The sequence below is a fragment of the Homo sapiens genome, chromosome 16 (assembly GCF_000001405.40).
Source record: "Homo sapiens chromosome 16, GRCh38.p14 Primary Assembly".
In the NCBI taxonomy this organism is placed as follows: domain Eukaryota; kingdom Metazoa; phylum Chordata; class Mammalia; order Primates; family Hominidae; genus Homo; species Homo sapiens.
Genome location: NC_000016.10, coordinates 74,832,528 through 75,284,725, shown reverse-complemented (window position 1 = coordinate 75,284,725; position 452,198 = coordinate 74,832,528). Strand labels below are relative to the sequence as shown.

General features: G+C 47.2%; 7 protein-coding genes, 3 long non-coding RNA genes and 1 pseudogene across 48 annotated transcripts, besides 76 other annotated features; 5 read left to right on the top strand and 6 right to left on the bottom strand.

Moving 5' to 3' along the window:
• Nucleotides 12,113-12,651: an enhancer, noted in NCBI's record as "H3K4me1 hESC enhancer chr16:75305973-75306511 (GRCh37/hg19 assembly coordinates)". NCBI's record gives its function as "activates a minimal SCP1, AML or CMV promoter by ChIP-STARR-seq in primed H9 embryonic stem cells {active_cell/tissue: H9 hESC(primed)}" and the evidence as "EXISTENCE:reporter gene assay evidence [ECO:0000049][PMID:30033119]".
• BCAR1 (BCAR1 scaffold protein, Cas family member) lies at nt 16,719-56,545 on the top strand. Of its 9 annotated transcripts, none has more exons than NM_001170720.3 (8): nt 18,719-18,901; nt 32,328-32,491; nt 41,636-41,812; nt 47,382-47,543; nt 47,728-47,844; nt 48,740-49,837; nt 50,791-50,880; nt 54,703-56,545. In NM_001170720.3, the coding sequence occupies exons 2-8, from the start codon at nt 32,480-32,482 to the stop codon at nt 55,213-55,215; spliced, it is 2,169 nt and encodes a 722-aa protein (NP_001164191.1). In that variant the 5' UTR covers nt 18,719-18,901; nt 32,328-32,479; the 3' UTR covers nt 55,216-56,545. The 9 variants fall into 9 exon arrangements, with proteins under 9 accessions (NP_001164186.1, NP_001164187.1, NP_001164191.1 ...); NM_001170714.3 differs by lacking the exon at nt 32,328-32,491 and adding an exon at nt 20,125-20,375 and having other exon boundaries at nt 41,636-42,256; NM_001170715.3 differs by lacking the exons at nt 18,719-18,901; nt 32,328-32,491 and adding an exon at nt 16,719-16,811 and having other exon boundaries at nt 41,636-42,256.
• Nucleotides 18,450-18,509: a silencer, noted in NCBI's record as "silent region_7718". NCBI's record gives its function as "represses an Ori minimal core promoter by ATAC-STARR-seq in GM12878 lymphoblastoid cells {active_cell/tissue: GM12878}" and the evidence as "EXISTENCE:reporter gene assay evidence [ECO:0000049][PMID:35858748]".
• Nucleotides 18,690-18,809: a silencer, noted in NCBI's record as "silent region_7717". NCBI's record gives its function as "represses an Ori minimal core promoter by ATAC-STARR-seq in GM12878 lymphoblastoid cells {active_cell/tissue: GM12878}" and the evidence as "EXISTENCE:reporter gene assay evidence [ECO:0000049][PMID:35858748]".
• Nucleotides 18,880-18,949: a silencer, noted in NCBI's record as "silent region_7716". NCBI's record gives its function as "represses an Ori minimal core promoter by ATAC-STARR-seq in GM12878 lymphoblastoid cells {active_cell/tissue: GM12878}" and the evidence as "EXISTENCE:reporter gene assay evidence [ECO:0000049][PMID:35858748]".
• Nucleotides 19,200-19,289: a silencer, noted in NCBI's record as "silent region_7715". NCBI's record gives its function as "represses an Ori minimal core promoter by ATAC-STARR-seq in GM12878 lymphoblastoid cells {active_cell/tissue: GM12878}" and the evidence as "EXISTENCE:reporter gene assay evidence [ECO:0000049][PMID:35858748]".
• Nucleotides 19,300-19,389: a silencer, noted in NCBI's record as "silent region_7714". NCBI's record gives its function as "represses an Ori minimal core promoter by ATAC-STARR-seq in GM12878 lymphoblastoid cells {active_cell/tissue: GM12878}" and the evidence as "EXISTENCE:reporter gene assay evidence [ECO:0000049][PMID:35858748]".
• Nucleotides 19,736-20,533: an enhancer, noted in NCBI's record as "H3K4me1 hESC enhancer chr16:75298091-75298888 (GRCh37/hg19 assembly coordinates)". NCBI's record gives its function as "activates a minimal SCP1, AML or CMV promoter by ChIP-STARR-seq in naive H9 embryonic stem cells {active_cell/tissue: H9 hESC(naive)}" and the evidence as "EXISTENCE:reporter gene assay evidence [ECO:0000049][PMID:30033119]".
• Nucleotides 20,534-21,331: an enhancer, noted in NCBI's record as "H3K4me1 hESC enhancer chr16:75297293-75298090 (GRCh37/hg19 assembly coordinates)". NCBI's record gives its function as "activates a minimal SCP1, AML or CMV promoter by ChIP-STARR-seq in naive H9 embryonic stem cells {active_cell/tissue: H9 hESC(naive)}" and the evidence as "EXISTENCE:reporter gene assay evidence [ECO:0000049][PMID:30033119]".
• Nucleotides 21,478-28,928, bottom strand: LOC105371344 (uncharacterized). Its single transcript, XR_933740.3, has 3 exons — nt 28,493-28,928; nt 23,440-23,557; nt 21,478-22,587 (listed from the first exon to the last, which is right to left on the bottom strand). It is a non-coding gene; the product is annotated as an uncharacterized LOC105371344 (long non-coding RNA).
• Nucleotides 22,928-23,727: an enhancer, noted in NCBI's record as "H3K27ac-H3K4me1 hESC enhancer chr16:75294897-75295696 (GRCh37/hg19 assembly coordinates)". NCBI's record gives its function as "activates a minimal SCP1, AML or CMV promoter by ChIP-STARR-seq in primed H9 embryonic stem cells {active_cell/tissue: H9 hESC(primed)}" and the evidence as "EXISTENCE:reporter gene assay evidence [ECO:0000049][PMID:30033119]".
• Nucleotides 28,027-28,567: an enhancer, noted in NCBI's record as "H3K27ac-H3K4me1 hESC enhancer chr16:75290057-75290597 (GRCh37/hg19 assembly coordinates)". NCBI's record gives its function as "activates a minimal SCP1, AML or CMV promoter by ChIP-STARR-seq in primed H9 embryonic stem cells {active_cell/tissue: H9 hESC(primed)}" and the evidence as "EXISTENCE:reporter gene assay evidence [ECO:0000049][PMID:30033119]".
• Nucleotides 28,027-28,575: a biological region, named in NCBI's record as "H3K27ac-H3K4me1 hESC enhancer GRCh37_chr16:75290057-75290597".
• Nucleotides 28,281-28,575: a silencer, noted in NCBI's record as "tiled region #10346; K562 Repressive DNase unmatched - State 8:EnhW". NCBI's record gives its function as "represses a minimal TATA promoter and a strong SV40 promoter by Sharpr-MPRA in K562 cells {active_cell/tissue: K562}" and the evidence as "EXISTENCE:reporter gene assay evidence [ECO:0000049][PMID:27701403]".
• Nucleotides 28,281-28,575: an enhancer, noted in NCBI's record as "tiled region #10346; HepG2 Activating DNase matched - State 5:Enh". NCBI's record gives its function as "activates a minimal TATA promoter and a strong SV40 promoter by Sharpr-MPRA in HepG2 cells {active_cell/tissue: HepG2}" and the evidence as "EXISTENCE:reporter gene assay evidence [ECO:0000049][PMID:27701403]".
• Nucleotides 28,568-29,107: an enhancer, noted in NCBI's record as "H3K27ac-H3K4me1 hESC enhancer chr16:75289517-75290056 (GRCh37/hg19 assembly coordinates)". NCBI's record gives its function as "activates a minimal SCP1, AML or CMV promoter by ChIP-STARR-seq in naive H9 embryonic stem cells {active_cell/tissue: H9 hESC(naive)}" and the evidence as "EXISTENCE:reporter gene assay evidence [ECO:0000049][PMID:30033119]".
• Nucleotides 29,108-29,648: an enhancer, noted in NCBI's record as "H3K27ac-H3K4me1 hESC enhancer chr16:75288976-75289516 (GRCh37/hg19 assembly coordinates)". NCBI's record gives its function as "activates a minimal SCP1, AML or CMV promoter by ChIP-STARR-seq in naive H9 embryonic stem cells {active_cell/tissue: H9 hESC(naive)}" and the evidence as "EXISTENCE:reporter gene assay evidence [ECO:0000049][PMID:30033119]".
• Nucleotides 30,188-30,728: an enhancer, noted in NCBI's record as "H3K27ac-H3K4me1 hESC enhancer chr16:75287896-75288436 (GRCh37/hg19 assembly coordinates)". NCBI's record gives its function as "activates a minimal SCP1, AML or CMV promoter by ChIP-STARR-seq in primed H9 embryonic stem cells {active_cell/tissue: H9 hESC(primed)}" and the evidence as "EXISTENCE:reporter gene assay evidence [ECO:0000049][PMID:30033119]".
• Nucleotides 30,729-31,268: an enhancer, noted in NCBI's record as "NANOG-H3K27ac-H3K4me1 hESC enhancer chr16:75287356-75287895 (GRCh37/hg19 assembly coordinates)". NCBI's record gives its function as "activates a minimal SCP1, AML or CMV promoter by ChIP-STARR-seq in primed H9 embryonic stem cells {active_cell/tissue: H9 hESC(primed)}" and the evidence as "EXISTENCE:reporter gene assay evidence [ECO:0000049][PMID:30033119]".
• Nucleotides 31,269-31,809: an enhancer, noted in NCBI's record as "NANOG-H3K27ac-H3K4me1 hESC enhancer chr16:75286815-75287355 (GRCh37/hg19 assembly coordinates)". NCBI's record gives its function as "activates a minimal SCP1, AML or CMV promoter by ChIP-STARR-seq in naive H9 embryonic stem cells {active_cell/tissue: H9 hESC(naive)}" and the evidence as "EXISTENCE:reporter gene assay evidence [ECO:0000049][PMID:30033119]".
• Nucleotides 32,350-32,890: an enhancer, noted in NCBI's record as "H3K27ac-H3K4me1 hESC enhancer chr16:75285734-75286274 (GRCh37/hg19 assembly coordinates)". NCBI's record gives its function as "activates a minimal SCP1, AML or CMV promoter by ChIP-STARR-seq in naive H9 embryonic stem cells {active_cell/tissue: H9 hESC(naive)}" and the evidence as "EXISTENCE:reporter gene assay evidence [ECO:0000049][PMID:30033119]".
• Nucleotides 32,890-32,999: a silencer, noted in NCBI's record as "silent region_7713". NCBI's record gives its function as "represses an Ori minimal core promoter by ATAC-STARR-seq in GM12878 lymphoblastoid cells {active_cell/tissue: GM12878}" and the evidence as "EXISTENCE:reporter gene assay evidence [ECO:0000049][PMID:35858748]".
• Nucleotides 33,060-33,219: a silencer, noted in NCBI's record as "silent region_7712". NCBI's record gives its function as "represses an Ori minimal core promoter by ATAC-STARR-seq in GM12878 lymphoblastoid cells {active_cell/tissue: GM12878}" and the evidence as "EXISTENCE:reporter gene assay evidence [ECO:0000049][PMID:35858748]".
• Nucleotides 35,976-36,639: an enhancer, noted in NCBI's record as "H3K27ac-H3K4me1 hESC enhancer chr16:75281985-75282648 (GRCh37/hg19 assembly coordinates)". NCBI's record gives its function as "activates a minimal SCP1, AML or CMV promoter by ChIP-STARR-seq in primed H9 embryonic stem cells {active_cell/tissue: H9 hESC(primed)}" and the evidence as "EXISTENCE:reporter gene assay evidence [ECO:0000049][PMID:30033119]".
• Nucleotides 39,990-40,099: an enhancer, noted in NCBI's record as "active region_11126". NCBI's record gives its function as "activates an Ori minimal core promoter by ATAC-STARR-seq in GM12878 lymphoblastoid cells {active_cell/tissue: GM12878}" and the evidence as "EXISTENCE:reporter gene assay evidence [ECO:0000049][PMID:35858748]".
• Nucleotides 42,250-43,091: an enhancer, noted in NCBI's record as "H3K4me1 hESC enhancer chr16:75275533-75276374 (GRCh37/hg19 assembly coordinates)". NCBI's record gives its function as "activates a minimal SCP1, AML or CMV promoter by ChIP-STARR-seq in naive and primed H9 embryonic stem cells {active_cell/tissue: H9 hESC(naive and primed)}" and the evidence as "EXISTENCE:reporter gene assay evidence [ECO:0000049][PMID:30033119]".
• Nucleotides 43,092-43,933: an enhancer, noted in NCBI's record as "H3K4me1 hESC enhancer chr16:75274691-75275532 (GRCh37/hg19 assembly coordinates)". NCBI's record gives its function as "activates a minimal SCP1, AML or CMV promoter by ChIP-STARR-seq in primed H9 embryonic stem cells {active_cell/tissue: H9 hESC(primed)}" and the evidence as "EXISTENCE:reporter gene assay evidence [ECO:0000049][PMID:30033119]".
• Nucleotides 45,616-46,457: an enhancer, noted in NCBI's record as "H3K27ac-H3K4me1 hESC enhancer chr16:75272167-75273008 (GRCh37/hg19 assembly coordinates)". NCBI's record gives its function as "activates a minimal SCP1, AML or CMV promoter by ChIP-STARR-seq in naive H9 embryonic stem cells {active_cell/tissue: H9 hESC(naive)}" and the evidence as "EXISTENCE:reporter gene assay evidence [ECO:0000049][PMID:30033119]".
• Nucleotides 47,300-48,141: an enhancer, noted in NCBI's record as "H3K4me1 hESC enhancer chr16:75270483-75271324 (GRCh37/hg19 assembly coordinates)". NCBI's record gives its function as "activates a minimal SCP1, AML or CMV promoter by ChIP-STARR-seq in primed H9 embryonic stem cells {active_cell/tissue: H9 hESC(primed)}" and the evidence as "EXISTENCE:reporter gene assay evidence [ECO:0000049][PMID:30033119]".
• Nucleotides 50,598-50,657: a silencer, noted in NCBI's record as "silent region_7711". NCBI's record gives its function as "represses an Ori minimal core promoter by ATAC-STARR-seq in GM12878 lymphoblastoid cells {active_cell/tissue: GM12878}" and the evidence as "EXISTENCE:reporter gene assay evidence [ECO:0000049][PMID:35858748]".
• Nucleotides 50,817-51,442: an enhancer, noted in NCBI's record as "H3K4me1 hESC enhancer chr16:75267182-75267807 (GRCh37/hg19 assembly coordinates)". NCBI's record gives its function as "activates a minimal SCP1, AML or CMV promoter by ChIP-STARR-seq in primed H9 embryonic stem cells {active_cell/tissue: H9 hESC(primed)}" and the evidence as "EXISTENCE:reporter gene assay evidence [ECO:0000049][PMID:30033119]".
• Nucleotides 56,523-58,343, bottom strand: LOC100506281 (uncharacterized). Its single transcript, NR_109777.1, has 5 exons — nt 58,324-58,343; nt 58,001-58,233; nt 57,729-57,906; nt 57,420-57,635; nt 56,523-56,736 (listed from the first exon to the last, which is right to left on the bottom strand). It is a non-coding gene; the product is annotated as an uncharacterized LOC100506281 (long non-coding RNA).
• Nucleotides 59,802-65,738, bottom strand: CTRB1 (chymotrypsinogen B1). Of its 2 annotated transcripts, NM_001906.6 has the most exons (7): nt 65,667-65,738; nt 61,855-61,958; nt 61,678-61,757; nt 61,507-61,585; nt 61,098-61,278; nt 60,538-60,671; nt 59,802-60,021 (listed from the first exon to the last, which is right to left on the bottom strand). In NM_001906.6, the coding sequence occupies exons 1-7, from the start codon at nt 65,716-65,718 to the stop codon at nt 59,860-59,862; spliced, it is 792 nt and encodes a 263-aa protein (NP_001897.4). In that variant the 5' UTR covers nt 65,719-65,738; the 3' UTR covers nt 59,802-59,859. The 2 variants fall into 2 exon arrangements, with proteins under 2 accessions (NP_001897.4, NP_001316119.1); NM_001329190.2 differs by lacking the exon at nt 60,538-60,671.
• Nucleotides 66,121-66,200: an enhancer, noted in NCBI's record as "active region_11125". NCBI's record gives its function as "activates an Ori minimal core promoter by ATAC-STARR-seq in GM12878 lymphoblastoid cells {active_cell/tissue: GM12878}" and the evidence as "EXISTENCE:reporter gene assay evidence [ECO:0000049][PMID:35858748]".
• Nucleotides 74,972-75,527: an enhancer, noted in NCBI's record as "H3K27ac-H3K4me1 hESC enhancer chr16:75243097-75243652 (GRCh37/hg19 assembly coordinates)". NCBI's record gives its function as "activates a minimal SCP1, AML or CMV promoter by ChIP-STARR-seq in naive H9 embryonic stem cells {active_cell/tissue: H9 hESC(naive)}" and the evidence as "EXISTENCE:reporter gene assay evidence [ECO:0000049][PMID:30033119]".
• Nucleotides 75,528-76,083: an enhancer, noted in NCBI's record as "H3K27ac-H3K4me1 hESC enhancer chr16:75242541-75243096 (GRCh37/hg19 assembly coordinates)". NCBI's record gives its function as "activates a minimal SCP1, AML or CMV promoter by ChIP-STARR-seq in naive H9 embryonic stem cells {active_cell/tissue: H9 hESC(naive)}" and the evidence as "EXISTENCE:reporter gene assay evidence [ECO:0000049][PMID:30033119]".
• CTRB2 (chymotrypsinogen B2) lies at nt 77,565-80,623 on the top strand. The gene is made up of 7 exons (NM_001025200.4): nt 77,565-77,636; nt 78,533-78,636; nt 78,734-78,813; nt 78,906-78,984; nt 79,213-79,393; nt 79,820-79,953; nt 80,404-80,623. The coding sequence occupies exons 1-7, from the start codon at nt 77,585-77,587 to the stop codon at nt 80,563-80,565; spliced, it is 792 nt and encodes a 263-aa protein (NP_001020371.3). The 5' UTR covers nt 77,565-77,584; the 3' UTR covers nt 80,566-80,623.
• Nucleotides 77,756-77,975: a silencer, noted in NCBI's record as "silent region_7710". NCBI's record gives its function as "represses an Ori minimal core promoter by ATAC-STARR-seq in GM12878 lymphoblastoid cells {active_cell/tissue: GM12878}" and the evidence as "EXISTENCE:reporter gene assay evidence [ECO:0000049][PMID:35858748]".
• Nucleotides 83,150-83,229: an enhancer, noted in NCBI's record as "active region_11124". NCBI's record gives its function as "activates an Ori minimal core promoter by ATAC-STARR-seq in GM12878 lymphoblastoid cells {active_cell/tissue: GM12878}" and the evidence as "EXISTENCE:reporter gene assay evidence [ECO:0000049][PMID:35858748]".
• Nucleotides 85,081-85,375: an enhancer, noted in NCBI's record as "tiled region #2157; K562 Activating DNase unmatched - State 12:CtcfO". NCBI's record gives its function as "activates a minimal TATA promoter and a strong SV40 promoter by Sharpr-MPRA in K562 cells {active_cell/tissue: K562}" and the evidence as "EXISTENCE:reporter gene assay evidence [ECO:0000049][PMID:27701403]".
• Nucleotides 86,414-86,914: an enhancer, noted in NCBI's record as "H3K4me1 hESC enhancer chr16:75231710-75232210 (GRCh37/hg19 assembly coordinates)". NCBI's record gives its function as "activates a minimal SCP1, AML or CMV promoter by ChIP-STARR-seq in naive H9 embryonic stem cells {active_cell/tissue: H9 hESC(naive)}" and the evidence as "EXISTENCE:reporter gene assay evidence [ECO:0000049][PMID:30033119]".
• On the top strand, nt 91,457-92,329 carry RPS4Y1P1 (RPS4Y1 pseudogene 1; annotated as a pseudogene).
• Nucleotides 112,492-165,724, bottom strand: ZFP1 (ZFP1 zinc finger protein). Of its 13 annotated transcripts, XM_011522921.3 has the most exons (7): nt 165,144-165,724; nt 158,414-158,550; nt 156,775-156,895; nt 152,104-152,217; nt 131,760-131,817; nt 117,830-117,956; nt 112,492-115,473 (listed from the first exon to the last, which is right to left on the bottom strand). In XM_011522921.3, exons 4-7 carry the CDS (start codon nt 152,136-152,138, stop codon nt 114,392-114,394), a joined length of 1,302 nt encoding a protein of 433 aa, XP_011521223.1. In that variant the 5' UTR covers nt 152,139-152,217; nt 156,775-156,895; nt 158,414-158,550; nt 165,144-165,724; the 3' UTR covers nt 112,492-114,391. The 13 variants fall into 13 exon arrangements, with proteins under 13 accessions (XP_011521223.1, NP_001305400.1, XP_047289624.1 ...); NM_001318471.2 differs by lacking the exons at nt 152,104-152,217; nt 156,775-156,895; nt 158,414-158,550; nt 165,144-165,724 and adding exons at nt 127,515-127,589; nt 136,083-136,202; XM_047433668.1 differs by lacking the exons at nt 117,830-117,956; nt 152,104-152,217; nt 156,775-156,895; nt 158,414-158,550; nt 165,144-165,724 and adding exons at nt 135,459-135,825; nt 136,064-136,202.
• Nucleotides 135,612-135,981: a silencer, noted in NCBI's record as "silent region_7709". NCBI's record gives its function as "represses an Ori minimal core promoter by ATAC-STARR-seq in GM12878 lymphoblastoid cells {active_cell/tissue: GM12878}" and the evidence as "EXISTENCE:reporter gene assay evidence [ECO:0000049][PMID:35858748]".
• Nucleotides 136,342-136,391: an enhancer, noted in NCBI's record as "active region_11123". NCBI's record gives its function as "activates an Ori minimal core promoter by ATAC-STARR-seq in GM12878 lymphoblastoid cells {active_cell/tissue: GM12878}" and the evidence as "EXISTENCE:reporter gene assay evidence [ECO:0000049][PMID:35858748]".
• A 2,221-nt stretch (nt 165,725-167,945) lies between the features above and the next one.
• On the top strand, nt 167,946-172,862 carry LDHD (lactate dehydrogenase D). 2 transcript variants are annotated; one of them, NM_194436.3, is made up of 11 exons: nt 167,946-168,077; nt 169,066-169,178; nt 169,387-169,528; nt 169,758-169,899; nt 170,041-170,200; nt 170,561-170,760; nt 170,856-170,984; nt 171,064-171,191; nt 171,802-171,892; nt 172,013-172,124; nt 172,205-172,862. In NM_194436.3, the coding sequence occupies exons 1-11, from the start codon at nt 168,006-168,008 to the stop codon at nt 172,368-172,370; spliced, it is 1,455 nt and encodes a 484-aa protein (NP_919417.1). In that variant the 5' UTR covers nt 167,946-168,005; the 3' UTR covers nt 172,371-172,862. The 2 variants fall into 2 exon arrangements, with proteins under 2 accessions (NP_919417.1, NP_705690.2); NM_153486.4 differs by having other exon boundaries at nt 170,492-170,760.
• Nucleotides 168,421-168,715: an enhancer, noted in NCBI's record as "tiled region #12749; K562 Activating DNase matched - State 8:EnhW". NCBI's record gives its function as "activates a minimal TATA promoter and a strong SV40 promoter by Sharpr-MPRA in K562 cells {active_cell/tissue: K562}" and the evidence as "EXISTENCE:reporter gene assay evidence [ECO:0000049][PMID:27701403]".
• Nucleotides 173,390-173,439: an enhancer, noted in NCBI's record as "active region_11122". NCBI's record gives its function as "activates an Ori minimal core promoter by ATAC-STARR-seq in GM12878 lymphoblastoid cells {active_cell/tissue: GM12878}" and the evidence as "EXISTENCE:reporter gene assay evidence [ECO:0000049][PMID:35858748]".
• Nucleotides 173,732-285,702, bottom strand: ZNRF1 (zinc and ring finger 1). Of its 4 annotated transcripts, none has more exons than NM_032268.5 (5): nt 284,631-285,702; nt 191,059-191,154; nt 179,837-179,942; nt 178,155-178,244; nt 173,732-176,993 (listed from the first exon to the last, which is right to left on the bottom strand). In NM_032268.5, exons 1-4 carry the CDS (start codon nt 285,052-285,054, stop codon nt 178,187-178,189), a joined length of 684 nt encoding a protein of 227 aa, NP_115644.1. In that variant the 5' UTR covers nt 285,055-285,702; the 3' UTR covers nt 173,732-176,993; nt 178,155-178,186. The 4 variants fall into 4 exon arrangements, with proteins under 4 accessions (NP_115644.1, XP_016879282.1, XP_011521694.1 ...); XM_017023793.2 differs by having other exon boundaries at nt 174,013-175,324; XM_011523392.2 differs by lacking the exons at nt 173,732-176,993; nt 178,155-178,244; nt 179,837-179,942; nt 191,059-191,154 and adding an exon at nt 200,198-200,297.
• Nucleotides 175,437-175,516: an enhancer, noted in NCBI's record as "active region_11121". NCBI's record gives its function as "activates an Ori minimal core promoter by ATAC-STARR-seq in GM12878 lymphoblastoid cells {active_cell/tissue: GM12878}" and the evidence as "EXISTENCE:reporter gene assay evidence [ECO:0000049][PMID:35858748]".
• Nucleotides 175,547-175,696: an enhancer, noted in NCBI's record as "active region_11120". NCBI's record gives its function as "activates an Ori minimal core promoter by ATAC-STARR-seq in GM12878 lymphoblastoid cells {active_cell/tissue: GM12878}" and the evidence as "EXISTENCE:reporter gene assay evidence [ECO:0000049][PMID:35858748]".
• Nucleotides 176,891-177,060: an enhancer, noted in NCBI's record as "experimental_44438 CRE fragment used in MPRA reporter constructs". NCBI's record gives its function as "activates a minimal promoter by MPRAs in K562 erythroleukemia cells, with activity observed for the non-introgressed 16:75141649 variant allele {active_cell/tissue: K562}" and the evidence as "EXISTENCE:reporter gene assay evidence [ECO:0000049][PMID:34662402]".
• Nucleotides 181,848-182,349: an enhancer, noted in NCBI's record as "H3K4me1 hESC enhancer chr16:75136275-75136776 (GRCh37/hg19 assembly coordinates)". NCBI's record gives its function as "activates a minimal SCP1, AML or CMV promoter by ChIP-STARR-seq in primed H9 embryonic stem cells {active_cell/tissue: H9 hESC(primed)}" and the evidence as "EXISTENCE:reporter gene assay evidence [ECO:0000049][PMID:30033119]".
• Nucleotides 184,518-184,577: a silencer, noted in NCBI's record as "silent region_7708". NCBI's record gives its function as "represses an Ori minimal core promoter by ATAC-STARR-seq in GM12878 lymphoblastoid cells {active_cell/tissue: GM12878}" and the evidence as "EXISTENCE:reporter gene assay evidence [ECO:0000049][PMID:35858748]".
• Nucleotides 184,688-184,747: a silencer, noted in NCBI's record as "silent region_7707". NCBI's record gives its function as "represses an Ori minimal core promoter by ATAC-STARR-seq in GM12878 lymphoblastoid cells {active_cell/tissue: GM12878}" and the evidence as "EXISTENCE:reporter gene assay evidence [ECO:0000049][PMID:35858748]".
• Nucleotides 186,099-186,218: an enhancer, noted in NCBI's record as "active region_11119". NCBI's record gives its function as "activates an Ori minimal core promoter by ATAC-STARR-seq in GM12878 lymphoblastoid cells {active_cell/tissue: GM12878}" and the evidence as "EXISTENCE:reporter gene assay evidence [ECO:0000049][PMID:35858748]".
• Nucleotides 187,945-188,674: an enhancer, noted in NCBI's record as "H3K27ac-H3K4me1 hESC enhancer chr16:75129950-75130679 (GRCh37/hg19 assembly coordinates)". NCBI's record gives its function as "activates a minimal SCP1, AML or CMV promoter by ChIP-STARR-seq in primed H9 embryonic stem cells {active_cell/tissue: H9 hESC(primed)}" and the evidence as "EXISTENCE:reporter gene assay evidence [ECO:0000049][PMID:30033119]".
• Nucleotides 188,675-189,405: an enhancer, noted in NCBI's record as "H3K27ac-H3K4me1 hESC enhancer chr16:75129219-75129949 (GRCh37/hg19 assembly coordinates)". NCBI's record gives its function as "activates a minimal SCP1, AML or CMV promoter by ChIP-STARR-seq in primed H9 embryonic stem cells {active_cell/tissue: H9 hESC(primed)}" and the evidence as "EXISTENCE:reporter gene assay evidence [ECO:0000049][PMID:30033119]".
• Nucleotides 191,246-191,438: a silencer, noted in NCBI's record as "fragment chr16:75127186-75127378 (GRCh37/hg19 assembly coordinates)". NCBI's record gives its function as "represses an EF-1alpha promoter that drives an FKBP-Casp9 reporter gene in an ReSE screen in HepG2 liver carcinoma cells {active_cell/tissue: HepG2}" and the evidence as "EXISTENCE:reporter gene assay evidence [ECO:0000049][PMID:32094911]".
• Nucleotides 196,349-197,005: an enhancer, noted in NCBI's record as "H3K4me1 hESC enhancer chr16:75121619-75122275 (GRCh37/hg19 assembly coordinates)". NCBI's record gives its function as "activates a minimal SCP1, AML or CMV promoter by ChIP-STARR-seq in primed H9 embryonic stem cells {active_cell/tissue: H9 hESC(primed)}" and the evidence as "EXISTENCE:reporter gene assay evidence [ECO:0000049][PMID:30033119]".
• Nucleotides 204,142-204,687: an enhancer, noted in NCBI's record as "H3K27ac-H3K4me1 hESC enhancer chr16:75113937-75114482 (GRCh37/hg19 assembly coordinates)". NCBI's record gives its function as "activates a minimal SCP1, AML or CMV promoter by ChIP-STARR-seq in primed H9 embryonic stem cells {active_cell/tissue: H9 hESC(primed)}" and the evidence as "EXISTENCE:reporter gene assay evidence [ECO:0000049][PMID:30033119]".
• Nucleotides 205,423-205,624: a silencer, noted in NCBI's record as "fragment chr16:75113000-75113201 (GRCh37/hg19 assembly coordinates)". NCBI's record gives its function as "represses an EF-1alpha promoter that drives an FKBP-Casp9 reporter gene in an ReSE screen in K562 erythroleukemia cells {active_cell/tissue: K562}" and the evidence as "EXISTENCE:reporter gene assay evidence [ECO:0000049][PMID:32094911]".
• Nucleotides 208,810-209,039: an enhancer, noted in NCBI's record as "active region_11118". NCBI's record gives its function as "activates an Ori minimal core promoter by ATAC-STARR-seq in GM12878 lymphoblastoid cells {active_cell/tissue: GM12878}" and the evidence as "EXISTENCE:reporter gene assay evidence [ECO:0000049][PMID:35858748]".
• Nucleotides 208,810-209,389: a biological region, named in NCBI's record as "H3K4me1 hESC enhancer GRCh37_chr16:75109235-75109735".
• Nucleotides 208,889-209,389: an enhancer, noted in NCBI's record as "H3K4me1 hESC enhancer chr16:75109235-75109735 (GRCh37/hg19 assembly coordinates)". NCBI's record gives its function as "activates a minimal SCP1, AML or CMV promoter by ChIP-STARR-seq in naive H9 embryonic stem cells {active_cell/tissue: H9 hESC(naive)}" and the evidence as "EXISTENCE:reporter gene assay evidence [ECO:0000049][PMID:30033119]".
• Nucleotides 209,390-209,890: an enhancer, noted in NCBI's record as "H3K4me1 hESC enhancer chr16:75108734-75109234 (GRCh37/hg19 assembly coordinates)". NCBI's record gives its function as "activates a minimal SCP1, AML or CMV promoter by ChIP-STARR-seq in naive H9 embryonic stem cells {active_cell/tissue: H9 hESC(naive)}" and the evidence as "EXISTENCE:reporter gene assay evidence [ECO:0000049][PMID:30033119]".
• Nucleotides 219,654-219,763: an enhancer, noted in NCBI's record as "active region_11117". NCBI's record gives its function as "activates an Ori minimal core promoter by ATAC-STARR-seq in GM12878 lymphoblastoid cells {active_cell/tissue: GM12878}" and the evidence as "EXISTENCE:reporter gene assay evidence [ECO:0000049][PMID:35858748]".
• Nucleotides 220,993-221,869: an enhancer, noted in NCBI's record as "H3K4me1 hESC enhancer chr16:75096755-75097631 (GRCh37/hg19 assembly coordinates)". NCBI's record gives its function as "activates a minimal SCP1, AML or CMV promoter by ChIP-STARR-seq in naive H9 embryonic stem cells {active_cell/tissue: H9 hESC(naive)}" and the evidence as "EXISTENCE:reporter gene assay evidence [ECO:0000049][PMID:30033119]".
• Nucleotides 220,993-222,764: a biological region, named in NCBI's record as "CDK7 strongly-dependent group 2 enhancer GRCh37_chr16:75095860-75097059".
• Nucleotides 221,565-222,764: an enhancer, noted in NCBI's record as "CDK7 strongly-dependent group 2 enhancer chr16:75095860-75097059 (GRCh37/hg19 assembly coordinates)". NCBI's record gives its function as "activates an origin of replication core promoter dependent on BRD2, BRD4, P300/CBP, MED14 and CDK7 cofactors, with strong dependence on CDK7, by STARR-seq in HCT116 cells {active_cell/tissue: HCT116}" and the evidence as "EXISTENCE:reporter gene assay evidence [ECO:0000049][PMID:35650434]".
• Nucleotides 254,708-254,847: an enhancer, noted in NCBI's record as "active region_11116". NCBI's record gives its function as "activates an Ori minimal core promoter by ATAC-STARR-seq in GM12878 lymphoblastoid cells {active_cell/tissue: GM12878}" and the evidence as "EXISTENCE:reporter gene assay evidence [ECO:0000049][PMID:35858748]".
• Nucleotides 272,397-272,486: an enhancer, noted in NCBI's record as "active region_11115". NCBI's record gives its function as "activates an Ori minimal core promoter by ATAC-STARR-seq in GM12878 lymphoblastoid cells {active_cell/tissue: GM12878}" and the evidence as "EXISTENCE:reporter gene assay evidence [ECO:0000049][PMID:35858748]".
• Nucleotides 272,797-272,906: an enhancer, noted in NCBI's record as "active region_11114". NCBI's record gives its function as "activates an Ori minimal core promoter by ATAC-STARR-seq in GM12878 lymphoblastoid cells {active_cell/tissue: GM12878}" and the evidence as "EXISTENCE:reporter gene assay evidence [ECO:0000049][PMID:35858748]".
• Nucleotides 283,831-283,890: an enhancer, noted in NCBI's record as "active region_11113". NCBI's record gives its function as "activates an Ori minimal core promoter by ATAC-STARR-seq in GM12878 lymphoblastoid cells {active_cell/tissue: GM12878}" and the evidence as "EXISTENCE:reporter gene assay evidence [ECO:0000049][PMID:35858748]".
• Nucleotides 284,681-284,990: a silencer, noted in NCBI's record as "silent region_7706". NCBI's record gives its function as "represses an Ori minimal core promoter by ATAC-STARR-seq in GM12878 lymphoblastoid cells {active_cell/tissue: GM12878}" and the evidence as "EXISTENCE:reporter gene assay evidence [ECO:0000049][PMID:35858748]".
• Nucleotides 285,391-285,910: a silencer, noted in NCBI's record as "silent region_7705". NCBI's record gives its function as "represses an Ori minimal core promoter by ATAC-STARR-seq in GM12878 lymphoblastoid cells {active_cell/tissue: GM12878}" and the evidence as "EXISTENCE:reporter gene assay evidence [ECO:0000049][PMID:35858748]".
• Nucleotides 298,312-298,512: a silencer, noted in NCBI's record as "fragment chr16:75020112-75020312 (GRCh37/hg19 assembly coordinates)". NCBI's record gives its function as "represses an EF-1alpha promoter that drives an FKBP-Casp9 reporter gene in an ReSE screen in K562 erythroleukemia cells {active_cell/tissue: K562}" and the evidence as "EXISTENCE:reporter gene assay evidence [ECO:0000049][PMID:32094911]".
• Nucleotides 299,158-299,217: an enhancer, noted in NCBI's record as "active region_11112". NCBI's record gives its function as "activates an Ori minimal core promoter by ATAC-STARR-seq in GM12878 lymphoblastoid cells {active_cell/tissue: GM12878}" and the evidence as "EXISTENCE:reporter gene assay evidence [ECO:0000049][PMID:35858748]".
• Nucleotides 299,548-299,857: a silencer, noted in NCBI's record as "silent region_7704". NCBI's record gives its function as "represses an Ori minimal core promoter by ATAC-STARR-seq in GM12878 lymphoblastoid cells {active_cell/tissue: GM12878}" and the evidence as "EXISTENCE:reporter gene assay evidence [ECO:0000049][PMID:35858748]".
• Nucleotides 299,603-413,364, top strand: WDR59 (WD repeat domain 59). Of its 14 annotated transcripts, XM_047434641.1 has the most exons (28): nt 299,603-299,762; nt 318,904-318,953; nt 325,274-325,376; nt 328,116-328,251; nt 333,183-333,268; nt 334,928-335,008; nt 336,170-336,207; nt 341,900-341,988; nt 346,460-346,576; nt 360,723-360,800; nt 362,623-362,779; nt 366,718-366,797; nt 368,467-368,599; nt 368,732-368,856; nt 372,364-372,528; nt 374,809-374,904; nt 375,069-375,225; nt 375,749-375,818; nt 380,626-380,779; nt 384,972-385,028; nt 390,914-391,047; nt 392,161-392,242; nt 394,911-395,023; nt 396,407-396,557; nt 396,971-397,043; nt 398,330-398,456; nt 398,931-399,073; nt 410,282-413,364. In XM_047434641.1, exons 11-28 carry the CDS (start codon nt 362,650-362,652, stop codon nt 410,515-410,517), a joined length of 2,226 nt encoding a protein of 741 aa, XP_047290597.1. In that variant the 5' UTR covers nt 299,603-299,762; nt 318,904-318,953; nt 325,274-325,376; nt 328,116-328,251; nt 333,183-333,268; nt 334,928-335,008; nt 336,170-336,207; nt 341,900-341,988; nt 346,460-346,576; nt 360,723-360,800; nt 362,623-362,649; the 3' UTR covers nt 410,518-413,364. The 14 variants fall into 14 exon arrangements, 13 of the variants coding, with proteins under 13 accessions (XP_047290597.1, XP_005256203.1, XP_047290596.1 ...); XM_005256146.4 differs by lacking the exon at nt 325,274-325,376; XM_047434640.1 differs by lacking the exons at nt 325,274-325,376; nt 328,116-328,251.
• Nucleotides 320,937-321,157: a silencer, noted in NCBI's record as "fragment chr16:74997467-74997687 (GRCh37/hg19 assembly coordinates)". NCBI's record gives its function as "represses an EF-1alpha promoter that drives an FKBP-Casp9 reporter gene in an ReSE screen in K562 erythroleukemia cells {active_cell/tissue: K562}" and the evidence as "EXISTENCE:reporter gene assay evidence [ECO:0000049][PMID:32094911]".
• Nucleotides 408,322-409,047: an enhancer, noted in NCBI's record as "H3K27ac hESC enhancer chr16:74909577-74910302 (GRCh37/hg19 assembly coordinates)". NCBI's record gives its function as "activates a minimal SCP1, AML or CMV promoter by ChIP-STARR-seq in naive H9 embryonic stem cells {active_cell/tissue: H9 hESC(naive)}" and the evidence as "EXISTENCE:reporter gene assay evidence [ECO:0000049][PMID:30033119]".
• Nucleotides 409,776-410,501: an enhancer, noted in NCBI's record as "H3K27ac-H3K4me1 hESC enhancer chr16:74908123-74908848 (GRCh37/hg19 assembly coordinates)". NCBI's record gives its function as "activates a minimal SCP1, AML or CMV promoter by ChIP-STARR-seq in naive H9 embryonic stem cells {active_cell/tissue: H9 hESC(naive)}" and the evidence as "EXISTENCE:reporter gene assay evidence [ECO:0000049][PMID:30033119]".
• Nucleotides 412,707-413,255: an enhancer, noted in NCBI's record as "OCT4-NANOG-H3K27ac-H3K4me1 hESC enhancer chr16:74905369-74905917 (GRCh37/hg19 assembly coordinates)". NCBI's record gives its function as "activates a minimal SCP1, AML or CMV promoter by ChIP-STARR-seq in naive H9 embryonic stem cells {active_cell/tissue: H9 hESC(naive)}" and the evidence as "EXISTENCE:reporter gene assay evidence [ECO:0000049][PMID:30033119]".
• Nucleotides 418,221-418,515: a silencer, noted in NCBI's record as "tiled region #8667; K562 Repressive non-DNase unmatched - State 23:Low". NCBI's record gives its function as "represses a minimal TATA promoter and a strong SV40 promoter by Sharpr-MPRA in K562 cells {active_cell/tissue: K562}" and the evidence as "EXISTENCE:reporter gene assay evidence [ECO:0000049][PMID:27701403]".
• Nucleotides 421,609-421,748: an enhancer, noted in NCBI's record as "active region_11111". NCBI's record gives its function as "activates an Ori minimal core promoter by ATAC-STARR-seq in GM12878 lymphoblastoid cells {active_cell/tissue: GM12878}" and the evidence as "EXISTENCE:reporter gene assay evidence [ECO:0000049][PMID:35858748]".
• On the bottom strand, nt 439,299-441,626 carry LOC105371343 (uncharacterized). The gene is made up of 3 exons (XR_933739.2): nt 441,441-441,626; nt 440,848-440,917; nt 439,299-439,503 (listed from the first exon to the last, which is right to left on the bottom strand). It is a non-coding gene; the product is annotated as an uncharacterized LOC105371343 (long non-coding RNA).
• Between the last annotated feature and the right edge of the window lie 10,572 nt (nt 441,627-452,198).

Sequence of the window (452,198 nt, the reverse complement as noted above, 5' to 3'; positions counted from 1 at the left end):
GTATACGATTTGGCAGTGAAATGCACAAGCTGGCAGCTATGCGCATCAACATAGATGAACCTTGTAAGCAGCATTGATGCAAAAATCAAATTGCAAAAGACCTGCCATACAATCCCAGGTGTACAGATTTTAAAACATGTAAATATAGAGGTATTGGTTGCCCACCCTTGTGATGTATAATTCAGTACACTTTAAAATGGTTTTATGTTCTGTGGTTCAGAACGTGCATATATATATATATATATATATATATATATATATATATATATATATATATATAGTGATAAACCTTAAGCTCAGCATAGAGGAAGCCTCTTGTGGGGTAAGGAAGGCCATATGATAAGAGATCAAAAAAGAGCTTTGGGCCAGGCGCATGGCTCACGCTTGTAATCCCAGCACTTTTGGGAGGCCGAGGCAAGAGGATCCCTTGAGCTCAGGAGTTCAGAACCAGCCTGGGCAACATAGTGAAACTCCGTCTCTACAAAAAATAGAAAAAGAAATGAGCTGGGCATGGTGGTGCACACCTGTAGTCCCAGGTACAAAAGGAGGGTGAAGTGGGAGGATGGCTTGAGCCCAGAAGGTAGAGGTTGCAGTGAGCCAAGATCACACCACTGTACTCCAGCCTGGGCAACAGAGCAAGACCCTGTCCCCCACCCTAAAAAAAGGAGCTCTGGGCCAGGTGTGGTGGCTCATGCCTGTAATTCCAGCACTTTTGGAGGCTGAGGCAGGAGGATCCCTTGAGCTCAGGAGTTTGAGACCAGGCTGGGTAACATAGCGAAACCCCATCTCTACAAAAAAAAAAAAAAAAAAAAAATTAGCTAAGCATGGTGGTGTGTGCGTGTAGTCCCAGCTACTGGGGAGGCTGAGGTGGGAGGATGGCCTGAGTCCAGGAGGCGGAGGTTGCAGTGAGCTGAGATCACACCACTGCCCTCCAGCCTGGGCAACAGAGCCAGACCCTCTGTTAAACAAAAAAGGAGCTTTATTTACAGCTGTGGTTTTATATCTTAAATTGGGAGGTAGCGATACAATTTTTTTTTTCTTTTTGAGATGGAGTTTTGCTCTTGTTGCCCAGGCTGGAGTGCAATGGCACGATAACATCTCACCACAACCTCCGCCTCCCGGGTTCAAGCGATTCTCCTGCCTCAGCCTCCTGAGTAGCTGGGATTACAGGCATGGGCTACCACGGCCGGCTAATTTTTTGTATTTTTAGTAGAGACAGGGTTTCTCCATGTTAGTCAGGCTGATCTCGAACTTCCGACCTCAAGTGATCCGCCCGCCTCGGCCTCCCAAAGTGCTGGGATTACAGGCATTAGCCACCATGCTCGCCCGCGGCACAGGTATTTCTTATATTATTCATTATATCTATTTATCTGAAATCTTTCAAGATAGCTTTGGTTCGATGAGAGATGAGCCTCACCTCAGAGAAACTTGCATCACCTCAGTCAGCCTCCTTTCTGGAGGCCCAAGGGAAGAGCAGCTCAGGATGGATAGGTTGCCATGGTGATGGGCTTGCTGGGCATCAGGGAGCTTTCCAGAGTGATCTCCTCCAAGTGGCGCCTGGAACATTTCCCAGGAGATGAGTGACTCACAAGTGGCCTGCCAGGTGCCCCCCTTTCTTTCTCTAAAAAGCAGGTTTTGGGGGGCCGGGGAAGCCAAGGGGACTGGGCCAGGCCATGTGCCCCTCTTCAAGCAGCTGCACAGTGGGATTGCCCCTGCCAGCTGACGATGCGAAACTGGCCGAGTCAGCCTCCTCCCAAAACATGGCTGTGACAGATGCTCAGAGGCAGGATGAACAGGCCATATGTTAGAAGGATGCTGCACAGGCCTCGACTTGTTAGATGCAAACTAAATGGTTCCTGACCTGGATAAATGAGCTTGAAATGTAAAGACACCAAAACGAATTACACTCAATGTCTGGATTTTCTGGCAGAAGTTATGGGGCTGCCTGTCTTCAAACTGCCCGGTGTCCTGAGTTGTCCCTGGGCCCTTAGGCCCAGGCTGTGCCTTGAACCTCCTGTGAGTGCCTTCTCTCAGTGGGAGGTGTGGCCAGATCTCCTGAGGATGTGCAGGAGTCTTACTGGGCAGAGCCCTCCTCTCCCAGGTCCGCTGAGCAGCCCCATTCATCTCTGAGAATGATTTCATGCCTTCTTCCACTGAACACATTTGCATGATAACCTGGGCCTGCCAGAGTTCGAGGCACCCCAACTGACAAATGGAACACATTTTTTAAGCTCATTGGGTGCCGAGGGGCACTGTCTGCAGCAGGCTGAACCCTCTCTGTATCAGACACCCTGTCAGGTTGTCTCTAGCAGGCTCACAATTTTGTTACCACTCTGCCATTGAGTTCCATTATTGGATCCTTGAATTTGAGGTTCAGGGTCCTGAGTCATGAGAAGGAAAAGCTGCCCATCTCCCAGTCACCATTCGCCCCACATCCCAGCCCTCCTGTACCAACAGGGTCCGATGTGTGCCCTTGAGCCGCCTATAGACAACTGAGCTAGAGACAACCAGAATAAGCATTATCATTATAAAGGCTTATTTTGTCTTTGTGATGCAGTAGTATTTTCCAAAAAAAATTGCAAATATCCCATGTGTTATAATAAAAAAATATGACTCACCCCTGTAATCCCAGCACTTTGGGAGCCTGAGGCAGGAGGATCATTCTAGCCCAGGAGTTCAAGACCAGCCTGGGCAACATACCAAGATCCCATCTCTAAAAAATCAAAAAATTGGCCGGGCGTAGTGTCGCGTGCCTGTGGTTCCAGCTACTCGGGCAGCTGAGGCAGGGGAATCGGCTGGCAGGTCAAGGCTGGAGTGAGCTGGGATCATGCCATTGCACTCCAGCCTGGGTGTGCAAAAGCAAGATCCTGTCTCAGTTAATTAACTATTAATTAATTATTTGGCTTTGTGTTTCTGGCACAGAGCTCCTAAAACCCTTGGAATTTACTGTCTTGTGTGCTAATGAGGGACCATGGCTTATCATAGGGGAGCCCTCGATAGCTTCAGGATGGGGACTGGGTGCCAGAAAACCAACCACATGATTTCAGCCCTCCCCTCCCAGCCTCCAGGGTGGGGAGAGGGGCCAGAGATGGAGCTCAATCACCACAGACTAGTGATTTAATCTATCATACCTATGTAATGAAACCTCACAAAAACCCCGAACCCCCTTGCACCCCCAAGTCCATGGGGACAGAGGCTACTGCACTCAGGACCCTTCCAGACCTCACCTATATACTTCATCTGGCTGTTCATTCTCATCCTGTATAATAAACTGCAATGGTGAGTACGGCACTTTCCTGAGTCTGTGAGTTATTCTAGTAAATTATCAAACTTGATAGGAGTGTGGGCACAGTGGCCCATGTCTGTAATCCCAGCACTTTGGGAGGCCAACGCAGGAGGATCAGCTTGAGTCCAGGCGTTCAAGACCAGTCTGGGCAATATAGTGAGACCCTGTCTCTACAAAAAAACTTAAAAATTAGCTAAGCATGGTAGCTGTCTGGTCCCAGCTACTTAGGAGGCTGAGGTGGGAGGATTGCTTGAGCCCAGGAGGTGGAGGTTGCAGTGAGCCAAGATTGTACCACTGCACTCTAGCCTGGGCAATAGAGCAAGACCCTGTCTCAAACAAAACAAAAAACCCAATAGGAAGAAGGGTTCATGGGAACCTCCAAATTTATAGTCAGCTGGGCAGAAGTATGAGTAGCCTGGACACTCCATTTGTAGCTGGTGTCAGAAGTGTGGGCAGTCTTGTGGGACCAAGTCCTTAACCTGTGGGGTGTATGCTAATTCTGGGTAGTGTCAGAATTGAATTGTCGGACATCCAGTTGGTGATGGAGAATTGGTTGGTGGTGGGAAAAAAACCTCACAGCCCACTTTTGTCTAACTCTTCCTTTAAGGCAGACAACTGACACAAGCGAATTGAGAGGCAAGGCAATTAGTGAAAGACACCCACATCAGATGCCCAGATCCTAATCCCGGCGCTGCTGACCAGCTGGTGACCTTGGGCACATGGCTTGGCCCTCTGCCTCCCCTGGCCTGTCTATAAAATGAGGGGGTTGATTAAATTATCCCTGGGGCTTAACACTAGGAATCTCTACTTCTAACAAGCAGCCAGGTGATTCTTCGGCACTCCAAAGCTTGAGAACCAGTGCTTATGACCTCCTTAGCAGTAAAATAATTAAAAGGCCTCCAGCTATATATTTAGGAAAATTACATCTTTCTTTATCCTTGCCACTTCAAATAACTGAAATTCCTAAACTGCTGCACCAGCAAAGCCACAATGAATAAGTCAGCCTAGGTTCCATCCCCGATGTCTGCCGAGACTCACCTGCAGGAACTTCCTCCTACTTTCAAAGAGCTTGGCTGAAGTCTCCTAAAAGTTGTGGGGGTCGGCGCCCGGGCACAGTGGTTCACGCCTGTAATCCCAGCATTTTGGGAGACCAAAGTGGGCTGAGCACTTGAGTCTAGGAGTTTGAGACCAGCCTGAGCAACATAGTGAGACCCTGTCTCTACAAAAAAATACAAAAATTAGGTCGGGTGCAGTGGCTCATGCCTGTAATTCCAGCACTTTGGGAGACCAGTGGATCATCTGAGGTCAGGAGTTCAAGACCAGCCTGGCCAGTATGGTGAAACTCCATCTCTACTAAAAATACAAAAATTAGCCAGGCGTGGTGGTGTGTGCTTGTAGTCCCAGCTGCTCAGAAGGCTGAGGCAGAAGGATGGCTTGAGCCCGGGAGGCAGAAGTTGTAGTGAGCCAAGAGCACACCACTGCACTCCAGCCTGGGTGACAGGAGTGAAATCCTGTCTAAAGAAAAAAAAAAAATTAGCCAGGCATGGTGGCACACACCTGTAGTCCTAGCTGCTTGGGAGGCTGAGGTGGGAAGATCACTTAAGCTAGGAGGTGGAGGTTGCAGCGAGCCAATATTGCCCCACTGCACTCCAACCTGGGCAACACAGCGAGACTCTGTCTCAAATGTTTTTATAAAAAAAAAAAGTTGTTGGTAACTTGGAGAAGCAGCTGAAGTCAGGCCTGAGAAGCAAGTGAGAAATTCAGACAACAAAATCCACCGAAGACCCAACAAATACAGCTGAAGAGACAACACTTTCCTGCCAGGTGGGCAACAGATGGCAGGACCCATGTGCACACACACACTCACACCAGCGAAGCCGAGTTTGCAGTGTGTCAGCTAGGTTGCCCTGCCGCTTGGAGACCCAGCCCCCACGCACCACACTCCTGTCAAAACAAGCCCTGAGCTAGGCGGATTCTCGCGGCTCCCGCTCCTGCCAGCTCAGCCAGGGCAGCCCCGCTGGGCTCTTCCTGCCAACCTGAGTTCTACTGGCTCTCCTCTTCCCTCCTTCTCTCTCCTCCTGATATTCCTCTGCTGTTCTGATGGAGAAGAAATCTATTCATTGAGAATTTGACAGCAGAAAAATGAAAGAAAATTTAAATCTCCTATAACCTTCCTAACAGAGAAAACTACTGTATACACTTTGGAATATTATTTCAGCCATTTTTTATGTGTTTAATGTGTTTTTCATACCTTTTTTTGTTTTTGTTTTTGTTTTTTGAGACAGGGTCTGTCACCTGGGCTGCAGTGCAGTGCTGCAATCATAGCTCACTGCATCCTCGACCTTGGCTCAAGCGACTCTCCTGCCTCACCTTCCTGAGTAGCTGGGACTACAGGTGTGCACCACCACGCCCGGCTAGTTTTTGTATTTTTTTTTTGTAGAAACGGGATTTTGCCATGTTGCCCAGGCTTGTCTTGAACTTCTGGTCTCAAGCGATCTGCCTGCCTTGGCCTCCCAAAGTGCTAGGATTACAGGCATGAGCCACCACGCCCAGCCACCCACACCTTTTCTTAACATACTTGGGATTTAGTGTACCTGTGCAATTCAATACAGAAGTCACTATCACCTGCAGCTCTTTAAATGTTAAATTTGTTAAAATGTAAAATTCAGTTCTTCAGTTGTGCTAGTCCAAGACCTCATGTGTTCATTAGTGGCCTATGGTTATTGTCTATGGAATAAGGGACCAGGCAGGTGCAGAACATTTCCATCATCACAGTCCTATCAGCCTGCCCTGGTGTGTGCAGTTTTAACCAAATGCTACGCGCTGAGCATTTCCCTATTAAATATTCTCAACATTCTTTGAGTACATTATTATTATTATTATTTTGAGGGAGGGTCTTGCTCTGTCGCCCAGGCTGGAGTGCAGTGGCATGATCTTGGCTCACCGCAACCTCTGCCTCCCAGGTTCAAGCGATTCTCCCACCTCAGCCTCCTGAGTAGCTGGGATTACAGGCATTCACCACCACGCCTGGCTAATTTTTGTATTTTTAGTAGAGACGGAGTTTCGCCATGTTGGCCAGGCTGGTCTTGAACTCCTGACCTTAAGTGATCCACCCTCCCAAAGTGCTAGAATTACAGGTGTGAGCCACTGCACCTGGCCGAGCACACGGTTTTTAAGGGCTGCAGAGCATATGCCATTTGTGGTTGTGCCATGGTTTATTTTACCGATCTTCCACCATTGGCCATTCAGGTCACCCACTGTTGTGATTATGAATGATGCTGTGGTGCACTGCTTTAGCCCTTTGATAATTTTCCACATTCCTGATTCTCTTTTTTTTGAGATGAAGTCTTGCTCTGTCGCCCAGGCTGGAGTGCAGTGGCGCGATCTCTGCTCACTGCAAGCTCCGCCTCCCGGGTTCACGCCATTCTCCTGCCTCAGCCTCCCGACTAGCTGGGACTACAGGTGCCCGCCACCACGCCCAGCTAATTTTTTGTATTTTTAGTGGAGACGGGTTTTCACCATGTTAGCCAGGATGGTCTCGATCTCCTGACCTCGTGATCCGCCCGCCTTGGCCTCCCAAAGTGCTGGGATTACAGGCGTGAGCCACCCCGCCCGGCCATCCACATCCCTGATTCTTTCTAGATTATTTCTATGAGTGAGTTTGTTGTGTTGGGCAGGGCACGTATTTTCAAGGCCACAAAATGGAATGCCCAGCTACCTCCCAGAAAGTTCTCTCACTTGGACAGGGCAGGTGTGCCCCTCTCTGCTTATGTGAACCCTCTGAGAGGAGAGGACTCATCGAGGAAGCCCTGCCTGTCTGAGCAGAGAGCCTGGTGCTTTGGGAGAGACCTACCTGAACTAGGAGGAGAATGGCCATCCAAGGAACAGACTGGAACTAGATTGTCCCTGAATTCCAGAACCTTCTGCCATATCAGCCCAGGGCTCTGTCTCTGAAGGCAGCATCTGGACAGGGGAGAGATATGCTGCCCCAGGGACCCAGATTCACTCAAGCCCAGCCTTGTGGTACATTCATCTGTGAGTTGCTGTGAATGTGCTTTCTGAATCCCTCTATCCTCTCACCTCTCAGGGTAAGTGAGTTCTGTTCCATTAAAAAGGGGGGTTTTCCAGGCTGGGTGGCTCACACCTGTAATCCCAACACTTTGGGAGGCTGAGGCAGGAGGATCACAAGGTCAAGAGTTCGAGACCAGCCTGACCAACATGGTGAAACCCCGTCTCTACTAAAAATACAAAAATTCGCCAGGCGTGGTGGCTTGGTGTGCCTGTAATCCCAGCTACTCGAGAGGCTGAAGCAGGAGAATCACTTAAACCAGAGAGGCGGAGGTTGTGGTGAGCCAAGATCGAGCCACTGCACTCCAGCCTGGGCGACAGAGCAAAACTCCGTCTCAAAAAAAAGAAGTGGGGTTTGGCCAGGCACGGTGTGGCTCATGCCTGTAATACCAGCACTCTGAGATGCTGAGGCGGGTGGATCACTTGAGCCCTGGAGTTCAAGACTAGCCTGAGCAACAGGACGAAACCCCGTCTCTACCAAAAACAAAAATTAGCCAGGTGTGGTGACACACACCTGTAATCCCAGCTACTCGGGAGGCTGAGGCACGAGAATCGCTTGAACCTGGGAGGCGAAGGTTGCAGTGACCCGAGATCGTACCACTGCACTCCAGCCTGGGCAACAGAGCGAGACTCTGGTGTGGTGGCTCACGCCTGTAATCCCAGCACTTTGGGAGGCTGAGGTGGGCGGATCACCTGAGGTCAGGAGTTTGAGACCAGCCTGACCAATGTGGAGAAACCCTGTCTCTACTAAAAATACAAAATTAGCCGAGCATGGTGGTGCATGCCTGTAATCCCAGCTACTCAGGAGGCTGAGGCAGGAGAATCGCTTGAACCCGGGAGGCGGAGGTTGTGGTGAGCCAAGATCACACCATTGCACTCCAGCCTGGGCAACAAGAGCGAAACTCAGTCCCCACACCCCGCCCCCCAAGAAAAAAAAAAAAGAAAGAAAGATTCTCCAAGAGAGGTGTTTTAACTTCCCAAAAAAAAGAGAACCTGCTATTAGAATAAATTGAAGTTGCCACCTATGTCTCTGAATTGTATTATAGGCTTTTTGTTTGTTTGAAACAGGGTCTCACTTTGTCACCCAGGCTGGAGTGCAGTGGTGCAATCTTAGCTCACTGTAGCCTCGACCTGTCAGGCTCAAGAGATCCTCCTGCCTCCGCCCCCAAAGTAGCTGGGAATATAGGCACGCACCATGACACCCAGCTAATTTTATCCATTTATTTATTTTATTTTTGAGATGGAGTTTCGCTCTTGTTGCCCAGGCTGGAGTGCAATAGTGCAATCTTGGCTCACCGCGACCTCTGCTTCCCGGGTTCAAGCAATTCTCCTGCATCAACCTACCGAGTAGCTGGGATTACAAGCATTCACCACCACGCCCTGCTAATTTTGTATTTTTTTAGTAGAGACAGGGTTTCTCCATGTTGGTCAGGCTGATCTCAAACTCCCGACCTCAGGTGATCTGCCCGCCTCGGCCTCCCAAAGTGCTAGGATTACAGGCGTGAGCCACCGCGCCCAGCCCTGACACCCAGCTAATTTTTTTGGTATTTTTTTGTAGAGACGGGATTTTATCATGTTGCACAGGCTGGTCTCTAACTCCTGACCTCAAGTGATCCACCTGCTTTGTATTCTAGTTTTACATTTTGAAGAATTTAGGACCTTTTTGTTACTTATGAATACAAAAGACATGTTATTAAATGGATTGCTACTTTTAAAAAATTTCGTACTTTTGACCCAGTAATTCAATGTCCAGGAATTTATTATCAGAAAATACAGTAATCAGATTGCAGAGAAAGATCCGCTTACAAGTATACTCATCTCAGCATTATTTGTACATTATTTGGTCCAAAATGGAAAGAACCGCAACACCCACATGCAGAGAATGGTTAAATCAGGTGTGGGAATCCTGTACAATGAATGATTGATTATTTTACCGCTTTTGAGGCCAGGTGCATTGGCTCAGGCCTATAATCCTAGCACTTTGGGAGGCTAAGGCGGGAGGATTGCTTGAGGCCAGGAACTCGAGGCTGCAGTGAACTACAACTACACCACTGCATTCCAGCCTGAGTGAAAGAGTGAAACCCTGTCTCTAAAAGTAAAAAATAAAAATGAAAGTTATTCATTGAGCCCCTACTATTTGTCAAGATGATTTCAGCCCTCACGGAGTTTATAGTTCACAGGAGCAGATAGACAGCTATTGAATACACAAGTAAATATATAATATCAGGAAGTGGTAAATACCACAAATAAAAATTCCTCCCATTTGTTGGTTTCCATGTACCCAGCCCTGTGCTAAATGTTTTACCTAGATTATCTCATTTAATCTTCACAGCAACCTATGACAAGATAATATTTCCATTATGACCAAAAGTAAATCAGGGAAGGCATCCTGAGAAGGCAACCTTGAGCAGACCTTGAAGGAAGGAAGGAAGGAAGGGGTGCATCAGAGGAGACTCTGGGGGCCCGTATCAAGGGCAGAAGAGCAGTGCAAAGGCCCTGGGGCAGGAAGGCACCAACTTGAAGCCAGCACGGTTCAACCTAGCAAGGCTAAGCCATGAAGAGTGGAGTTTGCAACCCTGGCTGCACATGAGAAGCACCCAGCCAGGGAACTATATTATTATTATTATTTAAAATATTGATGGCTAGCTGTGTGTGGTGGCTTATGCCTGTAATCCCAGCACTTAGGGAGGCTGAGGTGGGAGGATTGCTTGAGCTCAGGAGTTAGAGACCAGCTTGACAACATAGTAGACCCTGTCTCTACAAAAAAATTTTTTTTAATTAGCCGGATTTAGTGGTACACACATGTAGTCCCAGATACTCAGGAGGCTGAGATGGAAGGATCACTTCAGCACAGGAGTTCAAGGCTGCAGTGAGCTATGATCACACCACTGCACTCCAGCCTGGGTGATAGAGCAAGGGCGTATTTAAAAAAAAGAAGAAGAAATTGATGGCTGAATCCTACTTCCAGTCCCACTCAATCAGAACACCTCTGAACGCGTCTAAAATGCCCCAGTGATTTTAGTGTGCAGCCTGGGGCTGAGAAACACACATGTCAGGCCTTGTAGATCTCTGGGTTTTGTTCTGAGTGGACAAAGAAGACATTGGACAGTTTCAGCAGGAAAGGGACATGGCCTAATAATTTTTCTTTTAATTACTTAAAGGTGGCCGGGCAGGGTGGCTCACATCTGTAATCCCAGCACTTTGGGAGGCCGAGGCAGGCAGATCACCTGAGGTCGGGAGTTCGAGACCAGCCTGATCAACATGGAGAAACCCCATCTCTACTAAAAATAAAAATTAGCTGGGCATGGTGGCACATGCCTGTAATCCCTGCTACTCAGGAGGCTGAGGCAGTAGAATTGCTTGAACCTGGAAGGTGGAGGTTGCGGTGAGTCAAGATTGTGCCATTGTACTCTAGCCTGGGCAACAAGAGCAAAACTCCATCTCAAGGAAAAAAAAAGAAGAAGAAATTACTTAAAGGCTCTGCAGAAAAGCAGTTTTAGGGGCCCAGGTGAAGGTGGGAAGGCCAGTTGGAGGTCATTGTCATGATTTGAGGTGGCTTGTACCAGGGTGTAGACATGGAAGTGGGGAGAAGCAGCCAGATTCTTGATGTACTTTGAGGTAGACCCTGGGAGGTGAGTCGCCCCTGACTCATCGTTTAAACTCCTGTTCCAAGGCCACCTCCTTCAGGAAGCCTCTGCCAATCCCTGGCAGGCCAGGAGGAAAGGCCCCACAACTCCGGCTACTCTGTCGGAGTCGGTCGGAGTCGATCTCCGCATATCCGGGCTTTATCCTGACTTTCACAGAGATGTTTCCCAGACGGATCAGGAAGACCTCAGTGAGCATCGCTCCATTGCTTCAGGAGGTCTGTCATCTGGAAAATGTACAGCTCTCTCTGGAATCTTCTGCCAGACATTCCCCTGTCAAACATTGAGCCCAAGGGCCTTGTATAAAGGCCCTGCCCAAGGTTATCCAAGAGACCAGAACTTGGGCCAACCTCCAGCATCCTAACTAGTCTGTCGTCTGTTCAGCTCCATGGAGAAACACAGGCGCATCCTTTCGGAGGAGCGGGGCTGTCTGCTGCCATAGCGGAGCTCCAGAGGCAGAAATGCAGGCTGGTGGTGTGAGGCTGGAGAGACTGAGTCAGACCGCGACCCCCACAGCATCAGCGTTTAACTGAGAGCTTCCTGCATACCAGGTACCGAGACAGCCCCATACACCTTATACCTGAGTCCTTCCAGGGCTGCGGGAAGTGGATGCCGTGTGTCCCAATCAGGGCCATGGCGGTGCACAACTCCAGGGGCACCATTCACAGAGCAAAATAGAGCGGCCACTCCCCGCAATGTGAGGTATTGGCTGCTTTCTCCTTCCTCCCTCCCTCTCTCCCTCCCTCTCTCTCTCTCTTCCTCTCTCCCTCTCTCTTTCTCTCTTTCTTTCTTTCCTTCTTTCTTACCGAGTCTCGCTTTGTCACCCAGGCTGGAGTGCATGGTGCGATCTCGGCTCACTGCAACCTCCGCCTCCTGGGTTCAAGCTATCCTCGTGCCTCAGCCTCCCAAGTAGCTGGGATTACAGGTGCACAGCACCACACCTGGCCAATTTTTGTATTTTTAGTAGAGACGGGGTTTCGCCATGTTGGCCAAGCTGGTCTTGAACTCCTGACCTCAGGTGATCTGCCCATCTCAGCCTCCCAAAGTGTTGGGATTACAGGCACGAGCCCACCACGCCTGGCTTCACTGCTTTATGGATCCTGTTTTACACATGGAGAGGAAACATGCTTAGAGACTATGAAGATCATGCTGAAGCTCACACGGCAGGACCAGAACCCAGGTCAGCCCCACCCCGCCCTGCCCTGCCACTGGAGGTCAATGGCGACAGGAGCCTGGGTTCTTGCCAAACTGCAGACCTCACTCCCCACAGTGAGTTCCTTCCTGTTTTCACAAGGATCGGTCTCACTCTCGGGTAACAGCGAGATTTTCCTAGTGCCCCCCACCCCCCACTCCAACCCTGGGCGGACCCTTGGCCTCAGGCAACATCACAGGGCAGCTGCCGGGGGTGCCTGGCATTCAAGCCTTGCTGAGAACATGAAACTGCTGCTCTGGGGACTCGCACTGGTGACCCCAATGTGGCAGCCGCTCTTTCGGCTCTTCAATAATTTAGAGAATGCATACAATTCAGCGGGCAGTTTCATCTCTGGGTTCAGAAACACAATGCCCTGGGGATTGCTTCCAGCGAAGAGTGAAATTCCACTTGTCACAGTGACAGAGGATGTGAGCCTGTTCCTGGAAGGGGCTCTGGTCTCTGGGTGTTTGCGAACATCCTAGAAGACAGGAGGCCGGCAGCCAGCGTCCTGGGAGCTGGAGGGTCTGCCCCAGCTCAGCTGTCCAAAGATGGGCCTTCATGCAAAATCCCTTTCCCCCTGCCTCTTGCTTGTGGGGAAGAGAGAGGTGACTGCACAGACTGTTGTGTGTGGCTCCACATTTGCATTTGATGCCTAGCTGCACCCCTGACCCTGGCCTCCCCCCATGTCAGCTCCTGGGAAAGACCCTTGCACCAGGCCCCAGAGGGTCCATGGGAACTTTCTAGGACACTTGCAGTTCCTAAAACTTGGCAATTGCATTTTTCCCTTAAAAAAAAAAATTATTCTTTGCCGGCTTGGTGGCTTATAGTCCCAGCACTTTGGAAGGCCGTGGCAGGAGGATTGCTTGAGCCCAGGAGTTTGAGATCAGCCTGGGCAACATAGTGAGACCCTGCCTCTACAAAAAATAAAAAACAAAATTAGCCAGGGGTGTGTGCCTGGGATCCCAGCTACTTGGGAGGCTGAGGTGGGAGGATTGCTTGAGCTCATCGGAGTTGAGGTTGCAGTGTGCTATGACACCACTGCCTTCCAACCTGGGTGACAGAGTGAGACCATGTCTCCAAAAAGAACAAAAAAACAAAAATTGTTCTTTAAAAAAATTACACTTGAAAACATGATGTTAAGTTAAATTAGCCAGACACAAAAAGACAAATAATATATGATTGCACTTATCCAAGGTACAGAGAATAAGCAAATTTATAGAGACAGAAGTAGAATGGGGTTTACCAGGAACTGAGGGGCCTGGAAGCAGAGAGTTATCATTTAATGACTACAGCATTTCTGTTTAAGAGATGAAAATGTCTGGAAATGGACAGTGATGGTTGCACAACATTGTGAATGTACTTAATGCCATGGAATTGTACACTTAAAAATGGTGAAAATGGTAAATTCTGTGTTATGTATATTTTATCACAATTTTAAAAGTATGTTTACTGTAAAAACAAAAAACTGGGCGGGGCGCGGTGGCTCATGCCTGTAATCCCAGCACTTTGGGAGGCCGAGACGGGCGGATCATGAGGTCAGGAGATTGAGGCCATCCTGGCTAACAAGGTGAAACCCCGTCTCTACTAAAAACACAAAAAATTAGCCAGGAGTGGTGGCAGGCGCCTGTAGTCCCAGTTACTCGGGAGGCTGAGACAGGAGAATGGCGTGAACCCGGGAGGCGGAGCTTGCAGTGAGCCGAGATCGCGCCACTGCACTCCAGCCTGGGCGACAGAGCCAGACTCTGTCTCAAAAAAAAAAAAAAAAAAAAAAAAAAAAAAAAAAAAAATTGCACAAGTGCACTGGTGCAGTGGCACATGCCTTTAATCCTAGCACTTTGGGAAGCCTGAGGAGGGAGGATCACTTGAGCTCAGGAGTTTGAGACCAGCCTGGGCAAAATGGTGAAACTCCATCTCTACCAAAAAAAGAAAAAAAAAATACAAAAACTAGCGGAGGGTGGTGATACACGCCTGTAGTTTCAGCTACTTGGGAGGCTGGGGTGGGAGGATCACTTGAGCCCAGGAGGTGGAGGCTGCAGTGAGCTGTGATGGCACCACTGTGCTCCAGCTTGGGAGACAAGAGTTAGACCCTGTCTCAAAAAAATAAAAATAGGCTGGGCGGGGTGACTCATGCCTGTAATCTCAGCACTTTGGAAGGCCGAGGTGGGTGGATCACGAGGTCAGGAGTTCAAGACCAGCCTGGCCAACATGGTGAAACCCCATCTCTACTAAAAATACAAAAATTACCCGGGCGTGATAGCAGGTGCCTGTAATCCCAGCTACTCGGGAGGATGAGGCAGGAGAATCACTTGAACCCAGGTGTCAGAGGTTGCAGTGAGCCAAGCTCGCACCACTGCACTCCAGCCTGGGTGACAGACTGAGGCTCTGTCTCAAAAAAATAAAATAAAATAAAATAAAATAAAATAAAATAAAATAAAATAAAATAAAAATCCATAAGTCCATACTGATATAAATAAATTATTGAATAAATAAATAAATGAGGGAGAACAGGCAATCTCTCATCCAGAAGAATTCCAAATCATCTCCATAGAGTCCACCCTCAGGAGGTGGAGCATAGGAACTCCCTCCTCCTTGGCTGTGGATGGCACACAGGGACTTCCTTCCAGGAAGTACCCTACAGAAAGCAGGGGGAAAAAGAGTCGCCTTACAGTGGAGAACCCTGACAAACACTCCCTCAGCCAGGTGGTCAGGGTGAGCCTCAACAGTGATCATACTTCATGTTGTCAGTATGCACCCCAATATGATGGGATGAAAATGGCACTTGACCTCTGGGGTCTTCCTCCCCAAAACCCACAACCCAGTCTAATCGTAAGAAAAACGTCAGACAAATCCTAATTGAGGGACATCTATAAATGTTTTATTTCATTCTGTAAATGTTTCCCGCACACCTCAAAACTGTCAAGGTCATCAAAAACAAAGTCTGAGAAACTGTCACAGCCCAGAGGAACCCAAGGAGACGGTGGAATCTTGGTTGGAATCCCAGAACAGAAAAAGGACGTTAGGTAAAAACTGGAGAAATCTTTGGCCAGGCGCAGTGGCTCACGCCCGTAATCCCAGCACTTTGGGAGGCTGAGGCAGGTGGATCACTTGAGGTCAGTAGTTCAAGACCAGCCTGACCAACATGGTGAAACCGCATCTCTACTAAAAATACAAGAAAAAAATTGGCCCGGTGCGGTGGCTTACCCCTGTAATCCCAGCACTTTGGGAGGCTGAGGCAGGCGTGTCATGAGGTCAGGAGTTTGAGACCAGCCTAAGCAACATGCTGAAACCCCATCTCTACTAAAAATACAAAAAAAAAAAAAAAAAAAAAAAAATTAGCCAGGCATGGTGGCGCGCGCCTGTAATCCCAGCTACTCAGGAGGCTGAGGCAGGAGAATCGCTTGAACCCGGGAGGCAGAGGTTGCAGTGAGCAGAGATGGAGCCACTGCACTCCACCCTGGGAAACAGAGGGAGACTCCATCTCAAAAAAAAAAAAATTAGCTGGGCATGGTGGCATACCCCTGAAATCTCAGCTACTTGGGAGGCTGAGGCAGGAGAATCGCTTGAACCCGGGAGGCAGAGGTTGCAGTGAGCCAAGATCGTGCCACTGCGGTCCAGCCTGGGCAAGAAGAGCGAAAGTCTGTCAAAAAAAGAAAAAAAAGAGAAATCTGAATCAAGTGTGGACTTCAGTTAACAAAGATGTATCAGTATTGGTTCATTACTAATGCCACATGTTCCATGCTGAGTTGTTTTTTTTTTTTTTTTTTTTTTTTTTTTTGAGATGGAGTCTCCTTCTGTCGCCCAGGCTGGAGTGCAGTGGTGCGATCTTGGCTCACTGCAACCTCCGCCTCCCGAGTTCAAGTGATTCTCTGGCCTCAGCCTCCCAAACAGCTGGGATTACAGGTGTGCACCACCACGCCCAGCTAATTTTTGTATTTTTAGTAGAGATGGAGTTTCACCACCATGTTGGTCGGGCTGGTCTTGAATGCCTGACCTCAGGTGATCTGCCCACCTTGGCCTCCCAAAGTGCTGGGATTACAGGCATGAGCCACTGCGCCCCACCTGACGGGAGATTATTACTAGTGCCGGGTAATCATTGCACTCTCCCAGGGCAGGAGCTCCTTTGCCAGAGAAGTCCCTGGTCACCTGAAGGGGGGTACAGGGAGATAAGGAGCCACTTCCCAGCCCTCAGCCCCTCTAGACATGGCAAGGCCCTGGGGACAGAGGCCAGCTTGGATGTCAGGAGAGCTGGTTGTGAAGCTTGTCTCTGCACAGATTTACTCCATGGCCAGGTCCAAATTCCTTTCCCTCCAGAGGCCAGGGACAAAAATAGTCCCGGTGTGAGGGCCTCGCTTAGCTCTCAAGGACCCTCTCAGGGCGCTGGCACCTGCTCTGGCAGCCCAGCTGTTGCTTCTGGTTGGAACTGCCAGCCTTGAAGCCCCAGAGGCTGTTCCCTATAGGACGGAGTGAGTCATCCTGGGATCATTTGCCTGCCAGGAGTGGGTGAGGGAGGAGCAGCCGCCGCCTTCACAGACACCTGGTAGTGTCAGGAGAGGGCATGCACTGCCCTGGTGAGGCTCCTCTGGCTGCCCCCAGGCCCACACCCAAGGATCCCTGCCTCAGAGTAAGTGAGGGCTCTAGCCAGGGTCCCCTCTCTCCCTGCTAAGGGCTGAGTTACTGATGCCCTAAATAAGCAGCCCCTGGGGCGGTAAGAGGCAGGATGAGATGGATTGGAGGGTCCAGCTCCATCTGCGCCCCTCCCTTGGGCTCTCCTTTCCCTGTGCCCAGGCAGGTAGAAGGGATCTTTCTCCACCGCCCGCCCCATTCTGGCTGGGGCACCTAGATATGGGGGAGATGGGAAAGGAGACAGGAACAGTGGGCCCCAAGCAGGAGCAAGGGAGGGAGGTGGGGTCTGGGCGAGGAGCAAAGGAGAGGGCCAGGGTGGTGGTGGGTGGGGGCATCAGAGACAGCAGGGCGTGTGGCCAGGAGCCCGGGCGCCAGGCAGAGCTGCTGCTCCCAGCTCAGGAGCCCCTGTGCCAGCTGGATGCGGGCGGGTGGGCACGGGCAGGGCCACGTGCCAGACATGCACAGAGCGCCCTTTGAGGAGGTGGCAGCTGTCGGTCCAGGCCCCCCACCCCCCCCCCGGCTTGCTGTGGCCCTGCTTGGCCCCTCCAACAATGCCTTGCTGAGCACTGGGCTGCGGACGCTGATGTGCACAGTTGGGAACCCCACTCAAGAGGTGAAGGGGCAACCATACTCTACTGGAGCAGGGAAGGACCCCTCATCACTGCCAGAACAGGGACTTGGGTCTCTCGTGGGAGGCCTGGATTTCCCTCTTTCTCTCATACCTCATACCCCCTCATTGCTGCTGGCCTCTTGGGATCCTCACCGGGACACTCCTGGAGAAAAGATCAAGGCTGCACGCCCCTTGGGGAAAAAGGCTGAAAACCCAGTCGGTGACCTGCTACTGGGGGCTTTTGGGAGCTGGGGGAAGTCAGCCTGCTGCCTGGCTCTGCTTCCTCCATCCAGCCACCGTGGCCTCCTGGCACAGCATCCCTGGCAGGCAGAAGGGCCCGCCCCCCACATGGGCACCCACACAGAGATTCCCTAGGCAGCTGGAGCTTTCTGCCCCCAGGTCCCCGCCATGAGCCCGGGCTGCGGCAAACCAGCCTCATGGAGCTGGCTCCGTCTTTCCTCCCTGGGGTGGGCAGCGCTGACCTCCGGGACAGTGCTCTGGACCCCAGCCCCACTTGCTCTAGATGCTCACCCACCGTCCCCAGGAAGCAGAACAGAGGGGTCGGACCCCTGGTCCTTCCTTTGAGTGGGTGAGGGATCTCAGTGCCTGGGCCTATGAAATGTAACGGGGCATCAGCAAGGCCTGCCTGGCAGGAGTGGAGCGATGGGGACGAACATGCACGTGCCCAGTGGCTGCAGGTGCCATGTGTGGGCACCATGGTAGATGCGAAACAGCTGAAATTGGGGGTGTTTAGCCTGGGGAAAGGAAGTCTCAGGCCCACGAAGGCTCGTCTTCCAGCCTCTGGGAGGACGGTGGGCTGAGGGTGGGCCCAGGAGTGGGGGTTACAGGGACACAGGATCCTCCCTAGAAGCCAGGTCAGATGTCACTGTCAGGGCGACCCCAGGATGAGCTAGACTGTTTCCGGGGTGGGGAGCTCCTCTTCCCTGGGGGTCTCGGGGCTCGCTCTCAGCTGGGGGAGGGCAGAGGGGCTCCGGGAGGCCTGCTATGCTGCCCCGCGATCACCTTCCGCCGGCCGAGCCCTCCCGGTCTGCGCCCGGACACAGGGCCTAGGAGCCCGGCCAGGGCCACAGGGCAGTGTAGTGTTGGGGGAGGGGACTGGTTGGGCGACCCAGAGCTGGTGCGACTGGAGGTGGCCCGCGAGGGATCGGCGAGGAGCGGAGGAGACCGCGCCTCCCCGCCGCGTTGGGCCGACAGAAAAAGGCCTAGGTCCGGGGTCCTCACCTTTAACGCGTCCCTGGCCGCGGAGACGGTGGGGGGGGCGGCGCGGGCGGCGCATGCGCGGCGCGGCTGGAGCGGCCGGACAGTCCGGCGTCCGGGAACGCTCAGGAGCCGGAGGAGCCGGAAAGCGCCGGGACCCCTCGCGGGGCCTCTGAGCGGCGCGGGCGGACCCGAGCCCCCAGCCCGCTGGCGCCGCTGCCCGCCAGGCCCCGGGGGCGGCGGCCAAGATGTCCGTGCCTGTGAGTACCGCGCCGCCCGGGACCCCGGGCCGGCTGTCCCCCGCCCGGCTGCGACCTCGCCCCGCCCGCTGCGGGCCTGATGCCGCGTTGGCTCCCGGACTGGGGGTCGCCTCACTGGGGCCTCCTCGGCCCCGGGGGAGAGCGCACCGGCTGGGGGAGGCTCCCCCAAGCCGGCCTCTCTGCCCCCGCCTTTCCATCCTCTTTCAGGAGAGCTGGATCGGGCTGGGGTCCGTACTGTCCCCTCGGGGAGCCCCCCAAGATGGCTAGGTCGGGAAGACTCTTTGTTGGTCCCCGGGAAACCCCTGGGACAGCTGGGCCAGGCAGGAGTCTGTTGCCCGCCAGGACCCCGCACCAGGACGGCTAGGCCTAGCGGGGAGGGGTCTCTGCCGCTCCCGCGACTCCCCTCCGGGACTGCTGGGCCGGATGAGGGGGTGGGAGGCCTGTGCTGTCCCGCAAGACCTCCCTCGGATTGCTGCCCTGCGGCGCTCCCGGGACTCCCCCGGGGTGGCCAGGTTGGGGCGCGGTCTCTGCCAGTCGCCGGAGCCACCCCTCCCCCAGGACGGCTTGGCTGGATGGGAGCCGTGCCTGCCCTCCACGGCGGATGGGCTCACTTTCCTGGGAAGTTTTCCTCTCGCTGCGGAACCCCCGGGGCCCTGACTGGCCGCTTCCTCCCCGCTGGCCGTAGGGAGTTTTCTGTCCGACACCCCCTCTTCCTGGCCGGGCAGCCTGGCTTCGGCAGACCCCCGGGCCATGTTTCCACACTTGGGCACTGGCATCTCTGAGCATCTCAGTCTCACCTCCTGAGAACAGCAAGTGATCCTGGCTACCCCGGGTAACCAGGCCTCAGGTGCAGGCCCCACATGACAGATGGACAGACTGAAGTGGGAGGTGGGAGGCGGACACCCCGGCGTCCTGCCAGGAAGGGACACCATCTGCACCTGGCGAGCTGTGGCCTCCAGCCATCGTTTCCCTGCCTAGTTAGGGGCTTTTCCCTCCAGAGCCCTGTCCACTCTGGCCTTGTTTCTGGAACTGCTCCTCACCCGGAGGACCCCATCCTTTCCGTGAAGCAGGCAGTGGGGGCTTTCTGGCAAGTGGCCTCTTCATTAACTATCCCAGAGTGAGTGCAGATGACCAGAGGGAAGCTGGCCAAGTGCAAAGCATTGTTATTGTGGAATTAAAGAGCCCGCTCCTGCTCGCCTCCAGAAGTGGTAATGTATTTACAGATGAAAAAATGAGGGCTTCCAGACTGTGCTGATGTGAGCCCCGCCATCCGTTCTGGTTCAGAGCATAATCGTCTCGTCTTCAGAAAGAAGGAAGACAGAACATGCCTGCCAAGCCCTTCCTCTCTTCTGTTCTGCTCTCCTGGAAAGTTCTGGACTTCTCTGGCCCAGGGCCTCAGGGGACTGGCCAGCCCTGCTCCTGTGGGCACTGGGCAGAGGGACAAGGCGGACCACCTGAGCCTGCTGGAGGGCCGGTATCCCAGGGCAGTAGTGATTAGGGAATGTCACTCTGGCCACATCCCAGCCTGGGCGGGCCTCTATGGGGAGGTCCCCGTTTGATTTGGTTTGGTTGTCCACAGTCAGAGCCAAGCTCTGGGCATGGAGTCTGGGATGGCACCCTGACCCCTTGCCTTACAGGACTTTGGGCAGCCTTCTTTGGCACTGTGCCTCATCTGTAACAAGAGAGGAACAGCGGGCTGGGTAGGACTTGGACAGATAGGCACTGTCGTGGGGACCTGCAGCCTGGCCACACCATCACGGGCTCTGAGTCATCTCCTACCCTCTCCCTTGTAGTCACAGCCCAGGAGAATTCTGCTGGGGGTGGGCAGAGGTCTTTGCCATCTGCCCCCTACGTGGCTGGCTGGCAGATCACCGTGGCTCTCTCTCCTGGGACCTTGGGCAGTGTGTGAGGTGGTGGGGCCAAGAGGAGAATTCATTTTTGGAACAGTCTTGAAGTGTTCGGAAAATTGCTTTCATGTGCTGAGGAGGCCCTGCGGAGGCTTCCAGACTGAGCTGCCTGCTCAAGCCCTGCCCTTGGAACCCAGAGTGGCGACTGCTCAGGGACACGTCTGGGTTTTAAGCACACCCATCCATTTGGGCAGTCTTTTCCTAGATGGGCTGACGCAGCAGGCACTTTGGCCCACAGAAATTATAAGATGCTTCAGAAGGGGATGGGAGGGGAAGCAGGGTGAGAGATTGGTGGGCTGGTTGTGCGGGTAGCGACCCCCTGAGTGTTGGGGGAGGGGAGATGCCGGGGATCAGCTGGTGTCACCTTGTCATTTGACTCACATGCAGTCCCGGACCCAGAGAGGGGAAGGAGCCAGGGCGTCCCTGCTACCTGCTCAGTGCCCCTTCCTCTGCTCCAGGCATAGAGCAGTGCAGTGCTCGTGTGCTGCCTGGACACCCTGTGGGTATTCCCATGCCTTCCTCTCGCCCAGCGCTCTGGGCCTGACTCTTCCTGCAGCTGAGAGGACACATTTGGAAGGAAATGTGCCACCCACCTCAGACCTCTGGCTGGCATTGGCTTGGGAGTCCATGTTTAGGGGTGGCAGGTGCTGGCCACCCCCAGCCCTGCCAGGTAAGAGGCCAGCTTCCAGCTGCAGAGAGGCCTCCCTGCTGTCTGTTCTGCTTCTTGCTTCCCATCTGTGAAGTGAGTGTGGCCACTCCAGCTCCTCCTGTGCCCCTTCGTTGAGGGATGGCTCCTTTCAGGGATGCCGCCCTGTGTGCTGGGCACTGGGCTCAGGACCTCACAGGCCCACAGAGGGCCTGTGTCTTGCCAGGGTCACCTGGCCAGTGAGAGGTGGAGCCAGGGTGGGAGCCAGATATGGCAGGATCCAAAGCCATAAAATAAGCATCGTCCTGCATGGCCTCTACTTGTGGGGGCTGCAGCCTGTTGAGCGGTGGACAGCAGCCAGCCCTCTACCTGTGGCTTCCCGAAGATGAGTTTGTGTCACCTCTTCTGCGTCCCTGGGAGGCAAAGCACCCTGGGCTCAGAGCAGGTAGCACCCAAGGCTGTGCAGCAGGGTGGGTCTAGCCCCAGCCAGCCCCAGCAGTGGTAGATGGAGATGAGTAGACCAGCCTTAGCATCTGGTTGAAACCTTGGCCAGCAATCCTGGAACTGGCTCTGTGCCAGGCAGTGGTGTGAGTGGGGGAGCTGCCCAAGGAGCCATGAGGCCTGCCCTGGGGTTCATAGCTGGCCTGGCAGCCAGGCAGTGGACAGAGAGAGTGGGATGAGGCAGTGTCCAGGTTCAAAGTCCGCAGCTCAGGCCCCACTGCCCCTGCCGCACCCTCTTCTGCCGCTGGGCCTTGGCTCAGCCTGTCCCTCCCTCTGTAGGAAGTGATCTCCAGCCAGCTGCCTCGTTCACCAGGTCATTCCCATTCACCTCAAGCTCTGCGCCATCATCCATAGGAAGCCTTCCCGGCGCCGTCTGCCATTGTCCATTTGTTGGTGGGGTGATGTGGTTGTGTCAGGCTCCCTCTTCACACTGCAGAACCCATGACTGCTTGCCCCGCTGTCTCTCGTGCCTTCTGGCTGCAGCTTGCCCCTGGCCGCCTGCTGAGTATGTGGCCCCAGGAGTACCGTGGAGCCCCCACAGGCCAGTGGCTGTATCCCCGTGCAGAGCCTGGGATCTCAGCCACTCTCCTCAGAGCCTTGCTTGAGGCTGAAAGGGGTTCCTGGAGAGGCTGCTGCGGGGTGGGGAGAGTGTTTTGGTGGGTCAAGGTCAAGGGCTCTAGAGTGAACAGTGTTGGCTCTGTGCCTTGAGTGAGTTACTGAACCTCCCTGAGCCTCAGTTTCCTCCTCTGTGTCATGGGGATGTTAAGAGCACAGAGCTCCTGGGATTTTGTGAGAATTTGGTGAGGGGTGACCAGAGCTGTTAGAAGGAGGGTGATTAAGTAACAGCAGCTACTGCTGTGGAGATTATTGTCTTCATGTGGCCATGGTTGGCTAGTGCAGTGGCTCAGACCCATTCCTGACTCCTGGGCAGCCAGCGTGGGGAGGAGGCTGGGCTGGACCCAGGCTGATTGGCCTCTGCCCCTAGGGTTCTGTGGCCCTTTCTTTATGGTCAGTGTGGTTTCTGCCAAGGCCTTGGTGGTGGGATGACCCTGGCCTCTCCCCTGCCCGGGCATGGCCTGCAGGACCCTGGCCTCTTGAGCCTTGGATGGTCAGGTCCTTGTCTTCACTCCAACCAGAGAGTGACCTGCATTGGGGCAACCAGCTGGCCCCATCGCATCTATGCAGCTGCTGCCCTGCTCCAAGTGCCCCCAGGAATGAGGCGGCATTGCAGGCCGTGGGAGCCGCTGCAGTGGTGCAGGCCTCTGCTCAGGTGTGGTCTGCAGCAGTCGGGCCAGCACGGGGCAGGCAGGGCCTCTGAGGGAGGCTGGTTCCACCCCTGCCTGGGGATCATGGCTCCTTAAGGGAGGGGCCTACAGCCAGGAGGGTGAGTGGGGGGCCTGGGTGATACCTGCAGACCTCCCCATTTCCTACCACTGGTGCCCTGGTGTTCTGGGGCCCACACCACCTTCCCTCTGTCTGCTTACCTTCACCCCTGGCCTTGGCCTTGGCTTTGCTGCAGCCCTGCGTGTGTCCTCCAGGTCAAGCCCCATTGTTTCTATGGCTCACTCTCAGTCCTTGTGTGCTGGGCCATTGTCTCCCTCTCTGCAGGAAAAAGGAAAAAGAGTTCTGGGGACAGGTTGGGGACCTCGGCAGAAGTGTGGAAGGGATGCTTGCTCTGGTGAGATGGTCACAAGTCGCGGCTCTGAAGTTAATCTCTTCTCCAAGGGGGATTAGAGGCTGGGAAGGTTTTTCAGTCATTTTAATTTATTATTTAAGCCCTACCAAATTCCAAGAAGGATTTGAAGCAGATTATGGCAGAAGACACAAATAGTCTGGGATCATGAAAAGATCTGGAATTATGTAATGTATGGGGAAGGAGGAAGAATTATCCCAGAAAGCCGAGGCTCAGTAGGCATCCAAATTTAACTTGAAGCTCCCTGATGGTCAGGGCAAAAAGAGTAGCATGGTGGGTTTAGGCTTGCAGTATCTATTTTTGGTATTTGTAATGCCAAATGTATTTTTTCTTTGCTTTGTTTTATTTTTTACCAGTCGAAACTCTTATTGAGGTAAATTTTACATGTCGTGAAATGTGCAGATGTTAAACAGTTAGTTGGATGAGGTTTTTTTTTTTTTTTTTGAGATGGAGTCTCACTCTGTCACCCAGGCTGGAGTGCAGTGGCCTGATATCAGCTCACTGCAACCTTTGTCTCCCGGGTTCAAGTGATTCTCTTGCCTCAGCCTCCCAAGTAGCTGGGATTACAGGCATGTGCCACCATGTCCAGCTAATTTTTGTATTTTTAGTAGAGACACGGTTTCACCATGTTGGCCAGGCTGGTCTCGAACGCCTGACCTCATCCGTCTGCCTCCGCCTCCTGAAGTGCTGGGATTACAGGCATGAGCCACCGCGCCTGGCAGTTGGATGAGTTTTGATTAATACAGACCTTCATGTAGCCATCAATCGAATCAAAATAACAAATGTCTCTATCACCCTGGCTTAAGTTTGCCTGTTCTTAAACTTTCTGCAACTGGAAGCCTACAGTAGATGCACTTTGGGGTCTGGCTTTTTCCTTTTTTTCTGAGATGGAATCTCGCTCTGTCACCCAGGCTGGAGTGCAGTGACAGGATCTCGGCTCACTGCAACCTCTTCCTCCCAGGGTCAAGTGATTCTCCTGCCTCAGTCTCCCAAACAGCTGGGATTATAGGTGCCCACCACTATTCCCAGCTAATTTTTGTACTTTTAGTAGAGACAGGGTTTCACCATGTTGGCCAGACTGGTTTCGAACTCCTGACCTCAGGTGATCCACCCGCCTTGGCCTCCCAAAGTGCCAGGATTACAGGCGTGGGCCACTGAGCCAGGCCAGGTCTGGCTTTATTCCTCGAGCATATTGGTTTTATTCTTTTTTTTTTTTTTTTTTTTTTTAGATGGAGTCTCATTCTGTCACCCAAGCTGTAGTGCAGTGGCATGATCTTGGCTCACTGCAACCTCCACCTCCTAGGTTCAAGCGATTCTCCTGCCTCAGCCTCCCAAATAGCTGGGATTACAGGCGCCTGCCACCATGCCCGGCTAATTTTTTGTGTTTTTAGTAGAGATGGGGTTTCACCGTGTTAGCCAGGATGGTCTCAATCTCCTGACCTCGTGATCCGCCCGCTTTCGCCTCCCAAAGGGCTAGGATTACAGGTGTGAGCCACCGCGCCCGGCCAGTTTATTCTTTTTTGTTGCTGAGTAATGTTCCAGTAATGGATGTGCCACAAGATATTTATCCATTCCTTGTGGATGGATATCTGTCTCTACCTTTAGTGTGCTGTGTCTGAGTCTGAGTCTTGCTGTGTTACCCAACCTGGCCTCCTAGACTTAAACGATCCTCCTGCCTCAGCCTCCCCAGTAGCTGGGACTATAGGCATGAGCCACTGAAGCCAGCTTGTGCTGTGTGTTATTAAGTAGCGGAACACTGGCACTATTGTTGGCAAAATACCCATTTAAGTATTTTATAAAACCTGATATCCAATTGTATGCCTTGAGGCATGCCTAGAGATCTGTGCTCCCAAATCCTGGATCTACCAAAGTTGCTTGTTTGCCCAGAAAGTGGTATGACCACACTCCTCCCTGTCCCAGACCTCACCAGGTGTCCTAGAGTTTAAACTGCCTCTTTGCAGGTTATCTGGGAGGTTAAGTGTCTTAGGCTGTAGAGTCATCTGTGTTTCGCCAGGGCCTGTGACCACTCCAGAAGTCCTGGTTGGGAGGTTTCTAAGGAGAGCAGGAGGCGGGAGAGGATGCAGCAGAAGCTACCTGCGTCCCTCCTCCTCCTCCTTCCCAGGCCACGCAGATTCCTGGGCTCCCTCTTTTTTTCCCTGGCCATCTGCCAAGGCACCCCTCCAGGCAGACACTCCTTGCTGCGCCTGCCCCAGCGCTGGAAGCCCTAAGCCCAGGAGGCACACACCACTGAGCCAAGCCTGAGGAGGGTAGAGGGAGACTCCCTGCGTCCCTGGCCCCAGCATCTGGGTTTCTTCTGTGTGCTCCTGCGGCCACACTGGCTCTTCACGCCGAAGGAGTTGGCTTGCCTGTGCTATTTTTACAAATCTTTGCTGTTATTTTTTTCTGCATAATGAGTCTTAGCAAAAGATTCACACATCTGCTCAAATGTCACCTCCGCAGAGAAGCCCCCAAGCACCTTGTGTAGAACAGCCTCCCCCATCCCTCTGCTGTCTGCTTTGCAAGCGTTTACGTTTGTGCCCCTTAACACACACCTTGGAGTGTGAGTTCCCTGAGGACACGGCTGTTCTTTTACACAGCAGTGCTGCCAACAGTTAGACCTCAGTCAGGAGGCGCAGATGCATGAGTGTTGCTTTATAACATGCATAGTGAAAGTGACTGCAACCAGCCACTTCCTACTTGCCTCAGGGCAGTCCAAGAGGAGACCCTGCCTGCCTCCAGTGTTGGCGGGTGGATCTGGGGGCAGCAGAACTCCAAGGAAAGATTTTGCCCCAGTCTCTCAGACAAGGTTTCAGGGAAGGTGAGGGATGCTGAGGGCATCTGAGGAGCGGTGTCTACGCAGGCTGTAGGGAGAGCAGGGAGGGCTTGGTTGCGGGATGGGCTTAGCACATGGGGTAGGCCAAGGGAAGGTGCGCCCTGGTGCCCAGCGGGGTGGGGCCAGTGTGTGATGGCGCAGGGTGTGGGTATGCTGCGGGCAGTGGGACACTAGGGTGCCGCTGTGTGTTTGCCGGCCACCTGTGCCATCAGTCTGATGGCCCCAGGGTGGGCAGGGCTGCTGGTCATGGGTACATTTAACAGATGGGCAAACTGAAACCTGAGCAGTACAGTGACTGGCTGAAGGCCCACGGCGAGTTGGAGTCATTAATATCTGCTCCCTTCCTCTAGTCTAAGCCTGGGCGAGAGCCTGAGCCTGGGTCTCCCAGGGCAGAGGAGCCTTTATCTATAGGCCGGCATAGGCTCCAGTGGGACACCCAGCCTAGCCCCACGATGCTGTCCAAGGAGGGAGAAAAAGCATTGCTTTTCCACCAGGCACAGTGGCTTACGCTTATAATCCCAGCACTTTGGGAAGTCAAGGCGGGAGGATCGCTTGAGCCCCCAGGAGTTGGAGACGAGCCTGGGCAATATAGTGAAACCCCATTTCTACAAAAAATAAAAAAATTAGCCAGGCATGGCGGTGCACACCTGTAGACCCAGCTAGTCAAGAGGCTGAGGTGGGAGGATCGTTTGAGCCCAGGAGGTTGAGGCTGCAGTGAGCTGTGACTGTGCCACTGCACTCCAGCCTCGGTGACAGAGACCTTGTCTTTAAAAAAAGAAAAAAAAGCATTGCTTTCCCTGTGGCTGCCACAGCTCTGTCTTCCCTGTATCCACTCTTTCCGTCACTGCCACCCAGAGCCCCCAGGGTCCCCTCTTGTGATTCCACTGGCCCCTGGCCTGCTGACCCCAGCAGAGTGGCCGGGTGGGTATCTGTGAGTGTGGGCCCCTGTGTTCTATGAAAGCGGCCGGGAGTGGGCAGCAGATGATGTGTGAAGTCACCCCCCTCCGCCCAGTACACTGGGGTTGGTTGCCATGGGAGAGCAGATGGCTGGGCTGGGTTGGGCTGGGGAGGCCTCCTGACCACACCCTCATCCCTGCCCACCCGGCCAGTCAGTGGAGAGCTGGGCAGCCCCCAGCCATGGAGCTTCCTCTCTGAGGACGAGGACAGAGCTTGCCCCTTTGCCCCTCTTTCCCCCTTCCAGCCAGGACTGAGCCCCTCTCTTCCCCCTCCCCCAGGCAGTGCTGAGGGGCTGCCTCTGCCATAGGGCGCAGATTCAGGAGGAGGACCTGGTGGTCAGCAGCGGGGCAGAGTGCACATGGCCCCTCCTCACTGCACACAGGGGTGCCGCTGGTCCAGGAGGACCTGTCTGGGAGGGCCCTGTGCTGGTGCCTGCCCCACCTGCCAGCCCCAGGAGGCTGGGCAGGAGGGGAGAGCTGAGAGAGGAGGGTGCAGAAGAGGAAGGGGTTGCTGGGGTGGGCGGAGAGCCTCTGAACGGCACCCTGGGGCTGCCTTGCTGGCTCACACCGGCCTCGGGCGGCTGTGAGCTGAGCCCCTCTCTGAGGCAGGCACCTACGGCAGGGGCCTCTGCTGCTTGTTAATTTCCAGATAATTTGGAAAGTTGTGCTGCCTCTTCCAGTCCTGTTTCTGACAGGCCTGAAGTGGAGGCGTAGGGCTGGATTTAGTGGGATGCAGGCCAGGACTTGGAGTGCAGGGAGGCCCCACCCCCCCCCATCCGTGCTGTGTCCCTTACCTGGCAGCTCTGCCCACACACCTTGGATACTGCCCCTGCCCCCGGGTCTCTGGGGACTGGCCTTGGGCATGCCAAAGGGGATGACCACTGGAGGGATTTGGCTTCAGGCTATAGGGCCCGCCCACCTTCCCACAGTCAGAGCCACTACTGGTAATGACAAACACTGCCCCGCAGTGGAGGATGGGAAGCCCTTTATGGTAACAGCTCCAGCTTGAGTCCTGAGTGCATGCTCTGCGGTCTGGGGTCACCTGGGGTGCTTACCAGTAGGCACACGCCTGGGTTATGAGGTGGAAGGTGCGAGCTCTGCTGGCCATGGGAGCTGCGTGGGGCATTGCCCCTCTCTCTGCCTCCAGGTAGCCGTCGTTCCGTCCTGGTCCCAGGGCAGCAGTGAGGAATGACTGGTGTTGGGGTGTGGGCTGTCCGTTCTGTGTGTGACAGTAGGTTCACCTCCGTGCTATCCACAAAGGTTCCGTGCCCTCGCCTGGGTTTTGTTTTTGTTTTTTTGAGACGTAGTTTCGCTCTCTCGCCCAGGCTGGAGTGCAATGGCACCATCTTGGCTCACTGCAACCTCCGCCTCCCGGGTTCAAGTGATTCTCCAGCCTCAGCCTCCTGAGTAGCTGGGATTACAGGCATGTGCCACCACGCCCGGCTAATTTTGTATTTTTAGTAGAGACGGGGTTTCACCATGTTGGTCAGGCTGGTCTTGAACTCTTGACCTCAGATGATCTGCCCGCCTTGGCCTCCCAAAGTGCTGGGATTACAGGCGTGAGCCACTGTGCCCAGCTGTTTTTTGTTTTTTTTTTTGAGATGGAGCCTTGCTCTATCGCCCAGGCTGGAGTACAGTGGCGTGATCTCAGCTCACTGCTTCACCTCCTGGTTCAAGCAATTATCCTGCCTCAGCCTCCTGAGTAGCTGGGATTACAGGTGCCCGCCACCACGGCCAGCTAATTTTTGTATTTTTAGTAGAGACGGAGTTTCGCCATGTTGGACAGGCTAGTCTCGACCTCCTAAAGTGCTGAGATTACAGGCGTGAGCCACCTTGCCCAGCCTTGCCTTGGTTTTGAGCTTGCCACTGTGAGTGTCCAGCCTAGGGGGATGGTGTCAGCTCTCATTGGCCCTCCAGAGATACCGTTTCTTCCTGTTCCTGGGGCTGGCAGTGCTCACCTCCGGCCTCAGGAAATCCTCTCCTGCTGCCGCTCCCAGAGCTGGCCATCAACCGAGTCCACCCTCCCTGCTGCTGGGAGGCCGAGGCTTCAGGAGGGGAGGGGGCTGTGTGCCTTTACACTGTGCAAACTGGTTTTAGCCTGCTCTTTTCACTTTAGTTTGTTGTAAGCATTTTCTTGCATTATTTCAGTCTTTGGAAGAGGCCATCTAATAGCTGCAAGCTATTCTACTGAGGCGCTGTGGTTTGTCTCACCGGTCCCCTAGAATTAGCATTGATAGGTGAGCCTGTTTTGCTCCATGCTTTGCTGTCATAAATGCTGCAGTGGACATTGGTGAGCATTGAGCAAGAAAAGTTCTGTGCAGTGGGTCTGTCCTGAAGGCAGATCTCAGAAAGCCCAAAGAGCAGGAACCCTATCCCAGGCTTATCTTTCCACTTGGGTCCAGTATAACCCCCTCCACTCCAGACACTTAGTGTCCTGGTGTGCTGGGTCCACCTGTTTTCTGTACAAACAGCTATTCCAGGCCCTGAGGGGTTGGAGACATCCCTTCCAGCCTGTGAGCTCATCTTCAACCTGGCTGGAGGTGCCAGGCCACTCCTGGGATGACACAACTGTCTGGGAGGGCCCTGTGCTGGTGCCCCGGCCACATATCTGCAGCTGTCTCCCTTGGTCTGGCAACAACCTCTCCCAGCTCCTCCTTATTCAGGGCGTCTCTCCTTGCTGCCAGTCCCACTGTGTGTATACGCATGCGTGTGTGCTGTGTGTATGCAAGTGTGTGCCTCTGCACTTAGGCGTGACTTAACCACCCCCATCCTCCAGACTGGGGCAGCCTCAGATTTCTTCACCCAGGCCAGCCTATCCCATGAGGGCCACCTCTGAGGTCCCACCCAGTCAACAAATGTTTACTGCACCCCTTCTCACCAATGGGGCTAAACTTAGTGGGGTGGGGGTGGTGCTGGCCCCAGTGCTGAGCTCAGTTTTACTGGGGAGGAAGGTGCTTAGGTCTCAGTTGCCTGTCCTTTTGCAGTCTGAGTGTGACAGGGGTGTTTGGCTTTCTGAGCCTGGAGTGCTGCTGTCCCTGTCCCTAGATTCCCTTCCTGCTGCAGGGTGGGCTGAGGTCTAGCAGCCCCATTTCTTCCCTGGCCCTGTCCCTTCTGTGCCCCGAAATGTGTGGGATGGGGCAGTGGTTGGTAAACTGGGTCTCGGTCTCTTCATGTGAAAAATGGGGCTAGGCTGGGTGCAGTGGCTCACGCCTATAATCCCAGCACTTTGGGAGGCTGAGGTGGGTGAATCACTTGAGGTCAGGAGTTCGAGACCAGCCTGACCAATATGGTGAAACCCCATCTCAAAAAAAAAAAAAATTGGGGCTAACGGTGAGCCTGTTTTGCAGGATTGCTGTGTGCACAAAATAAATGCATGGGCATAGGGCCCCTGGCACTGGCTGGGCGCAGAGGCTGTGCTGGGTATGTGGGGCTGCATCCCTGTCCTTGACAGCGGAGGTCCGGGAGGCTGGACTGGGGGTGGGGTGAGGTTCTGCCCCCATATACCCCGGCCAGAGCCTGGCCAGTGGGTGCTCCTCCCCCACCCCCCAGCTACATCCCCATCAACACTGTGGGGCTTAACTTCTGGGGCCTTGTTTCCAAAGCGGAAATGCCATTCTGGGAGGCACAGGCTTTTGGGGGAGGGAATTTAAGTGGAAAAGGAGCAAATTTTTGAAATGCCTGTGTCGGAGCCTGTTTCCCTTGCTGCCTCCTGCTCACACCAGCAGCCCCACCCCCAGTGCTGTTCTAATGCAGCTACTGGGGGAGGAGGGTCTCATCCCCCAAGGTTCCAGCCATCCACCTCCTCTCTGCACCGCCCTCCTTGGCCAACTAGGATGGAGCAGGGGCCAGCTCCCTTGAGGGCCAGGCCTTTTGTGTCCTTGCCCGTCCCTGCAGAGACTGCTGCCTGGGGCCCTGCCAGCAGGGCACTGCCTGCCCATGAGGCCTGGTCTCCCCTCCCCACAGAAGTGGAGGCCCAGGGATGACCTCAGGCTCCTGAGGGTCCCGCTGGTTCAGACCTGCTCTCTGGGAAGCTGGTGTGCCAGCCAGGCTGAGGAGTGGGTGGCTGGACAGGGTCAGGGTGCAGGAGGGGCCCGGCACAGCTCTTGGGAACAAGCAGGAGGAGATGCTCCAGGCAGCTTCCCTGAAGGCTGGCTCCTCTTCTGAGGCGAGGCGGGCTGTGTCGGGGAGGCACAGGGTGTTGGCTAGCTGTTCTGTTCCTCCTGAGGACTCTGGGTCATGCTCTGTCTCATCCCACTGCTCCTTCCTCACCCGCTGTGCTGTGAGTTCTGGCCAATGCTTCCCAAGCCAAATATTGAAGAAATGCAGACGTCCAGTTTTTTGGGAGGGGTGGGACACAGGAGTCTGTTTTTTAACTAGCTCCCCAGAGCACCTGAGCAGCAAATCATGGGCTGTCCTAGCCCCTTTTCAGATGAGAAAGGAGCCCAGAGAGGGGAGAGGGCCTGCCAAGGTGGCACATCTGGCCAGGCGCTGCGTAGGCTGAGCCCTGGGGGTCAGACAGAGGGGCAGCTGCAGGCCCACCTGGGCTTGTGTCTTCCATAGGCCATGCTTGAGAATTCTCTGCTGCGTGAAGCCGGGTCTACCCCGCTGCTTCCCTGCCACCAGGGCTGCCTCGTGGCATCCCATTGCTCAGCCAGTGGCCCAGGATTGTTGACTGAGGGTCCTGTCTGGTCTGGACCAGGCTCGGTCCTATCATCTCCCTGCAGATTGTGCCTCCCTGGCCTGGCCCAGGGGCTCTGGCACCCTGGTTCTGCTGCATGGGGTGACAGTCACTGACCTGCAACCGAGCAAGGGGCAACTCAGGAGAGCCAAGGTTGTCTCCACTCGGTTTCCCCCGAGTGATTCTTCCTTCTATCTCCCTCATTCCCCCAGTGCCGCTCTCCTACCCCATGTCGCTGAAGCAGATGAGTTGGAGCAGGACTCAGGAGGGTACTAGGCCCAGGTTTTAGGCTGAACCTAGGAATGAGTAATGAGAGGAGGCAGATCAGCTGGAGGACCAGCCCGAGTCCCCAGATGTCGGCACAATGCAGGGGAAGGTAGGTGCTGCCCGTGAAAAGCGCTGGGTCGAGAGCTCGCCAGCCTCCCTGCTTGAGGCTTCATTTCCTGGGGTCCTTACACGGTGGGACCGTCTACAGTCGGAGCTGTGGTGGTGATGATTCGTCTCCTACAGGCTGGGGCACGCCCCCTCCCCTTTCCCTCTAGATTCAGATTTGAGTCCCACGGCCCATGGACACGCGATGAATGCCCTGGGGTTGGTTAGCGGGAAAGACAAGTCGACTTGAGGCCATGTCTCGGCTCTGGAGGAAGAAGGCAAACCGGGCAGCCTTCCCAGAAGTGGAGGAGTTTGCGTAGGCCTTCGGTGCGTTCTCGCCTGGGTGGAAGGCGGGGACGTGCATTTGTTGGAGAGCGGTGTCCTGCGCCCTAGGCTGGAAGCCTGGCCTCGGGCAGGGGCCTGGAGCCTCGGGGTTGGAGGTGGGGGGCGGGGCGGGGGGCGGCCCCTACTGGGCGGGCTTCTGTCTGCGCGCCCGCGCCCCCGACAGGCGGCTTATTTGCATGGAGAGCGGCGGCGGCCAATGGGCGCGCGCGGCCGGGCATGCTGGGATCGGGCTGGGCCGGCTGGGCCGTGGCGGCAGGCGGAGAGCGGCTGGACCGGCTCTGGGTGGCCGAGGCGGCAGCTGCGCGGCGGCACCGGGGCGGCTGCGGCGCGCTCGGAGCCCCGAGGGCACGCGGCCCGGGCAGCTCGGTGTGCGCCCCCGCGAGAGCCGGGGCCCCAGGCCCGCCGGACACCATGAACCACCTGGTGAGGGCGCCAGGTGGGGCCGGGCCGCGTACGGGCTTGGAGGCGGCAGCGGGCTGGAAGGGGTTAAGCGAGCGGCATTTCCTGCCGGACCTGCGGGGCCTGGGAACCGCCGGCCGGGGTCCGCGGCCCTGGGATCTCCTTCTGCCCTGGCCGGGAAGCCGGGAGGCAGGAACCGCGGGGGCTCCGGAGCCTGTGCGCCTCGGGTGCGTTGGCGGGGCCGGGCGCGGGGGCCGCCAGCCGGTAGGAGGGTTCCTGTGTCGGGAAAGTGGCTGGCGGGGCCCGCGCTCCCCGGCCGACGGCCGCCTGCTGTGTCACCTTGGGCCTCTGCGCCCTGCCTCCGAGCCTCAGTTTCCTCGGCTGCGAGGAGGGGCCGTTGAGCCTCTGGCGGGTGGTCCGGCTGGTGTGGCGTGGGGACTGCCCACCGGCTCCCGGAGAGGGAGGAGCTCCGGGGGACCGAGGCCGGGCGGGCAAGTGCGTGGCGCCAGCGGGGAAGGCTGCGCAGCCGGAGCACCCGGCTCCAGTTAATGATTCACTCCGGCCGCCGGCGCGGGGTTCCGGGAGCGGAGCGGGAGTGGGGGCGGGCGCGCCGCGGGCTTTGCAGCCCCGCACGCCGAGCGCCGGTGGAAGCCGGGTCCTGGCCACAGGAGTCCTAGCCGCACGCGAGTGTCGCGGGAGGGGGCCAGGGCCGGGTTCTGCAGTGTGGACATGAAGGCTTTGGAGTCCATGGTTGGGGGACCCGCAAGAGCTAGAGCAGGGTCGGAGCTCCCTCTCGAGGGTCCGAGAGGCTGATCGCTGGACCGAGGTGAGGGAGTTGGGAAAGCGGAGATTTGCCTAGGGGTGCGGGGTGAGGGGCTTACGGCCTGGAAGATGTTGGGGTTTCGAGTTCCAGATCGGGGACAGCAGCTCCTTTTCTACCACAAGGCTCCCGTTCCCTCCTGAGAGTCCCTGGTTTCCTTTCCCACACCCCTCCCGGGGCCCGCCGCAGCTTTGGTCACCTTCTCAGAATGACCATGGGTTGATCTCTTCTTTGCTAGTGAGATGTTTCCCATCGCCCTGGGCCGGGACACGCCCCCTCTTGTGCCCATTCCTTTCCCTCGGTGGAGAGTTGGGTGGTGGGGGCTGGCCGGCCTGTGAGAGCAGGTGTCGGGGTGCCTGGAGAATCGGGGCCCAGGTACGGGGGTGGCGGGGCTGTGGGGAAAAGAGCTTTGGGGAGGAGCTGCTGACACTTCCTCCTGGCACTGCTTGCCCGGGAGCTGGGTGGAGGCAGGGCAGGGCAGGGCAGTCCCAGGTTCTGCCAGGAAAGTCACCTTGGGCTGGGGCAGGAGGCTTGGAGCTTCTGGCCGTTACTGTTTGTCTGAGCAGGAGGGTGAGCACTGTGTACTGGTACCATGGCCCCAGGTCTAGGCGAGGGATGGAAATAAGGACAGTGCCACTAGGGCCTCCTGTCTGTACAGGAGGGGCCCTGAGACAGCTCCTCAAACCCCTTTCCCATTATACGGATGGTGCAGATGGGGACACTGAGGTACAGAGAGACAGTCAGTTGTCCTCAGAATTGGATCCAGAACCTCGTCTTCTGGCATGGCCCCCCAGTGCAGCACCACATGTGGCCTCCGAATTCCCAGTCTGGGATTGGGGGAGCTCTGGTCCTTGGGGGACCACCATGCTCTTTTGGAGTTGTCAACTTGGTAGGAACCCTCTGGTTCCAACGCTGTGCCTTTGCGGCCCTCTCCTGGCATCTGCTGTCCCTTTAGGAGGTCCTACCACCCTTTTCTTCTGAGCCTGGACAACTCCTTCCCTTGCCCCCAGGAGCCCACAGCCGGCTAAACCAACTGGTCAGCTAGAACCAACCAGCAGGGGAGGTGCGCTCCAGGGGGGCTTCTAAGAGGAGGCAGTTTTGGAGTCAGAGGTGAAGTGTGGGGAGTGGGATTGGGTGATAGGGAAGTTTCTCCAGCAAAGACACTGGGCAAGCCTCTTCCTTGGCCCCCAGATAAAGGGCTGCAGGGTGGTCTCCGTGTAAGAGGGTGGGGCTCTGCCCTCTGTCAGGCCCTTCCTGGCCCTCCGAGCACAGGAGAGGCCCTGGCTCCACCTGTGTCTTGCTTCCCTGACTTCCTCCCACCTCTACATTCTAGCCTGGGGCAGAAGTAGGGTGGAGGGGTGGGTCTAGCCTCCTTGATGACACAGTTGGGGTTGGAGGTGGGGGCTACCCCTATTCTGGGCCTGGTGCTGTCCCTGAAGTCAGGGGTCAGCCTCACACCGAGCTCTCTGCCAAAACCCCGGATCACAAGCATGAGCTCCAGCAGGTCCGCTTGAGTGAACACCGCTGATCCTGCCTGCAGGGGTATAGGCCTGGGGCCTGCCAGCCGTCCGCACTGTCTGTGGGGTGTTTTGGGTTGCAGGTTCCATGTCCTGAAGCAGGAGAGCCCTCCCCATGCCACCTCCTCTGCCCAGCCTCTTAGGGACAGTGCCTGGGATGCCCTGGCTGGAGTGAGGACTGGGGTGTGCTTTCAGCCCATAGCTGGCCCTGGGCATAAAGGCATCTGCTGTGGTGCTGCAGCCAAGGCCAGGCTGTGCTCTGTGCTTGTGTCGGGGAGCCCTTGGCAGTGGCCACCCCACAGGTGGCTTTTTATTCCCTCCTGCTGCTGAGTGTCACGCGTGGGGCTGAGGGCCTGCACGCCTTCCCGGCCTCATCCTCTCCGACGATTCACGCCCTCCTAAGGCTGGCAGGATAGGAGCCATGCTCCCCTGGGGTGGCTCTGGAACGTGGGCCCCGTGCACAGGCTATGTAGTCTGCTCACACCCTTGCTGCCTGCCACCCGGGCACCCAGGACTTGAGCCCAGACCCTGGCCACCCTGTTGTTGTGGGAGTATTAGGGGAAGTTGCCACTAAGGCTGGCAGGTCCTGGAGTTCCACCCAGGATGGGGACATGGGGGAGGGAAGAGGAGGTGCCCCTCAGAGCCTGAGGCCAGGACCAAGTGGGGTGATCAGGACCCCTCCAGGTGGGTCCCGGGTGCGGATGGCCAGTTGGGCGCATGCTTATTGGGCCTGCATCCGTTGGCCACGGAGGCTCTTTGGGACAAGCAAATAGAATGCCCCAGAAATAAACTTGGCCCAAGTTTGTGATGGTTCTGGGTATGAAAGAAGTCAGTGTTTCCCAAGTGCCTGCTATGTGCGAGGCTCTGTGCTGGGGCGGGTGCATGTGTGCGTTGGGGGCGTGGACAGGAGGGGTGGGAAAGGCCTGTGACATTTCCTCTGGTGGTTTCCACGAACCCAGGCGTCACCCCTCGGTGGAGATAAAGTGGAGCCACCCAGCTCCACCGTGTCTCAGCCTGGGGTCGGCCTCTGCTGCTTCTGGACTCAGTGACCCTGGGCTGTCAGGGAGCTTCTGAGCCTTGGTTTTCCTGTCTAGTAAGATGGAGGTAATCGTGTCTTATGGGGTTGTTTTGAGGGTTAAATGAGCTGGTGGCTGTGTGGGAAAGAGCTCTGCCTCCCGCAGGGAGGAACTGTGCTGTTCTTATTATTGTGAACTTAGTGACAAGTGTGGCACTATTACCCATTTCCTTGTCTGCCCCCAACCCTGGGGTCTTGGGCAGAGAACAGGAGTTCTTGCCATTTTCTCCCAGCTCCCACCTTGTGCTGGCTTGCGGGTGCTGAGGTCATATTTGCTGGGTGAAAGGGTGCAGGCCAGATATGAGCCAGGCCTGGCAGAGAGGGTTTTGGTCAGCAGTGATACCTGCAGTGTTCTCTGCAGTTGGTTTGGGCTGGCCCTGCTCCTGAGAACTCCTGGGTTGTCCCTTCAGGCAACCAGGGAAGGCTCCTTGGAGCAGCAGCATCTCCCCTTACCACTCGCCGACACCAGCTTCCGCCTGACCCAGAGAAGGAGTTTGGGGACAGCCACAGCACGTCCAGGGCTCCCAAGGCAGCTGGCAGAGCCAATGAGGAGACCCCAACACCCATCCGACGGCTGCAGCTCTCCCTGACGTGTGTCACCCGCAGCCCTGGTCCCAGCCGCTGTGCTTCTCAGGGCCTGCCTGCCCAGCCCGGGTGGATATGGTGCCCAGGCGGGCCCCGGGGACACAATGAGGGCCATTCTCAGAGCCAGGCAGAGCGTGTGGGGCAGTCCTGTCAGTCCTATGTGCAACAGCTGGGATATTGTTTAGGGAGTGCTGGCATCAGGCTGGGGCTCTCCTCCTCTGGCCCTGCCCTTTGGGATGAGCAAGCCCCCAAAGGCCTTCCTGGGTTCCTCTGGTGCACGTGCCCTGGAGTTACCCTTCTGAAGGAGGTAGACTTGTCCTCCTGTCCTGGGTGCCTGGGGTGCAGGGGTGTGAATTGGGCTATGTCAAGATATGCTGGGCAGTACTGTGAGGTGGGGGCAGAGGGGAGAAGGTGTCCCAGGAGGAGCCTTCCTGGAGGGGATGATAGTCCAGCATGTTCTGAAGTGGGAGTAGGGTGCGGCAGGAGTAGGGTACCAGAGAATGAGTGAGTCAGGCAGCAGCCTCCACTGCGCCTTGGACACAGGTGGCTGACAGTGTCCACCTGGACTGGCTTTGCACCCCTTCTGAGGTCACAGTTGTGTCCCTTGAAAACTTGGGCAGGAGCACCTGACTGGCCCAGCTTGGGTCATGCCCTAGGCCCAGCAGTGCGGGAGGCCAGGAAAGTAGGCTTGGGGAGGCTGGCCTCTCCTCCAGTTTGAAGCATGGCAGGGGTTCCGGGGGAGGCTGCTGGGGGGCCTGCGAGCATGTCCAGAGCAGGAATGCTTGGGGTGGTGTGTGCTTTGCTCGTCTGGGCTTATCTGGCCGTGGGGAAGCTGGTTGTGCGGATGACGTTCACTGAGCTGTGCACGCATCATCCATGGAGTCTGCGGTGTGAGTCCTTTTGCCGCTCCAGGGTCACAGCCTGCCTCCCTGCTCCAGCCCCCTGGCTGAGGCCCTTCCTCTGCCCCATGCTCTTCTCAGACAGGAATCCTGTGGAATGTCATCTCTTTGGGGAGGCCGTCTCTGACCCTGTATGCAAAGGCCTTCTCCCACATTATTTTTGGCACCCCACTTTCTTCCCCGTGAAAGCAAATTGTTTGGTGTCTTTCTGTCCCACTACAGTATAGGCCCGGTTCAGACAGAGGCCTTGTCCACTAGGCCTGCGCTATCTCTGCGGAGCCCAGCCAAAGCAGGGGCCAGGCGAATCTTTTGTTAAAAGAACAATGCGCGCTGGGCACAGTGGCTCACGCCTGTAATCCCAGCACTTTGGGAGTCCGAAGCTGGAGGATCACTTGAGCCCAAGAGTTTGAGACCACCCTGGGCAACATAAGGAGAACCCATCTCTACACAAAATTAGCTGGGCGTGGTGGTGTATGCCTGTAGTCCTAGCTACTTGGGAGGCTAAGGTGGGAGGTGGCTGAGGTGGGAGGATCACTTGAGCCTGGGAGGTTGTTGCAGTGAGAGCCATGATCGCGCTACTGGGCAATAGAGCAGAACCCAGTCTCAAAAAAAAAAAAAAAAAAAAAAAAAAAAAGAACAATCCTATGAAATGAGGGCTGTCATCCAGCAGAGAGGATCTAGATGCTCAGAGAGGCTAAGGGATTTGCCCAAAGTCCCACAGCCGGGCCCAGGTCTGAGTCTGCCTAGTGAGGAAGAAGGAGTGCATGTCCTTAGGGAACAGAACAGGAGGCAGAGAGGCCCGGAGAGGCGGGGGCCCTGGCCAGCTGGAGTGGTCGGTTGTGTACCAGCAGCGTCCAGAGCTCAGGCTGGGCGGGGGCACACCAGCTGACGCAGGCGGGGAAGCTCCTGGTGCCAGGCGCCTGGTGCCACGTGCCCAGCCTGTGAGATGCTTCCCAGCCTGGCTTCAGCGGCCCCAGACTGGGCTGTGGCCGATCAGTGAGCTCATGCCTGGCAGGGCTGGGCTGTGAGGCCAGAGGCCCCAGCCGCTCACCTGGGCCGGGCTTTCCCTCCCTGCAGGGCCCTTCCCTCCACAGAGCCCCCGGCCTCCCTGCCTGTGCTCCCTCAGCCTCTCTGAGTGCCTGGCCCTGCCTGATGGGGCCTCTGCCAGCCTTTCCTGGGCCACCCTCCTAGGAGGTGAGGGGCCTTCGCGGGGCGGTCCCCTCTGTCTAAACCCCCACCTTCTCTGACTTGGCTGGAGGGGAATTTTCCTGTGACTCACTCTGCTGGCACTTCCTGTGGTCACCAGGGCAGGGGCTGGGGGACCCGGAGGGGCAGCTCTGTGGTGTGTAGGGTCACTGGGGAAGGGTGGCCCGCCCCCGATGGGCTGTGATTCCCAGAGGCAGGCTGCAGACCATATTTGGGAAATGCTTGTCTTGCTGGCCGCCTGGGATGGGGGCCCTGAGCCCGGTGGGCTGCAGGACAGCCCCCGCCCTCCCGCTCCTCTGTGGGGCTCTGGCCCCTAGACCTGCCGCACTGCCTGTCCCGTCCTGCCTCAGAGCCTGGGACATAGTCCACCGTTTTCTTTTTTTTTCTTTTTGTGTAGTTTTTCAGCCCCAAAGCAAGAAACACTCATTCCTGAAAAACAGGAAGAGAAACTATCTCCATTGTCTCAGACATCTCTGGTGTCTTCCTGACCCTCTCTTGTCTTTACGTTTCACAGGACATTTTCTTGAGATGTGCTTTTCACTTGAGTGCCTTTTTCATTTTGTTGTAATCATGGTGTGGACAGTGTTGCAGCCATCCAGGGCCTCTGCCCTTGTGCTCACCTTGGCTCCAATATGACTCCACCTGGGCCTGCCCTCTCCTAGCTGCCCCCTGGCCCCTCCCTTGGGCCTTGCTCCTCCTGGCTCTCCACACTCCAGCCTCTGGCCCTTTTAGGGACTGGAGGCTCCTAGCTGCTCTGGAGAAATGGGCTCCCTGCTGATGATGTCCACCCAGGGCAAGTGAACCATGGGGTCTGAATGTCTGATCCTGGGACCTGGGGCAACTACTGCCTACCCAGGCCGCTGCCTGGTATGCCATCGCCCTCTGATGCCGGCCAGGGAGATGGCGCTCAGAGGGGCACTGTCCAGCCCCTGCTCATATAGGGGAGGAGGGTGGGCCCTAGGGACTTGAAAGAGGCCTCACCCCCACTCCTCTGCCCCAAGGCACAGGCTCCTGCTTCCTGTTTCTGCCCAAGGGGGCGTGGCCCTTTCTTCCTTGTTTCACTCCTTGCAGATGGAGTCCAGAAAGTGGGACTTGGGCCCAAGTGGGGATGGTCACACAGCTACTGGCTGGCCAGAACCCAGGTCCCATTTCCGAGTCAGAGTCTCGACCAGGCTGCACATCTAAGACGCCAGGAGACTCTGAGGAGGGACCTTGCAGGGCAGCCCAGAGCTGAGGCCAGGCTGGTGGGGTGGCTGGAGCCCAGTGCCGGTCACTGTCCAGCCAGCCTGGCACTGTTCTCACACCCGGCTTCCCTGTGTGTGAAGTCTGGGGCCCCTGTGGAACCCATGCAGCCCTCTGCTGCCCTAGGAGGGGCCGCAGCCCTGGCCTTGTCTCACCCCGTGCCTCCCTCACACCTGCCTTTTGCTGCAACCGCCCACACCCTCCAGCCAGGGATCCTCTGTCTCTCTGGGCCCATCCTGCGCCTGGCACCTCGATGGGGCAGCAGCGGCAGGGGCGAGGATGCATGAGTGTGTGGTGGGAAACTGCGAGGCCTCCCTGCCTGGGCTCTAGTGTCCCAGCGAGGCTCCGCCCCTGCCCTCGCCACGGCACTCATGCCTCTGATCCCACAGCCTCCTCCAAGTCCCTCTCGGACTGCTTGGCTCCTGGGCCACATGGAGCACGTACCCGGCTCTGCAAGGGTTTGCTGAGGGCGACGGGGCCAGGACAGGGAGGGTGTGCCTCCTGTTTCTTTCCCAGCCTTGGGGAAGGTGTTTGAAGTTTCTAAATTAATTACTGACTTTTTGGATTTGGGGTAGATAGACTTTGTTAAGGAAGCTCTGTCTTATTGTTGTTCATTTTTTTATCCTAAGAAGCTGTTCTTTTTGTCAGATTATTTTCGTGCACCTCGAGAGAGAACCATTTGCTATTTGTTTTAACTTGGCAGCTTTGTCGTGATTACTGCCGCTCTCCTTGTGTTGGTCCAGGTAGCAGAGTGGCCTTGGGTGGGGCTTTTAGGGATATCTTGAGGGTCATCCCTGGAGTTTTGGTGGTGACAGTGGTCAAGAGGATTTTGAGGTGCTATACAGGTGCAGTTGAAAGAAAGGCCAGGATCAGCTGGGCCTTTCTGCTGGGGAACAGGTGGGGACAGTGGAGGCAAAGGCACAATGATCTCGCCAAACTCCACTGAGTTCTTTTCCTAGTATCAAAGCTGGGCACCTCCCCAGAGCAGGGCAGGAGCTGGGGAGCCCCTGACGCCCCATGCACATCCTTCTGTTCTCACACCTGTGTCCTCTCTCCCCAGAACGTGCTGGCCAAAGCGCTCTATGACAATGTGGCCGAGTCCCCGGATGAGCTCTCCTTCCGCAAGGGTGACATCATGACGGTGCTGGAGCAGGACACGCAGGGCCTGGACGGCTGGTGGCTCTGCTCGCTGCATGGGCGCCAGGGCATCGTGCCTGGGAACCGCCTCAAGATCTTGGTGGGCATGTATGATAAGAAGCCAGCAGGGCCTGGCCCCGGCCCTCCCGCCACCCCGGCCCAGCCTCAGCCTGGCCTCCATGCCCCAGCGCCTCCGGCCTCCCAGTACACGCCCATGCTCCCCAACACCTACCAGCCCCAGCCAGACAGCGTCTACCTGGTGCCCACTCCCAGCAAGGCTCAGCAAGGCCTCTACCAAGTCCCGGGTCCCAGCCCTCAGTTCCAGTCTCCCCCAGCCAAGCAGACATCCACCTTCTCGAAGCAGACACCCCATCACCCGTTTCCCAGCCCGGCCACAGACCTGTACCAGGTGCCCCCAGGGCCTGGAGGCCCTGCCCAGGATATTTACCAGGTGCCACCTTCTGCCGGGATGGGGCATGACATCTACCAGGTCCCCCCGTCCATGGACACACGCAGCTGGGAGGGCACGAAGCCCCCGGCAAAGGTAAGGCTGTCCTGGCACAGTTGTGCAGCCACACAGGTATAGCCCAGGCCCTGGTTTGTGGGCACAGAAGGGTCCAGCCACCCTCAATCACCGGCATTCCAGGAGTGGCTGTGTGTTTGGTCTGGGGTCAAAGTGGGAAGTGAGTGTTTGGGGGGTGTTCATTTGTCCGGGGAAGATGGATGTGAATGGACCCAGAGGGGAGATGCTCCGCTGGCCTCAGCCAAGCCGACCCGAGTGGTGGTGTCACCAACCACAGGGAGCAGCCTGTTGAGGCGTTCCAGTGGGCAGGCGGGGCTTGGCACATGGGGTCGGCAGTTGCTGGGCCCCCGCAAGGGAGAGGCCAGCCACTTCATGCTCAGGCTCCCCTGTGCCATCTGGGTTTACGTGTCAGCCTCTAGATGGGGTTCCGGCACATCTTCTGGCCGCCCCTGCCTCCACAGGCCAACCCCTCTCCACTTATGGAACATGCTAGGGGCCAGCGGGTGCGTATGGTGATCTGGATGTGACTCCTGGGAGGACGCTGCCCCTGAGATTGCTAGAGGAGGACTGCCCTGAGAGCCTCCTGGGCTCTTGCTGATGGGATGCTGGGCCTGGGGACAAGACCTCTGGCCTCCAGACCCTGAGCCCGCTTCCCAAGTCCACAGGGCCCCTGCCTCCCAAGCTCACCTGCCTGTAGGAAGGAGTCAGCACTAGACACTCAGCCCAGGGCTGAGGTGGAGACCTCATTGGTGCCAGCTGGGCAGCGAGTCAGCTGGGAGTTACCCCCACCCCCGCCCATGGGTGGCCTGGTACCCAGGAGGCATGGCCGGAGGTCGTTGGCGGGTGGGGGACTCCATGGACATGGGCCACCAAGCCTGGCCACCAGGGGAACCTGGGTCACTGGCTCCCACTTCCTGCTCTACCTGCTCCTTCAGCCATCTGGTCAGAGGCGAGCCTGGCTGGCGTGGGGTGCCTGGGTGGGGGTGCTCCCAAACTGGCTTTAGCAAGAGGAGCAGGGTCCTGTTATCCCCTGGGGAGGCGGCAGGGAGCAGTGTCCTGTAGGGGAGCCTCAGGCCACAGTCCAGGTATACCCACACCCCACACAGATGAACACACGTGCATGATGCCTGTACCCCACAGATACGAACACCCATGCACACACCATATGCACGAACACACACATGCGCTACATGAATGTGCGTGAATACATGCACATATCTGCATCCCATACCCCATAAATGGACACACGTATACGCCCACACATGCGCACATCATATGCATGAACACGCACACACCCAAACCCCATATGTGTAAACACACGTGCATACTCACCCCACACACAGACACGTGTACGTCCACACATACAAAGCGTGTGCACCCACCAGTATCCCACAAACGTACAAATGTATGTGCGTATGCACACGCACACACAGTCCACACTGCACATGCCCCAAGGTCAGGCACATCCCCACCCCTCCTCTCCCGCCTTTGCAGTGAAGCTTGTCCTGGTGCGGCTGGAAGCCCTGTGGGCTGGGGAGCAGCAGCGAGACCCCCAGACAGAGCCCGGCCTCGAGGCTGTGTTTTGGCAGCTGTTCTGTCTCCGTCTCCGGCAGGGGGCCTGCTCTCAATTGCATCAGGGGCTCAGCCAGCTGGGTCCTTCTCTGCCCATGCCCACTGGTAGAGCTGCCCAGACCTGTGCCCCAAGGGCCCTGACCTGGCTGATGGCCCAGGAAGGAGAGCCCTGTGTCCTGGGCCTGGCTGCTCTCCCCCAGGAAACCTCCCCCAGTCTTGATTGTGTCTGCTTGTATTTTATGATCACAAAAGCAATGCTTGTTTGCTGTAGAAAATGCATAATGTATGGGAAAGTCTGGAGATGAAATTTTCCAATCGCGGTAATCACTGGGAAATTCTGGCATATTTTGTCTAGTATCTGCCCTGTGTTTCACAGATTTATACATGCAGTTTTGCATTTCAAAGTTGTAAATCCAACATTAGATATCAAAAGCATTTTGTTGAATTCTTAAAGCTTGTCCCTGAGCCGCCTTGGACTTTGCTGGGTTGCCCCCTCTGCTGGGGCGGGCCCTGGGCAGTTTCCGATTGCTCATGCCTTCATTACGGTGGCACGGCGGTAACACCTGGCTGCGGGACATCTGTGTCTGAACCTCCAGGTGCTCCCCTCCAAGCCTCAGGCCTGCCCCTCAAATGCCTGGGAAACTGAGTCTCCCAGTTCCAGGGTAGTGGTTGGCTGGGCTGAGAAGGAGCCCTTGCCAGGACTTCACGTGGGCGGGAGGGACACTGGCTCTCAGGAAGCCAAGAGGGTGAGTGACAAGGATGGTGGCCAGGAGGGTCAGAACCCTGGGCCCTGGAGCAGGGTCCAGTGGTTGCTAAGGTGGGAGCCTGGTGGCCCGTATGGCTGAGGGAGAGGTGAGGGCCACACTGGCACCGAGACTCTTTGGGCCGGGTGTGGGCTGTAGGAATCTGAGGGCAGAGGCTCTTTCATGGTCAGATGGGACCCCCGGGGGAAGGCGTCTGTGGGAGGTCGCTCAGGTAGTGCCCCTGGTCAGTGTCTAAGGAGACAGCCATGGCGTGAGGTCAGGCGTGCACGTGGTCCTGTCGGGCCTGTGTTTCACCCTCCTCGCCCTAGAAGCTTCATCTTGCCCCAGGCTCCCCTGTGCTGGGACCTCAGGCTGGGGTGCCTGGAGCTGGGGAGGGAGGGGAGCGGGCTATGGTGGTGGCCCCTCAGGCCACCATGACCCAGGTCGGGTGAGCCCCTCATGCTGGGGTGTGTCCTGGTGGCCGTGGTCGCAGCGCTCCTGTGGTGCTCCATTTCCCAAGGAGGAAACGAGGCTCCTGGATTGGGACCTGGGGGTGCCAGAGCCGGGAGCCAACCCAGGTCAGGGGCGACACCCATTTTGCAGAAGGGGGAGACCAGCCACTGAGCTCCAGGGCGGGGGCCCACTTTGTCCCCTTCCTCCGACCTGACACCTGCCTCTGGGGCCCTTACCGGGAGGCTGGGATGTATTCCTGAGTTCGCTTGTCCCCCCGCTTGATGCCTGATAGTAGGGGAGGAGAGGGGCGGCACCCTGGCCCTGGGGCTGCCTGGGTTCTGTGCGTGCACCTGGCAGTGGGCCTGTGCTGTGTTTTCTCTGCATTGTATGAGGCATGTGTGTCAGAGACCGTGTGGGTCTTATGTCAGTGACTGTGCCTCTGTTCTCTCCTCCTGGGCTCTGGCTGTGTTCCCCTAACCCCCGGGGGACCTCCACGGCCTGCTAGTGGGGTCTCAGGTGTGCAGCAGGGTGGCCTGTGATTAGCAGTGGGGCTGAGTCATTCCCCTAAAGAGCTTTTCCCCCTGGTGGCTGCGTTGCTCTGTTTTTCTAACAGAAACATTTGGTCACTGTGGCTGCCTACTGCCACCCGACTCAGCTCCAAGAGTGGCAGGCGGCCATTTGCCTGGGGAGGCAGGCCTGGGTCCAGCTGCACCCCTGGGCCTCACCGCGTGAGGTTGGGATGGCCACCGGCAGGGTGCTTTTGGAGGATGCTCATCCCTCCTGCTGGTGCTGGGTCCTGGCTGAGCCTTGAGGCTGGGTCCCCACCTGCCTTTGGGAGGCTGGGAGGCCTGGAGAAGCCTCAGGCCGTGCCTCGAGGCCCAGCCAACCTGCCACGTCCCTCCGCCCCGCCTGCCCCGCTGTTGGCAGGTCCCTGCATCTAAAAATAGTTCTGGAGGAGACTCAAGTCTGGGGCGCGTGGAGGGAGATGAGTCTGGAGAGGCAGCCGCCAAATCCACTCCCAGACGCACTGGAAGGGGGCGGGGACACCCCACGGAGGCCCCCAGCCGGGACTCTGCTACCAGGCGTGCTGGAGACCTAGTGGGCCCAGTTCTGCTGCGCTGCGGGGGGCTCTGCCAGGCCTGCGGCTGCTGGGGGGTGCTGGCGCCTCTGCCACCCCCATGCTCAGCGCCCCCCTCACAGCACCCTCAGCAAGCAGGGCTGGCTGCCTGCCTGCATTGGGAGGGCCTCTAGGGGTTCAGGGGCACTGGGCCCGGGGGAGGGGCTGCTTTGGCGCTGCTGCCCTGGGGGATGTGCGGGGAGGCCCTGAGTCAACCCTGTCCCAGACATCCCCTTTGATGAAGGAACAAAAGGTCTTTCAGTGGAGAGAGCTGAACAGGGAGCCTGGTGGTGGAGGCGTGTGGGCGCAGTGTGCCCGGGGGCTGGAGAATCCCACCAGGGAGGCCTTGACCTCCCCAAGGCAGGGAGACCTTCAGGGAAGGAGGCTGCCTGGCATGGCCCCTACCCGCTTCAGGCTGGTGCTGGTGAGGGGTCCTGTGGCCCTGGGCAGGCCATTGTGCTGCCTGCCTCTTCACCCACTGTGCGGGCCTTGGCTTCCCTGGGCTCTGGGTCATGGTAAGAGCACCTGGGGAGGGGAGGGCTGGCCCTGGACCCACTTCCCCCACTAGGCCTCATCCTTTCAGGTCGCTGGGGATCTTACCTGCTGCAGGCAGCTCCCCCGGGGCAGGCGCGGCAGGGAGGGGGCCTTGGTCCCAGCTGCTGCGCCCCCCAGCACACACCCAACCTGCCCCTCTGGCCCTGTCCTCCAGAGTCTCCCCATGCTGTGCTGTGGGGCAGGGGGTGCTAGGCTCTATCTGGTCCTGGGCCGGATGCAGTCCCCTGCTGGGCCAACCCTTCTGAGGAGGCTACAGCTAGGTGGTGTGGGCAGCAGACTCCCAGGCCTCCGACGTGGCCTCTTGTCCTGTGGGGCTAGGCGCCCCAGTAACGGGGGGTTCCTTGCCTGTGGGTAGTGCCCTCCAGAGCCAGGGCCTCAGCCCCTCACCCCACCGGTGTCATCAGCTCATACCCATGCTCCTCTGTGGAGCCTTCTGGGTCAGCAGGCTGTAGAGACGTTGGTGTCCTGGCCCAGGACGAGGCAGCTCTGAATAAAACCCAGAGTTCTTGCCGTACCTGGCACTGCGTTCTGCTAGAGGAAGGTCAGATGGTGCAGAGGGGGTGAGAACTGGCATCCTTGGGGAGCCCCGTCCCTTCCACCTGGTGTGCCCTGCCCACCTCCTAAAAGGACGTGGCTCCCAGGTGTGAGTGGAGCCTCCCTAAGGGCTGGTTTGAGGGCAGCAGTGAAGTCGGCTCTCTGCCCCCAGGTGGTGGTGCCCACCCGCGTGGGGCAGGGCTATGTATACGAGGCCGCCCAGCCGGAGCAGGACGAGTACGACATCCCGCGACACCTGCTGGCCCCGGGGCCACAGGACATCTATGATGTGCCCCCGGTTCGGGGGCTGCTTCCCAGCCAGTATGGCCAGGAGGTAGGTGTGGGGTGCGCAGCGGTGGGAGGGCAGGGCGGCAAGTCTGTGCCTCTGCTTGGCCCTGGGCCGAGAGCTGCATCTTCTCAGCCCCGGCCAGGCCTGGGGACGGTGCTGCGGGGTTCCCACCTTTCCTATTCCCCCAAGTGGCCCTGGCGCCGTTAACCCTGCACTGTTTCTGCCCCAGGTGTATGACACACCCCCCATGGCTGTCAAGGGTCCCAATGGCCGAGACCCGTTGCTGGAGGTGTATGACGTGCCCCCCAGTGTGGAGAAGGGCCTGCCACCGTCCAACCACCACGCAGTGAGCAAATGCCAGGGCAATGCCAGGGCCAGGCTGAGGCTGTGGGGTGTCTGGGTGTGTGCACAGGGGTGCTGACCAGTGTCTGCAGGGCTGGGGGTGGCGGGCAGGAAGAGACTGGCTCCAGACCCTGGTTCTGGATGGTTGACAGATGAGGAAATCAAGCTGTCTTCTGAGCCTCAGGTTCTTTGTCGGCAGAACCGCCTGTTGCGAGGCCTTCTCCATGAGCTCCTGAGAGGGTATCCGCAAGGTGACCACGGGATGTGTCATCTCACCTGGGATACTTCCAAGAGTGAAGGGGGGACTAGTAATTATGTGGGGGCATCAGGGACAAACCAGCACTGTCCTGGGCAAACCAGAATTTGGTCCCCTGATAATACACACAGAGCTCAGTCGCACACCTGCTGCAGAGTAGAAAGTTCACACGTGGTGGTGGTGCTGGGTGGTAACAGTGATGGTGGTGATGAGGTGGCAGCGGCGGTGATGGTGATGAAATCATGATATGATGGTGGTGGCAGTGGCAGTATCACAGCTAACCTTTCAGTGAGTGTCTGCAGTGACACAATTATGTGAATTAACACATGCAATTCTTTGGGAGGAAGCTCTCCCACCTTCAGGCACAGGGGTGGTCACCTGGCTCCAGAGCCGGCTCGTCCCAGAGCTGTCATGGATAGGAATTGTGAAGGATGTGTGTGCTAGGGCTGCGAGTGTGTGTGCGCGTGTGTGTGCCTGTGTGCGTGCCTCTGCATTTGTATGTGTGCCTGTGTGTGTGCGCGTGCCTCTGTGTGTGTGTCTGTATGTGTGTACGTGTGTGTGTGTGTGTGGCTGGGTGCTGCCCCCAGTCCCTGGGGTGGGCAGATGGACAGATGGACAGTCTTGACCACCGCTTGTCCCCCAGGTCTACGACGTTCCTCCATCGGTGAGCAAGGATGTGCCCGATGGCCCACTGCTGCGTGAGGAGACCTACGATGTGCCCCCCGCCTTCGCCAAGGCCAAGCCCTTTGACCCGGCCCGCACCCCACTGGTACTGGCTGCGCCCCCTCCAGACTCCCCGCCGGCCGAGGACGTGTATGACGTGCCGCCCCCGGCTCCTGACCTCTACGACGTGCCCCCTGGCTTGCGGCGGCCTGGCCCGGGCACCCTGTACGATGTGCCCCGTGAACGGGTGCTTCCTCCTGAGGTGGCTGATGGTGGCGTGGTCGACAGTGGTGTGTATGCGGTGCCTCCCCCAGCTGAACGTGAAGCCCCGGCAGAGGGCAAGCGCCTGTCGGCCTCCAGCACCGGCAGCACACGCAGCAGCCAGTCTGCGTCCTCCTTGGAGGTGGCAGGGCCGGGCCGGGAACCCCTGGAGCTGGAAGTTGCTGTGGAGGCCCTGGCACGGCTGCAGCAGGGTGTGAGCGCCACCGTTGCCCACCTTCTGGACCTGGCAGGCAGCGCCGGTGCGACTGGGAGCTGGCGTAGCCCCTCTGAGCCACAGGAGCCGCTGGTGCAGGACCTGCAGGCTGCTGTGGCCGCTGTCCAGAGTGCCGTCCACGAGCTGTTGGAGTTTGCCCGCAGCGCGGTGGGCAATGCTGCCCACACATCTGACCGTGCCCTGCATGCCAAGCTTAGCCGGCAGCTGCAGAAGATGGAGGACGTGCACCAGACGCTGGTGGCACATGGTCAGGCCCTCGACGCTGGCCGGGGAGGCTCTGGAGCCACCCTTGAGGACCTGGACCGGCTGGTGGCCTGCTCGCGGGCTGTGCCCGAGGACGCCAAGCAGCTGGCCTCCTTCCTGCACGGCAATGCCTCACTGCTCTTCAGACGGACCAAGGCCACTGCCCCGGGGCCTGAGGGGGGTGGCACCCTGCACCCCAACCCCACTGACAAGACCAGCAGCATCCAGTCACGACCCCTGCCCTCACCCCCTAAGTTCACCTCCCAGGACTCGCCAGATGGGCAGTACGAGAACAGCGAGGGGGGCTGGATGGAGGACTATGACTACGTCCACCTACAGGTGGGTGCCGCCTGCCCAGCCCCGGCTCCTCTTCTGCCACGCTGGGCTCCTGTGCTTAGGGGGAGATTTGTTCTCAGCTGGGGCCTGGTCCCTGGCAAGGCCCTGCACCCTCCTCTCACTTTGACCTCCCTCACCCCACATTGGCCCCATGTGCTAGGGTGGCCATGTCATCGAGCCCTTCGTTGAGTCCCTCGGGCTGGTATCTCTGGTGACCAGCAGCGGTGACTCTGCTGTTCTGTGTGGGGAGACAGATCTGCAGAAATGTGCACACACACAAGGATGCTCTGAGCGTGGGGGAGCAGCAGGAGGTGGTGGGAGGTGGCTGGGACTGCTCCTCCCAGGCTGGCCCCTGGAGCAGAGGCCTGGGTGCTAGCCGGGTGGGAGTCCTGGTAAGGAACATTCCAGGCTGAGCTGGGCCAGAGAGGCATCCAGGGGCAGGGACCAGGTGGCCAGGCCTTTAGGCCAAGGGGGAGGGATTGGGTGTGATTCCTGGTGTTGGAGCCTGGGAAGGCAGGGTGGAGCTTGCGGACTTTCTGCGGGTACCCCACCCTCTGCCCAGTCTCTTCCTGAGCTGGCAGGCGGTGAAAGGGGCTGCCAGGGTTGCTTCCTAGGAAGCCACCTTCTCTGTGTGTCCCCGCATGTGCCAGCCTGGGGGGGCTGTGTCCCACATATGCCAGCCTGGGGGAGTGTGTGTGTGTGTGTGTGTGTGTGTGTGTGTGTGTGTCTGTCTGCCTGCCCCTGCACGTGCCAGTCTGTGTGTGTGTTCACGTGTGCTTGTGTGTGTGTGTGTGTCCACGTGTGCTAGTGTGTGTGTGCGTCCACGTGTGCGTGTGTGTGCGCGCACACGCAGCACCACCTGGTGGCCACTCAGCTCACTGCGCCCGCCACAGGGCTGGCCTGTGCTTCTGGCTCAGAAAACTGGCCTCAGCGCAGCCCCTGTCTCTGCCCTCCAGGGGAAGGAGGAGTTTGAGAAGACCCAGAAGGAGCTGCTGGAAAAGGGCAGCATCACGCGGCAGGGCAAGAGCCAGCTGGAGTTGCAGCAGGTGAGGCCCCGGAGCAGAGCAAGGCCCAGCTTTGCCCGCTGACCCCCTGAGCCCCCAGCTCTTGCCCTGCAGGGCCGACCCCGGGTCCCCAGCTTCTCATGTTGTCTGACAGTGCTCAGAGCTGGGCCCGGCCTGCCACCCCCCTGCCTCCTGACCATCTTCATCTTTTCACTTGGTTTATTTTAAAGTTTTCAAGAGTAATTGTTGGAGACATTTAGGGAATTAGAGAGTGGGGTGAGAGCAGAAAATAGACCCCTCACAGCTGCCATAGGCTCAGCACGGGGCTGGCTCTGCCCTGCTCCTTCCTCCAAGCTGCTCCCTGCATGGCCGGGATGGTGTCCTGTGGGCATTCGACTCTTCTGTCCCAGCATCTGCCATGGCGTTAAGCATTCTTGTGGATTCTTTCAAAGACCACTTAGCGTCTATTGAATGTTTGTATTGTACCCACACTTCCTTAGTATTTTTTTTTTTTTGACACAGAATCTTGTTCTGTCACACAGGCTAGAGTACAGTGATGCGATCTCAACTCACTGCAGCCTCAACCTTCTGGGCTCAAGCGATTCTCCTGCCTCAGCCTCCCCAGTAGTTGGGATTACAGGCGCCTGCCACCACACCTGGCTGATTTTTATATTTTTTATAGAGACAAAGGTTTCACCACATTGCCCAGGCTGGTCTCAAACACCTGGGCTCAAACGATCCACCTGCCTTGGCCTCCCAAAGTGCTGGGATTATAGTGTGAGCCACCACATCTGGCCCCTTATTATAAATATACTGCTGTGTTTATATGCAGACATGTTAATAGAATTTTCCTCATATTTTGAATCAGTTCTTCAGGGTAGGAAAGAGGTATGTAAAAAAACACTAAGGGAGCTTTATTCTGATTATGAAGATAATTTTAAAAGTGAAAATACAGGATAGCACGAAGTGAACATAAAAATATCACCCGTCAAATCTCCCTCGCCTACCTTCTGGGCACCAAGGAGGTGGCAGAGGCAGGGGCCTGAGACCCACGACACACAGCAGTGAGGCTGCAGCCGCCTCATGAGAGCTCGGTGAGAATCACTGAAAAGTGGAAGATGCCTGGGAAGTACCTGGCACATGGAGACACTCAGGAGAGGCTAGACATTGACATCTCAGAACGGTGGCAGGGTGGCAGGGGGTGGGGGCTGAGAAATTACCTAATGGGTACATTGTACCCACATAACAAAACTGCACCTGCACCCCTGTTAAATCTACTAAAGAAAACACCCAAGAAAAGAATAAATGTCACACCTGTAATCCTAACACTTTAGGAGGCTGAGGCAGGAGGATCACTTGAGGCCAAGGGTTTGAGACCAGCCAGGCCACGTAGTGAGACCCAAGTCTGTATACATTAATACAAATTGTGGCCAGGCACAGTGGCTCACACTTGTAATCCCAGCACATTGGGAGGCCAAGGCGGGCAGATCACTTGAGGTCACGAGTTTGAGACCAGCCTGGTCAACATGGCAAAACCCCATCTCTACTAAAAATACAAAAATTGGCCAGCATAGTGGCACACGCCTGTAGTCCCAGCTACTTGGGAAGCTGAGGCAGGAGAATCATTTGAACCCAGGAGGCGGAGCTTGCAGTGAGCCGAGATTGCGCCACTGCACTCCAGCCTGGGCGACAGGGTGAGATTCCGTCTCAAAAAAAATAAAATAAAATTGTTTTAAAAACCTCCTGGGTGCCGAGGCGGGCGGATCACCTGAGGTCGGGAGTTCGAGACCAGCCTGACCAACATGGAGAAACCCCATCTCTACTAAAAATACAAAACAATTAGCTGGGCATGGTGGCACATGCCTGTAATCCCAGCTACTTGGGAGGCTGAGGCAGGAGAATCGCTTGAACCCAGGAGGCGGAGGTTGCGGTGAGCCGAGATCGCACCACTGCACTCTAGCCTGGGCAACAAGAGCGAAACTCCGTCTCAAAAACAAAAAACCTCCTGAAATATCAACAATATATAGGTCTATATCTCTGTCTAGAGAGAGAACTCTGGGATCGCCGTGTTTTCAGAAGTGGTCGTGTACTTTGTCCGTCCTCTGTGTGCCTCCAGCACTGACTTCACCAGTCCCCTGCTGTTGGACACTTAGGCTGTTCCCAGAGTTTTACTTTTGTGAACAGTGCTGTGATGAATACTAGTCTTTGCACGTATCTGATGAATCACTTAGATAACTTGCTAGAAGCTGGATTAAAGGGCAAGAATATATGTGAAGAACTTTAAAGATGTAGAATTCCAAGGCCAAGGACATAAAGTCCATGTTAAATGCAAGTCCATGAAGACTTACTGATGAGAACATCTGTTGCCCCATTTTTGTATCGGTGAAGAATCTGAAATCTCCACCCACAAAGTGTCTAATAGGAGAGTATTGATTCAATAAAGTATGGACATTTATGCAGTGGGATATTATATAACTATGAAGAGTTGTCAAAGAATAAAAAGGGCTGGGTGCAGTGGCTCACGCTTGTAATCCCATCACTTTGGGAGACAGAGGCGGGAGGATCATCTGAGGTCAGGAGTTTGAGACCAGCTTGGCCAACATGGTGAAACCCCATCTTTACCAAAAATACAAAAATTAGCCAGGGGTGGTGGCGCAGGCCTGTAATCCCAGCTGAAGCAGGAGAATCGCTTGAACCCAGGAGGCAGAGGTTGCAGCGAGCCGAGATCGTGCCACTTCACTTCAGCCTGGGCGATAGAGCAAGACTCCATTTAAAAAAAAAAAAAAAAAGATTAGCCTGGGTGACAGATCAAGACTCCTTCTTTATAAAAATAAAAATAGTATTGAAAAAAAAAAAACCCCACAAAGCTTGTTGCCTGTGCTCTGTCAGGGCTCACTGCAGCCTGGACTTCCCAGACTCAAGTGATTCACCTGCCTCAGCCTCCCAAAGTGCTGGGATCACAGGCATGAGCCACCTCACCCTGCCTCATCAGAGCTTTTCAAAGAAAAAAAGCGGAGTATGTATCTCACTGGCTAAGGGAACGGAGAGATGGAGGATTTCACCAAGTGGCTGCCTAAGGGGGACAGTGCGAGGTTCTAAGTGTTAGGAAGGGGAGGTTTCCTATTGGTTTTGCTCATTGTGGCTTGGATCTTTGCGCCTAGGGTGGCACAGAGCTTACCAGTCCTGAGTCTGGGTGTGGCTGGTCACTTCCGGAGCCAGAGCGGCTCTAGTGAGGACACATTGTCCCCTTCAGCTGACTCCTAGGCACGGGAGTGGAAATGTTAACTTTCGTGTGTGGTTCTGGAAGATGATTTAGCAGAGGTTCTATTTAGGGGCATTGGATTACAGGTGACATCTTCGTTTTTTCTGTTTGATATATTTGAATCTTTTTATAATGTGTATGTTACTTTTGAACTAAGGGGAAAATTTTTTTAACCTTCCATTTTGAAATATTTATAGATTCACAGGAAGTTGCAAAGATAGGGTCGAGGGGTCCCCAGTGCCCTTCAGCCATTTTCCCCAGTGCCACGTCTCAAGTCACGTGGGACAGTACCCAAGCCAGGACGGTGACCCCCCGACCCCAGGCAGCCACTTTTCTGTTGTCCATCTTGTCATTTCAAAAATGTTCAGGGCACGGAGTCTGACCTTTTGAGACTGGTGGAAGGGTAACTGAACAACCTCCAGAAGGCTTGCCATGGTTCCTGGTCCCGTCCCCGGGAGAGGAGACTGCCCGTTTCCCTGCAGTCCCATGCACTCTGAGTAGCGGCCCTTTTAGAGAAGCCCAGCCCAGGGTGCCCAGGTCTCGGCCTGTAGTTCCAACTCACCCGAGAGCCTAACCCTGCTCCTGCTTCCCTCCTGCCCCAGCTGAAGCAGTTTGAACGACTGGAACAGGAGGTGTCACGGCCCATAGACCACGACCTGGCCAACTGGACGCCAGCCCAACCCCTGGCCCCGGGGCGAACAGGCGGCCTGGGGCCCTCGGACCGGCAGCTGCTGCTCTTCTACCTGGAGCAGTGTGAGGCCAACCTGACCACACTGACCAACGCCGTGGACGCCTTCTTTACCGCCGTGGCCACCAACCAGCCGCCCAAGATCTTTGTGGCGCACAGCAAGTTCGTCATCCTCAGCGCCCACAAGCTGGTGTTCATCGGGGACACACTGTCACGGCAGGCCAAGGCTGCTGACGTGCGCAGCCAGGTGACCCACTACAGCAACCTGCTGTGCGACCTCCTGCGCGGCATCGTGGCCACCACCAAGGCCGCTGCCTTGCAGTACCCATCGCCTTCCGCGGCCCAGGACATGGTGGAGAGGGTCAAGGAGCTGGGCCACAGCACCCAGCAGTTCCGCCGCGTCCTAGGCCAGCTGGCAGCCGCCTGAGGGTGGTGACCCCAGGAGGGAGGCAGGGGAGGGGTGCGGCGGTCCCAGCTCCCTGGCTCCCATGTCAAGAGTCGCTGTGCCACAGGCTTAGGGACAGGACCCCAGCTCTGCGTCGGTCCTGGTGCCCTGGATGCCCAGGAATCTGTATATATTTATGGCCGGGCAGGGTGTGGGGCCATGCCTCCTCAGGAGCCGAAGCCCAGGGGCCGGCCAGTGGCCTTCCCCAGCATGCACCACGGGCCCGGGTTGGGTCACCAGACGGGGCTGGAGTGTGAGGGTCCTGCAGCCTGCAGGACCTCGTGCCACCCCGAGGGCTGAGCCTGGTCCCACGAGGGTGCCGTGTCCCCTGACAGGGCCAGTGCAGTTTGGTGTGTCCTCCGCCTTACCAGGAGAAGAACCTGAAGAACTATTTTTCGTTATTGGTTTTCCAATCATTTGACTAAGAGTCTCCATTTAAATAAAGTTTTTAAAAGGAAGAGCAGCTGCCTGAGGGTGGCAGATGAGAGCAGCCCGGGGTGGGTGACGGTTCTGGGGAAGGCACCCGGGGGCAAGGGCCATGCGTGGCATCTCCCGGGAGGGCAGAGGAGGAGTGGGTCTCTCTAGAAGAAAACCAAGGAACGCCGAGGCTGGGTGTCTCCTGGAGGCGGGGTGAGGCCTGCAGCTGGCCACAAGGCCCTGGGAGCCAGGGCAGAGCCTGGGCCCAAGAAAGGGGGCAGTTTCAGAGCTGCAGGGTCTGGGGCCCAGAAAGCACAGCCTGGGCATGGCCCCTGCAACCCTAGGGAGCTGCCACAGTGAGCACCTGCCCATGCCCACAGCTGGCATCTGGAGTGAGGGCAGATTGGGGCAGGAACAGCTGCACAAGGGGACGGGTTCCTGTGAGCCGAGGGCACCGCTGGGGGCTGCATCCAGAGCTCTGCTTAAAAGAATCTCATCCCAGCCTGCGGAACTCCCGAAGTGCACATGGAATTATACCTGGACCTGGCATCTGAGTTGGGAGGGAGGGGCTTGGAGAAGACCCTTGCCCTGGGCAAGTGTGTCCCCCTTCGTGGCTCCCCCACCCAGCAGCCCGCAGCCCAGATGGAAGCTTCAGGGTGCTTGGAACCCCTGGTGCTGCTCCCAGCCCTGACCGTTCTGCATATGAACATGGGCCTTGGTTTCCCCATCTGTATGAAGAAGGGAGTAGGGCTGGGTGATTCGCAAGCCCTCCTGATCTTACCTCTACAGAGGTTGTCCCCGTGACAGCATCTGTCCCCCCACCTCAGCCACATCATGCTCAGCCCACCTGCCTTGGTGAGGACACAGAGGTAAAGGTGTATGCAGTTGCTCTCAATGGCTTTATTTGTGTTTTACACAGATGCGGGGTAGGGGGGGTGGTCTCGGCCTCCACGCCTTCCCAGGCATGAATTTCATGATGCGGGCATCCACGCCTGGTGACAACAGGAGGTGCTGGTGCTGCTCCAGGACACGATGCCCTCCAGAGTCCAGGCTCCATCCTGGCAGGCAAGGGCTGTCGGAGTCACCCTGCAGGAAGGAGAGGAGGTGTCTCCAGGCCTGAACTGGGTGCCAGGGCCTGGGAGACCCTAACCTGGCGGAGTCCAGGGAGGGGTGCGGAGAAATGGCAAGTGTGGGTGCAGGGGCTGTGCCAGGGTCCTGAGGCCTGGGTTCACGTGGCAGCCCCAGCTCTGCCATGCACACTCCTGGAGGGAGCTGGGGCAAGTGGCTTTCATCCATGCCGGGGCGCCATTCATCCCATGAGCTGACGCTTCCAGCTCAGAGGGCTGGGAAGAGGAGGAAGTCCCCAGGCAGCCTCGCCTGCCTGGTTCAGGAAGCTGTGAGCCTGAGTCCTGGCCCTTGTAAGGCCTAGGGAAGGAGGGCAGAGAGGAGTGGGGAGCCCAGGCCTCCATGAGTGGACTGGATAGTGCTGGGGTACATTGAGAAAGGAACAGGAATGGGACTGGACAGGTGAGTCTATGGAGACGGATGGAGAATAGCCCGTGGCACGTGGTGATTTTTAATGATTATCTGTCCACGTTTTTCTACAATGAGCAAAACTTTACCATCGAAGACACCTGTCAGGGTCCTTTCAGGAGCTTTACTACTTGGGAAGGAAAAAGCTGGGAGAGGCAGGTGCCCATGGGCCCTGGCAGCCAAGGGTGCAGGGCAAGGCCCAGGCCAGCTGGGCAGGGGCCCTTGTGCCCACTCACCTCCTCTCCCAGAGGTGGGTGTGTCCCATCGTGGTGTCACGAGCCACCTCCTCTCCCTGGCTGTGTGGCCTTAGCGTTAGCCATCCTCAGCACCTGGATGGCCTCCGGGTGAGAGCCAAGGTCAGACGCCCTGGCCACCACACGATCCCGGCCACCACGCGGTGGCTCTTCCTGGAGAGTGAGGGTGGCAGGCGGTGCCTGGGCTCATGGGGGTGCCTGGGAAGTGAGCCAGTCAGGGTGAGCCCTGCTTGCCCCTCAATCTCATGGTGATCTCAGGGCATCCCTTTTTCAGGGTCTAAATTTCCCCACCTGCACAGTGAGGGTACGGGACCTCCCAGGTTTCCCCAAGCTGCCGTCTGGGTGGCCTGCGAGGGTGGAGGTGGGGTGCACGGCCTGGGGTGGGTGTCACCTGCAGAGGCGGCTCTGCCTGTGGCCGGGGGATGGGGGTGCTGGTTCCCCAGCCTGCAGTTCATTTCCGACCCTTTTCCTGTTGGTTGCAGGGTGTAGTTGGGGTTGGGAAGGGGGATGAGTGTCATTCCCTGACACCTGGTGGGCCCCAACTCCTCAAGCTCAAGCCTCACCTGACCCCTGGTGGGCAGCGGTGACCACCCAGTCCTCGCTGATGTGGTAGCCCCCGCAGAAGTGGAAGCCAGCTTTGTACTGGGAGGATAGGAGGACTGGCAACTCCCACAAGGGCAGAAGGGACCCGAGGGGCGAGGGCTGTGTAATCCTAGCACTTTGGGAGGCTGAGGCAGGAGGATCACTTGAGGCCAAACTTCAAGGCCAGTCGGGCCGCATAGTGAGACCCAAGTCTCTATTTATATATTAATAAAAATTGTTTTAAACTTCCCCCCAACTCTAGCCTGCCCACCACCCAGGGTCCCCCCCACCACATGGGCAGGACCTCTCTGATCTGCAGGGACACCTGCCAGGCCTCGGAGCTGGAGTTGGCATCCTCCCCAGAACAGCCGGCAGTTGATGGTGTCCTGAGGTGCCACTGCAGTGCCCTCAGCCCCCTCCCCTGACCGTTGTGTACCCAAGGGAGTGTCTGTCCCCTTCTGAGCCCAGGGTGCTGGGACATGGTGGCTGTATCTCCTTGGGTCCCTGTGCTCTTGAGGACTCTGAGTCAGTGGCTGGGGTGGATTGGGGTGTGGGGCCCGGGGGCACATAAACCCAGGAGGCCGCCCAAGTCCAGAGGGTGCAGGGGCTGGGGGTGAGGGGTGGGCAAAAGGCGTGGATGCAGGAGCCCCTCAGGAGGCAGAATCGTAGGGTGTGGAGGGTCTGAGGGTGCGGGGGCTAAGGAAGGGAGGAAACAGATGCCCCAAGCACGGCCGAGGGGGTGGGGGTAGCGGCCAGAGGGGCGGGGGCCAGCTGGCAGGGTGTGAGGAGGAAGGGGAGGACGATCTGGCCACGGAGGATGTGGTGCCTTGATGAAACATGGCACGGCGGGCTTTTTGCTTCTGGGCATTTGGGGCTGGGGATGGGCATGTTTGACCTGGGGCTCCCGGCCTGCCTGAGCCTCGAACTTTTAAGAGTCATTGCCATAGGGCTGGGCGCGGTGGCTCAGGCCTGTAATCGCAGCACTTTGGGAGGCCAAGGCGGGCGGATGACGAGGTCAGGAGATCGAGACCATCCTGGTTAACACGGTGAAACCCCGTCTCTACTAAAAAAATACAAAACAATTAGCCGGGCATGGTGGCGGGCGCCTGTAGTCCCAGCTACTTGGAAGGTGAGATCGCACCACTGCACCCCAGCCTGGGCGACAGAGTGAGACTCTGTCTCAAAAAAAAAAAAAAAAAAGTCACTGCCAGGGGGAAGCCAGTGATCCAGAGAAAGGCCATGGGATGTCAGAGGGTCCCCATACTGTCCCCTGAGCCCACCAATCACGGCCCACCTCGACACCACCCACCTCATCACCAGTCCTTGCGTTGATAACGCTCCTGGCTCCAGCGTATGTCTGGCAGCCCTAGGAGTGGCCGTGGGAAGATTCCTTGGAGCCACAGGTCTGTGGGGCCAGAGTGAGCTCATCCCCCCACAGCCCCCACGCTGCCCACGCCCTCCTGCAGGGCCCAGAGCAAGAGAGCAAGGGTGGGTGGCAAGAACCTGTCGCCTGGGGGCAGGTGCTGAGGATGGGGGCCAAGGTCCACCCGGTCCCCACCAGCCAGATCCCCCGTCTGTCTCTGCACCCCTTTTCATCTGCCCGTGTGTTCCTGGCCACTCTCTGGGAAGCAGGAGCCTGAGTGGTGGGAGAGGGGACTAAGGAAGGGTCCTCCCAGAGGCCGCCCATGCCTAGCCCAGCCCAGTCCAGCCCAGTGGGGGCCCAGGTTCCGGAGTGGAGTGAGGCCTTGGAGGCCCCAAAACAGAAGACGGACAGCGCCGACGTGTGTTCCATGGGTTTACTGAGGCTCTGTGGGGAGCAGGGTCGGAGGGAGCCGCGGGCTCAGTTGGCAGCCAGGATCTTCTGCACCCAAGGTATGAGCTTGGTGACACGGGCGTACACGCCAGGGCTGGAGGTGGAGCAGGTGTCGCTGCCCCAGGACACAATGCCCACCAGGGTCCAGGCTCCATCCTTTTGGCAGACCAGGGGGCCGCCAGAGTCGCCCTGTGGGAGAGGGAGAAGGGGGCTTGGATCTGGCAGCCGAGACAGACTGGTCCCAGGGGCCACTGGACATTGTTCCCAGAGTCCAGTCCAGGACCCCACACACAGCAAAGGCTCAGCATGTGCTGTTGCGTGGGTTATGAAAGACCCTAGTAGCTGCTTATGTGGTTCATGCCCCTGGAAGCCTGAGCCAGCCCTGGAATGGGACCCTTTAATGGCAGCTCAGTAAAGCTGGTTTGACCAATAGGAGGAAGAGCATGGTGGGGCTGGCCAAGGGGTCCGTGTGAGGGAGGGAGGGCTGCTGGAGCCCGCTGTCCTGCTGGGATCCACGGTCCAGATTGTGCACTGCACAACTCCAAGAGCCATTGGCTCTGACATTGGCCATGGAATTTTGCAACAAGGCGACTCTGACACCCAGGAAGGAGTGGGGTTAGTAGATGAGAGCAGAGAGGGGTGGAAAGCCCAGACCTCCCCTGCACCCCGCTCGCCTGGCCAGGGCCTGGGCAGGGCCAGCCTCACCATGCAGGAGGAGACGCCACTGGCCCCGGCACAGATCATCACGTCGGTGATCCTCCTGCCCCAGGACTTCTTGCATTCGGCATTGGACAGGAGGGGCAGGGCTGCCTGCTGCAGCTTGTCAGGGGTCTTGTTGGCTGCAGGACAGGAGGAGGGTCAGGGCCCCTGGGCTCACTCAGCCAAGAGTGGAGGGAGAGACCCGGGGCCGACACGCCTGCCCTACCCTGCACCATCACCACGATGTTGGGTACGGCCCCTGGAGCCTCAGAAGCGCCTGTGGGACAAGGGGGCCTCGGCCCTGCCCGGGTGGGAGCCCCACGCTGCGACTCCAGGCAGGTCAGCCAGGGCAGGGCTCACCCGGCCGGGCGCTGCTCAGAAGCTCCCTGTGCAGGCTCCTCATGATCCGACCTGGATTTTATTTGCATTTGGGGGATTTTAAATTCAGAAGATTTTCAATAACGAACGGGCAGTTAGGAGCGTGTTGGAATTTAGAGCCAAACGGTCACGGGGGGACTCCACGGCCAGGCAGCCCAGACCCCAGAGGCAGCCCCGCGGCCCCTCACCGTTGTACTTGGTCTTGCCCCAGCCTGTGGTGGCACACAGTGTCCCCGCGGGGAAGTCGTCGTCGGCGCTGGGCAGGCACACGGCGGACACTGTCTGGGAGAAGCGGGCAGGTGTGGCCAGCTTCAGCAGGGTGATGTCATTGTTCACGGTCAGAATGCTGAACTTGGGGTTCTTGAAGACCTGGGGGTGGGGGCCAGAGTGCCGGGGTGAGGCCCTGGGAGGAGGCAGGACCTGCAGGCTTCGAGGACAGACTCCTTCCCTGGTGCCCGTTAAGGAGCAGTCCATCCCCAGGGCCGGAATGGGAATCTCGAGGCCGGCCCGGCCCCACTGGGCGCCTGTCCCTGAAGCAGCCGAGGGGTCTCCCCCCGTGCCCACGGCCCTGCCCTCTGCTGCACGGGGCCTGGGTACCTTGGCGATCTTCAGGACCTGGATGTTCTCCTCGTCAGAGCCCTGGTCAAACTCCCCAGCCACGACCACGTCGGAGGTCCTGGGCAGAGCGTTGTGGGTGAGAGAACATGCCCTGCTCCCCTCCCACCCGACCGGTGCTGGAAGCGGAGCCCAAGGCTGCCCGGTCCTCACCTGACCCCGCAGTGGGCAGCGGTGACCACCCAGTCCTCGCTGATGAGGGAGCCCCCGCAGAAGTGGAAGCCGGTTTTGTCCTGTGAGCAAGATGGGGAGGGTCAGCACCTCCCACCCGGGGGCACCCCCAGCCTGGCCCCTACCCAGGGTGCCCCCCACCTTGCAGAACCCCCTCACCTGCAGGGACACCTGCCAGGGCCAGGAGCCGGGGACGGCGTCCTCCCCATTCACGATCCTGGACAGGCCGCTGAGCACAGGGTGGATGGCGGGGACCCCGCAGCCTGGGGGGGAGTGGGGTGAATAAGGGCTGAGGCCCCAAACCCACCTGGGCCTCACCTGCCTGCGTGCAGCTCTCCCGGTTCTACCCCAGTCCACTGAAGCCAGCTCAGGACCTCCCTGGCACATGCCGCCTCCGCCTCCCTGGTCCCCAAGTCTCTAGGCTCAAACGTTCCCAACTCTCGGCCTGCTGGCTCCAGTCATCCTTCCAGGATGCAGAGCGTCATGTCTCCTCCTACCTGGGGCCTGTCCAGCCTGAAGAAGCAGAAAACAGGCCGGGCTGTAAGACTGCCTGGGCTCAGCCTCGAGGACACACTTTCCTTGCCGTGTGACCCTAGACCGGGCAGGGCAGCACTCAGGCCTTGGTGTCCTCAGCTATAAAAAGGGCAGCAGAACCACGTGAGCTCCACTGGCCCACGTGCCTTTGTTAGACTGGTGGCGAGAGGGGAAGTGGGAAGAAAATCTGATAACCCCAAGTCCACCAGGAATCTGGGGCTCTGACAATTTGCAGACGGGAGAGTGAAATGGCACCGTGGACCCTGGGTGGGCAGGTTGAATTCCACAATTTCAGGAAACATTGTGTAAAGTTTGGGTTTCTCTTTTTTTTTTTTCCAGTTAGGGTCTTGCTCTGTCACCCTGGCTGGAGTGCCGTGGTGTCATCATGGCCCACTGCAACCTCAAATTCCTTTTTTTTTTTTTTTTTTTTTTCTTTTTGAGACAGTCTTGCTCTGTTGCCCAGGCTGGAGTACAGTGGCACAATCTTGGCTCACTGCAAGCTCCGCCTCCTGGGTTCACGCCATTCTCCTGCCTCAGCCTCCCGAGTAGCTGGGACTACAGGTGCCCGCCACCAAGCCCAGCTAATTTTTGTATTTTTAGTAGAGACGGGGTTTCACCGTGTTAGCCAGGATGGTCTCGATCTCCTGACCTTGTGATCCACCCGCCTCGGCCTCCCAAAGTGCTGGGATTACAGGCGTGAGCCACCGTGCCCAGCCTTGCAACCTCAAATTCCCGGGCTGAAGCAATCCTATTGCCTTGATCTCCCAACATGCTGAGATCACAGGCATGAGCCCCCATATATCCGGTCTTGGTTTCTTATTTAATAAAACTGGACTTTGGCCAGCACAGTGGCTCACGCCTGTAATCCTAACACTTTGAGAGGCCAAGCGGGGTGGATCACCTGAGGTTGGGAATTTAAGACCAGCCTGGCCAACATAGTAAAACCCCATCTCTACTAAAAATACAAAAATTAGCCGGGCATGGTGGCACAGGCCTACAATCCCAGCTACTTGGGAGGCTGAGGCAGGAGAATCGCTTGAACCTGGGGGACAGAGGTTGCAGTAAGCTGAGATCGTGCCACTGCACTCCAGCCTGGGTGACAGAGCCAAACTCCATCTCAAGAAAAAATCAAAACAAACACAGCTGGACTTTACTTCCACACCATAAAATGGCACATTGGAAGCAGAAAACAAAACAATGAAAATAGTCAGGTGTTCCACACACGCCCACCATGCCTCTGCTATGTCAGGACCAGATTCTCGACTCCTGTGCGCGGGCCAACCCAACAAACTGGGCTTTACATTTGAGCACACCCGCGTCCCTCAGACCAGCTGTCCCCTTCTGGGGTCATATTCGCCTGCTTACAAGGCAGCCCCTGCGTCTCCTGCCCACAGGAACACAGGCAGGCAAGGTGCCTCCCTGACGTTTCAGAGCATCAAAAACTGGTATTGTAATAGCAAAAAAATGAGAAAGAGCACGTTGGAAGGCCGAGGCAGGTGGATCACAAGGTCAGGAGTTCAAGACCAGCCTGGCCAATATGATGAAACCCTGTCTCTACTAAAAATACAAAAATTAGCTGGGGTGGTGGCTCATGCCTGTAGTTCCAGCTACTCAGGAGGCTGAGGCAGGAGAAATGCTTGAACCTGGGAGGTGGAGGTTGCAGTGAGCCGAAATCATGCCACTGCACTCCAGCCAGGGCGACAAGTGTGAAACTCCATCTAAAAAAATAAATAAATAAATAAGAGAACTAGATGGTGGCATACTCACACAACAGAGCACGCATTATAAAAATGCAGGTGAATGAGCTGAAACTCCACGTCAACATGCAGGAAGTGAGAAGATTTGAGTAGGGAAAAAGCACATTGTTGTAGAATGGAGGTAGAATGGAGTATTAGTTACATCAGCCAGGCACAGTGGCTCACACCTGTAATCCAGCACCCTGGGAGGTTGAGGTGAGCAGATCACTCGAGCACAGGATTTCGAGACCAGCCTGGACAACATAATAAGACCCCAGGTCGGGCATGGGGGCTCACGCCTGTAATCCCATCACTTTGGGAGGCTGAGGTGGGCGGATCACTGGAGGTTAGGAGTTCAAGACCAGCCTGACCAATATGGTGAAACCCCATCTCTATTAAAAATACAAAAATTAGCCAGGTGTGGTGATGCATGCCTGTAATCCCAGCTACTCAGTAGGCTGAGGCAGGAGAAATGCTTGAACCCAGGAGGCGGAGGTTGCAGTGAGCCAAGATCACGCCACTGCACTCCAGCCTGGGTGACAAGAGTGAAACTCTGTCTCAAAGAAAAGAAAAAAAAATAACAAAAAAAACCTCCATCTCTACAAAACAAAACAAGTTTTTAAACTTAGCGTGCCTGTAGCGCCAGCTACTCGGGAGGCTATAGTGGGAGGATCACTCGAGCCCTTGAGTTTGAGGCTGCAAACTCACACTACTGCACTCCAGCCTGGGTGACAGAGTGAGACCCTGTCTCAAAACCAAAACCAAAACCAAAACCAAAAACAGGATAGAATACCGTTCCATTGATGTAACCTTTTTGAAACCTTATGTATAGATGTATAAAAATATGTAGTACAATTGTATAAGCTCACACTGCAATTATTCATAGAAAGTTCAGAATCAAGCTCACATTCCAGAGAGGGAAGGAGGGAGAAAAGGGAAGCCTGAGTACAATCTGTTTTAGAAATATCTGAAGCAAATGTGCAAAAAGATTTGCTGAATTCTGACAGTAGATACAAGGATGTCATATTCTTTTCTGTATTTTCTTTTACTATTTCTCTTTTAAAAAATAGAAAACACGGCTGGGCACAGTAGCTCATGCCTGTAATCCCAGCACTTTGGGAGGCCGAGGCGGGGGCATCACCTGAGGTCAGGAGTTCAAGACCAGCCTGGCCAACGTGGTGAAAGCCCGTCTCTACTAAAAATTAGCCAGGGTTGGTGGTCCATGCCTGTAGTCCCAGCTGCTCGGGAAGCTGAGGCAGGAAGATCATTTGAACCCAGGAGATGGAGGTTGCAGTAAGTGGAGATTGCACCATTGCACTCCAGCCTCGGCAATAGGAGTGAAATTCTGTCTCGAAAAAAAAAAAAGAAAGAAAGGAAGAAAATGCTTGACAAGTACCCAGCACAATAAAAACCCCGGTGGAGGCCTTGGGAGGTCTCCTGGGGCCACACCTTACCCTGCACAAGGCACCCCCACCCCAGCCACTTCTGGAGCCTCAGACCATGGCAGAGACCAGCATCGTCCTTCCCACTCCTGGAGCAGGTTGTGTGGGCTCAGAAAGCCCCAGAATGCACCCTCTCCTGAGCCCTCAGGTTACCTGTGCTGGGGATGAGGCCCCAGGGGGCAGAGCAGGGGACTCAGATCCCCCTCTCAGCCAGGCTCAGGGCTCCCTCAGGACAGACCCCTCGGGCACCAGCACTCACCAAAGGCGGCCCCCACAAGGGAGAAGCAGGAGAGGAGCCAGAGGGAAGCCATGCCGCTGCCTCAGAAGGTGTGGGGCCTGCCAGCTGCGGGGCCCCTTTTACCACCTTGGGGGGGCAGGGAGCCCAGCCCCCCCCGCTCCCCCAGCCAGGGAGGCCTGAGCCCACCCTCCCTGTTACCCAGGGACCTTGGGCAATAAGTGGAGACAGAGCCCCGCCTGGCTCTCTACCAGACAACCCCAGTCCCTGGGAAAGGGGCAGCTGCGCTGACATCACCGGTCAGCCTTGGGGACATGATCCCACAGAGCCAGCTGTGAGCTGCAGTATCCCTGCCAGGAGACGGCACCAGGCTCTTCTGTTCCCAGAGGGGAAGTGGAGGCAGTTCCACCCCAGGGCTCGTGGAGGACCAGCTGCTGTCATGGAACCAGGTCTCCGGGAACTCAGGCTCTCAGTGAAGGGTGTTTCCGCCTAACACTGTCCTAGAAGCAAAGGGTGACTCAGGGCATCGTGGATTCTCCAGAGTGTCACTGCAAGTCACCAGTGAAGCCAAGCCACTTCTGACTGTGGCGAGGGTCTGGGTGACAAGGACCAACCCGCTGGTGGCCGTAACAGGTGGGCAAAGCCACTGACACGCGTCCCACCTGTGCTGTAGAACCCAACAGAATTCACTTTTTCTGCAATGACTCATGATATAAGGAACTAATCATTTCATAAAGTTTCAGTTTCTTACAAAATGGAACTTGGATTCCGCACCATAAAATGACACAGAAAACAAACTTTTTAAGATGGAGTCTCACTCTGTCACCCAGGCCGGAGTGCAGTGGCGCAATTTCAGCTCACTGCAGCCTCCTCTTCCCGGGTTCAACTGATTCTCCTGCCTCAGCCTCCCAAGTAGCTGGGATTACAGGTGCCCACCACACCCAGCTATTTTTTTTTTTTTTTGAGATGGGGTCTTGCTCTGCTGCCTAGGCTGGAGTGCAGTGGCACAATCTTGGCTCACTGCAGCCTCCACCTCCCAGGTTCAAGCAATTCTCCCACCTCAGCCTCTTGAGTAGCTGGGATTACAGGCATAGCACCAAACCTGGCTAATTTTTATATTTTTAGTAGAGACGGGGTTTCACCATGTTGGCCAGGCTGGTCCCAAACTCCTGATCTCGGGTGATCCACCTTCCTCGGCCTCCCAAAGTGCTGGGATTACAGGCGTTAGCCACCGCACTTGGCCAATTGTTGTATTTTTAGTAGAGACAGGGTTTTACCACGTTGGCCAGGCTCCTCTTGAGCTCCCGGCCTCAGGTGATCCTGTGGCCTTGGCCTCCTAAAGTGCTGAAATTACAGGCGTGAGTCACTGCGCCTGTCTGAAAATAAATTTTGAGGAAGCAGAAAAACTTTTTTCATTGTCACAAAACAAGGAGGAAAGACAGGTGTGGGTGACAGGTCGGTGACTGGGCAGAAAGTGAAGGCCAAGGGATCCTCAGCACCCTGTGGGCAGATATTCAGGGGACAGAGCCCGCAGCATCCCTGCCCTTATGGGCCTGAGACGCTCATGACAGACACACACGACACAGATGAGCATGTAATATAGTGACCACAGTCACCTGGGGCAAGGCTGGACAGGACAGGCTGTACTGCATTTCCGGACGATGAGGGTATGAAAGTAAGACACAGTGGGTGGATGGTGTTTCCATGGAAGGCCTTGGGCTCTGTGGTCAGCGGGCCAGGTCACCTTGGCATTTAGAATATCCCCTCCCCACTCCCACCGCTGCTGGAGAATGCACAACTATAAAGCAAAACTAAACTTATATACTAAAGAGAAAATTTCAAAAGTTCACATCACCATGTTACCCTTTTTTTTTCTTTTTCCCCTGAGACAGAGTCTTGCTCTGTCGCCTAGGCTGGAGTGCAGGGGTGTGACCTCAGCTCACTGCAACCTTTGCCTCCCAGGTTGAAGCGATTCTCCTGCCTCAGTCCCCCCAAGTAGCTGGGATTACAGGCGTCTGCCACCATGCCCAGCTAATTTTTGTATTTTTAGTAGAGATGGGGTTTTGCCATGTTGGCCAGGATGATCTCCAACTCCTGACCTCAAGCGATCCAGCCACCTCGGCCTCCGAAAGTGCTGGGATTACAGGCGTGAGCCAGCACACCAGGCTGATAGCTACAATTTAAAGAAACAGAAAATAACAAGTGTGGGATGTGGAAAAACTGGAACCCTCATACATTGCTGCTGGGAATGTAAAATGGTGAAGCTGCTATGCAAACAGTTCGGCATGGCTGGGCACAGTGGCTCACGCCTGGAATCTTGGCACTGTGGGAGGCCAAGGTGGGAGGATCACTTAAGCCAAGGAGTCCAACACCAGCCTGGGCAACAAAGTGAGACCCCATCTCTACAAAAAAATTTAAAAAAAACAACATTAGCTGGGCATGGTGGCGTGGTGGCATAGTCCCGGCTACTCAAGAGGATGAAGTAGGAGGATAACTTGAGCCTGGGAGATCGAGGCTGCAGTGAGCCGAGATCCAGCCTAGGCAGCGGAGCAAGGCCTTGTCTCAAAAAAAAGAGTAAAAAGAAGTGCAAAGAAAACAGTTTGGCAATTCCACAAAATAAACAGAGTTACCTCATGACCTGACAATTCCACTCCCCCTAAATAAAAGGACTTAAGCAGACACTCGCACACCAGTGTTCACAGCAGCACTATTCCCAACAGCCAAAAGACAGAAATCACCCCTGTTGTTCATCAGCAGAGGAATGAGTAAGACATGAGCTCTCCACAGGACTATTATTCAGTCATAAGAAGGAATGAAGCAGGCCTGGTGTGGGGGCTCACACCTGTAATCCCTGCACTGTGGGAGGCCAGGAGTTTGAGGACCAGCCTTGGCAACAAACACCCCGTCTCTACAAAAATTTTTTTCTTAAATCAGCTGGGTGTGGTGGTATGTGCCTGTGGTCCCAGCTACATGGGAGTCTGAGGCAGGAAGATCGCTTGAGCGCAGGTGGTCAAGGCTGAAGTGAGCTGTGTCTGTGCCACTGCATTCCAGCCTGGGCAACAGGGCGAGACCCTGTCTCAAACACAAACACAAAAACAAAACAAAATGAATCAGGTACTGATATACGCCAAAAGATGGATTTTTTTTTTTTGAGACAGAGTTTTGCTCTTGTTGCCCAGGCTGGAGTGCAGTGGTGCAATCTTGGCTCCCTGCAACCTCCGGCTCCCGGGTTCAAACAATTCTCCTGCCTCAGCCTCCGGAGCAGCTGGGATTACAGGGATCTGCCACCACACCCACCTAATTTTGTATTTTTAGTAGAGACGGGTTTCACCATGTTGGCCAGGATGGTCTCAAAATCTCTTGACTTTGTGAACCACCCGCCTCGGCCTCCCAAAATGCTGGGATTACAGGCGTGAGCCACCACACCCAGCCGAATCTAAAATGATGTCTGCTACCTGAAAATAAGCAATACAAAGACAATTATTGCATGATTCCATTTATATGAAACCTTTTTTTGAAAAACTTTTTTGTGAGCCACCACGCCTGGCTGACTTGGAGTGTCTCATCTTTATTTACTTTATTCTTGAAACAGAGTCTCACTCTGTCGCCCAGGCTGGAGTGCAGTGGCATGATCTCGGCTCAACTGCAACCTCCACCTCCCAGATTCACCCCATTCTCCTGCCTCAGCCTCCTGAGTAGCTGGGATTACAGGCATGCGCCACCACACCCAGCTAATAAATGAAACTTTATTTTTATTTATTTATTTTTGAGACAGAGTCTCGCTCTGTCGCCTAGGCTGGAGGGCAGTGGCATCATCTCGGTTCACTGCAAGCTCTGCCTCCCAGGTTCACGCCATTCTCCTGCCTCAGCCTCCCAAGTAGCTGGGACTACAGGCGCCCACCACCACGCCCGGCTAATTTTTTGTGTTTTTAGTAGAGACGGGGTTTCACCATGTTAGCCAAGATGGTCTCGATCTCCTGACCTCGTGATCTGCCCGCCTCAGCCTCCCAAAGTGCTGGGATTACAGGCATGAGCCACCACACCCGGCCATGAAACATTCTTAATAGGCAAATTCATAAAGACAAAAACTAGGTTAGAGGCCCACAGGCACTGAGGGGAGAGAGGAATGCAGAGTTATTGTTCACTGGGTACAGAATTTTGTAAATAGTGGTGATGCTCGCACAAATTCTGAATGTAATTAGTATTGTAGAATGTAATTAGCGCCACTAATTGTACACTTAAAAATGGTTAAAATGGGCTGGGCACGGTGGCTCACACCTGTAATTCCAGCACTTTGGAAGGCCAAGGCAGGCTGATCACCTGAGGTCAGGATTTCGAGACCAGCCGCCGGACCAACATGGAGAAACCCCATCTCTGCTAAAAATACAAAAATCAACCGGGTGTGGTGGCATGCACCTGTAATCCCAGCTACTCAGGAGGCTGAGGCAGGAGAATTGCTTGAACCTGGGAGGCGGAGGTTGCGGTAACTGAGATTGCACCATTGCACTCTAGCCTGGGCAACAAGAGTGAAACTCCGTCTAAAAAAAAAAAAACGGTTAAAACAGCGAATTTTATGTTACCTATATTTTACCATAATTAAATAAAATCAGTGGAATAAACCAAAATCCATCAAATTGCACACTTTACATGGGCGAATTGTATGGTATGTGAATTACACATAACAGCTCTTAACAGCTCGGTAAAGCTGTTAAGTATTATGGAGTCAGAAGTCTTCGTCCAATGGCTATGGAGAGCAAATTCAGGCAAAAGGAGAAGCTGAAGGAAGGGAATATTCAGCCTAGAGCGTGGCTGACAATCAGAAGGCGTTGGAGGAGCCCCCATCTCCCGGGGGCCACAGGACAGACGTGGCTGAGGACAAGCCAGGGGCCTGTCAGAGGTAGAGGTGCAAGACCTGTTAGGACAGACGCAGTGGCTCACACCTATACTCCCAGCACTTTGGGAGGCCAGGCAGGCAGATCACCTGAGGTCAGAAGTTCAAGACCAGCCTGGCCAACGTGGCAAAACCCCATTGCTACAAAAAACATAAAAATTAGCTGGGTGTAGTGCACATGCCTGTAATCCCAGCTACTCAGGAGGCTGAGGCAGGAGAATCGCTTGAACCCGGGAGGCGGAGGTTGCAGTGAACCGAGATCGCGCCACTACACTGCACCCTGGACGACAGAGTGAGACCCTGTCTCAAAAAAAAAAAAAAAATTGTTAAATACACTATGCCCAACCCCACCGTGCTCCCTAAGCTAAGGAACTACACAACAGGCGTGGGCACCCTGAGACACAGGGCAAGGGCTTTTAGGCAGACAGAACAAGGATAAAGAACCCGGAACCCAAATCTCCCCCAGACTCCCTCGCCCACACGGGCATCCCCTTACTGCGGCTGAGGGAGCCGACCTGTCTCTCCATCAGAGCTCTCAGTGATAACCAGGGTGGTGGCCTCACAAGAGAATGCCAATTCTCCGTAGAACCCACCCCACCAATCCCCACCACCTCCAAGAGCAGATCCTGCCGTCAACTGAGAAATGGCCCCAGCTCTTTGCAACTCCCGGTACCCACGCCTGTGCCACAAAACTCTGCATGGAAGGGGAGAGACTGAATACACACGCGAACAGGGGACAGACCGCCTAAAAAACCAGAACTCTGCCCGCTGCGCAGCAACAAGCCCAGGGCTCCAAACAGCAGCAGCCCCACCGGCCAGCCCTAAAAAGCCACACACGCCCTGACAGTCACAGAAGACGCCCACTCGGAGTTCGGAGCGCGCCTGAAGGCCTCCTGAGGCCCTGAGTGCTGCGGGACAGAATACCTCAGACTGGGTCATTTATAGTGGATAGAAATGTATTTTCTCACAGTTCTGAAGGCTGCAAGTCCAAAGTCAACAGGCAGGGTGGGCGACCCTGGCCACAGGCTGATGTCTTGAACTCCATATCTTCACCTGGTGGAAGGTGGAAGGGCAAAGAGAGACGCGAGGGGGGTTGCTTGCCTTTTATTAATATAATGGCATTAATCCCACCTGGGAAGCAGAGCCCCACCCCCCCCATCCCACACGCTAATCACCACTTACAGGTCCCACCTGTTAATACAAACAATGCGGCCAGGTGCAGTGACTCAAACCTGTAACTCCAGTGCTTTGGGAGGTCAAGGCAGGCGGATCACTTGAGCCCAGGAGTTCAAGATGAGCCTGGGTAACATGTTGAAACCTCATCTCTGCAAAAATAAATAATTAGCCAGGGTGGTGGCGTGTACCTGTGGTCCCAGCTACTCGGGAGGCTGAGATGGGAGAGTCGCTTGAGCCCAGGAGGTCAAGGCTATATAGTAAGCTGTGATCGCACCACTGCACTCCGGCCTGGACCAACAAAGCAAGACCCTGACTCTTAAAAAAAAAAAACACACACAAAACACAAAAAACTAATAACATTTCCATACAAGTGTCAGTAGGACAAACACGCAGACCACACAGCAGCCTGCCTCCCACTTCCCCACACCAATAGCCACCAGCCAGGACACAGCGAGCCTTCCCCTTCCCTCCATGAAGCTTTCCCTCCACCCTGCCGGCCTTGGCGTCTTAGTCAATGCAAGTGACAGAGGCCGACTCCCTTGCTGTGGCAAGCTCTGAATAAGCAGCCCCCGCTGGTTCCCATTTGGGCAGATGTCACTGATCTCCACAAGGGCTGAGCGCCTGCTGGACATCCGGCGCCCACACTCGCTGTCCTCCTGGGTCAGGAAACGCCCCCCAGCCCATCTCCCCACTATTGCTAGCCAGGCATCAACATGGAGCAGGGGGACAATTGTTTTCTAAGCAAGCTGCATGGGATCTCGTTGGCTCAGGGAGCACCCTGTGCTTTCTCTAAAAAAACATTCCCCCAGCCTCATTTGGTGAGGGACAAAACCCAGCGGAAAGGGTTTAGGCAAAGAACCATTCCATTAAATCGCTCCACTTGGTAAGTTTAGACAAGCCCACTGGTGCTGTGAGAAAGGTCCTGGCCAGGCACAGTGGCTCACACCTGTAATCCTAGCAGTTTGGGCAGCCGAAGCGGGCAGATTGCTTGAACCCAGGAGTCTGAGACCAGCCTAGGCGACATAGGGAGATCTTGTCTCTACAAAAAAATACAAAAATTAGCCAGGCATGGTGGCCCACACCTGTAGTCCCAGCTAACTGGGAGGCTGGACCTGGGAGGTCAAGCCTGTGCTGAGCCGTGATCGTGCCACTGTACTCCAGCCTGGGTGACAGAGTGAGACCCTGTCTCAAAAAAAAAAAAAAAGAGAAGGGTCTCACCTCCTAACCCACTGTGTACCAGCTCCCAAGTCCTCTGCCTTTCGGAAGGGGGCAAGGGAATTTTATGAAGGTGCCTCTCAGAAGGGCAGATGCTCAGAGGGGGCTGCAGACTCAGATCCTGCTTTGCTTTGCTTTGCTATGAAGGAAAAGTAGATGGCCACTGAGAAAACACTTTGACAGTTTCCATAAACACAGGCCCAGCCTACGACCCTGCTGTTCTACTCATATATTTTGTTTGAGACGGAGTCCTGCTCTGCCACCCAGGCTGGAGTGCCATGGCTTGGTCGACTCACCACGACCTCCGCCTCCCGGGTTCAAGCAATTCTCCCACCTCAGCTTCCCGAGTAGCTGGGAATACAGGCACACATCAGCATGCCCGGCTACTATTTGTATTTTTAGTAGAGACAGGGTTTCACTATGTTGGCCAGGCTGGTCTTGAACTCTTGACCCCAAGTGAGCTGCCCACCTCAGCCTCCCAAAGTGCTGGGATTGCAGGCGTGAGCCACCGTGCCTGGCCTACTCCTAGGTGTTTGCCCAAGAGAAATGAACACACATCTGCATAAAGACTTGCCTTTGGATGTTTTAATATATGTTTTATTTATTATAGCAGCTTTATTCATAATAGATCAAAACTACAGAACAGATAGACAAACTGTAGTGCATTCCAGCAATAAAAAGGAAGAGACTGCTGCTCTCTGCAACAGCGTGGGTGAACTCCAAAGACCAGATGCTGAGTGAAAGCAGCCGGATTTCCAGAAACACCTGGGTTCTGTTCACATGAAATTCCAGAACCCGAAAACTAACTGATGGGCAGGATTCAGAGTTTCAGTTCCGTGAGATGAGTGGCCGCACGGCACTGTGGACGTGCTTAGCGCTGAATGGTACACTTAAAAACAGGTGCGGGCCGGGCATGGTGGCTCAAGCCTGTAATCCCAGCACTTTGGGAGGCCGGGGTGGGCGGATCACGAGGTCAGGAGGTCGAGACCATCCTGGCTAACACAGTGAAACGCCATCTATACTGAAATATACAAAAAAATTAGCTGGGCGTGGTGGCGGGCGCCTATAGTCCCAGCTACTCAGGAGGCTGAGGCAGGAGCATGGCATGAACCCGGGAGGCAGAGCTTGCAGTGAGCCAAGATCATGCCACTTCACTCCAGCCTGGGCGACAGAGTGAGACTCTATCTCAAAAGCAAACAAACAAGCAAAGAAACAACGGGTGCAATGGTCAATTTTGTTATGTGTATTACCACAATTTAAAGTTGGTTTTGTGTGTGTGTGTGAGACAAGGTCTGGCTCTGTCCCCCAGGCTGGAGTGCAGTGGCGTGATCTCAGCTCACTGCAACCTCCTCCTCCCGGGCTCAAGCCATGCTCTTACCTTAGCATCCCCAGTACCTGGGATTACAGGTGCCAGCTACCATGCCTGGCTTTTTTTTTTTTTTTTTTTTTTTTTAGCGACAGGTCTCACTATGCTGCCCAGGCTGGTCTTGAACTCCTGAGCTAAAGGGATCCTCTCCCCTTGGCCTCCCAAAGCGCAAGGATTACAACCATGAGCCACTGCACCTGGCTGCTAACAGTTTTTAAAATTTAACAATAACGACAACATCCCCTGGTGCGATGACTCACACCTGTAATCCCAGCACTTTAGGAGGCTGAGGTGGGAGGATTGCTTGAGCTGAGGAGGCTGAGGCTGCAGTGAGCCGTGATCATGCCACTGCACTACAGCCTGGGCATCAGAACCAGCCTCTTTCAACCAAAACCAAAACCTAACCTCCGGGTAAAGAAATCAGAACAGTGGTTGCTTCTGGAGGTGGGGGATTGACTGCCAAGGGGCTGTGAAGGAAATGGTCTCTGCCTTGAGGCAGGTGGTGGGTACAGAGGTGCCTGGATCCTCACAAGTTATCAACCTATATCCACTTCGTTGTTTGTTTGGTTGTTTGTTTGTTTGTTTGTTTTTGTTTTTTTGAGACAGGCTCTCACCCTGTCGCCCAGGCTGGAGTCCAGTGGCATGATCACCGCTCACTTGCAGCCTCCACCTCCTACGCTCAAGTGATCCTCCCATCTCAGTTTCCCAAGTCCCAGCCTGGATCTGGGACTCCATGCCTGCGCCATCACACCTGACTAATTTATTTTTTGTACAGACGGGGTCTCACCATGTTGCCCAGGCTGGTCTTGAACTCCTGGGCTCAAGTGAGCCTCCTGCCTCGGCCTCCCAAAGTGCTGGGATCACAGGCATGAGCTACTGCACCTGGCTTTATATACATTTTAAGTGAGGGCATTTCAAGGTAAGTAAAGGAAGAGGTGGCCAGGAGGCTGCAGCACGTGGGGACCCCCAGCTCATCCCTCCCGCTCCCACTCTGGCCAAGGCCACGGTTCTGCCTCCCCGATCCACCAGGGCCCCGGCTCACGCGTGTGTCCTGACTCATCTGTCCTGAGTGTCCCCGGGCTCCTTCCTCGCCGTTCGGGTCCAGATCCCATGGGGACTGGAGGGCAGTGTGGGGGAGGGGTCCCTTCCCCAGGAGCAGTGGAGTGGGAACACCTGTGCGTGCCTGTCCCCGACCACTGCTGCAGCTGCACGGTTCCCACAAGCCTCTGTAGCCTTTGCGGGGTTGGGGACATGGCGGGTGACGTCCTGGCCAGCGGTTAGCTCCTAAGGCCACACAGCTGGGGCCACAGGTCACTCAGGCCAGGTGAGGGCTTGCGCCCTTTCCCCCATCTGCCCCAGCCAGCTTATAGCTAGGGGCTGCCCCTGAGGCTCTAGTACCGTCTCCTTAGGGCCCTCCTGGGCCCGCCCCCTCGACTTCTGAGCTCTTCGCTGCCCTAGGGACGCAGACCTCTTTGGGTCCTGCGACCCCAGGTTCGTTTCCTCTCCTCCGAGGGTGCTCTGGACTGCTCCCACAAACTCCTAGGCTGTTTGCTTAAATCTCCCCTTCAGAGTGAGGCCCTCCTGGCCTCAGTATCAGTAATAATAATGAGAAGAAGAACTCTTTAGCTGCTGGTGTGTGTATTTTACTTATTTTAAAAATTGACTCTCTTCCCTAAACTCTCCAGCCTCCTCCCGGCTGTCAGCTGCCACACGCAGGAATTTGTTGGTTTTGTTCAGCTGTTCCCGTGGGCCTGGTGGGCACTGGCTGGCAGGAAGAGCCCATGTGCATGCAGAGGTGGGTGCGTCTCATCCCGACCAGGCCATGCTCCGTCCTGCTGGTGCCCGCCAACCCCTCTGTCCTCAGACAATCTTCTAGAATGAGCGAAGGGCCTGAACAGGTGATTCACTCAAGAAAGAGGAATGTAGGGGCCCCGCCAGCGTGGATTGCATGCTTGGCCTGGTCCTGGTGCTCAAGAAGGCTCTTCCTTTTGTCATGGGACCCATACTCTAAGCATCCTCAATTACATACAGGATCAGAGAGGGCAAGTCATTTGCCCACGGCTCCACAGCTGCCTGACCCCACAACCCGTGCTGTAAACACACATGCTGCAGGCATCAGTGTGGTGGAATTGAAAACAGCCACGAGGCACCTTTTCCTGTGCATTTTGGGGAACTTGCCCTCCATCTGGCAGCCTCAATCCAAAATTTCTCCCTCCCCCGTTTCCCAGTTGCTGAGAAAGGGCTCCACCACCCATGCTGCCACCCGCACGAGGAACCAGGTGTCCCCGCCCATGCTCTGCCCTGAGGCTCAGCCTCCATCAGTTCTCATCAGGGCGATGCCAGGCCCCCAGGCCGGGCCCTAGGCCCAGTCTTGCCCTCTGATGCCACCTGCTCAGCTCCAGGGCCCAGGTGTGCTGGCGCCTGTGTGCAGGGGTGGCCCAGTGTGAGGACAGCAGGTAGCTACCCCTCCCCTGTACACAGCCCAAGTGACCAACACAGATGTCGACTGGGCCTTCACTGAGCCTTCTTAGCCATCCCCTGGGACCCGGCGAGCACCCGCACCCCAGCCTCTGGCTACACCATGGGGCACAGGCCTGCTCCCCCAGCCTCTCCTCTACTTGGTCACATTGCCCATTGGGTTTTTTTCTTTTTTTTTGTTTTTTTTCCTTTTTTGAGACAGTCTCACTGTCACAAGGCTGGAGTGTAGTGGCGCAATCTCGTCTCACTGCAACCTCCGCCTCCCGGGTTCACACCATTCTCCTGCCTCAGCCTCCCAAGTAGCTGGGAATACAGGTGTGCGCCACCACGCCTGGCTAATTTTTTGTATTTTTAGTAGAGACGGAGTTTCACCATGTTGGCCAGGATGGTCTTGATCTCTTGACCTCGTGATCCATCCGCCTCAGCCTCCCAAAGTGCTGGGATTACAGGCGTGAGCCACCATGCCCGGCCTGCCCAGGGGTTTTCAAACCATGAAAAGATCAAGTGAATTCTTTGCAGAGCACAAGAGACTCAGCTGGGGCTCAAACCCGGGGATGCTGGACTCAGCCCCTGGAGGCCCCTGCCCAAGCCTGGGCCTGGAGGAGAAAGGCAATGGTCGAAGGCCACCTGGGTTAGCCCGGCTCAGCTAAGGCCACAGCTGCTGCCATCCCAGGCTTCCTGGCCAGCCCTGCACCGACACATCTTGCCCACTCCCAGGGAAGGGATTATCGCCCCAAGGTCTCCAGATAACAGCAGGCACACAGGGCTATAACGGGGACCGGCAGACAGGCGTCCTACACCCCTGCCAGCGGCACCATGGCTTTCCTCTGGCTCCTCTCCTGCTGGGCCCTCCTGGGTACCACCTTCGGTGAGTGCCAGGCCCTGCGGAGGCCGAAGGGTTTTCTCCTCTCACTCCCAGCCCCGAGGCCAGCAAGAGGCAGCAGGGTCCCAGCTCCCAGTTCAGCTGTGCACCGCAGTGTGGGCCTGGGCGAGTCACCGGCTCCATCTCTGCCGTGGGCGCTGAGAGGTCAATGCCTCCCTCCCAGGCTCAGCTGCCGCCTCTGAGCTCAGGAGATGGGGAGTCCCGCTCCCCTTCCTCACCCCCAGCAGACCTGAGGCTCTCAGGGGAGGAGGCGGGGGGAGGAGGCAGGTGTCCGGGGGCTGCCCTGAGGCCTTCGGGAAACCCCCAAACAGTCAGCGGCCCCAGCACAGGTTTGGGTGGTGAATGTGTGGGCAGCTGGGGCTTGGCACCGTTCAGTCCAAACCTTTCAGAACCTCGAGCCTCACCCTCTTAAACTCCTGCTCACGGAGCACTTCCCGGGTGCCAGGCGCAGAGCTGGCGCTCTGCCTGCTCACTCTACCAAACCTGTGAGGTCAGAAACAGCGTGATCCCCACTTTGCTGATGGGGACACTGAGTGGCTTAGCTGGGCAGGGAGGGAGCCAGGTTCAAACCCACAGAGTCTGGCCTCCCAGACTGAGCGCCGGGGCTGCCGCCCACCGCACGCTCCACCTGTGTGACTTCTCCGAACTGAGGTGGGGCCAACACCCCATTCCTCAGCAGCCCACAGCCCAGTTCATTGGACTCAGTTGTACCTGGGGATTCCAGCTCTGCGGAGAGGAGAGCCAGGGCCAACTTCTCAGAGAAGGGGATGTGGGAGCCAGTCTAGGTCCCAGAGACTGGAAAAGAGTTGGGAGTGAGAGGAGGCTGGAGCATTAGGACCTGGGTGGGTGGTACCCACCCCTCAGCCCACTCCCGCCCCCAGGCTGCGGGGTCCCCGCCATCCACCCTGTGCTCAGCGGCCTGTCCAGGATCGTGAATGGGGAGGACGCCGTCCCCGGCTCCTGGCCCTGGCAGGTGTCCCTGCAGGTGAGGGGGTTCTGCAAGGTGGGGGGCACCCTGGGTAGGGGCCAGGCTGGGGGTGCCCCCGGGTGGGAGGTGCTGACCCTCCCCATCTTGCTCACAGGACAAAACCGGCTTCCACTTCTGCGGGGGCTCCCTCATCAGCGAGGACTGGGTGGTCACCGCTGCCCACTGCGGGGTCAGGTGAGGACCGGGCAGCCTTGGGCTCCGCTTCCAGCACCGGTCGGGTGGGAGGGGAGCAGGGCATGTTCTCTCACCCACAACGCTCTGCCCAGGACCTCCGACGTGGTCGTGGCTGGGGAGTTTGACCAGGGCTCTGACGAGGAGAACATCCAGGTCCTGAAGATCGCCAAGGTACCCAGGCCCCGTGCAGCAGAGGGCAGGGCCGTGGGCACGGGGGGAGACCCCTCGGCTGCTTCAGGGACAGGCGCCCAGTGGGGCCGGGCCGGCCTCGTGATTCCCATTCCGGCCCTGGGGATGGACTGCTCCTTAACGGGCACCAGGGAAGGAGTCTGTCCTCGAAGCCTGCAGGTCCTGCCTCCTCCCAGGGCCTCACCCCGGCACTCTGGCCCCCACCCCCAGGTCTTCAAGAACCCCAAGTTCAGCATTCTGACCGTGAACAATGACATCACCCTGCTGAAGCTGGCCACACCTGCCCGCTTCTCCCAGACAGTGTCCGCCGTGTGCCTGCCCAGCGCCGACGACGACTTCCCCGCGGGGACACTGTGTGCCACCACAGGCTGGGGCAAGACCAAGTACAACGGTGAGGGGCCGCGGGGCTGCCTCTGGGGTCTGGGCTGCCTGGCCGTGGAGTCCCCCCGTGACCGTTTGGCTCTAAATTCCAACACGCTCCTAACTGCCCGTTCGTTATTGAAAATCTTCTGAATTTAAAATCCCCCAAATGCAAATAAAATCCAGGTCGGATCATGAGGAGCCTGCACAGGGAGCTTCTGAGCAGCGCCCGGCCGGGTGAGCCCTGCCCTGGCTGACCTGCCTGGAGTCGCAGCGTGGGGCTCCCACCCGGGCAGGGCCGAGGCCCCCTTGTCCCACAGGCGCTTCTGAGGCTCCAGGGGCCGTACCCAACATCGTGGTGATGGTGCAGGGTAGGGCAGGCGTGTCGGCCCCGGGTCTCTCCCTCCACTCTTGGCTGAGTGAGCCCAGGGGCCCTGACCCTCCTCCTGTCCTGCAGCCAACAAGACCCCTGACAAGCTGCAGCAGGCAGCCCTGCCCCTCCTGTCCAATGCCGAATGCAAGAAGTCCTGGGGCAGGAGGATCACCGACGTGATGATCTGTGCCGGGGCCAGTGGCGTCTCCTCCTGCATGGTGAGGCTGGCCCTGCCCAGGCCCTGGCCAGGCGAGCGGGGTGCAGGGGAGGTCTGGGCTTTCCACCCCTCTCTGCTCTCATCTACTAACCCCACACCCTCCTGGGGCCCAGTGAGGGCCAGGCCTTGGGGTCACAGCCGCCCATGAGGGTTCCTCCAGGCCATGCAGCTGAGGCTGCCCCTGGGGACTTCCTTGCAGCCCTGTGAGCTGGAGGTTTGGAGAGATGGATGGTGCCCCGGCTTAGAGAGGGAAGCCACCTGCCCCAGCTCCCTCCAAGAGTGCATGGCAGAGTGGGGGCTGCCATGTGAACCCAGATCTCAGGACCCCGGCACAGCCCCTATGCCCATGCTTACCATTTCTCCGCACCCCTCCCTAGACTCCACCAGGTCAGGGTCCCCTAGGCCCTGGCACCCCTTTCAGGCCTAGAGATACTTCCTCTCCTTCCTGCAGGGTGACTCTGGAGGCCCCCTGGTCTGCCAGAAGGACGGAGCCTGGACCCTGGTGGGCATTGTGTCCTGGGGCAGCCGCACCTGCTCTACCACCACGCCCGCTGTGTACGCCCGTGTCGCCAAGCTCATACCCTGGGTGCAGAAGATCCTGGCCGCCAACTGAGCCCGCAGCTCCTGCCACCCCTGCCTTAAGATTTCCCATTAAATGCATCTGTTTAGAAGCCCTGACTGCACTGCCTGTGTCTGTGTGGCCCAGGGGAGGTGGGCTTGAAGTTGTCCTTGTCACCCACAAAGGGGCAGCACTACCGTTCCCTTTCCAGGCTGCAGTTAATGTTGGCAACCCAGCCTTCTCAGGAAGCTGAGGTCTTCATATCTCTTGCCTGCTCACGGCTCCACCCTGGGTTTAGAATTTAGGCCCTACCTGCTGAAGCTAGCTTGACCCGTGGGGCTTTCTGGAAGGCAGCAGTCCTTGGCCAGGCTCTGCAATCCATAGCCCCCTGGAGTTGTCACTGGGACCACTGCTGACCCACACACTCCAGGTGCCTTTCTCTGCCTTTAGTCCCCCATGTCCAGTGCTCAGGAATGTGCATGCAAGCATCACCCCCTCCCCCGTCAGACCCCAGCCCCTCACACCTTCTGCATCCACTGCTGGGAGCTGGCGCCACTGTCCTCTCAGCTCCCACACTCTTCCCCGCCTCCCTCTCTGCATTTTCTGTGACCCTGCAGTTAGACTTTTTTTTTTTTTTTTTTTTTTTTTTTTGAGACAGAGTCTTGTTCTGCTGCCTAGGCTGGAGTGCAGTGACATCTTGGCTCACGGCAACCTCTGCCTCCTGGGTTCAAGCCATTCTTCTGCCTCAGCCTCTCAAGTAACTGGGATTATAGGCACTCACTACCACGCCCGGCTAATTGTTGTATTTTCAGTAGAGATGGGGTTTCACTATGTTGTTCAGACTGGTCTCAAATTCCTGACCTCAGGTGATCTGCCTGCCTCGGCCTCCGAAAGTGCTGGGATCATAGGCATGAGCCACCGCGCTCGGCCTCTGCAGTTAGATCTTGAGGCTTCCTCACGCTCAGCTTCCATCACTTCGGCCAGGCCATGGAGGGGGCCGGTTCCTTTCCCAGGATGTGTCCGGATTGGCGGTCTCTCTCTCTCTGGAAACTTTTAGTCTTTCCTTTAATGCAGTGAAAATTTTGTTGGAGAAAATTCTCCTGTTGTTCCACTGTCTGAAAAGATATTTATTCATTTTGATCTTGTAAAAGTTGCCTGTCACTCTGAAAAATAATTTTTGTTGAGACGTGCATGTGGGTATGTACATGGATATTTGGACTTGGAAGGTGTTTCAGTGTCTCCTGGCTTCTGTTGATTCGTGGAGAAGTCAGTGATTTACTGTTGCTTTTTAAAAAGGTTTAATGGATTTTCTTTGGATGCTTTTAAGATTTTACCTTTGATTTTCGTTGGTTTACCAAGATGCTTAGTTTCTTAGTTTCCTTGACTCAGCCTGCATGGGGTTCTTAGACAGTCTTTTTTAGAGTCTTGCTTTCTTGCCCAGGCAGGAGTGCAGAGGTTCGCTCTCAGCTCACTGTAACATCCATCTCTCAGGTTCAAGTGAGTCTCGTGTCTCGGCCTCCCAGGTAGCTTGGAGTACAGGCCTATGCTACCATGCCCGGCTAACTTATTTTATTATTTTTTTTTTGAGATGGAGTTTTGCTCTTGTTGCCCAGGCTGGAGTGCAATGGCGCTTTCTCGGCTCACTGCAACCTCCACCTCCTGGGTTCAAGAGATTCTCCTGCTTTAGCCTCTTCAGTAGCTGGCATTGTAGGCGTGAGCCCCCACACCCAGCTATTTTTTGTATTTTTAGTAGAGAGGAGGTTTCACCATGTTGGTCAGGTTGGTCTCAAACTCCTGACCTCAGGTGATCCACCCGCCTCGGCGTCCTCAAGTGCTGGGATTAGGCGTGAGCCACCGCGCCCAGCCTCTGAGTGCTTTTTATCATGAAGGGTGTTGGATCTTGTCAAAGGCCTTTTCTGCATCAATTTAAGTGATCACGTGATTTTCCCCTTTCATTCAATTAATGCATATTACGCTGATGGATTTTCTTGTTATTTCCTATAGCGCTTGGCATGCTGGGATAACTCCCACTTCATCATGGTGTATAATCCTTTTAATATGCTGTCGGGTTCAGTTTGCTAGTACTTTATTGAAGGTTTTTGCATCTATATTCATGAGAGATACTGGTTGGTAATTTTCTTCTGATGTTTTTATCTGGCTTTTGTATCAGGGTAATGCTGGCTTCCTAATCTGTATGTATCCATTTGTGATTTTTTAACATCACAAATTTAGATACTCAGCTCAGTAATTTTCAGTGTGTTCTTTTCTCATAAAAGTATTTCAGGAGGCAAGCTTTCCTCCAAACACTGCTTTCATTGTATTTTTTTTTTTTTTTTTTTTGAGATGGAGTCTTGCTCTTATGCTCAGACTAGAATGCAGTGGCATGATTTCTGCTCACTGCAACCTCTCCTGAGTTCAAGTGATTCTCCCTCCTCAGCCTCCCAAATAGCTGGGATTACAGGTGTCCACCACCATGCCTGGCTAATTTTTGTATTTTTAGTAAGAACAGGGTTTCACCATGTTGGCCAGGCTGGTCTCAAACTCCTGACCTCAACTGATCCACCTACCTCGGCTTCCTAAAGTGCTGAGATTACAGGTGTGAGCCACCACACCTGGCCTTTTTTATTGCAATTTGATACACACTTTATAGTTCTAAGTCTTTTTCATTTCCTCCCCTGTACAGTGCCTCGGCATGACCCACTTTATCCTGAGGGCACCTGCAGGCCAGGGGCAGGCACCCATTGCCCCAAAGCCCTGGAGCTGGGTCGGAAGCAGAGCAGAACCCTGGTGCTCACTTCCTGTTTTTTCCTTGCACAGCCGAGTTCACAGCCTTCTGCCTTGGGCCACAGCTCTAGCCTCCCCACGTAACCACAGGTTCCGATCTTTGCTTCTTCTCCCAGGTCTTCCTGTCTCTTGATGTTTCCCTCTAAAGATCCATCATGGGCTGGGAATGGTGGCTTACGCCTGTAATCCTAGCACTTTTGGGGGCCGAGGAGGGCAGATCATGAGGTCAGGAAATTGAGACCATCCTGGCCAACATGGTGAAACCCCATTGCTATTAAAATACAAAAATTAGCCAGGTGTGGTAGTGGGTGTCTGTAGTCCCAGCTACTCAGGAGGCTGAGGCAGGAGAATCGCTTGAACCCAGGAGGCAGAGGTTGCAGTGAGGCGAGATCTTGCCACTGCACTCCAGCCTGGTGACAGAGTGAGACTCCATCTAAAAAAAATCTATCATGGCTGGTCCTGGGGGGCAGCCAACATTCCACACTAACCCGGCATCTTGGCAGGAATGGAATGGGCTCCCTCCTGCATTTTCTACTTCACTGGCTTTCCTAATACCTTTCTCTGCCCGTGCACTGTCAGCCGTTCTGATGATGCGTCTAATAGGTTGGAATTAAGGTTATAGATGGAATTTAATTATAAGGACATGAAGAGAAATTAACTTGGAGAATGGATGTGTGAAGAGGGGAAAAGCAAAATGAGAGAGAGCTTGGGCACAGGAGTGGGATCCAAAGTCGACTATTAAAAATAGTATCAAGCCGGCCGGGCGCAGGGGCTCACACCTGTAATCCCAGCACTTTGGGAGGCAGAGGCAGGCGGATCATCTGAGGTCAGGAGTTCGAGTCCAGCCTGGCCAACATGGTGAAACCCCCATCTCTACCAAAAATACAAAAATTAGCCAGGCGTGGTGGCACATGCCTGTAATCCCAGCTACGCAGGAGGCAGAGGCACAAGAATTGCTTGAACCCAGGAGGCAAGAGGTTGCAATGAGCCAAGATGGTGCCACTGCACTCTTGCCTGGGCAACAGAGTGAGACTGTCTCAAAAAAAAAAAAAAAAGCAGAGGCGGGTGGATTGTTTGAGGCCAGGAGTTTGAGACTAGCCTGGGCAACATAGTGAGACTCCTTTAAAAAAAAGAAAAAGTAGCTGGGTGCAGCGGGTGGCACCTGTAATGTGCTGCTCAGGAGGCTGGGGCATGAGGATCACTTGAGCCCAGGAGTTCGAGGCTGCAGTGAGCTATGATCACACCACTGCACTGCAGCATGGGTGACAGAGCAAGACCCTGTCACCCTGTCTTTCTCTGTGTGTGTGTGTGTGTATTTTTTTTTCTTTTTTTGAGATGGAGTCTTACTCTGTTGCCCAGGCTGGAGTGCAGTGGTGCAATCTCAGCTCACTGCAACCTCTTCCTCCCAGGTTCAAGCAATTCTCCTGCCTCAGCCTCCTGAGTTGCTGGGATTACAGGTGCATGCCACCATGCCCAGCTAATTTTTGTATTTTTAGTGGAGACATGTATTTCACCATGTTGGTCAAGCTGGTCTCGAACTCCTGACCTCAGGCGATCCACCCACCTCGGCCTCCCAAAGTGCTGGGATTACAGGTGTGAGCCACCGCGCTGGGTGTCTCTATATATAATTAGAGCCACCGCGCCCAGTCTCTCTCTATATAATTAAGAGCCAGGTTTCTTAAGGAAACTCCCAGCTCAGTGAGGGAGAACTGCTCTTAAACACAGAGGAAATTACATGTATTTTATTATGTCAACAACCATCTACATACAAATAAATGTGAGGCGTAAGTAATATAAAAATGGAATAGCAAGCACAAACCTGGCTAAGGGACTTTTTCACTTGCTGGTGAAATCTGCGTCTGTCCCCCGCTCCACCCACCGGCCTCCCAAGAGTCTGAAAACCACCCGGTATAAGGCTGCCACCTGGTGGCCAATATGAAAACTGCATATAGCTATGCCTTACTGTTCCTAACCCAGCGTTGTTTCAAAGAAATACAAAAGAAATACAAGGCGAGCCAAATGGATGATTTTAAATTTTCTGGTAGCCCTACTGAAAAAGTAAAAAGAGGCCGGGCACGGTGGCTCACGCCTGTAATCCCAGCACCTTTGGGAGGCTGAGGCGGGCGGATCGCTTGAGCCCAGGAGTTCGAGACCAGTCTGGGCAACATAGTGAGACCCTCTTCTCTACAAAAAAAAAATGCAAAAATTAGCTGGGTGTGGTGGTGAGACCCTGTCTCTTAAAAAAAAAAAAAAAAAAAAGAGGGACTGGCGCGGTGGCTCACGCCTGTAATCCCAGCACTTTAGGGGGCCGAGACAGGCGGATCACGAGGTCAGGAGATGAGACCATCCTGGCTAACACGATGAAACCACGATGAAACCCCGTCTCTACTAAAAATACAAAACAATTAGCCGGGTGTGGTGGCGGGCACCTGTAGTCCCAGCTACTCAGGAGGCGGAGGCAGGAGAATAGCATGAACCCGGGAGGCGGAGCTTACAGTGAGCTGAGATCTCGCCACTGCACTCCAGCCTGGGCGACAGAGCAAGACTCCGTCTCAAAAAAAAAAAAAAAAGAAAAAAGAATTTTAATAATATATTTTATTTAACCCAATATATCTACATATTTCAACATGTAATCAGTATTTTAAAATTATTAATGATATATTTTACACTCTTACACTCTTTCAAACCTAGTGTGTAATTTGCACTTCCATCACATCTCCACCTGGATGCTACATTTTCATGAGAAATACTCGATCTGCATTTACATCTTGTAAAACTTACAGTTGAAAAGGTAGACTCACACCCAAATTGTCCCAAATATGCTTAAAAGCTTCCAATTATGTGTTATATTGACAAGTACAGTTAAGCAAAAGGCTGAGTTTAATCAGGGGTCGCACTTGATTTAATCTCAGCTTAAAAACAGATTCCTCCTCGGGCGGGGGTTCCCCCACCCTTGGTCTGAGTTAGACCACGTTAAACAGTGCACGCGCCTCTCCCCGCCCATCGGGTGATCTGGCTTTCTACTAACAGAAACGTCTGGAGCAGTCGCAAGAGAATCCTGTCTCGGACCAGCCTGCATCTGTACCTAATCTAGTGGTTGCGTGATTAGCCACCCAGATTCCCTCCAGGACTGCAGGCCGACCTCCCCACGCGCTGCTGTGGACAGCAGACAGTCCGCAGCTGCCGTCCTCTTTGGGAGTTTCCTCAGCTGAAGAGCATCATCTTGACCTCGGGTCCTGCCTCCTTTCTGGGCAGCTGCATCCAGTGATTGGTCAGTAGGGTTTTTTAAAGGTCCAGTCTTTTCACCCAAACTTGGGACGATGTTGAGGCTCTATCTTCCTCTGCCCAACATTGCTCTTTCCCTACCCCTACGAGTCTTCGGTTCCAAAGGTATTGCTCCTGGGGTACCAGTAAACTTCTGTGTGGTCATCTTTATCTCAGAGTCTACTTCCTGTGGGGAGCTCCAGCTATGATCGTGTGTGCCGGGAGTGAGCTGCAAAATGCGGATGCTGAGGTGGGATTCTGGAGCTGGACTGCTGACTACCAGGCTGGCAGTGAGGACCTCTTCATGGTTGGTAGAGGAAGCGTAGATAGGTCGGGCACACGGTAGCAATGAGGTTGTGAAAGCTTCCACTGCTGATGAAATGCAATGGTATTCTGGGGAACACTATCCACTAGTGGGTGCCCTGTGTCAGGAGTTTGAGGTATGAGGGGAGAGAATACCTATAGAACGTAGGGCCAGGAGCAGCGGCTCGCGCCTGCAATCCCAGCACTTTGGGAGGCTGAGGTAAGAGAATTGCTGGAGCCTAAGAGTTCAAGACCAGCTTGGGCAACATAGCAAGACCCACGTCCCCATAAAAAATAAAAATTAGCCAGGTGTGGTGGTGTAGTCCCTGCTACTTGGGAGGCTGAGGCAGAAGGATCTCTTGAGCCTGGGAGGTCGAGGTTGCAGTGAGCTGTGATGATGCCGCTGCACTTCAGCCTGGGTGACAGAGCAAGACCCTGTCTCACAAACCCAAAAACCACAGTTAAACTAGGTGGTTGCTGCTAAACACAAAGACTTTGGGAAATGACAAAAGCTGAGAATGATTAACAGGCAATTAACAGCTAAGGGTGAAAGCCACCTTAGGAACACATAAAGAGGTTTTTATCTCTTGCAGCTGCAAGGTAGAGAAAGCTGAGGACTAGACCCAGGATTTAGTTGTAAGATCAGCCAAGCTCCCAAGAAGGTTAAATGCTCCACCTAGACAGGCTGCTGTGCCAGATGCAGGGCTCTGATGCATGAGATGCAGACATCTGGGTTGATGTACTCCCAAAACCTCAAATCCCCCGAGCCCGTAAGCCCGGAGTGCACAGAAGTGGCCCCACTCTTCCCACCGGGGCGAGAGTACCTTCCTCACAGGAGACGGAGGCTTCCCTCCTGCAGGACATTAACCCCAGCATCTCTCTCCTTTCCAGTCCTGGCCATGATGGCACCAGGCCTGGTAAGAGAGGAAAAGGACCTTGTACCAAGGGAGCTGCAGAATGGAGCCAAAAAGCGCTTGCAGGGACGGGGCACACGTGATGAGAACTGGGTGCTGAGAGAGCTGAACCAAGGGGAAAGCCCATGAAGCTGGAGAAAGGTGGGGGTATCAGTTCGGGAGGACTCTCCTAGGATACAGGACTTAATGCCTTGCTCAGGACCCTAGGGAATGGGCCACCGTGCTGCCGGATGGCTCCTAGAAGCAGGCAGAAGGCAGAGCACACTAAGCAAAGGAGAGGTGCTGGCGCTGCTATAAGATGGTGGAAAGAGGCGTTAAAAGGCTCAGAGGTGGGCAGTTGTGTGGACAAGCCCTGTGAGGCAGAACGCCCATGGGAAGGCCCGGAAGATTCATTCGTCTACGAAAGCAGGAATGTGACCATGCTGGTGAGAGGGCAGGCACAGCTAAGCTCATGGGGTGCTCCCCTCTAGAAGTCAGGGAGAAGGTGGGAGATGCTGCTATGGAACAGGCTGCTGGGCAGTGAGGGTGCTGGGAGCCTGAGATCATAAGACCAGGCAATGCCGACAGCTGGGGGCCTGCCCTGTGGCCCTATGGAGATGCCTAAGAGTTGGTCACACGGGCAAAACCAATGGCATTGCTCAAACTGTGCAAGCAGAGTCATGATGGGTGACGGGGGCTGGGTGGCCTCCATGAAACCATCTGGCTTTCTGTGGCACCGGAAGTTTGTCTCGGGCTGCTTTTCCCTTGACCTGAGGCTGGTGCTGCCCCTGTGTGCTCCCACAGGGCACCTGAGCTTCCTCTGTTGGAAACTAATTACTCCCAGTTGGACTCATCTGTTCACCCGACAGTCTTCAAGCTCGATGGTGGGCTTCGAGGCAGGAGCTGTTTCTCAGTGTCTCGTGAAGCAATAAGCTTAATCGCCCACAGGGCTTCTCCGAGTGCGAGCACCTGGGGAACCTTGTTAGCAATGCAGATTCCCAGGCTCCACGCCAGCGTACAGATTCAGAAATGGCATGGACAGGGCCCGGCCTTTAGTGTATTATACCTTCCAGGTGATTCTGATGCATGCTCAAGTGTAAGAATCTGATACACAGGAGTTCAGCAGCTGCTGGGAGAATGAGTCCCCGGGGTAGAGGGATGGGAAGGATATATTAAAAAAGAGAGGAGGTTAAGAGAAACGTCACCTCATTTTTGACCAGTAGTGGGGAAGTATTAGCTCAGGGAAGGCAGCACAGCTGTGAAGCTGTGTCACATCTGAAGACTGCTCCCTGGTAGGAGTCGGAATGCTGCCATGGAACATGCCAGAAGGTAGGAAATACAGTATCCGTTAAAGACCTTAGGTTTTAGGATCTGCAACTCTGGGTCCAAATCCTTTCTCTGCCATGGACCTGTCCCCATTCTATCCATTCCTGCTTCGCAGCCCCACCGAGGTCTGGGCTGTCTTTACCTTGGGCAAATCTTTCATTTTTTTTTCCAGAGACAGCGTCTTGCTCTGTTACCCAGGCTGGAGTACAGTGGTGCTATCATAGCTCACTGCAGCCTCAAACTCCTGGGCTCAAGCAATCCTCCCATCTCAGCCTCCTGAGTAGTTGGAACTCCGTGCACACACCACCATGCCTAGCTAGTTTTTCTGTTAAACTTTTTCTGAAGAGATGGGGTCTGGCGATGTTGCCCAGGCTGGACTAGAACTCCTGGCCCCAAGTAATCCTGGTGCCCCAGCCTCCAAAATTGCTGGGATTATAGGTATGACCCACTGTGCCCAGTCCACCTGTGTCTTTATATTTAAAATGACTCTTGTACTACATATAATTTGGCTTTGCCTTTGAATCTTTATCCCTTTGACAATTTCTGCGTTTTATTATGGTTGTTTTAGGTCTACCATTTTACTCTTCACTTTGTTCTCCCACTCCCTCCCCTATTTTGGCTCCTCTTCTTTCTTGCCCTCTTTTGTGTTAAAAATACTTTTTTTTGAGAGAAGTCTTGCTCTGTCACCCAGGCTGGAGTGTAGTGGCATGATCTTGGCTCACTGCAACCTCCGCCTCCTAGGTTCAAGCAATTCTCCTGCCTCAGCCTTCTGAGTAGCTGAAATGACAGGCACCCACCACCACTCCCAGCTAATTTTTGTATTTTTAGTAGAGATGGGGTTTCATGTTGGCCAGGCTGGTCTTGAACTCCTGACCTCAAGTGATCTGCCTGCCTGTCTCGGCCTCCCGAAGTGCTGGGATTGCAGGTGTGAGCCACTGCACTGGGCCTAAAAATGTTTGATTTCAGTTTTAATTTATCTACTAGTGTTTTGGATATACTGTTCCTTTTTTTCTTCAGTGGTTGCTCTAATACAGCCTTAACTTCTCGTATTCTTAGTATTGTAGCACATCACGCACCTTGAAAATTCTTTAACCTCTCTGAACTTCAGTTACTTCATTTATAAGACGAGAATGGTGACTTTCTCTCATGGGTTATCTGACTGCCGAATGAGAGAACTCAAGCCGCGTACACGGCCAAGGGCAGAAAAGCAATGCCTGTTGACTGTCATGGCTGATCCTAGTCCCGTCACTACTGTCAGAATGTGGTTCCAGTCATCAGCACTGGGCCTCCTGAGACCACACGGAGCCACCACTGAGCATCCCCAGCGGCTGACCCACTGCAGGGGGTCATTTGTCTACCTGCTGTGATCACCCATTCTGCTAAATGGCTGCCCCTCAGAGACACTGGTGTCTCACCAGGGCACCCCTCAGCTGCCCTTTCCTTGCCCAGGCCTGGCCATCCTGTGCCCCTTCTGCAGGCTGCTCCTGGGCCGGTAGACCCAAACCACCTGACGCAGCCAGGCCCCACACGCCATGGCCTGCTCCCAGTCACAGAAAAAGTCTGGCTTGATTTTTACCACTGCAGTCCTCCCTGTGCCCTTCAGATGCCTGGACTCTGCCTGTCCAAACCTCCATCTGCTGCCCATTCTTCTCACTCGCAGTGATGGCTTTAGCAATCTGCAGGGACACAGGCCTCCAGGGACACTGTCTTCTCACACTCAGCATCAGCCCCACAGAGTGGAAGTGCCAGCCCTCCCGGGGGCGGCCTGTGCAACCACTCCAAGTGGGTTTTGGGGAATGTGATTCTGGGCCTTTCTTTTCTTTGTGTGTGTGTGTGGTGTTGGTTTTTTTTTTTTTTTAAAGACAGAGTCTCACGTTGTCTCCCAGGCTGGTGTGGAGTGGTAGGAACATGGTTCTCGACCTCCTGGGCTCAAGCAATCCTCCCACCGCAGATTCCTGAATAGCTGGAGGCCAAGTAGGTGAGTCCCAACTTCAGACTTAGAAATAAAGACATAACCCAATACGCAGTTCAGTTATGAAAAATATCCATGGAAATGGAAAAAGATCTCTAAAATATCAGGATAAAAATGGGCTGTATGGCCAAATACAGTGAGCATGGACTCAGAGTTGAACAGGAAGAAGTCTCAACTGGAAATACACCTCATGAGCTGGGTTTTGTTCTTGGCATTGCTGCTTTCGGCTGGCTGCCTCACCAGTAGGATAAAAACCACTGCCTCCTAGGCTTGTGTGAGGATTAAATGAAGTACAGTTACATCTTGAGATACGCCCAGACTGCAAGAATTTGTCTTTAAGAGGAGCTTCACTTAAAAGCACTGTGGTTTATGAGGATTACAAGGCACTTCAAAAGAGCGCTGATCTTCCGTCGCAGGGTTTCACCATGGCCTGGGGCCCTAAGGAGCACTTGAAGCGTGCTGCAGTGCCGAAGCATTGGATGCTCGACAAACTAAAGGGTATATTTGCACCTCGTCCATCGACAGGTCCCCACAAGCTGAGGGAATGTCTTCCGCTGATCGTCTTCCTCAGGAATAGACTCAAGTATGCATTGACCGGAGATGACGTAAAGGAGATATGTATGCAATGCTTCATTAAAATTGATGGCAAGGTTCGAGTGGCTATCACATACCCTGCTGGATTCACGGATGTCATCGGCATCAAGACAGGTGAGCATTTCTGCCTGGTCTGTGACCCAAGGGCTGTGTTGCTGTTGATCGCGTTACAGTCGAAGAGGCAAAGTACAACCTGTGCAAAGTGAGGAAGGTGACTATGGGGATGAAGGGAATCCAACGCCTGGTGACTCATGATACTGGAACTATCCACTACCCAGATCCTGTCATCAAGGTGAACAATACTGTGCAGATTGATTTAGGGACTGGCAAGATAATCAACTTTATCAAATTCCACACAGGCAATGCGTGTATGGTGATTGGCGGAGCCAGCCTCCGTCATGTTGGTGTGACCAACAGGGAAGGACATCCTGGTTCTTTAAATGTGGGGCATGTGAGGGATGCCAATGGCAACAGCTTTGCCCTGAGGCTTTCCAACATTTTTGTCACTGGCAATGGCAGTAAACCTTGGATTTCCCTGCCCAGGGAAAAGGGCACCCGACTTACTATTGCTGAAAAGAGAGAGAAGAGGCTGGCCACCAAACAGCAGTGGCTAAATTGCAGTAGCAGCGTATCTCTCTCTTTTTTTTTTTTTCCTCTCAAATAGTGAATTCTTGTTTCTAAAAAAAAAAAAAAAGTTCTGATTTGAGGCTAGGCGTGGCGGCTCACTCCTGTAAACCCAGCACTTTGGGACACAGAGGTGGGTGGATCACTTGAGGGTCAGGAATTAGAGACCAGTCTGGCCAACATGGTGAAACCTCGTCTCTACTAAAAATAGCCAGGTGCAGTGGTGCGCTCTTGCAATCCCAGCTACTTTGGGGGCTGAGGCAGGAGAATCTTTTGAACCTGGGAGGGGGAGGTTGCAGTGAGCTGAGATCACGCCACTGCACTCCAGCCTGGGCGACAGAGCGAGACTCCATCTCCAAAAAAAAAAAAGATGTGATCTGGATTTTTAGAGCCTTGGGAACATGCAGCTAATGAGAGTAACCCCTGTGGTCACCTTCCTAGTTGTAGAGTGGGATGTGCGAACTTCTCAGCATTTGTAACTTGCTACCTTGTAGGGACAACCCTGGCACTCCTTCCATTGTTTCCATTGACTTTTCTGCCTCTACTACTTTACCTTTTTGTATAAAGGCTTCTCTTATGTGAAGGATGGATGTCAAATATGCTTTCTTTGATAGTATAGTCTCAAGGGTACAATGCAGCTCTGAAAGAGCTGGAGAAGTGTAGTGATATAGTTCGATGTTCGTCTCTGTCCAAGTCTCATGCTGAGATGCCATCCCCAATGTCGGAGTTGGGGGCTGGTGGGAGGTGTTTGGGTCATGAGGGAGGACACCTCATGGCATGGTGCTGTCCTCAAGATACTTCTTGGGAGAGCTGGTTATTTGAAAGCGTGTGGCACCCCCTCCCCCTGCTCCTAATTTTGTCATGTGATGTGCCTGCTCCCCCTTCACCTTCCGCCATAATTGCTAGTTTCCCGAGGCCTCCCGAGAAGCTGAGCAGGTGTCTGCAGAACCATGAGCCGATTAAATCTCTTTTCTCGGCCAGGTGTGGTGGCTCTAGCCTGTATTCCCAGCAGTTTGGGAGGTCGAGGCAGGTGGACCACCTGACGTCAGGAATTCGAGACCAGCCTGGCCAACATGGTGAAACCCCTTCTCTACTAAAAATACAAAAATTAGCTGGGCATGGTGGTGGGTGCCTGTAATCCCAGCTACTGAGGAGGCTGAGGCAGGAGAATCGCTGGAACCCGGGAGGTGGAGTTTGCAGTGAGCCAAAATCATGCCACTGCACTCCAGCCTGGGTGACAGAGCAAGACTCCATCTTAAAAAAAAAAACAACCAAAAAAAAAAAAAAACTATTTTCTTTATAAATTACTCAACCTCAGGTATTTATAACAATGCACAAACAGCTTAATGTATGCAGACAGCCATTTTATAGGGTAATTAAGGGACCTTGCTTGTGTTGTGCTGTGTTAGCTGAGGTCAATTATCTGTGCCCATTTTAATGGGTTTATGGTGTTTTAGGATAAATGAGTGTATTTAGGGACTAAGGTGTGCATACAGATTTTTCCACCGGAATTAATGGCAATTATATTCTCCACTTAGGAGAATTCATCCTAGGAGGGGTTTTTAGGTACAAATTACCCCTTTAAAGCAGGAGAATGTAGGTGAAAAATACATCAGACCTCACAACACAAAGTTTTCTTAAATGTTTTTATGTTTTGCTTGTTTTTGAGACGGGGTTCTCACTCTGTTACCCAGGCTGGAGTGCAGTGGCGCAGTCTCTGCCTCCTGGGCTCAAGTGATCGTCCCACCTCAGCCTCTTGAGTAGCTGTGACTACAGGCATGTGCCACCACATCTGGTTAATTTTTATATATTTTGTAAAGACGGGGGAGTCTCACTATGTTGCTCAGGCTGGTCTTGAGCTCCTGGGCTCCAGCAATCCACCTGCCTTGGTCTCCCAAAGAGCCGGGATTACCGGTGTCAGCCACCATGCCATCATTAAATATTTAATAACTGGAGATATATCTAGAAATAATGTAAATGTATACAAATATACATACTGTCTTGGGTGTGACTGGCTGGGGCCGGTATCACAAGCAATAAAGGAATTCAAGATAGTTGCAGGAATAGAAAGGCAGATTTATTAGAGGGAGAGTATGGGCTGGGCACGGTGGCTCATAACTGTAATCCCAGCACTTCAGAAGGCTGAGGCAGGCAGATCACTTGAGCTCAGGAGTTCGAGACTAGCCTGGGCAACATGGCAAAAATCCTCCTCTACCAAAAATTAAAAAATTAGCCAGGAGTGGTGCCTCGTGCCTGCAGTCCCAGCTACTTGGGAAGCTAAGGTGGGGATCATTTGAACCTGGGAGGCAGAGGTTGCAGTGAGGCGAGGTCGTGCCACTGCACTCCAGCCTGGATGACAGAACCAGACCCTTTCTCAAAAGTAGGAAGATACGTTGCAAGAGTACAATGGGCAGCACAGCAGAGATGGGGCTGCTTGCAAAGAGGCAGGGGCTTGAGGGACGTCTTACAGGTTCATGCCGGAGGGGGCTGTGTGCGGAGCAAATGGGATGTTGTGTCCACAGGTTGTATGATTAGCCTTCTCTTGGAACAGTTGCTCTCCCTCACCTGGGACCCCTTCCCTGTTGCTGCTGGCACAGCTTATCAGGACTCCACATTCCCCCTCTAACTGAACAATGCCCAAGCTCTGGCACTGGGGTGGCAGTTTCATTTTGCAGCTATTTCCTGCTGGCCTGGGGCATAGAGTTGACCCTACCTATGCCTGTTGGTCTGTCAGGAGACCCTGTGGGTCACTGTCCCGGGTTGTGAGGCCTGGGATGTTGGCTCTTGGTGGACAAGGGACTTGTTGGAGGAGGGGAGCCTATCAAGGTGAAACTGATGTCCAGCTGCATTCAGGGGAGACTCGTAAAGGTAGCCAGCATCCTCGGGGATACCGATATTCCATCCTCAGCATCATTTGAAGGTGAAACTGTTGAATTCGTCCCAGTGCTGTTTGGGATCACCTGGCTTAAGATGTCCAGAGCAGGGTGGCTGGCTGTCTTCACAGGAGAATTTAGCGTGAGAAAGAGGGGGTCCAGGTTCCCCAAAGTGTGTGTAGGTTTGCCCTGGTTGAGCTTCTGCTGCCAATGGCACTACACGTAGGGTTTGGAACTTTTGGCCAGAAAGGATAGGAGGGGCCTTCCTCCCTTCCCAGCAAGGTAGCCAAACCTGTTTACTCCTTGGCCTCCAGGCTACACAAAGGAGTGGCCCTAGCCAGTGGCATGAATTGTCAGAGGGATACTAGAGTGTTTCCCCGGGAAGACAGAAAAGGAAAGCTGTAAACTGAAAAGGTGCTGTAAACTTTTACTGAATCAGGCAGCGGTGGTCGGTGGTCGGGTGGTCAGGCATCTCTCCACCGGGACCTTCTGGTCCACTAGGGAGTAGACCTGGCTGGGGACCTTCAGTTGTCTCCAGGCTTGGGCGCTGTCCACTGAGAGGCTGGAGTTGGAGAAGAAAGGGAGAGAGGAGGGGAGGACTCCCTAAGCAGTCCGCGAGCACTTCCCATATGGGCCATCAAAATGTCACGGGTACAACTGGCTACGGCTGGTGTGGCAGGCGGTAAAGGAATTTACTAAGACAGTCCATGGGGGATAAAAGGCAGACTTATTAGAGGGAAAGCACGAAGATATGTTGCAAAGGTACAATGTGCAGCACAGCAGAGGGGCTGTCTGCAAACAGACAGGGGCTAGAGGGAAGTCTTGGGTTGTGCAGGAACGACATGCTGCTGGGCTACGTGGGGAGTGAGGTATTGGGGAACATGCCAGCAGGTTATCTGTGATGAGCCATGTCTTGGAATAATTGTTCTCCCCCAAAGGAGACCCCTTCCTCGTTGCTTACTTTCCATATACATGTGTGGAGTCTTTATCTGAAAACTGGGCTAATACGGTACAATATTTTATACTGATTTATCTTCTAAATATTTATTAGAAAATATATCAATGTAGAAGCCACCATTATAGCTCTACTCTATTTAAAACCATACCAGCTTGGTAGTAAAGGTCCTTATCCCAGAGGTAAACGCTGTTACAGCTTGCTCTAAGTCCTTCTAAAGCTACCTTGCAAAAATTAAGAGTGAGAAAATCGTGACAATGAAAGGGATCTAACCTAACGAACTCCATCTTGCTCCTAACCTCCAAGCTGCCCTTGGTCATTCCTGGACATGGGCTGAACTAGCTTTGGGAGGAGTTTATTTATTTTTTATTTTTATTTATTTATTTTGAGATGGAGTCTTGCTCTGTCACCCAGGCTGGAGTGCAGTGACGTGATCTCAGCTCACTGCTAGCTCCGCCTCCTGGGTTCACGCCATTCTCCTGCCTCAGCCTCCCAAGTAGCTGGGACTACAGGTGCTCCCCACCACACCCGGCTAATTTTTTTGTATTTTTAGTAGAGATGGGGTTTCACCGTGTTAGCCAGGATGGTCTCAATCTCCTGACCTCATGATCTGCCCCCTTTGGCCTCCCAAAGTACTGGGATTACAGGTGTGAGCCACCGTACCCGGCCTGGAGTTTATAGTTTAACTTTGGAACAAAGACAACAGCCCTTTTGCAAAACAAACCCCCTTCTTGCCTGGGGACTAGACAGCCTTTGTAAGATTAACAAATTAGCCATGAGGTTAGAAATTGTGGTTTAGGAGTCTTGTAGCCAGAGGCCACAAGATTGCAAATCTCCCCATAACATCACTATTGTAAAATCTAAGATTGGTGCTCACATATCTTTCAGACCCTGCATTCTGATGTACCAGCTAGTGCCACCCAGAATGGTAATCTGGTCATGTCATTCAATAAGTTCTGTGATCCCACCAAGGAACAGAAGATGGCAAGAACCCACTTTGACCTCTTCTTTATTTATTTTTTGAGATGGAGTTTCACTTTTATTGCCCGGGCTGGAGTTTCACTCTTATTGCCCAGGCTGGAGTTCAGTGGCATGATCCTGGCTCACTGTTCCCTCCACCTCCTGGGTTCAGGCGATTCTCGTGCCTCAGCCTCCTGAGTAGCTGGGATTAAGGTGCAAGCCACCACACCCGGGTAATTTTTGTGTTTTTGTAGAGATAGGGTTTTACCATGTTGACCAGGCTGGTGTCAAACTCCTGACCTCAGGTGATCCACCCGCCTTGGCCTCCCAAAGTGCTGGGATTACAGGCGTGAGCCACCGCCCCCGGCTGACCCCTTATTTCATCTCTAGACCCAACCAATCAGCACACCCCACTCCCTGACCCCCTACCCACCAAATTATCCTTAAAAAACCCGAGTCTCCGAATTTTCAGGGAGACTGATTTGAGTAATAAAACTCCGGTCTTGGTCAGCCAGTTCTGCATGAATTAAACTCTTTCTCTATTACAATTGCCCTGTCTTGATAAATTGGCTCTATCTGGGCAGTGGGCAAGGAGAACATGTCAGGCAGTTATACTTCCTGGTTTTTGTCTAAGTTTATAACATACTTCCATATGTATATACATATTCTATAAAAAATGCTATACATAATATCTTGTAACATTCTTTCATTCAAAATTAGAAAATTAGAATTTTGTATAGAACAGACTGTATAATGAACACCCATACACTCTTCATCTAGATTAGCCAATTGTATGTTGTCACATCTTCCTTCCTCCATCTCATTTCTCCCCCTCCGTGTGTATGTGTATTTATGTGTATGTGTCCCTTGATAATCCATGAGGAACTGGTTCCAGGACCTCCTGCAGATACCAAAATCCAAAAGCTAAAGTCCCTGATATAAAATGGTATAGTATTTGTGATCTATGCACACCCTCTAGTATACCTTAAATCATCCCTACTGCTTACAATACCTAATACAATTTAAATGCTCTATAGTCATTATATTTAGGGAATAATGACAAAAGGTCTATGTGTGTTCAATACACATGCAACCATCCATTTTTTTCTTTGTTCCCTGAATATTCAACCCAAGGTTGGCTGAATCCTCAGATGCAGAATCCATGGATACAGAAAGCCAACTGTCTGTGTGTGTATACATACATTTTTGGCAACTTGCTTTTAAAACTCTATCAAACATTTTTCCAGGTCAACACAATTAGTCTGACTACTTTCACTCTTAGGAGCTCTATGGTATCTACCGTATGTAAGGAACCATATGGTATTCAAATATTCCTCATATGACCTCGTGGCAAGGATCAAGAAGGAGCCTCAAGTGCTCCAAGTCAGACCCACCTCCCCAGGCTTCCTCATTTCTATTAGCAGGAGTGAAGAAGGGCCCAGAACTCTGGGTGCTCTTGGCAAGATGCCTACCCTTTCCTCCTCCCAAGACTCCAGCTTCTCCACCATTTTCTGAGACTATCAGGTCTGATCTCATTAAAGCTTTTGTCCTTATTGGCTCAGTTATAAGAGGCTCAGGATTCCTGGGTCACCCCCTGCCTGATCCCACTCTAAACTTCCTCCACTTACATCCCTTTCTGAGTCCATCTCTTGCTTCTCCCCAACTTCTAGAGATCTTCCTCTGTGCCCTCTGGAACTCACCACAGAGGTTAGGGCAGAATTCCCTATGTCTTTTTTTCTTTGAGATGGAGTCTTGGGCTGGGCGTGGTGGCTCATGCCTGTAATCCCAGCACTTTGAGAGGCTGAGGCGGGTGGATCACGAGGTCAGGAGTTCAAGAACAGACTGAACAACATGGTGAAACCCCGTCTCTACTAAAAATACAAAAATTAGCCGGACGTGGTGGTGCATGCCTGTAGTTCCAGCTACTTGGGAGGCTGAGGCAGAAGAATCGCTTGAACCCGGGAGGCGGAGGTTGCAATGAGCCGAAATTGTACCACTGCACTCCAGCCTAGGGGACAGAGCAAGACTCTGTCTAAAAAAAAAAAAAAAAAAAAAAAAGAGAGAGAGAGATGGAGTCTTGCTCTGTCCCCTAGGCTGGAGTGCGGTGGTGCAATCTCGGCTCATTGCAGCCTCCGCCTCCCAGGTTCTAGTGATTCTCCTGCCTCAGCCTCCCCAGTAGCTGAGGCTATAAGCATGCACCACCACTCCTGACTAATTTTTGTATTTTTTTTTAGTAGAGACAGAGTTTCACTGTGTTGGCCAGGCTGGTATCGAACTCCTGACCTCAACTGATGGACCAGCCTCGGCCTTCCAAAGTGTTAGGATTATAGGCGTGAGCCACCGTGCCCGGCCAGAATTTCCTATGTATTAATGAACATTCCCTATACTTTTCTACTTCACCCTTTAACACTGGTCCTGGGGGTGGGAAGATGTCCTTCTCGCTGCTTCCAGACCATTCTCCTTTCATCTTCTCTGACACCCCATGGCATGGATGCTCAGGCCATCAGACCGTACCACGTGATACTTAAAGCAGTCATCTTCTGATCCCTGGATCTCTTAAATTTTAGTTCCCACTCTAACACTACCATCTGAATTGATAATTTTAATGCTTATGTAGATTTAATACTTGGCTTTTCAGTTTCTTCATCTCCACTTTTCCAATGAGCCTGTACTCCTCCCTCCTTCAGCCAGTTATTCTCGGACACATTAATCTTGCTACTAGTAATAGCAACCTGTTTGTAATGTTTCATGCATTCCTCACTCAACCAGATTTTCTCTAGTACCCTAACAATCCTACCCCATGGAAACATAGTCTTTTCAGTCTACCACTTTTCACACTCCTTTATCCCCTCAAGTTCTTTAGATTTGTTTTTCATTAACTTTTAAAAACTGACTTATAAAATTGTGTTTATTGGGGCCAGGTGTGGTGCCTCATTGCCTGTAATCCCAGCACTTTGGAAGGCCAATGTGGGTGGATCACCTGATTGGCCAACAAGGCAAAATTCCATCTTTACTAAAAATACAAAAATTAGCCAAGCATGGTGGAGCACGCTTGTAGTTCCAGCTACTTGGGAGGCCGAGGCAGGAGAATTGCTTGAACCTGGGAGGTGGAGGTTGCTGTGAGCCGAGATTGCACCACTGCACACCAGCCAGGGTGACAGGGCAAGACTGTCTTAAAAAAAAAAAAAAAAAAAAAAAAAAAGTATGTTTATTGTATCTAACATGATGTTTACAAATGTATACATTGCAGAATGACTAAATCAGACTAATTTACATATGTATTACATGTATTTTTGTGGTGTGAATATTTAAAATCTACTCATTGATTTTTCCGGAATATATTACAGTCAGGCACAGTGATACAGCCTGTAGTCCCAGCTACTTAGGATGCTGACGTGGGAGAATTGCTTGAGCCCAGGAGTTTGAGACCAGCCTGGGCAACATAGTGAGACCTCCTCTCTTAATAGATCTCTCTTTTTTTTTTTTTTTTGAGACAAAGTCTTGCTCTCTCGCCCAGGCTGGAGTGCAGCGGCACGATCATGGCTCAGTGCAAGCTCTGCCTCCTGGATTCACGCCATTCTCCTGCCTCAGCCTCCTGAGTAGCTGGGACTACAGGCGCCCACCACCACGCCCGGCTAATTTTTGTTTTTGCATTTTTAGTAGAGACGGGGTTTCACCGTGTTAGCCAGGATGGTCACAATCTCCTGACCTCGTGATCCGCCCGCCTCGGCCTCCCAAAGTGCTGGGATTACAGGCTTGAGCCACGGCGCCTGGCCAATAGATTAAATTTATTCCTCCTATTAAACTGAAATTGTGTATCTTTTCACCAACATTTCTCTTATCCCCTCCCACACCCCTAGCCCCTGGTAATCACTATTCTGTTCTCTGCTTCTATGAGTTCAACTTTTTTAGATTCCACATATAAGTGAGGTCATGTGGTATTTGTCTTTCCATGCCAGGCTTATTTCACTTAGCATAAAGTCCTCTAGGTTCACCCATGTTGTGGCAAATAAGTTCCTTTATTTTTTGAGACAGGGTCTTGCTCTGTCACTCAGGCTGGAGTATAATGGTGCAATATTGGCTTGCTGCAACCTTTGTATCCAAAGCTCTAATGATCTTGCTGCCTCAGCCTCCCAAGTAGCTAGGACTACAGGCATGTGCCACCATGCCTGGCTAATTTTTGTTTTGTATTTTTAGAGAAAGGGTTTTGTCATGTTGGCCAGGCTGGTCTTGAACTCCTGGACTCCAGCAATCTACCCGACTCAGCCTCCCAAAGTGCTGTGGTTACTGGCATGAGCCACTGCACCTGGCCAGAGCTTCCTTCTTTAAAGCTCAGTAGTATTCCATTGTGTATGTAGAACACATCTTCTTTATCCATTCATCCATTGATAGTTAGGTTGATTTCATATCTTGGCTGTTGTGAATAATGCTGCAATGAACATGAAAGTGCAGATATCTCTTTGACAGACTAATTTCGTTTCCTTTGGATATATACCCAGTAGTGGAATTGCTGGGTCACATGGTAGTTCTATTTAAGTTATTGAGGAGCTTCCATAGTATTTTCCATAATGGCTGTACTAATTTACATTCTCATCAACTTTGTGAGACTTCCTTTTTCTCCACATCCTCACACACACTTTTTTTTTTGGAGACGGAGTTTCGCTCTTGTTGTCCAAGCTGGAGTGCGATCCTGTGATCTTGGCTCATTGTAACCTCTGCCTCCCGGGTTCAAGCAATTCTCCTGCCTCAGCCTCCCAAGAGCTGGGATTACAGGAGGTGCAGGGCACCACGCCCGGCTAATGTTTTCTATTTTTAGTGGAAACGGGGTTTCACGATGTTAGCCAGGCTGGTCTCGAATTCCTGACCTCAGGTGATCCACCCGCCTCGGCCTCCCAAAGTACTGGGATTATAGGCATGAGCCACCGCACTTGGTCCATATTTATTCACTGTTTTGCTAATAGCCATTCTAACAAGGTGTGAGGTGATACCTCATTGTAGTTTTAATCTGCGTTTCCCTGATAATTAATGACACTGAGCATTTTTTCATATACCTGTCAGGCATATGTAAGTCTTCTTTTTGAGAAGTGTCTATTTAGGTCCTTTGCTCTTTAATTGGGTTATTTGTTTTCTTGCTATTGAGTTGTCTGAGTTCCTTATATTTTAGATATCCCTTATCAGACTATGATTTGCAAATAATTCTCCCCATTCTAAAGGTTGTCTTTTCACTCTTTTGATTGTTTCCTTTTCTGTGCAGGAGCTTTTTAGTTGGATGTAATCTCATTTGTCTGTTGTTGCTTTTGTTGCCTGTGCTTTTGAAGTCAGATTAAAAAAAAAAAATTGACCAGATCGATGTCATGGATCCCTGCTTTCTTCTAGTCGTTTTACAGTTTCAGGTCTTACATTTAAGTCTTTAGTTTATTTTTCTGTATTTCGTTATTTTATATGTGAACGTCCAGCATTTACTGAAGAGATTGTCCTTTGCCCATTATGTGTTCTTGGCACCTTTTGTCAAGAATCAGTTGACTGTAAATGCGTGGATTTATTTCTGGGAGCTCTGTTCTATTCCGTGGGTCTATGTGTCTGTTTTGATGCTAATATGCTGTTTGGTTACTATACCTTTGTAGTGTATTTTGAATTCAACTAGTGATATGGTTTGGATTTGTGTCCCCACCCAAATGTCATGTCGAATTGGAGGAGGGGCCTGGTGGGAGGTGATTGGATCATGGGGGTGGATTTCTCCCTTGCTGCTTTCCTGATAGTGAGTTCTCATGAGATCTAACGGTTTACAAGTGTGTGGCACTTCCCCCTTTGCTAGCATGCTCTCCGGTTACCATGTGAAGAAGCTGCTTGCTTCCCCTTTGCCTTCCACCATGAGTATAAGTTTCCTGAGGCCTCCCAGTCATGCTTCTTGTTAAGCTTGTGGAACTGTGAGTCAATTAAACTTTTTTTCATAAATTGCCCAGTGTCAGGTAGTTCTTTATAGCAGTGTGAGAATGCACTGATACAGTTAGTATGAAGCCTCAAGCTTTGTTCTTTTTGTTCAAGACTGCTTTGGGTATTTGGGGTCTTTTGTGGTTACATACAAGTTTTAGGATTGTTTTTTCTATCTCTGTGGAAAATATAATTGGAATTTTGATAGGCATTGCATTGAACCTGTAGATTGCTTTGGACAGTGTGAACATTTTAACAATATTCCTCCAATCCAGGAACACAGGATAGTTTTCCATTTAATTGTATCTTCAGTTTCTTTTATCTGCGTCTTACAGTTTTTGGTGTACCAGTCTTTCATCTCCTTGGTTAAATTTATTCCTAAGTATTTAACTTTGTGTAGCCATTGTAAATGGGATTGTCTTACTGACTTCTTGTATAGATAGGTCATTGTTTATATAAAACACTACTGATTTTTGTACGTTGATTTTTGTATCCTGCAACTTCATTCATTCATTAGTCCTGAAAGTTTTCTGGTGGACTCTTTAAGGTTTTCTATATGAGATCATAGCATCTGCAAACATGGACAATTTACCTTCTTTCTTTCCCGTCTGGAAGCCTCATTTTTTTCTCTTGCCTAACTGTTCTGGCTAGGACTTCCAATACTGTGTTGAATAGAAGTAGTGAGAGTGGACATTCTTGTCTTGTTCCTGATAGTAGATGAAAAGCTTTCTCTTTTTTTTTTTTTTTTTTTTTTTTTTTTGACACAGACTCACTCTGTTGCCCAGGCTGGAGTGCAGTGGCTCCATCTTGGCTCACTGCAACCTCTGCCTCCCAGGTTCAAGCAATTCTCCTGCCTCAGTCTCCCAAGTAGCTGGAATTACAGGGCTGCACCACCACACCTGGCTAATTTTTGTATTTTTAGTAGAGACAGGGTTCCGCCATGTTGGCCAGGCTGGTATTGAACTCCTAACCTCAAGTGATCCGCCTGCCTTGGACTCCCAAGGGACTGGGATTACAGGTGTTAGCCACTGTGCCCAGCCAGATAAAAAGCTTCCAACTGTTCACTATTAAGTATGTTAGCTGTGGGCTTGTCATATATGGCCTGCCTTGTGCTGAGGTACATTCTTTCTATATCTATTTTGAGAGTTTTTATTATGAAAAGATGTTGAGTTTTGTCAAATGCTTTTTCTGCATCTATTAAGGTGATCAGAATAGATTTTGTCCTTCATACTGTTAATGTGGTAGATCACATTTATAGACTTGTGTATGTTGAAACATCCTTACATCCCTGGGATAGATCCCACTTGATCATAGTGAATTGTCTTTCAATGTGCTGTTGAATTTGGTTTGCTGGTATTTTGTTGAGGGTTTTTGCATCTATGTTCATCAGGGATACTGGCCTGTAATTTTTTTTTTTCTTCCAGTGCCCTTGTCTGGCTTTGGTATCAGGGTAATGCTGGCTTCATAAAATAAGTTTGAAGGTGTTCCCCCTTGTTCAATTTTTTTGGATGAGTTTGAAAAGAATTGGTATTAGTTCTTTAAATGTTAAGTAGAACTCAGTACTGACACCATTAAGTCCTGCGCTTTTCTTTGATGGATTTGTAATTCAGCCTCTTACTGAGTTTGTTGTTGATGTTGTTTTTGAAATGGAGTCTCATTCTGTCACCCAGGCTAGAGTGCAATGGCACAATCTTGGCTCACTGCAACCTCTGCCTCCCGGGTTCAAATGATTCTCCCTGCCTCAGTCTCCCAAGTAGCTGGGATTACAGATGCCCGCCACCATGCCCGGCTAATTTTTGTATTTTTGGTAGAGACAGGGTTTCGTCATGTTGGCCAGGCTGGTCTTGAACTCCTGACCTCAGGTAATCCGCCTACCTCAGCCTCCCAAAGTGCTGGGATTACAGGCATGAGCCACTGTGCCTGGCCTTTTCCCCACCCACCCCCCCTACCCGAGTCTCACTCTATTGCCCAGACTGGAGTGCAGTGTGCGATCTCGGTTCACTGCAACCTCTGCCTCCTGGGTTCAAGCAATTCTCCTGCCTCAGCCTCCAAAGTAGGGGGGATTACAGTTGCCCGCCACCACGCCTGGCTAATTTTTGTATTTTTAGTAGTGATGGGGTTTCACCATCTTGCCCAGGCTGGTCTCAAACTCCTGACCTCAAGTAATCCACCCGCCTCGGCCTCCCAAAGTGCTGGGATTGCAGGCGTGAGTCACCACGCCCAGCCTATTGGTTTTTCTGTTTCTTCATGATTCAGTGTTGGTAGTTTGTATGTGTTTAGGAATTTATCCGTTTCTTCTAGGTTCTCTAATTTGTTGATGTATAATTGTTCATGGTATTCTAATCCTTCGTATTTCTGTGGTATCAGTTGTAACACTTCAGCTTTCATTTCTGATTTTGAGTTGTCTTTTTTCTTACTCTACCTAAAAGTTTTCCAATTTTATCTTAAAAAATTCTTAAGGTTTTTTTCCTGTTGTCTTTTTCTAAGAAATGAATGAATAAATCCATGAATAATTTATTTCTGTTCTGATATTTTCTTCTAACTTTGGGCTGCTTTTTCTAGTTCTTTGAGGTATAGCATTATTTGTTCTCTTTTGATATAGGCATTTATTGCTATAAACATCTCTTAGAACTGCTTTTAGTGAATCCTATAAATTTTTTTTTTTTTTTTTTTGAGATGCAGTCTCCCTCTGTTACCCAGGCCGGAGTGCAGTGGTGCGATCTCAGCTCACTGCATGAATCCCATAAATTTTGGTATGTTGTGTTTCTGTTTTCATTAGTCTCAAGACTTTTTTTTTTTTTTTTTTTTTTTTTTTTGGAGACCAAGTCTCACTCTGTCACCCAGGCTGGAGTGCAGTGGCGCGATGTTGGCTCACTACAACCTCTGCCTCCCATGTTCAAGCAATTCTCCTGTCTCAGCCTCCCAACTAGCTGGGATTACAGGCATGTGTCAGGCACGCCGGGCAATTTTTTGTACTTTTTTATTTTTTAGTAGAGATGAAGTTTCACCGTGTTAGCCAGGATGGTCTCTATCTCCTGACCTCGTGATCCACCCGCCTCAGCCTCCCAAAGTGCTGGGATAACAAGCGTGAGCCACCGCGCCCAGCCTGTCTCAAGATGTTTTTAAATTTCTTATCTGACCCACTGATTAGGAGCATGTTGTTTAATTTCCACATATTCGTGCATTTTTCAAAATTCTTCCTATTACTGATTTCTATTTTTATACCACTGTGGTAGGAAAAAAATACTTGATATAATCTTAAATTTAAGATTTGTTTTGTGGCCTAATATACATCCTATCCTAGAGAAGTTCCTTGTGTGCTTGAGAAGAATGTGTATGCTGCTGCTATTGGATGGAAATTCTGTGTATGTCTCTTAGGTCCATTTGGTCTAAGCTGTAGTTTACATCTCCTTACTGATTCTGTCTGGATGATCTGTCTGTTGCTGAAAGTAGGGTATTGAAGTCTTCTACTGATATTATGTTACAGTCTCTCTCTCTCCCTTCAGGTCTATTAATATTTGCTTTATATATTTAGGTGCTCAGATGTTGAATGTATATAAATTTAGAGGTATATCTTCTTGATAAATTGACACGTTTGTCATATAATGACCTTTGTGTCACAATTTTTGACTTAAAATCTAGTTTATCTGATTTAAGTATAGCTATCCCTACTCTTTCGGTTTCCATTTCCATGGAATACTTTTTCCATCCTTTCACTTTCAGTATATATATGACCTTAAAGGTGAAGTGAGTTTCTTATAGGCAGCATATAAATGGGTCTTCAAAAATTTTACTCAGCCACTCTTTTAACCAAGGAATTTAATCCATTTGTATTTAAGGTAATTACTGATAGCCAAGGGCCCACTATTGCCATTTTGTTAATTGCTTCTTTCCTAGATCCTTTGTTCCTTTCTTTCCCTTTTGCTTTCTTACTTGTAATGACGTGATTTTCTTTGGTGGTATGCTTTGATTTCTTTTTTAAAATCTTTTGTGTATCTACTATAGATTTTTTGCTTTGTGGTTAGCATAAGGCTTACAGAAAATATAGTTATCATAGGATATTTTAAGTAGATAACAACTTTGATTGTAAACCAAACTACATGTTCTCTACCCCTTTCCACATTTTATGTTTTTAATGTCACAATTTACATCTTTTTATAGTGTGTATCCCTCAACATTTTATAGCTATTATTTGTTGATTAGTTTTTTTGAGACAAAGTTTCTTTCTGTCACCCAGGCTGAAGTGCAGTAGCACAATCTTGGCTCACTGCAACCTCCACCTCCTGGGTTCAAGCAATTCTCCTGTCTCAGCCTCCCAAGTAACTGGGATTACAGGCATGCACCACCATGCACAGCTAATTTTTGTATTTTTAGTAGAGACAGCGTTTCACCATGTTGCCAAGCTGGTCTTGAACTCCTGACCTCAAGTTATCTGCCCGCCTTGGCCTCCCACAAGTGCTGGGATAACAGGCATGAGCCACCGTGCCCAGTTCCCTTTAGTATTTCTTGAAAGATAGGTCTGGTGGTAATGAACTTCCTCAGCTTTGGTTTGTCTAGCAAAGTTCTTATTGCTCCTTTATTTCAGGACAGATTTGCTGGATACAGTATTCTTGGTCAGCATTTTTTTTTCCTTCAGCAGTTTGAATATGTCATCCCACTCTCTTCATAGCCTGTAAGATTTGTTTGGAAATCCACTGCTAGCCTTATTGAAGCTCCCATAAGTCATTTGCTTTATTTCTCTTGCTGTTTTCAGGATCTTCTCTTTGACAGTTTAACATGTACTCCTGTAGTCTTGTTAGGTCTCCAGTCAGATTCAATCCTTTCACCTTCCTATACCTGGATATTCACATATTTTCCCAGATTTGTACAGTTTATATCTTCCTTTCTCCCTGCCTTCCTCCCCTGCTTCCACCCCCTATTCCCCTTCCTATTCCTCTTTTCCCTTCCCTCCCCACTTCCTCCCTCCTGCGTTGTGTTTTTGAGACAGGGTCTCACTCTGTCACCCAGGCTGGCATACAGTGGCATGATCATGGCTCACTGCATCCTCAACCTCCTGGTTCAAGGGATTCTCCCACTTCAGGCTCCCAAGTAGCTGAGACTACAGGCTCATAACACCACATCAGGCTAATTTTTTGTAGTTTTCTACAGATGGGGGTTTCACTATATTTCTCAGACTGGTCTTGAACTCTTAGGATCAAATGATCCTGCCTTGGCCTCCCAAAGTGTTGGGATTACAAGCATGAACCACCCCCACCCTGGCCCTATTATTTAACCTTTCTGCCCTTTTGTCTCTCTTTCCTTCTTGAACTTCTGAGTGTCAAACATTTGTTCTTTTGATGGCATTCCATAAATGCCACAGTCTTTTCATTCATTCTTTTTTCTCCTCTGACTGGATATTTTGAAATAAAATGTCTTTGAGCTCACATTCTTTCTTCTGCTTGATCACTTCTGTTGTTGCTGCTCTCTATTGCATTTTTCATGTCATTAATTATATTCTTCAGAATTTTTTATTTTTATAATTTAAGTTTCTAATGTTGGTCATTTTCTTTTTTTTTTTTTTTTTTTTTGAGACAAGAGTCTTGCTCTGTTGCCCAGGCTGGAATGCAGTGGCACGATCTTGGCTCACTGCAAGCTCCGCCTCTAGGGTTCACACCATTCTCCTGCCTCAGCCTCCCGAGTAGCTGGGACTACAGGCGCCCACACCATGCCTGGCTAATTATTTGTATTTTTAGTAGGGACAGGGTTTCACTGTGTTAGCCAGGATGGTCTCCATCTCCTGACCTTGTGATCCACCCGCCTCGGCCTCCCAAAGTGCTGGGATTACAGGTGTGAGCCACTGCGCCCGGCGGTCATTTTCTTGATTTAATCAAATTCTCTATTTTCTTAAGAAAATTTAATATGCTGAGCTTCCTTAAAATAATTATTTTGAAATGTCAGGCAGCTCATACATTATCCAAATCTTCTAAATTTCTTTAGGGTCCATTACTGGTGCTTTTTTTGTTGTTCCTTTTTCGGAGGGTCATATTTCCCTGATTGTTCTTGATCCTTCTAGTGTGTTAGTATCTGGGCATTTGAAGAAATAGTGAATAAGTATTCCAGTCTGCAGACTGCCATTGTCTGGGAAAGCTCTTCACCAGTCAACCTGTCCAGAGATTCTGGGGAGGCCATCTGGTGTGATCTGCAAGTGAGTTTGCTGCTGGAGTCCTCAGCCAGGATGGCCTGGTACCTGCATCAGCAGATGGGCAGACCTGGTGCTTGAGTCTACAGAACTGGGCCTGAAGCTTGGATCTACTGGAGTGGACCTGTTGATTGGGTGCATAGGGGTAACCCTGGAACTTGGGTCCTTGAAGGTAAGCCTGGAAACTGTATCCTCTTGGGTTGGCCTGAACCCTTGTTCCATGGGGGCTTACATGGTGCTGGGGTAGGCCCCGGGCTGTGTACAGTGTGCTAGGGTAGACCTGGGCAGGCCTTGGCACCATGTCAGTGCCTGTAGACTGAGGTGAGGCAAGGGCCAGCCTGGAGCCTCAGGCCAGGGGTGCTGACCTGGCTCGGGGCTGGTCTAGAACCCAGGACAGACCTGAAGCCTTGCATCTGCAGGCCTGGAACCCGACTGTGGGACCAGACCTGAAGCTTGGTGAGCCTGGACCACTGAGGTTGGTCTGGAGGTGAGGTGAGCAGACCAAGTCTGCTGTGCTGGCCTGGGGCTATGGGATTCAACCTCATGGTGGGGTCGGCCTGGAAGTTCTCTGTGGGTAGTGGCCTGGGGTCTAGGGCAGTGGGGCCTGCCTAGCTCTGAGTTTTACCCAGGTGAGAAGGTGTTTGGGATGGAGGCAAAGTCCAGTGTTCACTTTCTTCTCTTTCCCCTGTATGGAGGGTGTCTCTGTTGACACTATGGTGCCTGGGGTTGGGGAAGAGGTAATAAAAATAATGTAACACTGTCCTTCGTGCCCTCTTCAATGCATCCTTTTTTTTTTTTTTTTTTTGAGATGGAGTCTCGCTCTGTTGCCCAGGCTGAAGTGCAGTGGCACAATCTAAGCTCACTGCAACCTCAGCCTCCCAGGTTCAAGCGATCCTCCTACCTCAGCCCCCCTAGTAGGCGGGATTACAGGCACGCACCACCATGCCCGGCTAATTTTTGTATTTTTAGTAGAGACGGGGTTTTGCCATGTTGGCCAGGCTGGTCTCAAATTCCTGACCTCAGGTGACCCACCCACCTTGGCCTGCCAAAGTGCTGGGATTATAGGCGTGAGCCACTGCGCCCGGCCGCATCCTTTATTTCTACACTATACCCAGGTGCTGTGATCTCTTACTTGGTTTCTTTAGCTCTTGTGAAGGTAATTTTGTGCATGGAAAGCTATTCAAACTGATGTTTCTGCAGGGAGTCAAGTGCTAGAAAGTTCTATTCTGCCATCTTGCTGAAACCACTCCCGCTGATTTCCCTCTCTGAAGTTGTGACTCTTCACCTAATCAGCTTAAGTCCCATGGTTCATGTATTTCACACCAGTCAATCCAGGCTAAATCCAACTCTGCTGAATGTGGCTGGAACAAAACATACAACCCTGACAATTGATGTTATGTTAAACTCATGACCACTAACCTCAAGTGGGCCTTTAGTGTATCGTACATTTCCTTAATTTTTTCACTCTTCCCTATCCCCCAAACGTCTCACACCACCTCTACCATCCTCACTCTCAGCTAATAACTATGTTTTCAGTTTAACAGTGGAAATAAAAGCAATCAGACAAGAACACTCACAAGCTCTAGCATCTTCTCTGCCCACGCTCTGCCTTCCTCCTGGTTGGTGCTCCAGCGTCTGACCTCTTCACTAGTACCCTGGATCCCAGTGTCTTCACCTGCTCAGGCTCTGCTCTAGTCCATTCTCCTCCTCCTCTTCTCGTACAGCGTCAATTTTTCTACTTATCGTTCCCATGAGTATATAAATTTATCCTAGAATTTCTAATATTTTAAAACACCAAAATCCTCAAAAGCCCCCATCTCTTCAGTTACCCATCCGTTTCTCTGTGTTGGGAGACAATTCTCCATGGGTTTCTCACGTTTCTCACTATCTTACAAGTACATATGGTGATGGCTTTTGTTACAGGCTGTTTTCAGGATGAATAGCCTTAGATAGGTAATCCGTTCTCCAGAGCAACAGTTTGTTTAGCATCCAGTATAATATGTCTTCCTTCTAGACAAAGGTTTGATAGATTTACTTCTAGACCACTGTTTAAGATTCAGGCTCCCTAAACTTGGACCTCCCCTCCTGTAACTCCACCCAGCAAATGTGTATTCGAGGTCAGTACAGTATGTCTTCTGCCAGTATCCATGAAACTGGTAGCTTAACTTGTTACCTTGCAAGTAGGACAAAATCTCAGACTTTTCAGTCCTTAACACTTGGCCCCTTATTCACAGCTCCTGTTTCCAAGTTTATCTTGAATCCTCCTAGATTTACCCTGACCACTCCTTTATAACTGTTTTTTTCAAAATGACCTCACTGATGGTTAATCTCAGCATATATCCAACTTCATACAAATTATTAGTATTTGATATAGTGGCCACTCTTCTACTTCAAAATAAGTGTTTTCAGCTGGCTTCAGATACCACCCTCTACTGGTTTTCACCCTAACCCTGGTGGTTCCTTCTCAGTTTCATTTGCCAGTTCCTGCCCAGCAAACACTGGGGTGAGTGCTCGGGGCTCAGTCCTTGACATTCTTTATACTTTTTTTTCCTAGGTAATCTCACCTAGCTTTATGGCTTAAAATATTATCCCTGTGACAACTCCCAAATTTTTATTTCCTCTGAAATTGGGCTTCAGAGTCAGTCATCTTACCTCTAAACGCATAAGAGGCATGAGACAAACAGTTGCCACTTGGAATGACCATAGGGGAAGAAGGGTCCTTCTGGGAAAGCCTCATTACAGTCGGACCAGCAAGGCTGAAACTGAGATGGGAGATTTGCTGATTGTGCTGTTTCCCCTCCTGGTCCATCCTCCATCTTTCTACCCTGCTTTATCCCAGGAGGACGGCATCACCCGGGCTTCTGATTAGGTTCAGTTGATGGAGGCATCTTCAGGAGACAGCAATAAAGAGCTGAGGCTTTTCCCCCTCTGCTCCCTTTCCTGACAGTTCTGTGTTTCTCACAGTAGCTGCATCTTTGTAGAGCTTCAACATCCACTTAAGAGACACTCTTCCTTTTTATTTTTCTATCTCCTACAGGAAAGAGACCTTCCAACATTTTGGCTCTCACTGGGCTCTGAAACACCATTTCTTCCTTTGGTCCCTAGGGAGACAACAGCTTCTTGGCACTGCTGGTCTCTGGATTCCTTACCATCCGTTGTTTGTTCCCTTAATCCTTCTCTCATTCTCCAAGTCATCCTTTCATAAGGCGCTAATTCAGTTTACTGCTAAAGCCCTCACTGATAAAGCTGGTGAGGTCCACAGGTTAAAAATGGAAGGAATTCTATTCACCAGGCCCATAAAATCATATACAAAGACACACATATATAAGGGTTTATCTTTATTTTATAAAAACTGCTACACACACACATACACTCTCTCTCTCCCCTCTTGCTTTCCTCATTTGACCTAGAGAAGTTTGGAGTTTGTTCCCACACATTCTTTTCAAGGAAATACCATTCAGCCATGGTATGTTTTTACCACAATTTATTCATCCATTCCCTTACTGATGGTCTTTTTTTTGTTTGTTTTTTTGGTCCTTACCAAAAAATACAATATACATTAGTAAACATATAATCTTAAGTGCTGGCGCTTTTTATTCCTTAGGGATAGATTCCCAGGAGATTCCTAGGTTGTAAGAGTATATTAATGTTAAAACAGACTCACAATGTTGTCCAAGGAGGCTGTTACAATTTACATTTCTAAAAGCAGCTATGAAAATAACGTTTTCCCCTCCTTTGTGAGTAAGTAAGATGACAACTTAGACAAAAGCTTATTGGGCTATGGATGTTCTGGATAAATTTGTTCAGAAAGTCACTCAATATATAGTGTGACAGCACATCAATGATATCCAAAAATATTTTTTAAAAGCCAGTTTTTGGTTGCCATTTATAATTTCCAATACATGATTTGTGATTGATAGGGAAAGGCTGAACTTAAGAATTTGAAATCAAGTCTATAAAAGCAAATCTTTGAGTTACACAACAATTCTTGTTAATATCTGGAGAGACCACTGAAAAATCTGATTTTTATAAAAGTGTAAACATGTAAAGGAAAAGTAATAACTTATAACTCATGTTCCAAAGGGAAATGTTTTAGGTTGGCAACAGCAAAACTCAAGGAAGTAGAAATGCCTCCTTTAAACAACAAAATAGTGTAAAAATTTACTTCTAAAGGGGGTTATGCACGTGAAAAATTTAAAAAGCAATGAAACAGTTGACAGTTATTTAAAATAATTTTTCCTCTAAAGTCTCTGAAATGTAACATTTGTGAACTACAGAAGCATCCTACCATTTTTGCTAGACAATTCATGAAATATTAAGGGAAACAAGGAAAGACAAAAACAGGTGGTTTCTGTCTGTGTTACACAATATTTTGGTAACAGACATGCATTTGTATGCAAATATCCCACGGGAAAATAAGAGCATGACGAATGGGGATATTGTCTTTACACGGCAAACTCTTATTCTGTGGTGCATACTGAGTAGTACAGCTCATGTCTGCCTCCTTCACGTTATAGATCGGTTATTTCACATTTGCATATTTGTGTAAATAGTGCTTCTAGAAAATCTTCAGCAAACCAGAAGCAGGGAAAACTTCAACACTGTCTTCTGTTTCCTAAGAGGCAGCTCAAGAACAATGTTCATACCAACTGATATATGCCAGCAAGCAGTAGGGAAAGACGTAGGTTCCATGCTACTTTAAATGTTACACATTTCATTTGGAATGCATACTGGATTGCAGAGATACTGAAAAACACATGTGATGTTTAGTATGGAAAATCTTGTTATGTCCTAATTATCACAGAGGACAAGAATTTCAAATTCCCAGTGATTATGCTAAATTCACATGTGCAGATCTAAAGCATACCACTTGTGTTTTGTGGCATATCCACATAAAACCACTAAATTCATAGGATACTGTTTGTATATTTCTTATGCTGCTGTCTAGAATACTCAATTCATTCAAGATTTTAAAAAGCTCATTGTAGTACAACTGGGTATGGCTATTTACAACTGGATATATTCTGATATGTATTCTTTAGCTGGGTATCACATGTAACTTCCAGTATAATGTTCTCATGGGATCCTATTTTTAATACATTTTTGAGTTGAGAGATTGCATCTCAGTATGAATTCCCATGTTCCCTCAATACTGTCATGAGGTTTTTCACCCGCTTGAAGAGTTCTGGCAGGAGTTTTCCACAGTAAGACCTGGCTGGAGTTTCAGGGTTTCTCCCCGATGTGAACTCTCTGATGGACACTGAGTCGGGACTTCCTGCTAAAGGCCTTCCCACATTCGGAACACTCATATGGTTTCTCTCCTGTGTGGATTCGCAAGTGTAATCTAAGAGTTGACCTCTGGCTGAAAGTTTTGCCGCACTCAGTACATTCATAGGGTTTCTCTCCTGTATGAGTTCTCATGTGTATGATGAGCTGTGAGTTCTGGATAAAGGATTTTCCACATTCACTGCACTCATAGCGTTTCTCCCCCGTGTGAATCTTCTGATGTATGATAAGGTTTGACTTCTTAAAGAAGGTTTTTGCACATTCGTTACACTCATAGGGTCGCTCTCCTGTATGAATTCTCTGGTGTGTGGTGAGTTCAAACTTTTGGGCAAATGTCTTTCCACATTCACTGCACTCATAGGGCTTCTTCTCCATATGTGCTCTCTGGTGTACAATGAGGTTTGACTGGTGGGTGAAAGCTTTTCCACATTCCGGACACTCGAAAGGTTTCTCCCCAGTGTGAATTCTCTGATGTTTGATGAGGTTGGCCTTATGGGAGAAGGTTTTCTTACATACATTGCATTCATATGGCTTTTCTCCAGTATGTATTCTCTTATGACTAATGAGGAGTGACTTAAAGGAGAAAGCCTTGTCACAGTAAGTACAAATGAAAGGTTGAACCAAGTTTTTTATTTTCTGATGTTTAAAAATGGCTGCTTTATGGCTGAGGGCTTTTCCACTTTTATTGTATTCAGAATATTCTACTCCACTGTGGGTTTTCTCTTGCTTCAGGTAGAGAAGTGCTTTTCCAAATTCATTACACTCATCAGTCTGCTTTCCTGCATAGCTTCTATTACTATTAAGCAAGTCTGAATTATATTTCAAAGTTTTTTCATATAAGTCATATTTATAAGGTACTTGTCTTAAAGAAACAAAGTCTGTGTTCAGATTAAGTGCTTTTCCAAAGAGATCGCCTCTTTCCTCAATTGGGGTTTGGTTCTTAAGAATTAAAAATTGCCTCGCCTGCTCGTCTGGGTTTCTGTGGTCTCTCTCCATCTGGTCATCAGCCTTCCACACTTCTAGGAATAGAGAGCACAATGAAAAGAACCTTGTCAATGCCTCCGCTATAATGTTACCGAATGGGAAGTCTTCACACGTGTTCTATCACAGGGCTGACTCTTTAGTTTGGGACCCAGTCTCCCAATATTAAAAAATTCCCAGTGCAAATGTTTCCTTTCAAACTTTGAAAGAGAAAGGTAATAGCTTGTGGTTAAAAAAACAAAACAAAACCAAAATCAATACAAGTAGCATTGCCAGATCACAAAATGACCTTAAAGTGGGCAGAGAGGGTGAAAGGAGACAGAAAACAGAACACAATATGAGAAGGCTGGCAATGCCAGGGAGGGAGATTCACAGTGTTCTTAAGGACACTGCAGTTAGCACAGAGACCGAGAAAGTAAGCAGATGAGGGAATTAAGGGGAAACACCTAAGCAGATCTCGACTAATAGTATTATTTGCTAAACTCGGACTACTATGGTAGAACCAGCACCAGTCTGCATAGTTCTAAGCTTTTTCTCCTTTTTTTCTACTGTTCATCTTTACCAAAATGATTTCCAGAGAACAGCACTTCTCATAGGTTTGCAGTGACAACCAGATAGCAGAGCTCCAAATCTCTTAAGTGAGAATCTTGCAAATGGTAAAATCCAGAAACTCATTCGCTAAGAGATACACAACCCTTACCACAGGATCACTAACTGCTGCTGGTTTTATTGCTTTTTTTTTTCTACTGAAGTTGCTGGGAGAGTGAACATGTTTTCACTATCATATCCTACTTTTCTTCCATTCCTATTTAGAGATAGGGTCTCCCTCATTTGCCCAGGCTGGAGTGCAGTGGCACAATCATAGCTCACTGCAGCCTTGACCTCCTGGGCTCAAGGGATACTCTCAATATTCCAGGCATGAGCCACCATGCCCAGCCTACTTCTTTCAATGTGTTCAGCATCTTAAGGATAAAGTTACCCAGGTTCATTAAGTCAAACAACAGATACTGGCAAGGCTAAGATACACTGTTGGTGGGAATTTAAATTAGTTCAGCCACTGTGGAGAACAGTCTGAAGATTTCTCAAATAATTCAGAACTACCCTTTCACATAGCAATCCCATTAAAAATCATCTGGCCAGGCACACTGGCTCATGCCTGTAATCCCAGCACTTTGGGAGGCCAAGGCAGGAGGATCACTTGAAGTCAGGAGGTCTTATTTTTGTTTTTTTGAGATGGGGTCGGTCTCTGTTGCCCAGGCTGGAGTATAATGGTGTGATCTCAGCTCACTGCAACCTCCGTCTCCCGAGTAGCTGGGATTACAGGCACATGCCACCATGCCCGGCTTATTTTGTATTTTTAGTAGAGAGGGGTTTTCACCATGTTGTTGGTGCTGGTATTGAACTGACCTCAGGTGATCTGCCCGCCTCAGCCTCCCAAAATGCTAGGATTATAAGCATGAGCCATGGCGCCTGGCCTGGGGTCAGGAGTTCTACAGAGAACTTGTCTCTACAAAAGTAAAAAATAATTAGCAGGACATGGTGGTGTGTGTCTGTGATCCCAGCTACTCCAGGCTGAGGTGGGAAGACTACTTGAGCTCAGGAGGTGGACGCTACAGTGCACCGTGATGTCACCACTGGATTCTAGCCTGGGTGACAGAATGAGACCCTGTCTCAAAAAAAGATTCTACCAAAAAGACACATGCCCACTCATAGGTTCATCACAGCACTATGCATAATAGCAAAGACATGGAATCAACCTAGGTGCCCATTAATGGTGGACTGGAAAAGAATGGTACATGTACAAGACACAACAAAGTTTAAGATATGTTAGGAAAGTTTCAGGGTTCAAGTGTGAGAGGCAAATATCTATAAGATTAAACAGGAAAAAAAAAAAGGTAAGCAGGGAGAGACGGATATTTGGAGGTATGCTTCAGAGATTGAGGTACAGGTCATCTGTCCTCAGCTATACTTAAGTGTTAGGGATTTGAAAAACAGATTGCTGAAAAGTATTTCAAAGGTACTGAGCTGCTCATAATCGTCTGGATACTAATTCCACTGGCTTCTGCTTCTCCCTCTCTCCCGTCCTATCTCCCTTAGAATGTTCTGAATTGACAACTCTATGCTACCCAAAACTCTTCTGGTTGCTCCAACTTGAAAATTGCATATGGCTTGACAGCCATTTACTAATGGGACATAGCTCCTAATTGCCTGGACTTCAGAAGCCTTAAAGGAAAGGAGATGATAGAGCTTTAAAGGCTGCAAGATCTCTCAGGTTTAATACCTGAGGACTTAGGCCAAAAACATTTAGTAATTCAGAAGCTCATTTCTGGTCACTGAGACAGGACATAAATACCTCTAGGCACATGGTGAGCTGTACCTGAAAACCGTCCTTACCCACTGAAAGTAAGTTGCTATAATTCTCCAGCATCACATCCATGTATAGGATCCTCTGAGAGGGGTCCAGTTGTTCCCATTCCTCCTGGGTAAAGTCCACAGTCACATCCGTGAATGAAACTGATCCCTGAAATGGCATATTGTTATTCATCCTAAGATGATCATTTGGTGATATAGAAAGGATAGATGAAAACTTTATGTCATTCATCATGAAAATCTATATATTACACCAACGATACATCTTGTTCACTGTTTTTGTTCATGTCTTCCAAAATATATTTTTATAAATAGTTGAGATTTATTCAGATTCCCCTATATCTCTGGCACTGTCATATTTGATAGGTGTCTCAGATTAATAAAACACTATTGGCCAGGCATAGTGGCTCACACCTGTAATCCCAGCACTTTGGGAGGCTAGGTGGGCGGGGGAATCACTTGAGGTCGGGAGTTCGAGACCAGCCTGGACAACATGGTGAAATCCCATCTCTACTAAAATTTAGTCGGGCATGGTGGCACATGCCTGTACTCCCAGCTACGTGGGGGAGCTGAGACAGGAGAACTGCTTAAACCCGGGAGGCAGAGGCTGCAGTGAGCCAAGACTGCACCACTATACTCCAGCCTGGGCAACAGAGTAAGACTGTCTCAAAAAATAAACACTGTTTCTGCTCTCAAGATGTGTACTGTGAGACAAGCACATTAGATATTCATTGTTACCAGTGTGCTAATAAAGCTCACATAGGCATTATTTCTGTGACATCGATGTTTAAATAGTCAAAGTTTTAACTCTTTAAGGCAGAAGATGAACTTCCAACTGTAAAATACCAGGTACAAGTAAGGATCTCTGTCCTTCCATCCCCTCATTCAAGCCATAAAAATGGTAGAAAATTTTTTTAAAAAATACATGGTTGAATTTAACAGGCCAGAATGGCTGAAGAAATGATTAGTCAAAAAATGTCAGTAAATATCTAAACTGAAATGCAAAAGGTACATTAAGGAGCCTAAAAGATATGTGGGACAAGCTAAAAAGGTCTAATATACTTGCAGCAGGAGTCCCAGCAGAGGCAGTGGAAACAATATTTGAAGAGATAACAGCTGAGAATTTTCCAACACACCCCACACCAGGCTATAGTTTTAAAACCAGCAACCCCAAGTACAATAAGTACATTAAAAAAAAAAAATACTCAGCATATAACAAAACTGATTTAAAACCCCAGAGGTGGCCAGGCTCAGGCCTGTAATCCCAGCACTTTAGGAAGCCGAGGTGGGCGGATCACAGGTGTTCGGGACCAACCTGGCAAAGATGGTGAAACCCCATCTCTACTAAAAATACAAAAATTATCCGGGTGTGGTAGAGGGCGCCTGTAATCCCAGCTACTCGGGAGGCTGGGACAGGAGAATTGCTTGAACCTGGGAGGTGGAGGCTGCAGTGAGCCCAGACTGCCCCACTGCACTTGAGCCTGGGTGACAGAGCAAGACTCTGTCTCAGAAAAAAACCCAGAGGAAAAAACAGGTATTGCCTTCAGAGGTACAAAAAACCTGACAGCTAATTTCTCAACAAAAACAATGGAAGTCAGAAGACAAATCTTCAAAGGGCTGAAAGTATTTAGAATGAGTTGGTTGACAAACTTTTTCTATAAAGGGTCAAGTAAGTAACTAACTAGATTTTTCCTTTTCAGGCTACATGTAGTCTCTGCTAAAACAAACCGACTTGGCCATCATACCACAAAAACAGGCATAGGCAACACGTCAACAAATAGGCATGGCTGTGTTCCAATAAAACTCGATTTATGGAGGCCGGGCGCGATGGTTCATGCCTGTAATCCCAGCACTTTGGGAGGCTGAAGTGGGTGGATCACCTGAGGTCATGAGTTCAAAACCAGCCTGACCAAAATGGAGAAACCCCGTCTCTACTAAAAATACAAAATTAGCCGGGCATAGTAGTGCATGCCTGTAATCCCAGCTACTCAGGAGGCTGAGGCAGGAGAATCGCTTGAACCCAGGAAGTGGACGTTGCGGTAAGTCGAGATCGTGCCATTGCACTCCATCCTGTGCAACGAGTGAAACTCCGCCTCAAAAAAAAAAAAAAACTTATGGAAACTAAAATCTGAGTTTCATATTTTTATTTCAAATCATTTTCACAGCACAAAATATTCTTTTGATATTCCCCCCCTCAACCATTAAAATTAAAAACCATTCTTAGCTTGTGGGTCACATAAAAACAAGGCAGCAGCCCATCTGGACAACGAGCCAGAGTTTGACACCCCCGATCTAGAATGATGACTAGTACATAATAGATGTCAAGTATCAGGCATTATTACCACTATTCAAAGATGTACCAAAACCAAAATTAAGCCCAGCAAGAATCAGTTGGATGTGCAAAAAAAGCAACAGCAAACCAGCAAAACATATTAAAAGTATGCAAATATGGAATGGGAAAGGAAGTTGTTTTAAACTAATTTCTGGATGTCATCAACTTAGAAGTTGTGGCAGGAAGAAAGTACCATGTTTGGAAGAAAAATTCTGATTAACTTTTGTTTAAAATAGGAAAGTACTGAAAAAATATAAACCTTTAAAGGGTGGAAATAAGCAGAGAAGGAAAAGCAGATAAAATCAGTAATCAAAATAAAAATGGGATAAATGTCTGTTAAAAGACTAAGACCTTCAGGGTTTAAAAACCTACATATAATTTTTACAAGAGGCAAATTTTAAAAACAACACAAACTTCAATGATCCAGCTAAAATATAAACAAAGTAACAAAGCCTGAAAACAAAAGGCACAGGAAGCTGTCCACAGGAACATCAATAAACAGAATTCCAAAAAATGCACATAACATGACCCAAAATTCTATATAATCCTGTTCATGATATAAAAGTGATTAAACAAAGAGCATGGATACCCCACACAAAACATACTGGTTATCTCTATGATGGAAAGACTGGCTTTAATGGTCAAGAAAATTTTAGGATTGAGTGAGGTGACATAAACAGTGCCGGTGCTGTGGCTCATGTGTGTAATCCCAGCATTTGGGAGGATGACGCAGGAGGACTGCTTGAGCTCAGGAGTTTGAGACCACCCTGGGCAACATGGCAAGACCCTGTCTCTACAACAACAGAACACCTAGCTGGACGTGGTGGTGCACACCTGTAGTCCCAGCTATGTGGGAGGTTCAGGTAGGAGGACAGCTTGGGCCTGGGAGGTCAAGGCTACAGTGAACCGTGATCATGCCACTGCACTTCAGCCCTGGAGACACAGCAAGACCCTGTCTCAACAACAACAAAAAAAAAAGGCTGGGTGCAGTGGCCACACCTGTAATCCCAGCACTCTGGGAGGCCGACGCAGGTGGATCACCTGAGGTCAGGAGTTTGATACCAGCCTGGACAACATGGTGAAACCCCGTCTCTACTAAAAATACAAAAATTAGCCGGGCATGGTGGTGGGCACCTGTAGTCTCAGCTACTCAGGAGGCTGAGGCAGGAGAATTGCTTGAACCCGGGAGGCAAAAGTTGCAGTGAGCGAGATCATGCCACTACACTACTACACTCTAGCCTGGGCAACAGAGCAAGAATGTACTCAAAAAAACAAAACAAAACAAAAAAAACAACAATGCACGCTGGGGAGGGCAGATCCTCATATGATAGAGACAGTAAGAGACAACATTAATGTATGATTTTTGTAATATAAAAAACATTGGCCGGGCGCAATGGCTCATGCCTGTAATCCCAACACTTTGGGAGGCCGAGGCAGGTGGATCACGAGGTCAGGAGTTCGAGACCAACCTGGCCAACATGGCGAACCCCGTCTCTACTAAAAATACAAAAATTAGCCGGACGTGGTGGTGGGCGCATGTAATCCCAGCTACTCGGGAGGCTGAGGCAGAAGAATCGCTTGAACCCAGGAGGCGGAGCTTGCAGTGAGCCAAGACTGTGCCACTGCACTCCAGCCTGGGCAACAGAGCAAGACTGTTTCCAAAAAAAAAAAGAAAAATTACATTTTAATACATTTAAAATATAATACAAGTAATATAAATTTTAAAACCACAGCCATATAAAAGAATGAAATCATATCCTTTGCAGCAACATGGATGCAGGTGGAGGGTATTAACCTAACTGAATTAACACAAACAGAAATCCAAATAGCGCATATCCTCACTTATAAGTGGGAGCTAAACTCTGGGTACTCACGAACATAAAGATGGTAACAACAGACACTGGGATCTACTGGTAGGGAAGGGAGGGGCAAAGGCAAAAACTATTGGGTACTATTCTCACTACTTGGTGACATGATCAATCATACCCCAAACGTCACCATCATAAAAATATCTATGTAACAAATCTGCACATGTACCCCCAAATCTCAAATAAGTTGAAATTATATTTAAAAAAAATCTTCAACATACACAATACATGGAAACGTCAAAATGTTAGGCACTGACTAGACAGCAAAATAGGCGGATAATTAAGTTGACCTATACTTGGGCTGGACGCAGTGGCTCATGCCTGTAATCCTAGCACTTTGGAGCCAAGGCAGGTGGATCACTTAAGGTCAGGAGTTCAAGACCAGTCTGGGCAACAGGGCGAGACCCCCATCTCTAAAAAAAAAAATACAAAAAGCCCAGCTTGATGGTGCCTGCCTGTAGTCCCAGCTACATAGGGGGCTGAGGTGGGAGGATTGCTTGAGCCAAGGAGGTCCAGGCTGCAGTGAGCTGAGATTGCACCACCACACTCCAGCCTGGGTGACAAAGTGAGACCCTGTCTCAAAAGCTGCACCATACTGAAGTTACTTTCAACTGTTTTAATACATAAAAATATTTCGGCTGGGCACGGTGGTTCACGCCTGTGATCCCAGCACTTTGGGAGGCCGAGGTAGGCGGATCACATGAGGTCAGGAGTTCGAGACCAGCCTGGCCAACATGGGGAAACCCTTTCTCTACCAAAAATACAAAAATTAGCCGGGCACAGTAGCGGGCGCCTGTAGTCCCAGCTACCTGGGAGGCTGAGGCAGGGGAATCGCTTGAACCTGGGAGGTGGAGGGTGCAGTGAGCCTAGATCGTGCTACTGCATTCCAGCCTGGATGACAAGTGAGACTCCATCTCAGGAAAAAAAAAAAAAAAAAAAAAAAAAATATATATATATATATATTTCATAAAACTACTATGCTTTATTTGTATTTCTGTGAAATAAAGAAATCTTATAATCTACCATGCATAATGGAAGAAAAAAATTCGAAGGAAATTTCAGAACACCAGCTGCAAAGAGAAAAGCCTGTGAGTTTCAGGAGAGAATAGGTTACAAGTAAGAAGACTGAAAGCCTTCAGACCTCTTGACTACACCAGAAAGCAGTATCTTCAAAATTATCAGACAGGCAAACCATAAAAACTGGACAAAATAAATAATTACTTGCAAGCACAGGAGAGCAATCACTGTAGGGCTACAATTACCAAAAGGCATCTATGAGGAGAGCCACACATTTACGATCATGCTGAACCATGGCACAGAACAACAAAGCCCAAGCAGAAGTGAGTGTTGTTGGCCGGGCGCAGTGGCTCACGCCTGTAATCCCAGCACTTTGAGAGGCCGAGGCGGGGAGATCACTTGTAGCCAGGAGTTCGAGACCAGCCTGGACAACGTGGAGAAACCCCGTTTCTACTAAAAATACAAAAATTAGCCAGGCGTGGTGGCGCACACCTTGTAATCCCAGCTACTCGGGAGGCTGAGGCAGGAGAATCGCTTGAACCCGGAAGGCGGAGGTGGCAGTGAGCCAAGATGGTGCCACTGCACTACAGCCTGGGCAACAAGAGCAAGACTCCATCTTGAAAATTAATTAAATAAATTAAAAAAAAATACAAACTGGTGTTTGGGTCTGTAAAGCAACTAGGATCTAGGGGCAATGCTATGGTTTGAGTATTTTTGTCCTCTCTAAAATTTCATGTTGAAACTTAATCCCCAATTAAGTATTGGGAGGTGTGGCCTTTGAGAGGTGATTGGATCATAGAGGCTCCTCCCCTTGTGAGCGGGGTTAGGAGCCCTTCTAACGGGGCTTGATGAAAGGAGTTCATCTCCTTTTTTGCCCTTTTGCTTTCTGCCATGCCAGGACACAGCACTCCTCCCCTCTGAAGGATGCAGCATTTCAAGTGCCATCCTGGAAGAAGAGACCAGGCCTTCACCAGCACCTTGATCTTGGACTCTCAGCTTCTAGAACTGTGAGAAAATAAATTTCTTCCTTTTTTTTTTTTTTTTTTTGAGGCAGTCTCGCTTTGTCACCCAGATTGGAGTGCAGTGGCATGATCTCAGCTCACTACAGCCTCCACCTTCCAGGTTCAAGTGATTCTTGTGCCTCAGCCACCTAAGTAGCTGGGGTTACAGACAAGTGCCACCACACTTGGCTAATTTTTGTATTTTTAGTACAGATGGGGTTTAGTACAGATGGGGTTAGCCACCACACTTGGCTAAATTTTGTATTTTTAGTATAGATGGGGTTTAGTACAGATGGGGTTTAGTACAGATGGGATTAGTACAGATGGGGTTTAGTACAGATGGGTTTAGTACATGTTGGCAAGACTGGTCTCAAACTCCTGCCCTCAAGGGATCCACCCACCTTGGCCCTTCAAAGTGCTGAGATTACAGGCATGGCTACCTTGCCCAGCCAAGAAAATAAACTTCTGTTCTTTATAAATTACCTAGTCTCAAGTATTCTGCCATGGCAGCACAAAATGGAGTAAGACATAGGATGATGGCGCTACAGAAGCCATAGAGAAGCCTTAACATTCTGCATAAAGATTCACCTCAAATCTTTGGCTAGTTCCTAATATGTGTAGGTGGAGGGCAAGCCTCCAAGACAACTAGTGGCATCGACTGTGAGACTGAGAGCTGACTAGAGATTTCAGAGGTTGCATAGTGCTGAGGAGCTGGGACAGTCTGAATCCAGAAAGATAGAGATACTGGCAAACAGTTGAGATGCCACAAAAGCCATGCCCTAGAAGGATGGAGCACACCCTAGGAGAAAGGAGTATGACCAAACCGATACACCCACACCTGCAAATCTTAAAACATGCCCCAATGGGATCAGAATCATCTGCCAATAATTTAGCTATCTGGCAGACAAAACTTAACATTTTTTAGAAGGAGCTATGTATCATACAACATATCCAGCATACAAACAAAACTGCTAGACATGTGAAAAAGCAAAACCAGGGCCAGGTATAGTGGCTCATGACTGTAATCCCAGCACTTTGGGAGGCTGAGGCAGGTGGACAAATTGAGCCCAAGAGTTTGAGACCAGCTTGGGCAATATACCAAAACCCTGTCTAAAAAAAGTACAAAAATTAGCCGGGCATAGTGGCACATGTCTGTGGACCCAGCTTCACAAGAGGCTGGGGTGGGAGGGTTGCCTGAGCCCAGGAGGTCACAGCTACAGTGAACTGTGAGCGTTGTCACTGTACCCCAGTCTGGGGGTAACCAAGACTCTGTCAAAAAAAAAAAAAAAAAAATGAAAAGTGAGAGAGAGAGAGAAAGGAAGGAAGGGAGGGAGGGAGGGAAAGGAAAGAAGGGAGGGAGGGAGGGAGGGAGGGAGGGAAAGGAGGGAAAGGAGGGAAGGGAGGGAAGGGAGGGAAGGAAGGGAAGTGAGGGAAGGAAGGGAAAGGAAGGGAAGGGAAGGGAAGGAAGGAAGGAATGAAGGAGAAATCAAGCAAGCCAAAACAACGAGGCCAGGCATGTGGCGCATACCTGAAATCCCAGCACATTGGGCGGCTAAGGTGGGTGGATTGCTTGAGCCCAGGAGTTCGAGACCAGCCTGGACAACACAACGAAATTCCATGTCTACAAAAAATACAAAAATTAGCTGGGCATAATGACATGTGCCTGTAGTCCCAGCTATTAAGGAGGCTGAAGTGGGAGGATCACTTGAGCCTGGGAGGCAGAGGTTGCAGTGAATGGAGATCAAGCCACTGCACTCTAGTCTGGGCAAGACTCTGTCTCAAAAAAAAAAAAAAAAAGACAAGACAAAAACAATCAAGAGATAAACAACCCAAAAGGAGCAGATGTAGACAGTACCTATATATTAGTTTTAACCCATAAACACTTCAGACGAACTGTAAAGTAATATGCAAAATATTAAAGAGGTGGTCAGTTAAGATTATAAGCTGTAATCTCTACAGCAACCACTTAAAAAAAAGATAAAAGGGAAAATAGGAACACACAGGACAACTAAAAATAAATAGCAAAATGACACACTGAAATTCACCTATGCCTGTAAAAAAAAAAAAAAAATCACAAATAAAATAATAAACCAATTAAAAGACAGAAATAGGCCAGGCATGGTGGCTCACGCCTATAATCCCAGCCCTTTGGGAGGCAAGATCTCATCACGACAAAAAAAATAAAAAAAATTAAAATTAAAATTAACTGTCACAGGCCTGTAGTCCCAGCTACTCAGGAGGCTGACGTGGGAGAACTGCTTGAGGCTGCAATGAGCCAAGATCACACCACTTCACTCCAGCACTGCAGCCTGGGTGAGAAAGAGAGATCCTGTCTCAAAAAATAAAAAAAATTAAAAAAAAAAAAAAATAGACAGAAATAGGCTGGATCAAGGAACTTGAGGCTGCAGTGAGCTGTGTTCATGCCACTAAATTCCACCCTGGGCAACAGAGGAAGACCCTGTCTCAAAAAAAGAAAAAAGAAACAGGCTGGATCAAAACCACGACCAAACTACAAGCTATTTAGGGGAAATATACTATAAACATATGAACATAAATAGGTTGAAGCAAAAATAAAATATATACCATAACACTAATCATAAAAAAAAGGAGGTATGGGCCAGGCATGGTGGTTCACATTTGTAATCCCAGAACTTTGGGAGGCTGAGGTAGACAGATCTCGTAAGCCTAGGGGTTTGAGACCAGCCTGGGCAACCTGGCGAGATCCCATCTCTACCAAAAACAAAACTACAAAAATTGCCTGAGCATGGTGGTACACGCCTGTAGTTCCAAATACTGGGAGGATCACTTGAACTCAGGAGGCAAAGACTGCAGTGAGTGAAGATCAAGCCACTGCACTCCAGCCTGGGTAACAGAGCCAGATCCGGTCTCAAAACAAACCAACCAACCAACCCAGAAGAGGTAGGTATGGCTTTATTTTTATCAGAAAAGCAGTATTATCAGGGATAAAGAGGGGCATTTCAAAATGATAAAAGGATAAGTCCATCAGGAAGACAGAATCATATGTGTGCACACATCCATAACCATATATGCAATGACTAACACAGCTTCAAATTATATCAAGCCTGACAGAACTAAACTGAGGAATGGACAAATCCACATTCATACCTAGCTATCAATCAAATACCAGAACAGAATGAAGGCCAGGTGCAGTGGCTCTCACCTGTAATCCTAGCATTTTGGGAGGCTGAGGAGGGCGTATCACTTGAGGCCAGGAGTTCAAGACCAGCCTGGCCAACAGGGTGAAATCCCGTCTCTACTAAAAATACAAAAATTCACCGTGTGTAGTGGCACACACCTGTAATCACAGCTACTTAGGAGGCTGAGGCGGGAGAATTGCTTGAACCCTGTGGTAGAGATTGCAGTGAGCCAAGATCACACCACTGCACCCCAGCCTGGGAGACAGAGTGAGACTGTCTCAAAAAAAAAAAAAAAAAAAAGACATTTTCAGAAATTCAGCCTAAAAAACATACCTCTCACAAACCCTTTCTCAAGAAGCTGCTGAAGCATGTACTTCAATAAAACAACAGTAATCCAAAAAAGAGACGCTGCAAACAAAAGATCAACATGAGAGAGAGGAAGGAAATCCCTAGGAGTGGGAAGGAGACAGCGGTGGGAGATGGTGAAATAGCACTGATTCTCTACTAACACCACATTACTTGTAGTTACGGACTGGAACACAGTGATTCAAAAGCTGGCATTCTGAGGGTTGTCATCAACAAGATACCTGCGGCCACTGTACCAACTTTTTATTAACCTGAGGGCAGAATGCCTGGGTGAGCCTGGCCCAGATTCTTAACTGTACTTGGTTTGGCTTATCTTGAACATGTTCTGATGACATCTGTCTTTCCCCTCCATACCAGACTGCCTTGGATCAGATGAGAACAGTCATTTCATGTCACAGAAGTGTTCTGCTTTAATCTACTCCTGAGTGGTGGCTATTCACCAGTGAACCAAGATGCAGAAAATGCATAGCATCCCACTCCCTCTAATTATATTCGTACCAAAAATTCAATACCTAGTCTACACTCTGACCCTGTCACACGGCCCAACTATGTTGAGCCCCATGCTTCTCATGACCTTGCCAATAACCTCCCCAAACGGGACTTCTGTAAACTCTCAGGAAAGTCAAAGCCAGGCTATACCTGGAAATTCAATTCAGCTCATCTTTTCCTGGGAGGCTTTGTCCAACAGTAGCAAAATTTCTTTTCTTTTCTTTTCTTTTTCTGAGACAGAGTCTTACTCTGTTGCCCAGGCTGGAGTGCAGTAGCATGATCTCGGCTCACTGCAGCCTCCACCTCCTGGGTTCAAGCGATTCTCCTGCCTTAGCCTCCGAAGTAGCTGGGATTACAGGCGCATGCTACCACGCCCGGCTAATTTTTTTTGTATTTTTAGTAAAGACAGGGTTTCGCCATGTTGGCCAGGCTGGTCTCGATCTCCTGACCTCAAGTGATCCACCAACCTCGGCCTCCCAAAGTGCTAGGATTACCGGCGTGACCCACCACACCTGGCCCCAACAGTAGCCAAATTTCTAGACACAGCTGCTTTACACTGCTAAATTTGCTTGGTGTTGCCACATTGCTCCCAGTAAGGCTGTATCATTCTATACTATCTCCAGCAATACATGAGTGGTTTCATTTCTTCTTAGCTAACACTAGCTAGTGTAATTTAAAAAATAAATGATAACCTAAGTCTTGGCAAAGGGCCCACGGATGCATCTTTTAGATCTCACATGTCTGAAAGGAAAAAAAAACCTCCACCAATTAGACAAAAGATTATGCAAACCAAGGCAATATTAATTCCAGTTATAGTTTGTTAACTAAATTTTATATTAAGACTATAAGTGATATTAATCCCAGTTATAGTTTATCAACTGAATATTACATTAAGAATATATCTAAGTGGTAAAGTCTTTAAGGAAAGCAAGGGAACTATTAAGAAAAATGTCAAGATAGTGGCTATCTACTAGGTGGATTCAATCAGAAAATTTGTCATAAAGAACAGATAATGTTCTATTTCTTAACTTGGGTGCCTACATGGGCACCCATTTTATTATTATTCTTTAATGCATATATATTTGTTATATATGTTGTTATAACACATTTAAAGAGTGTTATGTCTTAATACACTATTCTGTACATGTGTCACACAATTAAAGATTAGGAAAAAAAAGAATGAGCAACCTCTATGCTCTGATATGGAAATACTTCAAAGATATGTTACTGAATGATTTAAAAAACACATAATTGGGCTGAGCACGGTGGCTCACACCTGTAATGCCAGCACTTTAGGAGACTGAGGTGGACATGGATTGCTTGAGCTCAGGAGTTCAAGATGAGCCTGAGCGACAGGGCAAAACTCCATCTCTACAAAAAAATACAAAAAATTAGGTAAGCATGGCGGCATGTGCCTGTAGTCCCAGCTACTTGCGGGGATTTAGGCAGGAGGACTGCTTGAGTCCAGCAAGTCGAGGCTGCAGTAAACCGTGTTCACATCACTGCACTCCCACTTAGGTGACAGAGCGAGACCCTGTCTCAAAAACAAAACAAAATCAAATCACATAATTAAGAGATTGAAACACAAACCATAACCAGGCACAGTGACTTACGCTTGTAATCAGCATTTTGGGAGGCCAAGGTGGGTGGATCACTTGAGCCCAGGAGTTCGAGACCAGCCTGACCAACATGGTGAAACCCCATCTCTACTAAAAATACAAAAATTAGCTGGGCTATGGTGGTGCGCACCTGTAATCCCAGCTACTCGGGAGGCTGAGGCAGGAGAATCACTTGAACCTGGGAAGGGGAGGTTGCACTGAGCCAAGATCACGCCACTACATTCCAGCCTGTGTGACAGAGCAAGACTCCATCTCAAAAAAAATAAAAATTAAAAACATAAATAAATAAAATGGCTAAAATCCAGAACACTGACAACACAAAATGCTGGTGAGGATGCAGGGCCGTAGAAACTCTCATTCAGGAGGTTCCCTCTCTCGGCTTTGGAGCCCCCCTCCCTCTGTCTCTGTCAGGGGAGCCTCTTCCTTCTGCCTTCTCTTTTCTTTCTTGCCTATTAAACTTTCCGCTCCTTAAAACCAAAAAAAAAAAAAAAAAAAAACTCTCATTCATTGCTGGTGAGAATGTGGGAATGTAAAATGGTACAGCCACATTGAAGGGAGTTTGGCAGTTTCTTACAAAATTAATTATATTCTTAGTGTATGATCCAGGGGCCTTGGTATTTATCCAAATGAGTTGAAAACATGCCCCCAAAAAACCTGCACACAGATGTTTATAACAGCTTTATTTATAATTGCCAAAACTTAGAAGCCACTAAGTTTATCTGTTCCTTCAATATGTGAATGGATAAATAAACCGTGGTACATCACATCATGACATATTCAGTACTAAGAAGAAATGAGTTATCAAGCCAAGAAAAGACTTGGAGGAACCTTCTCTTTTTTTTTTTTTGAGACAAAGTCTCGCTCTGTTGCCCAGGCTGGAGTTCAGTGGCGCGATCTCAGCTCACTGCAAGCTCCGCCTCCTGGCTTCACGCCATTCTCCTGCCTCAGCCTCCCGAGTAGCTGGGACTACAGGCGCCCGCCACCACGCCTGGCTAATTTTTTGTACTTTTTTTTTTACTAGAGACGGGGTTTCACCGTGTTGGCCAGCATTGTCTTGAACTTGGAGAAACCTTAAATGCATATTTCTAAGTGAAGGAAACCAATCTAAAAAGGCTACCTACTGCATGAATCCAACTATATGACATTCTAGAAAAGACACGACTAGGGAGATGAGACAGTAGAAAGATCAGTGGGTGTTAGGGACTTAGGGAGACAGAGGGAGAGGTGCATAGGCGGAGCACGGGATTTTCAGGGCAGTGAACCTATTCTGTATGATGCCATAGTGATGGATACATGTCATTATATATTGGTCAAAATACACAGAATGTACACAGAGAGTGATCCCTACTGTAAACTATGGTCTTTAAAGTATCAATATTGGCTCATCAACTGTAACAATATACATTAATGCATATATTAATAATAAAGGAAACTGGGGGTAGGGGTTGGGAATGAGGGGGTATATGGGAACACACTGCATTCCCCATTCAATTTTTCTGTAAACCCAAAACTGCTCTAAAAAAAATGAAATCTATTAAAACAGAACGCATATAAACAGAACAGTATGATTAACATGCTATCTTACGTTTGTGCTTTTATTTGTACTTGTGTAATTATGTACAAATAAGCTCTGGAAAGCTACACAAGAAAGTAATGACAGTGGTACCTGCTTGGGGTGGAGGGATTTAAATACAAACCCACATATTTACTGCATTCTCTGGCATTAGGCTAATCTGACTGGAAAAACCAAATACATACAATAATCTTCTGCACTTGCACTGAGGAATGTTATATGAAACAACCACAGATAAAGTGATAACCCTTTCAAAGTTGGTTGTTTCTGGGGGTGCTGTCCAAAACACCATCTATATGAAGGTCCATAAAATTTATTCAGACCTAATGTACAGAACCAAATAATTGGTATTCATAACCAATGCAAGACATTTAATTAACTCAATTTGCTTTTTGGCTGCTGGTATTGATTAGTTATTCTTGCTATGTTTCCTTTGTGTCTTATTCATACTTTTCTATTTCATTTTCTGGATCCTTATAAACTTCCTTAAATGCACTGAAAAGCAAAATGGGGAATAAACAAACAACTCACCTGGGATTTGTTCATTTTCTGCAGTTTTGGGCAAAGGCAGAGAACTATGAAGGCAGAACTGGAATAGAGGAAAAAGGAAGGCATTGTTATTAAAGGTCTGACCTGCCTTACAACTCCTAGAATGACTTGTTTAGAAACCCCTAGAGACCACCTGGGAAAATACCACCTCCTGGGAAAGTCCCTTTGCCTCTTCAGAAGGGGCAGAAAAGATCATACTAACAGCACCTATCTTCAATCTAACATTATCAGACACCCATAAAGGCAAGACTAAGATAATCCACTATCAAAAGAGGCAAAACAATCAACAGAACCCTCAACTGCTGAAATTATCAGACAGGGCATTTAACACAACTATGATTCATATACTAAAGGCTTTACTAGAAAAGGTGGACAACATGAATAAACAAATAGGGAATTTCAGCAGAGATGGAAACTGCAAGAAAAAATCAAATGGAAATGCTAAGAAAAGTACAGTAACAGAGTTGATCTTTCAGCAGGTTCATTAGTAGACAAAGGAGCTAAGAAAAGTTTCAGTAAACTTGAAGATAGGTCAAACTGAAACTCAAAGAGAAATGGAAGAAAAACATAAAAGGATAGAGCATCCAAGGGCTGTGAGACAATATCAAATGGTCTAATAAACATGTAACTGAAATTCCAAAAGGAGAAAAGAAGTATTTGAAGACATAATGGACAAGAATTTTCCAAAAATAATAATATGAAACCACAGGTCCAAGAAACTCAATTTATCCAAACAGGGAAAATACCAAAAACTAAACTCAAACAAAAACACACATGGACACATCGTATCCAAACAAATGAAAACCAAAGTTAAAATCTTCAAAGTAGCCAGAGGAAAAAAGACATATTATATGTAGAAAAATCAAGATAATGAATCATAGCCACCTTCTCATCAGAAACTAAGCCAGAAAACAAAGTAGTGACATCCTGAAAGTGCTTTCACAACAACAAAAAAGCAACTAAAGCAAAAAACTATTAACTCAGAATTCTATACCCAGCAAAAATATCTTTCAAAAATGATAATGAAGTAAAAAACCTTTTTCAAACAACAAAAACATAGCGAATTCATTATCAGTAGACCTGCACTAGAAGAAATGTTTAATGAAGTTATTTAAATAGAAGAAATATGATATCAGACAAAAACCTGAATCTACACAAATAAATGAAAATCTCGAGAATCGTTAAAATGAGGATCAACACAATAGATACTTTTTCTTGCTTTTAATCACTGTGAAAGATTATCTAAAGCAAAAATAGTAGCAAAGTTTTGTGGGTTTACAGCATATGTCAATATTCTGCAACATGTATGACAACAATAATGCAAAAGACGGGAGGATGAAATTGGGAGTATAATGTTCCAAGTATATTGACATAAAACAGTATGATATCTTTAAAGTTCCACTAAACTTTAGGGTAACAACCAAAAACTCTGTTAAATTTTTACAAATATACAATAAGACAACAGTGGAGATAAAATGTAATTATAAAAAAGACCCACTTAAGACAAAAGTAGACAGAAAAAAAGGTAAACAGAAACAAAGACCAAATAAGAAAAACAGAAAAAAACCAGCAAGATGGTAGACTTTAACACAACTATATCAATAATTGGCATAAACACACCAATTAAATAACAGAGGTCAAATTATATAAAAAAAGTAAGACCAAACCATGTGCTGTCTATAAGCAGTTTGTTTAAAATATAAAAACATAGCTACATTCAAAGTAAAAGGATGATCAGTTGTAGGAGTCAGGAAATTAAAAAAAAAAAAGATAAAAGAATGGAAAAAGAGGGTCAGGCACAGTAGCTCATGCCTGTAAACCCAGCACTTTGGGAGGCAAAGGTGGGTGGACTGCTTGAGCCCAGGGGTTTGAGACCAGCCTGGGCAACATGGCAAAACCTCGTCTCTACAAAAAATACAGAAAATTAGCTGAGTGTGGTGGCTCACACCTTGAGTCCTAGCTACTCCGGAGGCTGAGGCAAAAGGATTAGGGCGCACACCTGCAGTCCTAGCTACTCGGGAGGCTGAGGCAAAAGGTTTGAGGTTGCAGACAGCTGTGACTGAACCACTGCACTCCAGCTTGGGCAACAGAGACAGACCCTGTCTCAATCAATCAATCAATCAAGGAAGATTCTACGATCAACAGCACAATATTTATTCAAATACACACGAAACAGTTACCCAGAGAGATCATCATATCCTCGACCTTAAAACAAACTACAACAGGCCTGGTGCAGTGGCTCACGCCTGTAAAGCACTTTGGGAGGCCAAGGTCAGCGGATCACTTGAGACCAGGAGTCTACTAAAACAAAATGAAACAAAAATACAATACAAAAACAAACCACAACAAATTTAAAATAATTGAAATTCGTAACACAGTATTCTGACCAAATCAGAATTAAACTATAAATCAATAATATAAAAAGATCTGGGCCGGGTGCGATGGCTCACGCCTGTGATCCCAGCACTTTGCAAGGCCGAGGCAGGTGGATCACCAGGTCAGGAGATAGAGACCATCCTGGCTAACACGGTGAAACCCCGTCTCTACTAAAAATACAAAAAAAAATAAAAAAATTAGCCAGGTGTAGTGGCGGGCGCCTGTAGTCCCAGCTACTCTGGAGGCTGAGGCAGGAGAATGGTGTGAACCTGGTAGGCGGAGCTTGCAGTGAGCCGAGATCTCGCTACTGCACTCCAGACTGGGCAACAGAGCGAGACTCTGTCTCAAAAAAAAAAAAAAAAAGATCTGGAAAATCTCCAAAAACTTGGAAATTATGCAATACAATCTAAATAAATAAGGGTAAAAAATGAAGTCACAAGGGAAGTTAAAAAAATTTGAATTGAATGGTAATGAAAACACAATAAAAAGGCTGGGTGCAGTGGTTCATGCCTGTAATCCCAGCACTTTGGGAAGCCAAGGCGGGAGAATCACTTGAGGTCAAGAGTTCTAGAGCAGCCGGGCCAACATGGTGAAACCCCGTCTCTACTAAAAATACAAAAATCAGCCAGGTGTAGTGGCGGGTGCCTGTAATCCCAGCCAGGAGGACTGCTTGAACCCGGGAGGCAGAGGTTTCAGTGAGCTGAGTGCCACTGCACTCCAGCCTGGGTGACAGAGTGAGACTCAGTCTCAAAAACAACAACAACAGAAAAGAAAATACAAGATATAAAAATTTGAGTGATGTAGTTAAAGTAGTATTTAGAGGAACAGTTACATCAATAAATTGTGTCTGGCCGGACGCGGTGGCTCACGCCTGTAATCCCAGCTACTCGGGAGGCTGAGGCAGAGCACTACTTTAACCCAGGAGGCGGAGGTTGCAGTGAGCCGAGATCAAGCCACTGCACTCCAGCCTGGACGACAGAGCGAGACTCCGTCTCAAAAAAAAAAAAAAAAAAAAGAAAGTAAAGAAAAGAAACGGTACAATACAAAAATATAGTATTACAATCACATAGGACCACCATTTTACATGAGGTCCCTCGTTGACAGAAACACTGTTACGCAGAGCGTGACTGCACCAGAATCATGGGAAAACTTTCGTATTTCAAAGTAGTGAAGAATTTTGGGTGCCCCAAACGGAAAGAACAGTAAATTCCACCCGAGAGAAATTTAAAACGTCAAAACGTATACATGGCAAAATCTACCAGCGAGTAAAATCAAAAGATAAATGAAAAAATATCTGCTGCTCACATAAAGTACCACCGGGTTGTGAGACCTTAGGGAAATCACTTTCCCCTTCTGAACCTCCCGTGTTCCTGGGATAGCGACGGAGATGATAACGCTGGAAGTCACGGGGTGGATGCGAGGATCAGGGGAACACCTCACTGAAGACCCTCTGACAAAGGGATCACGGTTCTCCTTCACCACCGGCAACTGACCAGGCTCCAGTCCTTCCTCCACCCACGAGGCACCGGGCATCGGGGCGTGGCCAGGTGTGTCAGGCCACGCCCCCACCACGCCCCGGCGGGGCCTCGTCCCGCGCGCGCGCGCCCGCCGGGGCTCCAGAACTCGCTCCCGCGCGGCCCGAGCCCTTCGCCGCCCGTCTGAGGCGCATCTCCTGACAAAGAGAAGAAGGCGAAGCCTCATAGCCGCCCTTCCCTCCGCCGTCCCCGCCCCCGCACGTTCGGCCAGGCGTGCCCCGCCGGCCCCGTTCAGAGGCGAGCGCCGGGCAACCCCGGACGCCGCCCTGAGGGTCACTGCCGCCTACGAGTAGCCGAAGTTTGGGCTCCCACCCTGCGCGGGCACGAGCCCATCCCTCATCTCCTTCCCCTCGGCCCCAGGCCGCGCGGAGCTACCTGGAAGCCCCTCTCGTACCTGGAGGGGCGCAGCCTCCACTCGTGGCCCAGTGCCACAGCGGGTCACGGCGCAGGGCGGCGAAGACGCGCGGAGACGGGGGCTCTGTCACCCACTCGCCGCTGGTGGTGGGGGAAGGGCGGCCACCGGCGCGCTCGCAGCACTGCACATGCGCAGAAACAGGGGCGCGGGCCGTTCCCAGGGTCCTCGGAGGGGTGGACCATCCACGTTCGGGACTACATTTCCCACAAGCCTCCGGGGCCGCGGCTTTAGGGACTCTCAGGAAAGTCTTCGCCTTGTTAGGCGGTCTGATGAGCCGACCAAAATAATCTCCTTAGCCTGCACTGTTTTCTTTTTTCCCAGAGTGGGTCGTGAACTACAATTCACCACCTCCCCCTTAAATACAACAACTTGGCTTTTAAACATTACACAAATAATCTATAACTGTATTTAATTAGAATATATGTACAAAATAAAGTATCCATAATCTCACTTTCTAAAGATTAACTGCGTATAACATTAAGTTCGCACTTTGATTTTTTTGTTGTTGTTACAAAACTGGCCATAAAGGTATCATGTGCTGCAACTAGCTTTTTTCCCTTTTTTCCCAGGCCACTTTGTTGAGGTATATATATTTGTTGAGATCTATATATTTAAGATGTACAACTTGATATCTACATTTGTGAAATATTCACCATAATCAAGCTAATTAACATGTGCATCACCTCACATAGTTATTTGTCTGATGAGAACACTTAAGATCTATCTTCTTAGCAAATTTCAAGTACACAATATTGTCAACTATCGTCACATAGCTGTGCATCTCCCCAGAACTACTCATCTTGCATAACTGAGACTTTGTACCCCTTGACCACCATCTTCCCATTTCCCTTCACCCTCAGTTCCTTTCATCCTTTAGAACAGTTTTAGGTTCACAGCAAAATTTGAGCAGAAAATACATTGAATTCCCATATAACCCATGTCCCCCCAGCACACACAACCTCCCCAAAGTTGATATCCCACACCAGAACAGTGTATTTGTTACAATTGGTGAACCTACAGTTAAATATCAGCACCTGGCCAGGCTCAGTGGCTCACACCTGTAATCCTAGCACTTTGGGAGCCTGAGGCAAGCAGATTGCTTGAGCCGAGGAATTTGAAACCAGCCTGGCCAAAATGGTGAAACCTCATCTCTTAAAAAAAAAAAAAAAATACAAAAATTAGCCGGGCATGGTGGCACGCACCTGTAGTCCCAGCTACTCGGGAGGCTGAGGTGGGAGGATCACTTGAGCCTGGGAGGCTGAGGTTTCAGTGAGCCAAGATTGTGCCACTGCACTCCAGCTTGGGTGACCCTGTCTCAAAAAGTATAAATTAAAAAACAAAATCATTGGCACCCAAAGTCCATAGCTTACATTAGTGTTCACTTGATGTTGTACATTCTATGGGTCTTGACAAATGCCTGTAACCATTACAGTATCGTACAGAATAGTTTCACTGCCCCCCAAAAAATCATCTGTGCTCCATTTATTCATCCATCCCACAACCCCTGGAAATCTCTGATATTTTTACTGTCTCCATAGTTTTGCCTTTTGCAGGTTGTCATATAGGTGGAATCATACATATGTTGCTTTTTCAGATTGGCTTCTTTCATTTAGTAATATACATTTAAGTTTCCCTCATGTTTCCCTCAAGTTACCCTGGCTTTTTTTTTTTTTTTTTTTTTTTGACACAGGGTCTCACTCTGTCACCCAGGTTGGAGTGCAGTGGTGCGATCATGGCTCACTGCAGCCTCCACTTCCTGGGCTCAAGTGACCCTCCCAGTTCAGCCTCCCAAGTAGCTAAAACTACAGGCATACACAGCCATGCCTGGGTAATTTTTTGTATTTTTTGTAGAGATGGCATTTTGCCATGTTGCCCAGGCTCGTCTCAAACTCCTGGGATCAAGAAATCCTCCTGCCTTGGCCTCCCAAAGTGCGGGGATTATAGGGATGAGCCACTGTGCCCAGCCTCAGTTCGTTTTAGTGCTGCATAATATTCTACTGTCTGCATGTACCAGTGTTTTAAATCCATTCACCTACTGAAGATACATTGGTTGCTTCTAAGTTTTGGCAACTATGAATAAAGCTGCTCTAAACATCTGTGTTCAGGTTTTGTGAGGATATAAGTTTCCAGTTCATTTGGGTAAATCGTATGGTTGCGGCCGGGTGCAGTGGCTCACGCCTGTAATCCCAGCACTTTGGGAGGCCGAGGCGGGCGGATCACGAGGTCAGGAGATCGAGACCATCCTGGCTAACACAGCGAAACCCTGTCTCTAATAAAAATACAAAAATAAAAATTAGCCGGGCGTGGTGGCGGGCACCTGTAGCCTCGGCTACTTGGGAGGCTGAGCCAGGAGAATGGCGTGAACCTGGGAGGCGGAGCTTGCAGTGAGCCGAGATTGCACCAATGAACTCCAGCCTGGGCGACAGAGCGAGACCCCGTCTCCAAAAAAAAAAAAAAAAATTAGCATGGTTGCTGGATTGTGTGGTAACAGTATGTTAATGAGACAGGAGAGTTCCCTGGACCCCTTCGCGGGACTTGTCGTGGCTAGCTTACTCAGCCACTGTGCTAAAACCCCTTATGGGAGGGGGAGCACAGAGGCAAGTGGGTGCCAGGGCCAGGGTGAGCACCTTTGGGCTCTGGCCCCATGGTAGCATCTAGGGGTGTGTTACAATTAATGCTCTTCTAGCAGTTGCCATCCATGGACAGCTAAGCGTTAACCAGCTCAGTGGAGAGTGAGGGTGACAGCCTTTTACACCCTGCCCTCTTAATACCCAGGTCCTTGTCCAGCATCCAGAAAGGATCAGGTCACATGGACTTGAAGAATGGTAAATGCAGAGGTTTTATTGAGTGAGGGAGGTGGCTCTCAGCAGGATGGGGAGCTGGAAAGGGGATGGCGTGGGAAGATAATCGTCCCCTGGAGTTCTGCTGTCCCTGGCCAAATTCCTCTCTGACCATCCAGCTACCTCTTCAATGCTCAATTGCTTCTTCTCTTTTCTCCTTCTCCACCACCTTGCTCTGCAGCTCTGCCCCTCTGCCCCTCTGCTGCTCTTCTGTTTGTGGAGCCTGGGATTTGGGGTTCTTATGGGCACAGGATAGAGAGCAGGGTGGGCCACAATGGTCTTGGAAAAGGCAACGTACAGGCGTGAAAACAGGAATGCCTGTTCTCATTTAGGGCCATGGGTCCAAGCTTGAGGGTAAGAACCCTCACCAGGAATCCCGCCCTCCTGCCTCCTGTCCATATCATTAGTTTTGTAAGAGACTGCCAACACTGTCTTCCAAAGTGGCTGCATCATTTTGCACCCACCAACAATGAATAAGAATTCCTGTTGCTCCAATTTCTCACCAGCATTTGTTGTCAGTGTCTTGAATTTTGGCCATTCTAATAGGTATGTAGTGGTAGCAGCTTGCTTTTAATTAAAACAATATCCTCAAACAGGTTCATAGAAAGGTGTTTACACCAATGTTCATAGCAGCATTATTCACAATATCCAAAGGTGGAGACAATCCAAGTGTCCATTAGCTGATGAATGGATACAGTGGAATATTATTCAGCCATATCAAAGAATGACGTTCTGGTACACGCTACAACGTGATTAAAACTTGAAAATACACTAAGTGAAATAAGCCAAGCTGGAGGTAGTGGCATGTGCCTGTGGCCCCAGCTACTCAGGAGGCCGAGGCAGGAAGATCACTTGACCCAGGAGTTCGAGGCTGCAGTGACCTATGATTGCACGACTGCACTCCAGCCTGGGTAGTAGAATGAGACTCTGTTTCTTAAAAGAAAAGAAAAGAAAAAAAGAAAGAAGGCAGACACAAAAGGACAAATACTGTATGATTCCATTTATATGACGTACCTAGGATAGGCAAATTTATAAAGACAGAAAGTAAAACAGAGTTACCAGGGACTGGAATAAAAAGGGATGGGGAGTTAGTGCTTAAACGGTATAGCGTTTCTGTTTGGGATAATGAGAAAGTTCTGGAAGGAGAAAGTGGTGATGGATATACAACATTGTGATGTGAGTGTACACATCAAATTTTTCTGAAGATCTTATTATACCAACATTTAAAAATTATAAATTACCATAACCTATAATCTTATGGAAAGATGTATATACAAGAATGTTCCTCACATTGCCATTTATATTTGCAAAACCTTGGGAAGGATCTAAAAATCTTTTAGTAGGTAAACGTAAAATAAATTGTGGTGATATGTAAGGAGAATTTGGGGAAACACTAAAAAGGATAATGTGTATTACCCACGTGGGGGTTATTTCATTGAGAAATGAAATAATACTGATCACACAAGAATATGTGCAGCGTAATCCTATTTTTGTAAAAAACTATGCATATTTTAAAAAGACTAAACACTGAACTATACGAAGAGAATGGAGAACTCCCCCCACACACACATACACACAAGATAAATTCCCCTTACCGCCTTATGTGTAACAGCACTGAGTAAGCACCACGTGTGTGGGCTGTACTTTTCAAGACCTTCTAAAATTCACAACCACATTGTCCTCTATTAATTTTCCCTGAAAAATAAAGAGAAAGTGTAGCGGGTGTTTCTGAGAAACACATTGCTGACCTGGCCAGCTCATGCAGAGGTTCTAAATGTTGACACCTTTTATTATACAGTATCAAACAACTACATTAATATCACCACTGGTGGCCGGTGCAGTGGCTCATGCCTGTAATCCCAGCACTTTGGGAGGCCAAGGCAGGCAGATCCCTTGAGCCCAGGAGTTTGAGACAAGCCTGGGGAACATGGCAAAACCATCTCTACCAAAAAAATAAACAAAAATTAGGTGGGCGCAGTGGCATGCACCTGTAGTTCCAGCTACTCTGGAAGCTGAGGTGGGAGGTTCACTTGAGCCCAGGAGGTTGACGCTGCAGTGAGCTGTGATCATGCCACTGCATTCGAGCCTGGGCAATAGAGTGAGACTATGTCTCAAAAAAAAAAAAAAAAAAAAAAGATTCACCTCCTGGATCCCCAGAAAAGGGCTTGGAGACCCCAGGGTCTGTAGATCATACTTTAAATGTAATAACAATATTATCACACATAAAAAATTAACAGGGCTGGGCACAGTGGCTCACGCCTGTAATTCCAGCACTTTGGGGGGCCAAGGCGGGCAGATCATCTGAGGTCAAGAGTTCGAGACCAGCCTGGCCAACATATTGAAACCCCATCTCTACTAAAAACACACAAAAAAATTAGCTGGGCCTGGTGGCATGCACCTGGAGTCTCAGCTACTTGGGAGGCTGAGGCAGGAGGATTGCTTGAACTCGAGGGGCGGAGGTGGCAGTGAGCCCAGATCACACCATTGCACTCCAGCCTGGGCAACAAGAGTGAGACTCCATCTCAAAAACAAAAACAAAACAAAAAATTCAGGCCCAGTGAATCCACGTACTCAGATTGTGTGATGTCTTCTCATATATACATTTCCCCTCTATATCTTTTTTTTTATTTGCCATTTAGTTGTTGAAAACACTGGGTTATTTATTCTAAGGAAATTCTATATGGTCTGGATTTTCCTAACCATGTTAAATTTTGTATATCAATTGTCAAAGTCAAATAAAATATAGAAATGAATCTCTAAATGTAAAATGTTTTATTTGGGGACTGGGTGCAGTGGCTCAGGCCTGTAATCCCAGCACTTTGGGAGGCCAAGGTAGGCAGATCACTTGAGGTCAAGAGTTCAAGATCAGCCTGGCCAATATGGTGAAACCTCATCTCTACTAAAAATATAAAAATTAGCTGGGTGTGGTGATGGACACCTGTACTCCCAGATACTTGGGAGGCTGAGGCAGGAGAATCACTTGACCCTGGAGGCCAAGGTTGCAGTGAGCTGAGATCGCACCACTGCACTCCAACCTGGGTGACAAAGTGAGACTCTGTCTCAAAAAATAAAAATATAGATAAAATAACAGGTTTTATTTGGGAAGCAAGAATTGCAATATGAGGCATCCACATAGACTGGGTAGTCTTCAGTATGTCAGAAGAATTAAGTGAAGTTTGGGAATTTTATGAGCAAGAGAAATATTATGAATTGTTTTGAAAGAAGCTCACTGGTGCTAGAGACACTTTTGGGAGCTAGCAAGCTCAGATTGGTGAGTGACAACAGTAGATTAAACTAGTCTTAGAGTGATGGCAGGTCACTTCAGCAGCTACTAGGTCCAACTGGTCTTAGGGTTACAGCAGGACGTTTCAGCAGCTGGCCTCACAGAAAATTTATTTTTCTTTTCTTTTTTTTTTTTTTAGGAAGTCTTGCTCTGTCACCAGGCTGGAGTGCAGTGGTGTGATCTCAGCTCACTGCAACTTCCACCTTCCGGGTTAAAATGATTCTCCTGCCTCAGCCTCCCGAGTAGCTGGGACTACAGGTGTGCACCACCACGCCCAGCTAATTTTTTTTTTTTTTTTGTATTTTTAGTGGAGACGGGGTTTCACCATGTTGGCCAGGATGGTGTCGATCTCTTGACCTTGTGGTCTGCCTGCCTTGGCCTCCCAAAGTGCTGGGATTACAGGTATGAGCCACCGCGCCCAGCCTCTTTTTTTTTTTTTTTTCTTTGAGATGGAGTCTTGCTCTGTTGTTCAGGCTGGAGTGCAGTGGCGCGATCTCGGCTCACGGCAATGTCTGCCTCCTGGGTTCAAGCAATTCTCCTGCCTCAGTCTCTCAAGTAGCTGGGATTACAGGCGCCCACCATCATCATGCCCAGCTCATTTTTGCATTTTTAATGGAGATGGGATTTCACCATTTTGGCCAGGCTGGTCTTGAACTCCTGACCTCAAATGATCCACTCGCCTCAGTCTCCCAAAGTGCTGGGATTACAGACTTGAGCCACCATGGTGCAGCCTCTTTTTCTCTCTTTTTTTTTTTTTAAATTAATTTGTTTATTTTGCAGAGACAGGGTCTCCCTATCCTGCCCAGGCTGGTCTCAAATTCCTGGTCTCAAGCAATCCTCCCAAACCTTGGCCTCTCAAAGCACTGGGATTATAGGCGTGAGCCACTACACACAGATAATTTATTTCTTGGAGTAAGTGCTATGTGCCCTAAGTGCATTTTTTTCTGACCTCTCAACTCTGATTTAGTTGGATATGACAAGAATGACCCAATTTGGGCTGGGCGCGGTGGCTCACGCCTGTAATCCCAGCACTTTGGGAGGCCGAGGCGGGCGGATCACAAGTTCAGGAGATCGAGACCATCCTGGCTAACACGATGAAATCCCGTCTCTGCTTAAAAAAATACAAAAAATTAGCCAGGTGTGGTGGTGGGCGCCTGTAGTCCCAGCTACTCGGGAGGCTGAGGCAGGAGAATGGCATGAACCCGGGAGGCGGAGCTTGCAGTGAGCCGAGATTGCACCACTGCACTCCAGCCTGGGCGACAGAGCGAGACTCCGTCTCAAAAAAAAAAAAAAAAAAAAAAAAAGAATGACCCAATTTGTATAATCAACTTTTTCACTCGATTTTCTGTTCCTTCTTCTGGACTGTGAACCAGAGAAAGTCAATGTTTAAGAACAATTTTTGGAGAAAGTCAATGTTTAAGAACAATTTTTGGCCAAATATTAGCAATGATTCTCTTCTCCTTGCCAGGTTTCAAAATGATTATTTTTGTGAGGTTCTGAATGACAAGTTTAGACTTTTCTCCCAAGTGTTGTGTTTTTTTGAGATGGAGTCTTGCTCTGTCGCCCAGGCTAGAGTGCAGTGGTGCGATCTCGGCTCACTGCAAGCTCCGCCTCCCGGATGCATGACTTTCTCCTGCCTCAGCCTTCCGAGTAGCTGGGACAACAGGCGCCCAACACCACGCCCGGCTAATTTTTTGTATTTTTAGTAGAGACGGGGTTTCACCGCGTTAGCCAGGATGGTCTCGATCTCCTGACCTCGTGATCCGCCCGCCTTGGCCTCCCAAAGTGCTGGGATTACAGGCGTGAGCCACCGTGCCCGGCCTCCCCCAAGTGTTTTTATTTTCTATTCCTTTATTCAGCATTGCTGCAATGCTTGCGTAAGTTTGTCAGCTGCTGGTGGCAGGCGCCATGCCAGAGCACAGCTGTGACTAAGACACAAGCTCTCTGTCCTGGTGGAGCTTACATTGTAGTTGGGGGGACAATAAGAATAAACAATGAGTAAAATATATAGCATGTCAGATGGTGTTCATTGCTAAGGAGGTCATAGCAGGAGTTGAGGGGACAGTGCATTGTTTTTCAATTTTTTTTCTTTTTGTAGAGACAAGATCTCGCTCTGTTGCCCAGGCTGGTCTCGAACTCCTGAGCTCAAGTGGTCCTCCTGTCTCAGTCTCCCAAGGTGCTGGGATTAGAAGCATGAGCCACCACACCTGGCCTCAACTTTTTTTTTTTTTGAGATGGAGTTTCACTCTTGTTGCCCAGGCTGGAGTGCAATGGCGTGATCTCAGCTCACCGCAACGTCTACCTCTCAGGTTCAAGAGATTCTCCTGCCTCAGCCTCCTGAGTAGCTGGGATTACAGGAGTGCACCACCACGCCCGGCTAGTTTTGTGTTTTTAGTAGAGACGGGGTTTCTCCACGTTGGTCAGGCTGGTCTTGAACTCCCAACTTCAGGTGATCCTCCCACCTTGGCTTCCCAAAATGGGAGGATTACAGGCATGAGCCACTATGCCTGGCCAGCCTCAACTTTTTTTATTGTGGTAAAATACATATGTAATAAAATTTACTATCTTAACCATTTTCAAGTGTACAGTTCAGAGGTATTAAATACATCCACAATATCGCGCAACTATCCCCACTATCCATCGCTGGAACTCTTTTCATCTTGTAAAACTGAAACTCTACCCATGAAACACTAACTCCCATTTCTTCCTTCCCCAGCCCTTGGCAACCACCATTCTTCTTCCTGGTTCTATGAATTTTGATGACTCTAAGTATAAACCACCTGGCTTGTCCAAGGCCTCCATGTAAACAAAGCCACTCTTATCAAGAGGGATCTCCTGGCCAGGTGTGGTAGCTCATGCCTGTAATCCCAGCCTCCACCTCCTGGCCTCAAGCAATCCTCCCACCTCAGTCTCCTGAGTAGCTCGGACCACACATGTGCGCCACCATGCCCAACTTATTTGTTTATTTTTGGTAGAGATGGGGTCTCTCTCTGTTGCCCAGGCTGGTCTCAAACTCCTGGGCTCAAGCAATCCTCCTGGTTCAACCTCCTTAAGTGCTGAAATTATAGGCGTGAGCCCCCAGGCCCGACTGGCTCTGACGGTGTTTTTTTTTTTTTTTTTTTTTTTTTTTTGAGATGGAGTCTCGCTCTATCGCCCAGGCTGGAGTGCAGTGGCGCAACCTCGGCTCACTGCAAGCTCCGACTCCTGGGTTCAAGCCATTCTCCTGCCTCAGCCTCCCGAGTAGCTGGGACTACAGGCACCCGCCACCACACCTGGCTAATTTTTTGTATTTTTAGTAGAGACGGGGTTTCGCCGTGTTAGCGAGGATGGTCTCGATCCCCTGACCTCGTGATCCGCCCACCTCAGCCTCCCAAAGTGCTGGGATTACAGGCGTGAGCTGCCGCGCCCAGCCCAGCTCTGACAGTTTTGAGGGATTACTAGATAGGTATTTTGTAGGATGCTTTTCTATTGAAATGTATCCGATGTTTTTCTCATGATTAGAATGGAGTTGTGGGTTTTGGGGAGGAAGATCCTAGAGGTAAAGTGCCACTTCCATTACGTCATCATAGCAAGGATCTGGCATTAATTTCCTAGAGCTGTCATCACAAAGGACCACATACTGGGCAGCTGAAAACACCATGCATTTATTTTTTCACAGTTCTGGAGAACGGAAGTCTAAAGGCAAGGTGTCGGCAAGGTCCTGCTGCTGCTGAAAGCCGCAGGGGGCAGCCTGCCATGCTTCTTCCTGCCTTCCAGGGATTTCCCTCGCTGCTGCGGCTGGCTCTGCATCACTTCCCTCATGTAGCGTTCTCCCCTCCGGGGTCCATTTCTCTTCACCTCTTCTAATCAGGATACTAGCCATATTGGATTAAGGGCCCACTCTACTCCAGTGTGACCTCATCTTAGCTAATTACATCTGCAATCACTATTTGCAAATAAGGTCACAGTCCGAGGTTGCAGGGAGGATGTGAGCTTTGGGAGGACGTGATTCGACCCAGTAAAGGTACATGCTATCCACATGGCTTATGAGTGTTAATATCGACCTTGATCATCCTGCTGAAGGTGTGTCTCCACTATAAAGTTACTCCTTTTGTTTGTCCTTTTTATTCTGTACTCTTTGGAAGGAAGTCACTCTGCACAGTCCACGTTTAACAAGTGGGAAGTTGGCTGTGCGCGGTGGCTCACGCCTGTAATCTCAGCACTTTGGGAGGCCAAGGTGGGTGGATCATAAGCTCAAGAGACAGAGACCATCCTGGACAACATGGTGAAACCCCATCTCTACTAAGAATACAAAAATTAGCCAGGTGTGGTGGCGCACGCCTGTAGTCCCAGCTACTTGAGAGGCTGAGGCAGGAGAATCACTTGAACCCGGGAGGTGGAGGTTGCAGTGAGCCAAGATCACACCACTGCACTCCAGCCTGAAAACAGAGTGAGACTCCGTCTCAAAAAAAAAAAAAAAAAAAAAAAAAAAAAAAGGAAGTGGGAGGTTATGTCACCCTGCCTTTAGGGTGAGGTATCTAAATAATTTATTTGGAATTCTGCAGGTGAGGCTTGTCTCTTTTCCCCATTTACTAATGTATTCAATCATTTATTTATTTATTTGGACACAGAATCTCACTCTGCCACCTAAGCTTGGGGTACAGTGATGGAATCCTAGCTCCCTGCAACTCCTGGGCTCAAGTGATGCTCCTGCCTAAGCCTCACTGCATGCAGCTCATTAAAGGAATATTTTGGGGCCGGGCGTGTTGGCTCATGCCTGTAATCCCAGCACTTTGGGAAGCCAAGGCGGGCGGATCACGAGGTCAGGAGATCGAGGCCATCCTGGCTAACACGGTGAAACCCCGTCTCTACTAAAAATACAAAAAAAAATTAGCCGGGCGTGGTGGTGGGCGCCTGTAGTCCCAGCTACTCAGGAGACTGAGGAGGCAGGAGAATGGCGTGAACCCAGGAGGCGGAGCTTGCAGTGAGCCAAGATCGCGCCACTGCACTCCAGCCTGGGACAGAGCGAGACTTGGTCTCAAAAAAAAAAAAAAAAAAAGAATTTTTTTTGTAGAGACTGAGTCTCTCTCCCTGTTGACCATGCTGGTCTTGAACTTCTGCTCTCAAGTGATCTTCCCACCTAAGCCTCCCAAAGTGCTGAAATTGCAGGTGTGAGCCACTGCACCCAGCCTCAGTTACTTATTAATATATCACTATGGACTCATGAATACTTAACTTTGGGGAATAACCCAATATTATTCTACTTAGTTTGTCAATCAAAGTGTTCTAGCTTTGGCCCTTAGGAGTTCTCTCAGGTGACTCCTGGGCCCCTTTGACATGCCCAATCAGTGTGTGTGTGAACACTCTCTTACTTTCTGACATTACAAGATAATCCAGGGCCATCTCATATATTTCCTTCCCCTTGTCCTAAAATCAGCCCTTTCTCCAAGGGCCCCTGGTTCCTTTACTGGAGATTGGCATTAGAAACACAAATGCTGGCCCCGGGTGGGCTCCTTGCTTCTTAGGGTATTATTATTATTTTTAGGACCCCTTGGCTGACAGAGCAAAGAAATATATGTATGTATACTAAGGTGTGCATATACATATATCTACAAACAGGGTCCTTTTTTTTCCTTTTCTTTTCTTTTTTGAGACAGGGTCTTGCTCTGTTGCCCAGGCTGGAGCACAGTGTCACGACCATAGCTCACTGCAGCCTTGAACTCCTGGACTCAAGCAGTCTTCCTGCCTCAGTCTCCCAAAGTAGCTAGGACTACAAGTGAACACCATCACGGCTGGCTAATTTTTGTATTTTTTTGTGGAGATGGGGTTTCACCATGCTGTCCAGGCTGGTCTTAAACTCCTGGGTTCAAGTGATCCTCCTGCCTCAGCCTCCCAAAGTTCTAAGAATACAAGCTTGAGCCACCATGCCCAGTCTATATCTATAAATAGTTCTATATGTAATTAACTGTATCTGTATTAAGTTAAACATGAGTTGTTACTGATTCTTCAATTGTAATTCATTATCATATGGATCATTCTGGCCTCCTTTCTCACTGAACTGTAAATTTTCAGTCAACCAGTGAGAAGCCTGGCTCCTACCATTCACCAACTATTGACTATTGTTCCAGTATACATGTATAGCCATAGTAGGACTGTCGACGAGTATCCCTGCAAAAAACAACTTCATTGACTTGAGTACAGTACTGACATGTAGTTCCTTTTGCCTTTACTTTTACAAATTCCATTCAGTTCCAAAGTTACTTATGTCAGCGCCTTTTTCCCCAACCCTCTTCAGTGGGGCTGTTTTATACATTTAGAAAGAAAAAGTTAGATTCTCTTGCCACCATCTGCATTTTTTCCTGGGACTCCCCCGACTTCCTAAATGATCTTTTAAAAATTTGCCTTAGCTGGGCGTGGTGGCTCATGCCTATAATCCCAGCACTTTGGGAGACAGAGGTGGGTGGATAACTTGAGGTCAGAAGTTCGAGACTAGCCTGGCCAACATGACGAAAACCCATCTCTACTAAAAATATAAAAATTAGCCAGGCATGGCGGCGGGTGCCTGTAATCCCAGTTACTCGGGAGGCTGAGGCAGGAGAATCGCCTGAAACCCAAGAGGTGGAGGTTGCAGTGAGCCAAGATTGGGCCACTGTACTCCAGCCTGGGTGACAAAGTGAGACTCCGTCTCAAAAAATAAATAACCAAATTAATTAATGAATAATAAAGATAAAAACTTGTCTGTATTGTTTCACTCAGTGTGGTAAAGTTCTATAGGTTTTGACAAATGCACAATGTCATGTATGTACCATTATAGTACCATACAGAAGGGTTTCACCACCCTCAACATCCTTTGTTCTTCATTATTTATCCCTCCCACCTTGAACACCTGGCAATCACTAAATTTATTCCCTCCCAGACAGGGTCTCACTCTGTTGCCCAGACTCGAGGACAGCTTTGAACTCCTGGGCTTACCAATCCTCTCACCTTGTCCTCCCAAAGTGTTGGAATTGATTACAGGCTGGAGCCACTGTTACCAGCTAATCACTAATCTTTTTACTGTCCCTATGGTTTTATCTTTTCCAGAATGTCATGTGGATGGAATAATACAGTATATAGTCTTTTGAGACTGACTTCTATCACTTAGCAATATGCATTTAAGGTTCCTCTGTGTTATTTTGTGTTAAGGTTCTTCTTTGTCTTTTTGTGACTTGATAGCTCATTTTTAGAATTGCTGATTAACGTTCCACTGTATGAATGAGTGAAGGATCTCTTGGCTGTTTCCAGTGGTTTTTTTTTTTTTTTTTTTTTTTTGAGATAAGGTCTCACTCTGTCACCCAGGCTGGAGTGCAGTGTTGTGATCATGGCTCATTGCACGCTGTAACTCCTGGGTTCAAGCAATCCTTCTACGTCAGCCTTCTAAGCAGCTGGGATTACAGGCACCAGCTAGTTTTTTTTGTTTTTTTTTTGAGATGGAGTTTCACTGTTGTTGCCCAGGCTGAAGTGCAATGGCACGATCTCAGCTTATCGCAAACACCGCCTCCTGGGTTCAAGCGACTCTCCTGCCTCAGCCTCCCGAGTAGCTGGGATTACAGGCATGCGCCACCACACCTGGCTTTTGTATTTTTAGTAGAGATGGGGTTTCTCCATGTTGGTCAGGCTGGTCTTGAACTCCAGACCTCAGGTGATCCGCCCGCCTCGGCCTCCCCAAGTGCTGGGATTACAGGCATGAACCACCACGCCCAGACAGGCCTGGCTAATTTTTTTTTTTTTGAGGCGGAGACTTGCTGTGTTGCCCAGGCTGGAGTGCAGTGGTGCGATCTTGGCTCACTGCAAGCTCTGCCTCCCGGTTCACGCCATTCTCCTGCCTCAGCCTCCTGAGTAGCTGGGACTACAGGTGCCCGCCACCACGCCTGGCTAATTTTTTGTATTTTTAGTAGAGACGGGGTTTCACCATGTTAGCCAGGTCTCGATCTCCTGACCTTGTGATCCACCCGCCTCGGCCTCCCAAAGTGCCGGGATTACAGGTGTGAGCCACCGCGCCCAGCCCAGGCCTGGCTAATTTTTAAAAATGTTTTTTGGGGATGGGATCTGGCTATTGATGCCCAGGCTGGTCACAAACTCCTGGGCTCAAGTTCATTATCTTTAATGACCAACTTAATATTACAAAGAAGCCAAATTTCACAAAATTAATAAACTAATTATTGAATTCAATCTCAATCAAAATTCCAATTAGAATTAAAAAAATTTTTTTGAGATAAAATTCACCTAACATAACATTCAGAATTTTTACCATTTTAAAGTGTGTAAGTCAGTAGTTCTTAGAATATTCATAATATTGCACAACCATCACCGCTATCTAATTCCAGAATATTCTCATCATCTTGAAAGAAATCCTATACCTTTCAATTCCCTGTCCCCCAATCCAGGTGGAATTTTTAAGGCCTAAAACTTATTGTTATTATTATTATTTCTGAGACAGGGTCTTGCTCTATCGCCCAGGCTGGAGTGCAGTGGCACGATCTTGGCTCACTGCAACCTCCACCTCCTGGGTTCAAGAGATTCTCCTGCCTCAGCCTCCCAAGTAGCTGGGGCTACAGGCATGCACCAGCACGCCTGGCTAATTTTTGTATTTTTATTACAGACGGGGTTTCACCATGTTGGCCAGGCTGCTCTCGAATGCCTGGCCTCAAGTGATCCACCCGCCTCAGCCTCCCAAAGTGCTGGGATTACAGGCGTGAGTTACCATGCCTGGCAGAAGATCTAAAACTTATTCTAAAATGTACATGGACACACAACATCATCTGTGAAGTAGTCTTGCCAAAGAAAGCGGAATCTGAATCCAATCAAGCCTCTGAATATGTGCTGTCCAATATAATAGCCACTCAAAATTAAAATGAATTAAAATAAAATTATGCAGCCATGAAAAAGATCATGTCTTTTGTGGGAACATGGATGGAGATGGAGGCCATCATCCTTAGGAAACTAACACAGGAACAGAAAACACAGGTTCTCACTTATAAGTGGGAGCTAAATGATAAGAATTTATAAACACAGAGAAGGAAACAACAGATGCTGGGGTCTATCTGACGGTGGAGGGTGGGAGGAGAGGAGCAGAAAAGGTAACTATTGAATACTGGGCGTAATTCCTGGGTGATGAAATAATCTATACAGCAAACCCCCATGACATGAGTTTACCTATGTAACAAATCTGCGCATGTACCCCCGAATCTAAAATAAAAGTTAAAGGCCAGGCACGGTGGCTCACACTGTAATCCCAGCACTTTGGGAGGCCAAAGCGGGCAGATCACCGGAGGTCAGGAGTTCGAGACCAGCCTGGCCAACATGGCGAAACCCTGTCTCTACTAAAAATACAAAATTAGCTGGGCGTGGTGGCATGCACCTGTAATCCCAGCTACTTGGGAGGCTGAAGCAGGAGACTCGCTTGAACCCAGCAGGTAGAGGTTGTGGTGAGCCAAGATCGCACCACTGCACTCCAGCCTGGGTGACAGGGCAAGACTCCGTCTTGAAAAAAAAAAAGTTAAAAAATCTTAAAATGAAATGAGGCTGGGCGTGGTGGCTCATGCCTGTAATCAAGCACTTTGGGAGGTTGAGGTGGATGGATCACCTGAGGTCAGGAGTTTGAGACCAGCCTGGCCAACATGGTGAAACTTCATCTCTACTAAAAAAAAAAAAAATACTAGCCATGTGTGGTGGTGAATGCCTGTAATCCCAGCTACACAGGAGGCTGAGGCAAGAGAACCACTTGAACTCAGGAGGCAGAGGTTGCAGCGAGCCGAGATTGGGCCACTGCACTCCAGCCTGGGCAACAGAGTGAGACTCTGTCTCGGAAAAAAAAAAAAAAAAAAAAGAAATGAAATGAAATAGACAATTGAGTTACCTTAGCCACATTTTGAATGCTCCATAGCAATGCATGACCACTGGCTACAAAGTGGGAAGCGCAGATCTAGCATGGTTCCATCAGAGCAGAAAGTTGTACTGGCCAGCATCTCACCTAGATATAATAGTTCATAAGAAATACAGAGATTAGAGAAATATATTCAATACCACAAGGATGCAATCACCCAAATACAGAATATGGAAATTTCTACAGAACAAATGACCCTGCTTCATTTTTTTTTTTTTTGAGACAGGGTCTCACTCTGTTGCTCAGTGGCATGATCTTGTCTCACTGCAAACTCTGCTTCCCAGACTCAAGTGATCCTCCCACTTCAGCCTCCCAAGTAGCTGTGACTACAGGCATATGCCGCCATGCCTGGCTAATTTTTTATATCTTTGGTAGAGATGGGGTTTCGCTATGTTGCCCAGGCTGGTCTCAAACTTCTGACCTCAAGTGATCTCCCCGCCTTGGCTTCCCAAAGCGCTGGGATGACAAGTGTGAGCCACCATGCCTGGCTTACCCAGTTTCTTTAACAAATACATGCCATGAAAAAAGGAAGGGGGAAACTTGCAGATAAAAAGATTTATGAGACGCATCAACCAAACTTGATTTGAACTAACCAACTGTAAAACAGACATTTTCTTTTTTTTTTTTGAGATGGAATCTCTGTCACTCTGTCGTCCCGGCTGGAGTACAGTGGTGTGATCTTGGCTCACTGTAACCTCCACCTCCTGGGTTCAAGCGATCCTCCCACCTCAGCCTCCCAAGTAGCTGAGATTACAGGTGTCTGCCCCTGCACACGGCTAGTTTTTTGTATTTTTAGTAGAGACAGGGTTGTATCATGTTGGCCAGGCTGGTCTCGAACTCCTGACCTCAGGTGACCCACCCACTTCGGCCTCCCAAAGTGCTGGGATTACAGGCGTGAGCCGCTGTGCCTGGACAAGATAGACATTTTTTGAGACAATCCAGGTAAGCAACGAACCGAGGTGGACATATAAACTCATTCAAATATGGCAGGGGTGAAGGACCCAGCTAGGATGAGAGGGGAGTGTGTACCCAGCTAGGATGAGAGGGGAGTGTGCACTCCCGATTTGATGGGAAGAAAAACGAGGGTAGGTAGATCGTTGTTTTGGTGATGTTAGCAACGTGATGCTTCTCATTTGCTGTGGGAGGAAAACGAGCTAGGAATTAGCTTCAAGAACAGCAGCCGCATCACTCCAGGATGGTCCTGAGCTCTGCCCCGGGGAGGGTGAATATGAAAGAGTTGTGAAGTCTTTTCTTTCACCTACCTGGAAAACTGCTGCTCATCCTCAAATTTCCTCTTCCGGGAAGCCTCCCTGGCTTGCCCCACTGCCCAACCCCATCCCATCCTGAAAGCCCTCCCTGAGCTTCCCTCCTCATGCTCCTGAGGGTGGCCCACTCTAAGTGGGACACTGATACCTAGACTTGCAGGGTGAGGAAGAACTGGCCAGGTGGAAAGCCTGGAGAATATGCCAGACCGAGGGCACAGCGTGTGTCAAGAGCAAGCCTGGCTAGAGCTTGAGGCCCACAGGGACAGAAAGGAAAGCTGGATCTTAGGAGGTCAATGAGGAGGTTGGGAGGAAGCGGGATATAGGAAAGATGATAAATGGATATCAGGCCCTAAAAGGTGCCAGATCTGTGGGGAGGTCAGCAGGGCACAGCAGGATTTTTAAGGCCACTGCAAGGGCTTTGCATTTGTTTGAGGGGCCACAGGAAGCCACTGAAGCGTTTTAGGCCGTGGAATGGTCTTTATCCCTCAGTTTTGTCAACCAAAAAAAAAAAAAGAATCAAACTGTAAAATACTTGAAGGGATTTACTCATGTGAGTATTACGGTAGGTAGCTAGGCAGGCATGAACAGGGCAAGAGAAGGCTCCCCCTCCACCCAACAGGAAAGTCAGGCCACCCTCAGGTGATGGTCAGGCAGTTACACTGTTTCTCTAAAATAACAGTTGGTGGCAGCCTGCTCCAGGGAAAGGCAGTTTCCCAATAGATACAAAAACCTGAAACGGATGATCAGCTTCCCAATAAGATCTCAGGAGTTGGGTGACTGAGCTTGAGCATGCGTACTAAGAAGCAAAATGATGGAGTTTAAGAGATATATGACCTTCTAGGAACATTCAGCTGGTAAGGGAAGAAAGCCTCAAGTCAGCATGCGTACAAGGCCAGTCAACAAATTGCACGTTTCCCTCCCAAGCGCTAGCAGGCCACTGACCATGTGGACAACCCACCTCAAAAAAAGAATCAGGGGAGAAGGGCTGCAAGACCCCCAGAAGCGTGCCACCATATAAAACTCCAAGTCAGGCTGGACATGGTGGCTCATGTCTGTAATCCCAGCATTTTGGGAGGCTGAGGCAGGCGGATCACTGGAAGTCAGGAGTTTGAGACCAGTCGGGCCAACATGGTGAAACCCCATCTCTACTAAAAATACAAAACTTAGCCAGGTGTGGTAGTGCATACCTGTAATCCCAGCTAGCTACTGGAGAGGCTGAGGCAGGAGAATTACTTGAACCCAGGAGGTGGAGGTTGCAGTGAGCCGAGCTTGCGCCACTGCACTCCAGCTTGGGCGACAGAGTGGACTCTGTCTGAAAAAAAACAAAAAACAAAAAAACCACAAGTCAAAAGGTCAAACCACACACTTGTCTTTCAAGTTGCCCTCTTGGCCCTCTTCCAAGTGTACTTTCCTTCCTTTTGTTCCCACTCTAAAGCTTTTTAAATAAAATTTCACTCCTGCTCTAAAACTTGCCTTGGTCTCTCCTTCTGCCTTATGCCTCTGTGAACCCCAAAAATCTGAGGCAGATCTCAGTTAATTTAGAAAGTTTATTTTGCCAAGGTTGAGGACACATGCCCATGACACAGCCTCAGGAGGTCTTGGTGACATGTGCCCAAGGTGATCACAGCACAGTTTGTTTTTTTACATTTTAGGGAAACATGAGACATCAATCAACATATGTCAGATGAACATTGGTTCTGTCTGGAGAGGCGGGACAACTAGAAGTGGGGAAGGTTTTCCAGGTCATAGGTAGATAAGAGACCAATGGTTGCATTCTTTTGAGGTTCTTATTAGCCTCTCCAAGACAGGCAAAAGGATACGCATTTATCTCAGTGAGCAGAGGGGTGACTTTGAATAGAATGGGAGGCAGGTTTGCCCTAAGCAGTTCCCAGCTTGACTTTTCCCTTTAGCTTAGTGATTTTGAAGACTCAAGATATTTTCCTTCACATTCCCCCTTTTTCTTTTTAAAAATCTTTTAGAGAAAGCATTTTAGAAGAAAATCAGTCTCTGATCTCAGGTTTCATCTGATCTCTCATGGCTAGGATGGTTTATTCCTAGACAGGTAAGTCCCTAGTTGCTAGGAAAGCTCATTTTTAGAAGGTTGTGAAGTCTCACGTCCTCTGAAGAGAAAATAGGGGGAGGAAAGGAGAACAACAACAAACAAAAGAACAATCCTGAAAAATTGATATAGGCCACATTACTCCGAAGTCCATACATCAGTAGACAGATACGAAAGTGGCTGGCCCGGCGCGGTGGCTCACATCTGTAATCCCAGCACTTTGGGAGGCTGAGGCAGGCGGATCACCTGAGGTCGGGAGTTTGAGACCAGCCTGACCAACATGGAGAAACCCCGTCTCTACTAAAAATACAAAATTAGCCAGGCGTGGTGGTGCACTCCTGTAATCCCAGCTACTTGGGAGGCTGAGGCAGGAGAATAGCTTGAACCCCGGAGGCGGAGGTTGCAATGAGCCAAGATTGTGCCATTGCACTCCAGCCTGGGCAACACAAAGAGCAAAACTCTGTCTCAAAAATAAACAAACAACAAAAAAAGTGGCTTATGTATATAAATATAAATAGGTTGCTGTTATTTTCTTCTGAAGTTTAAGTTGTCCAGCTTCAGTTCACAGGGCTTTATGAAAACACAGCTTAGTTTTCAGTGACTCCAGATTAGGCAAAATGGGGAAAAAAAGAAGGAAAAATTTGAAAACATTATTTTGAAGACACGTTGCCAAGAAAAATTAGAATTTGGTTCAAACTGTAGATAATAATAAGAATTGAAAAATATTAGACAAGACTAGAATCTAACAATGAGTGTTACTATAGTTTTGGAAACATAATTTTCCTCTCTCTAGTTTCCTATTTTTACTAAAGACAAATCATGGTAGGACTGGTTTGCTTTATTGTACTTGGCCTAATTATTTGTATACACTACAGCAAAAATAATTAATGTTTACACAGGCTTTTAAACTGGTTTTGATGGAACGTTGTCCCAGAGAAGGAATCTCAGATAAGACTTTTTTTAAAGCCGAGCCCAGCCATGAATTTGTACCATCAAATACTGATGAGTTGGGTAAATTCTTCTCCTCTTGAGGTTCCAAGATAAACGTGGGGCTCCTGGGCCCCACAGTGACATTCTTTACTTACCACAGGTCAGGAACCCTTTACAGGGACTGTGTAGACAAAGGTATGAGGCCAGTTTTTCAAGGGGCTTTTATTGGCTCCATAAGTGAAGTTTGATTCCTTAAAGGAAAGCACACCGTTCTGGTCAAAGTCTTGGTAAAAATAACTAGTTTCTCCAATGGTGTCCTGTTACAAATGAAAACAGATTCTTTTTGCACTTATGCAAATAACTGTATTGTCATAAGTTAGGAATACTCACAAATAGTTTCCAAAATCTGTAGAAATCAGGTAGAGAGAAACAAATATGCTCTGAATTTTGTTCTTGAGTATACTTAACTCAATTGTTAAAAGTTGTAAATAGCTTAAAAGTTTTCTTGACTCTGAAAAGCAAAACAAAGATCAGCAATGTTTTAAGCAAAAAGTTAAAAAGATTACTTCAGACTTCTATTAGTTTAGTCCATGCAGTTAATTCCTGTTCTGCTTGATATTCATGAACATTTCAGCCCTCCCTGAATCCTGAAAGTTTTTCCTTTATGCTGATGTCACAATCTCCAAAGTTATCAGAAACCTGCATTCAAGAGCACCTGTTAGGCCAGACACAGTGACTCATGCCTATAATTTCAGCACTTTGGGAGGCTGAGGCCAGCGGATCTCTTGAGGCCAGGAGTTCAAGACCAGCCTGGCCAACATGGCGAAACCCCATCTCTACTAAACATACAAAAATTAGCCAGGCGTGGTGGTACATGCCTGCAGTCCCAGCTACTTGGGAGACTGATCTCCTCATGCTTCCCTCTTCATGCTCATGCTTTTTTTCTGAGACAGAGTCTTGCTCTGTCGCCCAGGCCGGAGTTAAGAATCACTTGAGCCCAGGAGGCAGAGGTTGCAGTGAGCTGAGATCATGCCACTGCACTCCAGCCTGAGCAACAGAGGGAGACTCTTTCCCTGCCCAAAAAAAGAGCACCTGTTAGAGTTTTAGAGTTTTACAGCTGATTATAAAACTACCTTTTATAAAATCAGTTTTATAGCTGATTGTAAAACCAAAGAGGACCAAAACAAGACGATTATCCGTGAATGACAAAAAGTTTTAGAGCAGCCATAGTCAAAGATACAATTGGCAAGGAAATTTGTTACTTCTGCAGCACACAATAATTTAACATAACAATTATGGTTATTACTGATAATGTACATTAAGTCAGATCAGAATTATAGGAGTTTCTCATAATTTTGGGACACATACCAATAACATATTTATAGGAATACAGCCCAAAGAAAACCAAACACCATTTTATATTTGACAATGCTTCCTGTATAATTTTTAGACCAAATAAGCCAAATATGTCATTTTTGGATTTTAGAGAACCTATTAATAACATTTTAAAAGACTAGTTAGGTCAGAAAAAAACATAATTTATAATTTTATCTTGGAAAGTTTGTCAAATATCAAAGGTATAAAACACTTGATATTACAAAATAGGATTACAAGTCATTGCAAAATAATTCATTTAACTGGCTGGGCGTGCTGGCTCATGCCTGTAACCCCAGCATTTAAGGAGGCCAAGGTGGGTGGATCACCTGAGGTCAGGATTTTGAGACCAGCAGGCCAACATGGTGAAACCCCATCTCTACTAAAAATACAAAAATTAGCCTGGTGTAGTGGCGCATGCCTGTAATCCTAGCCACCCAGGAGGCTGAGGCAGGAGAATCACTTGAACCTGGGAGGCAGAGGTTGTAGTAAGCCAAGATTGCACAATTGCACTCCAGCCTGGGTGACAGAACAAGACTCTGTCGAGGCGGGTGGACTTTGCAAGGCTGAGGTGGGCAGATCATGAGGTCAAGAGATTGAGGTCATCCTGGCCAACATGGTGAAAACCTGTCTCTACTAAAAATAAAAAAATTACCTGGGCATGGTGATGCACGCCTGTAGTCCCAGCTACTTGGGAGGCTGAGGCAGGAGAATCGCTTGAACCTGGGAGGCGGGGGTTGCAGTGAACCGAGATCGTGCCACTGCACTCCAGCCTGGCGACACAGCAAGACTCTGTCTCACAAAAGTAAATAAATAAATTAGTTAATTAATTAAAAGAAGAATTCATTTAACCAAAGTGATAACTCAAGGATTTAAAAAATACAGTGAAAACCTTCATTCTTTTTTTTTTTTTTTTTTGAGATGGAGTTTTGCTCTGTTGCCCAGGCTGGAGTTCAGGGGGTTGATCTCAGCTCACTGCTCACTGCAACCTCTGCCTCCCAGATTCAAGCGATTCTCCTTGCCTCAGCCTCCTGAGTAACTGGGATTACAGGCACCTGCCATCATGCCTGGCTAATTTTTGTATTTTGGTAGAGATGGGGTTTCACCATGTTAGCCAGGCTGGTCCTGAACTCCTAACTTCAGGTGATCTGCCCTCCTCGGCCTGCCAAAGTGCTGGGCTTACAGTCATGAGCCACCGCACCCGGCCTGAAAACCTTCATTCTTTAAGAGAAGAGATTTAAATGATAAGCCCTAGTAAAAACAACATGAAGCCAATTAAATTTGTTTTCCAAAATTTTATAAACAATTTATAAAATTTTCATCTTGATCATAAAATACAACTTCCAGCTGGGCACGGTGGCTCAGGCCTGTAATCCCAGCACTTTGGAAGGCCCAGGTGGGTGATCACTTGAGGTCAGGTGTTCAAGACCAGTCTGACAAACATGGTGAAACCCTGTCTCTACTAAAAAAATACAAAATTAGCCAGGTGTGGTGGTGCATGCCTGTAATCCTAGTTACCTGGGTGGGTGAGGCAGGAGAAATCTCTTGAACCTAGGAGGTGGAGTCTGCAGTGAGCTGAGATTGTGCCATTGCACACCAGCCTGGGCGACAAGAGCCAAACTCCGTCACAAAACAACAAACAAACAAACAAAAGTACATACAGGCAGATAGAAGGATGTGATAATTTTAATTAAAAAAAAATTTTTTTCGAGATAGAGTCTTGCTCTGTTGTCCCAGCTGGAGTGCAGTGGCATGACCTCAGCTCACTGTAACCACTGCTTCCTAGGTGCAAGCAATTCTCCTGCCTCAGCCTCCCAAATAGCTGGGATTACAGGTGCGTGCCACCATGCCTGGCTAATTTTTGTATTTTTAGTACAGATGGGGTTTCACCATGTTGGCCAGGCTGGTCTCAAACTCCTGACCTTTGATCCACCCACCTCGGCCTCCCAAAGTGTTGGGATTCCAGACCTTAGCCAGTGAGCCCAGCCCATTCCTCTTTCTTAAACTACCAGCCATTTTACTTTAGTACTAAATTTATCATACAAAATTCTTTCTCATATGAAATTATTTCTCTTTAAGCTTTCTTACCAAAAAAAAAAAAAAACCTCTTTATTTTTATAACTTTTTTTTACATCTCTTTTATTCCCTGGTTCCTTTTACCTTGCTTTTTTTTTTTTTTTTGAGATGGAGTCTTGCTCTGTTGCCCAGGCTGGAGTGCAGTGGCACCATCTCAGCTCGCCGCAAGCTCCGCCTCCCAGGTTCATGCCATTCTCCTGCCTCAGCCTCCCAAGTAGATGGGACTACAGGCGCCTGCCGCCACGTCCAGCTAATTTTGTTTTTGTATTTTTAGTAGAGATGGGGTTTCACCGTGTTAGCCAGGATGGTCTCGATCTCCTGACCTCATGATCCACCCGCCTCAGCCTCCCAAAGTGCTGGGATTACAGGCGTGAGCCACCATGCCCGGCCCCTTTTACCTTGTTTTATACATGACCTTTAAATTAGCTTTGAAGCCGGGCGTGGTGGCTCACGCCTGTAATCCCAGCACTTTAAGAGGCTGAGGAGGGCAGATCACCTGAGGTCAGGAGTCCAAGACCAGCCTGGCTAACATGGCAAAACCCTGTCTCTACTAAAAAATATCAGAATTAGCCAGGAGTGGTGGTGGGTGCCTGTAATCCCAGCTACTTGGGAGGCTGAGGCAGGAGAATCGCTTGAACCTGGAAGGCAGAGGTTGCAGTGAGCTTTGTACCACTGCACTCCAGCCTGGGCAACAGAGCAAGACTCTTGTCTCAAAAAAAAAAAACTTTCAATTAGACAAAAATTGTTCACCTTTTTCAAAAGGACACACTTATTTTTTATTTGTATTTTACTTTTTTTGAGATGGAGTCTCACTTTGTCACCCAGGCTGGAGTGCAGAGGCGCAATCTTGGCTTACTGCAACCTCTGCTTCCTGGGTTCAAGTGATTCTCCTCCCTCTGCCTCCCGAGTAGTTGGGACTACAGGTGCGTGCTATCAGGCCCAGCTAATTTTTTTTTGTATTTTTAGTAGAGACAGGGTTTCACCGTGTCGGCCAGAATGGTCTTGATTTCCTGACCTTGTGATGCATCCTCCTTGGCCTCCTAAAGTGCTGGGATTACAGGTGTGAGCCACCACACCTGGCTGGGACACAACTTTTTTTAAGAAAGAATGTTTTTGGCCTGTGTGGTGGCTCACACCTGTAATCCCAGCACTTTGGGAGGCTGAGGTGGACAGATTGCCTGAGCTCAGGAGTTCGAGACCAGCCTGGGCAACATAGTGAAACTCTGTCTCTACTAAAATACAAAAAATTAGCCAGACATGGTGGCATGCATCTGTAGTCCCAGCTACTTGGGAGGCTGAGGCAGGAGAATTGCTTGAACCCTGCACCACTGCACTCCAGCCTGGGTGACAGAGGAAGACTCTTTCTCCAAAAAAAAAGAATGTTTTCCTACATATATATATATATATATATATATATATATATATATATATATATACATATACACACACACACACACACACATTCTTATATATATATTTGTAGGAAAACATTCCACAAATATATATACACATATATATATATATACACATATATATATTTTAGACAGAGTCTCTGTGTCGCCCAGGCTGGAGTGCAGTGGCATGATCTTGGTTCACTGCAACCTCCACCTCCTGGGTTCAAGTGATTCTCCTGCCTCAGCCTCCTGAGTAGCTGGGACTACAGGCATGCACCACTGTGCCCAGCTAATTTTTGCATTTTTAATAGAGATGAGGTTTCACCATGTTGGCCAGGCTGGTCTCAAACTTCTGACCTCACGTGATCCACTCGCCTTGTCCTCCCCAAGTGCTGGGATTACAGGTGTGAGCCACTGCACTTGGCCCAAATATATTTTTATTGGAAAATACCCAAATAATAAAATCTCTATTATTTAACTTTAGATTCAAAATTATGAGTTTGTCTATATTTATCCTATAATATTTACTTATTTTATTTTAATTACTTACCTAGATTATTTATAAAAACTGTGCTTGTCATTATTTAAAATTATGGAACTGCCATTGCAAAATTATCACTGAGACAGTGAAAAAGATTGCACCTAAGTGACTCCATCTTGCTTCTAACCTCCAAGCTGTTCTTGTTCATTCCTGGGCATAGGCCAAACTAACTTTGGGAGGAACTTATAATTTAGCTTTGAAACAAAGATGATAACAGTGCTTTTCCAAAACAAACACTATTGCCTATAGACCGGACTGCCTAAAGCCACAAGATGAGAAGTTATGGTAATCTTACTAAATTTAAGATGTAGCTATTTTTATTAAACCAATATTAATGTCTTATTTATTAAAGATTTGTTAAATATAGTGAACTCCAAGTTTCTCTTCAAAGAATCAGTATGTCAGTATGTTCAGCTCTCTTATTCTTTGATTCTCCATTTTAAAGTTTAGCTTCCTGGTTCTCTTTGCCCCCTAGCTTCTAGTTTCAGTAAACAACTTTCCCGCCAGTCCTAATCAGTAGTTCACAGCTGTTCCCCTGGTCACCTGCTTTGACCTGAGTCACTCTTGGTCACCTACTCTGTCCTGATTCATCCTGAGCCAACTGTTCTGTAACCGCCCTTACTGCTAAACTACTCACCCTGCCACTCCGGCTGGTACTCCTGCTCTTTTTAAAATAGTCAATTGGAATTAGCTTAGACTGTGCGGTCCAACCCTATCCAATAGGGGAACGACACAGCAGTAGGGGCTACCTGCATGAGGAATAAGAACTCCTGCCCCTCCCCTGTCCAAGTGTGCTCTCACCATTGTTTCATCTGCGAGGGGCACCTTTTCTGCAGAAAGTGAAAATTGCCTTGCTGAGAAAACTAAATTTATGTTTGAGTGCTATTTCTTTGTGGCACTGGGGAATAAGCATTTTGCATTTCTAACAAGCTTACACAAGCAAAGATCATTCTGTTTTGGGCTGGGTATACAGTTTTGTAACCCCTATGAGAAATTTTGACACCTTATAGTATTTGGCAGGGATAAGTATGAAACTGCTGGATTAATATGCAAACAAAAATGTATGCTGGCAATTCTTCAGACATTTCTAATATTACTTTACCAGTAATTTTAAGGCTAGCTTATTTATTAATAATTTTACTGAGTTACATAAACTTGAAAAAATATTTGACGAGTCTTTTTTCCTGATAAAGCATTTCATTCGAGCACTTTTATTTTCTTAAGCCAGTTAATTAGAGCTCTTTTAAGCATTTTCAGTAGTGAAGCATTGTGTACACAACACATAAATACATAGACGTATTAGGCATGCTGATAGAAGTACATCTTATGGATACACTCAGATTATTGATAACCTGCTTCACAACCCTAGGCAGTTGTCAGCTAACTAGCCTTATGTTTGCATATTAAAGGAAACAACTCAGGTGAAAATCAAATAGCAAAATTTACATCATAAGGTACAGAGAGAAAAAGTCTGATGGTGCCAGAGGGAGATGAAAGATGAATGCCAAATCAAACATAAAATTAAAGAAATTTGCCGGGTGTGGTGGTTCATTCCTGTAATCCCAACACTTTGGGGGGCCGAGGTGGGCGGATCACAAGGTCAGGAGATCGAAACCATCCTGGCTAACACGGCGAAACCCCGTCTCTATTAAAAATACAAAAAATTAGCTGGGCGTGGTGGTGGGCGCCTGTAGTCCCAGTTATGTCTGTACTCTCTGGAGTACAGAGATCACCCCACTGTACTCCAACCTGGGTGACAGCGAGACTCTGTCTCAAAAAAAAAAAAACAAAAAAGAAATTTATCATAGGATTGTATAAGGAGACTAGTTTTATTTAGATAAAGGGACTACCTTTTAAGTGGATCTCTGAGCTCTGGGCAGAGCCCACACTGAATCCTGGGTCTCCAAGAAGGGACACTTATTATGAGGTTAGAACACGTGATGCTTTTACAGTGCACTTTTTAAAAAACTTCTTTTAAACAAAGACATTTCTAAGTGTCTAAACCATAGTCTTCCTTAAAAACCCAAGGGTAGGCTGGGTGCAGTGGCTTATGCCTGTAATCCCAGCACTTTGGGAGGCTGAGGCGGGCGGATCATGAGGTCAGGAGATCGAGACCATCCTGGCTAACACGGTGAAACCCGTCTCTACTAAAAATACAAAACAAACAAACAAACAAACAAACAAACAAAAAACAAGCTGGGCATGGTGGCGCTTGTAGTCCCAGCTACTTGGGAGGCTGAGGCAGGAGAATGGCGTGAACCCGGGAGGCGGAGCTTGCAGTGAGCCGAGATTGCGCCACTGCACTCCAGCCTGGGCGACAGAGTGAAACTCAGACTCAAAACAAACAAACAAACAATACAAAAAACAAAAAACAAAAAAACCCAAGGGTAACCTCTGTTGCAATAACTATTTTAGTCAAAAAAAAAAACAAAAAAAAACCCAAAAAAAAACCACAAACAGGTAACAACAATACAAAAGTAAGCAGTTGAAGAGACGAGACGAACTTGCCTGTTTACACTCTGGGGATTGCATAAGAAAAAACAGGTTTCTCCCTTAAAGGGAGCCTGGTGCCTTCTCTGTTCTCTTTAAGGAACCCCAGCTATTATAAACTATTTTAGGTCCCTCATGCAGCAGAGGGTGCAAGAGAAAGGAGATACAGCCGAAGTAAATGAAGAAAACAGAATTCAGTCAACTGAGAAGAAAAAAACTTTCGCTCAAAAAAAGACAAGATTCTTGGAGAAAAACAAAAACAAAAACATGAAGTCCTTTTAAATACAAACACACACACGCACATGCGCACACACACACACACCACACATACACATGCACATCTTCGATGTTAGCTTTTAATTAAGCTGACTTTTAATCATTGAGCTCCTTTAAAAAAATCTTTTAAAATCTCATTACCATATTTCAGCTAGGACAAATTGCTGCTATTTCAGAAGCACAGCCATTGCTCTTTCAGTTTGGCCTGGCTAGCAAAAAGGTGGCCTCGTTGTGTAACTAAAGCCACTTAGTAGTCAAAATAAAAAATCTTTCCTTTTTTTTTTCCTTTTGCTGGCTGTTTTTCACCCCCTATCACATCATCCTTTGTGTATGTGTGTGTGTGTGAATTTAGCCACTTCAGAGGCCTTGTTCCCCATAATTTGGGACTTCCTTTGTATTTGATCAAGTCAGATAGAGTTGATCAAACCCAATGGGAAAAAGACTGAAAGAACAACAAAAAGAGAAATGAACAACAACAAAACAGTTAAGCAAAACAAATGATCACACAATTTATATGATTACTAAGCTTTCTAGTGGTAAGGAGAAATTAAGACCAGCTGGTTGTAATCTTAACTTTAGCCAAAACAAACCCCAATTCAGTTACTTACCTAGGGATGGGTTTCAGGCTGAAGACTGCTCTCTACCATCCTAGAAGCAGGGAAAAACCCTCATCTTCCCTGTTGGTTGCGAGCTCAAACACCATAAAGGAGTTACCTGCCTTCCATCAACATGGAAGCAGGAAAAATTTGCCTTCCTTGTGTTAGAAGCAAGTAAAACTCCAAAAAAAAAAGAGGAGTTGTACAACAAAATGAACTTTAGATCTTGACCAGATTTTGAAAGATAAGGTATTCTCTGGAGGGTGTGCTTCCGGGCCTCAGCAAATTGTCCTATTGGTTTGAGCCATAAAGATAGCTCAAGCTGGTACCAAGCACTGATAGCTTTGTCAAAGGTCAGGGGCGCCTCCAGTCAGAATTCTTCTGTGGTTACCAAAATATGAACCCCCCAAATCTGAGAAAGGTCTCAGTTAATTTAGAAAGTTTATTTTGCCAATGATGATGGTGTGACACAGCCTCAGGAGATCCCAATGACATGTCCCCAAGGTGGTCAGAGCACAATTTAGTTTTATACATTTTGGGGAGACTTGAGACGTCACTCAACATACGTAAGATGAACATTGTTTGGGTCTGGAAAGACAGGGAGGGGGCTTCCCGGTCATAGGTAGATAAGAGACAAATGTTTGCATTCTTTTGAGTTTCTAATTATCCTCTCAAAAGGAGGCAATCAGATATGCATTTAGCTCAGTGATCAGAGGGGTGACTTTGAAAGAATGGGAGGCAGGTTTGCCTTAAGCAGTTCCCAGCTTGACTTTTCCCTTTAGCTTAGTAATTTTGGGGGCTCAAGATATTTCCCTTTCAGACCTCTTCAGTAGAATTCTTTCTTCTGATGAGGCAAGCATTGAGTTTTATGTAGACCTGTATGGATTTCCCACCACTCACATGAAGACCATGACCTGTGACACATTCCCTGGAGGTCCTGAGAACATGTACCCAAGGCAGTTGAGTTACAACTGGTTTTATACAGTTTAGGGAGGCATCAGACAGTAATCAATATAAGCAGGGTATGCATTGGTTCCTTCTGATTGAGGGAGGAGCTTACAGGTCATAGGTGAATTCAAAGACTTTTCTGATTGGCGCTGGGCACGGTGGCTCACACTTGTAATCCCAGCATTTTGGGGAGCCAAGGCGGGTGGATCACTTGAGGTCAGGAGTTCGAGACCAGCCTGGACCAACATGGTGAAACCCTGTCTCTATTAAAAATACAAAAATTAGCTGGGCATGGTGGCACTCCTGTAATCCCAGCTACTTGGGAGGCTGAGGCATGAGAACAGCTTGAACCCAGGAGATGGAGGTTGTAGTGAGCTGAGATCACGCCACTGCCTGAGCAACAGAGTGAGACTCCATCTCAAAAAAAAAAAAAAATTTCTGATTTTCAATTGGTTGAAAGAAGTTATTATCCAAAGACTTGGAATCTTGGTATACAACAACAAAATTTTTTTTAAATAAAAAATTTTAAAAAAGACAACCTGGAATCAATAGAAATAAGCATCTGGGTTAAGATAAGGAGTTGTGGAGACCAAGGTTCTTTTTTTTTGAGACAGAGTCTCGCTCTGTCGCCAGGCTGGAGTGCCGTGGTGCGATCTCAGCTCACTGCAACCTCCACCTCCTGGGTTCAAGCGATTCTCCTGCCTCAGCCTCCCAAGTAGCTGAGACTACAGGCGTGTACCACCATGCCCAGCTAATTTTTGTATTTTTAGTAGAAACGGGGTTTCACCATGTTGGCCAAGAGGGTCTCTATCTCTTGACCTCGTGATCCTCCCACTTTGGCCTCCCAAAGTGCTGGCATTACAGATGTGAGCCGCTGCACCCGGCCCAAGGTTCTTATTATGTAACATAGATGGTAAATGTCTAAGGCGTTAAAAGGTGCCAGACTCTTAGTTAAATCTCCCTTAGATCAGGATAAAACCTGGAAAGAGGCTGGACGCGGTGGCTCATGCCTGTAATCCCAGCACTTTGGGAGGCCAAGGCAGGTGGATCACGAGGTCAGGAGTTCAAGACCAGCCTGGCCAAGATGGTGAAACCCTGTCTCTACTAAAAATAGAAAAATTATCTGGGCACAGTGGCAGGCACCTGTAATCCCAGCTACTTGGGAGGCTGAGGCAGGAGAATCGCTTGAACCCAGTGGGTGGAGGTTGCAGCACGCTACTGCACTCCAGCCTGGGCCACAGAGTGACTCTGTCTCAAAACAAAACAAAACAAAACAAAAAACCTGGAAAGGGGAGGGGATTCTCTACAGATTCTAGATTTTCCCCACAAAAGACAGCTTTTTGGAGCTATTTAAAAAAAAAATCAGAGGAATATATTTTGGGGGTAAAATACATTGATTTCTTTCAGGGCCTGCTATCTGTCAGGTGATGCTAGAGTCAGGTTGGAATTTGGTATCTTATTGCTACAAAGAGTCTGTTTTGTGTCTTAAGATCAGAATGCCTTAAGGTCTCTGTTTTAATGTTAATGCTGGTCAGTTGTGTCTGAATTCTAAAGGAAGGAGGGGGATAATGAGGCTTGTCCTAAACCTCTTCCCATCACAGCCTGAATTAATTTTTCAGGTTTATTTTGGAATGCCCTGGGCTGAGAGGGAGGTCCATTCAGTCGGTTGGGAGGCTTAGAATTTTATTTTTGCCTTACAGTTTCCCAAAACGTCCAGTGAACCTCGCCTCTCCTTTAGAAGTGTCGTCCCTGGAGCCCACGAAAATGTCTGCAAGATCTGCAAGGGCCACCTTAAAGCCCGTGCCACCTTAAGCAGGCCCCACCCCTGGCCTAGCCAATGGGCTGACAGCAGCAGTAGCTGCTGCCACAGTAGCTGACTGGTCACCCTGCCACCCAGTGCTCACACCCTCTGGCCAGTGCCTGGCTATGGCCCGACTGCTCAGGTCTGCAACCTGGGAGCTGTTCCCCTGGAGGGGCTACTGCTCCCAGAAGGCAAAGGTACCGGGAGAGAAGAGAAGTCCTCTGGAGGGATGAGGTGGGGAGCGGGGAGCAGGGGGTTCTGATCCCAAGTTTCCTGGGCTCTGTGACGCCCCAGCACCAAGTGACCTGACCTTGGGCAAAAGGGCACTGGGCTTACCCTGTGGCAACTGTGGGTGGGTGTAGAGTGAGATCAGCTGAGTCCCCACTGCTACCATGAGTGGGGCTGGGGGAGTCAAATGGATGCCCCTGGAATAAAACACACCTGTGGAAGAAGGCCCTGAAGGAAAGGGCCTGGGTTCCAGGCCAGGCTCTGTCCTTAACTTGGCCTCCATTTCTCATCTGTAAAATGGGAAGAAACACATCCCCCGCCCCGCCGCGCCCCGCCCCCCACGAAGGGCCCAGAAGCCCCAGGCAACGTAGAGTGGGGAGGGGGCAGTGGAAGCTTTTCCTCCCCCTAATTCCCTTATCAAGCTCTGAGTTCCCTGTGGCTGGGGTGGTGCTTGGTTGGCCCTGGAGAAAGGAGGAAGTGAGGGATCTTTTCGGTTGCTCAGGCTGGGCTGGCTATTGAAGGAACCCTGCTGATAGCCTTTTTGGAGAGTGAATTCTGGTTTTTTATTTGGATGGCTGGGCGCTGTGGCTCACGCCTGTAACCCCAGCACTTTGGGAGGCCGAGGCAGGTGGATCGCTTGAGCCCAGGAGTTTGAAACCATCCTGGGCAACATAGTAAGACCCTGTTTTTATTAAAAAAGAAAACATTAAAAAAATTCTGGTGGCGTTTTTTTCTGAGGGGAAACTTTGACCCCCAATGGCTCTGTTTGGAAAAGAGGCATTTCTGGATAGTGGGTTTGTTTAAAGTGGGCCCACCTGGCAAGGATGTTGTCAGCGGGGCGGGCGCAGGGGAGGCTCACTCCAGCCTCCAGCCCCCAGCCCTCCCCCCGACACTGGGGCAGGGCTGTGGCCCCATGTGTCTTTCGGGGGACCCTGGCAGTGTGTTTCTTCCCTGCAGGGAGAGCTCTGCAGGGACTTCGTAGAGGCTCTGAAGGCCGTGGTGGGCGGCTCCCACGTGTCCACTGCCGCGGTGGTCCGAGAGCAGCACGGGCGCGATGAGTCGGTGCACAGGTATGGGAGGGTTCGCGGGCCCCTCCCCTGTCTTCTGGATTCAACCCCAGCTGAGAGAGAGGGTGCTGGGTTGCCTTCCTCCTCACTCATCTGTTTTGGGGTGCTCTGGCATGTTCTCTGCCCCTCGCTTGCTGTAGCCTCAGGCCCTGCAACACCTCGGGACCAGAGGGTGTCACGCCCCGCTAAATCGCTGAGGGTCTGGTTCTAGGTGCGAACCTCCTGATGCTGTGGTGTGGCCCCAGAACGTGGAGCAGGTCAGCCGGCTGGCAGCCCTGTGCTATCGCCAAGGTGTGCCCATCATCCCATTCGGCACCGGCACCGGGCTTGAGGGTGGCGTCTGTGCTGTGCAGGTACAGTGGGGCTCCCTCGCCCGGCCCGAGGATGGTCCCAGCACACCTTGGCACACCTGTGGCTGCCTCCCCCGCCACACACGGCACCTTGGGTCTGCTCCCGCCCGTGGGCTGCCTGCCTCTGGGGGTCTGGTCTGGCTGCTGGGGGGACACCCGCGGGGTGTGGTCCGGGGACGTGGCCAGGTCAGAGACCCAGGTCTGCAGTGGTCTTAGCACCTGCCCCAACCAGGGCGGCGTCTGCGTTAACCTGACGCATATGGACCGAATCCTGGAGCTGAACCAGGAGGACTTCTCTGTGGTGGTGGAGCCAGGTGTCACCCGCAAAGCCCTCAACGCCCACCTGCGGGACAGCGGCCTCTGGTTTCCCGTGGGTAGGACTCGCGAACCTTTCCTGGGACCCTGAGGGCACCGTGGGAGCAGGGCTGTGTCTGGGGTTCAGGGGACCTTCCTCCCCCAGCCCGAGGGAAAGGACCTCCGGTCCCTGAGGCTGCCTTCTGTACGCCGCCCTCCAGACCCAGGCGCGGACGCCTCTCTCTGTGGCATGGCGGCCACCGGGGCGTCGGGGACCAACGCGGTCCGCTACGGCACCATGCGGGACAACGTGCTCAACCTGGAGGTGGTGCTGCCCGACGGGCGGCTGCTGCACACGGCGGGCCGAGGCCGGCATTTCCGGTGAGCGCCCTCTGCGGGGGGCCCGGGCTCTGGCCCTGGGCACTGCTGGCGGGCTGCCCTGCAGAGACCGGGCTGTGAAAAGCACCTCCTGGCGGCCCCCTGGTTTGGCAGGCTAGGCTTCCTCAGGCTCTGAAGCCCTGTCAGCTGGGCCAAAGTGGATGGGACCAGGGTTTGCTCTCCCTGCCTGAGGCCGACTGGCTTTGTGGAGCAGAAAGCACTGGGCCAGGGAAACTGGGCCCGAGGGAGGCCAGCCCAGACCTCAGTGCCTGGGGTCGGTGTCTTGGGTTCCAGCTTCGGCTTCTGGCCAGAAATCCCTCATCACACAGCCTGGTACTCACCTTGTGTGTCCCTGGGACGTAGGAAGAGTGCAGCCGGCTACAACCTCACGGGGCTCTTCGTGGGCTCCGAGGGGACGCTGGGCCTCATCACAGCCACCACCCTGCGCCTGCACCCTGCCCCTGAGGCCACAGTGGCCGCCACGTGTGCGTTCCCCAGTGTCCAGGCTGCTGTGGACAGCACTGTACACATCCTCCAGGCTGCAGTGCCCGTAGCCCGCATTGGTGAGCTGAGGATGGGGGCAGTCAGGGTGGGCTCCCTGGAAGAGGCCCCCTGGGAAGGCCAGGCCTCACCTGGCCTGCCATCTCCCTGGATCCAGAGTTCCTGGATGAAGTCATGATGGATGCCTGCAACAGGTACAGCAAGCTGAATTGCTTAGTGGCGCCCACACTCTTCCTGGAGTTCCATGGCTCCCAGCAGGCACTGGAGGAGCAGCTGCAGCGCACAGGTATGCTGGGGTGGAGTGGGGCAGCAGGGTGGGCTGCCTCAGTGGCGGCCCGGTGTCAGCCCCCCTTCCCCAACTGCAGAGGAGATAGTCCAGCAGAACGGAGCCTCTGACTTCTCCTGGGCCAAGGAGGCCGAGGAGCGCAGCCGGCTTTGGACAGCACGGCACAATGCCTGGTACGCAGCCCTGGCCACGCGGCCAGGCTGCAAGGTGAGCTGGGGCTGGGGTACAGATGGGGCCCACAGCTCGGCCCACAAACCCTTTCCTCAACCCACCACTCTACTGCACAGAGCAGCAGGCTGAGCCTCAACAACGGGGCTGGGCCTGGCTGAGCAGGCGCTAGAAACAAGGGCTGCAGACCGCCCCACCCAGCTGTTCAGATACCGTCTACAGGGAAAGCACAGTTGTCTGCTAAGCCCTCAAAAGCCCTTCCTGTGAGCCAGGTCATGGGAACGGTGCGGTGCTCTTGGGAGCTGTACATGGAAGGAAGGCTTCCTGGAGGAAGAGATGATAGAGAGGGGGATGTTAGCCTAACCTGGGGAAGGGAAGTCTGGGCTCCAGGCAGCTATGCAAAGGCTCAGCAGCCTGGGGCTTGGGGGTGGGAGCCACAGGGGAGGTGTGGCAAGCACACCTGGGCCATTGGTCTCCTGTGTTGTGTCGGGGGGAGGTGAGGGCTGAGGCCTAGAGAAGAGCAGGATTATTTCCTTGTGTGAGGCCAAGAGCTGAAGCCCAGTGCCCTCCGACCCATCCTCAGCCTTGACCACGGTGACCCCGTACACCCAATCAGGCAGGGGTAACTCATAGGCTTCCCTCTGACCAGGGCTACTCCACGGATGTGTGTGTGCCCATCTCCCGGCTGCCGGAGATCGTGGTGCAGACCAAGGAGGATCTGAATGCCTCAGGACTCACAGGTTCTGCCCACCCTGCTGCTGGGGAGAGGTGGGGAGGTGTCAGGGCTGATCAGAGCCTGGGGCAGCAGGAGGCAAGAGGAGGACTGGGCTGGAGAATAGTTCTGTCCTCTGGGCCCCCAGGAAGCATTGTCGGGCATGTGGGTGACGGCAACTTCCACTGCATCCTGCTGGTCAACCCTGATGACGCCGAGGAACTGGGCAGGGTCAAGGCTTTTGCAGAACAGCTGGGCAGGTAGGAGCAAAGCCAGGGAGGGGAAGAGCTGAGGGCAGAGGAAAGGGAGCCCCCTGAGGATGTCTCCTTCCTGCCCCCAGGCGGGCACTGGCTCTCCACGGAACGTGCACGGGGGAGCATGGCATCGGAATGGGCAAGCGGCAGCTGCTGCAGGAGGAGGTGGGCGCCGTGGGCGTGGAGACCATGCGGCAGCTCAAGGCCGTGCTAGACCCCCAAGGCCTCATGAATCCAGGCAAAGTGCTGTGAAGGGGGTCTGAGCACTTAGCCCACAAGTTCCCTGACTACGGAGCCGGTTCTGGAACTTTTCTTCATGCCACGGCCCCTGCAAGGAAATAGATGCTGAGGCAGTCTTCCTGCCAGCGAGCCCACTGTATCTGGGCCCAAGGCCAGAGGGCCCAGAGAGAAGCCTGAGCACCGTGTTACCTCCCTGGCCCTCTGGCTGGCCCCAGGAGCCTTTGGTTCAGTAAACGACCCAGGGTGGTTCCCAGCAAAGCTGCTTCCTCTCTGCTCCTACGCATCCTGTCCTGGCGGGAAGAGAGCGTCTGGGTCCATTCAAGACTCTGATGACACCCCTCCCCGAGGCCTCCCACTGCCGGGGTCCCAGGACCCTTCCCCCTTCACCTGGTGACAGGAACACTCCTTTCCTGGTATGGAACGTGAGCTCCCGTGACATGATGATAGGTCTTCTCCTTGGGGCCTCCCCCAATAAATCTGTAATAAACCTGAAACCCACCTACAGCTACCTGGAAGTCAGCAGGCAGCACTTCCTCCCCTCCCCCTCCAGGGTCTCTGTCCTTTGGTCAGTGACCCCTTTGTTTTGGGGCTGTCCTCTGACTTCTTATAGCCTGGGGAGGAGGTTGGTGCTCAGGGTTCGGAAAGGAACCCAGGTCCCTGTCCCAGCTACTCCGCCTCAGAGCTGAGGACCTGCCCACGGCACATGTCACTCAGGATGGGCTCCCCAACTGGGCCTGAACCGGGCCTCTGAACACACTGAATGTGTTCCTCAGCAGCTGCCACGTCTCTAGAAACAGAGATGAGACTATTTTTGCACCCACCTCTTCATGGGGTGATGTATCGTACCACCAGCTGTTTTGCCCTCAAGGTCTGTCCACCCGAGGGCCTGCCCCTGTCTTGGGCCGGAGCCCGTCTTGAGACCTTGGCAGTTGTTCCCCCCTAAGCCCACAGGAGGGCGCCCGAAATCATGAAGCTCAGATACCACGCGGCATCTGCAGCTCACGACTCCTCTGCCCAGGGCCTGCGGCACTCAGCCCTGGGCAAACCTCCTCCTAGGGTCAGGTAAGTCCTGGCAGCCTGGAAGCCAAGCTAGTCCTCCATCCCCTGCAGGTCCCAGGAACCTGCAGTGCTGTCTCATCTTCCTTGCCCCTCTAGCCTTCGGTCCCTTTTGGAAAGAGGCATGTCACACCCCACGCCCTCCCTGGCCTCCGCCCCTCTCCTCCTCCCATCAGCTGTCAGTGCTCAGGCAGGCTGCTAGGCCTTAGGCAGAGGCAGCTGCGCTGAGACGCCCCAGTCCAACTTCAGTTCTTGGAACCCCTCCTCCGTGCTAATACTGGGCTCCAGCCGACAGCAGTTACACCAACCTGAGCCTGGAGGCTACTCCTCCGTGACGTTTCTGTCCCGTGCTGCCCTGGTGGGGAGCAGAGACCGTGCCAAGGGCTCACTGGTGACAAATCTCAGCCCTCTCCCCAAACCACCCCAGCACGCGTGTGCTCATCACCGAGACAGCCCTCTCGCCCCTCCCCTTCCAGCCAGCCAGCCAGCCACCCACTCTTCCAGGCGAGAATCCTGCAGCAGCTGCGCTCTCCCTCCTGGGTAGGACTCTTCTTTGATGCGCCCTCCAGTGCCTGGCAACTAGGAGGCGCTCAGCAAATGACCATTTCCCACAATCTTTTATTAAGAAAAATTCCAAACATACAGAAAAGTTGAAAGAACAAGTACACTGTTCACTGAAATACCAGCCACTGCAGATTCAACAATGAACATTTTGGCCTTATTTGCTTTGTGTATTTTGGGGGGAACTATTTGGAATTAAATTACACATTTCTTGAAGGCATTCACCTATATAATCCAGCATCTATCTCCTAAGAATGAGGACATTTTCCCATGAACTGCAGTACCGTTAAATGGCTATTAGAGGAATGGTTGGTCTTTGTGAGGGTCTCACGTCCAGGAACCTCATCAAAGTGTGCTAGGCCCTTAGCAGAGAGGGTAGAACCTGCTCGCCGGCTCCCTCACCTTCTCTCCCATCCCAGAAAGGCAGAACAGGGGCAACACAGGATTCTGGAGAGCTGTCCAGATAGAGGATCACAAACATGAGCTCCACCTGGGAAACACAGACAGCCCCAATCCCACCCCCACAACAAGAGCAGGCAACCTGGGTCCAAATTCAGAGGACACCACAGCCGGCAGAGGGCTGCAGCATGCCAGGTAGGACGGAAGTCGCTGGGGGTGGGGATGAGCACCAGCCCCTAGAGCCTGGAATAGCACCCGGCGTGGGCTACAGCCCTGCCCCACCCACCTCACAGCTGCTCGGCTCACCCATGGCACTGCCAAAGCAGCAGGCTTAAGCCGCCAAGGCGGGCACATGAAGCCTCCATTTCCAGGTCCAGGGGTCAGGCAAGGAGATCTCCTTCAGGGCTGGGCCCTGCCTCGCCAGCTTTGCTGGTGGAATTAAATATAGCACAGGGAGACACAGTTGCCAGGCAGAAGCAGGAGGTGCTGTGAATAGAACAGTGCCCTTTGTGGTGACAAAGCTATGGGGAGCCTGCTGTGCATGTGCCAAGACCTGCAGGGCAGCTCCCCCAGCCCCCACAGGGACCTCTGAGCTGCATGGTTTTGTCCCCGCTTCACATGTGAAATATCTGAAGTTCAGATGAAGTCGTTTCCCCAAGATCATTCTGCCAAGTAGGAGAGCCTGAATGCACAGTCTAGAGCCCACGTTCCTGCCACCGACTCACAACAGCCCCAAGGTCTTCACCCCAGACGGGTCCCGCGCTGAGACCCAGGCTCTGAACCACCGAGTCTTCTTTAGTGTTTCTCCGCTGGCCCTGGCTCACGTTTGCCCACTGGCCTGTTGTGAATGCCCTTGCACAGAGTAGGTGCTTCTGGAAGCATCTGATGGAGGGTGACTGCGGAGCCAGGGGCCGTGGCAGCAGGGGGATGGTCCAGCACATCAGGCGGGCCTGAGAAGGGTCAGAGCAGAGAGGCGGTGGAGTCGTCTCCCTCTAGAGCTTTCCTTCGCTGGCTCTGCAGGAGGCTCTGGAATGCTGCTCCGGGAGCCCGCTGGGCACGGGGACACAGGCCAGGCCTGCACTGCTGCTCCCTGCCCCGAGCTGCCTGCCCAGCCCGCATTTTGCCAACTTTTGTGAGCCTGAGCAGTTGGTTCTGGTTCAAGGGCTCTGAGCTGGCACAGCCCCAAACCAGGGCCTCTTCCTGGGCCTCAATGAAGCATGCCCGTGAGTCAGCACTGAGACGCAAACTGAACAACAGGCAGGGCGAGTGGAACGTGGGATGGGGAGCAAAGGCTGGAAGGAGGGGGGCTGGGCCCACACCTGGAAGAACCCACATCCTTGCAGCCTCCGGTGGCTGCAACATCTTGGCCCCTGCAGATCTTTTCAGAGGTCCAGCACAATGACTCCACAGAGGGCTGACTGGTTCCATGATGCTTAAGAGGTTAGGAAGCTTGTAGGAGGCACGCCTGACTTGCCACTCCCTCCACCCAGGCCTGACTATCTGAGGACCAATTCACACACCTGGAGCCCCGAGTAGCAGCCTGAAGGAATGCTAAGGAGGTAGGTGAGGGAGTGGGGGGCAGGCCCTTGCCCCCATTTCTTGATTGTATAACACTTCATTAAAATAAAATCACGCAGTGCCATCTTTTATTAGACATTTTAATACCATATCAAAACACCTTGACTAATGAAGAAAGCTTTTCTCCCAAGCTTTGAACATTTTTTTAAACATTTTATAAGTTTTTTTTTGTATTTTAATATATAAATACAGAAACCTATCTTGCATGGGCTGATGCCACGTGTGAACATCAATGGCTAAAATGTTCTCAAACATAGTGCCTGAAAACAGGGGTAGCTGTACATATTTCTTAGTAAGTCTTTTTTTGTTTAAGTTTTCTGAAAAAAAAAATCCACGAGGGCCTAAGAATAATGTTCAGGCATTTTTGCAGGACACTTGTGATTGTTAAATCCTCTGAACTGACCGGAACCAGGAGGAAAGAAGGGAAAAGAGATGGGATCAGTAGGAAGAAAGTTCTCAATGGGTTGTTTTTTGGCAATGAAGTCAAGATATTAGGGTCTCAAGGGGAGAAAAGAGCAAAAAACCAGCCAGAAAAATAGAGGGAAAAAACCAAACAAACCCAAAGTAGAGAAGTTGGTGGTGGAGAGGGCCAGTTGGGGCAGGGGAAGAGACCGTGTGCTCGCCCGCCGTCAGAAGGCTGGCAGCGAGGCCTTAGCTGTGTTCGTCTGTCACTGAGTGGGTTATGGCTGGGCAGCAAACAGCAAGCTGTAAACATCACGAGGGAAAACACCAGTCGACACTAGACTTTTTTTTTATATAATTTTTTTTTGTAAACACTTTAAAGACAGACCCACAATGCCTTTCAAAGATGAAAAAGAAAATGCCCTTTCCCTCCTGGGCTGAGGGGTGAGGGGAAGGATAGCAGTTGATTCATTCTTCTCTCAAACTTGCTCTCATCCAATTTGGTGTCCTCAGGGAGGAAGGGAGAACCATGATCTGGAAGTCAGTGCAGAAGGGGTGCCCTGTTCCCGCTGGTGTCCCAAGCTCAGCTCTGCCCCAGGGTCCGGTGAGCCTCCTCCCTGGAGCAGGGGCGCTCTGTCCCTGTGTGGACCGTAATAAATAAGTCGTGCTCCATCGGGCCGAGGGCTGTCTGCTCATCCCAGGGCAGCTGCATCCCAAGAGGGCAGGCGGGGCTGGGGCGTCTACACAGGACCCCAGAAGCCAAACAGCACACGGGGAATTTGCAGCCATGTGCCTGGGCAGGTTCTACTCCCCTGCCTCACTCTCCCCCCTGGCTCTTTCTTCTCCCCTTGTCATCAGTTTTTGAGGTGGAGGTAAAAAGAGCAAATGTCCCTGATTTGTCTGACATCATCAGCTGTTCTGGGAGTTTACTTGGAATAAATAAAATAAACCTAACAAAAGAAAACGAAAGCAAGAGAGAGAGAAAGGGAGGGGGGAAGAAAAAGGTCCCAAAACCTTTGGCTGTGAGATGGAGTTGGGCTTTTGGTTTTTATGGGGGTTTTGTCTACTTGTTTGCCAGAAAAAGGAAAATGCCAGCCCAGAACTTGGAGGGGACAGGTGAGATGGGGGTCAGGGGTGGATGGTTGGCAGCAAGTGGGGTACCCCTGGGGGAGAAATGGGGAGGCCAGACCCAGCGGTAAGCCAGGGGGATGTGTGGAGTCAGCACCCAGTGCTGTGGGATAGAGGGATCGAGTCTGGCCTGGAGGCCTCAGATTCATCTGGAAGCGGCATGGGAAGAAGCAGTGGTCAAATGATCGCTGACCAGCACTTTGCAGGGAACAATGCACTGCCCATGGCTGTTTAGTAAGTGCAATGTCCTTATGGCAACAGGGAGTGAGATTATCCCCGTTACCATAGAAGAGGCGGAGACTCAGAGGTGAGCGAGGATGAGGCCAAGCCAGGCACAAACCCACCGCTCAGGCTCCTTTTCCTGCCCGTGCACATTCCCAGGGGATATTCCTGAACTTTCTTTAGGAATGTAGATTGTACTGGTCTCTTCCCCAACTGATCCTAACTCTTCTGAGCCTGTTCTTCATAACTGTCCATGTTGGTTTGTATCTCTTGTCCTTCCCAGGGAAAATCATTTCCGGATGACTAACTGCTCACTGATGAGGTGCTCCTTCCCTCTGCTCCTGCTTTCTTCTCAGTGGCATAAGGGCAGCCCGGCTCCCTAAACTGCAGGCCCCCAAAGTGACCTGACCCCAAGCCTTGAGCCCGGAGCACCCCCAAACGCGGGCTCACCTTTGAGAGGAGTCAGCAAGCAAGCCCGCAGGTCAGTCCGCAGGGTGTTCCGGACAAGATCTGTTCACTTCAAACCACGAGTCTATGCAGCTGGGAGGAGGGGGCCGCAAGGGAAACCACGTTACCTGCTGCCCAGGCTGCTTTGAAGGGGCTCTTTCAGAGGGCCAGATTCCTGAGCAGGAGCTTCCTAAGTCTCTTCTGAAAGGACCCCAGGGAAACACAGTCATGTCCCCAGATATCCCTACTTTCTGAAGCACGAAGAAGGGTGAACACCAAGACTAGTCTTGGCCCAGGTGGAGGCAGCAGTACCGGCTCAGGGGGATCTGGTGCTGCAGGAAGGGGCAGAGTGGCTTTCAGAAGGACCAAAGCTTTCTGTGCAGAGCCCAGGAGAATGGCAGCAGCCACCAGTGAGAAGGTGAGAGCGGTGGACCCCTCAGGGCAGCTAGTCAGCTGTCTCCAAGACTCCCAAGGGCAGGGAAGTGGGAACAATGGCATGGCAGGAGGGCCACGGCTCTGGGTGCCACAGTCCTGAAAGAGCTCCTTCCTGGGTCAAAAGAACAGCTGTGAAGCTCCCTCCCAGTGGGTGACCTCTTAGGAGAGCCCCAAGCTCTACCCGGCTCAGCCATGATCAGCTGATCAGCAGCATCTAGTCCTTCCTGCAAGAGGCGGGAGGGGAGCCAGACAGTGAAGCCCTGCTCTCCAGTGTTTACAGAGAAAGGCTCTCTGCATCAAAGAGGGAACAGAGATTGCCCCAAGACAGCTTCCTGATTTGTAAACCAACATCTGGGCATTTTCAAAGACAGGAACCAGACAGATAATTGGCATAATTCTCCCCGAGGGCCAAAGATTTCCTTTTCTGGTTCTGGTTAGTGCCGCCCTGGGACACAAGCAAGGCTCCGTGCTGGGAGCTAGACCAAGAATCTCTCCCAGGCCAGCCTTAAGCCTCCTCTGCACCAGCCACACTGCGTGCCATGCCCGGTTGTCACCCTGTGCAGCAGTGGCCCTGAGAGTCAGGCTTTGAAAGGCCTGAGTGTCAGGAAGAAGCTCTGGGCTCGAGGATTCAACAGGTGCTGGCCCCAGGCAGCACAGTGTCCTGTCTTGGGCAAGAGGGTGCCTTCCTTCCAGCTGGAAACAAGGACGAGGCTCACACTGGAGTCCCAAGGCATATCTGGGCCCTGCTACTTTTAACTGTGCCCAGTGCTGTGGCCCCACAGGAAATGGCTCTTCCTGCCTCCCGGCCCTCTAGGGAGAAGGCCAGTGCAAGGCAGTGGGTACACCCTCCGCCTGGCCTTCCTCGCACAGATTGATGTTCTACCCCTGTGGAGCAGAGGGACCCGTAGAGGAAGAAGAGGCAGGGAGACAGACGGAGAACCAACCTTCCCAGTGGGATCCGAAGCTCCTCCAACCTGTGAGGCTCTACGGGTCTCCCCATCAGCTCCCACCACCTGAGCCCTCAAACCAGAGCACACCTCTGGCAACTCCACTCTGCTCTGCACTTGGGATGCTCGCACCTTCCCGCCGGCACAGTGGACACCTGTCTGATGGCCTCTGCCCTTACCCGCTCGGAGCCAGAGGTCGGGGGAGAGGTCATCCCATAACCAAAGGAGACAGAATGGCTGGAGATGGGGGTCCGCCCCTCTGGGAGGTGGGGTGCACTAAGCTACCTTGCCAACCCCTCCTACCTTTTGTGATAGATGCACAGGCAGGGCAGCCTGGCTATCGTGTCCCCCTGCAGCAGCTCCTCCAGGCAGATCACACACTCACCCGCGTCTTTAGTCAGCACATCATCTGCAAGGGGGACAGGGGAGAGTGCAGGAGGGTTAGTCACCAGTGGACAGGTGGCATGGGGCAAGCAAGGGCCTAGGAACTAGGGGACTGCTTAGCTGCCCCAAGCTGTGCCCGGCTCTGCAGGGGACACAGAACCCCAAGAGGGACGTTGACCTTAAGACTTTCACCGTGGAGATAATGCGTGGACATCACATGTTAATTACCCAAAGACAAAATGGGATTAATCTCAACATGTGATTAACCAAAAGCCTAGGTGACAGCGGACGAAAAAGGCTTGGAGAAGGGTAGACAGGAAGCAGGGGCAGCATGAGGCAAGCTGTTTCCCTCCACAGATGCTTTCCTAAACACACACGTAGCCAGTGTGCTGATGTCTGGTTTGGAAAAATATGGTAATGGGTAGAGTGGTAGGAGGCAAGAATGAGAGGAAGAAACAGGTCCCCAAGAAAATCCTTGTGCACGGAGGTTCACAGCAGCATTGTTCACAACAGCCCAAAGGTGGAAACAACCCAGTGTCTACAAACTGCGCAACGGATAAACAAAAGATGATGTATCCACACAATGGAATATTACTAAGCCAAGAAAAGGAAGAACCACCACATGCTAAAACATGGATAAACGTCAAAAATACTACACAAAGTAAAAGAAACCACCTATTGTATGAACCCATTTATATGAAATGTCCAGAATAGATACATCCATAGAGAGGGAAAGGAGATCAGTATTGGGGACAGAGGGATATGGGGAGTGACTGCTTAATGGGTAGGGGGTTTTCTCCCCCCCCACCACCCCGCTTTTATTTGAGATGGAGTCTCACTCTGTCACCCAGACTGGAGTGCAGTGGCACTATCTCGGCTCACTGCAACCCCCGCCTCCTGGGTTCAAGTGATTTTCCTGTCTCAGCCTCCCGAGTAGCTAGGATTACAGGCGCCCACCACCACGCCTGGCTAGTTTTTGTATTTTTAGTAGAGACGGGGTTTCACCATGTTGGCCGGGCTGGTCTCGAACTCCTGACCTCGTGATCCACCCACCTTGGCCTCCCAAAGTGCTGGGATTACAGGTGTGAGCCACCACGCCTGACCCGTTTTTTCCCCTTTTAAAAACTTTATTTTATTGTGGTAAGACTAACATATGCTCTATCCTCTTAACAAATCTTCAAGTGTACAACATAGTATTGTCAACTGTAGGCACTATGTTGTATGGCAGATGTCTAGAACTTACTCATCGTGCATAACTAAAATGTTATACCCATTAATCCACCACTCCCCTTCCCCCCGCCCAGCCCCTGGCCACCACTAGTCTACTCTCTGCTTCTATGAGTTTGAGTATTTTAGCTACCTCATGTAAGTGGAATCACACCAGAGGTTTTCTTTTGGGGCGATGAAGTGTTTAGAACCAGATAAAGATGGGGGTTGTGAATGTCTTAAATGCTATTAAATTGCACATATAAAAATGGTTAATTTTATGGTGAGTTTCATCTCAATGTTTAAAAAGAAAGAAACAAAAGTGACCCCGCTCACCATCCCAAAAAGAAGGAATGGAAGGAAGCTACTTGCACCCATGGGAACCCACTGGTTTTTATTAAGTCCTATGGCATTCTGCGTGCCGGCGACAGTGAATAGCCATGATCTCGGGATTCAAGCAGCTCACAGACTAGCAGGGATGCCGAACAAGGAAATCAAAAGGCACAGCATGAGGACTTCCAGGACATCTTCTCACGCGCAGGCCCAGGGCTGAGGGTATGGGGAAAGAGACCTCATCAGGATGGGGGCTGATCTGGGAAGGTTCTGGAGAAGGTGGAGGATGGATGAAGCTGGGGTGGGGACGGGAGATTCTGGGCACAGGGAACAGCCTTGTGTTCTGCTGTGGTGTCTGGGGCCGACAACAAGGAGTGCGCAGCAGCCCTGCGTGTGCGGATGAGGGCAGCGGGACACACAGCAGGTGCCTGCACTAAGGGAGGGTGCCCAGGAGGAAAGCATGAGAAGGAAGGGACGGATTCTGAGTTGGGTGGGAGGAGGCCCGGCCAGCTGATGGAGACCTCCAGGAGGCTGCTGAAGCCTAGAGCTGAGGTTTGGAACAGAGACATGGGTGCCAGGCATGGATGTGGGATAAAGAGGCAGTCCAGGGAGAAAGTTCAGACCAAAATCCAAAGAAGGCAGAAGACAAACCCAGGCCGACATGAATATTTGAAGGGCAGGTGAAAAGAGGCGACGTGAACAAAAGGCGACCCAGAAGTCCTCCAAGCCACAGGAGAAATATCAGGAGAGCAGTGTCTCAGCTGTGAAGAAGGCAGAGCTTGTGGCAGGATCCCTTCTCCGTCACTAAAGGAACTTAACTGTCCCGAACACTGCCAATGACAAACACATGTGCGTGTCTTCCTTTGAGCATCACCATCTTCCAAGCTGGGCAGGGCACCCAGTGTTATTCTCATTTTGCGAATGAGGATCCGGAAGCCCAAGGAAGTCACACACCTCATGAGTGGGCTTGTGGGTTGTGGGGCTGGGACTGGGACCCTCTGCTTAAGAGGCCTTCCCATTGCTGTTTCTTTGTGTTCTCTTATTATTTTGGTGGAAAGGCAAACACCTGGGGCCCATAAAATGAAGATTCTTCAGGGCCCAGAAGGCTATGGCTTCCGCTCCTCAAAGCCCCCCACCAGGAACCCCAAGGAAAAAGCATAAAATGGAACCGATTCGATCCTTAAGTCCCCAGGCACATGAGTTGCGAGAGAAGTCACTCTCAGCTTCCTGGCCACCAGGACAACTTGTGGTCATTTTCTGTCTAGAACATCTGGCTAGCCCGAGGACCCACCTGAAAGGGTGACACAAACTGAGAAGGGAGATGGCACAGTCTGCTGCTGAAGTGTCTGTCCCCTCAGACTCCAAACATGGCAAGTAGTGGATGAACACATGGGTGTGATCCCCCTGCTTGAAAGCACTAGCTACCATACATATTCAAATGCATGTGTAGGCACAGATCAAAGTCTGGAAGGATGCACACACTTTCACAGTGGTAGAGGAAAGGAGGACTTGGAGAAAAATCCTTTTATGTATTTCTGTAGCGTTCGAATGTGCACTACTTTAGTTAAAAACCCTGATAAGGAAGCATACTGGTGTTTGCATTTTACTATGAAATGCATCAGAAGGATAAGATGGGTTGGTGGATGGATAAACGGGTCTAGTACACTGCAGACTCCAGGTGGTGCATGTGCTATGTAATAGGGGCGTTCTCTCTCTTTTTTTTTTGACATGGAGTCTCGCTCTATCGCCAGGATGGAGTGCAGTGGCATGATCTCAGCTCACTGCAACCTCCGCCTCAAGAGTTTCTCCTGCCTCAGCCTACTAAGTAGCTGGGACTACAGGTGCATGCCACCACACCCGGCTAATTTTTGTGTTTTTAGTAGAGACGGGGTCTCATCATGTTAGCCAGGATGGTCTTGATCTCTTGACCTCGTGATCCACCTACCTCGGCCTCCCAAAGTGCTGAGATTACAGGCGTGAGCCACCGCGCCCAGCAATAAGGGTGTTCTCTATACAATGCTTTCAGCTTTGCCGTACACTGGGTGCAGTGGCTCATGCCTGTAATTCCAGCATTCTGGGAGGCTGAGGCAGATGGATCACCTGAACTCAGGAGTTTGAGACCAGCCTGGCCAACATGGTGAAAGTCTGTCTCTATTAAAAAACCAAAAGTTAGCCTGCCATGGTGGCATGCACCTGTAGTCCCAGCTACTTGGGAGGCTGAGGCAGGAGAATCATTTGAACCCGGGAGGCAGAGATTACAGTGAGCCAAGATTGTGCCACTGTACTCCAGCCTGGGTGACAGAACGAGACTCTGTCTCAAAAAAACATAAAAACTTTGCTGTGTGTTTGACATTTTTCATAATAAAACAGAGGGAAAAACCTCAACAGAGATGGGAGGAAAAACAGCATAGCTTAGTGAGGGCAGAGTCGTCATGCAGACATTCTTGGACCTGTATTCCCCACTCTCTTTGTCTTGGACACCTCATCTATGACATGAGCGTATGGGCTATAGCCCTTAGTTTCCTCTAAAGCATTCCTTCCCCTCCATACTTAAGGAGGATTTCCTGGGAACATGGCAATTACTGATTCCTAAGTAGTTTATCTTTGCATTTTCTCCTACTGATTGGTAACTCAACTGTGAGCCCAAGGGACTAGTTAGAATTCTCTGGGTCCCATACAGCTTCCCACACCAGGTGTGTTCTCTCCCCATCTGTGTCAGCTCCAGGAGGGCACATGTGGTCTCCCTCATCGCCCCCCAGGAGGTGATGGATTCAGGGAAGGGAGAGGCAGGTATGAGGATAAGGCTTAGGCGCTTTATGACAAGACTGGACTTGACTCTCTTTTTGCACCGAACCTCACTAGGGGAAAGGGAAGGGGAAGGGGAAGGGGGCGCGAGGGCGATTCTTCTTGTCCTGGGGCGGAAGGCCTGTGCACTAAAGGACTCAGACTTGAGCAGAGGAAGGTTAGAGGCAGCCTTTCCTCACCACTCCACAAGGCGGTTTTATGCACAGTGCAGTGTTGTGCCTTTACCAGCTGGCCTGAGTCTGCTGCACTGGTGGGAAGAACTAAAATGTGCAGGCACCCCAACCAGGCTGGCACACGGCAGGGAGCACATTTCACTGGGACCAAGAGCCACTGGCTGCAAAAGGCCACCTGGAGGTTCCCGGCAATAGGAAGGAGTCAGGGTCTTTGACTCAGACAGCATGGGGAAGCCAGCAGTGCCCACACAGAGCCCAGTGCCCAGGGAGCAGCATTCTTCCACAGCAGGAGGCAGGAGGCACACAAACCCAGCAAGAGGTTGCAGTGGGCTGAGTACAACTTCCTGTCCCCACCCCTGGGGCTGTGGGAGTTAGTGGCCTCCGGATGTCCCTGAGAGCCTAGCAGGGAAGTGGAAATGGCTGAAGCTGATGCTTGCCTATCAACTGGTTCCTACAAGACTTCCAGAAGCATCTGACACGAACCTGCTGCCTGCCGTCAGAGAAAAGCCATGGCGGGGGCCTCGCAGCACAAAACCCAGGCGCCTGGCCCACACAAACTGAGACTCTGCTGCAGATGGAGTCAAATGTCCCCTGGTATCTCCAGGCCCCTAGAGAAGAGGTTCAACAAATGCTGCCGGATAAGAACAAAGCCAAACTTTCTGCCATCTGGGTTCTGCCCTTTTCTTACTACCTCTGAAGCACCTCCCAAGTTTCCTGACGCCACTGTACAAAGCCAGCCAATGTCACTGCCCAAGGGAGAGCTTGGAAGTGTGTTTGGCCTGGCTGGGGATGGTGTCAGTGCCTGTCCCTCTAACCAGACCAGGGAACCAAACCAGAATGGCGAGCACGGCCCTGGAGCTGAAACAGGAGGGAGGGATGATGCCTGTGATGGGCTGGGGGTGGGAGGCGGTGGCATCTTCTGCTCCCTCCCTGGGATCCAGGCACGGTGCTTCTGACAGCTGCTATTTGTCAAAGCAAAGATATCTGGGAGGAGGAGCAAAAGAGCCTTAATTCTCTAAGCCAGCTATATGCAGGTAACTCCTCAGACACACACACCATGACTCCTAAAGCCCCTGTGGGGATCTTCGGATAAGCTCATGCAGCTGCTAAGTGGTGATGACTCCCAAGCCCAAGTTTCTGCCACCCAGCGACCTGGCCCCTTTTCCTTAAAAGACCAGGCCATAAGGGTGTCTTCCCTTGGGGCTGGAAAACACCACCCGTCTCACAGGCACTTTGCATCTCCCCCTTTCTGTGAAGTGTGTGCAGAGGACCCAAGGTGGATGGAGGAACCTGGTCACTGAGTGAACAGACCAGACAGGAGAGACACACACCTGCCCTCCACCATGCCAGGCTCGAGTATTCTGCAGAGTTCTGGCAACACATCCTCAAGAGACCCTGGAACTGCTAGAAGTATGGAGGGGTGGGGAGGCTCACACAGCTGCAGACACAGATCTGCACCTGGCTGGGAGGGAAAGCCCGTGCAGCTCCGAGGCAGCAGCTGAGCACAGGAACATGCCTCTCCATCTCCACTTGTGCCTGGTGGCCATGAAGGGCCCAGAGAGAAGGAAGGTGGGAGTCAGAGGGGAAACCCCTAGCAAATGACGCACAGGCTCAGGTTCCACCCCCTGACCTCATTTCCAGCCTAGGTGCGGTGGAGTGCCTGGTCCTGCTGCCTATTCAGCATGCAGAGCTGCTGGCCCAGTCTGCCAGGGACAGGACAGGGCAGTGCCACCCATGCCAGGCCTTGTCAGCTCCCCTTTTGGGAAATCTGGGGGGCTGTGCTCTTCAGGCAACAGGGTGACCTTGAGCAGAGAGTGTAGCCTACCAGCAGCGGCCCATCCAACTGCCCAGCCCTTTGAAGTGCAATGCAATTGTTTTGGTGAGCTGGGCCACCCGCAATGAGGATAGTGGGGGCAGCCAACTAAAGCTCAGGCCTGGAGCGCTTCATACTTTCCTACTGAGGCCACTACAGCTCCCTCCCACAGTCCTCTTTCCTGTAGCCACCTGTTCCTGGTTTCCCCACTTGTGTTAGGGCCTTGCAGGCCTCCCCTAGTCGCTTTCGCTCCTCATACACCCAGCAGCGGCCAGTCTGGCAGTCAGTGCAGCCGGTCAGCAACAGCTGGACACCCTGGGTGAGCAGTCACCTGCCCCTCCTCGCCCTCCTGTAGGAGGAGTAACAGGACAGACACCTCCGCAGTCTGACTCCAGCCTGTCCAGCCTGACTCCAGCCCATCCAGCATCTAACAATGGCTCTGGGCAATGCCCCAAGCAAGGCTGGGCAAACTCCTCGGCCAGCACCCGGTTTCCCCAGGCAGGGAAAGGGTAGGGTGCTTTCATTCTGACCACAGGGTCTCTGAGAGGAGGAGACATGGGACAAAGAATTGCCTGCAGGCACAGGGCAGGCTATAGCAGGAGCCATTTCTGCTTTTCCAGGAAGCCAGGTCCTCTCACATTTTTATTTTATATTTTATTTTTTGAGACAGGGTCAAGCTCTGTTGCCTAGGCTGGAGTGCAGTGGCGTGATCAAGCTCACTGCTGCCTCAATCTCCTGGGCTCAAGTGATCCTCTCACCTCAGCCTCCTGAGAAGTTGGAACTACAGGCGCTTGCCACCATGTCAGACAAATTTTTTGTTTTTAGTAAATGGGGTCTCACTATGTTGCCCAGGCTGGTTTCAAATTCCTGAGCTCAAGCAATCTCGGTTCCCCAAAGTGTTGGGATTACAGACGTGAGCCACTGCATCCGGCCTCCCTTGCCTTTAAAAGACAGCTTGTGTGACATTTAGCATCTCAAGAGCCTTAAAGATGGGGGCAATGGCCTTTGGCAGAGGGGAGGAAGAGGGCATCATGACATAAGAAGCTGAGCATGGGCTTCTGCTCCCCCAGAACACAGCTGAGGGGAGCTCTCCTTGGTGCTGCTGGCAAATGAACCTGCCGCCCCCCAGATTCTCCCTGGGCTGAGGACCCCTAAGCTTCCAGTCAAAAGCGGGTCATCTCCACGACTCCACAGGATTACAATGCTCTTCCGTTCAGAGCATCACCAATCAGACCCCCACCTCCACGCTTGTTCTGCTAGCCCAGAGACTCGAGGGTCAAAATTTGAATGCGTATTCTTTAGGGCAAGGTCCCTCAGTCTCAGAGTCACAAACAGAGATGTTAGAAAGGGAGAGAAATTAAAAGGCCCATTCGGGTTGATCCATCTTACCCACAAAAACAAACCAACGAACCCCCTCCCTCTTATACAGTATCCTCACCTTCCAGGAAGGCGCTTAGGAGGACAGGGGGTTTAACATTCGGTGCTCTGGAGTCAACCGCCCTTCCCTGCCCCTCCAGCAGGGGCTCAGCACATTCCCAAACTTCCCCAGCCAGGTGCCTGTCCTCGGAGCACCAGGCACTAGCTGAACCAGTTAAACTAGTCTCGCCTTTCCTAAGTTGTGTTTTTTCTAAGCTAGCAGGCAGCTACTGGAGGCCTTCCAACCCACCACTCAGGCCAACCCTCATAATAAGAAAAATACTACTTTCTATCTGCCTCATTTAGGAGGTTTCTACTTTTTTCCTTTAGTGGTTAACTAAATTTCATCTTATATAACCATCATAAATTTTCTAAAAATTTCCGCAATTGGTGCCAACAACCACAGAAAGTGTGTGTGTAAATGGGAAGTCTTCAGGGGAGTGACCAGGAGTTCTAGTGAATCTTCATAAGAAAACTCTTCACTAAGAAAGCCCCGCCTCGCCCCCTTTCCAGAAAGATTCCAAGAACTCACACCTCTGACTCTTAAGTCTTTTTTTAAATTAGAAAAGGTAACATGCAGCAGGTGAGGTTGGGATGATGACAAATCATGGGGAATACATTGGAGCTCCTGAGCTTTGGCCCACGGTCTGTGCTCTCTCTGAGCTGGAGCAGGCCCTGGGCGTGCCTGGGGATGCCCACTCCACATACACCCCCGGAAGCAAATGCTCTCCTCTTACCTGGAAGGTTTAGGGTCTTCAGAAAAGACAAAGACTGAACATGAGGAGTCCATACCACATGAACAGGGTCCACAGAGGGCCGGACCATTGTTTCTGAACAAAGCACTTCACCACGTTGAGACAAAGTCCACTGGAAGGACTGGAGACAACTGGCCTCTCTTTGCCTCCAGTGGTAAAGGACTGGCTTTTGCAAAAGAGAGCCTTAGGTGTAAAGCCTCTAGTTTACACACACACACACACACACACACACACACACACACACACGTGCACACATACAGAAACACATGCACCCTTGAGGAGGTGGCCTGCCCCTCAATTCCATGACAAGGGAAAAACTAGAACCAGAACCAGAGGAGCAGTGGTCATGCCTCAGGCTGGCTGGCCAATCTCCCCTTCCTCTAAGGGGGGCCCGGCTCCCGGTGTGGTTTCTGTAGTCTTGGGTGAGGCTGCCGGTGGTGGGGTGTAGGGGGGTAAACCAACAGCGCCAGGCACTCAAGTGCTGATACAGAGGGGGACAGGGGGACACATGGTGGCGTCCCAGGCAGTTCTCTGGCAGAGGAGCTGGACAGCCTCACCTTCCCGGTTCTCCACAGGGCAGTGGGGGTAACTCTGCATTTGGGCCATGGGGGCCCAAGAGCACTCTGTCCTCCACGGCTGCTCTTGCAAAGTTCTTCCTGAGAGCCAGGTTTTCTCAGGCTGAGCCCCTCTGAGGCTTCTTTGTATTCTTCCTACAACAAACGCAGTGTCTACAGAGAACGCCCTAGCAACCCACAGGACAAACGGAGGACTTCATGAGGTCTCCACACATGTGGGAAAGAAGTGAATAGGGTTTTTGAGGCCATGGCTAGGGAGGGCTGTGAGACGCAGGGAAGGCTCCTCTCCCTCCCTGGTCCCAAGCGGAGACGGCGAACAGGGACAAAGCTGAGCCTGAGCGTCCTGACAGCATGCATGCGACAGGACTGACGCGAAGCCTGCAGCACATGTGACAACAGACTTAGAGAACTGGCAGCAGTCAGCCCAGGAGAAAGGAGGCGTTGTCCCCTGGGGAGGAAAGGGGCTTCCCAGACCACAGCTATGATGCCCAGGGGAGGGCCGTGCGGGTCCTCCCACCTGAGCATGGCCTAACAAATGCATGGAGCTGAGCCACGTGGGTAATATGCCCACCTGCATCCAGAGTCTTTTGGCTGAACAAGTAATTAAGAGAGAAGTTTTCAGGAGACCTGAGTGGACGCCATTAGTCAGTTACTTCCCAGGAAATGCTCTGAGACCATGATCCCTCCTAGGCTCATGCTTTGTAGGGGAAAGAGCCCTCTGGGAGTGAGGAGGCTGCAGGGCAGAGAAGAGTCTCCCTAGGAAACATTCTCGCTGGGCTGGTTGCGTGATCCAGTCCTCAGATGCTCTCAGAAATCCCAGAACTCTTTTTCCAACCACTACTATGACTTGAATCTGGGAAGGTGGGCCAGTACCAGGGTTGGAGTGCACTCAGATCCACTGCCTGGTCTAGTGGAAGATGCCGTTTTCTGATGAACATGGTTTGGAGACCAGACTAAACACTAAGCATGGAAAATCGAGGGTCAGCAGTGGCGTGGGCTGAGCAGCACTGAGGAGAAGTCTGTGGGCTCTGGAAAACTGCAAAAAGAAACCTATGAAGGTCTCACATCTTTCATGGCAGCTGTAACTTCCCAAGCACTGACCATGTGCCAGGCTCTGTACCAAAGGCCTTTATGTGCCATCTCTTACCCAGTTCTGACAATCCTATGAACCAAGTATTGCTATCCACATTTTACAGAGCAGAAAACTGAGGCTCCGCTAAGCTGAGCAACTTGTATAAGATTGTAGACACAGAGTGGTAGAGGGAGATTTGAACTCCCATCACCTGGACTCCAAAGCCTTATGCACAGCATGCTAGGCAGATGTTGACAGTCATTTTGTTTCCCAGAGGCGTCCTGTTAGGTTAGCTTGGGTGTTTTGAAATCCCCTGCCCTCAGGGTCCTACCCTCTGCGGTATTCACTGTTCGGCTCTGAGGCAGCCTCCAAGGTAGGAGGCAACATGGCCAGGGTGGAGCAGCAAGGTGTCCTATCCGCATTTTCAATCCCCAGAGCGTCTCTATGTCACACATAGTCCCCCGTCAAGCTCTCTGGTGTGGACTCATAGGACTAAATCAGGTGTTCGTCCGAGTTCGAACGTGACAAGGAGACGACCAGCTTCCCAGCACTCTATGCATGCCACCAGCACACAGCCCCCACCTCCCCAAGGAGGGCGGGTGCTTGCTCTGGGCCCCTCTGCTAAGCCGTGGAGGACACCTGGCTGTCTTGGGGCCTTCCACAGTCAAGGGTGAAGGAAAGGCTGCATCTCCCAGCCAAAGTCCTCAGAACTGAGTTGCAGAGAGGCAGGGGCCTAACTGAGCAGCCCGAGAGCCTTCCCAGACCTCGGACCTGACCCCTGGGCCTTCCTTCCTTGTCCCACTCCTCTTCCTCTCTGACCTGAGCAGCAAGGCTCCCAGAACAGTCCACTTCCTCACCACCACTGAGGCACACCTGCCAGAGGGCAGGGTGAAAATACTGCCCAGAACCACCCTCGACTGGAGGCTCCCACAAGGACTGGCCGGCTCCCCCGACGGATGCTCTGGAGGCTGGTGAGGCAGGCCAAGCCCTTACCGTTGTAGGAGAGGCGAGGTTTGCTCAAACACATTATAAAGTGCATTTCCATCTCGTCAGAAGCCACAGACTTGGAGCAAATGGGGCACTTGAAACCTGAAAGAGAGGAGAATGGGATGAAATGTTTTCTCCAGATCCAGTACATCCACAGTACATGTGGACACTCTCGAATGACAGCCATGTGGGCTCAGGGTCAATGTGGAGGATGACCATCAGAACAGACCCTGGACCTGTCCTCCTTCAAGGACTCATTTGAGCATCTGCCTTTTTTTTTTTTTTTTTTGAGACGAAGTCTCACTCTGTCGCCCAGGCTGGAGTGCAGTGGCACGATCTCAGTTCACTGCAACCTCTGCATCCCGGGTTCAAGCGATTCTCCTGCCTCAGCCTTCCAAGTAGCTGGGATTACAGGTGTCTGCCATGACGCCTGGCTAATTTTTGTATTTTTAGTAGAGAGGGGGTTTCACTATGGTGGCCAGGCTAGTCTTGAACTCCTGACATCAGGTGATTCACCCGCCTCGGCCTCCCAAAGTTCTGAGATTACAGGCATGAGCCACCGCGCCCGGTGGCATTTGCCTTTTATTGCAGCCTTTGACTGACTGCCAGCTTTCACTAGGGCTCACCCTGCCTTATGTGCCTCGTTAAGGTTTAACCAAGGTCACTGACACCTGACTTGAGTTTTATCTTCTTTAGACCCTTTCTCAGATGGGTCTGGTGGACAATGGGGTAGGGAGGCATCAAACCAAGGCACCTGGAAACAGCCTTTGCATAACAGTTTAACATTCTTCTGCCTCACAGCCTTTCAGCCACTTGGTTGGATCACCCTGGGAGGAATCTCATCCCTCACCCAGCTCCCAGCCTCAGCCGCCCATGCCAGGTAGCAACTCTCTCCCTCACCCACAGCCCCCTCTGCCTCCTTTGTGGCTTAAGGCCACTGTCCTTTGAGATGTGTGTGAACTGCTTACACATCCAGAGTTTCAACTGATACAGAATTGTACCCATACTGGAGAATTTTGGTTGAGAATCTTTCGAGTTGAACTCCGTTAAGCAAACCTAATCCCCTGATCCATTTGTCCATACAACACAGATGAATTATTTCTAATTTTTTCCAATCTACTTTCATTGAAATGATTTTCAAATGGATCAATTCTTTTCCATATACATTCTATCAAAAAGATCTGTTGCCACTGAAATCTTATTTCTCTGCATTAAATTGTGCACATCACAGTTTCTCCCTTTTGTGACTGTGATTCCTGCCCGCCCAGCCTGGACTTCCTAATGTGGCACATTTAACAACAGCTGACCCTCAAACAACATGGGCTCGAATGGTGGGGCTCCACTTCCATGTGGATTTTCTATCGCCTCTGCCACCCTAAGACAGCAAGACCAACCCCTCCTCCTCCTCCTCTTCAGCCTACTCAATGTGAACACGATGAAGACCTTTATGACGATCCACTTCCACTTAACGAACACTAAATATATTTTCTCTTCCTTATACATATTTTTAAATGTTATTAAAAATTTTTTTCTTAATATTAGAGATGGGGTCTTGCTATGCTGCCTAGGCTGGTCTTGAACCCCTGGGCTCAAACAGTCTCCTGCCCTCAGCCTCCCAAAGTGCTAGGATTACAGGTGTGAGCCACCGCACCTGGCCACTTCCTTATCATTTTCTTAATAACATTTTATTTTCTCTCTCCTTATTGTAATACAGTATATAATACATTTATAACATACAAAATCCATCTTAATCGACTGTTTATGTTATTGGTAAGGCTTCTGGTTAACAGTAGGCTATTAGTAGTTAAGTTGTGGGGGAGTCAAAAGTTATCCACAGGGCTGGGTGTGGTCGTGCATGCCTGTAATTCCAGTACTCTGGGAGGCTGAAGCCGGCAGACTGCTTGAGCTCAGGAGTTTGAGACCAGCCTAGGCAACATGGCAAAAGCCTGTCTCTACAAAAATTACAAAAAAAAATTAGCTGGGAGTGGTGGTGTGTGCCTGTAGTCCTAGCTACTTGAGAGGCTGAGGTGGGAGGATGGCTTGAGCCCAGGAGGTCAAAGCTGCAGTGAGCCATGTTTGTGCCACTGCACTCCAGCCTGGGGGACAGAGCAAGATCCTGTCTCAAAAAAAAAAAAAAAAAAGTTATATGCAGATTTTTGACTGTGTGGGGGTCAGAGTCTCCCACGTAGTTCAAGAGTTCACTATACTGTTGTAAAGACTGGACTCTTGTGTTAGTCAAATTTTCCATATGCAGTTTTAATTGATACTAGTGATAACCATCTGCAATATTTCTTTTCTTTTCTTTTTTTTTTTTTGAGATGGAGTCTTACTCTGTTGCCCAGGCTGGAGTGCAGTGGCACGATCTCCGCTCACTGCAACCTCTGCCTCCCGGGTTCAAGAGAGTCTCCCACCTCAGCCTCCCGAGTAGCTGGGATTACAGGTGAGCGCCACCATGCCTGGCTAATTTTTGTATTTTTAGGAGAGACTAGGTTTCGCCACATTGGCTAGACTGGTCTCAAATGCCTGACCTCAGATGATCTACCTGCCTGAGCTTCCCAAAGTGCTGGGATTACAGGCATCAGTCACCCAACATTTCTTATGAAACAGATAAAAGGCTGAATGTGGCTGGGTGCGGTGTCTCACGCCTGTAATCCCAGCACTTTAGGAGGCCAAGGTGGGGAAATCACTTGAGCTCAGGAGTTCAAGACTAGCCTGAGCAACATAGTTAAACTCTGCCTCTACAAAAAATACAAATTAAAATTAAATTTTTATTTAATTGGGTGCCTAACTCTGCATGAAAAGCCGTGACTCTGGTGGCCCGGGGTGCTGAGAGACAGGAGGCTAACTGACGCAACCACTTTGCTTAAAGTCCTCTCCAAATCCTCTTTTTTTCCCTTCATTGGCAGTGCTTTGAACTATGGGACCAGGCAGAAAATTCAGGGCCTGGCTAACTACAGACAAAGTGGACAGTTGACTCCATGGCACAGTCGCCATTTCCCCAACCTCTTTCCTCAGAGATTCTTAGCATCTGAGCATGTCACTTAAAAAGTCTTGGAAACGCTACCAATCCAAGGACTTTGGTGGAGCTTCGGGAAAGGGCTGTATTTCTAACCTCTGGGTGGTTATAAATCCATCATTAACAAAGCTAGAAGACCAGGCCTGGTGTGGTGGCTCACGCCTGTAATCCCAGCATTTTGAGAGGCCACGGTGGGAGGATCACTTGGACTCAGGAGTTTGAGACCTGCCCGGGCAACACAGTGAGACCCCGTTCTCCACAAAAAGGACACAACAACCAGAACAACAACAACAAACCCCAGAAGACTATAAAGAAAGGAGGGGAATTCCATCCAGTTTTCTTGCACAGCTGGATCTAAACACACCAGGCTGATTATTTTCTAACTCAGTTTAGAAATGTGCAGATCCAGGGTCACAGCTCGATGGGGAGGTGAGGTGTAAACCTGCGTCTCACAGATGGAAGATGCTTTTCCGATCCAGCCTAAGTCCCTCTGCACTCACATGGGGTTTTTTTCAACCCCAAAGACCAAGGTTTTGCAACCCTTTAAATAACTAAAGGACACCTGCACTTTAACTTGGCACCTGCCTGCAGGCTGAGGCTGTGGAAGGAGAGGAGGGATGTGGTCTAGGACAGGCCTTCTGCCTCCAGGCCCTGACACTCTCACTGCCTAGCGTTAAAGTGACCTGTGACTAAGAACAAAACTACACCTTGCAGGTACTTATGTTTCTGATAACTCAGAACAGATTCAAGGTTATCCCTATAATAGCATCATTTACTCCCCTGTATTCCAGCGTGATTCCTTGAGTGCAGGAGGGGAGTTGAGTTACAGCTAAGGTACTAGGAAGTAGGCCACCCAACAAGAAGGTCTACAAGGGAATGTCACCAGACATTCATGTCCTAGAAAAAAAAGGCGGAGACTCAAGTTTAGAGCAATCCCCTCACTGTCCAGATGAGGGAATGGGCCCTGGTGAAGGCCTCTGAGTAGCACACTGTCACACAACTGAGGAGGTGGAGCTGAGACTAGCCTCAGGGTTCTCTGCTTCAAATCTAAAGTCCTTTCCGTCAGGGTAGGGAGAGTTGGCCATAGGGTTTTAAGAACGAGGCATGTTGGGAAATATTACCTCTGGAGAGGAAGCACCACTGGTGTAGGAAGAGGCCTACACTTTAACTAAAGCAGGGTTAGTAACACCAGCATCTACTACCTCTGGTGTTTCTGTTTTATTTTGGCATAGCTCAAGAAATAGCTCTGGGCTGGGCACGGTGGCTCACACCTGTAATACCAGCATTGTGGGAGGCCATGGTGGGAGGATCACTTTAGCCCAGGAGTTTGAGATCAGCCTGGACAACACAGGGAGACCCCGTCTCTATTAAAAACTTTTTTTTTTTAATTAGCTGGGCATGGTGGTGCATGCCTCTAATCCCAGCTACGTGGGAGGTTGAGGCAGGAGGATCGCTTGAGCCCAGGAGGTTGAGGCTGCAGTGAGCCATGATCATGCCACTACACTCCAGCCTGGCCAACAGAGTGAGACCCTGTCTAAACAAAAAACAAAAATGAGTAAGTTGGTGTCTATTATGCGAGTGGGAAATCACATGATGACCTGGCTTTTCCATCCTCGAGACCATGGCAAGGGCACACTGGCCATGGGCTATGCAGAGTCCACTAGGGGGTGGCCAGCAGCTCCCATCTCTGCCGGGTGCCATCACCGTTTCCTTTGAACCTCTCGAGCACTGTGCACTACGACTGGCACTTTCCATACTGCCAACTGGAAACCAACAGTCTCTCTTTAACCTCTGCAGCACCTACTCTTGCATATGATAATAAATAATAGTTTGCATTTATTGAGTCATTACTATGGACAGCCATGGTGCTTTACATGTCTTCTCATATACGGTAGGTAGGTACTATCTATCATTAACGCCATTTGACAGATGAGGACATCAAGGCTCAGAAGATTACATAACCTGATCAAGATTCGCATGGCCAGAAAGAGGCAGAGCTGGCCCACGACACCTAGGAAGTCTGCGCTCTTGCTCGTGTGCTGTGCTACTGACTGACTAGCACAGAAGAGTTACATGGCAGAAAGAACAGAAATACTACCAGCTATTACCAAATACTCATTTATGAACCTTCTACACTGTCCCAGCAATTTCTCCTTAAGTGCCCCATAGTCCGGGCTAACTTGTAGCCTGAAACAATGGACACTTTTTTTTCCTAGGAACTCTGTTATAACTATCTGGAGTTCTGCTTTCCATTTGGCACTGGGCCTACAGCACTGGTTGTAAGATGCTGAATCTGCAGATGACCTTTTAAATGGAAAATAAAGGGTAAAAGGTAAGAAGGACAGAAAAAACACGGACAGCTAGAAAAGACTAATATCCCCAGCTTCTTTCCTGAAATGTCATCCGATGATCAAGAAGGATTCTCCCAGTCTATTGCCCAAATCTTTTCCCATAAGCGTCCACTACAGCCCTACAGAATGATAAATCCTGTGATATTTATGAACTACCTGAAGGTTAAAACATCCAGGAAATTTTGATTCCATTTTGGAAAAAAGCTCACACCAAATTAAAATCAGCCCTCCAAAACAAAAGTAAACCAAAGGTCTGCAAACTCATTCGGCCTGCATGATTTTGTCAAACTTCCTCGGAGACCTTCATCAGCACTCAGAGCAGGTAAGAGATGCTTCAGGAGACATCTACAGGACACTCCCTAAGCCTCTGAGAGCAGGCTCTGAGCGGCACACCCTGGAGGCCAGGGGAGTAGCCAGCCAGCGCCCCAGCGGCTCCCTGCACATGGGCTGTGTCTGCCGAAAGTTTGCAACTGTCAGTGAAGGGAGATGTCAGTTTGCTCGGGCTTGCTGGCCAAGCCTGATACTGGTTCACCGTAGGCAATCATCTCCTCCCACCAGACAGAGGCAGAGGCAGGGAACGTACCCCGGGTTCCTTGTCCTTTTCTGCCAGTATGTTCAGATGAGGAAGGAACGAATGACAGAGCATTGTGGGGAATGTGTCCTTAATCACCCAATTCTGCTCTGGGTGGGTTCTGCCAAGCAAATGCGCCTACAGGATCCCTCCACTTCCAATCAAGAGAAGCCAAGAGAGTCCTTCTAATGGAGACCTGGTTTCCTTTCTTTCTCTTGTCATCAGATCAGCTCACTGTTTACACAGCCAGAAGAGCTGAGCAGAGAGTTGGATCAGCCAGAGTCCAGCTGCTTCCTGTCTTTCAACAAGTGCCTTAAGTGGGAAATCCTTTGCCATTTGGTTGGCTGTACCAGAGAGCAGAGCTCTTGAGAGAAGGCAAGTCTGCACTTGCCATCTGTGACCTCTTACTGTCAGGTCAAAGGGACACTCACAACATCAGGGTAAGCCCACTGTTAGGGGAACCAACAGTGATCCCAGGAATGCTGATGTGGTCATGTGCATCAATGTTCCTGGACCAGGGTAACTGGGCATCCCTTCACCCAGGCCCTACCATTTGACAGAGCAGCCGAGGAAGGATGGGGGCAACTGGTTCAAGCTACAAGAACTCTCCCAATCCACTACAACATTTATCATGCAATATCAACTCGAGTTTTTATGCTCTGGAGACCAATGCACTTCTCATTTTCCGAAGCTGCAACCTTTTCCTTTAAGACCTGATTTCTCAGGACAGGACCATGTGCTGGCGGCGTGTTGCTCCAGTTTCCCTCCCCAGCCCTCCCTTCTGCCCCCCTCCCCATGCTGATGCGCTATTTTAAAGGCTGCCCCAGTTCTGCCTGTCTCTGGGATCACCTAAAGGTAGAAGAATCAAAGGAAGCAACCAGGGTAAAGAAAGCCACGCCACACAGATGGGAGGTCCTGGGGCAGAGGGGTAGATGAGGGTAACTCTTGGCTGAGGAGCTCAGAGAGCGCGTGCCCCTTGACTTTGCCCTTAGCATTCAGTTCTTAGTTTCCAGCCTCAATCTTTCCGTCACATCCTCATGGTGCTTAGTGTCAATAAAATGGGACTTGAATAAACTAATTTTCATAAATGGGATTTATTATGAATAAAAGATCAAGGGGTAACACTGATGATTTTCTTTCACATTTCTAAGCTGTAGGTATCACATTCTTCACCCTCAAAGACACAGACTCCCTCTCTGTCAACACAGAAATAAGTGAAAACATTGGCACAATTTATCAGTTGCTGAGGTGTGAGTCAGTCTCTCCTAGAGAACATCCTTGACTGGGAAAGGCCCAGGAATTCTGGCTTTTGCCTCTTCGAAAACCTCTCTTCTGGACTCAACCTCTGCAGTTCTGTTCTGGGGCCTGGAGGCTCACCTGTTTCCCCAGAAATTTCTCATAAGCAGACATCAGAAGACAGCCATACTGACAAAGTTTAATGTATCTGTGTGTGTGTTAACATATCTGTTGTGATGGGTCAATTTGACTGGGCCATGGGGTGCCCAGATTATTTGGCTCAACATTATTTTTGGTGTGACTGTGAGGGTGGTTCCAGATGAGATCAGCATTTGAAACCATAGACTGAGTGAAGCGGACCGCCCTCCCCAAGGTGAGCAGGCCTCATCCAATCCACTGAGGACCTGAATAGAATCAAAAGGCAAAGAGGAGAAATTTCACTCTCTGTCTGCCTAACTGCTTGAGCTGGGACACTGGTCTTCTCTTGCCCTTGAACTAGGACTTACACCATAAGCTCTCCTGGTTCTCAGGCCTTCAAACTCGAACTGGAACTACATACTCCACGAGTTTTCCCAGGTCTCCAGCTTGCAGATGGTAGATCATGGGATTTCTCAGCTTCCATAATCATGTAAGCCAGTTTCTTATAATAAATCTCTACACACACACACACACACACACTCACTCTCTCTCTCTCTCTCTCTCTCTCTCACTCTGTCGGATCTGTTTCTCTAGAAAACACTGACCAATAAATCTGTCTATTAAAATACCAAACAAAAACTTTAAAGGACTAGCAACACCAGATGTTGGTAATGTCGGTGAAGATGTGTAGCAACCGGAACTCTCACATATGTTTGAGGGAATATAAAATGACACAGCCACTTTGGGGAAAGGTCTGGTAGTTTCTTATAAAACAAACATACACCTAGCCTGTGACCCAAGCAAATTCTCATCTATGTATTTACCCAAAAGAAATGTCAACATATACCTACAAATAGTCATTTACAAGAATGTTCATCACAGCTTTATTCCTAACAAGCAAAAACTGGTAACAATCCAAATGTTGGTCAACAGAATGGATATAGAAACTGTGGTACATCCGTGGAATAAAATGAAACACTACTCAGCTATAAAAAGCAATGAATTACTGATACATGCAACAACATGGATGAATTAAAACACGCCAAGTGAAGGACACAAAAGTGCACACATGATTCTAATTATATGAAATTCTAGAAAAGGCAAAATTAATCTACTGTGGAAGAAATCAGAACAGTGGTTGTCTCCAGGGGTTAGGGTGGGGGCAGAGATTCACTGAGAAGGTAATGAGAGAACCTTCTGGGATGACAAAAATGTTCTATATCATGAGGAGGGTTTGGGTTACACACGCGTATGTGTTTGTCAAAATCCACCAAATATACACTTAAGATTTGAGATTTCATTGTCTGCAAATTTTACCTCAACCAGAAAAAAAACCTGTAAACAAATATGGAACTGCAGTTAACTAACTGTAGTTAATGATCTGTGTCAAGGAAGTACACTGATGTCTGCAATAAAATGAAATGAACAGAAACAAAGATGCATAAGTTAAACTTCTTCCAACTTTTCCAAACGTTTGAAATTTTAATAAACATTGAACAAAGTGTCAAGCAGTGAGCTGTGTTGTGAAGAAAAAGCCAAGTAGAGTGGGTGGGTGTGCTAATTTGGATACAGCGGTCAGGGACAGCCTCTGAGGAGGTGACAGGTGAGCAGAGCCCTTGATGTATTAGAAGAACAGTGAGGGCAGAGCATCTAGGCACCGTGAGGACAAGGGCAGCGGGTGACAGCTGGGGGCACACTCTCAATCCTTGTATATGCTCAAATACCTTTCTTTCATTCTGACAGCTGAATGGATAGCTTGCCTGGGTACAGGATGCTTGAGCTGCATTCCTTTTATCCCCGTGGTCTGTAGATGAAATTCCACCATCTTCTAGCTTCTTGGTGTTGTAAATAGGAAATCTGGTGCCAGTGTGACTCTTTTCCTTAATAATTTGTTCCTTTGGCTTCTGAAAGCTTGAAGATTTTTCTCTTCATCCTAAGAGTTCAGAAACGTTACCAGGACATGCTTAGTGTCTTCTCTTATCAGTTTTACCTTTCAATATGCAGCCTCAAGTCTTCCTTCTTTAGAGAAATTTTCTTCTATATGTTTCATTACTTCCCCTGGTGGTAAGTCATCAATGCTGTTCACCAAATATTTCTAGCCTTCCTCCTTCCATCCATATATAATGACTGCATGTGCCTGCTCTCTTCGAAGTTAAGGGTGGGTTTGTGATTTGCTTTGGCCAATGAAATGTGAACGGAAGAACGTGCACACACCCAAGCGGACTTTAAGGGCCAGGGCATGACCTGCCATTCTACCTGACTGCTGCAGTGACCAGGGAGCAGGTGTTGCGACAAAGCCTCTGCTGGCTTAGGTCCCTGAGTAACAATGGTGAGCAGAGTCCCACCTCTTGACCTGCACTGTATGCAGCAGCATGGGGAAGAAATCAATGTGCCGAGCTGAGCCAGCAAGCTTCTGGAACTGTGTATTATGACAGTATAAGCTAGTCCTGGCCAGTCCTGCCTCAGGCACCCTTCCTCTACCCTTTCTCTTTCTAGTACTCCTGCTGCTTGTATGTCAAATCTCTTGGTTCTATCTTCCAGGTCCTTATCTCTTTCTCCATAACTTCTCTGTGCATTTTCTCTGGAGTGCAGCCTTTCTAACTCTGCCTAGGCCTCAACTGCCTCCCCCATGCTTGGCTCAAGGAGGTAAATGGTTGGCATTGGAAGTCAAGGAGTTAGGATATTTATATTCTGCTCTTTACAAATATAGGCTTCCTTGTATCAACTGCAATCTAGGCACTTGTCATTTTCAATGTTTGTATTCCATATGATAATCTAATAATACTGTGCCTAGCCACTTTCTTCTGTTGGGTATTAGGATTCTCAATTTTTACCAACTATAAAGATCCTCTTAGTAGTGATCTTCATTTTCTACTCTAAGCATGGTAGATTCCACTCCAACATATCTCTGAGGTTTCTGAATTCCACACTGACTGGTATGGAAGAAAGAGAATCAGACTAGGCATCAGAGGAAAACACGCTTTCCCAATCACTAGCCAGATGGCCTTGTACCAACTACTTAGTAATATTCAAGTAGTGCCCTTCCTATTCCAGAATTGTTTTAAAGTCCAACCAAGGATGGATGTGTGACTGCTCTGTGCAGAGTAAACCATTTTATCGGCTGCATCCAGTACTGCCCAAATATACTGAAGCTTGCTGGTAAATCTGTCCATTCGAGGAAATTCACAAATTCTTCAGGCAAAAAAAGTGAAAAATGAGTTGAACTTACATAATGTATTTTGTGACTCCAAGATGCCATCAATTGTAAGAGGCATCATTATAAACCTCAAGAAAGGGAAGAAAAGCTGCCAACAATTTTTTTCAATATGGTATTCCACAGATATTTATAATTTTAAGATGTGATTATATAGCACATCTCGATTTTAAAGTTGTTACATGGTGAAGTGTCTGTGCCTTAGAATCAATGAACATATGAAAAATACATATATGAATATCTGAAAAATCATACAGACTGAATTCCAATAATAGACCCAATCAATTTATTCCTGGCCGGGTGCAGTGGCTCATGCCTCGAATCCCAGCACTTTAGGAGGCCAAGGCAGGTAGATCACTTGATCTCAGGTATTCAAGACCAGCGTGGGCAACATGGTGAAACCCTGTCTCTACCAAAAATATAAAAATTAGCCAGGCATGGTTGCACATGCCTGTGGTCCCAGCTACTTGGGAGGCTGAGGCAGGAGGATGGCTGGAGCCCAGTAAGTTGAGGCAGCAGTCAGCCTTGATTGGGCCATTGTACTCCAACCTGGGTGACAGAGCAAGACCCCGTCTCAAACATATTCCTGTCTACTTACTGCAAACCAGAAGAGCCTAAGTGAAGACATCTATCTACAGCTAGGAACAAAAGGAAGGACTGCACACTGTGTGCATGGAGGTGAGCGTGAAGACATCAAACCCACCCTGCTGTACAGTAAGTCCAGCCTGCAGCCTGCCAGGTGGATCCTCAGCAACAGTATTCCAGCCACATGAAGAATGGGGAAAGCATCTACCAGGAACAGGAGCTATGGCCATTCATTGGTCCTCTTCCCTTTGACCCTCTAGACCATTTCTTCCAAAGAGAGGCCCTCAAAGGGCTGCTTAGGAAGGAAATGACGGGGAAGCAGGGACCGGGACATGATGGTCCAATGACCTGAGTCCGAGCAGATACAAGAAGCTGAAAACTGACCAGGTACAGTGGCTCACACTTGTAATTCCAACACTTTGGGAGGCTGAGGCAGGAGGATTGCTTTAAGTCAGGAGTTCAAGACCGCCAGCCTGGGCAACATAGTGAGACCCCCATCTCTACCAAAAAAAAGCAGCAGCAGCTGAAAACATCAGCATGAGTGTGAAGTGTGAATCAAGTCCCCAACTACTGTCTAAGAAAGATGAATATTGATTTATAACTCCTTGTCACCTGGCTACCATGCTTGGGTAAGTTTAGGGGCATTTAATTATGACTCAGAAAGTGTGGATGTAAAGTCTCCAGGGAAACACTTGGCTTGTATTTTGGAGATGTCTTATTTAAAGGATGGACCATCTGTTGAAAAAGGAGATCCTCTTCCTCTTGGTGCAGTAGCCCAAGAATTTCTTCTAGTTCTTAGACACTAGGGATTACCTACAAGCTAGGCAGTAGGATAGACAGGTCTGGCCAGGAAATGCCCAGTCATTCGACTGAACATCACGCTCTCCTTGCACATACATGGCTGCTCCACCTCTGTTTCCACCGCCGACACACTGCACACCTACATCCCTTGGACCCAAAACCCACTGCTGCTGCTGGTGTGGACTTCTAGCGTTTGGGCAATGCCAGAGAACACTCCTTAGAGTGGCTTGAATTCCCCTGCCTGTTCCTCATAAAATCAGCAACAACTGGAGCCAAGGACCACTTTCCCTCAAGAAACAAAAACAAAGGCAACAATAAAAACTGCTCTCTAGGTAAAACAGGCAGTTACCACTCCCAAGGGATTTGTGGGCTGTCTATAAAGCAGAAGAAAGTGTCACTTCCTCCACCTTCAGGAGGAACACTGTCCAAGTAGGACCAGCCATGCAGGTCAGGCTTCGCTCTTGGCAGGTGCCCTCAGAAGACCTTCCTAGAAAAACAGGACTGGCCTTGGAACTGCCTGTTTGCAGCTTCTTCCCTGGATATAGACTGTTTTCCAAGTCCTGGAGTCCTTATTTTTATTTATTTATTTGAGACAGAGTCTTGCTCTGTCCCCCAGGCTGGAGTGCAGTGGCGTGATCTCGGCTCACTGCAAGCTCCGCCTCCCGGGTTCACGCCATTCTCCTGTCTCAGCCTCCGGAGTAGCTGGAACTACAGGCGCGCACCACCACGCCCGGCTAATTTTTGTATTTTTAATAGAGACGGGAGTTTCACCATATTGGCCAGGCTGGTCTCGAACTCCTGACCTGGTGATCCGCCCACCTTGGCCTCCCAAAGTACTGGGATTACAGGTGTGAGCCACTGCACCCGGCCCTCATTTTTATTTTTTAAGAGACAGGGTCTCTCTCTGTTGCCCAGGCTGGAGTGCAGTAGTGGGATCTTGGCTCATTGCAACCTCCACCTCCCAGGCTCAAGCAATCCTCCTACCTCAGCCCCTCAAGTAGCTGGGACTTACAGGCCAGTGCGCCACCATGCCCAGCTGGAGTCTTTATTGATGTAATTAGAAATTCCAACCTCCAACTAACTTCCCTTTTTTATGGAGTGTGTGTGGGGTTGGGGGAGGTGTTTGGAGGGGAAAAGGGGAAAAACAGTTAGGGAAGGGAAAAGGACAATGAAGGAAACTTTCACAGAGAATCTATACAGGACCAATAGTTGATTTCTGGGCTCCTAAAGGCACTGTCTACCCTACTGTCCACCCTACTGGCTGATAGGAATTTTTTGCCAGCAAGAAAGAAAATGCCTGAACATACTATTAGATCATGTTCAGCACAGCATCTGACTCACCAGCGAACAGACACTCACATGTAAGTGACTGCTCATATGGAATAAAACCATTTGCCTTGCACTGTATAACTTACATCAGTTGATGCCAACAGCCCAGCCTTTCTGTCACTGGAGGTCTGTGAGAAGGCTCCTTCCACGGCTCCCAGCATAATCCTGGGATGCAGAATGTGTGCTGCTGTATTCATTTCATCAAAACCATCAGCTCAGCCAGGCACGGTGGCTCATGCCTATAATCCCAGCACTTTGGGAGGCCAAGGTGGGCAGATCACCTCAGGTCAGGAGTTCGAGACCAGCTTTGCCAACATAGTGAAACCCCATCTCTACTAAGTATACAAAAATTAGCCAGGCATGGTGGCGGGTGCCTATAATCCCAGCTACTTGGGAGGCTGAAGCAGGAGAATCGCTTGAACCCGGGAGGTGGAGGTTGCAGCGAGCCAAGCTCGCGCCACTGCACTCCAGCCTGAGCGGCAGAGTGAGACTCCGTCTCAAAAAACAGAAAAAACAAAAAACAAAAAACAAAAACACCATCAACTCAGGCTGGGGTCCTGGCACGCAGCTACACTACAGGCTACCTTCCTGCCTTGGACCCAGTCCTGGTACCCTGTCATCAGGGCATCCTCTGTTCAGCTGCACCTCCAACACAGGTAGATGGAGGCTGGAACCCAGAGGGCACAGTCCAGTAGGCCACAACTGTGTTTTGAAATGGCATCTAAGAGGAAGAAGCCAAAAGAGTAGAATGGAGTTGTTCCAAAAGGTAAACAGCAGTGCAGTGATCAATCCTATCCAAGGGAAGGATAAGGGTGAGAGAAGGCCTTCATACTTCAGTCCTTGCTTTTCTCTCACCCAGGGCTATGGTGACCACAGAGAAAGACATGCAAAGACTCTAGACAGCTGTGAGGGCCTGACCGATGGGTCAAAAGGAGGTTTCTTGTTTTTGTTTTTGAGACGGACTCTTGCTCTGTTGCCAGGCTGGAGTGCAGTGACATGATCTCGGCTCCCCGCAACCTCTGCTTCCCTGGTTCAAGTGATTCTCTTGCCTCAGCCTCCCGAGTAGCTGGGACTATAGGCGTGTGCCACCATGCCCAGCGAATTTTTGTATTTTTAGTAGAGACGGGGTTTCACCATGTTGGCCAGGATGGTCTTGATCTTTTGACCTTGTGATCCGCCCGCCTCAGCCTACCAAAGAGTTGGGATTACAGGCATGAGCCACCGCGCCCGGCCCCCAAAAGCAGTTTTCTAGAGACTCTCCAGACAGAAAGCACGAACGAGAAGGACCATGAATTCTAAGCTCCCTAAAATAGTGAATGACTTCTACTCAAGGCATGTAAAGTATGCTACCATATTGCTTTTCTTTGCCTCTGGTTCAGGTTACTTGAACCGGGTAGATAAGAATGGGAGAAGGAGAAGGTTGGGAGTAAGGCATGGAGGAGGCTCCAACATGGTAGCAGGAACATGGACATACCTTGTAAATCTTGATTCATAATAACAGTTCCAAGGTTAAGAAAGTTAAGGATCTCCTAAGGATAACAAGAAATCTGGCTAGCAAGCAAAAGATGTGTGATATGACATAACATTAAAACCAAGTATATGTCAGTGGACAGAAATGTTAAGCCAGGAAGCAATATCTGTATTGGTCCTCACAAACAAATGTTTATGAAAGAAGAGGACCACATAAATGGGCAATTCCTTCTTCATTTTGACTTTTCACCTTGAAGACTAACTTTACATTGATTGTAACATTCTCTCAAGTCAGCACTTCAACTTCCCAGAATATTGGCATCAGAAACATAAATATTGACAAATACCACTTATTGAAATGTGTGGCCAGGCGTGGTGGCTCACGCCTGTAATCCCAGCACTTTGGGAGGCAGAGGCTGGTGGATCACATGAGGTTGGGAGTTCGAGACCAGCCTGACCAACGTGGTGAAACCCCATCTCTACTAAAAATACAAAAGTTAGCCGGGCATGGTGATGTGTGCTTGTAATCCCAGCTATTCGGGAGGCTGAGGCAGGAGAATCACTTGAACCTGGGGGGCGGAGGTTGCAGTAAGCAGAGATTGCGCCATTGCACTCCAGCCTGGGCAACAGAGCGAGACTCTGTCAAAAAAAAAAAAAAAAAAAAAAGGAAAGAAAGAAATGTATGGAAGAGAATTAAAAAAACAAGCAGCCAGATATAATGGAAAAACAGAGATCTGGGCTCAGAGCTACAGCATTCAAGTGCTGACTTCTCCACGCACAAGTTATGTGACCAAGGGCAATTTCCTGAACCTCCGTGAACTTCCATTTTCTCAACTGTAAAACAGAAATCATGTTACCACCCTAGCCATTACATGGGAACATGTGTGCAACCAGTTGTATAAAGGTGTGGTAGGCAGAATAATGGCTCCCCAAACATGTCCACCTCCGAATCCCCAGAACCTGTGAATGTTTACCTTACATGGCGAAAAGCACTTGGCAGATGTGATGAATACAGAACCTTATTCAGGTGGGTCCGATGTAATCACAGCATCTTTATTATGGAAAGAGAGAGGCAGAGAAGAAGACATGACTATGGAAGCAGACAGACAGAGATTTGAAGATGCTTTGCCATTAGCTTTGAAGTTAGAGGAAGGGACCATGAGCCAAGGAAAGCGTGGCCTCCAGGAGCTGGGAAAGACAAGGAAATGGATTCTCCCCTAGAGCCTCCAGAAGCAGCACAGCACTGCAGACACCTTGATTTCAGCCCAGCGAGACCAATGCAGATTTCTCATCTCCAAAAATGCAAGAAAATACATTTGTGTTGTCAAATTTGTGGATATTTGCTACAGCAACAACAGGAAATGAATGTAAAACCTTCTAAGAGAAATGGCTGTTCTTCTAAAAAATCAACTCTTTTTTTGTTTGTTTTTTTGAGACGGAATCTCGCTCTGTCGCCAGGCTGGAGTGCAGTGGTGCGGTCTTGGCTCACCGCAACCTCTGTCTCCCAGGTTCGAGCAATTCTCCTGCCTCGGCCTCCCGAATAGCTGGGACTACAGGCATACACCACCACGCCTGGCTAATTTTGTATTTTTAGTAGAGACGGGGTTTGTACATGTTGGTCAGGCTGGTCTCAAACTCCCGACCTCAGGTGATCCGCCTGCCTCAGCCTCCCAAAGTGATGGGATTACAGGCGTGAGCCACCGCGCCCAGCCCCAGCTAATTTTTTGTATTTTCAGTACAGATGGGGTTTCACCATGTTGGCCAGGACGGTCTCGATCTCCTGACCTCGTGGTCCGCCCACCTTGGCCTCCCAAAGTGCTGAGATTACAGGCACGAGCCACCATGCCCGGCCTGGATCAACTCTTAAAGGAGAGTAGCTGGGGTTCCCTGGCTCTGCTGAAAATTATGAAGCAGGATATCTTAGTCAGTTTGAGCTGCTGTAACAAAATACTGCAGACTGGACGGCTTAAACAATAAACATTTATCTCTCATGGCTCTGGAGGTTGAGAAGCCCAAGATCAAGGTGCTGCCAGGTCTGATGTGTGGTGAGGGCCTCTCCCTGATTTGCAAAGGTCCACCATCTTGCTGTGTCTCACATGCTGGAGAGAAAGCGCTGGTGTCTCTTCTTCTTCTGGGGGCACTAATAATTCCATCATAAAGGCACCACACTCACGACCTCTTCTAAACTCACTTATCTCCCAAAAGTCCTCCTTCAAATACCATCACATTAGGGATTAGGCTTCAACACATGAATTTTGGGGGAGGAGGGGGATAAAACACATTCAGTCCGTAGCACATGGCATCCTCTCTTGGGAAACCATTGAAAACTGTGCCCCAAGAGAGGATGCCATGTGCTATGGACTGAATGTGCCACACTTAAATAGGATAAGCAATCAAGTCAGTCAGTCTGTCTATCCATTCATATGTATTCTAGTTATTAAGTTGTAAGGAAAATGGCAAAACAAATATAATTTCTCCCCTCAGTGAAGGGATGACCCATTAGGGAAGAGAAGAAAAGAGGAGGCCACAGAGCTCTCATTTCTTTCACATCCCGAAGTGGCTGTCTAGCGAATGTGTCCCACACACAGGCTCTTGACCTGAAACCTATGGGGATGGACATCAGCGGATCCATCAGCCTCCTGAAATAAGATGCCACATTCTAAGGGAGATTCATAGAGTTAGATGTCAAAAGTGTTTGGGCTTAGAACCCAAAAGTTCAGAACCATTTATATAACAAGAGAAAGATTATAGATAGAAGATTAAAACATATAATAGATATGTCAATAACAATCCAAATATTTGTGATTTACTTTTAGTATGGAGAAGATGGGACTCTGAAGGAAGAAGAAAACTGAATCAGGCCCTCCAGGGCTCTATATCTCATGATCAGGGTTGTTTGATATTTGCTATGGCATACAAAAGGGCCATTCAGAACAAGTTCTGTTAAGCATATTTTTCCTCTCTCCTGAGTCCACATATGTAAGCTATTCTCTACCTCACACAACGCTCTCTCAATCCCACCTACACCTGCAGCAACTGCCCCAGTTCCAATGAAGCATCTCCAATGGCCATCTTCACTTCCTCTCCCAGTTCCTCTTGAACCTGCTCCAATCTCTAAAACCATCCTTTCCACGGTTGCCAATGATCTCCACATGACAGCATCCTAACATCGATTCCTGAGCACTCAGCAGCCATGTGAGAAAGGTGACCCTCCTCCTCCACCTTTGCTGCACCTGCTGTCTGTGGCCCCCTTACAGTATAAGCCCCTTGAAGGCAGAGTCTGTTTATTTTACTGCTGTAGCCCTAGAGCCTGGCATATGATGGGCTCTTGAAAATATCTGTTGGATGAATGAACATCACACTTCACGGAAATGTGTGAAAAAGGCCCAGCTGTACAACCGGAAAGAGATAACAAATTAAGGGCAGTCAGCCTGCTGTCTGAGTCCATTCCCAGCAGAGGCTACCTTCTACCAGTCAAGGTTCCAGTAACTGCCATACCACAGCGAGGGTTAAGTAGGACAGTGAAGCGTGTGTGAGACAGAATGTCGGTTAGGAACCCACTGCGGTCATGCTGCTTCCTGCCCAACCCGCAGTTCCGATAAGGGGTGCAGAGAACGATCATGTGTGCATGTGCACAGACTGCAGGCGCCCCTGCCACCATGCTGTGGTGTGCAGTGGGCATGAAGGGAGCTACTTCGGCTGCCACCTGGGCAGGCCTTGACAGTACTGCTGGCAGGAAAAAGGTCAGCCCTTTCCCCCTATGCTAAATCAAGTCACAGACAGCTAGGACAGCCTCCAGGTTCTCATTCCTCCCACCAACAATGAAGAGTAGGAGGAGCCTCTCCATTTACTCCCTCCCACCCACCCCCACCTGGAAGTGCCCAGAGATAGGGGGGAAAAGCAGACAGCATGGTGACCTGGGCTTATGACCCCAGGCAGGGGTTGGCAAAGTACTCAACAGCCATTTCCTGGACAGTGCGAACTTTTGGGTGCTTCTGCACTCTGATACAAACATTTCCTTAATACATTTATTCAATATTTTATTATTATTACTTTTTATAGAGACAGGGCCTTGTTATGTTGCCCAGGCTGGCCTCCAAGTCCTGGCTTCAAGTGATCCTCCTGCCCAGGCCTCCTAAAGAGCTGGGATTATAGGCATGAGCCACTGCACTGGGCCTAAAAAAACCTTTATTATGGAAATTTTCAGACAAACAAAAAAATTGAATAGAGTGAGCTCCCAGGTACTCATCACCCAGCTTCAACAATGATCAAATCAGGGTCAGTCCTATCTGATTTTCCCCTGAGGTGTCCATGTCTTGGTTTGCTGCAACAACCCCAGTTCAAGCGTGTCGTCTTGGTGTAATTAATAGCTCCCTCTTTCAGTTTCAAACTTGCCTGGGATTGAATGATAAATTATATGGTCATCTGATCTTTATCCCAACTCACTCTCCCTGCACCAGATTATTTTGAAGAAAATTCCAGACACGAAATAAATCCACCCATAAATATTCACAATGTGATAGTAAAGGCTTAAATACAACTCCACACCCTTTAGACACCAACTTATGCAGCACTGTGCCCTCTCCTCTCAAGGGGCTGTTGGAAGGGTCACCCAGTAGGCTCTGTGCTACATGCTGGCATATGGAGCCTCACCGGGTGGCATGACCCCAGCTTAGGGATGGGGCTGACACACATGCAGAGAAGCCACTTATGCCGGCCTGACTCTACTGCATCGCCTCCTTCCATGGCACCACACTGCCTCCATACAGGAGGTCTAGCAACGGTCACGGACAGCAGGAGAGCAGAACAGACTAGCAGTCTGTGGCTCGTTTTACACATGCACGCGGAAGGAGCAGCACGAGTTTCAATCATTCCAAGTGAAAAAATGCAAACCTCAAACTGACCCACAGAGAATAAAATCCCAATCTTTATCTCTGCTCTCCGGGTGGTAGCACTGCAAGATTCTAGAGCCAGGCTGAAAGTTAGGGTATTTTAAGCAACCTACCTTCCTGACATTTACGAGAAAATAGCAAGAGAAAAGGGACATAATCATGTTTTCTGAGTCCTCAGAAGTGAACCGGAAAGTTCCCTAGTCTATGATCCGGCAACCCTATTTCTGGGTATATTTCCTAGCGAAATCCTCACACAGGTCAATCAGAATACAGCACGAGGATGTTGGCCACAGAACCATGTCGGGTAGCAGATGATCCCCAGGGGAACGGGCAAGGTCCCCGCAGAGCATGTACATGATGAATACTATGCAGCAGCCACAAGCAATGGATTAAATGTGCACGTCGGACAGATCCAAAAACAGTGCTGAGAGAAAAAAAGAAACAAAAGAATCCGTAGCACCAGGCCATTTGTGCCATTTTACCTAAGTTAAAAACACATGCACACAACTAAAACCTTAGATTAACAAAACCCATGTATGCACAGAAATGAAAAATTAAACCAATACACCAAACATATTGACATGGTTGGCTACGGCGGGGTGGGGAATGGACAACAGGAATTAAAAAACAGATCAATGTATGAATGAATAAAACCAAGACAGCAGCCTGGCCAAGACCAGTGAGACCAGCAATAGTGTGTCAAACATGTAATAGCATTAACTCAACACCATGCACTGGAGGGAGGTCTAAAAAGAAAGGAAAAACAACAGCTATTAATAAAAACTAGCAAGCAATCAACAATTGTGAAAAAAAAAATCTTGCCTCAATTTTATATTTATGTATATAAATCTATGTATATAGATACGTATACATATCTATGTGTGTATATATATATACATATATATAGACAGAGAGACAGAGAGAGAGAGAGAGAGAGAGAGAGAGAGAGAGATGGGGTCTCACTATGTTACCCAGGTTGGTCTCCAACTCTTGGGCTCAAGCATTCCTCCCACCTTGGCCTCCCAAAGTATGGGATTACAGGCGTGAGCTACTGTACCTGCCTGGCCCCTCAATTTTTTAAATGCTTTCTTTCACTAACTAGATAACCGGTTGAGTGTGATGAACAGTAGCACTGGGGCCCATCACTACACCAACACAGTATCTGCATCTCAGAGGGGAAGCTGGAGGGGCTCAAATGGAGGCCTTCATTGTAATGCCTCCCTCACAGTGAGGGCCTGGGATTGCTGGTCACAGGGCCACCTGCTTCCAATTGGGTGAGCCATGTCACAGCTCTGTTTACATTTCTTACTTGCAAAAGGAGGGGTTCAATGGGACAATCTACACCTAAAATTGCTTCCTGCTCTAACACTTGACACTTGCACAAGTGTGTATGTGTTTGTGTATACTACAACATAGCTAATCCTATGTTCTAAACTGTGTTAATGCTTAATTTTGTGCATACGTTACTGTCTCTAGTGGGTGGACACTGAAGGCTGAATCCACTTTCTCCAATTAACTGCAGGTTACTCTGTGTCAGGCACTGGACTGGACACTGAACAGTACAAGGGGCAGTTTAAGCTCCTTCCTGAAGCTTAAACTCTGATGAGGGATCCAGACAAGTAAACAAGCCAGAGCACTACCTTGTGATCAGCATTACGACAGGGACAAGGCAAGGTCCCAAAAGTAACTAGGAGTGGGGCCTGCACTGCCATTTTGGGGCCAGTGGGTTGGGGTGACAGTGATGTGAGGAAAGCATTCTTTTAAGAAGGAAAGCTTAGGCTGAGACTAAAAGATAAGCAGGCCAGGCATGGTGGCTCATACCTGTAATCCCAGCACTTTGGGAGGCTGAGGCAGGAGGACTGCTTGAGTCCAGGGGTTCGAGACCAGCCAGGGCAACACAGTGAAACCCATTTCTACAAAAAATCTGACTGCATACCATGTATCTGATAATTAAAAAAAAAAAATTAACTGGGCGTGGCGGCATGCACTTTGTAGTCCCAGCTATTCGGGAGGCTGAAGTGGGAGGACTGATTGAGCTCAGGAGGTTGAGGCTGAAGTAAGCCATGATCATGCCACTGCACTCCAGCTGGAAAGACCTTATCTCAAAAATAATAAAAAATAAAAGATAAGCAAAAGCTAGCCAGGCAGACAAGGGGTACCCTAGGTGCAGGAGTCAGGGGTGAAAAGGAAAGAGTTGCAGGTCGAGGGGGCATCATGTGCAAAGGCCCCGGGGTGACAGGGAGATTATTGTTTCAAAGAACTGGAAGAATAATGATGTGGTTGGATCAGAAAGGTAGACACCTATCAGCAGCTCATGGGTATAGTAGATTGTATTTTCCCCAAACAGCCCCAGGACTATTTCCGTCCCACATGCACTTCCAGAATCTTGCCACCCTTCATCAAGCACTGGAGTCTGTTTTCCCTGCCCTTGAACCTGTGTGGGCCTGGGACTGTTCTGACCCAGAGTACGGCCAAAATGCTATGACTTGTAAGGCTAAGTCACACAAAAGATGCAGCCACTGCCTATTTCAAGACCCTCACCCTTGGAAGCTTGCCACCATGCTGTGAGGAAGCCCAGGCCACATAGAGAGGCCACCATCAGCATTTGGATTGACGGCCCTTGCTGAGGTCTCTGTGGAGAACCAGACACGTGAGGGAATGAGCCATCAAAAGGTACCTGTGGCCAGGTACGGTGGTTCACACCCGTAATTGGGAGGCCAAGGTGGGCAGATCGCTTGAGGTCAGGAGTTCGAGACCAGCCAGGCCAACATGGCGAAACCCTGTCTCTACTAAAAATACAAAAATTAGCCAGGTGTGGTGGTGGGTGGCTGTAATCCCAGCTACTTCGGAGGCTGAGGCAGAAGAATCACTTGAACCCGGGAGGCGGAGGTTGCAGTGAGCCAAGATTGCACCACTGCACTCCAGCCTGCGTGACAGAGCAAGACTCAGTCTCAAAAGAAAAAAAAAAAAAAGACACCTGTGCCTGACCTTCTAGTTTTCAGCTGAGGTCCCAGACATCATAGACTAGCTGCTTCTGCTGTGCCCTATGCAAATACAATACCTGACCCACATAGTCCATGGGCATAATAAATAGTTGTTGTAGGTGATCGAGTTTGGGGGTATTTTGTTATGCAGCACCAGTATGAGAACAAATGGATAAAGCATAGTTTATTCACATAATGGAAAACTATTATAGCAAGGTGACGAAAACTCTACAACCCTACACAACAAGATGGGCGGCTCCCACACATGATGTGAATGAAGGAAGCAGACACATGAGTGCACGAGGATCACTATCTGATCCGATCTACTTAAGATACAAAACAGGCAAGGCAAGTCCACGCTGTTACAAGTCAGGAAAGCAGTACCTCCATGGGAGCTGCAACTGGGAAGGGGTATGGTGGGCGGGGTTGGGGGAGGGTTCCTAGGATGTCAGTACACAGAGGTACTTAGTTTGTGAATGCATCAGGATGTATGCTTATGATGTAATATAAGCACTCCTTTGTATGGAGAGTAAACTGCAATAAATAGGTTTCCTTTTAAAAAATGCTGACAGAGTTGCAAAAAAATGTGGATGTGGATGCTAAAGAGGAAAGCAGGATCGGGGGCAAGGTCCATTGAGGGTTTAGGTGCATCATTCCAGAAACACTGCAGAACTGTTGAACAGTTCAGAGGTGGCTTATATTTCAGAAATATTACTTTGGCCATGGTGCAGTAAATGGATTGGGAGGAGTCGAAAAGCTTGCAGAGCAGTGGGGAGTTACTGCAGTCATTCAGGCTATCGGTGGTGTGAATGGAGAGGCCGGCCTGGGCTAGGCGGCCCTGCTGCCCTGCCAAACATGAAGGTCCCTATGCTCCTGGGGCCAGTGGGCTGGCTGCCCAATGGGCCATCTGCTGGACTTAGAATCCAGAAGGGACATCTGGTCAACCCGACTCTGAACAATTATTTGTCTTGATTACTGAGTTTTTTTGGCATCCCCTTATATTTTCTGCCTGGCTCTGGCAGAAAGTGTATGGATTAAAAGGATTTTTAAAGGGTTTACTCTCTTGGACATGTTATTAGCTTAGAAGTCAGAGATTTAGGGGTGTAGAAGTTAATGATACTCAAGCAGCTCGCTTGGGCAACTGGGTAAATGGTGGTTTTTGTGGAGACATGAACTCTACAAGGGGAATGGGCTGCTAGAAAGGGGGCAGGGGTGAAGATGATGATACAGTTTGGGGCATACCAAGTTCTAGGAATGTGAGAAACATGTAAGTGGAGATAGCTGGTTTATCTGGTGTGAGGGGCCGAGGCCCAGGGGGAAGATCTGGACTGGAGATATGGATTAGGGTACAAACAGTTTTAAAAAGTCCAGATGAGGCCATGCACAATGGCTCACGCCTGTAATCCCAGCACTTTGGGAGGCCGAGGCGGGTGGATCACGAGGTCAGGAGTTTGAGACCAGCCTGGACAATATGGCAAAACCCCATCTCTACTAAAAATACAAAAATTAGCTGGGCATGGGGGCACCCACCTGTAGTTCCAGCTACTCGAGAGGCTAAGGCAGAAGAATTGCTTGAACCCAGGAGGTGGAGGTTGCAGTGAGCCGAGATCGCGCCACTGTACTCCAGCCTGGGCAATAGAGCAAGACTCTGTCTCAAAAAAACAAAAGCCCAGATAAGCCCACTCCAGGAGAATGTACAAAGATCCAAGACTAAGCCTGAGGGGAAACCATTTAAGGGAACAGAGTTAAACACCTGGGCAAAGATGGTGGATACAGGAAATATAAGAGAGCAGTGAAGAATATTTACAGCAGGGTAAGAGGAAAAAATAACCCCCCTGCCAAACAAATGATGTTCCCATACTGGAGATGTCTATGTGCAAAGCAACTCTTCTTGCCTTCCTTTTTTTTTTCTTTTCTGAAAAGGCAATAGTGCCACTGAAAGATTATCTCCTAACTTTGGTTGAACAACTCAGATCTTTAAAACGATGAGCCAATTAACGCTGTTCACCCCTTTGGCTAAAGAGCAGCAGAAAGTACCATTTTTCTGACTTTCTTGGGTCCCTTTGGTGTTCTTCGGGCATCAGCTTGATTCCATCCATTTTCTGAATGAAGAGAGGGAGGAGGGGGTGGGACCCTCGAATTTTTTAATGCTCCCAAAATAACTGAGTGAGGAACTTCTGGCCCATTTCACAGAAGAGGGAGAAAAAAAAAAAGACTCAGACAAGTAAGGGAATAGATGTTGGGTGAAAAGGGAAGTGTGTTCTCGGGCCTTGGCTACCAGGGCCAAATTTTAAGCATGGATCAGGGCGATTTCACTTTGTGCCTTAGAGGTGGTGGACCTGCGTGGCTGCAGAAGTGGTGAGGAGCTTGTTGCACAGATGCTAGACCCCAGGGCCAGCCCCAGCCCTGCTCATCCACTGCAGCAGCTGGTCTCGGAGGCCCTCACACACACCTGGGGTAGTCTTCCTCCAAAGGTCCTGCTATATAGCAGGATCACTGGGTCTGTAGCTTTTTGGACAAATATTTGAATTTGGCTTTAATAGGCAAAACCAATCAAGTAGACAATCCGTGAAAAAGGAGCAGTAGATATGGATCAGAGTGCCACTCCCGACTCTGCTGTGGGAGAAAGGGATTGGCCACAGCAGCACAGCTGCTCCACTGCTTGTGCCCCCCGCAAACTGAGACCCTGGCCAGGCCAGGGTTAACTGGTTCATGATTTTTTTGAGACAGGGTCTTGCTCTGTCAACCAGGATGGAGTACAGTGGTGTGATCACAGTTCACTGCAGCTTCAACCTCCAGGGCTTAAGCAATCCTCCCATCTCAGTCTCTGGAGTAGCTGAGACTACAGGTGCATGCAATCATGCCCAGCTAATTTTTTTTTTTTTTTTTTTTTTTTTTAAGACAAGGTCTCGCTCTTTTTCACCAGGTTGGTCTTGAATTCCTGGCCTCAAGTGATACTCCCACCTAAGCCTCCCCAAATGCTTGGATTACAGGCATGAGCCACCATGCCTGGCCCTCTAATACTATTTTTAAATTTTTCTGAATGTTTGAAAGTTTTTATAATAATAGTTTTTTAAAACTGCAGTGAATTATAGGATATTCACATTAAGCAGGATAAATACATGATTATAAATAGCTTCACCTCAGCTCAAGTTTTGCTGCCATGTGGGTTAAGAAAAAGCATTTAATTTTCAGAGTGTTCTGGATTTCAGATTTGTAGATAAGAGACGTATTAATTTTGTGGTGTTACCATTCTCATTTAGGTCTTTAGCCCTTCTAGAGTCTACCATTGTGTATGATAGTCTGTGCAGATCCAGTTAATGTTTCTCCATTTTAATTAGTCAATTCTCCTAACATTATCTATTAAGCAATCCATCCTTCTCCCATTGATTCATGGTGCCCCTTTATCGTATATTAAATTCCCGTATGTATATGGGTCTTTCTCTGAGATCATTATTCTATTTCATTTGTCTATTACCTGTTTTTGCGCAGACATCATTTGCTTTTAGTACTATGGCTTAGAAGCTTAAAAGTTCCCTTTTCTCTTCTTTCTGAAGTTTAACTTAGGTAATCCAAATGCATTTAAAAATAAGATTTCTTCAAAAAATCCAATTAGAATTCTGAACGGGTTTTACTTGTAGCAGACTGTATTTTCCAAAGATAGCACCAATATATATCTCATCCCACATGACCTTCTTACAAAGTGATATTAACACTCCTCTATCGAGACATGGGGTCTATGTTCTCTTGTACCTAGAGTGACCTTCCCACCTGCCTCAACCAACGGAATGTGGCAGATGCTGTGTGACTTCCAAGGGGCAGTCAGAAAGGCAAAATGGCTTCTACTTGGTTCTCTTTTGGGACAAGCGCTGTGGGAGCCCTGAGTCAACCTATACTTAGTGCAGTAACCCAGAAGGCACCACATTGGAGAGATCACATGGAAAATGTACACATAAACAGATGACGGAGAACTGCAGCTGTCCCAGCCCCAAACTGCTTGAGTCTTCCCAGACCAGGCAACAGGTATGTGAGTGAAAAGCCTTTGAGATGGTCGCAGCCACAGCCACCATCTGACTGCAACCTCAAGAGAGGCTTCAAAAGCCAAAAACGCTTGGCAGAGCTGCTCTCAAATGCTTGGTTCACAAAAACTGTGAGAGATAATGATTATTACTGTTTTAAGCTATTAAGTTTTGGGGTAATTTGTTACCCCACAGTTACTGAAATAGCCCTGAATTTCTAAGTCAACGAGAAAGGAAGATTATCATTTTATAATACTAGATCTAGGCTAGGGGTGGTGGCTCACATCTGTAATCCTAGCACTTTGGGAGGCCAAGGTGGGCGGATCACCTGAGGTTGGGAGTTCGAGACCAGCCTGGTCAACATGGTGAAACCCCATCTCTACTAAAAATACAAAAAATTAGCCGGGCATGGTGGCGCATGCCTGTAATCCCAACTACTCAGGAGGCTGAGACAGGAGAATTGCTTGAACCCGGAAAGTGGAGGTTGCGGTAACCTGACATCGCGCCACTGCACTGCAGCCTAGGTGACCGAGCAAAACTGTCTCAAAAAAATCTTCCATTGAATATAATGTTTGCTGTAGATTTTTGGTACAGGATTTAAAAATCAAATTAAATATCCCTTCATCAATATTTTATTGAGAATGTTAAACATAAAATGGTACTGAACTCATCGAATTTGTTTTCCGTATCAAATGAGATAATCATGTCTTCCCCTCCTTTGGTCTACTGATGTAACAGGGTCTCTGATGTTGAACCAGTCTTGTATTTTGGGGGAAAACAGTATTTGTGATATATGTCCTCAATACACTATTAGGCCAGTTATCTGATACTTTATTTGGAGTTTTTGTAACAGAGGTACCAGGGGGCTTTTTCATTTGTGATTAAACATTAGTATCTGTTTAGTCTTTTTTATGTAGTATTCAGTTTCTTCAAAGAGCGAGCCTCCAAACTCTTGTCTCTACCCTTGAACTTCTGGAATTGAATGGGAAACGAGTTTGGAGCCTAGCTGCAAAGATGCCTTCTGACCCTGTGGTTTGGCATCTCACTCCTACCTTCCCTTCCTAGGTGCTTGGCCAAGTCCATACACTCCTGCTCTCCAGAGGAGCCCTCCCAACAGGTGCAGGACTTGGAAAAAGTCACCTGAGAGAGGAGCAGCAGCGGCTTCCACATACAGGACTTTCTAACAGTCCTCTTGTCTCTAAGGTTAATCGTGATCTGGCTAATAATTGGTGGAGTGTCCACAGGAGGGGCTACCACTAGCCCTGAAAAGGGTAAAACTTCGATATACTGACTTGTCCACAAATTGAAGGGGAAAAAAAAGCAAGTTATAGACACGAAGAATGTGACACCCTTAGCAAACAAAACCCATTCATGCTTGCATAAGCATAAGGAAGGATACATTTCTGAGTGTACACACCCATGCTTTACAAGGGCTGCCTGGTCACCCAAGAGCAGGGAGACCAGGGCAGAAGAAGGGATAAGACCTTTAACTTTAAGCTTTCTATATTGTTTCATTTTGTGATGACGAACTCAAATTACTTTTATAATTAATTAAAAACAAGTCGCCCCACACCTTAATCCCTACCCTAATTATCCCTGGATCTCAGCTAAACGTCACAATAGTTGGCACTGCTACTACAAAGGTGTAAGTAACAAACGGCCAGAGCGTGGCTCTGGCCAGAACAAAACAACAAAACCCTGGAGGAGTTGAGGAGTTGCCGTGCGGCAGTAGTCTAAGGCACCCCCGTCTCAGGGAGGTGCTAACACATCCAGCCCTGCAAACCCCAGTGCAGGAGCCTCAGCCGCAGGCACCTCGGGGTTGGGTGATTGTACTAGAGTAAGAAGTGAACAGCCTCCCCCAGGCTTTCTTATCATTTTTGCTTTTCCTCGTCTTCAGCTCTGGCTGCCTGCTATCACTTGTAATACTATAATTGCCAAGGCAATGGGATTGGTATAATTTCTCGTTGCATGAAAACACATTCCCTTTTTTCCTTATTTGAAAGCACACGAGTTGCTGAGCAAGGGTCACAGGAACACGGCCTATCTCTCACGTGAAGTGGGGTGAGATACACCCATTCTACATTCCTGCAGGACCAGGTTTGCAACCCCATGCACCTGCCAGTTTGCTGGGCCCTGTGAGGGGCAAAGGACGGCACATGCACTGCTGAGGGAGCAGGAGGGTGAGCTGTGGCAGGGCCCAGCAGTCGGTTCTTCCGAAAAGCTCTCTCTGGCTTTCCTTGATACAAGACACACAGGGTGCCAAGTATTAGAAGAAGGGCCAGGAACAGCCTGAAAAGGTCTCCATTCTCCAAAGCAGCTCTGAGTCCGTTGCTCATTTAGCTCTTTCATGGAGTGGGGCAAGTGAGTAGGAGGAAGAAAAAACCACAGCGGCAGCCCACATTTCTAGAGCCACTCCTACGTGCCAGGCAGGTTCTGGGAGATTTATTTACATTGTTGCATTTAATCCCATGAACCTCTGCTCTAAGCACGCTTTTTTTTTTTTTTTCCCTCGGAGACTGAGTCTCACTCTGTCACCCAGGCTGGAGTGCAATGGCACGATCTTGGCTCACTGCAACCTCTGCACCCCGGGCTCAAACAATTCTCCTGCCTCAGCCTCCTGAGTAGCTGGGATTACAGGCATCTGCTACCACGCCTGGCTAATTTTTGTATTTTTAGTAGAGATAGTGTTTCACCATGTTGGCCAGGCTGGTCTTGAATGCTTGACCTCAGGAGTTTTCTTGTTTATTTAATTATTATTATTATTTTGAGATGGGGTCTCACTCTGTCACCCAGGTTGGAATGCAGTGGCACAAATCTTGGCTCACCGCAACCTCCACCTCCCGGGCTCAACTGATCCTCCCAACTCAGCCTCTCAAGTAGCTGGGACTACAGGTGCACACCACCACCCCTGGCTGTTTTTTTTGTATTTTTGGTAGAGATGGGGTTTCACCATGTTCCCCAGGCTGGTCTCAAACTCCTGAGCTCAAGTGATCCGCCTGCCTCAGCCTCCCAAAGTGCTGGGATTTACAGGCGTGAGCCACTGCACCCGGCCAAAACCCTGTCTCTTTAAAAAGAAAAGAAATATCAAGAATGGAGCCCCGTATTTTAACAAAAATCCTAAGCCAGGAGACTGGCTCCATATTCTCCAACACTTCTCTAGTGCCACCTAGCATGAGGGGGGCAGATACACACAGGGAGGTCACAGCCAACCCAAAAGGCCACTTTTCCCCTCCTCATTGCTGAACAAAGGCAGCGACTGCACTGTGCCTGGAGTTTTCCCTCCTCTCACTCCTTCTCTGATTGAGTCTTCCACTCACAGAGCTTGGTGGCGGGGGCAGGTCTGCAAGGTGCTCGCAAGCATTCACCTCTTTTGACAGCCACTGAATTTCAGAGTTCACACAGTAACTTCACAAATTCATCATTCACTCTAGAAACTACCCGCAGTGTCTTCCTTGATTTATTAATTCAAATACTTTTAAGAGTAGATCAAGGTCTTTAGGCTAAAATTAAAAACATGCCAACGAAATACCACCATATATTTTTCCAAAGCTAAATGCCATGCACACCTATCCACGGCAAACACTGAATGCAGCACCCTGGATGCCAAGCAGGATGGAGGTGGGAGACATCAGAGATGAAGGGAGATAAAGTAAAGCAGGTGGGGCCTGGCTGGTGATGCCCACCCCAAATCTAGGCTGGAATTAAACCCTCACCTCCAGGAATGTGCACACCCCACAGGGAGGCTAGAGGGTCTGCTCGGGCCTCCCTGAAGGCACTCCCTGCAGATCAGGGTAGGAGGAATGACCTGGGGCTTTCCAGAGTCCGGCTGTGAGCGCCCAGCTTGCTGCTGGCGTGGCGCTGGGGAAGCGGGGCTATGTGGGGAGCTGACAACAGGTACGTTCTCATCCAGGCCTGTCCCTAACCACTCGCATGACTCTGCAAAAATTTTAGCTTTGTCTCCTGTTTTTCACTCGTAAAGTGAGGCTTATGCCTCTAAGTTTCCCTCCCATTATAAAGCCTCTGAAAAGTTAGAGATTATTGTCATGTTTCTTTCCTACCACAGGTCCCCTCAAGGGGAAGTTCTGGAAGAACCCTGTGTTCTTCCACCCTGAAGAAAGGGGGCACTATCTCCAGGTGAGCAAAAGGAGCTGGGAAGCCCCAGGCCTCCCACGTGGTAAATGTTCTATAATATTGTCAGAACTGACACCTCAGTTTAAAAAAGTCTGCATTAGAAAAGGCAAGGGGGTACTTGCTATTCACACACAGCCTGTAACTTAGAAGATTCCTCCTCGTTCCTCCTGTGTGTGTCATACGGCCAGGCCCTCCGGACGCCTCTCCTAGCAAGCACCAGCCCCACCCCATATGAGCCTCCATTACCCACAGTGGCTTGACGTACAGAGGCTCTCACAAAGTCATGAAAGACTGAGGACCGCAGGAACAGTCATCTTGCCGCAGGCGGCCAAGAGAAGCCTGATAAGGGGGCGTCCCTGCTCCTCCCGGGTGATCCTGCTACACACATAGATGACAAAGGGAGCTCGGGGGCATGCGGCCAAAGCTGCTGTGGAAAGGTAAAGACACAGTCCATATTTGCACTCTCTTTGACTTAGCTCTTTTAATTGACTCTTTCCGATAAAGAATTCATTTCACTTCAGCAACTGCCAACTTTAGCAAAAGGTCAGTGCACTGGCCATGAGCCACTGTCGATGGAAACTTCTCAGCTGCCTTCAGAGATGCCTTGAGAGGCTGGTGCTTGATGGTCACGGGCCTCTGCTGCCTTCGTCTCCCGGGGCTGTGCTCCACGCTGCTTCCCAGGGAGACAACGACCAGGCATTCCCTTCTGACATGCTCTTGAACGCAGAAGGTTCTAAGCATGTTATTACAAATGAGCTGGAACAGCTCTGTCAAAGCAAGTTCTGTAAGTTGTCTCGATTCTTCTGAAGTGACTGAACAACCATTTGCTTAGATTTCTCACTTGGCTTAGATCTCGTAGCATAACAACGAGAACATGAATATTTTTTCATTGACACTTGTGTCAAGTCAAAAGTGTAACCTAATTTTAAGCTTCTCTCACAGATTACCTTAAGGGAAATACAATATAAACCACCATCTTCTACTGTCTCGGCAGCAGGCTCTTGGGAAAGGGAACCTCTCCCAGTTCTACTACACTTGGGCCAATTGTCAGTAAAAGGTCTCAGCCAGGTCAGAAGCTGACGCAAAGCACCTGGTTCCTCAAATTAGCACTTTAAACCAAGCTGCTGACAAGACGACTCATTGTGTTAAGAAACCTAAAGGAGTGAAAGTCATACTGTGGTGTAGGGATCAATTGAGAAGTCCCATACTTTTTATGTCTTCTTCCCTAGGTAACTTTGCCATCACACACACATGCAAAATCAAATCACAAAACTGCTGGCAAAAATATCAGAGCTGTCCATCAACAGATGAATGTTTAAAGAAAACGTGGTACATATACACTATGAAGTACGATTCACCCATAAAAACGAGTGAGATCCAGTAATCTGCAACAACATGAATGGAAGGTACATATACACTATGAAGTACGATTCACCCATAAAAAAGAGTGAGATCCAGTAATCTGCAACAACATGAGTGGAACCGGAGATCATTATGTTAAGTGAAATAAGCCAGGAAAAGAAAGATAAACATCATATGTTCTCACTTATTGGTGGGATCTAAAAACCAAAACAATTGAATTCATGGACACAGAGGGTAGAAGGATGGTTACCAGAGGTTGGGAAGGGTACTGGGGGTGTGGGGGGAGGTGGGGATGGTTAATGGGTGCAAAATAATAGAAAAAATGAATAAGACCTACTATTTGATAGCACAATAGGGTGACTATAGCCAGTTAATAACTTAATTGCATATTTTAAAATAAAGAGTGTAATTGTTTCGTGTGTAACTCAAAGGATAAATGCTTGAGGGGATGGATACCCCATTCTTCATGACCTGCTTATTATTTCACACTGAATGCCTGTATCAAAACATCTCATGTACCCCATAAAAATGCATACCTACTATGTACCCACAAAAAATGTATTACTATTTTTTTTAATCAGAGCTTCATATTAGGATCTGAATTCGTTAGTGTCCCCTGAAGGGGAGTCACCACTGCACAGCCTTCTTGAGAACTTCCTTCCCTATTTTCTTAGCCTCCTCCTCCTCACGAAGTTACAAAACTCCAGTACCCTCATAGTACAGGGGAGAAATAGAGATGACCTTGGAATTCTACCATCAAAATCAAAGCTGCGGCCAAGATTAAAATCCAAGTTTCTGGCCGGGCGCGGTGGCTCACGCCTGTAATCTCAGCACTTTGGGAGGCCGAGGCAAGTGGATCACTTGAGGTCAAGGAGCTCAAGACCAGCCTGGCCAACATGGCAAAACCCCATCTCTACTAAAAATACAAAAATTAGCAAGGCAGGGTGGTGTGTGCCTGTAATACCAGCTACTTGGGAGGGAGGCAGGAGAATCGCTTGAACCTGGGAGGCGGAGGTTGCAGTGAGCCGAGATCACACCACTGCACTCCAAGCCTGGGCGACAGAATGAAACTGTCTCAAAAAAAAAAAAAAAAAAAAAAAAGATTTTCTGAGTCTGGTATGCTAGGGTGGATTTCATGGTCATTGTGCTCAAATGTAGAGATAGGATATATTTCCCTGCTCCTGCCACAGGCAAGGTGGGACTACCCTAACTTAGAAAACTGTCGGCCGGGTGCAATGGCTCATGCCTGTAATCCCAGCACTTTGGGAGGCAAGATGGGCGGATCACAACGTCAGGAGTTTGAGACCAGCTTGGTCAATATGGTGAAACCCTGTCTCTACTAAAAATACAAAAATTAGCCAGGTGTGGTGATGCGCGCCTGTAGTTCCAGCTACTCGGGAGGCTGAGGCAGGAGAATCACTTGAACCTGTGAGGCGGAGGTTGCAGTGAGCCGAGATCGTGTCACTGCACTCCAGCCTGGGCAAGAGAGTGAGACTCGCCTCAAAAAAAAAAGAAAAGAAAACTGTCACTTCACCTTGGTTTGTAACGGCAAGTCCAAGTGCTCCTGGGTTTCTACAACTGAGAGAAGCTCCTAATATCCTGGGCTGTACCAAATAATCAAACGAGGTCTAGTCATAAAATCCTAGTCAAATTGTCTGTCTGATCCCCTAGACTTTGTAAAGGAGTGAAGAGAGAAATGAGATGAAGGAACATAAAGAATGTAACTTCAAGGGTCAAATGAAACAAAGCCGGCCTGAAGGAGAGAAAGGAGCGGTCAAATCCATCAGCCTAAGACCTTTAGTCCATGTTTAAATTGATTTATACAATTTCCAAACATTACAGGTAGAGTAAAAACTTCGAACTTTTGGCTCCAAACACTTCTCTGCTCACATTCAGAAATGGAAGGATCAGATAAGACCTGAGAACAAACTTCAAGAGATAGATGGGAGTCTTTTTGATGGCTGAAAAACCGGTTCCTACGAGATCTGAGCCATTTCGTCACAAACAAAAGTAAGAAGATGGGTAGTTTTCTCTGATACCCCCACTGCATCTGAGATTTCTCATGCTTTATCTGAATTCATTATGCTGTTCTTTTTGAAAATCCAAGATATCCAGCCTGGCTAACATGGTGAAACCCTGTCTCTACAAAAAATACAAAACTTAGCCAGGCGTGGTGGTGCATGCCTGTAGTCCCAGCTACTTGGGAGGCTGAGGCAGGAGAATCGCTTGAACGGAGGAGGTGGAGGTTGCAGTGAGCCAAAATTGCGCCATTGCACTCCAGCCTGGGGGACAGAGTGAGACTCTTTCTCCACAAAAAAAAAAAAAAAAAGAAAAAAAAAAAAAAAGAAAGAAAGAAGGAAAGAAGGAAGGAAAGGAAAAGAAAAGAAAAGAAAAAAGAAAATCCAAGATATCTGGGGCCAAGCCTACAAGGGCAAAGGGTAGCTGCAAAGTCCTGACACCTACTCTCAAAACAGTCCGGATGGTTGGCAGTTCCTCTGGCTCTTCCTAGAGCAGGCAGGCCTGACACATTCTGAGGCTTCCTTCACTGCTCCCAGATGCTCACACAGCTGGGGATCAAGGCCAGTATCTAGTTGTTTATATTCAAGTATGAAAAGCCTGGCGGGTAGCAGCCCCTTGGAAGGGTAACATTTGGCAGCAGCTCATCAACAGTCCAAGGAAAACACAAGGTGGTCAAACACTCTCAACTAAGGCACACAGAAAGCCCAGCGCATCTCCTGGGGGATGAGACCGATTTATTTAAAGGACAAACGGAAAGGAACCACGAGGATGTGGAACAACTCTCCTGAGTCCAACCAGCAGAGCAAGATGAGTACCAACACCCACTGCCATCTACCCTCCACCTAGTCTGTCATCAGGTTACCAAACTCAACCCAAATCCCTTTTCCAAAGCAGCGTGATGAGGTTTGCTACTTACTTTCTGCCCAAGTCCTGGGAGCCCTGTTGTCCAGTAGGGCTATGATTCCTCTTTAACTGATCCCCACTATGGCAGTCATTTCTGGTCTAGAGTAGTTGTCCCATCTTTAACAATTTATCTCATTCTTTTGAGAGGCCTTGGCTACTCTGTTATTCTCCTTAGTTCCTGCTGACTGCAACAGTGTTGGGCCAGCAGGTTTGGGGAAATAATCCTTGGGTCTAACATTTATTGTGTTATTCTTAGAGTGCTCCTTGCAAGCAAAGCTACTGAAAGCCAAAGTAGAAAAAGCTGCATATAATGGATGAGAACAGCTCACCTCAAGGGACCAGCCACAGCGCTCCTCAGATCTAAACGCTCCCGCACAGAAAGCAAAGGAGCGTCCATTGTGGCACATGCTTGTAGTCCCAGGCAGGCTGAGGTGGGAGGACTGCATGGGACCAGGAGTTCGAGATCAGCCTGGACAACATAGTGAGACCACCCCCCCGTCTCTAAAATAATAAAATAACATAAAATATTTAAAAAAAAAAAAAAAAGAAAAGGAAAGGAAAAAGGGCAGGTCAAGTATCAGTGTATTTAGAGGACCAGAAAGGATGGAATGCGGTTCTCTCTCAGGCCTCATATTTGTTGAGAAGGTTTACAACAGCAGTGGTCCCTACTTTTCTCCACACACAGCCCACCATGTATAAACAGCAATTTCTGGGTGGGCGTGGTGGCTCACGCCTGTAAACCCCAGCACTTTGGGAGGCTGAGGCAGGTGGATCACCTAAGGTCAAGAGTTCACGACCAACCTGGCCAACATGGTAAAATCCCATCTCTACTAAAAATACAATAATTAGCTGGGTGTGGTAGTGCACACCTGTAATCCCAGCTACTCTACTCAGGAGGCTGAGGCAAGAGAATCACTTGAACCCGGGAGACGGAAGTTGCAGTAAGCTGAGGTTGTGCCACTGCGCTCCAGCTGGGGTGACAGAGTGAGACTCTCAAAAAAATAAAAATGAAAAATACATAGCAGTTTCCAAGGCAGAAGGAAAGAACCAATTCCATCGAATTTCTTGCAAAGCAGCTGTTATGACGATCCTGAGGCCAGGGAAGATGAATCCCTTATTTATAAAAATGAAAGCGGTCAAGATAGCACCTGTAAGACCAGAATGAATCTGGTCACTCTGCTACACCAAACAGGCCAAGCCCCTGGCTAAGGAATAAATTGCTTCTTAAGGAGCTTTTCTTAATCTGGCACCTCTTTATCCAGGACCAAATCAATATATTAAAAAAAACTCCAAGTGTTGATCAAACCTGGTGACTCTAGCAGAGCAAAGAAGAAAACAAAACTGTCACCATCTGTATTTGTATTAGAATAACCTTACTAAATTCCATTTATATTAGAAATCTGGCATGAATAAGCAACAAACAAGCACGTGAACTACAATGGAGTCAAAGGAGCAGGGACATGCAGCAGGACGGCAGGGTGGGGGTATTCCAAGATGCCCCGGTAGTACCTGATTCTGAATGAGAGAAACCCCCAGGAGATTCTGAACAAATCTGAAAGAAAATGCAACAGCATTACGGTACTCTGTATGGAGAAATGTCCATCAAAACAAGACTCTAAATCTGTAATACCAACTACCCAAGAAACTGAACTAGAGGATGCCACAGGCCTGAATGCATCAGGAGAGGAATCTAGTGGCATTAAAAAGTCTTTTCCTGACCAGGCGCAGTGGCTCAGGCCTGTAATCCCAGCACTTTGGGAGGCCAAGGCGGGTGGATCACATGAGGTCAGGAGTTCAAAACCAGCCTGGCCAACATGGTAACTTCTTAAGTTACCCCATCTCTACTAAAAATACAAAAATTAGCCAAGCATGGTGGCACACACCTGTAATCCCAGCTACTAGGGAGGCTGAGGCAAGAGAATCACTTGAACCCAGAAGGTAGAGGTTGCAGTGAGCTGAGATCATGACATTGCACTCCAGCCTGGGTGACAAGAGGAAAACTGTCTCAAAGGAATAAAAAAAAAAAAGGTTTTTCCATGAACCAAGTCCTTGAAATGAAAATGATCTATCCTCTCACATCATGATACTTGTGAACTTCAGTATCTGTATCTTCAGTATTTTTGTCCAAACATACAGTTTCCATTCTTGTCAGAGGACCAATACCAGATTTGTCAACCAAGAAAGGTAAACATCAACCTCACACATAACATCAACATCATACATAATCTTATACCTCACTTTTAAACCTATTCTTTTCAGAACCACTAGAACTTATGAGCAGTACTGTCATTGAAAACGATGGAATCTTCCACCATACTCAACCCTTTCAGGGCCTCTGGCCAGAGCTGCCTGATGAAAATGTGAATGAACACACAGTCACTAGGCTTACACGCTGGGCTGAATAGAATGAAACTGATCCTTTTACAGTTCAACTTTCTTAAGCCCATACCTCTTAAGAAGAAGATTCCAATTCATCCTTATGGATCCTTAAACTTCAAACTATATATAAAAAGGAGTCTTAATGTGATATGGGGAGAGGCACCTGCAGAACTGACCATCAGCTATCAATGGCTAAAATGATTACAGTCCTCAGAATTTTCTCCAAAGGCAAATATGCCCCATTACATAGAAATACAACATGCCTGCTCAGCAAAGGAATTGAGGTAAATTCTGAGCAGCTGAGGGATAGCTTGGATCACTGGTTGGCAAATGTCTTTATCGAGGAAATACTGGAACAGAAACATTGATGGTTTTCTTAGAAGACCCTCTTGGTCCTTCAAGGATGTGCCCAGTTGGAGACAAGGCCAGCTTTCCCAGGTAATGCTACTTTTAGTAGGAAAGGCAATAACTACCCCCACAAGACTGAGTGTTTATGCTGTTTTTCTTCTGTAAAATCAAAGATCTTTAATCTCTAAGGTCACTTGGAAAGCGTGGTAGGGTCCCGAGGTCAAGTCTGCAGCATTCTTATGCCTTTCCAGCAGAAATGAGACTCCACAGGCTGGTAGGAAGGAGCTCCTTCTTCCAGGCAGGCAGCTGGTGTGTCCACAATGCTCTGTGGGCAAAGGAAGGAAAAGGCCTCTCATAGGGAGACGAGCAATGCCTGTCATCAGGCCTGCAGTCTACCCAAGACTCCAATGTTTGAGGACAGAACACGACCTACTCCTGGGCTGGTAGCATGGAAAGTGCTGGAACCAAGTTCTTCACAACAAAGACATCCAATAACTTAGGGCACTGGTTCTGCTGCAAGAAGGTGAGATTCTACATCATACATTGGGGACTGGAAAGACAGAATGGATACACACAAATGAAGGAGTGGTTCTAAATTCTAGTAAGCCTGGGTGATACAGCGAGACTCCGCCTCAAAAATAAATAAATAAAAATAAATAAGTTCTAGTAAGCCAGTGTTGCCACTTTATTTAAACCTGAGAAACAGTTCCTTTAGAAAGCATTAAAATGGGAGCAATGGAAAGAGTCCAAATGACGTTCCCACACTTCTCAATTCACTCCCTGCATCAATGCAGCATGGGGTGATGCCTGGCCCTGCTTGTTGGGAGAGGAAAGCCATCTCTTTACAAACGAACGCCTGCCCACCCAGTCTGCCTGTTACAAAGGGCCGTCTTTCTGAATTTGTTCTAGAGAGCTGATATGATCACAGTAACAGTTTCATTAGGACACCCTGCTCCTTTAATTTCTGCTCTAAAACAAGACAGCTAGACAGGAGAAAAGACCAAGAAGAGAGTCAGATCCTCCTGTTTGGACTTGACCTGTAAGAAAGGCTAGAGACAAGAAGGGCTGGGATGGTCCCAGTGATGTGGGCAGTGAAGGCCAAAGCACCATTGCCATGGAGCAATTCCCACATTCCTAGAGAAGCCACGCTCCACGTGAATAGGTAAGGCCAATCTCCCAGGAGGATTAGTATCAGGGGAGAAATCAAGAAATGCTAACACAGAACTTAGCTTGAGAAAACAGCCAGGGGAGAACAAAGTGCCAGTATTACCTGATTGCTAAATTATTAAATTGCTGCTTAGGCTAAAAAGCAATGGTTCCTTAGGCCCTGAATTAAAGGCACCTGACACAGACCAGCATGAGGACTGAGAAGCCCACATAGTGACCTCCACTCTGACCATACCCAGCTTTCCCCCACTTCCCTGCAGACCCTATGGAGAAATCTGCCCAGAGAATCAGGCAGGAAAAGATGAGCCAGTGCCTGGCTTGTCCCTTGAGCCACCAAAGTCAACAAAGCAGACAGAACTGGCAGGGTGCCAGGGAGGCAAAGTGGCATCAGCTTCTCCCAGCAGGGCCACGCCTCACCACAAATGGACTTTTAGAACAAGAGTACCCTACCCTCACAACAAAGGTCACTGCATTTATTTTCCTTCTCCAAAGCAAAATGGCTGAAGCCAGGAACTGCACTTCTGGTCAACACAGTTAAGGTCCTTCCCACTCTGAAAGACAAAATGCACTTTGCTTGTTGAAACACAGCAGGATGAGGATTTTCCACATGGGCTTCTGCCTTTTTCACAGGAACCACGAAACCAGAGGAAACTAAGGGTCCTTGCTTAGGGCCTTGGGGGAGTACAAAGGGAATTGTCAACAAGGAAGGAAGAAATAATCTCAAATGGCATCAGTCCTATTCCCTGAAGGGGAAGACACATAGTTCATACGAAAAGTAAAGTTTTGACCATGGCTTGGGAAGACTCTGATCACCAAAGGGAATATGTAACAAAGAACTTGCGTGGCCACAATGAGCCAAAGCCAGCAGAGGTGACCTGAACAGGGAGTACAGGAGCCCAGGAACAACCTGGGAATACCCTAAAGGCTCTTTTCTAAAGTCTAGACTTTCTCCAAAATGTGATGTGTACACACCAAAGTACAAACTGAAAAGACATTTTCTGAGCTTGTGAGGAAATTACTACTTATGTGAGTCCACTCTGCTTATTTAATAGGTGGATGTGTTTTACAGCATGGGGCACATCTATCATGGGCATTAGGGAAGCTCACAAATAGCCCCTGATAGTGACAGCCACTGGACATTGGTGATTTTTTTTTTTTTTTTTTTTTTTGAGATGGAGTCTCGCTCTGTCACAGAAGGCTGGAGTGCAATGGTGTGATCTCGGCTCACCGCAACCTCCGCCTCCCAGGTTCAAGCGATTCTCCTGCCTCAGTCTCTTGAGTAGCTGGGACTATAGGCGTGTGCCACCAGGCCTGGCTAATTTTTGTATTTTTAGTAGAGACAGGGTTTCACCATGTTGGCCAGGCTAGTCTTGAACTCCTGACCTCAGGTGATCCACCTGCCTTGGCCTCCCAAAGTGCTGGGATTACAGGCATGAGCCACTGCACCCAGCCATTGGCGATTTTTATGTTTTTAGCTGGAGTCCTCAAGTTAGAGAACAAAAATGCTTTTCTGACCCTCTATTCCCACCTTATATGTATATTTAGATAATTGATGTTTAACTTTAAGGTTCTAGCCACCCACCTGAACCAGTTTTATTATGTGGGGTGGGAAGTGAGATAAAGCCCCCTAGATTTCCTCTGCGATCTATAAATAGAGCTTCAGGAAGGCAATCAGCCTACCTAGGGCAGGAATTTCAGTCCATTTGCTCAGGAGGCTCCTCCCTCACTTCCAATCCAGAGGCCCCATGGAGCTAAGTCAGAGGGCGCCGATTCACATCATGTCCCCAGTGGCAGCAAATGAAAAGGCTCAGATTCTCCTCATTTTCACATGGGTTGCCAGCCTTGCTTTAACTCTGTAAGTTTGTGTTCCACAGAGCAAAATCACAAAAGAGATCATGCAATGATTAAGAGTGCATTTTGTGAAATGCATCACAACAGTAAGCTGGACGGACAGACAGATCGATGGAGGGAAGGCTGTATAGACAGTCTGTGATAAAGCAATATAGACAATGTTGGCTGCACGGTTGAGGTGGTGGTTATATGGGTGTTCACTGAACAGTTCTCTCAATTTTACTGTCTGACACACCTGCCTGCTGGAAATGGAGGTGGCCTTGAAGAAGTGAGAATGGCAGTCATAGCCCTGAGGTCAGAGGACATGGTCTCACCTTAAACAAGCCTGCTGACCTGGAGGAGGACTTTCACATCCCCAAGCTTCTTTATTTAAAAGGGTAGTGGTCAAAATCAGGGACCTTTTTACAAACATCTTATGTTTGGACCCAACTATGAGTCTACTGACTCACAATGTGAGGCAGGTGGGGTAACATAACATTATCTTTTTCTTTTCTTTTTTTTTTTTTTGAGACAGGGTCTGGCTCTGTCACTCAGGCTGGAATGCAGTGGTGCCATGCTGGCTCACTGCAACCTCTGCCTCCTGGGCTCAAGCAATTTTCCCACCTCAGCCTCCCAAGCAGCTGAGACTACAGGTGCACGCCACCACACCCAGGTAATTTTTATGTATTTTTGGTAGAGATGGGGTTTCACCATGTTGCCCAAGTTGGTCTCGAACTTCTGGGTTCAAGCAATCCTCCAGCCTTGGCCTCCCAAAGTGCTGGAAAAACAGGCGTGAGCCACCACGCCCGGGCACATTCTCTATCTTGATAGGGTTTTGGGTTTTGCTGATGCATGTACTTGTCAAAACCCAGTGAACATGTACTTAAAATGTGTACATTTCTTTGTATGTAAACTTTCCACCAAGAGGAAAAGCTATAAAGAAATACTTAACACCAGTTAATGATGTACATATTGAAATATTTAAAGATAAGTATACAGATGTCTATAGTTTACTTTGAAATGTGTACAAAATAAGAGGTGGATAGATAAATAAAGGAGTGGATAGATGAATAGATTTGTGATGATTAAACAAACATAGTTTAAAAAAAGATGGGCTGTGTGCTGTGGCTCATGCCTGTAATCACAGCACTTCGGGAAGCTGAGGTGGGTGGATCATGAGGTCAGGAGTTCGAGACCAGCCTGACCAACACGGTGAAACCCCATATCTACTAAAAATACAAAAATTAGTTGGGCGTGGTGGCACATGCCTGTAATCCCAGCTACTCACAAGGCTGAGGCAGGAGAATCGCTTGAACCCGGGAGGTAGAGATTGCAGTGAGCCGAGATCATGCCACTGCACTCTAGCCTGGGAGACACAGCAAGACTCCGTCCCCCCCAAAAAAAAAAAGGGGAAGATGCAGGCTGGATGCGGTGGCTCATGCCTGTAATCCCAACACTTTGGGAGGCCAAGGCGGGCAGATCACTTGAGGTCAGGAGTTTGAGACCACCCTGGCCACCATGAGGAAACCCTTTCTCTACCAAAAATGTAAAAAATTAGCTGGGTGTGGTGGCACACACCTGTAATCCCAGCTACTCGAGATGCTGAGGCAGGAGAATTGCTTGAACCCGGGAGGCAGAGGCTGCAGTGAGCTGAGATTGTGCCACTGCACTCCAGACTAGGCGACAGAGTGAGACTCCGTCTCAGAAAAAAAAAAATAGATGTATTTGGAGGTGGGTAGTAGTGGAGGGGGTGGTCTGTCACCCGTACAGTGCAATCATAGCTCACTGCAGCCTTGAACTCCCAGGCTCAAGTGGGCCTACTGCCTCAGCCTCCTGAGTAACTGGGACTACAGGCATGTGCCACGACACCCAGGTTTTGTTTTTTTTTTTTTTCTTTTTGTAGCGACAAGGTCTCACCATGTTGCCCACACTGGTGTTAAACTCCTGAGCTCAAGCCATCCTCCTGCTTCAGCCTCCCAAAGTGCTAGGATTACAGGTGTGAGCCACTGTACCTGGCTACAAGTTTTTTGTTTTTTTTTGTTTTTTTTTTTTTTTTTTGAGACGGAGTCTTGCTCTGTCGCCCAGGCTGGAGTGCAGTGGCGCAATCTTGGCTCACTGCAAGCTCCACCTCCCGGGTTCATGTCATTCTCCTGCCTCAGCCTCCTGAGTAGCTGGGACTACAGGCGCCTGCCACCATGCCCAGCTAATTTTTCTGTATTTTTTTAGTAGAGACGGTGTTTCACCGTGTTAGCCAGGATGGTCTCGATCTCCTGACCTCGTGATCCGCCCGCCTTGGCCTCCCAAAGTGCTGGGATTACAGGCGTGAGCCACCGTGCCCGGCGGCTACAAGTATTTTTATTTTTTTTTTAATATCAGGAACACACGATCGATTGATTGATTGTTGAGACAAGGCCTGGCTCTGTTGCCCAGGCTGGAGTGCAGTGGCACAATCTCAGCTTACTGCAACCTCTGCCTCCCAGGCTCAAACCATCCTCTGATCTCAGTCTCCCAAGTAGCTGGGACTACAGGTGTGCACCACCACGCCCAGCTAATTTTTGTATTTTGGGTAGAGACAGGGTTTTGCCATGTTGCCCAGTATGGTCTCGAATTCCTGGGGTCAAGCAATCCTCCCGCCTCGACCTCACCAAGTGCCGGGATTACAGGAGTGAGCCACTGCATCTGGGCACAAGTATTTTAAAAAGGTCCTCGGATGGATTAAACAAACCGTGGTCCATCCATACCATGGACTACTACTTAGCAATAAAAAGGAATAGACTATTGAAATACACAAGAGTTTGGAGAATTATGCTAAGTGAAGAAAGCCAATCCCAAGGATTACATGCCCTATGATTCCATTTATATAGCATTACTGAAATGATGAAATTCTAGAGCTGGAGAAGAGACTAGTGGCTGACTGGTATTAGGGATGGGGAGGAGGGAAGAGAGATGGGTATGACTATAATGGGCAGCATTAGGGATCTGTGAGGTAGTGGAACAGTTATCTTGATTGTGATGTTGGATACATAAACCCATATGTATGATGAAACTGCACTAAACCACACACACACACACACACACACACAAATGGGTGCATGTGAAAGTGATGAGATCTGAATATGGTCTATGGATGGTACTAACAGCACCCATGCCAATTGCCTCATTTTGCTATTGCACTGTAATTATGTAGGATGTACCACTGAAGAAAACCGGGCGAAGGTACAAAGGACCACTCTGTGGGCTAGTCTTACTGTACAGAAGTAAGTAGAAGCAGCGAAATTTGTTTTTTGCATTTTTTGTAGAGACGGAGTTTCGCCATATTGCCCAGGTTGGTCTCTAACTCCGGAGCTCAAGTGATCTGCCCATCTCAGCCTCCCAAAGTGTTAGGATTACAGGTGTGAGCCACTGCACCCAGCCTCTACAAGCAATTTTTAAAAACTATCCAGGTGTGGTGGTGCACACCTGTGGTCCCAGCTGCTCGGGAGGCTGAGGCAGGAGAATTGCCTGAGCTTGGAAGGCTGAGGCTGCAGTAAGCTATGATCGTGCTACTGCACCCAGCCTGGGCAACAGAGCGAGACCTGGTCTAAAAAATTTTTAAAAGATTAAAGACATAAAAAAAAGGATTCCAGGCCGGGTGTGGTGCTCACACCTGTAATCCCAGCACTTTGGGGGGCCAAAGCGGGCAGATCACCTAAGGTCAGGAGTTTGAGACCAGCCAGGCCAAGATGGTGAAACCCTGTCTCTACTAAAAATACAAAAAGAAGCTGGGTGTGGTGGTGCACACCTGTAGTCCCAGCTATTCAGGAGGCTGAGGCAGGAGAATTGCTTGAACTCTGGAGGCGGAGTTTGCAGTGAGCTGAGATTGCACCATTGCATTCCAGCCTGGGTGACAAAGTGAGAGACTCCATCTCAAAAAAAAAAAAAGGGATTCCAAATTCCAGCAAATAAAAAACTAATAAAGAATGGAAGGAAGGACAAAGTAGACAAAAAAAATAACTAAACAATTTCTTGAAATGAAAAGGATAGTCATTAAAATTTTTTTAATTCAATGAATGTAAGGATTATCCACAGGTTTTAAAAACCACCGGTCAAAGGTTACTGGGAAACGAGATCTGCGCACCATTTCAGAGTTGGCAGCTACAGATCACCTTTGCCTAGTAGAGATCACCCGAACCAAGCCACGGACAGACTGACATCATGAGCTTCCTGATAGGATGCAGTGGGAAGGACACATCATCATCTGTGCAGTCCTTCTGCCAAAAATGCTTAACTGGTAAAGGCAGGCCCTAATGGTTCTATTCTCGAGAGCCGACAAGTTACAAAAGGGAATTTCTTCAACTCAGTGAAAGGTATCTAGAAACCCACATCAACTGCCACTTGTAAAGGCGAAATTTTAAGAGCATTCTCTTTTAAATCTCTCTATGGTCAGGAACAAAACAAGGATGCCCACTTTCACTGCTTTAATTCAGTGGTGAATTAGAGAGCCAAGCCAGCATTATTCAATGTTAGGGGCTGAATAGTGTCCCTCCCCAAATTTATATGCTGAAGTCCTAACCTCCAGTACTTCAGAATGTGACTATATTTGAAAATAAGGCCTGTAAAGAAGTAATTAAGTAAAAATGAGGTCATCGGGGTGGGCCCTAATTCAACATAACTGGTGTTCATATGAGAATAGGAGATTAGGGGCTGGGGCTGACTCATGTCTGTAATCCCAGCACTTTGGGAAGCCAAGGCAGGTGAATCACTTGAGTCCAGGAGTTTGAGATGAGCCTGGGCAACAGGGCAAAACCCCATCTCTACAGAAAATACAAAAATCAGCCAGACGTGGCGGCGTGCCTGTAGTTCCAGCTACTTGGGAAGCTGAGGCAGGAGGATCCCCTGAGCCTGGGGAGGTTGAGGCTATAGTGAGCCATGATCACACCACTGCATGCTAACCTAGGCAACAAAGCCAGACCTTGTCTCAAAAAAAAAAAAGAATGATGAGGACACAGACACATACAAAGGGAAGACCATGTCAGGACACGGAGAAGCGGAGAAGACCACCATCTGCAAGCCAAGGAAAGAGGCCTCAGAAGAAACAACCCTGCTAATACCTTGATCTCGGCCGCCATGCCTCTAGAACTGTGAGAAAATACATTTCTGTTGTTTAAGCTACCCAGTTGGTAGTACAGCAGCCCTAGCAAAGTAACATGGTAGGCAAAAGATTTAAGGGCTTAAAAGGAGGAAACAGCTGTGATATGATTATCTATATTAGGAAAGGCAAGAAAATCTACAAATGGTAATAACTAACACAAGTTCAGCAAAGTTGCTAGACGCAAGATCTACACACACAAAAGTCAACAGCACTCCTCCACATGCCAATAACAATTAGAAAACAAACAGACACAAAAGTGTTCATTGTGACTCTATTTCTAACCACGGAAACGTGGAATCAAGTTAACTGCCCCTTGCTATGAATACAAATAAATAAATTGAGCCAGGCACAAGCTCATGCTTGTAATCCCGACTCTCTGGGAGGCCTGCTTGTAGCCAGGAGTTCAAGACCAGCCTGGGCAACATAGCCAGAATCCATCGCTACAAAAAATTTAAGAATTAGCTGGGCATGGTGGCATGCACCTGTAGTCCTAACTACTTGGGAGGCTGAAGCAGGAAGACTGCTTGAGCCCAGGAGTTCAAGATTACAGTGAACTGTGATCATGCCGCTGCACACCAGCCTGAGTAACAGGGTGGGACCCCATCTCTTAAAATAAATAAATAAATCTGTTGAGGTATATTTATCCACATATTAAGGGAACACTATAAAGCAGTTCAAATGAATGGGGTGGATCTGTAATGAATACATCTCAAAAACATAATGCTTAATTTTTTTTAATGGCAAGAGACAGATTATATCCACTTTTAACATACACACAAAATTGTGGGGATTCTTATAAGTGGTACAAGTACAGAGAAATCCACAGAAATAAAAAATAATATAAACATTTCATTTTGGTGCTAACACGTAGATGATCACTATATTATTTTTCTGTACTGTCCCGTATACCTGAAATACTTCATTCCGGGCGTGGTGGCTCACACCTGTAATCCCAGCACTTTGGGAGGCCGAGGTGGGCTGATCATGAGGTCAGGAGATCAAGACCATCCTGGCTAACACGGTGAAACCCCGTCTCTATTAAAAATACAAAAAAATTAGCCGGGCATGGTGGCAGATGCCTGTAGTCCCAGCTACTTGGGAGGCTGAGGCAGGAGAATGGTGTGAATCCAGGAGGCGGAGCTTGCAGTGAGCAGAGATCGCGCCACTGTGCTCCAGCCTGGGCGACAGAGCGAGACTCAGTCTCAAAAAAATAAAAAAATAAATAAAAAATAATAATAGAAGAAAACAGCTGGGTGTGGTGGCTCACGCCTGTAATCTCAGCATTTTGGGAGGCCAAGGCAGCAGATCACCTGAGGTCAGGAGTTCGGGATCAACCTGGGCAACATGGTGAAACCCCGTCTCCACTAAAAATACAAAACTTAGCTGGGCGTGGTGGCACATGCCTGTAATCCCAGCTACTTGGGAGGCTGAGGTACGAGAATCACTTGAACCCAGGAGGCAGAGGTTACAGTGAGCTGAGATCGTGCCACTGCACTTCAGCCTGGGTGACAGAGCAAAACTCTGTCTCAAACAAAACAAAACACAAAATGAAACACCCAACTCATTGAGGCCTATATAAATGCAAACATTTGGCTGGGCGCGGTGGCTCACACATGTAATAATACCAGCACTTTGGGAGGCCGAGGCAGGCAGATCACCTGAGGTCAGGAGTTCGAGACCAGCCTGGTTAACATGGTGAAACCCCGTTTCTACTAAAAATAAAAAAAATTAGCCAGGCATGGTGGTGCGTGCCTGTAATCCCAGCTACTTGGGAGGCTGAGGCAGGAGAATTGCTTGAACCCAGGAGGTGGAGATTGCAATGAGCTGAGATCGTGCCATTGTACTCTAGCTTGGGCAACGAGAGTGAAACTCCATCTCAAAAATAAAAATAAAAAAAAAAGCAAACATTAAATTCTAAATGACAGCGGGACACAGTGGCCTGTAGTGCCAGCTATTTGGGAGGCTGAGGTGGGAGGATCACTTGAGCCCAGGAATTCGAGACTGCAGTGAGCCATGATCATGCCACTGCACTCCAGCCTGGGTGAATTAGCCCTGTCTCTGGAAAAAAAAAAAAAAAAAAAGACGAAGAAGAAGATTCAGCTGAGCAAGTTAGGTTTACTGGCACCAGATGCAGGTTCACACTCAAAGTCAAGACCATGCTATGGCCATGGCAGGAGGCCAGCCTGGGCAACACAGCAAGACCCTGTCTCTTAAAAAACAAACAAACAAACAAACAAACAAGTCTATTACTATGGATGGCTCAGATAAAGCCAGCGATTGACACTGTCATAGCATCTTTATTGCTAAGTTAAAAAAAAATATTGCACCCAGCACAATTTGCACTGGTCCCACCTCTACTTATTAGTAGTAATCTTCACAGCTCATCCATCCCCTCTCTATGCCTAAGGTAATGACTCAAGCTTCTCCTTCCCAGCCTTTTCCTAATAGAAAAAAAATGGTCAAGAGCACCTAACAAAAAACCATAATGCAAATGCAAAAGGGCAGGCAGAGTTCATGTATTTAATTTTAGGTCTGTTACTAGGTTTTTCTTGAGCCCTGGCCAGGGTTATTCTGGTCCTGGCATGGGGAACATAGTTTGCATGGGTGTGGGTTAAATTAAAAACAAACAAACAAATAAAACTCTCACATCAAGTGCTCAAAGAACATGTCCCTAGGCTGGATCCTTGAGGCAGCCGGACAAGCACCACCCACGATCCAACCAGGACACCTGCCAGAAGATCCTAAGACGAAGTTTGTTTCCCACATTACAGAAAAAGGACAGGGGCAGCAGCTAACACAATAATTATTTCAAACACTCTACCACCTCCTTCTTCTGGTGGAAGTATTATGCAACATTAGAGAAAGGAATTCCACTTTGAATAGGCCCATGGGTGACAGAGCACCATACTAAGCTCTCCTTAGGGAATTATATTAAATAACAGATAAGCTGCTTAACATATTATGTTACTTCACTTTTAAGAATTCCATTCATGGTTCATTTGTTATAAACGCAGTCCCTTTTCCAAGGGAAAGGGGTATGTCCATCAAATAACTTAATTAAAAATATGGCCATACTGCCTTGTGAAATTAGTGGCAGAGAAGTCAACAGGATGAGGAAGCCTGAAAGTCAAGAGCTTGGGCTGGGTATGGTGGCTCACATCTGTAATCCCAGCACTTTATGAGGCAGGAGGATCGCTTGAGGCCAGGAGTTCAAGACCAGCCTGGGCAATATAGCAAGACCCCCATCTCTATTTAAAAAAAAAAAAATGGCTGGGTGCAGTGGCTCATCATGCCTATAATCCCAGCACTTTTGGAGGCCGAGGCAGGCAGATCACTTGAGATCAGGAGTTTGAGACCAGCCTGGCCAACATGGCAAAAGCCAGTCTCTACTAAAAATACAAAAATTAGCTGGGCATGGTGGCGCATGCCTGTATGCCTATAGTCCTAGCTATTTGGGAGGCTGAAGTGGGAGGATCACTTGAACCCAGGAGGCAGAGGTTGCAGTAAGCTGTGCAATTCTAGCCTGGGCAACAGAGAGAGACTCCGTCTCAAAAAATAAAATAAATTTTAAAGAAAGTCAGAGCTCTATCTGTCCTACACCTAGGGAAGGTGACATCTAAACCACTCTAAGAAATTCCAAAGTTTAAATTCTGAAAGTCAAGATCACATTTTAAAAGTACAAAGCAGCTGGGCATGGTGGCTCACACCTGTATTCCCAGCACTTTGGGAGGCTGAGGCGGGTGGATCACCTGAGGTCAGCAGTTCAAGACCAGCCTGGCCAACATGGTGAAACCACGTCTCTACTACAAACACAAAATTAGCCAGTACTACAAATACAAAATTAGCCGGGTATGGTGGTGCATGCCTGTAATCCCAGCTACCTAGGAGGCCAAGGCAGGAGAATGGCTTGAACCAGGGAAGTGGAGGTTGCAGTGAGCAGAGATCGCATCATTACCCTCCAGCCTGGGCAACAAGAACAAAACTCTGTCTCAAAAAAAAAAAAAAAAGTACAAAGCAAGAATGGCTGGCTCCTGATATGCAACAGGTTTCGTGGAAAACCAGTACTCCACCCAACCCAGGATCCCCCATGTCTCTTACATGCTATATATACCTGTGTATATATGCCATATACTGTCTCTTTTATCAGAGTTTATCAGATTGTGAGCTCTATGAGGGCAAGAACCATGTCTTATCCATTTCTGTGTATCTATCAGGACTGAAAATGATTCCTTGCATATATTATAGTTAAATGTTCTGTAAGTATTAGCTGGGTTTGAGTGAATCCAGCACAAAAAGGCCTGGTGAGGTAGAAGGAAGATAAGAACTGTACAGTTTTGGAAGGCAGCCTGTTCAAAACAAACACATGTCTAAAATGTAAAAGAAGAACAGCCAAATTTTACAAGAAAGAGAAAAAATGTTCCTTAAAGTAAAACTGAGGAAGGGAAGCACCAGTTTCCTCTCACAAGCTTCTGAAAAGATAAAACCATGTCTGGTTTCAGTGATAATGTGTTACAGGCTTAGGCAAGAACAGGTGAAAAAAATCTGATAAATGCAATCAACCATGAAGCTGGCCACAGCTCAGGGCTGAGGGAACCAGACTTGGCCAGGCTGCTTAGAAACTCATTGGTATAAATACGGCTTTAAAACAAAGGAGGCTCAAAAAGAGGAGAGATGATAAATGCATCAGTCTCAACTTGTTCTTTATTGTAGACAGTCTCCCACTTCTATTCAAGTATTTTTGGAGTGCCAACTACCAGTGAGACAAGGAGGTGGGATGACACCAAGTATAACACCAAGGGAAGCACTCAAGGGTCATCTTTACCGTCCCGGAGCTGGCCTTGGCCTGCGTTCCCACTAGCTGTTAAACCCAACATGCCAAACCTGGAAGAACGCTAATACATCAAGCATTGGTGTACAGCAGGCCTTCGCTTATTATAACCTCTAAAGAGCAGTGAGCCCATTTCAGGCCCTCTGTGAGAGGTCACAAGGACCTCTGAATGAAAAAATATCAGGATTCAAAAACCATTCTGCAGAAATCAACAGGCTGATCCTAAAACGTACATGGAAATGCAAAGGACCTAGGATAGTCAAAACCCAACATTATTTTGAAAAAGAGGAACAAAAATGGAGACTGTACACTACCCAATTTCAAAACTTATCATAAAGTTACAAGTAACCACAATAGCAACAGACACATAAATCAATGGAACAGAATTGAAAGCCGAGAAATAAACCACTACATTTATGACCAGTTGATTCTGCCAAGGGAATTCAGGAAGAAAGGATGGTCTTTTCAACAAATGATGTTGCTACAACTAGAAATATGTGTGTTTACAAAAAAAAAAAAAAAAAAAGAAAGAAACAGACACTCCCTCCCTCATACCATATCCAAAAATTAACTCAAAATGGAACACAGACATATGTAAGAGCTAAAACTATAAAACTTCTAGATGAAAATAGGAGAAATTTTTGTAACCTTGGTCTAGACACTTTTTTTTACATATACCAAAAGCATCATTCATAAAAGCAAAAAATTGATAAATTAGACAACCAAAATTAAAAATGTTTGCTCTTCCAAAGATACCATATAAGCAAATAAAAGCACAGGCCACACATTGGGAGAAAATAGTTGCAAATCATATCTGACAAAAGACATATTCATAATACATAAACTCTTACAACTCACTGACAAACAACTCAATTTTTAAAAATGAGGATATACAGAAAATCATTGGACCTTCCTCTTAATTTTGCTGTGAACCTAAAACTGCTCTATTAAAATAATTAAGTCTTTGTTTTTTGAGACGGAGTTTTGCTCTTGTTGCCCAGGCTGGACTGCAGTGGCATGATCTCAGCTCACTGCGACCTCCGTCTCCCAGGTTCAAGTGATTCTCCTGCCTCAGGCTCCCGAGTAGCTGGGATTATAGGCGTCTGCCACCATGCCCAGCTAATTTTATATATATATATTTTTTTTTTTAGTAGAGATGGGGTTTCACCATGTTGGCCAGGCTGGTCTCGAACTCCTGAGAGAATTAAGTCTTAAAAACAGAAAACAACAAGCAAGCAAAGATTTGAATTGACATTTCACCAAAAAAGATAAGTGAATTGTTAAACACATGAAAAGGGATCATCACTAGCTAACGAAATACAAATTAAAATCACAGTGAGGACTGGGCACGGTGGCTCACGCCTGTAATCCCAGACCTTTGAGAGGCTGAGGCGGGCGTATCACTTGGGTCAAGAGTTGGAGACCAGCCTGGCCAACATGGTGAAACCCCATCTGTAACAAAAAATACAAAAATTAGCCGGATATGGCGGCATGCACACGTAGTCCCAGCTACTCTGGAGGCTGAAGTGGGAGAATCACTTGAACCCAGGAGGCAGAGGCTGCAGTGAGCTGAGATCATGCCGTTGCACTCTAGCCTGGGCGACAGGGTGAGACCCTGTCTCAAAAATAAATAAATAAATAAAATAAATTAAAATCACAATGTGGTACCACTACATACCTACTAGAATGACTATAATCCGTAAGTCAACAATACACGGTGTTGGCAAGGATGTGGCAAAACTGGAACTCTCAACCATTGCCCATGAAAATGTAAAATGTACAGCCACTTTGGAAAAGGCTGCCAGTTTCTCAAACGTTTAAACACAAACTTCTCATATGGAATCTTATGTCCACATAAAATCACGAACATGAATGTTCACAGCAGCATCATTCATAATTGTCTTAAGCTAGAAACAATCCAAAAGTCTATCAGCTGGTGAATGGATAGACTGACTGTGGTAAATTCATATAATGGAATACTATTTAGCAATAAAAACTACCGATGTCAGCACAAACTACTGATACATACTCAACACATATGAACTTAAAAACATGGTAAGTGGGCTGGGCATGGTGGCTTATGCCTGTAATCCCTGCACTTTGGAAGGCCAAGGTGGGTGGATCACCTGAGGTCAGGAGTTCGAGACCAGCCTGGCCAACGTGATGAAACCCCATCTCTACTAAAAATACAAAAAATTAGCTGGGCATGGTGGCGCGCACCCATAATCCCAGCTACTCAGGAGGCTAAGCCAGGAGAATCACTTGGACCCAGGAGGCAGAGGTTGCAGTGAGCCGAGATTGCGCCACTGCACTCCAGCCTGGGCAACAAGAGCAAAACTCTGTCTCAAAAAAAAAAAAAAAAAAAAAAAAACCCACAAAAAACAAAAACAAAAACATGGTGAGTGAAGGACACCAAACAGAAAATAATACATACTGTATGATTTCATTTATATGAAATTCCCAGAAAAGGCAAATCTAGAGAGATAGCAGTTGCCCGGTGGGGAGCAGAGATTGACTAAAAACAGGCATAGGAACTTTCTGAAGTGGCCCTTTCAGATGTGGTGGTTCACATCCGTAATCCCAGCACTTTGGGAGGACAAAGTGAGAGGATTGCTTGAGCCCAAGAGTTTGAGGCTGCAGTGAGCTACAGTCTCACTACTGTACTCCAGCCTAGGTGGCAGAGTGACGCCCTTGTTTTAAAACAATAAAAATAAAAAAAGGACTTTTTGAGAGATGGAAGTGTTATAAAATTGGATTTTAAGCCATGCGTGGTGGTGCGCGCCTGCAGTGCCAGCTACGTGGAAGGCTGAGGAAGGAGGATCCCTTGAGCCTAGAAGGTCAAGGCTGCGGTGAGCTATGACCATGCCACTGTACTGTAGCCTGAGTGACAGAGTAAGACTCAAAAAAAAAAAAAAAAAAAAAAAAAAGAAAGAAAAGAAAGAAACAAAAGATTTTAGTGATGGTTTCATAACTATATATTTACTAAATCTCATTGTACATTTATAATGTATGAATATTATGGTATGTCAACTATACCTCAGTTTCAAAACAGTAACAACCAATATCCCACAACATCTGGAGGATCCCTAACTGCAGGTTCCTATATACAGTGAAAATCTTTTGGGATACTTTCTGGTAGAACTGTAGTTTTCTGGCAAAGAACTATGAAAGGGATTTCTCTATTAACAGTGCTTCTTCAACAACAGCACACGTAAGAATCACCTGGAACACCTGTTGACAGACCAACCCCTCTCTTCCCACTGGATTCAGTAGGTCTGGGGTGGGGCCCATAAATCTGCATTCCTAAAAGCTCCAGGACCAGTCATTAAAAACAGAGATTTCAAAGTCTCACCAGAGATGTATTATATCCAAATCTCTAACAAAGGGGAACCTGGGAATCTGTACCTCTTACAAGTATCAGGGAGAATCTTATGATTGATCTCATGGTTTAGTACTCCATGAGCTACAACACTCTCGTATACCATTAACTCCAAGGATTTTTATAAGTAGTTTCAAGAGTAAAATCTGTGTGTTCCTGGGTTGAAAATGACCAAGTAAATTATCTGTATTTTAAGTGGTTCTAAAGTCTTTAGGGTTCTGCCTTTGGCCTCCCTAAATAAAGCAATTTGCAGGAAAGCAACTTATATTTATTCACAGTATTCTAAATATGCTTCCACATTAAAAAAAAAAGTTTTCCAAACAAATTAAAAATAATAAATAAAACAGAAAGTTTTTGCCATTAAAAACATTTAGGCCACTTTTCAAGTTTAGTCTAATTTTAAATCTGTTCATTTCAAAACCACATTTTTTCTATATTTTTAACAGGGGTATGTAATTGTTAGATCTATAGGAACTATTAATTCTGCACAATTCTGATAGGCACTGAGAACAGCAGCAACAGTGCCATTTTCAATGGTTCAATTCAAGGATTTATCACATACCTACTGGAATGTAATGCTGTGCTTAACACAGAGATTAAACACAGAAGAAGATATGGTTCTTACCAGGAATTCACCAGTGATTATAAAACAATAGTACTCAACATCACTGTATACTGGAGCAGATGGGGAAATTTTACAGAAGTAGGACTGTGTCCTAGAAAAAAAAAATAACAGCACTTAAATTATTTTCAATTTCTCTTATCAGTATGGCTCAAAGGAGTGGGAGGACTCATCATCTTGCACACTGGAATGCCATGTTGTATGAAACAGAAAGAGCCAGACTGCAGATCGTGCTTAGAAGAACACACACACAGGACTTCCTGGAGAGCATCTTACTGTTTCTTCAGAGATTCTTATTTAACTGGCTTACAGTGGGGCTCAAGCTCCCCAAGGAAAGTGTTCTGTGGTAAATTATGTTTCTAAAGATAGTTGCAACAATAGTGTCCATCTTACCAGCTCTTCAGCAATGTCCCCTCTCCTGCCCTTCCCCTTGTCACAATGCCAAACCAAATTCTTGTTTTGACCAACGGAAGGTGGAGAAAGCCACATCATGTAACTTCCAAGGCTAGTAGGCCCTAGGAGAATTACAGCTTCTGCCTTTGCTGCCTGGTATGCTCACTTTTGGAATTTAGCTTCCAAATAACAAAAGCCAAGCTAGTCACAACTAGGGAGACAGCCACAGCGAGAGAGAGAAGGCTTTGCCTCCTCATCATGCCCACCAACTTGCCAGATGTGTGAATGAAGCCATCTTAGCCATTCCAGTCACTGACTACAATGTCATGAGACACCCCAGCTGTTAGTCACATAGAGAAGAACCATCCAGCTGAGCCCTGCCTGAATTCCCAAGTCATAGAATTATGATCAAATATAAAATAGATGTTGTTTTAAGCCATTAAGTTTTGAGGTAGGTTTTGTTGCCTAACAACAGACAACAAAAATAGGCTTCAAGTCTGCCCTAGAATATTCTTCTAGGTAAATGATATGCAATCATAGTCAACATATATGAACTTGGTCACTACATCTCAGGAATAAGAGAAGCTTGAAATCTAGCTACCAGAAGGAAGAAAATAAGTGTTCACAAGCAAGATCCAATCCACTTCCTCATCATAGACTTTTCCACATTTGTCAGCAAAAGGTTTTGTTGCTTCCCAAATTTTGTATTAGGAAAACAGGTTATATGAGTGCTTTAACTCCTTTCTAAAGGCCATGCTAACTAAAATCAGTGGTTAGTGAGATGTTTTCAGCTCAGTACTCTCCTGCCTCTAAGCACATTCTATTCATAGATTTGGGGTCCAGAAACCATTTTTTACAATGTTAAAGGAGATGGAAGAAAAGGTGAATTGGAGAGAAGGTCTGGGGTGGGGGAGATCTACCCACAAACAAGAAGAGTGGGCCAGGAATGCTGGCTCATGCCTGTAATCGCAGCACTTTGGGAGGCCTAGGTGGCAGATCACCTGAGGTCAGGAGTTCCAGACCAGCGTGGTCAACATGGTGAAACCCCGTCTATACTAAAAATACAAAAAATTAACCAGGCATGGTGGTGCACACTTGTAATCCCAGCTACTTGGGAGGCTGAGGCATGATAATCGCTTGAACCCAGGAGGCAGAGACTAGATTGCGCCACTGTCCTCCATCCTGGGTGACAGAGGGAGACTGTGTCTCCAAAAACAAAACAAAACAAAACAAAAAAACAAAAGAGTGAAGACCAAGTGACATTAAAACTGAGTACTTCCCGGCTGCCTTGTTTAATAAATGAGGCAAAAGACTGGCATTGCACACCTATCTACTGATGTAGTTCCAATCTTAAGAGTTTGCTGAAACAGGAGGAACAAAAGATCCTGGATGAATACAGATCTCAACAGTATCATCCATTCTGCTCATCATGAAAGCTTCAAAAGATGCTGCTGGAATCGACAGATTGAAATTCTAGCTCTGTCAATTCCCATCTGTAAGATGGAAATAGTTTATTTCCACCTCTTGGGATTGTTGTGAGGAAAAAAATAAGAGCATGTGTAAAGTACTAACCAAGTGCCTGGCACAGAACAGGCACACAAGAACTGTCAAGTTCATGCTCACCTTCTCTCTTCTCTCCCAAATCAACACAACTGGACCTATAAAAGTGCTGCATAGTCCAAGCATCTTCTCGAATATACTCTAAGCAAACATAATAAAGAAATGAAATCACATATGGCTCAATTCAGAGTGGCCGAGGGAATTAAACATACGTGTGTATAATACATACATACAAACATATACCATCCAGGTGTAATCTGGACAAATCTTTACCCAGTTATCACAAAGGTATTAGTATCCCTTTTAAACATTTAAAGTTTGAACAGCTGAGAAAGAAAATGAATGAAGTTGTTTCTACATTTAGACAGGTTGTCCACCCGGCCAAAAAAATAAGAACTTTTCTTAATCCAAATGAAGGAAAGAAGGAGAGGGAAAAAAAAAAAAAAAGAAACAGATGAAAGTATTGGATAGGAAACAAATAAGCAAGATAATTAATTTAAATTCAATTATATTGATGACTGCATTAAATATAAACATTCCAGTTTAGGGGCAAAGACTGTCAGTCTGGATTAAAAAGCAACATCAAGCCCGGTGTAGTGGCTCACGGCTGTAATCTCAGCACTTTGGGAGGCTGAGACAGGAAATCACTTGAGGTTCAGGAGTTCAAGACCAGCCTGGCTAACATGGTAAAACCCCATCTCTACTAAAAAATACAAAAATTAGCCTGGCATGCTAGGCAACATAGGGAGAGCTCATCTCTACGAAAAATAAACAAAAATTAGCTAGGTGTGATGGCACATGCCTGTGATCCCAGCTACCCAGGAGGCTGAGGTAGGAGGATCACATGAGCCCAGGAGGTCAAGGCTGCTGTGAGCTGAGATTGTTATAGGAGGTAGCTAGTAAAACATGAGCAGAGGAGGAGAGGTCCCCTCACACCCCCAACCAGGAATGTCAGGTGACCATCAGGTGATGGTCAGGCAGTTGTTAAGCAGTCCCCCTAAAATAATAATTGGTCGCAACTGGTGCCAGAGAACGGTAGTCTCCCAGTAGATAGAAAAAGCTGAAACTGGTGATCCCAATAAGCTCTTAGGAGTTGGGTGAGTGGGCTCAGGCATGAGCACTAAGAGGCAAAATGGCAGAGTTTAACTAGTTTATGACCTTTCTCTAGGAACACTTAGCTGGTAAAGGAATGCCTCAAGTGGGCATGTGCACAATTTCAGGAAGCACACTGTGCATGGGGCCCCTCCCAAGTGTTGGCGGCCACTGCGCATGCGGACAGCCAACCCCAAGAGAAGAATCGAGGGAGAAGTAACACAAGACCCCGAAGCATGCCAACATATAAAACCCCAAGTCAAAGGGTCAAACCGTGCATTTGATCTCTCAAGTTGCCCACTTGGCCCTCTTCCAAGTGTACTTTACTTCCCTTCTTTCCTGCTTTAAAGCTTTTTAATAAACTTTCACTCCTGCTCTAAAATTTGCTTCAGTCTCTCCTTCTGCCTATGCTCCTCAGTTGAATTCTTTCTTCTGAGGAGCCAAGAATTGAGGTTGCTGCAGAGCCATTCGGATTTGCGGGTGGCAACAAGATCGCACCATTGCATGATCACTGCAGTTGGGTGACAGAGTAAGATGTCTCAAAAAAGAGAAAAATCAAATGTATACTTTCTATAAGAAAAACATTTTAAGGCCCAGTGCAGCGGCTCACGCCTGTAATTCTAGTACTTTGGGAGGCTGAGACAGGAGGATCACTTGAGCCCAGGAGTTGGAGACCAGCCCAGGCAACATGGCAAAACCCTGTCACTACAAAAATTACAAAATATAGTTGTGCACACACCTGTAGTCCCAGCTACTTGGGAGGCTGAGGCAGGAGAATAGCTCGAACCTGGGGAGGGGGGGTGGAGGGTGGGGATTGCAGCAAGCATATGAAGAAATTGGAACTCACGCACTGCACTGTTAGTAAGAATGTAAAATGGTAAAATGGTGCAGTTGCTATGAAAAAGTTATGGCAGTTCCTCAAAAATTTTAAAATAAAATTACCATATGATCCAGCAATTTCACTTCTGGGTATATGTATCCAGAAGAACTGAAAGCCAACTGGACGCAGTGGCTCACACCTGTAATCCAAGCACTCTGGGAGGCTGAGGCTGGTGGATCACTTGAGGCCAGGAGTTTGAGACCAGCCTGGGCAACGTGGCAAAACCCTGTCTCTACTAAAATTACAAAAATTAGCCAGGTATAGTGGTGCACACCTGTAATCCCAGCTACTTGGGAGGCTGAGGCATAAGAATCACTTGAACCCAGGGGGCAGAGGCTGCAGTGAGCCAAGATCATGCACTGTACTCCAGACTGGGTAACGGAGCCAGGCACTGCCTCAAAAAAATTAATCAAGTTAAAATCGAAAGAACGGAAAGCAGGGTCTTAAAGGATGTTTGTATATTCGTGTTCACAGCATTGTTCACAATATCCAAAGGCAGAAGGAACTCAAGTGTCCATAAATGCAATGCATGAATGGGGACAAACAAAATGTGTTATGTACATAAAAAGGAAGTAAATTCTGACATTTGCTCCAACATGGATAAATCTTGAGAATGTTACGCTAAGTGAAATAAGCCAGTCACAAAAAGACAAATACCATACAATTTTGCTTATATGAGTTATTAAGAGTGGTCAAGCTCATAGAAAATAAAATGGCGGTTGCTGAGGGGAGAGGGAAATGGAAAGCAGTTGTTTAATGGGTACAGAGTTATAGTTTGGCAAGATGAAAAAGTTCTAGGGATTGGTAGCATAACAATGTAAATATATTTAACACTACTGAACTGTACATTTTTAAATAACTGAGGGTAATTTTTTGTTTTTGTTTTTGAGACGGAGCCTCGCTCTGTCGCGAGGCTGGGGTGCAGTGGCACAATCTCCGCTCACTGCAACCTCCGCCTCCCGGGTTCAAGCAATTCTCCTGGCTCAGCCTCCCAAGTAGCTGGGACTACAGGTGTGCACCAACACACCTGGCTAATTTCTTTTTTTTTTTTTGTATTTTAGTAGAGTCGGGGTTTCACCATGTTGCCCAGACTGGTCTCAAACTCCTGAGCTCAGGCAATCTGCCCACCTTAGCCTCCCAAAGTGCTAGGATTACAGGCGTGAGCCACTGCACCTGGCCAAGGGTAATTTTTATGCTAAGTGTATTTTGTCACAATTAATTTTAACAATCTTTAAACAACATCAAAGAAGAATCATTCAGAGGTAAATATTTTAAAATGTGCACAAGACTTTTATTCTAAAACTATAGGCCAAGCACAATAGCTGACGCCTGTAATCCCAACACTTTGGGAGGCCGAGGGAAACAGATCACTTGAGGTCAGGAGTTCAAGATGAGCCTGGCCAACATGGGGAAACCCCGCTTCTACCAAAAATACAAAAATTAGCCAGGCATGGTGGTGTGCCTGTAATCTCAGCTACTTGGAGGCTGAGGTGGGAGAATCACTTGAACTTGGGAGGCAGAGGTTGCAGTGAGCCAAGATTGCGCCATTGCACTCCAGCCTGGGTGACAGAGCGAGACGCTGTCTCAAAAAAAAAAAAAAAAAAAACTATAAAACACTGATGAGAAAAATTAAATAGCACTTAAATGAAGCTAGAGAAATACCGTGTTCATGAATTGGAAGTTGCAATATTGTTAAGATGTTAACTTTCCTCAATTTTATCCTTAAATTCAATAAAATCCCAATCAAAATTCCTGCAAGCATTCCTTTTTTTTTTTTTTTTGTAGAAATAAACAAGGTGATTCTAAATTTTATATGGAAATTTGAAAGCCTGAGAATACCCTAAATAAGAATTTAAAAAAAGAATAAAGAAATCAAATAATAATATTTGATTTCAAGACTTATTATAACACCACAGTAATCAAAGGAACATGGTATTGGCTTAAGGACAGACGTATAAAGAAAAACAGAATAAAGTCCAGAAATAGACTCTACATGTATTGCCAATAGTACCCTTAAACCTTCCATGGTAATCCAGTGGAGTCTTGCTCTGTCACCCAGATGGAGTGCAGCAGCATGCTTACAGCTCACTACAGCCTTGAACACCTTGGCTCAAGTGATCCTCCTGCCTCAGCCTCCTCAGTAGCTGGGACTACAGGCATATACCACCATGCCCAACTAATTTTTAATTTTTGTAGAGACAGGGTCTTGCTGTGTTGCCCAGGCTGGTCTGGGTCTCAAGTGATCCTCCTGACTTGGCCTCCCAAAGTGCTGGTATTATAGGCATGAGCTACTGCATCTGGTCCTTTGTAAATTTTTTAATTGAATTGTTTGTCTTTTGGTTGTTGAGTTGTAAGACATTTTTATACATTTTAGATATACTAATTCCTTATCAGAACATGATTTGCAAAATTTTTCTCCCATTCTGTAACTTGTCTTATTATTTTCTAGATAGTATCCTCTGCAGCACAAGTCTTTAATTTTCTTTGTGTTGTTGTTTGTTTGTTTTTTGAGATGGAGTTTCGCTCTTGTTGCCCAGGCTGGAGTGCAATGACAATTGACAAAGTCAATTGACAAAGGACTTGCATAGACATTTCTCCAAGGACTATATATGAAGACCCAATAAAAACAAGAAAAGGCCGGGTGCAGTGGCTCATGCCTGTAATCCCAGCACTTTGGGAGGCTGAGGTGGGCAGATCACCTGAGGTCAGGAGTTCAAGACCAGCCTGGCCAACATGGTGAAACCCCATCTCTACAAAAATACAAAACTTAGCCAGGCAGGATGGCAGGTGCCTATAATCCCAGCTACTCAGGAGGCTAAGGCGAGACAATTGCTTGAACCCAGGAGACGGAGGGTGTAGTAAGCTGAGACCGTACCACTGCACTCCAGCCTGGGCGACAGAGCAAGACTCCGTATCAAAAAAAAAAAAAAAAAAAAAAACCTCACAAGAAAAGATGCCCAATATCCTTTGCAAATCAAAACTATAATGATACCACATCAGAACCACTATGACTGCTATTATCAAATAGACAGGTAATAATAAGTGTTGGAAAAGATGTGGAGAATCAGAACCCTTATATACTGTTGGTGGGAGTATAAAATTGTGCAATTCCTTTGGAAAACAGTCTGGCAATTCCTCAAAAAGATTCAATTAAAGTTACCCAGCATTTCTACCGGGTAGATCCGGCAGAATTGACTCGACACAGTAGAACTGACCGAGCAATTCTACTCGTAGGTATATATAGCCGGGTGTGGTGGCTCACGCCTGTAATTCCAACACTTTGAGAAGCCGAGATGGGCAGAATGCTTGAGTTCAGGAGTTCGAGAACAGCCTGGGCAACATGCCCTGTCTCTATGGAAAATACAAAAAATTAGCCAGGCATGGTGGCAAGCGCCTGTAGTCCCAGTTACTTGGGAAGCTGAGGTGGGAGGATCACTCGAGCTTTGGAGGTCAGGCTGCAGTGAGCTGAGATCACACCACTGCTCTCCAGCCTGGGGGACAAAGTGAGACCCTTTCTCAAAACAAACAAAACAAACAAACAAACAAACAAAAAACCTTAGAAAAAAAATTTTTTTTTAAGTAAAACAAGAAAATGTCTACACAAAAATTTGGACATGGCCGGGCACGGTGGCTCCCCTGTAATCCCAGCACTTTGGGAGGCTGAGGCAGGCAGATCACGAGGTCGGGAGATAGAGACCATCCTGACCAACATGGTGAAACCCTCTCTCTACTAAAAATACAAAAATTAGTTGGGTTTGGTGGTGCACGCCTGTAATCCTAGCTACCTGGGAGGCTGAGGCAGGAGAATGACTTGAACCCAGGAGGCGGAGATTGCGGAGAGCCAAGATCGTGCCAGTTCACTCCAGCCTGGGCAACAGAGCAAGACTCTGTCTAAAAAAAAAAAAACAGGTGGGGCGCAGTGGCTCACGCCTGTAATCCTAGCACTTTGGGAGGCTGAGGTGGGCGGATCATGAGGTCAGGCGTTCAAGACGAGCCTGGTTAATGTGGTGAAACCCCATCTCTACTAAAAATACAAACATTAGCTAGGCGTGGCGGTGCACACCTCTAGTCCCAGCTATTTAGGAGGCTGAGGAAGAATTGCTTGAACCCGGGAGGCGGAGGTTGCAGTGAACCGAAATCACGCCACCGCACTCCAGCCTGGGTGACAGAGCGAGGCTCCGTCTTAACAAAAAAAAAAAAAAAAAAAAAAGGAATAAAGTGCTGCATGCTACAATGTGAGTGAACCTTGAAAACATTATGGTAACTTAAAGAAACCAGATGCTAAAAGCTATGCGTTATATATTATCCCATTTATATAAAATGTCCAGAATAGGCAAGTTTACATAGGCAGAAAGTGGATTAGTGGTTGTCTTGGGTAGGGGAAAATGGAGGAAAACAGAGCTACTGCTAATGGTTATGGGGTTTCTTTTTGGACTAATTAAAAAAGGTTCTAAAATTTATTATTTTTCTCTTGTGTTGCTTGTGCTGTTGGTGTCATATTTAAGAAACTACTGCCCAATGCAAGGTCAGTAAGATTTCCAACTACATTTCCTTCTAAGAGTTTTATAGTTTTTTTCTCTTTTTCTTTAAATATTTCTCTCTTTTTTTTTTCCTCCAGCTACTGCAGATCAAAGTTTTAGTTCTTATATTTAGGTCTTTGATCCATTTGGAATTAATTTTTGTATGTGGTGTGAGGTAGGGGTCCAAACCACATTCTTTTCCATATGGATATTCAGTTGTCCCAGTAGCATCTATTGAAAACACTATTCTTTCTCTATTGAATGGTCTTGACACCCTTGTTGAAAATCAGTTGACCATAGATGCATGTGTTTATTTCTGTACTGTCATGAGTATGGTAAATGTGGTGATGGTTGTACAATTCTCAGAATATACTAAAAACCATTCAACTGTTTACTTTGAATGAGTGAATTGTATGGTATGTGAATTATTTCAATAACAGGTTTTTTTTTTTTTTTTTTTTGAGATAGCATCTTGCTCTGTCACCAAGGCTGGAATGCAGTGGTGCTCTCTCAGGTCACTGCAACCTCTGCCTCCTGGGTTCAAGCAATCTTCCCTCCTTGGCCTCTTGAGTAGCTGGGATTACAAGCATTCACCACAACACAACACCTGGCTAATTTTTTTTTCTTCACCTGGCTAATTTTTGTAGTTTTAGTAGAAATGGGTTTTCACAATGTTGGCCAGGCTGGTCTCGAACTCCTGACCTCAAGTGATCAGCCCACACCCAGCCTCAATAAATTTTTTGTTTGTTTGTTCTGAGATGGAGTCTCGCTCTGTTACCCAGGCTAGAGTGCAGTGGCATGATCTTGGCTCACTGCAACCTCCGCCTCCTAGGTTCAAGCGATTCTCCAAGCTCAGCCTCAGCCTCAGCTGGGGCTACAGGCACATGCTACCATGCATGACTAATTTTTGTATTTTTTTTGTAGAGATGGGTTTTCACCATGTTGGCCAGGCTGGTCTTGAACTCCTGACCTCAAGTGATCTGCCCGCCTCAGCCTCCCAAAGTGCTGGGATTATAAGTGTGAGCCACTGAGTCCAGCCAATAATAGTTTTTTGTTTTGTTTTTTAAGAAAAGGTCAGCCGGGCGTGGTGGCTCATGCCTGTAATCCCAGCACTTTGGGAAGCCGAGGCAGGCGAATCACAAGGTCAGGAGATCGAGACTATCCTGGCTAAGATGGTAGAACCCCGTCTCTACTAAAAATACAAAAAAAATTAGCCGGGCATGGTGGTGGGCACCTGTAATCCCAGCTACCTGGGTGGCTGAGGCAGGAGAATGGCGTGAACCCGGAAGGTGGAGCTTGCAGTGAGCTGAGATGGCGCCACTGCACTCCAGCCTGGGCGACAGCACGAGACTCCGTCTCAAAAATAAAAATAAAAATAAAAATAAAATAAAATAATAAAAAAGTCAAGACTGCAGTCAAGCTGGAGTTGTAGCAAAAAAAAAAAAGGTCAAGATTGCAGTCAAGCTGGACATGTAGCATACACACTGTATTTACAACCACTAATATTAATGACTTCACCAAGTTTGTGATATATAAAAAGAGAGTTGGTTCAAGGACTAAGCCTTCGTGCCTTTCAACATTTGAGGTAGAGAGATAAAGAGGAATCTGCAAAGGAGATAAAACCAATGAGAGAGATAGGAAGAAAACTAAGTGAGCATCGTATTCTAGAAGCAGTGAAGACAGTGTTTCAAGGGGAAGGAAATGACCAGCTGGGTAAAATGCAGCCACTTTTCCCAAACTGAGAACTGACAATAGGCTACTGGATTTAGCAGTACAAAGGTCCTCAGTGACCTTGATAAGAGCTGTTTCAATTGAGTGATGAGGGCAAACACCTGAGTGGAGTGGATTCAAGGAGGATGGAAGAAGAAAAATCAGAAAACCAAGAAAAGAGAATTCTTGAGAACTTTTTGTCTTAAAAGAAGTAGCAGGGGCCGGGCACAGAGGCTCACGCCTATAATCCCAGCACTTTGGGAGCCCAAGGTGGGTGGATCACTTGAGGTCAGAAGTTCGAGACTAGCCTGGCCAACATGGTGAAACCCCATCTCTACTAAAAACACAAAAAATTAGCCAGGTGTGATGGCACATGGTTGTAATCCCAGCTACTTGGGAGGCTGAGGCAGGAGAATCACTTGAACCCAGGAGACAGAGGTTGCAGTGAGCCGACATCACGCCATTGCACTCTAGCCTGGGCGTCGAGTGAAACTCCGTCTCAAAAACAAAAAACAAAAAACAAAAAGTACCAGAATGGACTAGTATCTGTAGGGGAAGTAGAATCATGATAAGTTAATTTGTTATTCCTGTTTTCAAGATGGAAGAAATAGCAGCAGTTAGTATGCCAATAGGAATGTACCACTAGAGCGGTAATATTTAGCAGAGAGCAGAGGAAGGTTGGAGCAGCACTCTGGATGGACTCAGGAAGTGGGAATGAAATTTTGTTTGCAAATGGAGGTATTGGCCCTTGCAAGGATCATGTACAACTCATACCTAGTTACAGGAAAGGGGGAAAAGGCAGATATACAAGCACGTGGGTGGATACGGTGGCGAGTGCCATTGTTTTCTCAATGAAATAGGAAGGTCATCAACAAAGGCTAAGAAAGGTGTTTTTAAAAGAGAGGAGAAAGTATGGAAGAGTCCTCTAGGAGGCTGGAGAATGAAGGAACTGTGGAAATACAGCAGGATTCCCAGACAGCATTAGGGGCCTGTTTAAGGTTAGTAATCATGAATTAAGAGTGAGGACAGCGAATGTGCTCAGTGTTTCTTCTAACCCAGGGGCACACCCACAAAGTAGGCAGAGATTTGGATTTAACCAGAGTTGTGATTTAGCCAAGCAAGTGTGACAAGGCAAAAGAGGGGAAGAGGATTGAGAGTGTAGTACATGAGGCAGTCATTATAATGACTGACCATGGAATTTAAGTTGTTTAAGGAGAAAAGTACAGGCATGAGGGCGTGAGGGAAAGGGAGAAGAAAATAGGTTCAATGGGCTGTAGTTCCTGCTGGAGTCAAAGATGGTTGAAAGGACTGATATTATAAACAGCAGATAAATGGAGTCACAGGGGGCAACTCTTATGGCTGACAAGGTAAGAAAATCTACTCCACCATTTTACAAAACTACAAAGAATGTCATAGGCCCAGCTATAGGGCTAAAAAGGATTCCCACAATTCAATTTTTGATGGCCAAACTGATTGCAATTTAATAACAACATGAGATACCATTTATTAGAGCCACAGCACTTTTATTTTCTTTTTTTTTTAAGAGACAGGGTCTTGCTATGTTGCCCAGGCTGGAGTGCAGTGGTGTGATCACAGCTCATTGCAGCCTTGACCTCCTGGGCTCATGCAATCCTCCTGCCTCAGCCTCCCAAAGTGCTGGGATTACAGGAAGGAGCCACTATACATGGCTAGAGCCACACCACTTTCTAGCTATGTAACACTGGCTGAGTTCCCTAACCGCTGGGTCTTGGTTTCCTTATCTGTGAAATAGGAATGTTAACAGGAATCACCTCAAGGGGTGAGGATTCAATAATTGAATGTTAAGCATTTAGAACTGTGCCGGGCACTTAATAAGATGAAATAAATGTCTGTTATTAGTGATATTCTTTTTCTTTCTTTCTTTTTTTTTTTGAGACAGTCTCATTCTGTTGCCCAGGCTGGAGTGCCGCCTCTGGGTTCAAGTGATTCTTGTGCCTCAGCCTCCTGAGTAGCTGGGATTAAAGGCACGCACCACCACGCCAGGCTAATTTTTGCATTTTTAGTAGAGACGGGGTTTCACCACGTTGGCCAGGCTGGTCTCGAACTCCTGGCCTCAAGTAATCTGCCTGCCTCTGCCTCCCAAAGTGCTGGGATTACAGGGGTGAGCCACTGCGCCTGGCCAGAAATATTCTTATTACATACTACTGTTACGATCTACTTTGTTGTATATATTTTTTTAATAACCAAGAAAAACTGCTATGAAAGCAAAAGTCTCAGTAGGGAAGAGTTCAAACACTGAAGTATTAAGCCTGGCTAAGGCTCAAATCATTACAGAATTTTTCCAAGTACTTTTCCTAATCTGCTCCTGTTTCTCCACTTTCTAGAGGCATGAAGGAAATGACACGTCATCCAAAAGGGCTCTGAGCTCAGGGGAACGCTATAAACATTGACCTTGCTGTTGGGTAATGGGTTCAACTTCATTCTAAACTCTTGTTTCCAGGTTCTATGCCAGTACTTTTACTCTTGCCCACACAGTTGCTCAGTCACATGTAACAGCAACAGCTTAAAAAAAAAAATAAATAACCTTAGAATGTTTTTCTTTTTTAGGAATATTTTAAATGTTCGTTTAAACACAGATGAGAGTTCTTTTACAACTCAAATAAGATGCTTAGTTATTGGTCATTTGATTATTCTGCAGATCACTAGAAGAGGGAGGAAAATTCAGGCCCCTGCTGACCTGTCACCTGACTCAAACTATGGGGTTATTGGATCAATCCCACACAAGACCCCTCTGTGGGATCCTATCCCAGACAGATGTATAGGCCTCACCAGCATGCTGCCTATTTAACGGTTTCTGTTGGCAGCACCCCAAGGAAGCAAAAGCACCAGGCTGAGTGCAGACCCATGACTAGCTGCCTCTTGCAGGCCTGACTTAAAATCCCACCCACCCCGTCCCCCCACTGCCTGGTGTTTTCTTTTAGAGCTCTCAGATGTCGATCCAAGATAAAAATTTCTTATGCTCTAGTCTAGCCATTGGCAGAAGCAATCATCCCATCAGAAAGAAAAATGGAAAGAAACAGTGAACTCTGAAACAAGTTAGACACATTCAGATTCTTCAGAACAGAGGGCTGGGAAAGAGAAAGTGGGGCTCCTATGAATCCCCTCTTACGAAATGTCCTCTGCAGTGGGGGTCGAGCTCTTTGCTGGCTTATTATTTAATTGGTCCCTAAGAACAAACTAAGTTTATAGGAGGGGCTATACGATCTTTCCTGTGGTAGTCTTATAACAACTCATAGAGAAATTGTGGCCAAATGGTAGATATGGTCCCTAACAAAGAGCTAAACAGGTATAAGCATTTTGGGGCACAATTTTGGGGGGATAGTCAGGGAGAAGTGTGCTGTGAATAGATTTCACTTCCAGGTACAAGTTTCCAGAAATTACAACAGAAACAAAAACAAAATAAAATAGGCCAGGCGTGGTGGCTCAGTCCTGTAATCCCAGCACTTTGGGAGGCCGAGATGGGCGGATCACAAGGTCAGGAGATCGAGACTATCCTGGCTAACACTGTGAAACCCTATCTCTACTAAAAATACAAAAAAATTAGCCGGGTGTGGTGGCGGGCGCCTGTAGTCCCAGCTACTCAAGAGGCTGAGGCAGGAGAATGGCATGAACCCGGGAGGCAGAGCTTGCAGAGAGCCGAGATGGCGCCACTGCACTCCAGCCTGGGCAACAGAGTGCAACTCTGTCTCAAAAAATAAATTAATTAATTAATTAAATAAAATAATAAAATCCACACATGTACATGGAACAACATGAAACAATGAAGAGGACATTAAATAAGAAAGAGAAGTTGTGAAACAAGCATAATGTGCTTTCTACGGCTTTACACACACCCATTCATCCAGAGGCAAAAATTTGGAGACATATACACCAGAGGGATCATGGGGGAAACTTCCGCTTTCTACATTAATGTTTAAAATCTTCACAGTGAATATTCTGATTATTTTTGTGACCACGAAAGAAGCAGGAAGAACTTTTGTTTCTTAAAAGATTTGCTTAAAAGACAGAAAATACTGATTTGGAAACCACAAAGGTCTGTTGTCTTCTGCTTCTGCACAGCATGTGCGAGTTCAGCCTTTCCAACTCCCTCACCTGCTCCAGGGCTTTCCTTCTTTTGTAACTTCTTCCTCTTCCTTCTGCAAATGCTGCCTCTTTCTAAACCCCTTCCTGTCATCTTACAAGCCATCTTTTTTGTTTGAGATTAATTTCCTGCAGAAAGTCAATCCCAAGCCACTGCTGACAACTCTACAAAAATCACCAGAAAGAAGTAACCCAACTCTTTTCCAACACAAACTACCTTTATCTTTATTCCTATGATTACTGTACTTCTTCATGTGTATATTTACTGAACTTTTACTAGGCACCTAACTCCGTATCATAGGTAATAAACACTCACAATAGACTTTTTAAAAAAACGTTCTCAACTAACATATTTGGCTCATAGTAAGTACTCTGCAATCAGTAACAATATGCCTTCTCTTAACAGTAAACTCCGAGCCTCAATTCCCTAAGCCAAGGACAGTAAACAGGCTTAGTCTCACACATCAACTCCAGCAGTTAGTATGGACTGTGGGCACTTGGAGTACTGTGTTAAGAAGGATTCTGGGCTGGGTGCGGTGGCTCATGCCTGTAATCTCAGCACTTTGGGAGGCCAAGGCAGGTGGATCACCTGAGGTCAGGAGTTCGAGACCAGCCTGGCCAACATGGTGAAACCCCGTTTCTACTAAAAATAAAAAATTAGCCAGGTGTGGTGGCACGCACCTGTAGTCCTAGCTACTGGGGAGGCTGAGTCAGGAGAATCACTTGAACCCAGGAGGTGGAGATTGCAGTGGGCCGAGATCACACCACTGCACTCCAGCATGGGTGACAGAGTAAGACTCTGTCTCAAAAAAAAAAAAGAAAATAAAATAAAAAAAGAAAAGGATTCTGAGCCCCTGTAGGGCTCCATAATAAACAGTGAGGTAAATTATAACAGTGTCAGCCATGGCCAAAGAAAAAGGTTGGGGGTCAGTGGCTCTTCCCTCCTACATAGCTTGTTGGGGCCCAGGCTGGTGTGACCTTTTTTTTTGTTTTTTTTGTTTGTTTGTTTGTTTGATGGAGTTTCGCTCTTTCACCCAGGCTGGAGTGAAGTGGCGTGATCTCAGGTCACTGCAACCTCCACCTCCCGGGTTCAAGAGATTCTCCTGCCTCAGCCTCCCGAGTAGCTGGGATTACAGGTGCCTGCCACCACGCCCAACTAATTTTTGTATTTTTAGTAGAGACGGGGTTTGGCCATGTTGGCCAGGCTGGTCTCCAACTCCTGACGTCAGGTGATCCATCCACCTTGGCCTCCCAAAGTGCCAGGTTTACAGGCGTGAGCCACTGCGTCCGGCCTGGTGTGACTTTCTTAACCTTGGTGTATCTGGAGTCCAGTCACTGTTAAATGATGCTTTATTTAAAGAAGGTGTGGGTATGTGAATGTGGGGGGTAAGGTAGGGGAAGGTATCTTTTCTTGAGAATCTTTAACTGTTCTATAGCAACTCAAAGGAGAATGAGATGGCAATTTAAGGGGGTGGAGAGAAAAGATGAGTTAATTACAAGGAATTTCCAACTTGAGTCAAATTTCAAGTCATAAGAACTTAAGCTGTTTTTCTCCAGTCACCTCACAAACCCATCCTCTCTAGTCTCAGATTAAACAGAGCTGCATAAAATCAATGTAGAAATTTTTCTCCATTTTCCCCAAAGCGTATTCAACATTGGGGGTTCCTGCTTACCTGGTTTCTCCTCTTCCAATTACCAAATTACAGGAAAGAAAAGTCAGCTTGGGATCACCAATGATCCCATAAATCATCCTAAGAATGCAACACCGTCTCTGAATTCTTCCTAAACATAGTTGATGCAGAATGGTATCATGCTAAAGAGAACCTCCTAGACTCTCAGCACAAGGGCAAGTTCACTTGATCCATTTTCTGAAATTACACATTTACCGATTCTCTCTGTACTATAAGAGCACTACGGAAGAGTTTTGAGCAGCACTGTCCAACAGCACTTTCTGCAATGATGGAAATGTTCCAATGACAGCAGTCACTAACCATTTGTGGTTACCGAGCACTGAAAATGTGGCTAGAGTAACTCAGAAATGGAATTTAAATTTTGTTCATTAATTTTCACTAATTTAAATTTATTTATTTATTTTAATTAATTTGTGTTTTTTGTTTTGTTTTTTTTTTGAGACGGAGTCTCGCTTTGTCGCCCAGGCTGGAGTGCAGTGGCACAATCTCGGCTCACTGCAAGCTCCGCCTCCCGGGTTCACGCCATTCTCCTGCCTCAGCCTCCTGAGTAGCTGGGACTTCAGGTGCCCGCCACCATGCCTGGCTAATTTTTTTTTGTATTTTTAGTAGAGACGGGGTTTCACCATGTTAGCCAGGATGGTCTCGATCTCCTGACCTCGTGATCCACCCGCCACAGCCTCCCAAAGTGCTGGGATTACAGGCGTGAGCCACCTCGCTCAGCCAATTAATTATTTTTTAAAAAAATTTTTGAGACAGAGTCTCGCTCTGTCACCCAGGCTGGAGTGCAGTGGCATGATCTCATCTCACTGCAACCTCCGCCTCCTGGGTCCAAGTGATTCTCCTGCCTCAGCCTCCCAAGTAGCTGGGATTACAGGTGCCCACCACCATGCCAGCCCACTCCAGCGTGAGCAACAGAGCGAGACGGATGGATGGACGGACGGAAGGATTAGTGTACTGAAAACAGAGATAAGGAATTACCCATAGTAAAGCATATAAAGAACTGGAAAATACAAAAGAGTTTAAGAAACAGGAAGGCAGACAGAAGGCCCAATATAAAATTTCTAGGATTTTCAAAAGGAGGGATGGGAAAGAATAAAAGAAAGGTAAAATTTGAAGAGATAACTAGATGATAATTTCTTAGGTGCTGTGAAACACATGATATTTGATATTCAAGGACAAATAGCAAACAGATGTATAAAAATAAATTAAATCCGGAACATATGACAGTAAATTTGGAGAGCACCATGAGTAAAGACAAGATAAAGCAGCCAAGAGAAAAAAACATTAACTCTAAGAGTTGAGAAGACTTTTCAAATGCAGTAATATCAAAAGCTAGAAGATAATGAAACACAATAACATCATCTAATTGCTGAGAAACAGTAACTGCCAACCCAGACTTTTATAACTAGCTAAATTATCCAATGGTTATGACAAATAAAAACACTTTTAGGTAAGCAAAAAGAGTTTAGCACCAATAGACTCTCACTAAAAAACAGTGTTAAAGCCTACCTCTGGAAGAAGGAAATTTAACTCAAAAGGATGAAGTATGATAAAAGAAGGAAGGGAAGGCAAAAAAGTTGGCAAGCAGGTGAGTGAATTCAAATAAGCAGACTTCATCAAATAAGAATAGCAACAACTAATTCCAGGGTATAAAAGCAAAGGGGAAGGCCAGGCGCCTGGCTCACGCCTGTAATCCCAGCATCGTGGGAGGCCGAGGCAGATGGATCACTTGAGGTCAGGAGTTTGAGACCAGCCTGGCCAACGTGGTGAAAGAGTCTCTACTAAAAACACAGAAATTAGCCCGGCATGGTGGCACACACTTGTGATCCCAGCTACTTGCGAGGCTGAGGCAGGAGAATCACTTGAACCCGGGAGGTGGACGTTGCACTGAGCTGAGACCGCCCCATTGCACTCCAGCCTGGGCAACAAAAGCAAAACTCCACCTCAAAAACAAACAAACAAACAAAACAAGGTAGAATTGTAATACCGATCCACAGCAATGTGTAAGACAAACTGTGGATTTCTATTTGGGAAGAGAGTAGAGATATTGATTTAAGATTTTAATGAAGCATGCAAGCCAAAAATTTAAGAGTAGCCTGTAACAGAACTGAAAGTTTCCAAATGGTAGAATAATGAAACCCTTTCTAAGAAAAGACTGAAGGGGCCGGGCGCGGTGGCTCACGCCTGTAATCCCAGCACTTTGGGAGGCCGAGGGCAGCGGATCATGAGGTCAGGAGATCGAGACCTTCCTGGCTAACACGGTGAAACCTTGTCTCCACTAAAAATACAAAAAAATTAGCTGGGTGTGGTGGCGAGCGCCTGTAGTCCCAGCTACTTGGGAGGCTGAAGCAAGAGAATGGCGTGAACCTGGGAGGCGGGGCCTGCAGTGAGCCAAGATCGCGCCACTGAACTCCAGCCTGGGTGACACAGCGAGACTCCATCTCAAAAAAAAAGAAAAGAAAAGAAAAGAAAAGACTGAAAAGGAGAAAAATGCAAACAAAACATGGTCAATAGCACAAAGTAAGATATGAAATAATAATGTATTTAATGATATTAAATAAATTACATAAGGTATCAAATGAGATATTAAGATAATACACAATTGCTATCATAATACTTTTAAATGGGTTAAACATGCCAATCAAAAGACAGTCTCAAAATAGGCTGGAAAAAAATCCAACTATATGTCATTCACAGGAGATACACCTAAGACATTAGGACATAGAGAAAAAGAAAAGGGATAAGAAAAGATGTAGCAGGCAAATATTTACAAAAAGAAAGCTGACATTAATACCAGACAAAAAAAGACCATGAGAAAAAGTACTGTTAGGGATAAAGATGCTCTCTACAATTCTCTAGGAAACAATTCTAAAGAGAACTTCAAATTATATGCAGACACGTTTGACAAAATTATGAAGAGAAGTTCACAAATTCAGTCATTAAAAAAAAACTTTAACATAGTTCTCTCTGGAATTGTTAAATCAAGAACACCTGGCTGGGCGCGGTGGCTCACACCTGTAATCCCAGCACTTTGGGAGGCCAAGGTGGGAGGATCGCCTGAGCCCAGCCTGGGCAACATGGCGAACCCCCATCTCTATAAAAAACACAAAAATTAGCAGGGTGTGGTGGTGTGTGCCTGTGGTTCTAGCTACTCGGGAGGCTGAGGCAGGAGGATCGCTTGAGTCCAAGAGTTTGAGGCTGCAGTGAGCCGCGACTGCACCACTGCACTCCAGCCTGGGCAACAAAGCAAGACCCTGTCTCAACAAACAAACAAACAAAACAAAACAGAACAAAACAAAAATCAAAAGTTGGTAAAATATGGAAGATTTGGACAACATAACTGATAAGCTTGATGTAAGGACATACAGAATAAAACTTCACCCAACATTTTTATTTTTCTGCGTTCCCCAACCCCCTCACCCAACAGTTGTTATACAAACTTCTAAAGTACAAATGAAATATTTATGAAAACTGACTGTGTAGTATGCCACAAATTAAGTATAAATAAAAACGAAACAATCAGTATCATACAGACTGTTCTGTGATTATCATGCAATTAAGTTAGAGGCCAACTTAAAAAAAATTTGAAAATACTACAGTTATGTCTTTGCACTCCAGCATGGGAAGACCCTGTCTCAAGAAAATAAATAAAAAGCTGTATTTTGTCCAGGCATGGTGACTCATACCTGTACTCTCAGCACTTTGGGAGGCCAAGGTGAGAAGATCGCTTGAGACTGGGAGTTCACGACCAGCCTGAGCAACACAGTAGTCTCTACAAAAAAAAAACCCATAGTAGTCTCTACCAAAAAAAAAGCTATATTAATCTTTTTGTTTGTTTTTTGAGACGTCTCACTCTGTCTCCCAGGCTGGAATGCAGTGACACCATCTCAGCTCACTGCAACCTCCGCCTCCTGGGTTCAAGCAGTCATCCTGCCTCAACCTCCTGAGTAGCTGGGATTACAGTCACGCGCCACCACGCCCGGCTAACTTTTATATTTTCAGTAGAGACAGGGTTTCATCATGTTAGCCAGGCTGGTCTTGAACTCCTGAACTCAAATGATCCGCCTGCCTCAGCCTCCCAAAGTGCTGGGATTACAGGCGTGAGCCACCAAGCCTTGCCTTATTAATCTTAGTAAGAGAAGAAAAAGACAGTATAACAAAATTATGAGTGAAATTTTATGACATATGTGCAAAAATCCAAAGGAGAATATTAACGTATTAAATCTGGAAATGTATTAAAAAAATACATCACAACCAAGCAGGATTAATTTCAAGAATATAAGGATAATTTAACATTAGAAAATCTATTAACATAATTCAAATCATTTACAACTGAAAGGAGAAAGCCCAGATGATCATCTGAATAAATACAAGGAAAACTGTTGATAAAATTGCTGTTTGTGATAATTTAGCAAAGTAGGAATAAAAGAGAATAAAGGCAATATACCAAAAACATATGTGATGCTTCCAAAAGCAGGAAACATTCCCTTTAAAAAAAAGCAGGAGAAAAATAAGGATTCCCATGATCATAGATTCTAATACGATTTTTACTGGAGGAACTAGCCAGCAATCTTAAAATAAGAAAGAAAAGTAACACAAAAGAGGATTACAAAAGAGGAAACAAAACAGTCATTATTTGCAAAGGGTGTGATTCTCTGAATTTTCTGTCGATATTTCTCATTAAAACTATGAAACCTACAAGAGCATAACAAGAAACCCGAAACAATTATAAACAATTTTAAAAGCTACTATTAACAGTAAGGACCAAAACTATAGGGTATCCTAACAAAAGGAATTCAAGATCTTCAAAAAAATCATAAAGCTTTATCCAGTGACATTAAATATTAACAGCTTACATTACTGATCACTTACTACCTGCTGGGCACTGTTGTGAGTGATGTGGATATGCTACAAACTCATTTGATTCATATGAGTCCTATATGATAGACACTGTTATTATTGTTAGCTTCACTTTAGAGGTAAAGAAATTAAGGCACAGGTTGTTAGGTCACTTGCCCAAGCTTCCAAAACCAAAAATTAGCAACACTGGGATTCACACCAAAGACAGTCTGGTGCCAAGCCTGTGACCTTAACTACTACCCTATACTGTCTCTCCCAAGAGAGGGTGTCCCATTCCTCCAATAAAGGCATCTCTGGCTCAGCTGAGCCAAACTTCCAGAAGCCATTCTTGTGTCATCCTGATGCCAACTTGATTTGAATTATCTACCCTACAACTGTCTAAGAAGCCCTTCTTTCAACAGATTGGATCCAAGCACCTTGGGAGCAGAGAGTGGCAGTGGATTTATTTCTGTTCACATAAGGATACAGACCAACAATGATTAAAGGAGATCTCAGTTTTAGGCCTAGTCTAAGTGACACCATGTCACTTTTAAGATCACATGGCTCTCCAATTCCCAGGAGCAGATCAATATAGATTTCTTAAACTTGAAAAGTTGTATTTATTAAGATCTTAAGCTGCTTTCCAGACTCAAGAACATAATGGATGTCAATGATTTATCTTTCTGATAACCTTTGAGAATTCTGGGAGATGGATATGTAATATTTATTTGTATAAGTTCTGCAACTTTTCTGTAAGTCTGAAATTATTTCCAAAAATTTTAAATGTAAATAAAATGTTTAAAATTTTTATTTTTATATCTGTAAATCAATTCTATCAGATTCATGGATAAGCCCAAATTTACAAAAATGGCTTATTGATAAACTCAATTTAATTCTAATAAATATCCTAACAGTTTTTTCTCCTCACAGAAAGTTAACAAAGCTGATTCTAAAATTTATCTGGAAGCACAAAGTGCCAAAAATAGCTAACCAGTTTTTGTTGTTTTTACTGTTGTTGTCTGTAACATACAGAACTGTTTACTCTGCTGTTTGCAATACAAAGACATCAGGAAATGTTATTGTTTGTGCAATATAGTAGGGAAAAAAATGAAACTGCCCATTAGGGTGGGTTTGCCAGATGTCCTATCATTAAAAAAGAATACCAGCTTTAAACAGAGCAGTTCCTGGTACTCTGTACTTCACTGTGTTTATTCTATCTGGATTCCCTTATTTGTCCCTTAGAAAGATTCAGTTAGCCAACACAGTTTTGCCCTTCCATGTAGCAAGACCTATTACAAAACGATAGTAAATAAAACAGTAGGCCGGCCGCGGTGGCTCACGCCTGTAATCCCAGCACTCTGGGAGGCCGAGGCAGGTGAATCACCTGAGGTCAGGAGTTCGAGACCAGCCTGACCAACATGGTGAAACCCCATCTCTACTCATACAAAAAAAAAAAAAAAAAAAAGCCAGGCATGGTGACAGACGCCTGTAGTCCCAGCTACTCTGGAGGCTATGGCATGAGAATTGCTTGAACCCGGGAGGCAGACGTTGCAGTCAGTCGAGATCAGGCCACTGCACTCCGGCCTGGGTGACAGAGCAAGACTCTGTCTCAAAAAATAAAAATAGGCTGGGTGCAGTGGCTCAAGCCTGTAATCCCAGCACTTTGGAAGGCCAAGGCAGGCAGATCACTTGAGGTCAGGAGTACAAGACCAGCCTGGCCAACATGGTGAGACCATGTCTCTACTAAAACTACAGAAAATTAGTAGGGTGTGGTGGCGTGTGCCTGTAATCCCAGCTACTCGGGAGGCTGAGGTGGGAGAATTGCTTGAACCCGGGAGGTGGAGGTTGCAGTGAGCCGAGATAACGCCACTGCACTCCAGCCTGGGCGACAGAGTGAGACTCCGTCTCAAAAATAAAAAAATAAAAATAAAAGAGTATTAGCGGCCGGGCGCGGTGGCTCATGCCTGTAATCCCAGCACTTTGGGAGACCGAGGCGGTGGACGGGTCACGAGGTCAGGAGATCAAGACCATCCTGGCTAACACGGTGAAACCCCGTCTCTACTAAAAATACAAAAAATTAGCTGGGTGTGGTGGCAGGCGCCTGTAGTCCCAGCTACTCGGGAGGCTGAGGGAGGAGAATGGTATGAACCCGGGAGGCGGAGCTTGCAGTGAGAGGAGATCGCGCCATTGCATTCCAGCCTGGGTGGACAGAGCAACACTCCGTCTCAAAAAAAAAAAAAAAAGAAAAGAAAAGCGTATTAGCACAAGGATAGATGACTTTACTACTCCTCAAATGCTGCTGAGAGAGCTGGTTATTCACATATGGAAAAATATATATATCCCTATCTTGCCCCATTCTAATTTAATTATAGGCTGGGAGCTGTGGCTCACGTCTATTATCCCAGTACTTTGAATCAGTCGGATATGGCGGTGCACACCTGTAGTCCCAGCTACCCAGGAGACTGAGGTGGGAGGACTATCTGACTCCAGGAGTTTCAGGCTGCAGTAAGCGGTGATGGCGCCACTACAGTCCAGCCTGGGCAACAGAGTGAGATCCTGTCTTGAGACTAAATACACGATTTTTTTTTAAAGACAGAATTTCACTCTTGTTGCCCAGGCTGGAGTGCAATGGTGCAATCTCGGCTCACCACGACCTCCACCTCCCAGGTTCAAACGATTCTCCTGCCTCAGCCTCCTGAGTAGCTGGGATTACAAGCATGTGCCACCACGCCCAGCTCATTTTGTATTTTTAGTAGAGATGAGGTTTGTCCATGTTGGTCAAGCTGGTCTCGAACCGCCTCGGCCTCCCAAAGTGCTGGGATTACAGGCATGAGCTACCTCGCCCGGCCAATAAACCTTTTTTTTAATTACCCATGGATTAAGGATTTAAATACAAAGTGCAAATTTTTAAAACTTTTAGAAGAAAACATAACATCTTTATGACCTCAGGTAAATAAAATATTTCTTAACACATAAAATGCATAAGCCATAAGAGAAAATACTTGAATATTCAGTTATTTCAAAATTAAGTAACCATAAGAAATCACAAAGAGAATAAAGAGATAAGCCACAAACTGAGAGAAGACACATCTACATTACATATGACAACAAAGAATTATTATCCACAGACAAAACAAAAACAAATTCGTACAAACCAGTAAGAAACAGTTAAACCACCCAATATAAACATGAATCAAAGACATGAACAAGTATTTCACAGAAGAAACACAATGATTAAACATACAATATTAATACATTAATTATAGATAAATATATTATCAAATATATAAATAACAAATAAAATCACAATATTATACTATTTATACCCACTAGAGCTTGGCAAAAATTAAGGTATGACAATATCAAATTTTGGCAAGGACACAGAACAAGCAAAAATATGTTATTTCAGGAGTGTAAACTGGTATAAGCACATTGGGGATTTACTGGGCAATATTTAATTATGAGTTGAAGATACACACACATGCACGCATGCACACATACACATACCCTGTAACCCCACTATTTCATGACTAAGGATGTACCCTAGAAAAACTCATTCACGTATGTAATGAAACAAAATTTTCAAAAACTAAAAATAACTTTAATATCCACTGATAACAGAATAGATCAATAGATCAATAAATAGATCAATAGAGTATAGCTGTGAAAATAAATGTGCTATAGCAATAAGTAGTAAAATGAATTTATATACTACCTCCATTTTGAGGTAGCATATATACACACACACACCTCATAATATCTTTCTCCTTCCATGTCTATACAGTTTACATGAAGTTTACAGAAAACAAATGGTGTTTTGGATAGCTACAGGGAGCAAAAGCATGAACATATATGGCGGGAAAAACACGAGTGAGGGCAGTCGTTCCCTTTGGAGAGGGAAAGAGAAAATGGGAATAAGCCAGGGTACATACAATTATACCTGTAATGTTTTAGTTATTATAATCTGCTTGGTAGGTGAGCATATTATCTTTCTTGAATGCCTAAAATATTTCATTTTTAAAAAAATAATTCCAGGCTAGGCGCGGCAGCTCACACCTCTAATCCCAGCACTTTGGGAAGATAAGGCGGGTGGATCATCTGAGGTCAGGAGTTCAAGACCGGCCTGGCCAACACGGTGAAACACGGCCTCTACTAAAAATACAAAAAATTAGTCGGGTGTGGTGGTGTTTGCCTGTAATCCCAACTACTCGGGAGGCTGAGGCAGGAGAATTACTTGAACCTGGGAGGCAGAGGTTGCAGTGAGCCAAAACCACACCACTGCCCCCTAGCCTGGGCGATACAGTGAGACTCCGTCTCGAAAAAAAAAATAAAATTAAATTAAAAATAAATAAATAAATAATTCCAAGACACCAAAGAGTTCCCATTTTCAGAGTCACACAGCTATTTGAGTTCCTGAAATGTACAAGTGAACCAAATTGAAATAGCACAAATCTCTGACTTTTCCATTTAGTAACCGCAGGACTAAAACTTCAGAGTTCATTACTAAAACTGAATGGACAGGCCTGGCGCGGTGGCTCACGCCTGTAATCCCAGCACTCTGGGAGGCCAAGGCGGGTGGATCACGAGGTCAACAGATTGAGACCATCCTGGCTAACATGGTAAAACCCCATCTCTCCTAAAAATACAAAAATTAGCTAGGCATGGTGGCATGCACCTGCAGTCCCAGCTACTCGGGAGGCTGAGGCAGAAGAATCGCTTGAACCCGGGAGGCAGAGGTTGCAGTGAGCTGAGATCACGCCACTGCACTCCAGCCTGGCGACAGAGTGAGACTCCATCTCGGAAAAAAAAAAAAAATTGAATGGACAGAAAAAGTAAGAGTCAGGGCTCCAGGCTGGAACTCATGATAAGACTTACCCTGTGGGCCCTCAAGTAAAGAGACAGAGAAGTAATTCTTACTCCTTTATAAAGGTGATCATCACTTTTCTCTGTGTTCTGAACTCCTTAGGCAAAAGATACTTTATAATTACTTGTATGCTGTCATATGAAAGTGTTGAACCTCTACTATATAACCTAAGAAAAATTGGTCCTTTCTGAACAGAGGTTCCTAATTGCTTTTTCCTTGTTTGAAGGAGTTAAAAGTCATTGTTGAAGGATGTATCTCTAATCCTACAGAACTGATGCCTTCAAGAAAACTCACTCCCACAATTCTCTCTCCTGGTTCCATGCCTGTGCCCTTTATTATGTTTTGCTGGCTCTTATGCATCAAATGCTCACTTCCTGTTTCCCCTTTATTGAGCTCTGGAGACCTGGAACCGGTAACAGGCTTTGAAGAAAAGTACAAAGCCAGGAAAACACAGAAGACAGGCCATGACTCTCCAAAGGAAAGCAAATCTTAACACATTTCTAATAACCGTTCAGCCCTTCCCGTCTGTAGCTTATGTAAGATAGTGGTTCAGACATGAGTCCCGAGAAACTGTAAATAATGAAGTTGAAAACAGCTAAAACTCACGCTAGGTTGGCAGAAAAGTTTAAGACAGGCAACTGAGATTTGATATCATAATTCTGGCTTGTTCTAAGCTCTCAGTATCCCTAAATGTTTCATTTTCACTATGCCACAAGGAGGCTGACTGGGTGGCGTCTCCTCTGGGCGCCACTCTAAATGCTTTAGACCTAAAATCTTAGAAGAGCACAGACGACCTTATATGAATCCACTTTTTGTAAAGTGTGCCATGATCAGTGCCAAGCACCAAGCTGACCATATGGAAAAGGGGGGCACAGACAGTAAGGAAATTCCCCATGACCTCTAGATTCTCATCATTAGGTCCACAGCCATCCTTTAATCCAGAAAGCTGATGTTCTGCCTATAAATGGCTTCTGGCTCTCTAACCCAAGGCCTCCTTCCATCTCATGATCCTTTTACACTACAACGGTGTTTTAATTGAAACTCCAGTCTCACTGGTCATGCTACTGCAGCAATTCACTGAGCACAGGCTTCTCTGTTCTATTCTGCTGTCCTGCACTTTGAATTCAGGGCTTGGTGTCAGCATGGAAAGCACCAGCGTTCTGATATGGCAGCCTTTGGTTATGTTCCCCTCAAGGGATTTATCATCCACAACCTACTCAAATCCCTCCCCCAACAGCTACCAAAAATTCCCCTGGTGAGAAATGCTATTATGAGAAGGGGTGGTGGCTGCTTTATGACTCACACTGTTTCATTAAAAAGATTTTTTTTTCAAACAAATTTTCAGTAGAGGAATCCAAAGGTTTTCCAAAGCCACAGCAAAACAGAACAGCTCATAATACTATTTCTCAAAGGTCTGCCACTTCATAGGAGATTCCTATACCTCAAAAAACTGGAGACATTTAGATTCACTATCCTTTTGTGCTGCCCTTGGCCTCTGGGTTGAGGAAGCAAGTAGGAAATGGATCAATTAAACACAGCCAACATGACTGGGCTCGTCAGATATTAAGATGGATGGCAGCTAGCTTGCAAGTCAGCCCTTATCACAGGTCTTAAGACTTGCTTATAGCTTTCCAGGGCACTGGCTGCAATGGCATGAATGTTTCAGTCATAGCTAACCAGAGTTGAGGAAATCTAATAATATAGGATGTACATGGGTATTTAGGAACACTTGTTATAGCAGCAGGCAGAGCTATAAAAAAGTGTCTTTGGCCAGGCATGGTGGCGTGTGCCCACAGTCCCAGCTACTCAGGAGGCTAGGGTAGGAGGATGTCTTAAGCCCAGGAGTTCATGTCCAGCCTGGGCAACATAGTGAGACCTTGTCTCTGAAAAAAAGTTTGTTTTTAGTTAAAAAATAAAAGTTTCTTCGAAAAGCTGACTTAAATGCTGTTATACTTTTGATATTAAATGGTTACACCATTTAGATCATTTACACAATCTAAATGGACTAGAACAATATTACAGAAAACTAATTTGTTAGGTTGGAATCCCAAGGGCTCCCTCAAATCCTTGTAGGATTCCCAGAATACTCAGGCAGGCAGCAGGATAAAAGAATCTTAATGGCTCTCTCCAAAAAAGGCACCTTCTCCACAGGGAAAAGGTTATTTAAGATGGAAACAAAATGAAAAGATCTCCAAAAAGCTAAGAAGTATGTGCAAAATGACCACGTCAGATGAGGCCTGTGATCTTAGGTTCTCCTACCTCTGTTCCTGAATCCAGGTTAAAGCTTCTCCCAGCTGGGCATGGTGGCTCACGCCTGCAATCCCAGCACTCTGGGAGGCCAAGGTGGGCGGATCACTTGAGGTCAGGAGTTCAAGACCAGCCTGGCCAATTGGCGAAACCCCATCTCTACTAAAAGTACAAAATTAGCCGGCTGTGGTGGCACATGCCTGTAATTCCAGCTACTTGGGAGGCTGAAGCAAGAGAATTGCTTGAGCCCAGGAGGCAGAGGTTGCAGTGAGTGGAGATCATGCCACTGCACTCCAGCCTGGTGACAGAGCGAGACTCCTCAAAAAAAAAAAAACAAAAAAACAAAAAAAAACAGTACAGTACAGAGGTGACTAATTTCAGAACAACTCTTTATGAAGTATGGATTAATTACTTTTCAGAGGGCTCAAGCTACTACCAACAAGAAAGTTGGAGCACTCCTATGACAAGTCTGATTCACCAAGACCAAGATGAGAGACCATACATACCTAAATACGAAGTGAAATTTCTCCAAAAATTATCCTTCTGAAAGTAAGGCACTACCAACAGCCAAAGTACTCATAAAATCTCTTGGCATGAGACAATTCGTTAAATTCTTTATTTTGAGCAAAATGTACTCAAATATAACACAGATTTATTACTTATTCCCGAGGGGAATACATTACAGTCACTAGTGTTGGCTATCATAAACAAGGCTTTAAAAAGTTTCTTAAAACTGCACTAAAATCAACAACGAAAGAAAAAAGCAACCCAGGCCGGGTGTGGTGGCTCACACCTGTAATCCCTGCACTTTGGGAGGCTGAGGCGGGTGGATCACCTGAGGCCAGGAGTTCGAGACCAGCCTGGCCAATATGGTGAAACCTTGTCTCTACTAAAAATACAAAAATTAGCAGGGCATGATGGTAGGCGCCTATAATCCCAGCTACTCTGGAGGCTGAGGCAGGAGAATCGCTTGAACCCGGGGGGCAGAGGTTGTAGTGAGCTGAGACTGAACCACTGCACTTCAGCCTGGGCAACAGGGCAAAACTCCGTATCAAAAGAAAAGAAAAGAGGCAACCTGATTCAAACATGGACATATAAATAGATTATTTCTCCAAAAAAGATATACAAATGGCCAATAAACACATGAAAAGATGCTCAATATCACTAATTCATTAGAGAAATGCAAATGAATACTATGGGATACTACCTCACATCCATTAAGATGGCTACTATTAAAAAAAAAAACAGAAAATAACAAGTATTGGCAAGGATGTGGAGAAACTGGAAGCCTGTGCACTGTTGGTAGGAATATAAAATGGTGCAGCTACTGTGGAAAACAGTATGGTGGTTCCTCAAAAAATTAAAAATAGAATCACCAAATGATGGAGCAATTCCACTTCTGGGTATATTCTCAAAAGGAGTGAAAGCAGGGTCTTGAAGAGATATTAAGAAATTCACATTTCTAACAATGAATTACAGCTATTTACAATAGCTAAAATATGGAAGCAACCCAAGCGTCCAGCAACAGATGAATGGAAAAGTAAAACGTGGTAGACAGACAATGGAATACGATTCAACCTTTAAAAGAAAGGAAATTCTGAAATATGCTACAATGCAGATGAACCTTGAGGACACTACGCTAAGTGAAATAGGACAGCCACAAAAAGACAAATACTGTACGAGTCCACTTACATGCAGTACTTAGAATACCACTGAACTGTACACTTAAAAACGGTTAAGATAGTAAATTTTGTTACATATATTTTATGACAGTTAAAAAAACAAAACAAAACTGGGGAGGTGGGGGAGAGGGGAGCCAGCACAGAAGTGTAGATGTTGTGAAGTTCAGAGACATAGACTTATAATACCAAGGATGAAATTTCCTTATGGGTATTTGTGGCTTGGGATAAATTTTACAGAGACAGATTTAAAAAGTGGTGAATCATGCTTCTAGAAAATAGTGTTCAATGACCAGAAAGAAAAGTGGCTCTAGGGATGACAAAGATACTGAAATTAAAGATGCACATGAAGAGTCTGAAAATCAGTTTTTCTTTTGATATTCTCACTGAGAGGACAGAGGACCCCTCATACTGAGACATACGAGGAATTTCTTGGTAGGTACTTAGCTGGAATCACAAAGAAAAGATCACCTGCCCCAACCCAGAAATAGGGCTTTGGAAAAAAATGAGTGAAGAGAAGTATATCCTTGCAGCAGCCTTATGGACAAACACCTACATTTATTTGTTTATTCAACAGAGGAGCTGATGAAAAGGTAAAATCTCCCAGAAGCTAAAATATTCAGACTCTTAAGGAGTGAGGAAGCAAAGATTCTTGGAAAGAATAAGTTAATTGCTCTATAATAAATATATATATTCTCAGCACCTACCATAGGTCCTGGTATACCAGAGGCTATCAATGGAATAAATGAACGTTTTTGTTCAACAGATCATCACACACAAAGAAAAAAAAGTCTTATACTTTTGGGTCAGTCAGAGAAAAGGAAAAACAGGTCTTCCAACCTCTTTAAAGCCTAGATTCATCCTAAGCTCTTGACTTGTCTAGCTGCCTGGCTGAAGATGTAGGAAAGAGGGTAACTCAGGAAGCCCTTCTGTAGCACCAGAGCCAAAGAAGAAAAGTCAGGAGGAAGACAAGTGCAGAAGGAAAGGCGACACTGACACCATTACCTTCTGTTCAGAGCAACTTCAATTCTCAGACCAAGGCAGATTGGCTTGGCCCTATATGTAGGCAATAATGCTTAGTCCCATGTAAAAGAAAACCATCAAATAGCCAACAATGTTGTTCCTGGTTGAACCTACCTTCTGCGAGCTGTAGAGATTGCTTAGCAAATATCTGACTAGAAATACTGAAAATAAAGGCCAGGCACAGTGGCTTCACACTTATAATCCCAGTATTTTGGGAAGCTGAGGTGGAAGGCTCACTTGAGGCCAGGAGTTCAAGACCAGCCTGGGCAACATGGTGAGACCCCTTCTCTACCGAAAAAAGAAAAAAAAAGTAAAAAAATTATCTGGTCATGGTAGCATAGCATCTGTAGTCCCAGATACTCCAGAGGCTAAGGCTTGAGAATTGCTTGAGACCAGGAGTTCCAGGCTGCAGTGAGCGTGATCTTGCTATTGCACTCCAGCCCGGGCAACAGAAGAAAAACCTTTCTCTAAAGAAAAATAAGAAGAAAAAACAAATAAAAAGAAAGCTAATGAATACACCAAAAAAGGATTCAAAGTTTATTTCTCTGTTTGGGGAGAGAAAAACTAAATGCTTGGTGGAGTTTAGTTTCAGATGTAGAAGGTCTTCTTGTTTTCAGGTTCATTTGTTACAAACTTAGATTCTTGGGTCTCCAGCTCTACTGAATTCTGTGAGTGGGGTCCAGTCATCTGCATCGTTAACTACCTCCCTAGAGAATACTGAGCACCTTTAAGAACCCTTCTGAACCATTCACAGAAATCAGGAGAGCTCTTGTTTTTATCTGCCTCTTTCTTGTTACAGATCCAAGAGGTCACTATAAATTCTTATCATGCCTCCCCTAAGTTGGAATTCACAGGGATCCAGTGAATTATTCCTTCCTCCTTTCTCCCAACAGAGGAAAGCTGTGTGTTCAAGACTAACGACTCTAGGGAGGTCTCAAGGTAAACAGTCTCATCAGTCTAGAAACTATTTCAGCTGCTGCTTTAGGATTAAATTTGGGGTCTGGCATCGTCGCTGACACCTGTAATCCCAGCACTTTAGGAGGCTGAGGCAGGAGGATCGCTTGAGCCCAGGAGTTTAAGACCAGCCTGGGCAACAAATGGAGACCCCATCTACACAAAATTAAAAATTAGCCAGGCGTAGCGGCATCCGCCTGTAGTCCCAGCTACTCAGGAGGCTGAGGAAGGAGGATCGCTTGAGCCCTACAGGCTGAGGCTGCAGTGAGCCATGATCGTGCCACTGCACTCCAGCCTGAACAAAGCGAGACCCTGTCTTAAAAAAAAAAAAAAAAAAAGATTAAACTTGGTTATTTGCTTCACACTTCACACTTGAGGGCTGGTCTTCAGGTTATTCACTCATACCCACAACTCATCCTTCATCCATACAGCACATAAAGGACAGAAACCCAACTGCTGGATTCAAGGATAAACCTGTGTTCTAGTGAGAACCTAAGATTCAGAAGTGAAAACTGCTGGGTCTCTAAGAATCCCCTTCTCACACTCAAGACTGAACCCATGGTAATTACTATGAACCATCTGATTCAGACTAGGCCATGAGAAAGCTTGGAAAAGAAACAGACTGAAATTTATATTCACCCATCATCCTAAAAGACTGAGGTGGCCAGGCACGGTAGCTCATGCCTGTAATGCCAGCACTCTGGGAGGCCAAGGCAGGTGGATCACCCGAGGTCAGGAGTTCGAGACCAGCCTGGCCAACATGGTGAAACCCTGTCTCTACTAAAAATACAAAAACTAGTCAGGCGTGGTGGTGCATGCCTGTAATCCCAGCTACTTGGGAGGCTGGGGCAGGCCAATCACTTGAACCCGGGAAGTGGACGTTGCAGTGAGCTCAGATCATGCCACTGCACTCCAGCCTGGGTGACAGAGTGAGACTCTGTCTCAATAAACAAACAAACAAACAAACAAACTGACTGAGGTTAAGATTTAGGTTTTGGGCTAACTTCAAGATTCTAGAACCACAACCTTAGTGATCCACTGTCATTAAAAACACCCCTACCTAAGGATGAGTAGGAGCAGAATCAATATCCCATTTAAGTTACCACCACTTCCCTATGAAGTTTTTCTAATTTTGAAGCTGTCAAAATTGAAGCTTAGTTTTATAATTGGGTATACAGCAGTACCCCTTGTCCAAGGCTTCACTTTCCATAGTTTCAGTTACCCGTGGTCAATGGAGGTCTAAAATATTAAGATACCATGACGCACCACCCTACATGCATGGGTCAACAAGCAACTGCATACATGATGGTGGTCCCGTAAGACTATATCCTGTACCTTTTCTATGTTTAGACACACAAATACTTACAACTGTATTACAATTGCCAACAGTGTTCAATACAGTCACATGTTGCACAGGTTTGTAGCCTAGGAGCACTAGGAGCAACATATAATCTAGGTATGTAGCAGGCTATACCACCTAGGTCCGTGTATGTACACCCTATGATGTTTGCCCAGTGACAAAATCCCTTAATGACCCATTTCTCAGAAAGTATCCCTGTCATTAAGCAATGCATGACTGTACTTTCGAGACAGGGAGAGAGAGAGAGAGAACACATTCACATAACTTTTATCACAGTATATTGTTATAATTGTTCTATTATTAGTTACTGCTGTCGAGCTTTTATTGTGCCTAATTTATAAATAAAACTTTATCAAAGGTATGTATATACAGGAAAAGACATAGTAGATATAGGGTTCAGGTGAGGTACTATCCACGGTTTCAGGCATCCACTGTGGGTATTGGAACGAATCCCCTTTGGATAGGGAGTAACTACTATACTCAAATTTCTGTGCCCAATAAGCTTGGGGTGAATACCACATATGTAAAATACAAAGCATGTTCCTTTTCCCAAAAGGAACTAGAGCTTGCTTCATTTCTTTGGCTAAGAATGGCCTAAGTATTCCTTGTGACATGATATATTGAGGTGGGTCTTTGTTTAATATCAAAATGTAGTATCCCATAAAGCAAACGCTTTAAGAGCTAAGCCACTGTTTCTTACAACACCATTCAAACCTCAATAAGCAAGAGTTAACTATGACCTTCAAGAAATTATCTTTGCCTCGGGGTAACTTTTGTATTTTAAGAAAATAAGCCCTCATGGTAATAAAGAGCTAAAAATTCTGCTTTTTAATACAAGTTTTCATTAACAATAGAACTTTTGCAGGGCAGGAGACCCATCATGCTCTTTGGAGACCACAGAATGCTTTTCCTTCTCCAGAAACCATGTGAAGGCCCATTACTTCTAGCACACCTATGGCGGGACACAAAGGCTTTCTGATTCACTCCAAGGGAGCTGGCAATTCTCCCCCATTAGCTAACAATAAAAGAAAATTAAATCACTTGAGAACCCTACAGTGGCAGCAAAATAGAGCCCAAGAGATACCTCCTAGCATGTTCAAAGACTTATTAAAAGCCACGTTGGGCCAGGCGTGGTGGCTTATGCCTATAATCCCAATACCTTGGGAGGTTGAGGTGGGAGGATTGCTTAAAGCCCGGAGTTTGAGGCCAGCCTAGGCAACATAGTGAGACCTCATCTCTACAAAAGATTGTATAAAATTTAGCCAGGTGTAGTGGTGCGCACCTGAGTCCCAGCTACTCTGGAAGCTGAGATGGGAAGACGGCTTGAGCCCAAGAGTTTGAGGCTACAGTGAACCATGATTGCACCATGGCACTCCAGCCTGGGCAACAGAGCAAGACCCTGTCTCAAAAATAAATAAATAACAAAAACAAAACACAATCACCTTGTATCAGTCTCAGTTGATGGCTTGATGACAATAAAGAACAGTTTAGACTTTCTGAAAGTGCATACATATATATACACATATGACTAAGAAGGTGAAGTGAAGCCCTCAATGGCCAGCCCTTTTATAGTAGAACCTAGAAAACAGCAACTTCTTTCAACATGGTGGATGGTGCATGTTTTGTACCCCACATTTAGAAATCCATACTCTGAGACAAACAGAACTACCGAAAGAGAATGACCAGGCCTCCAGAATAGCACCGAGGCAGCCATCAGGAGTTATAGCAAAACTTTTTAACGTGGAAAGGGAGTCACTCTGCTTCTATAAAGCAGCCCTTATCAGCGGCATTATGAGTAAAAGCAGCCCACTAATGCAGGCCAGACTTTAGGACACAGAACCAGATTCCATTTGGGGGCTACAGCTAGCACAGCTGTAAACCTCTCTCCACCCATCAAATTCTGAGACCATTAGGCCTGGCACGGTGGCTCATGCCTGTGGTCCCAGCACTTTGGGAAGCCAAGCTGGGAGGATCAACTGAGCCCAGGAGTCTGAGACTGCAGTGAGCTATGATCTCGCCACTGCACTCCAGCCTGGGTGACAGAATAAGACCCTGTCTCAAAAGAAAAAAAAAAAAAATCTGAGGCGATTGAAGGCAGACAACTATAAGAGAGTGCCCCCATAGGAACTCCACCACTCTCCATTTAGAATGTCCTTTGACTTTTGTGCACATTATCTCATGAGACCCTCACTATGACTCTGAGAGGTAAGCAGGACAGGCGTCTTCTACATTTTACAGATGAATAAATTGTGACTGAGGTTAAATGACTCGCTTGCCCAAGGTCACAAATCATGCAGCTAATCAGCTGCCTAACCAGGAGATGAGCCTAGCACTCTGACTCGTAGGCCAGCGCAATCTCCAGGACACCATGCGGCTTTGTGATGTTTTCAGATAAGAGGCGGAAGAGGGTACTGGTTAAGAGCCCAGGTTCTGGCACCAGCCAACCTGCATTCCAATCCCATCTCCACCACCTACTAACCACCTGATCTTGTGTGAGTTCCTTAACCTCCCCAAACCTGTTTCCTTACCTGCACAATGGGGGTGGGAGAGAACAGTCTTACTCCATAGAGTCAGAGTGATGATTAAGTGAGATGATGAACATAAAGTACTCAAATTCATGTACTCAAAAAATGTGAGTGGCAGGCACAGTGCAGGACCCACAACAGAGATCAAGGAACACAGTCCTGCTCTCACGGAGCTTAGACTTTAGGCAAACCATACACAGAAAAAAGTAAACAGATAAAATACTTACAAAGTGTGTTAAGAATGATTAAGGTGCAGGGCGCAGTGGCTCACGCCTGTAATCCTATCACTTTGGGAGGCCGGGTCAGGCAGATCACCTGAGGTCGGGAGTTTGAGACCAGCCTGATAAACATGGAGAAATCCCGTCTCTACAAAAAACAAAATTAGCCCCAAGCTTATTGGGCATGGTGGCGCATGCCAGTAATCCCAGCTACTCGGGAGGCTGAGGCAGGAGAATTGCTTGAACCCGGGAGGCGGAGACTGCAGTGAGCAGAGGTCGCACCACTGCACTCCAGCCTGGGCAACAAGAGCGAAACTCTGTCTCAAAAAAAAGAATGATTAAGGTAACAGGTGAGTGACTGGAGAGAATAACCGGAGGGGCCAATTTTTAAGAGTGGTCTCTAAGCCCTAAGGGATCAGAAAGAGAAATTCGTGTGAAGAACGGAGAGAAAAGCACTCTAGGATTAGGGAATGGTATACGTGGGGGTCACAGCACAGGGAAGTCAGGAACCTAGAGAAGACAAATGTGACTACAGCGCTTCCTCTCCCGGGATTTGCGGAGCAAGGCTGGAGCTCGTGAGGGTGACCACAACTATTTTAAAAACGACAAAGATAAGGCTCAAGAGAGGGGATATGTCTTGCCCAAGGTCACAGCTGCTCAGAGGAGTAGCTGGGACCAGGGCCCTTCAGTATTCTACCTCCAGACCCAGCCTAAGCCCACGCTCTCTGAGAAGGCCTTGTATACACTGAACTCCCTCATGTATTTCACTGACAACTGTTTTCTGTGCCCATGAAGAGTTGCAAGAGCACCTTGAAAACACAAGCAAACATATCATATCAACTTCCAGGCATCTAATTAATTGTGCACCAAAATCGTTACCCTTCCAATCTTGCAACAGAAGAGCAAAAGCTGCTTAGACCTTACTCAAAGGCTCCAAAGCAGAAACAAGTTTTGCTTCTTGCAGCAATGTGTAACAGAGGAAACAGATGTCCTGGAAGATCCCATGGTCTGTTTCAGGTGAGATGGAACCAATGCTGCACACGAAGATTCATCTCAAATGAAATGCACAGGAAAAGCCAATTACTTTATGTGAATAAAAGAATAAATCCCTAAAGCAGTGGTTCTCAACCAGAGTGATACCACCCACACCCCAGAGGGCATTTGGGAATTCTTGGGGACATTTTGGGGTGACACACTGAACTGCTGGATGCTATCAGCATTTAGTAGGTATGCTCGATGTCTTGCAGAAGGACATGATGGTCCTACACAGTAAGGAATGGATTACCTACAATATTAATAGCAGCCTCCCATACACACTTTTGACACCCTTCCCTAAAGGATTAATATGCTCCAACCTTCCTGTCCCCACAGTTCAGTGGCTCTCCCTACCCTCACCATGATCGGATGAAAAAAAATAAGGTTTCACAGCTTAAGAGTGAAATTCTGGAATCCAACTACAAGCTCATAACTGTAGCATGGAACCTGGTAGTAGCATAATAAATAAATTTTTAGTAAGAGGCTTAAGAAATTTTAGCAAAAAAAGCACTCCCTTTCTTCCTCCCTACATATCTCATATGTTTTTCAACACAAAAAATTCTGTGATTTTAGAGAAACTTCTTACAGTACTTTTAAGTTCAAAACCAGATGCTCATTACAGTTCTTTTAAACACCAAACTAGTCATCTCAAAAATATGGCTAACTCTCTGGACTAAATTCCATAGGAAAAATTATTAATTTCAAAATGCCTAATTTTGATCAAATGCCTGAAAGAGCCAAAGGCAATCATGTCCTGCTTCTCACTCAGGGCAGAGTTCCATGAGGTCAGAAAAGCTCCAATGATATCCGGAGGTCTGTCAGAGATTAAAATATCATCCTAACAATTCACAAGCTACTTCTAAGTGTTACCCTAAATTAGTCACTAATCGTTTCTCCCCCAACACTATTTCACAAATTAAAGTTTACAGAATTGACAAAAAACCAAACCAAATGAAAACAAACCCCAGGCTATTTGCAGGGGGGGGGAAAGAGATACCCCAAAAGTCAACCCTATTTCACAGTAGTTAAAAGAGTGATCCAACAGATATTACCCTCCATAAAGTACCCTAAAGGCAGGAGCAATCTTTCCCCTACACTATCTAAATTTTCCCAACTCACCCAAAAGAATCTTAAGATGTAACTTCATCACTCAACTTGCCAATTAGCAAATAGCGGCCCCCACATCCCTTTTGGCCAATTTTCTAGATGCCTGACCTAGCAGACAGACCTGTTTTCCTCCTGCCAGGCCTTTTTTGCCCTCCCGCTAGGAGCCTGGGAAATCCCCCTCCAACCTTTTGCTGGCCTGTCACCAGAAGTTCATAAAATGAATTCATCCAGATTCTCTGAATCCTCCTTTTCCCCAGTCATGTGCCAACAGCCAGGCAATAATGCCCCACCGTGACAGGCTCCCTGTTACAAAAAGATGCAGATTCACGGGAAGACCAAGCACTTAGCATGGAGCAGAAGAAAAAAAGATGGAGGGAGGCGAGAGTCGCGGAGCCAAGCCTGCTGCATGCAGTACGGGTGACCACAGCCCGGGTCCTGCAAAGCCCCCGCGAGACTCGCCGGCTGGGCCCTCCGTACAGCAGCCACACCTGTCTATGCCAGCCGCCTGCCGGCTGCTCCATTTTAAACATTTCAAACAGATCTCCAGCAGGGTGGCAAAACTGGGCACCTCTCTCTCCCAGCAAGAGTGAGAGCCCTAATCCAGGCATCACTTGCCCCTGATTTTATTTCATTTTCACACACTCTGTTTAGGAGACACTGCTTGCTCCAACTGGCTCCATCTCTCCGTTACCGGTGAGGCAGGCACAGTGCTGCAGTGGCAGAATGGAAGTACCCAGGCTGACTTGCTCTCAGCCAGACACGACCTCTTCTCTGAGGAGGGTGATGCCAATAAATGGAACTCCAATAGGTAGGCTTCGCTCTGCCCTTCCACAAGTGAACACACGCCGTGAGTCCCTAAATCGCCAGGCTCCGCAGCCTCGCAGAAAGCCTAGTTTCCAGACGGTAGGTATCCCATTTATCCCTTGGCATCGGGAACCAAAGGGAATGCAGACAGATCCCGGTCGTGCACTACATTCCCAAACCTTGGCACGCACGCGAAGGCTTGGGGCGCCCCGGCGCGCCCTCCCTCCGAGGCCTCCACCACCCGCGGACTCACCACTATGCGAGCTGAACCACCTGGGTGCGATGTGCAGAGGTAGAGCATCCGCCAGCGAGGCTCGGGAGCCCAGGTACAGCATCCCGTCTCTATGGTGACCGCCGCCCGTCTCCTGGTAACCATTGCCATGGGCATAGGTGGAGTCGGACGCAGACCCTCCGCCGCCGGGCGCCCTCTCGGAGTCGCCGGTGCCCCGGGAGGCGGGGGTGTAGAGGCCAAAGGGCACCCCCCCGGCCGTGCTGGGGTCCATGCCCATGCCTGCCACCGAGCTGACCGAGCGGCTGCGCAGCCCCATGGCCCCGCCGCCCGTCCGGTAGTGCCCGAAATGGGGCGCCCCTCCCGGCGGCGGCACGGCGCTGTCATCGGTGGAGACCCCCGGGAAGGGGCCCCGGGAGCGGGCCGCCGTGCTCTGCTTGCCCCCCATGCTCGCCCGGGCCCCGGTGGGGCGGGAACCTGGAGGCCGAGACCCTCCCCCACTTCTCAGCAGCAGGGGGAGGGCTGGGCGAGCATAAAGGGGGAGGGAGTCAAAAAGGAGACCCGGAGGGAGAAAAGGAAAAAAAGCAAAAGGAAAAAAGGAAAAAACCCGCGGGGCGGAAGAGGCAGGCGGGCGGGCGGGGATCCCAAACTCAGAATTTCAAACGATCCAAGGCAAACGCATGTTTCCCCTCAAGGTCCAAAGAGGCGCAGTCCGGCGCGGGCTCCGCGCGCCACAGGCCGCCCCCGGGCTCCGAAAGCCGGGGGAGCCGCAGGGAAGGAGGGAGGGAGGCGGCGGCGAGCGGCGGGCGGGCGCGGGGAGGCGCCGGAGGAGGCCGCCCGCCCCGCGGGAGGAGGCGGAGGAGGGCCGGGGGCGCCGGGCGCGTCCCCCGCCTCAGGACGCCGCGACCATGGACGGCGGCCCGGACCCCTCCAGGCCTCGGGCGGGCCGCGGCGCTGGGCGGCCAGGCGCAGCTCGGGAAGCCGCGGTCGCGTCGCGTCGCGCTCTCGCTTCAGCCGCCGCCGGCCCCGCCAGCCGCGCCGCCCCGCTCGGTCCCGGGCTGCGCTCGCCGGCGCTCCTCGCCGCCGTGGAGACAATGGAGGGCGGCAGAGCGCAGGCGCGGCCCGCGCCCCCTCCCCCTCCCCCCGCCGGGTTAACCCTTTCGCGGTCCCTGCGGCGCCTGGGCCGCTGACGCCCCAGCAGTCCCCACCCACCGCCCGCCCCCGGCCGGCCTGTGACCTGGGCGGCCTGACCACTGGGCGTTAGCCACAGAAACCAGATGTCTTTCAAAAGCAAACACTTCTTAAGTCCCCGAAAGTGGCAAATTATTCAGGGGGAACCAAGTATGGGGGAGGGGCAGCAATGGTTCGAGGGGGTGGGAAGGAAACACCGGGAAGAAGGAGATTTACTCCTTACGCCTACCTGGCTCTGAGGGTCACCGGTCGAGCTCCCCTCCTGGCACAAATTTGCCCCCACAGCACCCTCTGGTGGACGTGATGTCCATTCTTTCGGGGGTTCCCCATCCAAGCACCCCTCACGTCCGGAATCTCAACATTTGGCGGGGTTTAGTTATTTGGGGGTAAACAGCGCCATGGGGACACTTGTGAATCCGGCGTTTTGCTGACACTAGATCATAACTTCCTATTTTGGGCTTAAGCAAATGAGTAGATTCCTTAGCTAAAATGTAATTTTCAGAATCAATAGATGTACCATAAAAAGTGAATAGATATGGGTATGGAAATAGAACAACGCAGCTAGAAGTGATTATAGAAACCTTCTGTCCAAGGCTGGAGCCCTGTTTTGTTTACCATGTGCTGTGTTTCGGCCCTCACCACGGGCCAAGGACACGGTGGGTACTCAATAGGTGTATTGTTGACCAAGCCTGAATCATTTGCAAGGGAGTGTTCCTTTGCTACCTCAAGCCGTCTTTCTCCTATATTCACATTCATTTATTGAACAACTGTTTTTTTTGTTTTGTTTTGTTTTTGTTTTTGAGACGTAATCTCGCCCTGTCACCCAGGCTGGAGTGGTGTGGCGTAACCTCGGCTCACCGCAACCTCCGCCTCCCGGATTCAAGTGATTCTCCTGCCTCAGCCTCCCGAGTAGCTGGGATTACAGGCACATGCCACACTGCACCTGGCTAATTTTTTGTATTTTTAGTAGAGGCGGGGTTTCACCGTATTGGCCAGGCTGGTCTTGAACTCCTGACCTCAGGTAATCCACCTGCCTTGGCCTCCCAAAGTGTTAGGATTACAGGCATGAGCCACCGCGCCCGCCCTGTTTTTCTTTTTCTTTTTTTTCTTTTCTTTTTTTTTTTTTTTGAGACGGAGCCTTGCTCCTCCCAGGCTGGACAACCTCCGCCTTCCAGGTTCAAGTGATTCTTCTGCCTCAGCCTCCCGAGTAAAAGTCTGTTAAAAATTTCAAAATCAGGCCGGGCACGGTGGCTCATGCTTGTAATTCCAGCACTGTGGGAGGCTGGGGGTGGGGGGGTGGGGGGAGATGGGGCAGGGGATCACCTGAGGTTAGGAGTTTGCAACCAGCCTGACCAACATGGTGAAACCTCATTTCTACTAAAAAAAAATGAAAATAAAAAATAAATAAATTAGCCAGGTGTGGTAGCTCACGCCTGTGATCCCAGCTACTTGGGTAGCTGAGGCAGGAGAATGGCTTGAACCCGCGAGACAGAGGTTGCAATGGGCTGAGATCGCGTCACTGCACTCCAGACTGGGCAACAGAACGAGACTGTCTCAAAATATACATATGATATATATATATGTGTATATACATACATATATAGTAGAGATGGGAGTTTCCCCATGTTGTCCAGGCCGGTACTCCTGGCCTCAAGCAGTCCTCCCACTTCGGCTTCACAAAGTGCTGGGATTACATCATGAGCCACTGTGACTGCTGAACAACTATTTATCAAGTGCTAGGTGCTGGCTGTGAGTATCACACAGTCCCTGGCTTAGCTGACTTCCACCTATTAAATGACCCCAGATACTTCTAAACTGGGGGACCAAAACAGGATGTTCAGAAATATTAAAAGAAAACCAAAAAGAGCAAGGCTAGCCCGTCACAGGTATTGATTGTTCCATTGTGGCCAGCCTGGAAACAGGAGGAAACCTATTTGCAAGCATGAAATACCTGGAGGTGAGCAAACAGCCCTGTAGAAGTAAGAATTTTTGCAAGAGAAGTAAAAATAGGAAGAAACAAAATGTGCCAACATCTAATAAATTATCTGTAGGTGCCTATATGAGTATGTGTATACCTAAAGAGGAAAAACAAGAAAGCTTAAATTTAATCCCATTTCCTCCTAGAAGAAAGACTATGGTATCAGAAGAGTGGTTCAGTACTATACTAAAAAAAAAAAAGGTATTAGACCCCGTGGAAGATCCCTATTAGAGAGATAAATACATGATACCCATTGTAACTATCCAAACAGCTTTTGATTTATCCATTCACTGAACAGTTTTTTAGTGTATTTAACACAATATTTAGTATGTAATAAATTCCAGGCACTGTAGTAGGTTCTGGGATACAGTACTGAACCAGAACCAGACAGATGGAGTCCCTGTTCTCATAGAACATCAGAAGAAACACTTCCCACCCACTTGAATGGCTATGATCAAAGAGAAGGGCAATAGTAAGTATTGATGAGAGGTGGAGAAATTGGAACCCTTGTACCTTGCTGGTGGAAATGTAAAATGGTGCAGCTGCTTTGGAAAACAGCCTGACAGTTCCTCAAAAAGATTAAATGTGGAGTTACATGACCCAGCAATTCTGCTCCTACCTAGGTAGAGTTCCAAGAGAAAGCAAAACATATGTCTGCAGAAAAATGTGTACGTAAATGTTCATAGCAGCATTATTCAAAAGAGCTAAAAAGTGGAAACAACCCAAATGCTCATCAACTGATGAAGAGGTAAACCAAATGTGGTGTATCTATACAATGAAATATTATTCAGCCATGAAAAGGAATAAAGTACTGATTCATATTACAACATGGATGAATCTTGTAAAAGCATATTAACTAAAAGAAGCCAGCCATAAAAGACTATGTATTGTATGATTTCACTTATATGAAATGTCCAGAATAGGCAAATCCATTGAGACAGATTGATTAGTGGTTGCCATGGCCTGGGGGGAGGGGAGAATGGAAAATGACTAATAATAGGTCTCTTTCTATTTTTTCTTTTTTTCCTTTTTTTTTTTTTTGAGACGGAGTCTTGCTCTGTTACCCAAGCTGGGGCACAGTGGCATGATCTCGGCTCACTGCAACCCCTACCTCCACCTCCCAGGTTCAAGTGATTCTTCTGCCTCAGCCTCCCAAGTAGCTGGGATTACAGGCATGCGCCACCATGCCACGCTAAATTTTTTTTTTTTTTAAGACGGTGTCTTGATCTGTTCTCACCCAGGCTGGAGTGCAGTGGTGCAATCTTCACTGCAACCTCCGCCTCCCGGGTTCAAGCGATTCTCCAGCCTCAGCCTCCTGAGTAGTTGGGATTACAGGCGCGCGCCACCACACCCGGCTAATTTTTGTATTTTTAGTAGAGATGGGGTTTCACCATGTTTGGTCAGGCTTGTATCAAATTCCTGACCTCGTGATTCATCCGCCTTGGCCTCCCAAAGTGCTGGGATTACAGGCATGAGCCACTGTGCCTGGCCACTAATTATTTTTTGAGACAAGTCTTGCTCTGTCGCCCAGGCTGGAGTGCATTGGCATGAACTTGGCTCACTGCAACCTCTACCTCATGGGTTCAAGTGATTCTCCTGCCTCAGCCTCCCTAGTAGCTCGGATAACAGGCACGTGGCATCATAACCAGCTAATTTTTGTATTTTTAGTAGAGACGGGGTTTCACCATGTTGGCCAGGCTGGTCTTGAACTCCTGACCTCAGATGATCCACCTGCCTCAGCCTCCCAGAGTGGCTGGGATTACAGGCTTGAGCCACTGCACCTAGCCTCTTTCTGTTATGTATTTATTTGTTATTTATTATTTTTTAATTGTGTGGTTACAAAGTGGTGTCTTTCTGTTTTATGCATTTACTTATTTAGAGACAGAGTCTCACTCTGTCACCCAGGCTGGAGTGCAGTGGTATGATCTCAGCTCACTGCAACCTCTGCCTCCGGGTTCAAACAATTCTCACGCCTCAGCCTCCTGAGTAGCTGGGATTACAGGTATGTGCCACCATGCCTAGCTAATTTTTTTTTTTCTTTTTTGTAGAGATGAGGTTTCACTATGTTGGCCAGGCTGGTCTTGAACTCCTGGCCTCAAGCGATCCACCCGCCTTGGCCTCTCAAAGTGCTGGGATTACAGCCATGAGCCACCACACCTGGCCTTGTTTTTTTAAATCACATTTTTTGGTAATTGAATGGATTTCTTTTTGAAGTGATGAAAATGTTTGGGAATTGGGTAATGGTGATGCTTGCACAGACTTGTGGATATACTAAGAACTGCTGAATTATACACTTAGAAGGGTGAATTTTATGGCATCTGAATTACACTAGCATACCATATAGATCAATAAGTATTGGTGGGGCGTGGTGGCTTAAGCCTGTAATCCCAGCACTTAGGTAGGCTGGGCGGGTGGATCACTTGAGGTCAGGAGTTCGAGACCAGCCTGGCCAACATGGTGAAACCCCCTCTCTACTAAAAATACAAAAATTAGCCAGGTTTGGTTGTGCAGGCATGTAATCTCAGCTACTCAGGAGGCGGAGGCAAGAGAATCGCTTGAACCAGAGAGGCAGAGGTTGCAGTGAGCCAAGAGCACACCACTGCACTCCTGCCTGGGCAGCAGAGTGAAACTCTGTCTTAAAAAAAAAAAAAAAAGTACTGAAGCAGGCAGTGACAATACAGTATGACAGGTAAGCCTAGAATGGTGCCTGACATGTACTAGGCACTCAATAAATATTGTTGAATTAATGAATGAATGAATGACTAAATGGTATGAGGGAGAAAGAGTATGGTGCTGAAAGAAAGGCAAGAGACAGGAATAGACCATTCCAAGCTGATGCCTGAAAGGTGAGTTGGAGATCAGCCAGGCAAGGAGGCAGGGCAGGGAAAAAAACTGTGTTTCAGGAAGAGAATACTGTTCCAGGCAAAGGGAACAGCCCAGATGTGAGAGAACATGGCATATTCAAGGAACTGAAAGAGGCTATAGTGCTGCAATGCAAGGGGGTGAGAGCCAAAGATGAATCTGTTCCTCAGGGGCAGGCAAGAGGGTCCTGTGAGCCATGGCAAGGAGCGTGGTCCCCATCCCAAGGGCATGGGGAGCTGGAAAGCCTTTATCAGCATCATGAGATGCTGTCTATCTAGCACCAGCATCATTGGTGCTATCATCAGCACCAATAGGAATGGCCTCCCAGCACTTTGGGAGGTCGAGGCAGACAGATTACTTGAGCCCAAGAGTTCAAGACCAGCTTGGGCAACAGCAAGACCCTGCTCTATAAACAATACGAAAATTAGCCAGGTGTGTTGGCACGTGCCTGTGGTCCCAGCTACTTGGGAGGCTGAGGTGGGAGGATCGCCCAAACCTAGGGAGATTGAGGCTGCAGAAAGCCGTTATCTCAAAAATAAAAAAAAGGAAAAAATAAATTTTGATAGATGATAGACAAAACATACTACATGCACATTAATGGTCATGCAGCTAGTAAGAGCAGAGCTGGGCTTTTTATTTTATTTTTTTGAGATGGAGTTTCGCTCTGTCGCCCAGGCTGGAGTGCAGGGGCACCATCTCAGCTCACTGCAAACTCCCCCTGCCGGGTTCACACCATTCTCCTACCTCAGCCTCCAGAGTAGCTAGGAGTACAGGCACCCGCCACCATGCCCAGCTAATTTTTTGTATTTTTAGTAGAGATGGGGTTTCACGTGTTAGCCAGGATGGTCTCGATCTCCTGACCTCGTGATCCGCCCGCCTCGGCCTCCCAAAGTGCTGGGATTACAGGCGTGAGCCACGACGCTGGGCCAGAGCTGGGCTCTTAAGTTTTACGGTGAACATGCTCATCAAAGAATTTTTTTTTTTTCTTGAGAACAGGGTCTTAACTCTGTCACCCAGCTCGAAGTGCAGTGGTGCAATCTGGGCTTACTGCAACCTCTGCCTCCCAGGCTAAAGGGATACTACCACCTCACCCTCCTGAGTAGCTGGGACCACACGTGCGTGCCACCGTGCCTGGCTAAGTTTTGTATTTTTTTAGAGACAGGGTTTCACCATGTTGCCCAGACTGGTCTTGAACTCCTGGGCTCAAGCAATCCTCCCGTCTCAGCCTCTCAAAGTGTTGGGATTACAGGTGTGAGCCACTGCACCCAGCAGAGGAATTCTTCCAATGACAATTTTGTTTTCTCTGTATACTTTCCAAAGGGGTGAAAAAGACTAGATCTACTTAACAGCTGTATTTCTTTTTGTGAATTAATTATTTGGCCTTAAGATTTACATTCTAGTGTGCTGATTATTATAAGTCACCTCTCTCATAGCTGGCACCACTGAACAGCTGAGATCTTGTACTGCAAAGGTGAAGCCCCTGCTCTGTGCAATGTGATTGCACTCAGCTTAGGTGCCCTGTGGGACCCCGAATGGTAGCCTATCTCAGAAAATGTCCTGTTATGGCTGGGCACAGCGGCTCATGCCTGACCAACATGGTGAAACCCTGTCTCTAGTAAAAATACAAAAATTAGCCAGGCATGGTGTCAGTTGCCTGTAATCCCAGCTACTCGGGAGGCTGAGGCGGGAGAATCGCTTGAACCCGGGAGGCAGAGGTTGCCGTGAGCGGAGATCGCGCTACTGCACCCCAGCCTGGGCAACAAAGGGCGACTCTGTCTCAAAAAAAAAAAAGAAAAGAAAATGTCCTGTTATCTTGTTTTGTACTAACAATAAACCACTGATCCACTTACCACAACAGTCAGGAGGAAGAGCTGATAAAATTTTTGCTGCCAAAGCCCTTTGGAAATGCGAGTGCATATCTATTCTATTATAGAAAGCCTGGGACTTTCACTATTCAGAAAATAGGGGAAAGGGCTTGTGAGGGCCTACTCCTGAGAAGCAGTGGGGAACTCCCGTCCACCTCCCTGTTTCTGTGAGCCAGAGGAAGGCGAGGGTTTCCCATGGCTTTGGAGGGCATCCCCAGCACCCCTATCACCCCACTGGGGGTGGACAAATGCCTTTTAGTGAGAAACTTCCTCCCAGGCCCTCTCGGAGCTCTTTAAATTTTATTGTTTTGCTTGAAAGGAGACAGCTTAGAGAAATCAGGATAATGAGTAACCAAATACACATGGCCGGGAGGCTGAGCACAGGACCATGTTCATAAATATTTGTTGATTGATGAAGAGAGGGAAATTATTACTGGGACTCAGGGCCAGGGTCCAAGGTTCCCAGATGTAAATGAACTGAGTAGTCAGCTAGCTCCAAATTCTGCAGAAGAGCAAACAGAAGACTAGAAAGATAAAGGATCATGTTCAAATTGCATGGCTAGTTGCTGATAAGAGCCCAGCCCAGGCCCTGGATTTCTGGGTTTGCTGTGTACCCTGCTTTCCTGCCGCTTGGCTAGCAAGTGTCCTGAAAAAACACAGTTTCATGATAAATCCTCTGTGGCAAAGTGGGATCTACTTGACAAAGGACCCTCAGTGGTCCCCAGCCTCTGATTCAGATGCAAAATCCTAAGTCCCCCAAGTTACAGAATGGACCACCCTCCCCCAGGCCAAGGGGACTCCAGAGAAACCTGAAAAACTGAATTTCTGGCCATCGTGGGAAAGAAGGTCATTATACCCCCCACCTTTTCGAGTTTAGGCACAACTGATCAGCGTTAAGGTTGAAATAGAGATCATAAGACTGACAGAACAGACGCTTTGTGGCAATAAGATACCGAATTCCAACCTGACTCTGGTATAGCATCATATAACAGACAGCAGACCCTGAAGGAAATAAAAGTATTTTACCCCAAAATATATTTCTTTGGCGTAGTTTGAAATGGCTCTTCAAAGCACTCTGTTGTGGGGGAAATTTTGCATCGTAGAGAACGCAGCTGAGACTTTCCTGCATTTAAGAGAGATTAAGAGGCCGAGCGTGGTGGCTCACACCTGCAATCCCAGTACTTTGGGAGGCCAGCGGGGCGGGAGGATCGCTTGAGCCCAAGAGTTAGAGATCAGCCTAGGCAACATAGTGAAACCCCATCCTAATTTTTTTTTTGAGACAAGGTCTTGCTCTGTCACCCAAGCTGGAATGCAGCAGCGCCATCTTGGCTCACTGCTCTGCCTCCCGGGTTCAAGCAATTCTCCTGCCTCAGCCTCTGGAGTAGCTGGGACTGCAGGCATGTGCCACCACGCCCGGCTAAATTTTTTTTGTATTTTTATTAGAGATGTGGCTTCACCATGTGGTCTGGAACTCCTGACCTCAAATGATCCACCTGCCTTGGCCTCCCAAAGTGCTGAGATTACAGGCGTGAGCCACCTTGCCTGGCCTTAATTTTTTTTTTTTAAAGAGATAAACTGATATTGACACCTTTTAAGGCCCTGAGAAATTTACTGCCTATTCTCTCTGAAGGCTGATGCCTGTGAAACTTTGTCTTCATAACAAGAACCTTGGTCTCTATAGCGTCCCTCATATTAACTGAAACATTTCTTTCTATTGACTTCAAGTCTTTAGACACAGTTGAACTCTTTTAACCAATTGCCAATCAGAAAATCTTAGACTCCACCTAAGACCTGTAACCACCCCCTCCAAGGTATCTTGCTTCTTTAGGCTGAATCAATGTATACCTTCCATGTATTGACTTATGATTTTACCTAAAATTCCTGTCTCCCTAAAATGTACAAAACCAATGTATACCCTGACCGCCTTGGGCACACTTTCTCAGGATCTCTTGAGACTGTCCCCCAGGCCATGGTCACTCATATGGCACGCATATGGGCTCAGAATAAACCTCTTTAAATATTTTACAGAGCAGTAATTTGGGAGGCTAAGGTGAGTGGATCACTTGAGCTCAGTAGTTTGAGACCAGCCTGGGCAACACGGCCAAACCCCATCTCTATAAAAAATACAAAAATTAGCCAGGTGTGGTGGTATGCACCTGTGGTCCCAGCTACTTGAGAGGCTGAGGTGGGAGGATTGCTTAAGCCTGGGAAGTTGAGGCTGCAGTAAACCGAGATGGCACCATTGCCACTGCACTCCAGCCTGAGTCTGGAAATATAGTCTCCAAATACATACAAAAAGTCTCCAAAATACATACAAAAAGTTTGATTTTGATTTTGTTTGATTTTTTTGGTCAACATGGAAAGAACACTTACATGGGGATCTCAGGGGTGAATAGCAATGAAGAAGCAGCCAGAGAGCTCTGGATGTTGCTCCAGAGTCCCCACTCTTTCTCTCTCTCCTTCCTTCCTTCCTTTCTTTCTCTTCCTTCCTTCCTTTCTTCTTTTCTTTCCTTTCTTTTTTTTTTTTTTTTTTTTTTTTTCTGAGACGGAGTCTTGCTCCGTTGCCTGGGCTGGAGTGCAGTGACTTGATCTTGGCTCACTGCAACCTCTGCCTCCCGGGTTCAAGCGATTCTCCTGCCTCAGCCTCCGGAGTAGTTGGGATTACAGGGCACCTGCCCCCACACCTGGCTATTTTTGTATTTTTAGTAGAGATGGGGTTTCTCCATGTTGGCCAGGCTGGTCTCAAACTCCTGACCTCAGGTAATCCGCCCGCCTTGGCCTCCTAAAGTGTTGGGATTACAGGCGTGAGCCACTGCACCTGGCAGAGTCCCCACTACTTCATGACAGTGTCATGACATATGGGTGGGAGACTCCAAAGCAGGATCCGAGGAGGCAATTGGAAAGGTTCTCCTGCTCCCTCTCCCCAAAATTCTGCTGAACCTTTTTCCTACTTAAGAAAAAAAAAACATTGGGAGAACAGAGTGCACCAAGGACTTGAAAGCCAAAGTACTATCTTTGCCTATGAACCATGACAGGCAGATTTTGAGAACTAGATAAATATGAACTAAAGAGGTGGGAGTGGGGGAGGGTTGCAGAAATGCTCAGGCACGATGATCTTAGATCCCACTCATTTTGGTGGGAAGCAAATTAACAAGCTATGTACACAAAGACAGAGAGCTTTAGAAGAGCTATGTCTCTATTTGTATGTATGTCCAAAGTAAAACTCAAACGCCTAAGCAGGGCTTTCTTTTTTTTTTTTTGAGACAGATTCTCACTCTGTTGCCCAGGCTGGAGAGCAGTGACCCTATCTCCGCTCACTGCAAACTCCGTCTCCCGGGTTCAAGCGATTCTCCCGGCCTCAGCCTCCTGAGTAGCTGGGATTACAGGCGCCTGCCACCATGCCTGGCTAATTTTTTAATTTTTTAATTTTATGTATGTATGTATTTATTTTTTTTTGAGACGGAGTTTCTCTGTGTCGCCCAGGCTGGAGTGCAGTGGTGCCATCTCGGCTCACTGCAAGCTCCGCCTCCTGGGTTCACGCCATTCTCCTGCCTCAGCCTCCCTAGTAGCTGGGACTACAGGCGCCCGCCACCACGCCCGGCTAATTTTTTGTATTTTTAGTAGAGACGGGGTTTCACCATGTTAGCCAGGATGGTCTTGATCTCCTGACCTCGTGATCCGCCCTCCTTGGCCTCCCAAAGTGCTGGATTACAGGCGTGAGCCACCGCACCTGGCCTACGGTGGGTTTCTAAAGAAAAAGAAGGGGCAGTTCCTAAAGTCTTTACTAAGAATTTACCTCAAAATAACATAAGCTACTGATTGGCTATACGTTGTTCTTTGTATCACAAATTCGAGAAACATGAAGATAATGGATGAGGTAGCCAGTCAGGAATGAAATGACTTTAATTTTAATTTTTTTTTAGAGACAGGGTTTTGTTCTGTCACCCAGGCTGGAGCACAGTGGCGCGATCATAGCTTTTTGCAGCCTCAACCTCCCAGACTCAAGCAGTCCTCTCACCTCACCTTCCCATGTAGTTGGGACTACAGATGCATGCCACCACGCCTGGCTAATTTTAATTTTTTTTTTTTTAGAGATGGGGTCTTGCCATGTTGTCCAGGCTGGTCTCGAACTCCTGGACTTAAATGATTCTGTCAAATAACAGGTGTGAGCAAACACGTCCAGCCTTTGCTCACACTCTTAATGGTGAAGTGTTTTTTTTTTTTTCATAGTGTACTGTATCAATATCTTAACATTATACTGAAAAGCTCAGATGTCGGGCCGGATGCAGTGGCTCACGCCTGTAATCCCAGCACTTTGGGAGGCCGAGGTGGGCAGATCACGAGGTCAGGAGATCAAGACCATCCTGGCTAACACGGTAAAACCCCATCTCTACTAAAAATACAAAAAATTAGCCGGATGTGGCAGCGTGCGCCTGTAGTCCCAGCTACTTGGGAGCTGAGGCAGGAGAATGGCGTGAACCCGGGAGGCGGATCTTGCAGTGATCCACCCACCACTGCACTCCAGCCTGGGCGACAGAAGGAGACTCCGTCTCAAAACAAAACAAAACAAAACAAAACAAAACAAAACAAAGCTCAGATGTCATATTCTTCAAGATTTCAAGATGCCATTTCGGGTCGCCTATTTAGGCTTTTCTCTCCTGCCATATTGCTTGCAAATCTATTATAATATACAAGTCATTCTGCCAAGCACATTCCTGTTGTAGAGTAACCAGTTGTCCCAGTTTGCCTGGAACTTATGGGTTTCTTGGGATGCAAGACTTTTTGGTGATGCAGTGCTAGAATATGAAAAGGGATCAGGCATGGTGGCTCACACCTATGGTCCCAGCTAATCCAGAGGCTGAGGCCGGAGGATCACTTGCTTGAAGCCACTACTTTGAAACCACCCTGGGCAACACAACGAGACCATCTCTACAAAAAGTAAAAAAAAAAAAAAAAAAAAATAGCTGGGCATAGTAGCACATGCCTGTAGTCCCAGTTACTTGGGAGGCTGAGGCAGGAGGATTGCTTGGGCCCAGGAGTTGGAGGCTGTGGTGAGCTATGCTCACACCACTGCACTCCAGCCTCAGTGACAGAACGAGACCCTTTCTCCAAAAAAATAAAAATAAAACATGAAACGGTCCAGGCAACAAGTTAGTCACCGTAATCTGTCAACAAGTCTGTCTTCCCCCTTATAGCCAATACTCCAGGAGGGAAGAGACCACACTTTCTTACCTCTATTCATACAATGACTTGCACATACAAATAGTGATAATATTAACAACAACAATAACAGTTTATTTTATTTTATTTTTATTGATTTCCTGGCTTCTAGAACTGAATTAATAGTTTATAGTTGAGCTTTTCTACATCCCAGGCCCTGTGCTTAGTTCCTTACAACAATCCAATGAGGTAAGCCATTTTTCCCTTCTATAGGGAAACTGAAGCTAAACCAGTTAAATCAACATTTAAGAGTGTGGGACTGAAAAGGAAACTTAATCACCACCCACCATGTTAGTACAGTGGTTCTCAAACTTTTTGATCTTGGAATCCCTTTACACTGCTGTTAAAAATTACTGAAAATCCCAAAAAAACTTTTTTTTTTTTTTTGACAAGGTCTTGCTCTGTCGCCCAGGCTGGAGTACAGTAATGTGATCCTAGCTTACTGCAGCCTCCTTCTGGGCTCAAGCCATCCGTCCACGTCAGCCTCCCAAAGTGCTGGGATTACAGGCATGAGCCACTGCGTCCGGCCCCCAAAAACTTTTATATGTAGTATACAGAATTTAAAAAATATATTCATTATTTCATTTAAACATTAAGGCCCTTCACATGAATACATTTTAAAATGAAAAAGAACAATATTTTCAAAAAAAAAAAAAAACAACAAAAAATTCTGGCAAATCTGTTTTAATGTTTGGTTTATCAGAAAACAGCGGCCGGGCGCGGTGGCTCACGCCTGTAATCCCAGCACTTTGGGAGGCCGAGACGGGCAGATCACGAGGTCAGAAGATCGAGACCATCCTGGCTAAAACGGTGAAACCCCGTCTCTACTAAAAATACAAAAAAATTAGCCGGGCGTAGTGGCGGGCGCCTGTAGTCCCAGCTACTCCGGAGGCTGAGTCAAGAGAATGGCGTGAAGCCAGGAGGCGGATCTTGCAGTGAGCCGAGATCGCGCCACTGCACTCCAGCCTGGGCGACTGAGCAAGACTCTGTCTCAAAAAAAAAAAAAAAAAAAAAAAAAGAAAAGGAAAGAAAGCAGCTGGATTGCAGGAGGGGGTATAGCTCACAGGTAGAGCATTGGACTACAGATCAAGAAAACAGCTGGATTCTCACATTTAAGTCTACCTTCATTGTTACGGGAGGCGCTGCTGTATTGTATGAAACAATAAATTGCACATTCAGACTTTTAAATATCTCGATGGGATAGGCATCAGGAGAAGAGGTATCTTCGGTTTGCACGAGCTTTGATTTTTCTTTTTTCTTTTTTTTTCCGAGACGGAGTCTCGCTCTTGTCACCCAGGCTGGAGTATAATGGCGTGATCTCGGCTCACTGCAATCTCCGCCTCCCGGGTTCAAGCGATTCTCCTGCCCCAGCCTCCCAAGTAGCTGGGATTACAGGCGCCCGCCACCCGGCTAATTTTTGTATTTTTAGTAGAGACGGGGTTTCACTATGTTGTTTAGGCTGGTCTCGAACTCCTGACTTCGGCCTCCCAAAGCGCTAGGATTACAGGCGTGAGTCACCGCACCCGCCCCGAACGTTGATTTTGATTTGAGACTGGGTCTGGACGAATGCTGGGGACTCCAGCGAGGAGCTAGTCAGGACAACAGGCACCTCACCTCACCCAAACCCAAACCTGCGAGCCCTTCCCAGGTCACCCACGCTTGCTCGAGCTTGGACTACAACTCCCGGCAGAGCTCGCGGCAGGGGGTGTGCCCGCAATCGCGAGGAGCGTGGGTGACTCAAACCAAGTGACGGAAGTGAGCGAGGGCGTGCCTGTTTGTTGCAGGCGCGGTGTAGCAATTGGAGGACCCAGGAAGAAGGGGCGGAGCCTATGCTTGGGTCAACCAATGGCTTGAGCTCAGGAGCAACCAGGGCACGGGGCGTGTCGGGGCTGATTCTCTGGCTGTGTGGGGCGCACGGTCCCGGGATACTGGGGACGGCGGGGTGGGAGGGCGCCGTCCTGGGGCCGCGGCGGCCGGGCGGGGGAGATGGCGGCGCGATGGAGCAGCGAAAACGTGGTTGTAGAGTTCCGTGACTCCCAGGTGAGCTAGAGGCCGAGTGGAGCCCTCTGGGCATGCGTCCTCCCCGCTTCCCCTCCCCCACGCGGCTGCTTCCGTCCCGGGGGGCTACGGGGAGACCCTAGGCCCCGTACTGAGGAGGTGGGCGGGGCTTAGCCGACCTCTTAGGCCCCGTCGGGGGAGGGAAGACGACCATCGGGGGCAATCGGGGCGAGCATGGACGGAGTTTCGGGGCTCCCTACGCGGGTAGGGGAGTGGGGTCCGCCTTGTGACACTGAGGCAGAGACTGCGCATCGTGAGTGCTGAGGGGAGGCTTCCCACAATCAGGGTACGGAGCGAGGGCGTGACGGCTTCCCGAGGCCCTAGCCGCGTGTGGCGACTTAAGGCAAGTCGCGGGACTTTTCTAAGTCTCAGCTGCGTGGACGTAACCCTGTTGGGGTGAATTCGATGAAACACTGTTTGCAAAGTGCCTGTTGCAGCGTCTACGCGGTTAAGTGGTTCTTAATGCCATCATACTGGAAAATACCGTGTAGTGGATAGGAGTGACACTGCACGTGTTGCCCGAGTTCGAATCCCGCAGCCCCTACCCTGTCATCACTCCGTACACGTCAGTTTTCTCACCTGTAGAAGGGAGATGGTCGTACTTACAAGATTGGCTTAAAGATTTTATTTTTTAATTTTCTATTTAATTTAATTTAATTTATTTTTTTTGAGATGGAGAGTCACTCTGTTGCCCAGGCTGGAGTGCAGTGGTGCCATCTTGGCTCACTGCAACCTCCGCCTCCGGGATTCAAGCAATTCTCCTGCCTCAGCCTCCCAAGTAGCTGGGATTACAGGTGCGCACCACCACGCCCGGCTAATTTTTGTATTTTTAGTAGAGACGGGGTTTCACCTTGTTGGTCAGGCTGGTCTTGAACTCCTGACCTCAGGTGATCCACCCACCTCAGCCTCCCAAAGTGCTGGGATTACAGGCGTGGGCCACCGTGCCTGGCCTATTTTACTTCATTTGAGACAGGGTCTGGCTCTGTCACCCAGGCTTGAGTGCAGAGGCGTGAATCACCGCTCAGTTCAGCTTCGACCTCCTGGGCTCAAGCTATCCTCCCACCTCAGCCTCCCCAGTAGCTGAGACTACAGGCGCATGCCAACACGCCCGACTAAATTTTTCATTTTTTTTTGTAGAGACGGGGTCTCCCTATGTTGTCCAGGCTGGTATGGAACTCCTGGGCTCAAGCGAACCCCCTGCCTCAGCGTCCCAAAGTGTTGGGATTACAGGTGTGATTCACTGAGCACAGCCTCGAGTGAAGATTTTATGTGGTTGTATGTTGAGGATGTGTGGCACACACAGCATTGGGATTTGGATGCTGGATCCTACCCCAGAGCCCTTGTTTAGCTCATTGGACTACTTTACTCATAGTGGGTAGCTCTGAACCGGTCATATACATCCCCTCTTCCCCAGCACCTAGGACAGTGTCTTGGTGATTCTCTTCAATTTTAAATTTATTTACCTTTTTTTTTGAGACAGAGTCTCACTCTATGACCCAGACTGTAGTGTAGTGGCATGATCTTGGTTCACTGCAACCTCTGCCTCCCAGGTTCAAACGATTCTTGTGCCTCAGCCTCCCGAGTAGCTGGGATTACAGGCACGTGCCACCATGCCTGGCTAAGTTTTGTATTTTTTGTAGAGACGGGGTTTCGCTCTGTTGGCCAGGCTGGTCTTGAACTCCTGGCCTCAAGTGATCCATCTGCCTTGGCCTCCTAAAGTGCTGGGATTACAGGTGTGAGCCACTACACCTGGCCTATTATTTTTTGTAGAGACAGAGTCTCTTTGTGTTGCCCAGGCTGGTCTTGAACCCCTGGCCTCAGGCGATTCTCCCACTTTGGCCTCCCAAAATATTGGGATTACAGGTGTGAGCGACTGTGCCTGGCCATTCTTTTCATTTATTCAACTAATATTTATCAAATACCTTCTGTGTGCCACACTTTTATTCACTCATTTATTCAACAAGGATTTACTGAGCTCCCTTCAGGTATACACTATACCATGCACAGGTGATTCATACTGAGGGAGATCTGGATAAGTATGAATGGGTGATGTGGTTTCTTCTTTCCAAAACCCCATCCTGTCTTTTGCCGGAGAATGAGTGAGTGGAGGAGCTACCCACCATTTTGCTCTGTGGTGCCCTCTGATCAGTAGCCTCTACTGAGAATTTGAGCAGTAGCATTTGGATTAAGGACCCCCAAGTACTGTCAGCACAGAGTCTCCGTGAGACCTGCTCTCCCTAGGGAGGCGCCAGACTCCTTGGAAAAGGAACCATATTCCTGTTTTCTTTCTTGTTAATTGCTTTTACTGGCAACTAGGACAGAATAGAATCATGTATCATGCCTCTAAGCCTGCTAATTTGGAAGCTACTAATCTGCAAACCCTTTAATTTTCACAGAAACCCAGGTAGTCTCACCCCTGCCTGTTTATAGAGATGTAATTGAAGAGACCTGCAGAGAGGGTGCTGACACATATATTAGGATGCTATGAAGTCGTAGCAAATAATTAAACCTCAACAGCAGTTGTCACAGTAAGAGAACAAAGTAAATTGGGTAATTTTACTGCCTTGTGGGAGTTTCTGTTTTTTTGTTCTGATTTTCCTATTTACAAGGCTTCCTCTTTATGTGAATTAGCATGGTTTTGTGGGTGATTCTGGTGATGATTGGAAGGGGCAGGAACCCATTTTATTAACTATTTTGTTAATGTAGAAAGACAAAGTTAAAACTCTTCATAATGCCTTTATGAATAGGAGCAATAAACTTTTCAAAACACTCCACATCTTTTAAATAATAATTTTATTAAAAAATTTTTAATTAAAATATTTAAATTTCTTTCATTTTGCATTTTTTTTTTAAATAGGGATAGGAGTCTCTGTATCTTGCCCAGGTGGTCTTGAACTCCGAGGTTCAAGTGATTTTCCTGCTGCAGCTTCCCAAAGTGCTGGGATTACAGGCGTGAGCCACCGTGCCTGGCCTAAAAAATATACATATATGGCCAGGCGTGGTGGCTCACGCCTGTAATCCCACCACTTTGGGAGGCCGAGGTAGGCGGATCACCTGAGGTCAGGAGTTTGAGACCAGCCTGGCCAACATGGTGAAACCCTATCTCTACTAAAGATACAAAAATTAGCCGACCATAGTGGCATGCACCTGTAATCCCAGCTACTTGGGAGGCTAAGGCAGGAGAATAGCTTGAACCTGGGAGGCAGAGGTTGCAGTGAGCCAAGATCTCACCACTGTACTCCAGCCTGGGCGACAGAGTGAGACTCCATCTAAAAAAAAAAAAAATATATATATATATATATATATATATATATATATATATATATATATATGTAAATGTATATGTATTGTCTAAAAAAATACAAAAAATATATATGTATATATGTGTAAGACAGGGTCTTGCTCTGTCACCCAGGCTGGAATGCAGTGGTGCAATCTTGGCTCACCTCAGCCTCAACCTTATGGTATCAAGTGATCTTCCCACCTCAGTCTCCTGAGTAGCTGTGAATACAGGTGCACACCACCAAGCCCCACAATTTTGTGTGTGTGTGTTTTTTTTGTTTTTTTTTTGAGACAGAGTCTCTCTCTGTCGCCCAGGCTGGAGTGCAGTGGCATGATCTCTGCTCACTGCAAACTCTGCCTCCCAGGTTCACGGCATTCTCCTGCCTCAACCTCCCAAGTAGCTGGGACTACAGGCGCCCACCACCACGCCTGGCTAATTTTTTGTATATATATATTTTTTTTAGTAGAGACAGGGTTTCACCGTGTTAGCCAGGATGGTCTCGATCTCCTGACCTTGTGATCCGCCCGCCTCAGCCTCCCAAAGTGCTGGGATTACAGGCGTGAGCCACCGCACCCGGCCTTTTTGTGTGTTTTTTTTTGCAGAGATGGGGCTTTACGTTCTTGTTCAGGCTGGTCTTGAACTCCTGAGCTGAAGTGATCCTCCCACCTTGGCCTAAAAATATATATTTTTTTATTTTTGAGATGGAGTCTCGCTCTGTTGCCCAGGCTGGAGTGCAGTGGCGCAATCTCAGCTCGCTGTCACCTCCACCTCCTGGGTTCAAGTGCTTCTCCTGCCTCCTGAGTAGCTGGGATTACAGGCGTGCCCCACCACACCGGGCTAATTTTTGTATTTTAGTAGAGATGGGGTTTCGTCATGTTGGCCAGGCTGGTCTTGAACTCCTTACCTGAAGTGATATGCCTGCCTCAGCCTCCCAAAGCGCTGGATTACAGATGTGAGCCATTGCACCTGGTCTGAAAATAATTTTTTAAAATTAAAACTTTTAGATTTTTTGGCTGGGCGTAGGCTAACGCCTGTAATCCTAGCACTTTAGGAGGCCAAGGCAGGTAGATCACCTGAGGTCAGGAGTTTGAGACCAGCCTGGCCAACATGGTGAAACCCCATCTCTACTAAAAATACAAAAATTAGCCAGGCATGGTGGCGTGTGCCTGTAATTCCACCTACTCGGGAGGCTGAGGCAGGAGAGTCACTTGAACCTGGGAGGCGGAGGTTGCAGCGAGCCAAATCGCACCGTTGCACTACAGCCTGGGCAAGAGCGAAACTCTGTCTCAAAAAAAAAAAAAAAAAAGACTTAGATTTTTCAGAGGAAAACCCCAGTCTGAAGTGTGAAAGTCTTTTTTATAGTTTATAAAAGTGCCATTTATTTTATGAAACAATGCTTTGGGCTATTACTGTCACTAATTAATAATCAAGAGCCTGTGCTGCTTGGCAACTACTGTGAAGTGCTTCCTGGCATCAATGAGTGTTAACACTATAAGAAAACTTAGGCCAGGCATGGTGGCTCACGCGTATAACTCCAGCACTTTGGGAGGCCGAGGCAGGTGGATCACCTGTGTCAGGAGTCGAGACCAGCCTGGCTAACATGGTGAAAGCCCGTTTCTACTAAAAATACTAAAAATACAATAAAAATTAGCTGGGCGTGGTGGTGCATGCCTGTCATCCCAGCTACTCGGGAGGCTGAGGGAGGAGAATTGCTTGAGCCCAGGAGTTGGAGGTTGTGGTGAGCTGAGATCACGCCATTGCACTCCAGCTTGGGTGACAAGGTGAAGCTCTGTCTCAAAGAAAAAAAAAAAAAAAAAAAAAAAAGGCCGGGTGTGGTGACTCACACCTGTAATCCCAGCACTTTGGGAGGCTGAGGCAGGCGGATCTTGAGGTTGGGAGTTCGAGACCAGCCTGGCCAATATGGTGAAACCCCATCTGTACTAAAAATACAAAAATTAGCCGGGTGTGGTGGTGGGTGCCTGTAATCCCAGCTACTCGGGTGGCTGAGGCAGAAGAATCGCTTGAACCCAGGAGGTGGAGGTTGCAGTGAGCCTAGATCGTGCCACTGCACTCCAGCCTGGGTGACAAGAGCGAGACTCCATCTGAAAAAAACAAAAAAAACACACAACTTGCAGGTAATCTTCCAGAGCAACACTGTTTTTTTGTTTGTTTGTTTTGTTTTGTTTTGTTTTGTTTTGAGACAGAGTCTCACTCTGTCGCCCAGGCTGGAGTGCAGTGGCTCGATCTTGGCTCACTGTAAGCTCCGCCTCCCGGGTTCATGCCATTCTCCTGCCTCAGCCTCCCGAGTAGCTGGGACTACAGGCGCCCGCCACCATGCCTGGCTAATTTTTTTGTATTTTTTAGTAGAGATGGGGTTTCACTGTGTTAGCCAGGATTGTCTCAATCTCCTGATCTCGTGATCTGCCCGCCTTGGCCTCCCAAAATGCTGCCACCGCGCCTGGCCCAGAGCATCACTGTTTTGTAGAACTTCCAGTGATGATGGAAATGGGGCTAGTGCGACAGATGTATTTTCAATTTTATGGCATTTTAATTGCCATTTAAATAGCCACTGTGGCTAATGGCTATGATATTGGAAAGTACAGTTCAGAGTACTGAGAAGTGTGGAGATTAGTTTTCACTCTCAAGGAAAGGTAAGATGCTGGAATGTGCAGTTACAAGGCTAACCTAATGATATTTGCAAAAGTGCTGCAGTGGATGACTCCTGTGTTGAAGAGAAGAACTGCAGACCCACGGTGGCTGCCTACTTCGTGTCTCCACTTCAGGATCTGCGAGAAAATCAAGCTCTGTATGTCCAAAGCAGCTGAACATACTTGGAGACAACTCTTCCCTCACAGTAGCATTTCCTTCTTCCATTTTATCTTCCATATAGCCAGAGTGATTAAAAAAAAAAAATCCAGGTTTATGCAGGTATAATTGTAGAGTTTGTTGGGTTTTGACAAATGGATGTAGTCATGTAACCACTGCCGTAATCATGATGTAGAACGTTTCCATCACTCCAAACAGTTCCTTGGTCCCCCTGTGTACTCAATCTCCATCCCTTATCTCTGGCAGCTGCTGATGGGATTTCTATAACAAATGGAATCATGTGATATGATGTGTAGCCTTTTGAGTCTGGCTTTCATTTTTGTTTTGTTTTGTTTTGTTTTTTGAAGGGACAGAATCTTTCTCAGTTGCCCAGGCTGGAGTGCAGTTGCACAGTCCTTGCTGAGTGCAGCCTCCAGCTCCTGGGCTCAAGTGTCCTCCCATCTCAGCCTCCTGAATAACTGAGTCGACAGGCATATGCCACCAGGCCTGGCTCTTTTTTTTTTTTTTTTTTTTTTTGAGACAGAGTCTCACTCTGTCACCAGGCTGGAGTGCAGTCGCACGATCTCGGCTCACCGTAACCTCTGCCTCCTGAGTTCAAGCGATTCTCTGCCTCAGCCTCCTGAGTAGCTGGGATTACAGGAGCCCATCACCACGCCTGGCTAACCATCTTTGCCAGGCTGGTCTTGAACTCCTGACCTCACGATCCACCCACCTTGGCCTCCCAAAGTGCTGGGATTACAGGCGTGAGCCACTGTGCCTGGCCAGTCCTGGGTAATTTTTAAAAATTTTTTGTGGGGGTGGAATCTGGCTGTTGATGCCCAGGCTGGTCTTGAACTCCTGGCCTCACACAGCCCTCCCACCTTGGCCTCCCAAAGTTTTGGGATTACAGGCATGAGCCACCACCCTACCTGGCGTCTTTTGCTTAGCCTAGTGCTTTTGAGATTCATTCTTGTTGTTGAGCCTATCTGTTAGTGCATTCCTTCTTCTTGCTGAGTAGTGTTCCAGTATATAGACTGCAATTTGTGTATTCATTCACCTGTTTATGGACATTTAGTTTTTTTCCAGTTTTTAGTGACTGAAGAAAGCTGCTATAAGTAGATAAGTATCAAGGCCAATTTTTATTTATTGATTTATTTATTTTTCTTTTTTGAGACAGAATCTTGCTCTGTTATCTACGCTGGAGTGCAGTGGCACGATCTCAGCTCACTGCAAGCTCCGCCTCCCGGGTTCACGCCATTCTCCTGCCTTAGCTTCCCGAGTGGCTGGGACTACATGCGCCCGCCACCACACCCTGCTATTTTTTTGTAGTTTTGGTAGAGATGGAGTTTCACCGTGTTAGTCAGGATGGTCTCGATCTCCTGACATCGTGATCTGCCCGCCTCGGCCTCCCAAAGTGCTGGGATTACAGACGCGAGCCACCGCGCCCGGCTGCATTGTCTCTTTCTTATAGATTAAGAAGAGTGTAAAAATTTTTCTGGATTCCAGTTCTGTATGGTTATATATATTGTAAATCCATTCTCCCAAGTTGTAGCTTGCCTTTTCATTCTTTTTATGGTATTAAAAATTTTTTTTTAATTTAAATTAAAATTTTTTTTTTGAGATGCGATCTCGCTGTTACTGTGGCTGGAGTGCCTATTCACAGTCACGATCATGGTGCACTGCCTCCTTGAACTCCTGGTCTCAAATGATCCTCCTGGTTCTGCCTCCCAAGTAACTGTGTCTGTATTTGTGAGTTACCACTCCCAGCTATGTGCTGTCTTTTGATGAACAGAACTTTAATTTTAATGCAGTTAAATTTATGGATTATGCTTTTTCAGTCTTGTTGTTTTTGTTTTCAGACAGGGTCTCGCAATGTCGCCCAGGCTGGAGTGCCGTGATTTTGAATCAGTGCAACCTCTGCCTCCTGGGCTCAAATGATCCTCCTGCCTTGGCCTCTTAAGTAGTTGGAAATGCAGGCACACACCACCAGGCCGGGCTAATGTTTGTATTTTTTATAGAGCCATGTTGGCCAGGCTGGTCTCGAACTCCTGGGCTCAAATGATCCACCTACCATGGCCTCCCAAATTCTTTTTAAGTCTTCTTAAGAAAAATGTTTAGGCCGGGCTTGGTCGCTCACACCTGTAATCCCAGCACTTTGGGAGGCCAAGGTGGGCGGATCACAAGGTCAGAAGATCGAGACCATCCTGGCTAACACAGTGAAACCCTGTCTCTACTAAAAATACAGAAAATTAGCCAGGTGTGGTGGTGGGCACCTGTAGTCCCAGCTACTCAGGAGGCTGAGGCAGGAGAATCGCTCGAACCCAAAAGGTGGAGGTTCAGGGAGCCAAGATTGCGCCCTTGGACTCCAGCCTGGGCGACAGGGTAAGGCTGCGTCTCAAAAGAAAAAAAAAAAAAAAGAAAAGAAAAAGAAAAACGTTCGTATCCTAGATTCATAAAGAAATTCCTCAATATTTTCTTTTATCTTGAAATTGAAAATGAATCATCTCAGCAGAAAGTATACTCTCTTCTGACCTAATAATGGTTGGTGATTTATTAGTCTCAGCATTGCAACAGCTTTGCCACAAAGATAAAGATTGAGGACTGTGTTTTACTCTAATAAAAACTAAAATAAAAAAGCACAACTCAAATTATTTGGCTAGGAGCAAAATTATAAGTAATTAATAATCTGTGTGTTTTTCTGGAGCAATCCAGCTTCGGTTCCTACTTTTTTAGTTTCATACAATGTTCATTTTGAAAAACTATAGAGATGGAGGGGCAGAATAGGACTTTTTGGTGTAAGTGACTATTAATATGTATACTGTGAAATATTTTTTCTTTTTTAAATAAATTTATATATGTGTATTTTAACATCGAGATGGGGGTCTCACTGTGTTGCCCAGGCTGGTGTCAAACTCCTGAGTTTAAGTGATCCTCCCACCTTAGCCTCCCAAAGTGCTGTGATCACAGGCATGAGCCACTGCACCTGGCCTATTTTTTTTTTCTAGAAAATTTAATATAAAGATGTGGTGATGAATGGGAGAAGAACAAAGACGTTAAGGATTTCGTGCCAGACTGTGTTAAGATTTAGGTTATGCCACCTGTCTTCCATGTGATCTTGGGCAAGTTACTTCCTTTCTAAGCTTCAGTTTTCTTTTTTAAATTTTTTTTTCTTTTTTTTACTTTTTTTTTTTTTGAGACGGAGTTTCACTCTTGTTGCCCAGACTGGAGTGCAGTGGCATGATCTCGGCTCAGTGCATCCTCCACCTCCCAGGTTCAAGCAATTCTCCTGCCTCAGCCTCCCAAGTAGCTGGGATTACAGGCGCCTGCCATCATGTCCGGCTAATTTTTTGTATTTTTAGTAGAGACGGGGTTTTACCATGTTGGCCAGGCTAGTCTCAAACTCCTGACCTTAGGTGATCCACCCGTCTTGGCCTCCCAAAGTGCTGGAATTACAGGCATAAGCCACTGTGCCCAGCCTTGTTTTTTTTTGTTGTTTTTTGAGACAGAGTATTGCTGTCTCCCAGGCTGGAGTGCAGTGGCGCGATATAGGCTCACTGCATTCTCCAACTCCTGGGTTCAAGCGATTCTCCTGTCTCAGCCTCCCGAGTAGCTGGAATTACAGGTGTGTGCTGCCATGCCTGGCTAATTTTTGTATTTTTAGTAGAGACGAGGTATCGCCATGTTGGCCAGGCTGGTCTTGAACTCCTGACCTCAGGTGATCCACCGACCTTGGCATCCCAAGGTGCTGGGATTACAGGTGTGAGCCTCTGCGCCCGACTGACTTCCTTCATTCATAAAACAAGGATAGTAGTGCCTACTTGTGTTGGGGGTTCCCCAGGCCATGCCAGGCTCAGTGACTTATAAGGAGGCTTCACAGTCATATTTGCAGTCATTACATATTACAGCAAAAGGACACAATGCAGAATCAAAGGGAAAAGGCAAATGGCATGAGGTCAGAAGGAAACCAGGCCGAAGCTTCCCAGAGTCCCCTCACTGTAGACGCACACAGTATATGCTTAATTCCTTTCGTGTGTAACTGGAACAATGTGTGAGAGACATTGTGTACCAAGGAAGTTCATTAGGGACTCAGTACCCACAATTTCTATTTAGGGCTGGTCATGTAGGCACCGTCTGCCTTAACAGGTACCAAAATTCCAGACCTTCAGAAGGAAAGTAGGCACTCAGCGTAAACTACGTCGTTTGTACATACAGTTGAGGCACAGGGAGGCTCTCTTACTAGTTAAGGAGCAGTGGAACCCTCCTAAAATCCACGTTCTAGATAGCAGCCAAGAGCCACCCTTGCAAGCAGGCCTCGCAAGGATAGTAGTAGCCTCATGCCCGCTGTGCCAACTCTTTTCTGCATACTACCTTGTAGACTAGCTGTGAGGATTAAATGACAATATCAGTTTGGAACACCTAGCGTAGTGGTCGGTATATGTTAAGCAGTTGATAAATGTTGATTACCATTATTATTAAATTAGAAAACTGGCCTAAGGAAGCAACACACTTGGCCTGACAAAATAGCCCTCTCCTCTGCCCTGTCATTTTGCAGGTGAGGAGTGTGAGCCCCAGAAAGATTAGGTGACGTACCTAGTAGTACCCAGTGTGGGCCATTTTAGTGTGTGGGAAAGTGAGACTGTTTCCATTTAATTAAATTTAATTAATCAATTGATTTTTTTCTTTGTTTTTGAGATGGAGTCTTGCTTTTCGCCCATGTTGGAGTGCAGTGGCATAATCTCAGCTCACTGCAAACTCTGCCTCCTGGGTTGAAGCAATTCTCCTGCCTCAGCCTCCTGAGTAGCTGGGATTACAGGTGCCTGCCACCATGCCCAGCTAATTTTTGTATTTTTAGTAGAGACGAGGTTTCACCATGTTGGCCAGGCTGGTCTCGAACTCTTGACCTCAGGTGATCCACCTGCTTCAGCCTCCCAAAGTGCTAGGATTACAGGTGTGGGCCACTGCGCCTGGCCAATTTTTGTGTTTTAGTAGAGACAGGGTATCACCATGTTGGCCAGGCTGGTCTTGAACTCTTGACCTCAGGCGATCTGCCTGCCTTGGCCTCCCAAAGTACTGGGATTACAGGTATGAGCCACTGCGCCTGGCCGAATTAATTAATTTTTAATTTTACAATCCACCATGACATTCAAAGAATGTTCTCATTTAAAAGAGAAGACTTCCTGAGCAACACCCCTATTGCTGAGCGTGTGAACAAGAGTCTCCGATAGGTAACGTGTAGTGAGTATTAGACAAGGATGGCTCAGAAACTGTTGGGCCAAGCATGGTGGCTCACGCCTTGTAATCTTAGCACTTTGAGAGGCCAGGGCCGGTGCATCACTTGAGCCCAGGGGTTCGAGACCAGCCGGGGCAACAGAGTGAGACCCCATCCCTACAGAAAATGAAAAACTTAGCTGAGCATGGTGGCTTGTGCCTGTGGTACCATTTACTCAGGAGGCTGAGGCAGGAGAATTGCTTGAGCCCAGGAGTTTGAGGCTGCAACGCCACTGTGCTCCAGCTGGGGTGATGGAGAGAGACCGGCCCCCCCGCCAACCCCAATCTAAAAAGCAAAACAACAAACCAGCTTTGGCAGCAGTGTTCATGTATAATTTTATGGTTTTTGAGACAGAGTTTTGCTCTTGTTGCTCAGGCTGGAGTGCAATGGCGCAATCTTGGCTCACTGCAACCTCTACCTCCCGGGTTCAAGCGATTCTCCTGCCTTAGTCTTCTGAGTAGCTGGGATTACAAGCATGCGCCACAACACCTGGCTAATTTTTTGTGTTTTTAGTAGAGATGGGGTTTCTCCTTGTTGGTCAGGCTGGTCTCAAACTCCCGACCTCAGACCTCAGGTGATCTGCCCGCCTCGGCCTCCCAAAGTGCTGGGATTACAGGCGTGAGCGACCGTGCCTGGCCAATATCTAATTTGAATAGAAATTGGATCTTGTCCTCTGAAATGGTCGGACCCTTTTAATAATCAGTGGTTTTCAGTTTGTGGCTTTAGTCTGTAAAACCTCTTTTTTTTTTTTTTTTTTTTTTTTTTTTAAGACAGAGTCCTGCTCTGTCACCCAGGCTGGAATGCAGTGGCTCCATCTCGGCTCACTGCAATCTCCATCTCCCAGGTTTCAAGTGAATCTTGTGCCTCAGCCTCCTGAGTAGCTGGGATTACAGGTGTGCGCCACCACGCCTGGCTAATTTTTGTATTTTTAGTAGCCATGTTGGCCAGGCTGGTCTCAAACTCCTAACCTGAAATGATCCACCCACCTTGGCCTCCCATCGTGCTGAGATTACAGGTGTGAGCCACCGTGCCTGGCCTAGACATGAGTTTTAATCTAATTCTGACTGCAAAGCCGATGCATACCGTTTCTGCTGCACCAGGCTACCTCCATTTTATGCCTGGAGAAAGGGCAGAGTTTTTCCTCCCTTTGATAAATTGTGGTCTGTTGCTTTGGATTGCTGAAACCAAGTGCTTCAGAACACTGTTGCCTTTGGAAGTTGACTCACCAAGAAATTTTTTAAACGAGGACAGCAGCAATTTGTAGTCTAATAGAGTCTCATGGAATTGATTTCCTTCATTAGCCATCAGTTAGCTTGACGTTTCCAAATTATTATATTTACTCCAAGAGAATCAGAATCAAATATCACCATCAATTCTCATTTCATAAAGGGCATGTAAATCCTAAAGTGTTAAGTGTGCCAAAAGTCACCATCCTTCTTTGCAGTTGAAGGAACAAAGACTTCTAAGAACTTCATTCTCTTCTGTTTAAAGATACCTGTTTTGATAGAGAGCAGTCCTGGACAATAAGTTTGTTTTCCTACAATTGAGGAGGACTTTTCAGTATGGAAAAGCAAGAGTTTGGCTGGGCATGGTGGCACATGCCCATAACCCTAGCCCCTTGGGAGGCTGAGGCAGGAAGATTGCTTGAACCCAGGAGTTCAACACCAGACTGGGCTACATAGCGACCCCCCATCTCTACACAAAATTTTAAAATTAGCCGGGTGTGGTGGTGTGCATCTGTAGTCCCAGTTACTTGGGAGCCTGAGGCAGGTTAATCACTTGAGCCCAGAAGTTTGGGGTTACAGTGAGTACCACTGCACTCCAGCCTTGGCGACAGAGTGAGACACTTTCTTAGAGGCTGGGTGCTGTGGCTCACACCTGTAATCCCTGCACTTTGGGAGGCCCAGGCAGGTGGATCACTTAAGGTCAGTAGTTCGAGACCAGCCTGGCCGACATGGTGAAACCCCATCTCTATTAAAAATACAAAAAACAGCCAGGCACGGTGACAGGTACTTGTAATCCCAGCTACTCAGGAGGCTGAGGCGGGAGAATTGCTTGAACTCAGGAGGCAGAGGTTGCAGTGAGCCGAGATTGCGCCACTGCACTCCAGCCTGGGTGACAGAGCAAGACTCCATCTCAAAAAAAAAAAAAAAAAAAAAAAAGGAAGGAAAGAAGGAAGGAAAACTGATGAAAATTTTACAGTATAAAGTGTATGGGTAAGGTACACAAATCTTTTTTTTCTCTTTTTTTTGGGACCACTGTCAGAAACAAAATTTTGTTCATCACATTATTCTAATAGAACGTCTCACACAGCATGCAGTGAGCTATTGAAGTTTATTGTCCTAGGAGGTATTAACGAAACGAATGAACTTTAAAAGTTTAGATAAACTCGTGGGTGATAAATTATTAAGGGGAATTATCAAGAGAAACCACCAAAAATATTCTCAGAGATGTCGAGGAACACCTTGGCACATTGTGAGCTGGAAGGACCTTGATTTTGACTTGGTTCTGACCTACCATCTTTTTTTTGGCTTTTTTTTTAGACAGGGTCTTGCTTTGTCGTTTAGCCAGGAGTGTAGTGGTGTGAACATTGCTCATTGTAGCCACAACCTCTCGGGCTCAAGTTATCCTCCCCTCAGCCCCCCAAGTAGCTGGGAGTACAAGTGCATACACCATTCCTGGCTAATTTTTTTTTTTTTTAAAAGGTGTGGTTTAATCATGTTGTCCAGGCTGGTCTCGAACTCCTGGGCTCCAAGCAATCCTCCTGCGTTGGCTTCCCAAAGTCCTGGGATTATAGGTGTGCACCACCATGCCCAGCTGCAACCATCTTTCATACTACAGAGTTTTACAGAGCACCTCTGTGTACAAAGCAACTTGCTGGGTGCTCTGGGAGAAATGAAATAGACCATGCTCAGCAGGGGCTCATCAGCTAGTGGGAGAAGAAAGATGTGTATAGCAATAACTAAACACAGCAAGCTGTGGCAAGTTCTGTGATGCAGGGGCAGAGAAAGTGCTTTCGGAAAAGGTGGAACCTGCTTAGAGAGGTCCTTGGGAGAGCTGCTTTTTTTTTTTTTTTTTTTTTTTTTTTTTTTTGGAGACAGAGTCTCTCTCTGTCACCCAGGCTGGAGTGCAGTGGCGCATCTTGGCTCACTGCAAGCTCCGCCTCCTGGGTTCATGCCATTCTGGGAGAGCTTCTTAGGGGAGGTATGTCTTGGGACTTAGAAGATAAGTAGAATTAAGTGAAATGACAAATGACAAGGTATCACATTGCCTGCCTTTAAATTATACTACAAGGCTGTGGTAACTCAAACAGCATGGTACTGCTAGAAAACTAGACATATAGACCAATGGAACAGAATAGAGAACACAAAAATAAAGCTACATACCTACAACCAACTGATCTTTGACAAAGTTGACAAAAATTAACAATAGGGAAAGGAGTTCTAGACTAGCCTAGGCAGCATGGTGAAACACTATCTCTACCAAAAATACAAAAAATTAGCTGGGTGTGGTGGCATGCGCCTGTGGTCCCAGGTATTTGGGAGGCTGAGGTGACAGGATCACTTGAACCCAGGAGACGGAGGTTGCAGTGAGCTGAGATTGAGCCACTGCACTCCAGTCTGGGCAAAAAATTGAGACCCTGTCTCAAGAAAACCCCCCAAAATCCCACAAAAATTAGCAGGCTGAGGTGGGAGGATCATTTGAATCTAGGAGTTTGAGGCTGCAGTGAGCTGAGATCATGCCACTGTACTCCAACCTGTGTGACAATTTGGGAGGCTGAGGTGGCGATCACCTTAGGTCAGGAGTTCAAGACCAGCCTGGGAAACATGGTGAAACCCTAAAAATACAAAAATGAGCCGGGCGTGGTGGCACATGCCTGTAATCTCAGTACTTGGGAGGCTGAGGCAGGAGAATCACTTTAACGCGGGAGGCAGAGGTGGCAGTGAGCTAAAGCCATTGCACTCCAGCCTGGGCAACGAGAGTGAAACTCCATCTCAAAAATAAAAACAAAAAAACAGGCCGGGTGCAGTGGCTCACACCTGTAGTCCCAGTACTTTGGGAGGCTGAGGTGGGTGGATCACAGGGTCAGGAGATTGAGACCATCCTGGCTAACACGGTGAAACCCCGTCTCTACTAAAAATAAAAAAATTAGCCGAGCGTAGTGGCATGCACCTGTAATCCCACCTACTCAGGAGGCTGAGGCCTGAGAATCACTTGAACCTGGGAGGTGGAGGTTGCAGTGAGCCAAGATCGTGCCATTGCACTCCAGCCTGGGTGACAGAGTGAGACTCCGTCTCAAAAGACAAAACAAATATGTATAATATATATATATTTATAAGTAGCCAGTTTAAATTTTAGTCTGTAAGTGGATATAAAATGCCACTTTACACCTCTAACCTGTCTTTAATCCCCAGCAGGCACCTTTCTTCAGACTGCTGGGAAATCCTATCTCAGTCATTGCAGGGCTTCCCCTCCTCACTTGCAGTGTGGTCATACAAAAATTCCACAGTCCCGTGGTTCTTAACCCACGTCTAGAATTCCCCACCTGGTGTGCTGAGGGTGGAGAGGGCTTGGATTGCAGACTCCTTTCCCCCACAAAGCACTGACTTTCTCTGGTTAGGTCGTTTTCACTTCCTCTGCTCAGTGTTCCCTTTCTCCATTCCTTCTTTGGGACAGCTTAGTGTAAGCTTCCTCAGTGTGCTCCTGCAAACATGGTGGTAACCTGTTTTTTCTAGGGTAGTGGTGGGAAAAATCACGTAGGTGGTGTTGTGGTGGTAGTTTTTCTTTTTTTTAAATAACTTCCTCTGATATGGGTGAGTTATGATAGTCTATTTGCCGTTTTTGTTTTGTTTTGTTTTGTTTTGAGACAGAGTCTTGCTCTGTCGCCCAGGCTGGAGTGCAGTGGCAAGATCTCAGCTTACTGCATGCAGCCTCCACTTCCTGGGTTCAAGCGATCCTCCTACCTCAGCCTCCTGAGCAGCTGGGACTGCAGATGCATGCCACCACGCCTGGCTGATTTTTGTATATTTAGTAGAAATGGGGTTTCGCCATGTTGGCCAGGCTGGTCTTGAACTCCTTACCTCAGGTGATCCGCCTGCCTCGGCCTCCCAAAGTGCTGGGATTACAGGTGTGAGCTACTGCACCCGGTCCATATTTAGCATCTTACAACAACATCCATTTATTAGCTCACAGTTCTGTAGGTCAGAAGTCGAGGCACTCTCAGCTCCTACATGCTGTCTCAGGTCCTTGCCATGTCCTTCTGTCTTTGCAGCCAGCAATGCGAATCTTCATGTTGAATCTCTCACCCTTTTAATCTCTGACTTCCTGTCTCTGACATCTAGACATAGATTTAAAGGACTGATGAGACTAAATCTCTCAGTCTCCCCGTCCTCTAAATTTTCATCATCCCAAATAGGAGCTCTGTACCCATTAAACAGTAACTCCGCATTCTCTACTTCCCCAGACCCTGGCAACCTCCATTCTACTTTTTGTTTCTATGAGTTCATCTGCTTTAGGTGGAGTCATATAATGTTTGTCCTTTTGCATCTGGGATACTCTACTTAGCATGTTTCCGAGCTCCATCCATGTTGTAGCATGTATCAGAATTTCCTTCCCTTTTAAGGCTGAATAATATTCCATTATATGTCTGTACCACATTTTGTTTATCTGTTCCTCCATTGGTGGACATTTGGGTTGTTTGAGGTCTTCTATCTTTTTTTTTTTTTTTTTTGAGACCGAGTCTCGCTTTATTGCCCAAGCTGGAGTGCAGTGGCATGTCTCGGCTCACTGCAACCTCTGCTTCCCGGGGTCAAGTGATTCTCCTGCCTCAGCCTCCTGAGTAGCTGGGATTACAGGTGCCTGCCACCATGCCCGGCTAATTTTTGTATTTTTAGTAGAGATGAGGTTTCACCATGTTGGCCAGGCTGGTCTCGAACTTCTGACCTCAGGTGATCCATCCGTCTTGGCCTCCCAAATTGCCAGGATTACAGGCATGAGCCGCCGCGCCCAGCCGAGTTCTATCTTAAGGTCAATTGATTGGGACCTTAATTACATCCATAAAATCCCTTCCCAATAGTAGCTAGATTTGTGTTCAGTGAATGTTGAATAGCAGGGAAGAGGTGTGTATATACCAAGGGCCTGGAATCTTGGGGGCTGTTAGGATTCTGCCTACCACAGACTCCCCAGAAAGATTACACAGATCTTGTTAGAGGAACCATCTTGCCCTCCTCCTTATCATCTCCTTACTGTCTGTAAATTGCACAGAGGAATCCTGGAAATGGCATCTCATTTCACTGCCTGCCTTTCCTTCTGGGCTTCGCTCTGCTCCTGACTCTGGTGCACTGAAGGATGCATGTTAATCACTTTGCAGCCTCCGGTGAGAGTACTCTGGCTTCTTGTCCCCAATGTTACTTGTGATGTTTCTTGAGGGTAGATGACTTGAGAAATCCACTAAATAAGGCCAGCGAGGGTGAGGGAAAGAAGGTGCTTACCATTTGTGATTTGTGATTGTCGCAGAATGTATAAAATGGATTCTTCGTTGATACTGTCTTGGAGAGAACTTAGAGCATTTAATAACCAAACAGTGGCACAAACTGTTTCATGATACTGGCATGAGAGTGCAGCAGGATTTGAACTTGTCCAAAGAAATTCAGGGCAATAACTGCCTGGATTAAAATAAGCCTTGTGCTCAGCCTGAATGCACATTCTTTGGACTCATTGCAGTCTCTTGGGAGTTAGACGTTGGCTCCTGAAACGATGTGATAGTGCTCCCTGGGAATTGGGAGACCCGGGAAATAGAAACCAGTTAAATGCACTAGAAATTTCAGAGCGAATGTGACCTGGGGATGTCAGTATCCAGAATATGACCTTGGATTCAGCAGGGGTGGTGTCTGAATATTGCCAACTGCCATATGGCTTGAGGAGAAGTCCATGCCCTTTGGAAAGTCACGGGTGTCTTGGGTGTGTGTGGGGTGGGGGTGTCCAGGTTAGGTTTCACTTGCAAGAAGGCTCTTTGTTCATAGTAGCTGCTGTTTTCTCTGAGCTAGTCAGCCTCCCCATGGGCTCCAGGACTTCTGTCTCTTCAATTTATTTATTTTTATTTATTTTTTGAGATGGAGTCTCAGTCTGTTGCCCAGGCTGGAGTGCAGTGGCTCAATCTCGAGTCACTGCACCCTCCACCTCCCACGTTCAAGCGATTCTCCTGCCTCATCCTCCCGAATAGCTGGGATTACAGGTGTCCACCACAACACCGGGCTAATTTTTGTATTTTTAGTAGAGTTGGGGTTTCACCATGTTGGCCAAGCTGGTCTTGAACTCCTGACCTCAGGTGATCTGCCTGCCTTGGCCTCCCAAAGTGCTGGGATTACAGGTGTGAGCCACCCCGCCCAGCCTGTCTTTTCAATTTAGAATGTACCAGCTTGGTTGCATGTAGTCTTGGTGTGGGGGTAACAGGTAGCAACTGCCCTATTGTCAAAAATGAATGTGTACTTGGGAGGCTGAAATGGGAGGATCACTTGAGACCAGGAGTTGGAGTCCAGCCTGGGCAACATAGCAAGACCCTGTCTCTACAAAAAATAAAAAAAGTGAATGTGGAATTGGGTTGTAAATTAGAAGTGGGTGGGTAGAAGCATCCACTGTAGAGAACTAATGATACCTGCGAGCTGGGGACTTCTTGGGAGACAGGAAGAGGAAGAGCCACAGAGACCTCTGCCTTCTATCCCCGGCTGGGTTTGCTGGCAGCACTGACTCTGTGTTCTCTCTCTCAGGCAACTGCGATGTCTGTGGACTGTCTTGGGCAGCATGCAGTGCTTTCTGGGTAAGTAAGCTTGCCGAGTTTGTCTGCCATGATTTCTGGAAACGATTTGCAAATCGGGGTTTCTGGGAACTTGGAAGCTATTCTTATATTTACGGATTATGATCATAGGGTTTAGTTCTGATATCCTGTTTGCCTCAGGGCTACTCGGAGGGATTATTTGCAGTTTATTTTAATCTCTGCCCTAATAGGTAAGCAATAAAACACCTTTGAAGTTTTAGTGACTGGTAGCTTGAACTTGAAATTGCAGTTTTCTGTTTACTGCAAGACTCAAGGATGTTTGCTACTACATACCTGAAGGATGAAATCTATTTTGGTGAAGCAGGTGGTTCCTAGGATTGAAGGAATCTGAGTTCCAGTTTGACGGTGCCACTAACTGTGAGCCCCTGGACATTTATTCAGTTTGGCTTAACTGGACTTTGGTTTTCTCATGAAGGAATTTGATTTCATCATGAAGGAACTGAATGACAAGTTTCTGTAGCATCTTCTGGCTCAAAATTTTTAAGACTGGCAATTAAGGGCCATCTCTGCTTTTCTAATAACCCTAACATCGTACTATTGGGATAAAATGTAATAATCAAGCCAGGCATGGCCTGTAGTCCCAGCTACTTGCGAAGCTGAGGCAGGAGGACCACGTGAGCCAAGGAGTTCAAGACCAGCCTGGGCAACATAGCAAGACCCCATCTCAAAAAAAAATTTTTTTTTTTTTTTGAGACGGAGTTTTGCTCTTGTCGCCCAGGCTGGAGTGCAGTGGCGCGATCTCGGCTCACTGCAACCTCTGCCTCCTGTGTTCAAGTGATTCTCCTGCCTCAGCTTCCCAGGTAGCTGGGATTATAGGCACGTGCCACCACGCCCAGCTCATTTTTTGTATTTTTAGCAGAGACAGGGTTTCACCATGTTGGCCAGGCTGACCTCGAACTCCTGACCTCAGGTGATCTACCTGCCTTGGCCTCCCAAAGTGCCTCCTAAAGTGCTGGGATAACAGGTGTGAGCCACCGTACCCAGCCAAAAATTTTTTTTTGATGGTCATGGTCCCCTTTTCCTTTCGTGTTGCTCTCGAGTACAGTCCTTACCTCTAGGATCCACTGTATTTTCATTAATGTAGTTGTTTATGAACCCATTTACAAATCAGTGAAAATATTTTCTTTTCTATCAGCTTCATTACTTTATTTTGAAATTATGTTTTAATTTACCTTTTTTAAAAAAGTATACAACATGGTAAACGTGTAAAAATTTCAGAAGGATATACAATGAAAAGTAAATTTCCTTCCTACCTCTGACCACCTCCCTGGAGAAAATTATTTATATCATTTTTTTGTGTGTCATACTGGGTGCCTAGATAAGGGAAAGTTGGTATCTCTTTTCTGCCTCCAGCTCCCTGCTCTTTTTTTTTTTTGAGATGATGTTTCGCTCTTGTTGCCCAGGCTGGAGTGCAGTGGCACGATCTCGGCTCACTGCAACCTCCGCCTTCCGGTTTCAAGTGATTCTCCTGCCTCAGCCTCCCGAGTACCTGGGATTATAGGCGCCTGCCACCATGCCCAGCTAATTTTTGTATTTTTAGTAGAGATGGGGTTTCACCATATTGGCCAGGCTGATCTTGAACTCCTGACCTAGTGATCTGCCCGGCTTATTCTCCCAAAGTCCTGGGATTACAGGTGTGAGCCACCGTGCTTGGCACACATTTTTACTATTTTTCAACATGATCTTGAATCTTTATATTTCATTTTCTTTCTTTTTTTCTTTTTTTTAGAGATGAGGGTCTTGCTTTGTTGCCCAGGCTGGTCTTGAACTGCTGGGCTCAAGTAATCCTCTCACCTTGGCCTCATTTCATATTCTCTCTCTCTCTCTTTCTCCCTTTTTCTCTTTCTTTCTTTTGAGACAGGGTCTCACTCTGTCACCCAGGCTGGAGTGTATTCGCTGATGTGATCTCGGCTCACTGCAGCCTTGACATCCCAGACTCAAGCAATCCATCTGCCTCTGCCTTGGCCTCTTGAAGTATTTTCTCTTCTTTTTAAAAAAAATTTAATTTAATTTTAAGTTCCAGGATACATGTGCAGGATGTGCCGGTTTGTTACGTAGGTAAACGTGTGCTATGGTGGTTTGCTGCACCTATCAACCCATCACCTAGGTATTAAGCCCCACATGCATTAGCTATTTATCCCGATGCTCTCCCTCCCCCTGGCCCCCCAACAAGTCCCAGTGTACATTGTTCCTCTCCCTGTGTCCATGTGTTTTCACTGTTCAGCTCACACTTATAAGCGAGAACATGTAGTATTTGGTTTTCTGTTCTTGTGTTAGTTTGCTGAGGATAATGGCTTCCAGCTCCATCCATGTCCCTGCAAAGTACATGATCTCTTTCCTTTTTATAGCTCCATAGTACTCCATGATGTATATGTACCACATTTTCTTTATTCAGTCTATCATTGGTGGGCGTTTGGATTGATTCCATGTCTTTGCTATTGTGAATAGTGCTTCACTGAACATATGCGTGCATGTATCTTTATTTTTATTTGTATTTTTTTTTGAAGACGGAGTCTCTCTGTCACCCAGGCTGGAGTGCAGTGGCATGATCTCTGCTCACTACAACCTCTGCCTCCCGGGTTCAAGCAATTCTGCCTCAACCTCCCGAGTAGCTGGGACTACAGGTGCACGCTGCCATGCCTGGCTAATTTTTTGTATTTTAGTAGAAACGGGGTTTCACCATGTTGCCCAGGCTGGTCTTGATCTCCTGAACTCAGACAATCCACCCACCTCGGCCTCCCAAAGTGCTAGGATTACAGGCATGAGCCACCGTACCTGGCCATATCTTTATAATAGAGTAATTTAGATTCCTCTGGGTACATACCCTATAATGGGATTGCTGGGTCAAATGGTATTTCTGCCTCTAGGTCTTTCAGGAATCTCTCACCTCTCCTACTCAACATAGTATTGAAAGTTCTGGCCAGGGCAATCAGGCAAGAGAAATAATGAATATTCAAATAGGAAGAGAGAAAAAAAAAAAGAAAAAAGAAAAAATAAATAGAGAGGAAGTCAAACTGTCCCTGTTTGCAGATGACATGATCCTATATCTAGGAAACCCCATTGTCTCAGCCCAAAAGCTTCTTAAGCTGATAAGCAACTTTAGCAAAATTTCAGGATACAAAATCAATGTGCAAAAATCACAAGCATTCCTATACACCAACAATAGGCAAGCAGAGAGCCAAATCATGAATGAACTCCCATTCGCAATTGTTACAAAGAGAATAAAATACCTAGGAATACAGCTAACAAGGGAAGTGAAGGACCTCTTCAAGGAGAACTACAAACCACTGTACAAGGAAATCAGAGAGGACAGAAACAAATAGCAAAACATTCCATGCTCATGGATAGGAAGAATCAATATCGTGAAAATGGCCATACCTCCCAAAGTGATTTATAGATTCAATGCTGTTCACATTAAACTACCATTGACATTCTTCACAGAATTAGAAAAACTATGAAATTCATACGGAACCCAAAAAGAGCCTGTATAGCCAAGACAATCCTAAACAAAAATAACAAAGCTGGAGGTATTACGCTACCCGACTTCAAACTATCCTACAAGGCTACAGTAACCAAAACAGCATGGTATTGGCACAAAGCAGACATATAGACCAATGGAATAGAATAGAGATATCAGAAATAAGACTGCACATCTACAACCATCTGATCTTTGACAAACTTGACAAAAACAATCAATGGGGAAAGGATTCCCTGTTTAACAAGTGGTGCTGGAAGAACTGGCTAGCCATATGCAGAAAATGGAAACTGGACCCCTTCCTTAAACCTTATAAAAAAATAAACTCAAGATGGATTAAAGACTTAAATGTAAAATCCAAAACTATAAAAACCCTAGAAGAAAATCTAGGCAGTACCATTCAGGACATAGGCATGGGCAAAGATTTTATGACAAAAACACCAAAAGCAATTGCAACAAGAGCAAAAATTGACAAATGGGATCTGATTAAACTAATAAGCTTCTGCACAGCAAAAGAAACTATCATCAGAGTGAACAGACAGCCTACAGAATGGGAGAAAATTCTTGCAACCTATTCATCTGACAAAGGTCTAATATCCAGAATCTACAAGGAATTTAAACAAATTTACAAGAAATAAACAACCCCGTTAAAAAGTGGGCAAAGGACGTGAACAGACACCTCTCAAAAGAAGACATTTATGCAGCCAACATATGAAAAAAAGCTCATCATTACTGATCATTAGAGAAATGCAAATCAAAACCACAATGAGAGACCATCTCTCGCCAGTCAGAGTGGCAATTATTAAAAAGTCAAGAAACAACAGATGCTGGTGAGGCTGTGGAGAAATAGGAATGCTTTTACACTGTTGATGGGAATGTAAATTAGTTCAACCATTGTGGAAAACAGTGTGGTAATTCTTGAAAGACCTAGAACTTTCATTTTCTTATATTGGGTTTTTTTTGTTGTTGTTGTTGTTTTGAGACAAGGTTTCACTCTGTTGCCTAGGCTGGAATGCAGATCACGGCTCACTGCAGTCTCGACTTCCAGGGCTCAAGTGATCCTTCCACCTCAACCTCCAAACTGCTGGGACTGCCGGCATGTACCACCACGCCTGTCTGGCTAAGTTTTTTTTTTTTGTAGAGACAGGGTCTCCCTGTGTTGCCTAGGCTGATCTTGAACTCCTGGGCTCAAGTTGATCCTCCTGCCTTGGCCCCCCAAAATGCTGGGATTATAGACGTGAGCCACTGCACCTGGCATTTTCTTATACTGAATTTTACAATATGTGTAGTAAATTGTATAAAGTGTGGTAAACTTAAGTAAATAGCTGAAATTTACAAATATATATACTCATGTAATCACCATTCTGATTAAGATACAGAAATTTTTTTTAGAACCTTGGAAGGTCCTTCAAATCTGGAAATCTGTATCTTTTAGTTTAGAGAAATGTTTCTGTATTATGTCTTTGATCATTTTCTCCCTTTTATTTTCCCATTTTCTTTCTCTCTCTCTTTTTTTTTTTTTTTTTATTTTTGAGACGGAATCTTGCTCTGTCACCAAGGCTGGAGTGCAGTGATGAAAACTTGGCTCACTGCAACCACCTCTGCTTCCTGGGTTCAAGCGATTTTCATGCCTCAGCCTCCCAGGTAGCTGGGATTACAGGTGAGCGCCACCAAGCCCAGCTAATTTTTGTAGTTTTATTAGAGATGGGGTTTTGCTGTGTTGGCCGGGCTGATCTCAAACTCCTGACCTTGGGTGATCCACCCACCTCAGCCTCCCAAAGTGCTGGGATTACAGATGTGAACCACGTACCTGACCTCATTTTCTCTTCTCATTCTTTCTTGTTGGAATTCCTACTAGTAGTCAATGTTGGATATCTTGTATGACTTTGCTTCTGGCCTCGTCAGTTTTGCCTTCTGGGAGTTTTAAACTTTAGCTTCTTTCTTTTTTTTAGATGGAGTTTCGCTCTGTTGCCCAAGCTGGAGTGCAGTGGCGCGATGTCGGCTCACTGCAACCTCTGCCTCCTGGGTTCAAGCAATTCTGCTGCCTCAGCCTCCCAAGTAACTGGGATTACAGGCTCACGCTGCCATGCCCAGCTAACTTTTTTGTATTTTAGTAGAAACGGGGTTTCACCGTTTTGCCCAGGCTGGTCTCAAGCCCCTGAGCTCAGGCAGTCTACCCGCCTCGGCCTCCCAAAGTGCTAGGATTACAGGTGTGAGCCACTGCGCCCGGCCTAAACTTTAGCTTCTAACACTACTTTCAGATTTAAAAAAAAAATTTCAACTATTTTAATTTTCAAAAAATTTCAACTATTGTTTTAATGTTTATTATTATTTATATTGTCTCTTAACTCTTGGAAAATATTGGTTCCAAGATTTTTTCTCTTCTGCATTTATCGCCGTTTCCTTTGAATTTCTTCTTTTCTTCTTCCTCTTTTTTTTTTTTTCTTATTGTTATTATTTTGGAGGGCGGTGGGGAGGCAAGGGAGGAGTTTTTTCTTTCCTTTTCTTTTTCTGTTTTGTCACCTAGGCTGGAGTGCAGTGGTGCAATCATGGCTCGCTGCAGCCTTGAATTGCTGGGCAAGCAATCCTCCCATCTCAGCCTTCTCAGTAGCTGGGAGTACAGGCACATGTCACCACACCTGGCTAATTTTATTTTATTTTATTATAATTTTTTTTTCTTTATGCAGATAAGGTCTTGCCAGGTTGCCCAGGCTGGTCTTAACTCCGGGCCTCAAGCGATGCTTCTGCCTCGGCCTGCAGCACTAAGAGTTCCAGTGTGAGCTGCTGCTTCCAACCATGAAGGCTTTTTTCCTTTCTGTTGCATTAGTCCCTATCCTTCAGGTTTCCTCCGGTGACTGAGATCGTTGGCTGCTAATGCTAAAGAGCGACTGGCATCTCTCTTTAAGTGGGTAGACGGTGGAGGAGATCAGGTGGGAACCAGGCCCTGTTAGTGGATGTCCAAATGTCATTGTCTGCAGAGTTTTGTTGTTGTTTGCTTGCTTTTGTTTTTTCCTGGGCTGGTTATTTTCTCCTGAGAAGTCTATCTGAAGAGTAAAAGGCAGAGTCGTGAGTGCTGCATAGAGAGAGGAATGACTTAGTGCAGCACTTCCCACTTCCCAGGTCTGGGGCTGCTCTAGGGGAGAATAGCACCCACTCTCCACTGAGGCAGCCACCTGGGTGGATGGGTTGCACATAACCCTCTCCTTAGTGTTTTTTTGTTGAGATGGAGTTTTGCTTTTGTTGCCCGGGCTGGAGTGCAATGGTGCGATCTCGGCTCACTGCATCCCCTGCTTCCCAGGTTCAAGTGATCCTCCTGCCTTGGTCTCCTGAGTAGCTGGGATTACAGGCATGCACCACCATGCCTGGCTAATTTTTTTTTTATTAGTCAGGGGTTTCTCCATGTTGGTCGGGCTAGTCTCGAACTCCTGACCTCAGGTGATCCATCCGCCTCGGCCTCCCACAGTGCTGGGATTATAGGCGTGGGCCACTGTGCCCGGCCTCCTTAGTGGTCTTTCAAACAGGTGTCCTAGTTTTGTTCTGCTTGTTGTCTTCTAGCCCTACCCCTTGCCCTTGTCTTGAGACAAAAGCCTCCAGTTGGGGGGAAGCAACTTGCTTCACACTCATTTCTCTCTCCATGTACTTTGGCTTTATTTAGCTTGTTTTTTTTTTTTTTTTTTTTTTTTTTTTGAGATGGAGTCTCAGCCTGTCCCCCAGGCTGGAGTGCAGTGGTGTGATCTCAGCTCACTGCAACCTCTGCCTCCCAGGTTCAAGCAATTCTCCTGCCTCAGCCTCCTGAGTGGCTGGGATTACAGGTGCCTGCCACCAATGTTTAGCTAATTTTTTAGTATTTTTAGTAGAGACAGGGTTTCACCATGTTGGCCAGGCTGGTCTCCCACTTCTGACCTGAGGCTATCCACCCACCTTGGCCTCACAAAGTGCTGGGAATAGAGTTGTGAGCCACCATGCCTGGCCTATTTAGCTTTCTTTAGATCAATTACCATTTGTCCACCTGTTTTTCATTTCCTGTCTCATTTTCTTTGTCTTTGGAGGTTTTTTGTCTTCTTTACTCTTATTATAGTGGAGCATTGGGGAAAATGAAGATAAACACCTATGTTCCATCAGGCGTGTTCACCCTGAAGTGCCCACTTTCTGCCTTTGTACATTTGCCCTGTAAAGTCTCTGCAGCCCCCTATTGATACTCACCTCACATGTATAGCTACTAGCCTTGTCCTGTTGTTCTTCTGATGGGACGATGCCAGCTGGCCATCGCAGGATCAGGTGATTCCTTTGGAGCAGGCCAGAGATTCTATGTGATATTTGTTCTGCACTTTCTTAGAAGTCCTGGAAATTCTGTGAAATTGTGTATTCCCCTGGCTTTTCTTCTTCTCCCTCCATCTTCTCTCCTCAGAGTTCTGCTACCACCTAGAGTTTTGTATGCCATTTCCTGGCTCTTCTGAGCAGGGATGATTAATCTTTTTCTTCATTTTTGAGCCTGCCTATTCTCATTGATCTCCAGGGGCTTGGAGTGGTCTCTAGCAAAGAATCAATAGCTGATGGCTGCAGAGATGTTGATTCACACACCAAGGGTATTTTACTTAAAAAGAAAATAGGTGAATGCAGAACCTCCCTGTTTTCAGATCCTTCATGTTGATTGGAACCTTAAACATTACTGGCACTTCATATGTTATTTTAATTATTATTCCTTTTTGTTGTTATTGTTAACCCTCCTGATAGATTTAGTTGAGTTTTCTTGACCAGGAAGTAGTAAGGGGAATTTTGAGATTTTCTGCTTCTACAGGATTTTGGCTTAGTAATAAGTGATATGTTTAATTTAACTCACATTTGTTGAGTGCAGAGCACTGAGCCTGGCGATGTGAAGCATACAGAGATATTCAAGACAGCCGGGCATGGTTCCTTGTGCCTGTAATCCCAGTACTTTGGGAGGCTGAGGCAGGTGGATCACCCGAGGTCAGCAGTTCGAGATCAGCCTGGCCAACATGGTGAAACTCCGTCTCTACAAAAAATGCAAAAATTAGTTAGGCGTGATGGTGGGTGCCTGTAATCCCAGCTACCCGGAAGGCTGAGGTAGGAGAATCGTTTGAACTTGGGAAGCGGAGGTTGCAGTGAGCTGAGATCATACCACAGTACTCCAGCCTGGGTGACAGAGCGAGACTCTGTCTCAAAAAAAAAAAAAAAAAGAAAAAAAAAGATATTCAAGACATAGTTCATTCTCTGAACACTTAGTTGATTCAGGACAAGAGCCTTAAATTATTAGTCCTGCTACAAGATAAATGCTGTGGTCAAAATGCAAACTATGCAATGGGAGTAATGTGGAATTAATTAATTCAGTAATTAACCCTAGCTGGGGGATTGGGAAAGGCTGGGAGAAGGGCAGGTTGGAGGTGAATCCAGACTCTCATGGATGGATGTGGTAGGGAAGGCCATCTCTGGAGGTGGGACTCTCACAGGGACACTTCTTCCCTTTGTGTGACAGCCACCTTGAATTACACTTGTCACTTCTTTGCCTTTCAGAGTAAATAAATGCCATGTGTGTTTGGGTTTTTTGGAGCACTGCTTGCAAATTGTATGCAATTCCAATTGTGCTTTTCTATCTTAATGCTAATGATGTTGTGTTTTTATACTATTATAATGTTGATGTTGGTCTCTAGCCGCAGATTCTTATACATCGTCAATCTAGATGCCCCTTTCGAAGGTCACCGAAAGATCTCTCGCCAGAGCAAATGGGACATTGGAGCTGTGCAGTGGAATCCTCATGACAGCTTTGCACACTATTTTGCGGCTTCGGTGAGCTTATTTAAGGAATACAGGAGAATGCTGTTAAATGTGTCATCTGGGGCTGGCAGATCTATGCCCTGTGTAGAGAAGAGAATGCAGTCCTCATTGCTCATTTGGAAAAGAGGTTTGGATGGTTCTGAGAAAAAGACAGAGGCAAGTTACGGATTAAATATACGTGGGAATGCTCGCTGGTCCCATCGGTGTCAGGCCTTGTATTACTAGGGACTGAATTCAGATTTTGAAAGGGAAACAGGCAGATGCATCCATTTCTGTGAGTGGTGAGAACCTGTTTCATCAGCAGCAATGTAACTAGCCAGCGGACAAATGGCAGATGACTTTGAAAGACATTCTAAGGAGGGTAACTGGCGAGCTGGTGTGGAGTTGACCTTCATTGCTTTCAGAGGGATCAGAAGACTCCCCCTACCCTTCTATTCAAAGGAAGGGATTCTTCCTTGATTGGGAATCATTAGATTTCGTTAACCCCATCAAATTCTATGTGCCTGTTTATGTGTGATTTTTTTTTTCCCTAGGGAAAACATGTATAAGTTTTGTTAGGTTTTCTAATACAAAAATCTTTTCTTTATACAAAAAGATTCTGGACTACAACCTGTCTGGCATCTTTCTCCAGATTCTGTGTCACATTGTATTCTAGAATAATGAGAGATCTAAACTTTTTGCTCTTTTTGCATTGGGCTGGCAGGAGAGTATTTAAAGGAATTCTTCTGATTCACCAGGGGCAGGACCACTGTGCAGTCTGTCTCAGTCTGTTCTTGTCAGGAAAGGCAGTCTGCAGAAGGAAAGCAACTGAGCAAGGAAAGAAGAGCAACTTTGTCAGCTTGAGAAGGAACAGAAAGCCGCCCTTCCCAGCTATTTCCAAAATAGAGTCTGCCTTTAACTGTGGATGTCCGAGGTTGCGCTGATTTTCAGGGCTATTCTCAAAGAGAAAGGCAGAGTCAGTCTTCCTGCCTTTCTACTCTCAGGCCTCTTTCCTGAGTGCTAGAAGGAGCTCTTTTAGTTGGTTTATACCTCGGGACCCTTATTTCCCTCTCACCCTCGGCCCCTGATCGTCTAGTCCAGGGTTTTTTAACCTTGGCACTACTGGCTTGTTAGGTCATTCTTTGTGGTGGGGCTGTCCTGTGCGTTGCAGGAAGTTCAGCAGCATCCCTGGCCCTACCTGCTAGATCTCAGTAGTATGCTCCCCACCTGTTGTTATGACAATCAAAAATGTCTCCAGCCACTGTCAGATGTCCTCTGGGAAGCAAAATCACCTCTGATTGGGTTTAGGCTGACGCCTCAGTTGTTGTACTCAGTGGATTAACACTGCATTTGTTCGGGAGTGCTAACAAAGACAGCCTTTTTAAAATTTGTTCCTTCACAATTAATCATTTTAAAGTGAACAATTCAGTATCCTTCACTGCATTCACATGTTGTATAACCACCACCTCTATCCAATTCCCAAACATTTCTATCCCTCCCGGGTAAAACCCTTTATTCATTAAGCAGTTTCTCCCCATTCCTCCCTCCGTTGCAACCCCTGGCAACCACCAGTCTGCGCTCTGTCTCAATGGATTGATCTATTCTGGATCTTCCATAGACATGAAATCATAAAACAAGTGGCCTTTTGTGTCTGACTTCTTTTACTTAGCATAATGTTTTGAAGTTCATCCATGTTATAGCAGGTATCAGAACTTCATTCCTTTTTATCAGTGGATAATATTCCATTGTGTAATTGTTTATCTATCCGTCCATCCATCAGAGGACATTTGACTGGCTATTGAATAGAGCTGGTATGAACATATGTGTGGAGGTACTTGTTTTTGCTTCTTTTGGGTAAACATCTAAGAGTGGAATTGCAGGGTCATATGGTAATTCTGTGTTTAACTTTTGGAGGGAACCACCAAACTATTTCCACAGTGGCTAAACCTTTTATACTCCCATCAGCAATGCACAGAGTTCCAGTTTTTCCACATCCTCTCCAAAATTTATTTTTTGTATTTTTAAAAAAATTATAGCCATCCTAGTGGGTGTGAAGGTGTGAGGTGGTACTTTGTTATGTCTTTTTGTTTGTTTGTTTTGAGACAGAGTTTCACTCTTGTTGCCCAGGCTGGAGTGCAGTGGCATGATCTCGGCTCACCACAACCTCCACCTCCTGGGTTCAAGCGATTCTCCTGCCTCAGCCTCCCAAGTAGCTGGGATTACAAGCACACATGATCACGCCTGGCTAATTTTGTATTTTTAGTAGAGACAGGGTTTCTCCGTGTTGGTCCAGCTGGTCTCAAACTCTCGACCTCAGGTGATCCACCCACCTCAGCCTCCCAAAGTGCTTGGATTACAGGCATGAGCCACCGCACCCAGCCTTATTGTGGTTTTAGTTTATATTCCCCCAGTGACTAAGGATGTTGAGTATCTTATTGGCCACGTATATGTCATTTTTTTGGAGAAATGTCTATTCAAGGCCTCTGCCCTTTTTCTTTTTTTTTTTGAGACGGAGTCTCGCTCTGTCACCCAGGCTGGAGTGCAGTAGTGCTATCTCAGCTCTCTGCAAGCTCCACCTCCCGGGTTCACGCCATTCTCCTGCCTCAGCCTCCCAAGTAGCTGGGACTACAGGCGTCCACCACCATGCCCGGCTAATTTTTTTGTATTTTTAGTAGAGACAGGGTTTCGCCCTGTTAGCCAGGATGGTCTCGATCTCCTCACCTCATGATCCGCCTGCCTCGGCCTCCCAAAGTGCTGGGATTACAGGCATGAGACACCACGCCCGGCCTTGCCTCTGCCCTTTTTCGAATTGGGTTGTTTGCATTTTTACTGTTGAGTTGTAGGAGTTCTTTATATATTCTGGATATTAGACCTTTATCAGATGTATGATTTGCAAATGTTTTCTTCCCTTTTGTTGATTGTCTTTCTGCATTCTTGACAGTGTTCTTTGATGCACAAAAGCTTTAATTTTAATGAAGTTTATCTGTTTTTTTCTTTTGTTCTTGGTTGGAAGGCAACTTTTTTTTTTTTTTTTTGAGACGGAGTCTCGTTCTGTTGCCCAGGCTGGAGTGCAGTGGCGCCATCTCAGTTCATTGCAGCCTCTGCTTCCCAGGTTCAAGGAATTCTCGTGCCTCAGCCTCTCAAGTAGCTGGGACTACAGGCACGTGCCACCATGCCCAGCTAATTTTTGTATTTTTAAGTAGAGATGGGCTTTCACCATGTTGGCCAGGCTGGTCTCTAACTCCTCACCTCAAGCGATCCCCCTGCCTCAGCTTCCCAAAGTGCTGGGATTACAGGCATGAGCCACTGCCCCTGGCTGGAAGGCAACCTTTTGAGAAAGCTTTAGTTAGGGAAATCTGAGGTCAAGTCCTAGTTTTAACATTCTGTCTTTTATCTTGAGAGGCCCCACAATTTTCTGAGCCTTGCTTGCCTCATCTATAATGTGGGTGATGATACCCGCTGTGTCGTGTGCTGGGAGAGGTCAGAGGCCAGATTCGTTAAGGTGGACTGGCACTAGCAGACCCTCCAGAAATGGCAGGGAATATTATTAGAAGAGGGAACTTTTCTTTTCATTCCTATTCTCTTTGGAAGCTATTTTGAATCCTAACCTTTTCACAAGAATCTTACCTTTTTCAATTTGGAAACTGGTATTTCAGGACAAAAATCTCAGAATTTTATACGTCTGTCTGTCTCTGAGCTAAAATGACAATCAGTCTAATGTGTATATATATATATATATAATTTAAAAAATTATTAAGTAGCCTGCCGTTGTTTTCAGCCTACTAGTAATCTTTATCACTTTCAGTGTGTTTCATAAAGTCATGATATGTCGGGAGCCTTTGCTGTTTTGTTGTGTATTTAAGTGAAATGTACTTTGATGGAAGTTATTTTTCTATTGTAGCTGTGGTTTCTTCTGGTCCATTTTCCTTGTCACTTTCTGCTTAACCCTTTAAGAAATTAAATACAGGCATTATTTCAAGGAGTGTTAAATAATTTTGCCTTCTAGGACACCCTTTTGAGGATCTTTCTTCTTTTCTTTTCTTTTTTTTTTTTTTTTTTTTTGTTTGAGATGGGGTCTTGCTGTGTCACCCAGGCTGGAGTACAGTGGCACAATCACAGCTTACTATTGCCTCGACCTCCCAGGCTCAAGCGATCCTCCCACCTCAGCCTGTCAAGTAGCTGAGACCACAGGCATGCACCACCATGACTGGCTAATATTTAATTTTTTTTGTAGAGATGCGATCTGGCTATGTTGCCCAGACTGGTCTTGAACTCCTGGGCTCAAGCAGCCTCTTAAAGTGCTGGGATTACAGGCATGAGCCACCAAGCCCAGCCTCTTTTTTCTCTCTTATGCACCTATGTTTTTAAAGTGACACGGGACCCAGTTGTGATGGCGCAGTCCTCACACCTCACACCTTATCCCAGCTATCCTAGACTCTGAGGCAAGGGGATTGTTTGAGCCTAGGAGTTCTAGAAAAGCGTGGGCAATGTAGATCCCATCTCAAGAAAAAAAAAAAAACAAAAACCTGTGGTAGGTGGACTCTGGGCATTTGGTCATGGAAGGGTGAGCTGGAGACATCCAGTGTACCAGCAGCTGGGGAGACGAGTGTGTGACCTTCAGAGGGAGGAGGTTCCTCTAGTGGCCGGGACATTTTCCTGGCCCATGAAGCTCGTCTGCAGAAGTGCTTCTGCACCTTCAGTTCAGCTGTGACTGTTCAAGATGCATCTCTTAAGATAGTCCTGCCTTTCCATTTTGAGATTCACAGACCTACATACTGAGCTGAAGTTAGCTCAAGCTAATGTTAATTGTACTTATTCCTGATGGCTTTTTAAAGAAAAGTTCAGCCTGAAGGATCTTTGCCATGCATGAGATCCCTGGCTTCCTCTTCACTGCCTTAAGCTGATTGGGGCAAGACCATATATCCCAACATACTTGCCTGTGGCCTTCTTTCCTTTCTTTTCAGAGTAACCAACGAGTAGACCTTTACAAGTGGAAAGACGGCAGTGGGGAAGTTGGCACAACCTTACAAGGCCACACTCGTGTCATCAGGTAGGCACCAGCCCTCCACAGCTCTTTGGCTGTCTTGCTTTGTCACAGTCCCCTGGGAACGAAATGATGATGCCGTCCTCCTTGCATGGCTTGACTGTCTGTGTTGCACAGGTCCCGGGTGGTCAGCGGGTTATTAGCATTCACTGAGATGGTGGTGAAGAGCACAGTGAGGAACAGCCGGCATTTAGGAAGTACCATCGCGTAGCTGTTGACCCCCATCCCAGACCATATCCCGGATGGATATAGTCCAGTCCAGGGTAAAGGATTAGAGCTGACTTTTTTTTTTTTTTTTTTTTTTGAGACGAAGTCTCACTCTGTCGCCCAGGCTGGAGTGCAATGGTGCGATCTTGGCTCACTGCAACCACCGCTTCCTGGGTTCAAGTGATTGTCCTGCCTCAGCCTCCAGAATAGCTGGGATTATAGGTGTGCACCACCACGCCCGGCTAATTTTTTTTTTTTTTTTTTGTGGAGACAGGGTTTTACCACGTTGGCCAGGCTGGTCTTGAACTCCTAACTTGAAGTGACCCACCTGCCTTGGCCTCCCAAAGTGTTGGGATTACAGGCGTGAACCACTGTGCCTGGCCTAGAGCTGATTTTCAACATAGGAGAGGAGTGGTTATGCAGCAGAATCCCCCAGTTCATGATCAGTGGTGCCTGGGAGGACATGTGGATGTCAGGGAGTGGCCCTTGGCTTTCTCTCCGGCAGCAGCGGTTACAGAGCTCCTGCGTCACAGTTCATTACCCAAGGGCACAGCCGCCTCCCAGTCGAGGCTTCCAGTTGGTTTCGAGTTTTCCTTGATCCACTCTTTCCCTGGGTCACTGTTTCTGGGCTAAGCTGACCTGGAAGTGCTGGGAAAGGTGAGACACCTGGGTTGGGTGGAATGTTCTGTGCAGTTGCTGCCTGTCTAGGAAGGAGAACATGGGTAGGGGACACCACAGGCCTCTGGCCCTCTCTGGGTGCTGCATGGCAGTGTGGCAGTTTGCCGCTGCTTAAGGATGTTGGGTTTACCCAAGGTGCCTCTGGTGGAATTTGATTTAGAAAATGATAAAGATTACTTTATGTGTTTTTCCTTTGTTTGTTTATTTAGAGAGAGAAATTTTGTTTGTTTGTTTGTTTGTTTGTTTGTTTTGAGATGGAGTTTCACTCTTGTTGCCCAGGCTGGAGTGCAGTGGCACGATCTCAGCTCACTGCAACATCTGCCTCCCAGGTTCAAATGATTCTCAAGTAGCTGGGATTACAGGTGTGTGCCACCACGCCTGGCTAATTTTTGTGTTATTAGTAGAGACGGGGTTTCACCATACTGGCCAGGCTGGTCTCGAACTTGTGACCTCAAGTGATCTGCCCGCCTCAGCCTCCCAAAGTGCTGGGATTACAGTCGTGAGCCGCTGCGCTCAGCCCAGAGAGAGAATGTTTTAAGTTGAAGCACTCCATTTCTTTTCTGGGAGCAGATGATGGTATAGCTGGCGAAGGACCTGACAGTTTCCTTCCAAACTCATGTTCGTTCCCAAGGAACTTTGGAGATTCTCAGCCTAAACCACATTAAGAAGCCCGTTAATGATGACATTCTGAAGCCACTGGAGACTCGATGTGCTAGTGCTTTGGACCTGGACTCTGAATTTTTTTCCTTTTCTTTGTTCTGTTTATTCTTTGTGTCCCAGCGACTTGGACTGGGCGGTGTTTGAGCCTGACCTCCTGGTTACCAGCTCTGTGGACACCTACATCTACATTTGGGATATCAAGTAAGAACAATTAGGAGGCATAACCACTTGGTTGGGGGTGATTTGGGACCTTTGTTTTAGAGATCAAGTGTCTTAGTTTGGTTTCCCCTCGATACAGACCTCGAGACAAGTTTGAGTGAGAGATTTGAGCGCAAATATATTATTTGAGAGTGAAAGACACAGTTGTAGGGGGATAGAGAAGAGAGCCAGGACCTCTCCAGGCAAGACCTTAAGGAGAACTCTTCCCTAGTTAGAGTCTGTCCTCCCTCCCTCCCTCTCTCCTTCCCTCCCTCCTTCTTTCCCTCCCTCCCTCCTTTCCTCCCTCATTTTCACCCTTCCCCCTTCCTTCCTGTCTTTCCTTCCTTCCTCTCTTTCTTTCCTTTCTTTTTTTTTTTTTTTTTTTTTTTTGAGACAAGGTATTACTCTGTCACCCAGTCTGCAGTGAAGTGATGTCATCTCAGCTCAGTACAGCCTTGAACCCCTGGGCTCAGGTGATCCTCTCACTTCAGCCTCTTGAGTAGCTGGGACCACAGGCACTTGCCACCATGCCCAGCTAATTTTTATTTTTTTATTTTTTATTTTTGTGGGGACAGAGTCTTGCTGTGTTGTCAGGCTGATCTCAAACTCCTGGCCTCAAGCAGTCCTTCCACCTTGGTGTCCCAAAGTGTTGGGATTATAGGTGTGAGCCATTGTACATGGCCTGTAATTTGTTTTCTTTCTTTCTTTCTTTCTTTTTTTCTGAGACAGAGTTTTGCTCTTGTCGTCCTGGCTGGAGTGCAATGGCACGATCTTGGCTCACTGCAACCTCTGCCTCCTGGGTTCAAACAATTCTCCTGCCTCAGTCTCCCGAGTAGCTGGGATTTTAGGTGCCTGCCACACGTGGCTAATTTTTGTATTTTTAGTAGAGATGGGGTTTCATCATGTTGGTCAGGCTGGTCTCGAACTCTGACCTCGGGTGATCCGCCCACCTTAGCCTCCTGAAGTGCTGGAATTACAGGCATGAGTCACCGTACCTGGCCAGCAGGTCTCTCTTTAGACTTCTTTTTAAGGCCCTCACAGCGGATCTACCTACTCCAAGTTCCCACTGAAAGGAAAGCGAAGAATTGTGTGCAAAGGGTGAAAAATACCAGGTGGGTGGTGGCATATAAATTGGGGATTTGATTTTTTATTTTTATATTTCAGAGACACAAGGAAACCTACTGTTGCACTGTCTGCTGTTGGTGAGTGTATGCTTCTCCCACCTCACCCTGGCGCCTTGGTTTGTCTTCATTTTCTTCCTTCCAGTTCTTTCCCGTTCCTTCCTATTCCTTTCCATCTCCCTCTCTAACTGCCTCTGTCTGGGCTGCGCCGTGGCTGAGTGGAATTGTAAGTCTCATGTTGTTGCAAGGGGCTCACTTTAGGCTGCTCCCAGAAGCCACAGTTAGGACTGTTGGGTGTGGAGCAGGACCTCATATCAGAGTCCAAGGACAAGAGCCAAGATGATTTGTTTGTAACCTTTTTATAGTGGAAAATTTCAAACATTCTGTAAAAATAGGGAGAAGAAAATGAACTGCCTGTGTTCATCGTCACCTTCAACACTTGTCATCATACATCCAATTTTATTTCATCTTTTCCTCCACCCACCATTTCACCTCCACCTTCATCCCCCTTGTGATTTTTTTCTTTTCTGAGACAGAGTCTTGCTCTTGTTGCCCAGGCTGAAGTGCAGTAGTGCAGCCTTGGCTCACTGCAGCCTCTGCTTCCCAGGTTCAAGCAATTCTCCTCCCTCAGTCTCCCAAGTAGCTGGGATTACAGGCGCCTGCCACCACACCTGGGTGATTTTTGTATTTTTAGTAGACACAGGTTTCACTGTATTGGCCAGGCTGGTCTTGAACTCCTAACCTCAAGTGATCTTCCTGCCTTGGCCTCCCGAAGTGCTGGGATTACAGGTGTGAGCCACCATGCCCGGCCCTCTTGTGATTATTTTGAAGCTACATATCTTATCATTTCTTCAACAAGTATTTCAGTGTATGTTTTGCAAAAGAAGAATCCCAATATCATACTTAAAAATACCTAAAAATATTAACAGTAACTCTTTAATATCATCAAGTATCTAAGCAGCATTCAGATTTCCCCAATAGTCTCTCTCTCTTTTTTTAGTTACAAATTGTTTGAAAAATGGTTTCAGTGAGAATCTAAATAAAGTCCATACCTGTAAGTGGTTGATATATTTCTCATCTTTTTAAGTCTGTCTCCTTCTCCTTTTTGGGTTTGTGTTTTTCTTTTCCTGTAGTTTATTAAAGCAATAGTTCATCCTGTGGTTTCTCCACAATTAGATTACACTGATTGTATCTGCATATTTTTTTTGTTTTGTTTTGTTTTTGAGACAGAGTTTTGCTCTTGTTGCCCAGGCTGGAGTGCAATGGCGGGACTACAGGCATGTGCCACCATGCCCGGCTAATTTTGTATTTTTAGTAAAGATGGGGTTTCTCCACGTTGGTCAAGCTGGTCTTGAACTCCCGACCTCAGGTGATCCACCCGACTTGGCCTCCCAAAGTGCTGGGATTATAGGCTTGAGCCATCGCGACTGGCCCATGGTGTTGTTTAACATGGATGAACCAAGTCTTTGTAGTTACATTCTGATCTACCTGTTTTCATTGCTTAGTTGGAACTGACCTTTTCTGGAATTCTCAACTGGGGCTACTAGGGAATATTCCCAGCACTTCCTGAGAGTAGAATGTGGAATAGAACTGGTATAACTTATTTACAGAGATAAAGCTAAATTGTCAATATTTTGACATCCTTTATAAAAGCATGTGTTATCTGTCTCTTAAATTCTGTCCGTTTGTATCTCCTTGGTGCATTGGAACACACATTTGGTGTTTGCTCTGAAATGGTTACTGTACATGGTACTTTTTCCCTCTGTACCCCACGCCTTTTTATGTAAAGGCCTTTAGCATCATGACTGTATTAGCAGCTGGATGATATGATTTGTGAAGTTAGAAACCACTTCTTTCTTTCTTTTTTCTTTTTTTTTGAGACAGATCCTCACTCTGTCACCCAGGCTGGAGTGCAGTGGTGGAATCTCAGCTCACTGCAACCTCCACCTCCTGTTGTTCAAGCGTTTCTCCCACCTCCGCCTCCCGAGTAGCTGGGATTACAGGTGCGCACCACCACACCCAGCTAATTTTTGTATTTTTAGTAGAGACAGGGTTTTACCTTGTTGGCCAGGCTGGTCTCGAGCTCCTGACCTCAAGTGATCTGCCTGCCTCGGCCTCCTAAAGTGTTGGGATTATAGGCGGGAGCCACCACACCCGGGCAGAAACCATTTCTTTCTTATTCAGTTCTGTAGACGAGTGTATGTATTTGTGCGCTACAGGCATTTGTGCCTGATCCAAGGAGATACTTAATATAGTAATACAGTAATCCCCCCTCATTCTCAGGGGACACAGTCCAAGACCCCCATTGGATGCCTGAAACCACAGATAATACTGAACCAAATATACTATGTTTCTTTTCTGTACATACATAACTAGGATAAGGTTTAATTTATAAATTAGGCACAGTAAGTGATTAACAGCAACAACTAATAATAATAAAATAGAACAGTTGTAACACTGTACCGCAATAAAGGTTATGTGAATGTGGCCGGGTGTGGTGGCTCACGCCTGTAATCCCAGCACTTTGGGAGGCTGAGGCGGGCGGATCACCTGAGGTCAGGAGTTCGAGACCAGCCTCAACATGGAGAAACCCCGTCTCTACTAAAAATACAAAATTAGCCGGGCGTGGTGGTGCATGCCTGTAATCTCAGCTTCTTGGGAGGCTGAGGCAGGAGAATTGCTTGAACCTGGGAGGTGGAGGTTGCGGTGAGCGAGATCACGCCATTGCACTCTAGCCTGGGCAACAAGAGCAAAACTCTGTCTCAAAAAAAAAAAAAAAAAAAAGTTATGTGAATGTGGCCTGTCTCTCTCTCTCTCAGAACGTCTCCTTGTACTGTACCGGGAGTGACTCACACTGTAGAAGGTGGACCCGCGGATAAGGGGGACTGAGCATTTGTTGCATGGATAGATGAATCAAACCCCTGTGCTTCTGCGCTAAGTGCTTAACAGTTCCACTGCTCTGCCCCCCGCCACCACCTGCTTTAGGTACTTATGATCTGAGACATAGACTGGCTGCAGAGGGCGTATAACTGAATAGAAATACAGGTGGTCTACAGATGCCTCAATCACATTCTCCTGACTTTGTTACTTACATTTATAGGTTTCTTTTTTTTTTTTATTTTTGAGACAGAGTCTCGCTCTGTTGCCCAGGCTGGAGTGCAGTGGCATGATCTCAGCTCACCGCAAGCTCTGCCTCCCAGGTTCTCGCCATTCTCCTGCCTCAGCCTCCCGAGTAGCTGGGACTGCAGGCGCCCGCCACCATGCCCGGCTAATTTTTTTGTATTTTTAGTAGAGACAGGGTTTCACTGTGTTAGCCAGGATGGTCTCGATCTCCTGACCTCATGATCCACCCGCCTCGGCCTCCCAAAGTGCTGGCATTACAGGCGTGAGCCTCTTCGCCCGGCCACATTTATAGGTTTCTAAGTTAGATTAGTTTTAGGGAAACCCTAAAAAGGACGGTGGTTCTTTTTTTATTTGAGATGGAGTCTTGCTCTGTCGGCCAGGCTATAGTGCGGTGACACGATCTTGGCTCACCGCAACCTCCGCCTCCTGGGTTCAAGCGATTCTCCTGCCTCAGCCTCCCGAGCAGCTGGGACTGCAGGCATGGGCCACCACACCCAGCTAATTTTTGTAATTTTAGTAGAGATGGGGTTTCACCATATTGGCCAGGCTGGTCTCTAACTCCTGACTTTGTGGCCTACCTGCCTCGGCCTCCCAAAGTGCTGGGAGTGAGCCTCTGCGCCCAGCTGAAAGTGGTTCTTTTTTTAGCCTGCCTGTTCTCATTGCTTTTTTTTCTGTTATAGATCTTTCTTAAAAAATGGAAGTAGAAGACTTCTTTCCTTTGTACTCAGTGAGGTTTCTCAGTGGTGCAGATCTACCCTGGGGGAAAAGAGGCAAGTGAGAGGCTTGTGGACCTTGATAAGCTGCTGGATCTAGCATACCCCGAGTGGTACAGCCTCGGGTACTGCCTGCTTCCCAGAGCCTGTGGTCCCCATCTCTCAGGGGGCACATTATTCATGCCCTTTGGGATAGGGAGTCACGTTGTGAGTATTCCAGAGTGTTCTCTGTGTCTGAGAGTTCTCATAGCCCGGGACCTCCATTCGACCCTGGTGTAATGATTTTTTTTTTTTTTTTTTGAGACAGTCTTGCTCTGTTGCCCAGGCCTGAGTGCAGTGGTGCAGTCTTAGCTCACTGCAACCTCCCCCTACTAGGTTCAAGCAATTCTCCTGCCTCAGTCTCCCAAGTAGCTGGGATTACAGGTGCACGCCACCACACCTGGCTAATTTTTGTATTTTTAGTAGAAACAGCGTTTTGCCATGTTTGCCAGGCTGGTCTTGAACTGCTGACCTCAGGTAATCCGCCTGTCTCAGCCTTCCAAAGTGCTGGGATTATAGGTGCAAGCCACTGCGCCTGGCCTCTGGTATAATGATCTTGATAAAGCAGGTTGCATTGAGGGGGCTTCCCAGAGTCCCTTGGGAGCCCTCGAGTTCTGATGCCTCCCCACTGGGAAAGGTGTGTTCTCTTGGACTCTTAAGTAACTCTGTCAAGGAGGTAGAGCAAGCTCTTCTCACTCACTTTCTCCTCCAGCTGATATCCTTCCGTGCGAAGAAGCCACCTCCTAATACTCTTCCTTGCTTCATCTTCACTGGTCTCCACCATTTGTTCTAGATGACATAAGATACCTTATGTCTCAAGAAAGAACAAGACAGACAAATAGTGTCATCAAAACCAACACAGCATATCCTTGGACAGGACCAAGTTCTGGGCTTAATGCTGTATGTCCTGTTAGATTCTGAGTCATTGCTCTGTCCTACTCTGGACTTCTTGGATCAAGTAGCTCCCCAAAGCTGTGGATCTACTATGGGCTTCCTCAGTAATAAACACCAGGCAGAGGGACAGGTGTCACAGCAGTAATGTCATGTGTGCTGTGAGCAAGGGCAGGAGGAGACAGGAAGGAGTGCTGTCACTTCAGTTCTGGTTTGGTTCTTGATTAATGATTTATTTTTTAAAAGTCAGCTAGAGGTGCCACTGTGTCCCAGTTTTCCATGTCTCAGCTCTTTCTGGCATCTCACATTATGCCTCCTGTCTTAAGTAGCCCTTTTGTCACTAATGTATCAATGACACTCTGTATTGGCAGAGAGGGAAAAGGACTGAGGTCACATACTGCCAAGGGTGTTCCCTTTCCCTTATCAGTGTGGTGCCAGTGGCCACGGCTGACATAGCTGATGGGGAGTGGGGTGCGGGGAGCATGTAACCCTTAGGACAGAATTGGTCAACATCGGGGCTTATTCTGTAGCTGGTCTTCAGCTAAGGCTGTGTTTTTCTAAGACTATTGCTCAACAATTAAAAAAAAAAAAAAGGGGGCAGGCATAACAGCTGAGGCTGTTCTAATTAGGAGTGCGAGCAGGTGTCATTTGGGGATGAGAAAGGGTCAGGTTGTGTGACAAGTCAATTACTAGCCAGCAGTGCCATGCTCAACTACTGCTCTGTAAGAAACTATGTTTTCCTGCTGATTCTGCTCAGAGTGACCTGTAGATTTTTTCCCCTGAGATTATTTCCTCAATTAGGTGACTATGATCCTGTTCCCATGTGTTAATTCATTTATTTTTTGGCTTCATTTTATCTGGAATAGTGGAGTTGGTGCAGTCACAGAAACTTGAAGGGTTCTGGGCTTATTCAGCCAGAACTCATTATCCAGCTCCCCTGGCTGTGCTCTGCTCTGCTTCCGAAAGCACCAAGGGCAGCAGCTTTCTTCCCTGATTTTTCTTTGCAGCGGGTGCCTCCCAGGTCAAATGGAATAAAAAAAATGCTAACTGCCTTGCCACCAGCCATGACGGCGATGTGCGGATATGGGATAAGAGGGTGAGTAATCTCTTTTTTCGCCCTTATTGGTCTTTGATCCCTCCCAGAGGGTGTGAAGATGATTTTATGAGTGCCAGGACTTGGCTTGAGAGTCTGGGGAACCCTGTGCAGCATGGTAAATGACCATTTTAAGCTCATAGTACCAGACGATATTTGCGTCTCAATCCAGTGTTGAAGGAAACTAGGGAAGTGAGACATTAGGAACAGTGGTTGAAAAAATCAGCTCCATTTTGCCACCTCCTAATTATGACACCAGGTAAGCCACCGTCACTTCTCTTAACCTCAGTTTCCTTCAAAATAAAGACACTAACAGTGTGTGTGTCAGTGGGGTTAAGCCGTGGAGCCCAGGCGCTATTCTAGAATTGTCAGCAGGCTTCTTATCCCTGCCCCTGCTTGCAAAGTGAAATGTATTTGTTCTCGGATGCCTGCCATCCTGAATACTTCCAATAACGATGAGCAAGGTAGGGTGCTCATGATGCTTACATTTACTCTTACAAGCCTAGACATCCCATCAGCCTCAAAGTATTGTGCATATCACTCATACGTTCTTACTGCAGCAGCCCATGGACACCTAGAGATGGAAACAGTGCTGGGTCCTTGGCTGTGGCTGTAATGGAAAGTCTACTGAAGTTGATTGTGTTGGCCTCAGTGAGGGTCGTGGCACAGGGAAAAGGCCTCCCCTGCATTGACTGCCAGACTGTTAGGTAATAATGAACAGAGCCATCACTGCCATGAGACCTGGGTGTAAATCCTGCTTCCTGCCTGTGAGACCTGGGGCTACAGATGCTCAGGCATTGTGGGGATGGCTTGTTCAGGGATGTCCCCACTGTCTTATCTTCCGGCTGCTCCCTTCCCTCCATACGTTTGGAAGAGAAGCGAGAAGTGGAGCAGAGATCAGGCGTGGCAGATCCTGTCTGCTGCATTAGGCTCCAGGACATGCTGGGGAAGCCTTATGTGGCAGAAGCCCTCTGCCTTAGATAGCTCTTAGGTGAGAAGGTGATTTCATAGAGGTTGGGCAGGTGCATCTTCTTTTTTTTTTTTTTCTTGAGACAGAGTCTCATTCTGTCGTCCAGGCTGGAGTACAGTGGGGACCTTGGCTCACTGCAACCTACGCCTCCCAGGTTCAAGCAATTCTCCTGCCTCAGCCTCCCCAGTAGCTGGGACTATAGGTGCACACCACCACGCCCAGCTAATTTTTGTATTTTTTAGTAGAGATGGGGTTTCACATGTTGGCCAGGATGGTCTTGAACTCCCGACCTCAAGTGATCTGCCCACCTCGGCCTCCCAAAGTGCTGGGATTATAGGCGTGAGCCACCACGCCTGGCCACATCTTCTATATGTTAGTTTTTGTCTTCTGTTCCTTTATGGCCATTTTCCCCTTCTTTTTTTTTTTTTTTGAGATGGAGCCTCATTCTGTCACCCAGACTGGAGTGTAGTAGTGTAACTATGGCTCACTGCAGCCTCGACCTCTTGGGCTCAAGCTATTCTCCTGCTTCAGCCTCCTGAGTAACTGGGACTACAGGTACATGCCACCACACCCAGCCAATTAAAAAAAATTTTTTTTTTGTAGAGACAAGGTTGCTGAAGCTGACCTCGAACTCCTGGGGTCAAGCGATCCTCCCACCTCAGCCTCCCAAAGTGCTGGGATTACAGACATGAGCCACTGCTCCTGGCCTTCTTTATTTCCTAACTAGTGATTGGTTTTATTCAGTTTGTCACTATAACAGCATTTTCGGCTGGGCGCGGTGGCTCACACCTGTAATCCCAGCACTTTGGGAGGCTGAGGCGGGTGGATCACGAGGTCAGGAGATCGAGACCATCCTGGCTAACATGGTGAAACCCCGTCTGTACTAAAAATACAAAATTTAGCTGGGCGTGATGGCGGGCGCCTGTAGTCCCAGCTACTCGGGAGGCTGAGGCAGGAGAATCGCTTGAACCCGGGAGGCGGAGCTTGCAGTGAGCCGAGATCGCGCCACTGCACTCCAGCCTGGATGACAGAGCAAGACTCCGTCTCAAAAATTAAATAAATAAATAAAATTAAAATAATGATACTTAGGACTTCTGCTCAGGTGAGTTGTAGAACTTGTTGATTATATTTTCACTTCTCTGGCACTTTGTAGTGTCAAAGCAGCACTGATGGCAGCAAGCATTACAGACTTCACAAAGTTCAGTGTCAGTGCTAACAGTGGATTTTAATCCAGACTCATGTATGACTATCATATTAACATTTACTGAGCATTTATTGTACATAGGCCTTCTTTTAAGAGTTTTACATTTATTGATTAATATCTCTTTATAATTAGCCTTTAAAGTACATGTTTTTGTTTGTTTGTTTTTGTTGTTGTTTTTTTTTTTTTGGGAGACAGAGTCTCACTCTGTTGCCCAGGCTGGAGTGCAATGGCGCATTCTTGGCTCACTGCAACCTCCACCTCCCAGGTTCAAGCGATTCTCCTGCCTCAGCCTCCCGAGTAGCTGGGATTACAGGTGCCCACCACCACGCCTGGCTAATTTTTTTATTTTTAGTAGAGACAGGGTTTCACCGTGTTGGTCAGGCTGGTCTTGAACTCCTGACCTCAGGTGATCCATCCGCCTTTGCCTCCCAAGGTGCTGGGATTACAGGCGTGAGCCACTGCGCCTGGCCAGTGTGTGCTATTATTATCCCTTTTTTACAGATGAGTAAACTGAAGCAAATTTGCTGCCAAAATTTGAACCCAGGCAGGCTGGTTCTAGAGACTGCTCTCTGTTTTTTGTTTTTGAGACAGTCTCCCTCTGTCTCCCAGGTTGGAGTGCAGTTGCACAATCATAGCTCACTGCAGCCTCAAACTCCTGGACTCAAGTGATCCTCCCAGCTGAGTAGCTGGGACTGCAGGTATGCACCACTATGATGAGGTAATTAAAAAAATTTTTTTCTTGTAGAGATGGGAATCTTACTGTGTTGCCCAGGCTGGTCTTGACTTTTGGTCTCAAGTCATCCTCCTGCCTTGGCCTCCCAGAACACTGGGATTATAGGTGTGAGCCACTCCACCCAGCCTGGAGACTGCACTCTTATCCTCATAGACTAATGCTAATTATGGAAGTAATACATGCTCTCTGTAGAAAATATAAATGAAAAAATAAAAATCATTCATAATCCTACTACCCAGAGACAAATGCTAACATTTTGGTGTTTTCTGTTCTTATGCTTTTTTTTTTTAAACTTAGTTTGTCGTACTGTGTACGTAGTTGTGTACACTTTTTTTTCATTTAACATTAGAACAGATGCATTATCCTCGTACTATAAGCTCTAAGTATAATTTTCAGTGGCTACATCATATTGTATCATCATTTGGTGTCGCATAGCTGTAGTATATTGATTCAGCTTCATTATTTCCCATTTGTTGATCATTTAGGTTTTTTTTCTGGTTTTCTAGTGTTTCAGATAACACCAAGATGAACTTCTTTTATATCTAAAGCTTTTTGTGAGTTTGGATTATTCCCTTAAGACAGGAAAAATTTTGGGCTGGGAAAAGTGGCTCAAACCTGTAATCCCAGCACTTTGGGAGGCCATGGCAAGAGGATTGCTTGAGGCCAGGAGTTCGAGACCAGCTTCACCATGTTGGCCAGACTGGTCACAAACTCCTGACCTCAGGTGATCCACCCACCTTGGCCTCCCAAAGTGCTGGAATTACAGGCATGAGCCACCGTGCCCGGCCTGTTTATTTTCTATGCTTATTAATCATGTATTGTTTTTTTTTGTGATGTACATTCATTCTCCTTTGGAATCTTAGTGCTCCATCACTTTAAGATGCATGGTTTTACCCTCTTGTTGAAGCTGAGTCCATTTGGATGTCTCAGTCTCTCTTCTTGGGTGATCATGGGGGAGACGAGTGGGAATTGTCAGACTGCACTGTTAAAGTGTGAGGCCGGGCACAGTGGATCGTGCCTGTAATCCAGACACTTTGGGAGGCCAAAGCAGGGGGTTCGCTTGAGCCCAGGAGTTCAAGACCAGCCTGGACAACATGCAAAACCCCATCTCTAGAAAAAATACAAAAAAATTAGCCAGGCTTAGTGGTGTGCACCTGTAGTCCCAGCTACTTGGAGGGCTGAGGTGGGAGGACTGCTTGAGCCCAGGAAGTTGAGGCTGCAGTGAGCTGTGATCGTGCCACTGCACTCCAACCTGGGTGACAGAGCAAGACTTCGTCTCAAAAAACAAAAAAGGGGGTGAAAAGCACCTACTACCTTGTATCCTTCATTGAAGTGGGAAGAAACGAGGCTCACAGGCGCATTTTCAGAGCATGTGAAGGAGCGTTGGATAAGTCTTTTGGTGATGGTGTTTTGTTTGGCTTAACCAAAACAAACAAAGTCTGTGTAGGGTAGAGACAGTATCTGGTAGTATTTTTGCATCCTCACTCACTACCTAGCAGACTTTTACGTGATAGACACTCAAAGAGTTCTTTCTAAATCGATAATATTAGGTGCTGATCTGTTGCAGAAACCCAGTACAGCAGTGGAATATCTAGCCGCCCACCTCTCCAAAATCCATGGCCTGGACTGGCACCCAGACAGCGAGCACATTCTTGCTACCTCCAGTCAAGACAATTCTGTGAAGGTCAGTGGCACCCATGGGGAAGTTGGAGGAGCAGTGTTTGGGTGGCATCAGGGATGTATGATTCCACCTTGGTTGGAAAGCTGCAGTGTGTTAGCACAGTATGTATTTCACGGTGCATGTGCTTCTTGGGCAACTGAACACATAAATTTGGTTATGCTGACCAGCAAAATGCGACAGAGCGAGACCCAGCATGGTGCTGTTCAGCATAACCACATTGTGTTATGATGGCAGAGTGACATGCCATAGCATCTCCTCTGATACGTCTCTTAGAATTTGTTCAGAAGGTTTTCGTCTTTCCCTTTGTGAAAGGAAGTCAGAGACAAAAGTACTTAGAAAGGGAAAGAAGTTGGCCGGGCATGGTGGCTCACACCTGTAATCCCAGCACTTTGGGAGGCTGAGGCAGGCAGATCACTTAAGGTCAGGAGTTCAAGACCAGCCTGGCCAATATGGTGAAACCTAGTCTCTACTAAAAATACAAAAATTAGCTGGGTGTGGTGGCGCACACCTGTAATTCCATCTACTTGGGAGGCTGAGACACAAGAATCGCTTGAACCTGGGAGGCAAAGGTTGCATTGAGCTGAGATTGATCCACTGCACTCCAACCTGGGCGACCGAGCGAGCCTCTGCCTCAAGAAAGGGAAAGAGGTTCCCTTGCGAAGAAGCTGCAAGGAAGTCAGATATGTATGACAGATATAAGTAAAGGAGAAAAGTCTACAGTTGTTAAGGTTTCAAAGTTTACAATTAGTCTATTCCTGGTGGAAAAACAGCTGCTCCCTCACATGCTTATCGTATGTAGAAAGTTCTGACGTTTTCAGGCATCAGCATTTCACAGTTCAGGGATAGAGTCATTTTATTAGTGATTCTCTAACTTACAGGAAATGCTCAAGATTTTATGTGTTTCAGTAACCCGATTATTTCTGGTTTATCACAAGGTACAGTGTTGTTTGTTTGTCTTTCCTCTCTGTGACATGGGATGTTCACCCTTGGTCAGAATGATGGCAGGGCAGAGTCATCTTTGTTCCAGTAGTTCCTCCTTGTGGTCAGGTCTCTGAGGACAGGGGTTTGACCACAGAAATTGGTTTAGCAATTTTATGATTCAGTGTCATTTATTTAATGCTTTGTTGTATTTATATAGTCATATATGACATCTTTGTGGTATGATTAGCAAAACTACAGTCATATACTAAGTTAAAAGTTAACTCCTGTCTTGAAGTTTGTAAATCTCTTAGGGTTGTAAGTTATTTTTAATGTGTCAGATGTGACTTTTTTGTTTGTTCGTTCGTATTACGTTTGATTTTTTGTTTTTATTTATTTATTTATTTTTTGAGACTGGGTCTCACTTTGTCACCCAGGCTGGAGTGCAGTGGTGTGATCTCGGCTCACTGCAACCTCCGCTCCTGGGTTCAAGCGATTCTCCTGCCTCAGCCTCCTGAGTAGCTGGGATTACAGATGCACGCCATCATGCCTGGCTAATTTTTGTATTTTTAGTACAGACAGGGTTTAACCATGTTGGCCAGGATGGTCTCGAACTCCTAACCTCAAGTGATCCGCCCATCTCGGCCTCCCAAAGTGCTGGGATTACAGGCATGAGCTACCATGCCCGGCTGCATTTGGGTTTCTGTCCCTGTACCCCAATCAGCTTGTCTCCCAAGTTCAGGAACCAGAAGCCATCCAGTTCAACTCTACCTCTTTCTATGAGATGCCCAAGTTTGTTGATACTCAGTGTCATCTTTCCTACCTGTGAGTCTGGGGTTTCCTAGGTAATAAAGCAGGTAACAGCCAGTTTCCTGGGAGGACTTTATATATTTTTTCTTTATATATAGATATATACATATCTATATAGACAAAGAGAAATATAAAGAAATATCAGAAGAGCCTTGGTCAAAAAAGAACCAGGTTTCCTTGAGGGTTGATGTCCTAGGAAACAGACTCAAAGCTACGTGTTTCTCACCAGAATGTACCAAGGGTGGTCGGGCATGGTGGCTCATGCCTATAATCCCAGCACTTTGGGAGGCTGGGGCATTATTTCCCCATACAAAGTCTTCTCTGTTCTTTACCAGCAGGCTTAGCTTATTAATGAAATGAGATTTTTGGCATGGTATTTGATTTATTCCACTATATCCTAGAAGGAAGACAATTTTTTTTTTTTTTTTGAGGTGGAGTCTTGCTCTGTCACCCGGGTTGGAGTGCAGTGGCGCGATCTCGGCTCACTGCAACCTCCGTCTCCCAGGTTCAAGCGATTCTCCTGCCTCAGCCTCCTGAGCAGCTGGGATTATAGGTGCATGCCACCATGTCCAGCTAACTTTTGTGTTTTTAGTAGAGATGGGGTTTCACCATGTTGGCCAGGATGGTCTCAATCTCTTGACCTTGTGCTCTACCTGCCTTGGCCTCCCACAGTGCTAGCAAGACAATTTTTATTGAATGTATGTAAATAGCATGATCATAAAAAGTGAAGAAACTTAGAAAAGGGACTTTGCATAACATTCAACCATTTTTTTAGTAGATAAGGACCAATATGTGTAATTTTTCTACATAATCATTTTTAAGTTTATATGACAATTTATTAGCTCATAATTTATATTAATTATTTTTATTATATTTTTATTTTCTAAATTCTAAGGGGTCAGCTGGAGCAAGGTATCACTAAATGTGTATTTCACTTCAGTTTATAAATTATTTAACTACAAAACAATTGAGTTGAAGGTTAGGGATAGATCAAGAAGAAAGAAAAGAATTTTTCTTATGTGGCCCTTAGAAATAGAACATTAACTACAATTAAATGAGTTTATATCATTTTACATAATCTTTTTTTTTCCCTGATCTTGGGTTAACAGCAGCCTATTTCACAAAATTGCTGCCTTCTAGACAAAGAGAGTCCTGGAAATCCAGACATAGTCACTTGGTACATTCTTTTTTTTTTGAGACAGAGTCTTGCTCTGTTGCCCAGGCTCGATTGCAGTGGTGTGATCTTGGCTCGCTGCAGCCTCTGCCTCCCAGGTTCAAGCAATTCTCATGTCTCAGCCTCCCTCAGTAGCTGGGATTACAAGGGTGCACCAACATGCCAGGCTAATTTTTGTATTTTTAGTAGAGATGGAATTTCACCATGTTTGCCAGGCTGGTTTCAAACTCCTGACCTCAAGCATTCTCCCTGTCTCGGCCTCCCAAAGTGCTGGGATTATAGGCATGAGCCACCATGCCCGACCACCCTTGCTACATTCTGGTGAGAAACATGTAGCTTTGAGTCTGTTTCCTAGGACATCAACCCTCAAGGAAACCTGGTTCTTTTTTGACCAAGGCTCTTCTGATATTTCTTTATATTTCTCTTTGTCTATATAGATATGTATATATCTATATATAAAGAACAAATATATATTTTGTTTCACTGTCTTGCCCAGGCTGGTTTTGAACTCCTGGGCTCAAGCAGTCTTCCTGCTTCAGCCTCCCAAAGTGTTGGGATTACAGGCGTGAGCCACACCTGGCCCCTGATATTTCTTCAGAGGACTTTTTTCTGATCTGTAGCTTGTAGCAGGGACCCTTAGAAAAGGGTAAATGAAAAGGAGAAATTATCTGTGAATGGGGGGATGGAATGGCTCCGGTTAATTTATAATAACTACCTGTATCAGATTGAAATAGAATGAAGTCTTCTGTTTGCAAATGACATATAATCGTTTTATAAGACTGCATCAGTGATTGCCTTGAGAGCAAGAGCATGTTATGAACAGTGAGGATATTATCAAATCTCCAGGGTCCTCTAATTAATCCCATAAATTGTATAATTGTCACCAGTTGGTGAACATATTTAAATCTAGAAACAAAATCTTTCTTTTTTTCTTAAAAAAAAAGGATTAATCTTGCTAACAGTTATATGCCAGTCTTTATGCATGAACGTGAATATGTTTCTATCCAAATTGAAAAGTAAACAGTTGCTGAAATGTATTCATATTAACAACATTTTACTTGTATATAATTAATCTGGGGAGGCTGAACTTTTCTTTGCTAGCTTTCCACATACTGTGGATTTGATAATAGGGAGGCATGCACAGTGTAGAGCTCATTAAAAATCTGCAGAATGACAAGCATATCTAATTATTTTGAGTATCATTCCTTTTATAAGTTGAGGGGCGAATTATAGTTTACCCTGTGGCCATGTGGGAAACCCAAAAGTAGTTTAAGCTGAAAAGACATCTTGACCATTTTATTATTTTGAACATAGGACCTGAATTTGGCAAAAAAGAGTTGTTATATAAGGGTCTAAAGATAAGAAATGGCTGGTGCGGTGGCTCACGCCTGTAATCCCAACACTTTGGGAGGCCGAGGCGGGTGGATCGCCTGAGGTCAGAAGTTCGTGACTAGCCCCACTAACATGGTGTAACTCCATCTCTACTAAAATTACAAAATTAGCTTGGTGTGGTGGTGCAGCCTGTAATCCCAGCTAGTTGGGTGGCTGAGGCAGGAGAATCGCTTGAACCTGGGAGGTGGAGGTTGCAGTGAGCTGAGATCATGCCACATGCACTCCAGCCTGGGCGACAAGAGCTAAACTCCATCTCAATAAATAAATAAATAAAGATAAGAAATGATTGCAGTCTTGATATATAGTGAAACTAAAGTTAAATACAGCAGTAAGTGATAAAAATTATTAAGAATGGTAGCATTTTTAAAAAACAAGGGATTTAGGCATATGATTCATGAGCTTTATGAAAAACACAAAAAGTAACAGTATTTTGGTGAATCTCTGCTCTCTAGGTGTAGACTGAGTTTTTACTGTTTTAAACAAATGATGTGCTCAGAGATCAGTTGCTGTTTAAATGGAAATAAAACCTACATTTTAGGTGTGATTTTTCTTTTTTAGAGACAGGATCTCACTGTGTCACCCAGGCTGCACTCCAAGTGGCATGATCACAGCTCACTGCAGCCTTGAACTCCTGGGCTCAAGTGATCCTCCCACCTCAGCCTCTGAAGTTGCTAGGACTACAGGTGTATGCCACCATGTCAAATTATTTTGTTTTTTTTGTAGAGGTAGGGTCTTGCTATGTTGCCCAGGCTGGCATTTTAATTTTATTCCTTTTGTGTACTATCCATATAATGTTTTGCACAAAAATCTTTTCCACAAGGCATTTTTTACAAGAAAATCCATAACATTTGGCCAGCTTTGTCAACATGTAATATATAAGGCGAAATTATTCCATTTTTCTCCTTGATAAATCAAGAAACACATGTATTATCTTGCAAACACATCCTCTTACAATCATAGATAACATTTGACATTTTTAAGGCAGCAGAAGTAAGCATGTATACTAATGTGATCGAAAGGTATTTGTAAATCCTTTCACCCTATTAACTGGACAATCAATAAACAATCAAGACTGGGCATGGTGGCTCACCCCTGTAATCCCAGCACTTTGGGAGTCTGAGGAGGGAGGATCACTTGAGCCCAGGAGGTGGAGACCAGCCTGGCCAACATAGTGAAACCCCATCTCTACAAAAAATAAACAAATTACCTTGGTGTGATGGTGCATACCAGTAGTCTCAGCCACCCATAAGGCTGAGGTAGGAGGATTGTTGGAGCCGAGGAGGTTGAGGCTGCAGTGAGCTGTGATCACACCACTGCACTCCAACCTGGGTGACAGAGTGAGACCCTGTCTCAGATAAATAAATAGTATCAAAATAAGGAGCCAGGATAGTTGTGTGTGTGTGTGTGTGTGTGTGTGTGTGTGTGTGTAAAAATTATGTTTCATGACTCAATTTTCAAAAGATACTCTTGGCTGGGTATGGTGGCTCATGCCTGTAATCCTGGCACTTTGAGAGGCCGAGGTGGGAGGATCCCTTGAGGACTGGAGTTTGAAATGAGCCTGGACAACATAGTGAGACCCTGTTTCTAAAAAATAAAAAAATAGCTGGGCTGGTAGCATGCACCTGTCATCCCAGCTACTCAGGAAGCTAAGGCAGGAGGATTGCTTGAGCCCAGGAGTTTGAGGCTGCAATGAGCTGTGATCAGACCACTGCACTCCAGTTTAGGTAAGAGTGAGACCCTATCTCTTAAAAAAATAAATAAATAAAATAAATATATATATGTGTATATATAAAATTATGCTTAAACATTATATATTCAAAGGTTATTCATTAATATTAGTTCAAGGTCTTAAAGATTTTGAAATTATAATTTAAGTTGATATTATAACACAGGAGCAAAAGTTTATATTAAGAGTTTGTTAAAGAAATATTAAACATATTTACCTTGATACTGTAATGGAATAGCTAAGTTGTTCTTTTTTTTTTGAGACAAGATCTTGCTCTGTTACCCAGGCTGGAATACAATGGCACAATCACAGCTCACTTCAGGCTTGGCCTCCTGGGCTCAAACGATCTTCCCATGTCAGCCTCCAGAGTAGCTGGGACTACAGGTGCAAGCCACAATGCCTGGCTAATTTTTGAGGTTTTTTTAAGAGATGGGTCTCCCCATGTTCACCAGGCTGTAGACTCAGCTCTTGTGATCCTTATTATTATAGAAAGTTCAGCCGGGTGCAGTGACTCATACCTGTAGTCCCAGCACTTTGGGAGGCTGAAGCGGGCAGATTGCTTGAACTTAGGAGTTTGAGACCAGCCTGGGCAACATGGCAAAACCCCATCTCTGCAACAAATGCAAAAAATTAGCCAGGCATGGTAGCAACCACCTGTAGTCCCAGCTACTTGGGAGGCAGAGGTGGGAGAATAGCTCAAGCCCAAGAGGTCGAGGTTGTATTGAGCCAAGATTGTGCCGCTGCACTCCAACCTGCCTGAAAAAGGGATACCATCTCTCAAAAAAGAAAAAAGAAAGTTCATAAGAGCAAACATTTTTTTAAAAGCATCAGTTGTTTTCATTCATTCGATTTAATGTAATTTTTATATTTTAATAATTTTAAATATTTTGTGGAAATGATAACTCCTGTAATTCATATAAATAGTTACATAATTTAGGAAGTTTAAATTAATTAAGCTTTCCATGAGAAAATAAACCCAAGGCTTATTTAAGTTAGAATAGTATGTTAAAAATCAATGTTTATACTGTGATAAAGTCAGGAAAACACACATAGATATTTATAAATCCAAATTATCAAACTACATAGTCTGATTTCTCCAGGGATTCATCTTCATTAGAACATTACCTGAACTTTTTTCTTCCCTTTTTCCTTTTTTTTTGGAGATGGAGTCTTGCTCCGAGACATTACCTGAACTTTTTTCTTTTCTTTTCTTTTCTGTTTTTTTTTTTTTTTTTTTTTTGAGATGGAGTCTCTCTCTGTCATCCAGGCTAGAGTGTTGTGGCACAATCTCAGCTCACTGCAACCTCCTCCTCCTGGATTCAAATGATTCTCCTGCCTCAGCCGCCCTAGTAGCTGGGATAACAGGTATGTGCCACCACACTTGGCTAGCTTTTGTATTTTTGGTAGAGACAGAGTTTCACCATGTTGGCCAGGCTGGTCTCGAACTCCTGACCTCAGGTGATCTACCCACCTTGACCTCCCAAAGTAGTGGGGTTACAGGAGTGAGCCAGCGTTCCTGGCAGAACTTTTTTCTGTGTTTATATATTAATTAAAAAAAACTTTCATAAAGTTTGTTTCAAGGTACTGGAATTTTTTTCCATTTTTCTTTATTTGATTTTTGTGTTTTGTTTTTACCATGTTTTCAAGCTTCTTATTTTATATTCTACCATTCACAGCCATTAATTTAACTCACTGCTGATTTTTCCCTGAGGTACACCTTCAGCAAGGATTTGAGAGTTTTTTGTTTTGTTCTGTTTTTCGTTTTACTGTTTCCATTTTTTAAAGAGAAATTTATGGGTAGCTAGTAGGTGTATATATGTATGGGGTACATGAGATATTTTGATACAGGCATATAATGAGTAATAATCACATTAGGGCAAATTGGGTGTCCATCACCTCAAGCATTTATCATTTTTTTCTGTTATAAACATTCTAATCATACCCTTTCAGTTGTTCTTAAATGTACAATAAATTATTACTGACTATAATCACCCTGTTGTGTTGTCAAATACTGGCTCTTTTTCATTCTGCCTAACTATATTTTTCTACCCATTAACCATCCCCACTTCTGGCTCCCCCCGCTCTACCCCACTACGCTTCCCAGCCTCTGGTAACCATCATTCTGCTCTCTATCTTCATGAGTTCAATTGTTTTAATTTTTAGCTCCCACAAATGAGTGAGAACATGCAAAGTTTATTTTTCTGTGCCTGGCTTGTTTCACTGAACATAATGTCCTCTAGTTCCTTCCATGTTGTTGTAAATGATAGGATTGCATTCTTTTTCATGGATGAATAGTACTCCATTGTGTATATGCACTACATTTTCTTTTCCGTTTGTCTGTTGATGAACATTTAGGTTGCTTCTAGACCTTGGCTATTGTGAGTAATACTGCAATAAATATGGGCATGCAGATGTCTCTTCGCTATACTGGTTTTTTTTCTTTGGGGTGTATACCTAGCAGTGGGGTTGCTGGATCATATGATAGTTCTATTCTTTGTTTTTTGAGGAATCACCATACTGTTCTCCATAGTGGCCGTACTAATTTACATTCCTACCAACAGTGTATGAGAATTCCCTTTTCTCCACATCCTTGCCAGCGTTCATTATTGCCTGTCTTTTGGATAACAGCCATTTTAATCGGTGTGAGATGATATCTCATTGTAGTTTTGATTTGCATTTCTCTGATGATCAGTGATGTTGAGCATCTTTTCATATACTGTTTGCCATTTGTATGTCTTCCTTTGAGAGATGTCTGTTCAGCCGGGCGCAGTGGCTCACGCCTATAATCCCAGCACTTTGGGAGGCCGAGGCAGGTGGATCACGAGGTCAGGAGATCGAGACCATCCTGGCTAACACAGTGAAACCCCGTCTCTACTAAAAATACAAAAAAATTAGCTGGGCATGGTGGCGGGCGCCTGTAGTCCCAGCTATTCGGAAGGCTGAGGCAGGAGAATGGCATGAACCCGGGAGGACGAGCTTGCCGTGAGCGGAGATTGTACCACTGCACTCCAGCCCGGGCGACAGAGTGAGACTCCGTCTCAAGAAAAGAAAAGAAAAGAGAGATGTCTGTTCAGATCTTTTGCCCATGTTTTAATTGGATTATTAGATTTTTTTCCTATTGAGTTGTTTGAGATTCTTATATATTCTGGTTATTAATCCCTTGTCACATAGATGGTTTGCAGATCATTTCTCCCATTCTGTGTATTGTCTCTTTTATTTTTTTTGAGACAGAGTCTCGCCCTATCATCCAGGCTGGAGTGCAGTGGTGTGATCTCAGCTCACTGCAGCCTCCACCTCCTGGGTTCAAGCGATTCTTGTGCCTCAGCTTCCTGAGTAGCTGGGATTACAGATGCACACCACCACACCCGGATTATTTTTGTATTTTCTTTTTTCAATTGAGACAGGGTTTCGCCATGGTGACCAGGCTGGTCTCGAACTCCTGACCTCAAGTGATCTGCCCGCCTTGGCCTCCCAAAGTGCTGGGATTACAGGCATGAGCCAGTGCACCCATTTCATTGGAGTATTTTAACATAAAACTAAGGATAATTGCATAACTTCTTTCAATGTAGCTATCCCACGTAAGGTAAATCTGGCCTTACAAGAACAGGGAAAAAAGCTGGGCGCAGTGGCTCATACCTGTAATCTCAGCACTTTGGGAGGTTTAGGCAAGCAGATCACTTGAGCCCAGGAGTTCAAGACCAGCCTGCGCAACATAGGGAGACCTCGTCTCTATAGAAAAATAAAAAAAATTAGCCGGATGTGGTGGTGTGCCCTTGTAGTCCCATCTACTCACAAGGCTGCTGAGGCAGGAAGATCACTTGAACTGGGGAGGTCAAGGCTACAGTGAGCCATAATCCTGTCACTATACTTCAGCCTGGGCTGCAAAGTGAGATTCTGTCTTCTGTCTCAAAAAAAAAAAAAAAAAAAACCTGGATGCAGTGGCTCACACCTGTAATCCCAGCACTTTGGGAGGCTGGGGTGAGTGGATCACGATGTCAAGAGATTGAGCTAATCCTGGCCAACATGGTGAAACCCTGTCTCTACTAAAAATACAAAAATTAGCTGGGCGTGGTGGTGCATGCCTGTAGTTCCAGCTACTCGGGAGGCTGAGGCAGGAGATTCGCTTGAACTTGGGAGGCGGAGGTTGCAGTGAGCCGAGATCGCGCTACTGCACTCCAGCCTGGCAACAGAGCAAGACTCCGTCTCAAAAAAAAAAAAAAAAAAGAAAGAAAGAATAAAGAAAAGGGGAAAAAAAGGAATCCTTGATACCTTCCTCTTCAAGTCCAGCATCTGGTTCTTTAAATACACATCTCATGTGACATGGAAACGATCTTTTGAAAAAAACAGCCATGGAGTAGTTTCTCTTGCTGCCACCAAGTGTGTCCCTTGGACTGAAAATGAGAAAGCTGAGTTTTGTGTGTGTGTGTGTGTGTGTGTGTGTGTGTGTGTTTTTTAAAGAGCAGCAAATCTAAAACATCAGAAGTTTTTTAGAAGTTTTATTTTTTTATTTTCTTCCTGGAAATTCTTTTTTTTTTTTTTTTTTTTGAGATGGAGTCTCGCTCTATTGCCCAGGCTGGAGTGCAGTGGCGCGGTCTCAGCTCACTGCAACCTCCACCTCCGGGGTTCAAGCAATTCTCCTGCCTCAGCCTCGCAAGTAGCTGGGACTCCAGGCGTGTGCCACCATGCCTGGCTAATTTGTGTATTTTTAGTAGAGTTGGGGTTTTGCCATGTTGGCCAGGGTGGTCTTTAACTCCTGACCTTAGGTGATCTGCCTACCTCAGCTTCCCAAGTGCTGGGATTATAGGTGTGAGCCACCGTGCCTGGCTTCTTCCTAGAAATTCTTGAGTTTTCTCATTTTATGTTTAGCTACTTGATTATTAGTCTTCATAGTGAATCAAAACAGAGATGCCATTAAATTTAACAGTTATGCCATCTAAACTTTTCAATCTAAATCATTAATTTTTTTTTGGAAATAGGCAAAATTATGCTAACACTTCTGCTCAGAAATGATTGCATTCATCTCTTCCCACGTACTCAATGGAAGAACCTCATCCAGCCCTCAGGCAGGCTGGGGAACTAAGCAGGATTTTACAGCTGGGTGTTTGCCCGTTCATATGTGCTGTGCTCTGTAATGCTTGTTCATTCATATTGTGCATTAAGTAGAGGAACAGCTTCTAAGATTTATTAACACCTCATTGTTGGCACATAGAACTCTCCCTTGCATTCCAGCTTGGCTCATTTATATATTTCCTTGGGATATCCTCATTTTCTTTTGAGAGGAGAAAAAGTCACCCACTTCGAACTCTAAATTTTTCAGAAGGTTATGAAACTCCAGACAAGTCATTTCCATTTCCATTCAGGCTTATTCCCAAAGTTATTAACCAAACCAAGCAAAACCTTTGGAAAGTCTCTTCTTTTGCTCTAAAACAATGTAAAACCAGTTTTAAAACATTTTGATATTTTAAAGTTTAGTAAGAGATTTTTGGGCCTGAATATATATCCCTATACTTTATTAAGTCTCTAAAAGTTTTGAAACAGAGAAGGCCAGTGTGAGAGTACACGTGTGGATCATCCCCTTCTACAGAAAAGGTTATGATTATTAAAGGCCATTATCAAAACTGGTTTCTTTTGTAAGAAGGAGGAAAGTACTTCTTACATCTGTGGCTTGTTGGCCATCCTCACTTTGGGGAAATTTTCAACCTTTATTCTGTCTTCAAATATTACTTCTGTTTCATCCCTTCTCTTTCCTTTCCTCTGGAACAATGATTATACATCAGCTGGGCGCGGTGGCTCATGCCTATAATCCCAGCACTCTGGGAGGCCGAGGTGGGCAGATCACCTGAGGTCAGGAGTTCGAGACCAGCCTGGCCATGGTGAAACCCCGTCTCTACTAAAAATACAAAAAATTAGCCAGGCGTGGTGGTGCGTGCCTGTAATCCCAGCTACGTGGGAGGCTGAGGCAGGAGAATCGCTTGAACCTGGGAGGCGGAGGTTGCAGTGAGCCGAGATCACACCATTGTTCTCCAGCCTGGGCAACAAGAGCAAAATTCCCTCTCAAAAAAAAAAAAAAAAATTTATTAGACTTTTTCACTGTTTTCCATATAGTCTGATATACTTTTTTTTTTTTTTATTAAAAACATTTTTTTTTGAGACAGGATCGTGCTCTGTTGCCCACACTGGAGTGCAGTGGTATGATCATAGCTCACTGTAACCTTGAACCCCTTGACTCAATCATTCCTCCCACTTCAGCCTCCCAATCAGCTAGGTGAGGAGACAGGGTCTTGCTTTGTTGCCCAGGCTGATCTGGAACTCCTGGCCTCAAGTGATCCACCTACCTTAGCCTCCCAAAGCACTGAGATTATAGGCATGAGCCACTGTACGAGCATTGAAAACCTGTGAAATATAACATATGCAGAGTTGCATATAACTGCCCACACAGGGTATCAAACAGTTCCATGACACTGAAGAGCTACCTCGTGTTATTCCTTTGCACTCATACCCTTTCCTACCCCTAACCTCTGGCAACCACTTGTCTGTTCCCCATCACTATAATTTGGTCTTTCTGAGAATGCTTTTTTTTTTTTTTTTTGAGATGGAGTCTTGTTCTGTTGCCCAGGCTGGAGTGCAGTGTTGCCATCTTGGCTCACTACAACCTCTGCCTCCCGGGTTCAAGCAATTCTTGTGCCTCAGCCTCCTGAGTAGCTGGGACTACAAGTGTGTGCCACCATGCCCAGCTAATTTTTGTATTTTTGGTAGAGATGGGGTTTCGCCATGTTGGCCAGGCTGGTCTTGAACTCCTGACCTCAAGTGATCTGCCTGCCTGCCTGCCTTGGCCTCCCAAAGTGCTGGGATTACAGGCATGAGCTACCACACCCGGACTAGTATATAACCTTTTAAGGTTGTCTTTTTTTCATTCAACGTAATGCCTTTAAGAGTCATCTAAGTTGTTTTAAAAATTAATAATGCATAGACTTTTTAGTACTGAGTAGTATTCCACTTATGTATATGCCACCATTAATTTTCTGTTGACTCATTTAAGGACATTTGGACCATTTTTGGTTTTTGGTGATTGTGAATAGAGCCACTATAAACATTCATATATGGGTTTTTGTGTGAACAGATACTTTCAATTTCCTAGGGCAGTTATGTAGGAGTGGTATTGCTGGGTCATATGGTATGTGTACTTTTAACTTTATAGGAAATTGCCAAAGTGGCCGGGAGTGGTAGTTCATACCTGTAATCCCAGCACTTTGGGAGGCCGAGGTGGGAGGATTGCCTGAGCTCAGGAGTTCGAGACCAGCCCGGGCAACATGGCAAGATCCCATCTCTATTAAAAAAAGAAATTGCCATAGCGATTTCCAGAGTGATTGCTGTCATCTATTTTTGAAAAAATTTCCTAAACTTAAGCAGTTCCGAGTTTCACTCTTGGCTTTCCTGCCTTTGTGACAAATGCTGGAGTTCTAAGCGTATGTGTCTCTCACGTTAGAAGCATAGGTGTCTCTAAGGTAGTTTGTGTGGCTCACTTTGTGTGCTCTACAATTTCAAGAACTGCACCTCAGATGTTGGAGGATGACAGCAGGTGTGGACTTGAATGGATTGGCTCCTAGGTTTTCACACAGCTGCCTTTTTTCTTTGTGACCTTGCACATTATGTCGTTTCTTTATATAGCCTCTACATTTGAAAAAGAGATTAATAACATATATGGTTGTTACAAAGATTAAATGGGAAAAAAAAGTTCTAAATATATGTCTGAAATGTAATGAGTAGTCAGGACACTTCAGCTCTTGTTCTTAAATTACCTGCAAGATGTAAACGTGATACAAAATCAAACACGTCACTCTGAATTTTCAGCTCTAAAGGTCATTTCGTAATCAAACCTGTTGACAGTGACCTGCCGCGTTTAGTGGTCCTCATAAAGTCCAGAAATTCTCCTGTAATGTTTTAGAAATAGAAAGGGAGGTTTCTTTGTGTCTCTGTCACAGTGCGTGGTTATAGGAGCTGAACTAAAAATATGTTGTTGAAGTGTATCTTTAGAGGACCAGAAGCAATGAGTTCAAAGGCTGTGCTTATTTCAGTAGAATTTTTTAATGGCATTTATTTCACAAATGATCTTGCTTGCTCTCTTCTAGTTCTGGGATTACCGCCAGCCTCGGAAATACCTCAATATTCTTCCTTGCCAGGTGCCTGTCTGGAAGGCCAGATACACAGTGAGTGAGCCACCCTGCCTCTTGATAAGAAACTTCTTTTTGGGTGTTCCAAAAAGAAGGAGCCCGGGGACATTTTCTCTTATTTTCTTTGTGAGGTGATTTTCTCTTTCTCTGTTGGTTTAGTGGTGGGACAAACGTGATAATGATAGCTTAAATGCTGTTAACTACTTAAAATTTTATTCTTGGCCGGGCGCAGTGGCTCACACCTGGATCCCCTGAGGTCAGGAGTTCGAGACCATCCTGGCCATGGTGAAACCCCGTCTCTACTAAAAATACAAAAATTAGCCAGGTGTGGTGGCATATGCCTGTAGTCCCAGCTACTTGGGAGGCTGAGGCAGGAGAATCGCTTGAACCCGGGAGGCAGAGCTTGCAGTAAGCTGAGATCGCCCCACTGCACTCCAGCCTGGGTGACAGAGCGAGACTCCATCTCCAAAAAAAATAAAAAAATAAAATAAATTTATTCCTGGAGTGTTGGGTAAGTATCTACATCAGAATTGCTGATCAAAGCTCCACAGAGAAGCTAGGCCATGTAAAGATACTCACTAATGGTAGGGCCGGCAGCAGGGTAGATGGAGGAGAGGGTCAGGAGGCTTGAGGTCTGTGAATTGTGGTGGAAGGAACTCTGGCTTTAAATTCAGAAGACCTGGGCTGGGGGCCATGCTCTATCATTTAATACTGGTATGGCCTTGGGCAAGCCATTTGATGTTTTTGAGCAGAAATTTCCTTTACTGTAGAATATGAATAGTAATTTTTACTATGCCCTCCTTTTTTTAAAATTGTGATAAAATCCACCAAAGTATACAATTCTGTAGTTCACAAGCTGACTTTCTTTTGAAATAACTTATATGAATGTGCTTTCTAAACCATTAAATGCTACAAATAGAGTGGGTAGGCTGTTATCAACCTTCTAGTAATTTTCCATTGCCACACGGGTGAGAGATAATGTATTTCCTTTAATGTCAATCTGAAAGCTAGCACAGGGATGGATAAAGCTACCTTTATACATTGGGCTGTCACCATGGAGCATTGTGGAGCAAAAAAGGTAATTTGGGTATTAAGTTGGTTTTGTACCTGGGATCGCTTGCCAAGAAATCAGACACTCTTCTTAGGAACTGAAATACTTTTCTGGATTAATATGTTTGCTTTAAAAAATAAACAGAAAAGTCCAAGAGTGCTACCAGGAGGGGCGGTGAAGATAAATGTGCTCTTTGGTGACTGTGGTTTATTCCTTAAATAACAGAGTCTAATTATCAACTGAATGGAACCCTTAGCTACCCAGTAGTTTGGGTTTTGCCAAGTAAAACATGTCAGTCCTGAAGCGAGCAAGTTTTCCTTTGAGCAGTTGCAGTGCCGGGGGGGCGGGAAGGTGATGCTTCATGTGGATGGCGTTTTTCTGGTGCATTTCCACGTGGCAAGAATTAGGTCTGCTGCTCCAGGGATTTTCCCTGTCAGCCCTGCATGCTCATTCTGGGAAAGCACTCAGTATCTCTTGAGTGGTAACTCATGGAGAGTAGCTAGGATGTGAAACAGTGTGTTTCATTGCATAGCAATCAGTACCATTTGCTTATTTTAGAATTTTCAAAGTTCTTCAAGCGCTTGCCTCAGCCTGAGTTTTCACTTGCTTTGGTCCCTTCCATAAGCAAAGAGAAAAGTAGACGCGATGTGCAGCCTATGGTGTTTGGGAAAAATTTCTCCAGATGAGTTGGGGCCTTCCATTATCTAATTTATTTTACTTAGGAAGAATTCCAGGTTTGGAAACTCAAGACTCAGCTGATTCTCCCTGAAATAATCTAATCACCTGCTTTTCCCTTCCCTGCCTTAGCCTTTCAGCAATGGATTGGTGACTGTGATGGTTCCCCAGCTGCGGAGGGAAAACAGCCTTCTCCTGTGGAATGTCTTTGACTTGAACACCCCAGTCCACACCTTCGTGGGGCATGATGATGTGGTCCTGGAGTTCCAGTGGAGGAAGCAGAAGGAAGGTGAGTGGGAGAGGCCTGCTGCCCACTTTCCTTCTGAGCTCTGGTGACAGCGGTGCCAGTCAGTGTTGCCATGGAGTCCAGTAAAGAAGACATAGAGAGAGCTGGGCTTTAGGAACCAGAGAGCCAGGGCTGTTGCCACCTTTCGTCATAGGTGAGTAAAGGGACTATATAAGGCTGCTGTTACTCTTCCAAATTCTGTCCTCTTCCACAATTGTCAGCGTAGTCTCTCTTGCTTGGAAGAGATATGCTCCAGTAAGAGACGGAAGATAGAGATTTGCTGTTGGATTGTTTCTGGGACTGAAAGACTCTGGGCTCAGAAGTCCAGGGCATTTGCCCCTTGCCACTCTGTTGATGAGGGAGACCCAAGGTGGTCTTTAGTACTGCCTACTACATACCCTCAGTTGTCTTCACAAGCATGTAGTGCTCTGTCTCAAAAAAGAAAAAAAAAAAGAAAACAGATGATGTGATTTCCTCAGTCCAGTGGGGAGGGGTTGACCGGTAGTTTTGGATGGAAATAAAGTTTTTAGGAACCCATTGTTAGTTACCCATGTTGTCTTTAAGCTGGTGGGTGAGTTGTGTAAATTGGAACTGCCTGGCCAGTAGCAAAATTTTGAGTACGAGTTACTATTTAACTTTTTTTTTGTTTTAACTGTGGAAGAGGGGAATAATAAAGACTGGGGCCTACTTGAGGACGGAGGGTGGGAGGGGGAGAGGATCAGAAAAAAATAACCATTGGGTACTAGGCTTAGTACCTGGGTGATGAAATAATCTGTACAACAAACCCCCATGACAGGAGTTTGCCTTTGTAACAAACCTGCACATGAACCCCTGAAGCTAAAATGAAAGTTTAAATAAAAAAAAATTTTTTTTTACTGTGAAATATATCATGTATTTGAAAATTATATGGAACATGTATAGTGTAACAAATAATTATAAAGTGAAAATCTATGTAATTGCCATGCAGGTCAAGAAAGAAAACGATGCCAAGAGCCCCGAAGCTACCTGGTCACCATCCCCTCCCTTCCCTGAGAGTAGTGACTCCTCTAATGCTTACGATAGCCATTGCTGGATTTTTCCTTTGTGGTTTCACTGCCTATTTTTGAATCCCTAAAAGTAGTTTAGGTTTGCCTGTTTCTGAACCTTTTGCAAATTTAATTATTATGCATGTGTTTTTATGCAGGTGTTCCTTATGATGGGGTTATGTCCCGATAAACCCATTGTAAGTTGAAAATATCATAAGTAGAAAATGTATTTTAGGCCAGGCACAGTGGCTTACACCTGTAATCTCAGTACTTTGGGAGGCTGAGGTGGGCGGATCACTTGAGGCCAGGAGTTCTGGCCAACATGGCAAAACCCCATCTCTGCTGAAAATACAAAAATGAGCCAGGTGTGGCAGTGCATGCCTGTAGTCCCAGCTACTTCGGAGGCTGAGGCAGGAGAATCTCTTGAACCCAGGAGGCAGAGGTTTCAGTGAGCTGAGATTGTGCCACTGCACTCCAGCCTGGAGACAGATCGAGACAGTCTCAAAAGAAAAAATATATATATATATTTAACCCACCTAACCCACTGAACATCATAGCTTAAGTAGCCTACCTTAAACATGCTCAGAACACTTCCATCGGCCTACATTTGGGCTAAATCCTCTAATACAAAGCCTATTTTATAAAAAAAAGTGTTGAATATCTCATATACTTTATTGAATACTGTGCATTATGTTAAAATTGTGACAGTTTCACGCCATCATAAAGTCAAAAAATTGTAAGTTGAACCATTGTAAATTGGGAACCATCTGTATTTTACTTCTTTCTCAGCTGAAGGTTGTTCCAGTTTACTTTTACTGCCATGTCTTCGACATCAATTTTTTTTTTTTTTTTTTTTGAGATAGGGTCTCGCTCTGTCACCCAGGCTAGCGTGCAGGCACGAGCATGGCTCACTGCAGCCTCGACCTCCTGGGCTCGAGCAGTGCTTCCACCTCAGCCACCTGAGTAGCTGGCACTACAGGAGTGTGCCACCATGCCAGCTAATTTTTTGTATTTTTGTAGAGATGAGTTTCACCATGTTGCCCAGGCTGGTAGTCATCAATTTTTATTGGACCACTTCATGCTTTGATTTTCACTGTGGGGAAGGATTTCTCAAAGAGGTAGGAAGTGAGTCAGGATATTGTGGCCAGGGGACAAGGATGCCTCCTGAGGGAAGCAGTAGTCCTTGGTTTCAGGTGTTGCTGATAGATCAAAATGTAGAGTAAGAGAAAAGCATTTAACTGACCAAATAGGAAGCCATATAATCATTAAGAAAGGAGTTCCAGGCCAGGTGCGGTGGCTCACGCCTGTAATCCCAGCACTTTGGGAGGCCAAGGCAGGTTGATCACTTGAGGCCAGGAGTTTGAGACCAGCCTGGCCAACATGATGAAACCCCATCTCTACCAAAATATATTAAAAAAAAAAAAATTAGCCAGGTGTGGTGGCACGTGCCTGTAATCTCAGCCACCCTGGAGGCTGAGGCAGGAGAATTTCCTGAACCAGGAGGTGCAGGTTGTTGCAGTGAGCTCAGATTGCATCACTGCACTCCAGCTTGAGTGACAAAGTGAGACCCTATCTCAAAATACAAAAAATTAAAAAAAAAAAGGTGTTCCAAGAGCAAATTGAGGAGAGAAGCCAGATCATAGGGTGGCATGAACAGGGGCAGCAGGAACCGGTTTTAGTGAATGAAGTAACCCTCAAAGGCAAGGCGTAGAATCAGCCAGTTGGGAGAGGCTGCTGCCCTCTCTGTTGGAAGGCAGGGAGAAGATACAAGGGAGTCGGGGAAGCAAAGGGCCCCTTGGGACCAGCGGGGGAGGCACAGGTCGAGGGGTTGAGTTAATTTATAACATTTAGAAAGGAATTAGGCATACCTTTTCGTCAAAGTCAGGGGCAGGAAGAGAAGCCAGATGTAGGGTCAGAAGATTGTTGATGTGGACATGAGGCAAGATGGTGGCACTTGTAACAAGCCGTGGTTCAGAATAGTTGCTGTCTGGCTGGCTGTGCCTAGTGATGTATGAAATATTGAAGAGTGAATTTTTGGTTGAAGGTGGTGATGCAGAGAAGGAACCAATAAGAACTGGCCCTTGTTTTCCTGCCCACTCACCCTGTGACCTTGGACAGATCATATTCTCTTGCCTCAGTTTCCCCATCCATAAAATTAAGAAATTGGATGAAATTATTTCTAAAATCTTTGCTCTCTGAAGGTGGCCATGAAGGAGATTCTAGATACTGCATAATTATCCGCAAATGTCCTGATCTTTCATGAAGTTATTTCATAAAGCACCCTGAACCTTTTCAGGATAATTTCCCTTTGACCAGAGTTAAGATGAAAATATGATTCAGTCAATTAAGTACATTAAGGATTGATTATTCATTTTACAAAGAGATACATCACTTTACCAAAAAATTCTTTTGAATGGTAAGATGCCATGATGCATTTGAAATAACCCGTTTTGCAAAAATATGTTCATCTCCAGCTCTTCGAGAGCATGTAAAAGGACGAACATTTGCAGAGGTGAAAGTTTAGTGTGACATTAAATCCCAGCATCGCTCTTTACCTGCTAATTTGCCAGTTAGTATTTCACATCATTTAAGTTTCTGCTCAAATGTGATTTCCTTGGGGAGTTCTATCTAAAAATAGTTCCACCATCAGTCTCTGTCCTCTTATCCTGTGTTATTCTTTATACCAGATGTTTTATCAGATATTTGTCTCTTTCTACCACTGGAATGCGAGATCTATAAAGATAGAAATTATTTTATTCATGCTGTAGTCCTGGTACCTAGAATAGTGCCTGGCATATGAGAAATGTTCAGTAGATGTTTGTTGAATGGATGGATGAATCTCACTCCATTTCAACCTCTAGCAAATAGACGTTGAATCCAGAAGAATTTCCAGGATTCTTATTTGGTGATTTCTAGGGTCCAAGGACTATCAACTGGTGACGTGGTCCCGGGATCAGACCTTGAGAATGTGGCGGGTGGATTCCCAGATGCAGAGGGTATGTATGCAGTGCTATTGTGGAGAAATGTACCTGAATCCACCAAAAAGTGTAAGATTCAGGATTTGCGGAAATTAGAGGTTACAGGATAAACAATTTTTTTTTTTTTTTTTTTTTTTTGAGAGTGCGTCTCACTGAATCGCCCAGGCTGGAGTGCAGTGGCACGATCTTGGCTCACTGCAACCTCTGCCTCCCGGGTTCAAGCGATTCTCCTGCGTCAGCCTCCTGAGTAGCTGGGATTATAGGCGCCCACCAACACACTCGGCTAATTTTTGTATTTTTAGTAGAGACGGGGTTTCACCAAGTTGGCCAGGCTAGTCTTCAACTCCTGACCTCAAGTGATCCACCTGCCTCAGCCTCCCACAGTGCTGGGATCACTGGTGTGAGCCACCTTCCCCGGCAGGATAGACATTTAATACATACTTACTGGTTGGCTGAGTAGCTGGTGTGTACCACACCAAGGCTTTGAGGTCTTTAAGAACCAACTTCAGTATTCAGCACTTTAAGGCCAGAGAGCCTCTAAATGTCTTTCCCCTCCTTATTCTAGCATAAGATAGTATGGGTAGCTCCCTGAGTATGTGCCCTGTGGGTTCATTTCTTTCTCTTCTAAATGGGCTAAGAAGCCTACCCTTGTACGCTGCAAATGCTTGGAGGCTTCTACATCTATCAGCAACACTGCTTTTATGAAGCTGTTTGTAATTTTTTCCCGATAAATGATATCTGTTTCTTACATGAACCACACACAGTAGTACCTGGCATGAGCTGCTTTGGTGGCCCTTGCTCTGCTCTGCCTTATCACAGGGTTCTGTCCTCTCCTCATTTGATGGCTAAATTTCTTGACAGTGGGAAGGTGTCTCACTTGTATTGGATCTCCCACAGCGCTTGGTACATTGCTTTGCACAGAATGAATAGAAAATACTGGATAAAAATTTCAACACTGCTTAGTATGAAGTCACTCTTGAGCAGTTTGATCAAATCTCATTACCTTATTGCATTTTCAATCTGTTTTTTCCAAAAGGTACAATTTGCACCAAATGCCTTGAGGTTATGGTTTTCGTTTTTTTTTTTTTGAGATGGAGTCTCTCTCTGTTGCCCAGGCTGGAGTGCAGCCACGTGATCTTTGCTCACTGCAACCTCTGCCTCCTGGGTTCAAGTGATTCTCCTGCCTCAGCCTCCCGAGTAGCTGGGACTGTAGGCGTCCGCCACCATGCCTGGCTAGTTTTTGTATTTTTAGTAGAGACGGCATTTCACCCTCTTGGCCAGGCTGGTCTCAAACTCCTAACCTCAGGTGATCCACCTGCCTCGGCCTCCCAAAGTGCTGGGATTACAGGCATGAGCCACTACGCCTGGCCGGTTATGATATTTTTGCTCCTGGATTAGCTGAATAACTCCATCAAAGCTTGGAGTTTAAATTAATTTTTTTTCTGAGGCTTGCATAAACTCTGAACATGATGAAAAAATTTCCAGTGTTGAATAATAGAGTCTGTTATCCCTGGTGTTTAACCAGGGAGAGTTGGCAATGGGTAAAATCTATTTTGATTATGTCAGCTCTTGGCTGACACATCCCCATCCTTTGCCCTTCCCATTTTTAAGTCAGAACTCTTTAATCAGACATGACAATCATTTCCACGGACTTCTCTAGAACTACATCTTCTACCCTTTGTTGCAGCTTTGTGCAAATGACATATTAGATGGTGTTGATGAGTTCATTGAGAGTATTTCCCTTCTGCCGGAACCTGAGAAGACCCTGCACACTGAAGATACAGATCACCAGCACACTGCAAGCCATGGGGAGGAAGAAGGTAATTTGTCAAACTGATGTCTCAGGTAAGGTGCCACTCTACGCATTGCAGAGTTGTGGCAGATACCCCAGACCTGTTCTCTGTTTCATTTTCAAAAATGCTTTCCAACATTGAACTTCTCTCTCCTGCTAGCCCTAAAAGAAGATCCCCCTAGAAATCTCCTGGAAGAGAGGAAATCAGATCAACTGGGGCTGCCTCAGACCTTGCAGCAGGAATTCTCCCTGATCAATGTGCAAATCCGGAATGTCAATGTGGAGGTACTTAGTTTAATCAACTGTATCTCATGTTTGCTGATGGCAGTTTGTGGGAGAGGGAACCATTTCAGCAATGATTTCAGTTAGCAAATAGCTTTGCAGCTTTAACAGAACTCTCTCTGCTTGCTTTTTTATTTCCTGGGTTTTCTGGCCAGGCGCGGTGGCTCACGCCTGTAATCCCAGCACTTTGGGAGTCTGAGGTGGACAGATCACTTGAAACCAGGAAGCCAGGAGTTTGAGACCAGCCTGGCCAACATGGTGAAACCCTGTCTCCACTTAAAAAAAAAAAAAAAAATTAGCCTGTAATTCCAACTACTCGAGAGGCTGAGGCACAGGAATCACTTGAACTTGAGAAGCAGAGGTTGCAGTGAGCCAAGATCGCACCACTGTCCTCCAGCCTGGGTGACAGAGCAAGACTCTGTCTCAAAAAAAATAAATAAAATAATTAAATAAATAAATAAATAAATAAGTAAATAAAGAGATGCAGACTTTCTTTCTACCCCTATTCTTTTCTCCTAAGATGAGCCAAAGGAGAACCTGATGCTCGTGTGCCTTAGCTCCTCCTTAGATGCTCCAGCATCTCATTTTACTGTAGAGGAAGATACTTAGGCCCTGGAGGCTTAGTGATTTGGCAGAGGTTGCTGCTGAAGTTGGGGACAGAGTTGACTTGGGAAGCCAAACCTCCAGCCCGTCCAGGGCACTCTGTGCTGTGCTGTGCTGTGCTGTGCTGGGCTGTGCCATCTTCTCTCACAGGCTGGCCATTTCCTGGTAATTTAGATTCACAGTAAGAAGGCAACCAAAACTTCTTTGTTTGCTTAGCCTGTGGAACAGTTACTTTTTTGGGGGCAAGTATTGAAAGTCTTTGCTTCAGAAAATTGAGTATCTCTCCAGAAAGGAGTTTTAAAGCTTGATTAGTTTTTCCTTTACCCAAATATGTGCTGTTACATAACTATCTCATGTGGCTTTTAAAACAAGTCTGCTGGCCAGGTGCGGTAGCTCACGCCTGTAATTCCAGCACTTTGGGAGGCCAAGGTAGACGGATCACAAGGTGAAGAGATCGACACCTTCTTGGCCAACATGGTAAAACCCCGTCTATACTAAAAATACAAAAATTAGCTGGTCATGGTGGCGTGCGCCTGTAGTCCCGGCTATTCACGAGGCTGAGGCAGGAGAATCGCTTGAACCCAGGAGGCAGAGCTTGCAGTGAGGCCGAGATCACACCACTACACTCCAGCCTGGCGACAGAGCAAGACTCCGTCTCGAAAAAAAAAAAAAAAATAGTCTGCTGTAAGTGGTTTTAGCCTCACTTTACAGCTGAGGAAACGGAGACATCAAGAGAAGAAATGTCCAAGGTCAGCAGCTATTTGGTGGAAGAAACAACATGTGAATCCAGGTCTCCAGATTTGCCACATGTGGTTCTTTTCTCTTTACTCCAGCTGCTGTCTCTAGTTGGCAACACAAGAAATGAAAAGATATAAAGGATTCTTTGCTTAATTAGTGATCTATATCAAGTCAGTTTATACTCCCTTTGTCCCATTTGAGGACAGTGTGGATACCTAGTGATCTAGTTTAAGATCTTGATTCCTTTCTTCGAGAGTACTTTAAAAAAATTATTGAGATATAATTCACACAGTATAAAGTTCATCTTTTTTTTTTTATTGAGATGGAGCCTTGCTCTGTCCGCTCAGACTGGAGTGCAGTGGTGCTACCGTGACTCACTGCAGGCTCTGCCTCTCGGGTTCACGCGATTCTCCTGCCTCAGCTTCCCAGATAGCTGGGATTATGGGCGCACGCCACCACGCTCAGCTAATTTTTTTTCGTATTTTTAGTAGAGATGGGGTTTTTGCCATGTTGGCCAGGTTGGCCTCGAACTCCTGATGTCAGTTGATCTGCCCACCTTGGCCTCCCAAAGTGCTGGGATTACAGGCGTGAGCCACTGTGCCCAGCCAAAATTCCGCTTTTTAAAGTATATAATCTGGCTGTTGTGGGTATATTCACAAAGTTGTACAGCCATTACCATTGTCTGATTCCAGAACATATTCATCATTCCCAGAAGAAACCCCATACCCATGAGCAGTCACTCCCTATTTCCCCTTCCCTCAGCCCGTGGCAATCCCGAATCTACTTTCTTCCCCTATGGATTTTCCCAGGAGCACTTTTTAAGTTGAGTCTGGTATTTAACTTCTTCCTGCTTTATTTTCCCATCTCAAAGTAAATATAACAAGTTTCAGTCTACCCCACAGCTTTGGGAGGGAGGAAGCTTTGTTAAAGTCAGAATACTTTGAACTTCGTGGTGGCTCATGCCTGTAATCCCAGCACTTTAGGAGGCCAAGGTGGGTGGATCACTGGAGGTCAGGAGTTTGAGACCAGCCTGGCCAACATGGCGAAACCCCATCTCTACCAAAACACAAAAAGCAAAACAACAACAACAACAACAAAACAAAGATTTGCTGGGCATGGTGGCCTGTAGTCCCAGTATTTGGGAGGTTGAGGTGGGAGAATCACTTGAACCCAGAAGGTGGAGGTTGCAGTGAGCTGAGATTGTGCCACACTGCACTCCAGCCTGGGTGACAAAGTGAGACCCTGTCTCAAAAAAAAAAAAAAAGAATACTTTGTGTTGGGAACAGGCCCCCTGAAATCTGGCCATAAACTGACCCTCTGTGTTGTTTGTCTTTGTGTAGTCTGCAGATGTGGATCTTGACTCCTGCAAGAAGTAGCTCACCGTGACAAAGCTGCCTTTGCTTTTATCACTTTGCAAATCAAAGAAGGGGGACATGTTGGGAACAGGCCCCCCCCCCCCCCAAAATCTAGCCATAAACTGGCCCCAAAACTGGCCATAAAGTCTCTGCAGCACTGTGACATGTTCATGATGGTGGTGATGCCCACGCTGGAAGGCTGTGGGTTTACCGGAATGAGGGCAAGGAACACCTGGCCCACCCAGGGCAGAAAACCGCTTAAACACGTTCTTAAACCACAAACAATAGCATAAGCAATCTGTGCCTTAAAGACATACTCCTGCTGCAGATAGCTAGCCACAGCCCATCCCTTTATTTCAGCCCATCCCTTTGTTTCCCATAAGGAATACTTTTAGTTAATCTATAATCTATAGAAACAATGCTTATCACTGGCTTGCTGTGGATAAATACATGGGTAAATCTTTGTTCAAGGCTCTCAGCTCTGAAGGCTGTGAGACCCCTGATTTCCCACTCCACACCTCTATATTTCTGTGTGTGTGTCTTTAATTCTTCTGGCACTGCTGGTTTAGGGTCACCCCGACCGAGCTGGTCTCAGCAACTTTGAGCTTATTCCATTGGTTTGAAAATTTTAAGAATCTGGTATGAAAATTTAAGAATCTTTTTGAAAATGAATTGTCTTCCACACACATTTGTCTTTGTAGACTCTTTCCCTTCATTCAATTACCAGGAACATGGAGCGTTCAGTTAAATGTGCTTGCATCGAAAGACGCTTTATGGTTTGTTTCTACAGCAATTGTGGATTTGTCTCTTGCAGATGGATGCGGCAGACAGGAGCTGCACAGTGTCTGTGCACTGCAGCAACCATCGTGTCAAGATGCTGGTGAAGTTCCCTGCACAGTACCCAAACAACGCCGCCCCTTCCTTCCAGTTTATTAACCCCACAACCATCACATCCACCATGAAAGCTAAGCTGCTGAAGGTGGGGGTCTGGGTTCCCAAATTCTCCTTGCTGTTCTGCATCATTGTCTAGATGGATTAGTAAAGAAGAATGAAAACTCCAGTAGATGAGATTCGGAAGTCATCTGTTTCGTACACACACTAGTATTAGCAACGTAACCTCTGAACTTGCCATTTACTTTGTGCAGAAAACATCAGAGCAGTGGTTCTTAACCTTTTTTGGGTCATAGACTTCCTTTGAATTCTAATGAAAATTATGGACCCTTCCTCAGAAAAATCTGCACAATGATTGCATATGATTTGAGAAATATTGCCTGTAAATATGTGAATTGCATAGAATCTGCCCACAGATCTCATTAATACTATGCATTCATCTCCGGTTAGGAGATTTGCAATCCAATTTCATTTAGCAGCCCAGGTTAGGAGCCCTGCAGTCCAATTTCATTTACCTGAAAACAACAAGCAAGATGTATTCTGAAGCTAAAAGATATTTTATAATTAGAAAAAAACATATGTAAGGTCATAAAAAAAATTTTATCCCATAGAAGGAGCTGGTGTTATCCTAGAGACAGGCTGGCTAGCTGCACAGTAGGTGTCCAGGTGGAGGCACCACAGCCTGGCATCTGTGTTTAATTCTGCAGATTCAGAGATTTAATGCATCAGTTCATCCAGAGCAAATCAGGTGGAATCTCCATGACAAAGCCCCATGAGCCTCTTCATACCCGTTCAGTCTGAGCAGTGTCACAAGTGAAGGGACTGAAGTATTCTGACAAACTCAGGCCAAGCTGAATGTTGCTCATTTTTTGTCCAGTTTGGGTCGTGGACACTTGATTGTTCCACCTTGTTGGGGGTATCACATGGAACCAGGAAATTTTCAAGTGGCTTAAGGATCTCTGAAATGCCAGTAACTCAGATCTTGTGGTATTTGACATGTTAAACTTGGAATCTGAATATGCCGTTGCCTAGTTTGGACATACAAAAAAGATAGATTTTTCTGTTAGTATAAAATGATACGATTAGGTTGCGAACTCTTTTGTGTGTGAAAAATCAGACCTTTTCCGGGTGCGGTGGCTCACTCCCGTAATCCCAGCACTTTGAGAGGCTGAGGCGGGTGGATCACCTGAGGTCAGGAGTTCAAGACCAGCCTGGGCAACATGGTGAAACCCCATGTCTACTAAAAATAGAAAAAGTAGCCAGGCGTGGTGGCGCATGCCTGTATTCCCAGCGACTCGGTAGGCTGAGGCAGGAGAATCACTTGAACCCAGGAGGTGGGGGTTGTAGTGAGCCAAGATCACGTGGCTGCACTCCAGTCTGGGCAACAGAGACTGCTGAGGCAGGAGAATGGCTTGAACCTGGGAGGCGGAGGCTGCAGTGAGCGGAGATCATGCCATTGCACTCCAGCCTGGGCAGTAAGAGCGACACTCCTCAAAAAAACAAAGGAAAAATCAGACCTTGGCGATGACTCAGCAGTAGGATATAAATAACTCCCACAAGCTTAGTGTTCCAATAATGGAACATTAGGCATAAATGGGTTTAAAGTGTTAGGATTTATACTTTTGAAGGACAAAAAATATACATTATAATTTTCACTGAAGTGAAATCCATGCCTCTTGTCACTGAGAGCAATTTCAATCCAGGCCAGTGAGTATTACTTCTAAGGTACTGACGTTTCTCATGGAGCAAGTGGTGTTGGGGGTGAGGAAAAGGGCAGAGTTCACTAGAAAGAAGTAATAGTCCTTCTGTTACTGAAAGCTGCCCTCTCAAAATCCACGTGTGCTGCCTTGATTAAGGAAAGAGCTTCTCTAGGAGGGCTCAGGAGTGAATCCTGTTTTAACCTCGGTAGAGGTAGAAATTAGATTATTACACTGTGTTGGAAGCCTTGACTTAACCATGCACCTGGCTCCCAGCATCACCCTTGTGTCTGACCACTTTGCAGAAGAAAAGCCAATCAGGGCCGGGCGCAGTGGCTCATGTCTGTAATCCCAGCACTTTGGGAGGCCGAGATGGGCAGATCACTTGAGGTCAGGAGTTCGAGACCAGCCTGGCCAACATGGTGAAACCCCTTCTCTACTAAAAATACAAAAATTAGCCAGGCATGGGGGTGGGCGCCTGTAGTCCCAGCTACTCGGGAGGCTGAGGCACAAGAATCACTTGAAGACGGGAGGCAGAGGTTGCAATGAGCCGAGATCGTACCACTACACTCCAGCCTGGGCAACAAAGAGAGACTTTGTCTCAAAAAAAAAAAAAAAACCTATCAGAGAAATGTGTTCCTCTTCTTGACTGTGTTTTGGGCCTTTTCTAGATCCTGAAGGACACAGCCCTGCAGAAAGTGAAGCGTGGCCAGAGCTGCCTGGAGCCCTGCCTGCGCCAGCTCGTCTCCTGCCTTGAGTCCTTTGTGGTGGGAAGCATGAAACTGTCATACCAACTTAGGCTTTGGTGTTTTGTTTCATTTCTTTCTCCCTAAAATCATGGGTTTTCTGGTTTTGTCATACTGGGTCTTTATTTTGTAGTTCAGCTTTAAGACAGGTTGTGGTTTTTAGCTTGTGGATTTTTAAATTTCAGAACCAGGAAGACAGCGCTTCCAGCAACCCGTTTGCACTCCCCAACTCTGTCACTCCCCCCTTACCGACGTTTGCGCGGGTGACCACGGCTTACGGGTCGTACCAGGACGCCAACATTCCCTTTCCTAGGACTTCTGGGGCCAGGTTCTGCGGAGCAGGTGGGTCTCTTTGGTTCTTTGATTCTAGATTTCGAGAGGGAGCAGCTAAGAATGTCATAGATTCTGTATAAACATCTTCATCAGAAAATGTTTGCTTTTACTCCCGAGAACTCAAACGAGACTTTCATGGTAGCGTGGTAGGGTCTGAGGCCCAGTCGGTGTCTGTGGACTTATCCTAAGAGGGTGCACCAGAATGGGGGTCTTAACTTTCTTCATTCTGATGAGCTTGGATTTGAGTCTTTACTCAGAGCCCTGATTCTTAGCAGGGGGCATTCGCCTGGTAGGGAGGCTTAGAGTCCTGCTGATGACTCTGCCCAGTCCACATACATCCTCTCTCCTGGATCCTGGAGCGCTGACCTTTGTTCCTGGTAAGGGTGACTGCAGTCAGGAGTCTTGCAGCTTATGAAAATGTGTCTTACCCTCAGGTGTACAGAGATAGAAGAAAGACTGGCCAGTCCTGCCTCAGGATTTCCCACGGCCAGCTTGTTGACACTGATGGCTCATGTGATGTCTCCTCCTTTAGGTTACCTGGTATATTTCACAAGGCCCATGACAATGCATCGGGCGGTGTCTCCCACAGAGCCTACTCCGAGGTGAGTCAGGGAGATGCAGAAGCCGCTCTACGTTCCCGGGGCCAGAAGTGGCCAGAGACCTGGGAAGGACCACTGAGTTTGCTTTTGGACAGTGCATTTCAGTTCTTCAGTAAACTCCCATTATAAGATTTATTTGAGAAAGATTGAAGTCAATTAAATTGCAAAAAAGCTGTGATTTCTGCTGTATGGTTATTACCAAACCATTAGAAGAGGTAGCTTGATAAAAGCTATTGTCAAAACAAGGCAAATTCTTTTTAAATGTGCCTTTCCCCTATTGCTAGCATATTATTTATTATTTGTTTTTAATTATTTTATTATTCAATTTAACTAACATTAAATAAAACTGGAAAAATAACAAAAGACCATCTGTAGTTTCACAGCACTAATATGCCACTTCTAATATTACCAAACAATATGTAATTTTAAAACATTCCATAAGTAGTACATTGTGAAAACACAAACGTGGAAGTTTTTTTCTTTTTTCTTTTTTTGAGACAGGATCTGGCTCTGTCACCCAGGCTGGAGTGCAGTGGCATGATCATAGCTTACAGCAGCCTCTGCCTTCTGGCTGAAGTGATCCTCCTGCCTCAGCCTCCCAAGTAGCTGGGACTACACGTGTGCACCACCATGTCTGGCTAATTTTTATAATTTTTTGTAGAGATAGGGTTTTGCAGTGTTGCCAGGCTGGTCTCAAACTCCTGAGCTCAAGCAATCCACCTGCCTCAGCCTCTCAAAGTGCTGGGGTTACAGGTGTGAGCCACCATGCCCAGCCTGGAAGTTTTAAATTACAACGCAAAAGCCCTTCTTTTCATTTTCCCTGTTTTAGAGAGAATCATGTTTAACAACAGAACATGTTTCTGTCTAGTCATTATTTTTCTGTGCATTAAAAAAAGTTTTTCTTTATAGGCAATCTATTGTAGCAGATAGGAATATAGACTTCAGAGCCAACGTGCCCAGATCCAGATTTTGGCCCTGTCATTTTATGACCTTGGGCAAGTTATCTAAACTTCAGCTTCAGTTCCTTCAACAGTAACATGGGGATCATCATAGCACTTACCACCTGCAGTTGCTGGGAAGATTAAGTCCCTCTAAAAATGTTTAAAACACCACCTGGTACATTGGAAGTGCTCCATGTTTCCTGTTTTGATTACTGGTTTTTAAAGCTTTAGGATTATACAGTAGACTTCTGGTTCCGCAGTCTGGTGACCAAGATATAATAAGTTGCAAACCTCCCTGCTGCAAACCCCTGAAGGCGCTGGATACAGTGTAATCAGCATAGACATTGTATTAGTCCGTTCTCACACTGCAAGAATTGCCCAAGACTGGGTAATTTATAAAGAAAAGAGGTTAGTTGACTCACAATTCCACATGGCTGGAGAGGCCTCAGGAAACTTAAAATCGTGTTGGAAGGAGAAGAGGCACTTCTTACATGGCGGCAGGCGAAAGAGAGTGTGTATGTGAAGGAGAAACTGTCAGATCTTATAAAACCATCAAATCTCATGAGAACTCACTCACTATCATGAGAACAGCATGGGGGACGCCGCCCCCATGATCCAATCACCTCCCACTGTGTCCCTCCCTTGACATGTGGGGATTGTGGAGATTACAATTCAAGATGAGATTTGGGTGGGGACACAAAGCCTAACCATATCAGTTATGAATGAATAGCTGAGCTAACAAGAAAGAGAGAGAACTGGATGAGAGAACTGTGTGAGCAGACACTGCTGTTTTGCCAAGAGGTGGCCAATCTCTGCAGTAACCTGGGCAGATGTGACCTGGGCCCCATGGGAACTGGGGTTCAGTACTAGGGAACACCTACATTACACCCGATTCCTTATTGGAGTAGAAAACAGTCCTGTATTCTCAAAGGGAAAGAAGGAATAACTGTATCTGGACTTTGGATTGGAGGGGAAAATGTTCCTATTAGAATGTTTTCCCACTGACAGTCCTTTACTGAGATAGTTTACGATACACAAATATGAAGTGTATGGCTTGGTGACCAACACTCATATCAAGATATAGAACACTGTCCTCACCCACAAAGGTTCCCAGTCCCTTTTCCCCGCCCTTCAGCACCCAGAGGACACCACTCTCTTGACTTCTGTCATGGTAGTTTTGCCTGTTCTTGAACTTCATTGAAGTGGAATAGTGCGGCATGACCTGTTTTATGTCTGGCTTACTTTGCTCAACTTAATGTTATTGACATTGATCCACATTGCTGCATGTGTCAGCAGGTCCATTGTATGAATGCAACACAGTTTGTTTATTCGTTGTCCTGTGGATAGATAGTTGCATCCTTTCCAGTTTTCGGCCATTATGAGCAAACCTGGACACATATGTTCATAAAAAGACTTGTATATTAATTTCTGCACCTGAGGAGCAGAATTCCTCAGTCATCAGATAGATGTATTTTTAACTTGAGAAACTGTCCAAAAGTTTGTGCACAGTGGTTGTGCCATTTACCCTGTCACTAGCAATGTTTCAGAGCACTGGTTGCTCTGTATCCACTCCAAAACTTGGTATTGCTAGTCCTTTCAACTTTAGCCATTCTGTTGTGAGTGTCCTAGTATCTCACTGTGGGTTTTTTTTTTTTTGAGACGGAGTCTTGCTCTGTCGCTCAGGCTGGAGTGTATTGACTGGATCTCAGCTCACTGCAAGCTCCGCCTCCCGGGTTCACGCCATTCTCCTGCCTCAGCCTCCCGAGTAGCTGGGCCTATAGGCGCCCGCCACCACGCCCGGCTAATTTTTTGTATTTTTAGTAGAGACCATGTTTCACCGTGTTAGCCAGGATGGTCTCGATCTGCTGACCTCGTGATCTGCCTGCCTCGGCCTCCCAAAGTGCTGGGATTACAGGCGTGAGCCACCGCGCCCGGCCGTCTCACTGTGGTTTTAATTTGCATTTCCATGTTGATGATGAATGATGTCGAGCAGCTTCTGTGTGCATATTGACCATTTGGGTATCTTTTTTTGTGATGTGCTTGTTAAGTATTTTGCCCATTTTGGGGGAACTGTATCTTATTTGTTTCTGGTTGTTATCTATTTTGGTTGCAAATTCTTTGCTAGATGTATGTATTGATTTTCTCTTCATCTGTGGCTTGTCTTTCTCCCTCTTTAATGTTTTTCAATGAACAAATTGTCCTAATTTTGATGATGTCCAGTTTATCACTTTTTAATTTTATTTATTTTATTTTATTTTTTTATTTTTTATTTATTATTATTATTTTTTGAGTCAGAATCTCGCTCTGTTGCCCAGGCTGGAGTGCAGTGGTGCAATCTTGGCTCACTGCAAGCTCCACCTCTCAGGTTGATGCCATTCTTCTGCCTCAGCCTCCCGAGTAGCTGGGACTACAGGCGCCCGCCACCACGCCTGGCTAATTTTTTGTATTTTTTAATAGAGACGGGGTTTCACCATGTTAGCCAGGATGGTCTCGATTTCCTGACCTCGTGATCTGCCTGCCTCAGCCTTCCAAAGTGCTGGGATTACGAGCGTGAGCCACCGTGCCCGGCCTATTTATTTTATTTTTTATTTTTTGAGACGGAGTTTCGCTCTTGTTGCCCAGGCTGGAGTGCAATGGCGCAATCTCAGCTCACCACAACCTCCGCCTCCCGGGTTCAAGTGATTCTCCTGCCTCAACCTCCCGAGTAGCTGGGATTATAGGCATGCGCCACCACGCCTGGCTAATTTTGTATTTTTAGTAGTGATGGGGTTTCTCCACGTTGGTCAGGCTGGTCTTGAACTCCCGACCTCAGGTAATCTGCCCGCCTTGGCCTCCCAAAGTGCTGGGATTATAGGCGTGAGCCACCGCACCTGGCCTTGTGTTTTCTTTTAAAAGCTTTATAGAAAAATAAATAAAAATGAAAGCTTTATAGATTTAAATTCCTTATTTGAGGTCTGTGATCCATTTCAAATTAATTTTTGCATGTAATGTGAGTTAAGGGGTCAAAGTTCGTTTTATTTTGTAGAGAAAAATAGTTGTTCTAGCACCATTTATGAAAAGATTTCCTTTCTTTGTTGAATTTGTATTGATGCCTTGGTGAACATCAATAGACCATATATTTGTGGTCTTTCTGGACTCTCTTTTTTCCTTTGATCTATTTATCCTTTATGCCAACACTACATTCATAATGTACTTTTCTATAGTTAAGTGTTTAAATCTGATAGGTCAAGTCCTCCAATTATATTATTCTTGTTTAGTTCAGGTTGGCTGTTCTAGGTCTTTCAATAAAATTATAAAATCAACTTATTAGTTCCTACTAAAAAGCCTGCTTGTATTTTGATTGGAATTGTGTTGACTCTGTAGATCAATTTAGAGAAAATTGATGTCTTAAGAATATGGACTCTTCCAATCCTTGCGTGGTATATTTCTCCATCGTTGTATGTCTCCTTTAATTTCTCTCATCAGCATTTTGTATTTTCACGCACATTTTCAAAAATTAAATTTATTCCTAGGTATTTGACGTGTTTTAATGCTACTATAAATGAGCTTTTAAAATATTTATTTTCCAAATATTTGTTTCTAATTGATAGAACTATAGTAGATATTTGTAGGTTGACCTTGTATTCAAATTCACTTATTCTAGTAGTTTGTAGATTCCTTTGAATTTTTTATGTCTGTAATCATAGAAGCATTCTATGCTTGTGCAGATAAAGCATTTTTCAGTGTTAAAAGTTTTATTGACTTCTTTTTCTGGAGTTTCCATCTTCTCATTTTGTCTTCTCCTTTTGGTATCAAGTGCTAAGAATAGCACCACTTGGAAATATGACAGGACTGCAGCCAGTGTGGATAATTATCATTTTCAACTACAGATCTCTCTCAGCCTTGTCTGCTTATCACACTGGCTTGATCGCGCCCATGAAGATCCGCACAGAGGCCCCTGGGAACCTTCGTTTATACAGTGGGAGCCCCACTCGCAGCGAGAAAGAGCAGGTCTCCATCAGCTCCTTCTACTACAAGGAGCGGGTAAGTGCCAGAGCCGTAGCCTTTGATTCTTACCCCTTCTCCTGGATTCTTGTTCCTCATCTCCTGCCTGGCGCAGCAGCTAGATTAGTAATCACCCTGTAGCCTTTCACTTTCGTAATCAGTTTGTTCAAGAAAGTCATTACTTTGTTCCTTTCAGTTGGTTTTACCTGCTATAAATTGTGTGTGTATGGGTCAGGGGGCCGTTCTTATGGTCCGTAATCTTTACTCCCCATTTAGCCTTGTCCTTGTAATCTCCACTCGTAATCTCCACTCCCTGAGTTGATTCCCATTATTTCAGGGTAGAATACCTTAGCTTCAAGTCTTCCATGGTATTCTGATGTTTCTCAGCAAATTAAGGAATGCCTCTGGAGTCTTGGGATCTCAATATATTTGGAACTTGATGGTTGTGAGAAGTCTTAAAGTTAATGTCTGAAAGGTTTTTTGTTTTTTTTTTTATACTAAGTCTACATGGAAATACCTATCTGAGTGGACCAGATGATACAAAAATCACCTGAGCTTGTCCTTATGTGCCTAGTTTCTTAAATAACTCATTGTCCCTAAAGTAGTTATCATTAAGCTGTCAGAAACCCTTGGTGCCAACCATGTAGAGAAAGTTGGCAGAGAAAGCTTTCTGTGTTGACAGATTGCAGGTCTGGCTTAAACAGACTTCTAGCTGACATGATGTTTTAAACAGAGTTACCACTGAGCACTGCACAAACTCAGTCCTTAGGAATTCTTTGTTGTTATCTCTCGCTCAGTGGGAAATAATGGATTGTAATTAATATTTGTTTTTAAAAAATTGAATTATTTTGGACAAAACACCCATTTCTAGGAAGTATTAGAAGTTCCTTCAGTTCGATTGCAGTAGAATGTCCAACCTTCTTGGTTTACACTGAGAGTTGACCATCTCTGACTTTATTTTAGGGTTGTATGTGACTAAAATGAGTGGCAGCAACTGGTGTTTGAGACCAGACCAGTCTTGAGCAAAACCATTTAGTTGAATAGGGAAAATGATTTTTTTTTTTTTTCTGGACACTTTCCTATAGTCCCCTTCCTCACATCTCTGATGGAATTCTGCCCACTTGGCTAGTACAGACCTCCTTGGAACACCCACTAATCTATATCATTTCCAAGTCCTTTCCATTCAAAATTGTTGGTTCTTTTTTCCCACATGTTTGCAGGTAACTGGAGAGATGATTTGATAAACAGGTTGGAACTAAGACATTTTGTTGAGATGAAAGCCAGGCTCATGGTTGGGTACATGTGGGGTTTTCTTTAGTGTCAGGGCCAGGTCAAGGAGGTCTTTCAATCCAAGAGGCAGTTCTGAATTCCTCTCCGATTTGTGTCGTGTGCCACCCATGCTTGGGTTCAGATTGGGCAGAATAGATTGACTCGTAATTTTCACTTTGTGGGGGTGTGTAAAGCCCACTCTAATCAAAATAACTCCAGTTCCAAGATGAGGCCTCTTTTAAGCCTGTGTCCATGTTTTTGATGGTATGGCCTTTTTTACTACAAACACCGTAATTATAAAGAGGAACCAAGAGCACGTGGATAATTCTCTCATCAGAGAATATCTGATAGTATCTGCAGGGGAGTGGAGAAGAGTTGTGAAATTTCAATTTGGGGTGGTTCCCAGTGTTCTGTTCTGCACAGAAAGTGGGTGGTTCGAGCCCCGTAATAGACATAGTAAGTGGCCTTTTATGTTTTATTTCAAATAGTGACCAAATAAACTGGGGTGATGCTTTGATTATAATTTCATATGAAACTCTTATATTGATATATACCAAATACACAAAAGTTCACAAATCAAAGTTGTGTATAGTTCAGTGAATTAATAATCACACAGGTCAAGAAATAGAACATTTCAGGAACCTCAGAAACCTTGGATTATTGGCTTAAATCATACGAAATTGCTGATATTTGACCATTTTTGACCTAAACAAAGATTCATGTGGTTCAACTTAATAGGTTAACAAGATAAAAATGAATAAGTCAGTCATTTTGTGATGAATTTGACATAAATTTCTCTCTCCTTGAAGTTTGTTCACATCCATCCCGTTTATGTAGGGGCCAAGGGGGGAATTACATAAGCGTGATATGGCCATGATATCTTACGTGGGCTGCTTTACCTCCCTTACAAAGGTCGATAATCCTTGAGGAGCATTTTCTAATCCTCAGCTGCCTAGTTTCACATGTCAAATGATGTCACTTTTGTTGCTTTTGTTCTGGAAATGATTCCAGTCTACTAAATTTCTGTTTGTGTTTTGTGGTTTTGGAATTTTTTTTTTTTTTTTTAAGAGATGGGGCCTCACTCTGTTGCCCATTGCCCAGGCTAGAGTGCAGTGGTGTGAACATGGCTCACTGCAACCTCAGACTCCTGGGCTCGAGTGATCCTTCCACCTCAGCCGCCTCCTGAGTAGCTAGAACTACAAGAGTACACCACATCACCCAGTTAATTAAAAACAAATATTTTTATAGAGCTGGGGTCCCGCTATGTTGCCCAGGCTGGATTTCTCTGTGTTTAGGTCTTCATTTTTAGCCCAAATTTTTCTCCTACATATTTTTATTCCATGGTAGATCTCTGCCCCTGAGAGCTTTAAATGAGTGAGAGTAACAGAATGGAATGTAACTGCCTTAAGGCATAGCAATGAGGGAAGTATAGTGGGTTTTTGGTTTGGGGGCTTTTTTTGGTCTGTGTTTTGTAGAGATGAGGTCTTGCTATGTTGCCCAGGCTGGTCTCAAACTCCTGGGCTCTTGCAGTCCTCCCACCTCAGCCTCCCAGAGTGCTGGGATTGTAGCCATGAGCCATCTCACCCAGCCAGTATAGAGTTTTTTTGTTTTTTGTTTTGAGACAGCATTTTGCTCTTGTTGCCCAGGCTGGAGTGCAAAGGCGCGGTCTCTGCTCACTGCATCCTCTGCCTCCGGGTTCAAGCGATTCTCCTGCCTTAGCCTCCCAAGTAGCTGGGATTACAGGTGCCCAACACCATGCCCGGCTAATCATGGTTTCACCATGTTGGCCACGCTGGTCTCGAACTCCTGACCTCAGGTGATCCACCTGCCTTGGCCACCCAAAGTGTTGGGATTACAGGCGTGAGCCACTGCACCCGGCCCAGTGTAGTGTATTTTTGAGATAACAAAACATCTTTTAGAGCCATTTAGAGATTATTGTTTGTTTCTCTTGTGGCTTTGTGTGTTTTTAACCTGCCCTACTTAGGTTATATTGTTATGTTCACCCAAATATTCTCTAGATGGAATGCCAAGCTTTGCTCCTAAAAATTTTAAAACGTGTGACGCCTCAAAAGCCATCAAATTGCTAACATTCATTTGACAAGTGAACCGACTCTTAATAGCTGATGAAATGTTGTTCATTCCTAGGGTAGATCAGAAGGCCCAGAACTTAGGATAAGCTTTAGGTATTGCCTTGCATACATTTAAACATTGTTGCAACCTCCCACTCTTGCTTTAGTTTATGTTACTAAAATAGCTCTCATGTAAATAACTAGAGAGATCTTTAAGTTAATAGAATAATTTCTGATCTCCGTAAACAGATACTCATATTGTTAGCAAAGGTGCTTTCAAGAAGGTCTCTCCTCAGCATTAGCCCCTTCCTTCCCCCCGTTTCTCCAGGGTTCCCATTTCCCCATGGTGTCACTCTGAAGATAGTCCTGCAGGCCCAATGTCAAGACACCCAATTCCCTCATCACCCCCCAAACACTTACCAGAAAAAATTTGGTATTGAGCCTATTCAAGAATGTCTTCTTTTTAGGAATGAGTATGTGCTCTCAATATATGTTCTCCTTCTTACCTCCTACAGGGGAAAACAGGCTTCTGCCTATTTCTCCACTTGCACAATGATCTCAGTGTGTGTTAGTGTTCCTCAAACCTATTTGTAGTTCCTTTGTCAGAACTGTGTTGATGTCAGCCTCCATATACCTTGAAATGTGACTAAAAGAACAATGAAATTGAAGCTGTGTTTGGAGTGTGATGGGGTGGGAGGGAGGTGAGGGAAGCCGAATTCCGCTGTGCTTAGGTTCAGATTTTTTAGTCGTTCCCATCCCAACTGTACAGTGTATTATGGTACATTGGAATCCATCGGATGTGTGGGAAGCTTTCATTTTATTCTATATTTTTCCCTTTTAATTTTCTTGGTGTTTTTCTTCCCTCCTCCTGGGTGTAACGTTTTCATGCACAGATGTCTCCTCGCTCTGCCCGGCGGCGTTGGTCCATACAAGCAATTAACGACTTCCCGGTACTGTGCGCTGTGCAAATGCTCTCCTTAACTAATCCTGTCTCTACCCGAGGCCCAAGAATAAAATGCCACCTGCCTGGCTTTGAGGAACCTGAAATGACAGGCGAGCTGTTTTCAGGACCAGCAACAGTCAATTTTTTGCTTGGGGGAGTTCAGACACCAAGGGCTGCCTCCTTGTCCAATCACAGAGTTTCAAATGGCTAATATTGTCAGGGATCCTGAATGGACTCTTTTGGCAAAGGAAAGTTAATGCTGGGTTTCTTGGAAAGAACCCTGATTGTAAGCCGTTAGCTTACCCAATTTCACTTGGAGCATTTGTGTAATTTTTTGGAGCTTTCAAAAGCCTACCTTTGGCATGGGGGGAGCAGAGGAAGATATAAGAGGCTTCCACTATTTTGTCTCTGCTTTTACAGTCCTGGTCTAGTTCACAGAGGGAGGTGCCCACCTGCTTCATTGGCATAACACGGAAGCTAGCTTTTATCCTTTGGGAAGTTTCTGAAACAAATTTTTTTCCTTACCATCAATATTTTGTGTAGACAGTAAAACCTCCGCTGTGGACATCCTCTTTTCCTTTTCTTTCTTTCTTACTCCTATTGGCCATTTCCCCTCTTCTGTCTTCCTCTCCCATCCCTTCATGTTTCAGTAGTGCCAAGGTGACCTCACGCTGTGCAAGGCAGCCGTGAGGCTTTGTATAAATTTCATTTGGTATAAAGAATATTCAGGGGAATCATCCTATAGCCTTGTCATAGAAAACCAGTTGGAATCAGAAGCCCCGATTAGCAAGTACCACTGCTGCCAACAACTTGTAGGTGGAGCCACCAACGGGGCCACCTTCCAAAAGCCTGTCCCAGCCAACCCGACTGCTGAATTTCCACTGATTGTCCAAAAGTCCCTGCTCCCACTGCTATTTAAATAGGGACTCATTTAGACTCCCTGCCCGCTCTGCGGATTATGCATTGCTAATGGGGTTTCTGCGAAGCAGTTGGTGGCTTATTCTTGGGCTGCTTTTACATTCAACCCATTTATTGGCATCAATGTTGCCTCTGATCGTAGCAGTAACACTGGTGGTACAGTCGCAAGCTGGCTATTGGTTGTCATTCAGTGCTATTTGCACCAATGCCTCCCTCCTGCCCCCCAACCCCCACCCCACTCCGTTCTTCCTTGTCCTCTTTGCCATAACTCCATGAACACCTTCTTGGTTTGTTCAGAGGGGCAGCCTGGTGCTCATCATGTAATAATTTGTCTGTCTTGCTTTGTCTCTTTTCCCTCAATTTCTTCTCATGAAATCTGTGGGGACAGGACATTTTCTATTGATGGAGCATTGAAAGGATCAAATCCTTTTCCTCCCAGAGGTACTAACTTTACTGCATAGAGAGGTATCCATATTTAAGCCCGTCAGAGTGGGACTGGAGCAATGCAGGAGGATCAGGGGCTTTTAGACCATGGCGCCCTTCCCCAGTGCAGAAAGATCAACCACACCTTAGCCTCATGTGTCAGTATGCTCTGGAACCAGAGGATCATAAAAGAAATCCATATGTTATTACCTGGCAGTTGCAGAGACAAGAGAGACTCCAAACATTGCCAGCAAGATATTAAGGGGAAAATTTCTTAGGAGAGAAGTGGATGGAACATGAGTGGTTCTTATTGCCAGAGCACTGGGGAAAATACCCTGAAAAGATGTCCATCTACTCATTAGCTAGCAGCAAAGGCCTAAGACCCCAACTAGTATCTGACCTGATTTGAGATTTCACCTCTCCAGCTAGACAGCCTCGTTAAATTAGAATCCCCAGAGTAATTGGCCAGCAGGCAGGATTACCAAGTGACCCCTGAAGCCTGAAGGGGAGATATTTATGTTTAAAAACCACTAACCAACACATTATAAAAAACCGACAGTGACAGTATTTTGCAGCCCCTTAGAGATTTTTGACAATGTTTTGCAGTTATTTCTTGCTGGATTAAAAAAATTTACAGCACTGTCCCGTAATTGCTTTTACAGTTTGGTTCCGGTAGCAACTCTAATTAGGGTGATCCTTTGTTGGGGAACCTCCCTTATGGCAGGCTTAAAGGCAGCTGAGTGAGGTTTCATAAAGCACCTCTTATCCATCCAATACGGATCAAACAGAAGGACCTAGAAGCCTGGTGTCTCAAGAAGTCCCAGGAAACACAGACTGTGATTTTCATAATTCATTGAAGAATCATTGCAAAAAGTTGCAAAGACCACTGTCTATATTTGCATCAAGTATGGATGGGTCACGTAGGTTTGTTTCTACCGATCTTTGTAACCCAAAGCTGCAAATGGGGGAAGAGTCCCTAAGACATCTCTTTAGACTCTTAGTTTTCTTCTGTCTGAATGTGCCTAATCCTAACAAACCCCAAAGCCTAAACACTGTGAGGTGCCCGGCCTGAAATGCAGCATCTTGGTCTGAATCTGGCCTGCCCCGCTATGAAGCCATGTAGCTGCAGGAACTGCAGATCTTCAGTAGACACTTGGGCTGAGCAGAACAGAGTCACGATGCTGACAGAAAGTGACTAAAGAAGTGAGTCATCGTAGAAGGGTGGAGCTGGACAGGCATCGCTGGAATCCAGTGCCAATCTCCTTCATGCAGAAATGGATCCATTAAAAAATGGACCAAGCAATTTCCATATTAACAGGGAGCTTAGAATTTATTTATTAGTTTTTAATATAAAATTATATACTGAAAATCAAGTTAACAAGAATGAGCTTAGCAGCCTGACAGGCCTGTGTTCAAATCTCAGCGCTGATGGCTGTGACCTAGAGTAAGCCTCATGTCCTCATCTGTAAAGTGGAAGTAGTATCCCTCATCACAGAGCTGTCGTAAGTGAGGCTTATACTAGCACAGAATGAGCAATCCAGGAGCAGGAGCTGATACTGTAAGTCCTCAGTCAAACATTTGTATACTTGGACTTGTGTCATTTGTCAATTTCAAATGGGCTAGTCTGTTTTGCAAATGAACTGCTTTGGGCATATGAATCTTAATTAATAATATGCTTTTATTAGGTTTGTTTTAAAGGTCAGGAAATTGTGAATTTTTTTTTTTTTTTTAGGCAGGGTCTTGCTCTGTTGCCCAGGCTGGAGTGCAGGGGCGCGACCTCAGCTCACTGCAACTTCTGCCTCCCGGGTTCAAGCAATTCTCCTGCCTCAGCCTCCCGAATAGCTGGGACCACAGGTCCACGCCCCCATGCCCTGCTAATTTTTGTATATTTTGTATAGACAGGGTTTCACCATGTGGGCCAGGGCCGGGCTGGTCTCGAACTCCTGGCCTCAGGTGATCTGCCTGCCTTGGCCTCCCAAAGAGTGGGATTACAGGTGTGAGCCACTGCACTTGGCCCATGGTTATTTTCAGTGTGTTCTGTAAGCTAGTAGACCTCATCCTTCATTGAGGCCTTCAATTCAGCTGTGTAGTTAAACTGAACGATAGTGAATTGCTCAATTGTTTAAGTGCTTCTCATTCTCTTTTTGGAATAAAGAACCAGAGTGACTGCCTGGATCGGTGTTTTAGAAGCCTTCCACCCTATCCAGAAGACCAAATTAGATGGATCATATTCCATTCTAGGTGGAATCTTTCTGGCATAGATTTTTTTTTTTTAATCCAGTGCCCTGAGTCTCACTTGAGATGACCAGTTATGTGGGGCCTGTGGGTGTGTTGTTTCCTGGGCTTTTTAAAGTCCTGGAAACCTGAATGAAAATCACAGTGAATGAGCTTGTGTACCTTGTAATTTCCCTGTTCTCGTTAAGCCCCTTGTGCTGTTCACTGTCACTGCAGGGTAGACATAGGCTAAATGACCCTCCCTAAAACAGGCCCTGCCATAGTATTTAGTGCACATGTGACTACGTCTGTCTTAGGTCAGTAACACTGCCTGGCTCCAGCCCATTCTGACAGGTTATTTGCTCTTTAACGTATCCTCCCCTTACTTACACCCATGTCAGGATGATTGTGTCTAAAAGGATAGCACTTTTGTGTGTATGCACATAATTTTTTAGAAAACCAGGGCAAGTAGGAATGGAAGGGCTACCCCATAATAATTGATAAAGCTTCCCCTTGTATTGCAGAATAATGACTTGGGTATGGATAAATGGTAAATAGTCACTGAACTGCTTCTTAAGATCAAATGGGGCCGGGCGTGGTGGCTCATGCCTGTAATCTTAGCATTTTGGGAGGCCAAGGTGGGTGAATCACTTGAGGTCAGGAGTTCAAGACCAGCCTGGCCAATATGGTGAAACCCTGTCTCTACTAAAAATACAAAAATTAGCTGAGTATGATGGTGCATGCCTGTAATCCCAGCTACTCGGGAGGCTGAGGCAGGAGAATCACTTGAACCCCGGAGGCGGAGATTTCAGTGAGCCAAGATCACACCACTGCACTCCAGCCTCAGCAACAGAGCAAGACTCTGTCTCAAAAGAAAAAAAAATAAAAAGATCAAACGGGTTAAAGTTCCAAATTGATAGTGTAACATGCATTTACAAATGATGATAAACAGTTCACAGATACTTCAGCTAAACTTCTTCATTTACCTGCCCTGAACTAACTCCACATGTCCTGAATTTAGTAGGTTCCAAGACACATGATAACCCTATAGGAAGTTACATGCATTGGACAACTTTAGGTATTAAATGGGATATCAGTGGTCAGAAACCCTTTATGGAAGAATGATTGTATAAAAATCACTTACAGAAAATGAATTTATTTGTGAGTAATCTAAATAATGGTCCAATTTAAATTCCTGAGAGTTTATATACATTCATAATAGTTACATGTTTCTAGAGTACACTTTTCCATTTAATTTGCACCCCTGCCTCTTCATTGTACGCTCATTAATCTTGTGAGATTGGAACAACAGAGGTCATGATTGGCCATAAGTTGTCAGTGAGCAAACAAAGTCACATGCCTTAGACTAAATTCATAACAAATAAAAACTTGCCGAGGGTCCTGCTGAGCCAGTACATGTAGTAGTAAGACCTGGAAATCTTGATTTTCTAATTCCAAATTGGAGGCCTTTTTACTAGCTCCTTTTGCCTTTTTTTGTTAATAAATATGTCACTCCTTCCTTAGTTGAATCACTTTGGTGACCCCCTTTTTAACTTCTGGCAATAAAATGGAATCCTGCTCCTTGGTTTGTCATTTTAAAGATTCCAGATGGGGCTGTGCTCTGATAATTCAAGTTTTTCAGGACATCTCTCATTTCACACATACAGGCTCCTCACACATGTAGCCACCCATAGGTAAGCCTGGGGAAATCGAATACTTGCCCACAATCTTCCATGTCTGTTACCCAAGCCCCTTGAATCAGGTATTTTTGACATTGAGAACGATCACTTTTAGAAATAATTCAAGTCTGCCAGAAAAACGGGGTAATTCTCCTCAAGGTGCAAAGTTTCTCTGTTTTCCTACCATATAGATTAAGGTTTGCAGAGCCCACACTGCTATGTCTGCAATAAATTTTCAACAAACCCTGTTCAAACTGCCTAAGGAAAAAAATTTTGATGAGTTTCAGGCAGGAATTTTGAACCTAGGACTGAATTCAATCTAAAAATTGTTCTCCCACATTTTTGTGGCCTTTACTAACTTATTTACTTGCTGTTTTCAAATTCATTAATTAATGTATTAATCCTGGCTTCCTGATATGTGTTTTTGAGCACCTGCAGAATGTATCTAGCCTGGCAGTAGGTGCTTATTTTCCTGTTAGGATTTTTGGAACAAGAGCTCATCCTTTTATTTCCTACAGATGCTGATTCCCATAATTGTGGGCATGATGTAATTTTTAAAAAGTGCAAATTGCCAATGACCCCAATATGATGAGCTCTGCAATTGTTGGTTTCCACTTGTCAAAGTCCCCATTAGTTACATCCTGTCATCTACCCCTAGAAATCAAGACGATGGAAAAGTAAGCGTGAGGGATCAGACTCTGGCAATCGACAGATCAAGGCTGCTGGGAAAGTCATCATCCAGGATATTGCTTGCCTCCTGCCTGTTCACAAATCGCTGGGAGAGCTGTACATGTAAGTACAAAATTTCAAGTCTGCTGCACTCATCATTTAGCCAGGATTAGCAAAACTTTTTTTTTTTTTGAGTGTGGGAATCCTTTCTTCAAAAGCAGTTTTAGGAAAAGCCCAATGTATTAGCTTTCTGTTGCTGTGGACAAATTCCCACAAACTTAGCAGCTTCCAACAACATTCATTTCTTATCTTCCAGTTTTTGTGGGTCGCGAGTCTGGACACAGCTTTTCTGTGTCCTTGCTTAGGGTCTCAGCAGGCTGAAATGGTGTTGGCCAGGCAGTGGTCTCATCCGATGCAAAGCTCCTCTTCCAAGCTTGTTCAGGTTGTCAGCAGAATTCAGACCCTTGCAGCTGTAGAACTCATCTGTAAATTTCGTCTTGAGACCAGCAGGAATGGCTCACACATGCTTTACCTTCCCTCTAAGGCCTCACCTGATGAGGTCAGCCCCACCCAGGATAGTCTCTCTGTAGGTGACTTCAAAGTCAATTGCTTAATAACATAATCACAGAAGTGATATCCCATCAATATTCACTGGTGTCACCCACATTCAAAGGGGGTGGAGTATTGTACAAGGCATGCTACTTTACAAAGCAGAAGAGCTGTTATGCAAAGCAGGGCTACTTTTGTTTGGATGGAAGTGAGAGGTGAGTAATTGGCATGCAGAGGCCACCTGTAGTTCCCCTGCCTCTTCCTAAACTCGAACTCATAACAGAAAGTGTTTCCTTTGTAGTCTACACACAGCACACTACTCTTTCTGTTAGGAACCATAGTCAGTGTCGCATGTATTTCAATTCATTTTTATTCAACCCTCACGGCTTGGGAACTCCATAGAAAAGCTGGTTGGTAAATTGGTATTTGAGTATGGCCTGCCCTCCTGACTTTAAAGAGGTGTGCAATTTCAAGTTCCCCAGGCTGGAACCCACAGATGTATTAGCTTCAGCTCTAGTTAAGCTTTTCCTCTGAGTCAGATAGAAAGGGGGCCCAAGGCCAACGCGGAATAAAACATTTTGAGTGATAACCAAAGAGTCAGGTTCTCATCTGTCTGTTAAACTGGGAGTCGTTGATTTGGGAAGTTACACTAGAAAGAAATGTTTAATTCTTTTTAAAAAATTTCAGATTGAATGTGAATGATATTCAGGAAACATGTCAGAAGAATGCCGCCTCTGCCTTGCTCGTTGGAAGAAAGGATCTTGTCCAGGTATTGTCCATCCCTTTTGGTGGAGATTTGGATTTTTCTTCAGGAGCAAATTGTTTTTACTTTGTCATTGGCATTTAATGACATTTTCAAAGTGTGTGTCTTAATTTGGAATTCATTTTCCATTTTCTTTGCCAGTCTGTAGGGTTAGAGTGGCTTTCCAAATGCTGGAAATTTTTTCTTTTTGGTGCTCAGTTGGGAAGGTCCTAAAGCATCGATGAATTTTTTTAATTATACATCTCTTTTCTGTTCCAGTATCAGTGATTGCTGTGTAGCTAAACTTGCATGTCTATTTCTTTGTCATTTGTTCCTTCTTTCTAAAATGCTTCATTTTATGAAATATTTACCAAAGTGCTCCTTTAGATAGAGATGTTCAGTTTTAAAATATGATTTAACATGACAAATATTTAAATTTTCTTCATCTTTGCAGCAACATATCAGTGTATTATAACAAATTATCTCTGTATTTTTTTAAACGGCTTAACTGAGATATAGCCCATCTACCATGCAATTTGCCCATTTAAAATACACCATTCAGTGGTTTGTTTTTGTTTTTGTTTTTTTTGATGGAGTTTCACTCTGTCGCCCAGGCTAGAGTGCAGTGGCACGATCTCAGCTCACCACAACCTCCGCCTCCCGGGTTCAAGCGATTCTCCTGCCTCAGCCTCCCGAGTAGCGGGGATTATAGATGCGTGCCACCAAACCCGGCTAATTTTTGTACTTTTTAGTAGAGATGGGGTTTCACCATGTTGGCCAGGCTAGTCTTGAACTCCTGGCCTCAAGTGATCCTTCTGCCTTGGCCTCCCAAAGTGTTGGGATTACAGGCGTGAGCCACCACACCCAGTCTTTTTGTTCTTTATGCTCATGTTGAAGATATGTTTACTGTTTTGCAAAGAGTTGCAGAAGTAAATGCAAGAGTCACTGTTTCTGTTGAAGGCATTCAGGAAATGTGTATTATCAGTGAGGAAATAACACGTCTAAATTGTCAGCCAGGGTAGTAAACATCTTATCTCATCCCAGAAAGTCATTAACTTCCTCTAGTGCTGATTCACTAGGTTATTGATTATAGAGATGAATGTGAACTTCAAGTTTCTCCTTTTCGACAATACCTTCTGTATATTTTTCAAGTATGTTGGTGCCACGTGATTTAATTGATTTTGCATGCCTAATGCTTCTCGACCTGTTTCTCAGTATCTTTGTTTGCTTATTCTTTCTCCTTAGATTGTAAACTCCTTGATTCAAAGTCCATATCTTCTTTCTTTTGAGCATCTCAGAGTCTAGTATGTTTTCCAGTTAATGGGCATACAATGCTGTGCTGCTACTGAGAAAGGTTTTCCAGAAAATAGTATTTGATTTTTTTTTTTTTTTTTTTTTGAGACAGAGTCTCGCTCTGTCGCCCAGGCTGGAGTGCAGGGCGTGATCTCGGCTCACTGCAACCTCTGCCTCCCAGGTTCAAGAGATTCTTCTGCCTCAGCCTCCCAAGTAGCTGGGACTACAGGCGTGTGCCACCATGCCCAGCTAATTTTTGTATCTTTAGTAGAGACAGGGTTTCACCATATTGGCCAGGCTGGTCTCGTACTCCTGACCTGGTGATTCGCCCACCTCAGCCTCCCAAAGTGCTGAGATTACAGGCGTGAGCCACAGGGCCCGCCGTATTTGATTTTTAAAGGTATTGAGGGGGTGGGAACTTTGCTTATGACATGATGGGTTTAGCCTGTGCCTTGGACTTAATAGACACTTAGAGGCTATTGGTTTCTGCTCAATGGCTCCAGGCCCCATGGGATTTCAAGTCGGGGAGGTATTCCTCAGATTTGGTGTCAACAAAAAGAAAGCCAAATCCATTTTGTCTTGGCCTATTGTTATTATTGTTACTTTTTAGCTTCAGAGAGGATACTGAAACTTTTATAATGAAGGCAACAAAGTCTTTCATTATTTAGGAAAAGAGGGACAGATCTTAAATGTGTTATAGACTGCCTTTTTTTTCCTCCCTGCCAACCCAACTTACTGATGAAACAGCATTTTAAAAAGTCATGTGAGGCCGGGTGCAGTGGCTCACACCTGTAATCCCAGCACTTTTTGGGGCTGAGGCAGGTGGATCACTTGAGTCCAGGAGTTCCAGACCAGCCTGGCCAACATGGCAAAACCCCATCTCTACTGAAAATACAAAAATTAGCCAGGTGTGGTGGCACATGCCTGTGATCCTAGATACTCGGGAGGCTGAGGCAGGAGGATGGCTTGAACCCAGGAGGCAGAGGTGGCAGTGAGCTGTGATTGTGCCACGGCACTCCAGCCTGGGCGACAGAGCGAGACTCTGTCTCAAAAAAGTAAAATAAAATAAAAAGTCATATGAGTTAGTGGTTAAGTAGATGACCCACTGAAATTATTACACTGTGTCATTTCTCTGATGTTTGCTTAATGAAAAATTTTTAAGCCTAGTGTTTCTCAAACTTTAGAGTGCACATAACTCCCCTAAAGAGTTGGTTAAAGTGTAAACGCTGATTCAGTAGGTCTAAGTGGGGCCTAAACTTATGCATTTCAATAAGGATCCAGCTTTTGCTGCCCCCAATGTAGCAAGGCATCAGGTTTTATATGGAAGACAGGTGGGATTGCTTCATGGTTTCGGTTCTTGTCCTTGCCAGTTTGAGTTTGTATTTCTCTTTGATCTGTCCAGGTTTGGTCGCTGGCTACGGTAGCTACAGATCTTTGCCTTGGTCCGAAATCTGACCCAGATTTGGAAACACCCTGGGCTCGACATCCATTTGGGCGGCAGCTGCTGGAGTCCCTGTAGGTTTTGAGAGCTAAAAATGAGAAAAATGAGTGATGTCCATTTTTGGTCTGTAAACACTTGAAATGTCACCACCTAAGAGAAAGGTGCAGAGGCCCGAGGAATGAAAGGAAGGAGTAGGATCTTTCCTTTCAGTGCTGAAATAATTTCTGTGCAGAACAAACTTCTTATAGCAGACAGAACCATACATTACTTGTCATTTATAACAAGGATTTGAGACCCCTGAGACTCATGTATCCTTTAGAGATTCATGCTTTAGTCCATAAATCACATCAGTCTGAATACAGGAGTTTGAGCTCATGAGATGGTAAGTTTCTTCTTGAAAGCTCTAGGGTCTCACCCTTGAGAATGGATTAGAGAATTGCATGTTGGTGTTCATGTTTGCCAAAGACCACGACGCTTTCACCCTGTTAGGCAATTTGAGAAAACATTGCCTTTGCGTTCAGTTTATTGCACTGACATATGGAAAACTAGGGTATACTATACAAAATAATTTAACACCAAGTAAAACCACTTGAATCTCCATAACTTGGAGGCCCAGGGCCTGGGGAGAGAAACGCTCCTGACTTCAAGTTGAAGTTTGCTTAATTTATGCATTAAGGCCACCCCTGGGACACGTGTTCGTGCTTCCGTTTCCTTGTCACTAACACAGGGATGATAAGGTTTACTCTACTTATTTCGTGTAAGACTCAAATAAGATAGTGAGTGTGAAAACACAAATATTAGACATTGAGTGATAGGAGGACATTAATATTATTCATTCTTAAAGGCAAAGCCCCTCTGATTCCTTACTCACATTCTAGCATAATCTTCCTGAAAGGACAAAGGGGATATGAGTACCTAAAGGACAGAAACACTCCTTGTTGTTCTTACCTAATAGCTCATCTTCATAACTGCACCTCCAGAGTCGATTGCCTGCTAGCATGCTGTGGCGGTCCAGTGTCCTCTGAGCTCCTTCATGTAGCTTTAGGTTATATAAATGACATGTGTGGGAATCCCCCAAAAGCAGTGTGATTCTTCCTTGGAGCTGGGAAGACAGAGCATGTATTGGCTCGCTCAGATGTCAGGTTAGTCCACTTAGTTCTTGGAGAAGCCACATTCATGTTTAAGCCCATGCCTGAAAGTTAGCCAGAGGCTTTGAGATGCGTTCTGTAGATCATTTGTAGTACGTGGATGCCTTATATTCCAAAACAAGTTTAGGCAAACTCAAAGTAGGTCAAACTGCCGGATCTGTAGAAAGCCCCATTTCCTGATGGGTTTTTGAGGCAGAATCAAGACTCCTCCCTTCCCACCCCTGTGGCAGTAACACGCCATGACTGTGACCGCTTTCCTCCTCAATCCCTCCTCCTGACTTGTTTTCTTTCCTCTTATCTTTTCCTCAGGTTGGCTCACTATTGCCGGCTCCGGGATGTTCAGACACTGGCGATGCTCTGTAGCGTGTTTGAAGCCCAGTCTCGGCCTCAGGGGCTACCAAACCCCTTTGGGCCTTTTCCTAACCGTTCTTCTAATCTTGTGGTGTCCCATAGTCGATATGTAAGTTTGTCCTTTTCTGGTTTTGTCTGATTTTTTTTTTTTTTTTTTTTTGAGACGGAGTTTTACTTTGTTGCCCAGGCTGGAGTGCAATGGCATGATCTCAGCTCACTGCAACCTCCGCCTCCTGGGTTCAAGCAATTCTCGTGCCTCAGCCTCCTGAATAGCTGGGATTACAGGCATGCACCACCACTCTTGGTATATTTTTGTGGTTTTAGTAGAGATGAGGTTTCACCATGTTGGCCAGGCTGGTCTCGAACCCCTGACCTCAGGTGTTCCACCTTCCTTGGCCTCCCAAACTGCTAGGATTACAGGCATGAGCCACCGTGCTTGGCCTGCTGTTTTCTTAATGTGAACTGTCATGGGGAATGGTATTCTCATGCTAGTCCTGTTGGTTCTTCTCTTCCCTTCTGTAGCCTAGCTTTACCTCTTCTGGTTCCTGCTCCAGTATGTCAGACCCAGGGCTCAACACTGGCGGCTGGAACATAGGTTTGTATGGAAATGACTTAGCCCACGCTGGATTTTTAGTTCTCCCAGAGCTGTGCATATGTAACCTTTAGTTGATGCTTAGTCTCCATATTTTTTCTTATTTCTTATTTCTCTTTACATTTACTGTGATAGGGATACTCTTGCTGGAGGCCTGACTTTGCATGTTGAACAGACCACGTTCTGGGGGTCTTTGTGCCTTGCTGTGTTGCTTTTCATCTCTTAACCTTGAGAAACTGACAATGGGACTTCCCACTGTTCACCCCCAAAACCTAACCCTTATCCTTTCTCCTTCACATGCTCTTTCCATGTTCATCTGCCACCTACCGCTTCCCATGAATGCTTTCAGTGTAGACAAATACAGCTGGGCCTGACTCCAGTTGATCATAAAGCTGTTTGCTGAGTAAGGTGTATTTGTGTTTCCTGGATTTAAAAAAAAAAAGGTTTTTAAAATGATCTTAATTTTCCTGATATCAAAAGTAGCTCATGCCCAGTGAAGAAAAGCAAGCAAAAAGTATTAGAGAAGAAAATTGTAATTATTGATCTCCCACCTAGGAATAGCGTCCATTAACATTCTAGAACATTTGCATCCATTCTTTGTGTGCAGGAGTGTGGTCATTTGATATATGTGACTTTGTGTTCTATTTTTCATTATATCATGAGCAAATATTGTTCAAAAAGTCCTCGTAAATAATGACTATGTAATGTTCTACTGTATCTCTGTGCCATCATTTGCTTTATTTATTTATTTTTTTTAGTTTTTTGAGATGGACTCTTGCTCTGTCGCCAGGCTGGAGTGCAATGGCATGATCTCGGCTCACTGCCCCCTCTGCCTCCCAGGTTCGAGCGATTCTCCTGCCTCAGCCTCCTGAGTAGCTGGGATTGCAGGCACGCACCAGTACGCCCAGCTAATTTTTGTATTTTTTTAAGTAAAGACATAATTTCACTATGTTCGTCAGGCTGGTCTCAAACCTCTGACCTCAGGTGATCTGCCTGCCTGGGCCTCCAAAAGTGCTGGGATTCCAGGCATGAGCCACAACGCCCAGCCCATCATTTGCGTTAGCATCATGTGTGTGTACTTAGTGATCAAGTTCTCTTAGTAATAAATACCTGCGCAAAAAGGCAAGGGTAGGAGAGAGTTCTATTTAGTTATATTTCTCAGAATATTCAGCCTCGCTTAACATTTCTTCTGGGAAATCCATTGGCCACGTGCTGTCTTATGAGACTCTTCAGATATTTTCCATGCCTTCTCTGATTGCCATCTTCCCTTCCCATTTGATTTTCTTCAGCGGGAAGAGAGGCAGAGCACTTGTCCTCCCCTTGGGGAGAATCCTCACCAGAAGAGCTCCGCTTTGGGAGTCTGACCTACAGTGATCCCCGTGAGCGAGAACGCGACCAGCATGATAAAAATAAAAGGTAACCACCCTCCCAGGTGAGAGCTGCAATGCCAGGACTCCAGGCAGGACTCCAGTTTCTCCACAATCACAACTCTTACTTTTTTTTTTTTTGGACACAGAATCTTACCCGGTCACTAGGTTGGAGTGCAGTGGCGGGATCTCGGCTCTCTGCAACCTCTGCTTCCCAGGCTCAAGTGATTCTCCTGCCTCAGCCTCCTGAGTAGCTGGGATTACAGGCACACGCCACCATGACTGGCTAATTTTTTGTATTTTTAGTACAGACAGGGTTTCACCATGTTGGCCAGGCTGGTCTCAAACTCCTGACCTCAAGTGATCCACCCGCCTCAGCCTCCCAAAGTGCTGGGAGTGACAGGTGTTAGCCACCGTGCCTGGCCAGGACTGTTGCTTTAAGAAGGGTATATTAAGTGCCATTTAGGATGAAGCTTGTTTTTTCTTAAAGGAACTGACAGGAAATCTTTTTAACTTTATCCAGGCTCCTGGACCCCGCCAATACCCAGCAATTTGATGACTTTAAGAAATGCTATGGGGAAATCCTCTACCGTTGGGGTCTGAGAGAGAAGCGAGCTGAAGTGTTGAAGTTTGTCTCCTGTCCTCCTGACCCTCACAAAGGGATCGGTGAGTATGAATTTCTCTCTCTTCCTTTCACTGTCTGAAAGATCCTGTAATTTAATATGTCCACAGCCTCAGACTTGGAATGAAGTTTCAGCTTCTCATTTCTAAGCAGAAATTTCTGAGGCATTTTGAGTCTATTCCAAGCATCTGAAAAGCCCTTGCATTTCGTAACAGGATGAATTTTTTTTTTTTTTTTTTTTTTTTTTTGAGATGGAATCTCACTCTTGTTGCCCAGGCTGGAGTGCAGTGGCGTGATCTCAGCTCACTGAACCTCTGCCTTCTGGGTTCTAACTTCTCCTCCCTAAGCCTCCCGAGTAGCTGAGACTACAGGCGCCTGCCACCATGCCTGGCTAATTTTTGTGCTTTTAGTAGATGGGGTTTTACCACGTTGGCCAGGCTGGTCTCGAACTCCTGACCTCAGGTGATCTGCCTGCCTCGGCCTCCCAAAGTGCTGGGATTACAGGTGTGAGCCATGGCGCATGCCCAGGATGCAGTTTCTATTGCAACAGAAGTAGTTGATATACAGTACTCCAGCGCGGATGAGAGGGATGGATATTTCTTCATTTATTCCACTGTGTGTCCGACTCCTCTTAGGCACAGTGCCCACACATTCCTTCCCCCCATGGAGCTTACAGCTGAGTAGGGGGGAAAATTAAGTAATTTCAAATTGTGATAAATATTCGCAAGCAAACAGAAACGATGTGGGGGCAGGGAGAACAGAGAGGGAGAATCTTAGAAGAGGAATTGAGGTGTGTTGAGAAGGCCTCCAAGGAGCTGAGGTCTGAAGGTTTAAAGGAACCGTGGAGCCATCGGTGCAGAGTGGTGAAAAGAGCATCCCACACTGAGGGACAGGCCCCAGGGAAATGACTGTCGTTGTGAACAAGCGAAGGAAGGTGGCGTGGTGTGGTTGGAGTACAGTGGGGAGAAGAGTGATATCAAATTAGAGTGTAGAGAACTTAGGGTTATATCAGGCAGGGGCTTGTAAGTTGCGGTAAAGAATTTGGATTTGGCCGGACGTGGTGACTTACGCCTGTAATCCCAGCACTTTGGGAGGCCAAGTCAGGCAGATCACTTGAGGCCAGGGGTTTGAGACCAGCCTGGCCAACATGGTGAAACCCCGTCTCTACTAAAAATACGAAATTAGCCAGGCGTGCTAGTGCACACCTATAATCCCAGCTACTCAGGAGGCTGAGGCAGGAGAATCGCTTGAACCCAGGAGGCAGAGGTGGCAGTGAGCCAAGATCACGCCACTGCACTCCAGCCTGGGTGACAGAGCGAGACTCTGTCTCAAAAAACAAAAAGAATTTCAATTGTATCCAAGTCCAATGGTAAGCTTCCAAGGGCATAAGAAGTAAGCAGTGTGCTTTGGGTTGTGTTTTAAGAGGGTCACTGTGGCCTTCCTACGAGGAAAGGATGGGAGGAGGGCAGATCAGAAATAGGAAGCCCGTTCAGAGACGTTGTAGCGGTCAGAGGCAGACAGCCCGGTCTGAGGGTGGCATCGCTAGAGTTGGAGAGAGATGATGGATGGGTTAAAATATATTTTAGAGCTAGACTCAGTGTGACTTGTTTATAACTTGGATGTGGGATCAGGAAGAAAGATGAAACTTGGACGATTCCTAGATTTCCAGCATGAGCAACTGGGTCATTGGCAGTACCAGCTTCCCAGATGGAAACGACTGGAAGAACACTGTGGGCTTAGGTTGGGATAGTCAGTGATGTGTGTGAGATATCGGACTGGAGAAGTTGCATAGGCGGTTGGATGTGAGTTGGGCTCTCAGAGAAGAGATTGGGGCTAGAACTGGGAATTTGGGGATCCCCAGCATGTGGATGGCATTCCAGCTGTGGGAATGGGTGTGTTGACCCTGGAGCTGGGGCTGGGAAGGAAGAGTGCAGGGAGAGGCCATCTGCGCTGGGCCTTGAGAGAAACCAATACCTGGAGCTAGGGTCGTAGAGGAAGAGCAAGGCAGAGAGAGTTAGAATGAGACCCTAATGAGTGTTGAGGAAAAGCAAGACTGAGCAGGGAGAGGTGTTTTACAGAATGAAATGGAAGGCTGCCAAATGTAGTGGACTAAACATACACTGATCTCCTCTTCTCCAGGACCTCACCAAAATGTCTGTACAGAGCTCTTCTGAAAAGCCTAATTGTACAAGAAGTAATGTTGGCAGTAACATTTGGAATCTGGGAAGTGGGTAGCTTAGTGGCAGCTGATTTTGCAGGGCATGATAAAGCTGAACCCTGAACTGTTGTCGGAAGTACAAAACACTGCAGAACCCTCACGTGGCTCAGGGACCTCTGGACGTGGCTTTGACAGTGAGATTAAAAACCGGGGTGTGGCCGGGTACGGTGACTCACGCCTGTAATCCCAGCACTTTGGGAGGCTGAGGTGGATGGATCATGAGGTCAGGAGATTGAGACCATCCTGGCCGACATGGTGAAACCCCATCTCTACTAAAAATACAAAAATTAGCCGGGCGTGGTGGTGCGTGCTTGTAGTCCTAGCTACTCAGGAGGCTGAGGCAGGAGGATCACTTGAGCTCGGGAGGCGGAGGTTGCGGTGAGCCGAGATTGTGCCACTGCACTCCAGCCTTGGTGACAGAGTGAGACTCTGTCTCAAAAAAAAAAAAAAAAAAAAAAGCAAAAAACAAAAAAACGAAAGAAACAGTTAAATAAATGGAAAGGATTTCATCTAGGGAGCGATGGGGTGGGCAGTGGCAGGGAATGCTGGGTTTTGTAATAAGATGCATAGAATGATTTGACTCTTTTAAGTTGTGTAGGTATAGTTTCTTTTCCCTTCTTTTTCTTTTCTTTTCTTTCTTTCTTTCTTTTTTTTTTTTTTTTTTTTTTTTTGAGACAGTGTTGCTCTGTCGCCGAGGCTGGACTGCAATCATGCGATCTCGGCTCACTGCAACCTCTGCCTCCCAAGTTCAAGTGATTCTCACACCTCAACCTCCCCAAGTGGCTGAGACTACAGGCGCCCGCCACCACGCCACTTGTATTTTTAGTAGAGATACTACAATACAATACAATTAATAGGAATTTTTAGTAGAGATACTAAAATACAATACAAATACCACTTGTATTTTTAGTAGAGACGGGGTTTCGCTATGTTGGCCAGGCTGGTCTCGAACTACTGGCCTCAAGCGATGTGCCTGCCTCGGCCTCCCAGAGTGCTGGGATTACAGGTGTGAGACACCATACCTGGTAATTGCTATTTGAAGAAACAAACTAGAATAATACGTAGGTTTAGGTAGTGACTTTCAAGGATTATTTTAATAGGGATTATGTTGGTATACGTACTTGAAGAAATGTAAAGGCACAAAATGCTATTTGGGCAACATATTTTTTCAGAGCATCTAAATGTATGAAAGTATCTCAGGAAAAGATTAATGATGGCCTGGAGCAATTTGTCTTTTAAAAATTAGTTTTCAGGAAAACACCTGAATCATGGAGATACAGAGCTCATGTATCAAACCATCAGTCAGCTAAACCCTTATTGACATCTGCTATTATAAAGTGTCATGCGGGATTCTGTGGGATGTACAAAGAAATACAAAGTGTGGTTTGGTGGGTCAAGATGTCTGTAGTGCAGTCAGAGAGAATGAAGTATAAACTCAGGAAGACTTAATGATAGTTAAGGATGAATAATGTATCCTAATTCCAATAAAACCAATGTCACAAGATTTATAAAGCAGGGCAGGATTGTGAAAGATGGACTCACAGACAAAAGCAGTAAAAGAAGTATTTTCCTTTTTTTTTTCTTTTTTTTCTTTTTTTTTTTTTTTGAGACGGAGTCTTGCTCTGTCACCCAGGCTGGAGTGCAATGGAACAATCTCAGGTCACTGCAACCTCCCCCTCCTTGGTTCAAGCGATTCTCCTACCTCAGCCTCCTGAGTAGCTGGGATTACAGGCATGTGCCACTACGCCCAGCTAATTTTTAAATTTTTAGTAGAGACACGGTTTCACCATGTTGGCCAGGCTGGTCTCGAACTCCTGACCTTGTGATCCACCCACCTGGGCCTCCCAAAGTGCTGGGATTACAGTCATGATCCCCCACACCCGGCCAAGAAGTATTTTCATTTGCAAAGTTTTACAATGTAGTCCTGACTTTGGAGGAACTGGGCTGCTTCAATACAGGACACAGCAGGTATTGAAAGAAAAGTATAGGCTAGGTGCAGCTGCACACACCTGTAATCCCAACACTTTGGGAGACTGAAGCAGACAGATTGCTGGAGTCTAGGAATTCGAGACAAGCCTGGGCAACATGGAGAAACTGTCTCTAAAAAAAAAAAAATTAAAGAAAAAAAATACCCCAAGGCTGTCAAGGCCACAGGTCTTCTCTTTGCACTGGAAAGGCAGCAGTTTCCTCTGTGGTAATCTTGTCTGCAAGGGTCATCCCATATCCACAGACTTCATCATAGCAAATTTGAGTTAGTTTCATTGGGATTCAATATTTACAGACGGGGCTCATGGTTTCATTCATTTTGTGGGGATATTGCTAGATAGAGTATTCCCTTAAAGAAAGTCTCAGGATATAAGATGATTTTTTGTTGTTTTTGTTTCTGACTGTGGTATATGATGCGCTTGGTCTTAATGGTGGCAGAGCAAAGCGATCGCTTTCCCAGCCACCCCATGGGGAGAATTCCCTCCATAGAGGTAGAGATCTGCTCACCTAAATTTCGTTCAACAGTTTACTGGTTCAGTATATTCATTTAACGTCTTATTTATTTGGCCAGTTTTATTTACTTTTGTGTAATAGGTGATGTTGATTAATACACAAAACTTTTTGTTGTATGGTTAACAAACTGGAGCTGTATGACCCTGCACCTTTGGAGTTTACTTCCTCCTGGAAGTTTTGAAAAGCCTTGGAATCATACTTTGATTGTTCTATGTGCTGGGAGTATTTTTATGGTCTTCATTAGTTTGTCCGTTAGGACCCAAGAATGATTCATTTCACCTCTATCAAGTTTCACCTGCAAAACCTATCCTGTCGTCCTGTGCCTCTTACCTGTGATCCTCAGGGTAGTCAGTGTTTCTGGCCTGTCAGGAAATGACATCTGTACTTTGTGCAAGGCTGGGATTCCCTAGGCCAAAGAAGTTTCCTGGGAGGACTTGTGGGCTTCATGTCCACATATGAAGCCATCTCCTCCCCTTCATAATGGCTTATCATACCTAACTTATTTTTTTAATTAATTAATTTATTTATTTTTGGAGACAGAGTCTCACTCTGTCCCCCAGGCTGGAGTGCAGTGGCGCGATCTCGGCTCACTGCAAGCTCCGCCTCCCAGGTTCACGCCATTCTCCTGTCTCAGCCTCCCGAGTAACTGGGACTACAGGCGCCTGCCACCACTCCTGGCTAATTTTTTGTATTTTTAGTAGAGATGGGGTTTCACCATGTTAGCCAGGATGGTCTCGATCTCCTGACCTCATGGTCCTCCTGCCTCGGCCTCCCAAAGTGCTGGGATTACAGGCGTGAGCCACTGCACCCGGCCGTATCATACCTAATTTAAATGAGATTTGAATCTAAATGTGACATTTTGGGCATGACCTTGGCTGTAAATCTGATCTATCCATGTATATCATGATAAGGAGGAAGGCAGCTTCTTTTATTTTTAATTTTTTAAATTTTTATAAAATAGAAACAGAGTCTCACTTTGTTGTCCATTGTGGTCTCAAATTCTTGGCTTCAAGTGATCCTTCCACCTCAGCCTCCCAAAGTGCTGGGATTAGAAGCATGAGCTGCCACACCCAGCCCCAGCAGACTCTCACTGAACCTGTATATTTTGTCATGAAAAGAAAAGGCCTTTGTGTGGTACTTACCCATTGTTCTGAGCATTTTTGCAGATGAGGTTAATCAACATATGATATTTCCTATGGGGTTATTGTTCTAAGGTTTTCCTGGTGATTTGATATCTTATAATCTATATTAAGATCTTTTTTGGTTTTTTTTTCTCCTGAAGGTAATTAGAACAAGATACTATTTCCAGAGTGTTTCATTTCAATGTATATAACGTGTTAAACTGAGGGTAGAGATGGAGCAAGAAAGAAGAAAGAATGTTTTCTCCTTTCTAGTAGAAAATAGATCATTAGCCAGAATTAAATTTTTCCATCAGTTGTATTCAGTCCCTGCTAAGTAATTCTTGTTCTAATTGTCTTGGATTCTCTACCCATCTACTTTGACTGAAGTCATCTGCTTCTGAACCAAAAAGTCCTAGAAATCCTGATCCATTCCACAGTCTGACAAGTGTCTCCTGGTGGTAATGCTGTCAGCTTATTTGTTTGGCTTGTTTGTTTGTTTTTTGAGACAGGGTCTCACTCTGTCACCCAGGCTGCAGTGCACAGGCATGATCACAGCTCACTGCAGCCTCGACCTGCTGAGCTCAACAATCCTCCCACCACAGTCTCCTAAGTAGCTGGGACCACAGGCATACACCATCATGCCCGGCTAATTTTTAAAAAAATGTTTTTGTAGAGATGGAGTCTTGCCATGTTGCCCAGGCTGGTCTCCAACTCCTGGGCTCAAGCGATACCCCCACCTCGGCCTCACAAAGTGCTGGGATTACAGGCATGAGAAGCTGCTCCTGGTCAGTGTCAGCTTATTTGGAAAGTTGGTATTCAGGAATCTCTTCAGTAATATCAGTAGTGAAGAGTACCTTTAATAGTGCCTAAAGAGGCTTTATTTTGACATGTTTTCTCTAAGTTTCTATTTCTGGCCTATAGTTTATAGGAAGCGACTTTAGGCAAGTGTGAGGCAAAAGCCGAAACCGGCAATTGGCAATAAAGCGAAATGGCTCTGGCTAGTTTATGATAACAATATCCTATGGAGCAGAATCATTTCCTAAGGATTCAGTCAGTGATTCCCCAACACTAAAATATTTTGGACACTGAGGACGTTGACAAATCTCCAGGCTCTTTTAATTCATCCCGTAAAATGTTTGTAAGGTTATTGCCAAACGAAAGGAGTACTATATTTTCTTTTTACTTTTGTTTTCTTTTTTTTGGCGAGGGGGTGGGAACAAGGTCTCTCTCTGTCACCCAGGCTGGAGTGCAGAGGTACAGTCTTGGCTCACTGTAACCTCCACCTCCCAGGTTCAAGCAGTTCTCCTACCTCAGCCTTCCAGGTATTACAGGTGTGCGCCGTCACGCCCAGCTAATTTTTGTGTTTTTAGTAGAGATGGGTTTTGCCATGTTGGCCAGGCTGGTCTCGAACGCCTGGCCTCAGGTGATCCACCCACCTTGGCCTCCCAAAGTGCTGAGATTACAGGCGAGAGCCACGGCACCCGGCCAAGTACTGTATTTTTATTTTAAACATAAAACAAATTTAAAAAATAAATTTGTTGAAAGATATGCCAGTCTTTGTAATAGATATGAGTATCCTTCAATTGATCTTGAAAGAAGTTGCTGAAAAATTCCCATTAATAATCTTGTACTTGAATACAGTTCCCCAGGGAGGTTGAACTTCCCTATTTGATTTCTTACATTGTGGGTTTAATAGATACGAGAGCTCTTACAATAATGCTAAACCAATTAAAAGTATAGAGAATACAAGACATTCCCAGTCATGTCTGGCTTCCTCCTTCCTATAGTGAGGGAACAAATCTGTAGTGTTGGCCACTTGTCATTTGGGGAGTTATACAGGTAGCTGACGTTTATAGTAGAGAGTGAGAGCTTTATTCTTCCAAATTTGGGAAAGGGCAGTTTGAGAAAGAGTTGTCAGAGGTGATTGGATATAAGCATAAGTTATTACATGCCTAAAGACAAGACATTGCAACATACTTGGTTCAGAATGATGTTATTTAAAATAAACACAGCAGGCGGGGCGCGGTGGCTCACGCCTGTAATCCTAGCACTTTGGGAAGCCGAGGCAGGTGGATCACCTGAGGTCAGGAGTTCGAGACCAGACTGGCCAACATGGTGAAACCCCCTGTCTACTAAAAATACAGAAATTAGCCGGGCATGTTGGCAGGCGCCTGTAGTCCCAGCCACTCAGGAGGCTGAGGCAGAAGAATCGCTTGAATCAGGGAGGCGGAGGTTGCAGTGAGCTGAGATCGCACCATTGCACTCCAGCCTGGGTGACAAGAGCGAGACTTCGTTTCAAAATAAATAAATAAAAATCAATCAATCAATAAATAAACAGAGCAGTAAATAATTAAGAACCCTAGACTTTTCAGAAGTAGACTTTTGTTTAATGTGATTCAAAAGCATGACAAAAAACACCAAAAATTAACCAGCTGTCAAGTGAGATAATTTTGGTGCTGTAAGGAACCTCTCTTATCCAGGCACAGAATCACATTTGACATTTTCTTCGTCACTGAACAGTTTTCTTTGGAATTGTTGTTTTTTTCCTCTTAAAGTGTATATCGTTTAATTTTGTTTAAAAATGTTAAGATACCTTTGTGTGTTTGTGTGTGTGTGTGTGTTTTGAGATATACACAAAACCAGCAAATTTAAATCTTTTAACTTTAAAATATACTGACTTATCAGCACATTCAGTAAGACAATACCCTCACCGCGTTGATTGATCGTTTTAATAAAACTGGAACATTTCCCTTGATGAACTAATAGAACACATCAATTATCTTGAATACAGATTCATATCTCATACTTGCAAGTGGTATCTGCTTTGCAATTTGTATCTAGTGTAGCCCCAGCCTCCCAGAGTCATTCTTCTTCCCTCAGAGACCCAGAGAAAACCTGGAACCATTAGCGACCGGCACGATTAGTGGATTGTCAGGGATATTCCAAAGGCAGCCAGGTGTGAGACACCTTGCCAGCTCTGTTTTTGGGAACACATTCCACATCCCTTTGTATGCCCTGAAGTGGTGAGAGGAAGCACGCACCAGCAAGGCCCACGGGCATCTGCCTATCCTTCTCAATCGGTTCATACGCTGAGCCATTCCATTGTGTATATACAGGGCAGAGGCAAGGGAGAGCGTCCTGGGGCTTTTATGTTTTCTGTCTTTGTGAATTTAGATCTCCTTAGAAATTGTCCAGATCCCCCCAAAGATCATTCGCTAATTAACGAAATGAAATATTAGTTCAGGGTCTTAAAGTTAATAAGGATCTTGAAAACTATATTTAATCCGATTCACTGTAGAGAAACACAATTATTAATGATACTGTGAGATGACATTTTAATAATTTTACCCAGATAGATATGGAGAATAATTAAGTTTACAGTTATCTCAAGTACCAAGGAACAAACCCTTTTAAACATTAGAATTAAATTTACCTGAACACACAATATTTACATTCTCATAATGTTGGCCAATAAAACCAGTAATGAAAATTTGAGAGTTTTCAACTAATTAGGCTTTTCATGAGAACATAACCAAAGTTTGTACATAATATAAAAAATTATGCTTAGAGGGAGAAGACATAGCTATTTTTAAACCAAAATTTTCAAACCAGTCTGATTTGTCTCAAGATTTGCCTTAATTGGAACTATCATAAAATATGCCCTTAGGTACCACATATCAGAGGAGTTTTTATTGGCCTTTTTTTTCTGACCACCAGTTGTCATTCAACAGAGCAGCCAGTTCTGCTAGAAGAAAGGACCCTCCCTCTGTTGTAAGAGGGAAGGAGAGGTGGGAGATTGGAAGATGCGTGGTGTAACGACGAAGGGAAGTGAGAGACGAGGCTGGCAGGTGCAGGAGCCGGGAGAAAAGGCATGAGGGAAGAGTTTGCAGAACGTGGTGGAGGCCCGAAGTCACCATCTCGGGGACAGAAGGGAAACACAGGCTCCGCGCAGGGCTAGGTGTTGTGTCCGTTGGTGATCGCGTGTATGAAGTGAGATGCATTTCTTGAACATGGGCCTTTCTCCAGGATTGCTCAGCCTCTTGTGGGCAGGCATGGAGTGGGCAGGTGATATGGGTCATCCAGGGTAGAGGTTTTGCCAGGTGGTGCAGGAGATGGGCAAAGGAATTGAAGGCATTTGCAAAATAAGTGATTATAAAGTGAGTCCATGTAATTCAGGTTGGCCAAAGGGCAAATTGCAGCTAGAAAGGGGCAGGTGGACTGAAGGGTTAGTGGTGATGGGTTAGGGATGAGGGCAAAGACCTGAATGGCCGGGTGGGCACTGGGTTAGTGGTGTAGGTTTGGGAGACCTCCAGGATCATCTAAGAACTGGGGTAGAGAGAAAATTGAGAGCCAAGAACAAGTCTTCAGTGAGTGGGGGTGTGTCTCCAGAATGTCCTCAGATGACACAGAGAAAAGGGGGAAAGGCTGGTGAAGCTGGATGACATTGGCCTCCAGCAGAAAGGTCAGTCTGGAGGCAGCGATGGGACACAGTCCCCACCCACTGCCCCTGCAGTCAGAGGACTTAAGCAAGAAATGGCCTTTCATCCAAAAGCCAGCAGAGGCAGGAGGGTCAGGTGATGAGGGGACTATTGCCAGCAGAGTAGATAGAGCAGGTTTTACTCAGGGTAGCCCAGTGGAACCAGTCCCCGCCCGGCGGTGGAGCGGCATCCCGGTGTCCTGACTTGGGCCAGTGGCGAGTGGGCAGTAGCAGGCGTTGGTAAAGCCAGTCTGCCCTCTGCTGAAGTGTTACTGCTGAGTCATTCAGTTCTTTCAGCTGATACCTGTTCAACACCTCCTGCGTGCCAGGCCCTGCCAGCCGTCGGGGTGGGAAGAGGCATCAGACGCAGCTGCCCCCTGCTGTAGGGCACTGGGTTTCCATGCGGAGCCCCTGAGAAAATACAGTACTCAGCAGCTGGGTGCAGTGGCTCAGAAGAAGGAGTTCTGGTGTAAAAAAAACAAAAAAAAACAGGCTGGGCACAGTGGCTCACGCCTATAATCCCAGCACTTTGGGAGGCCAAGGCAGGTGGATCACCTGAGGTCAGGAGTTCGAGACCAGCCTGGCCAACATGGCGAAACCCCGTCTCTACTAAAAATACAAACTTAGCTGGGCGTGGTGGCAGGTGCCTGTAATTCCAGCTACTCGGGAGGCTGAGGCAGGACACTTGAATCCGGGCTGTGAAGGTTGCAGTGAGCCAAGATTGCACCATTGCACTCGAGCCTGGGTGACAAGAGTGAAACTCTGTCTCAAAAAGAAAAAATAAAAATAAAAAAAACAGAAAATGAAAACCACTGGTCTAAGAGAATCTGCTAGAGTCTTGAGAGGAAGACTTCCTTCTTCCTGGCAAGCCCCAGTTTCCTTTTTCAGAACTAAACTCATGCTGCCTCTTGTTTTGCCCGTCCCTGCCCATTTCCAGAGTTCGGCGTGTACTGCAGCCACTGCCGGAGTGAGGTCCGTGGCACGCAGTGTGCCATCTGCAAAGGCTTCACGTTCCAGTGTGCCATCTGTCACGTGGCTGTGCGGGGATCGTCCAATTTCTGCCTGACCTGTGGGCACGGTGGCCACACCAGCCACATGATGGAGTGGTTTCGGACCCAGGAGGTGTGTCCCACCGGGTGTGGGTGCCACTGCCTGCTTGAAAGCACTTTCTGAACCTACAGAAGTTGGGTATTGTCTGAAATCCCAGAGGACCCATAAGTGCCGGTGACAAGCTGTCTGTCAGGGGAGAGGCTCCAGAACCTGGGTTCGTCCCCAGTGAGACCGGAGGATGATCCCCCAAGGACTGCGCAGCATCAGCTCTTGGTGGGCCTCTGCCTTCTCTTCTGTTTGGCCACCTGGTGTGGATGTCACTGTGTGAAGATAAGGACAGAAGTGCAGAGCTGCGCTTTGTGTGTTGTCTATGTCGGCTGAGCTACCAAGGTGGAAGTTTTCATGGAGAAAAGCACCTGGCTCCAGGGCCAGTGTTACAGTGTTACCCTGTAAGGTGTTAGCCTTAAACCACCGAGCAGCGTTCTCTTGATGCCAGTGCAGAGACCAGAGTCAGATGCCCGAGGACAGTGGGTAGGAATTTCATCAACAAATGGACCTATGGCATCATGGCTTTAGAAGCTGGTACATTTACTGAGCTGATGGACAGTGGCCTTCTAAAATATGACACTTAAATTGTAAATATGCACTGTACTTAAGGATTCTTAAGATGTATTTTTTTGTTATTTCTCCTCCAGCTGCTATCCCTTGGCTAATAAAATTCTAGTAATTTGAAAAAAAAAAAAAAGAGAGAAAGTTAAACAACATTATGGTGAATCATTTTTTACCCTAATTCTAATTGAAGGTAGCTATTTTGAATAGGACCAAAGTCAGTGCTCCGATTTTTAAAGGAAATGCTGATTTACTTTTGTCATCTGACAAGAGAAAATGGAATTTGACATTTAAGGTTCTTCCTAGCCCCAAGAGTCTTATTTCTTCTAGCAAAAGGAGGACAAGATTGCCGTGCAGCATGGATAGAAAAGTCTCCCTGGCCAGGCCCCATGGCTCATGCCTGTAATCCCACACTTTAGAAGGCAAAAGTGAGGGGATCACCTGAGCTCAGGAGTTCGAGACCAGCCTGGGCAACATAAGGAGATCCCATCTCTGCAAAAAATTTAAAAAATAGGCCGGGCACGGTGGCTCATGCCTGTAATCCCAGCACTTTGGGAGGCTGAGGTGGGAGGATTACCTGAGGTCAGGAGTTCGAGACTAGCCTGGCCAACATGGTGAAACCCCATCTCTACTAAAAATAGAAAAATTAGCCGGGCATGGTGGCGGGCGCCTGTAATCCCAGGTACTGGGGAGGCTGAGACAGGAGAATCGCTTGAACTTGGGAAGCAGAGGTTGCAGCGAGCTGAGATTATGCCATTGCACTCCAGCCTGGGTGACAAGAGTGAGACTCTGTCTCAAAAAAAGAAAAAAAAAATTAAAAAAATAGCCGGGTGTGGTGGCACATGCCTGTGGTCCCAGCTACTTGAGGGGCCGAGGTGGGAGGATCACTTGAGTCCAGGAGGTTGAGGCTGCAGTGAGCCTTGATTGCACCGCTGCACTCCAGCCTGGGCAACAGAGTGAGACCCTGTCAATAAACCAAAGTCTTCCTTGCCTCTGTTCAGATGGGCTGGGTTCCAGTGAGTGCCCTCACTCTTCCTTTAGGCTCCCTCGCAAACTGCCTGTGTTTGCCTGTGTTCTGAGTAGTTATAACATCTGTGTCCACCAATTCTTCAGAATGATTTTCTTTTTTAAAGTTAAATTTTTTTTTTTTTTTTTTAGAGAGAGAGACAGGGTCTCACTCTGTCACCCAGACTGGAGAGTGGTGATGCAATCATAGCTCACTGTAGCCTCTATCACCTGAGCTCAAGTGATCCTCCCACCTCAGCCTCCCGAGTAGCTGGGACTACAGGTGTGCACCACCATGCCTGGCTAATTTCAGAATGATTTTCAACTTCACATTTTGTATGTGCCAGTGAAAAGAAATCTTTTTTATTATTTCTACTGAAATATCTATTTCTGTTTCTTAGAATTTTACAGTTCCAAGTAGATTAGCTTAGGGACTAGGACATGTCTCATAATGGGAGAGCATTGCATATTCATGTGTTTCAAACTCCAGGTCAGGACCCATTAGTGGATTGTGACATTGATCTAGTGCGGAAAACCAGCATTTAAAAAAATGAAATGGTGTAAGAGAAAAATGATCACAATGTACCATACATAGCTAAGGAAAATGTTTTGTGTAACTTGTTTACGTGTGTGCAGCACATGTGTGCACAGGTGTATACCGGATCATAGCGTAAATTCATTTCTTACTGAAAGTTGTAGTCAAAACATTTTCACAACACTGTTTTGGATGAAGCTTATACCTCGTCCCCTGTGTTACTGGGCACAAAACTTCAGGATGTAAGAAAGAACTGAGATCCTGTGCAGTGGAACCAGAGGTTTAGTGCTGGGCTCTGGTCTGAGGTAAGGTGCCAGTGTCTCAGTAGCGTGAGCAGGGCGGGGGAGCCGCTGGGAGGATGACAGGAGAAGGCCCAGCCGGGAATTTGCATACACAAATTCTGTTGTAATGGTGATCACAGAATAGGTTGGCTGATTTACACAGAGAGAAAGGATCTGTTGTGTTCCTCAGTGAAATCACACCATTTGCAGAGAGCAATCTTTTCCTGTTCCCCACTGCTCAAGTTAGTGTAAAAACCTGTCCCTATCTGTCCCCATCAAGAATGAGATGTTTTTCTTGTTTTATTGTTGGAGGAACATTGACTTTCAAAATTGAAAAACCTTAATGGTGTGAAGAAATTTCGAGTTTAAAATATTACATAATGTCATCCTTCAATACGGAAATTCCTTTTGAATTTCCAAGTTACCAGAACAAAAGTCTAATATTTTAAAATATTCATGTTTGGAAACAGGTTGGTTGTCTGGTTGCGGGCCATGGCCGATATTCTCTCAGCCGCAGAATAGATGATTACAAGCACCTGAGTCTTTTGTTTGTTTATTTGTTTTTAAGAGCAATACAAGGCCAAGTGGGGTGGCTCACGCCTGTAATGCCAGCACTTTGGGAGGCCGAGGTGGGTGGATCACCTGAGGTCAGGAGTTCAAGACCAGCCTGGCCAACATGGCGAAACCCTGTCTTTACGAAAAATGCAAAAATTTTCCGGGTGTGGTGGCGGTTGCCTGTAATCCCAGCTACTCAGGAGGCTGAGGCAGGAGAATCGCTTGAACCCGGGAGGCGGAGGTTGCAGTGAGCCGAGATTGTGCCACTGCACTGCAGCCTGGGTGACAAAGCAAAACTCCGTCTCAAAAAAAAAAAATGAATAAAGGCAATACAAGCTATGTTTGAAAGTACCTTTGCAAGAAAACAGGCCCAGCAGTCGTATTTGTGCACCAGAAACAAAAGGTTGCTCAGGCAGGATACTGGAAAGGATGGGGGAAGGGGCGAGCCTCAGGGCAACCACCAGGTTGACTATTTGTCCCTGTCCCTAACCCCCCCAAGACACAAATGGTATAATGCTTTCTTTGGTAATGTCACATAGATAGAATTGATGTTGCTTTAACAATTTTTTTTTTTTGAGACAAAGTCTTGCTCTGTCACCCAGGCTGGAGTGCAGTGGTGCGATCTCAGCTCACTGCAGTCTCTGTCTCCGAGGTTCAAGCGATTCTTCTGCCTCAGCCTCTTGAGTAGCTGGGATTACAGGCGTGTGCCACCATGCCCAGCTGTTTTTTGTATTTTCAATAGAGACGGGGTTTCACCATGTTGGCCAGGCCAGTCTCAAACTGCTGACCTCAAGTGATCTGCCCGCCTTGGCCTCCCAAAGTGCTAGGATTACAGACGTGAGCCACCGTGCCCAGCCAACAATGTTTTGTTTAATTTAATACAAAAATGCATTCAGTCTGAAGACGCCAAGTTCACCTACTGGGAGCTCGTTCCCTTACTCAGTGGTTCCCTGGGTGGCTGGTAGGATTGGGGAGAAAGCCAGCTCCTTTTTAATGGTTTAGTGCAGCAGGAACTCAGGAGAGGACCTAGGCTATAGCCACCCTAGTGTCGGGGTCTTTGAGATGGAGTCTCTCTCTGTTGCCCAGGCTGGAGTGTAGTGGCACATGTGATGTCTGCTCACTGCAACCTCCATCTCCCAGGTTCAAGTGATTCTTGTGCCTCAGCCTCCTGAGTAGTTGTGATTACAGGCGTGCGCCACCACACCCGGCTAATTTTTTTTGTATTTTTAGTAGAGACGGGGTTTCACCATGTTGCCCAGGCTGGTCACCAACTCCTGACCTCAAGTGGTCTGCCCGCCTCGGCCTCCCAAAGTGCTGGGATTACAGGCATAAGCCACCATGCCTGGCCCCTGAACAATTTCTTAAAGGGTTGGTTTTGCTAATTGTGGCAAAATAGTTCAGCAAACAGGGTGACAAATCACACCCTCTTTTTTATGGCTCATCTTTGCGTGCCCAGCCTCAAGGTGGCGCCAGCCATGGGGTATGATTCACGCATCCAGTGGCGGGTCCTGGGCGTGGGGGAAACACACTTGGCTTTCTGCATCCTTCTTAGAATCTAATGGCTTTGTCAGAATCAGAACTAAATCTCCCATGTTGGCATTCTGTCACATTGGCAAGTTTATGTCGCCACAATATCACTAATTTAGTATTTCTTCCTCAAGTCTGAGAAGGTCTGATACAATTCATCAAGTACTGGACATGAGAATAGACACTTGGGCAAAGATGAACCATACAGAATGTGGTCTCTGGCCTGCTGGAGGCGGAGTCTAGTAGGAAACTTAAACATGTAAGTGCTTACACCAAAATGTGCTGTTGGCCTCCGAGGAAAGAAGGAACTCCACCAAGGGCCAAGACTGCACAGAGGACAGGGGTTTGGCTGAGTTCATATGAAGGGTGTTTTCAATGAGGAAGAGCGGGAGGGCACAGGGAAGGACCGTGCCAAGGACAAGACAGCATGGCATTGGGGGTGCTGTGTAGAGTTTTTTAGTGGAGCCTGTGCTGCCCCCCACTTCAGATGCCAGTCTCAAGTCCCAGGTTGTAACGCCATCTACCTGGAGATGGTGTCAGATCCCACAGGCTGAGGGCTCACCCCCACAACGCTGCCCCCCACTTCAGATGCCAGTCTCAAGTCCTAGGTTGTGTGACCTGTGCCTTCTGACCTACCGGCTCTAAACTGGGGGTTCCAATGACATCCTACTCAGGTTTCACTAGGAGACGTGCCGAATTTCTTTCCTTTTTTTTTTTTTTTTTTTTTTTTTAATTGAAATGGAGTCTATGTTGCCCAGGCTGGTCTTGAACTCGTGGGCTCAAGCAGTCCTCCTGCCTCAGCTTCCCAAAGTGCTGGGATTACAGGCATGAGCCACTGCACGCCACTGCACCTCGCTACTTATGTATTATAAAGGGTCTTACAAAGGATACAGGTGGGCAGCCAGATGAAGAGATACATTGGACAGTCACACAGGGTTGGTTCCCCTGGCAACCAGCCCCCATCCTGAGGCTGTCCGGGAGCCCACGAAGAGCCCACTCATTAGAACAAAAGCTGTTCCTCTCACAAAATTCCAAGGGATTTAGTAGCTTTGTGTCAGACACTCATCACTCAGGAAATTACAAAGGTCGTAGGAGCTGTGTTAGGAACCCGGATCAAAGACTAAATAGCAGCCCTATTGCTCAGGAAATGACAGGGTTGAGGAGTTCTATGTCAGGAACCAGGGCAGAGACCGGATATACGTTTCTTTTTAAATCACAGTAGCACACCCAGAAAAGGAAAGCAGTGTCTCAACTCACACTCAGGTCTATCTGACCCACACATTTTTAAGAAAAGATTTTTATATCTTGATTGTTTTTTCTAATTATAGAAGCACTTTAAATATTGTTACTATTTTGTTCTGTCTGCCTTGATTCCATATGATTTCCATAAGTAGGGCTTATTTTTATTTTCACAAATCAGAAAAACACAGACACAAGCCAAAACGAGGTGAAAGCCATCTCCTTATGAAGAAGGTATAGGGAGCCTCAGCGCTGCTTCCCAGGGAGAGAAAGCAGCTAGAGTTAAGCAAAAGCACAGGAGGCTGGGCACGGTGGCTCACGCCTGTAATCCCAGCACTTGGGAGGCCGAGGTGGGCAGATCACTTTAGCCCAGGAGTTCCAGACCAGTCTGGGCAACATAGTGAGATCCTATCTCTGTATTTTAAAAATATGTATTCAAAAAGAAAAAAAAGCATAGGAGCTTATATGTGAGGGCAAGTCTTTCTACCCACAGGAAGGCAAGACAAAAGAAACAGAAGAACAAGAAACACAGGAAATAAACAGAAAACAAAGACTAAAACGGCAGATTTTAATAGCCCCAAACTGAAATTCTCTTACGTGTCCTTCAGTAGGCGAATGGTTAAACAGACTCTAGCCTCTGTCCTGCGGAATGCTACTCAGCAATAAAAGGGAATGAACCCCAGAAATGAAGCGGTGTTGTGGTCCCGGGCGTGTCTTGGCATGTCATTGCCTCATGCCAAGGAAATCAAGGACACGGACACACATGGGGTGAGGTTAAGAGCGGAGGTTCAATAGGCGAAAGAAGGAGAAGAGAGAATAGCTCTCTCTCCTGCGAGAGAGAGGGGCACCTGAGTGGGAATTCTGGCCCGAGGCTGAGTGCAGCAGATTTTATAGACAGGATTGAGGAGGCAGTGTCTGATTTACGTAGCGCCCACGGATAGGGTGGACCAGGTGTGACGTTTAGCACAAGAGGAAGCTGGGCACCCCACCGTAATCTTATTATGGAGATGGGGTCTTTGCCTGGCTGGCGCCATGCTGTCTCTTCCTTACTGTATGCGTGGTTTGGCAAAGAGAAGGGAAGATGGAGCCGCCATGTTGAATATGCCTAGTCCCAGGTAGCTTTTTTTTATTGGCACAGCTGCCGGCATTCACCTGTGCAAGCTTCTAGTTTGCTTATCTATGTCTGCAGCTCGATTCTACAGGCTGCTCTTTATTAGAAAACAAAATGATTTGGGAGCTGCTTTTCATTAAAAAGGAAACCTTACTGAGGACTCCCATACCCTCACTATCTGCCTTAGTAATTTCTTCTTCACTCCTATATCATCAGATACACATAGCAATCTAGATGACTCTCAAGCGAATTACGCTGAGTGAAAAAAAGCCAACCCCAGAAGGTTACCTTCCACATGACTCTTTTTCTTTTTTTTTTTTTTTTTTGAGATGGTTCACTCTGTCGCCCAGGCTGGAGTGCAGTGGCACGATCTTGGCTCACTGCAACCTCTGCCTACCGGGTTCAAGCGATTCTCCTGCCTCAGCCTCCCCAGTAGCTGGGATTACAGGCACATGCTGCCACGCCCAGCTAATTTTGTATTTTTAGTAGAGACGGGGTTTCACCATGTTGGTCAGGTTGGTCTCGAACTCCTGAACTCTTGATCCACCCGCCTTGGCCTCCCGAAGTGCTGGGATTACAGTCATGAGCCACTGCACCCAGCCTAATTTTTGTATTTTTAATAGAGACTAAACATACAAAAATTGGCCAGGCTGGTTTCCAACTCCTGACCAAGTGATCCGCCTGCCTCAGCCTCCCAAAGTGCTGGGATTACAGGCGTGAGCCACCAGGCCTGGCCATCTTTTCAGGTTTTTGCATTTCTGACTATTGATGGGTCCGTTCCTACCAGCCAACCAGTCCTGTGACCCCACCCAGAAGCAGACTCAGCATGCACAAGGACCATGTTCCACACCCCTAGGATTGCACCCCCAACTAATCAGCAGCACCTTGGCCTGCCAAACTATCCTTGAAAAACCCTAGGCTCTGAGATTTTGGAGAGACTGATTTAAGTAATAAAACCTCAGTCTGCTGTTCAACCAGCTCTGTGCCAATTAAATTCTTTCTCTATTACAGTTCCCCTGTCTTGATAAATGGGCTCTGTCTGGGCAGTAGGCAAATGAACCCGTTGGGTGGTTACGGCTGGAGAAGAGTTGGGCGGTCAGCGGTCGGCAGGGGCAGGAGGTTGGGAGGTGTGGCTATAAAAGGGCAGCACAAAGGACCCTTGTGGGGATGGGACCTTTTCATATGTTGATCGTGATGGTGAGTCCATACCTACACGTGATAAATTGCACAGAACTAAATACCCACAATGGAGTGCAAGTAAAACCGGGGAAATCTGAGGAAGATGGGTGGATTGTCTGAATGTCAATATCCTGAATGTGACACTGTACTGTAGTCTTGCAAGATGTTACCATTGGGGGAAACTGGGCAAAGCGTACACAGAGTGTCTGCCTGCCTGCCCACCCACCCCCTCCCTCCCTCCCTCCCTGCATGCTTGCTTCCTTTCTTCGTTTCTCCCTCCCCTCCCCTCCCCTCCCCTCCCCTCCCCTCCCCTCCCCTCCCCTCGCCTCCCCGCCCCTTTCCTTCCCTTCCCTTCCTTTCCCTTCCCTTCCCTTCTTTTTTTTTAGACAGTTTCGTTTTTGCTGCCCAGGCTGGAGTGCAATGGTGAGATCTCGGCTCACCACAACCTCCGCCTCCTGGGTTCAAGCGATTCTTCTACCTCAGCCTCCCCAGTAGCTAGGATTACAGGCATGCGCCGCCATGCCCAGCTAATTTTGTATTTTTAGTAGAGATGGGGTTTCTCCGTGTTGGTCAGGCTAGTCTCAAACTCCCAACCTCAGGTGATCCGCCTGCCTCGGCCTCCCAAAGTGCTGGGATTACAGGTGTGAGCCACTGTGCCTGGCTGTCTGTATTATTTCTTAAAACTGTATGTGAATCTACAATTCTCTCAAAATAAAAAGTGTAATTATTTTTTAAAAGCTGGATACTGTGGGCGAGGCATGGTGGCTCACGCCTGTAATCCCAGCACTTTGGGAGGCCGAGGTGGGTGGATCACGAGGTCAGGAGTTCCAGACCAGCCTGGCCGAGATGGTGAAACCCTATCTCTACTAAAAATACAAAAATTAGCCAGGCACAGTGGCAGGCGCCTGTAATCCCAGCTACTCGGGAGGCTTAGGCAGGAGAATCGCTTGAAACTGGGAGGCGGAGGTTGCAGTCAGCCGAGATCGCGCCGCTGCACTCTAGCCTGGGCAACAGAGCAAGACTCTGTCTCAAAAAAAAAAAAAAAAAAAAAAAGCTGGATACTGTGATTCACCACAGTTGGGTCTGATAAACAACTATGAACAACTCTGAATTTTGAACATCAGCTTAGCTATGCTAGACCCTCTCTGGACGTAACTGAAGACCGTTTCTTTTTTTTTTTTTTTTTTGAGACAGAGTCTCACTCTGTCGCCCAGGCTGGAGTGCAGTGGCGCAATCAGAGCTTACTGCAGCTTCTGCCTCCCGGGTTCAAGTGATTCTCCTGCCTCAGCTCCTGAGTAGCTGGGATTACAGGTGCCTGCCACCATGCCCAGCTAATTTTTGTATTTTTAGTAGAGATGGGGTTTTACTGTTTTGTGTTTTTAGTAGAGATGGGGTTTCACTGTGTTAGCCAGGCTGGTCTTGAGCTCCTGACCTCAAGTGTCCAGCTGGGCCTCCCAAAGGGCTGGCATTACAGGTGTGAGCCACACACCTGGCCAGTGGGACTTGTTTTAACGAATTGCACAGGGGCTTATAGACTCATTCCGTCCCACCTAGAGAGCAGGAATTGATCCTTAATTAGCACACTCACCCTCTGACACACACACCAACACCCCAGCTGCTGTGTCTTCTGGCAGAGCCATGCATGGTGTGTGCTCCCTTGCCTGACAAGCAAAGAAACTAGGAGCTCGTTGTGTGGGTCATGGTAAAAATTTTTGTGTTTCCTTTGAGTAAAGGGAGTAACAGTCGTGAGTGAAACTCTTTTTGATAAGGAGTAGCAACGGAGAGAAGGGGAAAGAATCAGATATTTAGCTGGTAGACTCAGTGGGACTGAGTTCAGGCCTGGTTTGCCACTACTAGAAGGGACTTCTGATGTTAAATAATGAGCATAAAGCGTATTAGTCTGTTTTCACCCTGCTGCAAGGAACCGCGTGAGATTGGGTAATTTATAAAGGAAAGAGGTTCAATTGACTCACAGTTCTGCATGGCTGGGGAGGCCTCAGGAAACTTACAATCATGGTGGAAGGAGAAGCAGGGACATCTTATGTGGTGGCAGGTGAGAGAGTGTGTGCGTAGGAGGAACTGTCAAACACAAAACCATGAGATCTCATGAGAACTCACTATCACGAGAACAGCGTGGGGGAAACTACCTCCACAATCCATTCACCTCCCACCAGGTCCCACTCTCCACACGTGGGGATTATGGGGATTAACAATTCAAGATGAGATTTGGGTGGGGACACAGAGCCAAGCCGTATCATCTAGTTTGTGTTCTGAGTTCTTTTTATATATTTCCCTTATGGTAGTGGTAATTATTTTCCAGTTACACTTGTGGTTGAAAAGCAATAGAACTTTCAGGAATAGCGGACAACCATGGTGTTCGCCATCACTTTGGAAATACACAACTCATCTCAGGGGACTGGTTATGTCTTCCCAAACCAGATATCAGAAAATCCCACTGCTGCCGTCAGGGAGAATGCCATCAGGGAGAATGCCTATTAGCATATGGGAAGGCCCATGGATAAGCTGTCTTCGCAGTGGGCTAACTGGAAAACGTAAGAAAACCGCAGCCACAGCCGGGCGCGGTGGCTCACGCCTGTAATCCCAGCACTTTGGGAGGCCGAGGTGGGTGGATCGCCTGAGGTCAGGAGTTTGAGACTGCCTGGCTAACATGGCAAAACCCCATCTCTACTAAAAATACAAAAAAATTAGCCGAGCATGGTGGTGCGTGCCTGAAATCCCAGGTACTCAGGAGGCTGAGGCAGGAGAATCACTTGAACCTGGGAGGCAGAAGTTGCACTGAGCCGAGATTGAGCCACTGCACTGCAGCCTGGGTGACAGAGCGGGACTCTGTCTCAAAAAAAAAACAAAGAAAGACATGAGGACCAAGCTCCTCTTCTATCATAAATATTTTTTCTCTGACAGCAACATAAATTACAACACAATCTCTAACTACTGACTTTATTTTGCTACGTGAATCCAAGATAAAATATAAAGGATGAAAAAAACAATGGAATAGAAATAGCAGCTCTTTTCTCACTGAACTCAGCTCTTTGCTGTCATAGGCCTGAATTGCCATTCGGGAGAGCATTTTCTCTCCCCCTTGGGTGCTTCCGGATTGAAAGTTCTTTCAGCATTAACTGGCCCAAGCTTCTGGTTGCTTGTGCAGTATAAATAGAGGATACGCTCTTTCTTGTTTTTCCCACAAAAAGCTTTGAAAGAGTTGGAAATCCCGTAAGAGACGGCTGCAAGAGCTCGGAGTGTAATTTTTAGAGCTGAAGGTGTAATTTTTAGAACATTGGTCTCTTCCTGAACATTGACATCTTTAAAGCTGAGAAATTATTAACACTAGGTGGCAGCAGAGACCTAGTGCAGGTGAGCGCGTCACCATCTGAAATGTAGATAAGGTTAAGGGTTAATTCAGTCTAGTCTACACTCACTTCTCTAGTTGTGAAATGAAAGATCAGCTCACTTATAATTCATTCTGGATTTGTTGATGCAATGATTGAGCAGACGTAACATCAGAAAAGCCGTTTGAAATCCTGCCTCTCACCTTGTTGGTCATGAATGTGTCTTACACATTATTGCTGAAATCAGAGCTCTGACATTAACATGAAATTACCTTTTTGTTTTTTTTTTTTTTGACCAGAGTTTCACTCTTGTTGCCCAGGCTGGAGTGCAATGGCGCAATCTCGGCTCACCGCAACCTCCACCTCCCGGGTTCAAGCAATTCTCCTGCCTCAGCCTCCAGAGTAGCTGGGATTACAGGCACACACCACCATGCTCAGCTAATTTTTTTGTATTTTTACTAGAGACTGGGTTTCTCCATGTTGGTCAGGCTGGTCTTGAACTCCCGACCTCAGGTGATCTGCCCGCCTCGGCCTCCCAAAGTGCTGGGATTACAGGCGTGAGCCACTGTGCCCGGCCTGAAATTACATTTTAAAATGAGAAACATAGTTACAGTGCACATATAAATAAGGAAGATGGATGTGGTCACATCAAATCCAGGAGCTTGGTCAGTAAGGTGGTAGGGGGACTCCAACAACATAGAGTCCAGCATTGGAGTTCAAAGGTGGAACTGAAGTAAGGAATAAAAGATAAAAAAAATAAAAACAATGAGCTGAAACCAGGTTCATGTCTTTCTGTGTATTTCACCGTTGACCTTCAAACCAGCCCCATCAGAGACACAGCTCATTTGACAGTTCTGTGAGAATAAAGCTCAGAGACTTTTGCCGCAGTTCGCAGGAAGAACAACAAAGCTAGGATTGGAACCCAGCTCTCCTATAGGTGAGCCTGACTTCTTTTGCTCTATCACGTTGCTTTAACGGCAAGAATGTGTAGCTACCATGGTGGGGACAGTTCACAGACTGTGTTTATCCTTCTATTTCAGATGGGTCAAAGCCAGAGAGCTGAGATAAGATAGGTAATTCATGTGCTGGATAATTGCATCGAATCCAGATGAAAAAAATCTCAACAAATGATGGTCGTAGATCCAGGCTGAAAAGACAAGTTTTACAAAGGGGGTGGGTGCGGTGGCTCATGCATGTAATCCTAGCACTTTGGGAGGCCGAGGTGGGCAGATCACCTGAGGTCAGAAGTTCGAGACCAGCCTGGCCAACATGGTGAAACCCAGTCTCTACTAAAAATACAAAAATTTGCTGGGCATGGTGATGCATGCCTGTAATTTCAGCTACTCGGGAGGCTCAGGCGGGAGAATCGTCTGAACCCAGGAGGCAGAGGTTGCAGTGAGCCAAGATTGCACCACTGCACTCCAGCCTGGGCGACAGAGCGAGACTCTGTCTCAAAAAAAAAAAAAAGGTTTTATGAAGGATGGATGCAAAGTCTCCAGTTGGTTGGAAGTAACTGTAGAAGTGCAGGATGAGGGCGTTCCCATGAAAAAGACCCAGAGGTTTTAGCGAACTGCTTGGTATGAAGCAACAATGTGCATTTATGATCAAAAAGGTCAATGAAATCTCATAGTTCACTGAATGGAGAGAGAAAAATAGCCCCATTTATTCTACTTTATTAACCCACTGGTGAATCATTGCGTTCAATTCTAGGACATTGTTAGAGGGACAGAGTTCAAAGGATGGGCAAGGTGGTAACAAATTTGAAAACTATATACAATGAAGAATTACTGGCCGGGTGTGGTGGCTCACGCCTGTAATCCCAGCACTTTGGGAGGCCGAGGCGGGTGGATCACCTGAGGTCAGGAGTTCGAGACCAGCCTGGCTAACGTGGAGAAACTCCATCTCTACTAAAACATACAAAAATTAGCTGGGCTTGGTGGCAGGCGCCTGTAATCCCAGCTACTCTGGAGGCTAAGGCAGGAGAATCACTTGAACCTGTGAGGCGGAAGTTGCAGTGAGCCAAGATGGCGCCATTGCACTCCAACCTGGGCGACAGAGCAAGACTCCGTCTCAAAAAAAAAAAAAAAAAAAAGAATTACTGCAAAATTGGAAAATTTTAACCTGGTAAAGGGAAGATATAGAGAAGATATGAAAAACTGACTTTTTTTTTTTTTAAGAGACAGGATCTCACTTTGTTGCCCAGGCTGGAGTGCAGTGGTGCAATCACAGCTCACTGTAGCCTTAAACTGGGCTCAAGTGATCCTCCCAAGTAGCTAGGTCTACAGGCATGTGCCACCATGCCTGGCTAATTTTTAAATTTTTTTGTAGAGAGAGGGTCTCGCTTTGTTGCCCAGGCTGCTCTCAAACTCCTGGCCTCAAGCAATCCTCCCACCTTGGCCTCCCAAACTGCCGTAATTGCAGGCATGAACCACCAAGTCTGGCCTGAAAAGCTGACTTTTAATGGCTAAAAGTAAATTAGATTTATTCTGTAGTTCCAGAAATCAAAAGTAGGATTAATGGAATCAAATTACAAGGATATAGATTTCAGCTCAGTTTAAGTGTAGCAGAAAAAAATAACTTGAATCAATCGATAGTACTGACTTTCACATATAATGGCTATAACATAACTCACCTGAGAGTATTTCTGTTTAGGGAAATAACCTTAATGAGCCTCTTTGGCTGTGCAAGGTGAGCTGCCTCTGGCTACAGTCAGAGGAGGAAGATACAAAAAATAAAGTCCAATTCTACTGCCTTGTAAGGTAGGAAGAGTTTTTGCTTTCCCCAGGGAGCTGTGGAAGGAAGGAAGAAACGTGAGGAGGGCTGGGGAAAGTCCAGGACTCACGGAGTGAAAAATTTGCCAAGGTGGGGAATGGCTATTTTCTCATTAAGTTTGAAATTATTTCCTGTTTGGTGCCATAATTACCCTCGACGACCATTAGCCCTTCAGAAAAATCTGCCAGACACAGTGACCTTGTCAGTGGTGTTTGGCGGGGGAAGTGACAGAAGAGGACTGGAGTTCATGGTGGATGAAGGGTCCCCGGAGAGAAGACGATGAACATGGACACTGAACTGTACGCAGTGGTGGCAGGCAAGTGGCTGCCTGGACGGACTGCTCAATACGGGGAACACTGGAGGAGGCCACCCACAATCTACCTTCCTTAGTTCTTAAAGATAAAGATGACTTCAGCAGGACGGGGGAGTTGAGGGTATCTAGATTACACTAGAGGAGACTTAAAATTGTCCAGTAATGAGGTAGTGAGCTCCCCCTCACTGGAAGAGTTCTCTTGCGAACATCTGTCAAAGCTGTCGTAGAGGGAATTCTTGCATTGGTTAAGAGGGTGCACCAATGAGCTGTAAAGATCCTTATGAAACCCGGGCACAGTGGCTCATGCCTGTGATACCAGCGCTTTGGAAGGCTGAGGTGAGAGGATTGCTTGACCCTGGAGCTTGAGATCAGCCTGGGTAACATAGGGAGACCGTGTCTCTAAGAAAAAAAAAAAAATACAGCTGGGCATGGTGGTGTACACCTGTGGTCCCAGCTACTCAGGAGGCTAAGGTGGGAGGATCACTTGAGCCCAGGAGGTCAAGGTTGCAGTGAGCCATGATCACACCACTGAACTGCCTGGGCAATAGAGTGAGACCCTATCTCCAAAAAATAAAATAAAAATTTTAAGATCCTTATGAAAGAAGCTGACCACCTTTCCTTTTACCTGCCTGATTATGTTCTATCATTCAAAGGTCAACTTTGGGTTGGCAAAAATTTCACGGTACTCAATAAATTAATATTTAAATCACTGACTATTTTTCAAAAGGCCTGATTCTACTTTTCCATCCAACCATTTAAGGAGTATCTATTCAGTTTCGGGCAATTATGCTACCCTTTATGGGGGCACACTTGTTAATTAGACATGATTCCTGCTCTTTTGTGATACATTTTTGTACGCACAAAACTTACGGGAATGAATTTTCTGGATCAGGAATTTGGAGCAGTGGGAATAGCATCTGTGAATCTGGAGACCTTTGTTCTCACTCCAGCTTTGCTGTGTGACTGAGAGAAGTTACAGAACCTCTGTCAATCTCCAGTTACTCATCCGTAAAATAAAAATGCAGAACTATTCCAGGTGTCGCAAACTCCAAAGCCTACGGGGTTCAGGCACGTAATGTAAGTACATGAAGCAAGCAGGTGTTATGATTTGTTTCATAACCACATTAAGTAGAATTCTCCAGGCAGGCACTTCGCATGTTAAGCATATTGCACTATTTTCTCTTCCTTAGAGAATTGCGTTCTCCATGGACAGAGAGAGGGGAACCACGGACATGGGCTTATTTGAGGGTGGAGGGTGGGAGGAGGGAGAAGTTCAGGAAAATAAAACCCAGCTATTGGGTACCACGCTTAGTACCTGGGTGACAAAATAATATGTACACTAAACCCACAAGTCACGAGTTTACCTAAATAGCAAACCTGTACGTGTAGCCCTGAATCTAAAATAAAATATACCACTAATATATATATAAGAAAACTAATATATAATAAAATATATATGTATATAAAATTGTGTTCCGTCCCATTTTTCTTAAAACACTCAGCCTTCTAGATCTTTCATTTATTTTTCCACACTGATAGAGACACAGTATAAGGGGTTTTAGTGGCACACAACAATCTCCACTACAGCTATGTTAAGCAGGAAAGAGATTTATGAAAGAGATACTGAACCGGGCACGGTGGCTGGTGCCTGTAATCCCAGCACTTTGGGAAGCTGAGGTGGGCGGATTACTTGAGGTCAGGAGTTCAAGACCCGCCTGGCCAACGCAGAGAAACCCCGACTCTACTAAAAATAAATAAAAATAAATTAGCCAGGTGTGGTGGTGCGTGCCTGTAATCCCAGATACTTGGGAGGCTGAGGCAGGAGAATCGCTTGAGCCTGGGAGGTGGAGGTTGCAGTGAGTCAAGATCATGCCACTGTACTCCAGCCTGGGCGACAGAGCAAGACTCCATCTCAAAAAAAAAAAGTTACTTAGTAATTCACAGAAATTCCAGGGAGGCTGGAAAACCAGGCTTGAAGGCTAAGGCAGCCAGTGTGGGTACTGTCAGATAAAATACAGGATCCTCAGGCAAATCTGGATGTCATTTGGAACATACTTATTTGTTCTTAACCTGAAGTTCAAAGTTAAATGGACATCTGGTATTTTTATTTGCAAAATCTGGCCACCCTAGCCAAGGTGGCTAATTGCCTAAATTATATTCTGAGATGATTCTAGGTGCTGATACCAGCGATGCTACCCAGCCCTGACTCTGAGCAGGCGATGGCCCCCAACCAGGTCTCTGCCAGCTCTGACTCTGAAAACTTGCTGTCCCACCCTGAACCTGTTCCTCATGGGTCCCCCTTTATACACCTCTCCAAATCGAGGTCTTGAACAGAAGTCCAATAGCCAATCAATAAAAAAAGATGCCCATTCTCACCAGTAATCAGGGAAATGCAAGTTAAGACAAAGGATCGCATTGGTGAGTCAGTGGGTAGTAATTAAGAGCCTGGACCCTGTGGCCAGACAATGTGGATTTGCATCTTGTCTTGGTGGTGTGTTTGGCACTGTGCTTCAATTTCCTCCTCTGTAAAGTGCGGGTAATAGTCTTATCTCAATACATTCGAAGAATGTATTTCTAAATTTCTAATATGCTTTGAAGTTTTGTTTTGTTTTGTTTTTGTTTTTGTTTTTTTTGACACGGAGTTTCCCTCTTGTTGCCCAGACTGGAGTGCAATGGCACGATCTCAGCTCACCGCAACCTCCGCCTGCCGCATTCAAGCGATTCTCCTGCCTCAGCCTCTCAAGTAGCTGGGATTACAGGCATGCGCCACCAAGCCCTGCTAATTTTGTATTTTTGGTAGAGATGGGGTTTCTCTGTGTTGGTCAGTCTGGTCTTGAACTCCCAACCTCAGGTGATCTGCCCGCCTTGGCCTCCTAAAGTGTTGGGATTACACGCATGAGCCACCGTGCCAGCGCCTTGAAGTTTTTTATGCTCTGGCATAGAGTTCTTCCTGCTCTCTTGATGGGGCCTCCTGGAAAGAATGTGCCTTTCCTGCCCCTTAATACTCAGCCTCGCCACCATGATTTACGTTGGAAACCATCAGGACTCAACTCATCACGCCCTGTATCCTTGTTTATGCCAACAGGGAAAGTTGAGAAATGTATTTCACTCAGGCAGGCCATCAAGGTCAACGCTAACAGCGATAAAAGTCATGTCGGTAGTATGATATGATATGATAGTTGGTATGACGCAGTGAAGGAGGCATTTTGCCGCTACGGCCATCCTCTAAAACCAGAACCTCAGGCTAGGTTCGTTGAGAAAGAAATCCCATCTGAGGGACAGTCCAAAAAATGCTTGACTGGCACTCCTCAAAACTGTCAAGATCATCAAAACCAAGGAAAATCTGAGAAACTTACAGCCAGGAGGAACCTACGGAGGGAGAGAAGAAAACTAAATATCATGTGGGATCCTGGATAGGACCCTGGAACAGAAAAGGGACATTAGGTGAAAACTAAAGAAATCTGAGTAAAGTGTGGGTCTTAGTTAGTAATCATGTTCCAATATTGATTCATTCATGATGACAAATGTACCATGCTAATGTCTGATATTAACAAACAGGGTAAACTGGGCATGGGATATAGGAACTCTGTACATCTTTGCTATTTTGCTATATATCTAAAAATCTTCTAAAATAAAAAGTTTATTGGTAGGTGTTTTTTTTTTTTGTTTTTTTGTTTTTTTGTTTTTTTTGACAGAGTCTCGCTCTGTTGCCTGCTCTGTCACCCATGCTGGAGTGCAATGGCACGATCTTGGCTCACTGCAACCTCCACCTCCTGGGTTCAAGCAATTCTCAGCCTCCCGAGTAGCTGGGATTACGGGCGCCCACCACCACACCTGGCTAATTTTTGTATTTTTAGTAAAGATGGCGTTTCACCATGTTGGCCGGGCTGTTCTTGAACTCCTGACCTCAGGTGATCCACCTACCTTGGCCTCCCAAAGTGCTGGGATCACAGGCGTGAGCCACCACGCCTGGCCACTAAGGGTTTTAAGACTTCCCATAACGACAGTAATTACTTTCTTCCAAAGCTGTTCATTAGAGGTAAAGAAAAGGTGTAAGATTTACCATACTTACACTTGATTTCTATTTAGCATATTCTTGAGAATATTGACATAAACATACAATATGGTGACCCCTATGAATTGTTACCATTACCATAATTTCAAATGACTTGTGCTGACTTTTTTCTTTTTTTGTTTTGAGACAGAGTCTTGCTCTGTCGCCCAGGCTGGAGTGCAGTGGTGCGATTTCGGCTCACTGCAACCTCCTCCTTCCGGGTACAAGTGTTTCTCCTGCCTCAGCCTCCCACGTAGCTGGGACTGCAGGCACGTGCCACCACGCCTGGCTAATTTTTGTATTTTTAGTAGATATGGGGTTTTACCGTGTTAGCCAGGATGGTCTCGATCTCCTGACCTTGTGATCCACCCGCCTCAGCCTCCCAAAGTGCTGGGATTACAGGTGTGAGCCACTGCGCCCGGCTTGTCTTTTTTTCTTAATGGAGTCAGCATCTCACTAAGTTGCCAAGGCTGGTCTTGAACTCTTGGGCTCAAGTGATCCTCCTGCCTCAGCCTCCCAAAGTGCTAGGATTACAAGTGTGAGCCACTGTGCCTGTACATGAGGTGGCCTTTCTAAATAAATGAATCAAAATTGTAATTACTCTTTATGTTATCTTGAGGTTCTCTTGATTCTTAGCTTGACATTTTGAGATCAAGGAGTAATTAGAAAATGGCACAAAAGTGCTACTTAGTACATGAAAATCTTTCCAATTTAGGCTGCAAAGCCAATTAGTCATGCTTAGAAATAAGGATAGGCCGGGCATGGTGGCTAACGCCAGTAATCCCAACATTTTGGGAAGACAAAGTAGGAGGATCGCTTGAGGCCAGGAGTTCAAGACCAGCCCGGGCAACACAGTGAGACTCGGTCTCTACAAAAAAAATTTAAAAATTAGCCAGGTGTGGTGGTGCGCGCCTCAGGGCTACTCAGGGAGGCTGAGGTGGGAGGTTTGCTTGAGCCTAAGAGATCAATGCTACAGTGAGCTATGATTGTGCCACTGCACTCTCCAACCTGGGTGACAGAGCAAGACTCTCTAAAAAAAAAAAAAAAAAAAAAAAAAACTTTTGAAATAGCATTTATACCTCTTAGTACTCTGCATTTATTTAATTGGGCCCCTGTATTCAGAAATGGCAGCAACCTTGAACTCACTGCGTACTGGCTAAAGGCACACGCAGGTACATAGGCAATAGCACTTCCTACCTCCCTGGCTGGCAAGATTAAAAGCTGAGAAAACACACTGTTTGCGAGTGTGTGGGGAAGCATGCAGAGTTGTACGCTGCTGATGGGTGTGTGAATTGGGGAAGCCTTCTTGGAAAACACTTTGGCAACAGTGCTCTGAATGTTCAATACTCAATCCTTTCATTCAACTTCATTAGAGGGAATTGACCCCATCGATGTGCTTACGCAAATGCACAAAAATGTTTGTATCAGAATGTTTTTCTTTCTCACCCTGTTGCCCAGGCTGGAGTGCAGTGGCGAGATCATGGCTCATTGCAGCCTTGAACTCCTGGGCTCAAGCGATCCTCCTACTTCAGCGTCCCAAGTAGCTGAGACCACAGACGTGAGCTGCTGTGCCCAGCTACTTTTCTTAAATTTATTTTTTGTAAAGATGGGGGAGTGTCATTTACGTTGCCCTGGCTGGTCTTGAACTCCTGGGCTCAAGTAATCCTCCCACCTCGGCCTCCGAAAGTGCTAGGATTATAGAATCACTGGACCTGGCCAGAATGTTTACTTTCACTTTGTTTATTACAGTGAGAAAAAGGGGAAGCAACCTAAATAAATGTTCATCAACAGGGAAATGATAAAAGAAATTGTGGATATGTTCGTGCAATGGAATACTACAAAACACTGGGAAAACATGGATCCGGATTATATGTGCTGCCGTAAATATTGTTCAAAGAACACACAGACAAAATACATATAAAACTGGTTCTATCATGCACTGGGGCCTGTCATGGGGTGGGGGGAGCGGGGAGGGATAGCATTAGGAGATATACCTAATGTAATGACCAGTTAATGGGTGCAGCACACCAACATGGCACATGTATGCATATGTAACAAACCTGCGCGTTGTGCACATGTACCCTAAAACTTAAAGTATAATAATAATTAAAAAAATAAAAAAGTGTTTCTATTTCTTTCTTTTTTTTTTTTTGAGATGGAGTCTTGCTCTGTCACCCAGACTGGAGTGCAATGGCGCGGTCTCGGCTCACTGCAACCTCTGCTTCCCGGGTTCAAGTGATTCTCCTGCCTCAGCTTCCCGAGGAGCTGGGACTACAGGCGCCTGCCACCACGCCTGGGTAATTTTTGTATTTTTAAAGTAGAGACGGGGTTTCACCGTGTTGGCCAGGCTGGTCTCGAACTGCTGACTTTGTGACCTGCCTGCCTCAGCCTCCCAAAGTGCTGGGATTACAGGCATGAGCCACCGCGCCAAGCCAGTGTGGTTCTATTTCTTAAAAATGATATATGATATATAAACTATATCAATGTTTAAATATATATAAATGATATAAAAATATGTAACTTATCAAGTATATATAAATGTACATTTCTAAGTGTATTTATAAATTTATAAACATTTATAAATACATAGATAATTTCTGGAAGGCCACATTGTTAATGGGAATTTTCTCTGGCGAATCAGCCTGAGGGAGTTGGGGTGGGAACAGAATTTTACTTTTATATTTTTAATGTTTTGTACGGTTTGATTTTGTTTATTTATTTTTTTGACACGGGGTCTCACTTTGTCACCTAGGCTGGAGTGCAGTGGCACAATCTCGGCTCACTGCAGCCTCGACCTCCCGGGTTCAAGCAATCCTTCTGCCTCAGCCCCCCAAGTAGCTGGGACTACAGGCACAGACCACCACACCCAGCTAATTTTTTTGTATTTTTTGTAGAGACGTGGTTTCACCATGTTGCCCACACTGGTCTTGAACTCCTGAGTTCAAGCCATCCACCTGCCTTGGCCTCCCAAGTGCTGAGATTACAGGCATGAGCCACCACACCTGGCCCTGTTCGATTTTTTAATGATTCTTTGAGTTTTTACATGCAAACAAAACCTAGTTGACACTTTGGGAGGCTGAGGCGGGAGGATCCCTTGAGCCCAGGAGGTTGAGACTGCAATGAGCTATGATTGCACCACTGCACTCCAGCCTGGGTGACAGAGTGAAAGAGTGAGACCTTGTCTTAAAACAAAAACGAAACAAAACAAAAGCTAGTTAAATATTGTAAGGTTTTCTTGCCACAAAAACCCAAAACAAAACTTTTTTAAATATAAAAAGGGAAGTTTTTGCAGGCTGCTCAGTGCGTGGCTAAGAAGAATGACATGTATTTTATTATTAATCTTTTCTTTTTTATTTTTATTTTTTGAGATGGAGTCTCACTCTGTCGCCCAGGCTGGAGTGCAGTGGCGTGATCTTGGCTCATTGCAAGATCCACCTCCCAGGTTCACGCCATTCTCCTGCCTCCGCCTTCCGAGTAGCTGGGACTACAGGCACCTGCCACCGCGCCCAGCTAATTTTTTTGTGTTTTTAGTAGAGACGGGGTTTCACTGTGTTAGCCAGGATGGTCTCGTTCTCCTGACCTCGTGATCCGCCCGCCTCGGCCTCCCAAAGTGCTGGGATTACAGGCTTGAGCCACCGCACCCGGCCAGTCTTTTCTTTTTTTTCTTGAGAATGACACATATTGGAGGCAGCACTCAGCACCCATTGTTGGGTGCAAACCACTGTCATTCCTCCACTTTGTTTTAATAGGGGTGGCTACACCTGGAGCCAAATGTTTATATGGGTCAAATAAAGCACACACCCAAAGAATGTGTGCTTATCAACAGATTTATTACGAGGCAGCTTTTATGGGTGTGTTTGACATTTCAAATGTTATGCCAATATGGCCAGAAGTCATCAACCTGACATTAAGGTTAGTAGCTTACTTAATAGATAGTGACAATTAAAATTATATTTGAAAAGTCCCTCCCTAAAGAGTTTTGGCATTCTGAATATTACATAGTCCATGGGAATAATAGTGTCACCCAAGAAAACTTGACTTTTCTTCTAAATAGTCTCAAAAGCTGATTGCAGAGAGTAAAAGGGAAGAGAGGTTTTGTTAATAACTCAAACAGGCCAGCTGAAGTCAGTTCTGAGCGATATGAGTGCAAGGGATTTGGAATAATTTGGAGCAAATAATGATAATATATTAAGTAAAAAAAAAGACATGACAAAGAACTTACATCTATGTTCGTAGTTTTTCTTTAAAAAACCAAAGTTCTGCACATGTACGCATTTTAAATCATGGAAGAATAATCCCATTCACAATTCCAGTCCATCCATCTGCTTTTCCTATACCAATCGGCTGCTGAGGTCTAAGGGCTGACAGGTGTAGTGAGGCCTTGGGCCGCCCACCAGCAAGGTTTAAGTGCTTGCCAGTCAGCTCGGGGCCCTGCAGGTGGGCCTGGAAGTTTCCTGGGCCCTGTGAAAGGAGATCTACTCTGGCTTCGTCTCTAAGTGCCTGGGTCTTGGGGGCTCCTGGAAGTCAACTTGCTGGACAGGTAGGCTGATTGGGAGGGGTTATTTGAAAAGTGGGGTTAGTGGTGGTTACCAAGAGAAATGGGAAATGGGTGTCGGGAAGGAGGTCGTTAAATCCACTGTGGGAAGCAGTTATTAATGAGGGTTGGCCTATGAGTATTTAGGGCAGGATCCATTGTTTTTCTTTCATTTCTTTCTTTTTTTTTTTTTTGACATGGAGTCTTGCTCTGTCATCCAGGCTGGAGTGCAGTGGTACAATCTCAGCTCACTGCAATCTCCGCCTCCTGGGTTCAAGTGATTCTCCTGCCTCAACCTCCCGATTAGCTGGGATTACGAGCATGTACCACCATGTCCAGCTAATTTTTGTATTTTTAGTAGAGATAGGGTTTCACCATGTTGGCCAGGTTGGTCTTGAAGCCCCAACCTCAGGTGACCCGCCTGTCTCGGCCTCCCAAAGTGCTGGGATTACAGGTGTGAGCCACCAGATCCATTGTTTTTCAAGTTTTAAAGAAAATCCCTGTGAATACTTCCAGCCGAAGACCAGCAGGAACACACCTGCAGTTAAGCAAGTTGGGTTTATTGCTCATTTCGGAGAAGGAAAACCTTGCACCATGGAAACCTGGGGCATTTCGGAAAGAAAGTGCTCTAAGGGCCTTATTACAGGATTTGCACTTCTGGCTGGTGATTTGGAGGTGGGTTTATGGAAGTGGAGATTTGCTCAGGGTTAGATGTTGCTGTTGGAAGCAAGGATAATTCTATGATTGGATATTTTACTAAAGCTTAATTATAGGAAGGGTAGATGAGAGTGAGGCTACAGCTGCAATTGGTAAAGAAGTAGCCATCCCTCATACCGGCTGGGAGAAGTCGGGGCAATGGTTGGTATTTGTGGCTTCGAAAATGTTCAGGTTTTGTCTGTGTTCAAACACCATACCCAGGTGGTCTTGATTTTTGTCTTGATCTGTCACCATCGTGGACATCCTTGTCTGATGTAGACGCTGTGTGAAATTGTGTGCGCTCACCAGCAGAACAGCAACACACAGCCGAGGGTGTCAGGGCTGCCTTCCTCTGTCTCACATGCAATTATGACTAATTTTGTCAGGCCAACTCCACTTGCAGAGTAACAAACCCAGTTTTTATCTACTCAGCCAAATCCTTAGCATCTTGGTAGCTTTGCTTATTCTCTGGTCTTTTTGTCTCTTCCTCTCTTGCTTCTTTTCTTTCTTCCTTCCAACAAACGATGTAGAAGTCAGTATCTTAATGATCACATACTTTTAATCAAGATTCATAGAACAGTCAGATGACAGCAAGAAAGGAGATCGAGATGAGTGTATTAGTCTGTTCTCACCCTGCTGTAAAGACATGACTGAGACTGGGTAATTTGTAAAGAGTTTTAATTGGCTCACAGTTCTGCATGGCTGGAGAGGCCTCAGGAAACTTACAATCATGGTGAGAGGCAAAGGGGAAGCAAGGCATGTCTTCACGTGGTGTCAGGAGAGACAGAGCAAAGATCTGGTTGTTTAAAAGTGTGTAACACCCTCCCCCACTCCACTTCGCTCTCTCTCTCCCCACTCACTGTCACGAGAACAGCAAGGGGGAAATCTGCTTCCATGATCCAATCACCTCCCACCAGGTCCCTCCCCCAACACTGGGCATTACAATTCAACATGAGATTTGGATGGGGACACAGAGCCAAACCATATCAACAAGCACACACAAATATGCAAAATGGGCCAGGCGTGGTGGCTCATGCCTGTAATCTCAGCACTTTGGGAGGCCGAGGCGGGCTGATCACTTGAGATCAGGAGTTTGAGAACAGCCTGACCAACATGGCAAACCCCATCTCTACTAAAAATACAAAAAAATTAGCCAGGCATGGTGGCACATGCCTGTAGTCCCAGCTACTCGGGAGGCTGAGGCAGGAGAATTGCTCAAACCCGGGAGGCAGAGGTTGCAGTGAGCAGAGATTGTGCTACTGCACTCCAGCCTGGGCAACAGAGAGAGACTCCCATCTGAAAAAACAAAACAAAACTCGAAATGATGCCTTATGTCTGCTATGGTACATGTATATATCTGTAAATACATAGAGAATGTTCTGGAAGGACACACCAAACCGATAACTCGTTACCTTAGAGCAGCAGGAAGACCAAGGTTGGCAGTGATGCTCAAAGGGAACCTTGCTTTTTTAAAAAATAGACTGTGTTTTAGAGCAGTTTTAGGTTCACTGCAAGTTGAGCAGAAAGGACAGAGTTCCCATAGAGCATATCATTAAAACTATTTTAAATAACAAAGTCAGGCAGATTTCAGCATGGTGGCCCCATTCATCTGAGAACCCCAAACGACAGGCACTTTGTAAATAGTTCATTACCTTTCATCCTTACAGCAACCCTGAACGGGAGGTATTTTCTTCCCACATTTACAAATGAGGAAACTGAGACCTAGTTAAGAGCGTTGCCCAGGGCCATTAGGCTAGTATTTGGCAGAGCTGGAGTCAGAGGCACATGGTCAGATTCCTGAACGAACCCATTCTTCTTTCATTCTGAAAACCTACGTTGGCCTAGGCATGGACCCCTCCTTCCCGGCTCCCGCCCATTGGCTGGGGACCCACCTGTGAATGGACCCTGTGGTGTGCTGGTGACCCACTGGCCACATGGCAGTCTGACACAGCAGATGACCAATGCCTCTTGTGCTTAGAGGAGCTTTGTTGGGGCTTCCTGTATGTGGTTTCCAGGCCCCACAAATTTGAGCAGCTCCTGGAAGCCCACCCTTCACCGCTTATATCACTCACCACCTCTAATCTGCCTACTGTAATGTAAGGCCTCTCCATCTGGATTAGACAATCACAATGTTTGATTTCAGTTATTATTATTTTTTGAAATGGAGTCTTGCTCTGTTGCCCAGGCTGGGGTGCAGTGGGGCAATCTCAGCTCACTGCAATCTCTGCCTCTGGGGTTTAAGCGATCCTCCTGCCTCAGCCTCCCAAGTAGCTGGGACTACGGGCATGCACCACCACATCCGGCTAATTTTTGTATTTTTAGTAGAGATGAGGTATCTCCATGTCGGCCAGGCTGGTCTGGAGCTCCTGACCTCAAGTGATCTACCTGCCTCGGCCTCCCAAAGTGTTGGGATTATAGACATGGGCCACTGCACCCAGCCTGGTTTAAGTTTTAACATTTCCTTAACGATAAAAGCCGTACAAACTTTTTCCTCCCTTGCGTAGGATACTCATTTCTTGTTTCCCTGGTAGTGTAACTGACATGCACACACAGTGGACCTGTGGCTGAGGTCTCAAGCCTCCCGCCTGCTCCTCCCTTTATGCCTTGAATGACCAGTAGTTAAGTTACAGCAAAAACCTGGGGGTAGACTTTGGCAAATGTATCGTGATTTTTATCTCCTGGTTCTAAGATTTCAGAAATGATTGTTTTGAGCTTATGGGATTTTCTTAGGCAATAACAAGAAAGCCTTGGTAATAATTTTGAAAAATCATTTAGCTTTTCCAAGTTGACATTCAAGACACCAGATATAAGCATTTGTTGTTACTGTTCACAGGCAAAGAGAGTACAGGCGTTCTGGAAAAAGGAGTCGGCATTTGCTCCCCAGCATTTGAGGAAGCCAATCCAAAAAAAAAAAAAAAAAAAAAAGCATTTCTTAGTCATTATTGTGGTAAAAACAAAATAAATACAAAGAAAAAAGAATTTAAAAATTAATTATAAAAAGAGCATTTCTATCAAGTGGACCTTAATTAGTGCACAGCACAGACCCGCTTTGTGAATAGCTGCTTTTTTTTTATTGTGGTAAAATATATATAACATAAACATTTATCATTTTAAACATTTTCCCCCATTTTTACCATTTTAAAATGTACAGTTCAGTGGCATTAAGTACATTGATGATGTTGTGCAATCATCACCACTATCCAAATTCAGGACTGTATCTTCCCAAACAGAAACCCCATACCCATTCAATAAGAATGCCCCACCCTCTGCACTGCCCAGCCCTTGGTAACCTCTACTTTCTGTGTTTATGAATTGCCTGTTCTGAGTTCTTTCCTATACCTGGTGAAATCATAATATTTGTCCTTTTGTGTGTAGCTTATTTCACTCAGCATGAGGCCTTGCAGGTGCGTCCATGTGGTAGTGTGTATCAGAACCTCATTCCTTTATGTGGAGGAATCATATTCCATTGCATGGATACACCACATTCTGTTTGTCCATTCATCAGTTGATGGACACTTGAGCTGTTCCCACCTTTTGGCTATTGGGAATAAAGCTGCTGTGAGCATTGGTGGACAAGTATCTGTTTGAGTTGAGTGTCTGTATTCTTTTGTTTTGATCCCTGTCACTAATACAATATGGGGGAAGTGATACCATCTCACTTCTGAGATTGGGTTATAAACACACTGCTGCTTCCAGTTTGCGTGCTCTTTCTCTCATCACCACAGTGGCTAAAAGTTGAAAAGATGAGCAATCTCTTCTCGGCCATTTGGCCAAGATCAAGTGTAAAAAGATTGGCAGTACCACGTTTTGCAGAGAACGTGTAGCAACCAGTGCTCTGAAACATTGCTGGTGACAGGGTAAATGGCACAACTGCTGGGCACAAACTTTTTGGTAATTTCTCAAATTAAACATACACCTATCCAATGACTAAGGAATTGTTGTCAGGTGTAGGCATTAATATACAAATCTTTTTATGAACATAGGTGTCCAGGTTTGCCCATGACAGCCAAAAACTGGAAACGATGCAAATATCTATCATTAAGACAATGAATAAACTGTGTTATATTCGTATGATGGACATACTGACACTAGCAGCAATGTGGATCAATGTCAATAACATTAAGGTGAGCAAAGTAAGCCAGACATAAAACAGGCCATGCCGCACGATTCCAGTTCAGTGAAGTTCAAGAACAGGCAAAACTAAACTATGATGACAAGTCAAGATAGTGGTGTCCTCTGGGTGCTGAAGGGCTGGGGAAAAGGGACTGGGAACCTTTAGGGGTGAGGACAATGTTCTGTATCTTAATATGAGTGTTGGTCACCGAGCTATAATCTTCAGATTTGTGTTTTGTCAACTATACCTCAGTAAAGGACTGTCAGTTGAAAAACATTCTAATAGGAACAATTTTCCCTCTAATCCAAAGGCCAGATATAGATATTCTTTGTTTCCCTTTGAGAAAAGGGGACTGTTTTCTACTCCAATAAGGAATTGGGAGTGATGCAGGTGTTCCCTAGTACTGAACCCCAGTTCTCATGGGGCCCAGGTGTCATCTGCCCGGGTTACTGCAGAGACTGGCCGCCTCTCGGCAAAGCAGCAGTGTCTGCTCACACACATCACTCAGTCCCCTTTCTTTCTTGTTAGCTCATAGTTCACAACTATGCTGATTATACTGTATCCAGCACCTTCAGGGGTTTGCAGCAGGGAGGTCTGCAAGTTATTATATCTTGGTCACCAGACTGCAGAACCAGAAGTCTACTGTATTACCCTAAAGTTTTAAAAGCCAGTAATCGAAACAGGAAATGTAGAGCATTTCCAATGTGCCAGGTGGTGTTTTAAATGCTTTTCTTATTTTTATTTTATTATTTATTTATTTATTTTTGAGACAGAGTCTCGCTTCGTCACTCAGGCTGGACTGCAGTGGCATAATCTCAGCTCACTGCAACCTCTGCCTTCTGGGTTCAGGTGATTCTCCTGCCTCAGCCTCCTGGATTACAGGCATGTGCCACCACACCTGGCTACTTTTTTTGTTATGTTTAATAGCGACGGGTTTCACCATGTTGGCCGGGCTGATCTTGAACTCCTGACCTCAAGTGATCCTCACACCTCAGCCTCCCAAAATGCTGGGATTACAGGTGTGAGCCACTGCACCCAGCCTTTAAAATGTTTTTATAGGAACTTAATCTTCCCAGCAACTGCAGGTGGTAGGTGCTACAATCATCCCCATGTTACTGTTGAAGAAACTGAAGCTGAAGTTAAGATAACTTGCTCAAGGTCATAAAATGACAGGGCCAAAATTTGGACCCAGCAGTCTGGCTCTGAAATCCACACTCCTATCTGCTGCACTAGATTATCTGTAAAAAAACAAAGAAAGAAAGAAAGCACAGAAAAATAATGACAACTGGACAGATACATGTTCCGTTATTAAACATGGCTCTCTCAGAGACATGGAAAAGGAAAATAAGGGCTTTCACATTGTAATTTAAAATTTCCTCATTGTTTGTTTTCCCAACATACTTATGTAATTTTTTTTTGTTTTTTTGTTTTTGTTTTTTTTTTAGATGGAGTCTTACTCTATCGCCCAGGCTGGAGTGCAATGGCGCGATCTCGGCTCACTGCAACCTCCACCTCCCAGGTTCAAGCAATTCCCCTGCCTCAGTCTCCCGAGTAGCTGGGATTACAGGTGCCCGCCACTACGTCTGGCTAATTTTTTTGTATTTTTAGTAGTATTTCACAACGTTGGCTAGAACTGGTCTCAAACTCCTGACCTCAGGCTATCCGCCCACCTCAGCCTCCCACAGTGTTGGGATTAAAGGCATGAGCCACTGGGCCTTGCCTACTTATGTAATTTTTAAAAATTACATGTCTTGGTAAGGTTAGAAGTGGCATATTAGTGTTATGGAACTACAGATGATTATTCTGTTATTTTTTCGGTCGTATTTAATATTAATTAAATAATAACATTAAAATAATTTTAAAAAATAAATAATACTTTAACAATAGGACAGCCTGGGCAACATGGTGAAACCCTGTCTCTACAAAAAAGAAAGAAAGAAAAGAAAAGAAATTAGGTGGGCATGGTGATGCACACCTGTAGTCCCAGCCACTCAAGAGGATGAGGTGGGAGGATCACCTGAGCCCACGAAGTTGGAGGCTGCAGTGAGCCGTGACTGTGCCACCGCACTCCAGCCTGGGCAACAGAGTGAGACCGTATCACAAACAAACAAAAAAAAAGGAGGAAAGCACATTAAAAAAAAAAAAAAAAGGCACATTTAAAACTCACCCGAGCCCAGGGAATTCAAGGCTACGGTGAGTCGTGATTGTGACATTTAAAACTCACCCGAGCCCAGGGAATTCAAGGCTACGGTGAGTCGTGATTGTGCCACTGCACTCCAGCCTGGGCAACAGAGTGAGAGCCTATCTCAAAAAACAAAAAATAGGAGAAAACACATTTAAAAAGAATTTGCCTTGTTTTGACAATAGCTTTTGTCAAGCTACTTCAAATGGTTTGATAGAAATCTTAGAGCAGAAATCTCAGCTTTTTTATAATAAACTTCCATCTTTCTCAAATCTTATAATGGGAGTTTACTGAAGAACTAAAACGCATTGTCCAAAGACAGACTGTGTGGTCCTTCGCAGGTCTCTGGCCACTTCTGGCCCTGGGAACGTAGAGCAGCTTCTGCATCTCCCGGACTCACCTCGGAGTAGGCTCTGTGGGAGGCACCGCCCGATGCATCGTCATGGGCCTTGTGAAATACACCAGGTAACCTAAAGAAGGAGGTATCACGTGAGCCATCAGTGTCAACAAGCTGGCCGTGGGAAATCCTGAGGCAGGACTGGCCAGTCTTTCTTCTATCTCTGTACACCTGAGGGTAAGACACATTTTCATAAGCTGCAAGACTCCTGACTGCAGTCACCCTTACCAGGAACAAAGGTCAGCGCTCCAGGGTCCAGGAGAGAGGATGTATGTGGACTGGGCAGAGTCATCAGCGGGACTCTAAGCCTCCCTACCAGGGGACTGACCCCTGCTAAGAATCAGGGCTCTGAGTAAAGACTGAAATCCAAGCTCATCAGAATGAAGAAAGTTAAGACCCCCATTCTGGTGCACCCCCTTAGGATAAGTCCACAGACACCGACTGGGCCTCAGACCCTGCCACACTACTATGAAAGTCTCCTTTGAGTTCTCCGGAGTAAAAGCAAACGTTTTCTGATGAAGATGTTTATACAGAATCTATGACATTCTTAGCTGCTCCCTCTCAAAATCTAGAATCAGAGAACCAAAGAGACCCACCTGCTCTACAGAACCTGGCCCCAGAAGTCCTAGGAAAGGGAATGTTGGCGTCCTGGTACGACCCGTAGGCCGCGGTCACCCGTGCAAATGTCAGTAAGGGGGTGTGACAGAGTTGGGGAGCACAAACCGGTTGCTGGAAGCGCTGTCTTCCTGGTTCTGAAATTTAAAAATCCACAAACTAGGCTGGGTGCAATGGCTCACGCCTGTAATCCCAGCACTTTGGGAGGCCAAGGCGGGTGGATCACCTGAGGTCAGGAGTTCAAGAACAGCCTGGCCACCATGGCGAAATGCCGTCTCTGCTAAAAATACAAAAATTAGGCGAGCGTGGTGGCAGGTGCCTATAATCCCAGCTACTCGGGAGGCTGAGGCAGGAGAATCACTTGAACCCGGGAGACGGAGCTTGCAGTGAGCCGAGATCACACCACTGTACTCCAGCCTGGGTGACAGAGCAAGACTCCGTCTCAAAAAAAAAAAATCCACAATCTGTCTTAAAGCTGAGTTACAAAATAAAGACCCGACATTACAAAACCAGAAAATCCATGATTTTAGGAGAAAGAAATAAAACAAAACACCAAAGCATAAGTTGGTACGACAGTTTCCTGCTTCCCACCGCAAAGGACTCAAGGCAGGAGACGAGCTGGCACAGGCAGGGCTCCAGGCAGCTCTGGCCACGCTTCACTTTCTGCAGGGCTGTGTCCTCACATGCCCCCAGGTTTCTAGAGGAATCACTGGGTAGATTCAAACGGTCTGTAAACAGATTGGAAAAATAGCATTTTTTTCAGTGAATTCTAATTTAAATTTTCATTTATTTCAATTATGAAGGCATGCAAACTTACAGATGATGGTGTCTTAATATTCAATTTATTAAGTTATACAGTTAAATCTTAGTTTTTCTTAACCCCCCTTTTAAAAACTTTAAAAATTTTTAACATATGTGCAAAGATAGGCTAATATAGTGAACTCACATACTTCTCCCCCAGCTTCAGAAATTATCAACACCTGCTAATCTTTTTTTTGAGACAAAGTCTCACTCTGTTGTCCAGGCTGGGTTGCAGTGGCATGATTAGCCTCGCAGCTGAGACTGCAGGCACGTGCCAGCATGCCAGGTTTATTTTTAAATTTTTTTGTAGGGATGGGGTCTTACTATGTTGCCCAGGTTGGCCTTGAAATCCTGGGCTCCAGCAATCCTCCCAAAGAGCTGGAATTAGAGGTGTGAGCCACCGTGCCCACCAGCACCAGCTAACCTTGTTTCATCTGTGTTCTCTTCCCCTCCCACCTTGCCACAGGATTGGTTTGAAGCAAATCTCAGGCACTGTATCATTTCATTCATAGTACTTCAGGGTGTATCTTTAAGAGACAGAAATTCTTTTGTAAAACACAACCATGATACTTAAAATTTTTAACAATAACTCCTAAATATTCTATTGGTCTTCAAATTTTCTAATTGTATCATAAATGTTTATTAAGTCCAAATAAAGTCCACACATTAAATTTATTGGTATACCTCTCAAGTCTTCTTTCTTTCTTTTTCTTTCTTTTCTTCCTTTTCTTTTTTCCCTTCCTTCCTTCCTTTCTTTTCTTTCCTTTCCTTCCTTTCTTTCCTTTCTTTCTTCCTTTTCTTCCTTTCTTTCCTCCCTTCTCCTACCCTCCCCTCCCCTCTCTTTTCCTCTCCTCTCCTCTCACGGTGTTGCCCAGGCTGGAGTGCAGTAGAGTGACCTTGGCTCACTGCAACCTCTGCCTCCCGGGTTCAAGCAGTTCTCATGCCTTAGCCTCCTGAGTAGCTGACACTACAGGTGCATGCTACCACACCAGGCTAATTTTTGTAAGTAGAGACAGGGTTTCGCCATATTGGCCAGGCTGGTCTGGAATTCCTGACCTCAAGTGATCTGCCCACCTCACCTTGGCCTCCCAACGTGCTGGGATTATAGGGGTGAGCCTCTGTGCCTGGCCCAAGTCTCTTTTAATCTAAAGAATCTATAGATTTTTCTCCCTCTTTCATTCCTGCAATTTATTTGTCAAAGAACAAATAGGATTTTTTTTTCTTTCAGTGAGCAAATAAACTATTGTTTCCTTGCAATTTATTTTTTGAAGAACATTTGTCCTGCGGAGTTTTCTACATTTTAGACTTTTCTGGCTGTGTCTCTATGTATTTCCTGTGAACTGGTGTTTAGATTTAGAGTACGTTTTCCAGATAAAATTCAGGCTGCCCAGCTAAATTTGAATTTCAGCTAAACAATGAATAATTTTATTAGTGTAAGTGTGCCCCCTGTAATATTTGGGCATCCTGTATTTTTTTCCTTTGAGACAGGATCTCACTTTGTCACCCAGGCTGCAGTGCAGTGATGCAATCTCGGCTCACTGCAGCCTCAACCTCCTGAGCTCAAGTGATCCTCCCACTTCAGCCTCCCAGGTAGCTGGGATTACAGGTGCATGCCACTATGCTTGGCTAATTTTTGTATTTTTTGTAGAGACAGGGGTTTTGCCTGTTGCCCAGGCTGGTCTTGAACTCCTAAGCTCAAGCAATATGCCCACCTTATCCTCCCAAAGTGCTGGGATTATAGGCGTGAGCCCCTGCGCTTAGCCCCTGTATTTTTTTTTAATCATTCTGCATTTTTATTTGCTAAATTTGACAACTTTAAGCTAGAGAAGTGATCACACTCAGGAGTGGTTTTTTGGCAGGACTGTGTTCTAGGTGGTATTGTGTACTTCCAGCAGGAGACGAATGTCTGGCTGTTCCTCTTTTTGTGATGTGATGTGATGTGAAGATGAATGGATTCAGGTTTTATTAATATCAGCCAGATAGGCCGGGTGCACTGGCTTATGCCTGTAATCCCCGCACTTTGGGAGGCCGAGGCGGGTGGATCCCTTGAGATCAGGAGTTCGACACCAGCCTGACCAACATGGTGAAACCCTGTCTCTACTAAAAATACAAAAATTAGCTAGGTGTGGTGGTGCATGTCTGTAATTCCAGCTACTTGGGAGGCTGAGGCAGGAGAATTGCTTGAACCCAGGAGGCAGAGGCCACAGTGAGCCAAGATTGTGCCACTGCACTCCAGCCTGGGTGACAGAGTGAGACTGTCTCTCAAAAAATTATATATATATATATTTTTTTTCTTTTTTTTTTTTTCAGCCAGATGCATCTGTTGTGAATGTGTCCCCTTGGCTTTCCACCTGATGGTTTTGGCAGCTGATGGTCTAGAATCATTACTTTCTTAGCGTTTGTGGAATGATGATACTTCAAGGCTTTTACTCCTGCACTCATTAGTCTATGTTCTTCTAAAAGAAGAACTTACCCTGCAGTTCACATAGGAAAGTTGAGCTCTTTCTTTAAATCTGAATTTTGCAGGCACCTAAGAGAGAGCCTTACATATTGAAGAATAAAATCTTGATAGGGATTTAGATAAGTCTTATAAGTCAAATATACATTAATCAAAATGTACCTTTAGTAAGATCAAAACCTTAAAGTGTTTCTAGATGTTGAAAATCAAACTTATCTATTTAGAAAGTCAGAACTCTTTAGCATTTAAACGTTGATTGCACGCTTAAATAGCTAGAGCTTCCTGAGGATTACAATTAAAATTGTATGTTAAATTCTCTAGTATGTCAGATCGCCTGAAATGTTTCAAACCACTGAAAACTGAAGAAAGCATATAAAAAGAAACACAATGATGACACAACTTTTCACATCAGGATTGATACAGTTTGTGTTAAAACTTATTTTCTTCGTCACCTATATGCTTATTTATTTTTTTGTGTTTTATTTTTAAAATTTTAAAATTTTTATTTTTGGGGGCCTTGCTATGTTGCCCAGGCTGGTCTCGAACTCCAGAGCTCAAGTGATCTTCCTGCCTCGGCCTCCCAAAGTGTTAGGATTATAGGCGTGAGCCACCATGCCCAGCCTATGCTTATTTCTTATGCCTTTCTAGGATTGCTAATTCATGAATCCACTTAAGCAGAGCTGAGTGAGTGTCTCGAGCTTGTACTGTAAACACCAGTTCACAGGAAGTGTGTAGGGATGCAACCAGAAAGGTCTAGAATATAGAAAAGTCTACAGGACAAATGTTCCTCACAATCCAAGAAATAAATTGCCGGCCGCGATGGCTCACGCCTGTAATCCCAGCACTTTGGGAGGTCGAGGCGGGTGGATCACGAGGTCAGGAGATCGAGACCATCCTGGCTAACACGGCGAAACCCCGTCTCTACTAAAAATACAAAAAATTAGCCGGGCGTGGTGGCGGGCGCCTGTAGTCCCAGATACTCCGGAGGCTGAGGCAGGAGAATGGCGTGAACCCAGGGGGCGGAGCCTGCCGTGAGCCGAGATAGCGCCACTGCACTCCAGCCTGGGCGTCAGAGCGAGACTCCATCTCAAAAAAAAAAAAAAAAAAAAAAAAAAAAAGAAAGAAATTGCAAGGAAACAATAGTTTATTTGCTCATTGAATGAAGAAAACCTGTTCTTTGACAGATAAAGGGTGACTCAGGGCTGCTGGCCAAAGGCAGCGGGAACACAGGAACCTGGGTTCAACAAACTGGAGGCGGACCAGCGTGATCCATTCTCAGTTTGTGTTTCTTGAGGCCACATCTTCAAACTGGAGTTTATTGTAAATTTCTCGACCCAGTGCATCATACATTCCAATGATCTTTCAAACGTCATTCTTACCAATTTTGCTTTTCAGATTTCAGTAGGTGGAATTCAGCAACTCTCCCCCTGCCCCCAACTTGGGTTTCTTCCTGCTGCCTGTTAAGAGTGAGCTGAATCCTGCGCTCTCCTTATGTTGAGGGCATCCATCCATCAGCCGCCATCCTGCAGTGTTGACAAACTGAACTCAGAACTTCTAACAAAACGTGAAGAGTGTCCCCTTGCTCAGTTTCTGATCCCTGTTGGTATTTTTTTCAGGTAAAGAAATAGCCACTGAGAAATGAAGCAGGTGTCTCTCATTCCAAGTTTTCAGTTGAAAGGCCAGGGCTATAATCAGCACTGCTTTTCCACCATCTAACTAGATCAAGAGTAGACAATGTGTGACTTGGCTGCTGTTGGGCATCTGCAGGTGACTGTCTCGTTCATCCTTCAACTGCCTACCTCTACTCTTCTATTTCTTCATATCTCTATAGGTGAAAGATCATGGAAAAAAGTTTACAAAAATACTACAATGAAACAAATTGATTGTGACATCTGTGTACCACAAACGCAATATATATATATACACACATATATATACATATATATACATATATACATATATATACGTATATATACATATATATACATATATACATATATACATACACACACATATATACATATATACATATATACATATATATACATATATATACATATATACATATATATACATATATATACATATATACATATATATACATATATATATACATATATACATATATACATATATATACATATATATATATATACACACACACATATATATTGCTTAATTTGTAAAGTTTGGACTTAATTAAAAAAAATATATATGGCCCAATTCTGTACAGTAGTTAATTTTTAAAAAAAATTTTATTATTAATTTTATGTTATTATTTTATGTTGTTATTTTTGAGACAGGGTCTCACTCTGTTACCCAGGCTGGAGTACAATGGTACAATCTCAGCTCACTGCAACCTCCACCTCCTGGGCTCAAGTGATCTTCCCACTTCAGCCTCCCAAGTAGCTCGGAATATAGACTCATGCTACCATGCTTGGCTAAAAACATTCTAGATGCTTGTTTAAAATGAAAATGCCAGATAGAATTTATATGATGACATTCAAGTTTGGCACATTAATTATATGTATAGGGGTGGCTCTAAAAAGGACTGTTATTTCTCTTCCTGATTGTAATAGCTTTCTTTTTTCTCACAGACTCTGATTTTTTTAAAAAATATTTCATTTGGAAGGCTGTGTGATCTTGGGAGTGGAAAAGTACTTTGTAGTTGGAAACATCCCAAAGGAGTAAAACCTGGCATGCCTTGGCAAGCTCACAGAGAAGAGAGGCCATAAGCACCCATTGTCTCTAACCTTTTCAAATGATACTTATGCAGCTTAGTTTTAAAGGGGTTTTGCAAACTCTCTGAAGTTCCCATGCCGGCTCGCTCTGGCCACAAGATGCCAAGTTGGTAAACAAGAGCTGAGCGAAAAAAATCAGGACCAGAATTAAAATTCTATTTTCTCTTCATTTGTAAAAGCCTTGTTGTACGCAGCTTACAGTAGAAAATCTTCCTCTGGTACGCTTAACGATGCCCCCTGCAAGGCTGATTCCCTATGCACTGGCACCACGTTAGCCCACTGCATTTCAGCTGCAATTTCTACTACTTGGGTGAGTCCAGTGAGACAGAACAGTCACACAACTTACAAAACAACTTTTTTTTTTTTTTTTTTGAGATGGAGTCTCAATCTGTCACTTATGCTGGAGTGCAGTGGCATGATCTTAGCTCACTGCAACCTCTGCCTCCCGGGTTCAAGCGATTCTCTTGCCTCAGCCTCCCGAGTAGCTGAGATTACAGCCACCTGCCACCACCCTGCCACCTGGCTAATTTTTATATTTTTAGTAGAGACTGGGTTTTGCCATGTTGGCCAGGCTGGTCTCAAACTCCTGACCTCAAGTGATCCGCCCGCCTCAGCCTCCCAAAGTGCTGGGATTATAGGCATGAGCCACTGTACCCAGCCACAAAGCAACTTTATTATTCACAGATAGGCAGCAAAGGATGGCAGAAGCGTAGGATTCATGGAGAGCCAGTCCCCCGAGGCTCAGGAGAGCTTCCTGGGGTGGATGGAACCCACTTGCGCCACAGCTGAGGGACCCTGGAAACGAGGCTGTCCTGGGTTTTATACCTCGGGAGTCATGAGACTTGCTGGGCTAAGGAGTGAAGGGCATCCTTTTCTAGGAGGGACAGAAAAAGAGCCTGGGCTGTTCTACTGGTTCCTTTTTATCTGAAGGTATTGCATTCTCAGCACATTCTACAATCGTTCTTGAGAACTGGAAGTGAGAAAGAGGGAGGAACTGAATTGGTCCAAGGCCACCTGGACAACAGTCATGCACCCCTCTTCACCCAAAGATACTCACAGCCTCATCCCAGCAACCTGTGAATTCATGTCACCTTACATGGTAGGAAAGGCTTTGCAGATGCAATTAAATTAAGGATCTTAAAATGGAGGTTATCCTGGATTAAGTGAGTGGGACCAGTGTAATCATAAGAGTCCTTCTAAGAAGGAGGCAGGAGGCCAGGTGCAGTGGCTCATGCCTATAATCCCAGCACTTTGGGAGGCCAAGGTGGGCAGATCACCTGAGGTCAGGAGTTCCAGACCAGCCTGGTCAACATTTGAGACCCTGTCTCTACTAAAAAATTATTAGTTTTTGAGACAGGATCTCACTTTGTCGCCAGATTAGCCAGGCGTGGTGGCATGCACCTGTAGTCCCAGCTACTCGGGAGGCTGAGGCAGGAGAATCACTTGAACCCGGGAGGCAGAGGTTGCAGTGAGCCAAGATCATGCCACTGCACTCCAGCCTGGGTGACAGAGCGAGACTCTGTCTCAAAAGGAGGCAGGAGGATCAGAGCAGAGAGGAGATAGGAAGGTGGAATCGATGTTGGAGTGATGTGCTTGGAAGGTGGAGGAAGGGGCCATAGGTCAAGAAACGTGGGTGGCCTCTAGACGTTGGAACAGGCAAAAAAACAAATTCTCCCCGAGAGCCTCTGGAAGAAAAGCAGCTCTGCTGAGTTTAGCCCCAGAGACCCACTTTGGACTTCTGAGATAAACAAATTTGTGTTGTGTTAAGCCAAAAAAACAAAACAAAAGGCACTGTAGCTTTTTCCTCTGGCCCAGAAAATACAGCATAAAGTCAATGAGGCAAAGAACAAGACAGCAAGAAAGTCTAGACTCCACAGAGGGTAAATGGCCTGTTTTGCCGGGCGCAGTGGCCCATGCCTGTAATCCCAGCACTTTGGGAGGCCAAGGTGGGAGGATCAGTTGAGCCTGAGAGTTCAAGACCAGCCCAGGCAACAAAGTGAGACAAAAATGAAAAAAGTCAAATGGGTATGATGGCACATGCCTGTAGTCCCAGCTACTGGGAAGGCTGAGGTGGGAGGATCACTTGAGCCTAGGAGTTTGAGGCTGCAGTGAGCTATGACTGTGCCACTGCATTCCAGCCTGGGTGACAGAGAGAGACCCTGTCTCTAAAAATAAAAACAAACAAAATTACATTAAGTTAAATTTAATTTAATTTAAAATTCAGTTTCTCAGTCACAGAAGGCACATTTCAAGTGCTTAATTATCAGTGTCAGCTGGGCACAGTGCTGCATGCCTATAATCACAGCACTTTGGGAGGCTGAGGCAGGAGGATCACTTGAGCTCAGGAGTTTGAGCAAGATCAGCCGAGGCATCGTGGCAAAACCTCATTTCTACAAAAAAAAAAAATACAAAAAAATTTGTCAGATATGGTGGCGTGTACCTGTAGTCCTAGCTACTTGGGAGGCTGAGGTGGGAGGATCACTTGAGCCCTGGAGGTCGAGGTTGCAGTGAGCCGTGATTGCACCACTGCACTCTAGCGTGGGCGACAAAGTGAGATCCTGTCTCAAAAACTAATAATAATAATCAGTGGCTACCATATCTGGAGAGTACACATATAAAATATTTCCAAATAGTCTACTGGAAAGTTCTACTGGACGGTGCTGCTTTGGAGAACAAAACCAAGATGTGAAGTGATTCTGACTTAGTAGAGATCATAAAATAAGCCAGTGGAAATGAAGAAAAACATTTTCCCTAAACAATCCCAGAATATTAGATAATGGCTGGGTGGTGGAGGGCCATTGGGGAGGGGGGCAATATTCTTCAACTTCAGCTCGTTTCTTTGGACGTCCATATTTGGGTATGTGCCTGCCATTCCAGGTCCTCCCCTGACATCCTGATTCTTGAAGGCTCCTTCTGCACAGCTTCCTTCTACTGCAGAATGTAGACGCTCCCAGCTTTTTTTTTTTTTTTTTTTTTTTTTTTTTTTTTTGTGAGACAGAGTCTTGCTCTGTCACCCAGGTTGGAATGCAGTGGTGTGATCGCAGCTCACTGGAGCCTCGAACTCCTGGACTCAAGTGATCCTACTCCCTCAGGCTCCCCAGTAGCTGGAACTACAAACATGTGTTACCATACCCAAATAACTCTTTTTTTTTTTTTTTTTTTTTTTTTTGAGACAGAGTTTCATTCTGTCTCCCAGGCTGGAGTGCAGTGGTGCGATCTTGGCTCACTGCAAGCTCCGCCTCCCGGGTTCACGCCATTCTCCTGCCTCAGCCTCGCGAGTAGCTGGGACTAGAGGCGCCCGCCACCACGCCCGGCTAATTTTTTTTTTTTTTTTTGTATTTTTAGTAGAGATGGGGTTTCACTGTGTTCAACAGGATGGTCTCGATCTCCTGACCTTGTGATCCTCCCTCCTTGGCCTCCCAAAGTGCTGGGATTACAGGCGTGAGCCACCATGTCTGGCCCCAAATAACTTTTTAAACATTTTTTGTAGAGATGAGGACTCAGGATATTGCCCAGGCTCCGACTTTGTTTTTGAAGTTGCCCAACCTTCTGAGAATCTGATGCAAGTATCATGACCAGCTACTGCTGCACCCACTCCACTTTCTGAATTAAACAAGGAACTGGGAAGAAATCTGGAAGAGATGACTGCAGTTATGCCTCGCTTTCAGGCAGAGTCACTTATCCACTTCCAAAGGCAAATCAAGTTCAAATGAATCTGTTTTCTAGGAAAATGTGAGTAGATAGAGCCCCAGGGCCTCAGTTTTGTGTGAGTGAACAAAAGACCTTTCAGCATGGCTGGGTGCAGTGGCTCACGCCTATAATCCCAGCACTTTGGGAGGCTGAGACAGGCTGATGGCTTGAAGTCAGAAGTTCGAGACCAGCTTGGCCAACATGGTGAAACCTCATCTCTACTAAAAATACAAAAATGAGGGAGGCCGAGGTGGGTGGACCACAAGGTCAGGAGATCGAGACCATCCTGGCTAACACAGTGAAACCCCATCTCTACTAAAAATGCAAAAAATTAGCCGGGTATGGTGGCACGTGCCTGTAGTCCCAGCTACTCGGAAGGAAGACTGAGGCAGGAAAATCGCTTGAACGCGGTAGGTGGAGGTTGCAGTGAGCCGAGATCATGCCACTGCACTCCAGCCTGGGCAACAGAGCGAGACTTTGTCTTAAAAAAAAAAAAAAAAGAAAAAAAAAAAATTAGCTGGGCATGGTGGTGGGTACCTGTAATCCCAGCTACTCAGGAGGCTAAGGTGGGAGAATCACTTGAACACAGGATGCGGACTGGGACGTGGAGGTTGCAGTGAGCCAAGATCAAGCCACTGCACTCCAGCCTGGGCAACAGAGCAAGACTCTGTCTCAAAAAACAAAAACAAAAAAAACTATAGATTTTCAGCGAAAATCTATAGCATGCCCATAGCTCTCTGAGGTACCCATCATTGCTAACATTGATTGGGGTGATCCAGTGTATCAGGCATGATGCTGTCTGCTTGCCATACTTCATTTCATTATAGCCTCTGAAGGCATTACTATTATTAACTTCTCTTTACAAGTGAGAAGGTAACTAGAGGTTAAATGCCTTTTCAAGCTCACACAGCTTACACCTCACAGAACCAAGATTTATCTCCTGCTCATCTGACTCCGGGGAGCTTTGTCTTGATCATGTCTCTAGCACAGCGTTTATTATTCTGTGTTGGGTTTGGTTTATTTACTGTCTTTCTCTCCTTCAAGATGGG

Excerpts from the sequence above, each read along its gene's own strand:
- LDHD (NM_153486.4), top strand. The coding sequence starts at position 168,006 with ATGGCCCGACTGCTCAGGTCTGCAACCTGGGAGCTGTTCCCCTGGAGG. Across the intron at positions 169,179-169,386 it reads CGCGATGAGTCGGTGCACAG|GTGCGAACCTCCTGATGCTG; the intron begins GTATGGGAGGGT and ends GTCTGGTTCTAG. Across the intron at positions 171,893-172,012 it reads GAATGCCTCAGGACTCACAG|GAAGCATTGTCGGGCATGTG; the intron begins GTTCTGCCCACC and ends CTGGGCCCCCAG.
- BCAR1 (NM_001170714.3), top strand. The coding sequence starts at position 20,226 with ATGCCTGCCAAGCCCTTCCTCTCTTCTGTTCTGCTCTCCTGGAAAGTT. Across the intron at positions 47,544-47,727 it reads CCAGCCAGTATGGCCAGGAG|GTGTATGACACACCCCCCAT; the intron begins GTAGGTGTGGGG and ends TTTCTGCCCCAG. Across the intron at positions 47,845-48,739 it reads CACCGTCCAACCACCACGCA|GTCTACGACGTTCCTCCATC; the intron begins GTGAGCAAATGC and ends CTTGTCCCCCAG.
- ZFP1 (XM_047433668.1), bottom strand. The coding sequence starts at position 135,686 with ATGCCCGGTGCCTCGTGGGTGGAGGAAGGACTGGAGCCTGGTCAGTTG. Across the intron at positions 131,818-135,458 it reads ACAACCCGGTGGTACTTTAT|TTCTGCCTTCATAGTTCTCT; the intron begins GTGAGCAGCAGA and ends CCTCTATTCCAG. Across the intron at positions 115,474-131,759 it reads AGAAAATGAACAAATCCCAG|AAGTGTGGAAGGCTGATGAC; the intron begins GTGAGTTGTTTG and ends CTCTATTCCTAG.
- CTRB2 (NM_001025200.4), top strand. The coding sequence starts at position 77,585 with ATGGCTTTCCTCTGGCTCCTCTCCTGCTGGGCCCTCCTGGGTACCACC. Across the intron at positions 78,637-78,733 it reads CCTGGCAGGTGTCCCTGCAG|GACAAAACCGGCTTCCACTT; the intron begins GTGAGGGGGTTC and ends TCTTGCTCACAG. Across the intron at positions 78,814-78,905 it reads GCTGCCCACTGCGGGGTCAG|GACCTCCGACGTGGTCGTGG; the intron begins GTGAGGACCGGG and ends CGCTCTGCCCAG.
- CTRB1 (NM_001906.6), bottom strand. The coding sequence starts at position 65,718 with ATGGCTTCCCTCTGGCTCCTCTCCTGCTTCTCCCTTGTGGGGGCCGCC. Across the intron at positions 61,586-61,677 it reads GCTGCCCACTGCGGGGTCAG|GACCTCCGACGTGGTCGTGG; the intron begins GTGAGGACCGGG and ends CGCTCTGCCCAG. Across the intron at positions 60,022-60,537 it reads GTGGCGTCTCCTCCTGCATG|GGCGACTCTGGCGGCCCCCT; the intron begins GTGAGGCTGGCC and ends CCTCTCCCACAG.
- WDR59 (XM_005256146.4), top strand. The coding sequence starts at position 299,709 with ATGGCGGCGCGATGGAGCAGCGAAAACGTGGTTGTAGAGTTCCGTGAC. Across the intron at positions 396,558-396,970 it reads TGGTGTCCCATAGTCGATAT|CCTAGCTTTACCTCTTCTGG; the intron begins GTAAGTTTGTCC and ends TCCCTTCTGTAG. Across the intron at positions 399,074-410,281 it reads TGACCCTCACAAAGGGATCG|AGTTCGGCGTGTACTGCAGC; the intron begins GTGAGTATGAAT and ends GCCCATTTCCAG.
- ZNRF1 (NM_032268.5), bottom strand. The coding sequence starts at position 285,054 with ATGGGGGGCAAGCAGAGCACGGCGGCCCGCTCCCGGGGCCCCTTCCCG. Across the intron at positions 179,943-191,058 it reads ACCTCGCCTCTCCTACAACG|ATGATGTGCTGACTAAAGAC; the intron begins GTAAGGGCTTGG and ends TCCCCCTTGCAG. Across the intron at positions 178,245-179,836 it reads CTGTGCATCTATCACAAAAG|CTGCATAGACTCGTGGTTTG; the intron begins GTAGGAGGGGTT and ends CCCTCCTCCCAG.